The 575,218-nt window shown below is 47.2% G+C and overlaps 9 protein-coding genes, 4 long non-coding RNA genes and 2 other non-coding genes across 57 annotated transcripts; 8 read left to right on the plus strand and 7 right to left on the minus strand.

The window, feature by feature from the left end:
- The first annotated feature begins 720 nt into the window (after window positions 1–720).
- Window positions 721–38,639, plus strand: PDGFRB (platelet derived growth factor receptor beta). 3 transcript variants are annotated; one of them, XM_008517259.2, is made up of 23 exons: window positions 721–1,448; window positions 16,813–16,858; window positions 18,013–18,336; window positions 18,844–19,110; window positions 19,830–19,957; window positions 20,070–20,244; window positions 20,804–20,996; window positions 21,647–21,762; window positions 23,063–23,186; window positions 23,619–23,830; window positions 26,256–26,350; window positions 27,275–27,407; window positions 27,892–27,996; window positions 28,357–28,467; window positions 29,518–29,677; window positions 30,709–30,869; window positions 31,561–31,679; window positions 31,920–32,042; window positions 32,816–32,927; window positions 33,381–33,480; window positions 34,040–34,145; window positions 34,989–35,221; window positions 36,554–38,639. In XM_008517259.2, the coding sequence occupies exons 2-23, from the start codon at window positions 16,819–16,821 to the stop codon at window positions 36,735–36,737; spliced, it is 3,321 nt and encodes a 1,106-aa protein (XP_008515481.2). In that variant the 5' UTR covers window positions 721–1,448; window positions 16,813–16,818; the 3' UTR covers window positions 36,738–38,639. The 3 variants fall into 3 exon arrangements, with proteins under 3 accessions (XP_008515481.2, XP_008515480.2, XP_070426590.1); XM_008517258.2 differs by having other exon boundaries at window positions 995–1,448; window positions 16,768–16,858; XM_070570489.1 differs by lacking the exons at window positions 721–1,448; window positions 16,813–16,858; window positions 18,013–18,336 and having other exon boundaries at window positions 18,997–19,144.
- A 15,896-nt stretch (window positions 38,640–54,535) lies between these two features.
- Window positions 54,536–84,369, plus strand: CSF1R (colony stimulating factor 1 receptor). The gene is made up of 21 exons (XM_070569185.1): window positions 54,536–54,825; window positions 58,740–58,997; window positions 59,433–59,717; window positions 61,542–61,678; window positions 62,345–62,504; window positions 66,265–66,451; window positions 68,850–68,965; window positions 69,129–69,249; window positions 69,345–69,532; window positions 71,156–71,271; window positions 76,825–76,951; window positions 77,073–77,177; window positions 77,639–77,749; window positions 78,423–78,585; window positions 79,970–80,061; window positions 80,165–80,262; window positions 81,286–81,408; window positions 81,490–81,601; window positions 82,226–82,325; window positions 83,237–83,342; window positions 83,427–84,369. The coding sequence occupies exons 1-21, from the start codon at window positions 54,777–54,779 to the stop codon at window positions 83,577–83,579; spliced, it is 2,907 nt and encodes a 968-aa protein (XP_070425286.1). The 5' UTR covers window positions 54,536–54,776; the 3' UTR covers window positions 83,580–84,369.
- A 162-nt stretch (window positions 84,370–84,531) lies between these two features.
- Window positions 84,532–131,872, minus strand: HMGXB3 (HMG-box containing 3). Of its 7 annotated transcripts, none has more exons than XM_008534089.2 (21): window positions 129,867–131,872; window positions 125,777–125,915; window positions 125,048–125,222; window positions 121,493–121,990; window positions 120,257–120,355; window positions 115,495–115,626; window positions 111,244–111,390; window positions 110,972–111,147; window positions 109,006–109,181; window positions 108,757–108,854; window positions 105,846–105,944; window positions 104,083–104,232; window positions 100,381–100,682; window positions 99,732–99,859; window positions 95,940–96,071; window positions 94,591–94,775; window positions 91,344–91,563; window positions 89,616–89,749; window positions 88,706–88,822; window positions 86,946–87,155; window positions 84,532–85,927 (listed from the first exon to the last, which is right to left on the minus strand). In XM_008534089.2, exons 1-21 carry the CDS (start codon window positions 129,901–129,903, stop codon window positions 85,460–85,462), a joined length of 3,822 nt encoding a protein of 1,273 aa, XP_008532311.1. In that variant the 5' UTR covers window positions 129,904–131,872; the 3' UTR covers window positions 84,532–85,459. The 7 variants fall into 7 exon arrangements, with proteins under 7 accessions (XP_008532311.1, XP_070425281.1, XP_008532309.1 ...); XM_070569180.1 differs by lacking the exon at window positions 129,867–131,872 and adding an exon at window positions 128,535–129,098; XM_008534087.2 differs by having other exon boundaries at window positions 110,972–111,390.
- An 87-nt stretch (window positions 131,873–131,959) lies between these two features.
- On the plus strand, window positions 131,960–136,633 carry TIGD6 (tigger transposable element derived 6). The gene has a single exon (XM_008534090.2). The coding sequence runs from the start codon at window positions 131,960–131,962 to the stop codon at window positions 133,532–133,534; it is 1,575 nt and encodes a 524-aa protein (XP_008532312.2). The 3' UTR covers window positions 133,535–136,633.
- A 4,101-nt stretch (window positions 136,634–140,734) lies between these two features.
- Window positions 140,735–163,801, minus strand: SLC26A2 (solute carrier family 26 member 2). 5 transcript variants are annotated; one of them, XM_008534095.2, is made up of 5 exons: window positions 163,552–163,758; window positions 156,246–156,384; window positions 152,356–152,525; window positions 149,644–150,373; window positions 140,735–148,155 (listed from the first exon to the last, which is right to left on the minus strand). In XM_008534095.2, exons 4-5 carry the CDS (start codon window positions 150,346–150,348, stop codon window positions 146,650–146,652), a joined length of 2,211 nt encoding a protein of 736 aa, XP_008532317.1. In that variant the 5' UTR covers window positions 150,349–150,373; window positions 152,356–152,525; window positions 156,246–156,384; window positions 163,552–163,758; the 3' UTR covers window positions 140,735–146,649. The 5 variants fall into 5 exon arrangements, with proteins under 5 accessions (XP_008532317.1, XP_008532316.1, XP_008532313.1 ...); XM_008534094.2 differs by lacking the exon at window positions 163,552–163,758 and adding an exon at window positions 155,758–155,843; XM_008534091.2 differs by lacking the exon at window positions 156,246–156,384 and having other exon boundaries at window positions 163,552–163,801.
- A 9,652-nt stretch (window positions 163,802–173,453) lies between these two features.
- Window positions 173,454–233,457, plus strand: PDE6A (phosphodiesterase 6A). 4 transcript variants are annotated; one of them, XM_070569188.1, is made up of 22 exons: window positions 173,454–173,666; window positions 184,374–184,526; window positions 185,138–185,227; window positions 185,877–186,017; window positions 192,795–192,869; window positions 198,782–198,846; window positions 205,133–205,199; window positions 205,810–205,857; window positions 208,705–208,854; window positions 209,440–209,583; window positions 211,439–211,504; window positions 211,717–211,863; window positions 212,812–212,919; window positions 214,583–214,692; window positions 216,007–216,094; window positions 216,290–216,390; window positions 216,766–216,873; window positions 227,740–227,803; window positions 228,083–228,157; window positions 229,643–229,726; window positions 231,488–231,635; window positions 233,132–233,457. In XM_070569188.1, exons 2-22 carry the CDS (start codon window positions 184,446–184,448, stop codon window positions 233,209–233,211), a joined length of 2,040 nt encoding a protein of 679 aa, XP_070425289.1. In that variant the 5' UTR covers window positions 173,454–173,666; window positions 184,374–184,445; the 3' UTR covers window positions 233,212–233,457. The 4 variants fall into 4 exon arrangements, with proteins under 4 accessions (XP_070425289.1, XP_008532307.1, XP_008532308.1 ...); XM_008534085.2 differs by lacking the exon at window positions 173,454–173,666 and adding an exon at window positions 176,753–177,366; XM_008534086.2 differs by lacking the exon at window positions 173,454–173,666 and adding an exon at window positions 176,753–177,366 and having other exon boundaries at window positions 233,135–233,457.
- LOC139075433 (U6 spliceosomal RNA) lies at window positions 193,065–193,170 on the minus strand. Its single transcript, XR_011525795.1, has one exon. It is a non-coding gene; the product is annotated as a U6 spliceosomal RNA (small nuclear RNA).
- A 3,195-nt stretch (window positions 233,458–236,652) lies between the features above and the next one.
- Window positions 236,653–347,619, minus strand: PPARGC1B (PPARG coactivator 1 beta). The gene is given in 13 exon segments (XM_070570491.1): window positions 236,653–244,184; window positions 245,081–245,235; window positions 248,580–248,701; window positions 250,807–250,882; window positions 254,004–254,793; window positions 255,959–256,023; window positions 256,652–256,688; window positions 257,587–258,196; window positions 258,199–258,750; window positions 260,291–260,407; window positions 263,717–263,926; window positions 270,105–270,278; window positions 347,212–347,619. Coding segments are annotated over 13 exon segments (3,087 nt in total). The 5' UTR covers window positions 347,290–347,619; the 3' UTR covers window positions 236,653–244,083.
- A 6,201-nt stretch (window positions 347,620–353,820) lies between these two features.
- On the minus strand, window positions 353,821–413,584 carry LOC139075272 (uncharacterized). Its single transcript, XR_011525496.1, has 3 exons — window positions 413,440–413,584; window positions 355,950–356,093; window positions 353,821–355,038 (listed from the first exon to the last, which is right to left on the minus strand). It is a non-coding gene; the product is annotated as an uncharacterized lncRNA (long non-coding RNA).
- On the plus strand, window positions 390,948–395,097 carry LOC139075273 (uncharacterized). Its single transcript, XR_011525497.1, has 4 exons — window positions 390,948–391,047; window positions 392,592–392,787; window positions 393,418–393,614; window positions 394,648–395,097. It is a non-coding gene; the product is annotated as an uncharacterized lncRNA (long non-coding RNA).
- Window positions 413,585–418,018: 4,434 nt separating the features above from the next.
- LOC139075071 (uncharacterized) lies at window positions 418,019–420,347 on the minus strand. The gene is made up of 3 exons (XR_011525109.1): window positions 420,215–420,347; window positions 419,879–419,988; window positions 418,019–418,158 (listed from the first exon to the last, which is right to left on the minus strand). It is a non-coding gene; the product is annotated as an uncharacterized lncRNA (long non-coding RNA).
- Window positions 420,348–431,364: 11,017 nt separating this feature from the next.
- Window positions 431,365–481,744, minus strand: ARHGEF37 (Rho guanine nucleotide exchange factor 37). Of its 20 annotated transcripts, XM_070569190.1 has the most exons (16): window positions 481,382–481,471; window positions 480,791–480,913; window positions 478,657–478,776; window positions 465,483–465,527; window positions 464,165–464,361; window positions 462,598–462,721; window positions 458,280–458,427; window positions 450,722–450,921; window positions 449,139–449,269; window positions 448,383–448,487; window positions 446,252–446,362; window positions 445,232–445,561; window positions 442,606–442,734; window positions 439,413–439,608; window positions 437,759–437,916; window positions 431,365–434,367 (listed from the first exon to the last, which is right to left on the minus strand). In XM_070569190.1, exons 3-16 carry the CDS (start codon window positions 478,697–478,699, stop codon window positions 434,158–434,160), a joined length of 2,127 nt encoding a protein of 708 aa, XP_070425291.1. In that variant the 5' UTR covers window positions 478,700–478,776; window positions 480,791–480,913; window positions 481,382–481,471; the 3' UTR covers window positions 431,365–434,157. The 20 variants fall into 20 exon arrangements, with proteins under 20 accessions (XP_070425291.1, XP_070425297.1, XP_070425293.1 ...); XM_070569196.1 differs by lacking the exon at window positions 480,791–480,913 and having other exon boundaries at window positions 478,638–478,776; window positions 481,382–481,710; XM_070569192.1 differs by lacking the exon at window positions 465,483–465,527 and having other exon boundaries at window positions 481,382–481,705.
- LOC139075441 (U6 spliceosomal RNA) lies at window positions 459,599–459,700 on the plus strand. Its single transcript, XR_011525803.1, has one exon. It is a non-coding gene; the product is annotated as a U6 spliceosomal RNA (small nuclear RNA).
- Window positions 481,745–485,285: 3,541 nt separating the features above from the next.
- LOC139075072 (uncharacterized) lies at window positions 485,286–486,117 on the plus strand. Its single transcript, XR_011525110.1, has 2 exons — window positions 485,286–485,423; window positions 485,959–486,117. It is a non-coding gene; the product is annotated as an uncharacterized lncRNA (long non-coding RNA).
- Window positions 486,118–498,418: 12,301 nt separating this feature from the next.
- On the plus strand, window positions 498,419–549,896 carry CSNK1A1 (casein kinase 1 alpha 1). Of its 9 annotated transcripts, XR_546156.2 has the most exons (12): window positions 498,537–499,597; window positions 500,213–500,319; window positions 524,564–524,690; window positions 528,292–528,390; window positions 530,811–530,894; window positions 535,068–535,207; window positions 536,096–536,174; window positions 537,188–537,262; window positions 539,346–539,452; window positions 540,438–540,586; window positions 544,050–544,451; window positions 545,198–549,896. XR_546156.2 is itself a non-coding variant. In XM_008528314.2 (11 exons), the coding sequence occupies exons 1-11, from the start codon at window positions 499,475–499,477 to the stop codon at window positions 547,417–547,419; spliced, it is 1,062 nt and encodes a 353-aa protein (XP_008526536.1). In that variant the 5' UTR covers window positions 498,530–499,474; the 3' UTR covers window positions 547,420–549,896. The 9 variants fall into 9 exon arrangements, 7 of the variants coding, with proteins under 7 accessions (XP_070425304.1, XP_070425306.1, XP_070425305.1 ...); XR_546157.2 differs by lacking the exon at window positions 530,811–530,894 and having other exon boundaries at window positions 498,419–499,597; XM_008528314.2 differs by lacking the exon at window positions 544,050–544,451 and having other exon boundaries at window positions 498,530–499,597; window positions 540,438–540,550; window positions 547,412–549,896.
- Window positions 549,897–575,218: the final 25,322 nt, after the last annotated feature.

A 575,218-nucleotide genomic window follows, 5' to 3' on the forward strand; every position in this document is an offset into this window, starting at 1 on the left:
GCAACGTGGGTCATCCCTTGGGTCAGATCCCTGCGTCTGTTCCAGCATGTAACCCATGAGACCTGATTCTGCTTAAGTTCTGCCACTGCTGTGTGAGCTTGGGCAGCTCATTTCACTCTGCTGGGCTTCGGTTTCCTCATCTATAGAATGGGGAAATAACCCTTTGCTGGTACTCCGGGGGCTTGAGATGATAGAAGGGAATATGTATGGAATCTGAGGTATGTGAGTGGCCTTGAGCAAGGCTCTTTCCCTCTTTGCGCCATCACTCCTCGGCTTTGCTTTCTTCTTCTGAGAAGCAACTGATAATCTTGGAAGGTCTTTCCATCTCTTCCAAGTCACCTCTTCTCAGAAGCCCTTTTTGATTCCCTCAAGCCTCAGTTAGGTGCCCCTCTAAATGCTCTCTGAGCCCCCTGCCCTCCCTCGGAGTACCCACCTGTGCATTGTCTGTCTCTCCCACTAGCCTGGGCGCCCCTGAGGTGAGGGACTGTGTCTTACACACTCCTGTGTCCCCAACACCCAGCACAGTGTCTAGCACTTCGTAGTGCTGAACACGCTTGTTCAATGAATGAATGTGGACTGAATCAACCATGTAGGTTATCAGAGCTCCCTTTATAGATGGGGAAACTGAGGCACAGAGAAGGGACCTGCTCCTATGTGCCATGGCAAGGGGAGGCCGCCACCCGAGACAGGCATCAGGCGAGTGGGGCCGGGCCACTCTTTAATAAAAGTGACTCAGCGGCTGGCGTGGGCTGCGGAATTTCTAAACATCCCCTCACATCCTGAAGGAGCAGGCGACGGGAGGGAGCAAGCAGAGGGAAAAGAGGAAGAAAAACAAGAAACTTGGGGGAAAAGAAAGAGAGGGGGAAAAAATTGAAATTGAAAACAGACGCACGCGTCCACCCTCCCCGCCCCACCACCCCCCTTCTCCCAGCTGAGCCAATCAGAGGCCGCCCTACAGCCTTTCCCCCAAAGTGGTGGGGGGGCAGGGAAGCCCACAGTGGTGTGAGCTCCTGGGGCTGCCAGCGGCCGCAGTCCCTGCCCATCCCATCTGGGACCCAGGATCGCTCTGTGAGCAACTTGGAGCCAGAGAGGAGGAGGACGAGGACAAGGAGAGAGCCAGGCGCCTCTGACCAGCGCCCGGCAGCGGCCTGCGCCCTGCGACACAGCCAGCCAGACCCAGGGCGGCCTCTCCTGGCAGCCCTGCTCCTCCCAAAGGATGCTTTGGGAGTGAGGCCACTCCTTACCCCTGCAGCCCCCCACTCCCTCCGTTCTCCTGAGGCTCTGGGAGACTGCAACAGTCCCCCCTGCCCTCCTCCCCAGCTACTGCCCCATTTCGGGTCCAGCAAAGCCTTTCTGATACAGCGAGAGGGCCGTGAGGAGGACTTCCTGGAGGGGGTGACAGCCCAGAGCCTGGGACAGTGCCTACCCCAGAAGGCAGCAGCACCAAGGTAAGTGCTGGGAGAGGGGGGAACTCCCACCGCTTGTCCTGTCCCCTTGCCCCAGCCTGCGCCTTTTTGAATAGGTCAAAAAATGGAAAATATTTTTAACGAAACCAGATGGGAGGAGGCCTGGAGGCTGAGGGTGACATCAGGGCTCGAGGAGACAGTTATCTCCTCTCTCCTGCTCAGGCTGCTTCTCGGCTGGCTGGCGACCCCGGCCTTCTCAAGCCTGCTGCGCCCTGCCCTCATCAAGCAAACCCTAGAGGTTTCCGGGGTGCCCCGCGGGGGGCCTCCCAAGCACAGCACCGCCTGTGGGAGGTGGGGAGAGCGGCGAGGGGTGTGAGAAGGGAAGTGGGAGATGGCAAGCAGGGTATATGGAAAGGGGACCTAGCAAGGGACAGGACCTCGGAACCAAAGCCCCTGTCCCTGGGCCCAAGCCTTGTCCCTAAGAATCCGTCTGGCTGTGGGCCAGTCCGCCGCCAGGCAACCTCTGGGGATTTAAATGGATTTGCAAATTTTCCAGATTCCTAAGATGTCCTTCAAACCCCCAGGGGCTGGGAACGTGTGAAGGAGAGGGGGCCCGGGCTGTGGCAGGCCCATCCTGGAGGTTACGGTCACGCAGCGGGGGCTGGGGGTCTGTCAGATCTGAGGGTCCCTCTGTGGAGAAAGGGGGTAGCTCCTGGGTCCTTTCCTCTGGTCCCAGGCAGCTGCTCGGGCCTCCTCGCTCTCTCCCTCCTTCCAGACACTTCCCCTTCTCCACTCCATCCTAAAACATGTATCTGACCGCGATTCCTTCCGTGATTCTCCCCTGTAGAAAGCCCAGACTCCTAACAGCGGCTGCCGCTGATCGAAACTCACTGCCTGCCAGGGCTGTGCGGCGTGCTTTGTAAGCATGATCTCATGTAAGGCTCACCAGCGGCCCCAGGGGCAGAGACTGGTTTTCTGCACGAGGAAACTGAGGCTCACAGCAGCCACCAAACTGAACCATACAGTAGTAAGTGGCAGAGCTCAGGGAGACAGTAAGCTCCCTGTCCCATCACTCCAAACGTGGGCCCTGTGTTCCTGCCAGTCCGATCCCAGGATTCCCAGAAGGAATTTGCTAGATGCCCTTCCTCATCACCTCTGCTTTTCCTTCAAGGACCCTCCCTCCTCTACCTCCTCCAGGCAGCCTTCCGGGGTTCTTCCAGTCTTCCAAGTGCTTCCATGCCCTTTGCACTGGAGCCTTGTTGCCTGGCCCTCTCTTCCTGTTTGCATTCTGTTTTGCACATCAGAGATCATTCAGGACCTGGGCTTCCCCACCTCATGTTCTGTCCCCAGTGTCCCGGGCGGGCAGTGGGGCTGAGAAAATGTGCTAGTGAAAGGGAGGAGGGACTCATTGAAGACCTTCTGTTCCCAAATATGAGACCAGGACCCAGGCCTCTCGTCTTCCCTCAGATGCCCTTTCAGAACATCACGCAGTTCCTCTAGGCTGCATTTTTCTATGTCAAACAGGGAGGAGTGTCCCTGCCTGCCTCTGTGATTCCGAAGTGCACAGAGACGTCTAGTGAGATCTTCTGAGGTCACACAGGCCTCCCCTGCCTCAAGGCAGGAGCACCCTGAGTCCACAGCACTCACTCGGGGACATGAGGACCATCTTGGTCGCTGTCACTGAGCGCTTACCCCATGCCAGGCACAGAGCCTGGGACCTCACACGCCTCACAGTCCCCACAGCAGATCTGCAGAATGGGTATTACTACCACTGTTTTGCAGACAAGGAAACCGAGGCTCAGAGAAGCTAAGTGACTTTCCCAGGGTCTCACAGTTAGTAGAGTTAGTATTTAGGCTGCGGTCAGCCTGAATCCAAAGACTTACGCCCCTGGCTACCCAGGGAGCCCCTGGTCAGAGGGGAGAGAGTCTCCACCCTCCTTCAGAGCCTGCTCCTGGCACCAGCTGCTTCTGAGGTGGAACGTTCAGCTTCGGGCCTGACCTGCTCCCAGGCCCACCTGGGCCCTGGTTTGGTCCTGAGTGAGGAAGGAGAGCATCTGGTCAGCATCGTCCCCTCAGTGGCGATCAGGCAGCCCTCCCGCCTCTGTGGGAAGAAGAGCTGAGACTTGTAATTGCCCACAGATGTGGGGCAGTGGAAAGCACCGTGGATTCAGAGTCAGGAGACCCGGTGCTCGCCCTGGCTCGACTCGAATCCATGTATGGCCAACCTCAGGCCCCCACGTCGTCTTTCCGGGCTGCGTCCGCATCTGGAAGGCAGTGGGCACCACGGGTAAACAATATCAGGTTTGGGCATTGGGTGACCGTGCAGTAACCCCCATTCAGTTTCTGGCTGTGACTCTGGGCGTCAGGCCCCTCCTCAGTGAGTGGCCGGGCGGTGTGGAGGCTCCATGAGGGAACGGCATAGGTAAGGCACACAGTTCCTGCACTTCGCAGGGCTGGACCTAATGCCATTGGCTAAGAGAGGGCCGCTGCTCTCCCCGCCTCCTGCACAGGACAACCTGGCTGTGAAATTGCTCTACAACCCACAAAGGGCTATGCCCACGGAAGGGACCTGGACAGCATGGGTATTCTCAAGGCCCACTTCTGTCCTCCAGGCAAGTCTGACTCTGAGGCCAGCTGCCTTCTGGGTTGAAGCCGGGGACTCAGCGTTTTTCTCAGGACAGGCTGCTGAGTGTGGTGGGGAGGGAGAAAGGGTGAGAGGGGCCCCAGACATCCCTGAAAGGCACCCTCCTGCCCACCCTCTTTCTTGCACATGGTTCCGAACACTGTGGGCAGTGGACCCGTGGAAGGGGGGAGATCTTCCTCCACTGTTTCCCACAGTCCCCCCTGGGGTACTCCCCAGGGTCCAAGCTTGCAGTGCCTCAGCTGGGAAGCAGCATGTGCAGGATGGTATAACAGGGACCAAGCCTGTCTGAGCACTTTCACTCCGCTTTACGTCCATTACCACAAAGTTCGTGCTGTATTCCTCAGCAGTGGAACGGACCTGGCATTCAGTAAGTGCTTAATAAATATTTGCTAAACTAATTTAATCATCGCAGCAACCTTGAGGAGTAGACATAAACTCTCTCCGTTTTACAGATGAGGAAGTGCCCAGAGAGGTTAAGTTAGTTGTCCAAAGTCGCACAGCTAGGATCTGGGATTTGCACTCCAGTGTCTCTGACTCCAGAGCCCTGGATGGGGTCTGGGCCACCCCTGGGGATCCAGCATAATCGCTGAGAATGTGCCTCAGCTCAGCTGTGGGGGCCTCTCAGAGTTCCAGAGGTGGTCATCAGACCCTGGAACCCATCCTGTGTGACTGTGGGTGAGTCAGTCCCTCTCTGGGCCTGTTTTCCCATCAGGAAAACCAGGAGGTTGAATGAGATGATCTCTGAGCTCCTTCCAGCCCTAAAACAATTCCAGGACTCCAAGCCACACCAGCCCCGACTGGCAGCTGTACAAGCCCTGATGTGTGCTCAGGGATCATGCATATTTAACTTCACAATGAAAGGGTTTTTCTTACCCTTTTTCTACACACTACAGAAAGAGGTCAGGATCAATGACCACTAATGGAAAACTGTAACCTGCAATAATGAGGAGGAACTTTCTGACGATTAGAGTGGCCCGTTAATGCACTCGGTTTCTCAGAGCATGTACCCGCAGAGCCCACGGCCATCATCCTGGGAAACTGAGGAAGGGGGGTCGGGAGCTGTGCCTGTTGAGGGGCGTGTGTGGATGCCGTGACCCTTTACGTTCCTTCCAATGCTAATTTTTCAAACCTCGTCTGCTCTGATTTCAAGAAGAAGAAAGGCTCTGGCCCAATGGTGGGTGACGAATAATGGGGTCCAGAGCCAAGGCAATGGATGCAGAGGCCCACCTCTGGTGGGAGGGGTCTGGAATTTACACACTTGTTACACACTAGAAGCCCCCCTTAAGACCCCCCCAAGACTTCAGGCCCAGAGCCCTCAGGCAAAAGGGTTTCCTGAACCCCAGGCCCTGGCCCCAGGAGCCCCCCTTCCCAAACGCTTTGTGGGGACCCCACTCCCAGCCTAGTGCAGGAGTTTGGAGATCAAAGTGTATTGCCTAGGCTGCATTAATTCCCTCTCTTCTCCTCGCTTCAGATCAGGGCTATTTGATGTCTCGGTGCCCGAAACCTTTCATCTACCAGAGGTACCAGCTTCTCTGGCCTGTGATGGAAAGAGTTGTCCCTTGGGAGGTGGGGGTAGCAGGGCCAGGGGGCCAGACAGTTCCTGAACATCAAAGATGAAAGCACTTTTGGAGTCACCTGGTTCACCTTCCTTATTGTATGGGTGGGAAACTGAGGCCCAGAGTGGGGAGGGATGTACCCTGGGTCGCACAGATCATTAGCTATAGCACTGAGCTGGGACCCAGCCTCCAGGCCTGGGCTTTCCTCTGTGCCATCCTGTGTGCTGTGTCTTCCCCATCCACCTCTGTCGTCCAAGCTCAGCCTCCAGCTCTCCCTGGGGTGAGGCCACAGGGCAGAGAGAGGCTGAAGAGGAGCGATGCCATCCCAATGAGGGGTGGGAACCCCCCAGGGAGTTTTCTGGACCATGGAGCTTTTGGTCGGGTCACTTCTCCATTTTGGCCATCATTTCCTTTTATATGAAGTGGGGTGGGGAGGCCAAGGGGCAGCCCAGTGCCCCCAGAGGTCCCATCCAGCTCTGTCCTTAGCCCCTAAGAGCCCCTGTTGGGTTTCTTGTCGCTGTTTCACATCCCTGTTGTTGACCTGGTTACCTTCCTTCCTGGGAAGTGGAACTGTGAGGGCTGTGACCCCACCAGCTTCTCCATTCCTGAGGCTGAGGCTCAGGGGGCGTGGGCTATTTCAGGGTCAACCCCCGAGGGACAGGGCTCAGCTTTATAAACCTGTCACAGAAGCCCCAGCCCCTCCTAGCCCAGAGCATTGGGCTTGAAGGGAAAGGCTCATGTTTGACCCAGCAGACTGTGGGCTGCTGCCATTTCCCCTGCACCAGTGTCCTTTTCAGCTCCCGGGCTGGGCCTGTCTGTAGGACGGACAGTGAAATTGTGATAGAGAAATGCCTGGAGACATGGATAGACAGACTGATGGGTGGATGACCTCCTCTTAGTCCAGAGAGCAGGAATGACTTCATTAACACTCAACCTGTGCCGTCACCGAGGCTCCATGCTTAGAGGAGGGCCTCTGCTTGAAACTCTTAATAATTTTTTTAACAAGGGGCCCCCCATTTTCATTTTGCACTCGGCCCCGCAGATCGTATAGTTGGTCCTGCCAGGGAGTTTAGGCAGGATTTGAGACGGCTTCATCCCCAAAACTGGCCTTGCTGCCTCCGTTCTAATCCACGGCCTCCCGCCAAATGCCAGTCTGCTCCTGTCACTCTCGTTTGTGGAGGTCCCTGACCCCATGGCGCTAGACTTGCACCGTTATCACTGCCCAGCCAGCAGCTACCCCCCACCCTCAGTCAATGCCCTGAAAACCTGGCTTCCTGGTGCCAAAATCCTTACCCAGCTCCCCAAACCTTCCCCAAGGTGGCCTCTGCCCTCCTTCCTTGCCATCACCTACCTCTTTGCGAAGAGCCCCAATTTCTACCTAACAGTTCTCTCCCTGCCATCTCCCCAGATGCCTTGAGAGCCCCACTTCCTGACGCTCATACGGAGCCCCTGGGGAATGCCCTTTGCTGAGAACCCCACTCAACCCCGGAGGCCCAGCGCAAGGCCGCCCCCTCCCCACTGGCATAATCGCATAATCATAATAGCTGCCATTTACCGAGCACCTACTGTGTGTCAGGTGCTTTTTGCCGTCATCTCTAACCCTCACAGCGATGGAAAAGGAGGTTACTTATGTCACTTTCCAGGAAATTGGGACTCAGGGAGGTTAAACTCAGAGAGGGCACATAGTTCTGAGGGTGTGGGACTGGCACTTGGACCTGGATTAAGTGGCCTCAGGCTGGGACTGCTACACCTGGCTGGCTGGGCTCCCATCCAGTTTCAGTGTCCTTGGTGGCATCAGGCACAGCCCACTGGCATCAGGGCCCCAAAGTCTGTTTTGCCCCCTGAGCAGCCCGTCTCGTCGCATCCCCGGAGGGAAGGAGTCCCCACCGCCTGCCCATCCCAACTCCCCCGCATAGTGATCCTGAGTTATTAGGGGACAGCTGACCCCCAGGCCTGAAGACCAGAAAAGCTGGCCCTACACAGACATTTGATCTCTTATGCTGTGTAAGCATCTAGTGAGCATCTACCATAAACTCAATCTCATATTAGGACCTTGGAGGCATCCCAAAACATTGTTAGGTGGGTTTCTTCATTTGCGGGGAATCAAATTAAGGGGCTAAGACAAAGGTATAGGAAAGAACTCGTTGGCTGACAGTGGATGGGAGTCATTAGACTTGGGTTCTGGTCCTGGTTGGCCTCTAAATCCCTGAATACACCAGGACAGGACCTCCACCCCACCCCTGGCTGAGCCTGCTGACAATACCAATAACTTCCTAAGGAGTCCTTCCGCAGAGGGCTTTCCCTGCCTCATTTACCACATGCATCCCTTTGCTGACCAGCCCAGCCTCGCCGGTTTTGCTGTGCACTCAGGGCCGTGTGAGTGAGTGAGTGACCCTCTGAGGGTGAATGAAGAAGAGCACGGCCACTAACCCTGCAGGGGGCTGCCTGCCAGGCCCTGCTCTATGCATCTTACTTGCATTAACTCATTTGATGGCCTCAAAGACTCAGCGAAGAGCCCCGACTTACAGATGGGGAAGCTGAGGCACAGAGAAGCTGAGTGACTGGCCATGGGAGAATCAGGGTGAAGGACTGAAGAAACAGTGAGAGCACAGATGGGGAGAAAGCAAGAGGGAGATGCAATGTGGGAGTTTCTTCCCCTCCAGCTCTGCCGCCCAGGAGGGCTCTGAGGGGAATCTCAATGCTCTGCCACTGGCACCAGTTAATGGCAGGTTCCCTCGCTAGCTGGCTTCCCTGCCCCATGTGCGGGCTCTGGGCTGGTGGGGGAAGGCCGCGTGCTGGTGGGTCAGTGTGCACGGCCCAAGGCCCGCCTGCCCCCTGCCCACTTGGCTCTGAGAACACATTCTCTGCGCGGCCCCCACCCCGGCCCGTGGCTGATGCTGGGCTGGCAGCAGCCCGGGGAACAGAAGGTTTGCTTGTCTGCGCCTGCCGTGCCCCCCTCCCCAGCCTCAGCCTGGGACCCCTCTCAGGGGCTCCTCTGGCTGCCAAGGCCTGGCGCTCTCTGTTGCCATGGCACCAACCGGAGATGAGGCTCTGGGGGGTTGGGGGTAGGCAGGGAGGGCAGCCGAGGGATGGCGGAGGCCTGGAGCTCTGCAGCTGCAGAGGCCCCGACCCTCCGTGAACAGTGGAAGGGGCTGCTGGGGCCCGAGCAGGGGCAGGCCTGGACCCCAAACACAGCAGGCCCGTGGCAGAGCTGGCCACACACCTAGACGGACTGCCTGGGTACTCCATCTCAGAGGCCCTTAGGACAGGTCTCAAGGCAGGCCAGAGCCCCTGCTTGGGCACTGCCCCCGCCAGACCCAGGCTGTCCTCCGCAAGGACTCCTCTTCCCAACCTGTGTGCTGAGCCTCAGGCTCTGCAGTGAAGTTGCAAGAAGGTTCTGAGCATCAAATTACTGGCTGAACTGGGGCAGGCCCCTTGCTCATTCCGCAGCTCAGTGAGGGGAGGGACGGGACTCTGACCTCTGAGGAGCCTTCCATCCCTGAGAGCCTGGATTCTGTATGGACCCCACTATGGTGAACCCATGCGGGAGTGTTTCTCTGTGGACAGACCTGTCCCTGGGCAGGAGACAGGCAGTCTAGCATGGTGGTTCAGAATACAGGTTTCAACGCAGGCCTGAATTGGCATCCCAGCTCCATTGCTTATTGGCTGTGTGACCTTGTGCAAGTTACCAGATCTCTCTGAGACTCAGTGTCCTCCTTGTGAAATGGGAATAATGATTTGCACCTGCATCCCAGGATTGTGATGAGGTTAAAACAAAATCCCCAGGTCATCTCATTTAGCAGAGTAGCTGACTCCAAATTAGTAGAAGCTTTGTTTTCAGATTGGGGGGCACCAGGACAATAAAACGGGAAGAAAGATGTCCCGGCTTGTGGGGGGCATTGGTAGGACTAACGGGTAGAGGACACAATGAGACAGATTGTGCTCAATGCAATAAAAATTTCCAAGTTGCCTGACCTCTGAGGATGCTGAACTGTCCAAGAATGGAATGGGCCGCAGGTGAGGTGGTGAGAACCCTATCATGGGAGGTGTGCAACTGTAGGCTGGACAAGCCCTTTGTCTGCAGAGAGGGTGGGGGAGATGTGAATAGGGAGTACTGAAGGGCCGCTCCCAACCCCAAGGTTGTAGGGCTCCATGAAGGATAGTGTGACTCTCGCCCCTGGTTCTGCCAGCTTCAGGTTCGCCCAGCTGAAAGGAGAGCTGGGACTGGAAGGAGAGGTCAGAGAACCAGGCTGGTGACTGGTGTGTGGAGGTCACACTACATGCCAGGCACTGGGTGGTCATCTTTGCCTCCTGCCTCAGAGAGGCCGTCATGTGGCCACTGAGGCTGTGTGTTGGGGTCGGTCTGCCCAGGATTGAGCACTGGCTCCACCACTGGCAAGCTCTGTGACCTTGGGCAAATGGTTTAACCTCTCTGTGCCTCGCTTTCCTCATCTGTAAAATGGAGAAGCAACAGTGTCATCATGGATTGTTCCGAGATCATGCGGACAAAGGGCAGAGCCCAGGCGCTGGGTGTTGCGGACTGAATCAGAGGCAGCCGTTATTATTCCTGCTGTTATTCTCAAGGCCTTCTAAGCCTTGTTCCTTTTTGAAGTGGCTGTTGGGGGGCCCAGATGGGAGCCAGAGGTCTCTGGTCTATGGAGCCACTGGGTCTGGGCAGAGCCAGGCCGTACATCCCCGAGGGTGGCCGCAGGGACCGGCAGGGAGGCCAGCGAGGCGCCGGAGGAGACAGGAAGTGTTTGCTGGGGAGGCGGGCGGACAGGAGCGTGCAATGGGCCTCCCTCCCTCACTGACCTCCTTCTCAGGCCTGTTCCCAGCCTGTGTGAGGACCCGAGCCCCCTCCCCTGGGCCCCGTCAGCCTGAGGCACACACTGAGCGCTTTCCCACGAACTGTTCCAAGTGGCTGGGCCTGCCTCGCTCCCCCTGCCCCCAGCACACACGCTCTGGCGGGTGAGGGGGTGTGCGGCAGGAGGGGGGCTCGGGCTGGGGGAATCAGTCCGTTCTTTATCAGCCTGGCTCCGATCCAGACAGATGTTTCGTTTTATTTTGAACTTCCAGAAAATAGGTCATTTCTTTCCATTGTGTCCCTGGGGAGGCCTCCTGGGGAGAGGAGCAGAGAGTGAATGACGAGTGTGGGGCCTCACATGGGCCCTGGGGAGCTGGGAGGGCAGCCACCTCCTTCCCTCAGTCGTGATGAGCTGTCGGCAGGGCCGGGCGTGAAGGCTCCTAAAGGCTGGGCTAAGAAGCTGGCCTTTCCCCAGGGGTGATGGAGAGCCCCAAGGTGCTGGGGAAGCACCAGGTCCCCTAGGTATTTAGAAAGCTTCCTCTGGTTTTGTGAGAACGGAGGGAGGGGACAGACTGGAGGAGAGGAGACAGGAGGGGGCCGCGCAGTGGGGCAGTGGAGGCGGTCAAGCCTGTGCTGGAGGGGGCAGGGGCAGGGGCAGGGGGTCAGCACGATGGTCCATGGAACCGGCCCTGTTCCTTCAGACTGGGACTTCCAGAGCAGCAAGAGCCCATGCCAGGCCCCAGCTTAGCCGATTTCTGCTGCTTTGTTTGGGGGACCTCATAGGTACCTGGAAAACAGGAAGGTCCTCTGTGTCTAGAAGCAGCATGGCAGAGAGTTGGGCCTGGGCGATCAAGCTGTATCACTGTGTGATTTGAGCCGGGTTGTTCACCCTCTCTGGCCTCGATGTGATCCTGAGGCTTGTGGGAGATTCACTGGGTAGTGGTACAGTGCTGAACCTTCACCAACAGGTAGAAGTGGGGCATAGGATTGCGAGGGGAAGGTGGGAGCCCCACAGCCTCAGCCCCTTCCCAGGTTTCTCCACCAGTAACCTTCTCCCCACCCAATGGACTCTGCTCTCCTGCCTGGCTGCCAGGATGGGGGTCCCCTGTCCATGCTGCAAGATTGCACCTACATCTCAGCCCACTTGGGGTAAGGCCACATAGGCCACGCTCTGCCGGATCCAGCCTGTGCCACCGTCACTCTCATACTCTCACAGCCGCTGGAGGGAGGATTCAGTCCGTGGCTCCAGATGCCTCGTGCCCCCACACACTCCCAGGCCTGGAGCTGGCTGCCTCCTCTGAGCTGAGTCATGACATCCCGCCTAGGGCCCCTCCCCAGCACCCCACCCCCACCCCAGCGTTCCAACTCAGCACAGCTGCCTTCGGAGCGGGGTCCTGAGAGCCTCAACGTGTCAGCCCTGGAAGTGCTCCCAGGACAGCCCTGCCCACCCCATGTACAGATGAGGAAACTGAGGCTCAGAGAGGGGCAGGACTATACAACTAGGTGACAGAGCTGGGGCTAGAACCCATGTCCCCTTACTCTCAGCCAGTGATCTGCCCCTGAAGGTTGTCCCAGGGGCTGTGAAGTACCCCTGGTATGGAGAGAGGACAAGACTGCCAGTCAGGAGGCTGGAGTCTGTGTGCCACTTTTGCCAGCAACTTAGCAAGTCTCAGTCTCCAATCCCCACCTGGCCAGGGAGGCACAGGGAAAGGGACTTTGATATAAAGGTCTGTGGATGGCAGGGCAGGGGGCGGTCCTGTGGGGACAGAGAGGGCAGCAGCTGTAGTCTGAACCCTGGGCTTTGAGCCACCAGCTTCACATTTGAGCCGGGACTGGAGGCAGGGGCTGCCCCATCAGGTGAGCTTCAGTGCCCCATTGGCCACCTGAGCCCTGCTTACCTAGGTCAAAACACTGGGACCTGTCCCTGTCCTTCTCTAAGCCTCAGTTTCCCCATCTGTACAATGGGGCACAGGAAGGGGGTTGGATCAGATAGCTGATGCCTGAGGGCCATGGAGCTCTGACATTCCAAGCCTCTAACCCCGTGACCCCACGGCCAGGCCTCCTCCTCCCTTTGGCATCTTGTTTATGCAGAGCATCCCTGGCCCAGACTGCCTGTCTGGAGCAGCCCCTCCTCCCAGCAGCCCTTCCTCCCATCCCCATCTCACTGCTAGTTCTGCCCAGCCTCTTCCCCGCCTCCAGACTGAGTGCCTCTGTCCACTCAGGTGCCACAGCCCTCTCCACGTCCGAAACTAGCTCAGGGGCAGCTCCCAGTGGTGCTCCTCCGCCTCCTTCTCATCTCAGAAAACGCCATCATGCCCCCAGCACACACACACTCCTGCCCCCCTGGATTCCGAGCCAGAAACAGTGGTGGGGGCTTGTTTATGATACCTCTCTCTTTAGTCCGCCAACTTCTAATCACCAAGCCCTGTCGATCCTCAGCTAGATAAATCTCTGTTTCTATCAGGTCCCCACGGCCCTCTCCCCAGCCCAAACCCAGCAAACAGAGAAGTGGGAGCACGGGTGGCACAGAGCACTAGCCTCAGCCCAGTCTCTGCTCCGCCTTCCTAGGCAAGTTCCTTAAGCACTCTCTGCCTCAGTTTCCCCATCTAAAATGAGAATGATCCCTGTATCTACCTCAAAGAGTTGGCTGAGGAGCAAATGAGTAGACACGAGTCAAGTGCTCAGAAGAACACCTGGGGCAGTAAATGCATAACACACGGTGGTGGCTTTGTGGCTTATCTGTGCGTGCATACAAATGTGTGTTCAGGGGAGTTTGGGGTCCGTGTGTCCATGCTCTGTGCGTGTTGTATGTGCACGGTTTTGCTTGTGCTGCGTACACATGTGATTTGTGGCGTGCATGTGCACCTCACATGGGCATGTGGGTAAGCGTGCTGGTGGCAGTCTGTGCTGTGCACGTGTCCCAGGCACAGTGGGAGCTGCGTGCATGCGTGTTTTGTGTGGGCGTGCACATGCTGAGTGCCTGTGTGAGGGAGGGCTGGGCACACACATGGCCCCGTTGCACATGGATGTTTCAGAGCAGTGTGTGAGTGAGCGCGTAGGCAGGAGTTTGTGCTGTGTGTGCACGTGCTCACCGTGTGCAGGCCTCCCCCACTGGCTGCAGGCCCCCCTCGCTGGCCTGCCTGTGTCGTGGGAGCCTCAGGACCCCGAGGGAGGGAAGCTGCTGCTGGCGGATGTGGCCAAGATGGACTGGATTTATTTAGATTAAGGCGGTGGGAAAGGAGTGGAGGCTTGTGTGTGCTGGAAGGAGGGAAGGCTGGGGCTCTGAGAATGACTCCCCAAGCATGCTTGCTCCCCTGGGCTTGGGCCCCTCGCTCTGCTCCCCCAAGAGGGTCCCTCTGATTCACTGTGCGGAGCTGGGCAATTAGCCTATCTTTGGACCTCTGTCCCCCCAACCTGGCCAAACAGGAGGAATCATGAGGGTTTCCTGGCACATAGCACCCTCCTCATGGACAAAGGGGGATCCCCGAGGGTCCCCCACTCCTCTGTTCCAGGGACCTCCCTGGGCAGGAGAGTATGCCCAGGGTAGGGAGGTGCCTGCTCCCTGCCTGTGCCACCCATTTTGCTCCAGGTGGCTCCTCCCTGGAGCGCAGCCCTCTCCATGAAGGAGGGCAGTTGTCCCAGGCAAGCCCACTACCTGCAGTCTGCTGCCTGGGCTTTTCTGGGGTTGGCTGGAACCCAGCAGCCTCTGGGAAGCACAGAGAGGTCCGTAGGCATTGGGTGCACAACTGAGGATGTCAAGGAGTCATCCAAGATAGACCAGATGGTCACGTCTGGGTGCCCCAAACCCCACTCTTGTCCTTCCCAGTCCTCCGGCCTGTTGTCCTTGCCACCCTTCCCCCTGCCACCTCCTGCGTTTCCATATCAACAGTTTTTTGGTCTGGAAGTCACCTGAAAGACTGAGGCCCAGAGAGGGAAACAGCTTGTCAAAGTCCACACAGCAAGTCTGTGACCCAAGGGTCAGGGAAATTCAATCCATGGAATGAGATGAGCCTCAGGAATGTAGCCCCCTCCTTCTCATCAGCCCCCACCTCCTCAAACCACTCCAGTAGGAAAATACTGACTAGAACCTTCCCTCTGGTCAGGCAGAAAGGTGACTTTAGAACAGAGATGGCTCTTTGAAAGAGATGACCGGTCCAAACCTCTCCCTGGATGGATGGGGACACAGAATCCCAGAGAGGCCTGGAGACTGGCTCAGTCTCACAGTGAGTCTGAGGCCCCTTTTGACTGGAGCCAAAACGCTCATTTCACAAAGAGAGAAGCCAGTCCAAGATCCCTGGGTGTCTACACTCGCCCTAAGGTGTCTACACTCTCCCTGAGCTCTTTTGTCCAGCCTATCCTGTCCCTCCAGTCTAATTCTGCCTTTTGCTGTGTGACTGGGCCATGAGTCTGCTGTCTCTGGGCCTCTGCTGCCTGTTTAAAAAGGCCCCTCCCAGCTCAGTCTCAGAGACTTGTAAGTCGGTGCCCAGACCCAAGCCCAGCAGGAGAGGAGCCAGAGTCGGGGGCTGCTCGCCCTGGGGCCCAGCCCACACAGCCCAGCCTTCCAGAGCCAGGCCAGCCCCAGTTGCAGTGACCTCCCCTCTCGGGCTGGCGGACCAAATTCCTCCTTTAGAATAATAAACACTGTGGCCAGCCAGGGAGGCTGGGAGGGGAGGGGCAGGAGGCTGAAATGACCCCCTCCCCCAGCCTCGGCTGCTAATGATTTTCTTTGGCTGAGATCTCTGGCAGGAAGGAGGGAGCCAGAGGGGCACCCACTGAGGGGCAGATGGGCCTCTGTGGGGGCTGCTGGTTCTGCCATAACGCTGCTCCCTCCTGCTGGAGGAGGCCTGGCATCCAGCTGGAGGGGCTGGGGCAGGAGGATGGGAGTGAGGGGCAGTGGAAGGGGCATCAGAAGGGCTGGGCTTTGGGACTGGAGCCATTGGGAGAGGGGAGCAATGAGGGGACCCTCAGGCAGCCTGGTCTGAAGGGATGGGGAGACCAAGGAGGAGAGGAGCAGATTCGCTCGGAGAGCTTCTTGGGGTGCTGGGCAGGGTGAGACTAGGGGTCCACAGGCTGGGGGCCTTGCCCCTGTCCCATTACTCATGTGTAATGCAGCTCTGTAATCATCATCGTCCATCCCATTTTGAGAGCTGGAGATTGAGGCCAGCAAGATAGATATGGCACCGGAGGCAGCCCTGCTGGGGCTCAAATGTGGACCCCAGTCCTGGATTGGAAACTCAAGGGGTGAGATGGGGGGTGGAGTAGGGGTGAGCTGGTTGTGGCCTTCGGAGCCAAGCCAGGCTGGGCAGCCGCTCAGGGAAGTCAGCAGACCCAGGGCACCCGGAGGCTCCTTGTTGCTTTGTCACATGGTCACTCCCCACGTTTCTTGCTCTGCGACCCTGTCCACTCTGGCCTCCTTCCTGTCGATGCTGCAGGCAGCCCCTGCAAACCTGGCTGTTGGTGGCTATACCTGGGGTCCTCGGGTGGGGCTGCCAAGGGCAGGGATAGTACAAAGACTCACCGATTGGCTCTGCCTTTCCCCCGGTGGCCTGCTTCTGTCATTCTGCTCCATCACTGTGTGTTTCCTCACTCTCTGTCTCTGTGTGTCTTTGTCTCTCTCTACCTCTATCATCCCAGGTCTCTTTGTCTTCTCAGATAAGGTCTGCAGTGTAACCCAGGGCAAACTTCTTTCTTTCTCAGGGCCTCAGTTTCCCCATGTGGACCCTGGTCAGGGAGGAGTGGGGCTTGGATTCAGTATCTCCAAGGACCTTTGAAGCCTTGCCGTGCGATGGGGCCTCCCTTGGGCTCAGCCTCTGGCCCCTCTCCCCTGGGCCTCCCTCTGGACTCGGGGCTGAGTAAAGGGGGCCAGGCATGGGGGTGCCCCCCCACATTCCACAGCCCTGACTCCCCCGCTTCCCTTCCCACAGCCGCCTCCATTTCCTGTTGTGCTTGTGGAGCTGTGGGAGTTCTCTGGGTTCTGGCTCACCCCTCCTTCTCCCCCAGGCCTTTCATCACACTTTCCCAAATATTTGTCCTGGCAGATAAGAGCCTGGTATTGGAACTGTCACCCGGAGGACAGGCTGTTAGAGCTGGCAGGTCTCTGGACACCATCCAGCCCGAGTCCCCCACCCCCACTGTACATACAGAGAAACTAAGGCCCAGAGAGAGGTGGGGGCTCAGCCAAGGCCACAGGAAAGGGAGAGCAGAGCCCCAGCAGGGTCCAGGCACCCTGAGGCTGAGCCCAGTGAAGGGGAGAGCTGTGGGCATGAGTGCCCTCTGGGCCATGGGACACAGGTGGCCTTTGACTTCAGCCCCGTGGATATGGAGGCTGAATGGCCCAAACTGGGGCTTACTCTGCAGGACCCAGGTATGAAGATGGGCCCTGACCCCTGTTTAACTCTGCAGGAAACCATGTGGCTTCTGAGTACCACGACAGCTCCGGTCCTCAAAGGTAGGTCAGCTGGGGGCAAGGGGAGGGAGCCCCACTAAGCAGGACCCTACAGCTGGCAGGGGTGCAGGGGTGGTGCATGTCAGCACCAGGGCCTGGGAGCCCAGGGGCACTGCCATCTCTTGAGCCTCACTTCCCACCTTTCCAGGGGGTCTTGGTGGTGGCCTCCTTCTCCTCCCCACCCCTCAGCTCGGAAACCTCAGTGGACCCCTGCTTGTCCAGAGCATCAGTTCAAATCCTTGGCTTGGCCCTCCACACCCCATACCCCTCACCAACTGTCCTCACCCCACTGGCTAATAGTCACCCCTGTCTCCTATCTCTTCTCAGCACTTGTTGGTATCAGTCTGGCCAGTCTGGTTCTGGCCTGGGGCTCCCCTCCCCAGCCTGGACCCCTCATTGGCTGTGAGCTCCCAAGTCCTGGCCGGGCCTCTCTCAGCACACCCTTCTCTCACTCCTGCCTGTGACATGCAGTTGGCCTTCCAGGGGCTGGGTGGCTGACCAGGCAACCAGCGGTCATTGGCAATCAATGAGCAGCAGACGGCCTGCTCGAGAATGGCTGACTGGCTGGCTGAGCACCCACTGGTCTGGGCGGCATGGCTTAGAGAATCCTTCCCTCTGGGATGTCAGCAGGAGGAGGGAATCAGTCACTTGACACTCCAGTGTCAACCCCAAACCCAGTGCCCTCCAGCCCCCAGGGGTCTCAGCATCTCTGCTGACCCCGTCTGCCCCCTCTGAGCTACCTGGCCCCACCTCTCCAAGCAGGGCCGCCTCTGGGCTTTGGGTGGAACCTGGGCAGCTCGGGAAGCTGCAGGGAAGAGCTCAGAAAGTGACCTGGGAAGTCATGCAGGAACTGGAGGCCTGGAAATTGCTTCCCGAGGATTTCCTGATGCCTCGGGAGAACGTGCCCACAGCCTGAACGCAGCTGTGCTGCAGGACTCCGAGGCCAGGGGTCAGAAGGCACGAGATCAGGAGGCTGGGAGGAGTCCCTGGGGGCCAAGCACTGGGCAAGTGGACCTCAGAGCCAGGGGTTCCAGCCTGTGTTTGGATGAAGGAGGCGTGTTCTTCAAGGGCCATGCATATGCAGCCTCCCCAGGGTCAGCTGTGAGGGGAGGTGCTGAGGCTCCTGTGCCCTGAAGTCCGATGCCTCCTCCCCAAAGGCCAGGTGCTGCTGCTGCCCCTGCTGTTGCTGCTGGGACCACGGGCCTCCCGGGGCCTGGTCATCACGCCCCCGGGGCCAGAGCTTGTCCTCAATATCTCCAGTACCTTCGTGCTCACCTGCTCGGGTCCAGCTCCAGTGGTATGGGAACGGTTATCCCAAGAGCCCCTGCAGGAAACGGCCAAGACCCAGGACGGCACCTTCTCCAGCATGCTGACGCTGACCAATGTCACTGGGCTAGACACAGGAGAATATTTCTGTGCCTACAAAGGCTCCCATGGGCTGGAGCCTGGTGAGCGAAAACGGATCTACATCTTTGTGCCAGGTAAGGCCCCCAGCCTGTGGGCTCACTCCCTTACTCCTCGCCTCAACTGAGGCATCTGGGGGAAGCTCAGAGGGTGCTTGAGTGACACTGTGAAATACAGCCAGTGTAGAAGTGCAGATGAATCATGGAATCCAGTCCAGCAGTGTGTTCACTCCCACCCCTCGGTCTGGATATCTGCCTGCTCCCTGCCAGCCCACCCCATTCCTGGCTCCCAGAACTCTGCATTCTTAGCTGATTCCAGTATGCTCCCTCTTGGCCTCCACATCCCATCTTCCCCATTCTCCAAGCTCCAGGTACCACCTGCCCTTCAACTTGTGGCTCATCTTCTTTCTCACCCTGGTACTGTCCATATCAGATGTTAAAGCTGGAAGGGACCTTAGAGAAGAGTACCTTATTCTGTAATGGGGCCAGAGAGGGGAAGACATCTGCTCAAGGTCACACAGCAATTCAGGGGATAGCCAGAAACCCAGCTCCCCTGATGCTCATTCTTGGCCCCACCCCTGACAGATCCCACTGTGGGCTTCCTCCCCGTCGACCCCGAGGAACTATTCATCTTTCTCACGGAAATAACTGAGACCACAATTCCATGCCGAGTGACGGATCCACAACTGGTGGTGACACTGCATGAGAAGAAAGTGGATGTCCCGCTGCCCATCCCCTATGACCACCAACGTGGCTTCTCTGGTACCTTTGAGGACAAGACCTATGTCTGCAAAACCACCATCGGGGACAGGGAGGTGGATTCGGAAGCTTACTACATCTACAGCCTCCAGGGTGAGCTCCCTTTCTGGCCTGCTGCTCAGCAGAGGCCAGTATGACCCTTCGCAGAGCCCTTTCCAGTTTACAAAGTGTGCAATTCCATGTTTCACTGGATTCTCACTGCAGTCTTGGAAGGCAGGTAGTGTTTCCCTATACAGATGAGGAAACTGAGGCTCAGAAAGAGGACGGAGTATGCTAAAGGCCACAGGAAGCATTATGGCAGAGCTGGGCTGTATACCATGGTGGGCAAACCACAGACTGGAGCCAGTTGGGTTTGAATGCCAGCTCTGCCACTTTCCATCTGAGTGACTTTGCACAAGGCACAGAATCTCTCTGAGCCTGCGTCTTCCTCTGTAAAATGTTGATAATAATGACTGCCTGCCTAGTGGGATCATTGTGAAGATTAGAGAAAACCCAAGACCAAGGGTACCTGGGACACGGTTGTGCTCAGTAGATTTCCCTGGTATTTAGATGCCCAGAGGGTACTTTGATTTCAAGACTGTCATCCCTTCTAGAATGTCAGCTCCTTGAGGACATTGCCTGTTGTGTTTACTGCTAAAGCCCCGGTGTCTAGAATAGTCCTTAGCATGTTGTAGGTATTCAATAAATATTTGTTGAATCAATGAATCTTCCACACCAGTTATCTCCTCCCTCACTGCCCCCCCAATCCTGAAGCTGAAGTAGGAGTGGCTGATGGTGACTTCCTCAGCCCTAAGACAATCTCTCCCCACCAGTGTCATCCATCAATGTCTCAGTGAATGCAGTGCAGACTGTGGTACGCCAGGGTGAGAACATCACCATCATGTGCATTGTGACTGGGAACGAGGTGGTCAACTTTGAGTGGACATACCCACGCATGGAGGTAATGCTGGGCCAGGGGCTGGAGGAAGGGCCAGGCAGGGATGCATATCTCGACTTGCATCCTGACTTCTTGGACCCTTCCTGAGATGGCTATGCCTCACCTCTCCCTACAGAGTGGGCGGTTGGTGGAGCCAGTGACTGACTTCCTCTTCGATATGCCCTCCCACATACGCTCCATCCTGCACATCCCCAGTGCCGAGCTGGGTGACTCAGGGACCTATATCTGCAATGTATCAGAGAGTGTGAATGACCATCGTGATGAAAAAGCCATCAATGTCACTGTGGTTGGTGTGTGCCTTGGGCTGATCCCCAACCCTCATTCTGAGCTGGACCCAGACCTTGTCACAGCCCTGGGGTCCAGTCCAGCTCTAGCCTCAGTGCTGCCCAAAGCCCTATTTCCAGGATAAACCCAAACCAAAGTGCAGTGTCTGCCCCAAATCCACCCCTAATCCCAACCTAGACTTTCCACCTAGCCAGAACTCCAGCCCCAACTCTCTTTCTAAACCCAACTGCCATTCCAGGCCCAGGCTGCCCATTCCAAATTCAACCACGCTGCAACTCACCTCAGTCACAATTCCCAGCCCGGTGAGAACTACAACTCGAGTGCCAACCTCAAACCCGGCCCCCCAACCAATATCAACCCCCAGTTCAGCTCCTGCTCCAGTCCCAGTCCCAAGGTCAACCCCAGCTAGGGTAAAGCCTGAAGCCCCGCCCCCAGAAGATGGGCACCTTTGACATTCAGTTGATGCCCCGCCTCCAGGAGCCCCGCCCCCGTGAGGCGCTGCCCCATTGGTGGCCGGGCATAACCCCGCCCCTATGGCCCCGCCCTGACGGCCACCATTTGCAGAGAGCGGCTACCTGCGGCTGCTGGGAGAGCTGGACCCTGTACAATTCGCGGAGCTGCACCGCAGCCGGACACTGCAGGTGGTGTTCGAGGCCTACCCGCCACCCACTGTCGTGTGGTTCAAGGACAACCGCACGCTGGGCGACTCCAGCGCCGGCGAGATCGCCCTGTCCACGCGCAATGTGTCCGAGACCCGGTGAGCAGCCACCGGCCCGCTGCATGCTTGAAGTTATTATTCTCTGCCGCCGCCAGGCAGCCCACAGCCTTCAGCCACTGGACAAACCTAGGCCCATCTTTCCTGAAAGCCTACTATGTGCCAGGCACTGGGGCTGCTGCAGAGATCAGGACAATTCCATCCCTCTAGGGTTTCCTGTCTAGTGGGGAAAGCAGACACTGGTCAGATGATCACCCAGATGGTGTTGTCCTTGTGATGGGTGGAGACAGGAGCGGGCAGCCAAGGAGAAAAAAGCCAGATGATTGGGAGAGTGGGTGCCAGGCAGACCACCTATGCATGGAAGGCAGCCCTGAGGCTGGAGATTAACAGGCTGACAGGAGGTGCAGCATGTTAAGAAAAGCAGCCTCAGGCCTTTCTGAGGGGGATAAGATGAGGGGGAGGGAAATGATGCTCCCCCCACCCCATCCTTCCCAACCCCCGCCTTGGCTCAGTGGAGCTGCCTATGGGTGGGGATTCAGGAGACTGGGTGTGAGTCCTGGCTCTTCGACTGACGCCTATATGACCCTGCAAGCCCCTTCCCCTCCCTGGGTCTTGTTTTTCTGTCTGTCCAAGGAGGGTGGGGAGGGCTGTAATCTTCCAGCTCTGACGGCTGGGCCTGTCCTGCTCCCCAGGTACGTGTCAGAACTGACACTGGTGCGGGTGAAGGTGGCTGAGGCTGGCCACTACACCATGCGGGCCTTCCATGAGGACGCTGAGGCCCAGCTCTCCTTCCAGCTGCAGGTCAACGGTGAGGAGCCCTCCACTCTGCCTTCCTTCTCCTGCCCCTCCCACCCCATTCCGTCTCCTTCCCTACACTGCCCACCCACCCATAGGAGGGGCAGGAGAGGGAGCTGGGGACTCGGGAGGCTGGGTGCTAGGCTGAGCTCTGACACGGGCTCACTGCCCTGTGAACTTGCCATATCCCCTCTCTGCGGCTCAGTTTCCCTATCCAAGGAGGCCATTGGGCTAGAACTGGCATTTCAGGCATTCATGTACCAATGCCATGATTCTTCCTTCTCACATATCACTGATACTATACTACCAATTAGATAGCGAGTTATGGAGCAACTACAACGTGCCGGTCCATTCCAGGTGCTTGAGGCCCTGTCTTTGTGCAGCTTGCATCCTAGCAGAGGGAGACAAACATTCGACAGTGGGGAAAACCCCCAGCAAATTACATAGAAAGTTAAAAGGTAACAAGCGCTGTGGAAGAAGAAAAGCTGGGTAGGGAGGATGGAGAGTTCTGGGGGTAGGGCGGGGAGGGCTGCAGTTCGAAACAGCGTGATCAGGGTTGGCCTCATTGAGATGACATTTGCATGAAGACTTCAAGAAGTTGAAGGCATGAGCCAAGTGGCTATTTGGGAAAGGACACACCAGGCCCGCAAAGGGAGGAGCAACAGCAGAAAGACCCGGTGGCTGGAACAGAGTCGGGGCAGTAGTGGGAGATGAGGTCAGAGCTGAGACGGGGTAGCTGTGGGGTGGGGCAGGTCAGATCATGTAGGGCCTCGTGGGCCCTTGTCTGGACCCTGGCTCTCACTATGACTGAAATGAAGAGCCAGTGCAGGGTTTTGAACAGAGGGATGACAATGTTCTGTCAATTAACTTTCTAAAAATAAATGTATTTTGAAAGAGAATTTAACCTCTCAATCGCAGATGGAAAATCAGCATCACATGTCATAAATATAAAGCAACCGCTAAAATAAACTCTGAGAAAACAAAACAGTGCTATTAAATTCTAGCTCCGTGCTCTGGCCTTCCCAGGACTCTCTGATCCTCGGCCTGCTCTCTCTTTGTTAAAACCGACGATTAGCAAGTCTCAGAGAAGTGTTAAAGACAGACTAGCACCCTACGGAGGCTTTCCCTTTGAAGTACCCAGAAGGGGACTCTGTCAGCTTTCACACGGGGATTCCTGCTACTTAATGTCCACCTGCCGCCTGAGCTCCCCCCCACCCCAGGGGAGGCTGGGGGCCAGGTCCTCCCTGAGGGCCTTTCCCACAGACTGCTTCTTCTGACCTCCCCCCTTCCCGCCCCGTGCCCTCTCCGTGCAGTCCCTGTCCGCGTGCTGGAGCTGAGCGAGAGCCATCCCGCCAGCGGGGAGCAGACAGTCCGCTGTCGCGGCCGGGGCATGCCACAGCCGCACCTCACCTGGTCCACTTGCAGCGACCTCAAAAGGTGAGCGGACCCCGGGGCCTCAGTCTTCCGGAGTACTCACAGCTGGCTGGAAGGACCTAGTGAAGGTCACCTCGTTCAGCCCCTTCCTCTAGGCACACTGTTCCAGGCTAAGGCCACATCCTAGAAGGTATGGCTTCTTGGAGATGCTCTCCATGAGCTAAATTGTGCCTTTCTTTACCTTTCTTCTGAGGGTCAAGTGAAGGGAGTGGATTTTGCAATCCAGGGTTCTCAGTTCTGGGGTAGGAGCGCCCCCTGCTGGTCCGTCTACGGACCACAGGAGGAACGAGCTCAGGACCAGGCAGCGGGAAGCAGCACGGAATGGATGCGCCTGGTCTCTTTCCACCACCGTCCCCTGTCGCTGCCTGTTGGTCTCAGTTTCTCCGCCTGCGGAGGGAAGGGACTGCAAGCATACTCGGCTGGCTCTCCTGGCAGGTGTCCGCGCGAGCTGCCGCCCACGCCGCTGGGGAACAGTTCTGAGGAGGAGAGCCAGCTGGAGACCAACGTGACGTATTGGGCGGAGGAGCAGGAGTTCGAGGTGGTGAGCACGCTGCGCCTGCGCCGCGTGGATCGGCCACTGTCGGTGCGCTGCACGCTGCGCAACTTGCTGGGCCATGATGTGCAAGAGGTCACTGTGGTGCCACATTGTGAGTCTTCCAGCCTCGGCGGCCCTTGATGACCCCTCACCCCCACCTTAACCCTGCCGTACTTGGGATTGCGCTTGTGCGCCCACAGCGGGCCAGAGTCAGCGTGTCCTTGGGCGCTCAGGAGCATTGTGAAACCTGCCAGAGTATGTTTCTCTGCAGTTACACGACAACACGATATTGGCACATGTGTACATTCCAAGAATACAGGTCTATAAGCCGTGCCTATGAATAGCACTCTCTCGTTATGCTAGTGTATGTACACTGTGAGCATGCCTGATCCTTGGACACGCGTGCAAACCCTCCAAATGTAGCTTTGTAAACCATGTAATGAAGAAGGCCCCATCCCCAGATCCATGCATGAAGCTAGAGTGTATGTCCGTGAGCATGTACACAAGCACGCATGATGCCTGTCTCTGTGCATAAACCCCCTGAGTGTTTGTAAATCATGGACATGAGCGTGCCCAATCCCCAGATGTGTATATAAACCCACGAATGTATGTCTGTATGCATGTCCATGCGGTGCACAGCCCCCAGATGAGAGTGCAAACCATGCATGTACAGTTCCTGTGCATGTGTGCAAACTGGCATAGTGAATGGCTGTGAGCATGGAGCTGCAGCACACCTTTCTGTGAAAGTGTGCAAGGACAATCGCCACATGTGTGCCTGCTGTCCAATGCATGTCTGTTAGCAGGTACCCATACGTGCTGATTCTCATCCATGTGGACAGTCTCTACAGGCCCTGTGCATACGTGTACCTGTCTGCTTGTACTTCACATGTGTACTTGTTTCTTCATTCGGTAAATAGTGACGAGGTCCCAACTTCTCACCGGAGAAGGCCCAGTCCTGCCTGCCCTTCAGGTGTCCGCACTCCAGAGAGGAGGCAGACGGGGAACTAGGCAGTCCCACCGCGGGGGTCAGCAGTCTGCGGGGGAAAGCCTAGAGGGAGGAGGGGCTCCACGCTCAGCTGTGGAATTCAGGAAAGTGTCCTGCAAAAGGGAAGCTCTAGGTCAAAACCTGAAAGGTAACTGGGAGTTATCCTGGTGAGGAATGGTGTTCCAGTCAGAGGGAATGGCCTGTGCAGAAGCCCAGAGGCAAAAAGAGTTCAGAGGAATTAAATGAATTCAATGCAGCTGGAGCACAGAGTCTATGTGTATTTAGGAGCTGACGGGAGGAGACAAAGGGGAGGGGAGTATAAGCGAGGGGTTGCAGGGGGAGGCAGAAGCCAGTGATGCAAGACTGAGAAGGCTGTGGGAGGCCTTTTGCACACTGAGGCTCAGGCAGGTCCATGGGCTTGCACACGTACATGTCTCTCTACACAGACCTGCCTCCTGCCTCCTGCTTCCTACCCTGTGGTGGGATGGGTGGGGGTTTTAATACCTTATCTCACCCACACTCCCACACGTGCATACTTATCCCCGAGCAAGTGGGCACCTGCAGACCAGCTTTGAGCAAGGCAGAAGTAAAGCTTTTGGGTGCCCCCTGAGGGGGAAGCCATGCCCCAGCCCACGGAGAACTGCCGTGGCTGGATGAAGCCTCCTCTGCTTACTCTGATGGCTCCTTAGAAGATTCGGATCTCCTTCCCAGAGCTGAATGTGTGACCTGGTGGGGAGAGGGAGGAGAGGAGTCATGTCGGTCTGGAACCCTGAGGAGGAGGGACAGGACCCCCTGGGGAGCAGATAGGGGCAGGTGGGGGGCCAAGGAGGAGGGAAGGAGTTCCCCAGGGACCCCATGGGTGGCCAGTGGGGCAGGGCAGGGGAGACGAGGGTCTGGCCAGGGCCAATGTGGAGGGAGTAGGAAGGAATGGGAAGCTGTGCGGCAAAGAGGCTGAGGCCTTGGGGATGGAAGAGACTCAGGACTTGGGGGGGGCCCTACTTGGTTACTCGCATTCCCTGGGGGACGCACTTTGTAACCACCCTCACTACTCCAACCCCGCTGGACACTTGGGGTGAAACACAAGAGGAAACAGGCTCCTCTCTGCAGTCTGGGTTCATCAGGCTGTGGGGGCTCCATCATTCAGTCCACTGGCTGGCCACTCGGTCAGGCTCTGTCTGAGCTGTGACAGCCCTGACGAGGGCAGAGATTCAGAGGAGAGGTGAGCCGCAGCCCAGCCGTCAGGAGCTTGCCCCCAATCTGGAGCTACAGCAGACAGGCCAGACTGACCCCCCAGGCTAAAGGGATGTGGGGGCCGGTAGTGATCTGAGCTGTGGGTGGTTACTGAGGGGCACGGGGTGTTTATGGGAGAGGCTGAAGGTGTGGCCCAGAGGGACAGGCTGAGAATCAGACATCACAGGCCACGGTTGGTGGAGGAGGGCTTCTCTTCTGGGCAGGATGGGCAAAGAGGGATTTGTGGTGCCAAAGATGGGGTGAGGGGAGGACAGCTGCCAAGCGCCCTGTTTGCTTATGGCTGGCTTTTGTCTGCCTCCAGCTCTGCCCTTCAAGGTGGTGGTGATCTCGGCCATCCTGGCCTTGGTGGTCCTCACGATCATCTCCCTCATCATCCTCATCATGCTCTGGCAGAAGGTAAGCCCCCCACCCTCACCTAATGGGTGCAGACTGGCACACCATTTTTTTGCATGGACCACCCCCCCCTCCCCCGGCCCCCGCTGTCCTTGAATCCTGCAGGATCTGGCCGTGCCTAGGCCAGCACGGAGCTCAGGTGTAAAATGATACAGAGTGACACTGAGTGTCTGAGCTGCCTCCACCCCCAGCACCTGGGCCGACCTGGGCCTGATCCAGACCATCCGGGGTTCCCTGCCTCTGCTCTGCCCCCCGGAGCCTGCTCAGACATCACCCTGCTAGCCTAGCCATAGGGCACGGACCTGCGGGGTGGACTCTGTGGGCTCCAGGGTTCTTCCAACTCTCACCCACAGAGACTCCCAGGATTCTACCAACATGCATTCTAAGCCTATTAATCTGTGATGTCAGTGTTCAGTTCTGAGAGTTCACCATTCTGTGATTCCAACATTTTAAGATTCCTGAGTTAGGATTGCAGCAACCCATCACTCTGTCATTCTAAGATTCCAGTCCTGTGATTCCAACATCCTGTGATTCCAACATTCTAGGGTTACATCTTTCTGAGACCCAGCACAGGGAGGGGCTGTCCACATCCGGCCGAGTGCTCCGGCCTTGCATCACTTTCAGGGGCTGCCTGCTCCTCTACTCCCATCTGAGGAGCAGCTGAAGCTCTGGGAGAAGCTGATAGGGAGGTTCTGATGAGCTGGGCCCTTGCCTGTCAGCTTCCCTTCAGCCACCCCTGAGCTGGGGCCCCTTGGCAGCTGTTCCCACTGAGCCCATGAAGACCTTGGCTCCATCAATAACTTGCTGTGTGACTTCAGATATGCCTCTGCCCCTCTCTGAGTCTCAGAGTCTCCTGCCCCATCTGTTCCATAAGAGGCCTCGAGGCTCAGACTCCCTTTGATGACCCGTTTGGTCTCGGTCCTACAGAAGCCACGTTATGAGATCCGATGGAAGGTGATTGAATCTGTGAGCTCTGATGGCCATGAGTACATCTACGTGGACCCGATGCAGCTGCCCTACGACTCCACCTGGGAGCTGCCTCGGGACCAGCTTGTGCTTGGTCAGTCCAGGGAGGCCTCCTGTGGCAGGCTGAGGACTTGAGGCGGGTGGGAAGGCCTTGTCAGGACCAGCTTTGAGACCTAGGGCTGATGTTTTGCTGTCTCTGGCCCTCAGTGCCCCCCCTTCCATTGGCATCCTATGGTCCTGTGACTGTGAGAAAGGGCCCCTTCGCGGCACGAGGGGAAGTATTAGTCAAGGACAGGCTGAACGCCAGACCTGTGTTTAGTCTAGCTGGGGCGGCTGAGGGGTGCAGAGGAGCTGTGCTCCCCTCTGGGGAGGGAGGACGTCTTCCAGGGACCAAAGATGGGCCAGAAAGCATGCAGGACTTAGATGAGACGCGAGCAAGGACCTTGAAACACTATGTTTTTAGGAACCTCCTTGGGGGAAGACCTTAAGTCCGGGGTGGCTTGAGGGGTTGGTCTCAGAGCAGGTGGGGGATGCAGCTTCCTGGTGGGCCGGGAGCTGAGGGGTCATCTCTACCCTAGGACGCACGCTTGGCTCCGGGGCCTTTGGGCAGGTGGTGGAGGCCACGGCTCATGGCCTGAGCCATTCACAAGCCACGATGAAAGTGGCCGTCAAGATGCTGAAATGTGAGTCCTGGGAGCCTGCCACTCCCTCACATTTGGGACCCCACCTCTCCCTGCCCCCTCCCCACACATTCAGGCGTGCAGTCACACCCCAGCCAGCACCACTCCTGATTCTGCTTTGGGAGAGCCTTTCTCCCCCTCCCCCTCCTCCAGGGGCCTCCTCCCCTCCCCTCCCTTCCTTCCATCCTCTTTCCCCCACCTTCCTTCCATCCTCTTTCCCCTCACCCTGCGTGTGGGTCCATACCATCCTAGGCCACCTGGGTCCTCCAGCACAGGGTGGGGCGGAAGAGCCAGAATAGGCTCCCGTGGGGCCTCCATGGGGCCTCAGTGGCTGGGCCAGGCCTGAGGCCCCCTCTCCCTCAGCCACAGCCCGCAGCAGTGAGAAGCAAGCCCTCATGTCGGAGCTGAAGATCATGAGTCACCTCGGGCCCCATCTGAATGTGGTCAACCTGCTGGGGGCCTGCACCAAAGGAGGTACCGTACTTACTCTCCCAGAGGACTCTGGAAATGCCAGCAGCCGAGGCCTGGCCCCTTCCCACCCCCTCCTCACTCCACGGACAGCAGGACACTCCAGCTGGAGGGTCTGCACCCATCCTGCTCATTGCCCTCCCTTCACAGACCCGGATGGGTGTGGGGTTTACAAATCCACAAAATCACAGCACTGTCAAGGCCAAAGGACTCTTTCAGGTTCCAGTCCCAGTGGTTTCCAAATCAAGGTGTCCCATGAGATTTTTTAATTTTCAAAATGCGTTTTAGAAACTGTAATACATAACAGCTCCTGCGACACTGAGATGAGTTATATGCCCACCATGGGAGACCACCAGCGTGCTCGCTGGGAGCTGCTTTCCTTCAGATCATAGGAGAGAGTCTCTCCAGCCAAGTGTATTTATTTGAAGCTCTGATTGCACGTTAGGCCGCAAAAAAATGTTATCACCATTTGCAGCTGCTTATTGGGAGATTTCGGATTTTTCCTCAGGATTGTGCAACCAAAACAAAATACAGAAGTACGTTGCGTACAGAGGCCAGTTTGTGTCTGCGATGATCGCCCGTTTCAAAATGTTTGTTTTCATCAATATCTTCAATCTCCCACTGATTGACTTTCAGTAGATGTATTTCAATTTAAACAGTAACTTGATAATAAACAGTGTCTTTATTTACTTTATGTACTGGGCTCCAAAATAATCTTTAGTTTGAAAGGCTTTCAGTAGTAGCTAACACTGTGTGCTTGCTGTGGGCCCAGCACAGAGCTGAGCCGACAAGGGTAGCATCTCATGACACCTGTGACAGCCCCTGGGGCGTCTGATTGGCCCCATTTAACAGATAGGAAAACTAAAGCTCAGGGAGACTAAGAATCTCGCTTGCAGTCACAGAGACAGGAAAAGAAGCCAAGTTTGTCTGTTGCTACAGCCCCTTCATGGTCTTACCCAACTGCCTCCCCAACGTGTAGCCCGTCACTAGCCTCCTGGCCCTGGTGGGAACCCCGAGGCCTCGCAGGGAACTGTCCCTGAGCCTGTCCCTCCGCAGGACCCATCTACATCATCACCGAATACTGCCGCTACGGCGACCTGGTGGACTACCTGCACCGCAACAAGCACACGTTCCTGCAGCACTGCTCCGAGAAGCGCCGGCCGCCCAGCACCGAGCTCTACAGCAATGCCCTGCCCGTCGGCCTCCCCCTGCTCAGGTACTGCCCGGGGAGGGAGGCCAGGGCCTGCATCCTGGGGGAGCCCCAGGAGCCTGCTCACTCCCACCCTGTCCAGGACAGGGTCACTCCTGGCCTCACAAGTCACTGGGCTGTTTCACGGGTCACGAGGCATAACAATAATGTGGTGGTGATGGTGGGCTCGCCTGCTGCCTACCGACTATCCGCAGCATGCCAGCCCTTTTGCTGAGCGCCCTGCAGATGTGGCCTCTGAGCCCTCACTCTGTTCCTGTGTCTGAGGCCTTCCTCAGTGAGCACCGGGCTCTCCTGTCCCAGGCCCCCCTCCCACAGCTGCACTCCAGGCTCAGCTCCTCGCTGCGGCTTCCCTACTCCCTCTGCACACCAGTCTCTCTGGTGTCCTGTGGGCAAGGCAGGCCCTCTCTTCTTCTTTTCCAAAAATAACATTTCTTGGTTCTTTTGCTGATTACAAATGCAATACAGGTTTACTGCAGAGGCAAGAGTAACTTCAGAAAAGCATTGAAAGCCATTAAAACTCACTCCTGTCTCCCCAATATGTTGATCGATTTCCTTCCAGTCTTTTTTCTCCTCCTGGAGACACATGTGTATGTTGACCCACAGCTCTCTGGGAGCTGATGCTGTGGGTAGCGCACAAAGGCAATTCATTGCCCACTCTGGGTTGTGACTGGGCACTCATGGGGCATCATGGCTGGACGGTGCTGCAGAGGCCACAGAAAGGTGCCTTGGTACTGGTCCTTCTTGTGACCCTTGTCCTGGGCTGCCACAGGTGCCCCTGGGCATGAGCTCTCTGAGGACACACACTGGGTCTTATGTCATCTTGGCAGCCCCAGCACCCAGCTCAGGTTGAAAGCCTGGTTGAATGGGCTCACTGTGTGGTCATCCACATGGTGGCAGACTGGAGGAGGGTGAGTGAGTGAGTGATAGCAGGAATACATGAGTGACAGGGCCTTGCACGCCCCAGGGCAAGTAGAGGGGCAGGAGGGGGAAGAGAAGGGAAAGGCTTGGCGTCTCCTGTGATGCTCTCTCACCCCCAGCCACATGTCCCTGCCTGGGGAGAGTGACGGTGGCTACATGGACATGAGCAAGGACGAGTCGGTGGACTACGTGCCCATGCTGGACATGAAAGGAGACGTCAAATATGCAGACATCGAGTCCTCCAACTACATGGCCCCTTACGATAACTACGTCCCCTCTGGTGGGTGCGCACGGTGTCCTCACCCCTGTGCGGCTCTTACACCTGTGCAGTGATGTATTCTTCTCAAAGCCTTTCACATGCCCAGCCTGGCAGCAACCCTGCGAGGAAGGCGGCCTCGTGTCCATTTCATAGATGCAGAAACTGAGGCTAGCCGCCTGCCTAAAGCTGCTGTGTGGTGGAGCTCCAATGTGAACCCCTGTTTCTGGGTCCAGTGGTGTGCACACAGCCCACAGGGAGGGGAGGAAAGAAGGTCGGCGGGGTGGTACCTGGCCTCCTGGGGCCTTGGGGAAGAGTGGTCTGCACAGAGTAGGCCCCAGGTTGATCCAGGGTCCCTGAGAAGCAGGCAGGCCAGGCTGAGCAAAACTGGCCCAGGGCTAATGCCAAACAATTTTCTGTTTGAATGATTTTCTGTCGAATGAGGACACTGAGAAAGTAAGAGAGGTTTAGTTAGATATTTGGAAATCATTTTCATTTTGGGGGAGACTCCTACCCACATCAATAGCCATCATAGCACTACTCAACCTTCTACGTGCTTCCACACGCGACCGACCTATTACACATCACGGTCAGTATTCCACAGACCGTCAGTAGCCACCTATCTTGGGCATTCAGGCTCCATGAGCCAAAGGGCAGGGGTGCTAAGAGCCGTGGGGAGACACAAGACGGTGGGTGACCTTCTGCTCTCCCCTAGCCCCCGAGAGGACCTGCCGGGCGACTTTGATCAACGACTCCCCAGTGCTCAGCTACACCGACCTTGTGGGCTTCAGCTATCAGGTGGCCAATGGCATGGAGTTCCTGGCCTCCAAGAATGTACGTGTGGTCACAGTGGGCAGAGTGGGTCATGGGGAGGTGGGTCACCCAGCCAGCCGGGGTCCCCCAAGTACACAGCCCATAGGGCAGCTCCCTGTGGTGGGTGCGGACAGCGAATGCCGTCTCCCCGTGTGGCCCCCCATACCTGGGCAGTAAGGCATTTTTCCCAAAGCCCTTGACACGGAGGGTCTTTCCCCGCAATTGCCCCCATGGCCTCAGCTCCCGTCTCCCCTTACCCAGTGCGTCCACCGAGACCTGGCAGCCAGGAACGTGCTCATCTGTGAGGGCAAGCTGGTCAAGATCTGTGACTTTGGCCTGGCTCGTGACATCATGCGGGACTCGAACTACATCTCCAAAGGCAGTGTGAGCACCTTTCCCGACTAACGTGGCTGTGGCTCATAGGAGGTCAGGACGGGGCTCCTCGCAGCCCAACCTGCCCAGTGGCAACAGGCTCAGCCTGCCTAGCCATGTGTGCAGGGACAGGAATGGGAGCCGCCATCTGTGCATGGGGCGGAGGGGGCAGAGACGCTGAGGCTTTTCGGGGCTCAGACTTGACAGCAAGGGGCAAGGGACCAGCTGTAATGGATCCAGGGGAGGGTGGAGGGGAAGCAGGCAAAATGTGTTCCACCAGCAGTGGTGCTGGCAAAGGAAGATGCCCTGGCACAAGGCTAAGGGAGACGGGGAGGTGACAGACAGTATTTGGTTCAAAGCTGACTATCTTGCCTCCCAGTCATGTCCCTTCTTTCCACGTGGGGACAGTGAACCCCGAGGTGATGCTGGGCCCCAGAGATCTAAGGCAGCTAGGGTGAGAGCTGGTGGCACCTTGGCATGTCCCTGGCTCCCCGTCCACTCTACCAACCTGGTCAAGGGCCTCTACTGGAGTCTTGGGGGCTGGGGGGGCCTCTCCTGTGAGGAGCCTCAGACCCTGGGGCTCTCGCCCAGGGACAGGGGCTGCCAGGTCCCCAGCACATGGAAAAGGAACTCAGCCTCCTGATCTTCTGGCCAGCACTGGGGTGGGTGGGCATCAGGGACCAGGAGTGAGGAGTTGGGAGTGGGAACCACCAGGCCTCCTCCCCTCCCAGGTACTGAGTGGGGCTAGCCCCTTCTTGCACTCAGGCTGTCCTGCCCTCCCACAGACCTTCCTGCCTTTGAAGTGGATGGCCCCCGAGAGCATCTTCAACAGCCTCTACACCACCCTGAGCGACGTGTGGTCCTTCGGGATCTTACTCTGGGAGATCTTCACCCTGGGTATGCTCCCTTCTTCCCCCAGCCCTCAGCAGCATGGCACAGCCTCCACCCTGACCACTCACGCTGCCCAACTGGTAGGGCTGTGGGACAGGCTCCAGGACAGGAGTCCAGGGCTCTGGTTCAAGTCCCAGCTCTGCTGCTTTCTTGCTGCTGTGTTTCCGTCGCAAGTCCCTTGCCCTCTCTGTCTCTTTACCTCCCCATCTGAGTATTAGGGGGTTTAGACAGTGACATCAAAAAGCCTGCTTGGCTCTCGTGCTCTCTGGTTCTCTGATTCTGGAGAGGCTTGCAGTCTCCGTCCAGAGCCCATGAAAAAGCCCACATTTCCCACTGCTGAGGCCACTGCACCCTCACCCACACCAGGCTGGTGTGCCTCTCCCCGTCCCATAGAAAAAGATACCTGCCACTTTTCCACCATCCCTGAGCCTGCGTATCTACTGTCTCTGCCCCCGACAGGTGGCACCCCTTACCCAGAGCTGCCCATGAACGAGCAGTTCTACAATGCCATCAAGCGGGGCTACCGCATGGCCCAGCCTGCCCACGCCTCCGACGAGATGTAAGTGGAGCACTCTGCATTTGGGAGGGTTTTTTGGGTACAAATGATAGATATCCAACTTTACCGGCTTAAGCCAAAGATAGATTTATTACTCAGAGACCTAGACAAATCTAGGAACAGCTGGAGCTAGGGGTTCAGATGATGTCATCAGAAATCTCTTGCTCTCCCCTGGGGCCCTGCTTTCCTCTGGGCTGCCCTCATTTTCAGGCTGGCACTAGCCAAATGGCTATATCCTGGCTGCTTTCACCATCATTCCAGCGAAAGGCCCAGAGCTGACTGTTGAGGGCTCAGCGGGGGTTCCATGGCCATCCAGAACCAGCCCCTGAGCTGAGGGGATGAAAACTCTTACCCGCCAGACCTGGGTCATGTCCTCACCAAGGCGTGGCCAACCCATGGGACCACTAGTGGAGGGAGGGCTTCCCAAGGGGACATGGAGGTGCAATGATGGGAAGACAACACCTGTCCACCTACCTTTCCCTACTCCTTTCATTGCTCACCTTGTTCTGGGAGGCGGCAGACCCTCAGCCGGAGACCCTGACCCCCCTGCCCCTCTCCCCAGCTACGAGATCATGCAGAAGTGCTGGGAAGAGAAGTTTGAGATTCGGCCTCCCTTCTCCCAGCTGGTGCTGCTTCTCGAGAGACTGCTGGGTGAGGGTTACAAAAAGGTATGTTGAGGCAGGGAGGGGGTGGGGAACAGAGCATTCTGCTCCAGAAGTCTGACACTAGGTACAAGGCTGTATGTGACATGCTGGTATTTGGGGGACCACCCTTTACCGGCTCTGGGTCTCAGTTTCCCTGCAAGTACTAGTAAGGGATGGGCTGGAGCTATGAGTCTAATTTATTTTAGCAGCACAAAGAAACTGATTGACTTAAAGGGAGCCTATAGCCACCTTCCTGCTGCAGCCTTCCTCCTGCCTTTGCACCCATGCCACATCTTGGGTCTCCTTCAGAAGTCTGAATGCCCCCAGGCTGGATGGCTGCTAAGGGCCTGGCCACGGGCTCACACAAGGCAGATGGAGCCGGCAGGCCTTAAAGCCCTCCCTGTCCAACAGCAGGAGCTAGAGTGAGGGGCGCACGTCTCAGGTGGCACAGACATGGCCCTTTCCTGAGGTCCACCCCACTGCCACCCTGTGCTCTGGGACCAGTGAGATGGAGTGGAGTTGGCACCACTCAGTGGCAACGGAAACTGAGGCCCCACTGAAGGAGGCCAAGGCAGGAGGAGAGACCGCACCCCTCTAGGCTGAAGTGGGGAAGTCTTAGGGTCCCGGGTGCTGCTCTGCTAACTGCTCCTCCCTGGGCGTTCCTGAGCTCACTTTGTCTGGTGATATGCAATTGGGCGGGCAGCTCAGCTGTCTGGCTTTGGGCAATTCTCCTTCCTCTTTGAGTGCCAGTTGCCTTATTCACACGAGGTGGGAGGACCTGGGTCAGAATCTTACTGTTGGATGGTCCCTAATCCCTTTCTGGTCTGACCACCCCTGTTTCTTGGTCCTCTCTGTGTCCGGGAGCAGAAGTACCAGCAGGTGGATGAGGAGTTTCTGAGGAGCGACCACCCAGCCATCCTTCGGTCCCAAGCCCGCTTGCCCGGCTTCCATGGTCTCCGATCACCCCTGGACGCCAGCTCCGTCCTCTACACTGCTGTGCAGCCCAATGAGGGTGACAACGACTATATCATCCCCCTGCCCGACCCCAAACCCGAGGTTGCTGATGAGGGCCCAGTGGAGGGTTCCCCCAGCCTTGCCAGGTAGCCACTCTGGTCCCAGGGCCCAAGGCAATGGTGTGAATAGTGTGTGTGTGTGTGTGTGTGTGTGTGTGTGTGTGTGTGTGTGTGTCTGTCTGTGTCTTCATCCCATCAGGCTTTCCTTAGAAGTAAGTTACCTAGGGTGTATACTTTATTCCTGCCAGTAAATAGAAGAGAGAAGTGAACTCATGTGACCTTGGATGACCTTAGGTGGAAAGGGCAGGCTGTTAAGAGAAAGAATGGGCTGGGACTTATTTGCAAGGCAGCTGTTTCCTTTAAAGGAGCCCCATAGGCCATCTACTCTCTCCCCTGTGTAGGCCTGTCCTAGCCCTAAGAAAACCTGTTAGCATCCCCAGCCCCCAGCGTATTGCTCTGGAGTCATCACCAGCCCTAGGCCTGTGGTCTGTCCTCCGGCACCGTGCTCTGAGGGCCCAGGGGGCCTGGGATGGTTGTAGGAGGCAGAGGAGCCTACAGGAGGTCCGGCCAGACTTCAGACTGGGAAGGAGATTGGTGCTTCTCCTTTGCCTTGGGATGGGGTGACATCACAGTGTGGGGAGGGCTTTGGAGGAAGGCCAGCTGTCACCTGGACTTGATGTTCAGACAGGATCTCCCCTCAGCTGGAGTGAAGGTTCCCCATGATGCCAGACCCACCCCCAAAACAAGACTCACCCCATGGTGAAGTGGCAGGAGCCCCAGGCTGGGGTTCCAGTTCCAGCTCCACCACTGGCTGCTGTGAGACGCAGGCAGACACCTTCCCTGCGAGCCTCAGCTCCATGTGCACGAGGAGCACGTGCAGGACGTGGGCCTCCCCCGACCCTGCTTGAGAAGGTATTCCAAGGCTCCAGATAGCTGGTGTGCAGAGCAGTTAAATCCAGAGTTCAAACAGCTTGGGGTGTGCATACTGACCCTGTTCTGTGCTCTCAGACAAGCTGCTTCCCCTCTCTGAACGTCAGTTTCCTATTCTATAAAATGAAGACAATATGAGGACTTCTATTTGGACATTATTGTGGGGATTAAATGAAATAATGTATATCTTCAGGAGTGCAGGAGATGGAGACACTGATGGGTGAGCAATGATCTTTGGAGTCAACTGGATCTGCTCTAAAATCCCGGTTCCTATACTTACCTACTGTGTGATGCAGGGCGGGGCCACAACCTCTCTGAGCTGCAGTTTCCTCACGGTGCCTGACCTGCATAGTCTTTACAAAGATTAAATAAACTAAAGTGTGTGAGGTGCCTGGTACAAGGCTGGGCACAGAAAGCTCTTGACTAATGCTGTTACTATTTGACTGTGGTTCCCTCCCAGCCCCTCACTCACTTGCCCTCTCCTTCTAGCTCCACCCTGAATGAAGTCAACACCTCCTCTACCATCTCCTGTGACAGCCCCCTGGAACCACAAGAGGAACCAGAGCCAGAGGCCCAGCCCGAGCCCCAGGTGCAGCCGGAGCTGGAGCCAGAGTGGCCGCTGGATTCAAGCTGCCCCGGGCCTCGGGCCGAGGCGGAGGACAGCTTCCTGTAGGGGGCTGGCCCCCACCCTGCCCTGCCTGAAGCTCCCCCTCTACCTCCCAGCACCCAGCGCCTCCTGGCCTGGCCTGGCCTCCTACCAGCCGGGCTGCTCCTATCAGCTGTCCCCTTCTGGAAAGCTTTTGCTTCTGGCATGTCGCACGCCAACCCCTGGCGCTGGCTTAGGAGGCAAGAGAACTGCAGAGGCCATGAGCAGCCCTCTGCCTCTGGGGAGCCCATGTGACTCTGAGCCAGGGTTCTCCCAGGGGACTCAGTTTCCCCATCTGTAAGATGGGAAAGTTGGGCTTGGTGACCCACAATCTGGGACTCTCTCCCTGGCTGACAGTTGGGGAGAGTGGAACCCCAGGGGAGAGTCTCGAGGTTCAGGAGGTGGTAAATTAACCTTTTTCTATGCAGCCAGCTACCCCTCAAGGGGCTGCAGCTCTCTCCTTACACTTTGAGCCACCCAAGAGCCGGGGAAGGGCCCCTGGCCTCCCTGCCCTCTGGCTGAGCAGGGGCCTGGCCTTGGACAGGGCTGCCTCATCCAGAAGCCACCTCCCCTCCATGCCAGTTTCCACTTTCCCAGGCCCGAGCTGGTCTGGGGCCTTCCATGCTTAATCGGTGCTGGGGGCTGAGCCGAGTACGGGACACCCTGGCCTGTAGCTCCTGCCCCAGGCACTTGGGGCACACCTTGCCATAAAAAGTGCCGGTGTCCATGTCTTCCTGGCCCATAAGTCCTGGGGTCATTTTTCCTCATCACCCTCAGTCTTACTCCACCCATCAGAGTCTCCTGGGCCCGACGGGCCCCACATCTGTGATGAGGGTGTTGATGTGCCTGCGAGAAGTATCCACACGTGTGGACCAATATGTGGACCGATATGTGTATTGGACCTGCCATGAGACTTTGGAGGAATCCCTCGCCCTCTCTGGGCCTGTTTTCCCGTTGGAAAATGAGCAGGTTGGACTCGCTGACTTCTGGTGCCTTGCCAACAGTAACATTCTTAGAATATTTCCGGGGGTTGCGCACTTGCCCAGATGAAGCAAAGCCAGACACCCCAAACCTCCATCCTGGGGGTCAGCTGGGGTCTGGGGGGATTCCAGACCACACATCACACTGCAGGCGTTCAGAGACCATGACCCTTCCCCAGGCCCCTGGCAAGTCCCGAAAGGCCAGCTGCCCAGGCCTTGACTCGGAGTGACAGCCAGTGTCTGGGAAGCCCCCAGCAGCTGCCCCAGGGACGTGGGAAGATCACGGAACCCCTCTCAGCACCCACGATGACCTCTGGAGCTATCCTGAGCAAAGGGGGCAGAGAGGGCGAATCAGAGCACCTCAGGCAGCCCCCCACTCCAGCACCTGCTGTCCAGGTCTGTGCCACAGACATAAGAGACAGTGAGGGCCCCCGGGGGCCCCGGGAAGGACAAGAAGCCTTGGATAGGGAACCTGAGAAACAGATGAAAGAGGTGGGTACTTTAGGGGCTGCCTTCTCTCCTGCCGGCTGCCCTGTGGAGGCAGTACCCACGGGATATGGCTTTGTCACTGCCCAGGCCTGCTCACCTCACTGTCTCTGCCAGCCACACCCCAGCCCAGTGGGCACTGGAGGTGCCAGAGGAGTGAGGGCTGTGGCCAAGGCCACCAGCAGAGGGAGGGGATGGGAGCGAGGGAAGAGCAGCCCTCTGGGCACCAGCCATCTATGCTGGTTGGCACCTCCATGCCCCGGGGCCCCTGGTGGAGCAGAGGGAGTGGGTTCTCACTACGGTACCAAAGATGTAATCACCTAGGTTTACAAGTATTTTTAGGACTCACATTAACTCACATTTATACAACAGAAGTGCTATTTTGTATGCCAACAAATTTTCCTATCTGTGTACTTTTTTTTAAGGGAAAGATTTTAATATTAAACCTGGTGCTTCTCACTCATAGACTTTGTGGTCTTTTGCGGGCTTGGGTCCCTGTTCCTGGGAGGTGACAGGAGTGGAGTGGGGCAGACAGGGCTCGGCCCAGCCTCGGGGTCCCCACACAGGTCCCTTCAGCTCTGAGCCTTGTTTCCATCTGTAAAATGAGGATTTTCACACTCCCCCCAACCCCTTGCTAGGAGCTTGGTGACCTGGACCATGGGCTTCAGTTTTCTAAGTTGTGAAATGAGAAGGTTGTTCTGGCTCTGCGGTGCCTGGCCCTGGGTTGGGCTGGCCTGAGCCCTTCCTGCGGCCCCCACCCAGCCCCACCATGTGCTTTGGCTTTGGCTATTAAGCTGGGACACTGCCCCCCCCCACCACCTCCCCGCCCCACCCCGGCTCTGCCCTCCATTCCACCCGCGGGCCCAGGTTGAGGCTGGTGTGGCCGGTGAGAGGCATCTTCTAGAGCCCAGGTTCCAGGTCCTGGTGAGTAGGAGTTGGGTCCCAGGTAGGGGCAGGACAGACAGAGCACCCATCGGGGCTGGAGAGCAGGAAGAAGTGAAGAGATAGAGGAAGAGGAATGGAGGATGGTGGGGGGGAGTGAGGCAAGGGTGAGGCCAGGGGAGGCAGTGGGGGCCAGCTGTGGCTCTGAGGGCAGAGTCTGTGTGGAGGGGTGCAGACCCGGCAGGCCCCAGGCCCCTCACGGCTGCAGCAGCTCTGTGGTGTGAGGCTGGCATGAACCGGGCATCCTGGTGCCTGCTGGCCAGCTCGTTCCTGAACATAGGCTCCACTGCCCAGCCCAGGTCTGGGAGACCCTGGCAGCAGCATGGAGCCAGGGGCGATAGAGCTGCCAGGGGCAGGGGCGGAGTGCAAGGGTCCTGGACCCAGGTGGGGGCTTCCTGCCCTCCCACCTGGGCCCTTTGGGAGGGTCACCTGAGGAAGAACCAGGTTTCAGCCTGCGATCTCTCATACCTGACCGTGTGACTTGGCCTTCCCTCACTCTCTCTCATCTGGGGAAGGGCATCTCAGTCTGTTTCTGGGGGACGGGCACCTTCTTTTGGAGCCCCAGGCCATGCTGGAACAACTACAGCAGTCTGGGGCTGTGGCCACCAGTTGGAGGAACGGAGACATGGGGCAGCTCTGACTCACAGGCCAGCCGCCAGCTCAGGGGCAGCTGAGCCACGCCAGGGGGAACTCCGCCCGCTGCAGGGCCTGGCCGCACAGCCCACCCTCCCCGGGGGTCCCGGCTTCAGAGCACGCCCAGAGCCCAGGAACCCTTCTGTCCTGGCTATGGTAGAACACAAATAAGCAATAGTCGGATCTGCCCTGTAAAGAGAACAAACAACCCACATTCCAGATGGGGATTATCCTTGCTCATGTGAAAAGCTCCCGTTAGGACGTCAGGAGACCTCAGCTCCCTCCCTCAGGCCTGCTCCCTATGGGACCTTGGGTGGATGACACCACATCAGCCCTCAATTTCCCCAGCGGTAGATGGAGCTAATGATGCCACAAAGAGGTAACGGATGGTAAACACTGGCGACCACTTCTTGAACAGCAACTACGTGCCAGGGCGGAGCTGTTGCTTCACACACATTGTCTCATTTTACCCTCACATCAACCCTATCAACCAGGCACTACTCCTGTCCCCGGATTGCAAAGGTGAAACCAGTTCAGGGAGGTTTCAAAGTTATCTGGTCGGTATGGCAGGAATGGGGTGGGAGGCTGGGCCTGGCTGGCTCCCAAGTCAGTGCTCAGGGAACTTGACCACCCAGCCAGGGTTGCAGAGCTGGGGAGAAGGGGAGCTTGGGTCCCAACTCTTGTCTCCTGACTCCGGGCTTTTCTGGTGCTGTGTATCCCCAACAGAAAGGACAGGAAAGTGCTGGGTGAGAGGGAAGAGCTAAGCAAATCTGAGGGCTAGATAAAAATAATAACAAAGAGTTTGGTGCAGAGGACCCTGTGCAGAGGGGGTGCGGAGCCCGGGAAGGGAGAACCGTAGGTCGGCCTCTGCGGGCTCCTGACTCCCAGACTCGCCACTCAGGCCAGCCCAGGGGAATGAGTGAGCTGGAATTTTCCTCCCAGACAGATGAGCCACTGGGAATACACAATTCTTCCGTCACCCTGTTCATAGCCAGGGTCCTTGTTCCTGGAAAAACAGGGCAAGACTGGAAGGACCTATTGCTCCTGGGGCCCAGCCTCCAGCTGACGAGGTGCCTCACAACTCCCCATCAGTGTCCCTTCTGTGACTCGGGCACTGTCTCTACAAGGCCTCTCTTACTTCAGTTTATAGTTCAGCTTCATAATAATTAAACATTACTTTTATAAAAGTATTTGGGTAACATATGCCTGTATTAAAAAAATCCATTACCATGATATATAATATAGAAAGAGAAAGTCTTCTCTTTGTGTATTTTGTGTTTTAGACTCAAGTAACATTTTAAATGCTTATCTTCTTTCTTCAGCGGCTCTGTGTGTAGGAATTTATCCCAGGGAAATTCTGCCTATCACCGTTAATACTTTAGTTATGTTCTTCTAGAATTTTTTCCCTTACTTCTGTACTAGTATTTGTATTTTGTCTCTGTACCTATCTATATAAATATATAATTATAATTTTAAATGAAACTACCATCATCATTTTGCAACTTTTTGTTTTCACTTAACAATGCTTCATGGGCACACTTGCGGGTCAGTGGTACAGACAGCTATTAATTCACTCATTTTTAGAGTTGCACATAATTTAAAAGCATGCCTGAGTCATAAATTATTTAACCAATCCCCTACAGATGGACGTTGGTGTTTCAGAGTTATAAATCATGCTGGGATGACCATTGTTGGTAAAGGATGTTTATATTTGTACATTTCTGTTAGTGTCTATTTCCATAGAATAAGTTCCTAGACACAGTTGCTGAGGAAAGAGAATAAACATTTAAAACATTACTGGAGTCTAAAAGTACCCTTTAAAATACACAAAATTACAGAGTTTCTGGGAGACTAAGAAAATCAGACATAAAAATGATGAAATCAACCTTATTTGATTCCAGCTGGGTGCCTGGCCTCCTGGAAGAAGTCTGGAGCCTCTTCTGTTTGTTGAAGGGAACCACAGACAAGTGGTGGAAAGAGTGACAGGCACAGTGCACCAGGCGAGCCTTCTCCCCGGAGTCGCCAGAAGGGCCGAGCAGGAGCTGGCCTGCGATGTCATTCAGCTCCCAGTCCCCCATCCAGAGGGCACCCCACCTGTGGGGAAACCCAGCATCCCCTCGCTACCCTGGCTCTGCTCCGGTCTCTCATCGTGTAGAAAGTGTGCTCCTATCGGCAGTCCCATGTGATGCTCACAATAAACCTATGAGAGGGGGAAGGTGAGGTTCAGAGGCATTAAGCGCCGGCCCAAGGTCACACACAGGGAGGCCTCCTGCCTGCCAGTCTGCGGTCCTTGCTACCGCCTTCCTCAGCGAGTCTCTAGGTCCTGTTCCTGGACTCAGAGGGGGCAGCAGGCAGGGCCCTGGGGTCAGGGCATGGCTCCCGGAATTCCCTGTGTGGGCTGCTCCTTGGACGGGGGTCTTGGGGCTTCTCTGGGCTGTGACAGATTCCCACAGCTCAGAATAAAATCTGCCACGGCTGCCTTAGCGGCTTGATGAGGGGGCCCTGGCCTAGGGTAGGGGGTCAGCTCTCCTCAGGACCCAGCAGGGACTCAGGGACACCACGGAAGCCACGCTGTCTCCCTGTGACCCCCCTCCCACTGGCTTAGCCCCCTGCCCATCTCTCTGGGCCCCCTTTGGTGCCCACACCTGCTCTCCAACAGCTCCCTATGGGCTCCTCTCCTCCAAACAGGCCTGGGGCAGTTCCACAGTCTCTTTCTGGTTTGGGGTTTCATGGGTAATCACTGCGAGGAACTAGAAAAGTCACAAACACAGGGAAGTAACAAAGCTTCTGGAAAATCACAGAATTCTCAGGGCGCTTGTTCCCCTTCTGAAGGAACAAGATGGAAACTTCCACCCCTAAAAGCTTCTCTTCTTTATTACTGACTTTCCGGAAGCATACCATGATCTTGACTCTCCTTTGCTCAAGCACCTTCGATGGCTCCCCATGGCCCAACAGAGTCCAGACACCCTAGCGTGGTCTTCGAGGCCCTCCTTGACCTGCTTCCGACCTCGGCTGGGGACTCTTCCACATCTGCCCTTCGAGGCCCTTCTAGCCCTGTGTGGGCCACAAGCTTCCCGACCTTCCAACAGTGCACCACGGCTCCCTTTCCTCCACGTCCCTGCCAACACGTGATATCTCTTATCTTTTTGATGATGGCCATTCTAACAGCTGTGAGGTGGTGTCTCATTGTGGTTTGATTTGCATTTCTCTGATGATTAGTGATGTTGAACGTCATTTCAGGTACCTACTGGCCGTTCATGTGTCTTCTTTGGAAAAATATCTATTCAGTTCCTCTGTCGGTTTTCTAATTGAAATGTTTGGTTTTTTGCTATTGAGTTGTATGAGTTCCTTATATATTTTGGATGTTAACTCTTTATCAGATAGATGATTTGCAAATATTTTCCCCCATTCCATACATTGCCTTTTCACCGTGTTGCCTGTTTCTTTTGCCGTGCAGAAGCCTGAAGTTGGCCCCTTTGTTGGTGCTGTCCTCACACCTAGAATGCCCAGCCCTCTAAGCCTGAAGGGCAAAGTCTGGTGCTAACTTCCAGCCCGGCACAAAGCCACCTCCTCCAAGAAGCCTTCCTGACCACTCAGCTGGAAGCACTCTCTCTTCCTCGTCCTTTGTGCCTCTGATGGGCCCTCATGTTTGTTCGACACCCTCAGTGTCCGGGTGTCCTATGGATCTCTCACCTCCAGGCCTTTACAGTGCTGTCTCTCCTTCCTGGAATATCCCCTACTCCTCCCTGCACGGGCTCCTCCTCAGCCTAGGCAGACTCTTCCTGGACTCCTCTCTGCAGTGCTCCCAGGATGTCCTGCTTCTTCTCCTGGCTCTGTCACTAGGCTGTGAGCTCCAGAGGGAGCAACCGTGCCTGCCACACTCACCACTGTGTTGCTGGGGCCAAGCCCAGAGGAAACACTCCATAAGCATTTGTTGAGTGCACTTTGCCCGTGTTGTTGTCTCACTGGATCCGAGGCAATAACCCCTCCCCCATTTTACAGATGAAGAAACTGAGGCCTAGAGAGGCTAGGCTCCTGACTGTGATCCCACAGCTAGGAGTGGGGAATGTGAATTGTGGTCTGTCTTGTTCCAGAGACTCGGTCATTCGCTTCTACCCTTGAGCTTTCTGAGAGCCCAGCCATTGCTAAAGGCAGGTGGTCACACATATGGGCTCTGGGGCTGAGTTCCTGGGTTCAAATGCCAGTGCTGCTTACGAGCTGTGTGATCCCTGGCAGGTTGCTTACCGTCTCTGAGCCTGTCCTTCCTCATCTATAACATGAGATAATTATAGCCATCCCCTGACGTGGGTTGTGAGGATCAAATGAGATGATCTGTGCAGAGTTTAGTCTAGAAACTGACACAAAGAGAGTGCCCGGTGGACAGGGTGACTCCAAACGGTCCCTCTCTGCCCCTGTGTTAGTACAGTTATGAACAGCAGCCCCCTTGGTCTCAATGGTCCCCATTTGGGTCATAAATCAATGTCAGTGTTATCACCTGCATTGCAGTACCACCACTTAAGAGTGTGTCTTACCTCCCACCAGGATGGGAGGGCCTCGCAGGCAGGGAAGAGCCCTCAGCCCTCTCCCTCCTGGGCCCAGATCAGGGCCCCACACACCAAGCTGTCCCCTAAAGAAATGGTTTCTGCGAGGGGAGGACTCCTACGCTCCCTTCATTCGTCCACCCGTTTACTCATCTGTTCACGGGCCCAGCACGGACTGAGCTCCCGCCATCTGCCAGGCGTGGCAAGCGCAGGGTGTAAAGAGGACAGGGAGAGGTGCAGGCCCTGCCAGGCAGCTTGTGTCGGGGGCGGTGGGGGACGGTCAGGATGCCGTTACGTCGACACCTCCCTCGTAATGGTGCTTGTGCTGACAGCGAGAAGTGCTGTGAACGCGGGGCCAGAAAGAGGAGAAGACAGGCGAACAGAGAAGAGGCAGGCACGGTCCAGACAGAGGCAGGAGCAGGGAACAGTGAGAAAGAGCGGGGTGAGATCAGGAGCTGAGAGCACAGTGTTCGGCACAGCAGGGAGGGGTGGAGACGGAGGAGCAGAGATGCGCACAGGTGGCAAAGTCCTGTAAGCCCTGTGGGCTTGACCTGTTCTCCTGGGCTGGAACCGTCGAGGGGAACTAACACCCCAGAGCAGCCTAAACCAGATGCTAGAACTCACTGAGTCTTCAACCCTAGAGGTCGGTGTGGTGGAACTTCTCTGGCCTTGGGTCGAAGAAGGACCAGTAGCCAAGTGTCCTGATGCCGGGTCCTTGGCTCCTGCTTGCGCCTCTCCACTCCCTAGGGAAAACCGCCTGGATCCCAGGGCATAGGCTGGGGTGGGGGTTGAGTGGTCAGGAGGGTGGGGGCTAAGCTGCCCCTGCCGTGGCATCTGGAGGTGCCAGGAGCCAGGAACAGGCAGGGAGATGAGGATCAGGCCCTCAGTATGTGCAGAAGAGCGGCGCGGCCTGCACAGTCGCTTCAGGATTTCCTAATCCTTGGACTGACATGCAAACCCTTCTCCAAGTTCCTCTGCCACAGGAAGGAGTGATGTCAATCCAGGATCCCTGGTGGTCACCCTCCTGGCGGCACAGCTACAGCTTCCTCAGCTGGGGGCCACCCCCCGAGCCCCAGGGCACTTCACCCCACGTCCACTGGCAGTCAGTATGGTCGCTGCCAGAGAAGACCCAGGACCACCCTGTGCAGCCAGGTGGCCATCAGCACAGGCTCTGCAGCCAAGCTGCCTGTTCCAATCCCGCCTCTGCCGTCTGTTGGCTCTGGGACCCTGGGCAAGTGGCCTAACCTCTCTGAGCCTTCGTTTCCTCATCTGCAAAATGGGGATGATGAATAGAACCAGCCTCAGGGTTAAGAGGGTTAAATGAGATAAATATGCAAAGAGCTTGGCATTGTGCCCAGCCCGTAAACAGCACGCAGAAAACGTTAGGCCTCCAGATGCCATGTTCCCAGGAGGGCAGACACTATCCTTCTTGCAGAGCTTTGGGACACAGCATTTATTCAGACATTGACTCATTCATTCTTCAAATGTGTAAAGTCAGTGGATCAGAACGGTCATGTATACCACGGGCTCAGGAGGCAGAAATCCCTCGCCAGCTGTGTGATCTTGAGAAAGTGACTTAACTTCTCTGAGCTTTGGGATAATAACCACACCTACCTCTAGGGTGGAGGATTCAATGAGAAAACTCCCAAGAGTGCTTGGCAGGCTGCCTGACACATAGTGAGCACCTGATAAACCTTTGAGGCCTGCTGAGTGAGGAAAGTACCAGAATGGAGGTGAGCCCAGGAGCCCCAGGATGCATAGGAAGGACCCCTGCCTGTCTGGCAGTGATGGGAAGGCCTCCTGGAGGTAAGGAGTCTGAGGGGCCATAGGCGTTAGCTGGGTGGACAGAAATAACAGGACGAGCAGCTTCCTCTGATCTCGGGGACAGAGGTGGCCTAGGCCACCCCTCAGGGCCATTGTGGCCTCTAACCCCTTTCCAGCCACATCCCTTCTCCACTTCAACACCCTCCATCAGAGACGGACCCCTGCCAGCCGGGTCAGGGACTGTGTGACAATTGCATGAAAGTAGTCCTATGCCGACGCCAGACGCAAACTTTGCCTGCATGTTAGGGGTCCTCCGGTTCCCTCGAGGCCATCCGTGGGCATTCGAGGGCAGCGACCTCAGCCATGAGCAAACATGAGAGTCCCCTAGAGACCGTCTCCTGTGCAGGCTCCCATCTCCCACCCCTGATTCCGCAGGCCCAGGATGGCCCTGGAATCTGCGTTTTGACAGGCACCACTGGGATTCTGAGGCTGGGCCCCCGGGCTGTGCTGGGAGGTGCCCTCTCCAGAGGCTCCCAGTAAGAACCCCCGGCCTACGGATAGTCCAAGCTCCAGGCCGAGTGGTCAGGGACCCTTTGCACCTGGACCTCACCCCTTCCAACTTCCACCTCCACCCCATTCCTCTGGCTGGCCCCAGGGGCCCTGCTTTTTCACCCTCTCTACCCCCACGCTGGTCCCTCTCCTGAATTTCCTTTCCACCTGGAGGATTCCTCCAAGGCCCAGCTCGAAAGCCACTGCTCTGGAAGCCCTTGCAGGCTCCCCATCTTCTGTTCCCCAAGGCAGCTGATTGTGCCCCTGTCCCCAGATGAAGGGGCTTCCTCCAGATGTTTTGGACTTGAAAAAGTTAGTGTCACGTTGATGACCCCGCATGTTGATGAAGATCTGATGAGGGTGAAGATGGAGACCAGGTCCCAGGAGGACCACTAAGGGACCAGAGTGCTCAACCTGGAGAAGCCGTGCCTCTAGGGAGCCCGAGGCTGCCGCCACAGACTGGAGGCCTGTCGAGGGACAGGGAACAAAGTTGCACGGGGGTCCAGAATGCAGCACCAGGAGCAACAGTGGGTGCCCCAGGGAGACAGGTCTGTCCCAGAGGAGGGAAGCACAGGCTACAACTTTCCAATGTCGTGAGGCATGTAGGTGACCTGCCAGGAATGCTAGAGAGGTGTGGGAATGATATTGGCCTGATGACCTGGGTAGCAGTGAGTGGTGACCTGGGTCTGAGACCCTGAGAAATCCCACTTTTGGCTCTGAGCCTTCCCCAAAGCAGCTGTGTGACCTGAGATAAGTGACTTACCCTCTCCGACCTTCCCTTTTCTTATCTATACAGTAGAGATAATATGTACTTCACAGAATCCCTGTGGTCCAGGCCAGTATGAGAAAATGGAAATGAAAGTGCCTTGTAAACAGTAACGGCTCATCCTCCCTGAGCAAGACATGAAACCCAGAAGCCAGAAATGAAAAGACCAACAAATCTGACTACATACAAACTAAAACTATGTGTAAATAAAGACATCAAAACAGAAAGTGAAAAGAGAAGTGGTCGGCTGGGTGGAAAACATTTTCAACATATATGATAATAGGGTTAACAGCATAATACAGGATATAAATAGTCCCAACAAATCAATAAAAGACCAAACCAAATAGAAAAACGGACAAAGGATATCTGTAGAAGAAGTACCAATACACACGTGAAAAAATTGTTCATTTCACCACTAATCCAGAAAATGCACATTAAATTCTCAATGAAATAATATTTTTCTCTATCAGATTGGGAAAAAATCTAAAGCTCAATAATAGCCAATGTCAGCAAGAATAGAGGGAAGCTGGGTGTCCCATACACTGTTCGTGAGAGTGCACACACACACAGCCTTTTTCGGGGGCCAATTTAACAGTATCTCTGCATTTTAACACACCTACCCTTTGGCCCGGCAGTCCCTCTTCTAGGAATGGACCTCGCTCAAATGACGGCATACGTGCACAAAGACTCATGTAGGGACAAGAAAAGGGAAGGTGGAGAGAGTAAGTGACTTATCCTATGTTCACTGCAGCATTGTTCACAGCAGAGAAAAATCAGAAGTAGTTACAGCATCCATTCAGTGGCGGAATGGTGAAATAAATTCTGTTACATTCACACAATGAGTAGCGTGAAGCAGTTTAAAAACCAAGGTAGATGTTTATGGACCGACGTGGAAAGATTTCTAAGATGTGCTGTTAAGTGATAAAACCCAAACCCCAGTGCATTAAACAGCATATGATACTATTTTTTAAACTATAAAGCATGGATGGATGGATGGGCGGACGGATGGATGGTGGATACGTGGATGAGCATGTGGCACAGGTAAATGTCAGGAAGGATACATACATACTCGTACTTATGGTTGTTGCTGGGAAACGGAGTGTGATTGGCAGGAGAAGGTTGGGGGGACTTCCATTTTGGGGGGCTAGATCTCTCTTTATGTATGAGTATCTTACAGTGAGCCCTGGTGTAAAAGGAAAAAAAAAGGAGGGAGAAAGCAAACGGGGTTATAGAACTGAGATGGGACGGGGTTCCCTGCACCTCTGCCCTCTGCCTGCGTCCTGAAGCTGCTGGTCGCTGACGAGCGGGCCTGCTGATTGCCTTTGCTGTTCATTTCTTTCCAGGTGCCCTTTGCTTTCTTCTCTGCCTCTGCTTAGCGAAATCCAACCCTATATTAGTTAGCTTTTTTTGCAAAGCAAACAAACAAACAAAATCCCACAAAACCACAGCGGCATACAACAATAAACGTATTTCTCACTCATCTACACCCTGTGCTGCTGATCTGGTTGGACTCACGCATCTATGGGGCAGCTGGGGACCCTGCTCCACGCTGGGCTGGGCAGGAACACCTTAGCTGGCGCAGCTCTGCTCCGTGTCTTTCTCACCCTCCTCCTCGGACCAGCAGGCCAGCTCATCGTGATGTTAGAATCATCTTCTTGTGTCTTTCAAGGGAGTTGTTCATTTTATCTAACTTGTTGAGGTTATGGTCCTGGAATTGTTTGCACTATTCCTTTATCCTTTTAGTGTCTGTTGGGTTGGTGAGGATGTCCCCTCTTTCATTCTTGATATTTGTAATTTGTGTCTTTCTCATTTTTTTTTTTTTGGATATTTTGTTGGTTTTTTTCAATGAAACAGATTTTGGTTTTACTAATTTTTCTCTAACTTTTTATTCTGGATTTCATTGATTTCTGCTATCTTTATTCCCTTCCTTATGGTTGCTTTGGGTTCAATTTGTTTGTCTTTTTCTAGTTTCTTAGGGTAGATGCTCAGATCATTGATTATGTTTTCATTCAATTCAAAAATATTTTCTAATTTTCCAAGTGATTTCCTCTTTGACTTACAGGTTGTTTATAACGGTGTTGTTTAATTTCCAAATATTTGGGATTTCTCATGTATTTTTCTGGTAATTATTTCAAGTTTATTCTGTTATAGTACAAGAAATACTTTGTATAATTTAGGTATTTAAACTTTTAATTTTTTTTTATGGCCCAGTGTATGGTACATCTTGGTGAATGTTCCCTGTGTCCTTGAGAAGAACGTGTACCCTGCTATTGTTCAGATGAGTACTCTATAAATATCAGTTAGGGCAAGTTCATTTATAGCTTTTGTCAGGTGTTCTACATCCTTGCTAATTTTCTCTCTGCTTACAATCTATTAAAGAAAGAGAGGTGTTAACAGAGATTTGTCTCTCTCTTCTCCCAGTTCTATCAGTTTTGTTTCACATATTTTGAAGCTCTGTTCTAAGATGCATATCCATTTAGAATTATGTAATCTTGGATAACTGACTCCTTTGTCATTGTGTCATATCCTTCGTTATCTCTAGAAATATTCATGATTCTCAAGTCTACGTTGTTGGGTATTAATACAGCACCACAGTTTTTTTTTTTTTAATTGCTCTTTACATGGAATATCTTTTCCTATCCTTTCACTTTTATCCTATCTATGTCTTTATATTTAAAGTGGGCTTCTTGTAAACCAAATACTTAGGTTTTGCTTTTTTAACCAATCTGACAACCTCTGTCTTTTAATTGGTATATTTAGACTGCTTACACTTAAGATAATTTTTGATACAGTTGGATTAAAACCTACCGTTTTGTTAGATGTTTTCTATTACTTCCATCTTCTTTCTTTCTTTTTTACTCTTCTTTCTTTTTTCTTCTTTCTTTTTTCCTCTTTTTATGTCTTCCTTTGGATTAATTGAGTATATTTTATGACTCTATTTTGTCTCCACTATTGGCTTATAACTTAGATCTTTAAAACAATTTTTAGTGGCTATCGTAGGTTTTACTATGTATATCTTTAATTAATCAAAGTCTACCTTAAAATAACATTATGCTGCTTTGAACATAGTACAAGGAGCTTACAGCAGCAGACTGCACATCCGTCCCTCCCATCTTTTGTGGTATTGTTATTGTTGTCATACATTTTACTTTTATATACTCTCTAACCATACAAAACATTGCTACCATTTTGCTTTAAATCAGGGGTTGGCAAACTATAGCCCATGGGCCAAATCTAGCCTGTGGCCTGTTTTTGTAAATAAGCTATTATTGGAACACAGTTACGCTCTGTGGGTTATGGGTTGTCTGTGGCGGCTTGTGCACTATAGTGACGGAGTTAAGTAGTGGCCAAACAGACTTCATGACCCACAAAGCCTAAGCTAGTCACTATCTGGCTCTGTAAATAGAGAAAGTTTGCCAATGTCTGTTTTGGACAGTCTGTTATCTTTTCTAGCAATTCAAAGTAAGATAAAAATATTTTTTATATTTATCTTTATTTATGCCGTTTCCAGCACTTTTTATTTTTGGGTATATATCCAAGTCCTGCCTGGTATTATTATTATTATTTTTTTGCCTGAGGAGCTTCCCTTAACATTTTTGCTTTTGTGGTACTGGTCTGCTGGCAATGAATTCCCTCAGTTTTTGTTTTTCTAGGACAGTCTATCCCATCTTCTCTTTTTTTTAATTGAGGTAAAATTTACATAACATGAATTTAAACATCAACCATTTTAAGGTGTACAATTTGGTGACATTTAGTACATTCACAATGTTGTGCAACCCTCACCTCTATCTGGTCCCAAGACATTTCCATCACTTCAAAAGGAAGCAAGCTACCCACGAAGCAGTCATTCCCCATTGCCCTTTCTGCTAGCCCCAGAACCATAAGTCTGCTTTCTGTCTATATGGATTTATCTATTCTGGATGTTTCATATAAATGTAGTCATAGGATAGATGACATTTTTGTGTCTGACTTCTTTCACTTAGCATGGTGTTTTCAAGGTTCATCCACACTGTGACATGTTTACTTCACTCCTTTTTTATGGCTGAATAATATTCCATTGAATGAATATACCACATTTTGTCTATCTAGTCAGCAACTGCTTCCGCCTTTTGGTTATTGTGAATAGTGCTACATTCAACATTCATGTGTATGTATTTGCTTGAGTCTCTGTTTTCACTTCATTTGGGTATACCTAACAGTGGAAATGTTGGGTCATATAGTAATTCTGTGTTTAATTTTTGAGGAACTATCAAACTGGTTACCACAGTAGCTGCACCATTTTACGTTCTCACCAGCAATGTACAAAGGCTCCAATTTCTTCACATCCTCACTAACACTTGTTATTTTCTGATTTTTTTTATTATGGCCAACCTAGTTGGTGTGAGGTGGTATCTCATTAGAGTTTTGATTTGCATTTCCCTAATGACTAATGACTAATGTTAGGCATCCTTTCATGTCCTTGTTTGCCTTTTGTCTATCTTCTTTGGAGAAATATCTATTCAACTTTTTTGCTCACTCTTAAGTTGAGTCATTGTCTTTTTGTTGTCGAGGTATAGGAGTTTTGTATAAATATATTCTTGATACCTAATTCTTATATATATATATGATTTGCAGATATTTTCTCCCATTCTGTGATAACTTTTTATTCCCTTGATAGTGTCCTTTGATGCATCAAAATGTTTAATTTTGATGAAGTCCAATTTATGTATTTTTTCTTTTGTTACTTGTGCCTTTGGTGACATATCTAAGAAACCATTTTCAAGTCCAGATCATGAATATTTACCTCTATGCTTTCTTTTGAGAGTGTTATACTTTTAGTCTTTACATTCAGGTCTTTGATCCATTTTGAATTAATTTTTGTATATGGTGTGAATTAAGGGTCCAACTTCATTCTTCTGTATGTGGATATCCACTTCTTTTAACACCATTGTTGAAAAGATTGTTCTTTACCTATTGAATGGTCTTGGCACTCATGTTGAAAATCAATTGATCGTAGATGTGAAGGTTTATATCTAGACTCTCAATTTTATTCTATTGATCTACATATCTGTCTTTATGCCAATACCACACTGCTTTGATTTCTGTAGATTTGTAGTAAGTTTTGAAATTGGGAAATGTGACTCCAACTTTGCTATTTTTCAAGATTGATTTGGCTGTTTGAGGTCTCTTGAAATTCCATATGAACTTGGGAATCAGCTTTTCCATTTCTGCAGAAAAAAGGCCATTGGGATTTTGATAGGGACTGCACTAAATCTGTAGATCACTTTGGGGAGTATTACCATCTCTACAATACTAAATTTTTCAATCCATGAACACGAGATGTCTTTTCATTTATTTAGTCTTCTTAATTTCTTTCAGTAGTGTCTTGGGGTTTTCAGCGTGTATGTCTTGCATCTCCTTGGTTAAATTTATTCCCCAGGATTTTATTCATTTTGATGCTATTGCAAATAAAACTATTTTTCAAACTTCCTTTTTGGATTGTTCACTGCTAATGTATAAAAATACAGTTGAGTTTTGTGTGTTGATCTTGTATCCTGCAATTTTGCTGAATCCATTTATTAGCAGTGATAGATTTTTTTGTAGGTTCTTTAGGATTTTTCTGTATATAGGATCATGTCGTCTATGAATAGAGATGGTTTTACTTCTTCCTTTTTAATTTGGATGACTTTTATTTCCTTTTCTTTGTGATTGCTCTGACTGGATTCTCCAGTACAGTATTGAATAGACACGGTGAGAGCAGGCATCCTCACCTTGTTTCTGATCTAAATGGGGAAATCTTTCAGTCTCTTGCCATTGAGTTAGCTGTGAGCTTTTATATCTACCCTTAATCATGTTGAGGATATTCCTTTTTATTCCTAGTCAGTTGGGTGTTTTATTGTGAAAGCATGTCAGATTTTGTCAAAGGCTTTTTCTGCATCCATTGAGATGATCATGTGGGTTTTTTTCTTGTTGTTCTATTGATGTGATATATTAGATTGATTTTCATGCGTTGAACCATCTTTGCATTCCTGGGATAAATCTCACTTGGTCATGGTGTATAATCATTTGAATATGCTGTTGTATTTGGTTTGCTAGTATTTTGTTGGGGACATTTGCATCTGTATTCATAAGGGATATTGGTCTGTAGTTTTCTTTTCTTGTGATGTTCTCGTCTGCTGTTGGTATCAAGGTAATGCTGGCCTCATAGGATGAGTTGAGAAGTGTTTCCTCATCTTCTATTCTTTGAATGAGTTTGAGAAGGATTGGAGTTAATTCTTCTTTAAATGTTCGGTAGACCAGTGAAGCTATCTGGTCCTTTGTTGGGGGTTTTTAATTACTGATTCAATGTCTTTGCTATTTATAGGTCTATTTAGATTTTCTATTTCTTCTTGAGTTAGTTCTGATTGGTATTCATGATTACTAAAGGTTCAAAACACTTTCCTGAAAAAAAAATATATATATATATATTATTTCCACCTGAGTACATGGAAAAATAACCATTTTCCTGGATCCATGTTATATTGGGAGTTTTTAGCTTCAAGAAATAATTTTACAATCATCTTGACAGAAATAAGAAAGAAAATTCTAAGAGAATCAACTAAAACTGGTAAAAGCAATTGCCTCCAGGAAAGGAGGAGGCGGAGGAACACTTTCTATTTTTCTTAAGAAATATAGCAGTACAATTAGATTCTTTGTAAAAATAAATAAATAAACAAACTGAATTAATCCACGAAAAGGCAGTTCTACAACGAGGCTGCCTGGATCCTAATGCCACGTCCACTGTTTGCTAGCCACGTAACCGTGGGCAAGCTTAAGGCATTTGATCTCTCTGGACCTCAGTTTTCCCGTCTGTGAAATGGGGATGATAACAGTACCCACCACATAAAATTTTTGTGGGAACCAAAGGAGGCAGTGAATGTAAAGGGCTTGACTGGTGAGTGTCCCGTTAATGGAAGCTCTTGCTACTGTCAGCAGGCTCTCCCAGACCAATCCGACTTCCTTTTCAGCTTAGCCAGAGCCACCTGGCCCCTCTGAAGACCCCCATTTGTGCTGCTGATTAACTGACTGTCTCTCCTCCCAGGGCCCCTTGGAGGTAGCTACAGAAGGGCCCCAAACTTTGCCAGCTCCCCCAGGCTCAGGCTGGCCCTGCCCCAGACTCTAGCCCCTCCCTCTGGGGGTCATGGCTTTGTTTTCTTCTAGAGACCCAAGATTTCCAAACTCTGTGGTTGCCTTGCCTAGCTAAAAGGGGAAGAAGAGGATCAACCCAAGGAGGAGGAGGAGGAAGAGGAAAACAAGACAGGCAGCCAGTGCAGCAGAGAGGAACGTGCGTCCTGTGGTCCTGGTCCCTGTGGAGCTGGCAGCAGGGAGCTCAGAGCGCTGACCGCCCCTCAGCCCTGCCTCAGCCTGCCGCCTCCCCACTGAGGCCATGGGCCTGGGGGCTCTGCTGGTCCTGCTGGTGGCCACCGCTTGGCATGGTAAGAGCGGAACTCTTCCCTCGGGGCTTGGGGGGTGTGGAGCGCGGCTTGGGAGATGTGACAGTGAGGGCCACTGTGGAAGGACTCTGTGAACCTCTGCCCATCACTGAAAGTCCCCGCTTTGTGCTTCCATCTCCCCAGCCTGGACTACAGGTTTATAGGTATCTACTTTGGAGAGGCAATGAAGGGAAAAGAGAAAAGAGAGTGTGGGCGGGATGGAACCAGCCCGGGCAGGGCTGCGGATCTCACTGTGTGTCCTAGACAAGTTCCTGGGGCTCTCGGGGCTTCAATGTCCACATCTAGTCAATGGTAGATGTTGGGGATGGTGATGGACTGGACCAAAGCAGTGCTTTTCATATTTTATGTGCGTGCAAATTACGGGACCTTGTTACAATGCAGATTCCGACTCAGTGGGTCTCAGGTGCGACCTCAGATTCTGCATTTTCTAACAAGCTCCAAAGCTTGTGGTCCAGATGTATACTGAGTAGGGAGGACCTAGAGAGCCCCTGATGGCTGTCCCAGCTCTGCCAGCCTGTGACTCGCTGACTGTAGGCAGGACCTGACTTGGAAAGGCCTGAAGGGGCACTGGTCCTGCCTTGGGAGGCTTGAGTAAGGGGTGGGAAGGAAAGATGAGAGGTTAGCTTCTCTGGCCTGGGCAGAGGAGAGAGTATAGAGCCCAAGGCAGATCTGGGGGGAGGATAGCAAGGGTCTCCTGGGCCAGAGCCCTCCCAGACACAGGCTGCGGGTCCTCAGGACAGGGAGCTCTGTGGCAGACCCCACCCCAACTCCATCCCTCTGGCAGCCACAGAGATACAGAATCTCCATCCAGGAGGGTGCCTAACTGGGTGTGAGGGGCTGGGTGCTTGGCTCATGGCTGCTGTTGGCCCAACAAACGTGTTGCATTTTCTCTCACACTTATTTGGAGGGAACTTGAGGGAGGGTGGGGGTGGGGCTGGGGTTGGAGGGTAGCCTCAGCTCTGGCCCGTCCACAGTCCTGGGGCTGCAGGACTCTGGGATGCAGGTGCGTCTCGTCCCTGACGAGGAAAAGGCCCACTGAAGGTCTTTGTCTGGCCCAGTCATTCCCACTGGGCTTGAGTGTCTGTTCTTTTTTATTGAGATGTAATTTACATACAGTAGAAAGCACAGATTCTTAAGTGTACGTTTGACGAGGTTTGATAAGTGCATTTGTTTGTGTACCCACCATCTCGCTTAAGATAGAGACTATTCCCCTCACCCCAGAGAGTTCCATGGGTTAAAACTGCCTTGTCTTGTGCTCATGCCCACAGCCTGCCTGTGAGGCATTGCTGGGGGAGGAGGGGCTCTCCAGCGTCCAGCCCCAGAAGGAAGAAGAGATGGGGCAGCAGGCTGGAAACCTGAGCTGTCAGCTCGACAGTAGACGGGAGGCTCACTTCTCCCGCAGACCCTGCGCTGAGGAGGCGGCTGCATGCCAGACCTTGGTGTGCAGGGTGTGTGCAGAGGGAGAAGAGTGGAGGCTGGGGCGTATCCCGGGAGCTGATGTTGGAGGGGTCTGTTAGGGAAGCGGGAGGGGGTGAGGACGTTTGGGGCGCGGGGAGAATTGGGGAGCTGAGATGAGAGAGTGAAGACTGGACAGGAAGCAGAAGAGAGCCTTGGTCGGTGCTGGCCAAACCGCAGCTGCCAACCCAGGAGGATGGAGCCTGAGCACGGCTGCCCCTTCCCACCAGTCAGGCCAGCAGGAGGAAGTGGGGGCGGAAGTTGAGGATGTCAGTCGTGTCCTGCGTGAATATCTGGGCAAACGACAGGACAGACGCCTCTCTCTGACTACACTTCCAGGAGGCCAGGGCAGGGGCTGGAGGGACAAGGCTGGGGAGGGGAGGGGAGCAGGCGCCTGCGAGAACAGCGGGTGCAGAAGCAGAACACGGCAGGAATCGCAGAATCAGAGACCACGGGATGTCACAGTCATTGACTGTGACCTTTAACGGTTAAAAGCTTTGGATATCAGAGTGCCAGCACCAGAAAGGAGGTTAGAAACATAAGCAATTGAAGCAGGAACCCAGGGCAGGAGCAGCCGGCGGAGCCAGGGGCTGGGCATCCGCTCACTGCATCCTCCCAAGACCTCTGAGAGGTGGGCCTTGGATTGCTCCCAGGGGATGGAAGAGTAGCCTGAGAGTCAGCGAGGTTAAGCAAGCTACCCAGCTAGTGAGGGAGAACCAGGTTTCAGACACCTGTGGGTGTGACCCCACAGTCCAAGCGCTTCCCTGCAATAAACCCCAGCCTGGGCCCTGCGTTCCTGCAGCTGTAATCCGGCAGCGCCAGCTCAGCTGAGAGTTGCCAGGAGCCTGCTAGAAATGACGTGTGCCCTCTCCCTATGGTCACGCGGCACGGGGGCTGCGACCTCGGGCGAGGCAGTGTTCACCAGTTCACTGAGCCCTTCGTGTGGATCAGAAGGTCGAGCAGACAGGCTGCACGACTCTGATGGGGACAAAATCGAAACACAAATCTAACCTCCCTGAAATCATTTGACAGAGAAGATCTCTCCAATTCTCGGGTCTCTGGGGGGTTGCAGGGGGTGGTGGAAATAGCCATTTAAAGAGACTTTGTGCAGGACAATGGAGAAGCCCCAAATTCACCCAATGCCCTGGGGGCTGCAATGTCTGCCTCCCATCACTGGGAACAGAAGGGGCCAGAGTAGAGGGGTTGGACTCACCAGGGGCACCCAGCGGCCAGAGGCAGAGCCAGGCCTCACAGCCCAGGGTGGTCAGTGCCCAGCAGGTGGCACTCCCTCTCTAGGAGTCTCTCTCCTGGAGAGGGGACGGTAGCCAGGAGGCCTGGAAGCAGAAGCGAGAACATCCCTGGGAGAAGGGCCACAGGCTGAGCGGAAACCCGGGCCAGGCCTGGCGCCAGCAATGTGTTTCCTCCCGCGCAGGCCGGGGGCGCCTGGCAGCCCCTCCGAGGCCCTGAATCAGCTCTCACTTCCCCCCGTTGCCCTATTTTAGGCCCTGGAAAAATGCTGACACTGCAGAGGCAACGGGCCTTCTTCCCGGAGGGCCCGATAGGGGTTTCAAGTTCTCCTTTCTCCTTCAAGAAAATTTTCCTTAAAAGAGATTGGCTCCCCAGTAAACACAGCAGTCCTGGGGTGTCGAGGTGGGCTGCTGGGGGTAGACTGGGTAATAAATATAATGGCTAACCCTTATTGAGTATTTGTTTGGTGACAGGTGATGTTGTAAAGGCTTCCTATGCATTTAAACCTCCTGACATCCCAATAAATGGGTACAACTTTTGTCCCCACTTTAGAGGTGGGGAAACTGAGGCACAGAGCTTCCGAACCATCCCACTGTGCTACAGACCAGATGTCCAATGGTGGGAGGCAGCAGAACAGAAGACTCTTGGAACTTTCTAGCTCTGCTAGGCTAAGATCCGACACCTCTTTCCTTCTTCCCCATATGAATTGAGTCGGAGGACTTTGCCATGGCCATTCCAGTCATGTGTTTCTTCCTTTGCTTGTTTGAGCTCCCTGCTTTGAGCCAGACCCCGGGCTCACCACCAGGGAAGTAGCCCATTTTGGACCCAGGGCTGAAGGAGTCCACTCCTGGGGAGACTGATGCAATCACAGCCGGGAAGACTGAGGCAGGAGGCCGGGGACCCCCCTGGGACAGCAGCTGGGTGGGAGGATGAGAAACCTGCCAGCCCCCCTTTCTCAGGGGAGGGGCCTGCTGAACATCAGAGACAACAGTCCATCCCCCAGCAGGTTTGGGGTTGGAGGCTGAGCAAATGACCAGAGAGGGGCAGAGACTTGTTTAGGGGGATCCCGCAAGTCACAGCTGAACCCCGGCACCAGCACCACCCCTGGCAGGACACCACCCATCTCAGAGGCAAGGAATGGCCCCAGGGAGTCCCCTCAGGCCGTTCTTATGTCTGCCACCCCCCATCACCAGGTCAGGGGGTCCCAGTGATACAGCCCAGTGGCCCTGAGCTGATTGTGGAGCCAGGAACAAGGGTGACCCTGCGATGTGTGGGCAACGGCAGCGTGGAATGGGATGGCCCCATCTCCCCATCTTGGACCCTGGACCCAGATGCCCCCGGCAGCATCCTGACCACGAATAATGCCACCTTCCAAAACACGGGGACCTATCGCTGCACGGAGCCTGGAGACCCCCTGGGGGGCAGCGCCACCATCCACCTCTTTGTCAAAGGTGAGGACTCTGAGCCCACTCCCAGGAGGCTTGGCCCAGCAGGTCCCACCAGGAATGGGCAGGAGGGCTGGGCCCTAATATTAGCAATCATAATGAAACAGCTCTACATTTACTGAGTGCGTGCCATGAACGAGGACCTGCGGCAGTACTTCTAATTTAATGTAGTCTTTACAATAACTCTGTGAGGTAGATTCTATGATTATGCCCATTTCCCAGAGGCTCAGAGAGGTTGAGTCATTTGCAAAAGGTCACACAGCATCAAGTAGTGTGGCTGGACCTGGTTCCAGAGCCCCAGGCATCACCTGAGCTTCCTTAGTTTTATGTGACTTCAGGCAAATAATCAGTGTCTCTGAGCCTCTCTGTCACCCAAGTCCAGGGACTGCTCGGCCTGGTGGAGGGAGGGCAGTTGTAACTCTGTATCCCCCTCCACCCTAGACCCTGTTCGGCCCTGGAAGGTTCTGGCCGAGGAAGTGACAGTGCTGGAGGGTCAGGATGCACTACTGCCTTGCCTGCTCACCGACCCGGCGCTGGAGGCTGGCGTCTCGCTGATGCGGGTGCGCGGCCGGCCTGTCTTGCGCCAAACCAGCTACTCCTTCTCACTATGGCACGGCTTCACCATCCACAAGGCCAAGTTCATTGAGAGCCAGGACTACCAATGCAGTGCTCGGGTAGACGGCAGGACGGCGACGTCGATCAGCATCCGGCTTAAAGTGCAGAAAGGTGCGTGGCGCAGGGTGGGGCAAGCCAGGCCTGGAGGGCAGGGACAGAGAGCTGACAGCTGTACGAGTGGTGGCTGGGGCCCCGGACTGATGGGCAGTAACTGGCCATCCCTCCTCTTTCATTTCTTCCTTCCGATGGTGCCATAGTCATCTGTGGGGCACTTACTGGGGCAAAGCAAGAGGGTGTGCTGGGCGCAGGGAGACAGACTACATGCAAGACGATAACTCGGTGGGCGACATTGTCTCAGCCCACGAGACACGCCTTGAAAATCATTGAATAAGGTGATGGAAGAGAGAGCATGGGGGGTGGGGGGAGGGGAGCCTCACTGAGAGAATGACATTTTATTTGAGCTGAGATGCAAATGATGAGAAGGAGGTGGCCGGCAAAGATCTGCTTCAGCAGAAGAAACTGCAGGTGCAAAGTCAGGAGGTGGCAACAGGTTCTGAATCTTCCAGGAGCAGAAAGACGGCCCGAAGCTCTCCCATGACCTCAGATGTGGATTCCCTGCTCAGTGCCAGCCCAGTGTTGGGCACTGGGCACATGGAGGAGGAGCAGGGAGCCAAAGGACAGGGAGGTGGTGGTGGGAGCGTGGGACAGCTCAGACTGTGGGGGCGACAATGGTGGCGAAGTCTCACCCCTTTTCCCCCTTGCCTCTGCCGGGCTGGTGGACACGAGTCTGGTTTCTGGAAGGACTGGGGTGAGTAAGCAGGGCCCCAGGCTCAGAACTCGGGCTTGAGACGGGAATCAGGTCCTTGTAATGAGGGCCGGGTCAGGGTGGTGTGGCCGGCCCAAAGCCCTGGGCTCTGAGGCCACTAACTCTGTCCAGGAAGTCAAAGGGCCCCATTATGTGGGCGAAAGAGGCCATCAGGGTTCTCTCCCTGCATCTCACCTTGCACAGCCCCGGGGTGGCTGGGAGCCAAGGGCCTCGGGCCCTAGTTCTGCCATGACCCCCTCGGTGACCTTGAGTGGGTCCCGCAGCATCTCTTGACCTTGGGAAACTGGATTAGATTATCTTTCAAGAACAGCAGCAGCCACAAATATTAATTCAATGCCCACCATGTGTCAGGCTCTGGGCTCGCTGCTGGGGATATTGCCTTCAGGGAATTGCCGTTTGCTGGGGAGACAGACTAGAGAGGAAGTAAATAAGACACCAGTCGTGATGAACAAGAAACCAAGCTGGAGAAAGCTGGATATGTGAGTGGCGGGGAGGCTGCTCCAGCTAAACCATGCAGAGAAGGCCTCTCTGAGGAATGTTGGAGCTAAAGATGTGAAGGACGAGAACAGGCACCCATTCAAAGCATGGGATGGGATCGTTCCAGGAGGGAAGGGCTGGTGCAGGGCCCTGCGGTGGGGCAGGAGGCCAGTGCGGCCACCATGCGCTGAGCGGAGGCCGGCAGGTGGTTGGGCGGTCAGTAACAGGGCCCGGGGTTGTGGGAAGGACTTTGGCTTGTATTCTGAGTGCCGGGAAGCCACTGAATATTGGTGCAGGCGAGAGGCCTGATCCACCCTACACTCGTAAGAGCTCGCTCTGGCTGCCGTGAGGGGTCTGAGTTGTGGAGGGGTCACAGGGGAGGCGGGAGACCTCCCAGGTGGCTGTCGCAGGAGATCAGAGCAGAGAATGGTGGGGGGACCAGGGAGAGGTGGTGGTGATTGAAGCAAGTGGACTTTTCAAGGTCTATTTAGGAGACAGGACTTGCTGGGGGGAAATTGAGGCATCGAGGCTGCCTCTCAGGATTTGGGATGCGAATGTGGTGGGGGTCCTGGCTAGTACCCCGGACCACGGCAGGGATCTGGGTGTTCATAGGTCTCTTCCCCTGGCCTTAGTTGTCCCAGGGCCCCCAACCTTGACACTGGAGCCTGCAGAGCTGGTGCGGATTCAAGGGGAAACTGCCCAGATCGTGTGCTCAGCCAGTGACGTTGATGTCAACTTTGACGTCTTCCTCCAACATGAAGACACCAAGGTCAGTCCATGGGGAGACAGCAGGGTGAGGTCTGCCCATCCTCCCAGCACACCAGGTCCTGCAGGCTGAAGCCCCCAGCCCCACCACAAGCCGGCTCTCTGGGCTGAGGGCATGGCCCAGACCTGGAGAGGGCAGTGGACTCACCCAAGATCTCATCACCAGCACTCAGCCCCATGCCACTGAATCTTGTGGGTATGGGTGGGGCAAAGGTCATGAGGGGGGTAGACTCATGACCTTTGCCCCAGCCTATAGACAAGAGCCAGACATCAGCTCACTTCTGACTTCACAAGGGGTTCCTAGGCCACCTTCGAAGCCCAGGGATATTAGGGCAATTTCAGAAAGACTTGGGAGAGAGGGAGGAAGAGAGCATTCCCAGGAGGGAACGGCATTAGGCTGCTTCTAAGAACCCCTCCCCTCCACGGTGGCTGCTGTGTGCTGGGCGCAGCCCCATGCCATCTGCACACACTCTCATTTACTCTCCATGGCAGCCCTGGGGGAACAGGGCCAGTATTAGTCCCATTTTACAGATGAAGAAACTGAGGCTCGGAGTTCAGTCTCTCGTCCAAGGAAAAGCAAATAATAATCCTTAAAGGCTGAGTATTTGAACCCAGACCTTTCCAATCCCTAAACAACCTTGGTACAACATTTCCATCCTTCTGGCTGCAGCTCACAATCTCTCAACAATCCGACTTCCGTGATAACCGTTACCACAAAGTCCTGACCCTCAGCCTCGGTCACGTGGGCTTCCAAGATGCCGGCAGCTACTCCTGCGTGGCCACCAATGCCCAGGGCGTCCGCTCCTCCTCCATGGTCTTCCGGGTGGTAGGTGAGCATCCGGGTGGTGGGGGAGGGTGGGCGGGGAGCCTGGGGAGGGAGGAGCATGAGGGGATTGAGAAGGAGGGAGCTGATGGCAGAGGAGACACTGAAGAACAGCCTCGCTAGAATGCCTTCATCCTGGCCCCGGCTAGGGAGCCACGCCTCTGGCAGCGCCCCCGGGTCCTCCTCCAGAAGCCCTCTCTCCCTCCATTGCTGCATTTCGGTTTAGCGTCATTTTGTTCTGTTTTGGAATCAGTGTCCAGTAGCTCCCTACTGGACTTCACTATTCACGCATTCATTCACTCCTTCCTGCCTGGGACACTCACATCGCACGGACATGTAAACAGACAATGCCCAACAGTGTGATCATGGGGGAAGAGCGGGGTGTCCTGGGAACACCGAGTGGGTCCCCCAATGCAGGCTTGGATGCAGGCGCATCTAAACTGGGACAGGAAGAATGAAGGTGGGTTTGCCAGGCAGAAGGGTGGGAAAGGAAGGGGAACAGCATTTTTGGCAGAGGGAACAGCATACGCAAAGCCCGAAGGCAAAGAGAGCAAAGAGAATTTGAGACATCAAAAGAAGTTGACAACAGCAGGGATGTGGATTGGTGTGAGGAGTGGCCACGGGGAGCAGAGATGGAGGCAGAGTCTAGAGGGTAGAGGAGACTTTAAGTGGGTGGGTAGTTTGGTTTGTATTCTGCTGGGCAGCCATCGAAGGTTCTAGAGGAGAGTGATGAGATCAGATTGCACAGAGAGGGCACTGTGTGGTGGTCAGGAGCCCACACTCCCCGGCAACATTTCCACCTGGCTCCACCAATGACTAGCAGGTTGCTTAACCTCTCTGTGCCTCCGTTTCCCCATCTGCAAAGTGGGGATACTAACAGTAACTGCCTCATAGGTTTGCTGTGAGAATTACATGAGCATGTGTATCTGCAGATATGCAGTAGCCAGATCAGGGCCTGACCCAGAGTACACGCCAGGAGGAGATGTAACCTGAGAAGGCTCAGAGTAATGCCCCGTGTGGGCTGGATGGGAGACTGGAGGCTGGGGAACCGCCAGGGCAGTGGATGCGGTGGTCCAGGCTGGAGATGACAGAGGGCACTGGATCATGGTGGGGCCAGAAGAGTCTGTTATCCAAAGCCATTTAGGAGAGACAATGGACAAGACTTGGTGGCTGCTGGGATGAAGGGGTGAAGGAGAACATGACTGGGTGGGAGGCGGTGGCTGTCACTGGGCTGGGAATCCAGAGGGGAGTTCCTTCAGGGTGGGACGGCTCTGAGTTATTCTGGTCTGGCCACACCTCGTGTGTTCATTGTTATGGGAGACAGACGGGAGTGAGGGGGGAAGCAGGAGAGGCACCACCCTGACAGCACCAGCAATGCGCTGGGCTTGCCAGGGATGCGAGCTCGGCTGGGAGCTTTGTGGGGAGAGGAGCGCATGAGCTGTCCCCCAGTTACGGGTTCTAATCCCGTCTGTTTTCTAGCACAGGCACACAGTCGTCACTCAGCAAATGTTTGTGTTCCTTCACTCTTCTGGCCAGACACTGTTCCAGATGCTCAGAATACAGCTGCCGGTGAAAGAGAGACAAAAACCCCTGCCCACATGACGTTTGTGCTCTAGATGAGAGAAGACAAGAAATGAGCAGAATAAGTTATTAAAAACCAAGCCAATTCTATAGGGCTTGCAGTTTAGAATGGAGTGATCATCAAGGAGGATGTCACTGAAAAGCTGACGTTGGAGCAAAGGCTTGGAGTCGGTGAAGGAGTAAGCCGTGCAGCTCTCTGGGGAAGAGAGCTCCGGCAGGGGGCCAGCTGTGTTCTGAAGGCCGGCCTGTGCTTGCCACGTGCAAGGAGCAAGCCGGCCAGTGTGGCTGGGGTGGAACACGAGAGGAGGAGTGGCACAAGAGGAGGTCAGAGAGGCAGCTGGGGAGGGCCCTGTATGCTACTGTAGGCCTGGGCTTTTCCTCTTGAGAGAGATGGGGTGCCACTGGAGGCTTTAGGTGAAGGAGCGACACAAGATGACTTGGAAGTAACAAGATTTAACACGGTTTTCTGGTGCTTTGTTGAGGACTCTCTGTAGGGAGACAAAGACAGAAGCAGAAGGACGAGTTAGGAGGCTACTGCAATAGTCCAAGCTAAAAGTGACGGTGGCTTTTTAAGGGTGGGAATGGTGGAGGTGGTGGGAAGTGGTTGGAGTTTAAATGGATGGATGGATGGAGGGATGGATAGATAGACGGATGGCTACGAGGAGAGAGAGAAGAAGAAGACAAAAGCCTGCCCTAATAGCTCACAAACTAGTTGGAGAGAGAGGACAGTTATCTGAAGGGAGAACCAGATGCATGAAGGAGTGTAGACGTGGTGCCCAATGAATGTGTCATCTAGAAGGGCAACAGGAGTCCAGAGGAGGGAGAGCTCCCTACAGCCTGGAGCGGTGGGTGGAGACTCCCTGGTGGGGATGAGTCTTGAAGGATGAGAGTCTAAACCGAAGAGAGGAAGAAGACAGGGTTCCTGGTGGAGGAAATGGCTTGAGCACAAAGTCCAATGGAATGATTGTGGTGTGTTCAGGGGACATTAGGAGACCCAGATGGGTGGAGCGTTGTGTGTGTGTGTGTGTGTTTGTAGGAAAAGGGGAGATGGCTGGATAGGCATAGGGAGACTGGATTGAGAAGAGCCTTAATTGTCAGGCTGAATAGTGGAGGCAATGGGGAGCCATAGGAGGCTTTTGAGCAGGCATATCACAGGGCAGAAGAGGGAATTTTAGATTTCCTAGAATTGAGTAAAGAGAGGAACTTTTAGAGATCATCTAGTCCAGGGCTTTTTGCAAACCCTTCAGGTTTTAAGAAGGCATTTTAGGGGCTTCTGTGAGAGGCTGAGTGAATGGGAGTCCTTACCACAACTCCTTTGCCTGAGATTCAACCAGAGCAGTTTGTTTTTAATTCATGCAAGATTTAATTAGAAGAAACTAGTCAGGATTCTTTCAGGTACAGATAAAAGAAACCAAATCAAACTGGCTTAATCAAAAGAGGATTTTATTGGCCTTGTAGCTAAAAAGCCCATAGATATGAGCTTCAGGTACAGTTGGATCTAGGTGTTCAGATTATGTGGACAAGAGTCAGTTACTTTTCACCACTCAGCTCTACATTTTTCTTGTGGGACCCCTAGCAGCAGCAGGCTTGGCAACCCCAGTAGAACAAGTGCTTCTCTTTTCCCAGAGTTCCAACAAAAATCATGGAAATGAGTGTCATGGACTGATGGACTCATGTGCCTACCCCAAACCAATCACTGGTCCAAAGGGAACAGATTACCATGCTTGGCTGACCTGGGTCACATGCCCACTTTAGAGTTGGATGTGGAAGCTGCATTGACTGAACTTTTACCAGAAGGGGAAATGGGTGGGGGTGCGCGAAAAAAACAACAGATTATTTTTTTTTTTGCTGCTAAAATAGTTTTCAAAAAGTTACCACATCTCAGATATATTCAACCTCTTCATTATGTGAATAAGGAGGTGGAGACAGCAAGGATGGGAATTTACCCAAGTTCTCCCAGGGACTCAGTGAGAAGAGCTGGGAGCCTTGGGCTTTGTGGCGGGTGGTGGGAAGGGAGACATCAGAGGGCAAGTCTTGGTTAGGGTGGGGACTGTGTGCCTGGCACACGGTAGGCACCCAGGGAGGGTCCAGCTGAGTGACTGGGTCAATGGATAGATGACCAAACGAACCCACCAACCAAGACATTTTCCCATTAATGCCAGATCTCTGTGTGTTCTCCTTCCCAGAGAGTGCCTACTTGAACCTGACCTCTGAGCAGAACCTCCTCCAGGAGGTGACCGTGGGTGAGAAGCTCAACCTCAAAGTCAAGGTGGAGGCCTACCCAGGCCTACAAGGTTTCAACTGGACCTACTGGGGACCCTTCTCTGACCACCCACCCAAGCTCACTTTTACGACTGTCGAGGACACATACAGGTACCACTGATCAGCTCCCGTCTGCACAGCCCCACAGCCAGAGGGGGAAGGCTTCAGCCAGACGTCAGGACCCTCAGGCCGTGTCTCAACCTTGCTGTGTGACCTGGAGCGAGCCCCTTCCCCTTTCTGGTCTCACTTTCTTTGACCATGTAGAACCTCAATATCAGTCATCTGTGTTTAAGACTTAGATCAAATTTGCATACCCATCTGTCCCACATCCTCGGGAGATCCAACGGCCTCCTCAACAATTCTGCGACGTCTTGGGGGTGTACATTCTCAAGGTCATCTAAGAACTCTCAGTCTGCTCCATTCCCCTCTTTCATGGCTAATCCAAGTGCAGAAGACAATCCTAGTGATTTCCACTCCTAGACGTACTCTGTACAGTGATCGCACAGGGCGTCTGCACATACACAGGTTTGGGGGAAGAGGGAATTAACATCACCCAATGCAGATACATCAGAAGCTCTTTTAAGGCCTGAGGTCACCCACCCATGAGAATTTCTCACTAGCCACTCTTCTCCTAAAGGCTCAAAACTCTTCTCAAAAGGGCTGTCCGACTCTACACCCTCTCTTCTCCCATCTCTCCGCTCCCAGAATCCTGCTCATCCCACGTGCACAACATTTTAGAAATCTTTTTTCCTCTCTCCTTATGAACTATGTCCTTAGGATTTTACTTTCCCATCCAGAGTAGCCTAACCAGGTAGTTGTCTAAATTAGAGCGTTTCCTCCCTACGAGGAACATGGATACCTCTTTAACAGGAAAAGACGTTAGAATAATCATTTCTTTACCCTGTTCTATTTGAATGAGAGAGTACAGCTCGATCAAGGACAGCAAATACGTGGGGCGTGTGTGATAGCTGCCCTCCACACTCATGACAGATATCCCTAAGCCACCTTCCTGCAGAGTTTAGATGCAGCCCCAGAGTCCTTCTCAACACAGGCTCCAGGCAGTACTTCCATCCTTACTGGCTCATGAGAGGAGACCTGTTTGCCATCCTGGGCTTGATAGTCCCTTGTGCATGTTCTAATGCCCGCGCTCTCTGGGGTTCTTTTTCTAGCTCCCGAAGCCCAGACCTCATTGACTCCTGGGCGCTTCCTTGTCAACTGTTAGAATCAACAAGGATGTTCCCTTGTCCTCCTCTTGTTCCCCCCGGTTCCCCTGGCGTCCTTTCTGGCCAGCATTTCTAGCTTCCCCTCATCCAAAGCAGAAGTTCCGAATCTGGAGTGTGCAGATGCTTGGGAGGGGGCTGGTCCACGCGCAGGTTTCAGGAGTCCATAAGCAACAGGGACATTGTGGAGAGGAACCAGGGAGATCCCCTTGAACGTAGTGGTCTGGGTCCACTCATCCCAGGGCAGACAAGCCCGGGCACTAAACAGCCACCGAACTTAGCTCATGGCGTGGGTGTGTCCAGAAGGGTGACTTTGAGTCATCCAAAAATGTTAAATTCTTTCAGTTTAAGAAGTAAACGTTACTTATGCCAAGAACTGACACGTGCAGAGGGGTTCCATACGCCAGAGGTCTGGCTGCGTGAGACTGACCTGTGAGCACCACGGGTTTTAAAGGAGCGGCCGCAGACATCTCCCAAAGAAGAGCTGCTAATTTGCTGAAATTTATTTTTTAAAAACTTATTTATTACCTAAACAATACATGTTCATTATGGACAAATTATCAAATCGAGCTTAACAAAAGAATAACACCAAAAATTGCGTGGAATCAGCTGAGGGTAGCTTTCGTGGTTTGCACTTGTTTCCAGTCCTTTTCTGTCATAAAGGGCACCGTGAACCTGAGTGCCGAAAGTGACCCTCTGAATACATAGCTCTTTAATCCTCAGGCCACGTCTGTGAATTACCTACCATAAGCATCACCCACCGTGGAAAGGGAGCGAAGGATCAGAGAGTTTAAGAACTTGTCTAAGGTCACACAGCTAAGAAATGGCAGCACTGGGGCTTGAACCCTGGTCCCTGTAGCCCCACGGCTGCATCCTCCCCCTCGCCCCTCTCACAGTCCCTCTTGGCAGGGGCAGAGTTTCAGGGATGACAGTTGACGGGGGCGCTGGCGTTTGCCGCAGGCATGGCTGAGCCCGGGGTGGTGGTGGAAGTAGGTACATTCGGTGGTGCCCGTGACGTGCCTCCCAGTGTCAGCACCGTACCGACATCACGTCTACTAAACCACAGAACCAAACCACTTTACAGATGAGAGGACCAGTTAAGGAAGTTGGGTTGGTGATTTTCCCAGGTGTCGGTGGCACCCAGCCTGGGAACCTGGCTCAGCCAAGGCCTTTGTGCCCTGGACACTTTACCGAAAATCAAACAAAGCACGTTAGGGTGGTTATCTGAGCTCAGTGGTGGGGGCTGTCAGGGCTGGGCCTCACCTTGGACACCCTCTCCTCGCACGCAGGTACAGCTCCACCCTCTCCCTGCCTCGCCTGAAGTCCTCTGAGGCCGGCCGCTACTCATTCCTGGCCAGAAACGCCAAAGGCGAGGAAACCCTGACCTTTGAACTTACCCTGCGATGTGAGTGCAGGAGCTGGAGTTGGGGTCCTGGGGCTCCTGGAGAGACCAGCTGGGAGAGGTTGGGGGTTGGGGGCGAGCAGCATCAGTGCGAGGTGGTCAGGTGAGGGGACGTGGGGCCTCTGGGGCTGATCCCTCCCTCGTCTGCTCCTCCTTCTCTCCTCAGACCCCCCAGAGGTAACGGTGTCGAGAGCCCTTATCAATGGCTCCGAGGCCCTGCTCTGTGTGGCCTCTGGGTACCCCCAACCTAATGTGACATGGCTGCAGTGCGGAGGCCGCACTGAAAGGTAAGTGGGCTCTGCTTACTTTCCTCACCCGGGCTGAGGGGCTGGGGCAGAGGCTGGGCACCCCAAAACTCCAAGCCACGCTCTGCTCTTCCCAGATGTGATGATGCCCAAGTGTTGGTCTTGGAGGACTCACACCCTGAGGTCCTGAGCCAGGAGCCCTTCCACAAAGTGACTGTCCAGAGCCAGCTGGCTGTTGGGACCTTGGAATACAACAGGACGTATCAGTGCAGGGCCCACAACAGCATGGGGAACAGCTCCCAGGCCTTCTGGTCCATCTCTGTGGGTGAGTCTTTGCCCCTCCTCGCCAGGCCAGGATGGGAGGGGCCCGGAACCTGCCCCACCCCCAGGGAGCCAGGGCCGGAGTCCCAAAGTGGAGCCATACTGAGTTCTACCTCTCTGGGTCCAACTCCTCGCCCCTTCTGGCCAAAGGTCTCCTGAAGTAGCAAGACAGAGGAGTCTAGAACTGGTGGGACTGCAGTAGTGGGAAGAGAGAGGAGCGGAAGCAGATTTGAGGTCCAGAGAAGAATGCAGCCTGAGGCAAGCATGGCCGCATTGGGCCTCTCTGCTCATATGCCTGCACTTTAACTCATTCATTCATTCACAAGTGTGTATTTGGCATCTACTGTATGCCAGGTGCAGGGGAGCAGTACCTCCACGGAGCTTAGAGTCTGGTAAGGGAGACAGGCAATGATGAGTGAACACGGTCCATCCCCACCCCAGGGCCAGCCTTGATGGCCTTCTGCATCCCTCCCAGACTCCCTTCCTGCCAGAGACACCGTCCTATCCATTCGGGGCCACTGTCCAAGAGCGGGGCTGGTGTCCATCCTGGGCAGTAACGCAAGCTGGCTGTCCAGGGGAAGGGACGCCTCTCTCTGTGCTGTGCAAAGGCTCCATATGGGTTAGTGCTCTGATTCTGAGAGGCCCGTGCACCCTCCAGCCTCTGACAAGCAGGTTTCAACACCCACTGTGTGCCAGGTCCCAGCAAGTCTCCCAGGGCCCAGAGAGCACGGGGCGGGAGCCTCTGCCTGGCTCAGAAGCAGCCCCCCAGGTGCCCGAGCAGCTGGCCTTGGAGCAGCTGCTGCCCTGGCCGACCCCACAGCTAGCCACCTGTGGCTGCTCTCAGTCTCGCTGCTGGTGGTCGTATGTTAAAAATAACGAAGCCAACATTTATTGAGCGCTTGCACTGCGCCAGGCATTGTCTCAACGACCTCGCACAACCCTGAGAGGTTAGTACCATGTTCCTTCCCACTTGGGAGATGGTGAACCTGAGGCTCAGGGAGAAGTCACAGGTTCGATGTCACATACCTCTTAAGTGGCAGACAAGAGATCTGGCCTCAGACCACGCTGTTGCTCTGGGCAAGGTGATGGAGACTGCCCTTCAGAACATATCGAGAGAGCTGGGGTTACTGATCCGGGAAGAGGGCCCAGGCCCCAGGAGCCCAGCTTCCAGACCCTTGGAAGGGCTGTGTATACCACTGGGAAGGCAGGCATCAGTCTGACCTCCAGGAGGCCTTCACGTCCAAGCTGCCCAGAGGTGGAGGTGATGAGCCCCGTCACTGAGGGGTGGGCAAGCCATGGCGGGCACTAGGCCAGGCTCTGCAGAGGCTCCCTGCCCTGGCAGGGGTGGGGCTGCGTGACCTGAGGGGCTCCCCCAGCCACCGAGGCTGTGACTCTGGGCAGGTTTGAGGCTGGGCCTGAGCAGAGCTGGACAGGCTGTCCTCCCTGCCCCAGGCTGGGGGAGGCTCTGGAAGGCTCTGGGGGCTTCCTGGTGAGAGGACGCTTTGTTCAGTCAACAAGCATTTATTGAGCACCTACTGTGTTCCAGGCAGTGCCCCGGCCTGGTCTCAGTGGGGGCAGGGGTCTCAAGGCCCACTGTGCCACTCACTCCTCTGCCTGCCCCTCCCAGGAGCCAGCATGCAGCCCCCGGACGAGCCCCTGTTCACACCGGTGCTGGTCACCTGCATGTCCATCATGGCCTTGCTGCTGCTGCTGCTGTTGTTGCTTTTGTACAAGTACAAGCAGGTGAGTCTGTGCAGGGCAAGGGGCAGCCAGGCACGAGGGAGCCCAATCCTGGGACCACGCCCCCAGGCTGAGCGGATCCACCCTTCAGTCCCCAAACACCTGCTCATTCTGTCAGTCATTCAGCCAACAGCTCTTCGGTGGGCACCTACTGTGTGCCAACGTGAGTGGCTGGGTGCTTGGTGAGCCGAAACTAGGAGCCTCTGCGGCTTTGCCATCATAGGGTTCACGGTCCAGTGCAGGAGGCAGCCATGATCAAATAGCCAGCAAAGTGAGGGCGTGGATTACAGAGGAGAAGATGCCATGGGGATTCCAGGAGTACAGCGACATGGGATCCTGCCCCAACTGGGGGCTTCCAGGCACACAGAGAGGGCGTCACCGGGCCAGGCCTGTCTCACCTCAGGCAGCAGGCAGTCCAGTGGAGGAGCAAGGCCTGACCATCATCGTCTTCATTATTTAATATTATTATTAATCAAAGCTGCCATTTATTGCATGTTGACATTTAGTGTGCCACCTGTCACTTTGAGTGCTCAATCAGTGGTAGCAATTTCAGGGACATTTTTATGAAGCGTGTTGCCTACATCTTCCTAACGCCCTCCACAACCGCGGCATGTAGGCAACATCACTAACCCCATTTTCCAGAGTTGGAAGCTGAGGTCCTGAGAGGTTGAGACAGTTATCCTAGTCTACAGTGGGTCAACGGCAGAGGCTGGTTTTTAAAACGCTGTGTTTTTAACCATTATGGGAAACTTGGAATCATCTTATTTTACCCAGAGGCAGGGACTGTGGCAGTCAGCAATTTACAAGGGGAAACTGAGGCTAAGCAAGGTTGAAGGATATGCCCAAGGGTCCCAGGCGCCTCCCCTGCCCAAGCCCATGGCCTCTGCCACATGGCCTAGCTGCCTCCCTACACGAGATGGCGCCCAGTGGGATCAGATGCTGAGAGGGCCAGGCCAGAGGGCTGTTGGGGGCCAGAAGTGTAGGGATCTTTTCCGGCTGTCGGGGAGGGGAGGCTGCTTGGAGAAGGTGGCTTGGATGGGTGGGACAGGCTTGGAGGATGGGAGGTGTGGCAAAGGAGTTGAGACTCATGGAAAGGATCTCTCTGGGGAAGAGGGCGACGTGTGCAAAGAGGCAGGTAGGGGAAGACCAGGGTGAGTTTCGGACATATTGGTGCCTGCAAGAGGAGGCAGGTGGGGGCAGGGGGTCTGAGGGGTTGGGCCCCATCCCATAGGCTCAGAGCCGTCAGCGGGTGTGAACCAGGGAGTGATATGAGTTAGGGGTGGAAAACCCACCTTGTGGGCCCCTTTACTGTCTTTTCTTCCCCACAGCTGCCTTAGGGCATTTAATGTGAGAAGAGGACTTGCAGAAGGCAGGGTGGATGGGATGCGGGGCACCCAGAGGCCCATGGGTCAGTCCTTTATACTCGTGCCAGCTCCTAGCATGAGGAGGCAGCTCTGAGCACAGGCCCCAAGAAACCAGGGCCCCAGGTTAAGACTAGGGGCATCTGGGTCCAGCTCTGACACTGTTTTGTCATGTGACCTTGGCTGACTCACTGCCCTCTCTGTTCCTCAGTTTCCCCACCTGTACCATGAGACTGAGTGACCTATAAGAACCCTCCTCCTCTGACATTCTTACTGATGGATGGTCTGGTTTAAGTGCCAAGGGTTGGGAGATGGACCAATCCGGGTCTGAATCCTGCCTCTGCCAGTCTCTGGCTATGGGACTCTGGGACATTTGGTGTCTCTAAGCCTCTGCTTCTCCATCTGGGAAATGGGGTTAACAATGGTGGCCACCCCACCAGGCTGTCATGAGGATTCAATGACGTGACACACGTAGAGGCCTTAGCAGAGTGTGGGCACGGACAGCGCTCAGAATGGGAGCTGCACAGCCTCGTCCCAGGAGGAAGTTGACTGGGGAACCCAAGTTAGCTCATGCGTCTTGGGATTGGAGGGGTGTCTGAGGTCGGGCATCTCCTTGACTACACGCCCAAAGTGGTTGTTGGGCCCTGCTCGCCCACCTCCAGGGACAGGACCTCACTCACCCTTGTGGCTGCCCATTTCTTGTCTGAGCAGCTCTGACTGTTGCAAAGTTCTTCCTTATATGGAGCTGACAACTGCTTCCCAGTGCCCCACAGAGCTGCCTCCTCGGCCCAGGATGCCCTGCGGAGATTCCAGAGAAGGGCCCAGTTCCCCTCCAGCCCTCTCCGCCTCAGGGTGCCCAGCCCCTGTGGCCAGCCATGCTTTAGGGATGCCCTAGCTTCTCTCTGTGGGGCCGTTTTTGGAACACGTACCCCAAGTCACCTCAGTTCCCATCCAAGAAATTCAACTGCCCCTCAGCCCATCCGAGGCCAGGAGGAGGGCATCCCATGGGACAAGACCTTGAGGGTCAAGATGGTCATGCCCCTGCCTCAGAGCCCTCGGTCCAATTTGCCTCTGCTTTGCCCGATGGGGTTCTGAGACTTGTCCCTTCTCTGGGGACTCAGCCTTACCCATCGTCACTGCCCAGGCCTGGGTCGAGGAGGGGCTCCATCTGGGGGAAGGGTGGTTTCTGCCTCAGGGCTGAGTCATCGCCTTTCTGTCCCCCAGAGAGACCACAAGGGGGCCTGAGGGGGAAGAGAAAAGGGTAGGAGTCAGCAGGCTGGAGGAGGAGTGCTGGAGAGGCTGGGCTTCCAGGGGTCAGAACCGAGCTCTGCGGAGTAGGGGCATGTTGGGGATGGACAGGAGGGTCCCCAAGGTTTCCAGTGAGGTCTCCACCTTCCTGAGACAGAGAACATCCACCTGCTCAGAACCAGCAGGCTGAGGTGGGGAGGGTTGCAGGATTTCGAGGTCTCCCAGTCCACCTCGGGTGATCAAGGGGAGGTTGGGGGTGGGCCTGGGGCCTGGGCCCATTGCACAGAATGAAGGAGATGATGCCCGTGGAGTGTGCAGCCTTGCGCCCTGCTCACTGGAAGAGCTCAGGAAGTGCTCACTGCTCTCATTATAGTGACTACCGCCATGGTCAGGAAATCTGGCCCAAGGCGGCCTGTCCCCACCTCCTGCAAGGGGACGTCTTCAGAGGAGAGGCCTCTCTGGGGAGAAGCCCCCAGGAGACACACTGAGCTCTTTCCAGGCACACGTGGCAGAGGCCGCCTGGCGCAGAGGTGTAGGAGCAGAGCTGGCTGGCCGCTTTCCGAGGGGTGGGGATGCGTGAGGCAGGCGGGAGAGAGCGGTGTCCTCCTCTAGGTCCAGGGATTCTGAGATCCCAGAGTCCAGCCAGACAACCTCTTCCTCCCTTAAGTCCCCTTAGCTCCCCCCACCCCACCGCCTCTGCATCCCCTGCCTGGCTCGGGCCAGGGGTTGGGAGGGGGCTGACTCAGGCCCAGCTGCAGGGCCAGAGGAAGGAGAAGTGACAAGGAGAAAAAACAGCTTGGCCGCAGAGGCTCCTGGAAATGGAAGTGGCCAGGGGAGGTCAGAGACTCCCCTCCTGGCTCTGTCTCTGTGTTTTGAGTTGGGAAGGCACCCACACGCAGGCTTTGAATCCTCTGAGACTCAGGAAGTTCCTCCTCTGTCCCGCTTCAGACTCTCCTCCCAAGCCATGGGTGTTCTTAAGTTTACCTGTAGTCTCCCCTCCGGACTCAGAACCCGGAAATCCTTCCCTATGTCTAACCGCAGTCTTTTCTCCAAAACTACCATCTGGAAGTTCTTCCCTATGGCTACCCAGAGTCTTTTCTCTTAACCTGGCGAGACCTGCAGCCACAGGCCACCCTGCTCCCCAACACCCACTCACACACCCATCAGCTCCCCCGAGCTGGGTGCCCTGTGAAGGAGGCCAGCTGCTGAGCGCAGCCCAGCTGGTCCCTCTCCCCAAGGGCTGGCCGGAAAGACAGCCGGACCGCTGACCCAGGGCCTCGGTGTGCTCCACCACCCCGGCTCAGCTTCCACTTTCCACCTAAACTCCATCTTCCATCAGCACTTCTTATGGGCACCCCCTGGCATGATGCCCCCATGCAGCTGCCACCCTGGGCAGGAAAGAGAGCTGCAGCCAGTCCTCCTCCCAGATCCGGCTCTGCTCAGGCCGGGTGGGTGGGAGTGGCATGTAAAGCCCAAGAAGGACTCAGGTCCTCCAGACCCTCACTGTCCTGTGGGCAGGACCTCGCTCCCGTGTCCTTCACCTGTGGCAAGCCCTCAAGGGCTCTGGTTGCAATTGGAAGGGAATCCTCTCACTTATTGCAGCCCTCAAGACCTTCCTGTCTCTGGAAGGTCCCCTGCTCCCCTCAAGCCACACAGGCACCTTCCAGTTGCTCAGACTTGCCAGGACCTGCCCCACTTCCGGGACTTTGCATCTCTGTTCACTGTGCCTGCAAAGTGCTTCCTCCTATGGTCACATAGCTGGTCTTCTCACCTTCCCAGAGGACTTCCCTGACTTATCTTTAATGGTACCTGTCACTCTCTATCCCATTACCCTGCTTTCTGCTTTCTTTTCTGTTCTTTTTTTTTTTTTTTTTTTTGCTGAGGAAGATTAGCCCTGAGCTAACATCCGTGCCAGCCTTCCTGTATTTTGTATGGGGGTTATCGCCAAATCATGGCTAATGAGTGCTGTAGGTCCTCACCCAGGATCCAAACCCACGAACATGGGCTGCTGAAGCAGAACGTGTGAACTTCACTGCTACACCACGGGGCTGGCCCCCTGCTTTATTCTCTTCACAGCGCTGTCTGAAAATTTCCTACATATATATTTATTTCAGTTGAATGCCTGTTTAGCCACTAGAATGCAAACTCCAGTGGGACAGGGACTTTTCTTGTTCAGCTCTGAATCAATGGCGCCTGGAACAAATAGGTGCTCAGTGAAATATTTGGAAGGTAATATTACCCAGCCTTAAAAAAGAAGGGAATTCAGACACATGCTCCAACATGGATGAACCTTGAGGACATTAGGCTAAGGGAACCAAGCCAGTCACAGAATGACAGACACTGCATGATTCCACTTGAGGCACCTAGAGTAGTCACATTTGTGAGATAAGGGAAACGGCGGTGGCCAGGGATAGGGGGAGGCGGGAATGGGAAGCGGCTTAATGAGTGTGGAGTTTCAGTTTTGCCAGATGAAAAGAGCTCCGGAGGTTGGGTACACAATGCGAACGTCCTTAACACTAGTGAACTGTATACTCAAAAGCGGTTGAGATGGTAAACATTGTGGTACGTGCATCTTACACAATTAAAAATAAAAACGAACAATATTTGGGTGAGAGGATGGATGGATGGATGGATGGATGTCAAGTTCCACCTCCCTCATGGCTCAGGAATTACTAAATCATCAGAGCTGTCAAGGCCCTCAGAGGTGACCCTGTCCAAGTCTTTCAAATACACAGGTAGGGAAACTGAGGCTTGGAGAAGGGAAGGTCACATGGTGAGGGCAAGCTCGCAGTGCCATGGGCATGAGGTGACACTGCCCCTCTCACCACGTCGTGGGCCACCCTCTGCCTCCTCCTGGTCTGCCCTCCGCATGCCCTCAGGGCCCGGGACGAGATGGGAGCCACCCGCCCGGCCTGGCTGACACAGGCCTCCTCCCTGCCCTCTGCAGAAGCCCAAGTACCAGGTGCGCTGGAAAATCATCGAGAGCTACGAGGGCAACAGCTACACCTTCATCGACCCCACCCAGCTGCCCTACAACGAGAAGTGGGAGTTCCCCCGCAACAACCTGCAGTTTGGTGAGATGGGATGTCAGCTCCCACCATGCCCTCCCACCACAGGGCCACATGCGGGCCTGCGGGCCCTTCGAGAGAGGGCCCTTTGGCACCCAGGGACCTAAGGATCCTGTATGTGCGGCAGGTAAGACCCTCGGAGCTGGCGCCTTTGGGAAGGTGGTAGAGGCCACGGCCTTTGGTCTGGGAAAGGAAGATGCTGTCCTGAAGGTGGCTGTGAAGATGCTGAAGTGTGAGTGAGGGCAAGGGGCTTGGAGAACTGGGGGGAGTGGGTGGGAGATGGTGTATGCTAGGGGAGGGCCTGCCCGGGCGTCCTTAGAGGCATCTCCCACGTGTCGGCCTGTCAGAGCCTAGGGAACAGAGCCTGGGATTGGGGGCAAAGACTCCTGGATTCCTGGAGGGGCTTCTGACTCAGCCCCAAAGAGGCTAGGGTGCACAGAGGCCACCCTGGGCCATGGTCTGGGCACAGCTTGGCTTCCTGCCGCCCGGAGGCCAGCTCAGTGACTGGCTGTCTTTCCTCTCTCTCCCTAACTCCCGTCTGTGTGTCCGCACTTCTCCTTCTCCCTCTTTCTGCCTTGGGTTGCTTTGGGGTTCTGGGGACCCCCTTCTTTCTCCTCTGGGTGTCTCCTCTCTGTGTGGCTCTCCATGTCCTGCCCTCTCCCCGTCTGCGGGTCCTGTGGCCCCATCTCCCAGCCACGGCTCACGCTGACGAGAAGGAGGCCCTCATGTCAGAACTGAAGATCATGAGTCACCTGGGCCAGCATGAGAACATAGTCAACCTGCTGGGAGCCTGCACCCACGGAGGTGAGGGGCCCTGTAGGCATGGGGGCCCACGGTCTTGGGGCCTCCTGGGTGCCGGAGGGCCCAGGGCCACCTCATCCACCTTCCCCTCCCCATCTCCTCTGAGCGAAGGTAGGATTCACGTCTCAGCATCTCTCAGATTCCGAGGCCAGACTCCTGGACTGGTCAGAAGCCGCTTGTGGATGATAGACAGCTCTCTGAGCTCTGCCCAGTGGCCCTCAGACCTCGGTGCACATCAGGGTCCCCCAGAGAAGATAAGAGTGCAGATCCCTGGGCTCTGCTCCAGGGAGTCTGAGTCTGTGGGCCTGGAGCGAAGCCCCCAAATCTACCTTTTAAGAAGCCCCCACCCAAAGATGCTTGGACATGCAGGGTCCATAAACGTGCCCCCGGGCCTGTCAGGACTCCAAGTCTGCCCCGTCCTCTTCTAGAGCAGCTTTGACCTACATGGAGCTGCCATAGATTTCCTTTGAAGAAAGAATTCTTTGGCTACAATTTTTTGAAATTCCTATGCCTTAGACAGATGGGGCTACTGAGGCACAGAAAGCAGAGAAAGCTGCTCACAGTCAGGATTAGAACTCGGGGCTCCTGAGTCCAGACCCGGGTACCTCTGCGCCCACCACATGTGCCTGTTCACATGTTAAGGGGTGCGCTCACCCTACTCCCTTGCCCGCTCTAGGTCCTGTCCTGGTCATCACCGAGTACTGTTGCTATGGCGACCTGCTCAACTTTCTTCGAAGGAAAGCTGAGGCCATGCTGGGACCCAGCCTGAGTCAGGGCCAGGACCTTGAGGCGGGAACTGGCTACAAGAACATCCACCTGGAAAAGAAATACGTCCGCAGGTAGTGCCCTGGCAAAGGACAGGAAGGAGGCCAGGACTGGGAGGTGGGGACCCTGGTCTGGCCCCAAAGCCACCTTAGGTTGAGTAGCTGGATGGCCCTCACATTCCCATCTATGCCAGGGGGAAGAGCCACCCCTGGTTATACGGGCAACTCAGTTTTTCTACTGTTCCCATCATCCAACAAATATTTGAGCACCTGATATGTTCTGGGACTACCAAGGCAAAGATGGGTGGTGTCTGGTGGAGACGGGCGTTAATGAAATCATCACTTTAACGTACGTGAAAGACCAACCAAGACCTGTTCCGGGTCCCAGCCCAGAGATGGGCAGATCTGGGGGTAATCTCCCTGTTTCTCCCATAGCACGTGCTATCGGCTATGAACCCTTTCCACTTAGGAGTAGCCAATGTCAGGTCCCACCTCGCCGCTGTCAGGTCCCACCTCGCCGCTGAGAAGCAGGAATAGAGTCTGGTGATTGCTGGGCGAGAAGGGGCAAAATGGCATGACTGTGGCCAGGCCCCTGGTCCACTTGTGCCTTGGTTTCCCCAGGCGAGCCATCATGGGGCTGAACCTCTCCGGGTCTTTCCCACTCTGTTGTTCTGTAATGCTGTGATTCCTGGAAGCCGCCCAGGCAGATGGACAGAGCCACATAGGGAACCAGAGAGAGGAAGTGGCCAGTTTCGTGTCACATATGAGTCAGGGGCAGACACGGAGCCTGGGCTAGAATTCTGCTGCCTGGACTCCTGGTCCAGTACTCACCTGAGCCACACTGCTCTCCTGGAAGTCTTGGTCTTGGGGCTTGTGGGGTCTCAGAGCCAGGCTGCTGGGGGCTGGGACAGGATCAGATGGAGAAGGGTGTATATTGGGCCCCCATCCTGGCCGCTGTCAGCTGCCAAGCCTGGGGAGGCAAAAGGGGAAGGAGACCATTTCACTCTATCCAGTGTCCTTGAATATGGGGGCTGGCAGGATCTGCTTCCTCTTTCGATTCTCTGACACCAGCTGAGAGGGCAGCTCACAGTGGGCCTCTGCAAACTAGAATCTCAGGCCAGATCAAATCAAAATGAGAACCTAAGTAAAGTATTAGCTTCCATCTTCAAATCTGCAGCTGAGGAAAGGATTCATGGAGTCGGGCGAGTTCAAGGGCAAATGGCATGTGAACCAATCCTGCCAACAGGATCCCAGGCTACATTAATAGAAGTATCGTTTCTAGAACAAGGGAGGAGATGGTTTTTCCATGGTCAGACCATAACTTCTAGCTTCTCTTTCTGGTCGGTGTCGTTCCCTGCTGAGTGGCTGGGAGAGGCCATGGGGTGGCTGGAGGTTGAGGTCTGAACTGGGCAGTGCAGTGATGGGGACTGACTAGTCCCCGGCCTTCTCGCCTATGTAGGGACAGTGGCTTCTCCAGCCAGGGTGTGGACACCTATGTGGAGATGAGACCCGTGTCCACTTCCTCTTCAAATGACTCGTTCTCTGAGCAAGGTGAGGAGGTACCAGCGTAGGAGAGAGGGGAGGGGCTGCTGGGGGCTGGGCAGGGGGAGGCAGTGGTGTAGGGGGGCTGCCCTGATGCTTCTCCCCACCCCAGACCTGGACAAAGAAGACGGGTGGCCGCTGGAGCTGAGGGACCTGCTCCACTTCTCGAGCCAGGTGGCCCAGGGCATGGCTTTCCTTGCTTCTAAGAATGTGAGTCTGGAACTGGATTCCCTCTTGTGGTCACCCAGGGGGCTGGGACGGCTAAAGCTCCAGGAGGCTAGATGAGTGAGGAGGAGCAGGAGGAAAGGGGGGCCTGTGAAGGAACAAGGGAGGAGCCAGCGTGCAGAGTGCAGGTGGGCCGTGGCCCCAGCCTCCAGGCTTGTTCCTCCGTGGCCTTCAGGAGTGGGCAGGAGCAGCTGTGCCTGGGAGTTCCTCCAGCAGGGCGCGAGCCGCAGCCTGAGCAGTGCCCACTTCCCTGGTGTGCAGCAGGCTGCGAGGGCACCATTTCCAAGAACAGGCTTTATTGCTTCATTTTGAGTCAACCATGTGAACGAGACAGCCGTTGTGTCCCCTCATGAAACACAGAGTGTCATGGGGATAACAGAACCTTTCTCAGAGGGGTGAGGACATGAGACGACGTGTCCAGTACGCCCAGCCCAGGAGCAAGGGCCCAGGGAGTGGGAGCTGTGACCGTTCTCCTTACAGCATGGACTTGGGGGTACAGAGTTTGATTGCTGGCTCTGCCACTTGCTGTGTGACTTTGAGTAACTATTGAAATTCTCTGAGCCTCAGTTTCTACACCTATAAAAATAGGCACAGTCCCAGGATTGTCTGAGGGCAAAAGCGGGTTCCAGTGTGCGTGGATGCTTAGGGAAGGGCCTGGTGGGGCAGGGGCTGAAGGTCATATTTGCTACTAGTAGTAGGAACCCACGAGGCCAGAGACTCAGCTCCAGGGCTCATGGCTTCGGAGGCCACGCCGACTGCCTGGCTCGAATCAGCTCGTCTGCTCAGGGCCGGAGGGCCAGAGTGATGGTGGTTTCCGGACACTGAATTGTCTGAGCACATTAAATGTTCTCAGACCTGGGTCCTGGTAGAAGGGTTAGGGAGAGGAATCAGGGTACAGGACCCAGTCCCTCATTGAGGACCCCGAGGCCTTCTGGGGTCCTGGCTGCTCCCCCTGCACCTTGCTCAGGTAGAGATGGGGCTGAGATTAACCTGCTGCCCTCCCCTCAGTGCATCCACCGGGACGTGGCGGCCCGAAATGTGCTGCTGACCAGTGGGCGTGTGGCCAAGATTGGGGACTTTGGGTTGGCCAGGGACATCATGAATGACTCCAACTACATCGTCAAGGGCAATGTGAGTGTGAGGAGGAGTGGGGCCAGGCTGTGGAGGGGGCGGTGAGCCAGGGCCCAAGGTGACTGGGGTTGTCTGTGCCAGGCCCGCCTGCCTGTGAAGTGGATGGCTCCTGAGAGCATCTTCGACTGCGTCTACACAGTGCAGAGTGACGTCTGGTCCTACGGCATCCTGCTCTGGGAGATCTTCTCACTCGGTGAGCCGCTGGCCCAGGGCAGGCTCAGCCTGTGGCTGACATGTGTTTGGTTACCCGTAGGGCCCTATACCTCGTGGAGGATGCTAGTCAAGGATGATTGGTGCTTGGGGCAGAGCAAGAGCTGGTGGGAATGAAGGGATGAGCAAGGCGTCTTAAAACCAAGCATCGCAGCTCCTGCCTGAGCTGGCAAACCTTCCACACCGACAGGCATTCCCTTGGGGCTGTTGCTTCATCTGTCTGCTTGTACAGTTGTTGCCTTCTAGAATGCTGTTTCCTTTTGTCTGAAATGTGCATATCCTTGAGGACGCAACTCCCATTTCTGGAGTCCTAGGCACAGGGACCTGGCCTAAGCCCTCCGATGCACTCCTCTAGCCTCTTATTCCAAAGCCCGTGGTGGAATTTGTTTGTGGTGTCACGAGGCCTGGGTGAAGGCTCTCAATTTCCAGAAGCCTCAGCCCTTTGCGGTGCCTGGCACATAGCAAGCTCTCGTTAAGAGGAGCTGCCGTTGTTATCACAGTCCAGTTCGGAGCCTCTGCACCGGGCCCCACTGCGATGGGGGTGGGTGTGGGGGAGGGTGGAGTTGAGCACTGAACGTGGCCTCTGACATCATCTCGGCCTTTGCAGGGCTGAACCCCTACCCTGGCATCCTGGTGAACAGCAAGTTCTATAAACTGGTCAAGGACGGATACCAAATGGCCCAGCCTGCGTTTGCCCCAAAGAACATGTAAGCGAAGGACCCCAGGGAGGAAGGGGGATGCCCCAGCCTTTGGTTGAAGGGGATGAAAAGGCGTGTGTGGCCCTAGTCTTTCCTTGTCCACAACATCGCAGAGCCAGGCTTCATCTCCCCCACAGGAGACTAAACAAGCTGCTGTCACGAGGTCAGCAGTCCCACTGGTTCCCCTGGTAGCTGGGAGATGACCTCAGAGAAAGCAGCTCTTTACTGGGGCTGGTCCTAACTTGGATGATGGATTTTTTACCCAGATTCTGTTATTCTGACCTCAAAGGCGGCTCCTCCTCTCATTCCTTCTGTCCTGGTGATCTGTGGTGTCCGCCGGCCTTTCACTCAGTGTAGCCAACCGGCCACTGCAGCCTCTTAACCGCCTCACTACAGCTGGCCCACCATGAGCTGCTCACTGGCTCCCCACCCTGACCACAGCCTTTCCATGGGCCAGCTGGCCACGAATTCTGTCCCCAGCCACTCTCCCGACACGGCCGCTCCGTGTGCCCACCTAGCTACTCCCTGCCCACATGGATCCACTCAGCTGGCTGACCAGCCCCTTGGGCCCTGCAGCCCACCCACCACTTCAGTCTCTTGCTACAGCCAACCAGGGGCTCAGCTCACCTCTCAACCCTCCTCTCAATCCTACCTGCAGGCAACGAGAGCGCCCCTTCTTAGAGCTTAGGCAAGACGGCATCTCTGAATGACTTCTCCCCTCAGCAGTCAAAACAGGCACCATGAAAACACCTTTCTCCAGGAGTTACTGGAAGGATTACACAAGCTAATGCACACACGCCTTGTGCTAAGCTCATTCTGACTAGGTTTTGAGACCTTTGTTGGGCAGGCCTATGGCATGTGTGTGTGTGTGTGTGTGTGTAACGATCCCCAGACCCACAGGCAGTTCTGTCCTCTCTCAGATACAGCATCATGCAGGCCTGCTGGGCCCTGGAGCCCACCCACAGACCCACCTTCCAGCAGATCTGCTGCTTCCTTCAGGAGCAGACCCAAGTGGACAGGAGAGAGGTCAGTGAGGCCAGGCTCAGGGTGGGTGGCTGGCTGAAGCAGGTGGACCAGGCCTGACCATCCCCCGGACTCCCCCACCCTCAGGACTACACCAACCTGCCAAGCAGCAGCAGCAGTGGCAGCAGCGGCAGCAGCAGCGAGCCAGAGGAGGAGAGCTCCAGCGAGCACCTGGCCTGCTGTGAGCAGGGAGATATTGCCCAACCCCTGCTGCAGCCCAACAACTACCAGTTCTGCTGAGGTGACAATGGGAAGCCCTGCCTCTCCCCTCCTCTAAGCTTCAACTCCTCCGTGGATGGGGCGCCATGGGGAGAATACAGACTCTGCCCTTGATCATTTCACTCACCAGCCTGGTCCAGCTCTGAAACTCAGGAATATGGGATCCATGGGAGGTCAGAGAGGACCCCGCTTCCAGGGCTGGACCATCACTGCCAGTCGGGGGCTGGGGCTGAGCCCCCCCCGGCCCACTGTTCTCAATGCTGTGGCCTCATGTTCACTATGCCAACAGGAAGAACCTGCAACACACTCTTAACCTTGTCCCCATTTTCAGGACCTCTCTTCCCTTCTCCCCTCATGTCTCAATGGAAATGGACTAGTTTATGCCTAGGGCATCCCTAGGAGCTGCCCTAACATTGAGAAACCAAGGCTCCCTGGGCATTGGTAGAGGGGAGGGTCCCTCTCTGAGTGGAGCAGCGAGAACAGACAGGTGCTCAGAGGCTGTGCTTGGCTCAGCTCCCTCAGAGCACGGTGGCTCCTCTGTAAGAATCTAACCGTCCACTCTCTGCCCTCTAGCCCTCTTCTCTCCTCAGCCCCACCCCACCCTGGATCTGGTACTCCTATAGTGAGCCAGGTGGCAGCTAAAAGTTTGGGGCGTTCTGCCCAGTCCCCCACATTCTGAGCTGGAAGGCAGGGGACCCGTGTGGCGGGCTACAGCAAGCAAGCAGCATGCACTTCCCCAAGTTGACTCATCCTCACTAACAGTCACATTGCGGGGTGTCTCTGTCAACATTAAACTAACAGCATTAACACAGCCAGCCTCTGGTTCTTTGCGTGGCCCAAGGGCCTGTGGATTCCCAGGACCTCCCTCCATCCCTCCTCCATGTTGAGTGACCAGCTCAGCCCCTCTGGAGCTCAGCCACACTCTGCCCCACACGATGAGCATGGAATTGACTCTTGCTGCACCAAAACCAGATAATTTAATAAACTTTATTCTTGTCGGGGGAAGAGGGAGGGGAAAAAAGCCACCTACTCCACTCCTCTCAATAAGTTAAGTAACACATGGCCAATTCTCGTGCCCTAAGCAAACCTTGGGCACTCGAGCCAGTCCTGCTGTTTCCTTACGGCCCAGTCTGCTTCCCCTTCACAGAAGGGAGTTTTTCCTACTGCCGCCAGGTTATGTCATGCCCACGGGCCACATCCCCTCTGTGGTGAGGGTCCAGGCCCAGAGAGGACAGAGGGTGCAGCAGCAATGGCCAGGGAAGGGAGGAAGGGATCCTCTTCCTCTAAGCCCGGGGCAGAGAGGACAGTCCTGGGAGAGAGCTGTGGCCGACCGGTTCTCCCTCATCAGCTTCCCCAGATTTGGGGCAGGAAGAGCTAGAGGGAAACGTCATCCCTCCTCTGGGAGAAACAAGAGCCCAAAGGGACCCTAGAGCTAAGGAGGCCCCCGAGGCCTCGAGTCAAAGGCAACAAACTAAGGAACTCGTGTGGCTGCGGGGGCTGGAAACAGCGTTTCCCAGGGGTGGGAAGGGGTACCTCAGCAGCTTTCCCACCTAGTGCTGGACTCCACCTTAGCCCACCCCAGGACCTCCAGCCTGACCCGCAGCAGGCCCCGTGGAAGCTACCTGCTGCCAGCCTTCCCCTCTGTTGAACATACATGTCCCCCAAGTGCTCTCTACAGGCTAGTCAGGAGTGTCCTGGTGCCTCCCTCACCCCCAGAAGGCTGAGAACTAAGGACCCCGGGCCTCACTGTGCTCAGGAAACGGAAGCTCTTTGGTCAGGCCCAGCATCAGAGGCCCTCCCCACAGGTGCACACTCCCGCTGGTCCCCTGGCTGGATCTGCCTGGGGCGAGGGCCTCATTATGGCTTGAGAGAGATGGTGCAGTCCCTGTACAAAGCCTGGCTTATTCTGCCGCTGCAGCCACCTCCTCTTCCTCACCCTCCTCCTCTGTCTCCGTCTTGATCTGAGCAACCCCGAGGCGGTAGAGGGTGTCACGGATGACCACCTCACCAGGCTGGCAGCTCTGCACAATGTCATGGATCTGCCGGTTGACAATCTCGCGGCTGGTGAGGAAGTCCATGAGGCGGTTGTAGAGGTAATAGTGGGTGGCGTTGTCAAAGGCAATGGGCTGCTGGCGGACACTGTTTGGTTTGCTGTCCGCAATGGAGGCCAGGATGGTTGCGTAGGGTGCCAACTCAGGGCACAGGGCCAAGGAGTGGTGCCCAGCACTGGGGTCACCAGGACTGGGCTGTGTGCCTGCATGGACAATGCGCCGGGTGGCAGTCTTGGTGACTGGGTGCTGGAAAGAGTGCTCAGCCTCCGGCAGGTCCACGGTATAATACTGGTCCAAGAGTTCTGGGCAGGACACGCTCTAGAAGAGAGAAAGAGAAGTGGCCACTGTGACGCGAGGCCATCACTAAGGTAGAAGCCGTGTGGCAGGCCTGAGTGAAGGCTGGGGGTCAGCCTGCCCGGATTAAACCCTCACGTCACCCCTATTGCATCTCCTTGTGCAATCCCCTCATGCTCCCATCTCCTCCTGTGAGTACAGGACAGGAACAGTGGCCACAGCCCAGAGGAGATGCTGGAGGACCTGGGCTGCTACTATTACCAGGCCTAGTCACCTCAGGCTGGGGCCGCAGGGGAGAGCGGAGGCTGTGCCTCCCACTGAGGCTCAGATGCCTTTCTGCTGTGCCCAGCATGAGCTCACAGAGCCAGTGAGCCCCAGGCCAGGGAATAAGGAAAAGAAGAGTGACAACAATGACGCCCCCCTCCTACCACCAGTCCTAATGTCTCTTCCGGCACAGGGTGCAGCTGGCCTTAGAGGGCACGTGCCTCTGGTAAGAACCATTGCCTGGTATGATGTACCAAGACACAGAGACAAAGGCTCTGCCACTCATCTGCTGTGTGACATTGGACAGATCCACTCCCCACTCTAGGCCTTACTTTCCCCCTTTATTAAAAGGAGAGGGTTGGATAAGGTCAGTGTTTTCTACGCCACTGTGCCTCTAGATCACAGCAGGCATGCCATGCAGCATATTCATGGTTAAATCCAAGACAGGGATGGTCCAGGCCTTTCATATGTCAGCATGCATGATGTCTCTCAAAGATGGCAATTTTCTAGGCCTATCTAGAAGGCCACCCCTTTGACCCCAAGATACCTGTGTTTGGGATACCCTGGGCACACTAATGACATGCTGTGGCCTTGAACACACACAGGGGTCGGACAGTAAAAATGTGTGGAGTAAATGATGGTTCCAGAGCATTGAGACAAAATACTGATGGAGAAAAAAGATGCTGGAGATGGTTCCCACGAGGCCTTTCCAAAGAACCAGGGGCTGAGACGTGGCTGGCCTGTGGGATTCACTCCAGTTCCTCAGAAGGGAACTCACCACAGGCGGCTCCGTGGGGCTAGAGAAACAGCCCTGGTTCCTCCCCCACATCTGGTTGGTCAGCTCTGGGTAGCAGAGGTCAGCACACAGGGCCACTGGTGTGGCCATGTCTACCACGTAGACAGGCGGCCAATGGCGGGAAGAGACAAGCAGATCCACATGGTCTAGAGCGCTCTCGCCCCGCACGAGATACTTGGAGCCACAGACCACCTGGGGGTAAGGCAAGGATGGAAGGCACAGCAACAGGGTTAAGAAGACCATCTGCACACAGACTTCAGTCACATTCTCACTCACTTCTTCCCAGAAGACGAACAATCAGGTTTCATGACTGAAGCCACGGCTATCCTACCAGAGCCCACGATACTCTGCTTCCCTCTACTTCCGTCTGTAAATGAAGTCGCCAGCTCATCCCTGCCCTCCTGAGGGAAGAGTTGGGAGCGCGCAGCCCTCACAGGGCATCTGCTCCAAGCCCCACCCACTGAGGCTAGGCTGGTGCCCCACCTAGCACACCATTAGACCAGGAGTTCCAAGCCCCGCCGAGCACCAGCAGCTAAGAGCTGGTGAACAAGGGAGGCTCCCAGGGCCCGCCCCAAAACTAAGGGATCAGCCTCTGGGGGTGGGGTCTAAGCATCTGTATCTTCAGCAGCTCTCCACCAGACCCCAGATAGGAACCCCTCCACCGACAGGAACCCCCAAGTGCCGCTCCACTGCTGGGCAGCTGTGTGCACTGAAGACTTCTGCTTCTGCCTCTTACCTCCTACTTTCACACTCACCAGTGCTGGCCGGCAGCACCAAGTGAAGCACTCCCCTCTCACAGCCCTGAGACTTACAGCCCTCACGCCCCTGCGTTGTCAGCTGCTTCTCATGACACAGTCCCCAGTCACATGAACACAATCCTCTGAGCAGGCTCAGATCTGCCCAGGGTGGAGGCGTCAAGCACCTTCCTCAGACAGTTCTTTCGACAGCCAGGTCACCCTACACTCACCTCAGTGAGCTGCAGGCTCTGCTGAGCCGTCTCTCCCCTGTTCAGCACCTGTTCAAGGGGGTTCTACCCTAGTGTCTTCCCAGGCCGACTCTGTCATATAGGGCACAACCTTCCCGGAGCTATTCCACAGCCTACCCTGTCTACACCCTCTAGAGACATCGGAAGCAATCTTCCTAAACCAAAATCAGCCCATGTCCACCCTCATCACTCTCAGAAGAAAATCCAAACTGTAGGTCTGGCCTACAAATCTCTACACGGTCTGGCCTCCGGTGACCAATCCAAACTCGCCTCCTCTTGGCCCACCAGGCGTCCCCAGTCAGGCCTTAGCCGTCACTCTTCCCTCTGCTGGAACATTCCTTCCCTAGCCCATCACTGGGGCTCTCAGCTTCCTCCAGCCGCCCCATGGGGAATAGGTCCCTCCCCGTTACTGTCTCTCAGGTCCTTGTCTAGTTCCTTCAGAGCTATCACCACCAGCCACAGTGACTTTATTTCCCCGCTAACACAAGGTCAACTAGGGAGGAATGACATTTTGCGGCTCACCTTTGTACCCTCAACAGCTGACGCAGGGGCGAGCACACGGAGGGTCCTTAATAAACACTCACTGATGATGACCTAGGCTCCCTCCCTAGCCCAAAGTGGGGCACCTGACCCGTAAGGAGGTGTGCAGTGACCTACATGCCAGCTCGCACAGGATGAGCTGGATCAACTAGACTCTTTGTGTGGGCAAGCTGATACGGACACATTCCCCCCCAGCTCCTCGGTGTTGGCCTCTTACCTGATGGGGGCACACCTTGTAGATTTTACCCCCTGTGAGATGAGGTGGGGGCTGTCTGGCTCTGGCTCCATTCTGTACAGATTCATAGAGGGCCAACAAGGAGAAGCAGAGCTGGTCCTGGGGCAGAACAAGATTAAAACACAGCAATAAATGCTAAGGGGCCAGCCTGGTGCACAGCACAAATGCTCACTTCAATACCCAAAGCAAAATAAACCGTCAAGGCCTCACCTTGGAGCCTCACCAGCCAACATCCTCTAGGTACAGATGGGGACCCCAAGGCCCTGAAAGGACCAGGTGACAGACAGAGCAAGCCAGACTGATCAAGCCACCAGACTCTGAGGCCTGGGTTCTTCCTACTTTTGACAGGGCTGGGGAAGCTTCAAAGAGAAGCTAACATTTGACGGGGGACTTAAAAGCAGCACAAAATTTTCAACAGCTCATTAGTAGGAAGGAAGGTAAATAACGGATGGATGACACACATACTCACTCTCTCTACTGATGTAACAGCACTCATTTTCTGAGAGCCTGGACGGGGATAACCAAACACTGTGCAAAGTGCCTTCCTGACAACAACCTCGTGAGGCCGGGATTTTGGTTATTCCCACTTTCATGTGAGGAAACTGAGGCTCAGAAACATAAGGTAGCTTATCCAAGGTCACACACAGTAAGCAGGAGACCGGGATTCTTGATCGCAGACTCTGGGCCCACGGCCTTCCACAGAGGAACTATGGAGGGAAAGGTCTCACACGCATGTTCGATCTGGCCGCTGACTATCTCCTAGGCCTCCCTGCCTGCCAGCACTCTCTGCCCAACACAGGCACACAGTTATAGGTGTCTGTATGCCTGCCCAGAAAAATGGGCCATCAGCCTGCTCCCAGATGGCGACCTCCACTGTTGCCCCGACACTCACCTTGGAGTCTTCTACCCCAAAGGGGATGCCACATTGCCTCAGTAGGTGCCGCAGTTCCTCCTCAGTGTAGGAGCCAATCTTCTCGAGCTTGCAGGTGCCCTCCTGAAGCAGCCTCACCAAGGCGCTGCCATTGCCTGCAAGAGATGACGGTGCTGATGCAAGGGCAGTGCCACCAGCCAACAGAGGTCACGGGTCGCCCCTCACATGTGAGGGTGAGAACAAGAAGGCTGGACCTACAGGGCAGCGAGCAGTGGAAGCAAACTCTGCCCGAGCACTGCCCTGGGTGCTGGAGGAGGTGGTCTCAGGCAGGTCCTACAGCTTCTGAGATATGTGAAGTCTCTCAGAACTGGCTTTCTGCCCTTGAACGTCTAGGGGATATGCAGCAGAGCACCCTTGCAAAGAACCTTCAAATGGGTCAGCTTTTACCCTTTACAGGTTTCAGAGCCACGATCTCAGGCGTTTACCACAACTGCAGCAACGAGAGGAGCAACAGCCCTCATTTTAAAAATGCTCACTTTATGCTCTATTCCTGAACCTGCCAAATCAACAGAACTATGTGGAGGCCCTAAAAAACAATTCCTGGGCCTTGGAGCATCACATATGAGGTGGGACCTCAGTATCTAACGTTAGGAAGCACTGTGTGAGAACCAGTGGAATGCAACATTATTAAGTACTTATAAACCAATTTAGCAGATCATATCCAGAATTTTAAAAATGAAATGGGGGCCGGTCCCATGGCATAGTGGTTAAGCTCAGCACACTCCTTTTTGGCGGCCCGGGTTCATGGGTTTGGATCCTGGGCATGGACCTACGCCACTAATCAGCCATGCTGTGGCAGTGACCCACATACAAAGTAGAGGAAAATCGGCACAGATGTTAGCTCAGGGCTAATCTTCCTCAAGCCAAAGAAGAGGAAGATTGGCAATGGATGTTAGCTCAGGGTGAATCTCCTTCAGGAGAAAAAAAGAAAGTATACTGCATCTGGTAAGTAAAAGTACTGTTTTATGAGAGTTTTGTTTTAGTTACACACACTTGTGCATACTTATATGAGTATCATGCTGGGTCGTGATGCAGAACCTATTTCTTACTCTGAGTTGCAGTTAAAAAAAAAAAAGTAGAAAGCTACACTCTAACTATATTAGCTGACTTAATCTTCACAATCACCCAGGTGGGTAACAGTACCATGCCCTCTTGTAAATGAAGCAACAGAGGCTCAGGGCAATGAAGGGATTTGCTAGCGGTCACATAGGGACTGAGTGGCACAGCTGGGAGTCAAAGCCAAGTTGTCAGAAACCTATGCTCTCAACAGCCAGTCCAGGGCTTCTCAATGGACATCCACAGAACATCTGCAAAAGCATCTGAAAGACCTGTTTAAAAGGCAGACTCTCTGGCCTCCCCCTACAGTTATCAGTGAGAATCTTTGGGGTTGGCACCTTATCATCAGCGTTTGTCAGAGGATTCCCACTGTTCAGTTTAGTGCACCCCAGAAGGCTGACAGTGAGCTGTGGGGGTCAGGCCTATACAACACTGCTGGCAGCTCTGTGAAACTCTACACCATGACTTTAATCTCTAGGGGATTTGGTCACAGGTTGTCATTATCTTTCCAGAGGGAGCCCTCTAGGTGGGTCTAGTCCCCTCTCCGCCATTTGCTCTGTCTTGCCATGGACAATGTTCCAGCCTATTGAGTGGGCCCTTCCCTGACCCCAGTCAGCCCCCAAGCGGCCTTACCAGGTACTGGCTGCACGTCCAGGTTCTTGTCTTTCTCAGTGTTGACGACCACAGCTCCTCTCATGAGTGGTGGGAAGAAGGGGGCAATAACAGAAGCATCAAACTTGGTGATAGGGATGCTGGCGGGGAAGGCCACCTGCTCAATCACCTCTGTCTCCATGGTGGCCCAGAAGTCCTCCACGTTTACCTCACTAGAGCCCAAGAACTCAGGCCAGGTGAACTAAAAGGTCAGGATAAAAAAGGTCAAACTGTAGGAGCCACAGAATATTAGCAACACAATAGCCTACATTTTGGATACAATCAAGTGTGGCGGGGTGGGGGGGGATGACAGTCATGCATTGATGGGACACCCCAAAATCTGACATCTTAGTACCTAACTGCCTTTGGCCACATTCCTTCCTCCCACACAACTTCACCCCGCAAGACCTGAACAGTCCCTAAGTCCCTTCTGCATCTATACCTTTATTTATGTGAATTTCCCTGCCTGAGGAAAGGGGAGGAGCTAGACTGAGGACCTGTATATGCCAGACACTATCTAATTCACCCCTACAATACAAGCCAGGGGAGTCTAAGGTGAGATTCCTGAAGCAGGGGACAGAACAAGAATATGAGCCAAGGTCTAGTTCCAAAGCCCAAGTCCTTAATCCCCACCCCCGGCTGCCAGGAATCATCGGAATAAAATTTAGTGACATTCCACCCACTTCGAAGGCCCTGCTGATCCCTGACCTCCTCCAGAAGGCCCTCCCAGACCCTGCCAGCACACAGCTCTCTCCTCTACCTCATGCAGCTTCACTTATCTAGTGTAGACATCCAGCAGCTGTGCTAGTCAACTTTTCTTCTTGTATGCCCTGTCTGTGGTTCTCAAGATGTGACCCTGATCCTACTACCTCCATCACAGTTATCTGCATTACTTATAGGGCCGATACCTAAAATTCACAGTTTAAAAAGATTCCCTAGGTGAGTGGTTCTCCAAATGTGGTCCCTGGACCAGTAGCACCTGGGAACTTGATAGAAGTGCAAATTCTCTGCCCCTGCTTCAGACCTACTGACTCAGAAACCTGGTGGGTGGGGCCCAGCAGGCCCTCGACACTAGAAAGTTTGAGAACCACTGTCCCATGTAATTCTTACGCCCATGTAAGTCTGAGAACAACTGCTCTACACAAAGACACCTCCCCTCTCTTACTCCCCTTTGTTCCCCACCTCACAGGGTACTAGTGCGTGCTGAGAGTAAATGGCATAAATCCCCCACCAATTTCACAAGGTACTGAGCCTGCCCTTTCCACAAAGAACAAGGGGACAGGAAATGCCAGGTGAGTGTGCTGTGTGCACAAACTGATGTGGTTATTGTCATCAGTCCAGAGTCCTCGTCTACACAGTCCCTGATGGGACGGGCCAACCAGACGGTCCCCCCATGGATAAGTGCACATTTAAGATTTGTTCAACGACTTCCTGTTTCATTTCATAGCCTTCAGAATACTCCCTACTCCTTCTCCTTCTCCTCACATACACCACGCCTCTCTGCACATAGAAAAGGAAGAAAATAAAGTCCTGGTTTCTGGAAACACCCAGCACCACAGAAGGGAAGAGACATGCATACTGAGAGGGAAGGGAGCTGGTCCATTCAGTGAGGAAAGAGCCCTGACTAGGGCAAGGCAGGTGCCAGGCAGGACTAGAAGACTTGAGCTCTGCAGGGAGGTAGGCTTCTGTCTATTCTGGAAGCCAAACAGTCTCTGCAGCCCAAGTGTTTAAAAAAACCCGAGCTCAGAGCCCCAGGAGGTACTGGGGAGCACGGCAGTGCTTACGAGCTCAGATTCCGAGTGAGCCAGCCAGAGCAAGCTCACGTCCCAGCGCCACCCCTTCCCAGCTGGGTGAGCTTCGACAAACCGACAAGCCGCCGGGGCTTCTGCCCTTTCACCTACAAAACTCTCACAGGGTTAGGGTAAGAAGTAAGCCATCCACTAAAGCACTGAACACAGAGTAAGCACTTGGAATAAAACGCTCAATAAGTTCTAGCTGCATTACTATTAATATTACCATCAGGAAAGCACATTTGAATGAGTCTAGAAATAGCTCTTGGTGAGATCACACACAAGTGAAAGTTTTTGCAGTTCATTTTATCTACCAGGACCACTTAGAAGGCTCCAGGAAGCACTATGCTTGTTTTCATGTCTTGTTATGCATCACCATCCTTCAAACAGAAATATGTGACCAATATATGCACTTTTTTTTTAACTGAGAAGAACAAGAGGAATACACATTAACTCCCCAATATGTTCAGCTGGCCCTGCCAAATACACCAAAGCTTTTCTCCAGAGGTCTGGCACCGCCCTCCACGGTGAACAGGTGAGCTCTAGGTCCAGTGCCTAGAGTCACGTCATGTTCCAGTCCTCTTGGTCACTATGGTCGAGTTCGGAGATGGAAGGCTCCCAGCCCAGTGCTACTACTAGCATACTCACGAAGCACGCCATACCTACGCATGCCGACCAGACCTCTCAGCATGATCATGGGAAAGAGTTAATCAACCTATGGGATTTTTTTTTTTAAACCCTGTACCAGGTTAAGGAAGATTCCCTATTATTCTCATTTTGCCAAGAGGTTTATTATAAATGGGGGTTGAACAACAATGAAAGCCTTTGTTTATATCTAATGAAATAATCGTATGGGTTTTCTCATTTAAACTGTTAAGTAGTGAACTACATTCGTATATTTCCTAATGTTGAAACAATCCTGCTTTTCTGGAATAAACTTGGTCATAATGCACTACTTTATTCACTGTTAGATCTGATTTGCTATTATCTTATTCAGGACTTTGGCATCTACATTCATGAGCTTAGTTTGGTTTTCTTGTTCTGTTTTCAAGGTTATATGGCCTTAGACAACGAGTTGGGGACGTACATCTGCTTCTGCTGTGACTGGAATCATAATATTTCTTGGATATTTGTTAGAAGTAATGCGTAAGCCCCGAGTTTGGTATATCTTTGTCTGAACATTTTTAGTTAAGAACCTAAGTTAGATCAGGTCACGCTTTTCCTCAAACCCCTTCAGTGGCTCTCCACGTCACTTAGTCTAAGTCCTCACAATGGCCCATGTGCTCCTATGAGAGTCTGGCCTGCCGGCAGGAAAAAGCCACTCACCTCACACAGGACAGGACTAGAGCCATCTGTTCTTGGGGATATCACGGAGGAGGGTGGCTGCCAAAGTGTGAGGACAGTTCTAAAGTCACTCATGGGGGTCGAGGGGTACTTACCTCCACACTCTTCAGTGCCAGCACGTTCTCTTCATTCCTCTGGGCCATTTCCACTTTGGGGGCCACACCACAGATGCCACAGATCATGTCATTGTAGTCTCGGACAGTGAGGCACTCGAAAGCCCAATAGCCATTGCACAGCAGCTCCTGCAGCTGGCTCAGCTCCTCTGAGGTCAGAGTCTTCTCTGGAAGGAGAGCAAGAGCACTGGGGTCACAGAAAAAGACCCTGAGGCCACCGGGGGTAAGCCAAAGGCCAGCAAGAATAGCAATTCTGTCAGGCTGCTTCTCTCCTAAGAACCCCCAAGAGTACTTACCACCCTGAGGGTCAAGCACCCTGGCCTTTGCAATTCCAATCAGAGTTATAGCTGCCTTGTACTAGGCACCTACCAGGCACCTACCAGGCACTAGACACTGCCAAGAGCTGTAGTTTTTCTTTTCTTTTCTTTTCTTTTGAGGAAGATTAGCCCTGAGCTAACATCTGCCACCAATCTTCCTCTTTTTGCTGAGGAAGACTGGCCCTGAGCTAACATCTATGCCCATCTTCCTCTACTTTATATGTGGGATGCCTACTACAGCATGGCTTGATAAGTGGTGTGTAGGTCCATGCCTGGGATCCAAACCTCCGAACCCCAGGCCACTGAAGCAGAGCGTGCCAACTTAACTGCTACACCACTGAGCTGGCCCCCAAGAGCTTTAAATACATTAACCTATTTAACTCTCACATCTTTGTGAACCAGGAGCTATTATTATCCTCACTTTATAACTGGAGAAACTGAGGCACAGAGAGCAGCTTGCTCAAAAATTACACAGCCACTAGGTGGCAGGGCCAAGACTCAAACACAGGCTTGTCTGACCCTAGAACCTGTGCTCTACTCCATGTGACCGCACAGCAGGGAAGGTACAGGGGGCCTGGAGTCTGCAGGAATGGGACAGAAAAAGCACAAACAGAAGTAAGGAGAGCAAGGGGAAGAAAATTTTCTAATAGTAAGGAGGGTGGTCTCAGATGAGCCTTGGGACTGGGAACAGATCTCCAGGAGCTGTGTATTCAAAATGAGTCTGATTAACACACAGTGAGGTCAAGCGTACCTATAATCAAAGGCTGAGCTCCTAAAAGTCAGTTTAATCTCATGCTGAGGGTTCCTGGCTGCATGGAAACCCTCATGCATGCTTTCCAAAGTTAGTTTGGTGTTTATAAAATTCAAAAGTAGAAGTGTGTTAGGAAGTCAAGAATGTCTCCTTTTCAAAATATCAGACTCTTCTCCAAAAGGACTCTTTCAACCAAAGCTCATCACTGAAAATTCCCAGGGAGCTTAGGACTAACTTTGGAAAGGGAGGGAGCCAGCCTTTACCTGTTTGCTCCTGCACCGACTTCAGAACAGCACTGATGGACACTCTGGGATCCTCTCCCAGCTTGATCTGGTTTCGAATTGCAAAAAGCAAGTCCAGGCTCACTAGCAGCTTGTTCCCCACATTAAAAAGACCTGCAGGTTCGAAAGAGGCACAGAGAAATTCACTGTATCATCATCTAAATGGCAAAAAGCTGGAAACAAACTAAATGTCCATGAATAAGGGAACAGCTAAATAAATTATGGTGCATTCATAAAACAGAAAACTATGCATCATTAACAAGAATAAGGCAGACCTAAAAGCTCTGACATAAAGTTGTCCATAATAAATTGCTAAATGAGAAAGTAATGAAATAGGTAGAGTGGAATTTTTTTTAATGAAAAAAGAAACATCCCCCTACCACCCAGCTCAGTCCTCATGACCAAAGGTGTCACTCTTCCTCTACCTCTCACAGCCGCACCAAGGGGAAAGGCCAGGAGCAGCCTTCAGCCCAGGGACGTGCAGGGGACGTAACAAAGGCTATAAAAACACCCCTACACCAAATCCCGGGATAAAAGACTCAAAGGAATTTAAGTGCAGTCAATTTAAGACAAATAAAAGAGTGATTTTACCTTGGCACAAAATATAATGCACAACAGCAAATTCTGGCATACGTGTTCCCATTAATAAGAAGGGGATAAAGGAATGGGGAAGCCTTTCTAAGCATGATACCAAAGGCATTCTGAAGCCATAAAGGAGAAGATCAAGGCTCTGATTACATAAAAATCGAAAGAAAAAAAACCCCTTTGTATCCAAAAAAACATGACAAACAAATTTAAAGGACAACTAATAAACTGGGGAAAAATTTTGTCAACAAAATACTCTGAAGAATGGAAATGTTCACAAAAGAGAAAAAAACACAAAAGATATACAATCTTCCTAGGAATCAAATAAACAGAACAAATTAAGAAATGATATACCAGGTTTTACCTACCAAGTTGACAAACTTTAAAAAATTACAACACTAATCTACACAAAGTTCCTAAAGCTAATAAATGAGTTTAAGCAAGGTTACTAGGTACAAAGCCAACAGACAAAACTCAATCATATTTCTACACTCGCACTAAACAGTCAGAAACTGAACCAGGTCATTTAGCACTGAACAAAATGAAATACTCAGGTATAAATCTAACAAAATATGTGCAGGACCTATGTGCTAAAAGCTACAAAACACTGATGAAAGAAATAAAAAGAAAACCTAATAAAATGGAGAGAGAGACCATGCTCATGAATTGCAAGACAATATTTTTCAGCATGTCAAATTTCCCCAAACTGATCTATAGACTCAACACAATCCCAATTTAAATTCTAGAAGGATTCTGTAGATACTGACAAACCAATTCTAAAATCTATTCGGAAATGCAAAGAAACTAAAATAGCAAAAACAGTTCAACCAGGAACAAGGTTGGAGGACTCACACTACCCAATTATAAGACTTACTACAAAGCTATAGTAATTAAGACAAGTGTGGTACTGGCAAAAGGATAGATGACATACACCAATGGAACAGAACCGAGTACAGAAATAAGACCCACAAATATATTATCAATTGATTTTCAACAAAGGAGCAAAGGCAATTCAATGGAGAAAGGACTACTTTTCAACAAATGGTGGTACAACAACTATGTCCACATGCAAAAAAATTAACTCAATCTGGGCCTCACACTTTATACAAAAATTAATTCAAAATTGATCACAGATCTAAATGTAAATCATAAAATAATAAAATTTTTATAGGAAAAATACTTATGATCTTCATTCAGGTAAGAGATCTTAGATAGAACATCAAAAGCATAATCCCTAAAAGAGAAAACTGATGAACTGGTGTTTTCATAATTAAGAACTTCTGCTCTGTGAAAGATTCTGTTAAGAGAATGGAAAGACAAGCCACAGACCATAAGAAAATATTTGCAAATGACTTATCTGACACAGGACTTACATCCAGAATATATAAAGAACTCTAAAAACTCAATGGTATGAAAACATCCCAATTCAAAGGCCGAACACTGAACAGATACTTCAAAGATGACACAGAGATGGCAAATAAACCCATGAAAAGATGCTCAACATCATCAATCTTTGAGGAAATACAAATTAAAACACCACAATGAGATACCACAAAACTCACCTATTAGAATGGCTAAGAAACAAAAACAAAATGGACAATACCAAGTGCTGACAAGGGGGGCAAACTGGAACTCTCACTCACTGTTGGAGGGAATGCAAAACGGTACAGATCCTTAGGTAAATGGTTTTGCAACTTCTTACAAAACTAAACATACACTTATCATACGGCTCAGCAATGTGATTCGTAGGCATCTAACCAAGAGAAACGAAAATTTATGTTCACACAAAAGCCTATACACAAATGTTGATAGCAGCTCTATTTGTAATTGACAGAAACCGGTAACAACCCAAACATCCTTCAATGAGTGAACAGATAAATTGTGGTACACCCCCCCAACACAAAACTACTCAACAATAAAAAGGAACAAACTATTGATACATGCAACAATATGGACGAACTTCAAAGGCATGCTTAGTCAAAGAAGCCAGACTCAAAACGGTACATACTATGATTGGATTTATATTAACACTCTGGAAAGATAAAACCAGAGGGACGGAGAACACATGAAACGGCTACTAGAGGTTAGGCCTGAGGGGTGGGGTTTGATTACAAAGGGACAGTACAAGAGAGTGTTTTGGGGTGACAGAACTGTTCTGGTTATTGATTGTGGTGGCAGTTACACAACTCAGTGCATGTGTCAGAACAACTGTACAACAACAAAGTAAATTTTACTGTACGTCAATTTAAAAATAATGTTAAAATTAAAAAATATATAATCCCAGGTACTGCTGGCCTAGATAGACTGCAGTGAAATGGCACTCTCATTAACTGTTGGCAAGGGGATAAAACAGTACAAACTCCATTTGGCAAGACAAGACTTTAAAAGCATGAATTCAAAATAAGGCACCATAAGGTTCTGAAGACAGAGTAAGTAACAAATACTCTTCAATCTTCAGCACTCAATTCTACATGTAAAACTCAAGATTCAAATCTCACAATGTTTGGCACATGGTGCATGTTCAGTAAATGTTTGATGTTGAAGAGTGGAAGGGTGAATAGGTAGCAATTCCACTTTTCAGCATTTGCCCAAAGGAAATAATTAAGGCTGTACACAAAGATTTCATTATAAAGAGGACTTCAAAATGGAGTACCACACACTCCTTAAAAATAGTCATGTATTTCTCCACTTGCTGGCATGGGAAGATGCCCATGGTAAATTTAAAACCCACATTCCAAAACAACTTCCAGCACAACCCTGCTTTTGTTGAAAGAACAGCTATGGCCCTATAAATCCCTCCATGCTTTCTTATATTCTGGATGGACCAGTAACACATCTGGAAGATTAGAGAGCACAATGTTAAATGTTTTACCTCACGGAGGTAGGATTCCTATTGATTTTTTAGTTTTCTCTTTTTACTTGTCAGAATTTTCCAGTTTCTTCAGATAATTTTAAAATTAACTTTGTTTAAAGATCCCACATAAGAGTCCTAACACTTGAGAGGTAAATGTGTTCTTCTGGGGCCAAGTTCTGACTTCTCTTCTGAGATATCCAGGAGGGAAAATCTCCTCTTCCTCAGAAACCCATGTGAGAGAAGGTCCAGTGATCAAAGGGCCGGAGGTCTGAGCCACCACGGCTGTTCTCAGGCCTGCGTTGGGGCCCTCTGAGGGAAGAAAGGCTGGCACCCACCTGTAGAGATGTCCATGAAGCTATGCAGGGCCAGACAATGGGGATTCAGACACATCTTCACCTGGGCAGTCACCACCTGCAGCCGGTTGGCTGTCAGCAGCCAGCACTCCTGGGGCCCAGCCAGGGAGCTAGTACCCAAAATGTCACCAACAAAAAGCAGAAGGGAAATCAACCTCTTAATCTAGTTCCAGGGCTCAGTGATAAACGGCAAAATTCATAAGACTTTAATGCAGTTGGCAAACGAAGGTGCTAGAGCTTGCATTTCAAGGTTTCCTAGGTAAGTGTTCCCACTCTGTTGGAACTTGGTCTGTGGAATCACCCCTAAAGTTACTATAACTCTCAATTTATTACCCAGTTTAACCAATCCCACTCAACTCCCAAATCCAAGCATTATGCTGGAGGGTCCAGATGTAAACTAAATCCTAAGTTGGTGACAATAATTTTCAGGCATTTTCAATGTAAATAATGAATAACTACTAATTATTATTATTATTTTACTTTTGGCAATAGAAAAAGTAAAGGAAACCTAAGAAAAGCGGAGAATAACATCTTCAAAGGTTACAGCTTTACAGTTGTTTGAAAAAGGGGCATCATGGGCCAAGTCAGACGGGGCAGCTAGGGGCAGGGTATATCTGAAAGGGGTGCTTACTTTTGTCCCCCTTTGAATAATGGGCTGCTACAGAGAAGGCACTGCGTGGATGGAGACTCATAATAATTCGACCAAGAGGTTTGCTCGATGGTGACTGTCTCCTCACTCACGTTGGACAGGATGAGTCGAGAGCTGTTGAGTTCATGAATCAAGGCGAAGACCTCGGCCAGCTCTGACTCATTCTCAGGAATCTGCAGGACTTTGCGCAGCAGCTGTAGTGTGGACTGGCGCTGGATCTCCCTCTGGGCTGCGCTCAGGGGCTCTGTGGCACTCAGCACATCTGGGAGCGGTGAGCTCGCCTCCTGGGGAGAAAATGGATCAATCACCAAGCACCCAAGACACAAAGAGCCAGCCGTGGGCTAACATCATGACAGACTGAGTGGCAGAGGCGCCCATGACTGCGAGGTGGGAAAACTAGGTTCCTAACCAGCTCAGCTAGTAACTCACTGGGTGACTGACGGCGGGTGCTTTCTCTCTCTGGCGCTCAGCTTTTCTATCAGTAAAACGAGAAGATTACGCACACCTCTTGGTAAAGGATTTAAGAGTCAGCTCCCATTCACCAGGCAGGGGGTTTGGAGAATAACAGACCCAGGTTTTAATTCTGGATATGCCACTTAACAATTACACATGTGTGACCCAAGGCAATTTACTTAATCTTTCTGAGCCTCAATTTCCTCACCGATGAAATGGAGGATCAAAATACTAGTAATCTCCTAGAGCTGCTGTACAGAGGAAATGAGATATTACAAGTAAAGCACTTAGCACAACGCCTGGAATGCAATGCAAACTCTATGAATGGTAGTTTTGACAATGTAGTAAACTTTAAGTAAGCTTAAAGTATTTATCTTTAATATTCTGTGGCTTCTAAGGGACTTTATATACTAGTCAGAGGGTTCCAGGAACAAGGTTCTGAAATGTTGCTTAAAAACAGGTCCTTCTCAATGGAGGTTCCTCCTTGATCCCTTGTGCAAATGCAGCATGAATTACTCCCTCCCTCGTGCTCCCAGAGTCCATTCCTTTACTGCCAAATTCAGCGTCTCACAGTTGGTAAACCACTGTCCCTGCCTTCAGTGAGTATAGGGTCCCTGCTTATTTACTGACTCCCAACACCAGCATGAGGTCTGGGGCCCACAAAAGATGCTGATTCATATTTGTTGGATATATTATACATTGTTCTATAGAAGTTAATTACTTGATAACAAGATGGAACTTTCCATTAACTCTGCACACCTATGACAACCGTCTATATATATATATACATCTCACTGTCTATAATAGTTTGGCTACTTATCTTTCTCCCCAACCAGACTGCAAGCTCCTCAAGGGAAGGGGCCTTGTCCTATTCATCTTTGTATCTCCAAGTCCTACCCACAGTAGTCAATCAATATCTGCTTGCTGAAAGAATGAATGAATGGAGAGCTGACTGACACTAGAATGAGTTGCCCTGGGAGGCTGTGTGCTCCCAGTCACGAGCATGTTGAACCATGGGCTGGAAGACCACTTGGCAGAAATACTGTCCTTTGGCTCTGAGGTACGGATAAAAGATGGAAAGGAAGGAAGACGTTACAGCCCAGAGGTATTGCGGTCTCATTACAGCCGCTGAAGACAAACTGCATAGGAAACATATGGCCACCAGGGGGCTCCAAAGAGCAATGTACGCAAAGGTCCCGGTTTCTGACCCATGTTTTATTTTGTGGAAAACAATAATGACATTTTATTTCTCTACAATTTAGGAGATTGGAAGGTGAGAGAATGTCTAAAGATAATGGTGCCGGGGCTAGGAAGCTACCAGTTAGCCAAAGACAGAAAAAAATAAAAGAGTGGGATTTGAAATCAACTGGCAATTCCTGCCTGACCTGGAAAATTAAGTCACCTCATTGCTCTGTATCTAGACCAACATCCACTTCTGTACTCCAAACCACACCAACAGCTACAGCAAGAGAGAAGGAAAAAGGAATGTTCAGAGCATCTACCTACACAGAACTCAATTCCATTCCATAATTACTGATCAACACATTGTGTATGCAAGCTCCAGGGTTAAAAGGTACGCAAGAAACAGATATACTGGCCCTGAAAGAAATTATGGTCTCACGGGGAGCTAAAAGAGGGAGTGAAGACAGGGTGTGGTCTCCGTTAAGCGAAGAGAACACACGAAATGCACGGAGAGTCCAGCAAGAAAGCTCACTGCCAGCAGAGGGCACCTGGCGGAGCAACAGAATCCAATGGAAGCTATGGACCCATTTACATGCAATTTCAGGGGTTTACAGATTTCTTGAAGCTCAATTCTGAGTCTTCTCTAGAGCTCATGGCCCTGAGAATAAAATGCCCAGATCGAATCCATCTTGTCACCTTGTTTTACTGATGAGGAAACTAAAACTCAGGAGAGGGAAGCTTCCAGCTCACGGTCACTCCCAGACAAGCCTCTCAATTCCGAGTCCCAGTGTCTTCTTGACTAAGCGGTCAGTGCCCACACGCTTTTGTTCCACTCCCCGTTCTCACAGGAGGATGCCCTCAGAGTACCACCTCAAGCACAGAAACAGACTAAGGCCAGAGGGTGGGAGGCACCTGCCAGAAAGACCCCTCCCCACATGCAAAGAAGCCCTGCAGCCTGAAGCAGTTCTCCCCACCTCTCCAGTCCTGTCCTCTCCAAACCCCCATGAGCCTCCCTCCTGATGTAACCTTCTCTGGGCCTCTCCCTGGCTCAAGGACATTCAGTGGGACTCCACCGCCTGAAAAACTGCCCAGTCTAGCATTGAAGATCTTCCACGATGTGGCTGTGATACGCCTTTCAAGTCTTATTTTCCATACTCCTCCCCACGCACCCTCTCCTCTCGCCAAAGAGAACACCCACTGACTCCCTACCTCTTCACTTTTGCTCATGCTTGTCATTCCCTTCCAGCATGCCTTCCGTTTCCATCTGAACCTTGCCCATCTTGCAAGGTCCAGATAGATCTAGAGTGGCCAGGCTCCATCTGGAATCCTGACTTGTTCCCATGTGCCAGCCTCATTCCCTCCGAGGCAGGTCAGTGACATTTCTCTAAGTATCCTCATCCTAGTCATTCCATGTGCTGCCTCAGATGCTGTTACTTTCTGATCGCTTTAAAAAACTCACATTGGAAATTCAGAGGACCTCTGAAAATGCCCATTTTTCCTGGTTCTAACAATAAAAAAAGAGCTCTAAGGAGCCAAATGGAGTATGTTTTACTATCCAAATAGTTTGGTCCATCATCAGAGAGCAGGTTTGCCAAGACTGCTAGAAGTAAAGCTTTGCAAGGAACCTGACAGGCAGCAATTTCATCCACAAAGTCTTAGGGCTGGCATTCTCTATTTAGCAGAATACTACGTACAAGTACTCTGCCAGGCCTCAGAGCTAAAAGGATATCACCCTTCCTTCCCTCTCTTCTTCCAAATCCTGTTCAAGGCCTGTGTTGCCATTTTCTTTGATGAATGAACACTTAGTCCACTGGGCCAGAAGGTTCTCAGAGATAAGGTATCTCTGGTCAACCCCCTCACCTTAGCAATGAGGACAAGGAGGCCCAGAGAGAGAAAGGCACTTGCCCAGGTTCAGAACCTATAACCTGGTTCTAGTTCTGATGCTCTAACTACTATTGTGCATGAAGAAATTCTTTTATTTCTACTAAAACAGGTCCTCTCAGAGAGTCCAACCCAAGGCCAGGGGATGTATTTGGGGAAGGAACTCACGAGAGCCTTGGTGGTTTTCTCAGTCCGGTCTTTGGCAAGGTTAAAACCACAGCTGGGACAAATCCGCGGTTTATGTCGGTTGGTGTAGACATAGCTACAAGAGGGATTCTTGCACTTTCCCCGGCCTCTTGATGTAGCCAGGCCCAAATCCTAAAAAAGTAAGACCAAGATTCAATTCTACAAAAGTTAAGTTACATCTGGGTAGAACCAAGAACCAGAATGACCAGCTGTAGGTAAATCAGAGAAGAGAGTGGCAATTGCAAAACCAGATTTATACTAACTTCCAAAGGCCCTTGAAGCAAGATCCCTTTTCTGTAGTTACCCCCTTTCAATCTTAACACAGCCTGCGTAATAATTCTGGCAAGTCCCCCCCAATCGGTGAAACAAGTGAGTTGACTGTCAAGGGTCAGAAATTCAAATGCCTTCAGGGTCCAGGCAATTGACAGAGTGAAGCAGGCCTATTCTAACAAAGAATGCTATAGACGTTGGTGAACTAAAGATTTCAAGCCCTGCCTGAAGACAAATTGTGACTTCTGGACTATTTAAGCTCAAAGCTCTGGTATCCAGGATCCCATGACAAGTTGCTGTCTAATCAGCCAGAGAGGGTCCAGGGCAATTCCCAGTAGATGGCAATCTTAATGGCCTCCTGCAGCCAAAGGAAGGGGGCGGTCAGGGTATGAATGACATGGAGAAGGTAGTAATTAGGTCTTTGGAAAAAAGAAACCTGGGCAGATCTCCAGGATAAGAGACACATTCTCCTTAAGGATCAGGCCAGATTAGGTACCAACCCACCATACTGTGCTGTCTTGGTTCACTACTGAATCCCCAGCACAGGGCCTGACAGAGAACAGGACAGGTGCTCAATAAATATTTTTTGGAACAAATGACTCTTTCTGCATTTGTCTGCCTTTATCAGGTAAGAATTTTTTAAAATTTAGCTGCCTTCTCAAAACCTGTGCATCTTACTCAACTCAGCCAGAGAAGCCACCAAAAGATATCTGGCTGGTCAATACCTTAAAGATCAATAAAATTAGAGAATGTTCAGAACGAGAAAAGCTCCAACATGATATCTAAACCAACACAGCATTTTAAAGATGGTGGAAACTGAAGACCAGAGAAGCAAAGGGCCCTGCCCAAGGTCATCCGGCACGCTAGCAGCAGGGCCAGAATCACCTCCAGACTAGACCTTCCAACCTCTAGTGTCTATTCCACTGCTCCATGTTGCTTTCACTGCAAAAGGATGACCCAGGCACACATTTGTTTATTGGGAGGTTAACACAGGTTGTATTAAAAATGAAGGGAGGGAGAAGGGAAAAACTTACGGGCAATGCCAGGCTAAACAAAATAAGCTGCTTTACTAAAGCACTTCTCAAACCCTTTAATTGGACACTGGTAATGAAGATGACTCTGTTTTAATGAGGAAAAATACAACATTTCCCAAACTTGTCTGTGGAACACACTTTTGAGGCTAGAAGCTCCAAAAATTGTTGAACGCTAAAGCTGGACTGGATTCTCATCTCCAACTACTCTCAACAGAAATATCCTGGTCTCGGGTGGCCTACACTTTCTAGATCTCACCTGGGAAAAACAACAAACCTAATGATTCACCCAGTAGCTGGGTGACGGGATCTTCAGAACCAATGATCTATCCCTGACCCTACTCTCACTCCCAACTACCACTGCCCACCCACCTCAGACTCTACTCGCCCTCAATCACAAAGCCAAACTGCCTCGGCGGCCACCCACCACCCAGCTGCACTCACCAGTGTGACTGTACAGCTGTACTTGTATGGAGGAAACATGTCGGGCTTGATCTCTACAACTTTCACCTGAGACGTCCTGCTGGCTGGGCCATTTGGTAGCTGTGGATCACAACAAATTCTTTAGTGCTTTTGAACCTCAAACTCTTGACATCTTGTGTCCTGAAACAGCTTGATGAAAGTTTCCCAGGGAATTTGTAGAGCTATGCTCCAAACGAGCCATCTGGGATGCTAGTCAACAGTCACCAGCCCACCAGAGGGGAAGTGTCCTTTCAAGTTCAGGGCCGCCTCACTCTCCTGTGCAGCTTCTAACACTGCATGTTAGAAACACTATGAATCAGAATTACAACTACTATCAAGTGAGAAAAGTACATAATAGCTATACACAAAAATACGTGGTGGATATTGTCGGCAAAGAAAGAAGTCTGAAAAAATGATTCACCAAAATATCACAGGATGAGAGGAAGGTCATGATTGCTTCTCCTTTTACCACTATCCATAAAATTTTCAAATGTTCTACATGAAATGTAGATACTGCTTATATAATTTAAAAAGAAAGAAAAGATGAAGAAACCATTCTAAATTAAAAGTAATTATTCTGGGGGGCTGGCCCGGTGGCCGAGTGGTTAAGTTCACGCGCTCCGCTGCAGGCGGCCCAGTGTTTCACTGGTTCAAATCCTGGGCGCAGACATGGCACTGCTCATCAAACCACGCTGAGGCGGCGTCCCACATGCCACAACTAGAAGGACCCACAACCAAGAATATACAACTACGTATCGGGGGGGCTTTGGGGAAAAAAAGGAAAAAAAAAAAAATCTAAAAAAAAAAGTAATTATTCTGTAACACTGAATTTCAGTTGACTTTCAGAATAAAATATTTCATGTAACTTCACTGGTTTAAGACTAGCAAAAGGGCATATGGCTTTTAACAAATACCCAACGTTGCCAATCAAAAGGCAACTGTTTATAGAAAAGACCGGGAATTTACACGAGTGAAGAGACTCGAAGAGCTGGAAATCTAGGAAGTGGCTGAAGCAGACTAGATGACCATCCTTCCATACCCCAGGATCACACCTGTACCCAGTGCTGATACCACCTCTGGGTGACAAACCAGCTTCAAAGTAAAAGCTGGCTGATATTCTTGTTGGAGCAAATTTAGAACTATCAAAGAAGTTACCTGCCATACAGCACACATGGCAAGGGAGATGGCAGACCAATTCTCCTATTCCAATTTAGTCCATGACAGGGTTTTCAAATTAGAGGCTACAATCCACTGAGGTGTCGTGAAATTAAAGGACTGAAACCAACATTTTGCAAGAAAGGGGAAAAAGACTGCATATAATAAGGGCATAGCTTTGTTAAACTTCTACTGTGTAAATGTATGTATACATTTCCTGGGCTGTGATGTGAAAATGTGTTTGTTATTGAGGGACATGGCCCAAAAAAAGCGGTCTAGTGAAAAATGCTGATAGAGGGAATTTTGATCATAACTATTCTAGTAATGTATGGCAAAACAAAAAACAAAAAAAGAAAATCTAAGAATAAAATAAATGTGCTTGAATACATGGAATTTCAATAACTGGGAAATCTTTAACAGCTAGATCATTAAATTGAATGAACTGTACTGGCTACAAACCAGTACACAGAGTAAGAGCCATGTTTTTTTTTGTTTGTTTGTTTTTTTGTTTTGTTTTGTTTTTGTTTTGGAGGAAGATTAGCCCTCAGCTAACTACTGCCAGTCCTCCTCTTTTTGCTGAGGAAGCCTGGCTCTGAGCTAACATCCGTGCCCATCTTCCTCTAGTTTATACGTGGGACGCCTACCACAGCATGGCTGCCAAGCAGTGCCATGTCCGCACCCGGGATCCGAACCAGCGAACCCCGGGCCGCCGAGAAGCGGAACGTGCGAACTTAACCGCTGCGCCACCGGGCCTGCCCCAAGAGCCATGTTTTTTGGTTTAAAAATTATATTAAAAAATAAACACACAAATGTAGGAAAGGACTTGAAGGCTGAACACACACACACGAGACTGTCAATAATAGTTATTCTGGGTAGCAGGATCATAAGGGACTTATTTTCTGCCTTACTTGAATTTTCTATATTTTCTATAACAATCATGCATTCATTTTTTTTAAAGGAAGCTGAAGAGACATGACAACTAAATGCAATATCTAATCCTAGACTGGACACTGTACTGGAGTGCAAAAGGACAGAATTCAGTAAAACAAAAAACTGGAATATGAATGATAAAGTATTATATCAATATTTCAGAAACAATGTTCTTATTCTTAGGAAACACAGTGAACTACGTATATTTTATACATACACACACATACATAATGGGGAAGACACACATTAGCATAAATGATAAAGCAAAATAGGCTAATATGTTAACAATAGGTGTCTATGGGTAAAGAGTGCAAGGGGGCTCTTTGTACTATTTTTACTCTTGCATCTTTTTTCCTACATTTTTATCTTTAACTTTTTTCCTGCTTTTTCTCCCCAAACCCCCCCAGTATATACTTGTATATTTTTGAGTTGTGAGTCCTTCTAGTTGCGGCATGTGGGACGCCACCTCAGCATGGCCTGATGAGCAGTGCCATGTCCGCGCCCAGGATCCGAACCAGTGAAACCCTGGGCCACTGAAGCGGAGCGTGCGAATTTAACCACTGGGCCACAGGGCCAGCCCCTTTTCCTAAGTTTTAAATTACTTCTAAGTAAGTTTAAAAACAAGCATTCATTTTATAACAAGAAAAAGAAATTAATTAAAAAGAAGATAACTCATTCACACTAAACCTCCTCCCAGACGTCTACCAGCATAAGAACAGCCTTTTTGTGGACGGCTTTGAGACACCAAATGGAAGCCCTGTTCTCAGAGCAGGTCCCCACACAGCTCCCCCTGAGGAATGGGTCTTACCTTCACCTCGCCAGTGTTAGATGGCTGGTGGATGGGCTGGCCCAGCTGCTTCAGCGTGCTTGGCTTCAGGCCACAAGTCCTCACAGAGGGAGTCTTATCTGAGACAACCAGGAGCCAAACTGGTGACTTAAGTGCATTCAGAGCCTCTCTAAGCCTCTCATCTCCACTCTCAATGTCCCCCCGTGCCACCCCGTTTCCACCCCTTTTCCATTAGACAGCCCTTCCTCCCAGGTCCATCCCAGCCCTTACCGCTCAGGGGAAAGGCCTGCCTGGCCCTGGGCAGGCCCATGCTGCTGCCTCGGCCCACGTTAGCTGGGGCCGGGAGAATTGCTCTCATGGGTCTTGCTGCAGCCAGTAATGAGGGCTTCCCCCGAGCTCTGCCTTTAAGTTCTGGGGCTCTGGGCCCAGGTGTAAGTACGTCGACTCTGGGGGAAAAAAAAGAAGGGAAATCTCCTAGAAATCTCGGACCAAGGAGAAGAAAGCCAACGTGAAATCTCCAAAGAGCACTTTATTAGAGAGAGTGTGTAGTGGTTAAACTGTCAGGCTTTAGATTGGGTTCAAATGAAAGCAGTAAGTAGCTGTGTGGCCCCGGGCAAGCCATTTCATTCTTCTGCTAACCTCAAGTTCCTAACATGCAAAGTGGAACAGCAATTACATAAACTTCTTGGGGTCATTATGAGGATAAAAAAGTACAAAACAGCACCTACAGTGTGGAACACCAGCAGCTAATGTAGTTATAATATAATATCTAATCTGCCTCTAATTAGACCAAGTACTTAAAGCCTATCAGTCTCCTACATGAGGGCGGCTTAGAGACCCTGGGGAACAAAGTCCATGTTTTCTTCATCTCGATGGCTAGCACAAAGCCTGCAGCACAGGAGGCCTCCACACCCACTTGCTGAAGTGATCCACTTGCCCAAAACAAAAGGTCTGAAGTGCACAGCTGCACTCTCTGAAGATACAGAACCGCCTCAAGGCATGTTGTTAAACAAAAAGGTAGGATGTAGAAATATGCATGTTATGCTACAATTTGTGAAAAAAAAAGTGGGGAAAAATATATACACACATACACATACATATATATATACACACACCTATTTGTTTATATGCTTAAAATTATCTCTAAAACACAGAACACTGGGAACATTGATGGTCTGTGAGAAACAGAAATGGATGACTGAAGGATCAGATAGAAGGGAGATGCTTTCCAGTGTATATTCCTCGTACCTTGAGGTTGAACCATATGAATATATTTCCTATGCAACAATAAAATTGTTAAAGTCATGATAATATAAACCAGATTTCTAAACCTTGACACTATTAACATTTTGGGCCAGATAATTCTTTGTTGTGGCGGGCGGTCCTGTGCACTGTAGGATGTTTAGCAGCATTCCTGGCCTCTACCCACTAGGTGCCACTAGCATCCCGCCCCCACCCAGTTGTAACAACCAAAAACGTGTTCATACATTGCCACAATATCCCCTGGGGACAAAAGTGTTCCCCATTAAGAACCAATGATATAAACAAATAAGAGCCTTTAGTTGCAAGACTACAACCGCTTCTGGGAAGGGGTACATGGAGAAGCTGGTTAAGCCTTTAAGGAGGAAAAGGGGAGGAAACACAGCCCACACTTACAGTCCTCCTCCTATCCGCAAGGTGCTGGGCTGCATGCTTTACACACGATCTTTTTCGGTCTGTACAGTCTGCCATTGAGGATGAGATTTTTTTTTTAATACCCAACTCAAGATTTTTCAGAGGAGAGAACAGGCATGAAATGACTATGCCCAAGGTCAAACAGAAGTCAGAGACAGAGTCACAACCAAAATTGAATTCTCTGATCACCAGAACAGGGACCTTTCTATGAGGCGCCTTAATAAGGCTTCTCTTTCTATATAGAGTATGCAGGACTGGATACTAGTTCGCGATACCGCCCACAGCCTGTACCAGCAAGACCCTAATAACTGCTTTAGAGAGAATGACAAGAAGTTCAAGGAACCCGACAGCAGTACATGGACAGCAGAGGGCAGGAGGCGAGGGAAACCATTCTGGTCTCTAGGCCTTGGTTTCCATACCTCTAAAACAGAATCCACTAAGTGGGCTCTGCTGCCTCTCTCAGGAACGCTGTGAGGGACGGAGGACAAAGCAAACACGGCATTTCCCAAGCTGCCATTCCAAACACAGTTCTATCATACATAAACACAGCGGTTTGGTTTACCCTGTAGGTTTTTTAGGAGCAGGGAGTGGACTGGAGGTGCTGCTCCTCTCAGCTGGCGATGGTATGTCTGGTCCAGGACTGTCATTCTCAGTTGTCCCCAGAGAGACCTCAGGCTGCACACCACTCTTGACCACCGGCGTCTTAGTGGCCGCTATACCACGATTCCCAGGAGCTTCCTTGACCAAAACATGGGTATCTGAGATGATCACTTCCTCCCACTCACTCTCCTCACCCACTTCTCTTGGAGGAGCCACATTTAGGAGCTGGCTTACAGCTTCCGAGTTCTCCAGAGTCAGCTTGGAGGCGTTTTCCTTAGGGGGATTTTGCTCAGTGGTGACAGGCTGCTGATTTCTCTTAACCACAGAGCCCTTGGAGGAGACACCAGAAGCCAAGTCCACTTTGGCTTTTGCTGGCTTTTCCTAGAAAAAAATAAGAATACCTTATATGCATATGGCATTTAACAGCTGACAAGACATTCACAAATATTCTCATCTGACCTTTAGAACAATGATGTATGGGCAACAGATAAGGAAACTGAGGCCCAGAGAGAGGAGGATGCTAACTTAAGATCCCAAGTATAAAACTGACCTGAATCTAAGTCTTCTGGCTTCAGGTCCCTCTCACTGTAGAATTCAACGCCTGAGTTAGGATAAAGCTGTTCTCCTCCTAACACATTTCTTATTGACATGCCTCTTTAGGTTTCAGGGAACAAACGTTGGCAATTTAAAGCCTACTTCCCTATGTCTAGAAAGAGGATGACACATTGCCATATTGGTCCTAGAAGTCTTACACTGTTTATCCTGGTGCTTCCTTTATGAGATTCAGTTAATCCCAATGTGGGCACAACCTCACATGGATAGACTCAAAGTTTCCAACTCCAGTGAGAAAAATGCTATCTTTTGTCCCAGATTCTTCCAGGTGAATCTTAAGGCTGACTTATACAGATGCCACAAACTTCTCACTGGGTCAAATTAATTCACACATTAATTACAGGCTAGAAAATATTCAAACTCAGTAAAAATACCAGCTGCTATCTCAGATAGACCTACTTAAATTCCTGGTTGCCTTAGCTTTTATCCAATCAGCACTGCTATGGAAATACAGTATTATTTATATATACGTATATACACACACATAAATATATTTATATACGGGCACACACGAAACTCTTTTAAAACAGTGGTTGTCTCCAGGATAGGTCTCAGAAGGGTTTTTTCTTCCGTGTGAATAGTGAAAGGCACTATAAACTAGGAGACATAAAAGACAAAAGCTGGGTTCCATCTAGGCTCTGTTTCACACCTAATTACTCATGCCACCTAAGGCAAGCTTCATCTGAACCCTCATTTCCCCATTACGAAATAAAAGAAAGTTGGGCTCTCACTGTTTGTAAACAACAGCAAGACAGTCTTTTGGGTGGCCCAGTTCTTCACAGAGCAGGAAGTGTAGCATCTGTGGCCACTGTCACTAAATTTCAGTATTATCTCCCAGTCACAGGCTACAAAAAACCCCTTCCACTTCCAAAGCCCCCAGGGCAGCACACTGCCTCTGGTTAAGGACCAGTACAGGCAACCTGAAGAAACCTCCAGTAAAGCATTCTCAGATTCTAACACACAGTAATAGCCCATGAGGAAGAATAGAGAAAAAGATTTCAAGTAAACTGCACAGTGCTTACCGACTGCTGGACAGGGAGAAGTGAGCAAAAAAACAGGAGACAATTCAAACTAAACCCCTGAGATCTTTAAGTGAAACACTGCCCACTAAGTAGGCTATTTTAGACAAAAATCCTTTGCACGAAGATTGGATAATTTAAGCAATCAGAGGAAAAAATTCTAGCTGATGATCTCACATTTCCTTCACTCAGTCTATTCTTCTTGGATGTCACTTTCTTTCAAGATGGAAGGCAAATATTACCAGCTGCCCACTCAGAGACCTCAATTACCACTATCAGAGAGCCCATAGGAGTAAGGATTTGAGCTAAAGAGCCTTATATACCATCTTTTGTTCCATCCAACTCATTGGGAATTGTGCCACACATTTCCTGGGCTAATTTTAGCCAGTATGAACTCTAGAACAATACAAGAAAAGGTGAGTCATTTCCTAACCGACACGGACACATTTGGAGCTTTTAGAAACTATTTATACTTGCTGCTTCAAAAATCAGAACCCAAGAAATCTTAAGATTCTGCAGCTAACCAACATAGCAATGCCTGCGAAGTGTGGTTTACTGGAAGGGGTGCTGCCATAATTAGCTATATGAACATAACAAGTCATTTCTCCTGAATCTGTTTTTCCTCAGCTGGAAACTTGGGAGTTCAACTAGCTGATAACCAAAGCCACCTTTAACTCAAATTCTTAGTGCATTGATGCTAAAACGTTACCCTTTTTCTTCTCACACTTACTTATTCTGTTCCTATGAGATTAAGATATCTTGGAATCTGAAACCTGGTAATTCTTTTTTTTTTTTTTGAGGAAGATTAACCCTGAGCTAACATCCACTGCCAACCCTCCTCTTGCTGAGGAAGAATGGCCTTGAGCTAACGTCTGTGCCCATCTTCCTCTATTTTATGTGAGACGCCTGCTATAGCATGGCTTGATTAGCAGTGTATAGGTCCACACCTGTAATCCAAACTGGCGAATCACCAGCCACCGAAGTGGAATGTGTGAATTTAACTGATGCACCACCAGGTACCTGGTAATTCTTACAAAAACTTTTGGGGAAGAAAAAATTCTGAAACAGCAAGTCAAGATGGGGGACAACTAGCTAAGAAAAAAACTGTTTTCATGTTGTGAGTTTGATCTCAGAAGAGAACCATGGCTCAAAAGTTATTTCAATCAAAGGGGGGAAAAAGACAGAAAATGAAAAAGAAAAGAAAGCCAAAGTAAAAACAGAATCTGAAGACGACAAGGCCACAGGATCAGTCAGAGTCTTCTATGCAAAAGCACAGGAAATAAGGTCATTTGACAGACCTGCTGTCAGTGAAGAGGCGCCAAGGAGGATTCTGACCACTATCCAATTCAATCTCCCTACTGCAGCTGAAGAAGTACACTTTGGGGACAATAATTAGGGTGAGAATAAACTGAATGACTTCACAGCGCCACACCAGAGAAGACGGGCACAAGAAATTTGATAAAACCTCCCGAGAGGCACTAACACTAGGTCCTTCCTGCCCCTTGAAGTGAGAACATGAAGAGTAACAACAGAGACAACAATCAGAATGCTGCCAATAATGATAGCAGTGAACACTTACTGAGGATCTAACACATACTAGGAATGCGCCATCCACTTTACAAGGATCATCTCATGTGACCCCAACAACCCTAATAAGGTAGGCACTATTGTTAACTTCCCACCTACAAATGAAAAGAAACCTAAATCAAGAAGAGAGACATGAAATAACTTGCCCAAGGATACACAGCTAAAAACTGGGGCCGCAGGGCTTTGAACTGAGGAAGCTGACTGAAGAATTGCTTAATTATTAACCTACTCTGTCTCCCAGAATTGGTACTACCCTGAACCCCAACATTCAGCCAGAGGGCAAAAGTCACCAACCTGGTATTTATCAAAGAGATGTTCTGTGGAAACGGCCCGAGTGGAACTTACCAGGTATAGCGCTATCTAAGTTTTCTCTACGTGAATCAATTTGGACCAGGCTTAGTTAACCACATGACAAACAGAATCCTAGCCTAAGCTATTCTTACAAAAACCATGCCCTCTCTTTTCTTTTCTACCTACCCAAATTCTATTGATCCTTTAAGATTCTCTCCTGTATAAAATCATCCCTGACGATTCTAGTCGTTTTGGCCCTAAATAATTTATAGTCATTATCAAAAATGTGCCAAGTATGTTGTTATTCATATCTTGAGTGTCAAACATAAAACAGGTATCAAAACACATGTGTTGAAATGAACTTCACAGGGGCATAGCTCTGACATGCACTTATTTATTGAGCATCATTTATTTACAGAGAGAGAAAGAAGTATACATTTGGAAAGTTATACTATGGAAGACCTTAAATATTGGGTTAAGGACCTAAACTTTCAATAAGAGCTATAAGAGACTGAAAGGACATGGAGCTAATGAGTAAGAAGACAGGAGCTATGTCATCTGAATAAGCAGGTGGACTGTTAAAAATTTAACCCTAATAGGAAATGAATAAATCAACCTGGTGTAGTCATTTATGGGAAATTAGGAAGCAATTAAAGGTAACGTTTTTGAAGAACATTTAATAGCATGATATGTTAATGAAAAAAGGCAAGATACAGAACTTACACACTCACAGGAGAAAGACTGGAAGAAAATACACCAAAATTACTAATAATGGCTTTTCTTTGTAAAACGATTACGTAAGATTATGGATAACATTTTATTCTTTCTTTTTTAAATGGTCTACAATGTAACTGACTTACCTGTACAGTCAGAAAATAAAAATGAGTATTAATTTTCTAAGTCACTTGTCCTTAAGGGGAGCAGGAAGAGCCTACTTTGCAGGGCTTCCACAGCAGTGAAGGCCAATGGACCTTACCTTTGGGATCCACTTCCCTCCTAGGAAGCTACCACAGGTAGGGCACTTAGGTGGCTTGTGCCTGGTGACATAAGTAAAGGAGCAACCTGGGCTGGTGCATGTCCCATGGCCCCGGCGGGTGTACGTAGTGGTCTGTAAGGAAAACAGTGAGTCAGAATCAACACCACAGTCTAAGTTCTCTCAGATCCTGATGACCATTATAACCACAACAATGCCAGGAGGATACAAGCTTGCAGAAGGATAGCCAATTCATGGTATCTTAAAAGGTCAGAGTTGAAAAGATCCTAAGATATAACTAGTTCACTTTTTAGAAATGGAGAAACAGAGTTCAAATGAGGAAGGATAGCTGCCCGAGGTTACAGAGTGGGGTATTAGAAGAATAAAGATAGTAACAGTGGCTATTAATTAAGCAGAGTACCACACAGTGCTAAACGCTTTACCAATATCTCATTTAATGCTCTCAGCAATGCTACGAAGTAGGTATTACTATTACTGAGGTTCAGAGTGGTTAAATGCTTTGCCTCAAATCATACAGTGACTTAAGGGCAGAGCTAGACCTACAACCCAGATCTGTTTGATTCTTGGTCCAAGGGTCCTTCCATGTATCCAGCTGCACCCTATGGCTCTGAATACTTGAAAGAATTTGCTTCATCTTAATTCCTATTAAAAATCAGAGAACCTAAAACCTAGGGTTCAGAGAGATAAAAATAGACTATGTTCACTAAAAAAATGAGAGGGCATGCCAATAGAAACCAAGTCCTTTGGCACGCAACAGAATTTACTTATTTACACATGAATATATTCAGCCACCAGCTCTCACCATCTCTGATGATTTCCCTTTGAACACAATGTATTACAATGGGTTGTGACATTTCAGCTACAAATAGAAATTAGCCATGCTCCATTTCTTGATTAATGCTGGAAAGAAAACATTTCCCTGTCAGATCTGTTCTGTCACTTATGAAGGTTTACTCAGCTAATAATCCCAGCTTCCCAGGCCTGACCAAAAAGCACAAACCTCCCTTGGGGAAACACCAAGCTGCCACTAGGCTGCTTCTGCCACAAGGCCCAAGGAAAAGGTGATTATGATAGCGGTAGCAGGTCAAGGATGCATGTGAAGTGGTGTGATACCAGGGAAAGAGGCCTGGCTTTGGGTTCCAACTATGTCACTGACACACTGAATGAGGGGGTAAGTCACCTTAGCTCTTGGGCCCTGGGAGTCCTCCTCTGTAAAATCACCTGCCTTTCCTATTTCACGGATATATCTTGAGGAGCAAATGAGGAAACATGTCGCTAAGTAAACTGTAAAAGATTTTACAGGTTTGTGACAGACTACTATTACTGGGATATAAAGCATCTCTTATCTTTTCTCAGACTGTGGCCTCATATAGAACATTCATTCTGAACACTCCCAGAACGCAGAGTAAAAATTTAAGTTAGGCTAGTTCTATAAGTAAACTACCATGAACTTGGAAATACTCCTAAACAGCAGCTTACAGAAGTAACTTTAGAAAAAAATGCTAGTGTTCAAGGCTGATGTTTCATTCTCTCTCTTTCTTTTTTTGTGAGGAAGATTGGCCCTGAGCTAACATCTGTGCCAATTGTCCTCTATTTTATGTGGGATGCTGCCACAGCATGGCTTGACAAGTGGTGCTAGGTCCCTGCCCAGGATCCAAACCTGTGAACCCCAGGCCGCCGAAGCAGAGCACACAAACTTAACCGGTACGCCACTGGGGTGGCCCTTGTTCTTAAGTATTATTCATAAAACAATTTCCAGAAGAGCTTGGCTGACACTTATTAGACCATGAAAGAATAGTAATTTCCAAGAGAGCAAGGGCTCAGAAGAAATCAGGAGTTTCTCCAAGAATCAGGTTGCAGTGGCTGTTCTTGTTTAAAATATAACTTTCTTATCTAAGGATATATGGTCTATCCATAGACGGAGTTTTAGAAGATAATAATCCTAAACGTTGATTTGATGTACTTGATAACAGAGTCAAAATACACAACACAAAAAACTAATAGAACTGCAAAAAGAAACATAACTCTACAATGATAGGTGGATGCCTTTTCTCAATAACTGATAGAACAAGTAGACAGAAAATCAGTAAGGATATAAAAGAGTTGAACACTGTCAATCAACTTGACCTAATCTGAACCATGTAGAACACTCCACCCAACAGCAGAACACACATTCTTTTCAAGTGCACAGAAAAACAAAATAAAACCAATGAAACCAAATCTGACTCTTTGAAAAAAACCAAAAAAATTAAAAACCTCTAGCCAGGCTTATCAGGAAAAAAAGAAAGAAGACCCAAATTACCAGTATCAGTGATGAGAGAAGTAAAATCACTATGGATTCTATAGATATTAAAAGGATAAGGGTTTCTTCAAAACTGTAAACACAGAATTACCACATGATCTAGCAATTCCACTCTTAGGTATACACCCAAAGAACTGACAGCAGGGACTCAAATAGACACTTGTACACCAAGTTCAATATTCACAGTAGCTAAAATGTGAAAACAAACAAGTCCATCAATCCTTACAAATGGATAAAGCAAATGTAGTATATACACGCAATGGAATATTATTCAACCATAAAAAGGAATTAAATTTTGATACATGCTACAAGACAGATGAAACTTGAAAGCATTATGCTAAGTGAAAAAGACCACAAGGACAACATCTGCATGATTCCACTCATATGAGGCACCTAGAATATGCAAAGCCACAGACAGAAAGCGAAAGAGAGGCTACCAGGGACTAGGGGAAGGAAGCAACGGGCAGCTCCTGTTCAATGGGTACAGAGTTTCTGTTTGGGATGACAAAAAAGTTCTGGAAAGGGATACTGGTCATGGCTGCACAACATTGTGAATATACTTCATGGCACTGAATTGTGCACTTAAAAAATGGTTAATACAGTAAATTTTATGTTATGTATATTTTAGCACAATTTTTTAAAGAATAAGGAAATGTTTTGAACAACTTTATGTCAATAAATTCGAGAATTTAGACAAGATGGACAAATTCCCTGAAAGACAAACTGCCAAACCTCACTCAAAATAGATAATCTGATATATATCTAGTCCTATGTATATTTTAAAAATTGGACTTGCAATTAAAAACTTTCCCACAAAGAAATCTCCAGGCCCAGGTGACTTCACTGGCAACTCTACCAAACACTTAAGGAAGAAACAATGCCACCACTGCACAAACGCTTCCAGAAAACTCACGAGGAGAAAGGATGTCCTAACCCACTCTGCGAAGTAAGCACCACCTTGACACCCAAACCAGACCACACACACCGTACAAAAGAAAGTTAGAGACCAACACCCCTCATGAACACAGACAGAAAAATTCTATTTTAGCAAATCAAAAATCTTAGCAAATCAAATCCAACAATATATTAGAAGGATAATACATCATTGCCAAGTGAGGTTTACCCTGGGAATGCAGGTTTAACATTTGAAAAAAACATTAACCATATTAACAAACTAAAAAAGAAAATCATACAATCATCTCAAGAGACACAGAAAAAGCATCTGGCAAAATCCAACATCCATTCCTGATAAATACTCCCAGCAAATTAGGAATATAAGAGAACTTCCTAAACTTGATAAGGGTGTCTATGAAGAACCTACAGCTAATATTATACTTAACAGTAAAAGACTGAATGCTTTCTCCCTAAGATGAAGAACAAGGCAAAGATATCTGCTCTCACCATTTCTATTCAATATTGTACTGGAGGTCCTAGACTATGTAATAAGATAAGAAAAAGAAAGAAGGAGGGGCTGGCCCATGGTGTAGTGGTTAAGTTCACACTTTCTGCTTTGGCGGCCTGGGTTTGCAGGTTCAGATCCTGGGTGTGGACCTACACACTGCTCATCAAGCCGTGCTGTGGCAGTATCCCATATACAAAGTAGAGGAAGACTGGCACAGAAGTTAGCTTAAGGACCATCTTCCCCAAGGAAAAAGAGGAAGACTGGCAAGAGATGTTAGCTCTGGGCCAATCTTCCTCACCAAAAAAAAAAAAAGAAATATTTTTCAAAAAAAGAAAGAGTCCAGATTAGAAAGGAAGAAACAAAACGGTCTTTATTCACAAATATGATCACCTATGTAGAAAATGCAACAGAATCTACAAAAAGGCTACTGGAATACCCGAGTTCAGCAAAGTTGCAGGATACAACTTTAAGACACAAAAAATCAATTGTATTATTCTATATTAGTATTGCACAATCAGATATTCAAAAACGTTTTAAAATATTATTTACAATACCATAAAGAAACAAGAAATATTTAGGGATAAATCTCAGCCCAGATGCTGCAGTGTGTGATAGAAAAAATCATTAACTGAAAATCAAAAGACAAGGGTCCTTTGCAGCTCAGTAGCCTTGAATCACACAGAGAAAAAGTCCTTTCTCTTCTCTGGGCCTTGTTCCTAAACTGTACACTAACAGGATTGAACTAGACCAATGGCCCTCAATTTTCCTAAACCATGTATGTTGCTGAAAATTTGATAAAAGCCATGGAACCTATCCCAGGAAAACGCTCCGGAGGAGAAGTCTGTCCATAACTCAAGGAGTTCATGGATCCCATGGAGCTCCATTCACCGACCTCCCCCAGCCCAGTTAAGAATACCTGGACCAGGTAACTCTGAGATCTCTGCCAGTCCCGGTGTCCTAAGGCTGTTAAAACTTTTAGAAAACTATCTGGAAGAGAATTCTTATGGAGCCCTGTCTCCATTAACACCCCCAACACTGACCAGTTTGATGGAGGTGGGGTTCTCCACAACCGAGTAGGCAGGAAGAGGCAACATGATGAACTGAGTGGCTGGTGCCGAGCAGTTACTCTCACTGGAATCCTGTGGGCACATGGAGAGAAGGACAGTTTTACTGAGATGGAGTGAAGAACCCCCAGTGCCACCCACAACACTGGAAGACTGATCAAGTCCAACACACACAGACGATAAGCTTATCCAACGTCCTTTAAAAAAATGAATCTATAACATCTCAAAATAAAGAGTTTAATTACGAAGAAATAAAGACAGAGAAAACCACTAGCACAGGGAATGTGCTATCGTCATTTTACAGATGAGAAAACTGAGGTTCCACTTAGGACTCCCGAGATCACACAAGCAGTTAGGGAAAGAATACAACTCTTCTGACCCTGTCAAATGCTCTTAGCACCTTATCAATCTGCCTTAACCAGGCCAGAGGCATGCTTCATTATCATAAATCTCACTAAGGGAACAAATTATAAAATGGATGTAGGCCTGGCATGGATTCCCTTGCAGGGGGACCTGCTCTCATCCGTCCTGGCCCCGGGGCTGCAGTACGCTGGTCCTCTCAGCCGGAGCAGAACTCGTACCTCTGTGAGGATGCCATCCTACCCAGGGTAACAAAGGGCATGGTGGCAGCTCCCCTACTTCCAGGGGACCAGGCTGTGTGATCACTGAAGGTGCTCTTTCCCCTCCACTGGCATGACACTTGAGCCACTGGAGAGAGACTTCCCCCTTCTTTCTCAGCTATTGAGTCCCATCACCCTGGCCTTGAAGAGAACTTCCTTCTTCCTATGTACTCTGTGCCCAGAAAGACTATTTGAAAATTCTCCTAGACAGTTCAACGTGCCACTGTGCTTGCTGAAACAATCTTCAGGGAACATAAAACCCTGACTCATACTGATAGTCTGACAGATCTTGGCTTTGATTCATGAATAACCCAAATATCTTTTCCATCCCTCCTACTAATGTACCTTATGTGCTACCTCACGTGAAGAAAATCCCAGCTACGGGAGCAAGAGGAGTTGGTACGAGTGCCTAAGAAACTGGAGAGATCTTTGGAGCAAGTCCAGGGGCAAAAAGGTTCAAGAGGACTGCAGTCCTACCAGAAGTGCCACAGTACTCTTAATTACCACTGTTCCAGAATGACACTGTGTGATGCTAGCTGCCTTTTTACTAATTCCAGATAAAGCAAAAGACATCAGTACCAAAGCGACTTACCCTCATGACTGTTACCACTGACATGCTCTCCCCAACCTGGGGGTGGGGCACAGCCAGGCTTCCGGTGGAGAGGTCTGGTGAGCCGTTCACTAAGGTCTCTTCAATTACCAGACTTGTCTGGTAAGGTTGATGGCTCTCCCCTACCTCCAGGGAAGCCTCCTCCAGGAGCACATCCTGGCTGAGGATCTCTGAGGTGGCAATTTCCTGTACGGCACCTGGCTGGGCAAGGGCTCCCACCTCCTCAGCTAGGGCCTCCACAGCCAGGCACTGCTCTGCCATGCCTGCATGGCTACACACTGTCTCCGGCGCAGTACTGGACATAAGAGATGGTCCTTTAGGAGACATCTGGTTCTGGGCCACACACAGCTCTAGCTGAGGGCAGCTGCGATCCTCCTGCAGGCTGCTCTTGGGGATGATGATGTAATCTGAACGGGGCAGGATTTTGCGGAAACCTGGGATGTCTGGAACCACAGCAGTCAGTGCAGAGAGCTTAGAGTTCTGAGGACGAGAAAGCCAGGAAAAGGGAGACAAGCAGAGATAAATGGAGTAAGACCACATGGATGTACATTTATGAGCTCTGGGGGTTTTTTTTCTGCAAAAGGGAGCAGAAAGATTCCACTCTCTTGACCTATGACTTAGATAGGGTTAGCCTCTGCCAACAACAATGTCACCTTCATTTGAATCACACTTTAGCCAGTGTACCTTACTTGCTTGGTCACCCAGGAGACAGATAATGTGGATTAGACCCTGGAAGGGGCACTCATCTTGACATCTGAAACTGTGAGCTGGAATCCCAGGTTTGGCACAGTCGTGAACAAATCCCTTCCCCTTTTTAGCGCTTGCTGCTCCATCTGTAAAATGAGGGAGCTGAATGGGGCTATTTATGAGTTCTTTCCCAGCTTTGATACTTTAGGATTTCTAAGGAGCAGAAGATTTAAACACCAGAATGTACAATGCTCAATAAAACCCCAAAAAGCATAAAATACAACAGGTCAGGTTGGAACTCAAGGCAGCAAGCAAGGATTCTGGCATCACTGGTTTCTCCCAGACTTACAAAGAGGATGAACACATCATGAAGCCTAAAAGCCTTCATGAGAGAATGTGTATGTAGAAGGGGTTATCTGACACGGGGCTGAATTTGGGGGGGAGGGGGGAATACAAATATTAACACTGACCTAGAATCTTAAGGTTTAGAAAAATCTTTCCTGACCTTAAAAACAACACTATTAAGTTAGGTACTATTACTGTTCCCCTTTGACGAATGAAAGAATTGAAGCTCAGGGAGGTAAGCTTTGCCAAAACACAAAATTAGAAAGTAGCAAAGGTCAGGTCTTCTAAGGAGCAAGGAGACCAGGCATTAGAAGCACAATCCTGCATGGCTAATTGGCACCAAGGAAAAGGTGCTTTTGTTTTATTTTTTCAATTTAAACTGAAAGTTACCCAATTAAAAAAAGTCGAAGTGAACAATTAAGTGAGAACTCAAATTAAATGAAACAAATAATTTCAAAAGCATCTTTTAAAAGGAACACTAAGTCAATTACAGAAGGATTCTTAAATCAAAAGCAAGAAGTCGATGGGAGTACTTAGGGTACAAAGGAAGCACTCAGAGATGGAAGTTAAAAGAAGCACTCAGATGAAACATGAAAGCAGACAGATCGAATCCTTTATGGAGACTTTACTGGAGAAATAATGGAGAAATGACACTTTCAAGTCACCCTTTGAAGCAGACAGGTCAAGAGAACAAGACTAAACGGCGGCAAATGAATAAGATGGTCTGGATTTAACAAATCCAAGCACAGAGAAACCAGGGCAGCCTGAATGACATTCATCTTACAGACTGGAAAGAACAACACTGGAACCATGGGCCCCGCCACTAGGCAGGAGACCTGAAGGGCCGCCAAGGAGACAGCATGCCACGAGGTCTCTGACGGCCTCCTGAAGCGTGTAGGCAAGAGGGTCTCCCCTTTACGCCAGCAATCAGGGAGAAGTCAAACACAGCACATAAAGCCTCACCCAGTCATGGTACAGCCCAGAGGCTCATTAAGTGCCACCTTTTCTTATATGGTCACTGGACATTTAATCCACTGAAGAGTGATATTTACTGACAAAATCAGTGTGTGCCAGGAACTCAGCTGAGTGCTCTACATTATCTATTGTAAACATTGTGAGTAGATACTATCATCCCCATTTTACAAATGAGGAAACCAAGACTCAGAGATATGTGATCTTTCCGAGGTCACAGCTAGTTAACATCAGAGCTAATCTATTCATCTTCTTGGTGGTAGTGGTAGAGACGACAGTAGATACAAATTTGCATACAGATAAGGAAAACCACTGCAGATGACTTAAATTTCTGTAAAAAGTCTTAATAAAGACTTACATTAACGTCTAGTTTTAAAAACCTTATCACTCCAGGATTAGGTAAAATTTTCTTGTATCATAGGCGAAAAGACTGCTGACTTAATAATGGGGAAACCAAAGGGAGTATGTGTACTTTTCCTAGACTCCACCTTCCCTCCCCCACAGGGAGTTTCCCAGGCTCACACTTTATAAACAAATCATCTAGAGGAGGGAGCGGGAGCGGCACCTCTAGACTGCAGGTGACACAAAGCTCTTCCAGGAAGAGGCATGCCAAGCCAGGAAGGACAGAATAAGCTAAACGGCAGGGGCAGATGGGCCCCATTAAGGGAAAATACAACCTGTTCTACCATAACATAGTGGTTGCACACCTAAAGAACCTTCGCTCTAGATCATCAATAAAGAAGTTAGAGACAACTGCTTCAACTGAAAAAAATGAGTTAAGGTTAAAAGGTTTCAACTTGCATTAACAACGTTATTTTTCCTGCAGGAATTTCAGTTAAAACAAAACAAAACAAAACAAAAACCAGCAGTGTTAACTGTTGTCAGTGCATTTCATTACTGTGAACTAGAAATACCAAAACGGCTGACAGACACAAACCTAAACGCTTCCTCATTCCTTAATCCAAGCACTCAAAGCCTCTGTCTCCTCTAACATCTTTGGCTCTAACCCTGAGTTTCTGCTTCTAGCATAGTTCACAACCGCCAGTGGTAACAAGAGAATGTGGCATTATACAAACCAGCTGTATCTACCTCTAAACATGCAAGCCCAATTGCTAATTATGTTTACCTGATAGGGTGGGCACAACACAAATTCATTACACTACATTCGAGTGATAACGTGAAAACTCAACGTAGAGAAATTCCTACAAAAGCTACTATATTAAAGGAAAACACGACTATCCATAAGGATAAGGGGCTCCAAGTTATGCCAAAACTCAGAAAAGGAACCTAAGGCTCACTGTGGATACTCAGAAAATGTCAGCTCCCTGTGCTGCTGCAACCAAAGAAGATACAAGAGCGCAGGGCGCCACCAAAAAGGAAAGAGACAATATCAGACTCAAAAAAGACAAAAGGGCCTCAACTCAAGGTTTCCCCAAGAAAAGAAAAGGACACAGGAGAACACGGGGTTGTCTCCCGGAGGCTTTCACCATGGAACCAATGGAGAAATTAGTTGGGAAAAAAAAAATCACTTACAGGATCCAAACCTTCTTTCTCTAGTTTGGCCTTCTCCAGGTAGTAACTCCTCTCGGCCACGCTGAGAAGCCTCCAACTCTCGCTAATCTTCTTATTGATCTCAGACTGAGGGAGGTGGGGGAGCTCCTGCTGCACTTTCAGGTAGATGTCGTAATAATATAGAAGGTAAGCCGACCTGAGGAAGCAAGGACTTCTTGAAGTTTCCCCTCAGTCAACCAGTAAATAGTACAATGTTAGCGTCTGAGTAGTGAAGAGGTAAATACAAGACCCAGCTTTTCATTTCAAAGCATTTATGTAAATAGGGAGTGAAGCGAAGGAGCATTTGAATAACACCCCCAGACAGTGCACAGAGGTTTCTCCATCCAGACACATGGAAGCGAAGGCCTGTCTGGTTTACCTTTCCACGGACCACCTTTCTGCAGGAATGACTGGCTTTAAAGCCCACTATGAGCAAAGACAGACACAGATGCCCTGTCATTCCACTCTCAGGGGAAAGGTTACTTAGGGGACTGATTACACAAGCTAGTTATCACTCACACGCTTTACTCCTCTGCACAGCTGGCATCAATCAGCCACTCTCCACCTCCCTCTCCCCACAACCCCACCGCCCATCCAGAGACAACTGACATGGTACTCTCAATGAATCTGGACGCAGGCTAAAGTATTCCTCAACAGCTCTCCAAGCAGCTTCTGTTCATAAATGCCAGCTACCAAAACACGTTGGCTAACCTGGGTTTCTTTGCCTTTTCTCCATGTATTTTATACTTTTTCTTCTTCTTGGGTGGCCCAGGGGAGGCATAACAGTAGGCTTCCTCAATTTCCTCCATCACGACAGTTACCTCAGTACCATCATATGATGCATCCATGGCTAGAAGAAAGTCAAACACAAACAAGTTTCAAGAACCTACCCTTAAGAGGACAGGAGCCTGCCAATCCAACGATCCCTTATCTCTGCCAGGGCCTCAAGGCTCAAACTCAGAGGATCCTAAGCAGCACCTGGGGTACTTATTAAACATCCAGATTCCAGGGATCCACTTCCGCCCTTCTGAATCAGAATCTCTAGAAGGTATGGAAATCTGTATGCTTAACAAGTGCCCCAGGGATTCCTCTGAGCGGGCAAATTTGGGATCACAGCTTACACGGCCCTTTCATTTATACTGACTCATGGGATACTCACAGTTAATTCTTCAACTCAAAGACGAGCCCCACATTACAAGAATTCCTTATGGTAACAGGTGAAAGGAATACTTGGGCACGAGTCAGAAGTTCTGGACCCTCCCTCATAGGTCTCATCATCTTAGGCAAACTGCTTCATTGATTCATTCAATCATTCATTCAAACATGCAGTAAGTGCCTATATGTAAAAGATTTCTTTACACTGCCAGCTTGTGTGACTTTGGGCAGGTCCTCTAGCTGCTTTAGGTTCAACTCTCGCACGTATAAGAGAGATGTCTCACTCACCTTACCACAGACGTACAGTGAAAATCCTTGAAGGATATGACAGACGTAACTCTATTTGAGAATATTCAAGTGCCACACAAAAGAAAGGTCTCATTATTAAAGAGGAAGAATCTGTGGCTGAGATGCTTAACGACCTGCCCAAGGCCACCACACCCAAATAGGAACCTAAAAGACAGATTTTTCTATTCAAAAATTCAACTCTCTGAGCCTTCTTTCATTATAGTACACTGCTCCCCAACTCCCCCAGCAACCCTGTAAACCAGCACTGTTCGATAAACTTTCTGCAATGATGGAACTGTTCTGTATCTGTGCTCTCCAATATGGTAGCTACTTATGGCTATGGAGCACCTGAAGTATGGCTAGCGAGATTAAGGAACAGAATTAATTTTGTTTTACGCAACGATAACTTAAACAGCCACATATGGCTAGTGGCTACGGTATTGGACAGCTCATGTCTAAACTGTAATATGACAGACCAACATTAGCTCTCTGGCAGTGGCCTAAGAAACAAAAAAATCTACTAATAGCTTTTCCCAGGAAAAAGATGACATAAAAATCCTGAATAACTAGTTAAAGAAGAGTTAGTTTACTTGTGGCCACGTTCTAAGTTGGAGTTTTACCGAGACTCAACCCTTGGAGGGAGAAAGGTTCCCAGAAACCACTTGAATTTTATGAGAGGGAAATGATATAGCGGCTCCTGAAAATCTGCTGGAAGAGAATTTGGGGTAATGGGAAGAGGACGTTGTGGTAGTAAATGCAGGACTGATCTGTGTATTACAAAGCCCATTCACATCTCATTTAGACTTCAGTCCACAAATGATGAAGGATCTGATACGGTATAATGAGAAAAAGACACTGCATGTTGAGTCAGGAGACGTGGATCCAAGTCTCAACTCTAACCATGTGATGTCAGACAAATCTATCGCCCGCCCTAAATTCCAGTTGTTCCTTACATGAGATGAAGAGGTTGAAATCAGTGGCTCCTCACGTATTGGGAGGCAAGTATCCCTTTGAGAATGTTGTGAAAACGAAAAACCCTCCCCTAGAAAATGCAGACAAACAACACTTCACCTATAATTTTAAAGGTCTACCCCGGGGTTAAGAACACATTATTCCTAAGGTTCCTTCTAGTTCTGTGTCATCTCTAAATGCTATCTCTTCCCATTGAAAAAAAAAAAACCAACAAACCAACAACCCTGCCTTCTGTCACAGTGCAACCCTGAAAGAGAACATAACCCATAACTAGGCTGGGTAAGTGACAGGCCAGTGCCTTCACTGGGTAAAGGAAGCTAGAGTTCAAATCAGGGCTATGTAGGGACTGTGCTTTTTTGCCCTTAATAATGGACTTCTCAGCTCTTGAGAGTCTTGCAGAGAAAAGCAATAACTGCAGGCGAGCATCTGTAAAAAACAGCATATAAGATTTTAGCACCCAGAACAAAACAAGTCAGGAAACAACGTCACTACAACCACCATGGGGTGCGGGCAGGAAGAGACTACCCCATTTTAAGCCTGGGGTCAAAACTGTTTTCAGATCCTAGGCCTCAGTACGCCAAGGCAAAAAGACGAAAAAAAAAGCAGGATAATATAAAGGTTAAAACAAAGGGCTCTGGAGGGGAGAAGATCAGGATTCTAATTTACGCTACACATTTTAATAGCATCCGCACAGAGCTCTATGACCTTGAGCAATCTACTTACTCTCTCTAAGCCTCCGTTTTCTCATCTGTAAAACAGGGTGAAGGGCAGTACTTAAAATTTGAGAGACACTTTCACTATCCCATCAGATCCTCCTCGGAACCTCATGGGATGGGCTGTGACGGCTCAGCTATGGGCCACGGTTCGACTCTGGGCTAGTTCCTTTCCCTCTCTGGGTCTTAGATGTCCCAAAAGGCACTGAATGCGGGAAGACACGACGAAGGCTCCCTGTTCCTACTTTGTGGAAGATGCAACAAGGCTCAGAGAGGCGCAGCACCCAGTTCGAGGTCACCCGCGGGTTCGCGGTGCAGCGGCGCTCCAGGGCGGGACTTACCCGGAGGAGCGTGCAAGCCACGCGGCTCACATTCCCGGAGGCGCCCGGCCCGGGGGCTCGACGAGGGGGCTGGCGGGCGCACTCGCGCTCCCGGCTGTCGGCGAGAGGCGGCTCCAGTCGTGACAGTGGCAACAAGGAAGTGGAGGCGAGGGCTCGCGCGCGCATCCCGGGGGCTATCTGAACTCCGGCCCCGCGGCGCCGCCCGGCGACACAGGGCGCGGAGTCGCGACGGCCCTTCTCGCTCCCCCTCCTTGGAGTTGCGATATGGGGTCGTGGAGGGCGGGTGTGGGAGCACAGGTTCGCTCCGCAGGCTCTTCACCGACGCCTGCCGAGGGCCCCGGGGGGGGGGTCAAGCCCCGGGGAGCCCGAGGAAGACAGCAGGCACAAGGGCGTCGCCGCGGGACCGGCTCTGTGGCAGCAGCGGCAGCACACCTCGGATCGCCAGGGAGACCCGTCCCGGCAGCCCTCGCGGCGCACCGGAAGCAGCCGGCGGCGCGTGACTGCGTGCGACTGTTTGCGCAAGCGCAACAGTACAGCTCTAGCTCAGGGGCGGGCCCATAGGAACAGCTTAGAGGCTTAGACAGGGGCTGCTAAGGCGGACGGACAGCTTCCGGCTAGAAGTTCCGGGAGGAGGAGGAAGCTGCGCCCGCGCGCGGTGGGAGGCCCGGGCCACTTAGTGCCGGGGCATTGCCGTAGGGCGTTCAGGTAACTGGGGCGGGGCTGCGCCGAGGTGAGGGGTCGAGGCCCCGCCTCACCTCTCAAAGCCGCGTCGGGCCCTAGGGAGCCCCAGCACCACCCTCCCCGCCTGGTGTTCAAGCCTTGACCCCAGCCCTCCTCAGTCTGTCCCCACTCGTTCAGGATAGGGTTCTTATTTCTTGGCGCCGCAACAATCCGCCCTCCTCGGCCCGCTCGCCATCCGTCCCCCCACCGTCCCACACACAGTAACGGCAGTGAGTTCCTGGAGTGATTCAGAACGAGCTGAATGGCCAGGTGGAGAGGCTCCGGAATCAGATAAGGAATGTATTGTCCTTTCCCGCCACTGTCACAGATTGTCCCACATTTGTTCAAGTCCTCTCACGACCCTCACTATCTTGCAAATGTATTTCTAATCTACCCGCTTTTCTTCATCTACCACTGCCACCAGTCTTGTAGTTACCAGTATCCCCCGCCTGGACTAAGAAATTTCTTCCCACCTCCACTCTAGTCCCTCTACAATCTTTTCTCCACACAACAGCCAGATTGATCTTTTTGCACTGTAAGTCTAATTAGGTCGCTCGCTACTTAAGACCCTCCAGCGTCTTCTCGTTCACTTAGAATAAAATTCAAACTTACCTTGACCTACAAGACTTTGGTTTGGCTCTTGCTTCATTTTCTTTCCACGTCTCTTCTCAACAGCCGTAGTTCCCGGAACAAGCTGTATAGCACTCTATACTGTTCAGAACACTGGTTTTGTGGTAAGCCTCCCTGGGTTTGAAGCCCAGTCTTGCCACATGTAAGCTGTATTAAGCATATAAAGTAACAAATTATGTTTACCAAGTATATGCTCCGTAACTGGTTCTCATGTCAGTAAATGGCCACCATCTGCTGGACTGCTCAGTGCTCAAGCCAGAAATCTGGGAGTTATCCTTGACTCCTCTTGCAACTCACATCCAGTCTATCAGCAAGATCTACAAAAACAGCCCCAAACTTACTACTTCTTACCATCTCTACTATTACTGTAATCCAGGCCACCATTATCTCACCTCTGGACTCCTGCAGCTGCCTCCTGATTACTCTCCTGCTTTTGCTCTGACACCCTTCCATTCCATTCTTCACAGAGCAGGCATATTTCTGCTTGCCTAAAATCCTTCAGTAGCTTCCTCTTGGACTCAAATGAACGTATCCCAACTGTTTATGGCCTGCTAGCCTAGCCTGCTTTTATCTTCAGATTTAGGGCTACCTCTTAGGAAAGTGGACTTTACCCATTAGGTTCTCCACCCTGCAACCAAAGGACTCTTTCTAAAGTGCAAATCTGATCATGTCATTCCAAAAAACCCCAAGAAACTCTAAAGACCTCTTATTATCCCAGGATCAAGCTGGAATCCTTACTAGGCCTGTCTGTGATTTAGCTCTTACTTTCTTCTCCAAAGACTTATTTTCTTCCTCACAGTGCCGTCTTGTTTTCTACAGTACTTCATTGCCTTTACACGTATTTCCTTCCATCTCACTAATTCATATTTGTTTATACTTTAAGGCCCAACATCAATATTGTTTCCTGTTTGAAGTATACTGCCCATCCATGCCCCACCCAGTTGATCATCCCCACTTCTGTGTTCTAGTTCATAGTACTCTGTAACCTCTTGTATAGTATTCCATACACTCTAGTGTTGGTAGTCCCTGCTTCCCTGGTAAGCTCCTCAGTGGTAAGCACTATGCTCCAATCATCTATGTATGGCTGTCATCGAGCACAGTGCTTAGCCCATGGAGGGTGCCATGAATGGATAGACAGCTGTGTGGAGGTGGTAGTAGAAATCAGCCCTTAGGGAGGGGCAGTCACAGCATAAGGTCACAGCAGCTTCTCTTGTCTTTTGAGGACTCTCATGATAGAAGGTCTAAGCAGGAAATTACCAAAATTGCTAGTGCTGGATGGTGTTTACTTCCTTCATGGCACATATCACACTCTGTAATCGTCTTACCTATCTGTTAGCTTATTGTTTATCTCCCTTACTACACTGTATATTTCATGAGGGCAGGGACCTTGACTATGTTGTTCATCACTGTGTCCTTATCACTTGGCACCTGTAAATAGTCGTTAAACGATGCGTGGTTACCAGAAACATCTTCCCACAGTGAAAATCCTTCCAAGCCACATGGCCATAGAGCTTTGAAGATCTCATTTTGGTAGAATTTCAAGTAGGACTATGAAGTGGCAGAAATAGCACTAATCTGAGTCAAGAGATCTGAGCTGTATGAACTTGGGTAGGCCCCTTCCCCAGTCCTCAGTTTCTGTATCTATAAAGCAAACCAGATAATAATCCTTTGAATTTATACAATACATTGCTATTTGCACAGCTCTTTACCATCTATTATTTCAGTCTATGCTCATAGTAGACAGAGTAGACATTATTTTTTTTACAGAGGCTCAGAAAGTTTAAACTAGATTTTCTGAAAGAGCTCTTCTATTTCAAACATTCTATGAGTCTATATAAGTAATCGCTACAAAGTCAGTAGCATGAATCCTATCTTCTCTTGACTTTGACCTTATATTATCATTTCCTAATAGGGTTTTTAAAAACCTGAACCCATCTTTTAGGGGGAATCCTTTATATTTGGTTCCTGACAGGTACTCCATTTGTCTTCTCAGTTTTCCACACTTGTGGCAAAACAAGCCAAGAGGACGAACAGACACAGCCCTGGTAGTGTGGCCCAGCCGTCATACTGTGGAGATGGCAAACAAAGGGAACAAGAAACGTCGGCAGTTCTCCCTGGAGGAGAAAATGAAAGTTGTGGAAGCTGTAGACTCAGGCAAGAGGAAAGGCGATGTAGCAAAAGAATTCGGTATCACTCCTTCTACTTTGTCTACATTCTTAAAGGATCGCGTCAAATTTGAAGAAAAGGTGCGGGAGGCAACTGTGGGACCCCAGCGGAAAAGGATGAGGAATGCTCTCTATGACGACATTGATAAGGCTGTTTTTGCTTGGTTTCAAGAAATCCATGCCAAAAACATTCTCGTGACTGGTTCTGTCATTCGGAAAAAAGCACTGAACTTGGCCAACATGCTTGGCTATAACAATTTTCAAGCAAGTGTGGGCTGGCTGAACAGATTTAGGGATCGCCATGGAATTGCTTTGAAAGCAGTCTGTAGAGAGGATAGTGACAGATTAATGAATGGTCTAGGAATAGATAAGGTTAATGAGTGGCATGCAGGGGAAATTATAAAACTGATTGCTGACTACAGCCCAGATGATATTTTTAACGCTGATGAGACAGGAGTGTTTTTCCAGTTGCTTCCCCAGCACACGCTTGCTGCTAAAGGGGACCATTGTAGAGGGGGCAAGAAAGCAAAGCAGCGGTTGACAGCACTCTTTTGTTGCAATGCTTCAGGGACTGAAAAAATGAGACCATTGATTGTTGGTAGGTCAGCCAACCCACGCTGCCTCAAGAACGTCCATTCCCTCCCTTGTGATTACCGAGCCAACCAGTGGGCATGGATGACGCAGGATCTGTTTAATGAGTGGCTGATACAAGTGGATACCAGGATGAAGCAGGCGGAACGCCGGATCCTCCTGCTTATCGACAACTGCTCTGCTCACAACATGCTTCCACGCTTGGAAAGGATTCAAGTGGGGTACCTGCCCTCAAACTGTACTGCCGTCCTGCAGCCACTGAATCTTGGCATAATTCACACCATGAAAGTGCTGTACAGGAGCCACCTTCTAAAACAGATCCTGCTCAAGCTCAACAGCAATGAGGATCAAGGAAAAGTGGACATCAAGCAGGCCATTGACATGATTGCTGCAGCGTGGTGGTCAGTCAAGCAGTCCACAGTGGTGAAATGCTGGCAGAAGGCAGGCATCATCCCTATGGAACTGACAGATTCTAACACAGAAGCAGCAGCTATTGAACCAGATATTGCCATCGAAAAGTTGTGGCACTCAGTGGCTATTGCCACCTGTGTCCCAAATGAAATAAATTTCCAGGACTTTGTCACTGCAGATGATGATCTCATCATCTCTCAGGAGCTGATGGACACAGAGGTCATCCAGGGCATGGTGGCCAGTGAAAATACTGATGAAGCTGGAAGTGAAGATGAGGGGGAGGCATCTTTACCACAGCAGCCAAAAATCACCATCACAGAGGCCATCTCAAGTGCACAGAAACTTAGACGGTTCCTTTCCACTTGTGTAGGCGTTCCTGATGCCATTTTTGGGCAGCTAAATGGCATAGATGAATATTTAATGAGAAGAGTGACACAGACTCTTGTTGACTCCAAAATTACAGATTTCCTGCAAACAAAATAATGTGGGAATTAACTGCCTCTTTTAATTTAGAAGATGTAGTTTACAAGAATAAAGATCTTTAGATAGGGTATTGAACTTAAATTTTAAGCAATATTATTATGACAACATTCCACTCCTCTGAAATAATCAGGAAATTTCCTCGAATGAAATTTGGAAATAAAATTTGCCTAATATATGTGTTCTCTTTTTATTAATCCAGTGGTTCCAAAACTTGTGTGCACCTGAGGATCACTTGAGGATCTTTAAAACATTTCCAAAGCCCAGGCTCTATCCCAGACCAATTAAACCACAATCTCTAGTGCTGGGCTACAGGCATCAGTAGTTTCTGAAGCTCCCAAGGTGATTCCAATGTGCAGAAAAGTTTGGGAACTACTGAATTAACCACAGGAAAATCAAGCACACTATGGGTCTGGAGCCAGCTTCTTCCCAGTAAGTCTAGCTCAGCGGTTTCCAAATTTTAGCTCACTTCAGAATCACTTGGAAGGCTTGCTAAAACCCAGATTGCTGCGCTTGGCCTCCAGAGTTTCTGATTCAGTGGAGGGGCCCTAGAATTTGCATTTCTAACAAGTACCCAGGTGATGCTGATGCTGATGTGGTCTGGGGTCAGTACTTTGAGAATCCGCTGGTCTAGCTGGATTCTAGCACTTTTCAGCAGGCCATCTGAATACTCCCAATCACTAACTGTCAATCAATCAATCAATCAATCAAAGCATCAGCTCTTCTTACTCCAGAGTTGTCAACTCCTCTCTGCTGATTTGGTAACTCTAGAATATTCTTAGCTATTCTCTTGAATGCCCCATCAGTTAGCCAGTTATTCAGTAAAGGTATATCTGTCTATGCCCAAAGAATTAACATGAGCTATCTAGCCTATTAAAACACGTTGCACTGCTACAGGCTTATTATTAATAGGGATCTAGGGTACAGGGAAATAAAGTGCATTAAAGAGGAGACATGATACAATCTGGGAGACATGGTATAATATCTGAAAATCCTGTTAATCAGGATCGTGGGAGAGAACACGCATGATCCATACGGTCCCGTGTATCTCTCAATTTCCAGACAAGATGAGAAGGAAGTTTGTGAGAAAGGCAACCTGTGTCGGTGTTTGGATCGTCCTCTATTTGGATGATTTGCTTGGCTCCTCTGTGTGGATTACCTGTGGATAATCCAGCCTGGACCGTGTAATTAATATGAGGGCACACTATGTTTGCCTTCACTAAAATTACTTCATAAGTCACCTTTATTCCTTTGTGTGTTTGTTCTTCAGAGAAGTCTGCTAGAGCAGAGTTGATTTTAAGTTATTTAAAACTATATAAATATATAATCAGATTTATATTAAAGTTTTTCTCCTATAGAGAAGGCATTCTTAATATCCTTTATAAGCCTAGTATCTATTCCTAATAAGTAAGATAAATGGCAGTTTCATTTTTTAGAAGATGCACACACAACACCTTTTAGTGTTGTAGTGCACAGTAGTCCCCCCTTATCCGAAGTCTCACTTTCTGCAGCTTCAGTTACCCACATTCAGCCATGGTCTGAAAATATTAAATGGAAAATTCCAGAAATAAATAATTCATATGATTTAAATTGTGCGCCATTCTGAGTAGCGTGATGAAATTTCGTGCCATCCCTCTCCACCCTGCCTAGGACGTGAATCCTCCCTTTGTCCAGCGTGTACACTGTATACACTACCTGCCTGTCAGTCACTTAGTAGCTGTCTTGGTTATCAGATCAACTGTCACGGTATTGCAGTACTTGTGTTCAAGTCACCGTTATTTTACCTAATAATGGCCCCAAAGCACAAGAGTAGAGATGCTGGCAATTCGGATATGCCAAAGAGAAGCCACAAGGGCTTCCTTCAAGTGAAAAGGTGAAAGTTCTCAACTTAAGGAAAGAAAAAAAAATTGTATGCTGAGGTTGTTAAGATCTACAGTAACTTTTATTACAATATATTGACATAATTGTTCTATTTTATTACTGTTGTTAATGTCTTACTGTGCCTAATTTATAAATTAAACTTTATCATAGGTATGTATGTATAGGAAAAAACATAGTATATATAGGGTTTGATTCTATTGGGAGTTTCAGGCATCTACTGGGGGTCATGGAACATATCCTCCTTGGATAAGAGGGGACTACTGTAGTTCCCCCACCTTCAAGTTAATTTTGTGGCTGTGTCACAAACCCATAGCAATTCAGTTATTTTTCTTTCTGTAGTTACTTAACTGAAACAGATGTATAAAGCAGATTAATCATAGAAAGTACTGCTTCCACACAACAAAACGACAATCACAAAAACAACAGATGTTTAAACAGGTGTTTTTTTAAAGCTCATTTTGGATGTTTTTCCTTTTAACAAACTAGTATAATTTGAATTAAAAGTACTATACCTATTTTAAATTCTTAACACTTAGGAGAGGAAAACAATGTCTCCTGGCTAAGTCCTGCAGTTCTGTCTCATTGCCAGCACCTAACTGCTCTCATCTTGTGCCAGGGTTACTGACACAATTTCTAATTTTTTCCCTCACCTTTCTCCTGAAGTCCGTTTTGCACATAACGTTAGATCTATTGTCATCATGTCATTTCTCCTGCCCAAGTGTCTGTGGAAGGTCCCAAATGCCTAAAAAAAATTAAAAGAATAGATTATTCAGCTGAGTTTTAGCACCCCCTAAGAGTTGACTACAATCTGCATTTCCGGGTTGGTTGCTCAGTGTGTGCGCTGTCCCCTCCACCACCATTGTCTTCCACTCCGTACCCATGTCTGCTAGTGTGCCTTTGCCTGAATGTCTCTCCCTGCTCTCTACCAAGCTAGGCCCTACACATTCTTCAAGAACTAACTGGAGTCCTCTTTCTTCCAGCCTTTCTTGAAGACTCCAGTACCTATTCCACCCTTCTTTCCCGCAACTCCTCAGCACTTCTTGTCTCTTCTACTCAGTTAAGCACTTAAATGTTTAGCAATGTTCTGTGGCTCTTTAACTAGACTGTAAGCTCCATGAGAGCAAGGACCAGTCAGCCATTGTAACCTGACTGGTGCCTAGCACTGTGCTGGGCACATCGTAGGCACTTCAATAAACATTTGTGTCTAAATTGATACACACATGTAATGTGTCAAAGCTACCTTATTTTTAAAGCTCTATGAAGCATTGGTTGTACTTGAAAATGACTTGGAGATAAATTGGGGGTTGTCTTCTATTTAAAAAGATTTGCAAAATTTTTCCATGAATATCATTGCCTCAAATATTATTCCAGTCCAGGTTATAATCTGTTCTTTGATAATGTTACCGAACCAGGTTTGTTTTTGCCCACCACCCAGAAAGCCAAACACGGAGATGATGAGATTGCAGCCGAGAAAGATTTTACTCACAAGGCAGCCACGTGAGGAAGCGAGAGCATGAGCCTCAAATTTGCTTCCCCGAAAATAGGGACTCAGGGATATTTATGGGGTAAGGGGGCAACGTAGTCAAACATGGAGAGAGGTGATTGGAGGTGAGGAGAGGTGAGGTAATTGATGATCTGTGCAAGTGTAGTCAGACTTCATGCCTCTTCACAGGATGCATGTTCACAAAATGGCAGTGTTAGCATGATCTGAGGGGGCAGTTTTTAGCCTCGTGACATCAAAAGGTTGCCTATCGGACATCTGCGTGGGCCCAGTTAATGAGTTGGTGGTCTCAACCGGCATGAAGTGGACAAGGAGTTCTAATTCCTGAGAAACAGCTCACATACCCATTCCCATGGTGACCCAGGCTCCAGGGAGATGTTATCTATAGGAGCCTAGTGGGAGTCAGATAGCATAGTGCCTAAGCAGCACAGTCAACAATGGTGGGTAAACAGCTAAAAGCGATAATCAGTAATTGCAAAAAGGAAAAAAACACTTTAGTTCCTAGCTACTTAATCATCAATGGCTCTCTGCTGGTTTTAATAATGAAGAATTCTAATATAGAGAGTTAAACCTGTTTCCTTCTACAGAAAGTTATTGCAGGATTCTCTAATTATACACACAAGACTTTAGTATGAAAGGCTTTGTCTAAGTGCCTTGCACATAGTAGTATTCAGTAAATATGTGTTTAAACTTTCTTTTTTAACAAAAGAAATCTCACATTCTTGACTCATTTAACACATCATATGAATTAGATCCCGGTAGATCGAAATCAAATCCAAAAGAGAGCTTTTGCAGTCCGGCTTACGTTGGCTGAAACTTCGATTCTATTGGACATTAGGGTTTTTTTGTTTGATGCTTTGTTTTTTTTTTTTAAACTAAAAGAGGTTGATATTATCCCTTCTTAGTCTACAGTCTTCACCAGGCCCCCTGTGGTTTCTCCCTGACTCTGGTCCCTCCAACCCCACTCGAGGACTTCGTTTTGCCCTGTTGACCAATCCACTCTATAGGCTAATGTTCTGGGACTAGGCACCTACCTCGTGCTGTTGTGAGGACAAAAAGGTGTACCTGGCACAGACTAAGTTTCTATGAATGTTATCTATTGTCATTACTGTCGATCCCTATTTGGAACTTTACCGGTACCATCTAGAGGCAGGGGACCTGCCTTACCAGCCCTTTCTTCCACTGGCAGATCTTGGGGTTTAGTGTTCCAGAACCCCCAACTTGATCAATAGATAAAACTCAAGTTTTCTTTGCCCTGTTCCTAAGAAGGGCTCTTTCATTAAAAAGGAAGAGTTATTGATTGCCTATTATATGTCAAGCACTGTTTCACTTATCATTTAATCTTTCCATCAATCATAATACAAAAGGACAAATAGGCTCAGATAATGTAATTCCAAAGTTGCAAACCTATTAAAGAACTCTTCACGCTACCTGGGGCCAGTTATCTTTGAAGTGGACTGTGGTAGCATACTCTGGCCACCAGAGGGCAGGGGTAGACTACATAAGGCAGATAATTTAGCCAGCAGGCAACCTTAGAAGCAGCCACTTGTAATTTCTCCGACATGGTAGAGGTTGAGAGGGAAAACAAGGAAAGAAAAAAGAGAAGGTGGGACTTGTTCAAACAACTAACTTAGAAATAATTGTGCCTCGGACCACCTAATCCACCCTATTACACACCTACTCCTTCACTAGAGACTTTTTCCAACTTATTGATAACCACAGGCCATATAATTGACCCTGGACACAGACATGCTCTGCAAAGGAGCCAGCGTTAGAGAAATAACTATCCACCAAACGTATCCATGCTTGCAGCAATCATATATTGGATCTTATAAGATACCCACTGCTGGCCATGCAGGCTCTAAGGATGAAGTACATGGCCCTACCCTGAAGGAGTCCAGTTAGTAGAAGAGATAGATGAGGGGAAAAAATAATACAGAGTGGTAAATGCCATTTTAGAGACTATGCAGAGAATATTTAGGAGTACAGAGATGGAGCCCAAGGGAGCACCTGCTTGAGAAAAGAGGAATTCAATAGGAAACGTTGCCAAGAGCATGGGATGGTTTAAGAAGAATTCTGAGGGAGGAGTAGGGCGTTAGGCATGTGGGGCTGGTAGGCAACTCCTGGCAGAAGGAACAGCACATATAAAGTCCTGGAGTATTAAAAAAATGGCCCATTTGGGAACACCTAAGTTCAGAGGTTATGTCTAGCAAAAGAATGTATGGCAGGACAGGATAGAGATGGAAGCAAGGGAAAGTTTTTAAGGTTTTGTTGGCTAGAGCATTAATTTTGGACTTAACCTGAAAACACTAGAGAACCACTTGTAAGTAGTAAAAGTCAATTTCTGTTTTTAGAAAATAATTGATAACTAGAGTGGAGGCTGGGTTGTAGAGAAAAAGATAAACTAGTCAGGCTGTGAAACAGTCCTGAAGAGAAATGATGAACATTGAGGGCAACAAAAAGAGTTGGATTTGAGAGACTCTTACCAGGTAGAGAGATTCGGTGTGGGAGTTGAAGAGGAATATTCTAGAATCTCCCAGCTTTCCGGTTTGAGTAGCTGGGTCATGCCATGATTAAGACAGATTAACAGGGGAAGAGGAGTTTGGAGGTGTGTTGCATGTGAGGTGCCTCTGGGCATCTAGGCAAAGCTGTCCAATAACAGCTGCTCTGGAGACTGACACAGTCAGATATGCTGGGTGGTATTCTAGAAAGGCAAGTTTGGAAATCATGTTTGGCTGCCATTAGCACATAGATGTTAAGGCAACTGAAGCCCTAGATGTGGCTGTAGTCATCTGGAGAGAGCTTATAATGAAAGGTGTTCATGATATGGGGATCCATGAACCAGCCTTTTTATAATCATGTGCGTATATACACACACACACGTGGATATTTCTCCAAGAGCTATACTTTCATCAGTCTAAACTGGATCTGAAAATTAAAAACTTAAGCAGTGGTGCTAAATGAGGAGAGGAGAGGCCAAGGACATAGCATTGAAACAACAGATGGGGAAGCAGAGCCCTGTAAGATGGTTGGAGATGAGTATGTGGGCACTTCATAGGGCTCTGGACCCCGGATACTGAGGGTGTGCACAGGATGCTGAGACCGGAAGGGCCCTTAGCAGACCAACTCCTTCACTCTGTGGGGTGGGTATGAGTTCAGGGGTTAGAATACCCAGGTTACAGAAGTACTACAAAAGGAAGGCTCAAACTGTCCTTAACCCTAGACCCACCCTCCCACTTCTTCCAGAGTTGAGAGAGGGAGGAGGAGATTCAGGGAGAGGCTTCACAGCAGGTATGGGGAAGAGGGTGGTGGCCCAGATTATTCCTTACAAAGTGTTATGCTCCAGTTAGGAATTCCACTCCCAATTCTCTTAGCCAGCATAACGTGTTAGCCTCAATTTATTGATGAGAAAAATGAGGCTCAAAATTCACTGACCAAAATTCAGAGTTAGGACAGTAGTAAAACATGAGCCAGATTTGGGTTTTCTGATTCCATCCCAGGATGGAATAGGCCTCGTGCAACATGAGAACTGGAAGGGTCCTCAGGTAGTCTAGTCCTCCTTCCCTCTTCACTGATGGAAAAACTGAGTCCCCAAAGGGTTAACTGACTCACTCAGGACCACAGAGCAAAAAGCAAAGAATTGGGTTTCTTTATGCTTTATGGCTTTCTATAAGGACATATCCTTTTGCTATGGTTGGGAAAATTAATGACTGAATCCCTCTCCACATGTAAAGAGACAGTATTTTAAGCTCACTGGTGACCTAAATGTGTTTCTTAGTTAGAACCCCCCTTGCACTTAAATAATTTGACACAGAGTAATATTTTATTAGCATAACAATTTATTAGCACACAAATGACACCTCTAGATCTCAGCACATATAGGATCTTATATAATAAACATCATAAACATATCCTTCCAGAAGAAAAGGATCTGCTATTAACCAATTCCCCATCTCCTGCAACAGGCTGCAGTCCATCAATAGCTCATCCCACAGAGTTAGGTTAAGCATGATTTATGTGGACTAGCATCAAGGCACTTGCCTTAATTAAAAAAGATATATGTGGTATAAAACATGTTCCTCAAAGTCATTAGCCTCGAATTAATTGAAAAAAAGGTAAACTACTTTTTTAGTAAATAGACATGACAGAATTGGAGTTCATTCACCTGTCACCCTGATATTATCTTGGTTTTTTTGTGTGTGAGGAGGATTGTTGCTGAGCTAACATCTGTGCCAATCTTCCTCTATTTTATGTGGGATGCTGCCACAGCATGGCCTGATGAGTGGTGTGCAGGTCTGCACTCAGGATCTGAACCAGCGAACACCTGGCTGCTGAAGCAGAGTGAGTGAACTTAACTACTACACCACTGGGCCAGCTCCTATCTTGATTTGCATATAAAATTGCAAAGGAGACAAAAAAATGTAGTGTTTTATATAGATTGTTCACACTAACTGTTGAGAAATCATGGCAGCACCAGAACTCAAACAGTAATTTCCCAACTGATTTGAATTGAAAAGGCAAGAGCTGTTTGATTCCAAGTATCTTATTTTAGGGATGGGGGATGGGGTGGGGAAGAAAGCTTCCCTAAAATAAATTTATTAAAGCTGCAATTAAAAATCCTTTTTGGCTAAGGCTGCTTGTCTGCCTGCCAACTAAAAAAGCTTCAGTTAGAAATTGTGTCATTGGTATTTTGTATTAAGATCCTAATTATTTGGCCTTTTTCAGAGCCATAATTTAAGTCCAAGAAAGGTTATACAAGGTTCCAGCACAGACTCACAAACGTGGACTCTCCAGTAAAGGCATTGAGTGTCCCTCATTATTCCAATTTTCACAATGCAATGTATCTCCTTCCTATTTTGCATCACTGAGAAAAATAAAATACACACCAAGAAAAAATCCACTATTTAGTATAATGCTACTGTATTTAACATGTTTACCTTAAAATTTCAGGTGCAAAATACTTTTTTAAAAAAATAGTCCTTGTCAGGATAAAAATTACCTTATAAAAATAAATCTCCCCCATTCCCACATCTAAATCCTCCAGTCCTAAAGTTACTTTTTTTAAAAACTAAAATGTACTTTTAACTTACAGTATTTCAATAGTATTTTACTTTAATAATACACTATGATAACAAACCAGCTGGTGTATTTATTGGTCTGTTCCATTATAATTGTCATTCCTTTTTTCTTTTATAAAGATTGGCACCTGAGCTAACATCTGTTGCCAATCTTCTTTTTTTCCTTCTTCTTCTTCTCCCCAAAGTCCCCCAGTACATAGTTGCATATTCTAGTTGCAGGTCCTTCTGGTTGTGCTATGTGGGACGCCACCTCAGCATGGCCTGATGAGCAGTGCCATGTCCACGCCCAGGATCCGAACCGGGGAAACCCTGGGTCGCTGAAGCGGAGCGCGTGAACTTAACCACTCGGCCACGGGGCCAGCCCTGTCATTCTTGTTATTAGCACTCAAATTAACAATTTCATTCATGATTATCTAAAATCTTTATACCAAAAAAAAGAAAGCCAAATTAGTTCAAAGCCTAAAGTCTTTCTAGATCCAATTTCTTCCTCTTTGCAATTTTTTTAAGCCCAGTTTCAAATAAGGCATCACTAGAACAGATAAATAAAAACTTTAAAGGAAAAAAGAAGAGAAACATTAAAGAACAGAAAAATTAAGCAAAGTCAAAATCCTGTCGACTGGCTTTTTACCATGTCACCGTGGAATCAATCCCTGAATAGACCAGGGGCACTGATGCCTCCCTGTTTGCCTCAGTTGTCTGCCTTCTGCTCAGACCTCAGTCCAGACTCAGCCGAGCCCCTCCATAAAGCACCTCCAGGTGCCCCCATGTGTTACCTAGGAGAGTTACCATACAGCCCATACTCCCAGCACCTGGCCCAGGGCCCTAGACTCCTGCATGGGTCCTCAGGAAGTATTTGAGGTATTGTCTACATTGATGCAAAAATAACCTATGGCTCATCTATAGCAATATATAGAGGAAAACAATACACTAAGAACATTAATAAGGATCAGAGCTTGAATTTATCATTATAACTTCTAGACTCAATTTAAGTTCCCAAGAAATTCACTGCAGCCTTTTTCTCACTTTTATAACAGGATCAGGGCTAACACCCAGAAAATGTGTTCTTAAATGACAAATTACTCAGAGAATGGCCCTGCAGAAAATTACTGTTCTTGTTAAAATGTAGTCATTAGCATTAGAATAGTCTAATAAACTCATCTAACACCCCATACATATTTAAAGATCACCATTTACCACAGTGTAAATTTATCGAAAAATTTTGGCTTCAATGTCTACTATTGTTTAAAAACTACGTCAGACTATCCAGATCTTGTTTTCCTTTGATCCAACTTTAAAAAAAGGAACTGTCAACTAGACATCTGTCAATTTCACCCCATCAGAGGCACAGCTAGCACCACAGTCAATCTACTGCTCCAGAGTAGGTCGGCCGGGGCTTTTGCCCCAACCCTGGCTACCAGTGCTCTTCAGCTCTTTCAGCTTTGCTGAACCAGTGCCCCTCCCCTTCTAGAAACAGAACCCAGTTCTGACCTCACTCTCAAACTAAGGCATAGCTCCTAATCCTGATCACTGTACTGCTGTGTGGGGCTCACCAGGGACTGGATCCCATCAACTGAGTCCCTCTTTTCTCCTGCATTTGGTCAGAAATAGTCCTTTCCATGGTCTATTCCTGTCACCCCTCTCTTGAATGTCATCCTTAGTCTCTCTGTGCACTGGTACTCCACCCCTCTGGTTGTAACAAATTTAAAAATAAACAAGGTGTAAGACTTTTAACCATCAAGAGTGTACACACTACATTTCAATTAAATGACCATTTTATGATACTCAGTTTTGTACATTTGTCAATAAGCAATGAGAAAATGCTTCATTTAGACTCTAAAGTTTAGAGTAAGCAAGATATTTTTCTATCAATAAAGTGTGAAAAATATCACCTGATGAACTAAAGTCCAAGCCCTTGAGCAAGAAAGCCAAAGAAAACATTAGTTTTACTGGTGAATTAGGCTTTGCTTTCAGGTTTGATTCCTTTAAAAACCAGTAATCATAAAATTTTAACACTGTGTAAGTTTAGGCAGACTTCAACCCAAGCAGAGAAAGTGAGAAACAAATTCTAGAGAAATCTTAAATGTTTTTACAGATAGCTACCAAAAGCAGAATCTCCTTTCCTTTTTTGGGTGAGAGAGGAACAAACCAGAACACAATTCAAGAATTTGCTAATTGCATAACGCTCCAGAATTGTTTATATCTATGTATGGATAGAAATGTCAGGAAGAGATCAAATCCTGTTACTCCATTCTTCGAAGAGGCTTCCCAAAATCTTTGGACTGACATTTGTTTGCTGTGCTAGTGTCTGTTGAATTATAGAGTCGTCTTGAACACGCACTCATTACTCTGTTACATGGCTTTAGACATCCCTAATGGTCTGGATTCAAACCTGGCTTGGGGGAGGGACAAGAGGGATTAAAAACAAATGACTGACAAGACACTGTGATTTTACTATTAGTGTTCACAAGACTGGATAGAAAGGGCAAATACTGGCTACAAACAAACAAAACACAAACAGCAGTTAACATTTCTGAAATTCTAGACTTAAGTTCTAAAAGGATGTCAGAATTCAGGACACTATTACATTTAATCATGATGTCAATCACCTCAAAGGTAGAAATCCAGCTTTTCTACCAAGGAACTGCTTCATTTTAATAACAGAAAGGCATTTTTGATGTAAACAGATGGGCAGAGCTCTACCAATAGAAAAGCAACATTTGCAGTTTATGGATCCAGCAGAAAAGCTAAATATGTTCAAAAGTGTCCCATTCCAACAGATGTGCTACCCATAGGGTTTGCTTCTCATAAATATTTAAATTGTTTAGAATGCTGGACCAGGTTGAAAAATGATTTTGCATTTTTGCAATTATTTTGTTTTAAATGGTGTGGCTGTCTCAGCCTCATATAAATTAGTCTCTTGGTCCTAACTTTGGAAAACCTGTTTTTTTTCTCACCTATCAGATACAGAACTATAAGCTTTCAATGTCGGACACTCTTGCTTTTCAAAAGGAAATATTCTGTAGCCACAACTTGTGGCCAGCTATCACAAATAATACACCCACAGAACTTGGGTTGTACAAAGGTGATGCTTCTAAATCCTCTTGCATAATAGTTTTAGGTGGCCCGAAGAGTTAAAAGCTGTTGCTGTCATCGACATTTACTGTACATCAATAGAGTGCATGGCAGTAAGCATTAGCTTTGTTTTCACTAAAACATCTACAAATTAATTATTGATGTTCTTTTGGAAGCACTCTATTACTTTTATTGGTTACAGTAAACGTTTCTTGCAAAGTAAAGATGAACAGTAGTTTCTATTGAGAAAGACTTAATCCCCAGCCCATCCTTGCTAAAAAGCATGGTAAGGAAAGAAGATTCACTGCTAAGGAAACAAATTCTTTTTTAATTTTTTTTTTTTTTGAAGATTAGCCCTGAGCTAACATCTGCCGCAATCCCCCTCTTTTTGCTGAGGAAGACTGGCCCCGACCTAACATCCATGCCCACCTTTCTCTACTTTATATGTGGGATCCCTGCCACAGCATGGCTTGACAAGCAGTGCGTAAGTCTGCACCTGGGATCTGAACCTGTGAACCCCGGGCTGCTGAAGCAGAACGTGCGAATTTAACCGCTGCATCACTAGGCTGGCCCCAGGAAACAAATTCTTAAGGGAACCTGTCAATCTCTTTTTTTTTGGAATTCATCCTCAAGTTTGCCAAAACCTCATTTAAAATGCTATATAGAATTGCTGAGTCAGCATTATGACTTTTATCGGGCAAGCTTGTTACTGGTCATCAGCCATAGCAGTTTAGGACAGATTCCATGGGAAACACACAACATAACTGAAGGCTAACACAGAGCTTAATGGTAGAGAAATACTCAGAATCAGGGACAGACAGAGATCACAGAAAAGACAGTAAGGATTCCTGTTATTCTTGCTGACTATGAAGAGTTTCTTGGTTACCTACTTACCCTAAACAAAAAGGCACGACTAAAAACATGACTACAAAGAGCGTTCTGCATAATGTGATGCTGGCTGGTAGGATTTCACAAACCAGCCCAGCCATCAGGTTCCTGATAAGACTGTGCCCATGGTTCCCAGCCTTAAGGCGAGGAATGGTGCTTTCCTATTAAAAGCCGTCGGAGAGCAAAGACTGGAAATAGAGAAGCAAAAGTACGAACAAACTCGTCTAGTTATTACCTTGTGCTCCAGAAGCCTTTTGATCTGCTGGTGCGTGAGCAGGCACAACATTCACTCCCTGCCTCCTTTCCACTACCTCTCCTAAGAGCCATGTCAAGGAGGCTCTGGCACCTCACGTAAATGCCAGCTACATCCCTGTACCTCCTGGAGAAGGAAGAGTCCAAATGTATCTCCTAAAACAGGATGGTAATTATGTTTACAGTTCAATTCGGTAGAATATTTACTTAATTCCAAGAATACCTCATATCTGCAAGAAGGCTTGAAACCACAGTATTTTCCTTTTTTTATTCTGCCTATCTCTAAGTTCTGCTGCATTTGTGTATCTGCAAAGGACATCAGCTGCAAAGGAAGAATGCTGTCTAGCCAATAGGTTAAGATTTCAAGTTTGCAACATTTTCCAGCTCCATGGCTAGACAATATTCTTTCTTCCATCTACTTTCTCAACAAATCTGAGTCTAAAGACTCAGAGACCGTTGGGAATACATATTCCTTTCTGATTCTGAGATTCTTCTGCAAAAGCCATCGCTTCATATACACTATAAAAGAGAAGGTTTTCTTCTTCATCTTTGCAATACTCTCCCCGAGCCAGGGAATCCCTCACAGAGGGATTGCATTGAGCCAGCAGAACCTGGATGCCAATGGCCTCATAATCTCTGCGAACTTCCTTCAGTGTATGGATCCCTGCTGTATCTAAAAATTGTATTGCACTACAGTCAATCACTATGGTACGGAGCTCCAATGGATCGTGGGAAAGTTGCACTGAAATTTCATTCTGGATTCCACTGAGAGTCACTGGTTGCTTTTTGATCTTTCTCTTTGCTGCCTTCTTCTGAGCTGCCTTTACTAAGACTGGGTTGAGAGTTTTTTTATATAAAGCAGATTTAAAACATTCTTTGTTTATGTAGTAGAGAGGGGCTACAAAGCGGAAAATCTTGATGCCCGGCCTAGCCTGAAGGTTCTTATAAGCAGACATGGATTCAAAGATTTCAGTCTCTTCCACTAAGCCAAGCAATGAAACCTTTGGCTTCTGAGTGCGGAGGATGACACAAAACATAGAAAAACAAACCCCTATAAGCAGGCCTAATTCAGTACTTATTAGTGCAGAGGACAGCATAGTAACAAACCAGATAACTGTATCCATTCTGCTAACCCTCCACATCTTGGGCAGATCCCTAAATTTACGTAGGGCTCCCCGGAGATTTACAATAGTGATCACACCAAGGACACTTTTCTGAAGGGAATAGAATAAAGGAGCTATTACCAGGAGGACCAACAGAAGAACCAGAGCTGTCATCACACCAGAAAGCTGAGATTGGCAGCCTGTTGATTCTTTAACCAACGTCTTTGCAAGAGCTGCGCTAGTAGTAAAGCAGTGAAAGAAGGAAGGGATGATATTGCAAAAGCCAATGGCATACATTTCCTGATTAGCTTTGACTGTGTAGCCATGTTTCTTGGCAAACATCTCAGAAAGTGATACAGTGATAGCAAAACCAATGATAGAAATAGCTATTGCATCTACAGCCACACTGGGAATTAAGTTCCAGTCCGGTGCTTTGGGTGGCATAAACCCAGTAGGAATATGTCCAGCAATACTGGTATTGTATTTCTCATGTAGTTTTCCAAAATGAGAGGCTAATGTGGCTGCCACAACGACAACGAGTTCTGTAGGAATCGGTGCCTTAAGCTTGGACTTGAAGTGCTCATTGAGTTCTTTGGTTGGCAAAAGAACCAAAAGGCACAAAAGGCTGGTGATGAGATCACAGACATTGGTCTTGTGGATGTTTCTGAAGATATGTATCCAAGTAGTGATGAGTGAGCCCACGCCACTACTCCGAGGCAGGCTGAGCCCAAGGAGATACTTGGCCTGAGATGTAAGAATAGTGAAGGAGGCACCAGTGACAAATCCACTCAGCAAGGCATCTGAGAGGTAGACAGAAACAAAGCCCACTTGAAAGAAGCCCATCGCTACCTGGAAGGAAGGATATACAAATGTTAAACACTGATGGAAAAGAGCTTCGAATCCTGTATTACCCAGGCGTTTCTTTGCATAGAGACACACCATTAGAGCATCACAGAATGTCAGCTAGAAAAAAATGCAATCACGTCTCAATCTTCTAATTTTACATAGAGAGAGCTCATTTCTACTCAGAGGGCTAAGCAACTTGCCCAAGGTCACACTTACTCATTAGCCAGATGAGACAAGAATTTAGGATTCCTACCTTCTTGTACAATGGTTCTTAAACTTGAATAAGGTTCAGACCTCTTCCAAAAAGAAAAAATTCTCAAGGATCCATAAAAAACCATAAAAACTCAAATTGGAAAAATTCTTCTAATTAAAAAACCATGTATTTTCTTTAAATTACAAATCATTACCATAAAAGTAAAGTTTTAACTGGTAAAACCAAAAATTAGACTCACATAAAGATAGAATCACACTCTTGAAATTATTATGGAACTCTCTTTAATCTAACCTCACATTGAGAAACTATTCTCATCCAATGTATACGTGCTTATGCCATACTGCTTCCCACAGTAATTCTGCATCCTCAAAGATAGAACGTTTTCATTTCTTTTTCCTCTTCCGAATAATTCCTCAGAATTCTACCGCGCCCTTCCTCACTCGTGGTGAGGCATACTAACAAAAAGCAAAAATGGACTCTGAGGAGCACAACTCTTCTGCACGTCACCCCCTTCTCCCTTCCCTCCTCATCCAGGCACCAAATAAAGTGAGCCACTCCTCCCCTTCCCTTAGTGGTTCCAAATGCCTGTAATAGAGAGGAGCTTTAACGTTGGCACTGACTCCTGGATGCCAAAAGGCAGGGGCGTGATGATAATGGAAGATTAACGGCTTCTATGGGAGATCCAAGAAGAATTTCATTTCTAATCCTTTCTCCTGGGTGATAATATGAAATACCCATTCTCACCGTTTCCCTCCCCAACAGTCTAAGAGAACTACTATTTTGAGTGAGAGTTACTCACTAGAACAGCAATTCTAAAGGAAGTAGGGGGGTCATCTATTGTTTGAAAAACTCCTGCACTCCTCTCCCCAATCCTCATTCTCTTATCCTCCCACCTGATTGTTAACGCTGACTCTGCCAAGAACCAACCACACAGAATCCCAAGCAAACCAGTGTTTCTCAACATAGAAAATTAAGGAGTTGTACTAGGTGGTCTGAGGTCGCCTTCTGGTCTAAATTTTTACAACGGAATAATTAAAATCTGGCTGACTGATATTTATTGGTTAAGAGGCAGCCTAGGGTTGAGAAAACAGAAGCAGCCTTATCTTACCTGTGGAGTCAAACCAGCGTTTGAATTCTGGCTCTACCCCTCACATATCCTCTGCATTCAATAAATGATAGCCTTAATTATTATGATCTCTAAGACCCCTCACAGATCTGAGATTTCATGTATAGAGATTTCTTTTGCCAGAAACCACCACTTGTTCCATTGTTCTTACCTGATAAATTCCAGCCAGAAAGGTTACAGTGCTGCCAACTTTAATTGCATAGCAACTTCTGTCACATATCCTGTCTGACGTCTGGTTTAATGACGTGCTCCCATTTGAAACCATTCCTAAAGAAGGGGCAATATGGACTGTGTCGTAGCCAGCTTTGAGTAGTTCTCGGTCAACTACCTCACCAATCATAAGGCACAGTACTCCAAAAATGCCCACAGAGATGTGACGGGAGGTACCCAATAGGAAATAAATTAAGCTGGCAAAAAAAGATGTATATAGACCATAAATAGGTTCTTGGCCAGCCAAGAGAGAATAAGCAATGGATTGGGGCACCAATAAGATGCCCACAATCAAGCCAGACATCACATCTCCTAAAATGTTTTTCTTCAGATCATATTTTGGGAGCCACTGCAAAACAGGTAGGAAACCAAAAATCATATTTTTTGCTTTGGTTGGACTGCACTGGCAACTCTTCTGCAGTTTTTTTATGACAAACTGCTTGAAGTTAGTATTTGATTTCTCTTGAGGTTCCATGTGGATCCTAGGATAAGGTCTGCATGGCTCACTGGCCTCAAATTGCTTGAAGTCAGTACTTGATTTCTTTTCAAGTTCCAGATGGATCCTAGATGGAGGACTGTATCGGTCATTTCCTTCAAATGAGTCCTTGGGTGAAAGGACATGTGGCTCTTTACTTTCTGAAGACATTTCTGGAGATAGATGCTTCAGCCTCCTACCCCAAAGAAAACACCAGGGTTAACTGGTTAAGTAATTCTCAGTGCTCACACATTTTAACAGTCCTACTTGTCATTCATGAGAACTAAGAGTTCAGTTTGGGGGCAGGTACCTTACATGCACTTTCCTTAGTTGAGCCTCAATTGTGAAAGGGGGAAAAAAAAGAATTAGACCATAAATACCCAAGTCAATGCAAATAATTCACTGGGTACAGGACTTCCCAAGAGAATAAATCATCAAGGATTCTTCTCCATCTCTGCTTGGCTCCTCCTGCAGTTTTTTCTCCAGAAAAGCTATCAGGCGGGCTGTCTCCTCCTTTCTATATGCTATCAACTGTCTTCTCTCCAGGTTTTTCACTCCTAGACATACTGCAAAACAGGATCTCATCCCAAACCTTGACCCCTACCTGCAAGTCCCTGAAACAAGGAAGCTGAACCTTTTTTATGGGGGAGAGGTGTCCCTTTTTATAACCCACTAACTGTTGAAAATAAACATAAAGGAGAAAAAGAGAGTGATAGAGTAAAGAAAAATGTTTTTGGAAAAAGAAAGAAACTAGAGCAAAATACATTTGGGTCTTTGAATAGCACCCCCTTGCTTGGTAGGAAAGAGGAGAGAGAAGCTGATTAGAGATTGCTGAGGCAAACAAATGTCAAGAGCATAGGGGGGGCTGAGGGGGCAAATGTCTGACATATGCCCTGGAAAGTTTCAATCTATTCTACTTTGTTCTAGAATAGAGTCATATCTGCCCTGTGGGCAGGGCCCATGTTCACGCAAAGAAAGATTCGCTTTACTATTAAGGACTCATTCTGAACACAGGCTGAACGGAGGACTAATGTTGCCCTCTCCTTCCACTTGGAGGGTAACGAGGTGATCCTCCATCTCTGGGTCCTAAACTACAGAACTAGGGCCATGGGACCTACCACTAAGAACTGCAGGGAAACAAAGGTGGTAAAACTAAGCAAAAAGAGAGAAGGAACAACAAAAAAATAAGTCATTGTAATAAGAGTAAAAAAGAGGAGGAAAAAGAAACAGGCTCTCAAAGGAATAGAGTGTAAACTATTTACCAAATACTTCACAAATCAGTGCCTTTGTGATGTTAGCGTAGCTTAGAAGGGCCATCCACCTCTCTGCCTGTCAAGATTGTAATCATTTTTAAAGCCAAGTTAAAATGCTACCTCTTACACAAAGCACTGCCCAATCTCTCCTAGCCCCGATCAATCACTATACCCTGTGTCCCACTGCATAGTGCACCTCCATTATAGTACTAATGACATTCTTTTTTTTTTTAATTTTTTTTTTTTTGGTGGAAGATTAGCCCTGAGCTAACTGCTGCCAATCCTCCTCTTTCTGCTGAGGAAGACTGGCCTTGAGCTAACATCCATGCCCATCTTGTTCTGCTTTATATGTGGGACACTTACCACAGCATGGCTTGGCAAGCGGTGCCATGTCCACACCCAGGATCCGAACCGGCGAACCCTGGGTTGCCAAAGCCGAACATGCACATTTAACTGCTGCGCCACTGGGCCAGCCCCTAACTACATTCTTATATTATTTACATAGGAGCCGCTCCAGCTCCTGGAAGAAAGGACATCTTGTTCCTCATGGTAATCATCAATGAATGTAAAACAGTAACTCTGAGATAGCAGGCTTACACAATCTTTGAATGAAGAAAAGAATAAATGAATAAACAAATTTATGACTGTAGCCAGACAGAGATAAAATATATTAGATAGAGGACTCAGGAAGCTTCCTGTTTGGGAACTGACAGAAAAATAGGCCCTTGTGAGATTCTATAAACCTAAGGTTATCAAGAAGCCATAATCCAGGACCCATCACCTATTCAAGATCCCGAGATATGTAAAAGTAACCCACATTAATTTTGTTTAGGATGAAGGATCATCACTGAACAAGAGCCGAATAACAGTTACTTTGGTGGTCTTGTTAAGCAGATGATGAAGAAAAGCTTCAGCGACCACTTACCCTGGGCAAGTCGATTAGACTGTGGACACAGCAGATCTTTGTCCCTCACTGCAGCCGTCTGTGACTCTCCTCACTTCCTGCTTTCAGGCCACGCTAGTCCGAGTACATTTCTCATGTCCTTCTTTTGGAGCAGCTCTTGGTGATTTCTGGGTCAAAAGCCTTTTCCAAACCTAAGATATGTAAAAGAGGGATAATAAAAAACTAACAAAATCCAAATCTTGCCCTATATGACTACAATCTGGGAATGAAAAAGACAAAAATTAATATTTTCTATCATCAGTAAAGTTGAGTCAAAGAAACAATCAATGAAATTGAAGACAGAGCTATAGAAATTGCCTAAACTGAAACAAAGAGAAAAAAAGAATTAAAAAAACCAAAAAACAGTAACAATGTAAGAGAACATTCGAGAGCTGTGAGACATATTAAACAACCTAACATATGCAGAACTAGAATCTCAAAAGGAGAAGACAGAGAATGTGCAGAAGAAATATTTGAAGACATACTGGCCAAGAATTTTCCAAAATTAATAAGAAACACCAAACCATAGATCCAAGAATCTCAGAGAACACCAAGGACAGATATAAAAACAAAACCCCACACCTACACATATCATATTCATGCTACTGAAACCAAAAGACAAAGATAAAGGCTGAAGACAGGCAAAGAAAAAAACATACATTATATACAGGGGAACAAAGATAGGAATTATAACAGACTTTCCTATTGGAAATCATACAAGCTAGAAGACGATGGAGTGATACTTTTATCACAGAAATATAACTGTCAACCCAGAATTCTATACCCAGAGAAAATATCTTTTAAAAGATGAAAGAGAAATAAAAACTTTCTCAGATAAACAAACACTATGAGAATTTATTACAAGTAGAACAGCACTACTATATACACATATAGTAGACAGAAACTCAGGTCTACACAACAATACACAACAAATAAACAAAGTCCAGGAAATGGAATAAATGAAGATAAAATCAAATTTTTTAATTAAAAAAATCTTTAATTGCTCTAAAAGATAACTGTCAAAGCAAAACTAGGAATGCATTTTGTTTATAGCATATACAAAATAAACTATATGAAAACAATAGCACAAAGAATGGGAGGAGGAATTGAGAGTGGTAAGGTCTTACAAGATGTGAAATGACATATTATTATTTGAAAGTAGGCTCTGATTAGTTAAAGATGTATATTGTAAACCCAAGGGTAGCCACTAAATTTTTTTTTTAAGGTAAAAATAATAGGTCAATTCTGGAGATAAGAAGGAATCATAAAAAATTCTCAATTAACACAAGAGAAAGCAGAAAAATAGGAAAAAAAGAGACCAAAAACAGATGGAACAAAATGAAAACCAGCAGCAAGATGGTAAAGTTTAATCTGAACATATAAATAATCACATTAAATGTGACTGTCTAAACATATCAATTAAAAGACAGAGAATCATCAGATTGGAGAAAAAGATAAGACCCAACTATATACTGTCTATAAGAAACCCACTTTAAATATATAGATAGATTATAAAGTGAAAGGATCTGCCCAATTTAGTAACTTATTTAGCTTGTAAGTGACTCAGCCAGGTAATAAAATCCAGATTTTAGGATTCCAAGAATAGCTCTTTTTTGAGCATGGCACTATTCCTACCACCTATCTAAATTAGCTTTCTCTAACTTCAGGTGCTTCTAAACACTTCAGAATTCAGCTACTCTACATATCCCAGTTTCAAATACTTGCTGCCCAAAATAACCTAGCACTGATATCTACAAATTTGTACCTAACTCTCCTTTCTCTATAGGCATGGTCTTTTTCCATCTTTAGCTCTCAAACACAGGTTATTCACTCACAGACAGTCCTAGAAGTGCAACTGATTCAGCCATTAATCTGAATCCTAAAGCTATCTATTGTCTCCTTACCTATTCTACTCACCCCTAAGATTCTCCTCAAAACTGTTTATATCTTTTCTTTTTAAAACCCAAAACAATATAAAACTACATTAAAAATTATCTTAAACTAAATTGTAGTTATGACCTCCATACAAATTAAGCTCCTGAGAGCAAGCTCCATTCTGGGTCATCTTTGTGTGCCCAAAGTATCCAGGCATATGCTTTCCAAAACAGGAGCTACAATGTTTGCTAAACACATAACCCAAACAGAGAAAAGGAGGATGGAAGGTAATATTTCCTCTCAAGTGGAAATATCTACTTTGGAACATATTTTTCAAATATCCCTTTTTGCATACAAATTCTCCAACTTCCTCAAACCTATTATTGCCTTCAATTTTAGTATTCACCAATCGCATTAGTTACATTAATTATGAAAATTAAGAAATTACAGTGTTTATCCGTGAAATACGGTCTGCAACCAGACTTCCATTTTAAGAAGGTTGGACTACAAACTACACATTCAATAAAGTTCAATAAAGCAGGATTTTACTCTATTATCTAGGCTAATTTCCCCCTTTATTAACATCGACAACTGAGAGTAGACTAACTCAAGAAAACACCTGAACCTTCCACATTACTGGAGGAAAAAAACAATAAAACATTTTTGAAAAATACATTTACATATGCATATATTGAAGTATAATGGCAGTATAGGCAACACAAAAGAAAAGACATTCTGTACTTTCTTTTTTAATCGAGCACATGCAGCTGTGACTATCTAGAAAGTGGTCTTAACCAGGTGACTAAACAGCGGCACTGGCACAACTTCCCGTGTGAATTACTGAGTCCAAGAGCACTGGACTAGAATAGAGGGACATCTCTTCTAGATAAGCCGATAGTGGTCAGCCAACTTCTATTTGAAAATTTGCAGTTATAAGTGAAACAATGTCTACTTTGAGCAAGCAATTACAGCATATAATTTTAACTAATAGTGCATACAAAACACTTTGGCAACTTGTGAAACTGAAATGCTCTTTCAGAGGGTGACAGTTTTCAGAGGAGAATGGTAAAGTCTGCCTCTGAAACATAATGGTTCCATATTCATGCTCTGCTCTCACTGTGTATATGCCACAACATCACTGCTAAATAAAACTGAAGCTGCCAATTACTATGACCATAGCGTCTAAGCAGGGGAGAAATCTGCAAGAGCTGGAATAGTTTAGAAAGGCTTCAAGGGGGGCCAGCCCGGTGGCGCAACAGTTAAGTGTGCACATTCTGCTTCAGTAGCCTGGGGTTCACCAGTTCGGATCCTGGGTGCGGACACGGCACCTCTTGGCACACCATGCTGTGGCAGGCGTCCCACATATAAAGTGGAGGAAGATGGGCACGGACGTTGGCTCAGGGCCAGTCTTCCTCAGCAAAAAGAGGAGGACTGGCGGCAGATGTTAGCTCAGGGCTAACCTTCCTCGAAAAGAAAAAAGAAAGGCTTCAAGGGAAGAACATATCTCACCTGGGCTCTGAGGTCCAGGTCAGAGCTGAGAAGACGAGGAGGACTTGGAAAATGGATGAGGGAGAGAAGAACAAACAGCAACAGTTCTGAGGTTGCAGGAAAAGAATCAGGAATTAGAATGCTATGTTTAAAGCATGGATGCATGTGGGAGATTAGTGGGAGAGGATGCTGGAGAGGGACCTGGGGGGGATTCTGGAGGCCCCTGGACGCCAGGTTAATAAAAGTACACTTTAATCTGCAGGCAGTGCACAGACCCTGAAGGCTTTTGAGAAAATCACTGTATCACTCATTTGATAAATAATTATGTATTATCTTATTATATCTTCTGGTTATTTAATTCTTCTACTAAGCAATTAATAATTTACTTTTTTGCCTTTTATGAATAAAAAATAGTTCAAGATTGTTTAGAAAAACAAACCTAAACCATAAACAGGTAAAAGCAAGGCAGAGTCCCTGTTTACACAGTCCCATCTGATCCTCCAACTCACTGTTGTCAGACAAGTCCAGGCAAGATCACGGCGGGGGGAGTCAAGGATGAGCAAGGGCTTCTGTGTCCATCTCCATCCCACTCACAGGTGCCTGCAACCAGGATGGCTGGAGCCCAGGCGACTGTCCAAGGCCCTTGCTCTAGACTGAGAAGTTAACACTGAGACTGGCCCCCTGGAGGAAAAGGAAGGACCACTCCCCATCAGATGAAATTTCAGACTCATCTTTGTTCTGTAGGCTGCAGCGTTTGCTTACTCTACAAATATTCATAAGTGCCAATCAGCCTTGCAAGGCTGGACTGATTAACTTTTCCATGTGAGCTCCTACACATTGGGTATTACTCTTCATCAAATCATAAACATCTGCCTACTATAAGCTAACCACTGTGCTAGACACAATGCATCAGAACCTAGACCCCAAACCTAGGAGTCATTCTTTCTTTTCTCAATCCCCTACTCTCATATATATTCCATTAGTAAGCCCTGTCTGCTCTACCTTGAATAATATACCCATTCTCTCCCTACTGCCAAAAGTTTCTGGAATCCAATCACATCTCACTACCCTCCAGTGTCATACCTCACCTGGGCCACTCTAACACCCTACAATATCTGAAGCTGCATACCTCTCCACCCTCATTTCCTATTGGCCTTCTTGCTGTTCCTGGAACAAGCCAAGTTGATTTTCTTCTTAGGGTCTTTGCACTTGCTCAAGTTCTCTTTGCCTGGAATAATCATACCCCAGACATTTGCAGGCCTCTTCTCATCCTTTCAGGTCTCACCTATTTCACCTCCTTAGAGAGGCCTTCCTTGATCATCCCAAATAAAATAACAGCCCCATCCCATCATCCTCTAAACCCTTACCTGGCTTTATCTCCTTCATAGCACTTGCAACTTCTGAAATTATATTACGTATTTATACATTTTTAAAAACCTATTATTTATAGTCTTTCTCATATGTACTGTACCCCCAGTACCAAGAACAATGCTTAACACATAGTAGGAGATCAGGAAATTCTGGCTAAAAGGAGTAAGAAACACAGTTTCTACCCACAATCAGTGGGTATATACCGAGTTCTAAATAGATAAACTATAACACTCTAAGTGCCAGGGCCGGCCCCATGGCTAAGCGGTTAAGTTCACATGCTCCGCTTCAGTGGCCCAGGGTTTTGCCAATTCGGATCCTGGGCGCAGACCCAGCATCGCTCATCAGGCCATGCTGAGGCAGAGTCCCACATAACACAACTAGAAGGACCTACAATTACAATATACAACTATGTACCAGGGGGCTTTGGAGAGAAGAAGAAAAAAACGATTGTGGCAACAGATGTTAGCTCTGGTGCTAATCTTTAAAAAAAAAAAAAAAAAACCACTCTAAGTGCCATAACAGATGTTTGAAGTATTCTGCAAGTGAAGAAGAGCTGCAGGCCAATATGAAGAAGATGAAAAGCAAAGAAAGGAAATGAAACTCAGGCAAGTGACATGTCCCAATATAATCCAAGACCTAAAAGGCCAGAGTCCTGGAGTGAAGTTGCAGGAGATAAAACTGCAGTGAAAGGTCAGTTCCTTATGTAATCCCAAGAAGCCTGGACTTATCCCGTAAGCTTTCTGACAAAGGCATACTCCAAGGCAGGGCAAAGATGGACGAGGTCTGACATTTCAATGATACCACTAGATAAGAGAGGATGCTTAAAGGAGATGGACAAACCTAAGATGAATTCTGAGGTAGACGACACAAAAGGACAGTGTATGGGAATATGGAGGAGGAAATGGAAAGGTAATCAACAAAAAGTGTGACTTTAGCTTTCCTAGGTTTGAGATTTCTATAAGGTATACAAATGAGCATGCCCAGTAAGCAATTAAAAATGGGAGGTCTTAAGCACAGGAGAAAAGCCAAAACTGGAAAAATGGGATGGGTGAGGGGTATATAGGTCATCAGCACACAAACGGTACCTCATTCTTCTCTGAATTACCATTGTTTAGATGTTCAATAAACGTTTGTTGAATATACACTTTATCTTCCCAACTAGATTAAAAATTATTCAAGGAGATGTTTTATGCTTTTTGTGTACTCTCACAATACCTAGCATAGAACTGGGCACACAGGAGGCACTTAATAAGTAGTTTTTGATGGATAGATTGGTTTTTATTTTAAAAAGTTATTATAACAAAAAAAATTTCAGAAAGAATGAACTTTGGGGCCAGCCCTGGTGGCCTACTGGTTAAGTCTGGCGCACTCTGCTTCAGCAGCTCGGGTTTGGTTCCTGGGCACAGACCTACACCACTCGTCTGTCAGTGGCCATGCTGTGGTGGCGGCTCACATACAGAAAGAGAAAACCAGCAACGGATGTTAGCTCAGGTGAATCTTCCTCAGCCAAAGAAAAAAATAAAGAATTAACTTTGACTTTTTAAATCTGATATTTGTTTCTTTGAAAGATAACTGATATTGTTGCTGGTGGTAATGTAAAATGGTGCAATCACCGTGGAAAAGTTTGGTGGCTCCTCAAATAGCTAAACAGAATTATCATATGACCCAACAATTCCATTCCTAGGTATATATTCCAAAAGAATTGAAAATAAGGACTCAAACAAATACTTGTATGCCAATGTTCTTAACAGCCTTATTTACAGTAGCCAAAGGTGGAAACAACCCCAGTGTCCATCAGCAGATAAATGGATAAACAAAATATGGTATAAGCCATGCAATGGAATATATTCAGCCATTTAAAAGGAATGAAGTTCTGATACTCTTCATCTACAAACGTGGATGAACTCTGAGACCACTATGCTAAGAGAAAGAAGTCAGACAAAAAACAACAAATATTGTATGATTCCACTTATATGAAATATCTAGAATAGGCAAACTTATAGAGACAGAAAACAGATTAGAGGGGCTGGCCTCATGGCTGAGTGGTTAGCTTCATGCACTCTGCTTTGGTTGCCCAGGGTTTCCCCAGTTCAGATCCTGGGTGCGGACATGGCACCACTCATCAAGCCATGCTGAGATGGCTTCCCAGATAGCAGAGCCAGAAGGACCTACAACTGGAATATACAACTATGCACTGAGGGGCTTTGGGGAGAAGAAGAAGAAAAAAAAAAAGATTGGCAACAGATGTTAGCTCAAGGTACCAGTCTTAAAAAAAAAAATATATATATATATATATATATATATATATATATTAGAGGTTACCAAGGGCTGGGGGGAATGCAGAGTGATTGCTTAATGGTTATAGAATTTCTGTTTCAAGTTCTGGAAATGGATAGTAGTGATGCTTACACAACACTGTGAATGTACTTAATGCCACTGAGTTGTACACTTAAGAATGGTAAAATGGCCAATTTTATGTTACATATATTTTAACATACACAAAACCAGGAGGAAAGAAAGCAAACTATAGCACTGTAAGGTTCTTAATATGAAATGGCACATCACTCAAAGGTAGAGAGTGATAAGTTAAAGATGCAAACTATAAAACCTTAAGCAATCCCATCAATAACAAAGAGTTATGGCTAATAAACCAACAAAGGAGATAAAACGGAATAATGGAAAATAATAAATAATCCAGAAGAAGACAGAGAAGGAGGAAATAAATAGCAAGCATATAAAATAACCTAGATCTAAAATTTGTGGAAAACTTGAAGTCTTAACATTAACCAAACATTAACATGAACAACTCACCTACCAAAAAAGTCTCTTCTCTTGATATGGAAAAATCCCAGCTAAACTAGGCTGGAGTAGGCGTGGGCTGTGTAGTTCGGAAATAATTTTCCAGTACACACAGTGCTTGTAAGCAGTGGGACCGTGACTGGAACCAAAGCCTGTTTGAGTCAAACCTACTCTCTCTCTGTCTCTGGGCTGCTTATTTTAAAACTTTCTAAATCTTCAGAAAGTTGCAAGAATGATCACGGAACACCGGTATACTCACAATCCACCTATTCAGCAATTTAACAATTCACCAATTGTTAACGTTTTTCCACATCTGCACTTTTGCACTCTCCATACACACAGGTTGGTTTGTTTGGGGTTTTTTGTGTGTTTTTTCCCTGAATTATTTGAAAATTGCAGATATACTTTAGCCTTAAGCACGGAATTGAACCAACATGTTTAATCACTAAGCTATGCTGCCTGTTCTTCAAAAGAAGCATTCATTTACGACATGAGAGCAAACCACCTGGATACTCTTCAAAGATTGGCAGTGCCTCCCCACCTCCTACTGAATACAGCCTAAAAACTTCAGTAGTCTTCTCTCTATGAATAAGCCTGAAACAGCCTTTCTTTTGCTTCCTTCCACGCACCAGTGTGCCAGTCACCAATCCATGATATATTCAGCATCCTCTGCTCTTCTGGGCCTTTGCTAGTGTTGTTCCTTCAGTCTAGGATGCCTTTCCCTTCTATCTCCATCTATCTCGGTCCTTTTTCTAATCCTTTAAGGCTCACTTCAAACACCATAGGATAAGGGGGTTGAAACTTCTTAGGCTACGCTTCCCCAACATGTTACAGATAATTATTTAGCACTTCAGTTCACACGTCTGTCAAACTAGAGTATACATTTAAAGGCAGACATCAAGTCATCTTCTTTTCCACAAAACCTAGCACATAACACAGTGCCTCACACTTGGTATGTATGGCTACACACCTATATTTACTGAACTGAACAAAGAGGTGAAGTTTCAAGCGAACACAATAAAGACAAGAAAGTCTTCCTTATTTTCCAGTTATCACAAGTGATTAACAATGTTCACTTACGTCTGTGATGCAAAAAGAACCACCGGCAGAAGGCTCCTATCAGTAGCACAAGTACTACGACACGCTGTTTCTAGTATAACGCCCCATAAAAGACAAAGCAATAAAATACCTGACAGAAAAATAACAATGTAAAACCACGATCAAATAATTAAATAGTGCCTTGCACAGTGATTTACTTACTGCTTTCAAAAAGATTTCACATACATCTCTCATTTGCCTCCTCAATAAATCAGGGAACAGATTATGAATTCCTATTCTCCATATGAGAAAAATCAAAATTCAGTCACTTGCTCAACTGGTAGGACCAGATTCTCAAACCTCATCTTCCAATTTCCAAGCTTGGCTCACTTTCTAACTTACCAGATGGCCCCCAAATTTGTTTCCTTGCTAAGAGATCTTAGGAGCTGGTTCAAAGCAATACTTTGTGGCCAAGTTCTCAACTCATTGCTGAGTCTCTTACTAATTTTAATAAGCAAGGGTTACAAACTGCTTGAAGCCGGTTTGGTAAAAGGATTAAGAACAAAATTATTTTTATCTTTCATATTACACACACACACGGGTAACTTTTTCTTTTTCTTTTAGGACCAATAAGGTAAAATTTACCTCTGTAGCTATATTTTGGCTAGAATAATTAGTAGCCTAGACCAGTGTCAAACAAGCCAAGCAGGCTCCTGCCTCCATCTACTTTTGCTGGCCTTCTAACTGAATGCTACTGCTCACTCTGTTCATAGCTTTTCCCTGCCTGTCTTTTAGGTTTTTGCTCAGACACTGCCTTAATCAGTTCCTTCCCAGACACAATCTATCAAACAGCACCCCCGCTGCCGCCATGCCCCCTCCGGGGCCCATCCCTGCCTTGTACCCCTATCCCCTTTGCTTTATTTTTCTCCCTGCCCCTTCTCACCATCTCATATTATACATTTATTTTTTTGGTAATTGGCTATCTTTCCCATAAAGGCAGTGACTCGCTATTTTGTTCACAGCTGGATCCCCTGAATAAGCATTTAACACATATTTGTTGGTCAAATGGAAGAAGGATAGTTTCACACCTATGTGGTAAGGAAAAAAGAGTTACCCCTCCCCCTTCCCCCAACACACCAGAGCCAAGTTTGTGCCAAGAAATTATACTTTGGCAAGAATCTGCCTGGGGGTTTACGCTTACTAAAAGTGATGTCATCGCTCAAACATCACCCCTAGTAAATCTAATCTAGATTTGTCCAAAGCCCTGAATATGTCATCTCCAGATCTTCCCCTAGGAGGCAGCACATTATAGTACAATGATATCCAAATACAGAAATAACGTTAAAATGCAGACTCTTGGGCAAATCAAGCGATGACATCCAAGACTCAGCACCCTGGGTGATTCTGAGTCAGGGAGCTGGGGCCATACTTGGAAAATCACTGGATACGTTCTGGAATCAGCTGGAATCTCTATCCAGATCCCAGCTACCCTGTTCAACAGCTGTATGGCGCTGGGTGAAAATCTTCATTTTACTCAGCATCAATCTCGCACCTGTAAAATGGGGATAACAATACCTAACTTGCAGGGTTGTTGCAAAGCTAACACAAGTAAAGCATCCAGTACAGTGCCTGGCACATAGCATCTGCTCAATAAATGACAGCTACTAGTCTCTGCCCCTTGACATTCCTGAAGGAAAAAATGGGCTCATTTCTTCCCACCAGGTTTGGCTCTCCATTTCTCATGGTCTCAATTTTCAAAAAACAGAACTTCTGCTTAACCCCAATACTGGATATCAAATTACTTCCAGATTTCACAGAAAGAGCCCTGGGGACAAGGAGAAACAAAAAGAAGGTACTAGAATGGGTGCCAGCAAGGAGTTTAAGTCCTGAATGCTTCTAACTCACCGTGGTCCCCAATCTGTGCAAGGAAAGAGCCCAGCCTAATATTCCACGACTTCGGGAGAACTGGGTACAAGTCCTAGCTCTGCAAATAACTTGCTGAGTAATTTCGGGCAAGGCCCTGGCCCTTTCGGTGTCCTTTCCATGTCCCCATCTATCCAGCGAAAGAATTTCAACTTAGTCTATGAGTCTCGAAAACTACAGGTCTTGATTTGTACTTAACCAGGTGTGTGGTTTTAAAAACCAAGATAAGTCCTCTCTCGTGTCCAAGCCTCAGCTTCCCCATCTGTCCAGCTTCCCCATCTGTCCAAGGGGTGGGGGATGGGGGGTGGAAGGGTGGTCGTGGCTGGTATCTCCTCGGTCCTGCTGCCAGATATCTGACGGCTATCAGACGAGACGGCTAGTCGAAGACTCGGGGCGAAGAGCAGCACCGTTATGAGCGAGGTGCGGGGGCACCGGCTTGACGTGTGGGGTAGAGAGTGGAGAGTGGGCAGCCCTCGGCCAGAGGAGCGGGGTCGGGTCACCGGGGCTCTGACACTCGCCCCCGCCGCCGCCGACCGAGGGAATAACCGCGACGCAAGCCCGTCGGTGCGGGCTTCCTCCCACCACGCCCAGGACCCAGGCCAGGGCGACCGTGGAGGCGCCGCCGACCGCGTGGAGGCGGGCGCCGCTCCTTCCCCCTTCCCGCGTCCCCTCCCCTCTTCTCACCTCTCGGGGCCGGGCCGGCGTCCTCGGCCGTGGCGGGGCTAAGGGGACCCGGCGGCGCGGGCGGAGACCGGGCCGGCCTCCCTTTAAGCGGGCTGTCCCCTTCCCCGCCCATCACCCGGCCCCCCGAGGAGGCGGGACCCCGCCAGCCAGGACGCGGGGAGCGCCGGCCGGTACCCAGCCGCTGGGGAGGAAGGCGCCGCCAGCACTAACGCCCGGCGCGGCAGTCACGTGGCACCGCGGCGAGCGACGCGGCCGCCAGCCAATGACGCGGCTCGGACCGGCGGGGGTGCCGCCCCCTGGCCGCTTTCCTCCTCGCGACTGGCTGCCTGAGCAGAGGGGCCACGCGGCCCTGAGTCTTAGGGACATTCATCACCCCGCTCTGGGGAGCGGTGAATCATCGCGGGGTGGACAGATCCTGGGTTCCCGGCCTCAACCGCCAGCGTATAGGGAGGAAGAAGCACCAACGGAGACGCGGAAGCGCTCCGTCTAGAGCTGCAGAGTGCTCTGCGTTTGCGAGGGGCATCGTCTTCATCTCGGACTCCCGGGGACCCAGTTCCCTCCCACCCACCTTTATAGATGGGGAAATGGGAGCCCTCAATGGGGAAGGGTCAGCTAGCAAGTTAGAGGCTCTTGCCCCAGTGTAACTTATCCTCCACCACAGGTTCCAATAGCCAGAGGCTCTTTTTCAGATGTAAATAAAAATGTAAAAATAAATATGAAATGTAATTCCAGTCCTCGTTTAAAACCCTCAGGGCCTCTCCTTGATGTTTACAGATAAAATCAAATCCCTCCCTATCCCCTCAAAGCCGTGAACGCTCTGGGCCGTGGCCCTTCCCGCCCCCCGCCCCGCCTTGCGTGTCTCCCTCCCTCACTACGATGCACCCCGCCTGGCCTCCTTTGCCCGTCAGGCTGTGATCTCTTTCAGGACCTGAACACTGGTTCGGTTTACCTGGTTTCTCCTTGTCTGTCAAGTCTCAGCCTAAACGCTCAGCGCCTTCTCTGCCGGTCACATCCTAGCATGTTGTTTGGATTGAATTATGTGCCCCGAACTGGGCGCTATCTGATACTGAGTACACGTTAGTTTGTTCATTCTTCCTCTTGTTTAAAGCTTTCCGGGCCCACTAGATGGGAACGGAAGAGGACCTGTGAAAGAAGCAAAAGGGTCACCTTCCTTTCCTTCCCTTTCTAAGGAACCTCTTCACAGTCATTTAAGGAACTCCCTTTCTTATCGAGAGATGATCAAGTTTCGGTCACCCACGAGATTCAGAACTTCCAGTCACAAGCCTAACAGGATCAGAGCGCCTGGGTTCTACTCCTGATTGCTGTTCCCTTATGACTGAGACAAATCACTTTACCTCAATGGGCATCGATGCTCTCACCTTTGAACGGGTCATGAATGGCTCCACACCGGGGCCTGGAGAGGGTCAAGGGAGACAATGGGTGTGAGGTACTTTGTCCACTCCTTATGGGCTACAGAAGTAGCGGAATGGCAACAGTTGCCAGTTTCTGGATGCACAAAGCTCTTCCCATTCATGATCTTAGAATTTTCACAGCAGCGTTTGAGAAGGTGCTGTATGATCATGTGCCACATGATGATATCTCGGTCAAGGAGGGACTCCGGATACGACAGTGGTCCCATAAGATTAGTACCAGACAGCCTAGGTGTGTGGTAGGCTATAACGTAGGTTTGTGTAAGTACACTCTGATGTTCATACAAGGCCGAAATCACCCAATGAGGCGTTTCTCAGAATGTATCCCCTTACATTAAGTGAGGCACGCCTGTCATATGATTCTCTCTCTATAGGTGAGGAAATGAGACTCAGATGTTAGGTGACTTGTCCAAGGCCCCACAGTTGATAAGTGACAATAGCATGATTTTAACCCAGTTATACCTGACTGCAAAGCCCACTCTTAACCACTTTAACACTTTAACCACTTTAACCACTCTAACACTTTAACTCACTGTGTTAGTTAAATGTAAGAATCCAACCCCATCCTCCCATGTAACAGACACAATGAAGACTGGTTTAATTTAATAATGGTTATCATTTTCGTCTTTTATTCCATCATTTTAATCTACATTACAGATGAGGAAACTGAGGCTCAGAACATTGTTACTGAACAAGGCCATGCAACTGACAAGTAGTTAAGGTGGGACAGAAGTGAATTTTCCAACTGAAAGCTGTCACATGCCAGAACCCCTCGGAACCCCTGTAGGTCAGCCTTTAGTGCCTCCCTCCCTCCCAATTTAGCATCCCAGGCTGCTGTTAATGTGTAGTCCCCCCACCTGCTCGCATTCACTATCCCTACCGCAGAGGCCACATGGAGCTGGACTTTGGTCTGCCACTCCTACTTCACCTTCATGATGTCGAGTTCTCTGCAGCAGGAATCCAAGGGGTGAAACAGATAACTGAGTCCCTGCTAATGGAGAGCTGGCTAATAATCAGCTTCCTCGATAACAGCAGGTCAGCAGCCCAGCCCGCCAGAACCCTGATCTCTTTATCCCTCCCATCTGAGCCTGGGCATTTTCCCTCCTGCTGGTCTCAGGGTTCACAGAGGTAGCTGGCAGCCAGAGGGTCACATATTACAGCCATAACTGTGTCCTCAACTGCTTTCCAAAGAGTAACTAATGCTCCGCTAACTGAGGGTTTGTGGGCCAGCAGAGAAGTCATCTCAGGTCAGAGGCCCCTTCCGGATTCCCCTCAGCACTTCCTGACCACCCGCTCTCCCCAGGAGGACAGGTCACCTCCTCTGAGACCCCACTACAGTGAGCCCTGAACGGACTCCCTCTACTGAATGGGCTATTCCAGATCTGCTATTTGGGATTCATTTTCACTGCTATAGGTGTTTTACTTTTTTTTTTTTAATTTAACTTGTTTTTGGAAATAGGTAACATGGACAAGTAAACAAATTCAAAAGATCTAAGAGTCTACAATGAAAAGTAAATCTCCCTCCCACACTGTCCGCTCTTACCCCAGTGGCCCTTTCTGGAGGCAAGCATGGCACCAGTTTCTCGTGTTGCCTTCCAGGTTATTCTACGCCAGCGGTTCTCAATTCTGGCTGCAAATCCAAATCTCTTGGGGAACTTTTAAAAGAGAACAACGTTCAGGTCCCATCCCTAGATACTAGGATTGAATTGATGTAGAGTGGGCTCAGGCAGTGATATTATTTGAAAGCTTTCTAGGAGATTCTAATGCACAGGTAGGGATGACAAACCAATGAGCTATGTATATACAAGACTCTCTCTCCCTCTCTCTGTACATATTTTAAACAAAAGGGGCATACAATATACACTATCCTACATTCTTAAAAAATTAATATTATACCTTGAAAATTGCTCCATGTCAGGGCATAAAGAGCTGCTTTCTGGCTATCTGTTGCTGAGTGACAAACCACTCTGAAACTTAGAGGCTTGAAACAACAGTAAGCACTTTGTTATTTCTCTTGGTTTCTGTGCGTGAGGAATATGGTAAAAGCTTGAGTGGGTGGCTCTGGTTTGGGGTCTCTCATAGAGCTACAGTCACACAGTGGTTGGGTTTGGGACAGGGGATGGGGGCTGTAGCAGCTGAACATCTGGACATCTCTCTTCGTGTCGTCTCAGGGCCTTCCTTGTGCTCTCTGTGTGGGCTAGTGTGGGCTTCCTCACAGCATGGCTGTTTCAGGGCAGTCTATGGTTAAATGACCGGTGAAGGCTTCAAGAGTTCCAACAAGCAAGGATGACACTGGATAGCCTTTTATGATCTAGTCACAAAAGTCACATACGCACAAGTATCAGTGGGAGAAGTGCCAGAGCCCATTGTAAGAAGGGCACGTGGGATGGGAAATAGCTTTGTGGCATCTTTGGCCACAGGAGCTGCATCGTATTCCACTGTTTGGGTGTCCAATCGTTTATGTAAGTGTTGATGGACACTTATGTTGTTTCCATTCTTTTACTATTACAAATAGTGCTTTGAGTGATTATATGTATCTTTCCTCTGCCCCCCACTCCCAATCCTTAGAGGGGACTTGGCCCTTCTTGATGACTTGCTTCTCTGGGCCACTGTGTGGCAGGCAGGATGTAACCATTCTCAGGCTCAAGAAGAGATCCCCTCTTCCTTTTGGTCTTTGAGGGAAATTAGGCTGAATTGCCCCAGAGGAGGAAAGAATGGAGGGCCATGTAGTCAGAGGAAAGGAGATTTTTAAAAGCCTTCCCCGAGATTGAGAGGGGAGCTAGGCTTTGCAGGATTGTTGAGTGGCAAGGACTGGGGCCTCTCCCTGCCCTGGAGAGGTGGGAGGGCCTCCCACATGGCTGGCTGTTGGGGGCCCTGGGAGTCTGCAGCCATAGCAAGGACCCCTGAGCCCCAGCAAAGAGAAGAACTGTTTCAGGGGCCATACCAGCTTGGATAAGGGGTTCATCTGTGGTAGCAGTAAAGGTTAATAAAGGTCACAGGGTTTTTCTCGGGCTGGACTGAGTTACACCAACAGGACTTCACGTGACCCAGGGGTGGGGCAGTGGTCACAATAATTATTCGGATTGAATATCCTGCCAGCATTGTAGGATGGAGACTTGGGGCGTATAAAATTTGATTTGGAGAAGGAAAAGAAATGTGACTCTTACACCCAGGACGAAGGAGTACAAGGTATTCTTGCTACAAACATTTAGGTCCAGAAAGTGATGTGTTATTTGACGTTTCACGGCCATCATAAGCTTAGGGATTTGTTCTTTCAGGGATATGAGCTAAGTGCTGCGGGAAACAGTCATTCAAGATGGAACATGATCTTTGTGTTAAAATATTGACTTTCTCATTATTTCTTTACTTAAACCCTCATATATTTGGATAGCCACGACAACGTCTTAAAGGGTGAGTGGTGAAGTTGTTCCTTCTGGCCAAGTTTTTTATTAAGAAGATAAAATAATTAAGCGCATGCAAAGATTTAACTACACAACTGTTCATTAAGAATACTAAAAAATTATATTATGTTAAGCGAAATAAGCCAGACAGAGAATGGCAAACACCGTATGATTTCACTCATATGTGGAAGATAAACAAACACACAGATAAAGAGAACAGATTATTGGTTACCAGGGGGAATTGGGGTGGGGGGTGGGCACAAGGGGTTAAGGGGCGCATTTAATTGGTGACTGACAAATAAGAATGTACAACTGAAGTTGCACAATGTTATAAATCATTATGACCTCAATAAAAGAAAATAAATGAAAATTTCAAAATTTAAAAAAAAAAAAAATCCTCCTGGGGGCTGGCCCCGTGGCTGAGTGGTTAAGTTTGCGCGCTCACTGCAGGCGGCCCAGTGTTTCGTTGGTTCGAATCCTGGGCGCGAACATGGCACTGCTCATCAGACCACGCTGAGGCAGCGTCCCACATGCCACAACTAGAAGAACCCACAGCGAAGAATACACAACTATGTACCGGGGGGCTTTGGGGAGAAAAAGGAAAAAATAAAATCTTTAAAAAAAAAAAAATCCTCCTGGAAGGGAAGGGATGAGTATTTTAAAAACTTTTTTGGAGATATGTTTTAACAGGATTTAGTGACTGACTGGATGTGAGGAGGAGGAAATATGAGGAACTTGGCTAACTTGCACAACTCCCAGATTTTTGGCTTCAGAAACTGAGTAAAGGGTTGTGCGGGATGCTGTTACCATCCAGCAGGGCAGGCAACAACTAAGGTTGCTGCATAGGTTTGGAGGAAAGAGAAGTTCAGGTCAGATCTAGTCTCATATCCATTAAAGATGTTTCAAAGGCAATAGGACATTTGCATCTGGAATTCACGAGAGATCTGAGCCAGAAAGGTGAATCTGGAGTCATCAACATGCATGCAGGGAAAGGATTCCCAAGGTGGGTGGTAATATGGACCACATAGGAAGCTGGGGGGAAAGCAGCATTTAGTTAGCAAGCGTTCAGTGGAAGAAGAGGACCAAAAAAAGAACACCAGAAAATGAGAAACACGGGGCCAGCCCCGTGACCAAGTGGTTAAGTTCACACGTTCTGCTTAGGCAGCCCAGGGTTTCACTGGTTCGGATCCTGGGCGCAGACATGGCACTGCTCCTCAGGCCACGCTGAGGCAGCGTCCCACATGCCACAACTAGAAGGACTCAGAACTAAAATATGCAACTATGTACTGGGGGGCTTTGGGGAGAAAAAGAAAAAATAAAATTAAAAAAAAAAAAAAGAAACAGCCTAAATAACCAAATTGGAAATATGTTAAACAAGTTATGGTACAGCCACCCAATGGAAGTCTATGAGCCCTTTAAATATCACATGATAAAAAAATATTTAATGGCACAGAAAATGTTTGCATATATTGTTAAACAAACAAAATATATACTGCACAACTGTAGTTTTGTTTTAAAAATTATATTTATATGATTGGAGAACAAAGATGTATATAAAAATGTTTCTCTGGTTGGTAACTGTTATGTTCTTTTTGTTTACCTGTATTTTCTTAATTTTCTACAACACAAAGATATATTACTTTATAAAGAGAAAAACAGTAAAAGTTTTGGTTTAGAAAAATATGAAAATAGATATATTTGTGTTACTTCTGCTTTCTACTAAATATCACTGCCTCCTAGTCAGCTTACGTTGTCGTTATTAGTGGCTACATGTATTGAGAACTGGCCACTCACCAAGTTCTATACATATCCTGCCTCTAATCCTCACAATAGCTCTATAAATCACTGTGATCCACAATTCATAAATGAGAAAACTGAGACCAGAGATTAAGTAATTTCCCCAATGTAAAAATTGGTGAATTACAGGAAGAGGATTCGAACTCAGCTCACTCTGGTTCCAAAGCCCAAGTGTACCTTCCTGCCTGTGGCCTGACTGTGGTCACAAAGCACATATTTAGGATCTAGTTTTACCTGACTTTTCAGGATTACCCAAAGTTCCTGCTTTTGAGTTACAGATCCCCTTCGAATTTGAGCTTTAGAGAAGTGCACATATGGTTAAAATGCACATACGGACAAACTTTTACATGGCTCATCCATCGACCCAGGCTAGACCCTCATGGTATGTAGGGGCACCAGCCTACGTGCTGGAGAGCAACCATGTGTCCTTTGGCCCCTTTCTGTGCAGGACGCCCACCTGCTGCGATTTGTAAGGATCCAGGGCCTAGCCAGCCTGGATCTTAACTATCTTGTGCAAAGAACATCACGAAGGAACACAGGGCCCCTCTGGGTGAGCTACTGTTCCTGGGAACTTTGGTCGTGCCAGGGACTGCCCCCTTGGCAAGAACATAGCCTTTGTGCCCCCCTGCCTATAGAAGCAGCCCCCTTCCTGCCCACGGTAGCATGTGCAGTTCTGTCCCCCTGGCTGCCACTGGACACTCCGGGTAAGTAAGTCCCAATAAACCTCTATGTCTCGTTCACTGTCTCCAGGGCTTTTCTTCGGTCTCTCCGCTACCTATCCCGCACTGCTTCCACAACTGGCCATGTGGCCAGACAAGGTAAAACAAAGAGAACTTCACAGACTAGCCAAGCTCCAGAAACAGACCCAACAGGAAACCCAAGTAGCTGAATAAAGTCACTAAGTCAACAGGTGGCTGGACAATTAGGAACTGACAGCAGCTCTAGATGAAGGGTAATGACAAAGGAAATATGGGAGAGAGCCAGGGTAAAGATAAAATGAGGGTGGAGACCAACCAGGCTGTTCCGGCAGCTCTAAGAGCTGGCCGATGGGGCCAGGGAGAGTGTCTTCCCTTCTGTGGCTTCTCGGAGGACATGAGTTTGACAAGCCGGGAGGGGAAAGGATTTCATTAGTGCCTGTGAAATGTCCTGAAGGGTGACACTCAGGGCTGAGTTTCCTACAGGGGCTCAATGACACACACAAATTACGCTGGGCCTGCACTGCTGTTTTTCGTGCCTCCCTCTCCCAGTCAGCCAGTGTGCCTTCCACACTCTTCTTGCTTCTGTGCCCACTCGTTTCTCTCCATTCTCTCAACCCCCATCCTTGGCCGGTTCCTCATTCCTCTGGGAAGATTGCAACAGCTTCCTTACTGACTTACTAGCCTCAGATTCCTCTTCCTATTTAAATGCCGATCTTTGAATCCTCTTGGCATGTCCTCAGCTTACATACCTTCAGTGATAGGGAACTCACTACCTTTAAAGTAATCCAGTTAATCTTTGATAGTTATGATAACTAACAATTATTGAAGAACTACTATTAAATTGGACAGTATAAAATTGCCATTTGTGTAGGACAAAAATAGTCAAACGGGCAATTTCATATGGTTCAACTTAATTGCACTGGGTGCATAGCTTTGTGAAATATATTATCTCATTTAATTTCCACAACAGCCATGTAAAATAATTCTAATTTTACAGACAACCAAAGTGAGGCCTAGGAGAAATTAATCTACACGGATGGCAAATGACAGGCCCAGACTCAGTCCCAGATCTAACTCCTGAGTGCCATCTCTTTTTTCCTTTTTTTTTGGTGAGGAGGATTGTCGCAGAGCTAACATTGGTGCCAATCTTCCTCTGTTTTGTATGTGGGACGCTGCCACAGCATGGCCTGACGAGCAGTGGGTAGGTCCGCACCCGGGATCTGAACCTGTGAAACCCAGGCCACCAAAGCAGAGCATGTGAACTTAACTACTATGCCACCAGGCCGACCCCCAAGCTCCACCTTTTTAGCACTCTGGGAACTGCCATCTTATAATAACCTCTGCCTCTGTCCTGCTGGCTTGTCCTGCTCTCTGGATCCTCCCTGAACAAACTGACACGGTCTCCACCTGCAACAGCCTTTCAGAGTTTCCTCCAGTTGAACATCCGGTTCCCTCACCATTCCTGTCAGCAGGAGCAATGAATGGCGGGGAGCCTGTGGAGACCTTCTCACCTGACGCTGGGATCTGTGGTGGCCGCTAAGATGCCAACCTGCCCATCCCCATCCAAGCAGGTCCTGAATTTCAGAGTCCTATTCTTTCCAAAAAGGCGCCTCACAAAATACTTTTCCACAAAAATACCTCTCCTTGACCCAGTTGGCTCCTTGCTGGTCCTGTATCTTTCCTTTGTTCTCCCCTCTTTAGCCCCAAGCTCAAGTCTTAAAATCACTTGTGGACACAGCAATTCCACTCCTGGGCATACACCCAAGAGAAGTGAAAAACATGTGTCCACATGAAGACTTGTACACGGATGTTCATAATAGCCTGAAAGGAAAAACAGCCCAAACGCCCATTAACTCATAAATGGATACACAAAATGTGGTATATCCATGCAATGGAATATTACCTGGCCCTAAAAAGGAATGAAGTTCTGATACTTGCTGCCACATGTACAGACCTTGAAAACATTATGCTAAATGGAAGTAGTCAGACACGAAAGGCTACATACTGTATATTTCCATTTATATGAAACGTCTAGAATAGGCAAATCCACAGAGAGAGAAATAGATTAAGGGTTACCAGGGAATGAGAAAATAGATTAGTGATCCTACAACATAACGAATATACTAAAACTCACTGAATTGCACACTTTAAAATGGTGAATTTTATGTTATGTGAATCGTATCTCAAAAACATTTTTTTAATCACCGATGATTTCAACCACCTAACTTTTTAAAGCTTTTTAGTTTCCTCATCTGTGAAATGTAGATCTTGGAGTAGAGATCATTTTTAAATAAATAATTCCAGCTCTTCTTCCAGGAGACTCCTTAAGCAAGGCTTGTGGTCAGGAATGGAGAGGTCATCCCTCCCTGGTCAGTCCTCCCTCACTCCAGCCCATTTGGAGTCACGGATCCAGGAATGTTAGAGAAACGTTATCTGACTCTCTTGTTTTGTTGATAGGGAAAACGAAGTCTTGAGAGGACGAACATTTCTAAGGTCACAGAATGAGTCAGTGGTGATGTTGGGCCTACAGTCCTGTTTTCTTCTTTCTAGGCTCATGTGCTTTTCTAGACTGGATTACACAAAACAATCTTTCCTAACTCTACAGGCCAGCCCCTGCTCCCAGTGAGAGAATCTAGATTTCCTTCCATGACATCTGAAATCAGACCCGTTTATCAGGCGTGTCAGGAGGTGACCTGCTGCAAATACCAGCTTACCTGAACCTAACCAACGATTGGACTGAAGTTTTTCAGCAGGCTTCGCTTCCTCTTTCTGGCGTATTGAAAAATGAGGTAAAAGTAGATTTCTTGCCAAACAGTTGCTTATAGTTCTAACAAGAACTAAGCCTGGTGGGCATTCTACGGGAAGGGAGCTGCACTGGGCTCTTTGGGAGATTTTTAAAAATGGGTAAAGTTTTACTCCTATCTTATCCTCAAGGAGCTTCAGATGTGCAGAAATAATACACACTATGAATAATGTAGAAACTCCCCTTGGAATGGAAGGAAACTGATAGTTTGGGGGTTCCAAGTAGGAAAAGAGTCCAGTTGGGGTGTCAAAGGGTCCACGGAGGAAAGGGCGTTTGGAGCAGGTGGTAGGGAACAGGCAGAGGGCACAGCAAGAAGGAAGATGAAAAAGGCAGAAAGAATGAAAAACACTAGGGTGGAGCTTAGAGTATGTGTAGAGAAATTGAGAAAAACAAAGTTAAGTAGTATCGGGGCCAAGTTCTGGTGAGCTATTAATGCAAGCCTCAAGAAAAATTGCTCAATTTTTGAGCGGTGGGGCAGGGGTGGGACAGGCACTCTTACCCGCTCTGGTACAGCCTTGGAGAGAAAAATTAGCATTATTTATCGAAACCCTCAGACAGTGGCAAGCTCTTTGGGCCGGGGTTTCACTTCTGGGTATTTTTACTGAGAAATATAATGATGTTCATTACAGCATTATTTATAATAATAGAAAATAAAAACAACCTACATGTCTAACTATAGCGCAGTGGTTCTCAACCTGGGTGATTCTGCCCCCAGTGGACATTTGAAAACTTCTGGAGACATTTTTGGTTGTCACAACTTGAGGTAGGATGCTACTGGCATCTGGTGGGTAGGGACCAGGGATGCTGCTAAACATCCTACAATGTGCAGGACAGCCTCACACAACAATTACTGGGCCCAAAATGTCAGTAGAGCCAAGGTTGAGAATATATATCTATATTTTCTCTAGGAAGAGATTTAAATATACAAAAATTATTGGCAATGGTAATATTTGGAATTATGTTTGATTTTAATTTTTCCTTTGTGTCTTCCTGTATTTTCTAAATTTTAATCAACAGTGTATAGGACTTTGTATTAGTCAGGGTTCTCCAGAGAACTGGCTCACGTGGTTATGGAGGCCGAGGAGCCCCACAGACTCCCGCCTGTGAGCTGGAGAACCAGGAAAGCCGCTGGTATAATTCAGTCTGAGTCTGAAGGCCTGAGAACCTGGAGGGCCAACAGTGTAAGTGCTGGCCTGAGTCTGAGAACCAGGACTGCCAATGTCCCAGGGCAGGAGAAGATGGATGTCCCAGCTCAGGCAGAAGGCAAAGCCTCTCTCCTTCCACCTTTCCGTTCTATTCAGGCCCTCACTGGATTGGCTGATGCCCACCCACATCGGAGAAGGTGATCTTTACTCAGTCTGCTGATTCAAATGCTGGTCTCTTCTGAGAACACTCTCACAGACACACCCAGAAATAATATTTCACCAGCTATCTGGGCATCCCTTAGCCCAGTCAAGTTGGCACATAAAATTAACCATCGCAGACCTTTAACTAACAAGAAAATGTACTGAGTGGGGAGGATGGGCCACGCAGCGTTGCAAGACCTAGGAATCAGGCTCGACAGGTCCCTGCTCTCACGGAACTCACAGTACAGAGGAGAAGACAAATAACAGGCAAGGAAACAAAAAACAAACATGATAATTTCTAATAGTAATAAATGTGCAATGAAGGAATAAATGGGGTGACATGACCGGCAGGAAGCAGGGAGGGGATGGTTGGGGGCTACTTGGAATAAGACAGCTAGGGATGACTGGCATGAGCTGAGACCTTGAGTTTGAGAGGGGTGGGAGAGGGCTCACGTGAGTCATGGTGGGAGAGTTTGGAGAAGTTTGGGTTGCTGCAAGCCTGTGAGACGAGGAGGTCACCTGTGTGCACAGAGCTGAATGGGCGCAGCACGGAAGAATTTATTATGCCCTACAATAAAGGAAGCGATCTATTTTCCATTAAAGTTCATTTACAAAGTTCAAAGTGCCAAGGACAGTCTATAATCCTGTATTTTTTAGTGTTTACCGTGTCGAGATGCCAGGCTCTGGCAGATATAGTGGCGGAAAGTGAAGCACGTTTCATTCAGAAAGGAGGTGTTCTTCTCGTTGCCTAGTGTGCTGGAGGGGCACTTCAGTGAGGATTCTGGTATTTCAAGATTCATGGGAGTTGATAGCATCTAGACTATTTTGTGCATTTCTGACTGACAGCCCAAGAAAGGACAGACTGTAGCCAGAAAAAGCACATTAAAGTGCCAAGAGAAAGGTCAGGGGGGTTGAAGAGAAATAGATTTTAAAGTGACACCTCTTTGGAAAAGACAGAAACTAGACTGTTAAGTAGAGGTCACCTCTGTGTAGTAGGATGATGGGTAACTTTGTCTTCTTTCTGTATTTTCTTGAGTGAACATGTATTTTGTAATAAAAGGACAACTAAGAAAGGTGCTGTTTTTATGAGGGCCCTTCAAATTCGAAAATTAGAGAATCGTTGAAATTGAAAGCTGGGAAAGACTTTGATGCAGAGATTATGAAATCAGGGCCCATAGGTGCCAAACCCATGACGTACACGAGGGAGGCAGGCCGAGGGGTGAGAAAGCAAAGGGAAGCCCCATATTGGGGAGGCCCTGGGGAAGGGAGGAGGGAAGGGTGGGGTAAGGTCCAGGGGGATGGGAGATGGGTGGGCAGTCCCTCTCAGCTCAGGCCATTCCTGCCACAGAAGAAGGTGCACACAGAGTTGTGAGATCTTCTGATTCTCCAAGAGAAGCAAGACAGATCTGGTGACAGTACATGTAGGCTTCTCTGTCAAATGTTGAAGGACAATGCCACACAGGGCAGAGAAAATACATCCACAGTAGCAGGTTGTCCTTGTGCTGCGACTCTGCAGCCTCTGTTTCAGTGCATTTGTTTCAGTTGAGCCCACTTCCTGCTCTGTGCAGAAATCTCTTCTCAGCACTTAGTGGACCAAGGTGAAAAGAGAACTCTCACCTTCTCCCAGCCGGGGCCAGGAAGCATCTGGAACACTCTGATCCTCATAATCCTTGTTCTGCAGAAATATTAATGATTTAATCTCCCCAGCACCCTCCCCCTCCTAGGCGGCCATACCAGTGAGATTTACAGACAAGACCCAGAGAAGCCCAGAGCACGTCCTGACTCAGTTTTGTCACAGACGGCAAAACTGCCCTCGGCAGGCCAGCCTCAGCCCCTCCACAGAGGTAGCCAGCGGAATCCCCAGCCATGGGTGAGGTGAAGGCAGAGGAGGTGGAGAAGTTCCTGGACTCAAATGTCGGTTTTGCCAAACAGTACTACAACCTCCGCTACCGGGCCAAGGTCATCTCAGACCTCCTGGGCGCCAAGGAGGCAGCCGTGGACTTCAGCACCTACCATGCCGTGAGCAGTGTGGAGGAGAGTGAAATCATCTTTGACCTCCTGCGGGACTTTCAGGAGAATCTGCAGGCTGAGAAATGCATCTTCAATGTCATGAAGAAGCTGTGCTTCCTCTTACAGGCAGATCGCATGAGCCTGTTCATGTATAGGGCCCGAAATGGCATCGCTGAGCTGGCCACCCGGCTTTTCAATGTGCACAAGGATGCTGTCCTTGAAGACTGCCTGGTGATGCCCGACTCGGAGATTGTGTTCCCCCTGGACATGGGTGTGGTGGGCCACGTCGCACAGTCTAAAAAGATCGTCAACGTTGCCAACACAGAAGAGGTACCCTCTTCCCCATGAGAGGGAGGGCAGGGAGGCATTATTCCATGGGGTTCTGGTGGCACAAGTAGGGTGGGGAGCTCCTGGCTGCCAAGATTGGGTTGGTGATGACTTGGCGCTTCTCTTTATTTATCTACTTATTTATTTATAACTTTTTATTTTGAATAAAACTCAAACTTAACAGAAGAGTTTAAAAAGAGTACAAAGAACTGTGTATCTTTCATCCAAATTCACTAGTTGTTGACACCTTGCCACCTTGGTGATTGCAAGGTTACCACCTTGATACAACACTCCTATCTAACAAACAGTCCATATTCAGTTTTTGCCAATTGTCTCAATCACGCCCATATAGCACTCTCCCTTCAGTCTCCTCAAATCTGAAACGGTTCCTCAGTCTGTCTTTGTTTTCCATGATGCTGACTGTTTTGAAGGGTACAGGCTGAAGGTTTTGCAGAAATATCTCTCTGTTTGGGCTTGTCTGACATGTCTTCACAATTAGATTCAGTTAGGCGTTTCTGGAAGGAATATCACAGAGGCAATGTGTTTTTCTTCATGCCTGACATTAGGAGACATCATGGCAGTCTGTCAGGTTCCTGGAAATGGTAACACTGACTACTGGTTAAGCACTTGGCTCTGTCTTCCGAGTGTCGGGTTCTGGGCGAGTCTACTGGCAGCTCTGACAAAGACCTGTTTGATCATCTGAAGCAAATCGCTTCCTCTCTCCGGACACAGCTTTGAAAAGCTATAATGCAATTCTCCCCATAGCCCTCTTTCTAGGCCAATCCTACTCACCCTTCAGATCTCAGCTTAAAGGTCACTTCCTCAGAAAGGGCTTCCCAGGTCTCTCTGTTACACTCTCCTTCCTAAAACCGTTTATCACAATAAACCTGGATTCCAGGGACCACGCCTGCCTTTATTCTCCACTATATTCAAGGACTCAGGACCCAGCAGATGTCTGGTACAAAGCAGACGCTCAGTTAACATTTGGCATAAAAGACTCACAATCAAGTAATTATGCAATAATTCCTTTAACACCTGTCCCACCCAGAAGAGCATTTGCCCCATGATGGCAGGGCCCGTGGTGGTCTCTGTATTGCTGCACTGGCCAAACCAGCAACCTGCGTTCAGTCATTTCCAAGATCCAGCCTGGACATCTTGTGACTTTGTGCTCACCTTACCTCTGGCCTTATTTCAGACTGAGGGTAATAAGGTTAAAAGGAGGAGAGGGAGGGGACTTCAGAGATCATCTCATCCAACTGCCTTGTTTAATGGATGAGGAGGCTGGAGCCAGGAGACCTTGAGAAAGGGCTTGGCCAAAGTTACCAAGGGGGTTAGGGCAGAGCCAGGACTTCACACCCTCAAACGCAGGAATTCAAACAGGTCATCTTTTTGACTTGGGTTCTTTGGCAAGATAAGAAGCTCAGACTTGGGCCTCTGTGGGAAATGAAACACACCGGGCCGGATCTCCCATGGGGTTCATCTCTCCCTCATCTCCCCTTGGACATCCAAGGATGGGAGTAACGGTTCTCCATCCAGGGGTCTTTCCTGAGGACTCTTCCAACTGGATTGTAGTCTGCTCTCCCTTCAACTCTCTCTAGACTTTAATCGTAGCCAACATGGATTGTTTCAGTCTTATGACATCACTCTGATGATCTCCGTTTTACAGAGAATGAAACTAAAACCCAGAAAGGTTAAGTAACTTGCTCAGAGTCAAACCAATAGAAGGCGGCAGAGTGGGGATTCGAACGCAGGCCCTCTGGCCTTGTGCCCACCCTCTTCACAGCCCTGCTAGTCTATACCTCCTCCTCATGTGTAAAATAAGGGCATTGATCTGGGTGCCGTTTATCACAGGTCATTTCAAATCGTACAGCAGGGAAGGAAGACGTTCAGCTTTGAGGTCAGATCTGGGTGTGCATCATGACTCAGCACTTTCTAAGAATATGATTTTGGCAAATTGTTTAGCCTGTTTGGGCTCACTTCCTGATTTATAAAATGGGATGAGAATATTGACCTCGAAGCGTTGTTGGAGGATTAAACGGGAGAATGATTTCTCATCTAGCAAGGCTCTTGGCACATTGTAGTGGCTCATATTGGTGGCTCCTGCTCCTTGTTATTATTATTACTATTTTGTTGTTGTTGTTAAGGATCTATGCTAAGGGAGGGATGCTGTACCAGGTCTGTGTGCAATGTGGAGAAGAATCCAGTCTTGCCGTTCCGGAACTTTCAGTATAGATTGTACTGCTGAGAAAAACAGAACAGAAGTGCCGAGAGCTTTTATGGGCCCTGGTGTTAAGGGGATTTAGGATGTTCCTCTGATTGTAAAAGATGGAGGTCTAAGAGTTTGCTGAGCCCCTGTGATAAGGGACAGCCTGTTGTTTCCTCTTCAACCCCGAAGTTCACTCTAGAAGTGATGCCTGTGCTTCCCTGGAAGCTTCGGGGCTGGGGCAGTCTCACTAACTGGCGACTCGGGCCTGGGGCGAAGTCAGTCCAGGCCAGGAATTCCTGTTGCACTTGTCATTTGCCTGTGTTTGTTTCTCCTGTTGTTCCTCCTTGAGAAATCTTATTGTCCTGGGGGCTCTGGACAGTGACTGGGGGTTGGATGGAGAAGGAGGAGGAAGATGGTGTAAACTGGGCTCTGGGTTGTCCCTGAACCACCAGCAAGTGATACTCTTAGCATTCAGTGCCCTCAAAAAAACTGGGAAACTATTACAGTCACTGCATTTTTGAAAAGGGAAACCAGGAACGGAGAAGTTCCCCAGGGTTGTGAAGTAACTAACTCCCCATGTCCTAACAATTCCTACTCATCCTTGGGATTGTCTCCACCAGTCTTGCCATGAGGACTGCCAGGTAAATTATAGGATGCCCAGTTAAATTTGAATTTTAGATAAGCAAAGAATAACATTTTTGTAGAAATATATCCCATGCAATATTTAGGACATACTTCTACTCAAAAAGTATTTACTTACCTGAAATTCAAATTTAACTAGGCATCCTGTGTTTATTGGCCAAATCTGGCAATCCTACTTGCCATTCAATATTTGTTTGTGTGTTAATTCTTTACTCTTTCTCCTCTTTGGAAAGTCCACAAGGCCTGTCTGTCTTAGTCACCACTGGTCCCCAACACCTAGTCCAGTTCCTGGGAAAGAGTGGGTACTCCTTACAGTGTGTTGAGAGAATGAATAAATGATGGCCCTTCCCTAATCACCTTTGATATTGTGCTTTACAGTGAGAAATATATATTTGATCTCCATCCTGGATCCTGACACAGAGCTCCCAAGACCTCTGTAATTCCCTGAATGATAGGAGCATCCGACACAGAGCCCCTAAAGCCCTTGGAATTTCTTGGGGGATAGTGGTCTTTTCTTCTAATGAGGTGCCACCTCCTGGGTTGGCACTAGTCACCAGAGAGACCAAGCCATGATTAGACACTTGGAACTTTGGGCCCCACCCCCATTCTCTGGAAAGGCGAGAGGAGCTGGAAATGCAGTTAATAATTAATTATGCCTATGTAATGAAGCCTCCTTAAAACTCCCAAAAGTGTGGGGTTCAGAGAGTTTCCAGGTTGGAAAACACTTCCATATGCCAGGATGATGGAACACCCCAGCTCCATGCGGACTCTCCCAGACCTTGCCCTATGTATCTCTTCTTTTGGCTGTTTGTCTGTATCCTTTACTATATAATAAACCAGTAAATGTAAGTGTTTCCCTGAGCTCTGTGAGCTGTTCTAGCATATTATTGACCACCCAAGCAGGGAGTCATGAGAACTCCAGTTTATAGTTGATCAGTCAGAAGCGCAGGTGACAGCCTGGGACTTGCTAATGGTGTCTGAAGTGGAGGCAGTCTTATGGGACCGAGCACTTAACTGGTGGGATCTGATGCTAAATCCAGATAGATAGTGTCAGAACTGAATTGAATTGTAGGACCCCCTGCTGGTGTTGAAGATTTGATGTTGGAAAAAACCCACACACAGCTGAAGTGGTGTCAGGAGTGTGGCAGGAGTGTGAGAGTAAAAGAAAACAGTGAGTTTTTCCTAGACACCACAAATCCCATTTCTGAAGCCAGAAACTGAGAGGACTGTCATTTCCAGAGACTCTCACTTCTGTTGTCCTGCTCCTTCCCGTCCTATGAGACCTGGAGCCCTGCATGCTAGACAGAAAGAAAGCTCAGGGAGGACGTGGTCTGGCACTCTGATTTTGCCAAAGGGGAAACTGAGGCTCAGAGTTTTCGACTACTGATAATGTACTGAGTGGCCCCTGAAGCCACTCAGTGAGTAAGTCCCTTCCTCCCTGAGGCCCCAGGGTACCCCACACCTTCATATTATGGCTTGAATTGTGGGTTCATGTTTTACATGTCCCCCACTATACTGTGAGAACCCGACGAGGGCAACCTCATTTTTTCTACTGGTCTTGGCATATCCAGTGACTCTCAGAGCTAGTGCTCAGTAAATATGAATGAATCAATCAATCAATCAATCAGTGTATCAATGAATCAGTCAATCAATGAATGAATGGAGTGGCCGTACTACTAGCCAGAAAGGGAATCGTCTATAAAACAGGGAAGGTGAGTTTTGTGCCAACAGGGCGGATATGAGAGTTAATGAGATAATATATTTAAGTTGTCTGGCTCTGGGCCTAGTACATCATTGTTATTCAGTAAATAGTAGATCTCGTCATGGGACACGGAGCTTGGCACTGCAAATGTGTGGAAAGAAGAAGTGGGGAATCTGGAATGAGAAGCGGTGTTGCATGGCACGGGAATAAAGTCTAAGCTCTTGACAGTGGCCTCCAGGGCCCTGCCAGATAGGCCCTGCCCACTTCTGACTTGCCAGCCTCCACTCTCCTTCTCCGTCCCTGTACTTCAGCTACACCCGTCTTCTCTCCTTCTGAGACCGGCCAACTCATTGCCTGCTCCTGGCCTTTTCCTGCTCTGTGCTCCCTGCGTGGAATGCGCTCCACTTGCCTGGCTCCTGGGACCCCTCAGCTCTCAGCCTTACCTCTTCAGAGAAGCCTCCCTAACCACTACGACCAACTAAAGTGTCTTGGCCGGCCCTCCCTTCCATCACTTCCTATAGCGTCATCAGTTTATCTCCTTCACAGCAGTTCCCGTGACCCTGAGGGAGAATGCTTAGTTGTTTACCTGTTTTTTGTCTGAATGGAAGCTTCACCAGAGAAAGAAGGTCGCTGCTCTTGTTCACTGCCATAACCTGAGGGTCTAGACAGTGCCCAGCACACATATAGAAGGGACTCTGTTAATGCTAACTGAGTGGATGAGTGACTTCAGGCTTTCCCCAGCTGGGCATCTGATTCCTGGGCTTTAAAATAAACAGTCTGAGCTCGTCCGAGGTTCTATGACACAGTTGTTTAGAACACTTTATATGCTGAAAATATAAGACGGACAATGATTGCATGAACGCCAGTCAGTTGACAGTTGTATTATCTGTGAGAGGGTTCCAGGGCTGAGAACTCAGCAGGAAAGAGGGTTCTGCTGGATTTAGTATCACCAGCCTGAGATGCAAGTGAGGCCCAAGCGTTTTTCTCCTTCATAGAAGTGAATATTGCAAGACTGAAGTGACGTCATGAAATGAATCCAAGCATGCCCCACCCAGGCCTGAATCTGGGGATTCATCAGTGTCCTTAGAGAATGGCATGGAAAACCCTTCACGGCTAATACCTCTTTAGAGCTTTCTCTTAATCCTCCAATGCTAATTCAAGCAGAGCACTGCAGGCTTCCCTTAATGCCTTCACCCTTCGCCTGGCTGGAGACAGCTCTGTTGACAACAGTGCTGTTGCCTGTTTATTTGATCCCACCTCAACTGGAAGAAATCCATAGATGGAGAGCATCACACTCTGAATTTCTGAATTGTAGGAAAGATTCTGCACACTCACTTCAAGAAAAGCTCCGTGAATTGGCCCTATGAAATACATCCCCACTCTCCAGTCAGCGTGAACTGTGCGTGTCCAGGCTGGTTTGTGCCCCAAGCAACACTGATGATGGGGAAAACTCACACTGCTACCAGGAAACAGAAAGGTGGATTCTTTTGGATTTAAGGCAACAATTCAGACTCTGTCTCCTCTTTCTGACCACATGGACCACATCTCCCTATCCTGGCCTCCCAGGCTGCTTTAGGGGTGGGGTGTGGGGAGGTGTGTTCCTCTGTACTCCCACAGCTTTGAGCCGTGCCCTACATCCTGTATTACTATTAATATCTGTGAGCTGACCTGAATCTTAGTCTCCTTGTATCCCCAGCGCTTAGTGTAAGGCCCGACGCATAGTGGGGCTTCCATTAAGATCTGTGGAATGTGGATAGCCATTGGACTGACTGCGTGGTGCTAGAACTGGATTGCTAAAAAAGCTGCAAGTAGCAAATTCTTTTATTCGATGACCTGGACCCAGGGCTAGCCTTATCCAGACTTCCCTGAAAGGCAGCAGAGCTGAGGGCAGGTTCGGGAGTCACACACCCACACAGGTAACAAGTAGGGTTAACCTTCTTGAATTTCAGTTTTCCCTCCTGTAAGATGGGCTACTGACGGTCCCCATCTTATAGGTTATTAAGAGGATTAAAGTGAGTTGATGCAGGTAAAGTGACACACAATACCTGCTGGCAACTGTGATTATTATACTCACTAAGGTCTTTTCCTCACTCAAGCTTCTATTTTGGACACAATTGTCAACATCTCAAGAGAGCTCTCTCTGAACCTCCCTACCCACGGAGAGTCAATCCCCCTCCACCTTGGGCCCCCACTGTGTTTTGCTCACCTCTCTTCCCCAACCCTTAGCAGGTTGTATCTCAGACTTTCTTCTACTGGATTGTGGAGGCTTCCAGGGCAGAAATCATCTCCGATTGCCTTGCCCTCACTGAAGAGGAGTAGACGGAAGTGTCTTCAGTGTCTTGTCAACAAGAGAATAGTGAACCCCTCATCCCACCCCCTACCATGGACCCCTGGGCTGTGGGTTGTTCTATTGTCTTTGCTCTTCATCTGCCCACCCATCCTTGTCTCTGCTTCCTTCAGGATGAGCATTTCTGTGACTTCGTGGACACCCTCACAGACTACCAGACTAAGAACATCTTGGCTTCCCCCATAATGAATGGGAAGGATGTGGTTGCCATAATCATGGCTGTGAATAAAGTGGATGGGCCCCACTTCACCCAGAAAGATGAAGAGGTAAGAATAATTTAGAAATGGCTAGTGTGGCCGTGCTGGCACATTCTTCCAGCTCATGAAGTCCCCTGAACCTTGCTGTTTGGCCTGGGCTGGGTTTCCCCACCTGTAAGACATGGGGGTTAGTCTGATGCTCTCTGAGGAAAGCAGAACAGGATAACGGTTAAGACGTTGGGATGTGGAGAGAGGAATGTAGGGATAGTTGTTCTGGCTCTGCTAATATCTAGCTGTTTGACTTGAACAAGTTACTTAATTTCTCTGAACCTTACTTTTCCTATCTGTAAAATGGGGATGATTTTATAGTATCCATCTCTTGAGGTACTTGTGATGATCAGATAAGATGACATACATAAATAACTTATCACAGGGACTGCAAACTCAGTAAATAACAGCAATTTTTCATTGACACCCCTATCAACACTGACATTCTCCATTCTGTGAGTTTTACACTCTTAAATGCATTCAACATTTATGAGTCAGCGTTCCATGATCTACCTGCTCAAATTACCTCTGACAAAGCATGTAAAATATTCAGATATTTGATGCTGGTAGAAGTGGCCAGAGGAAGGGTTCCTCCTTTTCATCTCTTTCCCCTCATGCTGTTTGATTTTCAGATTCTTCTCAAGTATCTCAATTTTGCAAATCTAATCATGAAGGTGTTCCACCTGAGTTACCTGCACAACTGTGAGACTCGGCGTGGCCAGGTAGGGGCTTGGCTCAAGGGAATGGGCTGGACACATCCTTTTACTGAAACATTGATGTGGTCAGGCTGGGAAGGTGAATGGTAAAGAGCCTGGGAACCATCATACCGTCTCTGCCCACCATCCCTGGTGTTAATGAGGTAGTGGATGTTTGTAAAGCTGCATGCCAGAGTGATTATATGCACAAGTTTTCATGTCAGACAGCTTGGATTTGAATCCCCGCTAAGCCATTTACTAGCTCTAAGACCCGGGACAAATCACTTAACCTCTCCAAGCTCCAGCCTCCCCACTTGAAAAATGGGGATAATTAAGATTCCACCCTCAAAAGATTATTGTCAATCGTAAATGAAATAATGGATGTAGAGCACTTGCGCACAATCAATGTTTATTATTATTCTTATTAACAACTTATGAGATAAAAGAAATGGAAAGAGTCAGACCCAATAGAAGCTGGCCAGTTACTTCACCTCTCTGAGCCTCAATTTCTCCATCTATAAAATAGGGATAATTGTCCTGTCTCTATCTCTGGGTTATTGTAAGGGTTAAATGAGCTAAACTCTAGAGAACTTTACAGAGTTGCTGTTCTTTTCCAGCTAAGTGAGCTGCTGCTTTGTGCCTCAAAAAGTTTGACTGTGTTTTTGTCTTTTTTCAGATACTGCTGTGGTCTGGGAGCAAAGTCTTTGAAGAGCTTACAGACATCGAGCGACAATTCCACAAAGCCCTGTACACAGTCCGAGCTTTCCTCAACTGTGACAGATACTCTGTGGGGCTCTTAGACATGACCAAGCAGAAGGTGAGACAGCCTTAGGAGTGGACATTTCCAAAATATTCACCGAGGGAGCCCAGATGCGTGTCGTCCATTCGGTTGCATGGGGACGAGGGAGAGGCTGGGAGGCTGTGGATGATTGTGGAAAGTGTTTACAGGTCCTTACACTGAAGAGAGGAGTACCAAGCTTCAAAGGGGAAAAGTCAATCTAGGGCACAGGTGAGTGAAACAACCTGTATCTTCCCTAGTCAGTTGGAAGAGAAAGCATACAGGAGAAAAAGGCTTGAAGAGGTAGTGAAGGTGAGTGATAAAGAAGTTTCTATGTGAAAATCCAGAAAGAAGAAAGTTGCCAACTTTAGGAATTCTCAGAAAAGGCACTCAAAGGTGGGAGTAAACTTTTCCCATGGTCTGTCAAGCCCAGGGCTCACCTGGGCGATTGAAGTGGAGGCGGATGCTGAGAACTAGTCCCTCAGATGCTCAGGGGCCGGGTCTGCCCCAGGTGCATTGGCTAAGGAGGCTGAGCCCAATAGGGCCCCCAGCAATATTTTTCAGCTAGATGTTCCCAAACCAACTCTCCCATTATTCTTTCTCTATCTGTCTCTGCTTCCTGGGGTGATCATTTTCTGCCTTGGGACAGAGTTCCAGAGTTATCTAGATTAGTGATTTCCTTTCTCAAAGGCACAGGATTCCCGTCAGTTTCATTGTGCATGCCTTGTTCTGCTGAGTGTGGTGCACAGACTAATGGAGACCCTCCAAATATTCGGCTCAGTAAATAAATGAACTGCAGAATATGGGGTTGGAAAAGACCTTAGATCTAGGGGAGAGGCTCCCAAACGTGACAGTGAGTCAGAATCTTCAGAGAAACTGTGTAAAAATTGCTGGGCTATGTTTCCTGATGGCCTGCCTTTTTTGCTTAATGTTCTGTGAGCATCTTTCCATGTCAGTACACGTGGATTCTTTATATCAGAACACAACGTACACAGAAAAGAGCATTAATTACAAGTGAATAGTTCAATGAATGATCACAGGGTGAACAGCCCCATGTAACCAGCACCAAGATTAATAAATAGAACATTAACAGGCCCTCAGAAAGCCCTTTCTTAGCCCTTTCCAGTAACTCCCACTCCTCCTTCCTGAAGGTAACCACTATAGGACCTTTAACACCATGTTAGTTTTGCCTAGTTTTGAAGCTCAAATAAATGGAATCATATGAATACATACTCTTTTATGTCTGGCTTCTTTTGCTCACCATTTTGGTTGTAAAAGCCATCTTTATTGCTCCATATAGCATTAGTTCGTTCATTTTCATTCTTGCAGGATGTTCCATTATATGAATAATCCACTAACTATTTAATCATTCTACAGTTGATAGACATTTGAGTTTCCAGGTTTAGGCTATTGTAAATATCACTATTATGAACACTCTAATATGTATCTTTGGGTACACAGTTGTACCCATTTCTGTTAGGTATTTACCTAGGAGGAGAATTTCCAGGCAATAGTTTTAATAGATATCGTCCATCTAATTTTCAAAGTGATTCTATCATTTTACACTCCCACCAGCAATGTATGAGGTTTTCCTTGCAATGCTTGGTATTGACAGTCTTATTAATCTTAACCGTTCTGGTGGGTGTGTAATGTTGTCTTTTTGGGTATTAATATGTATTCCCCTAATGACTGATGAGGTTGGACACTTTTTCATACGTTTATTGGCCATTTGGATATCTTCTTTTATGAAGTACCTGGTCAAGTCTTTTCTCCATTTAAAAAAAAACTCTATTGTCTTTTTTATCTTACTGATTTGTAGAAGTTTTTTACAAATACCGGATATGGGTTCTCTGTTGAATACGCACATTGCAAATATCTTCTCTCACTCTGTGTTTTCATTCCCTTAATGGTATGTTTTGATGAATGTAAGTTCTGAATTATACTGTAGTCCAACTGATCAGTGTTTTCCTTTGTGGCTATTGATTTTTGTGCCCTATTTAAGAAATCTTTCCTGTCCCCAAGGTGATAAAGATATTCACCTATGTTAACTTTTAAAAGCGTTGTTGTTTTCACTTTCGCATATAGCTCTGCAATCTACCTGGGATGTTTTAAGTGTATAGTGTGAGCTAGGGTCACTTTTAATTTTTTTCCATATGGATATCCAACTGATCCAGCACCATTTATTGAAAAGACCCTTCTTTCCCCCCTGTTCTATTGAAAAGACCATCCTTCCCTATCATACCTCTATCAATCGAGTGTCCATGGATACTGGGTCTGTTTCTGGACTCTCTATTTTGTCTTGTATTTATCTATTCTTCTGTAATTACAGTACCTTTATAAAATATCTTGATATCTAGTAGTGAAAAGACCTCTAAGTTTATTATTATATGTTAGACTTTTCACAATGTTTTATCTCTTTTACACTCCTTTCTGCATTTTCCATCCTTTTGTATTTTTGTTTTCCAGATTGAGTATTTCTATAGATCTATGTTCTATTAATCACTGACCCTTCAGTTGTGTCTAATTGGCTATTAACACTATCTATGGAGTTCTTAATTTCAGATATTTGTCAATTTTAGAATTTCCATTTCATTCTTTTTTGTACTTTCCAGTTCTCTTCTAAAATTCTCTATGCTGTATTTGATTTCTTGGACAAAAACAGTTATCTTAGAGTCTAGGTCTGAGAGCTGTAATATCTGTAGATATCTTGTATGGCCCTGTTTCTATGATCTGTTTTCCCTCTCAATTTTTCAGTTAATTCTTATCTTTTACATGCCCGGTTATTTTTGTTTGAACACTAAAAGCGTGTATAAAAATTACAGAGATATAACTTGAAACTCTGGGAGATGTTGTATTCCTCCAACGGGGATTTATTTTATTTCTGGCAAGGAGTTGAGGGAAAGGCAGTGCACCTGATTCTAATCGGGGCTTGAGCTGATTTGAAGCTGGTCTTCAGTCTTTGTGAGGGCTGGTCTATTTCTGGTTCACTTTTACTCCTAAGGGATAAACCTTTGGGAAGACTCAGCGGAAAGCCTGGGGTGTTTTCAAGCGTCCCTCCTCCGTGGCAGGCTCTGAGTTCCAATTTTGTCCTCCTAGCCCAGGAAGTCTGCTGAAAGCTTTGCTCAGCTTCCTAGCTGCCCCACAGCATCTTTGGTTTCAGCAAGGGCGTCAAGAGGAAAAGCTGAATCAGATGTCAGGCTCACGTCTGTGGGCTTCCCTTCTCTGTAGGATCCTGGCCCAGCAGTCCTTGTTCCCTTGCTAGCTCTGTGATGCCTTCACATAAATGTTTATACACATATACACCCACACATACACACAGTCCAGATTTTATAATTATTCTCAGACAGAGGATTGGTCCAAAACAAACCAGCCACCACTAGCAGAAGTAGAAACCCTCTTTGTTCTTTAGCCCACACAGATTTACCTCATTCTTTTGAATAGTATGGATATACCATGACTAATTTATCCTTTCCCCTATTGCTGAGCGTTTAAATAATTTATAAATATTCTTGTAATTAAAGACAATGCTGCAATGAACGACCTTAGAATGAAACCCCTGCACGCTTGACAGAGAATATCTACAGCACAGAGCTGTGGAAGTGGAATTACTAAGACAAAGTTTTTATTTTGCTTTCCTCAAATTTTCTTTCTAAAGGCCTTTTACACTCTCACTCACACTGCTTGAGAGTTCCATTTTCCTAAACTTGCCAGTTCTGGATTTCATAAATCTTTTTATTTTTCCTATCTGATTGGGAAAAAAGTGTTATTGTTTTTTCTTCTAATTGTTTTTTCATTGATTACCAGTGAGAGTGAATATATTTTATATGGTTGTGATTTAATTTGTCTTCTTCCATGTATGGCCCAGACATATGATTCGCCATCTTTAATACTGAATTGTTTGTCTATTTCTTGTTAAAATATAGGAGTGATTTAAATATGATAGAGATTATATATCTGTCACATAGGCTGCAGCCGTATTTCCCTTTTCTATGGATTATATTTTAACTTGGTTTATGGCATCTTTCAACACATGTAAGATTTAAATTTTCTTTTATGGCTTCTGAGTTTTGGATTTTGTTTAAGAAAGACTTCCCCATCCTCAATATTATAAATAGAATCTGAAATAATCTGATGTGTTCTCTTTTGGTATTTTTACATTTTTTGATTAATGCATTTTAATTTTTCATTCATCTTGAAATTATGTATGTGTATGGTGTGAGGTAGGGGTAAATTTTGCCCCCCTCCCCATATTTCCTCTTTTAAAGAAAGTCTACCCTTTCTCCACTGTTTTGAAATGCCACATTATGATATGCCATTTTATCATATACCAGATTTCCATATTCACATAGGCCTATTATTCTGATTTTTGCCTTTAAATAGCTCCCTAAGTGATTCTGGTGTAGTTGGGCAATGTACTGATTTTAGGGAACCTGTGATTCTAGTGCAGCCATCATTTGATTTTCACATACTCTTGAACCAAATATTTTGCACATACTGCTAAGTCCAACAATAAGCCCTTTGATTCTCCTTCAGGAAGTAGCAAATGAATGAATTCATACAAATGAATGATTCTCTTTTAATCAAAAGAATTTCTAGGGGCTGGCCCCATGGCCTGTTGGTTAAGTATGGCACACTCTGCTTCAATAGCCCGGGTTCAGTTCCTGGGCACAGACCTACACCACTCATCGGTGGCCATGCTGTGACAGCAACCCACATACAAAATAGAGGTAGATTGGCACAGGTGTTAGCTGAGGGACAATCTGCCTCAAGCAAAAAGAGATGATAGCTCAGGGCATATCTTCCTCAGTAAAAAAAAAAGAAGAAGAAGAAGAAGAATTTTTGAGTAGTTGAATTCAAAAGACTCCATTTTAAGGTGCCCAGTTTGAACCTCAAAGGATCTGACCCCAGGCACAGGCTGCTCTGTGCTACAGTGTTCTGCCCTCTATTTCTTTTGAACTCCCTCTCAAAAGGCAAAGTCACATTTGAAAAAAATATTTGAACTTAGTCATCTTCAAAAGTGGAGCAATCCAGCAATTAATAGTGGGCTGGGCTGCCTACAGTCACTCTAAGGACCTGCCCCCAGGTAGCTAAGCTCTTACCTGAGCTGTTGACCTTGTGAAGGAAGTCAATAAAAACCACCAAGCTTACACTTTAACTGGATGAATTGTATGTGAATTACATCTCAATAAAGCTGTTTAGAAATAAAAGAAAGAGAGATTGAGAGAGAGGAAGGCAGGCATAAACATGCCCCACTTTCCGCTCAACCCCTTGTTGACAACTGCTGCTTCTCCTTGGGACGATCTTCAGAGCCACTTAGTGTTTGACATGGACAGTGTCAGCTCGATGTCCTCGTCCTTCTGGGCTCCTCTAACATTTGTGTTCTCCTGCCATTACTGTTCGGGTTCTTACCCCGTCTACCTCACTCTAGTTACTCAGGTACTTGATTGTCTCCTCCGTGAGAAAGGAAGTCCCTCCAGGGCATGAACTGAGCCGTATCTGTCTCTGCGTATCTAACAGCAGGCATGTTGTGGGGTTCAGGTGGGCCCCCAGGTCACATTTTCACCCAGAAGTGAATTTCCTCCTGTTGTCAGTCATCAAGAAAAAGATTCAACTGGGCAGAAGAGCATAGACATGGACTCTGAATCTCACGTGGATTCCTTCCTGCTTGTCCTCTGGATGATAATAGTACAGGCAAACCACCACGACAAACATTCTCAAACCAGAGAGAGGCCAAGAAGCAAGGAGGCCTATCCATAATAACCCAGCACTGATGGATCACCGTCCCTAAATAGCAACAGATGAAGGAACAGAGGGGACACTGGAGGACAGAAGCCTCCTCTGCCAGGCCCAGCTTTGACTCCACCCGAGCTGTGCAGCTCCGTGTGCAGTAGGAAAACCAGTGGAGGAGCAGCAGGGAACAGCCTGGGTGGCGTCCCAGTTGGTTCCTTCTCCTGAGGTTGTGTGACTGTGGCACACTTCTGCTGGCCCTTTTCTTTCTTCTGTCTTCCCTAGTCTTTGCCAGTTGTCTTAGGTGTCATCCTTTCTTGTTGAATCCCAGATATGAGTCTATCTGTCCATAACTGGCACCATTGTTTTTTCTTTCTTTCTTATTTGGGAAACATTTTTTTTCCTGATTACAAAAGCAAACAATGTTGTTATGGAAAATTGCTAAATAAATTATAGTCTCATGCCAATCCTCCAGAGAAAACCTATTGTTAATGCTTTGTTGGAAATTCTTTGAGAGCATTTTCTATGTGTAGTTAAACATGGAGGTCACGTGATCTATATTTTTTTGTCCCTTCACATCTTTCATTCATCAGGGTATCATGGACATCCTTTTAATCAATACATACACACTCTTGAACATCATTGTTACTAGATGTACCATAATTGATTTAATACATTCCCTCTTGTTGGACACTTAGGTTGCTTCTAATTTTTCACTACTCTAAATTGTTTAGCTAAACCCTCTAAGATATGCTTAGCGTGTCCTTAAGGTAAATTTCTTAGTCATAAAGAACCCCTCTTCCCTCTCATGGCCCACAGCACAGAGAGAATGAGAGTGCTCCAACTGAGCTCCCATTTTTTGGCTAATGATTAGACAGGCCTGGTTCATCAGGATCTCAAAGCACAGACATGACTGACATCCTCTAACTTCAGTGAATCTGGCAGCCCTTCCAAGCTCAGCTTTCCGTGAGCTCTTCCCACCTTCCCAATTTCAGTGATAGATGACTCATACAGGTGGATCTTCTTTTATTAATCTCCTTTTCTTGATCTATTTCCAAAACATGTAATGAATGTTTCTCTCATTTCCAGGAGTTTTTTGATGTGTGGCCAGTCCTGATGGGTGAGGCTCCACCTTACTCTGGTCCCAGGACTCCAGATGGAAGGGTAGGTCTCTCTCTGGTCTTTTCAGTATGATCAAACGTTTAACAAAAGGCAAATGTAAGGCACTGTAGACCCCACTGAAGTTTCTTTATTAGCTAGGTATTCTTTTAAATTGAGGTAATATTGGTTTATAACATTATATACATTTCAGATGTACATCATGGTATTTTGGCTTCTATATAGACCACATCATGTTCAAAAAATATGAGATGCTTCATGAATTCACATGTCATCCTTGCACAGGGGCCATGCTAATCTTCTCCTATCATTCCAATTTTAGTGTACGTGCTGCCAAAGCGAGCACATCACCTAGATATTTATCTTCTCTGCGTGGGTTGTCTCCCTTGAAGTTATGATAATTCCTCACAATTGCCAAGCCCTGTAATTTGCAAGCTGTTTTTAATATCTTGCTGGAGTTTCATAGTAACCTGGTGGGGTTGACTGAGGAGGAATCAATATTCTCATTCCCCAGGAAGATCAAGCAAACTGCTCAAGGATTCACCCAGCAGGAGTCTAGAATTGTAGACAATTAGAGCTGGAAATAACCTTAATGTCTAATCTAGAATGCACAAATAGTAGTCAGAAGGTCAATTCCAGCTAGTAGATCAATTTGTTTGGCTGCATAGGTTTTTAAATTTTTCTTAGTTGTTTTTACTTTGTAAAAAATTTGAATTAGTGTCTTACTACTTAAAAATCAAGATATTTCCCATAAATATCTAGATTATCTTCTGAAAAAGTGAAAGATCAATCAAAACTGGACCCACAATCCTGCAGGGTAAACTTGACTGGAGTTGAGTAGCAGCTGCCTCCTTAGAATGTGGCCTGAGCTCTCTAGTTTGCCACAGTCCCCACCACTCCCTCTTGTGTACCCCTGGCCCTCTGCTCTCATTTATGTTTCTATCAGGCTTCTCCAGGCATTTGAGTTTGTGACCTCTGTTCTCATACAATTGCTTCCTTTTAAAGATGAGGCATAAACACGTTAGAGAAGCTGAAATTATTTGTGGGAGGATGTGGAGTTGATGCCGGGTAAAGAGACCTGGCACTCAGATGGCCTATAGAACTTGTAGAATAACTGAATGACCTTAGCCAAGGCCACACAGGATAAGTAAGCAGCAGAGTCACACCCTGAATTGAGTTTTAGTCCAGTGCTCTTCCCACACGACCTTGTAGCCTGTCTGAAATGGTATATCAATTTCTGCTAGGAGGCCTGATTCCACCCAGCCTACACTATCCCTACCAAAATAAGGGCCCGTTTGTTTGTGTGTGTGTGTGTATGTGTGTATAATAGGTGTTATTTAGTCTTAATTCAAACTCTGGGAATTCAAAGTTAACACCCTTGCCTGTGAGCTTCGTAACACTCACCAGAAAAGATTTCAGCCTTGGAATTGTCTGTTGTGCTTTATCCAAAATGACCTTTATAACCTGCTGTTGCCCAGTTTCAAGCAACTCTCTTACCCACACAATTTCATGATTTTATTTGGGAAGGCTGAGTCTTCAAGGATTGCCTCATGTGCTTCTGCCATTAAACCATTTGAGGACACTTTTCCTTTTTAAGTACAGCTTTTTGTGTTGGCATAGTTGACATGTTACCACCGAGCTTTTTCTCCAATCCACATATGAGCTGAACTTGTATCTTCTGGAAGTTTAAAAGCAGAGAAACCGGAATAGCGATCACTGTAGCTTTCAGACACCACCAACTTCAATTAGCTTCAATTTCCTTGGCTGTTTTGATTTTCAGCTCTCTGAGCTTAGCCCTGAGGTTAGAGGTCATCTCCAACTCCAGGACGGCCAGAGAAATGTGAGGCTCTCATTTGTCTGGCTCTTCACCCCCGAGCACCCCAATCTTTAAGATTGAACAGAACAAGACGTTTTCTCACCGAGCGCCAGCCCAGGAAGAGCTGCCCATCATTTGATCAATTCAAGAAGGTTTGGTTTCACTGAGGTGACTAGCACGCTCGCAGTTAAGACTTCGTTCCCAAAACCTTCTCCATCTCAGGTAGCAAGGGCTGGGTCCTTACAGGAGTCTGAGGCATTAAGCTGTGATGGAAATAGCCCCTAGGGTGAGCTTGATTAAATAACCCCTTGGGTCCTTGATCTTCCCATCGATGGGGTGCTGTCACTGAACTCATCTTCAAAGTCAGTTCCAGGTCTGCCGAGGAAAATACACAGAGGCCTGAGCTGGGGCCCAGACACATCATGAGAGGAGTGGCCAAAAGTGGATCTTCTGGAGAAAGGGTGGGCTTGGAGGGAAAAAGCCTGAGTTCAGATCCCTGATCCACCAGCTAGTTGTGTGGTCTTGGACAACCTCTCTAAGCCTCGCCTTCCTCATCAGGAATGCCTGGGTCATCAAGCTGCCTTGTAGGGCTGTAGGAACTACTGTGAATCTCCCTGGCACACAGTAGGCATTCCAATATAGAATCACGGCTCTCTGGGTTAAATGCCACTATCTGCCGGGTGCTGTACTGGATACTGTCATTTACTCTCTCGAGGAGTTTATGAAGGAGGTGTCCTCATTATCTCCATTGACAGCTGAGGAAATTGAGGTTCAGAGGCGGTCAACTCATGTGCACGAATTCAAACCCAGCATGCTTTTCTCTCTGGTAACTATCGTGGCAGTCGTGCTTTCTAACATTCCCTTTTGCCTTCTAACATCACTCTCACACTTTGTCTGCCACATTTATATTAGAAATACAGCTTTTGTCCAGATTTAGACCAATTAACCTCCCCAAATCTTGGGTCTCAAGCTCCCCGGTAGCAGGTACACCTCACTTCATCTCCTTTTAAAAATAAAACATTGTACATGTGTGTTTTAATTATTAACAAGTTATACGGGCTAATTCGGTTTCATGGAAAAAAACAAAAAATCGCACTCATTTTAAAACTAGTATATTTCATGCACGATGATTTGGCTGTGGCTGTGTTTGTGGCTCTTTCAAAGCCCCTTGTGTTACAGCCTTCACTGCTCAGGTGGAAGGTAACAAAGCTGCTCATTGATGGCTCAGTTTGGACTCTCCAAAGGCTGGTGAATTCATACATGAATATGGCCTTGAAGGCAACTTGGCTGAGCTACAGTGTACGGAAAAATCCCTGTTTACCTAAAGCACACTGATCTTTTTGTTACTTTCTGTGAAAGCAAACTGATTCTCTCGTGGGTTTCAAAAAGATCCATTTCTAACCTTTCTAAAAGAGTCTCGCGGAGACCCCAGGGTGGGGCAGCCTGCCGGGCCCAGGGAGCCAGCAGCTTGCCTGGGAGCTCAGTGGGCAGCCCAGGTCCAGGGACAGATGGCCCTAAAGCAAAGAGCTGAAGAAGGCCAGGAAGGTGGTGGAAGTCGGCCCCCTCCTACCCCCAGGTGGACACTCAGCTCAACCAAAGTCCCAGCAGATAATGTGGCCTCCTTTGCTTTCTAGAACCGCCCACAGGGTACAACTTCACTGTTTAAAAATGTTCTTAGCTCAATTTGTTTACGTTTATTGAAAAAGTAATACATGACCACAGTGAAAAGCTGATACCACACAAAAAGGTACATAACAGAAATCTAGCCTCCCCTGAGGCAGCCACTGTTAGCAGTCTATCTTTCCAGAAATGTCTATGGAGATCCGGATATTCCTGGACATATATGCATATTCCACCACCACCCTCGACAAATGTGATGAGTCTATTTTATGCCTTACTTTTCCCACTTGACGATATTTTGGCGTCTTCCCCTCTTGGCACAGAGATACAGCTACTTCATTCTGGAGACGTGCAAAGTGTCCACCGTACGCAGGCACCCGATTTGTTTAACCACCCTCCCAACGTTATGTTGTCTCCAGGCTCTATCAAGCATTCTGGCTGAGAGCCCTGGATAGTGTAATCGGCACTTTTACCCACATTTGGGACGATATCTGTAGGATGCATTCCACATGTGGAATTACTGGGTCAAAGAACACGTGCATTGTAATCTAAGAGAGATATAGCTAACTATCCAACCACAAGCTTAGAATCATAGCCAGGAGGGACTTTCAGGATTATCTAGTCCAGGTTTTAAAATTCTGCAAATGCCATTGAACCTCAGACATCCACAGTGGCTGCCTTGGCCAGGAGATGATGGGGAGGAGGAGGACAGGAAAGCGAGTGAGAGAGAACAAAAACAGATGCAAGCTCTCCAGGTGCCTACCTCTGCTTCCATTACGGCGGCTCCACTTTCCTCTGCTTTATATGATTAGAGCCCATGCTTTACTTGGGGAAATGATTCTGCTGCTTAACAGCAACAACAAACACCGCTCATCTAATTTTACAGTTGGGGAAACTGAGGCCCAGAGAGTACACTCCAAGACTAGAGCATGAGTCTTTTCACTCTGGATCTCTTCTTAGCCCCATTTCATCATGCTGGGGGTTCATCTAGTCTCCTCTTGGATGCTTCCTACCCTGGGGAGCTCACACCGACCCTGGGGCAGCCGATACCATTGGGACAGCTCCAGCTTCTGCCTCTGTTTAGCCAGAAAGTGCCTCGTGGGAAGTGCAGTCACTGTAGCTGCTGCCAATGCTGGCCGTCGAGGCACAGAGCCTCTCCCTCATGAGCCTGGGGAAGGTCACACTTGCCTGTCAACCAAATGGGCTTACAGACACCTTTGACTGAATCAGAAATTTCTTTGTGGGGGTTCTGAGTCAGGAGGTCTGCATGGGCCCAAGTATCTATATTCAAATCTCTAGAGCAGTACTTGTCAAAATACCTGTAGTAAAGGAATAGTTTTCTTTTTCTCCTAATTTCCAATCCATTTTAGACTGATCCTTTTCAAAACATGATACAAATATATAACTAGAAAAATAAAAATTAAAACAACATGCAAAACACAAGTCCCTTTTTTAAAAATTAGTTTCAACAGACCTAACTTAACTCAGGCAAACTGCTATAAAAGTTTCTAAACGCTACTCTCAATTTCTGTCTTTATCTCATCGCGGAATGCTAACAATAGTTTGCAGGCAGGTACCAGTCCAGGGACCACACTTTGAGTAGCCCTGTTCTAGGTGAGAGTGATGCAGAAAGTAAAACACTGTTTGAAGCTCTTAACCTTAAGTGATGTAGCAGGAAGAGCCTGAGCACAGGAGTCCCGGGCCTAGGCTCTGGTCCTGGCTCACTGCTTTACTGTAAACGAGGCCTTTCGTCTCTCGAGGTCTCAGTTTTCCCATTTGTGAAGTGGTTTCTAATCTGTCCATCACAATTGGGTGTTCAGAAGATCTAATAAGGTGATGGAATTTTCCCTGGAGAGTTAAGGGAAAGGAGCCACCTGCCAATATCCATCTACATGTTAGGAAGTCGTGTAATTGAACAGATCTACTTTAAAAGAGTGGGCATTTTAATGGTGCAAGGAGGTGGGAGGGACAGAAGAGGTGGAAAGTAAGTTGGGAGGCACGAGGCATGATTGGGAAGGCAGGTCTGGAAAAGCTGACACAGCAAAGAGTGGCTGAATGGTAGGAGCGAAGGAGAAGAGGGGGCCATGACCGTGAAGCTGAGCCCTGATGGAGGACGACTGGGTTCTAAATGGGAAAAGATTCTAAGTGGGACAGGAGCCTCCTTTCCACCTCCCTCTCTCCCTAGACTCCAGCAACAGTCTTTCTCTCTTTCTCCTTGTACTCAACCCCGAGGTCCCCTTGGAACCCTTCCCATCCCTCTTTCCAGCCCCAGATCCCAGCTCCTGCCTGGTCACTGTGAGCTGGTTCCAAGGAGGAGAATGCTGAATCTTGAGAGCTGGCTGAGGACAGTGAGCTCCAGAGGCAGCCAGGATATGCCCTTAGAGGAAGTTATGGTGAGGCTGGTGCTTCTGGAAAAGCATGGGGCCCACGGTAGAGAACAAGGCCTATCTCATGGACACACTCCTGCTGAAGTTCTGTTTCAGGCTCTGAAGGTATATATTTCTCTATCTCTTTTGCCTAGGAAATCAACTTTTACAAGGTCATTGACTACATCCTGCATGGTAAAGAAGACATCAAAGTAATCCCGTAAGTTTCTTGTCAAAACGTGTAGAATTGCAGGCCATTGTCAATGTCCATAAGATACTCATTCCAAGATCGGCACTAACCAAACCCAAGGAGGCCCCACACTTGGTGAGAAGCAGGGAGAGCAGAAGGGGGCGGGGTGGAAGGGTGGGAAGACCACACAGGTTGGGATATGAGGCCCAAGTAGGAGCAGAGACTTGATCAGAGCCACAGATTGCTGCATTCTGCGTTAGCTGCTGTGAGTTCAAGCCCCAGATCCGGCGTTAATAAGTGGCCTGTCTGGGCCTCAGTTTCCCATCTATAGAATGAGACCGTGGGATCTGGTCAGGGTTTGTCAATCGTTTTCTGTAGAGGCACATCTGGGACCCATGGAGGGGGTGAGGCAAAGGCAGGAAGTTGGCAAAGAAAGTGACTCAGCCCTCAAGGAAAGCTTATTCTCTACGTTCTCTTCTTACGTGACCAAGCAGGATCATGACAAGGACAGAACTCCCAGAGGGCGAGGCCTCCAATCTGCCCGTAGGTGGTGGGCACTCAAAGGTCATTTTAAAATTCGAATAGTCAAGAACCTTTTATACTATAGGCTTGTACTTTTTTGGTCAGTAGAGCACTCTCAAAAATTTAGTTGCCTTATTAACTATTTAAATCTCCTCCCCGTGCCAAGAGCCACACCCACAGTTCTGTCTCAAGGCTGGCTCTCTTTCCCAACTGAACTGCAGGCTCTTTGAGGCCACAGCCAGGTTCTGTGGGAGAGCCACACCTTTAGTCTCTTTTCCCAGAGCCATTTTATCCAAGTGAAGGGATACATTGCATGTCATCTTAACAGGGTGTGAGAGGCTATGGCTGCTCCCAAGACAGAATTGTAATAATCTGCCACTCAGATAACCCAGTTCTCAGGTTTATCTGTTACTGCTTGGGAATGAGAAGTTCCTTCAAGTTCCTGAGTTTCTGGGTTCTCTCTGTTCATTCTTGCTTCCATGAGGACTGATTCTTTTCTAAACTCATCCTTTCCTTTTTTTTACCTTGTCAAATGCATACTCCTCTACCTTTCTGTTTTTGAACCACTTTTCTGGAGGTACAAGTTTATTAAACTCATTATCTGTGTTCTATATCACAAGCCACAATTTTCCCCAGTGTGTCACCACTGCTCGTCAAGAAGCTCCTCCTTCTAGCCTCTGATCACTCACCTTGCTGCCTTCCACCCTGCCCTAAACTATGTCACATATTTTAGGTCCTTTGTTCTGGCAGGACTATCTTTCTGATAGCAATTTTTCCATCAGCCAGGAGAGGCTAGGCTATGCTATAAAACCTCAAGACCTTATTGCTATAAATAGTAAAGAGTTATTCACCATTCTACTACATGTCAATTGGTGGGCGTGGTTGGACTACAACATATGGATTATAGTCAAGCAGGTGCACAGCTGAGAGGGCAGTCACCATTTTAAACCTTGCAAGGTTGATAACTGCTGGAGAAAAGAAAGAACTTGACAAAATACACACGGGCTCTTAAACATCCATTTGGAGGTGACGGACATCACTTCTGCTCACATTTCACTGGCCGAAGGTGGTCACATAACCATATCTAACTTCAAGCAGACAAAGAATGCCACCCTATCAGTGCCCAGAAAGAGAGAGAGTCAGAATACTCATAAACATTTTGAACGGCTGCCGCAGTATATGCCATGTAAACTGATAGAGGGGAAAATTGAACAGTAAATCAAACCAAAAGAAGGCAAAATAAAAGTTTAGAAAGGACATAAAGTAGGTGGGAAAAATACAAAGTGTATATTAAGACAATATTTAAATCCAAATATATCATTAGTTACTTCAAATATAAATCAACTAAATGTTCCAGTTAAATGACAAAGGTTGCCAGGCTGGGTAAGAAAGAAATCTATCACATTTCACTGAATCTAAGATGTACAGTTTTCTACCTTTTGACATTTCTGAAATAGAATCAATGACACTGCACAATCGCGGTCAGCCAGACGGCAGTCATGATACAGTTGTTACTGCCCGCCTATGCACGAGCTTGGTCATAGCCATTCATGTTGCTGTGACTTCAGCTGAGTTATATGCATTGTTGGTTGTATCCACATTGAATCTAATTGCCATAAAAGGTATCTTAGAGATTATACTATGATGCAGCATTGCAAAAAAAGTTGCTTTGAATGGCACAAAAATACAGGAAAAAGGTGTGAAATGCAAAAATCTATATCTAAATGCTAAAAGAGCTTTGTTGACATTAATAAAGTAATACTTACAAGTTCAAAAAGCATTGTATTACAGATTAATTGGCAGCGTATTATCTCTCAGTTGCATGAAAGAAATAGCTCTTTAGGGGCCAGCTGCATGGCCAAGGGGTTAGGTTCGCGCACTCCGCTCTGGAGACCCAGGGTTTCACCGGTTGGGATCCTGGGTGCAGACGTGGCACCGCTCATCAAGCCATGCTGAGGTGGCATCCCACATAACACAACCAGAAGGTTCTACAACTAGAATATACAACTATGTACTGGGGGACTTTGGGGAGAAGAAGAAGGAAAAGGAAGAGAGAGAGAGAGAAAGAAAAAGAAAGAAAGCAAGAGAGAGAGAGGGAGAAAGAGAGAGAGAGAGAGGGAGAGAGAGAGAGAGAGAGAGAGAGAGAGAGAAAGAAAGAAAGAAAGAGAAATAAAGAAAAAGATGGCAAAGAAAGAGAGAAAGAAAGAAAAAGAAAGAAAGAAAGAAAGAAAGAAAGGAAGGAAGGAAGGAAGGAAGAAAGAAAGAAAGAAAGAAAAAGATTGGCAAGAGAAGTTAGCTCAGGTGCCAATCTTTAAAGAAAAAAAAAGAGAAGTAGTTCTTTAAAGAAGTGATGACTTCCTAGATATGAAGAAACATCCTATATCCTGTTTACAAAAGACCTATCTAAAGGATAAGAATGCAGAAAGGTTGAAAGCAAAAGAATGAAATAAAAGATACACCATGCAAATTATAATCAAAAGAAAACTGACGTAACTATGTTAATAACAGATAAAAATAGACGGTATGTCAAAGTGCATTAGTAGAGATAAAGGTAGTCACGTTTTAACGGCAAAGGGGCCATTCACCTTGATATTACAGGAATTATGATTCTGAATTTGCATATACTTAATAACATGGCCTCAAAAAAAAAGCGGACAGAAATATAAGAATACACAGACAAATCCATGTTTGCTAATTGATAGAGCAGACTAAAATAAGAAACAATATAGAAGATTTGAATAAGACAATGAACAAACAATCTAATGGATACATACAGAACACAGCACCCCACCCCCCAAACTATAGAACACTCAGTATTTCCACGCGTCCACGTGATGACATTTGCAATAACTGGTGATATAATGGGCCATAAAGCAAAGCTCAACACGTTTCAAAAGATTGAAATTATACAGAGAATGTCCTCTGGTCTCAATGAAAATATGCTGGACTATTTCAACAAAAATAATAACAATAACAATAATAATAATAACAAAATAACAATAATAACAAAAACCTAATTAGAAGAATCTTCATATGCTTGGAAACTAGGAAATACTCTTCTCAAAAAATAGGAACACATTTCCAAAGAACCCATGGGTAAAAGAACAAATCAGCAGAAATTAGGATATATTCTGAACTGAAAAATAATGGAAATGCTGCATAGCAAAACCTATGTGATGAATGAAATCACGCTTAAGGTGAAATTTACAGCCTTAAATACACATATTGGAAAAGAATAAAAGATAAAAAAGTGATGAACTGTGTACCCATCTGTGTCACTCAGGGTCTCGACAGATAACAGGTGTCACATTCAAATTAGGATAATTCAAGGCGGATTTATTTACAAAGGGACAAATTACAGAGGTGTGGTTAGAATGAAGGAAAACAAGAGAATGCGCTAGTGGCAATATTGTTGTAACCACTCCTGGGCCCAAAGGGAGATTTCTAGAACTTAGAAGGAGAAAGAGGCAAGAGGCATGTAGAGCAGGCCACCTTGAGAGAAGCATTGCCCTTCAATCAGGGAACATAGAGAGCCCAAAGCACCTTTGCCAGCGAGGACCCAGGGAAATAAATAGCCTGACTTTACTGTTCTACTTTCCTCTATTCTTTGGCCAGATCTCCCCACTGGGCCCCACAGGGAGGAGCAGGTTGGAGAGTGGTTGTGGAGGGGCAGACAGAAGCTGTCCATCACAGCATCTCAAGAAATTAACAAACAAGCACAAAAATAAACCCAAAGAAAATAATAAAGAGAAGCCCAGAAATTAATGAAATAGGAAAAGATAAATGATGAACAAATGCCAAAAGTTGGTTCCTTGATAAAATTGACATATTTCTGGTAAGACTGAGCAAGAAAAATAGAGAGAAAATCAAATGAGCTGTATCACGAATGAAAAGGGGGGATAACTACAATGACACAGACATTTAAAAGATAATAAGAGATATTATGCTAAAAATATTTTAAATCTAGATGAAATAGGCAAATTCCTAGAAAAATAAAACCTACTAAACACAAATCAAGAAGAAATAGAAAACCATGATAGTCTTACAGTAATAAAATAAATCAAAACCTTCCCACAAACACACTCCAGGCCCAGATGCCTTCAGGGGTGAGTTCTACTAAATATTTAAGGAAGGGATAATGCAATTCTTATAGAAATTATCCAAGAGAATAGAAAAAGAAGTGGCTAGTGTAAACTTGATACCAAACCCCACAAGGGCTGTATGAAAAAGAAAATTCACACCAAGCTTACTTGTGAACGTAGATGCTAATATCCTAAATAAAATTTTAGCAAATAATAACCAATAAAGGATTATATATCATGACCCAATTGAGTTTATTCCAGGAATGCAGGGTTGGCTTAACATTAGAAAAATCAATTAATACAATTTACCACAGTAAGAGAAACATGACATAGTTACCTCCATAGAGGAGAACTTTCTTAATCTAAAGAGAATTTTGAAAAGTATCTGAAAACACTAAGTATTGACAGAGATGTGAGGCAAAGGAATCCCTCATATACCACTGATGGGAGTGTAAATTGGTACCACAACTATAGAAAACACTTTGGGGGGCTGGCCAGGTGGTGTAGTGGTTAAGTTCATGTACCCTGCCTGGGGTTCATTGGTTCGGATCCTGGGTGCAGACTGACACACCACTAATCAAGCCATGCTGTGGCCAGCGTCCTATATATAAAGTAGAGGAAGATGGGCACAGATGTTAGCTCAGGTTTAATTTTCCTCAAAAAAAAGGAGAAAAGAAAAGAAAAAACTTTGGTCTTGTCTAGTACAGTTGAAGATATGCATGTCTTATGACCTAGTATTTCTACTCCTAGGTATATGCCATGTAGAACCGAGAGCATTTATACAGCAGAATGTTCATAGCAGAAATGTTTATATTAGCCCCAATTGAGGGGAATGTCCATCAACGGTTGAATGCATATATTGTGCTACAGTCATACAAAGGAAAACTGTAAGTCAGTCAAAGGAATGAATTACAGCAACATAAAAAAGAAGTCAAACGAAATAATATACATTGTATGATCCCTAAATGAGGTTGAAAAACAGGCAAAATTAAACTAAAGGGCACAGGAAAGCATTGTCAGGTGGTCAAACTCTGCAGAAAAGCAAGAATGTAACTATCATAAGGTCAGAACAAGGGTTACTTTGGGGTTAGGGAGAAGGCTGTGAGTGGGAGGGGCAGGTCAGGGCCTTTCGAGGTGCTGACAGGTTGTTCTTGATGGGGATGTGGTTTCACAGGTGTTCACTTTGGAATGATTTATAAAGTTTTTAATGCATTTTTTCATGTCATATTTTTTCTCACAATAAACAAGTAAAAATAATAATACCGAAGATTGGAAGGTTGTTGTGAGGGAGAAATAAGTATGTAAAGCATGCGGCTTAGTGCTTGGTATGAGGTAGGAGCTCACACTAGAGGAGTTTTCCCACGTTCTATATAGCATTAAGTTAACCCTCTCCCTGTAAGTATTAATGGAGGGAAATGATGGCATCTGTTTTTGATCTGCAGCCAATAGCAATCTTTTGAATGAATGTTGTCTCTGTTCTTGCATAGTCAAACTCCTTGTGCAATCAATAAAATGTATTTATCACTCTTTTCTTGGTGTCTAAATTTGGACATCAAGATGCTTAACCAAAATTCGGGGCTTGTTCAGGTATAGTGAATGGAAGCGGGTGCTGGAAGGCACCAGAGAGCAGAGGGAGGGCAAAGACCCAGGCTCAAGATTTTAGTCCAACTCTTCCCACAGCAAAGCTTACCATTTGTCTTTGGCATTTACAGGAATCCGCCTCCCGACCACTGGGCGTTAGTGAGCGGCCTCCCCACTTATGTTGCCCAAAATGGCCTGGTGAGTGATACAACTTTGAAGGGGGAAGGTGTCGAATCAGGTGGGAGAGTGGAAGGATTTCAGATCAAGAGAGTGGAAAAAATGATGGGAAGTGTGGATCTGTAAAAGCCCGATTCTCTCATTTCTCAATTCACTCGACAGTTGGTCCAAGGAGATGAACAGAGACCTGACATTTGAGGAAATATGAAATACACACAGAAATAAGCCTTAAATGGAAAGGTGCCTAGTCTCACTGACGCCTGAAGATGCTTACACACACATGAGGGACAAAGTCGTGACTGGCTGGCCTTCCAGACTCACCACAGACTGAGTCCCAACCTCTATACCAGAGACTTAGTTGCCACTCCCAGCCCCCCATCCCTGCCACGTTTCCAGCCATACCACGTACAGCAGAGCTCCAGTGGGTGGAGTAGCAGCATCCCCTGCCCCAGAGAGAAGGGTTATGTCTGTTAATGCCACATCATCCCCATATTAGAGCCTGGTGACCCCGTATCCTTCCCCAGGCCCACACTACACAAAGCTGCTTATGTAGCAGGCGTTTCTTGAGCATTTTCTATGCACCAGGCACGAGTCTAATCACAACTCCATTATTCCTCTTCACGGCTTTCAGATTTGCAACATCATGAATGCTCCTGCGGAGGACTTTTTTGCATTCCAGGTAAGTCATTCTCTATTCATTCTCTTAGTCATATGATTTTTTTCCCCCCAAAGAGGGTTAGAATACATTAGAATCGACCTATTTTATTGGGAGGCAGTCTCAACAAAGTGAAAACATGAGTGGAAAAAGTCCTTTGCCCGTAGAAGTAGGGAGGGAGTTAATTTGGTAGTTTCAAGGTCCCACTCAGTTTTAATGTTCACACCCTTTGCTATCTGGCCTCAGGACCTTTGCTTATGCAGTTCTCTCCCCAACCACCACCTCCTGCCCAAATCCTCTCTGCTCTTCAATGACAACCTCAAATGCTATGAAATTTCTGTGAAGTTTTATTGTTTCCCTTGTTTGAATATCATCTCTGTCTCCTTGGGATTTTCATGGAATGTTGTTTAGTATTCCATTTGATTTTGTCTGTCTTTCTCACATATGTTTGTGGAGGCCATCCTCTGTGCCAGGCATTGGCACAATGCTACACTGGCTACGATGGTGGACCAGACCCGCATGGCCTTTGTCTCCAGGGAGCTCATGATCAATGGGGAGAGAAACACGTGGAGGGCTGGTGGGGCAGAAGGGCAGAGGGATAGAGGAGGGAATCTCTCAGGGGGCCTGACTTAATCTGGGAAGAGTCCAGGAACGTGTCCCTGAGGAAATTTTGTCTGGGCGGTAAAGAAAGGAGAGAAGACTTCAGGAAAGAGAGGACTTGTCAGAAGGAACTAGAGTGGATCAATGAATCTGGGTGAGAGACTGAGGAGGAGAGTGACAGGAGGAGGTTCTAGAGAGGCAGCCAGAGGCCAGATCCTGCAAGGCCTGGAAGGCCATGCCGGGGAATGTGTCTCTCCTACTGCCTTTCCCTTACTTCACCTTGTCTTTTACACCAATTCATCTCAGCAAAACACCGGCTTCCTTTGGTCCAGGGTTTCTTGACATCTTCAGCTCTAGGCGCCCTGTCAGTGTTTGTTGAGTTTAACATGCTAGGCATAAGAAAAACCAAATCATTAGCAATCAGGAAGTAGTTAAGAAGGAAATAAAAATGACTCTTAGGAAAATTAGCATATTATTTTTTTACTCCTTGAAGAACATTACGAAAGGGCTTAAAGAGAGTATACTTCCAAAGCTAAAATCTGCATCTTGTATTATGATTTTGACCATATCAGTGTGACATCTTGCGCTGTGATGTTGACCATATCAATGTGACATCTTGTGCTGTGATGTTGACCATATCAATGTGACATCTTGTGCTGTGATGTTGACCATATCAATGTGACATCTTTGCTGTGACTTTGACTATATCAATGTGACAAGCCCAAATTGTTGCTGAGAGCTGCTAACCTGATTATAACACAACAGAATTTGGTCTTTACCCAGGTCAGCCAATTAATTGCAGTTTACACACATTAGGAAATCAAATCTGATCTTGTTTTAGATTCTCTTTCCCGCTCCAACTCATCTTCCACAAAGTAGCCTGAGTGATTTTTTTAAAATATAGGTTGCATCAAGGAACTTCCCTGCTTAAAAGTTTTTAATGCTTCTCCATTTCTCGTTCAATAAAATCTGCCTCCTTATCAAGGTCTCCAGAGGGAAGGGATTCCCTGAGGGTGAGGTAGAGAGCTGGGAGAGATGGAGGCCTTGACCTTGTCTCCTGAGCCAGCCCTGTGCTCTCTGGGCTGTGTTCTGCTCGTCTCTGGAGACCTCTCCTGCCAGGTGCTGGATTCCAGAGTTACTTAAATAATAACAATGATCATCCTGCCACCTTAAGAATCTTGAAACTTTCAAACAGGAAGACTCTCCAATTCCAGGAAGCCTTCCTTGACTTCATTCTCTCCTCTGGCCCCCACAGTACCTTAGAGAACTTCCCATATGCAGTGTAATGGCCTGTTGACCTTCCGGACTGCGGGGAGGCCTGAGGACCACATCTGTGCCTTACTTGCCTTGGTTTCCCCAGCCACTAGCTCAGTTTCTCATACATTGTAAAATGTTTGATAAATGTTGGATGAATCAATGGAAAAAGAGTCTAGAAATTATCTCGTCCAGTTACCCCCATTTTATAAATGAGGAAAGTGAGGCCCAGACAGATGGGAAACAACTCACAAAGGGCACCTTGTGATTGACCAAGAAATTTCACCTCTATTTTCTTGTTTGCTCCATGAGGCACATACTTTGACTACTGTCTCCAGCTGTAGATGAGGAAATTGAGGGCCATGGAGCTAAAATGACACGCCAAAAGTAACACAGAGGGGTCAGCCCATTGGCATAGTGGTTAAGTTCACACACTCTGCTTCAACAGCCTGGGTTTTTGGGTTTGGATCCCAGACGCGGACATACTCCACTCATCAGCCATGCTGTGTCAGCATCCCACGTACAAAGTGGAGGAAGCTTGGCACAGATGTTAGCTCGGGGCTAATCTTCCTCAACAACAACAACAATAAAAAGTAACACAGAAAGTCAGGCCAACAGGCAAAAGGTGCAGGTTATATCTAGCCGAATAATTCAAAGTTACAAGAATCACCAACATGCCCCTTTTAAGCCAGCCGCCTGCGGTCAGTGCCTATATCCGAAAGGAAACGCGACCTCCCTGGACTGTTTGTGTGCATCATTATACCCCCAGCACATAATGAATGCACTGCCTGGCACATAACGGCCCTGAAATCTTAGGGATGAAAACAATATGGCTATCTGGCTTAAGGAGCTCCCACCAGATGGGCTGTCTGCTCATAGCATTTGTTTGGTGACTAAAACCGTGCAAAATCCAACAGGGTCTACCCTCTTGCCCCCTCCTCAGCCAGTCAGGGTCACGATGCAGCTGCCTCTGCAGCCTGGTACCCTAGGAAACCTACTCTGGCTCTTCTCTTGTAGAAAGAGCCTCTGGATGAATCCGGATGGATGATTAAAAACGTCCTTTCTATGCCAATTGTGAACAAGAAGGAAGAAATTGTTGGGGTGGCCACGTTTTACAATCGCAAAGACGGGAAGCCCTTTGATGAAATGGATGAGACCCTCATGGAGGTATGGTCTTTGGGGAAGCCTTTTGCCATTGGGATTCAGAGTTGGCTGGCCACCATGCTTGGCTTCCAGAGCTGCATGGTGGGGTCCTCGTGTGCTGCTCCTATCCTGGGAGGGATGGGGAGCTCACCTTGTAGCCGCTATCCTGACTCAGCCTCAACGTCCACTTTCTTCCCTCTCACTTCTGCACTGCCACGTGTTGTCGGAGAAATCCACATTGGCTTAGAAAAAATTTAATTCATGAACTTTACCTTTCAGAGCAGCTTTGGGGTCACGCACAACTGAGCAGAAGATACGGATGTTTCCCATTCACCCCTTATTCCTACATGCACACAACACGTTGCCTGTTTGTGAAGTGATTGTGCACAAGAACGATGCTTTCTGTGTGTCAGTGCTTTATTTAAAGTGCATTCCCATCCGTTATGTCCTCTTTTCCCCGCAATATCTCTTTGAGGGGGGCAGCACACAGCTGATCAAACCCATTTTACGGCTGAGAAAATGGAGGCGGAGACAGTCTTGCTCTAGGTTACAGAGGCAGGATCAAGCCCGGATGTTCTGCCTCCAATTCTTCCTTTCCTTTTTTTTCAGTCTTTGACTCAATTCCTGGGCTGGTCTGTCTTAAATCCTGACACCTACGAGTCCATGAACAAACTTGAGAACAGGAAGGATATTTTCCAGGACATGGTAAAATATCATGTGAAGTGTGACAATGAAGAAATCCAGAAAATCCTGGTGGGTAAAGTTCTTTTCTTGTTTCTTCTCTGGCAGAGACAACCGCCCGTTGGAGCTGTGGCCAGAGCGAGGCAGGACTTAAAGCTCCATGAGGGCAGACGCTGGGCTGGGCTCGCTCGCTGCTGTAGCACCCTGTCTCACACAGGGATGCTGCGGGCCCTGGCGTTGAGTGGATGAATGAATGATGCACAGGTGCCCGAGGGTCGCAGCTAATGGCTGCTCTGTGCGGCCTGGGGGCAGCTGTCCCTTGCAGGGACACCTCAGTCTTAGGGCCAGATCTTGGCTTAACAGTTCTGGAAACTCCATTTTTCACTGTGCTCAGGGCTGACTTAGTAGTGGAGATGGAGTCATCCAGCCGCAGCCCCTACTCTGAGCGGAGACTCTATCTGACACATCAGTGGACAATGGTCAGTTCCTCAGAGCTGGGGTCAGCTCACTTGGAAACTCAACCTTTCTGAGCAAAGAAATAGTTCAGAGGGAGTTAGATGTTAGCAGAGCCCTCACATAATTTCATCACTTTACAGTTTATAAAGCAAGTGCACACTTCGAATCCTGTTTGATGCTTAGAATAGCCCAGTAAGATGGACAGAGTAAAGATTTTCCCCTATTGTAGAGATTAAGAAATTGAGGTCCAGAAAGATGAAGTAACTTGTCCCCAAATCACCCAGCTCATTACATAGGCCTCACTTAACCTTTATGAGGATAACGAGCAAATCCTCTAACATTCTTACGAAGGAGCTGCCTAGGAGGTAGTGAGCACCCCATCATGAGAGGTATCCAAGCAGAGGTTGGATGATCATAAATCAGGGGTGCTATAGAGGAGAGTCCTACCTGGGGTAGGAAATTAGAAGAGATGCTTTCAAATATATGTGAAAATCAGTGATTTAGCATTCCTGGAATTTTGGTCTCAAAGAGACCAAGATTTCAGGAGCAAATTGAGTTAGCCAAATGGTGTCGGATATGTTGCTCAGCTGAGCTCTCAAGACCTCGGCTCATAGACCTCATCAGTTGAAACAACACACAAAGTTTTCAAAGGCCATTTCTTAAGCTGGGAAGATAGCACAACAAATTTAATCATTTCATCCCAATAACTGATAAATTCAAAGAAGAAAACATCCAGTTTGTATGAATTGACTTATGGTTTGCTTTTCTCGGTCCATAATTTCAGCCAAATGATGGACATGTTGGACCTACGGAGGCATAGCCTCAGTGAGCCAGGTAAAAGTTAATAGATGGTGCTCTGGGTCAAGGAATCAGAAACAAGTAACTGAGTCCAGCTTCCCATCCCTCTGGTACATGGGGAATTAGGCCCAGAGAGGGAAGGAAATTGCTTGAAGTCACACAGTAAGTGTGAGGAAGAGCCAGGACCTTGAGCAAGGCCTTCTGACTCCCAGGGTGTAATAATAACAAAAATCTCAACAACATTAATTCTAATCCTTACTATGTGTGAGCATTGCACTGAGTGTTTATGCTTACGTGCATTATTTTCGTTGTACAGGTTTTTAAAAAATGACTTTTTAAAATTAAGTTAAATTAGCACGATCTAGTTTTAATTCACCAGGTAAGTACTTTTATTATCTCCATCTTACAGATGAGGAAATGGGGTGATCAAGGCATTGTATAACACTGCTACTAAGTGGCAGAGCTCGAATTTACATGCCAGTTTCCACCGCTCCAAAGTTCACGACTGAATTTGCTCTTCAATGAATGTTGAAGGCGGCCTCTCTGAGCTGGGGGCTCTGTTGCAAGGACTGGAGGAAGGAGGGAAATGGAAATGGAAAAGTGGAGGCATCTTTAGACCTTAGATGTAGTAACCTTTTGGGTTTTTTTCCTCTGCTCCTTTGGGCCCTGGCAGAAAACCAGAGAGGTGTACGGCAAGGAGCCGTGGGAATGCGAGGAAGACGAACTGGCCGACATCCTGGTGAGCGGGGCGGGGCCGCACTGGCCCTCACGGTTAACAAGTGCAGGGGGCGCCCGAGCGAGCGTGCGCACGGGGGTCTCTGCAGAGCACGACCTTTGCCACTCTGCTCTGATCCTCCCAGCAGACCTGGGATAGGACGGGGCTCGGGGGAGACAGGAAGAGACCCAGCCCATATCATGTGCCCTAATCACTTGACTCTGGTCCTTACACAGCAAGGAGAGCTGCCAGATGCAGAGAAATACGAGATTAACAAGTTCCACTTCAGCGATTTGCCCCTGACAGAACTGGAGCTGGTGAAATGTGGGATCCAGATGTATTATGAGCTCAAAGTGGTGGATAAGTTTCACATTCCCCAGGAGGTGAGGTCAAAACAAACCTCTTTAATTTCCTTTTTTCTTGTTTGCTTGCTGGGATTTTTTTTTTTTTTTTCCTTTTTAAACTCAGCCGTAGACTGCCTTAAAAAGAGTGTACCCCTGGCTTTTAGGATTTAAAGCATTAGTCATGTGCACGGATGAGTCATTTATCAGAAAAGAGACTCCCAGTTCCTCTGCCCTGTGGCGTTTCGGGGGCATTGGGGCACATTCGGGGGTTCTGAGGCACTGAGTTCTGAAGGCTCTGAGTAAATGGTTTGCAGAAAACAGTCCTGTAGTCACCCAGGGTGGAAAATGTGGGTTAAATCAATTTAAACAAGACTTTTTCCCTGCAGGATTCCTTAGGGTGTGCTGTGAATGTCGAGAGATGCGGGCTGGGCAGAGACGGTGGGGGTGTCAGGTGTACCCGCCCAGAATTTCCCAGACCTCTGATTAAAGCAGCGGTTCTCAAAGTCTTGCCCCAAACCACATCAGCACCACCTGGGAATGTATCAGAAATGCAGATTCTCCTTGCTCACACACGCATGCTCTCTCTCTCTGTCTCTGTCTCTTTCTCCGCTCTGATGAATCCGAAGCTGTTTTAACAAGCCCTCCCGGTAATTCTGATGCACACTCCAGTTTGAGAACCACTGATTAAAAGACCCCTTTTGTTTTCCTCCCCTATGAACCTTCTGTTAGTTTCTCCTGGGACAGTAGCCCTCCGCGTCTCAGTTTGGGAATCAGTGATGAAGTTTAATTGGTGGATTAAGTGCAATCTACCTGGTTTCATCACAACGTCCGTTTTTGCAGTATTTCACAGCTTGCAAAGTGCTTTCACGGTATTGTCGCATCCATTGCTAGTTACTGCCTCCTGGTCCAGAGTCAGGGTGGGAGGAGGCAGGGCCCCAGGCCCCTGGCAGGGAGCGTGCTGCCTCACTGCTGTGCATGTGTTTGCAGGCCCTGGTGCGCTTCATGTATTCCCTGAGCAAGGGCTACCGCCGGATCACCTACCACAACTGGAGGCACGGCTTCAACGTGGGGCAGACCATGTTCTCCTTGCTGGTGGTACGCCCGGCGGCACCGTGGTGGCCGAGGGCTCCCTCCACACCAGACGACCTCCTGCAGCTCCACTACAGCAGAGCAACGTTGTTCTTCTCTATTTATTTGCTTTTTAAAATGATGCAAAAGGAGCACATGCTTAGCATAAAAGAATTCCAAGAATAGAGAAGCATATAAAATAAAAATTGAAAGCAAGCTGCGGTCTACCCCAACCCCAGTCGGGTGATTTGGAGGTTACCATGGCACACGTCCTTCCACAGTTTCTTCTGGGAGCATAGAGACACATTTGTACACACACATACACACACAGTTTATTTTGTTTATGACCAGTGGAATAATTATTCTGTAATATGCTATTTTCATTTGAAGAAATATAAATATATCAGATTACATATATACAAATTTTTTTGTTGGGGTGAAATATACCTAACATAAAATTTACCATGATAAGCATTTTTAGGCGTACAGTTTAGTGGCATTAAGTACCTTTACAATGTTGTGCCACCATCTCTACTATCCATCTCTAGAACCTTTTCATCTTCCCAGACGGAAACTCTGTCCCCATTAACAACTCCCCACTCCCCCCGCCCCCAGCCCCTGGTGACCGCTATTCCACTTTCTGTCTCTATGAATTTGTCCACTCTAGGGACCTCGTGTGAGTAGAATTGTGCATTGCCTGTCCTTTTCTGTCTGGCTTATTTCACTTAGCATAATGTTTTCAAGGCTTATTATCCACGATGTAATTTTATGGCTGCAGAGTACTCTGTATTGTCTAAATACACCATAGTTTCTTTACCCAGCCCCCTGTTGTTGGACATGGGGTTGTTTTCAATCTTTCACTATTACAAACAGTGCTACAGTGTCCTTGGATGGACATACCCGTGTGTATTTGTGTCAGTATTTTTGGCTCAGAGGGTTCGGAGCCCTGTGTATTTCATTTAAAAGTGTTTTCCCATCCAGATTATGATGTAAATCTCTGCCTTGCCCCGCCTCCTCATGTTCCTTCCTTTCCCTCCTGGCTGGAATGGTCAGACCAGAGTAGGGACTAGGGCCTGGAGGCAGGAATTCTGGCCAGGCCACCCTAGAAGGTGACAACGACACCACTTAGACTTGATTTAATTTTTGGAGTCACAGAGTCAGCATCACCTCTCCAGGGCTCCTTCCCACCCTCTACTCCAACACCCAGCACAAACAAGGAGTTAAGGACTTGAAGGAGGCTCTGGGAAGGCTTCTTCTGGGCTGGGCCAAACCGGTAGACCAGGTTTGGAAGATTTGCTTTACTAGTCTGGCCATGTTCAAGGACCCTCCAAACCCTAAAACCTGACAGTGGCAAGTTTCTCAACAATCATCTAGTCCAGTGCCCTCCAGCTCCCGTGTGTAGACTGGAGAACTGAGATCCAGAGGGAGATGGGACCAGCTGAGTTCACTCAGGAGAGGGTGACCAACCATCCCCGTTTGCCTGGGACTGTCTCAGTTCTAGCACAAAAAGTCCCACAACCCAGAAAACCCCTCAGTCCCAGGCATCTGGTCATGCTATGGCTCCAGGGGTAGAACCAAGATTTAATCTACGTTTCCAAGCTCTGGGCCCTCCTCCTCACACCTGCCCTCTCAGCTCAGCTTCCAACCCCCACAAGAACGGAACGAGTGACATCTCTGATTGCCCTTCCAGACCGGAAAGCTGAAGCGCTACTTCACGGATCTGGAGGCTTTGGCCATGGTCACTGCTGCCTTCTGCCATGACATTGACCACAGAGGCACCAACAACCTTTACCAGATGAAGTGAGTCAGCCCTTCCTGGCCCTCCTCTGTGCTGCCCACCCCTGGAATTCATTACCCAGATCCAGATGGACGCACTGGCCACGGGGAAGTCCTGCTGTCCACAGCTTCCCACTTCCACCTACCCTTTGGGTCTGGGTAAACTCCTGTGAAAGACAGAATAATGACTCCCAAATATGTCCACGCCCCAATGCCCAGAGCCTAGGAAAATGTTGCCTTACATTCAAAAGGGACTTCGAAGATGTGGTTGAGTTAAGAATCTTGAAATATAGGGATTATCCCGGGTTATCTAAGTGGGCCCCATGAATCAGAAGAGTCCTTATAAGAGGGAGGCAGGAGGTCGGAGAGGAGGGAAGATGCTACACTGCCAGCTTAGAAGATGGAAGACAGGCCACAAGCCACGGAATATAGGAGGCCTCTAGAAGCTAGAAAAGGCAAGGAAACAGCTTCTCCCCTAGAACCTCCTGAACAAAAGCAACTCTGTGGACCTGTTTTAGACGCCTGACATCCAGAGCCGTAAGATAATAAACTTTATTGTTTTAAGCCATTAAGTTGGCGATAATTTGTTACAGCAGCCATGGGAAACTAACACAGTAAAGTCTCTCGCCCTCCTTCTTCCCTTCCTACCTGCTGGACTCATTTAAGCCAGGATGTTAGTAACAGATAACGGTTCACTCCTTCACCTTGTATTGATAACGCTCCTCATAGGAGTGTGGTAGGCCCTGGCCAGGCACAGGAGGTACCATGGTGGGCAAAGCAGACATGGTCCCTGTCCTCACAGAGGTTCTTTTCCAGACAGCCTCTGCAGCATAGTCCTTGAACCGTGCTCTCGGTGGACCCTTGTGACCACCTCGTGGGCTGGACAAAGAAGGGACCAGTGTTATACCCATATTGTAGATGAGGAGGCTGAGGCTCTGCCCAGGGCCCACAGTGTGTAAGTCACTGACAAGCACTAGAGCATGCTTCTCTGCGTCTTCTCGATACTTGCACGCTGCTCCGAGGCTAGAGATTGTGTCTACATTTTACCTTGTGGGAAGCTAAGTTCTGAGCTCAGTGCTTACAATATAGTAGGTTCAATATAGTAGGCTCAATGAGTATTTACTGAAGAAAGACAGGAACAAACACGCTAATTGTGGGAGTTCAGTGGCGCCCTCATGACTCTCCCTATTTTCCCCCGTCTCACTGTGTGACGAGTTCCTTCTCATTCCTGGACTTCCACCTCTCTGCCTGCAGAATTAGGAGGTGGCAGGACTGGATCACGTCTTTAACCTCTATCTCAGCCATTCCATGTTGATTCTGTCTTTCTCTCCCATTCAGATCCCAGAACCCACTGGCCAAGCTGCATGGGTCCTCCATCTTGGAAAGACACCACTTGGAGTTTGGCAAAACATTGCTGAGAGATGAGGTAGGATGAGGGCCCTCTGCCCTGGTGTTAGGGCCTGCACAGGAGCCCACGTCTCACCAGATGCCTGAGTGTGGCCAGGCAGCCCCTCCCCATTGGTCTGGGCTGCCTTTTTTATCATCTAAGGTGAGCATCAGTAATTGGGTGACTTTACTGCCGGCATCACTTCTCACATTTCCCCTGCGATTTTCTCTTTAGAGCCTGAATATATTTCAAAACCTCAATCGCAGGCAGCATGAGCATGCAATCCACATGATGGACATCGCGATCATCGCCACAGACCTCGCCCTGTATTTCAAGTTGGTCTTCTCATTTTAAGAATAAGAATAACCATGATTATAACAATAACAAACATCATAGTTCCAATAGATTTGATATGTCCTGTGTGCCAGGCACAACATTTGTGCTATGAAAAATTAATTCTCACTACAACTCTGCAAGTTAGATACTGTTACCTGGGTTGTCCAGATGGGCAGCTGAGATCCAGGGGCTTTGCTAAGATCAGATAACAAACCCCTGACGGAGTCTAGCTTAGGTCCTGGGTCTGCACTCCCAGGCCTTGTTTTGTTAATTATGTTGTTTTAATAAGCCTCCGTCTGAAACAGTGAGTGTTAGAAGGCCAGTGTTGCCTTATTCTAAGATGGACTCCTTTAACAGACTGCTGTGTTTTGTAGGAAGAGAACAATGTTCCAGAAGATCGTGGATCAGTCTAAGACATACGAGACTCAGCAGGAGTGGACGCAGTACATGATGCTGGAGCAGACACGGAAGGAAATTGTCATGTGAGTTGAAACGGGGCTTTCACCTCTCATCCTCGTAAGCCCAGGGCCATGAGGCGACAAGCTGCCCTGACAGGGCTTGCAGCCCTCAAGAGAGCCCGGGGACACTTTCCGCTTTAGAGGCCTCTGACGTATGGAAAAAATGAAGTTATGCCAAAACAGAATTGCAGAAATGATGATATATGCTTAATCTTTGTTTTAGCACTAAAATACAAAACTATTATTTTATTTCTCTGTCCAAAAAAGTATAATATTTGAAGTATTTCTATCATCAAGTTCAGAATTTTGGTGGTAAAGTGATATAACTTTTCTTGATAAAACGTAGAGCATTATATCAATTATTATTTGAGTGATAGCTATGTGTCACTCAAAATAATAGGCTTAATTTTTTTTAGTGTTTCTTAATTATGGCAAAGTCCTGTAATATAGCCATGCTGTTCACAAATTAGTTACATGATTTTTATGAAATTTAGAGTGCCTTGATGGCATAAGGTCTGGTAATGGGACTCAAATTTAAGTTTTCTGGGGGCTGGCCCTGAGGCCCAGTGGTTAGGTTGTGTGTGCTCTGCTTCTGTGGCCCAGGTTCAGTTCCTGGGCGCAGATCTATACCACTTGTCGGTGGCCATACTGTGGTGGTGTCCCACGTGCAAAACAGAGGAAGATTGGCAACAGATGTTAGCTCAGGGTGACTCTTCCTCAGCCAAAAAAAAAAAAAAATTTAAGTTCTCTGGTGAATATCTTCTTTCACTTCTCTCAATGTGCTTCCATGATTTACCTCAACTGATGACAGAGTGAGAAGTGTAAATTTGAGGCCTTTTGTGAATATGTGGCCCAAGCCAAATGGTCCTCTGGCTCCCCTGTGATGGGTCTTGGGTGTTGACAATCAGGGGAGACAAGGCCTGACCCGGTTCCCAAGGGAGTATCAGGTTGTTGGTTTATCCCCAGATAACTGGCACATCCTCCTTGCAGCGAAACTTGGTGACATCTAGATGCACTTCACATGCACATCCCCTTGGACCCGTTAATCCCACTTCCAGGAACTGATCTCAGAGATAAATGCCAAAGCTGTAGCTGTTTCAAACAACACAAGACTGAAAACAAGGTACATGCCTCCAGGTGGGGACCTGGTTAAATAAGAGATGGTAATCCATGTAGGAAGCATTACACGGTCATTAAAAAGAAGCCATAGGGGCTGGCCCGGTGGCACAGTGGTCACATTTGCTTCTTGGCGGCCCGGGGTTCACCGGTTCGAATTCCAAGTGCAGACATGGCAGCGCTTGGCAAGCCATGCTGTGGTAGGCGTCCCACATATAAAGCAGAGGAAGATGGGCATGGATGTTAGCTCAGGGCCAGTCTTCCTCAGCAAAAAGAGGAGGATTAGCAGCGGATGTTAGCTCAGGGCTAATTTCCTCAAAAAAAAAAAAAAAGTGGGTCGGTTATGGCAAGGTCCCTTTCTTTTAGAGGACAGCAGGGATCTCTCAGGCAGATGACCTCACTAGTGCTGACCAGGTGATTCCTCATTGACTAGTTTGGGATTCCGTTCCTGGGGGAGGCCGACACTGTAATTGTCTCAGTGTGGTGACGTGGAGCTTAGCATAAGTGACTCCATTTGGGGCTTGTTGTCTTGTTTTTAACAGTGCAATTCAAGAAAAAGACTAGTCCAATAGAAAAATGGAGAAGGGCACAAATAGACATTTTCCAGAAAAGGAATTACAGTAGAATATAAACATATGAAAAGATGATGATGATGTTACTTATATTAAAAGAAATGCAAAATGAAACTGCGCTGAGATGTAATTTTGCACCCTTCCCATTGGCAAAGATTAAATGTTTGCTGACACTGTGTAGGGCAGAATGGGGGGCAATGGGCAATCTCCTTCGCCGTGGTGGAAATACAAACAGGTGCAGCCTTTATGGAGGGCAATCCCTATCAAAATTGTAAGTGCCCATACTCTTTGACCCAGCTGTCTCGCATCAAGGATTTACTCTCCAGATATCTTCCCACACGTGCGCCACAGAGTATGTACAAGGCTGTTCATGGCAGCAGCATTTGTAATCACAAAAGAGATTGAAAACAACGTAAATATCCATCCTGGGGAACTGGGTTAAATACACTATGGTACTTTCATGCAGTGGAACGTCACACAGACTTTACAAACAAATGATAGGAAGGATTTCCAAGATACAATGTTTAATTTAAAAATCAAACAAACAAAAAAGCCAGGGCAGGACTTCAGTTATTGTAAAAGCCAAGCTAGTCTTAAATGGAAGTCTTCAGATTGAGAAACACACGCCCCTCCGGGCCGCATCCCTGCTCCCCAGGGAACTCAAAGCCTTCCAAGATACAGACGCTCATGGATGGGCTCCAGGGAAACGATGTTCTTTTTCTTAATATTATCTCCCTGAGAAAGCACAGTGGGTGAGGCACTGGCAGTTCCCTCACTCTTCTCCCACTTTACAAAATAAAGGCAAATTTGCCTTTTCTCAAACCTTTCTATGGTGCTCAGAGGCAGTCTTCCTCAGCAAAAAGCGGAAGATTGGCAGCAGTTAGCTCAGGGCTAATCTTCCTCAGAGAATGTGTTTTGTTTTGGGGGGCAAAATTATACTCTGAGACTGTCTTTACCAATAGTTTACACAACACAGGTTGCGGGGGGATTTATAATAGTTTTATAAGTCAGTAGCACACAGGATAACATCTCTTAATGAGCCAATAAAGAGATAATGTAACATAACTCCAAACCAATGATAGATTAATCACACTGTTGTCCCAGGCAAAGGGAGAGGAAAGGAATAAAGTCCAAATCTAATCAAGGTGTGCCTTTTTATAGGAGGAGGCACTTGGCCAGCGCAAAATAAAAGTTCCTTGTTGCCAGGGGACGACAGTGCCAGTGTTGCCAGGCAGGCTGACCTTCATGGGCCCGTTTCTCGGCTTGTCACCACATAAGGGAGTCGCCCTTACCACCATAGGAGCTAATGACCCAAGGTCTTCAGAGAGTTTATTTAGGTCAGCCAAGTGTTGCCTTGCCCAGACCAAAACTCTTGAATATTCCTTAAAAACTCCGGGCAGTTAGAGTCTAAATGTCCCCTTGTCGTGGTTTCTTCTCCACATCTTATTACCGATAAGCTCCCAGCAGTGTTCATCTTCAGCTGAGCTACTGACTTCTTATCGATGATAACAGATGAAATGATGACATCCTGACACAACTTGATTCATTCTTGTCTCGAAACAACTTTTTTTGTCTTTGTCATAAACAAATGCATTGAAGCAACTTCACTTGTCATTAAAAAATGGATTTGAAATCATATCAAACCAATACACAACAGAATGTACCACTGTCCAGAGGTGGTCCCCTGATATGAGGGTAAAGGTCCATCGATAACAAGTACTGAGGGTGGCAGCACCTGACTTCATCCATGCCACTATCTAATCGATCATCTGTCTCTCTGTCTGTCTGTCCATCCATCTGTCCGTTCACTCACCCACCCATCCATCTGTCCATCTGTCTATCTATCTTTTTACCTATCTATCTATCATCTATCTATCTATCTATCTACCTATCCTTCTGTCTAGTCCATCTACATACCCATCCATTTATCTACCTCTAGCTTTCTTTTTTTTTTTGAGGAAGATTAGCCCTGAGCTAACATCTGCTGCCAATCCTCCTCTTTTTGCTGAGGAAGACTGGCCCTGAGCTAACCTCCGTGCCCATCTTCTTCTACTTTATATGTGGGACGCCTACCACAGCATGGCTTGCCAAGCGGAGCCATGTCCGCACCTCGGATCCGAACCAGCAAACCCTGGGCCACCGAAGTGGAATGTGTGAACTTAACTGCTGCACCACTGGGCTGGTCCCATACCTCTATCTTTCTTAAAATTAAAAATAAAAAATAAGGTGGGTGTCATCGGGATGCATTCTAACATGCTTATTTGAATTGAAAAAGAGAATTAGATTCTTTCTGACACAAACAAGTCTGATTTGCCTGCTTTCGTTGACAGTAAAAGACTGGCATTTCCAATTATGTTATGTGGCAAAATTTCCGTACATTAAATGAGTCAAATCTGCAGCTTCAAAGTTTCAATGAAAACCTAGTTCAAACTTGTTATACGATAAAAGCATTTTTGGGCTGGCCTGTGGCTGAGTGATTAAGGTTTCACATGCTGTGCTTCAGTGGCCTGGGTTTGGGGGTTCAGATGCCGGGCATGGACCTATTCCACTCCTCAGCCATGCTGTGGAGGCAGCCCACATACAAAAAATAAAGGAAAGAGGCCGGCCCTGTGGCCGAGTGGTTAAGTTCGCGTGCTCCACTTCTGTGGCCCAGGGTTTCGTGCGTTTGGATCCTAGGCACGGACATGGCACCGCTCATCAGGCCACGCTGAAGTGGCGTCCCACATGCCACACCTAGAAGGACCCACAACTAAAATATACAACTATGTGCCGGGGGGCTATGGGGAGAAGAAGAAGAAGAAAAAAAAGAAGAAGACTGGCAACAGTTGTTAGCTCAGGTGCCAATCTTTAAAAAAAAAAAAATAGAGGAGGATTGGCACAGATGTTAGCACAGGGCTAATCTTCCTCAAGCAAAAAAAGGGGAGGATTGGCAACGGATGTTAGCTTAGGGCTTCCTTATACACAAAAAAAGATAAAAGCACTTTATAAAAAATATAACATGGGAAGATATGTTAAAAATAATAATCTTTTAAGTGACCTGACCCATTCTGAATATTTTGGGTTAACCAAAGTGCTTCAGAGAAAGTGTCAGGGTGTAATAAATGGTCACATGAGAAGGCTTGGTCAAATCTTTATGGCCTGCTTCCCAGAAGTTGAGCAAGTGAGTGATTCTAATATTTGCTTTAAACAAAATTGAAGGAGAACCTAACTGAATCATAGCTGATAGATCATTCAGAATAGTGATCACTGTATAATTTTCAGCAGTTAATCTAGAAGAATTGAAAGAATTGAGTGACATTGTGGTAACAAAACTCCTTCCATCCCCAAGATTTCTAATTACGTGCATCTATAAAAATAAAAAGTTGGCATAAAACAGATGCTAAATCCTATCTCAGCCTAGCAATAGGAAATATTCATTTGTTAACTGATTTTTTAAAAATAGCCCCATCCCATCTCATTTAAGAGATGAATTCCCAAAAAATTTACTTTGAGTGTTTAATAACTATTTCTAAAAATAGGTATATTTTTTGTTGTATTGGTTAATTGTGTAATAATAATAACTTTAAAAAAGTTTTCAACACTTGGAGGCCTATGGTCAAAGGAAAAATTTTTAGTTATATAATTTCAGTTAATGGACGTAGTTGGTTGCAGATAAGTATGAAAGAGTGAACAATGAAAGACTTTTCATATATATATACATGCTTGAAAGTTTTTCATTAATATATATACATATATACAGACACATATACATACATATATTTCATTGTATACATACATATATATACAGATACACATACACATGTACACACACATATAGAAAACATTAGGATGAAATCTGTGGAGGAAATCAAGCGGAAATACGAGTTTACAGAGAAAAGGAAGGATGTAAAATTCCAGACTCTTAAAGGAACGTTTATTCAAGTGTTTTTAAATGGATGATGGGCTGCCGGTTGCTGTGAAATTGCTATGCTATTTAGATTCCTTTGTATTTAAAGAATGATATAACAATTTTATTTTATAGTGTCAATATTTAGATTGTGTTATGAACTAGATTCTTTGGAAATATTTAAACTTATGATTAAACAAACTCTGTGTGGTGGAGAGCTGTCCTATGCATTGTAGGATGTTTAACAGCATCTCTGGTCTCCACCCCCTGGATGCCAGTAACGGTCCCTCCCTCTCCAGTGGTGAAAGCAAAAATATCTCCAGACATTGCCAAATAGCCCCTGGGGGCAGAAATAGCCCCTGGCTGAAAACCACCTCTGTGAAGCAATCTTGGGGGCCATCAGTTAAGCGATTAGAAATGTAATTATACCTGGGTAGTGTTGCTGTTAGACAGTCGCGGCTTTGGCACCAGACAGCCTAAGTCTCAGCCCTCTCACTTATTGGCGGTGGGACTTTGAGCACGTTACTTCGCCTCTCTGTGCCCCAGTTTCCTCATCTGCTCAAAGAGGATAAAGGTGGTACCTACCTTATGGATTATTGTGGGGGCCGAGCCGGAACATGTGGAGTACTGTGCAGCCTCTCTCGTGACAGGTAGTGGTGTAGACGCTCCCTATGGTGTAATAAGACGTACATATTTGGTCTTTGTCCCCAATTCCTGACCCATAGCTCTAAAACCCTTAGAATTTTCAGAGAGATAAGAGTGTCTGTTCTAATGAGGCAACTCCTGGCAGGACCCCGAATAGCTTCAGGATAGGGACTGATCGCCAGAAAGACCAGGCTCTGATTAGAAGCTTGGAATTTTCAGCCCCGCCCCCAATCTATGGCGAGGACAGAGGGGCTGGACACTGAGTTAATCACCAGTGGTCAGGGATTGCATCAACCGTGCCCACGTGATAAAACTTCCACACAGCAGACTTCGGAGAGCTCCCGGGTGGGTGAACACCTTGAGCTGCCGGGAGGGTGATGCACCTGAAAAGGGCGTGGACACTCTGCAGGCACCCCGCACCCCACACCGTCTCCTCCACGTCTTTTCCATTTGGCCATTCCCTGAGTTGTACACTTTGTAATAAACTGGTAAACGTAGGTAGAGTCTCCCTGAGTTTTGTGAGCTGCCCTAGCAAATTTCGGAACCTGAAGGGAAAGTTGTGGGGCGCCACCAGCCGACAACTTTGTAGCCGAGTGGGACAGAAGTGTGGGGAACCAGGGGACCTAACGCTTTTGACTGACCTCTGAAGCGAGGACAGTCTTGTGAGCCTGAGCCCTTAAACCTGTGGCATCTGCACTAGTTAGTGTCAGAACTGCACTGAATTGCAGGACAGTTGGTGTCAGCATCGGTTGCTGCGAGGAGAAAACTCGACGCTTCCTTCCTGTGCTTTGATTATCTTGGCGTGCTTGCGTCAGCCAGCTTCCTTTAGTCTGAGGTCCACACCCAGCCCCCTGACACATCCCAAACCAATTTTGCTAGTCTGCACGCTATTTCTTGGACCACTCTAGGTGAGGATGTTTACTCTAGGGCCAAGATGTTAAAATAACTCTAGAGGGAGGGTGTGACTTCCCATTCCTCGTCAAATCCTTTATGTCTGCACTTAATCCCAGATTTCACTCTTGGCTCAGGTCTGACCAAACCATGAGCTGGAAGGGCTTAGAGATCCTTTGTGCTGGGATATGAGGCCTGCCACCTGTTTTCGTCCGGGCTCGTGAGCTGAGGACGGCTATTCCATTTTCTAATGGTTGGGAAAGAAATCAAAAGAAGAAGAAAACTTTCTGACAGATAAAAATTACAAGGAATTCAAATTCCAGTGCCCATAAACAAAATTTTGCTCTTTTATGGAGGGCTGCATTATGACTTCCGTGGGTCCTAGGCACTTTTGCTTTCGTGGCTCCATCCTCCATTAAAATAACTAAATAAATAAAAATTATATTTTGTGACTGTGTTGGTATAAAGACAAATATAATCCAGGTTGAATTCATTATTATATTTATTCATGATTATTATATTCTTTTTTTCTTCTGATTTTACATGAAATTAAGATTGAAACATTTCCATGGGCCCCTAAAGGTACCCTGGGCCCTAGGCACTCAGCCTAACAGATCAGTGACCCTGACTTGATTATCTACAGCTGCTTTCACATCACAATGACTGAGGAGAGAGACCAGGGGGTCTGCAAAACCTAAGATATTTACTATCTGGCCCTTTACAGGAAAAGCTTGCCAGCTCCTGATGTAATGTTTTACAAAGGAGGAAAGGGAGCCCCAGAGAGACAAAGTGACTTACCTGGGGTCACACAGGCATCAGTGGAGCATCAAGGACTGGAACCCAAGTCACCCCACCCCTTTTCCACACACCCACAGCTTCTCAGGCTCCCCTCAGGCCTTCCCTGCAGGCCACTCTCTCCAGGTCTGGTGTAATTCCAGGGCGTGTTGGAATGTCTGTCCAGGCTGCCTGGAATGCTCTCAGGACTCAGGCAGGAGCCACTGAGCTGCACAGCTGAGTTGAAGAGACATTTGACTTGGGGAGGGGCCAGGTGAGCAGGAGCTCAACTTGCTTCAGTCAGCTGAGCTCTATGACCTGGGCGACCCTGGACGAATGGTTAATGTGATGAAGGTGAGGATAATGAGGATGACGACAATGGGTGCACTTACAAAATCCTCTTATGTGATGGTTATGATAACCCTTAGGACGGATGCATATATTACACTGAATCATATGACATTGCCGACTTTCAACTGTTTTTGACCCAATCTATCCCCAAGCCCTGTTAACTTCTTAAATGCCTTGTCCATCTGGACACTTCTTTTTATTGCCCCCTCCATCTCTTGTCTGAATCCTGCAATAGCTCCCTAACTGGGCTCCCTGCTGGCCTTCCCCTCCACACCGAAGCCACAGTGACGCCTGTAGAATGCAAATCTGACCACTTCACCCTTCTACCCAAACTCTTCCATGGCTTTTCCTGTTGCTCTTAGCATTGTCGACACAAATAATCCATAACGGATCTATAAATCAAAATTAGGATGAGTTTATTCTGAGCCAGATCTGAGGACTAGCCTGGGGCCTTCCTTCCCCAAGGAAGGAAGGGCACCAAAGAAGTGGGGTGTACAGTGTGGGTACATACCCTCAAAGAGCATGTATCACATGTGGTTGGAATGTCCCTTTTACAACAGTCACGAGACTGCGTAGCTGTCGCGATTCACGTAGCAGGTAGCAGGTCTGTTGTCTGGGAGCTGGGTGGTCACAGGGTGGGCGCAGCAATCAATCCCCAGCCTAGGAGAGATACTTATCCTTAAGGAAATGCCAATGTAGGGGAAGTTGCGTCTTTATCTTAAGGGCATTTGTTCTTAATACCAAATGCTTAGAGCAGATATACAATGCAGGCTCAATGGCCACGTCAGGCCCTTTTGGAGAAACAAGGTTGGGCCAAATTAGTTTTATACCAAATGGCTTCCTCAGATACTCCAATATATGCTATTGCTTGCTACTTATTTATCAGCGTGAAGACCTCCCCTGGCCACGCACCGGTCCCCGCTCACCTCTTGGGTCTCCTCTTACCCTTCTCCCTCCTGCTCCCTGAGCTCTTCCCATCTTCCAGCTGTTTGAATGTCCGGGTTTCCCTCCTCCAGACTTCCTTCCTCCAGAAACTGGATGTTCTCTCTGCCTGGAAGGTGTTTCCCTTCTCCCTTCTTTACCAAGCTACACCTCCTGCAGATATCTGCTCAGGATCACTTCCTCCGGGAAGCCCTCCCTGACCTCCCAGACCCATTTTCCTAGCATGGAGCTCCTTTCCTTCAGAGCAGTTGTTTACATGTTTACATTCAATTGTGTGATAAATGTGCCACTCCCCTGCACGTCTGCAAGCTCCTGAGAGCAGGGACCCTGGGAAGCAGTCTCTGCCTGGTGTCTGGCACACACAGGTGTATACGGATGGATAGATGAATACTCCCTACAGTCACCTCCTGGCAATCCTGAGTACTCTCTACTGCGCCTCTGCCCACTATACCCTTTCTTCCCCCTCTTGGAGAGCTCCTATGCACCCTGCGAGGCCCTGCTCCACCGTCACCTATGGGATGCCCCCTGAGCTGAGCTAGTTGCTCTCACCTTTGCTTTTTTTTCTTTTTTTGCACCTTGTACTTCTTTCTGCTATCCCACTTAGCACATTGTGATGACAGACATTTTGCTCTGCTCCTTGAATGACTGTGAGCTCCCTGTGGGCCTCTCTGGATCCCCAACACCTAGCACAGCACCTCGGCCCCAGGGCTCGTAAGGGAGTGGTGCTGTCCTTAGGGCACAAGACTTTGTTTTTATTTATTTTTTATTATTTTTATTTTATATATATATTTTTGCTGGGGAACAGTCACCCTAAGCTAAATCCACTGCCAATCTTCCTCTTTTTGTATGTGGGCCACCACCACAGCATGACCACTGACAGAAGAGTGATGTAGGTCCATGCACGGGAACCAAACTGGGGCCGCCAAAGCACAGCGTGCTGAACTTAACCACTAGGCAACCAGGGCTGGCCCTGCACGAGGTTTTGGATGGGCTTTTCTGGTGCCCAAGCGTCCTCCCCCTGATTCCACGCACACACCAGCTCTCTGTCTATAAAACACTTAAATGTGTTTCCCCAGCTGTGGGAGTGATTTTCACATGATCTCTCCAGCCCAGAAAAGGAAACATCCAGTGCTTTCCTGAAAACTTCATCATGGATCAGTTATAGAAAAAAATGTCTGAAATTGACAGAGAAGCCAGGAGGATGATGAGAAGGAGGTTGAGAAACTCCGTTCTACCCTAGACAGGAGAGAAGGAACTCAGGATGTGTTGGGATTTAAATGAAACTGATGTTAGAAATGCCTAGAACAGTGCGCGGCACATGATGAAAACGCAGTGTATGTTCACGATAATCGCCAGTGTTTACTGCGCACGTAGTATGTCCAGGCACTATGCTAAGATTTTTACACACATTTTCTCATTTAATCTTGCACCCACTCCATGAGGAAAGTACTATTATTACAGGTAAGGAAACTGAGGCCTAGTGAGGTTGGTTTAATTGCCCAAGGTCAAACCTTTGGTAATTGACCGGGGCGGGATTTGAAGTTTGTCCGACCTCAAAGCCCAACCTCAAGATGCAATAGGGCGGTGACCCCTCTCCTCACAATGGCTTGAGGTCACCTACTAGTGGGGGAGAGAAAGGAGAGACAGATGGAATTGACCAGCACTGGCAGGCTTAAATGTTTCTGGACTGATGGAAGGTGTCCTTGTGCCCAGGGCCATGATGATGACCGCCTGTGATCTCTCAGCCATCACCAAGCCCTGGGAGGTGCAGAGCAAGGTATGGGCTCCTCCTGACCCAAGGGGAGGGGAGTCTCAGTAGGGGTGGCAGCAGCTGATGTGGCCTGGACTCTCCCAGCTCCACCTTTGCTCCATCCTCCTCGTCCGAGACATGGAAATTACTCTAAGACCTCTCCAATGATGACAACAAAGTGAGGGTGGGGGAGCAGAGGTGGGGTTAAGTTTTTGCTAAGCTGGAAACCCAAGTTGGGTGGGAACAGGGGCAGGAGGGTTGGGGCTGGGCCTTGACTCCGGGAGTGGGGGGGTCTACCTGTTGCAGGTAGCTCTGCTGGTTGCGGCTGAATTCTGGGAACAAGGTGACCTGGAGCGCTCAGTGCTGCAGCAGAATCCCATTGTGAGTAGAGAGGGAAAGTCAACCTGATGCTGGGGTGTGATCCCATCCTAATGGAGATCTGTGACCTTCCTGTGACACAGATGGGCCCCCCGACATAGAGATGTGTGATCTTGCCATAGAGATGACCTTTCCTAAGGCAGGGGCTCTCCAAAGTGTGGTCCCTGGACCAACATCAACCTCATTCCTTGGGAACATGTTAGAGATGCAAATTCACAGGCCCTAGCCTAGACCTACCTAAGCAGAAACTCTGGGAGGGGGCCCAGCACTGTGTGCCCTCCTAGGTAATAATAAGCCCTCCTGAAGTTTGGGAATCCTGCTCTAATGTCCACATCTTAGCTCACTCAGTTAAGTAGAGATTGACAAGTGGACACCGAAACTTGGATTTCCCTTTCAGCTCCAGCAGTCTAGGAGTCCACCTCCCTGGCCCTGTTCTAACAGCACAGAGCGTGCAAAGGGAAGACTTTGTAAAGCTGAGAACCCATTGATCTTGAAAGTTAACTCGGCTGGACAGTCAGTTGGCTCCCCACCAGAGACCAGTTAGAGGGTTCAGAGGGCCCTGAGCTAGGGCGGGGCTAGAAAGTAGAGGCGGGGAAAAGGGAGAGACATTCTGGGGACAGAACCATGGATATGGGTATGTGCTAAACCTGTAACAGTGCTAAGGATGCTGGGGCAACTGTGAAGCTTAGGCAGGGCCTGGGGGAGAGTGGAGGGCTGTGAGCAATGGACCAGCATCCTGAACAGGAACAGCAAGAGCCAGTGGGATTCGTATCTCTTGCCTTTCTTTATAACATTTTAAAATGTAGAGAGAAGAGTCAACAAACTGTATGTCCCCATCGGCCAGATTCAACCATTAGCAATAGGCTGCCGTGCTTGTTTTATCTATTCCCCCATGCATTTTTTTAGCTTTCCATTGAAGTAAAGTAAATCCCAGATGTTATCATTTTTTCTGTAAGTACTTTAGCATGTATCTCTAAGAGATGAAACACACACACACAACCACAGTACCATTATAGCACTCACAAAATTGGTAATAATTCTTTAATATTCTTTAATCCCCAATCTCTGTTCATTTTCCCTGATAGGAGAATAAAAATAATCTAGTTTGATTTGCTCAAATCAGGATCCAATCAAGGACCACACTCCCTCCAGTTGTTATGTCTCTTAAATCTCTTTTAATCAGTAGAGTTTCCTCCTGTTTTTTTTTTTTTTTTTTTTTGTATGCCATTTATTTGTTGAAGATGGTGGGTCTTTTGTTGCATAGTTTCCCATTTTCTGGATTTGGTTGATTGCATCCTCGTGGTGTTATTTAACATGTTCCTCTATCCCTGTATTTCCTGCAAACTGCTGGTCAGATCTGGAAACTTGATGAGTTTCGGGTTCGATCTTTTCCTTTGGGCAAGAATGCTTCACAGGTAGGGTGGGTCCCCCTGACTGCATCATGCCAGGAGGAGCCCAGTGCAGCTCACTCTTTCTGCCCCGTGACAGCCCATGATGGACAGAAACAAGGCGGACGAACTCCCCAAGCTTCAGGTCGGCTTCATTGACTTCGTCTGCACCTTCGTCTACAAGGTAGGCCCTTTGCTTCCTCAGAGCCAACAAGATGTCTTCGATCAACCCAGGATTCCAAAATGATATCAGGAATAGTAAACCCTGGCAAATGACCCATGGGTGATACGTTACAAAGCACTTCTCATCTCCAGTGGCATTTGGTCCTCAGGACAGCCCTGTGGGGTCTGGGGTGATTATATACCCAGGCCAGAGCCTGGAGTTTTGCACACCCTAGCTGCTCAATTAATAGTTGTGGGACAAATGACTAAGAATGGTTTCAGACAGGGAAGGGGCAGGCAGAGCAGACATATGCCCTCCTGACGTCCTTAGTTGGTGGAAGTGTGATAGGTTGGAGTAACCCAATTGTCAAAACAGAATCCGGAATTCCTCTTTGAACTCTTGCTGAAAGTTATTCTCCCTCTTGAGGAACCCACCATTCCCAGATCCTTGTTATCTGTACCACTTCCCATTTGGTATTTTTATTTTGGCCATGTTACACATGAGGAGGTGACAAATGACAGGGCCAGGGTCACTGGAGTGAGCCATGAGACAGGATTAGAACCGGGCTCTTTCTGCTGTGTGAGCTGCAGTCCTTCTGCTCGGAAGGTGGGGTGCAGATGTTCCCAGAGTGGGAGCATGTGCCTCTCTGATATGACGTGGTCTAGTTGGGGTCCTCTCAGCAACCGGGCAGAGCAGCCATGGTCTCCACTGTCAGCAGTAACATTGTTCACAAGGCAGACTGGGCTGGCGCTCAACGTGTGTTATCACACCAACCCTGGGAGGTGGGTCTTGTACTGTCCTGATGTCATGGCTGAGGTTAAGCTCTGTTGGTGACCTACCCAAGGTCCCACAGCTTGTGGCAGAGCCTGGATGGAACCCAGGGGGCTCTGAGCCCCGCTGGCTCTGGCTGGACCTCTGCAGTGGGGCCTGGATCTGCCATTCTTACCTTGGGCAAATCTACTCCATCAATCTGCATCTTGATTTCCTCACCTAAAATCTAGGAGCGGGGAATCTTGTTTTTCCACCTCACAGGAGTTTTTGAGGATCAAAGGGGATAAAGCGCTTCATAAACTGTAATATGTGGTGCTCAAAGGCAGTATTTCTACTCTTAGACTTAAGAGACCTTAAGAATCCTCGTCAAAGATCCCGATTTCACTAAGCAAATATTTACTGAGTGTCTTTGTGCCCCAGACCCTGTGCGGGGCCAGGGCCACCTCAACGATGTCCCTACCCTCTCCAAGTTCACAGCCCCCGGGGAGACAGGCAAAGGGAGCCTGTACATGAGTGAGATGGGGAAAAGAGGCCTCCGGAGCTTCTTATAGGCGACTCGACTTACCTGGCGGGTCAGAAGAGGCTTCCGTGAGAAAGTGACATCTAAGTGGAGGCTTCAAGGGACAAGAGGGGACGTTAGAATGTTCCAGCAAAGGGAAGAGCTTGTGTGGAACCCACAGAAGGAAAGATACCCTGAGGGACTGACAGAGATTTGGAAGGCCTGGAGCATTCAGGATAGTGGAGGGGGAAGAGCACTGGGTCTGAGGGGTTTGAAAGTCCTGTGAAGGAGTTCACACTTCGTCCGGAAGGCTGGGGGGGCCACAGGCGCGTTTTAAGCAGGGATGGAATCTGGTTGACTGGAGGCCCCACAGCATCAGTACGCAGCCCGCTGGGTGATGGGGAGGCTGCTACGCAAGGCAGCTCATTCCAGTACTGGACATTGCCACTGTGCCTCCCCCGGAGCCTGGACCCTGGGCATGGCCCCTGTGCCAGAGGCTCTCTCTCTTCCAGGAATTCTCCCGTTTCCACGAGGAGATCACACCCATGCTGGATGGGATCACCAACAACCGCAAGGAGTGGAAGGCGCTTGCCGACGAGTACGATGCCAAGATGAAGGTGCTGGAGGAGGAGAAGCAGAACCAGCAGGGAGGCAAGCAAGGTTTGTGGAAGGGGGATCACGGGGCGCCCCGTCCTCCCCTACACTGAGTGCTCACAGTGTGCCTGGCTGGTCGCAGTGCCTCACACACGTGGTCCCATTCAGGCCTCCCCACAACCTATTGGCCCCATTCTATGTATAAGGGCACTGAGGCTCACTAAGGTGAAGTATCATGGCCAAGTCACACCGTAAGTGGCAGAGCCTGATTCCCAAGATTGACACTCCCGGCAAGGCTTCCCCAACTGCCTCCCAACCAATGTAGGACAGATTCCAATTCTAAGGCTTTGGACATAGGGCCCTACCCAGGGACAAAGGAGAAAAACTGAGAATTATTGGTTGGAAGGAATTTTAGAGATCATATTTTCAGCCTTCTGTCTGATGTTTGAATCCTGTCTATATCATCACGAGCATTTGCTTGCACGCTCCCAGTGATGGAGTGCTCACTACCTTACATGACATCCTCATTCAATACCACTATTAGAATGCTCTTCCTTGAACTGAAATTCTTCTCCTTGTTGAAACCTCCACCTAGTGGCCACAGTCCTGCCTTCAGGAATCAAATGGGATTTGTTTGTTCCAACTCTTCCCCATCCACAGCACATTCCCCTCCCCCAGGTCATTTCTTTTACTGGTCATGTGATTCTGGGTCCCTCACAGGACATGGCTTCTAGTCCCCACCCCACCCTGATGACCCTGCTCTGCACACCAGTCCCTCTACACACCTTCTTAACGTGGGCACAGTCAGGTCTCCAGCTCCACTCTGGGCAGTGTGGGGTGATTCTAAACTGGTGGCTGCAAATGTGGGGCTACCACGGATGGTTTTGCAAGTCGTGCTTATTCACAGCTCCAGGAGGCGTCCTATACATTACAGTCATCAGAGATTTGCATTGTTATTACAATTTTCCAGAAAATGGCAGTAAAGTGTCCTGAGGAAGATGCAAGTTTTTCTAATTTGCACAAATTATCTTTTGGGCTAGTGGCAGGTTATGCTGTGCAAAATTATGGCCTGCGGATGTCTTTTGCTTGGCCTACATCTTTTTTAATGAGTTTGCTGTCCATATTTTTAAATTGGGATATTTCAGATTTTAAAAATCCGGATTTCCAGCATTTCTTCTTAAAAGATCAAGATTTGGCCACACCAGTCTACATTTCTGCATGACATTAATTAGCTGGAGCTGAGTGTCACCTGCTCCCTTTAGATAAGACAGGGGCGTCTCTCCAGTTTGTCACAATCTCCACCACTCCCTGTTGTCTCCCAGACATTGGTGCCAAGTGTTGGTTGCCATTTATCATCACGATTCTGCTGCTTTTTCTCTTAGTGTAGAGAAACATTCTTGGTTCCTCTGATTCACCTTACACTTGGCTTGCCCTCTTCGTTGTGATGATCTGTTGGCCTCTGAAAACCCCTGAGTTTGCAACTCTTGTCCAAACCAGGGTAAAGGGGGAGCCCCCTGCAACTTCCTCTCCCCCGGTGTGTTCTCTTTCCCGTCTGATTGCAGCAGCCGCGGGAAATCAGCCCGGGAGGAGCGCCGGCCCAGGAGGGGGCGCACCTGCGTCCAAGTCGTGCTGCATCCAGTAGCACTAAGGGGGTCGGCTGACTGGAATGGCGCCAGCCTTCGTGGGAAGAGGTTCCCAGAGCCAGTGGAAAACGGCACACCTTATTGAGAAGTAAAAGAGAGCTAGGACTTCAAAGGTGAAAGAGAATTTAGCTTATATCTTATCTAGTGGCTTTCAAACATTTTTTCAGCCTTGAGAACTTTTTATTGCACTAAAGCCAACATTCTAGCTTTCATAGACATCAATTAAACATTTAATTAATGTCGGATTCACCTGCCTGCTGAGAAGCATTTTTGTTCTTATACTTCCATTTTATTATAAAAATTTTCAGTCAAAGGTAGAGAATCATACAATGAATCCCCACCAACCGTCACCCAGATTCCAGTATCAAGATTTTGCCACATTTGCTTCATCCATCCTTTTATATTTTTCATTTTTTTCTTAGCTTTAGTATTGAAAAGCAAATTCCAGACATATCATTTCACTCCTCCATTACACGTCTTTAAAGACATAGGGGTGTTTTCTAACATAACCACATGGCTATCACATGCAACAGATGAACAGCTAATGTCAGGTTGTGGTAGATGCTGTGATGAGCTGTACTTTCCGTAAGAGACCTGTGGCCCCAGTGGCTGAGTGCCGTCAGCAAACAGCCCTCAGGGTCAGCCCTTCAGGGAATACGTCAGTGGCAGGGAGACAATTTGCCCAAGGTCATGCCCTTTCCCAGGGTGGCCTACACCCAATGACAGATCTATGCCGGGTGTTAAGGCCTGGCCATCTTGGCCCAACGTGGCCCAACTCTGCAGGGCCAATCTAGCTCCAGGACTCCCCGTGGGGTCCACCAAGGCTGCCGCTGGGCTCGTGTGGCAGCTCAGCTTCCCCCTCTGCCCTCTTCCACTCTCTTCCCCTCCCCAGGTGTTGGTCCCAGGGTGCTCCCTAATAAGCACCCTGCAGACTCAGCCCATTGCAGGGGCTGCTTCCTGGGGAACCCGACTTATGACGTCAGCCCTTAATCAACTCTCCCGCATTGTTGCAAAAATGTCTAGGAGTTGGTTTGCTTGAGTCTGATCCAAACGAGGGTGACTTTCAGTTGTTGTTTCTTGGGTCTCTTTTAACCGACACAGTGCTCCCTCCTGTTTTTTCTTTGCCAGTGACTTGCTGCAGAAACAGGGTCAGTTGTCCCATGTTCGGGATTTGTCCCTTTGCTTCCTTGTGGGGGCGTAAAACGCATTCCTCTGTCCGCTGTTCTCCTGTAAGCGGACGTTGGCTCTAGAACGTCTCTTCCTCCCAAACAGAGGTTATGCAGAAATTAATATATTAGCAGTTGCTTTGAGGAGGAACACGTGGTTTCTCCAAACCGTTAGTACTGATGGACGCTAACCTCCCTTTTTATAGAGAAGAGGAAACTGAAGGCCAGCGAGGGGGTGGGCTGGGCCAAGTTCCTGGCACAGCTCCCCGGCTTCCCTCCAGAAGCAGATACCCAAGGTCACAGAGAACACCGTGTCCAGGGCGCACGGCCCCGCGACTCCTACACCACATCAATCAGGGCCCCTGACGCATGGGCCCCACACATATTTGCAGGTCATGATGTCCGTAGGGAGCTGAGCCTGGAACCCTCTTCTTTTAGCTCTCAAGCTAGATTTTCCACCCTCTGGACATCGGCACGCTCAGAGCAGTGGTCTTCTAAGCAGAGGCATGTCCCTAACCACGTCACATGTAGTGGTTAAGCTGCAGGGTAAACAGGAGAGATAAGTGTCACCCAAGAACATACAGGGGATGCTGCTGGTCCTGGCTCTGTCCCTTGGGCTGCCTCCCTCTGCTCTCCCTGGCTTCCCCATCTTTCAAACAAAGGTCTTAATCCTTGCCAGGCCTCTCCCAGGGCTATGGGTAGAATGAGACTGTGCATGATGAGGACTACACCTAATGTCGATTAAGTGCCTACGATGTCCTAGGTACCCAGCATGACCTAATTTCATCCTCTCAACAACCCTATAGGGTAGAAACTATTACTAGCCCCACTTCTCACATGATGATGTGGAGATTCAGAGAGGTTAAGAAAGCTGCCCAAGGACATCCAGCTGATAAGTGGTGGAGTCAGGACTCAAAGCCAAGCAGCCTGACACCAGACTTCCAGCTTGTAACCAGTTCCCCTGCACTATACTGCGTCAGAGAATCAGCTTTTTTAGAACATAAAGGACCTCTGAGTTCATCTAAGCAAATCATCTTGTTTCATAGTTGGGGAAACCAGGGGCCAAAGAGGTGATTTGTCCAAGTTGGTACAATACAGAAGCGGCAGAGTTGGGTCTCAAACGCAGGTCTTGGGGTCCTTGCACCATTGACTGCATCTTTGAAGGGATTATTTCCTGTGACTCTGCGGCTGGGCTGCCTCCCCAGCTGTGTGTGTATAGTCAACAGGCCACGGATAGGAGCCGCTCACTCGCCCATCCAGGAATTCCTGATCAGTGGGCCTGGGCACCCTGCAGTGAATGGAGAAGCAGCCATGCCCTCCTGGGGCTGACGCCTGGCGAGGGGGTGACAGACACTGAGCAATCAATCACTCTCATCCATGGCAGCGAACCTGCTGCAATGTGGAAACCCCTCCATTCACTTTAAAGGGAAAATCACGATGTGCTCCCTTCCAACCAAAGAAATCCAAACAGTTTCCTGGTTGAGGAAATAAATCACCTGCACAAGAACTAGTTTATGTAGGTAATAAACAACTACTTGAAAATAGTTTGCATATAACATGAAATGGAATGGCTTACTGTACCTGTTCTTGTTTGCGTATAACTTTCTTCACTAACGTTTCCACCCTTTGGGGGCACAGGGGGATCGTGCATTCCGACTGCACTTAAAAATAAAACTAAAGTAGTTTTAGTGCCAAATAAAGGCTAAATCCAAGAGTGCTTTGAAACTGAGGAAATTACACACACACCCCCAAGCCTGAGTGTTGGAAGGCGCCACTTCTTCACTGCTCTCGTCGGAGAAGTGAGCAAAATGTCTCGATTCACCCAAACACGGTGCACAGTTCCAACCTGTTCTCCACATCCTCTGACCAGAAACCGTTTTGTAGTTGTCAACTGGTGAGTTTTTGCCTGAAACCATGTCAAAGTATCTCTTTGAGCACATGTATTTAGCGTTGAGTGTGCTTGTGTGAAACAGCTGGTACCCCAAGACAAGGGAGACCCTGTTGGGAAAGGGTCTCCCTTTATAAAGTCGTGGCAAAGCCGGTACAGGGACATCGGTTACGGGAGAGAAGTCTGAATGGCCCCTTAGGATCCATGAAAAGTGCTGTGAGGGAGGAAAAAGGAAGGAGAGTCTCGGGGTTGGGGGGGTGGGCAGCATCCCTTGATCGGGGTTTTCTCTGAGAAGGTGACACTGAAACCAGAATCCTTCCCCATGTCATGGCCAGAGTGTCCCTCAACGAACACGCAGGACTAATAAAGACACACCTGGGCAGGGCTGTGGGTGGTATTTTCTTTAATCTCCATAGTGTATTTGTTAAGTTTATTTATAAGCAGATCACTTCACTATTTACAGTACATGAGCATAGAGATTCTACAGTTTTTGTGATGTAAACAGTAACTCCACAGCAGGAGTTTGAGAAAAGAAGCCAGTTCTGGAGTATTTACAGACGTTAAAATAGAACTTTATACTCACGGAATAATAATACATAGAGCAATTTGGTTAAATTATCTATGAAACTATAGAATCTGACAATGTACAAATACAGGAAAACATTTTCTCATTTAGAAGGTAAGACAGATAAATCACACCAGAAATAAAATAGGGGGGGATGACGACCACAATAATTAAAAGCAAGGAAGGTTTCTTCCTTGCCTCTTACAGATAAAGTATTTATATAAATAAGGACACAACCCAACAAAATGGAAAAAATATATAAAAATCCTCTACCAATTAAAAAAAATAGCAAAACTAAAAACTCGATTCTCAATCAGTAGCAGTGTCCTTTAAAAAATTAAAATTTAGCTTTCTATTATAAATAACAAAGCAGATGTGTCCCTCTGTGTAGGTGAAATTCTTGCACCTTTCTCAAGAAATGCATCAATGTAATTCCACACATACACACAAACAGGCGTGCACACGCAGACACACACACACACGCACACACACACACACACACACACACACAGCCTTGCGCTCATGCACCCCAGGCTGTAGTTACCTTGTTGAGCTTCCTAATAAATAATGCCCCCTATGGTAGTACCCCTGGGGATGCCCAAACTCACAAGTTTAGCCATTCCCTGGTTTGACCCTGTCACAGAGCCAGGGAAAGCCCTGACTCCCTATTGCTCAGAATTCTCTAGGCTGCATGGTCACACCAAGAGAAAAGGATTTGAGTCCAAGATCTGGAACCGCTGGAAGGGACCATAGGGACCACCTTGCCCAGTCGATTAAGGCTAGCTACAGACACTGTCTCTTTAGAAACCTGGGGTTGGGGAGAGGGATCTTGTGTTGGTTTCAACATTAGCAGCTGCCTCTGATAGAGGCAGATGCTCAAAGCCGATGCTAATACCTTGGCACAAGGAGGTGAAGGGGTGGGTACAAATTCCAGAGCAGAATGCACCAAGCCAGACTTCCGGGTGGTCATCTCCCCCAGAAACCGTCTGGAAACCCAAGTGGTCCACTTCTCTGTTCCACTGACCACACGCCCCTTGAGATTTCCAACCTGTTTCTCTTGGAATCAGAACATCCATCAAGAAACAAAGTTGGGAAGAGTTTATGACTTTTTATTCCTAACACAAAAACACTTGACAAGATTTTTAAATACAAAATACTAAAACAAACACAAACTAACAACAAAAGAATAACCTGTTTGGCTATTTGGTGGACCATATCAAAGGCCATGGCCAGCCCCCGCACAGAATCCTCACACCCACCCTCTTGGCTTGTCCCGAGGGTACAGTGCAGGCCACCTAGCAGAGGTTCACTTAACAAGGACAGCAGCTGGGCTGCCAGTATTGCAGTTACAGTAAACCCCTCCCGGGCACCCGGACACAGGGTCCACTCCTGTCTCCTCTGCCCACAGGACAGCTAGTGCACTTGCATCTGCGTGAGCATCTACTAAGTGGCTGCTTCTGGAGTCTTCTGTCTGGTGTGACACTGGGCTCTAAACATATGGACAGTTTGCTCATGACATTACATTTTCTTCCCAAAGTTGGTGTTGGACAGCAAGGTGGCAGAAAGGATTCATTTGCCTTCCATCTGGGTAGCTGGTGGATACAGTCTTTGGCCACTAGATGGCGACTAGACATTGATAAGGCAAAGTGCTGAGGTGGAGGCTGACCAACCGGTCCCTTTCCAAGTCACCCGGGAGCAAGGCTGGCAGAGTGGAAGAGGAGGCTTTATCAGGCTTCCCTGGAGGATCCTTCGACGGAAGATACAGCACAGAGCAGTTTCTAGCTATAGAAACAGCTCTTTGGGAGGGGGTGCACGGCCCAGACACTGACCGTCAGCAAAACCATTTTTTCTAAGCCCCCAGTTCGGGCAGTTGGATTTCTGTGCTGCTTCTGCACGTGCAAGGCATTCGGATGCAACGGAATATGGGAGAATCTGTCCCCCCCTCAATCTCGAAGCCTCAGTCCCCGCTGCTATACCATTAAAGAAACAGAAAACAAAAGCTGCCCTAAACACATTCAGTGGGATCAGTGCCTCCTGTTGTCCCATATGTTTTACAATCATTTGAAAGAAATGTGCGAAAAGTGCCCTAAGTTAAGCTGTTTTGAAAACACAAGTGTATTGCTAGTATTGTCTGAGAGCAAGAGAGAAACAGCCAAGTGGTCACAACATTCGGATTAAAAGCTGTTCGGTGGGGACGCTGACAAGGCTAATGTGAGATTCGACATCGCCACCTAGCCGCGCTGGGGGTTAACTTCTCACCGTCCCCACCAGAAACTATGGCTTAGATCTGCCCTGGGGAGTGGGCCTCCTGGAATAAGGTAACTCAGCCAGGACTGTGTGCGTTTGAGTCTGTTGCTGCTTGGTGACCTTGCCGAGCGAGCAGTCTCCCCCTGAACACGAGCTCAGCTCAGCCAGAGAAGGGAATTGGTTTCGCCGGTTGGTGATGGATGCCCGATGCTCCAGCATGGGAATCTGAGCCCGTCAGAGGTGAAAGGGCCTTAGTGCTCATCCCATCCAATATTCTCATTTTGCTAGATGAGGAAACAAGGGCCCAAGATGACATGGCAAGTAAGAAACACTGGGTTTCTCACTCCGAGATGGCTTACAGTTAAATGACTTGCTCCACAAACACATTTCAATCAATCAGTCGGGCTGTTTTAATTTTTTTTGTTTGGTTTTGTTTTTTTTTTTTTTTTACAAAAGTAGGTACCAAGATTGAAACTCACCATTTCCTGTTTCTAGGGCCTCCAACAAAGAGGCCAGCAAAGGGCCACCTAGGATTGGTTCTCCTGCTGCTAGTATCTAGGAAGGCCTCTCAGCTCTCTCCTCCCTCGCACCAGCCCCCCTGCTGACCCTGTGTCCCAGTCCCTAGGAGAGGACCTCACACAGCCAAAGGAGACCTACGTTTGCCAGCATAGAGACATGGAGCCAGGCTGCAGTGTTGTGGTTTTCTCAAAGTGCTTTTATTGGTTCAATGCAAAGTTAGCTTCTGGCTACCTCCTGGACATCCTGCAGCTGGCTCCCAGGGGCTCCCCTGACCCCGTGCCTGTTTTGGGTCAAGGGCATCCCTGTGCAAGTGGGTTCCCAGCTCCCAAGCTCTCCCTCCATTCACCCTGTACCTCTGGACTCGGCAAGTAGCCCTGGAGCCCACTCGTGTGTGCAAATGCCTCAGGGACTTGGGGGCCAGCTTACACATGTTGCACAGAAGTACTAATGGGTCTCCTTCTGCCCCAGTGGGAAGGGTGAGCGGGTCCCCTTTCTTTGGCCAATCAAACTATTAGGTTCACTTTATCTGCTACTGTCCATCCAATGTCTTTCCTTGGTCATATCACAAATCCTCTGGGGCTGATTCTGCTTCACCGTTGGGATGACCCAGCTCTCAAGCTGCAGGCTCAGCTGTGACTTCAACTGAACCCGAGGCCTGGGATGGGGTTCCCACCTGTTCACGCAGAAGGATCACACGTCAGTGCCTCCTGCCCCCTCCACTCACCACCTGCCCAGTGGCCTCGGCATGCGTGTTGCACACGCCTAGAAGAAATCTCTCTCAGAACATCAACAAGCATAGGCTTTAGGCAATGAAAGACTTCCTGTTGCATCTCTTCCCACATCAGGACTCGGGTACTGAGTCTTCGAAGCTCAGAGCATTCCTTCTTCCCTCTTCCCAGCCCCAAAGCCCCCCGGAGCCCTGCCTCTCTGCTGAGCACATTCCACACGCAATGCTGTGAGATCTCATGGCAGATGCAGACACCTGACTGGTGCTTTTTGACTCCAAGCAGTTCTCAGGTTGGGGGGGCAAGCTGTGATGGGGTAAGCAGGACTGGGGGTGGGGCTTAGCTGCACTCCATCCACTCATATCCTTTACCTCTTTGATGCATTTTCCTTCGGTAACCAGAGCCCCCGAGAATGAGGATTCTGATTCAGTCTTGTAGACTGAGGAAGGAGATGGAAGAATTCCACTTAGCGGTTGGATCAGACATTTTGGGAGACACCAGCACGGCACAGAGACAGACAGTACAACCTGCCCTGTGTGGGCGGCTATCGACACAGTCTACAGTAAGCTTTTATGGCAGTCACATGTAAACATCATCGAGAGCAAACACTAGGACAGAGCTACAACGAGATGGTTGCCAATGGCAGCTGCTCCCTCTGGGTTACTCCTTAATTTGGTGGGAAAGAGACCAAGGTTGACTAGTTTTCCTGGAGAGACCTTGGAGTCTCCTTGATAAATAATACACAGCACCGAATGAGTCTTCCGGATTGAGGTTGTCTGCAGGGTCAGCCAGTTTTAGAACCTGTAGCCTTTTACATACTGGATGGTAAGCAGAAACTGCTCGATGCTCTTGGAAGGCATCCTCTCCCATCACCGGCCCCCAGCTCTGACCTTATGTCCCAACGCCACACTCAGATCTCTGCTCTGCTCAAGGGCCAATGTCTAAGAAATAGGTGCCCTGCACTAATCTGAAGTGAAAGGGCAGCTTCAGCTGACCCAGAAGAGGGGAGGGAGAAACTTGTCCTTCCCTAAAAATCTGCATTTCTTTACCCTAAAGTACCACCTGCCCACGGGAGAGCCTCTGGCCTAGTGCAATGGAGGAAGAAGCCCAGAGGAGGGGCTTAGAGGGGACCGAGTCCAACTCTGAATCCAGAGAGTGCTTTCCCACCGGCTTCCGCGCAGTGAACTCAGGTTACTCCTCGGTGCAAACGAGGCCTTAGGGGAGGCAGCAGATGGATTTAAATTCGATTTGATTCCATTGTATTCCATAACCACGTACTGTGTGCCTACTGTGTGCTAGGCAGTGAACAGCTATAAAAGGAATTTAGAATGTTCAGGTCTGTGCTGTGGAAAGTCCCTTTTTTGGTGTCCATCCTCATAAACCCTGCCTTTCCCAAACACGTTCATGTCCACTATTCCCCTCCCCACCCCCACCCCAGGTCCCAAATGGGACTGTGTGTCACAGTAGTATTGGGAGTCCTGTGCCAGGGAATGGCTTTAGGGGACTTTTTTCTCATAGATCAGGGTATGACAGACGGGGATGGGCCAGCATGAAACCCAGCCACCATATGTTTCTGTGTGATGGAAACCTTTCAAAGATAGGCCAGGATGTCGAATAGGTTAAACTCTGATCAATTAGTAATGGCTGCCCAGACCACTGGGTTGAGGATTCCAATAGCATGACTGAGCTCAAAGAACATGAGTGCTGTGGTCAATTAGTTATGCCTGCCACTGGCCAAGGATGTAGGAGTAGTGGTGCACATGCCATGAATCTGCCATCTTGAGCTAGACCATGCCTTCATAGAAACTAAGACTGTTAGAGCTGGCAGGGACTTTGCAGATCAACTTGCCTCATTCTCTCCCTCAGTCCATTTCACAGAAAAGAAAATTGGGACCCAGAGAAGTCAATGACTTGACACACAGGTGCTCAAATTCTCTATTCCTGCTAAAGCCTGTCTCCTCCACCCTTCTCCATGGGCTTGAAGTATACTTATCGCCTAGGACAAGTTCATCAGCCCAGTTTACCTACTGAGGTATTTGATTATCTTAAAAAAAAAAAAATCAACTACCAATTCTCAGAGGACTAGGCCTGGCACTAGGAATATATTAAATTAGCTTGTTTAGTTTAATAAGTCAGTTTCAAACGCTTTTAAAGCAGCAGGGCCTTTTTTCTTTTAAATACAAAAACTTCCCAGGGAACCCTGATGTCTGAAAGAGATCAAGTTGGAGGTGCTTGATTTGTCTGAAGCAGAAGCAATGTGCCCACACCCTGCTGGCCACGCCCTCCCTCCTGAACAGCCTCCAAGGCACCCGCAGAACATCCAAGCTGGACGTGGCTTTGCCATCACTCAAGAACACAAACTTTAAAGTGAAGCCTGATTAGAATGTGCTCTAAGTTGAAAAGGAGCTTGGAGATTGTCTTACCCCGCCTCCACCCCTCCCATTCCCTTCTGTGGCCCCCGCCACCAAAACAACTTCTCAGGCGAGGGAAAGGGAAACACAAGCTGAAGGGAGTAGGATGGGTTGGTGGCTGGCCCAGAAAGGATGACTGCTCCCAGATCACCTGCCCATGCCACTCTAGGTGTGTCACTAAAGTTCTGATGGTGTGTCCACAGGTGTAGGCAAACCACAGGACCCCTTGGATCAAGACACGTGCCAGAGCCTGAACTCGCCTAAGGCTGGCGAGTTAGCTGTTGACTTAACTCCCAAAATGAGCCCCTAGGCATCTAGCCTGTTGCCCAATTTAGCTGAATTCACTTCCACCAGCCCCTGAAACTCTGCATCTTTACCCCAGTGACTGCAGGAGCATAAGTCCTGCAGGAAACAGGAGGCCTGGGCTGGGTCGCTGCTCTGCCCTCTCCCTGGCCGTGAGACCGTGGGCAAGTCATTTTGCCTCTCGGGGCACTACCTGCCTCCCCTGGAAAAAATGAAATAATGCAGCTCACATGCCTCCCTTACAAGCCCGTGAGGATCTGAGCACTCATGGCCAGGCACAAACTCTAGCATGAGCTGGGCACCAGATGAGGGCTCTGATTGTAACCAGACCCAAAGCTGCTGGATGAGAGAAGGGCAGGGCTTGGCAGAAGAGGCCCAGAAACCTGTCTCCATGGTTCCTAGTCGTGGCTGCAGGCCGTGCCTCCCCGGGGACCAGCCTGCTGGCCACCCAGCACCTCGGGGGCGTTCTGGCAAAGGGAGCACAGCAGCCCAGTGGCAAACACCTCATGACAGTGCATAGTTAAAAACCAAGGAAGCGATACAATAATCCCAGGCACAGAACGTCTGAGCCATAAATACATTATTTTAAGGATATACTTTTTTTTCTTCAATTAAAAATGAGTTTATAATCCTGATTCTATTCACGAGTAACAATTTCATCATCACACACTACAGACAAGAAATGTCATGGTGAACATGGCTGCATGTCTACGAGGGGAAGTCGGTCGGGAAGGAAGGGGAGATGGGTGACCGACCCAGCACTGGAGGCGCACCCGGGACAACCCGTCAGGAGCGAGGACACTAATGTGGCAGTGGGACGTCAACACCATGGAAACTCACAGACAGAAGCAGCTTTGTTCAATGTAAACATTGATTTTTTTTAAAAGGACAGCAGTTTCAAGTCTCTCTCTCTCTCTCTCTTACGTGTGTTCTCTCACGCGCTCGCTCTCTCGCCTTCTCATATACTTAATTTCTTTGAAAACGTAAACATATTGGAAGGGCCTTGTCTGAGGTATTGAGGTATATCCTCGAAGGTTAAGGCTGTTATCAATGCAGGCTCCGCTGGGCCTCCTTCAGCAAGCTGTCAAAATCCATGGCTTCATACTTGTTTTTCACTGACGCAGGAAGGGCCTCTTCTGAATTGGAATCTGGGCAGGGGGGTGGAGGAGTCAGTGAGCAACTTAGAAAGGCCTGACCATCGGAAAATCAACCACCAGGGTGAGCCCGGTGGAGGAGATGTGGCCCAAGGCTTCAGAGAGCACTGGACAGTGAGCATCGGCTCTGCCACTCTGCTGTGACAGCAACATCTCAGGGCCTTGGCCACCCTGTTTGTAGAATGGGGGGTCTGAATTCGAGCACCCCAGAGCTCCTTTCCAGCTCCGATATCCTATAATACTACTTCCCCACCCAGCGTCTTGCCCATTAGGAAATGTTGCAGAAGTCACGTGAGGGGGCCAACAAACGAGGATGCCTTCATTGTACAGACATGGAACTGGGTCCCATGAGTGGACATGGAGACAGGTGGAGCGATGCCGGGCTTGGAACCCTCCTAAGCCTCCTGTCACTCAGCCCTGTAATAGGGAAGCTGCAATGGACTCTGCCCTACCAATAATTCTTTCCTAAATTGTACTTCTTCGTCCTTGTTCACCAACTTGTCCCCAAATGGCAAGAGCAGAGTGATAATATTGTTTCATTGTGGCCCATTAATGGACAAGGCTGGTGCCTGTCAGGGCCACCATGGAACGCCTCTCCAGGGGGCAGGGCAACCACCAGCCCTGTGAGCACAAGACTGGATCTTCCAAGAGACCATGGGAGGCTTCATCTCTTTGGTACCAGTCCTGGGACGGGACGAGATGGACCAGAGACCACAAGAACAAGATGGTGGCCTCCAGGCAAAGTGGCTGCAAAGTTATGCCAAGCAGCACGTTGGAGCTGGGGCTTGGGAGCTGTGTCCAGAGGGGGCTTTGGTCTGAGTTTCAGTAAAGGAGTCACTGCCCCTCGTGCTTTGGGTCTTCCTGGACTGTGGCAGGGCCCGTGCACTTACCGTAGTCAGTGTGTCTGGGCCAGCAGAACTGCCGCAGCCCTCCGAGGCTCAGCTGGAGCGAGGGCTCGTTGCGCTTCCGCAGGGCAGCGCCGTTCCTCAGCGAGAGCGCAGCGTGCTCAGAACGCCGGTAGGTGATGAAGCCGTACTTCTCGCCCCTGTGGGGAGAGGACAGGGGACCGTGTCACAGGGCCAGCTTGGTTGACACTGTCAGACCACCCATTACTAGGTGAGGAGCAGAAAGCCACAATGATTCGGTAACCATGTTGCCTGGCTCCCAGATAGAGATGACGACAGTCGCCGGGCTGACCTCTGCAACGTAGTAATAATAATAATAATGATGATGATAATAGCAGGTGACTTACTGAATGTGTGCCACCACACTACCTCCACACTCCAGATAGCCCTTTGAATGGATGCTGCTCTTATCTCCACCTCAGGGATGAGGAAATGGGCTCAGCGGAGTTCAGAATTTGCCCAAAGGCAAGTGGCAGAGCAGGGATTCAAACTCAGGCCTCCTGCTCTGAAAGCCGAGGCTCTCCACACTCCCCTGGATCTCCTTCACAATCGCCACTTTCCTGGGTTTGCCATGCCCACGCCCCCATCCCTCTCTCCCGCGTCCTTTACTTCCCTGGCTGCTAACTTGGCCTTCCCACTTCCCTAACATCGCTGGCATTCTATATACATCTCATCCTTTGTAGTGGACATCGGTTACGCCTGCCTGCTCAGCATCCACTCTCCTTCCTCTGACAACATCACCATGAGCTCAGCCAGGCTCAGGGTGCCAGGGTAAGTCACATGATGCTGGCCCTCCCTGGCCTCAGTGATTTGTTCAAGGATATCACCCAAAGTGGAACCCCAACGAATCCATCCCAGGTCTTTGTTGGAACCTTGAGGGAGACTCCTGATTCCCTTGGTAGGAGATAAGCTTAGAGCTGTAGGCAGCTACTTGGTGACCACGAGGGAAGCACGCCTGAGAAGGATGTCAAGGCGAGGGGGGTGTAAGTCACTTCTACCCTCTGACTCTTCAGTTCCATGAACAATGAGAAAGAATCCTGACTGATACATCCATCCATCCATCCACTCTGTAGACTCCTCAAGGGCAGAGACAATGTGGCCTTCTCCTACCACTCAGGACAGGCTTACCAACAATAGGTGCTTAATAAACACTCAACTGGACCACATTTCCTGACACCTCTCTGAACCAGGCCAAAGTGGGAATGCTTCTGCCTCTTTAAATGTGAGACTGGTAGTGTGTCTGAGATATGTGTTTTTTTTGTTGTTGAGGAAGATTAGCCCTGAGCTAACATCTGCTGCCAATACTCCTCTTTTTGCTGAGGAAGACTGGCCCTGAGCTAACATTCATGCCCATCTTCTTCTACTTTATATGTGGGACGCTTACCACAGCATGGCCTGCCAAGAGGTGGCCTGTCCGCACCTGGGATCCGAACTGGCGAACCCCAGGCTGTGGAAGCAGAACGTGCGAACTTAACCACTGCACCACCGGGCTGGCCCCAAGATACGTGTATTTTTTAAATCTTAACCCACTGACCCTTCTCTTTAGAGATTAATTTGTTTGCTTTGTTTCTGCATGTTCTCTTCATTTGATATCCTGCAGGCTGCACAGAACTTAGAACAGTTCCATTTGTGCAAGGACTCTTTTTTAAAAAAAGTATATTGTGGGAAAAACACAGAATGTAAAATTTACCATCTTTACCATTTTTAAGTGTACAGTTCAGAACTTTCTCATCTTGTAAACCTGAAATTCTGTCCCCATTAAAGAGCAACTCCCACCCCCGACTCCAGCCCCTGGCAACCGCCATTCTACTTTCCATTTCTATGAATTTGACTACTTTAAAATACGTCACGTGAGTAGAATCACACAACATGTCTTTGTGTGACTGGCTTATTTCAATTAACATAATGTCCTCAAGGTTCATCTGTGTTGTAGCATGTGACAGGATCCCCTTCCTCTTTAATGTTGAATAATATTCCATCACATGCATATACCATATTTTCTTTATGCATTCATCTGTTGACGGACACTTGGGTTGTTTCGACCTCTTAGCTTTTCCGAATAATGGTGCTTTGAACACGAGTGTGCAAATATCTCTTCTAGATCTTTTTTTTTTTTTTAAGATTTTATTTTTTTTCCTTTTTCTCCCAAAGCCCCCCGGTACATAACTGTGTATTTTTCAGTTGTAGGTCTTTCTAGTTGCAGCATGTGGGATGCCGCCTCAGCATGGTTTGATGAGTGGTGCCACGTCTGCGGCCAGGATTCGAACCGGCGAAATCCTGCGCCGCCAAAGCATGAACTTAACCACTTGGCCACGGGGCCAGCTCCTCTCTTCTAGATCTTGCTTTCAAGCCTTTTGAGTAAATATCCAGGAGTGGAATTGCCATATGATAATTTTATATTGAATTTTTTTTTTTTTTTTTTTTGGTGGAGAAGATTCACCCCAGCTAACATCTGTTGTCAATCTTCCTCTTTCTACGTGAGCCGCCGCCACAGCATGGTCTCTGACAGACGAGTGTTGTAGGTCCACACCCGGGAACTGAACCTGGGCCATCGAAGCAGAGTGTGCCAAACTTTAATCACTAGGCCACTGGGGCTGGCCCTCTATGTTTAATTTTTTGAGGAACCACCATACTGTTTTGTACAGCAGCTGCACCATTTTACATTCTGACCAATAGGGCTTCCAATTTCTCCACATCCTCATCAACAATTCTTATTTTTTGTAGCCACCCTAATAGATGTGAGGTGTGTGACTATTCTTATGCAGAAACTCTTTTCTTGTTGAAGCTTTTGAAAATTATTATTAAATTAGAATTTTAAAACCTTAATAACTTAGTTTGCAAGTATGACGGGAGATACTTCAGAATTATTTCAAAACTGACAGAGTTTTGACATCTCATTGGTGCATTTATCTGCAGCATATTCTTGCAGACGCCCTGACAGATAAAACACTGCTTCCTCAGGTGAGTGAGGAAACACCAGGGCTGCCCAGCAGAAGGAAAAGTCAAGACTGGCTGCTGCAGAGGAACGGAGGGATGTGAGCAGTGTGGGGCTTGCAGCACAGTGAGGTCCCGATGTAAGTGTGCCTTCAAGTCCCAGGGGCTGTCTGCTGCCCTGCACAAGCTCCAGGGTGTGGGCTGTAGATCTGACCCTGCCACTAACTAGCTGCTCACTTAACTTGTCTCACCTCCTCTAGAAAGGGGGAGCAACAGAGAGAATAAGCATGCATATGTCACAAGCGTGCTGGAAAATTTAAGCAAGAGAATGCATGGAAACTGCCTGGCGTTCAGCAAACCATCAGCACGTGTTATTGGGCTGTACGATCATTACTGGTCCTTCTCCTGGGCCTTGCTCTCTAGGACTCCACTGTGGATTTTGTCAAATATGTTCCAAAAATCCCCTCGGGCGTCTTCTGTGTGGCCAGCTCTGGATCAGGACCTCTGCCCCCCCATGCCCCTCCTCTGCGATAGCACTGACTCCACTCACCGCTTGCTTCTCGTCAGCACCTGGCACTCTACAATCTCGCCAAACACTTCAAAGCGCCTCTTCAGCTCACGGGAGCTCATGTCGCTGGAGAGATTTCGAATGTACACCACGCGGCCTTCGCCCTGCTCAGGAAGAGGGACACAGAGGGACGGCATCATTTTTCTGGTTTCCTGGGGTCCCCTTGGTGGCGGGCTCCCATGGAGTCCAAGTGAACAGTCCATGGCTCCTGGCCGAGCAAGTGATAGCAGCTGGGGCTGGAGTCAGAGAGGACAATCACAGTCACTATCCCAGGGGACCTGCCTTGTTGGAGGAGGGGGGCTGCCGAGTGTTGGATGGGGAAGTGGCCCCTAAAGGAAGCAATTGCTTACTTGAAGGAAAAGAGCAGAGGCTGGGCAGAGAAAGGAGAGGGATTCATCACTGTCAACAGAACTGCATACTCAGTAGTTTCTGTATTTGAGTCTGAGTTTTTTTTGGTGATAGGGCAGGTGTTGGGATGGAAAGGCAAGTTACCAAGGAAGGCAAGGGGTGAGCGCCAGGAGCCAGGTTGCTCGCGTCAGAGGAGGCTGGGAGGAAGGCAATGGGACGGAGTGGGCGGTGTAGAGCTACTGGAGGCACCATTATCTTTGGTTTTGCCAGAGGAGTGTGTTGACACTGACCACGAGGTCACCTTCAGGTAAGCTCAGTGCCACGCCCAAGGGCCCCTGGAAACCCAGCAGAGGGAAAGGGTGGGGGAAACAGCGCTGGACCCTCCCCATCTCTCCTCTCCAATCTGCAACTGGATCCAGTTAGAGCCACCGCCATTGGAAGAATCGCTTTGACCTGCTGGAGAAACTCCAGCCGCGTTCCTGGAAACCCGTGCTCCTGTGGGCAAAACCCACAGGCTCTGGTTTGGACAGGCTTTCTCTGGGAACGAGTTAAGTCAGTGATTCTGGAGCCATCTCATTCTCACAGCCCAGATGGCAAAGAAGAAAGCCCAGGCCTCGGGGCCACAGCATTCACAGGAACTGTGCATCCCACACTAGGACCGTCCGGGTTCAGCTCAATACACAAATTCCTTCTGCGACCTTCTCGCAGCTCCCTGAATTCACAGTGCCCTTTCCTGCCTCCGCTCCACTGTTCTCCCCGAATCTTTGCTTGGTTGGCTCCTTTTCACCCCTCGGGGCCCAGGTCTTTGAAGATGCCCCTCCCAGACCACCATGTAAATACATCCTTCCCAACAGTCAAAACACGACTGTTTATTTCAACTGTTTCAGTCGTGACGTGATTAATTTCAGAGCACTTTCCCAATCTGTAATTATACTGTTATTCCTTGTTTATGAGTCTGTTGTCTTTTTCCCCTTTCTGTCCCCACCATGGGAGTGGGGACCTCGTATGTCTGGTTCACGGTTGTTGTCCAGGGCCTGGGACACTGCCAGGCATGTCACAACTCCTGAACGGTCACACATGGATTCCAAGAAGACACTCAGCCACAGCCTGTGGTTTTAGGTACCTGCTTGCCGACAGCTGTGTACCTCTGGGGTATGCATACCTCATGTGTCCCCCCACCCTGAAGCACCCGTCAGGGGGAAAGCAATTAAGTGGAGTCTGGTTTTCCGTACTTTCTTAGTTTCCCTTCCTTCCTTCCTAGTGCATGAAGGGGCTAGCTCCAGCCCCCCACTGCAGCTTCCTGAGGAATCTTCTCTGTGGGGTGCTTTGCAGCAGGATCATCAGGATGGCCTGGGCCTGTGGACTAACTCTGGGGAGGAGCAGGGAGGTGGGTGAGGAGCAAGGGACGGGCTCTCTTGGTCCCTTAGGCCTGGTCAAGCTGGCGGACCCTCAGGAAGCTCAAGGTCCAACTCCCTTTTGTACAGACGAGTAAACCAAGGCTCAGGGAAGCTGGGGGACCTGTCCAAGGTCACACAGAAGGTGGTGGCAGGGTGGTTTGTTGCCTGGTGGTCCTGCTCCCCCCTCCCCCACAGCCTGCCCTCTCAGCCCTGCCGAGCCCCTGATGCGGAAGCCTCAACCACCACCGACTGCAGGCCACACGGCCAGGCCCTCGGCCACACTTTGCACGGTGCCACCTTAGATGCCCTTTGGTGACCCTTGAGCTTTCTTAAATGAGAGAAACATGATTCTCTTCTGCAGGCCACCACCGGCCTCCAAGGACTTGAGGTCTACACAGCCCAGCACTTCCTGACGCCCCTGCTCATCCCCATCGCTCTGGGCTCCCGGGCCCCAGGTCACTTACAATGGCCTTTTCCCGCTGCTTCCTGGCATGCCGGACGCTTGGCGTTCCGTCTGAACACGGCCCTCTGCTCTCACATCTGTCAGTGAACAAGCAAAGCAGAGGCACTCACTCTCGGGAGGGACCAGGCCGGGCGGGGGACGGGGGTGCTCCAGGAGGCAAGGGATGCTCCTTTAGGACTGGTTCACGAGGGCAGGACTAGGAGATCTCCCTCCTGCAGAAGCCCAGCCTGCCGCCTCGGCCTCGACAGCCAGGGCTGTGTGTGGGTCTGAACACTCTGACACACGCCTCCCTGCCAGCTTCTGGGACCAGATCGCTGGGAACCACCGCATTGCTCATCACAACCCTCTGAACCTTGCTCTCTTACACCATTAGGGGTAGAAAGACCCTTTCACTTCATCATCGTATTTGATCTGATGAAAAAAACCAAACCTATGAGGTCTGATGTTGCTCCATTTTCCAGATGAAAACCCTGAGGCTCAGGTTCAATATGGGATTCGCCTAAAGCTAGAAGGTGGGGAAGCCAGAGCTAGAGGGAAGTCTGCTGATCCTAGACCCAGCGCTCTCCAGGGGTTGGTGCCTGGCAAAGAAGCAACCCCTGGCATCGTGGCCCCCACGTCCGGTGTGGCTAACAGGTGAATCCGTCTGGATACGCAAGCCAAGGAGGCTCCCGGGAGCTGCACGCCTGTGCCTTCCTGCCTGTCTGCACACCGCCCTCTCCCTGGAGCGCCAGCGCCGGGCGGCTGCAGTGCAAGGAGCACAGTGTGGGAGGCGTGGGCGAGTCCGGCTCAGCCACGCACCGTCTGCCTCCTTGGGAAGACAGCTCAGAGGACAAGAGTGTGAGACCTTGAGTCCGACAGCCTGCACTGGGATCCTGGCTCTACCACCTCCCTGCTGGGTGACCCTGGGCCAGTTCCTCAAACCCTCTCAGCTTCAGGTCTTCTGTCAAATAGGGAGAATCCATTGTAGCCGCCTCCTCGCCCATTGGTGAGCATCAAATCAGAAAATGCACAGGAGTGCTCAGCCCAGGAACTGCTCAATCACTGCTCGCTATGCTTTCCTCTTGAACCTCTTTGAGCCTCAGCTTCCTCATCTATAAAATGGGGATAAAGAAGCAGACACACCCTCCAAGGGCATCTCTGGAGCTCAAATAGGGTGAGAGAAGGGGATGCGACTTGCGAATATAAGGGCTATACAACCATAGTATCATCATCCATTTGCAACAGAAAGGCTAGTTTCCTGAGCTGAGAGTGACTGGAAGGTACCGTGGGGTTTGAGGTTTATGTCGTTAAACCCACTCAAAACCCCGCCTGTTGCCCGATGTTTGGTAGCAGAAGCACAGGTGAAGAAGTGTGAGTCTGGACAAGGCTGATGCCTAGGGGACGAGGTGCTGAGCCCCACCAGGCAGCTGAGCAGGACCTGAGTTGACCAATTAACTTTCTCCAGGGAGCAGGGAAAGCCAGCCCTGAAGTGGCCCAAAAGCGGGAAGAGGAAAAGGAGAACCTATGGGGGTTTCTAGAGAGGCTCCCAAATATTCGCAGCAAGTGCATGCCCACCCCAACACCCCAGCGCTGGTCAGGAGGGGAAGGAGGCAGGGCACGCGCCTCAACAGGAAGAGAACCTTAGGAGCTTCTGAGCAGACACTGCAGATAAAACTGTCGAAGGGGGACACCGAGCCATCTAGCTCACAGTGACCCCTGGGAACAGAATGGAGCCGAAAAGAGGGCTCGGAGAGGTCTGATGGAAGCCCTGCCTTATACAGAGAAGGAAGGGCTTTTAGAGAAGTCACTGGGGAACTCATTTTGAGTCACAGACAGTTCAGGGCTTCTTAACATTAGGTTCTGGGGTATCCACAAACCCCCTAAAAGTGAACATTCAGTTAGATGTATTTGCACGTTTTTTTCTTTTTTTAAGATTTTATTTTTCCTTTTTCTTCCCAAAGCCTCCTGGTACATAGTTGTGTATTTTTAGTTGTGGGTCCTTCTAGTTGTGGCATGTGGGATGCTGCCTCAGCATGGCTTGATGAGCAGTGCCATGTCCGCACCCAGGATTCGAACTGGTGAAACCCTGGGCCGCCAAAGCAGAGCACGCGAACTTAACCACTCGGCCATGGGGCCGGCCCCTCTTTGCACATTTTAATGGGGACAGGAGCTTTTGCTCTAATCAGGTTTCCAAACAGGTAGGAGCTGTTAGTGTAAATATAAAGCTGAAGTTTCCTTGGAAAAGCTACCTTTCTATTGCCTGAATTCTGGTTCTCAGAGTATGGCACTCCAGCGACAGCATCATCAAATGGGAACTTGTTAGAAATGCAAATTCTCCACCAGCACCCCTAGACCTAAAGAATCAGATCCTCAGCAGGTGGGGCCCAGCCATTGGCTGGTAACAGGCCATCCAGGTGGCTGTAGCACTGTGCTAGGCCCAGGAGCACCATCTAGTGGTCACTTGGGTGCATCGCAGGCATAAGATTTGGGACCTGCACCAACCCCCTCATCAGGACTCTCCTAGCAAGAGGCAGGTGCTGCTGTGATCAGGCAGAGAAGCAACCTGTCTCCACCAAAACAAGCCAAACCTCCATCCTTTCTGCTCCCGCTCCCCGAGGACTTTTGGACTAGCTCCTTCTTGCAGTCTGGCTCAGTGAGCCAAGATGGTCTGAGCAAACAGGCTCACGACACATCATCCCTGTGGAAAGGAGATTCCAGGGGATGGCTGGCTGCTGGAGGTCACTCAGCAGGATCGAGAAATGGGAAGAAACCTTATCATTGCTTTAATCCAGGCATTTTCCAGAGCCCAGATTAGAATCATGTTAATCTTTCTTTTACATGTAAATGTCACATAGGTTATTAACTGTATGAGTATATATACGTTTACACAAAAACCTACCCATTTTACAAATAGAAAAGCAGAAAACAGATGAATAAGGGGCACGTTCATTTAGACCTAAGGCCACCAATGACCAGGAAGTGGGTTTTCTCCCTCCCCTGAGGCCAGGAGATTGGGCCACTCCTAACATCACACAGCAAGCTTCACTTGCCTCCAGGACTTGCCCATAACCCCTGAGGAGACCACCTCCAGAGCCTCTGATCAGGACACAGGCACACAGGGTGACACGGCCCCAGGTTCAGAGCTCCTCTCTCCCCGGATACCCTGGCAACGGGGGTCCTCAGTTGCCCACCGTCCCTCTGGAGGCCACCCATCTGTACCTGAAGGTCCTTCGGGTGGCGGGTGAGCGGGAGCAGCAGGATGAGGAGCCGGAGCTGGAGCGGCTGCGGGAACAGAGCTGCCGACTGGCCTTGCCCGGCGGGCTCTGATAGGGGCAGTGGTCAGAGCAAGGGGGGCTGACCCCTGAGTCCTCATCTTCATCGTCCTCCTCCTCCTCTTCCAGGAGGAAGCTGCTCTCGCCACTGCTGCTGCTGCTGTCCTCAAAGACAGTGTCGTATTCGGGGCTCTTGCAGGAGGCCAGGTCTTCGTCCTCCAGGGCAGTCTCCAGGAGCCCAAAGTGCTTGGTGAGGCTGGCGCGGATCTCGTGGTCTCTCAAGAGCATGCTGTCCTTCGGGGAGGAGCCGGCATCATGGCTTCTGTCTTCCTCCCTGCCGGAGGCCTGAGCCTCAGCCTGTGGGGCACCTCGCGGGGGCCAGTCCTCAAGGTGCACCCCAGACGGCTCCCAGGACCTCAGCACCTTCCTCTGCAGGGCGCCCTCTGGCTTGAGCACCTGGCAGTAGTCGTGGTCTCCAAAGGAACAGGAGAAGGGGCGCTTCTGACCAGCCTGGGAGGCTGGCTGGGCTGTGGCATGCCGCAGGTGCGACAAGAGCTCACTCCGCTCGGGGCGCTTCTTTGGCAGCTTGTGGGCAGGCCCTGTGGTGGCCCCAAGCTGGAGGCCCTTGGGGCAGGGGAGGCTGGGAGCCATGTCCTTGCCTGGGCTGTGCTTGATGTCCGGTTTGAAGGGGTCCTCCTCTGTGGGCTTGTACGGAGGCGTGGTGGGCGGGGTGAGTCCTACCCAAGCAAGAGGAGAAATGCAAGGTGAAGACAGATCACTTCCCCAAGGGACACCGAGACCCTAGTTTGGGATGGCAAAGAAGTGGCATACATGCCCCTGCTCCCCCAACCCAGTGGATGGCAGGCATCACTAATCAATCACAGCGCTGCTGGCTGAGCCTGGATGTGGCCTGGGACTCCTTCTCACACAGCCCATCCTCAATTCTTCGGAGCTGGCATGTGATGAAATCCACTTACCATCCCTTCTGTAGCCTGGCAATTAGCCGAAGCCTCCAGGTCATCCGAGATAGCTTTTCCGGTTCCACATCTAGTCACTCAACAAGCCCTCCCAACTGTCTCAGATGTCTCCCAGAGTGGAGAGGGGGCAGGCACCATGGCTAAAACCTCCCACCTGGATGTGACCACCATAATGCCCTTTATACTCCTGCACCTGACCTTGGCCTCCATCCTCCCTCATGCACCCGAGGGAACTCGCGAAATGCCCGAGCCCTCTCCCTCCCTGGGGTTCCTGAGTCTACAAGATCCAGACCAAAGCCCTCAGCCTGGCATTCTTCTCGGCCTTTCCTGATTGCTCTTTCCTGAGCTCCCAGTTCTTCCACCTCCCTGCACCAGGTGACAGTCTCCTCAGATGCACCTGTACCTTTGCTCCTCCATGCATTTGCTCCTGCCGATTCTGCTGCCAGGGACGCCCTGCCCTTCCCCATCTCTCCAGCTTCTACTCACCCTGCAAGTGGCCCTGCCTTGGGTGCCCTGCGAACCTTCCCAGGCCACACTCCCACCCTGCCTGCCCCTTCCTCAGTGCTCCGGAGCTCTTGCACATTCTCTGGAACTAGCACATAACGAACAGTACTTGCCATGGTATGAGTCTGCCGCCCACAGGGGACTGCGGACTCCTTTGGGGGAAGATGTGTGTCTCTTTCTCTTCCCATCAGCTCATGTGCTGGTTGCTGGCAGCCGAATGGCTGAGCCCAGGCCCTGACCCTCCTCCTTATAACGCCCTCATTATGCATCTCAAGACCCGGTGCAGCCTGGGCAGTGGCAGCAGGGAGGGCTCCATGGGGTACCCCCTCACTGGCCAGGGGCTGCTCAGTGTGGGGGACCTGTTGCTGGGGCTCTTGCCAGCTCTGCCGAGGGCACCCCACCAGCTGAGTGCCCGGCTCACCTGCTGTGCCACAGAGCTCCACCGTCAGGTTCTGCTCAAAACTCTTCTTGTCGAAAGGAGGGTCACTGGTGGGGGCAGGGAGGACAGAAAGACAAGAGGCCCATCAGCAGCAGGCCCCACCTCCCAGAGAACACAAGGAGGGCAAGGGGACACAGTGACAGACCCTGGTCCTGCTGCTCACAAAGTGAGGCCTGGGAACAACTTGCTGGGAACCCCAACCCTGGCTGTCAGAGGAATTCAAAGCTGCATAGCTCTCCTGGGAGATGTGAAAAAGATCTGCTGGAGGGTGAGGGGAGGACAAGCATCATCAACCTCCTTATTTTACAGATGGAGCTCCTGAGGCCCAGAGTGGGCAAGAGACTTGCCCAAAGCCACACAGCATTATCAGCTTTTTCCCCGTGGAGAAATGAACTCTTTCCTGGGTCCTGGACAGGACAGCCTATGAAATGGGCTGAGGTCTTGATTCCCCATCTCTCCCCAGGGCCTGCAGAGACCAGCTTCTACAAACAAACTCCCTCCCAAGGGAACTTAGCTCCTGAGGGCCCCACATGGCCATCAGGGTAGGGGCATGGGGACAGGGCCAGGCTCAGGGACTGATGAACCACCCAGAGATCCCCAGCTGCCCACCCCAATGTACACACCCAACAGGACAAAGTCTCATGGAATAATAAACCAATAATTCCAAAAATCTACCTTTGTGACAAGGCCAGCATGAGGCACCTGGGAGAGTCTGAAAAGACAAAAAAGAAAAAAATAAGATTCCCCAACATGGCATCATTAATGGATGTTTAGGAGACCCCGAACTTCAGTGGTATCAAGCACAGCTCCCTTCAGGCACGTGACCCAAAAGCCCCTGCCATTTTTAGGGAAGGGCAGCAACAACCGGAATCCACCTTCATTCCGGGGGTCTCAGCAACATTAATGGCTGGTTGGATCTAGATGATTTTGCAGAAACAGCAGATGGGTACAAGGGCGACCCCTTCTGGCCAAATGGTGTAGCACGGTGGCACAGAGCTCCCAGCTCCCAAGACCAGTGCTGTGGGCTCTGCCTGGGATGGACGCAGGACTGCCCAGCGGAACCGATGACTAGGTATCTCTGTGCCTCCCATCTCTGTGTCTTAAAATGGGGATTATAACAGTACCTACCCCACAGGATTCCTGTGAGGGGTAATCTGTGTTAAGTCTTAGACCAGGGCTGGCTCAGGCACACAACAGATAACTGTGGCATTACTATCACCCCTGTTGTCACCATTTACAATTCAACTTCACTGTGGAGCTTAATATACTCACACCTTCGGTTACATCATCGCCCAGGATGTCTCTAGGGCACCTTTCACAATTTGCAATGAACTTCTTTTCTTATTTACTTTTTGATTGCCTGTCTCCCCCCGTGAAACACAAGCCCCATGAAGGCAGGCATCTCATTCCTCGTTTAAGTAGCATCTGACCCAGGCGTGATGAAAAACTCAGAGATGTGTGGGTAATTCTTGAAGATCTGCCCAGCTAGCCCAGTGTACAGGAGGGGGAAGCTGAGAGCCAGAGAGGGGAAGGGACTTGCCCAACAGCGCAGGGGGAGATGCCACACCCCATCCCTGCCCCCTCTCTTGCAGACCACCGACTCCAACTACCTCTGGAAGAGAGCCGCGGGCAGCTGGGGTCCTCATCCGTGTCCCCACACCCACTCTCACAGGGGCTCTCCAGAGCTGTAATCTGGGGTCCCCGTAGGAGCTGCTGGTTTTGTCCACTGTCCTCGTCCGTGGGGCTGCCCAGCTCCCGCTCCATGTCGTAGGCCCCAGGAGCCAAGCGCAGTGAGGGCAGAGCTCCTTGGGGCTCCCCAGGCACCAGCGACTCAGACTCGTCGGTGAACGTCAGCCAGGGGCCCAGCTCGGGGTTGAGTCTCCTGGAGCGCCGCACGGGGCACACCGAGCTCTCCAGCTTCTTCCCCAGCATGGTCCACGGCAGGCCTCGGCCGGGCCTTTTCCGGCCCCACTCCTCTTCTTCCTCCTCATCCTCCTCCTCTTCTGCTTTTTCTTCTTCCTCCTCCTCCTCTCCTTCCTCCTCATCTTCCTCCTCCTGCCGCAGCCTGGCCGACCGGCTGACGTGCCCTTTCACCTGCAGGCGCAGTGGGCGCAGGCTGGGTGTGGGCCCGGTGCTCTTGGGAGAAGGTGCGACCCTCACCTCCTCCACGGGGGACTGGTGGCCAGGGGAGGCCTGGCTGTCTTTGGGCCTGGGCCGGTGGGCCTGGGCGTGAGGGAGGCGTAGACAGGCGTGGCCAGCCGGTAGGGTTTGCTGACATCACAGAGGACATCTTGAGCCAGAAGTTCCCTCAGGATGGAGAACTCAGCCCAAGCGGCTTTGGAAGGGTGCTGGGACAGGGGCCGGGGTCTGATCTGCTTGAAGGGGCTGCTGCAGGGCTGCGGGGCTGGCTCCGAGGCCTGTGGGGGCAGCTTCCTCTGAGGGAGACAGTAGGTGTGCATGTAGCGAATGAGCTGCACCATCGCCTGCATGTCCTCCTGGGAGACCTGGGCACCAGGGCCTGCTCTGCCTGGTGCTGAGTAGTCCCGGGGAGAGGCTGGAGCTGCCTGGAGGCTCGGGCAGTCCTCACCCAGCTCCTCATCCTCCTTGGCAGGGAGCCAGGGACTAAGGGGGCGTGGCGGCTGCAGGCTCGTGTCTGAGGAGCGGGCTGTAGCCTGGGGGCAGGATGGCAGCGAGGTGAGGTGCTTATGCAGTTCCGTGCAACTCCGGCTCTGAGACTGAGTCATGGGGCCCTTCTTGTCTTGGGTGCTGTCCATCTAGAGAGGGAAAGAGGCCAGAGTGAGGGGGCAGGCCCATACTGCTCCTGCCCTCAGCCCCACCCCTGCAGCCACTGGCCAGGCCCAGTGTGTCTCACCTGGATCGTTGGACCTGCCAGGTTTCATCCACTTTATCCCCAGCTGCCAGCACAGAGCCTGGCACCTGGCAGTGCTTGGGTGATGGAACGAAGGAATGACCAGCCTCCTAACAGAGTGCCCAGCAAGGATTTCACCCCTTCCAGATTCGCTGCCACAGCCCCGCCCCACCCATCCTGTCCTCTGAACTCCAGCCTCCAGCAGTTGCGCCAGGAAGTACATTAGTGGTTGCGTGGGGCTGGGTGTGGGCACAGGGATTAACTGTAAGTGGGGGCATGGGGATCCTTCTGGGATGCTGGAAATATTCTAAAACTGGATTGTGTTCATAGCCGCACAGCTGTGTCAATTTACTAAAAATCATTGAATTGGACCTTTAAAACAGGTGCCTTTTAGGATATGCAAGTGGCACCTCCATAAAGCTGTTAAAAAAAAATAAGGAATAGAAAAATTCAGCTGCTTCCCAGTGCCCATAGGATAAAAGGGAGGCCCCTTGGCGAGGTATTTGGGGCCCCCTGCAGTCTGGCCCCAGGTGACCACTCTCTCCAGCCTTCTCTGTCACCACTTGTCCACACAGGGCCTTTCCTCCCAGTGCAACGGTCTCTTTGCTGGGACTAGAATGGCTGTCAGGTGTGTCTCAGTTCCCCGGGGCTTCTTAGCCTCCCAGGGGACAGAGAGCTGGCTTACAATGGAGCTTAGCTGCTGCCCCCTGACAGAATGGAACATGAGGGGGGGACCTTTGTTTTGGGAGGTCAGCCAGAAGAAATAGGGAAGGGACACAGGGACAAGGGCCACCCCCCAGGGGAGCCCAGGCAGGCGAGAGGCTCCTACACTGAGCTACTCTCTGAGACAGATGCCATCCCGCTTCTGCCCAGAGGGTGTGGGATGGTATGAACAGCCCCCTGCAGAAGTGCCCAGGGACAAGATGGCAAGGGTTGGTGCAGGCTTTGAGTAACAGGAACGCTGGGAAATCACCTATTAAGCCTCTCCTAGAAGTCTCAGAAGATGCAGTCCAAGGAGGAAAAGGGACATACTTCACTCCTGGGTGTTCATGATGGAGCTTTCAACTCTCTGACGGCTTCCCTCAAAAGAAACCCAAGCTCCTGCCTGTGGTCTCCACAACAGGTGAGGATCTTACGTTTCGCTGTCACCCCATTAGAAGGAGCCCCTGAGGGTAGCCACATCTTCCCTGTCCCTGCTCTCACTCATCGTCTAACACAGTGCCTGCAACACCGAAGTGTGTGAGAAAGTCCCGTGCTCTTTCTAGAACCCTGAACTGGCCTGGGTCTCAAGAAGTGCCCAGCATACCAGCTGCAAGGCTGTGTGAGGAGCAAGGAGGGAAACTGGGAGTTGACTGCATTTGACACCCCCTAGCAAGAGCTGAGGCTGTCATGCCCCAGAGGCCACCTGGGGGCCTGGGAGGGTTTTGGGGCATGTGCAGAAATACCTTGACACAAGGCCTCTGACTTCTGGACCTGAGGCCTGCCTGGCGCCAGGCGGTCCCTTCCTTCTGGATGTCAGAGCTTGATGTCGGGGAGGATGTGGCCAGGAGGAGCTTCTGCAGCTGCAGGAGAAGCAGAGGGGAGAGGGGCCGAGGCTGAGCTGCAGCCGGAAGACATAGAGAAGGGCACGGCAGAGAGAGGCCCAAGCCCAGAGCTCGCCCCCCAGGACTGACCACGCCCCGACCCCGGGTCATCACAGGACCACGGCACTAATGACCTTGAATATGTTCCCAACATGGGCAGTACAGAAGCAGATTGTCGAACAATCCCAAACACACAGAAGAATGCCAAAAAAAGTCAATCCTTTCAGAGTTGATAATCCAAGAAGAATATCTATGACTTTGAGAAACCCAAACAGATCTCGGGTAATGTCTGTCCATTCTACTGTTAAAATAGGATGTATATACTTTATTGGGGCACTCTGCATACACCTGGAGTACACACACACACACACACACACACACACACACACAATCTGGAAGAACACCAGAGTGATCCTTCAGTGTGGGATTCCAGCGGATTTCTCTTTTGGTTTTTTGGCTTATTCATATTTCTTTTAAAAAAATTAATTTCTTAAACAAGTAATACTTGTAAATGGTGAAAAAAATATACACCACAATACTAACGGGTGGACAAGTAGAAGCCAGTTTCCCTTCTGCCCGAGGTCCCCTTTCTCCCTCCCAGAGGCAACTATTATTAACCACCTTCATGTGACCCTATGACGAGGGGGATTCGATCATACAACAACATGTACGCACATATCACCTCCAACCCACCCAACTGTTTTTACACAAGTGGACGCATGCTACGCTTAAGGCTGTCTGGCTGTTCTAATTTTTCTATAAAAATCGCTGAGACTGTTTACACTTCGCACCCAGTGGGCAAGGTGCACAACGTCTCCCAGCCAAGAGAGCAGGGAGCTGAGAGCGCCCGGAAGTTCCACCAGGGATCCGACCACAGCCGGGGCTGAGGACAAGTCGGGAAGCATGAAGGGCTTCTGCTACAGCACCAAGTGTTTCCTTGGAGGACACGCTCACCAGGTCACCCCAGCAAGGAGTGCCAAAGGCCCCGGAACCAGAGAAAAGGTCACTCCACACTCCAGTAGGGGCTGGAGGATCCCCACTACCCCACACCAACAGGCGTACATCTGTGATTCTCTGGCGTGGACAGGAAAAGATCCCTGGGCTGGAGGGAAGGGACCTGGTTCTAACCCAGCTCAGGTCCATCTCACCGAGACCTTGGGTGAGTCCTCTCCCTCTCTGGGCCTTGGTTTCTCCATTGCTATAATGGGGGCAAGTGGACTAAATGACTGGATCTGAACATTTTTTGACTCAGGAGTCCCTCTAAGAACATGAGAGAAGCTGCTGACCTCACGCACAGATGCAGAGAGGTCCTTGGGTCCCCATCAGTCTATTGGTGGACTCTCTGGGACCCACGACTCCAGGTTAAGAACCAGGCGTCTCGATAACTTCGCAGGGCCTTTCTAGAGGTCTGTCAGTGTGCTGGGAGTCTAGACCGTGAGTGCCCTTTCTGTGTGCCCAGCACAGCACCTGTTAACAGGTGCTCAATAACACCTGTTACTAACAACAAGCAAATAAACCGAGGAACCAGCAGGGGTCGCTCTCTGCCTCTCAGAGGTTTGATCCCGCTCCAGAGCCGCGTACAGAAATGGCACTGAGAACTCCTCGTTACTACCGCTAATGGTCGTGCCAGAACTCTGACTCAGATAGCATTTATTGAGCAACTTGTATGTGCCAGGCACAGTATAAGTGCTTCACATGTATTACCTGCTGTATTCCTCCTAACAGCCTTTGAGACGGGCACCGCTATTAAACCTGCCTTGTAGACCCAGAAGTGGAGTCAGAGAGGTTAGGCGCCCAAGGGACGCAAAAGCATTAATTGTTGGAACTGGGATTCAAACCCAGGTGGTCTGATTCCAGTCTGGAAGGAAGCAGGACCCCTATCAGCAGGAGCCACAATGTGGGACTGAACACCCTCTTGTGCCCAGCACACAGTAGGAGCTTACTAGTCATTTCACAATGCTTTGGGGAACCTGAAGGCAGTGGGAAAGAAGGAAAGGGGTCCTGGCCAAGTAGTGAGAACACCCGGGTTCTAGTCTTCGCCGGCACACCAACTTGCTGTGTGACCATTGGAGAGGCCCTCCCCACTCTGGGCCTCAGTTTCCCTAGAGTTGGGCTTGATGATCACCAAGGGCCTTTGCAGCTCAAGCTCTCCACGACCCAAGACCCCTCAGAGCCCTCCCAGCTCCGAAAGACTCTGATTCTCCAGCTGAGTCTTATCAACCCCTAGGAGCTACAGAACCAAGGTGAGGAGCCCAAGACAGGTCGTGTGAAGATGGACTTCACACCTCATGACATCTTGGCTTCTGGCACCCTCAGCCTGAGTCAAGAGCAACTGTTCCAGCCACTTTTGAGGTCTACACCCCTTTGAGAATCTCATAAAAGCTGAGGCCTTCTCCCCAGAAAGCTGTGGTTCCGTGTGTGTGTTTCCACATTCCACACAGACTCACACCGACAGCACTGAGCTTGCTGGTGCGAGTAGAACCAGTCGAACCTCTCTGGAGGGCAGTCTGGAGGTATCCGCCTAAAGTGAAAAATCACGCGCTTGTAGACCCAGGAATTCCACTTCTAGGAATCTATCCACTTACGCATGCAAAGGCCTGTACCAGGAGAGCGACCACAGCACTGGAACAAGGGAGGAGTTGAAAGAACATAAATGCCCATCAACCGGGGGCTGGTTAAGTAAGTGATGGTACACCCTCACAAAGGAACACTATGCAGCCAACACAAAGGATGAAACAGTGCTCCGTGTGCTTGTCTGGAAGTTTCCAAGACACACAGTTGACTGAGAAAAGCAAGGTGCAGAGCAGAGGATAATGGAGGCTCCCTTTTGCAGTAAAAAAATAAAAGAAGGTGGAAGAGGAAAGTCAAATAACAGATCAGTAACCATGGTTACGTGTGGGGAAGGAAAAAGCAACTATGTGACTGGTATGGAGGTTTTGCTTTTAACTGTCCATGTCTCCTGCTTGAATTTTTACTCTGTGTGCATGTATAATCTTTAGGAAAATGTCTGCCTCTAATTTCAAGGGTTTAACACACAGTTAAGGTCAATCCATGAAATCCCAAAGGCCTAGAGAGTAGAGGGGAAGCCTCTGGCTAGTCTAGTTATACAGGTGGGCAAAGGGAGGCCTCCCATGCCCTGTCCAGGCTGTTTGCCGTGAACCCCGGGGGCCGGTGCTACATGGAGACCCCTGCAGGGGCTGGAGCTGGTCTCCCCGCACCCACCACCCCTACAGGCAGACACCACAGCCCAGACCACCACCATCACTTCAGCTGGAAACAAATTCTCACCAACGAGAGCTCGTCCACCTCAGGGGCCGGGGCTGGGGGCTTCTCCAGGGAGGGGCTGGGGGGCGCAGACAGGGGGGCAGGCGAAGCACAGGACGGTGCGTCTCCACCGTCCAGGGCCGGGAAGGCAGCCAGACCCACGTCATCTTCAGGGATGTCATCCAGGGTCTTGGTGAGCGCTGCCAGGAGGGCTTCATTCTCACTGTCGATTATCTGAAGAGAGGAGTGTGGGTGGGACAGAGAGGCAGAGAGGGGACACGGTTAGTCAATGCCTTGGGCTCATCCGTCTTCATGGTAGAAAGCTGCTTCGCATACACGGCTGCATCACCATCACCCTCCTGCCAGCCCCTCTCAGATCCTCCCCATCAGATCCTCAGTATGCTGGGACAGCAGAGGCCCAAGAAATGTATTACAGACTCCAAGAATCACAGAAGTTTATAAGCAGGCAGCAGGTGCTAATAGAAAGGGTCTTACCCTGGGAGTCCCAGGCTGGGCTCTGCTGCTCATCAGCGTGTGACCTCAGGCACAGGGCTGTCCACCTGAGACACACCAGTCCCCTCCAGCAAGGACAGCAGCTCCACATCACAGCCTCCTGCATTCAACCCCAGGGACACAGCCCTGAAGCTGGTCTATGCCACTGGTGGCAGCATCCCATTGCAGGTCCCAGGCCCTCTGACCCTGCGGCCCAGGCAGGCGGTAGAAAGCCTGGAAGCTTCAGGGTTTGACCACGACAGTGACAACCGCAGTAGTAATAGAACAGCTGCCGTTTCCCTGAAGGTTCCGGGGGCTCGCTCGCCTCCTCCACTCACAGGGAGGTGGTTAGGAGCTTGGGCTCCAGAGTGGGGGTTGAATTCCAGGTCCCACCCTTATCAATTGTAGGTCCTTAGGCAAGTTACTTAGTTTCTTCATCTGCCAAATGGGATAACAACAGTACCTACTTCGTAAGGTTATTGTTTAGGACTAAATGAGTTAACGTATGTAAAATGCTTAGAAAATAGTGCCTGCCACATAATAAGCACTATTGCTATTACTAGTACTATGATGATTCCTGCTACGATGATGGCGATGATGATGGTGGTGATGACAGTGATGATGATGATGATGGTGGTGATGGTGGCAACTCCTCCCCCTCTTCTTCCCTCCCTTCCTTCCCCTAAAACAAGTGTACTGAATGGCTACTCTGTGCTTGGCGTTGTCTAGGCATTGGTGACACAGCATGCCAAGACTGGGACAGCGACTGCCCTCATGGAGTTTTCCGCCGCCCTCCATTGGAGAAGAGAGGTAAACAAGGGAACAAGCAAGATCATTTCAGAGAGTGAGAAAGGCTGGGAAGAAGACAGAAGGAAGCTGTGACGGAGAGTAAGAACGTGGGAAGATTTACAGGCTATTTAGGGTGGTCAAAGAAGGCTGGTCTGGACAGCTGATACTTAAACTTAGACTTGAAAGATGAGAAGGCACCAGCCAGGCAAAGGGCTGAGGAGAGAAGATGCCAGGCGGAGGGAATCCTAGTGCAAAGGCCTAGGACGAGGAATTTGGCTGATGAGAGGAATGCAAAGGCTTAGTAAATACCGCCTCAGGCGACCCTCACAATAACCTCTACAAGGGGGGACTAGTCTAATCTCCATTTTACATTTGAGGAAACTGAGTCTCATGGAGATTGACTGACGTGTCCAGGGTCACACAGTCAATCCAAGGCAGACGCAGGACGTAACACAGAGCACACCTCACACAGATGGACCAAGACTCTTCCTTCTCTGATGTCTAAGATCTATAACATGAGGGTCAGCATGCACAGTCCGGGCCCACCAGCCCCCAGGCCCAGGGACCACACTGCTTCTACGTGCGGCCCCGAGCGCCTCATTTAGTAAACCCCGGCGGCTGGGCCTGTTCTGGCAGGAGGCACATTCTGTCACATGATGCCTCCCCCAGCACTCTTTCCCATCCCAGGTCAGGCTGTTTATACTTTCTTCAGGAAGTTCCTCTGAAATACACATCTCGTGACAGCCTTTTGGCTGCACTAAATCTGTTCCAGGCCTTGCAGCCGGAGCAGCAGCTGAGTAATTTGAAGGGGGGACATGGGGAGAAGAGAACAAACACGTTTGTAATTTTTGGAACAGAGCTAAGAATAAAAGAAAAAATCAAAAGAAGGTTTTGATTGGGTATGACCCCAGCCCTGGGGATGGGGGCCCAAGGGCAGATCGGGGCCAGTGGACTGTGGCTTGAGAATGTAATGGGGTTCCCTTGGCTGGCCCCTACCCCCACGCTCAGGCCAGACCCCCAACCCTGTGTTCCCAGAGCCATCTTTCTAGCCTGACGGGGAGTTAGGATCTTGGGACCTGGGGCTCAACAACCATTCTTGGGGCTGACCACCTGGGCTCTCCCACCAGCAGGTGATCTTGGGCAACTTGTTCCCTCTTCTGAGCCTTGCTGTTTTTCTGTAAAGGGGAGGACATGATCCCTGGCCAACCTCCTTCCCGGGACTAGGAGGAAGGCCAAGTCTGGAAGTAGCAATGAGGATCCTCAAGTGCTCCCAGGCCTAGCTCAGTGCCTGGGGCCCGGGAGGCACCCAGGCAGATCTGCTGAATGGAAAGATGAATGAACCAAACAAGGACAGACTGAGATTAGCGTCTCAAAGAACATATTCTAGAGGGAAGTCAGTCATCAGCACTGGATGGAATGAGAAATCCCTCTTTCATGGGGAGAGTAACACGGCCCAGAGACATTACACATTATCACAGATATCAGAGCTGGAAGGGCCCTCAGGGATCACACAGTGACCAGGAATGTCAAACATGTGGCCTATGTGTGACCCTTCCCCGTATCACAAACTCACTGTGGCTTAAGTTCCTCCTACACCAGCATCTTTCTTAACATGACCCTCCAGGTAACAACTGCCTATCCATCACAATTGGCACTCACGAGGAGATCTACATGCCATTCTTTTTGGGGTGAAGGTCCAGGAAAGAGACTCGTCAAGGTCTGACAGCAAGTCGGTAGTGGGGGTGGGTGAGGTGCAGCTGTCAAGGACTTAACGTGTGCCAGGCACCGTGCCAAATGAACACAAAATGGCAAAGACCTCAAGAAGCACCCAATAGGTTGGGCAAAAACAGAATGACTAAAAGAAGGCGTTCCCCTCTCTCCTCGTCCCTCCCTGGGCTGCTCTGCTCTGGAACAGCCAGGTAGGGTTGGAGCATCGTCGCGTCAGGGCCCTAGGATAATCCATCACAGGAGCCACGCCACCCCTCTCCTCTTCCCGGGCCCATTAGCTCGGCTCTCCCTGCTCCGCTTGGTAACGGAGTGCAAATTAATGGAGAGTTAATCAGCTGAGGAAGGGCTATTAATAGACTCGGTCCCACCCCCAACCTTTCTGAGCTGATCTCAAGCCGCAGGAAAACGAGTCTTCAAGACAGCTGAGGGGAAATGCTGCACTTTGAGGGCCTAGAGTGGCTTGAAGGAATGACACAGAACAGAATTTAGGTCATCAGAAGGACATTCAGAAATCCTCCACTGTCCAAGGGGCTTAACGGAGGTCCAGGAAAGTTTTTCCCCCTCTTTTTTCTGGGCGTAGGTCCATAGACTTCATCAGCGTCTAAAAGGACCCAGTGACTCTCCCCTCAACAGATTATGAAACCACTGATGGAATCCATGTTCCTTCCTCATTCCTCATGTGGGGAAATGAGGCCCAAGCAAAGGGAGCTACTCGCCCAAAGCCACACAGCAAAGTGTGCCAGAACAACCAAATGTCTGCTTCCTCCAAAAATACATACTAAGGGGGGCTGGCCCCGTGGCCGAGTGGTTAAGTTCGCGCGCTCCGCTGCAGGCGGCCCAGTGTTTCGTTGGTTCGAATCCTGGGCGCGGACATGGCACTGCTCATCAGACCACGCTGAGGCAGCGTCCCACATGTCACAACTAGAAGAACCCACAACGAAGAATACACAACTATGTACCGGGGGGCTTTGGGGAGAAAAAGGAAAAAATAAAATCTTTAAAAAAAAAAAAAATACATACTAAGGGCCTGCTGTGGTCCTGGCCCTAGGACTCTGGGCACACAGAGAAATGGAAGTCCCTGCCCATGGGGAGTTGTCGACTCTGTAACGGTAGCTGGTTCTCCACTCTCCCCGTCTGTCTCCATAGCAACGGTGCCATTGGACTATTAGGACACGGCTCTGTGATTCCCACTGGTCAAACGAGAAAACTGCCCCAGCTAGTGGCAGAGGGAGGATTAGAACCTATGGCCCCTGAATCCCACAGCAAGGTTTTTGGAATGGGCCATGCCTGGTCTTTGGCAGGAAAGAAAATACTACAATCTGTTACTTCATTCAACACATATGGTTGAGTCTTACAATGTGCAAGGGCCCCAGAAAAGAGTAAAGTGCTGTTTGTCCTCAAGGAGCTTGAAGTCTGAAGGACACACACAGAATGAGATGGGGGCCCAGGAGAGGAAGTAACTGACCAACCGCCTTAGGAGATGCTGACATGAGAGCCAGGCATCGAAGGATGTATTCATTTGATAAATATTTATTAAGCCCGGAGAAAGTGCCAGGCTCTGCCCTGGGAATGTAACAATGCACAATGCTGTCATGTCCTCCACCCTCGTGGGGCTTATGATGGGGCTGGGGTGTGAGGCGCTGATCCCATAGGTGCATCAGTGTGTGACGGGTGGAACGGGCCTAGTCTTGGGAGAGCAGGTGGGGAGCGCAGCGCATGAAGGGGAGAGGGGCTGGGAGCCCAAGGGCCACACCAGGCTGACTTGTGTCTGAGACCATTTCATGCACATAGTAGGACCCTGGCAGGAGCTTGCTAGTAGGTCTGACCTGTCTCTGCGTAGGCGAGGGTCTGTAAGTCTCGGTGGGGACAGTCGCCACACAGCACCTAAAGCCCTCTCACTCGTCAGCTCTCCACAACCTGAAAGCCTTTTCTGGAAGGTGGCCCCCTCAGAGGGAGGGCACAGCATAGCCTACCTCTCCTCCTCATTGTTTAGATAAAGAATGGGGGTTCCTGGATGGAGCCAGAACAAGAGCCCAGCCCTGCTGATCCTCATAATGTTGGCAGGGAGGTGGTGGAGCAGCGAGGGGTATGGGTTCCTGGGTTAGTCTTCGCCCCGACCCTTCCTGACTGTGGTGGCCTCAGCTAAGTTACTCAACTTCTCTGAGCTTTACTTCCCTCACCTGTAAAATGGGTTATTAATAGTCCTTTACTTACAGGTTACAAGATGCTTGGGAAAAATCCAAGCATGAGACCCAGACCCTGTCTACCTCTCTGACTTCATCTCCTAGCACCTTCTCACCTACCACCCTCCAGCCCTTCTGTTCCCCAGCCCAGCAACCTTTCCTGCTCCCTGGCTCCGTGCTTACTGCTCCCTCTGCTTGGAAAGCTCTGGGCCTGCTCTTTGATCTTTGCGTGGCCCCTCCTCGTCCTTCAGCTGCAGCATCCTGCAAGAGGCCTTTTCTGACCGCTCAGTCTTCAGATGCTCTTCTCATCCCACGTTTTATCCTTTGGCACCCACGTCATAATGACCACTACGTGTTGACTGATCTAGGGTCAGTCTCCCCTCTGTAAAGTCCGTTGATGAACACAGGGCCTGACACACAGAGGGAGCTCTGTAAACATTTCTAGAAGGAACGATACAATCCGTCAGGAGGACTATTTGAGAAGATGCTCATGGCGCAGCACCACAGCATTCAGCACGCAGTATGTTATTGTTGTTGTTGTTGTTATTATTATTATTGCCGGACAGGCACAGGGAGCTATGGCTTCTTCCCCCAATCTTTATGGGGGAGCACATTGCAAGGAAAGAATAATGAATCCGAATGTACCCATCCCCCAGCTTCAACATGACCAATCTTATTTCATTGACATCATATTTGTCCACAGTAGGGGCCATCTTAAAGGAAACGTCAACCACCACGCGCCTCCGAGGCCGAGAACGGAACACACGGGGGGAGCAAGGCGTACGCACGCACTGTGCTGCTCGGCCCTGCCTCTTTGTAAATAACCTCTAGGCCCCAATTGAAAAATGGAGATAACTGTACCTTTGTCTGAGAGTTGTTAAGAGAATTAAGTGAGTTAATATACACAGACAGGGACAGTCCTGCCACATGGCAGTCACTCAGTAAATGTGAGTCATTCCCATTACAGTGTCGTCATAGTTATAAGGCCCTAGGGCTCAGAGGCAGCAGATGGGGTTTGAATGCAGTTCAGCTACCAACTAGGTAAATCACCCTAGGCACATGACTTAACCTAGGCACATGACCCAAGATCAGGTGCAGGTTCGGGAGGAAAGACAGGGTCCCAAGAGCTCTGGTGGGCGAGGAGACTTCCGTGCATGAGCAAAGGCGGCGCCAGGCCTCCAGGGGCAGACAGAGGCATGGCGAGGCTCGGGACGACATACCTGGAAGAGCTCCGAGTCTTCGGGGCTGTACTGGATGGGTTCAGTCTCGGGGTTCTCCGGGCACCACTGCAGCTCCTCGAAGCAGGTGGCCGAGTCGAAGTCACTGGCATCCAGCTGGGACAGGTCGAGCTCGGGAAAGTCAGCGCAGAGTTGCTCCTCCCCAGATGCCCCACCCTGAGGAGACAGGAAGGAAGGAGACACGTCAGAGCTGAGCTTGGCTGGACTTAAACAGGGACCCTCTTACTCATCGCTCTGCCAGCCTGGACCCTTGGCTGCCTTTGGCCAAGGCCTGATTTTGCCAGGTGACCGAGAAATGTAAAGATCTGCTCCACGCTCTCGCACTGTCGAATCTGCTGGGAGCTGAGCCCCACCCCTGGCAGTACAAACCCTGCCTGCTACTCTCACCTTCTCCTCTGCACTCCTACACATCCCTCAAGGCCCTGCCCACATAGCATTTCTTTTCTCTCACCAGAAACATTTTGTTGGAAACTTTATTAGAGCCTGTAAATAGAGAGCTACTCTTTTCCATAACTGCTGCCACCTGAAAGGGGATTTCTGAAGGCAACAATCTCTCGATATTAATAATGAGTCAACTAAAAACAGCAACACTAATGGCTGACATTATTAAGTGATTACTATGTTCTAGACAAACACTCACCCATCTTCCCAGGGATTTTACAGGAATATCTGTAAAGTCTAAAACGTGGAGGAGCACCCATCAGTAGACAAGAGATACATAAAACTATAATCACCTGTATCATGGAATACTATGGTGTTGTTGAAAAAGAATGAGGCGGATGTCTATGTTCTCGAAGATATGTTAAATAAAAAGCTAAATTGCAGAGTATCAGCAGGTACAGTATTATCCCACGTGTGTAAAGAGAATTAAACAAAATCAAGCTACACGCTTCTCTACATATGATAATACATACGCAAAGGCACAGGAAAAGGTCTAGAAGGCCATAAACCCACATGACGGTGGTGGGGTAGAAGGGAGTCACGGAGGATCTGGTAACAGCACTGACTGGACCAGTGCCGCTCAGGGTGTGGACCCAGGACTGGCAGCGTGAGCATCACCTGGGACTGTGTTAGAAATAAGGCAGATTCTCAGGCCCAACCCACGACCAACTGAATCAGAAGGTGATCACTTCTCACCTTGGTCCCGACTCTAACCCTAGGCACCAAGACAAGACCTGCCGTGCAGATTGAGAAATGGCCCAAGTAGGGAGGTGGACACAGAAACAGAACACCGTAGTGATCAGGAGGGTGGGCCTGGGTGTGGCAGCCCGGAATCATGATCCCCACTCCCCAGCTGTGAAGCCTTGCGCCAGTGCCATCACCCCTCTGAAGCTCCACTGCCTTACCAGTAAAACGCCACACCACCACCTGCCTCACATGGCTACGATGCCACGAGGCCACGTTAGAGCCTGGCTCGATAAGCGTTCACTAAATGTCAGCTAACAGTCATGATAACAAACGAAAAATAATAATAAAAACAACAGCGCTTCATAGCAGGCAGGGGGGTGGAACTGCCTCAGAGAACAGAAAAAGGCCTGTGTGACACTTAAGAGAAATAGGTTTTGCCCAGGCCTTTTCCTTAATTGTTCCCACTTACTAGACCTCATAAATTATGAATAAATGTATATTATTAGCTCAACTTGACACAGGAAAAAGGCTTTTAGCCGAATTTGGGTCAAATGTCTTAATTGGCGTTTTGCAAGAATCCTGCACGCACGGGTGGCAGCCACATGAGGTTCTCTCAAGCGGCCAGTCCCCTGCTCTCGGGCCAGGCAGCATGGTGCCCAGCAAGGCTCTGTCTCTAGAGACACCCACAACCACCCCTGTGCTCCACGCGCTAGGAGTTTCTCCAACCCACACGCATTCAACAACCATGAGGACCAAGCACCGGGTCATCCCGGGCCAGGTGCTGTGCTGGGTGCCAGGCTGCAGCCAGGGCCAAAATGGGCAAACTCTTGTCCTCTTGGCGCTTACACGCTGCCGGGGAGGCGGGTGCATGGCACCGAAGAAATAATCACAAACATAAAACACGTGATTCTAATTGTGACCATCCAAAAGAGCTGGATGCGACCAGGGGAGTCTGAAGAGGAGAGACACAGGCACTGCTATTTTAAGCTCTGGGTCACCAAGGGGACCCCAGCCCCAACCAAGCCCCCAACTGTTCCCAGCCCTGCCCAACACCCCAACTACCAGTCACCAACACTCAACTGTCACCGCCACATGGGACACAGGAAGATTCTCGGTTGTCTCTCGGGGGCTTCCCTCTCCTCCTGACCCTACAGACTGTGGGGATGCAGGAGTCTTGCCTGTTCTAGACGGGCAGTTGGTTGGTTTCTAGGTTTTGGCTATTATGAAAAAGTCTGCAATATTTGTGTACAAGTCTTTGCATGGACATATGTTTTTACTTATTTGATTTCTCTTGGGTAAATATCTACTAGGAGTAGAATTGCTGGGTCATATGATAAACGTACATGTGACTATAAAAACTACAAAATTATTCTCCAAAGTGCTTGTACCATTGTACACTCGCATCAGCTGTATCAGAGTTCCAATTGTTCCACTTGGTATTGTCATTCATTCTATTTTTTTTCCTGAGGAAGACTGGCCCTGAGCTCACATCTGTTGCTAATCTTCCTCTTTTTGCTTGAGGAAGATTTGCACTGAGCAAACAACTGCACCAATCTTCCTCTATTTTGTATGTGGGTCACCACCACAGTACGGCTGCTGATGAGTGGTGTATGCCCATGCCCAGGAAGGGAACCCGGGCTACTGAAGCCGAGTGTGCCAAACTTAACCACTAGGCCACGGGGCTGGCCCCCTATCATTTTAATTTGAGCCATGCTAGTGGGTGCATTCCAGGATTTATTAAATGCTGCTATGAGCCAGGCACTGTGACATATAAGACTAAGTTCTTTCCTCCACGAGTTGATATCTTAGCGGGGGAAGAAAACACATAAATATTTCATTACGGATTGTGTTAGTGCTACAAAGGAAACAAACCAAGTGCACCAATGGAGGATGGCAGAGGGAGGGGAACCTATCTTAGATAGGGGGATCAGGAAAGGCTTCCTGGAGGAGCTGACATCTGAGTTGAGACTTGAAGGAGGAGCCAGGCAGTGGAAGACACGGGGAAGAACATTGCTGGAGAGGGGCCAGCAAAGGAAAAACCCAAGTGCAGACCAAGCCTAGAGCCTGAGGCATTGACAAGAGGTCCACGAGGCTGCAGCTCGGTGAGCCGGGGGGGTGGGTGGGGGAAGATGCCTTCAGAGAGGCAGGTGGAGGCCGGATCAGGCAGGGATGTTAAGGGATTGGATTTTACTTCAAGTTTGATGGGAGTGGGGCGAGCACAGAAGCAGACAAATGCATTAGGCTGGAGGAGCATCCAAAAGAGGGGCAGGCAGTCAGGCTGGGAGGCACCACTCGGACAGCACCTAGGGCCTGTGGAGCAGGAGGGAAGGCCAAAAGCAGACACACAGGTGCCGGGCAGCTGGGGCCTCCCTGGCCAGCAAAGCCCCCTGCGATAAGCTCTCTGGGGAGCTCCTTCTATATGTTCCTGATCCCTCTCATCTCGGTAACTCAGAGCAGCCAGCTCTGTAGGACCTTCTTTTTGAGGCTTAGAAACAACTTCATAATCAGCATCCAGAATCCCAGAAGGTCCAGGAACCAGCAGCCCTGAGAGGCTCTCCACGCGAGTTGTTGTGGACAATTTGGGAGTCCAACGCCTCTTCAAGAACCACGTAAAAGCTGTGGACATGTTCCCCAAAATGTGTGCGTGTGCATGAAATTTATACTTAATTTCTAGGCCTTGACAGATGCAGCTTAAGAACGCCTGACTTGATTGGTCTATATGCTTCACTTTGCAGATATGGAAACTGAGGCCCAAGGAGGGAAATGGATCTGCTCAGGGTCATCCCGTGAGTATCCTTCCCATCTAAACCATGCCACCTCCTTTACAAAATGCCCATTAAATGGCCATGACTACTGCCCTCATCGATTATCAGAGCAGCTCACCATACTCAAAGCATACCTGGGCCATAAAAATAAAGATACCTCAGCTTCACGGCCTATTCGATCAGAGCGGAGGCCACTCTCCCTGGAAACCACTGAGCACTGCATTAACAGCGACTGCTGCGGCCTGCTCCATATGTGGAGAGGCTTTGGAAGGGGTGCCCCAGGTGATCCAGTCCTCTTTGGAAGGTCTGACTTGAGCCCTTCTTGTCCTGTACTGGCTGACTTCTGCGGGGCACACCAGCAGCTCCACCACACAGGACCAACAGCCATTGGTCTCATCAGGCGATTATTCTATGCCAAGGGCCATGCCAAGTGCCTCGTATGTATTCTCTCATCAAGTCTTAAAACAACCCTGCAGGCAAGTGTCATTGTCCTCATGTTACTAATCGGGAAACTCAGAGACCACTTGTGTTCATTCACCACGGCTGCCTTAGTAACAAAGCACCACAGATTGCGGCTTCTCCAACAGGAAGGTCTTGCCTCACAGGCCAGAGGCCGGACGTCTGAAACCAAAGCGTCGGCAGGGTGGGTTCCTTCTGAGGGCTGTGAGGGAAGGATCTGGTCAAGGCCTCTCTCCTTGGTTGTGGAGATGGCTGTGGCCATCTTCTCCCTGGCTCTTCACGTCATCTTCCCTCTGTGCCTGCCTGTCTCTGTGCCCAAATTTCCCGTTCGATAAGGACACCAGTCCTCTGGGATTCGGGCCCACCCTAATGCCCTCATTTTAACTTGATGACCTCTGTAGAGAAATAAGGCCACATTCTGAGGTACTGGGGGTTAGGACTCCAGCACACCTTTTTTGGGAGGACACAACTCCACCCATAGCACCCAGGGTCCCGGAAAGGTGAGATTCAAACCCAAGTGTCTTCGCTCCCTACAAAGGCTGTGCCATTATCCGACATCCTGCTTCGGAAAGGGAGGAGGAACATTCAAGACCATTTATTCCCACTGACAGACAGGGAGACGGAGCTTCAGACAAGGGCTGGAAAAGACCCAAGTCACACGAGCAGGGACAGGTCTAGGCCAAATGTGCCGTGCTCTGCACCAGCCTCACGTGGATGGTGCCCTCATCACAGGTCTGCACGCACTCCGGGGTGGGACCCTCTGGTTGCTGAGCCTTGTGAGTCCATTCCTCCAGCAATACCACACGCCCGATCTGAAAGGGACGTGGCTGCCCCGAGCCAGAGAGATAAATGCCCCTGGCCGTGGATTAATGGTGTTTTGTCTAGATTCACGTAAGTGGCTTCATTGGAAGCCTGTGTATCTTGTTGGAAATCGATTCCCTGCTTAAGAAAAATTGGTGGCTCCACTTTCCTGACAACAATCAGCAAATTGCCTTGCTCAGTGCCTGGCCCAGAGCACATTCTCAGAGCCGCTGAGTGGAAAGAAGCAGGAGGGCGAGGAGGGGGGGACCACAGTGACAGAGCTTGGGTCCTGGGCCTGTCCGTACTCACGGTGCATCCTTCAGTGCGTGGTCACCCCTCTCGGGTTCTCACTGACCCCTCTAGAAAAGAGAACATCAACCGGATGGACCCTATGGACCCCTCTTGCTCAAGCATCTGATACGATTTTGTACTTCTCTAGTTTCTCAGATCTACATAGGCTCTGGGGAAATATTTAGGTAGAACTCAGCATTTAATAAATAAATTAATTAATGAATTTATAGAGGGGGAGACAAAGGTGCAGAGAGGACTGTCTTGAAATAGCACGGAATGAAGCAGACAAGGGGGCAAAGGACTAGGCCTGGCTTTGCTACTAACACTAATCCTTTCAGGTTAGGACACAAATTTTGCCACCTGCTTCTGTTGACAAAAATAGGGATACTAAAAGGAATCCAGGGTTCCTACAAAGATGAAGTGACATAGGTCGGGAGCCCAGCATGCATCAGATATCCCACGAACGGTGGTCACCAATGCAGCCCTTATAGCTGACATTCAAGTGACGTTCATAGCTATGGTCTCACTGGTACAGGATGCAGGAGGTGTTCAGCGGTCAGCGTCCCCACCTGACTGATGGGAAACTGGGGCTCTTGAAGGATCAATGCATCATGAACTTGTCTTCTGATCCGTCCCCGAGTCCTACACCTGCTAGCTCTCCTAATCCTGTGTTCCTTCAACCTCCATCAGCCCCCTGATCCGTGTTATCATCGCTCACGGTTTCCGTTGGAGGAATGGTCTTGCTCTGCCAGCCAGACCACACTGCCTCTCTCAGGGCCTGCCTGAGATGGTGGGGAAGTGGCCCCACCCAGGCCTGACAGACTTCTTGACCACCATCTTGGACACCCTAGGTACTGCCCTACTGCCAGGTTGGAGCCTGCTCCACTGACAAGAAGTTGCATTTGATGGTCAGAAGCAAGTTTTCTGGGGCCAGCCTGGTGGCATAGTGGTTAAGTTTGCACACCCCTCTTCGGCGGCCTGGGGTTTGCAGGCTCGGATGCTGCGTGCAGATCTACACACCACTGGTCAAGCCATGCTGTGGCACTCTCCCACATACAAAATAGAGGAAGACTAGCACAGATGTTAGCTCAGAGACAATCTTCCTCAAGCAAAAAGAGGAAGATTGGCAACAGATGTGAGCTCAGTGCCAATCTTCCTCACCAAAAAAAAAAAAAGGAGGAGGAAGTTTTCCCTTTTAAATTGCTGTCAGGAATGCCCAGACCAGCAGTGAGATCTGCTAGGGTGGCAAGTACCCGGCACTGGGATCACGTTTCCCACCTCTCTAACCATGGCGGATACGACTAACTGCTCACAGATCTACTTCCTGCTGAGCCCCAAGACTGCTCAACAGGAAGCCTTAGCAGCCAGCACTAATCAATGAGACCCAGACCCAGCCTAGTCTGGACCTATGACTCTGTGCCTCCACTCGCCTTCTCGGAAGGAAGGAAGGTAAGTATTCATCCCACAAAGCCATTTCATTATACGAATGTTTTCTTCTCCTCCCTTCCACCTGTTATTTGGCTAGCCTCCCACCCATTCCCCTTCCTAAGGGCGGCAGCCCCCTAGTTTTCCTTGGCGAAGCCGCCTCTTGCCTCCACCCAGGTGATCCAGAGCAGAGGCCACAGTCTGGCTAATAAAAGTGCTTCATCCAGTGACAATAACTGGCTCAACTGGCTCAGGAGTGGGTCAGAGTGAACACCAGGAATTTGCTGGAGCATTTGGACAAGGGGGCTCAGCTGGTTGAACTTATTTCGGAGAGGCTGGCAGCTATCTTTGCCACACCTGGGAAGAGCCTGCCCGAGAATGAAGCCAGCACGGGGGATCCAGAGCCAAGAAGCAGAAAGAGACAGATTCCTGATAAAATAATTTAAACATTTGGATCCAGCTGTCCCTGAGTCCAGTCTATTCCCCGTACTTTGCAGTTTCTTTTGTGTGTGTGCTTTTGTTTTTGTTTTTGTTTTTGGTGAGGAAGATTGGCCCTGAGCTAACATCTGTTGCTAGTCTTTCTCTTTTTTTCTTTTTCTCCCCAAAGGCCCCCAGTACATAATTGTTATCCTAGCTGTAGGTCATTCTACTTCTTCTATATGGGATGCCACCACAACATGGCTTGATGAGTGGTGTGTAGGTCCCCACCCAGGATCCAAACCAGCCAACACCAGGCTGCCGAAGTGGAGCACACAAACTTAACCGCTTGGCCATGGGGCCAGCCCCCTCCACAGTTTCATGAATGATTAACTTCCCTTTATAGATTACATGTCAGTTGGCATTTCCGTCACCTATCAATGAAAAAGTTATGACTAATTTGTCTCTCTTACATAAAAAAAATAAAATAAAATCTTTCCACTGTCTTTCAAATTAGTACAGAACTCCTAAACAGCCTTCTAGGAGAATAGTAGGAAGAGCAATTGGTCTTAGGCCCGACAGAAATACTTATAGCATCTTCTGAAACAAGACTCAGGAGCCACAGACACAAAGTTAAGCTTCAGAAAGAATAAGTAGAAAACGGAGGGGCTCTGAGCCCAGCCTGAAAGAACAAAACACCGTGAACTTAGAGATAAACCTGACCATTGAAAGAATCTCCCACCCACTCAAGGCAAAGCATCCCAATCCGTCATTCAAGTCCCTTTCCACGTGCAAGCATCTGGCCCGAGGCCTGCCCAGCACAAACCCAGTGATGCCCAGCCCTTTACAGCAGGGTCAGAAGCCCCAGCCACGCAGCTGCCCGCTCAGGGCTTAGTGTAAGGTGACCCGACAGAGGTCACCAGGTCTGGCGAGAGTAGGTTCTCCAGCCCAGAGAGCAAAACAGGGTCCAGGGCTCAGAACTGGGCTACAAGGCCAGGCCAGACCCAGCCAACCAGGGATGATGACCAGCTAACAGTGGCCTGGGGAAGGCAGCTCTGCATGGTGGGCAGGCCAAGAGGATGGAGGAAGCTGGGGTCCCTGACGCTGTGACGCGCCAAATCGCCCCGGGACACCTACCTCAGCAAGTGAGAGAGGACTCAACTTGGAGCTTCATGAACTTTTGGTCATTTGGGGGTTTTCCTATCACTTGCAGCCAAACCTGATCCTAACCAGGCCCTCTCAGGCCTTTGGTACAACAGAAGCACCCCTAACCAGCCTCCACCTAATCAATCAGCCAGGTTAACCAACACTCTCCATCTGTAACACGGCCCTTTACTAACGCCAAGGTACCCCCGAGCCTCAGAGACAACTCTCCAGGGCACCTGCAGTTCCGCTCCCACCAGCCGGGTTGTTTGTTTCCTGGGAATCAGTTGTGTTTTTTCCCAAACCTGTTACTATAATTATAAAATTTAATTAAACAGTCCATAAACAGGAAATGTGAGTACAAAAGAAGAGATTTCAATGGAAACTAAGTTGAAGGCTGTGGAAGGATTCAATAAAGTTGAATTACTAAAAAAAAAAAATCCTGCTGTCAAACTACGCGTGGGTGAGAGAATAGTAAAGGATTGGGAGAAACTGGAAAGAATCTGGAAGGATTCTGCACTCAGGTTGCTTGACCAGAGTCTAAATTCTTGATCCGACTGAATGACCCCCCAGTCCTGAAACAGGAGCCCTGGCATGCGGGCGCGGACGTGCAGGGGAGATGACAGCACCCCCGCAGTTCTGCAGGCAAGGCCTGGCAAACAGGAACCTACATGTACATGGCCCCATGAAAAAATAACGTTGGGTGTCATATTTTGTGGCTCTGTGCTTTCACTGACTTTTTCCCAGGAATTCCCCTCTCCAGCCCTCCACTCCCAGCTCCAGAGCCCACTGTCATCAGCTAAGAAGGTGACGCTGGGACGTGGACTCCCACCTCCACCGAACAGGAAATCAAGCGTTCCGACGGACCACCACCACACAGCGCCAGGGGTGAGGGCCCTGGAGGAGTGTGTGGAAACACTTCTAGAGACTAATGTCTTATCTCGTGGGTGAGAGGCTCAGAGAGAAGGACTGGGAGTCACCCAAGGTCCACAGAGCCAGCTCCTGGCAGGGTAAGGACACAAACTGGGATCTCCGGGGTCCCCGTTCAACTCTTCCCAAAATGACAGGCCACCTTCTCAACAGCTGTGGCCCGTACACCAAAACCTCCGTGTTAGATCCTTCCCCCTTTGAAAGGCAAAGGAAAGAGCGAACAGAAGGACTCCTGGGGGAGGTGTTACCTTACTCAGTCGCCTCTCCTTCAAGCAGGCCCTTATCCAATGGAGATCTGTCAAGTCTCTTGCAGCTGGGCCCAGTGAGGTGACCTGGATGTCCTGGCAGGTGGCTGTGAAGAGCCCAGACGCCCCTCCCCTGGCACTGAGGTCTCAGAGGGCGCCATCAGCTCTCTCCCCTCCCCACTGCAGCCGCAGGGACGCTGGCACCTGGCAGGGGTGCCTTTCAGCAGGCACTGGCTGCCCAGGTCTGGGAAGGTGGTGTGTGTTTTGGTTTTCTTTGTTGTTGTTGAGGAAGACTCACCCTGAACTCACATCTGCTGCCAACCTTCCTCTATTTTTCATATGTGGGATGCCACCACAGCATGGCTGGTGAGTGGAGCAGATCCATACCCGGGATCCAAACCCACGAACCTGGAGCGTGCGTAACTTTAACCACTTGGCCACGGGGCCGGCCCCGACATTTTTTCTTTTTTTAAACAATAAAAGTTTGAAGTATATTCTGTAACACAAGCGAGCAACGAAGGTGCTTAGGGGCAGGGTTGGACGCACACTGTGTTTGCCTGCAACTACAGTCAATTTTACACACTTGAATTCAAGGGCCTCTGGAATTCAAAGGAGAGTGGCAGGAAAACCTCTCCGTAAACTGCGAAGCACGTGCGCATTGGTTGTTAAGGCCCATGGGGGCAGAGCTGGCCCTGGCTCCTCACTTGCCGGTACAGGGCGCGTCCCGGAGATGAGCTCCCTCACGGAACTGCCGCACGGCTTGAGTTTCCACCCAGGGCCTCTGCGCTGGCAGCTCCCTCAGCCTGGAGGCCTCCTCTCTCTGCCATTTCCGGGTGGCTGTCCCTCATCACCCCATCCCAGATTAAGTGTCCCTCCCAGATGGGCCCTCCTGACCACGGCCTCCTAAGTGGCCACCCGCCTCTCTCTCACCCATCATCCTTCTGCAACTCGCTGAATTAGCACTTGCCATTCTCTGATGTTTTCCCCTTTTTCCCCAGGATTTTTCGAAATTGTGGTAAAATATACATAAGATTTACCATTTTAGCCATTTTTGACATGCAGTTCAGCAGTATGAAGTACATTCACACTGTCGTGCCACCATCACCACCACCCCTCTCCAGAAGGCCTCCCCATTTTTCGTGCATCTCCTTGGGTACTGTTGTCTCCTCCCTTGGCTGGTAGCTCCACGTGAGTGGAGGCCATGTCTGTCTTGTTCCCTAGCACGATGCCTGGCACACAGTAGGTCCTCAATAAATAAATGAGATGAACGTGGAAGTGCCTTGTAAACTGTAAAGGGCAGTGCACGAAACCAAGAGAAGCCAACAGGGACATTTTTTCCATACAGCCCCAGGACGGAAGACAAGGCCAAATCGCCCAGCAGCCTCAGTTACCAGATAACGATTTCGAGTTTTTGCCCAACTCGGTGGGGACAAAACGGCCGAGAGTCCTCCTCTTTCCTGGTTCCAGGCCCCCCTGCGAGGTCAAGAATGAAGATACGCGATCACACACACCACCTGACATCGACACACACCGTTTCAACACATCAGCTCCACTGAGAGCCACATTTTATCAGTCGCTGAAGGGGAGGCACAAAAATAGATGTAGGGATCAAATGGCACCCTCAGCTGCCCTCTGGACACTCAGGCGTGGTGGAAAGGCCTTGGCATACGAGGACCTGCGGCCTGGGGACCCGGGGACAGAGTCCTCCGTCATAGTGGTGCACACAGATGGGGAGGTTGCATCAGGGCTAGGATGGGGGGCAGGGGAGGGAGGCACTTGCCTTGGGCACCACAAAACTCAGTCATCAAGACAGATCACGTTTTACTGTCACATTGTGAAAAAATCAAAATTAATGCAAAAAAATCCACGGTGAGCAAAATATCACAATTCTAAATAAAGACAGGGTCTGTGGTCCTGACTTTTCTTTTTGCCGCGGGCACCTGGATAGCTCTGCAAGGCACTCCCACTGCTCCTGCCTTTATTCAAAGATCTGGTATTTTGTCCAGCATGGATATTTTGGCATCAATTATTATTATTTTTAAACGTTGCGTTAAAATAAGATTTATCTTGATTACCGAGGTTTTTGGCCCCTCCTTAAATCTTGTGCCTGAGCCAAGTGTCTCCTTTGCCTCACCGGAGTCCCGGTCTGCATGGAGATGGTGACAGAGTTACTGTATGTGCAGGGGACAAAAATGAGATCAGATCACTTTACTTTGTGGGGCCTCAGTTTCCCCATCTCTACAATGAGGCCCACAACACTCCAGTTGCTGTGGAATTATCCTAGCCCTGCCCAATGAGGTATTTTGGACAGGAAAGTGGGAAAATTCTAATGTGCCGTGTGTGGGGGAGGAACTGTTTTTACATTTTTCTCAAAGGTAGTGAATGGTCTAACAGAGGAGAGGGTAGCACTCAGTTTTGAGGCAAGTTGCAGAACACTTACCTCATTTATAATGAAAGGAGTGAAGCACCCAGGGTTCACAGGTTCGGATCCAGGGCATGGACCTAGCTTCACTCATCAAGACACATTGTGGTTGCATCCCACATAAAATAGAGGAAGATGGGCACAGATATTAGCTCAGGGCCAGTCTTCCTCACACACATACAAAATAATATATATATATATATATATATAAAGAAAAAAAGAAAAAGGACCCAGCTTTGGGATGATGAAAAAGTGACGGAAATGGCTAGTGGTGATGGTGGTACAGGCTGTGAAGGTACTCAATGCTACTGAATTGCACACTTAAAAATGGTTGAAATGAGCAATTTTATGTTACGTGTATTTTACCACAATAAAATAAAAATAAATATTAAAAAGTGCCTGGGGGCCGGCCCAGTGGCATAGTGGTTAAATTCACATACTCTGCTTCGATGGCCTTCAGTTCACAGGTTCGGATCCCAGGCGCAGACTGAGACATCACTCATCAACCATGCTGTGGCAGCATCCCACATACAAAATAGAGGAAGATTGGCACAGATGTTAGCTCAGCGACAATCTTCCTCACACACAAAGAAGAAGACTGGCAACAGATGTTAGCTCCAGGCCAATCTTCCTCACCAAAACAAAACAAAACAAAACAAAAAGTGCCTGAGATCTAAAAAAAAACAGTGCCCGGCACACTCCATCAGGAGATGTTCTCTGGGGTCCCATAGTATCTGTGTTCTTGGGTTCTATTAACATGTTTCTTACTCTGGCTGGCAGGAGACACTGATGGAAGCTGGGCCAGGGCTCAGCTGAGAAGCCCTTCCGCCTGTTAACACTGTTATAAATAACACAGAAAGAGGCAGAAAGGGGGTCTTGGCAGGAGAGTGAAGGTCAGGCAGCCCCTCCGTGGCATTTGAGGAAATGTCACGCTCAACGGGCCAGCAAGGTGCCAGCTAACATCTTCAGCCCAGAGGTGCCTGCAGCCTTGCCGTTGTGCCTGGGAGCCCGCAGGGCAGGACTCCCACCAGGGAAGGGCAGCCCCGAGGTGGTCGGCTTCCAGGGGTTCTGTGCAGGGAGGGACCAGGTGGAGAGGCAGTGGGTAGCTGAGGATCCCCTCCAAGCCCAGCAGGTAGGGGCTGAAGTCAGCTCCCCAAGAACGTGGGCCAGGACTCAGCCACCGACACACGGGCTTCAGCTTGTCAGCCAGCACACAACCCACCGAGAGAGATGACTCAGCAACGCTCAATCCACAACTGCCCCTGCTGGGGCTGCTGCACAGCGTGGGAGCCGGAGGGCCTCACAGCCCATCTGGGCCTGCGGTTCCCACGCTAGGCTCCCTGGGGAACCCCCTGCACGCTCTCCACCCCCACAGCCCGCCAGGGCCCTGGGCTTTGAAGTGGGAGGGATTATGAGGGAGTTAATTAATTAGGTTTTCCATTTTTATCAACTAAAAACCATACAGCGGCAGCTCATCTTACTCCTATTTAACCCGAGTGAATTCAACACTATGAGCTTGGCAAAAAGCAAATACATAAAGAGCCAAATTTCTATTTCTTTCTTACATATTAGAAATATGATGACATTCTATTTTGCACATAAATTCTCTACTTTCCCATACCCACACACTCGTACCTATTATTCATACACACTATTTTGTGGGCAATTTAAGGGCTTTAGGAGGTTAATTTGAATCCTCAGACTAAGAAGCCACTCCCCCAGGAGATGGTACCTACCGCTCGGAGTGTCTTAGTGGTACATTAGCAGGGTGGGTACCCCCCCATTTTAAAGATGAAGCAGCTAAGGCTCAGGGAGGCGAGACTTTGCTAAGCAGAATGTGAATCCAGCCCTAACCCCCAAGTTCTCTGCTGCCAGGCCCTCCTGCCCCCTGCTCAGGCCGACCTCAGCTGTTAATAACACTGTGTGTGGCGGGGGGCAGGGGGTGCTCTTCCTTGCTCTGTGCAAGTTTATCTGCTAGACTTTGAAATAACGGAGAGGGAAAAAGTTCTCAAGGCCCTGCTGGTACCTTTGAGCATCTTCACGGGTTCGGGAAGCCCAGGGAACAAGTTGCTGTGTAGACCGCGGAGGACAGCGTCAAAGCTCCATCCTCGAGGGGCCGGGGCTTGCCCCTCCTCACCAGGGAGCCGGAGGCAGAGCTGAGACCAGTGGTAGACGCTCCCTCTCCTGCTTCAGAGCCTTCCCTGACTCCTCACTGCCCTGGACACAAACCCTGAGTCCTCCCCCGGCCGCCGAGGCCTGGCACAGCCTGGGTCCACCTCGTCTCCAGCCACCTCCTGGACTCTCCTGCCCTCCCCACATGCAGACACAGTAGCCTTCTGGAAGAAAACCCGCTCGGCTCGAGCTCTCCACCTGGGACACCTCCCCAGGTCCGAGGCCTCCTCCCCAGCACTGGGTCTCAGCGAGGGAGCCCTTCCCCCACCCCAGCCCAGGCGGTTGCTGTGGATTAATCACTGTGTTAACCACAGCGTGAACCAGGGACCGTCTGTCCCCCTCCAGCACGTAAGCTGCAGGAGGGCAGCATCTGGGCTTGTCCTCTGTTGAATCGCAGTGCCTGGAACAGTGTCCCACGCGGCACAGGTGCCCACTGACCCTTCATGGGATGGGTGGGGGCAGGTGGGGGCCTCAGAGTCCCCACTTCCCAGGTCAGTGTGGGCATCTCCGCCCCACATTACTGTGATGTCTGCGAGGTCTCTCTCACGCACCCCCCTTTACTGGGGGTGGGGTCTGGCTGGCTTCCTTCCGCATCCATTTATTCCCTCATGGAAACTCCTGCCTCGCCTTTCCCAGTGGTCGGCTGATGAGAAACCCAGACCCACGGGCTCCCAGATAAAGCTGGTGGGAAACAGATTCTCTTTGGCCCCAGCAGGCCCTCCCTGGTCATGTGGTCAGTGAGGGCCAGAGGAGAAGCAAGGCCAGGGAGGCCCGCCGAGCAGACCCCCTCTCACCCAGGTCCCGAGAGCCGAGGCACCGGCTCCTGCAGCCACCGGTGAAGCTGCGCTGCGTCATGGAGATGCGTGTTCACTGGGCACGTAGAGTGAATTTGCGTCAAACGCGTCACGTTTCCATTCCCCGCTTCTCAAGGAACACGGATGTCCCATGGGATGGCATTGCCACAGGCTCCCCTGCCAGTGCTAGGGCCCCTTTACTGTGCACTGGTGGTAGAACGACAAGCCCCTGAACTATGCAGGGGCGACCATCCGATGAGGCTTGATTACGAGCCGAGCCCGACAGGGAGTGGGCAGGAAGGGGAGCTCTCAAATACAGAACGGTGAGATCTTTCCAGGAGCGAAGTTCCCGCCACCCCAAATGTGAGTTAGTGCCACCTGAACCCACTTTTCTGCCCTACTAGGTTTCTCCCGCCCTAGTAGGATTGGGGGGTCTCGAGGATCATAAAAATCCTTTATGCTGTAAACTAAACATTCTCTCATTTGATTCTCACAACAGGGCAGAGGTTAAGCCATTTTTCTGATGGGAACGCTGAGGTTCAGAGAGGGGAAGTAGCTTGCCTGAAGTCACACAGCAAGTTAGAGAGAGGAGCAAGGCTGGAACCCCAAGACCTCTGACTCCTAGTTGAAGAAGCGATAATAAAGAGCACTGATCGGGAGTCACAACCTCAAATTCTCTGCAATACTAGCATGGGATCTTGGAAGAATCCCTCCACTTCTCTGAGCCTCAGTTTACCCATATTCTAACACTGGCCAGTCTTGGAGACCATGGTCAATCAGCTGGGGCTTTGGGACATGCAGGGTCAGCCCGTGATGTCCTGGGCATGGTGGGAAAGCGTCAGGTGCTCCATCAACAATTCCCAACCAGGGTGATGGGCAGTGGAGGTGGTGAGCGTTGAGGATGGTGTGCGGTGTCAGTGAGGGCAGGCGGGAGGTCTGCCAGCTCCTTGCTGTGCTACTCAAACTGTGGTCCACGGACCAGTACCATCAGCTTCACTTGGAGCTTGTTAAATTCTGCAGACTCTCATGCTGAACCCCAGACCTCCTCACTCAGAATCTGCATTTTAACAAGACCCCCAGGTGATTCACACACGCACATTCAAGTTTGGGAAGCAAGAATTTTAAAATCAGGAGTCCATCGTAGCATGGGACCTTGGGACACGAAGTCCTTCGAGCCCACAGCCCCATGTATAGAGGAGAGACAATGATGTGTACACTTCATGGGACCCTGCGAGGGTTACGTAAGATCACGCACCCAGGGCCCAGCAGGTAAGAGCCGCCCAAACGGCGAGTTCCTTTCCTTCCTGAAAGGCCAGAGGGAAGATGGCCTTGCTGCCATTCCAAGTTGTGCCTACACATCTGGGAGGCGAGGAAAAGACGCCCAAGGGGCAGCAACAGATGGGGACAGGGTGGGAGCAGAGGGAAAGGAAGGGAAGAGAGGAAATATAGACGCAAAATAAAAACAAGCAGCAGAGACCATCTGGATCCCCAGGAGGCAGGCGACATGCAAAACCCAGAGACACAGCCGGCTCAGCTCACGTCCTAACCTGCCACCATCAAGCATTGCCAGCAGCCAGCAGGCCAGGCGGGTTGGAGGAGCACGGGCCACATGGCTGTGTCCCCTCAGCTCACATGAGACAATGCCTTTCCAGCCCGGGTCTAATCCAGTTCTTGTGGCCAGGGCAGACACGATGCCGAGGGTCACTGGAGCAACCAGACAGAAGCTGGGAATCTGGGCCAAGCCCTGAGAAGGGTCACACTTGACTGGAGGACACCGACCCCGGGGACTGTTAACCTAGAGGAGCTGGACAGTGGGGGGCTGAGCAGTGTGTTCTTGGCCCAGTGATTTAACCTCTCTGGGCCTCAGTAAAACGGGGGATAATGATAGCTCCACCCACTGCCTTAGGGTTCTTATAAGGATTTAAAGAAAAAGGCTTTGCGTAGTGTCTGGTGCAAAATAAGTGCTCAAAAGACAATGGGTGGAGTCAACCTGGTGGCATAGTGGTTAAGTTCATATGCTCCACTTTGGCGGCTTGGGGTTCACCGGTTCAGATCCTGGGCACAGACCTACACACCACTCATCAAGCCATGCTGTGGTGGCATCCCACATAGAGGAACTAGAAAGACTTACAACTAGGATATACAACTATGTACTGGGGCTTTGGGGGAGAAAAAAAGAGGAAGATTGGCAACAGATGTTAGTTAGCTTGGGACCAATCTTCCTCACCGCTCCCCCCTCCCCCCCAAAAAAAGGACACTGGCCATTAATGAGATTATTACACGGGAGTTCTGAAGCAACTGCTGGAACAGCTGCAGCCTCTCTGGGCTCCTGGAGCTTCCTCACCACCCAGTCACTGGGTTTACCGTTCAAGCTTTAACTGATCCAGTTCACACCACCATCAACTCACACCCTAATGGCAGTCATAGCCTCCTGCTCCCACTCCAGCCCCCTCCAGACTGCTGGACACAGAGCTGCAGATCTGACTTCGCTGGCCCCTGTTTAATACCCTGCCTGACCCCAATTCCTCTCAAATAAAGACCAAAACCCTCCCCAAGGCCTGTAAGGTCCTGCATCATCTGGCTTCTGCCTCCCTGTTCTGTATCATTTGACAGTATTAACCCACCCCCTCCCCTGACTTTTAGCCCCACTGGCCTTCCTTCCACCCCTGGGAATTGCTGGGATCTCTGCCCACAGAGGGCCTTTGCATGTGCTGTTCCCTCTGCCTGGAACATCACCCCACACACGGACCTGCTGTGCCTAGTTATCTCCTGTCCTCCACTCTTCGCTTCCTGTGGGGAGCTTCCCCATGGACTGCAGGAGGAGCCCAGCTGCACCCTCTCGCAGCCTCCTGGAGGTCCTGAGCCTTAGAGAGCTTGTCACACTTGCTAATTAAACATTTATTTGCACGAGCATTTTATTAATTCTCACCACTGTACCCCAGCACCCAGCACATAGTAAGTGCTTAATAAACACTTGCAGTGTGAATGAATAACCTCGCTCTGACCCTCTCAGGAGGGCCGCCTTCCCTCTCTCCTCCTCCCCTGGGCCTTAACTCTCCACACACACGGGACAAACCCAGTGCTACCCGATCCGCAGCCTCCACCCATGACCCGCAGGCCCCACGCCAAAGGTCCAAACGTTTCTAGATCTGATTTTCTTGAAAGTAGCTTTGGGCCCCCGCCAGGGAGGCGTGCGCCGCCAGCCTTGCAGTAAATGCTGAGGAAGCCGTCTGGACCAGCTGAGCTGAGATCAGGAAACGCCAAGATTTAAAAGCATCCGGAACCCATTTATTTATTGTTGTTCTTGCACTTCTAGGCTATTTTAAGCTTCAGATCGATCTGCTGGCCCTCCCCTCTCCACATATCGCTCCCGAAACACCCACCACGCACCGGCCCTACCTGTCCGGGCTGAGCTGCCCTCTGCCCCCTCCGACACACGACCACGACCGCAGCAAAAACGGCGGCTGTTCCCACCTGGCAGGTGCCTCTGTGAGTGGTGAAGTGCTTTCGCTGCAAGTCCCCATCAGTCCCAAAGGGAGGTGTTATTAGTTCCATTTGAAAGACAGGGAAATCGAAACTCAGAGAGGTGAAGAAACTTGCCTAGGGTCACACAGCTAGAAAGGGCTGCAATTGGGATTTGACCCCAGATCTTCCCAACCCACAGGTCAGAGTCAGCTCCTAACCACTGGGCAATACTGCTCCCGTCACTCCCTGCCCGAGATCCTCAGACACAGTGGGTTTTCTTGTCTCGCCCATGCCCTTCCAGCCGCCTGCAAGGACCACCAATGTTCTCACCCCACCCACCCAGACAGCACTGCTATGGGAAGATCGCCAAGCTGGGCTGTTAAGACAAAACGGGAGGTTACCATTATATGATTCTGTTTGTACTTTTAAAAAAAATGATGGATGGATGGAAGGATAGACGGATGATTCATATATTCAGATTACTGCTAGAAGGACACAGAGGAAAGGATCAAGAGTTTGGAGGACTAGGAATAAGGAGTTGGTTGGGGATAAGAGGAGATCAGAGAATATTTACTTTCTATTTTATATCCTCCTTTACTCTTGGAAAGAGTGTATGACATTTTTATGTAGTCATACACATGCTTCAACCCATCCTTCAAAATCCAGGTCATTTGCCAACTCCCCCATGGAGCCTGCCCTGACTGCCCCGACTTGTCCCTCCTCTCAATCCCTACTGCATTCTGCCTGCATCTCGCGGGGCACTCAGGGCACAGAGCCTGTGTCCTCCGCATGCATATATACCCCAGCCAGGCAGGAGCCCCAGGGCTTGGTCCAGCTCTCGGGCCCTGGGGTCTCCCCGAACCCCGAACCCGAACCTCTGCTGAGGCGGGGACGTGGAGAGCCCTGGCAAATGAAGAACTGTTTTGCTTTCTATCTTGGTCCATGGCCTCCTGAAGCCAAGGAAGCTGGAACCTCTAAAATGGAGCTTGAGGGTGGGGATGGGAAGAGGAAAGCAGAGAATCAGAGGGTAAATTCAGCTCCTGGAAGCCTGCCCAGCACTCGTCCCTGGGAAATGACTCAGGCACCACTTCTGCCAGCAGACAGTCCATTTGGGCCCTGAGGTCACCAAGCCTCGTCATGGTCCTGCTTATTAAATAGAGAGGCGCGTGAAATAAAGCCACCGATTCTGGTCTGGGGCTCTGTGGAAGGGACGAACAGGGATGGGAGGCGGGGAGCCCTGACTGCCCACCCACGAAGCTCTGGGCTGTGGCTGAGGCTGGACCCCCAGGTCAGGCACGCCTCTTGGCCTTAGCAGGAGCTTGGTGCTTGTCCCGTGGCACCTGCCAGGCAGCAAGGGGCTCCCCGCCCTCCCCAGCACCAGCCCCTGCCGAGGACCTCTGAGAAGCTGGTCACGTTTGGCCCATGACAATCACTACCCAATTTGTTGGGCCTCTCTCCTGTGCCGCGCACTTTACAGACATCTCGTTTGTACTGTCCGACCAAATAAAGACCCTGTCCAGTCCAATTTGCAGACGAGGAAACTGAGTCCCAGGGATGGAAAGGACTGTGCTTGAGATCACGCAGCCAAGTTAGCGATACGGGAAGTGGACCGAGGCTGCAGCGAGGGAGACCCTGAACCAGAACTCCACTGACGGGCTAGGCACAAGCCACCGCCAGCCGAGGCCTCGGTTTCCTCATGTGCTCAGTGGGCTGCCTGCCCACAAGGCAACGCGAGAATTACCGAGCGGAGGCCATGCTTCTCTGATCACATCCCCCGGGGCACAGTGGGGGGCTGGAACCCGCATGGGCCCTTCCATCAGAACTCCCTTTCCCTCCAAGATTTGGCATAATGGAAAATCAACCCATTTCACAGGTAAGGAAAGCTTTCTTCGATTATAAAAAACAAGGGACTAGAATGCAAAAGCTGTATTCATTTTTTCAGATAAAATATGAATGGTTTTCATGCTGTGGATTCTGTTTAAGTCGGCCGCAGGTTTAGCTGACAAAGCTGCTTGAGATGCAGCAACAGACTGTTAAGAACATTGACTTTGGAATCAGAAAGATCTGCATTAATTTGGGCTGAGTCATTCAACCAAGCTGTGTGACCCTGGCCAAGACGCTCAACCTCTCTGAGCCTTAGCTTCTTTATCTGTAAAATGGGAATGATAAGATCATGCTTGTAAAGCAGGAGTCCTTAACCTTTTCTGAGCCATGGATCCCACTAGCAATCTGGTGAAGCCTATAAACTTCATAAAATGTTTATGAATGCATAAAATAAAACAAATAAAATGTTTTTAAACGCATAAAATAAAATATAGGATTATAAAGGAAACCTATAATACCAAAATACCTTTATAAATTAAAGAGTACCTTTATATTGCAGTAATAGAACATGCTTCCTTATTACTATATTAAATGATAAGATCTAGTAGCAAGTGTAACCACCACCCGTATTTTCAAAGTAGTGATGAGCATAAATGTTTCTAGATATCTGAAATAACTGGGTGACGTGATATGAAAATATCTATGATTTCCATTGGGGACAAAGTCACAGGCACCACAAACACTTTTACAGTTTGTCATCTATATTCATAATGAAAGGAAATGCCAAATTTCACTTAGAGGGGAGTGAAAATAAAGATGTGACTTTTTTTCCACCCGAGTTCACAGAGCCCCTGAATTCTGTCCCTGGGGGTCGGTGGACACGAGGCTAAGAAGCTCAGTTGTAAAGCATTTCACACGCTGCCTGGCTCACTCTGTAAATGTTCTTCAGGGCGGGCGGGTTCAAGCTACGCCAGGCTCCGCCCCCCAGACACAAACGCGCCCAGGGTTCCACCTGCGTGCCACTGGGGGTCCTCTAGCGGAGTGGTCTGAGCAGCCTGGAGCCCATCAGGGGTGCAGGGAGGGCTGTGGGTCATGCAAGGCTGTTGGGTGAGTGAGGGAGACCCTTAGAGCTAATCCAGAAGCTTAGGACTGGAAGAGGGTTAAGCCCCAGTTAGATATGCACTCAGGCCGTCTCAGCTCAAAACCGGCTGTGTCCTTCCACGCATCAGCTGTGTCCTCGGCTGCGACACAAAGGAGCCCTTTCAAATCCTGCCTCCTTGACATCTCCACTTGGGTGGTTTATTGGCATCTCAACCTTAGGTCCCAATGGAATTGTACTTCTACCCAAGCTAGTTTCTCCTTCAGTCTTCCCCACATCAGGAAATGGCAAACCCTTCACCCAGCTGCTCAGAAGCAAAACTTAGGATTCCGCTTTCCCTCGCCCTCACATTCAATCCATCGGCCAGTCCTGTCCACTTCCTCTCCAAAATAAAATACTCTTCTCTCCGTCTCTGCTGTCACCATCCCAGCCCGTGCAATCATCATCTTACCTAGACTCTTACAGTGCCACCTACAGGTCTCCTATTCCCATAGTTGCCCATCCCACCCTAAGTTGATCTCTCCCACAGTAGCCAAAATAATTTTTAAAAAATGTAAATCAGACCACATGACCCCACTCCCTCCTCAAAACTCTCCAAAGACTCTCCTATTGCACTTAGAATGAAATCCAAACATCCATGGCTTTTAAAGCCCTTGCCTACCTTGCCAGCATCCTTCCTGGCCACTTGCTGCCTCACTTTTTGCCTCACAAAGAAAGCTATGCCCCTGGCATCTTGGCTTTCTTTACATCGGAGCTCAAAAACTGGTCACCACCCCAGGGCCTTTGCACAAGCCATTTTTGCATCCTGACACTTAGACCAAATGTCACCTCTTCAGAGAGGCCCTCCCTGACCACTCACTATAAAGTGGCCACTCCTCCCCACTCTGGCACACTCTCCATCACATGGCTGTGCCTTATTTTCTTCATGAACCACATCACTGTCTGAAATGATCTTGTCCACTCTGTTCACGTGTTTGTTATCTGTCCACCACGACTTGAATGGAATCTCCTGGATTGCTGGGAACTAGTTTGTCTTGCTTCCACTATATGATTTGGCACATAGTAGGCACTCTTCAGATTTCACTGAGTGAGCTTATTTTGTGCAGGAGAATGAGCTGGGTTCTTGACATGCATTATGTCATTGAATCCTCACAGCTGCTGTTATTTCCATTCTACAGAGAAGGAAACTGAGGAGGCCCAATGAGGTTCCACAGCTGGTTGAGGGCTGTCTGACTCCAAAGTCTGGTTTTTAATCACTGCGCTATACTGCTTAAAAAGAACAACCCCCTCCCTCTGCCCCAGTCCCTCCACCAGTCCTCCCCACACAGAAGACAAAGGGAGGACGATGCTACAGAAAAATGCGGAGGTGGGGGGGCTGAAGTGATGGTATCCCAGGCCTCAGGATGCTGGGACCTCATCCTGCTCAGAAGTTGCTCTCCCCCGGACCGCTCTGCCTAGGGGAGCTGGCTGGCAAGGATGTGGCACCCACACATGGACTCACGTTTGCCTCCAGCACCCTGGAAACTCCCCACGGCTCCTTTCTCGTCAACTGCCTTTTCCAGGCCTCTAATCTCCAGATCAGGTTTCCAGAGCGGTGGAGTGTCCTCTGCTGGGAAATTCCCCAGTCAACACGGGAGAGGAGGGAAGACCCGCCTGACAGGCCAGACATCTGGAATTTAGAACCCCAGGTAGGAAGACCCTGACAGCCATTTGGTCCAAACCTCTTCCTTCTACTTTAACCAAAGAATGGCTGCAGGTACCCCCCAGGGCCAGCTCCCGTTTTATCTCCATTCTTACAGATGAGGAAACCTGAGGCCCAGAGAGGTTTGCCCACTCTCCTTGGAGACACCCAGCTAAATAAGTCGTTGAGCTGGGATGGGAACCCAGGAAATCTGACTCCTTAAGCAGTGACATTTCACCTCTGTGCTAGACGAAGAACAAAACCCCTTTTGTTTTGGGAGGCACAGGTGCCAGAATTACAGACCAAGCGAGTGAAAGGAGCCCCTAGACAGAACTGGCTCTGAATCTCCTATTTTCCACGGGAGGAAACAGAGGCTCAGAGCGGGAAAGTCTCTGATTGACCCTCGGACTGTACCAAGCGGCCTCCGGTGAACTCCCATGGCCCCGGGCACAAGGCAGCATGCACAGGTGGCACGCATCGGGGGGCCTACAAAGGACCCACTCCGGGGCCGCGCAGCCCTGGTGCCTGAATTCCAATCTGGTTACAGCAGGCAGGGCAGGTGCTGGGCAGACCGCGCTCCATCGGCGGCGGGCGCGAGGCAGCTGCCGTGCGGGAGCCTGCCTTAAACAGAACTCCCTGTTTCCATTTTAGCCCTGTTGCCATGGGATGGGCCTGGCCGGGACAACAGCCTCCTTATATAGGGCAAAGCAGGAATCCTTCCCCCCTTCTCCTAACGCAAAGGCAGCGGACACAGAAAAGACAAAATAAGCAACTGCCCTTTAGAGGCAAACACGTCTCTGCCGTTCTCCTCCTCAGAGAGTTTTGCCCGTGCGCGGGCGCGCATGCGCAATAAACCAGCAAATCGGCACAAAGCGCTCTAGCCTGGGTTTGAGACCGAGAGCTGCCATCATACGCTCCTAAGCAAGTCCTCTTCCCTCCCGAGGCCTCAGTTTCCCCCATATGGATATGCAAGAGTCAAACTAGACACCAACATCCTCCTTGGCCTTAATATTTGATAATTCTATGAAATCCAGACGACCTGAAACCTCTTCCACTCATGAAAGCACCGACACATCAGCCAGGCTGTCTGGAAGTCCTTCCCAGGAGACACCACACCTCCTGGTCTTGCTCCAACACGGGCTGAATTTTAACCCTTTCTTGAGAGCTCAAACCATCAGAGGTTGGCAAACTTCTCCTGCAAAGGGCTAGATAGTAAATATGTTAGGCTTTCGAGCCATCAAGTGAACTGCTCAGCTCTGCGGCTGGAGTGTAAAAGCAGCCACACACAATGCGTTAATAATGGGCATGGCGGGTTCCAATAAAACTTTATTGACAAAAACAGGCAGCTGAGCTGCAGGAGACGGGTCAACCAGATCTCCAAGCTGAAGGCTCCGTCTAACACAAGAATCATTCCGGGAGCAACAGTGCCTGGTGTCTGTGAAAATGGTTTTTGGCTACTACAGGCTCCGCGTTGGATTCCAGAAGGCGGAGGCTGCTGGATGAGATGAGTCTGAAGGCATGAGGAAACCGGGGTGTGATCTCTCTCTCCCACAAACATCTGCTGCATGGATGCCAAGTGAGGCAGTGCAAGGGCATTCTTTGAAACGAGGGGCTGCAGATGCTATTATTAACAGCACACTGGGATTTCTGGAAGGCAGAGGATGCTCTGATGATCCAACTTCCTTCTGTCTTTCCCCAGGGACTTGTCGATAGAACCATTTCTCCCTTCAGACAGGAAAACATCTTCAATGAGTCAGGGGCTCCGCCTGGCAGGCAGAAACCACACCCCTGCCCGAGAGGAGCTTTCCCACAGCTTCCACGCTTTGTTCTTAGGGTGGCTAGGAGGAAAGAGCAGCAACAGCAGCTTCCCCCACGGGCTGCGTGAGGGGGATGCACCGGACCAGCAACCCCGAGGGCAGGGAGGTCCAAAGGGCTGGAGGGCACACCTACCACAAAGCCGGTGACCTGGGCTCCACCTCCTCGGACCGGATCAAGTAGCCGGTCACTGTGGTTTTATCTGCACATCTCTGAAGGTCTTCAAGGAAAAGAGTCGAGCTGCTTTTGTGGGACCCCCAGGGCAGATCCAAGACATTAATGGGTGGAACTCACATTTCTTCCATACAAGGAAGAAGGTTCCAATGACCGCGGCGATTTCCTCTTTGCTGAGAGTTACACAGGAGCTGAGGGGACCCCAGCACCCAAGAACGCAGCCTGCTTTCCTTAGTCAATACGACTCCCAATTGAGTCTGTCTTCTACTCGGGTGCCTACCCTTCATCAGCATCTTCTTTACGCCTCACGACAATCCTTGAGGTAGAAACTAACATTACCCCACTTTGCCGAAGGGAAAACTCAGGCCCCAAAAGCTTGTAAGCCAGAGGTAATAGCAGTGCAACCAGCCAGGATGAGACCCCAGGGCCTAGGGCCGCTGTCTCCATAAAGTCACATTCCTTAATGACACTTAGGATCGAGTCCCATCCCCGCTCCATCCCAGAGTGCTGTGAACTCATTCAGGGAGGCTGGCGTTTCTTTGACCCTCTCCTGCCTCTGGGGAGCTGCTTTGAGGAGTGAGGGGGTAGGGGAGCCCCCATCTCAGATTCCACAAAGAGGAAAGACTTCTCCCTGCACCCCCCGCCCCATCCTGTCCCTGAAGGACCAGAAGTCTCCCCTGGGAGGCGGGATGAGCCCGGCTGGCTCCTGAGGGACTCCACGCAAGGCCTATTTGCTAACCCCATTTTACAGGCTCTTGTCCTGCCCTCCCCACCCTTTACTCCAAACACCCGAAACGGTCCCACCTCGGCACCTTTGGACATACAGTTCCAATTCCAGCACTCCGCCCTGCTCCCGCCTCCCCTGCTAAGCTGGCTTTGTTCTCTGTTCTCTGCACCAGGTCTTCAAGGCCCTGCCCTTCCAAGTCTCGCCCGAGGACGCCCTCTGCCCCACTTATGCCCCTCTGTGGCTTTAGCATCACTTTCCTGTGGAAGGCTTCGAACCCAAGGACCCAAGGCCAGGGGATTATGGTGTGTGTCCTGGGGTCGCCTGGGCCCAGCAGGAGCTCACTCATCCCATGTTTGTTGAATGAATGAAACTTTTATAGATGTACCCTTTTATACTTGAACAGAAATGCCACAAGACACTGGCAGATGGGCCCTCATTATCGTAATCTGTCAAAGACTGTAAAAAGGGGCAGTGGGCTGCCACATGCCAGTCCCCATCAGAGCAGCTCTCCTTGTCCCCTCACTCATTGGGCCTTTAGGTAAGATTCTGTCTGCAGAGGGGAGAAAAGGAGTTTGACAGTGAAAATCTCCCTTCCAGCTCTAACGAGAAAGTTCTCCAATTACCACCCGTTCTGCAGAAACTGACCTCTGCCATAAAGACTGGCCTCTCCAGGCAACAAAATCACAGAATCACGGCCCCAAAGGAGGCTGTGTGCTTGGATGGCCCACTAGCCCCAACCTGGAGCAGACACACTGCAAGCTCCTTGCAGTAATACCTGGAGGGAGGGGAAGCTCATGAAGAAGCAGAGGGTCATCTCTAGAAACTCCTGCAGGGTCTTTCTGCGGCCCCAAGAGCTGAGGGTGGGGTGGCTCAGAGAGGGGAGCCAAAAGCAAACCTAACAGAATCAAAGGATATTCTCAGGAGACTCAGTACTTCTCGAGATTTGGTTCACTGACCACCTGCTGTAAAATCTCCTGGGAAAGCTTGTAAAAATGCAGTTTCCTGGGCCCCACCCCTGGGGGCTGAATCCACCTCTCGGGGAGAACCAGGAATCTACAAGTTAAACAAGCTCTCAAGTGATGAAGCAACCATTACGTCCACTGTCCAGATCCTGCCCCAGCCAGGAATCTCTATATTCCACAAATTCCCCATGGATTGCCAGGTCCCATTTCACAGGTGGGGTCACTGAGACCCAGTCCTAACAGAAGGGAATATACACAGAGTGACTGACAGGAAAGCAAATCATCAGTGAGCTTTGTCATTCATTTCTTTTTCTTTTTTTTTTTTGGTAAGGAAGATTGGCCCTGAGCTAACGTCTGTGCCAGTCTTCCTCTATTTTGTATGTGGATCACCAGCACAGCATGGCTTGATGAGTGGTGTAGGTCTGCACCCAGGATCCAAATCTGCAAACCTGGGCCTCCGAAGCAGAGCGTGCTGGACTTAATCACTATGCCATGGGGCTGGCTCCTGTCATTCATTTCTTTGCTTATTTGATCAGGTCCCAGAACAAGGGCACTGGTACACACTCAGATGCCTCACCCTAGAATCAGAGTCTCTTCTGACTGTGCTCCTTTTATTATGATTTTTAAGCCTCAAAGGCCCCCAGGAAACGCAGGCTGCAGACCAGCTCACTCCGGATTTGGCTGGTTTGGGGCTGTAAGAACATGGACAGGGAGTGCGGCTGCCTGCAGCGGGGAGAGCCAGCAGAGGCAGGCAGGGGCGAGGGCAGAGGCACACCCCAGAGGGGTGACTGAGTCCCAAGTTTGGAGTCTGGGGAGGTGGGGCAGTAGCTTCCAGCTGGGAGGGGAGAATCTGCTCAGAGCTGACCAGGGCATCATAGTTGATCGTAATGCAGAAGGGCCCTAGACCTTTGCCTAGTCCTGAGAGGGGCAGCCCGTGGCCACCATTTCAGGTCCCTTTAACCTCTCACTCCCCCTCCCATACTGAGTATTCAGTAAGTTACCAACCATATCCCTTACATTATCCCATTTACTCCCCACAACAATCCTACACAGTAGGCATGATTATCACCTCTATATGATATGAGGAAACCATGTCTCAGAGAGGTTGGGTAACTTGCCCAGGGTCGCCCAGCTAGAAAGTGGTAGAGCCAGGAGGTGAACCCAGGCGGTCTGACAGAAGATCAGGGACAGACCCTTAGGTTCACACTGCTTCCCCTTCCTTACCTCCCACAAGGTCTCAGAGAGCTGTCCTTGAGCCCTGAAAGGTTGACACACAGACCACCGCAGACCAATTTCACCTCCAGGGGTGATAATACAGGAATGGATTAGTGAAGCATGTCCCGAGCAAGAAAGGCATTCGAGGCGGGGCGTTAGGCACTCCCTTCCAGGGGCATGGACCTTTACGGTTACAGTGAGAAGCACCGTAACGAAGGAACTGAAAGCAGTGACATCAGCACCAGGCTGCTGGGTTTGAACCTGCTCCCACGGCTGTGTGATCCTGGGCAGGTCACTGAACGTCTGTGCCTATGTCGTTTCCCACAAAATGAGGATAACGATAGTAACTGCTTCACAGGCTTATTTGAGGATTTAATGAGGATATAAGTCAGGCACTCCGATCGGGGGCCCGGCAATAAAAAGTGTCATTTAGGCCCGGCAATAAAAAGTGTCATTTAACTGCCTGCTGTGATTCTAAGTATGACAAAACGACTTCACACTTATTATTTCATTTGATCCTCATAACAACCCTGCGTGGTTCGCAGGACTGGATCATTTGTCCCAAGGTGCAGATGAGAAAAGTGAGCTTCAGCAGGGCAAATGACTTCCCTAAGGACACACAGCCAGCAGCCTAAGTCTCTGAATTCTCAAGGTACTTCCCAGGCAAGCCCCCATTTGTTCTGTTGATTCATATCTAGAGTGAGAGAGCTAAAAAAAAAGTATAGGAATGGCTTCTACTCAACAAACATACCACCACCTTCAATGCCTTGGCCCACTGCAGACACTGCTAATCAATCACAGGCCTCTCTCCTGCTGAGCTAGAGAGCATAGCTCTGGACTCTCCAACACAGCCCCCTTGACAGTCATTACCAATTGATCACAGATGGCAGGCCATCAAACCCAACACTTCCACTGTATAGACAGAATCTTCTGTCCAAACTTGGATTATTTCCAAATCTAGCTATGACTGGGAGACAGGGGTGCCCACAGCCCAGTCACATCACTACCAATGTCAACCTCCCTGCAGATCCCTTCATAGATTATAGTGTCCCTGTGTACAGAATGTAGTCACAGCAGCATCCATCTTTTCCTACATCCAAGAAACTGCTCAGCTGTTTCTAGCTTAGAGCTGGCCCCACAGCCACACCTTTGAGACTGGCTATTCGGGGAAGAAGATGTTCTTAGCATTTGACATCACAGGTCTCCTCTGTGTAGCAGGTGACACTGGTGAAAGGCGCGCAAGGTCATTAGTTACTAATTACATTTTAAAATCCCAACATGGAGAATGACCTGGTTTTTAAGGTCAAGTGGAGCAGTCCAATGGGCACAAGGGGTGTTCAGCCCTCCACCATCTCTCAGGAGAACACCACCTTTCCATTCTAGATCTCACAGGTCAGTGATGCTGAACCCCAACACACACTCTTGCTCCCGAGATGGGCCCATGACCCAGGCCTGGGCAATCAGAGAGCCACATCTCCCAGACATGACTGGCTCAGGACTGAACACGTGTCCCCAACTCAGACAATGAGAGTCAGCCCCAGGACATTAGCTGGGGCCACTGGAAAAGAAATACTCTCCTCCTACTGCAGTTGCTAAGCTGATCCACGAGAGGCCTTGTGGCCATTTTTTCCATTGACTGGGAAGAGCCTGTGTAAAAATGGAGCCTCCACAAAGGAAAGCAGAGCTGAGAGGGAGAGCTCCTGGATCCAACTGAACCCGAACCCCACAATTTATGGGATGCAATAAATTCCTTTTTGGGGTGTGACTTTGAGTCAGCTCTGTGTCACTTATAACCAAAACAATACTGACTGTTAAATACTCACATTCTGATGTGGGTGGAAAAAAATGCAGGAGGCCCAGGGCCCTTACAGTTTCTCTTATCCATGCCACAGCTGGTAAGCTGGGCACACAGAGGGGAGTGAGTCTGTCTTCTCTAACATGTGTGTTGGGGTAGAATAAAAAAAAGTGTGAGGATCACTGAGCTTAACCCCATGGTTCTTCTGATGTCTTTTTTTCTACTCTAGGCACCTAATAAACTTGATACAGCTTGAACCAAGACGGTTAACGCTCTGCTTCTGAGGCCTGAGAGGATTCGGCTTTACTGGCAAGAGAAGACCTCAATTCATTGTTTTGTTCTTTTACTCCCTTATTCATTTTACTGACATTTACTGCTGACTGATGGTCTCCACTCTGACCCTCTGAATTTTTCTCCACCTTTTCTACTACCTAAGACGTTCCTCCCCTGACCATCTCAAATTGTGGTTTCTGCAGTCTGCAGCATGCATGCAGCCAGGGTTAGACCTAAGGCTGTCCCTGTGACAAGGTGTCTGGGAAGTCATCTGCACAGATACCTGCCTCTGGATCTTGGCTCCTCCCCTAGGGCATCTTCCCATCAAGAATGGGTGTCAGGCTCCGTCCTCGCCTTGCCTTCACTCTGAGCCAAGCGTGGCCCAGACCCGTGGGCAGCTAACCTTGTAGTTGTCGGGGGGCGGGTCAGCGAACGATTCCATTCTCTGGCCTCATTCAGTGCCAGCCTGGGTTGGGGTGCCCCTGGTCACCGACAGTCACAGCACTAACCCACAGCAGGCTCCACAGACACACCTGGACGGCTCATGTGGCACCACCAGGAGACCAAGAAGTCTTCGCCTGTACATGAAGAAGGGAGGCTGGGATCTAAGGAGAGGCAGAGCCCAGAGGGCAAGAACAAGTGCACAGCGGGCTTCCTACAAATACCTGGCACTGAAAGATAAGGGGGAAAAAAGAATTTTTGCTAATAATAAAGGTTTATGAGTCACTTGAACTGCCAAGTTCCATCGTCAGATTGTACACTAAAAAGGAGGTGGCCCCCTGATTGTGGGCTTGCTGAGTGTCCGGCACTGGGCTGGCTCATCTGAGACAGCAAAAATGATTATCTCCACCCCTTCCACGGATGAAGAAACCAAGGTTCAGAGAGGCCCAAGATGACGTGGCCAACAAGGGATGAAAGCCAAGATTTAAACTGGGGTCTGTCTGGCTGCAAAGTCCCTGCTGTTGGCCTCTTTATCTTTTTTCTGACCTAACTTCACTTACTTATTTTTCTGCCCTCACTTTAGAACTCGAAGAGCCCTTAGATGAGGGCATCTGGTCCAATGCAAACAGATGGGAGGCTGAGGCCACAAAGGAAGAGGCTGGCCTGGGACCCGGGCTTCCTGACGCCCTGGGAGGGGCTTCTCGGCAGACCTCCCGAACCCGGAATATCAGTCTGGAGAACCCCATCACCCCAAGACAACGTAAACACTCTCCTCTTTCCCAAACCGTTATTTCAGTGCTAACCTGTGCCAGGCACCTCCCTTCCACTGGGGAGACACAGCAGTGATAGAAATATGGGGTCCCCACCATCCAGGCAGATGGGGGAGCCCCCAGACCAGCACCCAGGTGACCACAACACAAAGAGAAGGAACTGAGAGAAGCTCACGTGGCAGGACTGAGGGTCAGGGGACGCAGGAAGGAGGAGGGTGAAGGATGAGAAGTCACAGTGGTAAGCCTGGCCTTTGCCCTAAGATCATGGGGCTCCCCGGAGGGGGTTTCTGTAGATCAGTGCCATGACAGATCTATGCTCTGGCTGCCATGTGAAGATGGGGACAAAAATGGCAGGAGGAGGGGCCAGCCCGGTGGTGTAGTGGTTAAGTTTGCACGCTCCATTTTGGCAGCCCGGGGTTCGAGGGTTGGATCCCAGGCATGGGCCTATACACCGCTCATCAAGCCATGCTGTGGTAGTGTCTCACATACAAAATAGACGAAGATTGGCACAGATGTTAGCTCAGGGCCAATTTTCCTCATCCAAAAAGAAAAAAAAGAAAATGGCAGCAGGAGGCCCAATTAGGTGGCTGTCCCATAGGCCAGTGTGACATAGTGGCCTCTGAGTGGAAGGAAGTAAAATGAAGAGAAGCAGACGGATTGGATGAATTGTGATCTATATCTGGGGGAGGACTGAAAAGATTTTGATGGCTCAGCTGCGGAGATTGAAGAAGAAGGGAAATTAAGGAGGGCTCCATGGATCAGGACTGGAGCAACCTGAGGGGAAGAGGGAAGGGACACGGGGCTGGAGGTAGGGGCGAAATGCAATGAGGGGCTCCCCGCTGGACCTGCTGAGCTGGGGGTGCTTGAGACCAGGGGAGCAGTGCAGTCAGCCTCAGGCTCCCACACCCACCCTGCCTGAGCTGGGCCGGGCACCTGCGTGTGTGCATGTGTGCATGGGCAGGGGGGATGAAGATGGCTGTTGCCATGCTCCCATTTGTATAACACTCCAGAGCAGACTCACAAGCTCTCTTATCCCGTCCTCAAAGCATCAGTGAGTTCTCCTCATTTCACAGATGAGGAACCTAAGACCCAAAGAGGTTAGATGAGCTCCCCAAGGTCATGACACTAGCTCATGTTTTCTGTCTCCCAGGCCCCACGGTGTCATCATCAAGGCCACTGATCCCTTTTCCTCTTCCACTCTCTTTCTGCACAGCCTCAACTGAGTGTCCGACAGGCCAAAATGGGGCAGATGTGCTAGTCGGACAAGACGACTTCCCTAATCCTGTTGGTGGCTGCGAGTCTCAGTGGAAGTTAACTAACTGGCTTCTGGGGTGCTGAGTGTGGTAGGAGAGGAAGAGATGTGCCCCAAGGGTGAGAAAGACCTGAGTGGGCCAATGGCCTCGCTCTCTTATTCCAGTGTGACGGTGATACCAGGACCCAGGAGTTCCGGTGCTCGATCTGGAAACTCTGCCCTGGGCACCCTGACCTTCTGTCCACCCAGCAAGCTCGGAACCATTGGCGGGGACAGCCCCACCAGCTGCCTTCACACAAGCCCTTTCTTCCCTTCCTCTCTTCTGGCCCCCTCCCCACCTCTGTCCCAGTAGGCACTTGGCAGCCCCCCAGAGGCCCGCTGGGAATCAGGAGGGAATGGTGAGCATCTGGCCAGAGCCCAGGCCAGCCCTGTGGGTTCACGTTAGGGCACCTGCTAATGGGCAGGACCCCGGGGCCAGCCGCCCTGTGATTGGCTGGCAAGGCCAGGCATCGGGCCATCTCAGCACCCAGGGCCGCGTGACCCCAAATCCCAGCTATAAATAGATGAGAACCTGTCAGCCCCCCTGCCCATACCCAGCCTCCCCTCCCTCTTGGCCAAGAATGAAAGGGCGCCTTGAAATGGTGCAGAGGCCCAGACACCCGGCTCAGCTGCTCTGGACCCAAACCTTCTGCTGACCTCAGGAAAACACTCCATCCTCAGGAGATCCAGGCATCTGTCAAGCTCAGGCCCCAGTTAGCCCACATCTTGCTTCTTTCCCCAATAACTACTACCCTGGTGTAGCTACTGCTTCCAGGCCCCAGATTTCTGAGTCATTTGCATCACATTTTAACCTGCTGCCACCAACAAGGCATTCATTAAGAACTCACCGCTTGGGGAGAAGGGTGCATGAGTGTGTGCATGTGTATGTGTGTGGATGCGCACGGGGGATGCTGGTCTTTGGAGAAATGGGTTTTTGTGTTTTTTTTTAGAGCTCTAAAGATATTAGACCAACCCTCGCCCCCTATTTTATCAAATGGAATGGGTCTTACCCAAGGTCAGACAGTAAATGAGTGGCAGAGGAGGAGCCAGACTCCTGGGCCAGTGCTCACCCCAGCCCCAAGCTGACCACGAGCCCTACTCCTAGCCCAGCACCACCTGGGTTTTTACTCTTGCTGTGCCTATGACCTGGAGTGCCTTTCTTGCTTCTCTCTTCTCTTAACCTTCCCAATTCTTGGGCTTAGCCCATTATCATCTCCAACAAGAAGCCACACCAGGGGCTGGCCCTGTGGTGTAGTGGTTAATTCGCACACTCTGCTTTAGCAGCCCAGCGTTCCCAGGTTTGGATCCTGGGCGTGGACCTACACACTGCTCATCAAGCCACGCTGTGGCGGTATCCCACATAAAGTGAAGGAAGGTTGGCACAGATGTTAGCTCAGCGACAATCTTCCTCAAGCAAAAAGAGGAAGATTGGCAAGAGATGTTAGCTCAGAGCCAATCCTCTTCACAAAAAAAAAAAAAGAGAGAGAGCGAGAGAGAGAAGAAGCCATCCCAATCTAATATAATTTAGCTCACAGCTGTCCCAACTCCTGCTCCCTGCCAACATATATACTCCCCTTAATGCATTTCCTGAGTCACTTGCTTGGCGCTGACCAAAAACGGCATTACTAATTATTTTCCTTTATTTACGAGTAACAAGTAGAGTCTATCTCACAGGTCAAATCCTAACAGTTAGTAGTAGCTGTCATCATGTGGGTAAGGATTACGAGGCCACATCCAAGATCTGCAGAAAAGAATGTGCTGATTGATTAGTGATGTCTGCCTTGGCCACAGAAGGTGCTGGCACTCATGCCAGGTTTTGCTCTAACTGCTTTAGTATTTACTCTTCACTCTGCTGCCCCCGAAAACTAAATTCCTTAGGGCAGAAGCTCAGCTACACAGATCAGTCAGCTTGAGCTGTGAGAACAGGGATTCCCCCCCCCTCCCTGCCTGCCACCTAAATGTCAGCATGGTGGCAGGCAGACAATGTGGAGGGGAAAACATGATAATTATCCCTGGCTCATGTCCGTGGTTGCACCACACAAAGGACTCCACAGTCATCGCCTCAACTAACCTGGGCAATAATCCTCAGAAGCAGACAGGTATTCTCTCTCCTTTTCACATGAGGAAACTGAGGCACAGAGACGTTAAGTGACTGCCCCAAGGTCATGCTACAGGACTTGGCAGCCTCAAACCTGAACCAAGGTCACTGAATGGTAACCATCCAGAACCGGCAGGAATCATCCAGTCTGGTGCCCCAAAGGACAAAGGACAGCCAATATGCCAGAGGCATCCCACCTGCCCTCTCATACCCCTCATCACAGGAAACGCCCTACCGTCCCAGGCAGGCCAGCTCATTCCATCTGGGGCAGTTCTGAGCATTTGGAAAGCTCCTTCTTAGCCTGAGCTGGAACCTCTCCTTATGACCTCCATTTGCCCGTGCCACCCCTCTCCTATCTCAAATATTTGCAGGCAGCTCTCATGCCCTCCCCGGAATCTTGTCTCCTTGGGTTGCACACTGCCACAGCCTCTGCCATTTGGAAGAACACCTGGTTTAGGGTCATCTTGTGTTTTGTTCCTCTTTCTCTGAGCATATCTGTTTGCCAACTTTGGTGACAGAACCATCTCCTCCCTAGTTCTAGACCCCAGATTTCTATTAATATAGCCAAATGTGCAGAACTATTAATAACTTTTTGAGATTCATTATGCTATACACCCCCCCTCCCCAAATACCCCTCCTCTGCCAATGATCTTATAAACTAGAATAAACCAGAATAACAGACTTTCATAGCAAGAAGGGCCTTAGAGACTCCTGGTTCAAACCCCTCACTGCACAGATGAGGGAGAAGGACCCTGTCTCGGCTTTAATGGCAAGACCATGGACAGGTGGACCAGAACCCAGATATCCTCCTCCCAGGCTGGGACTCTGCCAACCAAATACTAGGTAATGTTTCACTTGAAATCCTGCACCCAGTTCAAGGTCAGGCGAGTCATCCCGGGTCATACCGAGGACTGCAGACAGGCCTGGGGTACACGTGCCTCCCACGGCCCTCCACGCAGGGCTCACCCCGACGTTAGAACCCATGCTGGGGGCTTCGCCCTCCCAGGTGTGTGGACTGATGAGGCTCCAACCTCACGTGGCTCTGCTCTCCCACTCCTGCCCGCCCCCAAACTCTGCCGTGGGCACAGGCCCTCCACCTGCACCCAGGAGTTCACGGCAGACTCCTCTCCCTCCACCGGCCCAGGACTGGAAGGCCCTTTCACCCAGATCTCCTTTTAGCTTTGGGGAACAGGGGAACGGTCACTCACTTGCTGCCAGCCAGAGGCTGTTAGTAAATGCCAACTGAAACGGGAGAGCTCCCGCGTGGAGGGGCTATAGGAATGGGGTCCTTCTGCTCCTTTATCCCACAACATCGAGCACAGCGCGCCCAAGGGCCAAGGTACCAGGACCCAGCACCACGGGGGCTCAGTACATGCCATGACCTCGCCACCTCTGGGAGCCCTCCCATAGCTCCCTGCCCTGCACACCCTTGTTCCCACCACACCAGCCTCTTCTCAGGATCCCTCCTGGTCCTTTCAAATGCTATTTCTTTCCAGAAATCTCAAAAGTCAATCCTGGAACAAGCCTTCTCTGATGGCCCCATCTCCCATATTTTCCTCCTCGTGCACCCCTCATTGTTCCACGGCTTGTCGACATTTCGTTTCCTAACTGGTCTCCTTGTTTCTGTGTCTCCAGAGAGCTCCGTGGATGCAGAAGTCTGCCAGTCTTTTCATCACTGCAGCCTCAGTATCTGGTATACAGTAAATGCTCAATAAAAACCTGAAGGCATGACTGTTGTGTAGCGCCTGAGGTGATCCAGCAACACTTTGGGGGAAGAGGGTACCAAAACTTGACCTCGAGGGCAGAAGAGGCAGCCCCTCTCCCAGCCACAGGAGCGCCTGCTGTTTTCCAGGCACCCAGCACTTACCACGTGCCAGGTACTTGCATTCATCCTGGGGAAATCCAGCAACCCCACCCTGTCTAAAAGACGGGAGACTCAAGTTCAGGAGGATCCAGGATCTGTCTGTGATGTGCACCCAAGAAGCGGCAGAGGAGCTGGCCCGGTGGCGCAGCGGTTAAATTCGCACTTTCCGCTTTGGCGGCCCGGGGTTCGCCAGTTCGGATCCTGGGTGCGGACACAGCACTGATTGGCAAGCCATGTTGTGGTAGGCGTCCCACGTATAAAGTAGAGGAAGATGGGCATGGATGTTAGCTCAGGGCCAGTCTTCCTCAGCAAAAAGAGGAGGATTGGCAGCAGTTAGCTCAGGGCAAATCTTCCTCAAAAAAAAAAAAAATAAATCAATCAAAAAAATAAATAAATAAAAATAAAATTAAAAAAAAAAAGCAGCAGCAGAGACAGCCTTCAAAATCCAGGACTCTTCCACAAGCCACGCAACGACTGGGAGCCTGGCTAGGATCAGGGCACAAGGGGCACACAGCATGGTGAAGAGGAGTCTGGACTTTATCTAGTAGCCAACGGAAATCCAGAAAGACCCTTCTGAGGAGGGACCGACGTGGGCCCTGCAATCTGTGACATCCAGCAGCCAGACCTTGTTGGGAGTAAAGCCTTCTAGGGTACCTACTCCCTAAGAGACTGGTAAAGTCTCTTACTGCGTCTACTCTTACTAAAGTCTACTCTTTACCGAGAGTAAAGTCCCTGTCCAACAGACACTGGGCACAGGTCCTCTCCCTTGTGAGATGTTTCTAGAAACTTCCGGATGATCTCTTTCCATGGAATCCTCGAAACTTGGGCGACGGTTCTGAGATCATGCACTCAGTCACACTTCCCTTTTTTCTAACAAGGAACTGAGGCTACAAGTGCCAGGTCTTGCCCAAGATCACCCAGCCACAGCCAGGCAGTTATAGATCCAGGATGTAAGGCTGGGAGTATTGGTGGGGGAGCCTGGGAGCAAAGGGGCATGAAGGGTGCAGGAAGGGTGGGCTTCACTCTGTGAGGTCCCATGGAGCGAAGCCAAGGCCACAGGTGGGAGCTGAGGTTGCAGCTCATTTATCCTAAGGAAGCACTTGTGATAGTCAGAACTGCCCAAAGATGGTCACAGGCAGCCTTGTGAGGTAGTGAGGGCTCTGTGACTGGGTGTGTGCAAAAAGGGGCTACTTGGTGGGATGGCAGGGGATGCAAGCACGACATGCTGAGTGGCCTTGATGAGACAGCCTTGAAAGTCCCCTTGACCCAGAGACCCCCAGAGCCCTGCCCTGAGCCTCTTCTCCCTGCCTCCAGGGTCTCTCTGGCCACTGATGATCTGGGCAGACTCAGGAAGCCTCACAGACTTCTTCCGCTCCCACCAAGATGTAGGCTGGGGGCAAGAGACAGATGAACTAGTCTCCCTGCCAGGAACATGGGCCTCCCCGCCGCTCTTGGTTCGAGGGGCTGCCTCCCTATGCCATCCCCCATAAGCATAAGGCATCTGCCGAGATCCAGTTGATGCTGGTCCATGCACATGAGCAACTGGATACTGTGCGTTATGTATGTACGTGTGTGTTTTAAAGAGTTTAAATCTGCACTTCCAAGTGTTCCCTCCTTGGGAAGCTAGAGCTCTGGGAGGAGGATGGGGCCGTGCGGCCCTCATGGGGAGAGAGGACCAAAGAAGGCAAGAAGCGAGGACGTGGGGGGAGGCGGCAGGCCACAGGCAGTTTCCCAAGGAGACCTAGGCTGTAAAAGGAGTGAAGAGGCCTCCGTGATCCATGTGGGACGAGGCAGCCGCTTAACTCTTTCCTCCCAGCGTGGGAGGGCAGTGGAATTTCCCAACACATTCCTGGGCGCTGAGCCCGGCGAGGCCCCCTCCCACTCCTGGCTATCAGCACAACTCAGGCCAGGCCCCGCTACTGAGCAGGGGCTGGCAATGGCCTGGGGGGCGGTGGGCTGTGGGAGGAAGGGAAGAGAGCATGGGGGCGAGGGGAACAGGCTCTGAGACAGAAGGGCCTCGGATCCCGGCTGTGCCAACCTTGGACAGTCTTGGCATGTGTTTACGAACATCCTCAGGAAGAGAAGTTTCCACATCTGTAAAGTGGGTAGAGTGCATGTGTGTGGTCTGAGATGATTGACAAAATTACCTTAAAGCCCTGGCACATACTAAGTGCTCGATAAATAGCAGATGAAACAAACCGCAAAACGGCCTCGGCTATAATGACACCACCACCAGTGGATTCACACTGAGATCCAGCCCCGGCCTTGCTGCTTAATTAAGATAAGACTCATCACCTCTCTGAGCCTCAGACCCTGCATCTTCAAAGTGGAAACAATACCCTCCCTCTTGTGAACTGCAAAGTGCAGCACACCGGGAAATGGGTGCTCCTATCGTGGAAGAGCTGGGGGGAGGGTGGGACTGGGACTCAGGGCAGGAACAGGCAGGAGAGTGAGGGTGTGCACACACGTGTGTGCAGAGTACAAGTAGCCTGGGAGAGTCTCACCCTGCCCACTGCCAAAGGGAAAAGGTTACTGGGCTGTCTCCATCCTCAGCCAGGAACCACACACGGTCCTGTTCAAACCTGCCAGAGCTGGCGAGCGGCTGAGTGGGGACATGAGCTCAGGTCTAACTGCTGAGGCTACGGCCCGTCTGTTACTCCACGGTGCTGGTCTCCGGGTGGGCACCCCCAGGGCCCCTGGATGAATTCACAGCAGCCTAGCTAGCAATGGAAAAGAGGCTATAGTCCAGCTCTTTCTACTCCCGGTCCTGCGCCTCTTTCATTGCCTTCACCACCTACACTCTGCTGTCTTTTCTACGATACTTGTTAGAGTTAGAACAGACTGCAGAAGGGGTCAAAAAGAAGTATACTTGTAGAAGTATACTAACAACAGAGAGGAGGAAAAGGGGTGGGGTCGTGGCTAGACAGAGAAGAAAGGTGGTGGGAAGAGGAGGGGTAGTCAGTCAACTCTCTTGATGCAAACCACCAGGGGGCAATGTTGGCCTCAGACAGCTTGGTTGTGTTGGAAGACTGTTAAGAGGAGACCCAGACCACAAAAGCCACAGAGATCCAGAGCCCTGAGTACTTCCTGGCTCCCATCCGAGGACAGAGGAAGAGGAGTGAGTATCATTAGCTGAAGCTTTCAACACAAGCCATGCCCAGCTGCAGACTCAGCATCCCTTTCTAGATCTCTTAGAAAATGTTTATCTCAAGTGCCAGTTCCATTTGATTGGGAGGACCGCCTGAAGCAGTGTTTTGAAAAGAATTCTGAGGCCTGTCCGGCTTCAGGGAAAAAATGTGGTGATTGATTAGTTCTGTCTGCCATGGGTGCTGAAAGGGGAGTTTCAGCTCATGTTCCATCTCAGTCATGATCTCCCTTCCAGGAAGCCTCTGCATGCCCCACTCTACTGCATCCTCCGGGCAACCTGGGCAGCGAGCAGGACAAGAATGATGAGTCCTTTGAAGGGAAGAAAACTGATGGCCTTCGGGCCAGGGGAACTGCCCAAGGTCACATAGGTTAGAGAGGATAATGGGGACAAGCACCTGGGACGCCATCTCTCCTCCTATTACTATGCTATGGCCCCTGCCCCCTGGGGACCCACAGAAGTGCATTCTCAGCTGCCTCTGCCCCCAGGGGACTGTAGTGATGGCTTCTGCAGTAAAATCCTGAGGAGGGATGAGAGTTCAGCCATGTGAGGCTGCTAGAGGCCTCCCTGGCAGGGAGCTGCCCCACCGGGCACCTACACACCCCTCGCACACCCTTAGCTGCCCATGAACACACCCACCAAAGGAGGAAGTGGGGGCAAGTCCAGGTGAAGCTGTGTAACCAGTCCCAACTGCCAGCACCTACTCAGCACCTGCCAGCACCGGTGCAGCTCTCTCTGCTCTCTGACTGTGGGACATGTCACTCAGGGGGTCATGGCCTCCAGTCTCAGATGAGCCCATCTAGACTAGACCCTGGAAATGCTGAGTCGCCACCCCGAAAGGTCATGCCCAACAGTGAGAAGCACTGAACCTGGAGTCCAGAGTCTTAGCACCCTAAGGCTTTGGCTCTGCCACTCACCCACTCTGCGGCCGCGGCCAGGTCCCCACCCCACCCTGAGCCTCAGTGTCCTCTCTGTTCAATGAAGATTCATGGCCTCCTAATGCCAGTCTCTGGACCAGCTGCCTCAGAGCCACCCAAGCACCAGGCTTGTGAACACACACGGGCCACTCGCAATCCCAATCCCATGCACACAGCTGGGCCCTGGAATCGACACTGGGAACCAGTTCCCCAAAGGGCTCGGAGATCCAGGGACGGAACCCAAACCCCAGGCAAAAGGCCTCAGCTCCCAACCCTCAGCTCCATGATGCCCTTGAACAGGTTCTGGAGAATCACAGCCATTTTCAGAGCAGGCTGACAAAGGGTTGGGGGAGGATGTCCACAATCAGGGCAGGGTAGAGGCGGGAGGGAGGGGGGTGAGCCTCAGACTTTGCTTAGCAGACAGATCACTCATGGGGCAGGGCCACAGTCATCCCTGAACATCTGGTACCCCAAAAGCGCCCAGCTCCTAAGGGGTGCAGTCTGCATGCTGAATGAATGAATGTCAAAGCTGGGAGTCTTAGAGATCATCCTAACCCCCCTAAATGCTCATACGTGCTAAGCGGTCAGGCCGGTCACCGTGGGACCAGACCCAGAAGGATGGCAGCAGCAGCAAATCTTTCCTGAGTCCTGATCCAGCGCAGGCCCACCGCTGAGTGCTTACCTGCATCACCTCATTCACACTTGACAACCCCCAGGGGTGTGTAAGATTTTTAGCCCCATTTTCCTGGTGAGGAAATTGGGCCCAGAGCACCCAGGAAGCAGCAACCCAGGGCTCCAAGTCCCTTCTTCGAACTTCTCTACTCTGGTGTCCTCCCACCAGAGGGGTTGGGGGCTCTACCAGGCTCTGTGCCTCACAGCTGCTACAAGGCACCAACCCCTGGACTTCCGCTGCTGGGGCCCAGAAGCCCATATCTCCTGGCCTCTACCCAAAGGGCATTCAAGTCAGAGCTGAAAGGGGAACCTAGGACAAGCACCTCATTTGCCCTCCTGACCAGTGCTAAAATGGCCCAAACAGGCGGGGCTGGGGCTGCAGCCCTGAGGCACACCTGCCGACACCTCCTGTGATTGCTGGATTTGCAGGCTGCCAGAGGGCCCAGGGCGAAGTGCGATCCTGGGGACAGAGCACCGACATCCCAGAGAAACACCAGCAGGGGGCCTGGCTGGAGGGGTTGGCACACTAGGCCCTGTCCGCTCTCACCCAGTCCCAGGAGTCACCATCAAGCCGGGCAATTGGGTTCCCTTCCTTCAGAAGTTCACACTCGGCTCCCTCCCCAAAAGGCCTGTTCCCACTCTTCCACCACTGCAGTCGCCAGCTCACAGGCTCTCAGCCACTCTGCCCACCCCGCCTTGCTTGATCTCCCTGGCTGTTCAGCCTCCCCCCACCACACCTGTTAGCTTCACAGCACTTGTTCAGTGCATAACTGCACACTGAGTTAGATACCTAATTACTGTCTCTCTTCTCCCTACTCCATCACTTTCCGTGAAGGCAGGGATGCTGTCTGTCTTGTTCACTTGCCCAGTGCTGGCAAATGGTGGCCACTCAATAAATGCTTATTCCAGAAAGGAGAGGGCCAGCCCTGACAGCCTAGTGCTTAAAGTTCAGCGTGTTCCACTTTGGCGACCTGGGTTCGGTTCCCAGGCACAGAACCATGCCACTTGTCTATCACTGACCATGCTGTGGTGGCAGCTCACATGAAAAAGGAGGAAGATTGGCAACAGATGTTTGCTCAGGGTGAATATTCCTCAGCAAAAAAAAAAAAAAGAAAGAAAGAAAGAAAGGAGTAAATCCAGTGGGAGGCAAATGCAAAGTTGAGAGTGAGTGGTCCCAATAGCCAGGGCTGACAGAACCCCAAATGGGCAGAGATCACTCAGGGTTGGGGAAGGTAGGGGAGAGGTAATCAGTCAGGGAGGATTTCCTGGAAGAAGAGTTAGGTTTTGAAGGGTGAGTAGTTCAAAAGTCACTTCAAGAGAGTGGAATCTCAAAGGCAGAGGTGGGGCTGCCCTCCGTGGGAAGGGGACCAGGAGGGGGGTCAGACGGAGGAGAGCAGCTGGGCAGGGACCAGGCTGAGACACAACCACTGAGAGCAGAGGCTGCCTCGCCCCACTCCTGCCCACCAGCCAGAGAAGGAGCTAGAGGTGTCTTCTGTCCTGTGGGCAGCAACGGCTTAGAAAGGTCAACTGCCAGGTTCGGTCACGTACTGGCCCCCACAAAACACTGGGCAGAAACACTGACAGGATCCCAGGGGGTGCAGGGTGTGTCAGGCCTTGGGAGGCCCAGCTGTGATCCCTCTGGAGGCTGTTCTGATTAATAAAAGGCACATAGATCTCATTTGGTTGCACAAGCCAACACCACAGTAATCCTTGTCCCCCAACCGCCACCCAACCCGTGTGGCCACCCCAACACCAACAAGGTACAGAGTGAAAGCACCAGCCCAGCCAGTACCGTCAACCAAAAACACCGAGCACCGTGCACTGGTAGAAAACACCAGTCTACACCACCATGACAGCCAGTGCCATCACCTTCAACTCCATCAACATGGATGCCATCACACTAAACCACAGTACCTTCGCCAGGTCACAAGCGATGTCACCCCAAACCCAACCACAATGCCAGCACCTCCGTCACTCAGCAGTTACAGAGAACAATGAATGCCACAGCAATACCACACAAACCCCCACCCAAATGCATTACACCAAGCAGCGCGACAGGACACATCATTAGTACAAAGCCCATATCCCACAACAGCCAGCACGACACAAACAGCAACACACCCTAACCCAGCATCGACACATGACAACAATGTCCCTGACAAACACACTCACAACAACATGTCACGGTCGCCAGCCCAGCAAACTCACAGCAAAGGCCTTCACCACCAAAGCTACTAAAACTCGGACCCAACATCTAGCATTGCCCTTGTGCCTGCTCATCCAAGGGTCACAGGGTGACCCCAACCCAGAGCAGATCAGAGCAGGCCCCACAGGGGCTCTCCATCCTAGCACACTGGGACTACACCAGGCCCGATCTGGTGCTTGACCCCACCTGTTCCTGACCCCATGCTGTATGACGTCAATACTGACCACACCCCACGGCCACAGCAGATCAGGAGCTGCACAAAGTAGTTTCCCTCTCAACACTCCTCTTGGTCCCTTTGGGACTTGCCTTCTCCACTCCACCCCACCCCCACCCTGATGTCCCCGGCCTCTTGCCACCAGATTTGTGCTCCCATCCGTTTCCCTGGCTGACTCTCACTAAGAGGTTCCAGGAGACCAGAAGGGTTCTAGTTTTAAAAAGCCCTTGACAGAGGCCAACCCCCTGAGAATCCCAGTAAGAGAGCCCAACACCAGTGCTTGGGGTAGAGAAATGCCCCTTCAACCCTCCATCCCTTCCCGCCTTTGAGACAATATCTAGCTCTCACTGACCCTGCTATGGCCAGAGGAGAGAAGGCCTGAGGTCTGGCAGTGGAAGGAGACCTTGGGGGTGACCACTTCAGTCCCTCTGTGTGCAGAATGGGGACAACCACCCCATCTTGCCAGCCTCCTGGTCCCTGCTGAGCAGATGCTCCTCAGCACCCTCCTGCAAAAGCTGGCAGGACACCAGCTACGGCCCTGGGGCTTTAGGGCCATGTTATCAGAATGGTATAGTCTGCTAGGGCCGCCATAACAAAACACCGCAGACGGGGTGGCTTAAACAACAGATTTTATTTTCTCACAGTTCTAGAGGCTGGAAGCCCAAGATCAAGGTGCCAGCAGGGTTGGTTTCTGGTGAGACCTCTCTTCTTGGCTTACAGACGGCCACCTTCTCATTGTGTCTGCACATGGCCTCTTCTCTGAGTGTGGAAAGAGATCTCTGGTGTCGCTTCCTCTTCTTGTAAGGACACCAGTTCTACAGGATGAGGGCCCACTCTATGACCTCATTTAACCTTAATAACCTGCCTATAGGCCTTATCTCCAAACACAGTCACATTGGGAGTCAAGACTTTAACATACGAACTGGGGGGGCGGGGGGGGGGGGAAGCAATTCAGTCCATAACAGGGGGAAAGGCTCAGTGTCGCACCCACATGTTTGGGTTGGAAACCTTCACCTCTCTGAGCCTGTTCCTTGTCTCTAAATCTGGGATGACGGCACCCAATTCACAGGGTTGTCTGAGGATTAAAACGAGAATGTAAAGCAGATAGAAAGCTGGAGCCAGCTTGGAGGAATCGTTCAGTGACATCATATGGGTAGCATGAAATTGGCCCAGTGAGGAAATTTACATCACGGAAACTGGCAAACCCTAAAAGTCAGGGCCCCCCACCCCCACCCCAGAGCCAGTATTTACCCATTTATCAGCACATCACTGAATGTAAGGCAGAGTAAGCACAGCGCTTTCCACTCAGGGCTGCCAGACAGGCACAGACAGAACAAGGGAAAAGGAGGACACCTCGCTGTATCTTTCTCTGCAAAACTGGCAGAGGGAAGGAAAACACTCTTGCTGTAATGGATGTAGCCACACTGCAACATAATAGGTGGTTCCCGTGACTCTACACCTTTGTCCTGATTCTTCCCCACCCCCAAAATCTGACCTGGTAGAGTCAAGACCACCCCCAGCTGCTCCCCACCTGCACGCTCTCGCCCACACCCCTGCCTACAGTGTCCCTGTGGTGTCCCCAGAGCCCTTCACACCTGGCAATCAGGGCCCCGCTCTGGGGTCTACATCTTAGAGTGCATCGCTCTGGCCCTCCTCCTAGCAGTTCCCACCCCACCTGGAAACAGCAGCCCCCTGTGGACCCCAACTGCCCTCCCTAAGTGGTCCTGAGCTCGCCTCCAGGGCCCGTGCAGGCCTCTCCCCAGGGTCCATCATCCACGGGACAGCTGCACAGTGTGTGTGCACGCTCCCAGGCCCATGGGGTGACCCAGCATGGCAGTCTGTAGTGGAAATAGTGGACGGAGCTTGGGCACACAGCTGGGGGCATCCACATCTGCGTGCACGAGGCCCCCCAACATGCAGCTAGGGCCCTCCATTTGTGCTCTCGTCCTAGCCTCAACAATCCAGCCATCCTCTCTGAGCCCATTTCCTGTCTGTTCTAGGTTCTAGAACGTGGTTCCAGAACGTGAACTTTCAAGGTTCTAGACCAGGCAATTCGGCAAGGATGATGATGACCCTTCAAAGCCCAGGTCCTCATCTCTTCCAGAGTGGCCCCCATCAACATAAAGCATAGCCAGCCCTACCCCTATAATAATTTGGTATCACATTTAATCATGCAAGTCCTTATGACAGCTTTGGTGATTCTCAAGGTACCTGATGCCGTTCCAGTAAACCCTTGTATTTCCATAATGTTCTCTGATTTTTATTCTTAACCAACCCTTGGGGGGACAAGGATGGTGCTACTATTCCCAGTTAACAGATGAAAAAACTGAGACTTAGAGGTATTAAGTTATTTCCCAAGGTCACACAGCTAATCGCTCCCTTGAGGGAAAAAGTCTTGACTCTGCATGGGTGCCTACCTCTTCCCTTAACTGGATCATCAACTCTTTTGCGGGCAGGAATAATGTGCTGTATTTCTTTATCCCTTGAGGGGCTACAAGGCAATAAAGATACAGTTCCTGGAAGGGTAAAAATTAGGTCCCTCTCTTTTTTTTTTTACTTGAATTATAAGAAATTGAATAGAATTTGACAGTTGGAGCAGGTAACTTCAGGTCTTCAGCATTTCTCCCCATTAGGAAGCCAAATCCAGCCAGGAGGCAAGGGGTTCCTGCAACCCTGAGGGAGGAGGGGGGAACCAGCACAGCTGCGGGGAGAGCTGAGCTGTCCCAGAGCTGAGGGCGCTCTGGAGAGGGAGTACCACCCCCCAAAGATGTCCACGTCCTAATGCCTGACCCTGTGAATGCGTTTACAAGGCGAAAGAGATTCGGCAGGTGTGATTAAGTTAAGGATCTTCAGATGGGGAGACAGATGATCCTGGATTATCCGGGTGGGTTCGATGGAATGAGTAATCCCAAGGGTCTATATAAGAGGGAAGCAGGAGGGTCAGAGTCAAAAAAGGAGATATGATGATGGAAGCAGAAGTCAGAGCAATGTGACCACAAGCCAAGGAATGTGCACAGCCTCTAGAAGCTGGAAAAGGCAAGAAAATGGATTCTGTCCTAGACCGTCCACGAAGGAATGCAGCCTCACCACTGATTTAAGCCCAGAGAGACCCATTTTGGACTTGTGACCTCCAGAACTCTAAGATGATAAATATGTGTTGTTTCAAGCCACTGAGTTTGTGGTAATTTGTTACACCATAGGAAGCTCATACAACCCCGATTCAATGCGTAAGTGAAGAACCGAGCCCAGAGAGAAGGAAGTGGCCAGGGGTCCCTCATCTGTGGGGAAAGACCCAAGGAGAGGCAAGGCTCCTTTCTTCACCCTCAATGGGCTTCCAGTCCCAGGGAGAACCCACCTCTCCTGCGGTTTATCATTTCGCCATTTGGATTATCATTTGTAAGGGGGAAACATAAGAAGTTACGTAGAAGAATACAAACTCATGCTAGAAAGTTCCAGGGGAGCAGAGTTCAGCTCAATGAAAGGAACACCTGCGCTGTCAGATGTCCAAGGGGAATGAGCCCCCCACCGTGGGAATGGATGTTCTGTCCCTGGAGGTGACAGCTGAATGGGTACAGCATTTTCCAGGGATGCTAAGAGAAGCTTTCTTACTTTGCAAAGTTAGAGCAAAGGATAGCCATGAATTCATGATGAGAGGCTTCCAGATTTCTAGAATTCTGCCACAGTGAGAACGAGACTCTGGATGCCCCTGCAGTTCTAGATCTGACCCTACCCTTCCATAAAGTCTGAGACCTTACGCCTGTGAGACATCTTAATGCCATCTCTCCGCACATCCTCAAAGCTTCCTGATGTTTGCACGGACTCAGAGGAAAACGCAGGAAGAAGACTCTTCCCCCGGGAGCCCTGAATAAACTATCATTTCTAAACAATTCTTTTATTATCAAGGAATCTTTCCAGCCAGCCTCACCCAGACCACATCTCCTAGAGCAGGGGAAAAGGCTGGAGGCTCAGGAATGCATCTGTGGGCCCTTGTACCGCAGACAGAGCCCACCTCTGTGAACTTTACACCCCAGCCCATACTCTTCCACCTCAGCCAAGCCAGCGTGGGAAATGGGCCGAGACGTCTAACGTTACAGAAAGAGGGCTGTTGTTTTCCAGTGCAGGGCAGACTTCCTCCCCTGGTGCACTGGATGTCCTTGCTGGGGGCCAGGGAATTGCTCGGGCAGCTCTCCACCAGCTCGATGCCGGGACCCGCTCCTCCCTCATGTCCACGCCAGGCCCACTCTGCCAGCCAAACTGACTTGGAAAGGACACACTGGTTTTGTTCCCTCCTCACACCCCTGCCACCTCCCCTCCCACCCCCTGGGCTGGTTTCACACTCAGGTTCTCAAAGTGCAAGCAGGAAACTTGCTTCTCTCTCAGAGCCACTCAGAGAACACCCACCTTCCCCAAAGAGGCCAGCCCCCTGACTCTCGGGGGTGGAGTGTGGGGGGGAAGTGGGAGAAAAAAATCATTCCATCATTTCACATTTGCCTTCAGTGGGATCCAATGAAACCATGAAGGGTGCCTATGCTCTGTAAAGGACACAGGCAAGATTACAAGGCATTAACCCAGGCCTGGGGTGATGGGCTGCTTCTCCAGGGCTGCAGGCAGAGACCAAGAGCGCAGCCCATTGAACCCTCTGGGATCCAAGAACTGGACAGATATTTGGCCTGGCCTTGGCTGAGAGGCAGTAAAAAGGTTAATACTTCCCAGTATTTGTCTGAAGGAAACAAAGATGCTCACTCAAAAAGACATCTGCATCCCAAGTTCACTGCAGCGTTATTCACAACAGCCAAGACATGGAAACAACCTAAGTGCCCATCGGAGGAACGATGCAGAAAGAAGTTATGGGGTGTATATATAAATATATAATGGAATATTACTCGACCCTAAAAAAGAAAGAAATGCTGCCATTTGCAACAACACAGATGGACCCTGAGAGCATAATGCTAAGTGCAATAAGTTTGAGAAAGACAAAGTCACATGATTTAACTTACACATGGAATCTGGGGAAAAAAAAAAACCACTCAGAGATACAGAGAACAGACTGGTGGTTGCCAGAGGCGGGGGGCATCGGTGACAGTAGTCAAGAGGTACAAATAACTCCTGGGAACGTAACACACAGCATGGTAACTATAGTTAGTAATACTGTATTGCATATTTGAAATTTTTAAAATAACTTTTTAAAAAAAGCTTAAGACCACCCAGCAGCTTTGGAATCATGCTGCCTGTTCAAATGCCAGCTCTGCCCTATGCGAGCTGTGTGCTGTCAGGCAAGCCACTCAGGTACTTCTGAGCCTGTTTTCCCTTGTGAAATATGGCACCAGTAATATTGATCCTGCTAGACAGAATGGACTACAAAGGATGTATGCAAAGTGCTACTCATATTGCCCGGCCTGCTAAGAAAGCTTAATAAGTGACACCTTTAAATATATAGATTAGTGGACCATTGAGGCTCTGCCAGGCCTGGCATTCTGTAGTTAACCTGGTCAAGATACTTCAGCCTGTCCTTCCCGGTTATCCTGTAACCACATGACGTTAGATTTTCTAATTGATCTCCTTTCAGACCACCCCACTCAAGCCAAAAATAAAATACAATATACAAATAAAAAAACCAAGAATTAATAAAAAACCAAAACTGAACCTGCAATTTGGGTAAGCGGCCGCAAGGTGGCAGACTTCTCAACCACAAGGTCTCTTGTAAGGTCAGGTTTTGCCTGAGGATTCAGAGGTAATACCTCTGCTCCCGAGACACAGATTAGTAATCAACAAATTTTTACACGTATTCATTAAAAAAAAACTCTTTACTAAAATAGCAAACTTAAATAAATTGAATTAATTGCTTGGTGTGGTCAAGTGCTTAATCTTATTTAATTTTAAAAACTAACCCATAGAGGCTGGCGTTATGACCCCCCACTTTTGGAAATAATGAACGGAAGGCTCAGAGAGGTGCGTTGACATGCCCAAGGCCACACAGCCTGTATCTCTTAAAGGAAGGAGGACGTCAGTTAAGAAAAAGCACCTCTCCCCTTTCTGCCCTGAATGTTTGCCCTCAGCTCTGAGTGGCTCCTGTCCCAGGTGCCCCAGGCAGTGGCTCCTCCAGCCCTGGTGGCCTTGGTCTTATGAACAAGACACCAGCTGACTGCCTCGGTGCCTCTCAGAAGGGAAGTGACATAAACCAGGCTGCTGTGGGGTCTTCAGGGTCTGTCCATCCCTAATCTAAAGGAGGTCTTTTCTTCCCTTAATGAAGAGAGATGAAGAGGGCTCTTCCCTCCTTTCCGTCCACGGGATGAGTCCACCTTAAAACGAAAGTTCTGAATTACCTCTGGCGGGGCCGCCCAGAACACCTCCCTACCATCTGAATAGAGGTTTCACTTGATTTCTTCTATCTCATTCTAAGGGAAATTCCCTTTCTTGCATTTTGGCTATGGGCAACTATAACTCCATTATCCAGTGCTTTCCACCTGCATTTTCTCTTCTCCCCACCCCTCCAGCACCCTGATGAAGCTGACGTTCTGGTGGGAGGAGAGACAAGAAGTCGTCCACACATCAGTGAATCAGGCATCATCCTGATGGCGGTCAGTGAAGGGAAGGAAATAGGCCAAGTAATGTGACTGAAGCAGAGGCGGGCAGGGATGGCCTGGGAAGGCCTCCCTGGGGGGCATCAGAGCAGATTCTTCAGACTTGGATCTGACCAGCCAGACCTCCCAGGGCGGGGAAGCTCCATCTTTTCCCACCTCTATACTGGCAGGCCAGGTGCCACGGCCACCACACCGACTGAGCCTGCACACTCCACATCCTGGGAGACCTAACTGAGCCCATCACTGGACGGGCCCTAGGTGGCTCTTCCAACCAGCATATCTCACAGATCAGCAGGGGCTGTGGCACTGTCTGTCCTGTGTCCAGTCACAGAGCTAGGAGAAACCCAGACTAGACCCTAGCGCCAAGTCTCTGGGCCTCAGGTCAGAGCCCGTTCTGCCCCATCAGGTGGAAGAGGCCTACGCTCAGATCTTGGAGAGAAGCCCTAAGTAGCCCCAGCCTCCCCGGGCCCCTCCCTCTCTACAGCATTCTTGGGAGGAAGCCCACCCCAGGAGAAGTAAACAGGGGGCCTGGGTGTTTGGGTCCTGCCCTCTGCCCCAAGGGAAGCCCATCCTCAGGGCTCAGCCTGGTCCAGTCTGTCAGTCATCAGTACAGAGGGGCCTCGGGTGCTGGGGTTCCATGCCAGCTGCCTGAGTTTTACCTTATCTTTGTATCCTCTACTATTTTTTACTTAATATCTGTTCTTAGATCCATTCATTTTTTTCTCCTTAGACTTATCCTTAGCAACAAGTTATGTGTCCCAGCTCTATTTTCCCAAATGTACACTTAAATAAATAAATACTTAGCTATTAAAATGAAATTACCTGATTCACCTGCCACCCCAAATCTACAAACAGCCCGTCCATGCCACACTTTGAGACTCTGAGCTCACTCATCCACACACTGACTTTATCCCAGCTGCTTTTCTTTGCTGGCCTCAGTTCCTCCCCTGGAAGGTTCTGGAACAGTAGCATCTGAGGTCTTTCCAACCCAATGCCTGGTCTCCCTGGGTCTGGTACCTTCACTGGCCAAGGACCACGTCATCCTTGTACTGGAGCCTGTCTTGATTCTACCACGAATTCACAGGTTCCATATCTTTAACCAACTCCCATCACCCCTCTCCAGCCTCCACGTTTGGACCCAGGCTCCTCTGCAAGGCTGGAGGCCATTATGCCCTGAGCCTACACCCCCCTGGGTCTTCCTTGTTCATCTCTCCACTGACCCTGCTCCCACGCACACCCGGCTAGCCCTGCATCTGGCTGGGCCACCCCCCCCCACCACCACCACTTCTGCCCCGATCCCCACTCTCTTAGCCCCCCTTGCCCTCCTATCAACAATGGTGAGGCATGGGGGTACTTCTCAGGAACTCAATTTCTCTGTCTCAAATTGAAGTTCTTGGGGCCTGGGCCCAGTTTTCAGAGTCTATGAAATCACATGCAAATTTTTTTGTTTTGACTTTTTTTTTTTTGGAGGAAGACTAGCCCTGAGCTAACATCTGCCGCCAATCCTTTTTGCTGAGGAAGACTGGCCCTGAGCTAACATCCATGCCCATCTTCCTCTACTTTATATGTGGGACGCCTGCCACAGCATGGCTTGACAAGCAGTGCCATGTCTGCACCCGGGATCCGAACCAGCAAAGCCAGGGCTGCTGAAGCAGAGCGTGAGAACTTAACCACTGCACCACCAGGCCAGCCGCTGCTTCGACTTCTTATATAAAGAGAGTCCACACAGTCTTCACAGTCCCTAATAGGGGCTCTAATCAAAAAAAGACTAAAAGCCCCAGGAGCAAAAGGTCTGTGAGGGCCTTCCAGCTCCCAGTTCTCCTGCTCTATACGCTCAGGACACACACATTCCACTTGGCCACACCCAGACCAGACAATGGGCGTCAATGAGAGATTTAAAACAGCCTCCCTTCCCTCTGAACTCCACCCTCACGACCAACATCCCCAGAAGACACGAAAGGGAAACACACCAAGAGTTTGAAGCCTTTATTCAACTTCAGAGCCAAAGTGAGCTGTAACTTTAATAGGAGAGAAAGAGAAAAGTTCGAGTCACCCCAGGACCTGGGGCCATGGGGGAGCTCTCAGCACCACTGTGGCTCTCCCAGGAATGCAGAATGGGAACTGCAGGCCCAGGGCCAAAGGCCCCAGGGAGGGAGGCTCCAGGGCCAGGGGAGGGGAGAGGGAGGGAGCGGGGGAGAGTTCACCTTCCTGAAGGGACCTGAGGGGCTCAAGGGAGAGCCCACAGGAACAGCCAGAAGACAGAAGTTACAGATTCAGCTCAACACCCACTTGTTGCTAACACTGTCTCCCAAACAAAAAAGGGGGCCTCCAGAGAGTGAGCACCCCATCCTGCCCTGTGTGCAAGCAGCAGCTAGAACATCCAGGCCCTGCCTGGGAGGATGCTGGGTGAGATGCCCTCTAAAATCTCTTCTATTCTTGATAGCCCTGGAATCCTCCCTCAGGATAAAAGAGAAGGCTGGGGCCTGGGAAGGCGGGAATGCCGGCTAGAAAGAGGCCTGAGCCGGTGAGTCAGGCCAGGATCTGCAGGGAGGCATGTGGCCACCACCGCAGGGGACTCCTGACCTCAGTCACCACAGATGCCCCTCTGCTTATCACTGCCCTTGCATTTTACGCCCATCACCTCTCAGAAGTCCTCGCAGGGACCCAGGGAGGACAAGGATCTGGCCAGAGAACAGGAGCAGGGAGCACAACTAAACTATGGAGGGAGTTTATCCCAGTCAAGAACACAAATGTGAGGGCTCGCGGTGACGGGCACCGTCCCAAGCTCTTCAGGCAGGCACCATCTCGTTTCACCCAGGACCACGAGGAGGCAGGTGCTGCTGGCATGCGTCCCCAGGATACCTCATGCTCCCTTGTTATGGATGAGGGGACCAAGGACAGCAGGGACCCGCAGCCTGTCAAGTTAATAAGCCACAGAGGCAGGATCAGACCCGAGCAGTCCCTCCAGGGCCCTCAAAACCAAAACCAAAACAGTCCTGTGGAGTGTGAGAAGGGGCCGGAGGCTGAGCCAGCACCAGCCACTGAGCAAGTTCCCGCGGACACCCCGTGCTGCTTTAATAATCAGAGCGGCGGGGGATATGCTTCGATGCCAGAACACCTGCCTGCTCCTCCCACCCTGTCCCCTGGTTTGAGGCACAGGCTTTTTCTTTTACGTTTACTTCAGGGATGGGAGGCTCTTCCTGAATGCTCAGTGGGCCTGGGTGCGCACTGTGGGACCAGGCCAAAGGGGAGACTGCTACACCCTGGGGCAAATTCCAGAAATGACTCCGCTCCTCCCCAACTCAAGGCCCAGCCAGGCCCAGCAGGCCTCGGTCCCTCTTATTTGTGTGGCAGGTGCAGAAGATCGTTAGCAGGACAGTGTCTGTCATATTTGCATAGCATTTGGGTTCTACTTATATTTCACTCCACAATGTACAAGCAATGCCAATCCCAAGCACGTCCTGGACTGCCGCACACCTGCTGCCGCCACCGTGAGGGACAATGACATGGAGAAGTTGACATGATAACCACCTGGCTGCTGTAGATACATTATGTTCATTTATTCTCATTTCATTCTTGCACCCTTTTAAACAGAGCAGGAGGCTCAGAAAAGCCAAGGAACTTGACCAACATCACACAGCATGTTAAATGGCAGGATCCTCAGACTCAGCACTAAGGCTGGTCTGAGTCAAAAGCCCTGCCCTTAGCTACCATTCAATGCCAAGGCCCTGTCCCCGGCTTTGGGGTCACTGCAGCTGGGGTAGCTCAACCTCAGGTCCCACCCCAGCAATCCTTCCCAGGAACTGCCACCAGAGCCCTCTGCCGCTGACACAGTTTGCTCTTTGCTGGTTGATGCAGTCTGCTTGCTCACGGAGCTGAGCACAGGGCCCGGCCTGGCGCAGGCTGAAGGAATGCATCAGTGGCAGTCACTGCTGCATCCTTGGCCCTTGCAGCATCTCTTTTATTATGTGTACGCACCATTTCAGCAAGGACCACCCTCCTTTTTTGTCTGTCCCCCTAACGGCTCCTCTCGCACACAATACGTGCTCCATCCCACCAGGCAAAGGAGTCTAACATTTAAGAGGTGGTAGGAAAGCCCTGGGTTTAAATCCTAGCTCTGCCCACGAACACACTGCCTGACTTGGGCCCAGAGCTCAGTCTCTCTGAGCCTCAATATCCAGGGCAGGTGTGAGTGGCCTCCGGTCTGGGAGGGGCTCTTGGCAGCCAAGCCACTCACCAACCCTCCAGGAGCAGCCGTGCAGCTGCCCCACTCTGCTGCTGGAAGCATGCCTGGGGCCGGATGTGGGTCATTCTTAACCAAATGCACTTCCTCTGGTTTGTGAGGATGAGGGGAGGAGCAGGAGGTCCATCTTCTCACTGAAGCAGCCCGCCCCTGCCCAGGGCGCAGCCCAACTTTCATTTATATGCTGCTCCAGTTTGACTCTGGTCAACAGCCACTGAGGCAGGTGACTTAACCCTCAGGGGCTCCGGCTCCTGGCCACCAAATCAGGAATGGGGGCACCCCACCCACCCCTCCTGCTCCTCAGTGGCAGCTCTTGTTATGGTACCAGGCCCATGTACTCGTTCACCCCACAAATCCACTCCAAGAGGGAGGGACAGTAATTTCCCCCTTTTACAAATAAATAAAGAGGCAAACAGGAGTCAATTACTTGCCTGAGGTCATGAGTACAACATAATTGGCTCTCAAGGAGAGACATCAAACCGCAAAACAGAATCTCGAGCTACATCCATGAGGAACATGGGCCTGCTGTCAGCAAAACAGTGAGTTAAAAATTTAAAGCCAAAAATTAAAGACCTTCCATAAACCTTAATAAAGATGAATGAGACCTTAATAAAGATGCATTATCCAGTATAATGCCAAGTGAAAAAGTCACAAAGTCAATATGATCTACTTTTTTTAAAAGGAAAAATGTATATGGGAAGAAAGACGAAAGAAATGTTCACGGTGGTCACCTCTAGATAACAAAATTATGGGTGGCTTTTATTTCCTTTTGGAGGGTGTATCTCTTTAATTTTCTTCAATAAAGATTTAATTCTTTAATAATAAAAACTTTAAAATAAATTTTTATTTTACATTTAAAAACAAAGCGGAAGTTACTCTTACGTGAACCAGAGGCATTATGAATGTATAAAATTAATGGCCAATTCTTTAATTAATTAAATCTGCTTTAAAGCTGGAAGGAAAATGCAAAAAATTTATATTTATTAAATATTTGTTGAATTTTTAAAAAAAAAGCAGGCTATGACTCCAGTTGAGACACAAGACGCCGTGGAGCCTGGGAGGGAGGCTCAAGTGCCTGGGCAGCACTGGCCTGCAGACGTCTGTGAGTCCCCGTGGTAAGGAGCTCCCAGATAGGACCCCTACTCCCAAAAGGTGGCACCTGCCCCAGCACAGGTCCACACAGGAGATCCCACGTGGATTCGGACCCCGCAGCCAGGTCCCAGGACTTGTCTTTCGAGGTAGGTCTCACAACAGGAAGTGACGTACAGCGTCAATGACAAGTAGAATCATGACAATGTGTGCGATGCACAGGTCCTCTTCTTCCCTCGCCCACAGACCCTAAGAGAGCGGGCTCAGTCCATCCTGTGGAGACTGTGTTCCTAGCACCCAACACAGAGCCTGGCATGGACTATGGCTCAACAAGTATTTGTTGAATAAATGAATAAACAAAAGAATGTATGATTGACTAGGTAAATGAGTGAATGGATGAGTAAGTAAATTGTGACCTAGAACAAGGTGAGAGGCCAGACTTGCCCCAAGGGCACAAGTTAGCCAGCCAGAGTACACCCCATGGTGGGATATGAGTTGGCCAAATGACCTTTAGCCTTACTGCTGTGAGCAGCACCCTCACACGGCCATGATGCAGTAGACCTGTCCCCAGCACCAGCTAGCGCTGACCAGAGACGTGCTTTGTGTGGGATAGGGGCGAGGGTCATGGTAGAAGGGGAGAGTGAGGGAGAAAAGGTCCCCACCACCCAAGCTGTTGCTAGGAAAGATTAATCAAGGCCAGAAAATGCCCCAAGCTGCCCACCTGTCCTTTTTCTAGAACACAAACTCCTAGGGCAACAGGACTCCCTCCCAAGGCAGCAGTGTCCACAGGAGTCCACGCCTCCACATTAATCCGAGTCATTCCAGCTCTGTGACCAGCGGCTCCCTCTGGCCGGGCCTCCCTTCCTCCTCCAGCCTGGCCCCCTGGTCCAGCCCTGCTGATTTCTCCACATCATGACCCTGCCCCCAGGCCCAGCTATTCCAATTCTAAGAACCTCCCTCTTATTAAGCAACCCAATTAGCCCCAGTGACCCCCAACTCTCTGCAGCCCTCTGAGCAGCCAGGCGTTAAATCGCAGATCCAAGAGTGGAAATTGACTTTGTGTCGACGGTGGCTGTGCACGCTGACATCATTAGACGGAGAGGCAGCGAGGAAGCCCTCATCTGTTAGGACAGCCTGCCACAGCCACCCTGAATTAGGAAGGCCTCGACTCGGCAACTTATAAAGGCCTTGTGGGTTTTACTCATTTCAAATAAATACTGTAGCTCAAGCAAGGGCCTAAACTGCATTTATTCACTCACCTCCCCGAGGCTGACTCAGCAATCCCCTCGGGCGGGGCCCTGCTCTGATTTATAACTAGCTCCTCACCTGCTCTGAAAAGATGCTCAAACACACCTGGTCTCTTCACAGCCCCCCCCCCCGCCCCCGCCCCGGGTCCTGTTTTCATGGGTAGTTGGAGTATTTCGTGAAGAATGACAAGCCCAGGTGCTCAAGGCCTCTCCTCTTGCTGTCCCCACTGCCAAGAACACTTTTCCCCCAAAACGTTACTTCCTTTTTGATTTCTCAGGCCTCAGCACAAATAGCATCTCAGAGGGGCTTCCAGACCACCCTTTGTAATGTAGCTTACTGGCCGCCATCACATGTCCTTGTTGTATTGATTCTCTTCTCAGGGCCTATCACTAGCTGTTATCATCTTGTCTATTTTCTGCCTCCCTAGGCCAGCTCCCCATGGGCATGACTGGGTCTAGCTCATACCTGTTTCCCCAGGTCCGAGTACAATGGTGGCATCCAGGAAATGGGCATTAAACATGGGTTAGGTGAGAGAAGCGCCCCTTGGCAGAACAATGAATGACCCAGGTCAAGAGGTCAGGAAGCCAGGTCTAGTCTCAGTGGGATGTCAGACAAGGCACTGGACCATAAGGCTGTGGCCCCCGGTCAAGGAGGCTCTGATCCCCTCTGCTCACAGGTCACAGGTGAGGCCCCCACCCCTGTCGGGGGAGGAGGGAGGCAGGCTGAGTCAAGTTCCTGAGGTTATGGGAAAAGAGCACCTCACAGGAAGTGACCTGCAGTCTACAGGGGCAGGAAAAATCCCAAATCCCCTGAGTGTGTGTCCTAGAGCTGCTCAGCAGGGGCCAAGCGGAACCTACTGACACTGGCCAGACCACGCGACCGAGAACAGCAATAAAAGTAAAACAAGAATGAACAATGAACTAGGGCCATGTAAGCTCCCCAAGGCCAGGGATGCTGCTACTTTTCTGCTCAAAATCCCCAACATCTGGATAAGTGCTGGCACCTAACAGGCACATCAGTAAGTACTTTTTAAATAATTTATTTATGAAGTACCACCTACATGGTAAGCACTTTGTATATAAATATAAAGTCTACCGATTCTTCAAATCAAGCCTGTCCAGCCAGGGCTCCCACCATTACCTCAGAGAGGTGATGCAAGATGCCCAACCAGCAAGGGAAGGCAGAGTGAGGCCTTGAACCCAGGGTGTCATCGGCCGCAGCCTGGCCCCGTGACTATGCAGCCACCACGCCTCCTGCAATGCCAACCAGTAATAATGACACCATCAACCAAGCCGCATCATGTGCCAGACGGGCTGGGCTCCACCACCGTGGTCTCAGTAATCCTTTCAACAGCCCTCTGGGCTCCACAAAGAAGGCTACCGTGGCCCCAAAAGGTGAAGTCACCTGGTGTAGGCTCTGCCGCTAACAGCTGGCAGAACTGAGATTCCAACTGATGTATTCTCCAGCTCTAAAGGACAGGCTCTTGGGGTTCAGCCACAGAGCACTCCCCTTGAAAGGGAAAGGCTGTCGTGGCAGCTGGGAAAATTTACTATAAAAATCAGGATGCTCTGAAAGAAACTGCATGTCACCCATGGCTCCCACTACAGCAGGACGACTCGGGCCCCCGTTCCCGGTCAGGCCAGCCTCTGACACAGGACTCCGGCAGGTCCACTGTCTCGAGGCCTCACCTGGCCCACCTGTTTAACGAGCTGACCCTACTCTCAAGTTTTAGACATCTAAACTCTCTCACTCACTTGAAACTATGTAAATATGAATGTGATATTCAGTTTTTACAGCTTTCTACAATTTATAAAACACTTTCACATTGATTATCTCACCTACCCCAAAACCCTGCTGTTGGGCTAACATCCTCACCTCACAGAGTGGGAAAGAAACAGTGGCTCAGAGTTTAAGAGACTTCGTCCAGGTCCCACAGCCAGCAGGTGGCAGGACCAGGAGCTGGATCCCCACCCTAGTCCAGCGGGCTTTCTCCTCCAACCGGCACTGCCAGAGGGGAGGAGGGAGCCCAAAAAGGTCCCAGGGTTTTGTGAGGGAAACTGTGGGGAAAATAAGTACATCCCTATAAACCAATGAGAAAGAATCAACAGCACAACGGGCCGCTCACTGCAGAGGAATCACAAGCGACACTTCACCATGAGGGGAAGACTGCAAATTTAAACTCCAGAGAGGCGGGACTGACAACGATCAAAAAGGTTTAATACCATGCTGTATGGGTGAAGGCGTGAGGAAGCGATCATTTCTTATTCATTTCTGTGGGAATGCAAAACTAATATAATTTCACGAAGGGGAAATGTGGCGATATTTACCAAAATTTGAAATGCACACGCTCTTTAACTGGGCCATTCCCCTCGGAGGATCTATCCTACACATCCACTCCCAAGCAAAATGACACTTAGACAAAGACAGTCCCTACAGACTCATAGCAGCACTAAATTAGGAATAACCTAAATGCCTAATGGAAAACCGTTAAACAAACGACAGTCAAGCTAGAAAATGAAGCAGATCTTTAAGATATATTATTAAGTGGAAGAAATCAAGTTGTACGGCCATGCTCTCAGCTTGCTACCATTTGTGCAAAAAATGGAGGCAGGAAGTCAGACCCTCCATATGCTGGTCTCTGCATGGTCTATCTCTGCAAGAACATGTTAGAAATTGGTAGCAGGGTGCCCCTGGGGATAGGAGCACAAGAAGGGGAGAAAGGACTTCCATTTGTAACTTTTACAATTTTTTCAAGCAGGATCACATGTTACGTTTTCAAAACAAATACAAAAGCCAGTCTGTTGTCCTCTTCCCATTCAACAAGGCTGTATGTCAAAACCAGTATGAAAATTAATGTTTGGTAGCTGGATCTTCCAGGGCCTGCTCCGAGTGACCCCCACCAATCTCTTCCCCCTGGGCTGGCTCCAAATGCAGCTGAATCACAAGGTGGATCAGCTAACACTTCAAAGGGCCCGGCTGAGTAATCGATTCTAAATCAGGAAGCCTGGGTTTGAATGCTTTCTCTACCAGCAAGGGTGTTTATCTTGCTCTGTACACATTAACAAACTTATGTATAGACAGATGAGATACACAGTGCGTGGAATAAAAGCCCAACCCCCCGGGGTGATTTAATCCTGGGGTAGAATGGCCTCAGGTCATGTGAAATTCTTGGAGGTGATCAGATATTGTCTGCGTTAAAACAACAGCCAGCGCCGCTGTGGTACGCGCAGGCTGGTGGAGTAACAACACTGCCTTACATCTATTTATGACTCTACAACGTGCAATTAGCTTGGACTCCACGATACACGCGTTGTCGCAGCAATGCAGGGACTGCTCCCATTTTACAAAGGAGAGAGGCTGAACGAGGCCACACCAGGAGCCACAGTTAAACATGAAGCCTATCTAGGTTCTCTCCCTCTCAAGGTCACAGGCAGACACCAGCCCATAAATGACAGCTGGGAGGCAGGAGAAGTGCGCCCAAGGAGGGAAGCTCGGCTGGAGGTGGAACCTACAACGGTACTTTAAAAAAAAAAAAAAAAAAAAAAAGCACTGCTTTTGACTGGTTATTTCTGGGCGCTAGGATTTTTTCTTTCCTCTTGCCTATTTGTACTCTCTCAAATTTCAATAAATGAACACCTGCCACTTTTGTAACAAGAAAATACAATTTATACAGAAATTAAAGAAAACAGGTAATCATATATTCAGTTGAAAGGCCTTTAAACACACCAGAGTGGTTGTTTCTTGAGGGGAAGAGATTACAGGACATGGGTGGTCTCACTTTCTCTGACAAGTTAGTTCCTAACACTTGAAATTTTTTTTTAATTTTATTAAAAAAAAATTTTTTTAAATGAATATTAATTTTAAATATATATATATTACATTTGTTGAACAAACAACCAAAATATAAAATGAAAAAAGGAATTTAAGGCAATAAGTTATTTCTCCAAAACACTTTGGGGATGATGGTGAATTAAGGAGCAATTAAACAAATGTCTGAGTTACAGCAATATAAATTTTTTGCTTTAAATTACATAATTTTTAGCTTCTTTTACTACCGAACAAAAGTGCCTTTAGGGGCCGGCCTGGTGGTGCACTGGTTAAGTTGGCACATTCCGCTTCTCGGCGGCCCGGGGCTTGCCAGTTCAGATCCCGAGTGTGGATATGGCACCGCTTGGAAAGCCATGCTGTGGTAGGTGTCCCACATATAAAGTAGAGGAAGGTGGGCATGGATGTTAGCTCAGGGCCAGTCTTCCTCAGCAAAAAGAGGAGGATTGGCAGTAGTTAGCTCAGAGCCAAACTTCCTCAAAAAAAAAAAAATTAAAAATTAAAAAAATAAAAAAGTGGTTTTAACTTGTTCTGTAAGGCTCAGAGCAGAGCTTGCCCTAGACCAAGGCAGATCCCGTTGTCAAGGCTGAAGTGGGGCCGGGCCACCCACACGGGCACCCACTGTGTGCACATGGACCTGCCCATCAGTCCCGCTGTCACCTAATCCTGGTGGCTGGTTGCAAAGTCTGGCAGCTGGAGAGGGCGGGAGGGAGCTGGGGAGCTCTGGTGTTGAATTGCCTATTGGCCACACGGTACAGTAAGTGCGGTCGCTCTTTTTCCAGTGGATGCGAGCTTTCTTTAAATAATGCAGACCTCATGGTTGAGCTGGTAGCAGCTCTGCCTGAAAGACACTGGGGGCCCGGGGCCAAGAGCAGCCATCCTGAGCCTCAAGGAGCGCCCACAGCCAAGTCTGCCGACCCCCGGGGCCTCTGAGAATTCGCTGACACCTTCCCTTCCTCATTAAAATATTTTATAACTGAAACAGAGAGAACTAAAAGGCAGTTTTAAAGATAAAAAAATGACTCAAGATGGATAAAACAGTACTGTGAAAAAAGGGAAGAAATCAATTTTTAGATATAATCTATCAGTAGAAGATTTTGAATAATTTGCTCCTTTAAAAAAATCTGGCCCGAAGTTCCTGATTTTCACCCAATCTTTCCACCCCCGTGAGTGACTTATCCAAATGTTCCGTGATTCACTGAGAGGGCTGGAAGTCGGGGATTCTCTTGCCTGGAGGACCTCCTCCGCCTTCTCCTCCTTCCAAACCCACTCGTTTAAGGCACATGATCCCATGACAAATTTCTTCCAACTTGCAGTTCAAAGAGAAGTCAGCACCTGTCGCCAGGAAAAGGGACATAACTGGGGAATTAAGAACCTGCAACTGGCTGTGCCCAGAAATCACACTGCTGGTCTGAGAGGCGACAGTTCCCAGCTCCATCTGTCTCCAGACTCTAACATTCTCCCTTCTCTATCCAGTACCTGGCAGTTCCACCCCAAGCAGAATTTACAAAATCAACACAACCCCATGATAGAAAAAGAATGAGTTACAGCGCGGCAGAGATGGGAGAAGTGGGGTAACTCAGGCCCAGAGAGGGAGCCAGATTTGTCCAAGGTCACACAGCAATGAGGGACAGGCAGGACCTGAACCCAGGCCTTCTTCAAGACTCCCAGAGACAATGGTCTCACCATAGCACTCTAATCTCCAGGGCAGCTAAGAAATTCTCTTAACAAGATTTTCTCTTTCCTAACTCTAATTTAAAGAGGAATCAATGGAAGTTAAAGAGCAATCAATGGAAATCCCCTCTTTTTTGGGGGGATTTGCAACTATTGCAAAAATCACACAATGGAACTCCAAAAAGACTGGGGATCATTGCTCCAAGGAGGATTCAAGACAATCCTGGGGAGGTGGCCTGGTGGTGTAGTGGTTAAGTTCACAAGCTCCGCTTCAGCAGCCCAGGGTTTATGGGTTCAGATCCCGGGCACAGATCTACACACCACTCATCAAGCCATGCTGTGGCAGCATCCCACACAGAAAATAGAGGAAGACTGGCACAGATGTTAGCTCAGCCACAATCTTACTCAAGCAAAAAAAACAGACAATCCTAGGAACTCAGCCTAGACAAGGCTCTGACATGAACAGCTGAGGGGCCCCTTACAAAACCATTCCTTCTCGACCAGGCAGCCTCAGGGGGCCACAAGTCCCCTACTTCTGTTGAGTTCCTACAGAGTGACCTTATTGGGCAAGTCGTTTCAACATCCCTGGGCCTTAGGTGCTTCATCTGTAAAATGGAAATGAAAATCCTCATGAGGATGTGAATCATGGATGTGAAAACGCCATGTGGATTTCACAGTAATATGCTAAAAGGGGTAACAGCGGTGGGAACAGGAGTCATAATTATGATTATTATGGCAATAATTATCATTATCATCATTAAATTTATTGAAGGCTTATCCTGTAAAGCTACAAACCTTATCCCTGCCCATCAAGTACCTCGTGGTTGTGGGGGCCCGGCCCCACCACGCTGGAGAGTGTTGCTTTACTGGGCAAAGGACTTCGGCCAGAACTGCAGGGGAGAGACTGTGCCCCAGGCTTATGCCTCCACTCCAGACCACAGGGTCATATCATTCATTCCGTCCTGCCTGTGAGGCCCGGGGAAAACCGAGTCACCCCCACCAAGACCTCCCCACGCCCCAGAGCAGCCTCCAGCTGGTTTCTCGGGCTGGAAATCTTGGTGCTCCTACTTGTGTTTCTTCCAGACACTGAGGTCATCCTCATGTTCTTCACCCTCCCGGGAGTCCTCCAGCCAGCTCAAATCCTCCACGAATGGGGAGGGAGCTCACGTCGCCCCAAGTCACTCACTGCAGGGCTGTGCAGGGCCTTAGGACAGGCTGGTCTGTCCCTAGGACGCCCCTCTCCACCGTATCAGCCAGCTCCCGCTCATCCCTCAATACTCTTTCTGCTACACATGCTGTCTGGACACTCCCTCTGCACTGGCCACCTTCCACGGCCATCTGCGGATCTGTGCTTCCCAGGACAAGGAGCAGGGCTTGTCAGATCTGCAGTCCTGGCTTCCCGCACAGAGGGAGGGATGGCTGCATGGACAGAAAAAGGAAGGGGTATCGAATGATAATCCATGTTGTATAACTCACGGGGTCCACCAGTTTCCTCCACCAATCTGTCATCAAAGCAACCAGTCACTGGCTGCCGTTATCACGGTAACAAGAAGGCACTGCACCAGGTTCTTCAGATGTTTTATCTTCTCATCGCTTCAACCACCCACTGAGAGACTTACTATTATCCCATTTCACAGGGGAGGAAACTGAACCCATGCAGATTAAGAAACACGCCCTAAGTCACTCAGCTGCTAAATGACGGACTCTGGACTCAGACCCTGCCTCAGAGCTCGGGTCTTGACCACCGTTCTAGTCTGCCCTCCGCTGACCCTCAAAATCCAGACCCCAGGCTGAGTCCACAACTGGAACCAGCTGACACCACTTCGTCTGGCTGTCCCGCAACTGGATTATTGAAAATTTACTGTGAGGTCATCTGAGCAAAGGAGGTCTTTCTTCTCATTCTGGGGTAGATTCCAGATTTCCCTCCTGCCTCGCAGGCTTTTCCCTTCATCCTCGAGCCCAGTCTGCTCTCCCCGAAGACTCGATCCATTAATCTGGGCCTACTTTGGCTCTAGGGAGAAGGGCCTCTGGCAAGATACCACCATTGTCCTCCAGGTTGGCCTGCTACTATGCTGTGCCCGGCCCACCCACCGCCACCCACCCCCACCCACTCCCACCCACCCCCAGAGGTGGGAGATTGCCACATTCCTGCTGGAGGCCGGTCCACAAAGTGCAAGCCAGGCAGCCACTCCCTCAGTCACCAGGACAAAGGGCAAGTGCTGGAAAAGGCTGGAGGCCCAGGGTGCTGCTGAGCAGGTCCTGTGGCTGCACCCACAGGACAGGGAAGAGCTCTTGCCCAACCTAGGGAGAAAGTGGTGTGAGGTCACTGGGGCACTGGGGCATGACTCCCTGGGGGCAGGGCTCTGGTCACACCTGCCTGCTGGGCCCCTGGGGGCCTCTGAGTGGCTCAGTCAGCAAAGGATCTATATCCCCCAGCCCCACCACTCACCCTCTGAGCCTCAGGTCCTCCATCTAAAGAATGGGGCTAGGAGTATTTATCTCCTGGGTTGTTGGGAGAGTTAAGTGAGCTCAACACCGTGGCCAGTACAGATTAAGGGCTCAGCACACACTGAATTAATTAATTAATTCATTCATTCATTCAAGAAACATTTGGTGAGTGCCAGCCATGTGCCAGGCCCTAGGCTAGGTACTGGGGATACAGTGGGAGCCAGAGAGGCAATGTCCACTCTTTGTGGAGCTTCCATTTCCACAATGCCAACAGGCAATCAATGAGGTACAAATTAATAAACAAGAAAGTACCTAGGAGTGGTACACGCCTTAAGGAAAAGAGAACACAGTACTGGAAAAGAAAGCGGAGAGAAGATAATCAGGACAGGCTTCTCTGAGGAGGTGATGTCTCAGATCTGGAGGAGGTGAGGGAGCAGCAGGCTATGGCAATGCCTGGGAAGAGCATGCTAGGCAGAGGGAACAGCATGTGCAAAGGCCTCACTACATTAGCTCGAAGACCACTTCCATTATCATTTGAGCTATGCCCTGCCCACTCTGTAGAAGCAGCACACATACCTGGGAGGACAGTGAACTGGGCATCAGGAGAAGTGGGTTCTAGTCCTGTTGCTTCTCCTAAACTGCAGTGTGGCCTGGGACCATGACCAGCACTCTCTGATCATTAAGGGTCCTGATAAATCAAATGATCACTGGTCTGAGGGTCCGTAGATGGCTTGCATTCCCTCAGGCTCCCTCCCTTCCCCTGCTGCCAACCTACCCACCTCTTGCAGTAACTGTGATGCCCCCTCCTGAATTGTCCAATAAGCGGGTTTGCGGCTGAGGCTCAAGGAGGTCAGATACAGCGATGAAGACAAATACTTGAAAACTGATTTGCTGCAGGACCCTATCACATCCCTCTCTGGGCCTCCATTTTCCCAGCTGTAAAGTGGGAACACTCCTCTCCTCTTGCCTGCGACGCAGAATTGACGTGAAGATCAAATGGAAACACCAGATGAGGAGGCCGCCCTGCTCTACACGGGCATCATAAAGGGGCCCTCCATCCCCTCCTCGGTCACCTGTATCCTCAGTGCCACCTTGTGCTCCAGACTAAAGCAGGAAGGACAGAGAGGGCAGGCGACACCCACTTAATGCCAGACACTCTACAAACAGTATCTGATTGTTTAGAACCAGAGCAGGGGTGCCATGAGAGGAAGCTTTTTAAAAACATGGAAGCTTAAGGGCCGGCTCTCTCTCAAAGATTCTCATTCAATAAGAGTGGGATGGCCCCAGACGTATAATTATTATTTTTTTAACTACACAGTTGATTCGGACACGCACTCATGACTGAGAGCCACTGATTAGTCCTACCAACCCCGGGAAGTAAGGCCTATTATTATTCCCATGTGGGAGCTGGCTATCTAGAGCACAGAGTAGCTGTCTCACTCCTTGGATCACACAGCTAATAAGTTCTAAAGCTAAGATTTGAACCAGACAGTTTGCTCTCGTCAGTCACTAAGCCATACGGTTTCTTGAGGCCAATCAGCATTTGCCACACACTCTCTACACCCCGTGCAGCCCTGGAAATACAAAGACAACATCTCACGTTAGGAGGCTGCCTTAGCTTTCACAGCTTTTACAGCTAGACTGACTCCTTATTCCCCCGACATCATGGAGGAAGAAGGGTGCTCACAAGAAGCTAAGTTTACAGGTGGCTGTGAAACTTTTCCTGCTTTCGACAGACTTCCTATTTTAGATGGTAAGGTCCAAGTGCATTTCCCTCTTCCTTGCTTCCTCGAACAGGGAACACGGTACAGAAGATGCCTTTCCTCGGGGATGACCCACTGTCTCTATGACGCATCAGCTTTGTACTTCAGGAACAAGGCACCTTCTTGTCCCTTCACTAAAAGGCCCCAAGTTGGCCGGCCCCGAGGCCGAGTGGTTAAGTTGGTGTCTGCTTCGGCAGCCCAGGGTTTCTCCAGCTTGGATCCTGGGCGTGGACATGGCACCGCTCATCAGGCCATGCTGAGGCGGCGTCCCACATAGCAGACAGAACTAGAGGGACCAACAATTAGAATGTACAGCTATGTACTGGGGGGCTTTGGGGAGAAGAAGAAGAAAAAAAAAGAAGATTGGCAACAGATGTTAGCTCAGGTGCCAGTCTTTAAAAGAAAAAGAAGTCAGCCTTGACCCTGTCTTCTCTTTAAGAAATAAAAATAAAAAGGCCCCAAGTTGCCTGCAGGGCCACAGTCCACGTGTTTCTGCCTCTGGCGGAACCACACCCCTGCCCCATGCCTACACAGACACACACTAACAGAGCCGACTTGCTGCTTCTGATGGGATGAGGCTGGACAGGACTGTGGATCTTTGAGAAGTGTGTGTAAACTAAAGGCAGATTGGCCCTAAGTAGCCCTAAGGTGACGGGTGATCAGACGTGGGACAGACTGAGTCTTGAGAGGATTCCGAGGAAGGAAAGAAAGATCGATATGGCATGGAGTTAACCCTCTCGGGCTAGAGGATGCAGCCACTGGTCCCCGAGCGCTCCGTCGCCCCTTTCCCTCCCTGGAACTCCCTTTCTTCCTGCAGAGCGGAGGCCGGCCTGCCCAGGCCCTCTGGAATAAGCAGCCAGGCAACAGACACGAAGCCCAGTGTAAGGCACTGGGTTCACCCTCCCTGGAAGGTGCCGGCACATTCGACCAGACACCTACCCGCAGATACAGAGACTCCTGAAGCTGGAGCCCTGCCCTAGTTGGGCCAGAGCAATGCCCTGTGACAGGCTGGACTCCTGACAGCGGGTTAACAGTCCACGAAGACCTGCCCACTGGAGGGGTGTTCTCATAGGGGGTTCCAGAAGCTTCAGAAAGTGCTTGCCTTTGATTCCTTTGGGTGCCAGGCCATCTTGGAGATAAGGGCAGCAGGCTCCTTGTGGGGACGGGGACAATCCCATCACCACACATCCTAGCACAGCTCCAAGCACAGAGAAGGGGCCTCTGGGGCCAGGCAAAGGCATGATGAATTTTCTGAAAGATCTAACAGCATTTGCTCACTCATTCAGTCACTCAAAAAATAGTTACTGGGGGCCTACAGAGTGCCAGGAACTCTTAAGGCACTGGGGGACTGACGAGATCCCTTTCCTTAGGGAGCTCCAGTCCTGACTGGGGAGAGAAGAGAGAGGAGTGAAGAATAAATGCATAAACAAGCGCTATCACAGGCTGGGCCCGGAGTTCTGCATTTAACAAGGCTCCAGGGAAAGCCAGGGATGGGGACGAACCTGGCACAAAGCGGGCCCTGAGCAAACGGATAGTCCCTCCCCATACCAATCCTCCTCAAAGCCAACCCTCTTCTGCACCCCATCTCGGCCGGAGAGATGCCACTAAGCCCCGACACTCTGGGCCTTCTCTCCCACATCCCTCTCGCTTCCACCGGACGCCCCTGCTGAGGCCGACTGCAGATGCTCCCTTCCTGCCGCCCGTCACCCCCATTCCGGCTCTTTCTACCTGCTGCTCAGCCAGATTAGCCACACTCTAGTGATTGCTCTGAACTGGGGCAGCCCTGGGTTCAAATTCCAGCATTTCCACTTCCTGCCTGGGTCCTCTGGGCAAGTCATTGAACTTCCTGCAGCGTCAGAGCACCACGGTACCGATCTCACCAGGAGGCTGAGGATGAAACAAGATAATGCTCCTAGAGGTCCTAGCTTCGTACTTGGCACATACCAAGTGGTCACTAAGTATTAGCTATTTTCTATGATTGCTGCTGTTAATAACAACCCTAATGCACCCTCGGCTGACTCATCGCTGCCTGCCAGGTCCGAACTCCTCACCAGGACACTCAGAGCTCTCCTTCAGACAGTCCCTCCATCTGCTTTGTTTGGGGGCAGTTGGAGGACGGATATAAACTCACCGGGGAACAGAGTAATGCAGGCAGGACACACGAGGTGTCTGTAAGAGACTGTGGGATCACAGAGCAAAAGAGGCCACTTCGGAAAGGGGGAATTAGGGAGGTGGCACTCGAGCTGGGCCTCCAGGATGCAGTTGGAGGTGGGGGAGACAGATACCGTGGCAGGGGTCTTGGGGCTGCCTGGTACAGGGAAGGGACTGCAGAACAACACCAGTACCACCAACTCTGGAGTCAGCCTCAGTCTGCTCCACTGTAAAATGGGCTAACAGTGGGGACTACTTCATGGGGCTCCTCTGAGATTAAACGTGATTGCACATGTGAATAATTTAGCACAGGGCTCAGCAGAGTGATTGCTTGAAAGGGTTAGCAGCTGTTGACTGTTCTCATCACTGTGATTCTTGAAAGATACGGCTGAAGATGAAGCCAGACTGGGAACACCTAACACCAGGGTCCATGTTAAGAATACGATGTTCTGCTCTCGCAGCAGTGGTGCAAGGTCGCATGGTCACACAGTATTTGATGAATAGGTGGATGGATAAGCATTTGAGGCCTCGAATGTCATACCCAGGAGTCTGCTCTGCAGGTTGTGCAGGGTGGGCCTGCAGATGTTCTGAGAAGGGGCTGCTGTGGCCTGGAATGGTTAGCAGCACGGAAGCCGGGTCCTCCTCGGTGCCAAGGAGCCAGGGCAGGGCCCTCCCCAGTGTCCTGGGTACCACACTTCCCCTTGAGGAGCCTGAGCAGAAATAAAGGCTCAAGCAGCCACGTTGCCAAGGCTGTTTGCCATGGCAACATCAGGGAGCCACTCGTGGGCCGGCTGCTGCAACTGCTCAGGGCCTGGTTCCTACCGTCTCCTCGCTCTCCCTCTGCTAAATGACTGTGTTCTGCCAGGCAAGCACAAGGCAAAAACACGGCTGCAGCGCGGCCGGGGAGCATCCATCTCATCTCAGCCAAGCAGGGCTCGCCCGGCTGAGTCCCCAGACAGTGGGTCCCTGACAGCTGAGTCCCTGCCATGCAGAGCCACCCTGCCCAAGCAGACAGCAGCCAGGGGTCCTGTCCTGCTTCTCCTGGGTGATCTGAGGGCATCCCCTGTCTGTTCCCAGTCTGTTTCCTCACTTCAAGGTAAGGGCATTGAGCAAGACGGTCTCTAATGCACTCCCAACTTCCCGAAAGCTCAAATTTACATTAGTGTATTTACATCGTCATTATCATAGTGGCTACCATTTATTGAGCACTTACTATATGTCAGGCAACGCTGCAAGCATTGTTTATCCTCTGCAGTTATCCTAAGAAGAACATACTACTATTATCTCCAGTTTTGCCTATGAGGTAACTGGGATCAGAGAAGTTAAGACACTTGCTCAAGGTCACACAGCTAGTAAGTGGTAGACCTCTGATTTAAACCCTTGGCACTCACTAGCTGCCAAGACCCTGAATGACTCACATAACCCTCTGTGCTTCAGTGTCATCACTTACAAAATGGAGGAGACAGAACCAACCTCACAATGATTGTAAGACACCCAGGCAATAGTCCTCAAAGGTCCCTTCACAGATACACACTGAAAACAGGCACGGATGACACGAGGCAGTGTGTGGGTGGAGGAACGAAGAGTGGCCACGAGTCGAAGCCGGGTCACGGGGGCACGGGCATTCACTATTCCGTTCCCACCACTGGCTCCTTGTGTCTGACATTTTCCACAGTGAAATGTTTAAAATACAAAGTTCTTTTCAGAGAACCTGACACCTAATCATATAAAACATTCTTTTGCTCAAAAACTCGTCTACTTCATGGCTAACCACAATGCCCGTCCAGGATAAAAATATTATTTCTTGCCCTCCCAGAGCTGCCAACCTAGTTGTAGGGCTAAGAGTCAGCCGCCCCCTCCTCACGGCGGGCAGAGGCAGAAGAACAGGTGACCGAAAAGGCTTCCCAGAGGGGACGACAGGTGTGAGCGGGTCCCAATGTGCAGGTGGGCGATGACGACAGTAAAAGGGTGGGGGTGAAGGTGTGGGGAGGACGGCTCAGGGCATTCCAGGAGCATTTATTAGTCTGTCCCTTCTCAGGAATACACGGACCGAAGAGACACAACAGGAAGCAGTGTGTGCCCTGAAGAGGCTCACAGTCTAGCATATTCGTTCTCTCGGTGAGGGTTCTGGATGGGGACTGTGTTCCAGACACTTGTCTCTTCGCTGTGGGGAAAAAGGGCTGAATAAATCAAACAAAAATCCTTGCCCTCAGGGAGCTTAACAATCTGGAGCGATTTCCTACATGTTAACACTTCATGTGAGCTATCCTAGAAGAGATCTACCTACTATTTGGTGCTTAGTATACGCCACACGTTGCGTTAGATGCTCTAAATCCATCTTGTCATTTGATTTTTATTGACTCCTCAAAACAACTTTTAAGGGAAGTACTATTCATCATTATCTTTACACATGAGGAAATGGAAGCTGAGAGGTGAGGTGACCCACCAAAGGTCGCACAGCCGGCAAACAGCAGAACCGGGACTCAAACTAGACAGGCTGACTTTGAAATGGGTGCACGCTGCCACGCATGGGCTGGAGCAGCTGTGCCTGAAGGTGAGAAGGAAGGCGTCACTCAAACGCGGGAGCTGGGTTTTGTAGGATGAGTGATGGAAATGGAGACAGCGGAGACAGAAAACAGCGGCACAAGCCCGCACTTTCAGGAAGAGGACTCATGACACACTGTAGGGTGGGCCAGGATCCCAAAGGGGAAGCAGACCACCCAGGACCATCTGGGGCCCAAGTCTCCAACTTCAAATACTTGAAGGTTCTTGAACATTGGTTATACTTTAGGCTTTAATTTAAAAGTACTGGGGAGCCATGGGTGATGTGCAAGCAAGGGAGTGACATTAGACACGCTCTCTAGTGACTGCAGGAATCCAGTTGTGAATGGACAAGGACCGAGACCAGAAGAGGGAGGAGGAACAGAATGGGCAATCCAATCAGCTGAGTCCACAGGATGGCTGAGACCTTTGGTGGGTCACCTCACCTCTCTGAGGACAGGACAAACAGGAAATGAGCCCGCTCAATCTCCTCCAAATGACTATTGGTGTTCCCTTTACCCTCACATAGCAAGAATTATGCTTCTCTCTTCTGCATGAAAAAGGTTGCAAGGACGGGAGTTCACACTATACTTGATCCTGCGCTTCTAAAGCGCTTCAGAGAGAATTCCAAGTTTTGTGAGTAGCAAGCTGACGCTCATTTTATACACATTATATTATTTAATTCCCAACCCTGAGAGTTAAGGCCTGCTATCCCCATTTCACAGACTGAGAAACTGAGGCCTAGAGAAGTAGACGACTTATGAGTTCTGTCTTCTCTCTATACAACATGCCTTCATTTGCTCAAGCTGCTGGAAATATAAGGAACGGAAACAGAGAATGGTCCCTGTCTTCATGGAGCTTGGGGTCTGGGAACCGTGCCCGTTGATCCTGGCTCTTCCACCCACTCGAAGGTAGTATAATTAGGTTGTCTTCAGCAAATCAGTGAGTTCTCTGAAATTGGAAAGTCCTCATCTGTAAAATGGGAATCATAATAGCACTAGACTTTGCAGAATCTTTATGAGAATGAAACGTAAAAATGCAGAGTGCATGGCATCTAGAGGATGCTCATAATGTGGTGGTGATGATGACAATGACAAAGGAGGAAACAGCGATTAACACTGCAATGCTCGTGTTATGACCTCACTTCCAAGCCCAAGCCCCTATTTGCAAGGCTGCTCTGACTCAAACCAGTCTTCCTTCTATTATTCCAGGGAGAAGAGGAAAGGAGTGATTCACATCTTGGCAATGATGGAGCTTCTGGCTGGCCTTCACCAGCTAGGGAGAGGAGGGCCCCAAGGTGAAGGGGAAATACGAGCCCCCGGGGCCCAGTTGCTGGGCCACTGCCTTTCCTGGGTTTCACAGGCATCCTGATCATTAGCACCAGCCAGGCGGCCCCAGTGAAAGCGGAGCCTGGGCCTCTGGTAAACGAAGCCAGCAAACATGGCCCTTCTGGGCTCAGGTGAAGAAGTTACTCCTCCTGGTCTCACACAGGTGAATCGGAGGCAAAGACTGCACTTCCATCTGCCCCTACACATGGCCAGAACTTTGACCTGGAAAAGGAGTTAGCCCTGGCTTTGGGGACTGTGGGACAGCAGTATTCCAGACCCAGCAAGGGAAGACTAGGACCTCAAGCCATTTTCCCAATTCTTCACGTGGGAGAGACCCCTTCCTGGTGCTCAGATCCAGTTTCACAACAATGAGGGGATAGGGTACTAACTGAAAAATGGGCCAAGTTCACAAATAGGACAGTTCACAGAACAAAACCACAAATGGCCCATAATCACATGGGGAGAAGGTCCAGCATCACAAGTAATCAAAGAAATGCACATTAAAACAACAAGGTGACAGACTTTATTGACGAACAGGCTGGCAAAAAAGAAAAACAATGAAAATACCAAGTGTTATCTGGGGATGAGGAACAAGGCGATCCCACACAAAGCTGGTAAGTGTGTAAGCAGCACAATCTTTCTAGAAGGCAATCCAGAAATGTGTTTACTGAACGCCTGCATAGTTCCTTTGACACAGTAATTTCACTTCTAGGAATTTAAATGAAGGAAAGAAGACATATGCAAAGATATTCATTTCAGCATGGCTTACAAGAGCAAAAAAAAAAAGAATTATAAACAACTTAAATGACTAACAATAAAGAACGGATTAAATACATTTTAGTTCAATCTCCATGAAATACTTTATAACCATTAGGATATTAAGATATTAAGTAGAATGTTTACTGATGTGTAAAGACAGTCACAGCAAATTGTTTGGAGGGGGGATAAAAGCAAGTTACAACAGTGTGATTCCAAGTTACAATTAGTATATAGAGGATGATTCCATTTCTGTACAAAAGATATAATTGATAGGAATCAACAGGAAAGAAAAAAGTCTGGAAAGATATATAAAAATTAATAGTGGCTATCTTTGGGTAAGATTCCATGTTTCAATTTTCTTCTTCAGGCTTGTCAGTATTTTCTAACAATTCTATAACTAAATATTTTTAAATAAGGGGGTGGACCAGATGATTTATAAAGTTCCTGCCAACTCTGACATTTTGGGCATCTATGATTGATGTCCCAAGTGACTTCAAACAACCCATATTTAGCGTGGGCTTACTGTGTGGCCTTTGGAGCCTAAGTCATTGCCCACAGCTGCAGCCCTCTGCATTCCTCTCTCCTGCTACTCGCTGCCCAGCTGTCTCCCTGGCCAGCCTGGGAGCTTCGGCAGGGCAGGGCCCGGGTACAGCCCAGGCCCATGTCTGTACTTCATGTGCCTAGCCAAGAGCTGAGCAAAGAACTCAGCATGGGGACAGGTGCCACGGGGGCACACAGATATGAAAGGCACCACTCTAGTTCTAGAAACCTCCTGGGACACGGGACTCACACACAAAATGGTGGACTAAGCAAACCAGAGGAGAGAGAAAGCTGGGCAAGCGGGGCTGGGAAGGGCTGCTAGGGAAGGCCCTGCAGAATGGGCGGTGAGGGCACCGCAGGCAAGGGGCACAGGCTAAGCGAAGGCGAGGCCAACCCCAAGTCCTTTGGGATCCACGTCCCAAACCTTTCCAAGAAACTTGCATAATCCCCGGGCTGCTGAATTTCTGAACTTTGGCCCAAATAAGTCAAGGTTAAGTCTCCTACACAGGCATCCTCCCTCTGTCTGATCCTGGACTAGCCAGGAAAGACAACACAAGTTTTTGGATAAAGACAACCAATACCTTTTTATTCACTTTCCCCACCCCTTCCAAAGGGAGATGGAGAGGGAGTTGCAGGAACAACCAGACATCTCACATGCTAACAGTGCTCACCCCCACCACCTGGCCACTGGCTTCTCTTGCCGGCACTACCAGCCCCATTTGACAGATGGAGGAAAGGAGGCTCAGAGAGTTAAAATGGCTTGCTCCGGGGTCACCCAGCCAGAGAGTGGGGAAGGCGACTCCACTCAGGCCTTCTGACTCCAAGTCCAGTGCTATTTCGAGGTAACACACAGGACCTGGAGTCAGGAGCCCTGGGTGGCTCTGTCACTCACTGGCTGCGTGGTCCTGTACAAGCCGCTCACCCCTCACAGCCTCTATCCCCAACTGCAAAATGAGGAGGCACCCGATGGCCCGCCCAGGTCCTCTCCCCGCTGGGCTCTGTGAGCCTTCTAGGGGTGGCTGCAAAGCTCCCCCTATCAATTACATTTCCCAAGTTGGGCCGGCAAGGATCACCAGAAGATCTCCAGCCCGTCACGTGGTTAAATAAAAAGAGCAAACGTCCCAGATTAACTTTCACTGCACTGCTTGTGCTGACACTTGATTACCCAATTTTCTAGTTTCGTTGGGTGAAATATGCCTGCTGGGTAGGCCCCCTAGGCGGCTAAAAGGGAAAATAATTAATTATTGGGGAGCCAAAGAACACTGAAGATGGAGTTAAAACCTGGAGTCGGGTCCAGAACAGACAGTTCTTGCTCCCGGTCGCTGCGGCTATTTCAGGCCTCCTTCACCCGCATCTCAGTCCAGAGGTTTGGAGACGCTGCGAGGGCTGAGGACGTAACTTTCCCAGTGGCAACTCTGCCCCGCCCGCACCCAGTCCCCCGAGCCCCAGGCTGTTGGCCGGGACGGGGGAGGGGGTCGACCTTCCGCTCAGACAGGGGCGCGGGACGTGTGACGGCTCCGGTGACCGCCGCGGGAGCTACACTGCAGTTTCGTCAGAGGTAAAGGTACGCGCCGGGCGCGCGCGGCGTGTGCACACAAACACACACCCCCGCGCGCGCAGACCGCTCATCTCACTCTCCCTCGGCCTGGAGAAGCGCGATCACACGCCACCAGCCCCATCGGCCCCTGCCCCGAGCCCACCCGAGCGCGCCCGCCACCGACCACGCGGCCCCGCGGCTCCCTGACGCATGGCCGTCCGCAGCGAGCGAGGGCCGGCCTTCCCCCGCGCGTGGCGGGCTTCCTCTCGGCGACACCCCGCCACGCCGCGCCGTCCCAGCCGCCGGCCGGGAGCCGCCAGCCGGGAGCCGCCACCCGGAGTCCGCCCGGAGCTGAACGTCTCGGCTGCTGCGTCCGCTCCAAGTCGCGTCTCACGGCAAGGAGTCAGCTTGCAAGCCTCTCCCCGCCCACCCGGTCCCATGACAGCTGCTGCCGCCCAAAGACAGGCAGATTATAACAAGAAGCAAAGTTTCCCTCTCTGCCCTCCCTCCTCGCCCCCCCCCCCCGGGCGCCGCCTTCCCCCTCCCTTCCAGTGTTATGCAAAACGAGCCGGCACCGGCGCTCCGACTCCAGGTACCAAACCAGCCCTAGCGAGCCGCGCCCGGTTCCGCCCGGCGGCCCCTCTCCGCTCCCAGGCGTGCGCCCGCATCCGGGGTCTCATTCTCGGCTCCACCGCATCCCCAACCTCCTGGCTACCCGCAGCCGGGCGCCCGGAGGAAAAAAAACCCTAACTATGGGGCCAAACTTTATGCTTGCAACAGGCATGCGGTGGGGGAAACCGGGGAAGGGGTTGGGGGTGCGCACGCCTGTGCAGGCATTTTCGGTGGCTGCTAGTCCCAGCAGCACCCACCCCCATCCGTCTCCAAGTCACCAGCTTCCTCGCCAACCCCCCCTGCACACCAGAGCACCCTCTCCTGTCACGCGCGTGTCGCCGGTGGGGCTCCCAGGAGCAGTCAGCCCGGGACGCCGCCTCGCCTTCCCTTCCCCCAGCATCTCCGAGCGCACACGGGGCCGCGCGCCACAAGGGGACCCAGGCGCCCCCAGACAGTCCTTCCGCCCCCATCCTGCCGTGCTTTTCCCCCGGGGGGCTCCGCTGGGTAGCGAAACCAGGAAGGTGCTCTGCCCGTTCGCATGTCCACGTGCCCCGCAGACCCCTATGCCCTTAGCAGGCAACTGGCAGGAAACTCCGCGCTGCGGGCGCCCAAAGGGAACCGCGGAGGGCCAGCAGCAGCACGCGGGGGGCTGGAGACCGGAGAACCAGGGGACTCCGGGGACCGGAGCAGGCGCCTGTGTCGGGGCCACAAGTCCACGTGAAAGTACGGCAGCAAGTGCTGGGAGCCTGAGGGCGCGCCTTCAGCACCCAGAGCCAGGCTGAGGGTCCCCCACATCTTGGCGTGGCTCCACCTCCCCAAGGAAGTGCGGTACCCCCCAGCCCTGTCGGCGGGGGGCGGACTCCAAGGGACTGAGGCTAGACCCTCCCCAGCTGCCGCGGCGCCAGCGTTCTGGCATGCGCGGGGGGGCCCTCCAGCTCCCTGCCCCCGTAACGGGGCGCATCGCGGGGCGCATGGAATGGGGGTTCTGCAGCCTGGAACCCCGGGTCCCCCCAGTGCGCCCACCGCTGCCTCCCGGCCTCCGCGGCTGCGACGGCAGCCCCCGCAGCTCAGCACCTCTGGCCCCGGGCCCGCGGCCCCTGCTGGCCGTACCTGGGTGTCGGCAAGATAGTTGAGGAAGAAGGAGGAGAGCTCTTCGTCCAGCAGCGCGCCGCAGTCGTTCCCCGCCATCTTCCAGCCGCGGCTGCAGCGTGCGGCGGAGTCAGCGCCGAGCCGGCCGCGGGGGAGGGAGCCAACAAGCGAGCGAGGGAGGCGGGAGGAGGCAGCGAGGCCGGCGGGAGGCGGAGGGCGGAGCTCAGGCCCGGGCTGCCGCAGGGCCGCTGGCTGCGGGGGCGGGGCCGAGCGGGCCCGCGCGAGCCGGAGCCGGGGGTCGCGCCCCCACTTTCCTGCCCAACGCCTGGCGCCGCGATCCTCTCCCGCAGCCCCGAGCCGGGAGGAAAGCGCCCCCAGCCGGGTGCTAGTGCCCCAGCCCCAGCCCGATGCCTGCGCAGCAATGCGGGCAGCCCCCCGCTCCTGCCAGAGCGAATCACGTTGCGTTAGCGCTGGGCGGGTCCTTCGAGACAACCTGCTTCTGCACAGCCGGGGAAACTGAGGCCCGGGAAGGCCTCTTGTGAAGCCGCAAGGCGCTTCAATAGCAGGAAGACAAAGCCCAGACCTGACTGGCCAGGAGGTTTGAATTTCCCTACCCGGGCTGGAGGCTCGAGTTGCTCTGCCTGGGCTGCCGTAGGTCAAAGGTGGGGAAATCAGGGAAGGCTCCTTGGAGGGGATAACATTACCTTTTCCTTGAAAGATGCATTGACCCATCTTCTGTTGAGTTTGACCACCTCTCTCTCGCTCTCATGTCTCCCCTCACGCCCCCCCCCGCCAAGAAAACTTCAATGACTTCTCTTACTCTGGCCCACAATGCCTTGAAGTGGCCAAGCTCCTGCCGGCTTCCCCAGGCCCACTGGCCTTCTCCCACTTCCTCTGATGAACCATTTCACAAAGGGCCTCTACACACAGAATGCTGTCTCCTGCCCAGTGGCCATTCACCTAGTAACCACATCTTCAGGGCCTCCTTCCCCATTGCCACTCAGACTGTCAACCCGTTCTCTCTGCCCACCCCCACCGTCATGGGCATCCTTAGCCCTGCAGACCTTTCTTTTAAAACGCTGGTCACAGTTGCCATTTTACCTTTGTTTCAGTGAAGATTTGATCTTCGTGTCTCTCCTTACTAGACTCTAAGACACCTGAATGCAGGGCCTGAATCTGCTTTTGCACCTGCTGTGTCTCCAGTGCCTGGAACATAGTAGGTGTTTAATAAATAATGCGTTAACTGAAAAACCTAGAAGGTTTCGATCCCGACCACCACCATCACACATCCTATGGACAAGGAAACTGCCCACAGGGAGTGAGTGCCTGAGCCAGAACCAGAACTCAGGCATCCCAACTCCAATCTTGAACTGCCCTCATCGTGCCCTGCTATTTGCCCGCCGGGAGATGAGGGCACCACCTGGATGAAGGCGGGAAGATTTAGGCCCATTGATTGGGCATGCCTGCCTCCTGCCCTCCTCCCACCCTGTACTCACAAGGGCTGCCCCACCCTGCCCGCCCTGCCCAGGGCTCCCTCCCAGCCGGTGGAGGAAACAAAGAGAGTCCCCAGGACAGTACAACTGCTCAGACTTGAACACCTGAGCAAAAGCTTCCTTCTTCTCCAGTCTTAGTTTCCCGGAACTGCAGGGCGTGAATTCACCCTTTGGGCTATAGGTGCGCTTTTAAGGAGCGAGGTATTCTAACAAAGAGCCTACATCTAGCCTTGGAGCTCGAGGCTGGGAGTCAGCAGTCCTGGCTTCTGGTCCAGCCCTGCCACATCTTGTTCCAGTGCTGGGCAACTGGAGAAGTTGAGAGCCTGGGCCCTCTGGTCAGACTGCCCGGTTTTGGAACACCCGCAAGTCATTTAGTCTCGGGCCTCGATTTCCTCATCTCCACAAATCGAGATCACAGAATGACTTACTTCATAAGGATGTTATGATTGATAGGATGATTGAGGAGATAATATATGCAAAGTGTTTGGCACAGTGCCTGGCCTCATAGGGAAAATGCTAAACTCTGGTCCTCTCTTTCCACATCTGTAAAAATGAGGATAAAATACATACCCCTTGAAAGCCAATGTTACTTTCCTTTCTTCTGGCACTTGCAGGCTGCTGGCTATCTTATACTCCAGGAGATCTGGTTGTGAATTGTGGTACTCACTAGCCATGTGCCCTTGGTCATTTATTTAACCTCCGAGCCTCAGTTTCCTCCACACAGGGATCTGGTAAAGACTGAATGAAGCAATGCATGTAAAATGAATGGCATGGCCCTGCACCTGGCAGAGAGGAAGTGCTGATCCTCACTCTTGTCATCACCACCAGCACTAAAGACTTGAGCTCCCCTAAGGCCCCACTTTTCAGCTGCTTCCCTTGGACACCAGAGGCAGAGGCCTGTGGGACAGCTTCCAGAGGTGTCGCTACCAGATCCAGCCTGGCCTCTGACTGGTGTTATGCCCCTTAGAGCCTAGAGGCCAGTCTCAGAGGGAGGGTCCCCAAGAACAGTCATCTCCTGCAGAGCTGCAGGGCCAGACAGGGCCTCCCAGGAAAGGCCTCAACAATGCTCACCAAAGGCTTTCGTCTTTAAAACTCCAGCGTTGATAGAAAAGTCTCAAATTGCCCAGCTTCAGGGACTGTCTCACTGATCATTGTGTCCTCAGGATGGGCTTCTGGCTGGCAATAAACCCAGGTGAGAAGGCACCTCCCCTGAGATATCTAGCTTCCTTTTCAAAAGCATCTTATCCCAGGAATTCCTTCGTCACAGACACCTGTAGAGTCAGCCTCCTCACCTTCTCTAGTCCCTGCAGGAATTGGAACTTCTCCCCTGAAATTAGAAGCCCTCAAGAAATGTAAGGTGCTAGATGATCTTGTGCAATCACGCGGTTTGCTTCCGTCTCTGAGGCTGTTTCCGCACCTGTAAAGCGAAAGGGTTGGGCTCAATGAACCTCTCCGGAACCCGCCAGAGATATGATGGTACTTTATAACTATCAGCAAAACGTAGCAGCTTTTCTGTACTGAGCATGTGCCAAACACCTGAGTTTATAGCATCTCAGGTTGCAACAACCTGAGTCATCGGCATTGTGATGTCCATTTTATGACTGAGGAAAGCAAAGCTTAAAACGGTGATTAGCTAAAGACCAAGCTGTTAAAAGACACAGCTGAGATTCAAACCCAGGTCTGTGACAGACCAAGCCACAGACCCTTGAAAGGGATTGAAAAGACCTCACACCAGCAACCAGGAAGCTGGAATGGTGGCACCTTTCTTATTTTATGACTTTCAAGTGGAAGGCAATAATAACTCCAAACTTGGACTCCGTGTGTTGACTCCTATCTTCTCGGCCCTTTTATTGGCCTTGCCTCTCCCGAGATTAGTGAAAGTTTGTTCTGCGCATGCCCTGGGCAAAGCCCAGACTCCTCCAGTCTCCACGGAAATGGCTCCAGCGCAATGAACCTATTTAACTTGAATATTTTAGTCACTATCAACAAATGCTCAAAAGTAAAACCATCAGCATTTTCTCCCTTCTGATAATAGGAGAATGCTTTATTCAGACACTACAGACGTGGTTCTCAAACTCTAGAGGGTGTGACAGTCACCTGAGCCATATCACCAGAGATTACGCTTCAGTTGGTCTGCCATGGGCCCGGGAACCTACATTTAATGGGCTCCCCTAGATGACTCTGCTACAGGAAACCGCCCATCATGCAACAGATGTTTAATGAGCACCTACTCTGTGCCCGTCATCATGCTAAAAGCCTTGGATCAATCAGCGACCACAACAGCTGCCATCCCTGCCCACATTCTATCCAACACAACTGCTTAGTAAATTTTTGTTGAATGAGTGAGGGAAATGGGACATGGGTCCTGATAATCACTGAGGTTTCCTGCCAGCCACCCACAACTCTGTGATTCTATGGTCCAGGCCAGGGAGCCAGACACACACCTATTTCCCAGCTTCCATCCCGGAGGCAGGGACTCAAGCCAAGAGGAACTGAAGAGTCACCTGCTTTGCATTGTTAATTCTGAGAGCCATTTCCACCTTACACTGAGTGACAGAGCTTTGGAAACTTCAGAACCGTGGAAGGCAGTGGAGGTTGTGTTATTCACCCGCTTCCCTGTGCAGGTAGAAGAACATGGCTGAGGCCACACGGCCCTTCAGTGGCAGAGCCGGGACTAGAAGCCAGAGCTCCAGACTGTGTGTGTAGTGCTCAGGCGGCCTCCACAGGATCACCTCCTCATCGGCACTGAGCCTTTGGAAAGACAAACCTAGGAGGACATTACCTAGGTGGTGTCATTCGAGGATCTCAGAGATGGGAATGGGGCCCTTTGGCACTTGAGAGTCAACCATAAGCAAGACACTTCTTTGCATTTAACCAATGCCCTCTTCTTCCTCTAGGGCTAACCTGTGAACTCACCAGTACATTTTGGGGGTACATTTAGCAGTTCCCTTTCTCTTTCGTATGCTACAAATGATTAAAGGGCTTCCAAATCAGCAGGTGAGGGGCATTCAATCGCTATTAATTCAGATATTACTGTCTCTCAGTTTTGCAAGCGCAGTTTTTCAAATTCAACCTCCTCAGCCTCATAAATGACTGTGCATAAAGCATGGGAATGATGAAGCAGAGTAGGGATAGAAACATCTGCCCACAGAACAAAGAGATTCTAGACAGAGTCCTCCTTATGCCCATTTGATAGATGGAGAAATAAAGGCCCAGGGTTGTGAATTGTGTTTTTGTTGAGAGATGTAAATACTACCAGGAGAGAGAGAGATAGACAGATAGATAGATAGATAGATAGATCAATCTAGATCTGTCTATGTATACCAGGACAGCAACATTTAAAGAGACAGTTGACATTAAAGACAACATCTAAATTTAGTGTCCCTATCAAATAAGGCCAGCAGATGGCAAGAATACCCGAGTATCTGTTGTTCCTTACACTCTGTCCCTTACTGGCTTTGGGACCTTGGGAAGGTGACTCCTCAGTGAGGATCATTCTATCTGCCTGCCTGACCTAGAGTCTTATGTGGATCAAGTTCACCTACAAAAGACTTTGAAGTTTACATTCATTATCCTAAGTCGTCAATAATGCTCCTTCTGGGAATTTATCCTAAGGGTCTGATCTGAAAGATAGGAAAATTACCACAAGATGTTTATATATACTTTGATTCGACAAATATTTTTAGACTCTCCTGGGTGCCAGTCACTGAGCTACAGGCCCACAAGTGGTAACCATGATACCATCTTTCCTCTTGTGCAGCTCACAGCTCTGATCACCACATGCCGGGGAGAGACCAGTCAACATGCAGGTTGCTAGGGTATAATAGTTCTTCTGTGGAGGAAGCTGGGGGGCTGGAGACTAGAAGGAATGAAGGACCAGTTAGGAGCTGGGAAAAGAGTCCAGGGTAGGGGTGGGGTCCTGAGCCAAGACAATGAAAGTAGCAGGAGGAATATGGAGAAGGAATGGGTTAAAACCATATTTTAGAGTGAGAATCAATGGGCTTGGTCAGAGGTAAGAAGTGGTGGGAAGGGTTAGAACACTCAGGTTCTGGCTTCAGTGGATGATGGGTCTCAGAGGGGAGGCAACTACAGTGGGGTTTCACATGCCTGTGGGATATCCGAGTGGAGGCGTGCAAGGAGAGCACATCAACGCCAAGCCAAAAACTGGAAATAACCTCAACGTCTAGTAAGACGGAACAGTTCAACTCCACACCCAGTTACAGAGAGTAGACAAAAGCTCACACATATGCACAGAGCAGTGTCCAAAGCCGTTCACTGCGGCATTGTTGGTGGTAAAAAATAGACGGTACTGGAAAAACAAACTATGGTGAGATCACACAATGGAATATTAGCCAACAGTGAAAATCAATAAACATCGACATGAATCCACACAGATGAATCATAAAAACAAGAAGCAAGACAAGCAAGCACCTCGAGGATACATACAGTATCATGCCATTTATGTATTATTTAAAAATATCTACAATAACACTCCATAATGGTGGTTATTACATGTATATGAAGTAAAAGCATAAACACGGGATGGCAAAGACACAGATCAATTTTAGGTGAATGAGAAGGGAGGGGGATCCAGGGCTGGCTTCATGGGTGTGTGACCTGTGCAGCTACACTGGGCCCCACACTTGGTTGAATGCTCTGCTGTCGCCATCTTGAAATTCGTAATGATTTTTGAATAAGGGTGCCTGCATTTTCATTTTGCACTGGGGCTTGCAAGTTATGCAGCTTGTCCTGCGGAGGTTAGAGCACATTGTAGAGAAGAGAGCTCCCACTGTACCTGTAATGTTTTATTTATTTCTTAATCTCAAAAATATTTTTAAATTATCAGGATTTGTTGAATCTGTGTAGTGTATTTTTCCCTGAGCTTTTCTGTATGTTTGAAACATTTTATAATTTAAGAACAATGAAGATGTAGTTATGTAAATAATGGTTTACTTTCTTGATGCAATACTCTGCAGAAAGTAGAAGGCTACATGGAAAATGTCCAGGGAAACATGTATGATATTAAATGAAACAAGTTTATAAAAATGTTTACAAAATGATTATAGCTTATGCACAAATGTACATGTAAAGTATGTATGTTAGAGCGACATAAGAAATGTGAACAAAAGAAACACAATTAGGATGGCAGAAATAATTTGTTTTAATATTTTCATCGGAGTTGTTACAATTTTTTTTTTTTTGCTGAGGAAGTTTTGCCCTGAGCTATCCTCCATTGCCAATCCTCCTCTCTTTTTTTGCTTGAGGAAGACCAGCCCTGAGCTAACATCTGTGCCAATCTTCCTCTATTTTGTATGTGGGACACCTCCAAACCTGGCTAATGAGTGGAGTAGGTTTCACACCCGGGATCCCAACCAGCGAACCTGGGCCACCGATGCGGAGTGCGCAGAACTTTAGCCACTTGGCCACGGAGCCAGGCCCTAAAATTCTGTTTCTGTAATAAATAAAATAAAGTGTAACTTGCTATCTGCTTTCTATACTAAAAACCAGCTCCTCTGATAAACTATGTTACTGGGCGCTAAACTACGTTACTGGGTGTTATTTAAGTAATAGATATGCATTGTAATCGGGACATTTTGGAGACCCAGGATCTCAACATAAAGGGGTAGCTAAGATGAAGGAACTTTTGGGAACCCCCTCCTAAAGTGAGCTCTAAACTGGGAATCAAGTTGGAGTCTCACTCTGGCACTGAACTCACATTCGGACAAATCTCTTCTCCACTCTGAGAGTCAGATTTCCAGTCTGCGCAACCATGGGCTTGGACGGGATCAGTCATCCCAAACATGCCTCGGATGGGCGTCTCCCCCGGGGCCTCTGCCCTGACTGTGAGATGCTCTGATTCCCTCTTCCATTTGCGGGAGAAATCATCTGGGCCATGTGTAGTTTGGCAGCAGAGGCAGTTGGAGTCAGGATACGGAGACGAGAATCCAGGTCAGTAGGCCACCCCAGGAGCATTTTATATGGGGTGGAATCTCCTTGGCTCCTGGAGCAGCCAGAACTGCAGAATCTCAGGGAAAGGGCATGGCCTCTCAGGCACGGCAAGGTATAGAGGGCACAGCATGGCATCATGGGCGCAGCATGGCATCATGGGCACAGCATCACAGGCACAGCATCATGGACACAACACAGCATCATGGGCACAGCATCACAGGCGCAGCATGGCATCATGAGCACAGCATCATGGGCACAACACGGCATCATGGGCACAGCATCATGGGCGCAACACAGTGTCAAGGCACAGCATCACAGGCACAGCATCACAGGCACAGCATGGCATCATGGGCACAGCATCATGGACGTAGCCCTCTTCAGCTTCCCTGAGAATATTGACAGGCACCTCAGGGGAAGAAAATACAGGTTGAAAGGAATGCTTGACCTTCTGTCGCAGTTGTTTTATTATTTTTTCATTATAAATTTGTGTGTGTGTGCTGAGGAAGATTCGCCCTGAGCTAACGTCCATTGCCAAGCCTCTTCTTTTTATTTCTTTCTCTGCTTGAGGAAGATTAGCTCTGAGCTAACATCTGTGCCAATCTGCCTCTATTTTTTGTATGTGAGACACCTCCACAGTGTGGTTGGTGAGTCGAGTAGGTCCGCACCCAGGATCCGAACCCACAAACCCAGGCCACCAAAGTGGAGCGTGCAGAACTTTAACCACTTGGCCACAGGGCCAGGCCCTCATTATAAATTATTTTAAATTACACAAGTGACACATAATTATTTTATCCTTGTATAAAAAATGGCTGAGTGGTTAAAGTTCCACATGCTCCACTTCAGCAGCCCGGGTTTGTGGGTTCAGATCCCAGGTGTGGACTTACTCCACTCATCAGCCATGCTGTGGAGGCATCCCACATACGAAATAGAGGAGGATTAACACAGATGTTAGCTCAGGGCTAATCTTCCTCAAGAAAAAAGAAAAAAAAGAGGAAGATTAGCAATGGATGTTACCTCAGGGCAAATCTTCCTCACCAAAAAAAAAAAGGTAAACAATATAGAGAAAGGACAAGTTTCTGTGCCCACCACTATGCAATACCACTCCCTCCCCAGAGGTGCCCACTGTTAGTGTTGCATGAGTGGCCTTCCAGACTTTTTTCTTTGATCTACATACTCATTATGTTCATAGAGAAACTCAAAGTTTTATTTTGGAGACTTTGTTTTTAATGAAAATGGAATCTTCCTGTAATTGCTGTTTTGTAGTTTCCTGCTTAACGTGTCTTGGAGGTCTTTCCATACCAGTACATATGGCTCTACCTTATTCCTTTAAATTGCTGCACCATCTTCCTGGTGTAAGTGTGCCATGGACTTGATTTGTTACTGTTGGTACATCATGATTCTAGACATGTGCTCTCCAGGTGGTTATATGGTCCTGGTTTTATCACTGAAGAGTGTGCAAAGCTGGGGATAGAAAATCATGACAATGGATGAGCTCCTTTATTCATTCAACCAACAAAAGCCTATGGAATGCTTACTTTAGGTATACCCTTCATCTTTTAATACCCAATCAAGCCACATCTGCATATGTGAGTTTAGTAAATAATATTAATCATGTTCCCCATTGTTTGAAATTCATTCATCATTCCTTCAGGAGCAAACTATTTTGTGCCAGGCATTCTGCTAAGCTGTGTGGGACTATATTAGTTGTGACTGCTTTGGTTGCAATGAACAGAAAACCCTACTCAAACTGGCTTAAACAGATAATGTATTGGCTTCCATAATTAACACACTAAAAGGAGGAATGTTGCGAGGAAGGTGTGGATGTTCATTTCTCAGCTCTGCTTTCCTCTGTGTCAGCTCCATTCTGAGGCAGGTTCTCTCCTGGTGATGGCAAGGTAGTATACACAGGGTCTAAACCCGATCCACTCAGCAAGTCCAGCAGGAAGAATGGTGCCGCGTGTCCAATAAAAGTCCAGGATTCGCTGATTGGATCAGTTTGGCTCAAGTGCCCATCCCTGGGCCAGTGCCTGCTCTGATGGCCAGTACTGGGTTACACGCCCACCTCTGAATCCAGGAGTCAAGCTGTTTCATAGAAACCCCCAAAACCAAGGTTTCTCAACAAGGGATCATTAATTTGAATGGGAAACAATTATATCTCTCTTTTCACTAACTTCCAACTGACACTTAGCATTTCCTTCTATGGTGAACGTAGCAAACAAGGCATAGTAGTATTAAAAAAAAACCCAGAACTTTGTCACCAACAGAAATCACAGATATTTCAATATCACATCACAGTTGTCACAGATATCTTAAAATATCATTTATGTTCATCACTATTTTGAAATTATGGTAGTTATTTGACCAACTGGATCTTGTTATTTAATATGTTAATAAAGAAGTATACATACATTACTATAGCATAAATTTGTCTAATCATTTGATGACTATTTAAATATAACTGACTTCTCTTAAGTCATATATATTTGATATTATGCATTTAAAATACATTGATCTGAGAGGGGTCCATAGGCTTCTACAGACTGCCAGAGGGGTCCACGGCACAAAAAAACGGTCTAGATATAATATGAGGGAGAGGTCTCTCCACAAATGGAAATCAGGTAAGTTTGCCAGAGGGAGAGGAAGAGATGCTGAGCAGCAGAAACAAGCTACATCCAGTCCAAAGGGATACAGAGACGAGTCAGATGTGAGCCTGTGCTGTGGTCCAGCCCCTTCATTTTATTTTATTAATTTTTCTTTTAGGAAGATTAGCCCTGAGCTAATATCTGCCAATCCTCCTCTTCCTCCTCTTTTTGCTGAGGAAGACTGGCCCTGAGCTAACATCTGTGCCCATCTTCCTCCACCTTATATGTGGGACGCCTACCACAGCATGGCTTGCCAAGTGGTGCCATGTCAGCATCCAGGATCCAAACCAGTGAACCCTCAGCCACTGAAGCGGAACGTGCGCATTTAACCGCTGCACCACTGGGCTGGCCCCAAGTCCCTTCATTTTAAATATAAGAAACAACTAAGACCCAAGAGGGGCAGGGACTTAGCCAAGCTCACCCAGCAAGTGAAGGCTCCATGACTCCAGGCCTGGTTATTTCACTCCAGCCTCTTCAGGGTGGGTGGGGAGGGTGCGATGGCACCCCAGACTCCCGCAGTTAAACAACAGTACACATGGGAGAGGGAAATTTATAGCGCTAAATGCCTATAATAAAAAAGAAGATCTCAAATCAATAATCTAACCCTCCACCTTAAGGCACTGGAAAAAGAGCAAACTCAGCCTAAAGCAAGCAGCAGAAAGGAAATACCAAAGATCAGAGCCAAAATTAACAAAATAGAAGAACAATAGAGAAAATCAACAAAACCAACAGTTGGTTCTCTGAAAAGATCAACAAAATGGACAAACCTTTAGCTAGACTGACCAAGAAAGAAAGAGAGAAGATTCAAATTACTAAGATAAGAAATGAAAGAGGGGACATTACTTCCAAACTTACAGAAACAAAAAGGATTATAAGGGAAGACTATGAACAACTGCATGCCAACAGATGAGACAACTCAGGTGAAACAGCCCATTTCCTGGAAAGACACAAACTATTCAAACCAAATCAATTCAAGAAATAGAACATCTGAGGAGACCCGAAGCAAGTAAAGAGATTGAATTAGTAAGCAGAAAGTTACCCACACAGAAAAGCCTTGGCCCAGATGGTTCCCTTGGTGATTCTACCAAAGAGGAATCCATACCAACTCTTCACAAAGTCTTCCAAAATATAGGACAGGAAGGAGCACTTCTCAACTAATTCTGTGAGGGCTGTGTTACTCTGATACCAAAACCGAACAAAGACAACACAAGAAAAGAAAGCTACAGACCAATACTTCTTACGCATTTAGGTGCCAAAGCTGCGCACTTGAGGACTCAACATAGAATTAAGTATCATAAAGGAAAGAGATGTATAAAGATGTCTCTGGTTCCCAAAAGATTCCCATCATCAAAAGCAATAAAAGATAACAGTGATGGGGCCAGCCCCATGGCTGAGTGGTTAAGTTCACGCACTCTGCCTTGGCGGCCCAGGGTTTTGCTGGTTCGGATCCTGGGCGCGGACATGGCACGGCTCATCAGGCCATGCTGAGGCAGCATCCCACATGCCACAACTAGAAGGACCCACAACTAAAATATACAGCTACGTACTGGGGGGAAGTAGAGGGAAAAAGCAATTAAAAAAAAAAAAAAGAAGAAGATTGGCAACAGTTGTTAGCTCAGGTGCCAATCTCTAAAAAAAAAAAAAGATAATGGTAATACATGAAATTAAATTTGAACATAGAAGTATAGTGGGATCATTTCAGAAAAATATGCAAAGACAATTCATAAGAATATTTTGTTCCATAAAGCATGATTAATATTCCTCTGCCCCACCTCTCCAACCTTTTAAATATTATGAGGATCATTTAAGATAAAGGATGTGACAGTATTTTAAAATGCTCTAGTAGAATAATTACTGTTGGGACTATTCACAGTTTACAGAGCATGGCCCAACTCATAAGCTCCCTTCTATTCCTTGTAATGAGTTAGCTCCTGCCTCAGGGCCTTTGCATTTGCTGTTCCCTTGACCAGGAATGCTCTTCCCTCAGCTCCCCCTGTGCCCTACTCTCCTTCTTCATGCCTTAGCCCAAATCTCACCTTCTCAGAGAGGCCCTCCCTGACTATCTGATCTAAATTAAATCTCTGTAATTATCTTCCTTGTTTACTTGTAAGACAAGCAAGGCAGGAGAGCTGGAACTGTCCTATTACTCACAGTGTCCCCCAGAATCTAGGATGGTTCCTGCCACAAGGAAGGATGCTATTAAATGAACAGTGATCCACATCTCTGTGACGTGGTAGCCAGGCCTGTTGTACAGATGAAGCAGAGGCTCAGGGAGGAGAAAGGACTTAGCCAAGTTTCTGTGGCAGGTAGGGTAAGCATATAACTTACTATCCAAATTGGGAGGGTTTTTCCCCAGACAAATTCTAAACTGGACAGAACATGGGACACAGCAAACAAGGACACCTGGTCACCCTTCAGAAGGGGGAGTAAACTCTGACAAGGATAAGCCATGTTCTTTCCGCTACACCCCAAGTTCTTCAAAGAGTCAAGGTCAGCAAATTACTTTCCCCACATGCCCCTGCCCCAGGGGAACACTATCCTGCAGAGCTTGGGAGCAGCTGATCACGACTCTGCTGACTTTACCGTGGCCCAGGAGTCCCGAGGAGGTTCTCCATAGCAGGAGCCAAGATTTCCTCCGTTAAAGTGGGTGCAACAATAGCATGAACAAAATTAAACCTGGGTCTCCTTTGTGAAGAGAAGGAGGAGGCTGAAGCAATGTGCTTAAGAAGCTCACGAGATCCGTTTGCTCTGCAGGCGCGCCTAGTCTCAGCATAGAGCCCAGCAATGTGCCTGCCCTTTGACTGGGTCTCCCTGTTCCTGGGAATTCAACCTAAAAATGAGTGAAAGGAAGAGAAAAAGCTAGCCAGGCAGAACATTGATTGCCGTGGAATGGGGCTGGAGCCTGGAGCCAGGCTCGAAGCTCAGCGCTGTCACTATCAAGATGGCGGCGGCAGTCCCGCCCAGCCTCGTGTGTGCTGCTCCCCCGAGCATCAAAGGTGGGATCTGTTTGCCTCCCCTTGACTCCGGACTGGCCTTGTGACTTGCTTTGACCAAGAGAATGCAACCGGAAGGACGCCGTGCCTGTTCTGGGCTAGGGCTTGGGACAGCTGGGAGCTTCTGCTTTCGCTCTCTAGGAAGCCAGCCACCACGTGAAGACCAGCTAACCTGCTAGATAGACCACGTGGAAAGAAGGAGGCCCTGGAGGATGCAAGACCGCAAAGAGAGTAACCAGCTGGCTCCAGCTATTTCAGCCTCCCCTGCTGAGGCACCAGTGTCTGAATAAACCCATCTTGGAACTTCCAGCCCCCTTGAAGCTGCCTCAGTCAGCACCATGTGGAGCAGAGATGAGCCAAATGCACCAGGCCCGGACCATATTGCAGAATCATGAACAAATAAGTGGTGCTGGTTGCCTTAAGCCTTTACATTTGGGGGCAATTTGTTACACAGCAAGAGATAACTGAAACACTAGCTGTATGAATTTTGGCAAATTTTTAAAATAATCTGAACCTCAGTTTCCTCATCTGTAAAGTGGGATAACTTTAATACTTACCCTATAGAATTGTGGTGATGCTCACATATTACACAGTAAACATTTAGTGATTTTGTGGAATATAAGAAGATACAATATGATAATATGATATAATTTCCTGCAGGGATGGAGTTTCTATAAGTTACTGGAAGGACTCTACTGGGTAGAATAGCATGGAACCATTACCAATCACAAGCATAAATTCATGAACAACTTTATTTATTAAAAAATTTGAGGGGTGGGCCCGGTGCCTAGTGGTTAAGTTCCTGGGCTCTGTTTTGGCCGGGGGTTCCCTGGTTCAGATCCCCGGTGTGGACCTAACACACTCCTTGTCAAGCCATGCTGTGGCAGCATCCCACATATAAAATAGAGGAAGATGGGCACAAATGTTAACTCAGGGCCAATCTTCCTCAAAAAAAAAAAAAAAAACCACAAAGTAAAAATTAAATAATGCAATGTTAAAAAAAAAAACAGTGACACAAAAAGAGCCATTCTGATTCCAATGAAGTAAAAATTTCTGAATAAAAGTTGAAAAGCAATGTGAAAAAATGAAAACTGTTAGTGTATTTGGGTGGCAGGTTTTATATAAAAATATACTTTTAGGATTTCTTTAGTGTTGTCAGCTTCTTAATAATATATCACTTTAATGCAATAAAAATGGGGATGAAGTTTTGAAGAAAACATGGAGAAATGAAACAGTGTATTTGTGTTTTGATTTTAGTGACGATGTTCTCTACTAAAATTTCCTTTAATTCGATTTTCATAAAAAATAGCTTTAGTGCAATTAGTAAGTAGAAAAACTGGCCATGGTGTAATTTATCCAGTGCTATTATGAGCCCAGCCGGGAGCTATTTACATTCCTCCATTTATTCAACAAATAGCAAAATCCAGAACTCAAGATGGGGGCTTTCCGTGCATTTGCTCTTTGACACTTCTCAGCAACTCTGCGATGTCAGTGCTGTCGTGATCCCCGTTTCCCAGATGAGAAAACCGAGACTGGAGAGGTTAAGTTACTTTCCAGAGTCATTCAGCTTGGAAGTGGCAGAGCTGTGATTTGAACCCAGGTCTCTTGAGTCTCTCTCCCCGTCATCGCTCACTCCTTTGCCCACAGCGGTGCAGACTGCACCAGATGTTTGTGGACTAAATAAATGGAGACAGACCACGCGCGCTAGGGAGCAGCGAGAGGCAGCACTCTCACAAAACAACAGGGTGGACCTGGGTTCTGACTCACTATATGGCCATTCCCTCTGCATCTCAGTGACCTCCCGGGCTAAATGTGGGATTTGGATAGATATTTGGAAAATTCTGGAAAATAACCCAAACCATAATCCCTTGGACCTTAATTTCAACTCATTATAGTTAGTACACTAGTCCTGAAATTCTTCTAAAAATGTGCCAAGTTCTCAGATACTATTCAAAACAGTATTTGGATTTAAAGTCCCAAGATTTGGGTTCAAAGACTTGTTCTACTTTTTGAGTGACTTTGGGCCAGTTTTCCAGCTCTCTGTCTCTTAGTTTCAAAGATAGTAGCAATCCTAATCTCTCTCGTTGATCATGTGGACCCAGGGAGGTAACCCATGTGAAAGAACCAAATGCTCAATAGATATATGTACCTTAAATGAAAGACCTCTTAATGAAGCATCAATGTAAAGTTATATAACATATACAACTAGAGTAAATCTATCTGTTTTGATGTTTTCTAATCACTTAGCAATTCTTTGATAGGTAGATATATATTTTTGATATAAGTTGCCATGAGGAAAGGAAGTAAACTTACTCCCTCACTCTGTAAGATCCTTGAGACAGGGACCATGTCTGTCTGGTTCGTGGCCATCCCCTGAGCCAGCACAGTGTCTGGTCCACAGAGGTGCTCAAGGAGTGTGTGATGAATGAGTGACAATATGCCTGTATCTCTGTGATGATAGAGTTCAGAGCTAGGGTAGAAGTTCCTTTGACCCCCCCCGCTCCACACCCTCACTCCCCCACCCCACCATCACCCCTGGCTGGAGAGAATGTCTTCTCTGTATCCTGGGCTTACCTCTATTAATGCACTGACACCTTGCGTGAGAAATTTTTCTCTTCTAAGTATCCTTGTCTCACCGTGAAACTAAGCAAATCAAGGCCAGGGACTGGGTCTTAATCTTAGGTACATCAGACTTCACAGTAAATGACACAGAAGAAATGATCAATAAGTATTTGTTAACTTCATTTGAACCAATAGAGCTTGGAGATTTCTAACAGCAGAAAGCATTGCTTTAAAATGATATCTATTTTATATAAATAGTGAATATGCACATGGAACATGCTCTGTATCATTAGTCATTAGGGAAACAGAAATGACAGTCACAACGTAATGCCACTACACATTTCCTATGTGTCTAAAATTTAAAAACTGACCATACCAAGTGTTCGTGGCAATGTGGAGCACCCGGAACTCTCATACGATATTGACAGGAATGCAGGATGATACAAATACAAAATGATAACACTTTGGAAAAGAGTTTGGCAGTTTTTTAAAAAGTTAAACATACACTTTCCATATGACCCAGAAATTCCATTCTAGGAATATATACAAAAGAAATTTTAAAAATATGTCCATACAACGATGCATTTTTGATTTATCATAGTAGCTTTGTTAACAATAGCCGAAAACTGGAAAAAAAAAACCCCCAAATGTTGGGTTGAATAAACAAATTGAACAAATAAACAAATGGTGAATGAATAAACAAACTGTGGTAATATCCATTCAATGGAATACTATTCAGCAATAAAAAGGAACAGACTAGTGACAGAGGAAACAACATAGATGAATCTCAAATGCATCATGCTAAGAGAAATACGCCAGACTCAAAAGACTGAACAGTGTTTAAATTCCATTGAAACAAAATTCTAGAAAAGACAAAATTATAGTGACAGGAAGTGGAGACCAGGAGTGGGGAGGGCAGGTTGAGTACAAGGGCGGACAAACACACTTTTCTGGCATGATGGGAATGTTCTAAACTGTATTGTGGCGGTGGTTGCATAACTGTACATGCTTCTCAAAGTCACTGAATTTTATACTGAAGTTGGTGCATTTATTGCATGTAAATTATACTTCAATAAAGCTGATTTTAAAAATGCATTATCTATTTGGTTGGTTTTTAAAAAAATATTGATTGGTTTTTGAAGTGGTGAGAATCCTGTCCCAGAAGAATTCCAAAGCCAGGCCAAATGGATATCTGTCAGGCATGCTGTGGAAGGGATTTCCGAGTTGGGTCCAAGTCCAGAATAGACGGCCTTTAGAGTATTTAGGGTTATGGAATTGAGGCTTAAGTCAGTATTGCCTAATGTGTAGTAGAAGGAACAATGGTCCAGGAGTCGGGAGCCATTCACATCTTCATTTATTCATTCATCATTTACTGAACACCTACCACGAGCCTGACACTGCTCAACAGGGTTGAGCTTGAGCTAGTTTGAGCCAGGTTTCTGTGCAATCACACCTAAAAGAATCCTAACAGATATAAGCCCATCACCAGGTATGAAATTGGGTGATACTGACTATGAATGCCAAAGGAGGTGATCAGTGAGGGCTTGAAGGAGTCAGGGAGACCACCCACTTTTCTCCACCTCCATGGGCCCGGCTTTGGTCCAGGCTGCCATCGCCTCTCACCTGGAGCTGCAGCAGCCTCCTCACTGGTCTCTGTGCGTCCACTCTAACCTGCTTGGGTCCATTCTATACATAGCAGTCAGAGGGTTTCAGCGGCCTCCTGAGATCCAGATCTGACCTCATTGCTCTCCTGACTCAAATTCTTCCATGTATCCTATTGCCTCAGATTAAAGTCCAAATTCCTCAGCATGGTTCACAGGGCCCTCTGTGACAGAGCCTGGGTCAGAGGAAGTTCAGCTGGGGAGGAGCTGAGGTATCCCTGTGGACTGGGGTGGGAGGAGGAGCAGGAAAGGATGGCATGGAGAGATGTTTAGGAAGCAAAAACCTTCTGGCTTCTGGCCCTGGCTGTACTGTCAGCCTATGCAACTCAAGCCTCAGTTTCCCGATCATCCAGCGATGACCAGGTGACCTCGAAGGGCCCTTTCATTTCCAGGGTTGTAAGTTTATGCTTCCAGGTATGTTTCCTGGTTGCCCGTATGTCTCAGTCTCTGTGTGTCCCTCTCACTCAACAAACACCTTTATAGAAAATGGTTATCTGCAGATATGAGTCACAGATTATAAGCGGCTTAATCTGCGGGAGGCTTCACAGCCCATCCTGCTGACGTGATTCTCTGCCCAGAGGAACTCGAGGGTCATGTTACTGACCTGAAGTGCAAAGAACCCCCTAGTGAGTGTGCTTTGAAATGGGAGAAGAAGGAATGCACTTATAGCTCTGACAGTCTTCTGGACAATGATTTTTTCCTGGTATCTAGCAAAAGGGCGTGAATGGGAAAGGGAATGATCTGGTCTGTCAGATCTTTCAGGTGCTGTGTATCAAAGCACTCAAAACACTACGAGGGAGGCAGTTCCTTCCAGTCAAGTGGAAAGGTCACTGAACTGGCCAGGAATCGAGGGGCCACTCAGTCTTGCTTGACCTTGACAGTGTCACTTCACCTCCAGCTCAGTTTATTTACCAGCCAGTCAAACACAGTCAAGACAGCTCAAGCTCACTGAACATATCACGTTATTTTCAATTTCACAAGCAGGACATGTTCGTTAAAGAAAATATAAAGTGTGAATAATCAGAAAGAAAAAATATATTTCTAATCTCACCATTCTGACACGAGCAGACGTTTCACTATTTTAACCAAAATGGGATTGCAATTGCACATTCCCTCCTGCACCCAAATGCTTTCTTTAACAATATATGGTGAACATCCTTCCACGTCATTACATTTTCTTCTATATTATGATACTCAGATGTGACTGGAGACCCACTGGTATTCTCTGATTGAGGCCACTCTCTATTTCATTCCACCCTTCAAAAACACGTCCAATGCCCAAAGCACTGCCACGCACTGTATATTTTACTGAAGACTTTGTGGGCCATGGAGGAGAGAGTTATCTTGCTCACCATCCAGCAAACACCCTCAAACGTCCCTCTTGATGGCTTTGTTCTCTCTATACTCTGACTTTCCAGCTCCCCCTACACAACCTCTCAAAAACCACCGCTAGCTCTTCTTCTCCACGGGTATAGACCATGTAGCAAACCCATAGTCCGATGGCCTTCCTCAAGGATGCTCCTTGAATGTATTCATTCATAACTTCGATAAATACCAAACGCTTTTATATGACGGACGTTGTTTTGGGTGCTGAGGGATTTATCATTCAACAGGAGGAAAAGATCTTGGTTCTCATGGGCCTGTGTTCTTCATTGTTTACAGTCCTACTGAAGGAAGTCTCATGATTTATTTCAACAGTCGCTCTCCTGGGACATCTCTGCTATTTCCAGTTCTCCACCTCCCCGTGGTAAACAATACTGAAGCAAACATCCTTGTGGTTTAGGCTTGGATGTCACAATTTTCAAAGATCTTTCCCTTGATAGATCTTGCTTTTGTCACGACAACCTGAAGAGATTTTGCTGAAAAGGAAGGTAAGGGCCAAGAAAAACCAGCTAAATTCTCCCAGGTTACATATTTGGTTATTTGGTGACAGATAAAAAACAACAGCCATAAGAACAAAAATGAAAAACACCTTTTCAGGAGGAAAACATGAATTCACAACAGCTTGAGCCAGAGGACCTTTGAGTCCTTTCCCCTTAAGCATGGGTAGCTGGCATTTATAGAGCACTCAACATGAGCCACCAACCCCAACACAAACATTTCACTTAGTCTTCTTCTCTTATCATCCCCGTTCCACAGATGGGCACATGGATAGCAAGTGGCAGGGCTTGGCCCCAGGTGGGTCTGATACCAAAGCCCAAGCTCTGAAATACTCCTGTACCTGCCTCACTACTCCGTGAATGACTGAGTCCAACCCTAGCAAACTTGTCTTAAAGTCTTAAAAACTGCACGGGAGGGGCTGGCCCTGTGGCCGAGTGGTTAAGTTCCCGCACTCTGCTTTGGCGGCCCAGGCTTTTGCCAGTTCGGATCCTGGGGACGGACATGGCACCGCTCATCAAGCCATGCTGAGGTGGCGTCCTGAATGCCACAACTAGAAGGACCCACAACTAAAAATACACAACTATGTACCAGGGAGCTTTGGGGAGAAAAAGGAAAAATAAAATCTTTAAAAAAAGAAAAACCTGCATGGGAATTTGCTAGCATTTCTGACAAACGCCTTTCCTAGGCTGGCTAGTTGTTATCAGTCTAAATGGTTTCTGGCATCATAATATCTTAATAATAAAGATCACTCTCTCTCTCTGTAACATTTTTACATTTTACAAACAATCTCACATGCTACTATCTCATTTGATCCTCACAAGAAGTACTCATCCTTCAAGGCCCAACCAAGTATCTACTTTTCCAGGAAACCCTCTCCAACCGCCTCCAACTGGGAAAGTCCCCCTCCTTGGCCTTATGGTCCACTATACTGTGATTCTTTCAGGCTGTATTGTTATTCTCTATCCTTGAGAGTGGTGACCTAATCTATTTCACCCCCTGTTGCAGGCACTATGCCTGGCTCACAACAGGCACTCTATAAAAGTTTGCGAGCACCATTGCTCACACTAGGTTCCTAGAAGAGAAATGAGCATTAGAAATCAGGGTTCTTCACTCCAATTCCTTACCACAAAATTTTTCCTACAAGACTTGCTTTGAGCTCAGCCATTTCAGGTAGTTTGAGCCCCGTCTGGTGCTAAGATGCTAAAAGTGAATGGATGAGTAGATATATGGGAGGGAGGAAGAAGTGAAGAGAGGCAGTGAGAGAAGGAAGAAGGTAAGGAAAGGTGAGTAGATAGGTAGAGATAAAGAAGGATGGATAGATGGATGTTTGGATGGAAAGTAGGATGAATAGTTGAATGAAAGCAGAAAGGAAGGAAGAAAGGATAAATGGATAAATGGAATGAAGGGGAGAAAGAAATATAAATATATGGTTGGAAGTATGTGGAAGTATGAGAAGGAGGAAGAAAGGAAGGAAGAAAGAGGAAAGGAAAAGAAAGAAGAAGGAAGTAACGGAGGGAAAGAGGAATGGAGGGAGGGAGGGAGAAAGGGAAGAAAGGAAACATTAACTTGGTTGAAAAGGAGATCCAGGGATGATTTGTCTAGAACCTTATTCTGGAAATCACATGCTTCTAGGAGGATCAGGTATGGGAGGCCTTCTTCACTGAGAATTGCATTCCAGGCCTTAACCAATATTTCCTATGCTAGATTAGCCAAGGGCTCAGAGAAGTGTAGTTTGTTTTATGATAAGGAATTAGGTTCATGTAGACAGTCAAACTGGATATTTGGGATTCCAAAGCCATTCTCTAAAGGACAATGAAATCAATCTTTACAGAAGCATTTGTTTTCCAATCCACTGAAGAGACAAAGTTATACAAAGCCCAGACGATCACCAAGGTAACAGAAGTCTTGAACAATGCAGTGAACCACTAGACCCAATAAGTATCTGTGGAACACTCCACTCAACAAAAGTAGAATACACGTTCTATTCTAGGGCACATGGACCATTTGCTAGGACATAACACAAACTTCAGTAAATTTAAAAGTATTGAAATCATACGAAGTGTGTTCTCTGATCACAATGGAGTGAAATTAGGAATCAATGACAGTAGGAAATTTGGGGAACTCACAAATATGTGGAAATTAATACTCCTATATAGCCAATGAGCTAAAGAAAAATTCCACTGGAAATTAGGAAACATTTTAAGATGAATGAAAATGAGACACAACATACCCAAATTTATGAGCTACAGCTAAAGCAGTGCTTAGAGGATAATTTATAGCTATAAACACCTACATTAAAAAAGAAGAAAGAACTCTGATCAATAACCTAAACTTCTACCTCAATATGCTGGAAAAAGAAGAGCATACTAAACCTAAAGCAAGTGAAAGAGAGGAAATAATAAATATTGGAGCTAAAATTAATGAAATAGAGAACAGAAAACAATAGAGAAAATCAAGAAAATAAAAAATTGGTTCTTTGAAAAGATCAACAAAATTGACAAACTTTTAGCTAGATTGAGCAAGAAAAAAAGAGAGAGGACTCCAACTATGAAAATCAGAAATGAAAAAGAGGACATTACTACAGATCTTACAGAAATATAATGATTTTACAGAAATAAATATAATAATAGTAAATTTTATAGAGATAAATATAATCCTTACAGAAATAAAAAGGATTATAAGGGAATAATACTATACATGAAATGGACAGATTCCTAGAAAGACACAAACTATCAAAACTGATTCAAGAAGAAATAGAACATCTGAATAAATCTATAACAAATAAAGAAATTGAATTATTGACTAAAAAAAACTACTAAGAAAAGCCCAGACCCAGATGGCTTCACCGATGAATTTTACCAAACATTTAACGAAGAATTAATACCATTTCTTCACAAACTTCTTCCAAAAAATAGAAGAGGAAGGAATACTTCTCATCTCATCTGGTCTTACTCTGATCTCCAGACCAAACCAAAGCATCACAGGAAAACTACAGACCAGTATCTCTCACTAATACAGATGTAAAAATCCTCAACAAAATAGTAGCAAACAGAATCCAGTAATACATGAAAAGAATTAGATACCATGACCATATAGGATTTATCCTAGGAATGCAATGTTGGATTAACAAGTAATGTAAAATGCCATATTGATAGAATAATGGACAAAAACCACATGATCATCTTGATGGATATGGAAAAAGAATTTGACAAAATTAAAAATCCTTTCATGATAAAAATACTCAACAAACCAGGAATAGAAGAGAATATCTTCCAGCTGATAATGCACATGTACAAAAGACCCACAGCTGAATCATACTTAATAACGTAAGACCAAATGATTTCCCGCAAAACAGGAAGAACGTAAGTATGTCTTCTCTCACCGTTTCTATTCAACATTGTGTTGAGGTTCTTGTCTGGACAATTAAGCAAGAAAACGAAATAAAAGGAACTCAGATTGGAAAGAAAGAAGTAAAGCAATCTCTATTTAATTCATTTTTTCTACCAATATCTCTTTGGCTTGGTTGGCAGGCATTAATTCATTTCAGCCATACTTAACTAATTGCCTGAAGAGACATGAAGTCCTGCACAGGCCCTGGGGACAGAGAGATGAACCAGATGTGGGGACTGCCCTTAAGAGGCTTCTAGACTATTTGGGGGAGATGAGGCCAACAAACATCTATAAAGTGAGGTGGAATGTGCCCAGAGCCTTATGAGGGTGCAAATGAGAAGGATCTACGGGAGCTCAGAAAAAAGGGAGTCATCTCTGGCTGGGGCTGGATGACGGGAGGCTCCTGGAGGAGGAGCATTGGAGCTGAGCCTTAAATGTTGGGAAGGACTTCACCAAGTTAACAGCATAGCAAGAGCAAGGTTGCATGCTCCGAAAGGCCCACAGCAATTCAGGCACCAGGAGCCGCCCTGAGTAGCTACAGTGGGTGGTGAGTGAGGGGAGAGGTGGTAGAAGGATCTGGGCAGGTGAAGTGAAGTCTAGCACGCCACACTCAAGAACTGAGGCTTTGGTCTGAAGGATGGGAGCCTTTGAAGGTTTTTGAGCACAGCAAGATCTGAGCAGACATCCTTGGGATATATGGGTCCCTATGTTTCCTTCATATACTTCCTAGATGATAAAAATCCTCTGGAGAGCTTGAGAAAAATGCAGATTCCCAGACCCAGGTACAGGGGATTCTGATTCAGTCTTTCTGGGAAGTGTTGGTGGGTGGCTGGGCGGTGATGTGGGGAGGGACAAGTATGGTCTTGATCAGTCCGTCGTCTCAGAGCCTCACCTCACCTCATTGTAAGTCCTCTGTCTACTGTGTGTCAAAACCTACATCTTTCGGTTGTGTCAGGGGTAGGGTGGTAGATTAACAAAGTGTGGGGATGTTTCCTGTGGTGTGCTGTGTGGGAGGATCAATGGGGAAATGTCTCCTACCCCAGTGACCCCAACCCCGGTGAACCAGGCCCAACACTCATGGGACTGTGATCATCCCCTCTGTCCCCCGAGCCTAGTGGGTGCTAGAGGAAGGCAGCCTGGCCAACTGGCACGAACTTTGGTCTAGTGTTATCACTTTTCCTGAGAAACTCAAAAGTGGCCAGGCAATTCAAAGGTCTTTTATGAACATAAGGACAAAAGTCAGCTCCAGCCATTAGTCATTGATAAGCCTCACCACACCTTGGGTGAAATCCTTGCCCCAGGTTTACAAAGAATGAAACTGAGGTCTTACAGTTATTCTAATAGGTTCCCTGTAGGATGCCAAGATGTCTTATCAGACTCCTAGGCAGGCTTGATCAGAGATTGAAGGCTTCTAAACATACGCCCACTAAAGGCGTGTGTGCTGGGGTAGGGGAGGACGGCCTCAACGTCCTGTCCTGCAGAGGACAGATTTACACTCAAAACCATAAAACAACGAAATGGTAATTATGCGAGGTAAAGGATGTGTTAACTCACCTTATTGAAGCAAACGTTTTGCAATATATACGTGTATCAAATCATCACATTGTACACCTGAAACTTACATGACGTTATATCTCAATGATGCCAGAAATAAATAGTAAACCAAACCAGGCTTCTTCCTCTCCTGGCAGGAGTGTCAATAACAATCTGTATTAAGAACTTTAAAAAGGTTTAGACTCTTTGGTCCAGTAATTCCATTTCCAGAAATTTCTCCTAAAGAATTAATCCTCAATATGGACAAAGTTCCAGACGCAGAGGTGTTCATTGTAACACTGTTGACGCTAGCTGAAAAGCAAAATCAACCATGTCTATGCTAACAGTAGATGAATTACTAACATTTATGGCATCGGGCTGTTGCATTTTACCTGCATTATCTCACTGAATCCTTTCGGGAGCCCTGTAAGGTAAATACTGGTATTATCCCCATTTTGCAGGTAAGGAAACTGAGGCACAGAAAGGTCAAGTAACATGCCCCAGGTTACATAGCTAATAGCACAGAAGAGCCAAAATTTACAGCAACATGAAAAAGTGCTTCTGCTGAAATGGTTTCTATTAAAAAAGATCAAAATTGGGGCCGGCCCAGTGGTGCAGTGGTTAAGTTTGCCCATTCTGCGTTGGTGGCCTGGGGTTCACCTGCTGGGATCCCGGTGTGGACATGGCACCGCTCGGCAAGCCGTGCTGTGGTAGGCATCCCACATGTAAAGTAGAGGAAGATGGGCATGGATGTTAGCTCAGGGCCAGTCTTCCTCAGCAACAAAAGAGGAGGATTGGCAGAAGTTAGCTCAGGGCTAATCTTCCTCAAAAAAAAAAAAAGCATCAAAATTGATATATGGAATGATCACAACCATATAAAGTAATAATAATAATAATAATAATAATAATAATAATAATGACTCAGAGATTTATTTTTAAAGACTTAAAAGAAATACTCCAGAATATTGCAGTGGTTCTCTTTAGGTACTGCATATACAGATGTTTTGTGACTTGGGGGTGGGGTGGGGTGGACAAGGTTCTACTTTTTGCTACTTAACACAATTATATATTTTTATAATTCAGAGGAGCAAATGAACTTTTGGTTGGTTTTTAAATAGGAATTTAGAATTGATAATGCAAAAGGATAGTTCCCAAATGAAGGAATGTTAGGCAATGGAAGAGTCAGCCAGGGGTGGTAAGGACCTTGCTGGAGCAGCCACCAGCAGATCTTGGAATTTTCTGACTGGCCCACTTTGGGCTGACCTAGCATCACCTCAGAAGTGTGCAGGGAACAGCAGAGAAGCCAAGAAGGAGAAGGGCTCAGAAAACAAGTCCCAGGAGAGAACTCCCCAGAACTTTCAGTCCCAGACCATGCGGGCAGCCCAGGGAGGTTTTCCAACGACATATGTGGACAGGGAGGCTGGAGGCATCTTTGTTTCTCTCTTCCCTCTGCAAGGTGGGGACTGGCAGCCAAGCATCAAAGTCACCCCATGGTGGCCACACCAGGGGGACCAGGGAGGAGGGGCCCGGGGCTGGCTCACTTCTCCATCTCCATCAGTCTCCCCCAACAGCTGTGTGTCCCCTTCTTTAAGATGGACAATTCATGTTTGCTCAACCTAACATGAATTAAACATTCTTTAGAAACTTTTTAAAATTTGTCTATTACATACTATTAAAGCAAAAACAGGGGCTGGCCCCGTGGCCAAGTGGTTAAGTTCGCGCGCTCCGCTGCAGGCGGCCCAGTGTTTCATCGGTTCGAATCCTGGGCGCGGACATGGCACTGCTCGTCAGACCACGCTGAGGCAGCGTCCCACATGCCGCAACTAGAGGAACCCACAACAAAGAATACACAACTACGTACCGGAGGGCTTTGGGGAGAAAAAGGAAAAAAATAAAATCTTTAAAAAAAAAAAAAAAAAGGCAACTAAAAAAAAAAATAAAAAAAAAAATAAAGCAAAAACAGTGTGCTTGTTAGACAAACATACCTTCAAAACAGTCCCCTCACCCCTCCTAGAGAGGAACCCGGAAGCTCCCTGCCCTCTGCCATGCCCTAGTTCCACCAGCGAGTCCTGAGGGCTAAGGAGGCCTAAGATGGGGCCTGGTTGAACGGCTTGGCAGGCGGGGCAGGCCATCTGAGGGCAGCGGGACAGGCAGGGCCCAGGGTCTGGGCCAAGGAGGCTGCAGAGAACAGGGCCAGAGGGAAAGGTCCAGGGCCGTTTGGAGGTCAAGGTCAGGCCAGCACTGCTTCACCAGCTGCCTAAAATCGGCAGGCTTTATGCTGAAAACCTCAGTTAATTACAGACCTTTCGAACATAAAATAATAGATGTCATTACAGAAAATTTAGGAAAAAAAGTAAACAAACAAATGACCATTTCCCTGATAACTTTATTTTATTTACAAATACATTTTACTATAAATGTATTTTCCCTTTGAAAGTAAGCTAGGAGGAATATTCTGTGTTTACCTTAAACATTACTGTGTTGTTTGAACATTTTAAGGAATACCTGCCTTATTTATGTTAAGCAGTGGCTGTTGTTAATTTGATGAATGCAAATTAGGACAGAAACAAAAAAAAGTGTTATATTTTACCTAAGCATCATTTATCTTACGTTTCAGAAACTTTGTTTTTATGACCTAAAGCAGGTACTCAGGAAAAAAGTATATATCTTTGAAAGTACGTGTTACCAGATTCAAAAGATGCAGAGGTGAGCACATCCAGGGACAAGCCAGTCCCCTCCCTCCCTCTCATGTCCCCAGCTACCCAGCTCCTTTCCTCAGGGAAAACCATTTTTGCTGTTTTTTATTCATTTTGGCAGAAAGGATCTTTGAATTTGCAAATGTAAGTATATACTTTCTTTAGCAATGTGTGTGTGTGTGTGTTCACAATTATCAAGGCACTATGTTCTGAACCTGGCTTTTTACACAGTGTATCTTGCGGATCTTTCCAGAGGACATGTAAAGAGTTCTGTCCGCTGTGACCTCCCCCCTAATGACCTAAAGGGTCCTTCTTGGTGTCTAACCAGAAACCGTTACAGCTCTCAGCCCCTCCAGCAAAGCCTGCAGCCCTTAGTAAATGGGAGAGACAGGGAGAGGAATAGTTCAAGGATTCCCTTTTTTCCGTCCTCCCTTCCTCCTTCCATCTCTCCTTTCTCTCCCTCCCTCTCTCCGTCCTTCCTCCCTCCCTCCCCCTCCTTCCTTTCTTCCTTGCATCTTGTTTTCTAAAACAAAAACAGCTCATTCTGACTTTTATTCACTCTAATTATTAATACAAAACATGCTTATTGTAAAATGATCATATCGTACAAAAAGAAAAAAAGGACAGAGCAAAAAGTCACTCCTACCCTTACCCAAAAATAATCTCTATTAACATTTTAGCATCTGTCTTTCCAGTTATTTTTCTGGAATTCGTACAATTTTTTTCACCGTTTTAAAGTGTACAATTCAGCGGCATTTAGTACATTCACAATGTTGTATAACCATCACCACTATCTAGTTCTAGAAAATTTTCGTCACACCAAAAGGAAACTGCGTACACATTAAGGAGTCACTCCCTGTTCCCCTCTCCCAGTCGTTGGTAACCACTATTCTGCTTTCTGTCTCTACAGATTTGCCTAGTCTGGGTATTTCATATAAATGGAATTATACAGTATGTGGCCTTTTGTGTTCCACTTCTTTCATTTAGCATGATGTTTTCAAGGTTCATCCATGCTGTAGCATTTATCAGAACTTCATCCCTTTTTATAGCCGCATAATATTCCATTGTATGGATACACCATATTTTGTTTATCCATTCATTAGTTGAGGAACGTTTGAGTTGTTTCCACCTTTTGGCTGTTGTGAATAGTGCTGCTACAAACATAGGTGTATAAGTTTTTGTTAGAACTCCTATTTTCAGTTCTTTTGGGTATATACTTGAGAGCGGAATTGCTGGGTCAAATGGTCATTCTATGTTTAACTTATAGAGGAAACACCAAACTGTTTTTCTACAGTGGCTACACCATTTTACATTCCCACCAGCAATGTGGGAAAGTTCCAATTCCTCCACATCCTTGCCAACACTTGTTATTTCCCCCCCTTTTTTTTTCATTATAGATGTTATAGTGGGTATGAAGTGGTATCTCGTTGTGGTTTTGATTTACATTTCCTTAATAACTAATGACTAAGGACACTGAGCATCTTTTCATGTGCTTCTTTTTTTTTTTTAAAGATTTTATTTTTCCTTTTTCTCCCCAAAGCCCCCCGGTACATAGTTGTATAATTCGTTGTGGGTCCTTCTAGTTGTGGCATGTGGGACGCTGCCTCAGCGTGGTTTGATGAGCAGTGCCATGTCCGCGCCCAGGATTCGAACCAACGAAACACTGGGCCGCCTGCAGTGGAGCGCGTGAACTCAACCACTCGGCCACGGGGCCAGCCCCTTCATGTGCTTCTTAACCCTTCATATATATTCTTTGGAGAAACATCTATTCAAGTCCTTTGCCTATTTTAAAAATTGGGTTGTTTGTCTTTTTGTTGTTTAGTTGTACAATTTCTTTAGATATTCTGAATACAAGACCCTTATCAGATATATGATTTGCAAATATTTTCTTCCATTCCACGGGCTTCTTTTCACTTTTTGGAGAGTGTCCTTTGATGGATAAAAGTTTTAAATTTTGATTAAGTTCAATTTACCTATTTTTTCTTTTGTTGCTTGTGCTCAAAGTCATGAAGACTTACCCTTTTATTTTCTCCTAAGAGTTTTATAGTTTTAGTTCTTATATTTAGGCCTTTTATACATTTTGAGTTAGTTTTTTTTTTTTTCTCCCCAAAGCCCCAGCACATAGTTGTATATCCCAGTTGTAAGTGATTCTAGTTCTTCTATGTGGGATGCCACCACAGCATGGCTTGATGAGCGTTGTGTACATCCGCACCCAGGATCCAATCTGGTGAAACCCTGGGATCCCGAAGCAGAAGGCGTGAACTTAACCACTCAGCCACAGGGCCGGCCCCTGAGTTAACTTTTTTATATGGTGTGGGGTAAGGGTCCAGCTTCATTCTTCCTCAGTGGATACCCAGTTGTCCTGGCACCATTTGCTGAAGAAACCATTCTTTTTCCCGTTGAATGGTCTTAGCACACTGGTTGAAAACCAACTGACCAAAGGACACATAGGTTTATTTCTTGGCTTTCAATTCTATTTCATTGATCTATATACAAGACTATCTTTATGCCAGTACCCACACTATTTTGATTATTGTAGCTTTGTAGTAAGTTTTGAAATCGGGCAGTATGAGTCTTCACACTTTGTTTTTCTTTTCCAAGATTGTTTTGGCTATTTAAGCTTCCTTGCAATTCCATATGAATTTCAGAGTCAGCTTTTCCACTTTTGAAAAAAGGAAATTTGTGGGGTTTTGATAGGGAGTGCATTGAATCTGTAGATCGCTTTGGGGAGTATTGTCATCTTAACAACATTAAGTCTTGAACCCATAAACGTGGATGTCCATTTATTTAGCTCTTCTTTAATTTCTTTCAGCAATGTTTTTTAGTTTCAGCCTGAAAGTCTTACATCTTTGTGGTTAAATTTATTTCTAAATATTTTATTCTTTTTTGGTGCTATTGCACACAATCCCCCCACCCTTTATCTTTCTGAGGAAGAGTAGCCCTGAGCTAACACCTATTGTCAACTTTCCTCTTTTTTCTTTTGCTTGAGGAAGATTAGCCCTGAGCTAACATCTGTGCCAGTCTTCCTCCACTTTATATGTGGGTCATTGCGACAGCATAGCTGAGGAGTGGTGTAGGTCTGCGCCAGGGATCTGAACCCGCGAACCCGGGCTGCCGAAGTAGAGTGCGCCAAACTTAACCACTGCACCATGGGGCAAGCCCCCACAATTTTTTTTATTGTGGTAAAATATACATAACATAAAATTTACTATCTTAAGTACACGGTTCAGTGGTATTGGATGCACTCGTAGTGTTGTGCTCCCATCACCACCATCCAACTCTAGAACTCTTTTCATCTTGTAAAACTGAAACTCTATAACCATCAAACGATAACTCCCCATTCTCCACTCCCCCAGCCCCTGGCAACCACCATTCTACCTTCTGTCTTTATGATTTTGACTATTCTAAGTGACTCATATAAGTGGAATCATACGGTATTTGTCTTTTTGTGATTGGCTCATTTCATTTAGAACAACGTCCCCAAGGTCCATCCATGTTACAGTGTATGTCAGAATTTCTCTCCTTCTTAAGGCTAAATAATATTCCATTGTTTGTATGTAGCACATTTTGTTTATCCATTCATCCATCAATGGACACTTGGGTTTCTCCCATGTTATATCTACTGTGAATAATGCTTCTATGAACACAGGTGTACAGATATCTCTTGGAGACCCTGTTTTTAATTCTGGGGGGGGGGGTATATACCCAGAAATGAGATTGCTGGATCGTATGGTAGTTCATTTTTGAAGGAACTGTCATACTGTTTTCCACAGTGGCTGTACTATTTTACGTTCCCACTAACAGTGCACATGGGTTCTAATTTCTGTGCACACAACTTTTTTTTTAAGGATTTCATTTTTCCTTTTTTTTTCTCCCCAAAGCCCCCCATTGTATATATTTTAGTTGTGGGTCCTTCTAGTTGTGGTACGTGGGACGCCGCCTCAGCGTGACCTGACGAGTGGTGGCCATGTCCACGCCTAGGATTCGAACTGGCAAAACCCTGGGCCGCCAAAGCAGAGCGCGCAAACCTAGCCACTCGGCCACGGGGTCGGCCCACACACACAACTTTTGAAACCAAAGTTTTAAGCTTACCATATGGACATCTTTCCACGTCAGTAGTATAGAGGGCTACCTAATCATTTCACGGCACTTTATGGATATACTACAATTCGTTTCAATAATCCCCTTAATATTGGCTATCTTGGTTACTTCAAATTCTTAACTATCATAAAAAAGGATGCAATGAGCTTTATTAAAATGTACACCTTTGTGTACTTATCCAATTATTTCCTTTGGATAAGTTCCCAGAAATGAACTGATTAGGTCAAAGGAGAGGCATAGTTTTAAAGCTTTGATGAATATTGCCAAGTGGTCCTCCAAAATCCTGAGACCAACACCAGCGCTGAACAGCAGTGGAAGAGGCACCTGTTCCTCACACGGGGTCCAAAGGACTTTTCCCCAATGTCACTTCCAGACGGAGAGGGCAGGGGCCCCGACATTCTCCTTCACTGGGTAGGAGGCTCGAAGAAGATAGTAACAGTCCCATTCAATAGAGAGGTCCTCCTCTGAGATCTGGAAGGGCCCTTAGCAAATCTTTATTGGAATTTTTATTATAAAGACAATTAGTCTGGATTTTGGTGGTGTTGTTGTTTTGTCTGTTTCTCCCTCTAGATTGTAGGCTACATGTGGCCAGGGACTGCGTCTGGCTCGTTCATGTGAATGTCGATGTCTTGAAAAGTATCCGGCACAGGAAAGATCTCAGAAAATGTTAGTTATCAATAGGATGGGGGACAAGACACATGCTGAAACCCCATGAGAGCAGGAACGGCGTCTATCACTGCCATCTGTGTCTCCACTGTCGTACAGTCTCTGGCACATAGTAACCACTCAGTGAGTATTTGTTGAACGAATAAATGAAAGTACACGGCTCTGGAGTGGTAGCAGATCTGAAGACTCCTAGTCTAGTGCCCTTTCTGCCTGCTGCACCCTCTTACTTTTATTTTAATGTTTGCACTGGGTTTCTGTCTTTATGGTCCCTTGGTTTCTGTGCTTCAGCAAAACGGCCACCTTTCTGCTGCCAAACAGACAAGCATGGGACGTCACGTGTCAGCAGCTCTGCAGTCTCATCTAACACTCTCAAATGATTTTCCAGGGGTGAGGACCAGGACGGGAATTTCCCCATGCACGCCCAGCTCTGGCCCATCTGCGCCCCCTTTACTTGGATGCTGTTCTGTGGGCTGCAGTCAGCATGAGAGCTATTTTTGACTAAGTGGCTACCTAATCTTACATAACCCTCGGCGATTCAGGCCAAGGTCATTCGGCTTAGTGCATGAAAGACATTTCAGAGTTGGTGATCCCCCTTCGCCAGAGCCCCCCCAGAGCCCCAGAGGCGGGACGGCAGTGCCATGATGGTGGCTGGGGGCCTCCACTGCAAAGCCCAGGTAGGACTTTCTGAGCACAGTTCAACTTCTGTAACAATCCCTGGGAGAATTCCCCAAATACTTTGTTTCCCAATCTCCCTGGCGCTTGGTGAAATTATGAACCTAAGAAGCAGCGTGCGGGGCCCCTCCCTCCCCACACGCATCCAGTCTTGCTTCTTCCCCTAATTTGGAGGTGCACGAGCAGAGGATACTTGAGGGGGCCCGGGGATGGGGAAGACTGTCTCTCCTAGAGGAAAGTGAGAAGCCCACATTTTAATCTCAGTTTTGTTTTATTGGAAAAGAGATATAATGGCATTCAGGGTCCTCTGGAATCTAGTCCCAGTGACTTTCCTATCTCATCAGCGAACCCTGAGCCCAAAGCCTGACACATAATAGATGCTCGCCAAATGCTTAGTGAATGGAATTCAGTGCCAGCTCCCTCACACTTCCTGCCAACTCCAGGCCCTGCTGGTGAACGTGGCACCTTTGCATACATGCTTCCCTCCCCTGATAAGTCCTCCACTGCATGCTGTACCTTCAGGGCCCAGTTCAAAGCCCAATGCCTCAGGACCACCTTTTGAGAGCCCCCTAAACAGAACAGGTTGTTCTTGGGTCTCTATTTTCCTAGCACACTGCTCACACTTCTGTTTTGAGCTTCTTACACCATAACTGGTATGCACTCTTCTGTTTCTTCCACCAGACTGTGAGCTCCTTGAGGGCAGGGTCTGGCCCTTAGTTGTCTCTGTACCTCCAGTACATATTGCTGCCTGGCACTTATTGGGCCCCCTGTAACTACACATTTGTTGGATGGATGGGTGACTAATGATACAAATAAGGTCTGCGGTGCACAAAATCATTTGTGTTTCAAATCCAGCATGGGCTGGCTGAAGGAGAGACATGGATGACAGCCTCTTGAGTCCACATTCTGAATACTCATGGAGTCAATACGGCTTTCTCCCTTAAAAAATATTTTAATTTCACAAATAATTAGTGTCCACTGATGAAATCACAGCACAGCTGCAAGAAAATCACTTTTAACATTTTAGAATACCTTTTCAGACTTCTATCTCCTATTGCTCCCCCCACCTACATTTTTATAGAAATGCTGGTAGAAATGCTTACTGTTTTGTTATCCATTTGCCGTAACAGGAGGTAGAGGATAACTGCGATCATCGGCCCAGTTCCCTTTCCTGGGAGATGATGCTGCTCTCCACTTCATTCAGGAGCTCCTGGGCGAGGTTGAGGTTGATTGGTCCAGGCCTTAGTTGATTGGTCCAGAGGCAGGTCTCGACCCCAGCAGGGCCAATCACAGTTCCTGGCTGTCTTGCCCACAGTTGACTAGTTCTGATTTGGGCACTTGACCTAAGGTAGCCAATATGTTCCTTGCTTGGGATTTCTGGATCCTGGGCTAGAGACAGCTTCAGGTAGACTCTCTCCTGGGTCCTAAACCTTGTTCGCCACTAGCTGGTCTGTAGTGAGAAAGTGAGGGGCAAGCATGGCCCATGAATAGGGAGTCCGGGAGCTGCCTGAATCCAGATTCCAGTTGTTCTTAAGGCCTGGCCACACCATGGTCCTTCCCAAACCTTGGATGCCCAATTCTCCTCCAGATTCTATGGACCAACAAATCCTCCCTGTGCTTTTTTCCATTTTGAGATGGATTTCTGTCACCTGCCACTGAAGAGCGCCTAATGCACATGTCATGAACATGACTCCACGTCAGTTAATACACACACACAACATCATTTTTAATGGTGGCTGGGTATTATCTGGATTTCCACTTTTAACCAATCTCTTGTTGTTGGATATGTAGATTATTTCCATTTTTTCACTATGATGAGCAGTGCTGTAGTAAACATCCTCATAAGTTCATCTTTGCTCCCATGCATTATTTTACCAGAACGAATTCTTCGAGGTGGAGTTTCTACAGCAAAATGTATTCCTGTTTTTAAGGCTCTGTGGCACAGCTTTTGACCTCCTTGATGCACTGTGGTTATTGCCTCTTCCATTATCTCTGTCCACACTGTCGACACTGTCGTTGGATGCTGTCATGGCATTACCTTATTTCAGACTGAGTTGGCCTCAGTGAGTTTGACCCTCGCTGGTCCTTTGGGGGAGGGAGGGTCCAGGTTTTGGCCCCAGTATGCCTATAAACTGTGTACAAGTATTGTGTTGAAAAAGTAGGTATGGGGTCAGTCATGGTCATGAGCATTTCAGGAGATTTTGTAAACACGAGCACAAGTCCCTGAGTGCACAGTGGACTCCGGGTCTCCCAGTTTCAAGGTCATCAGCTAGGTCCCAAGGGTTTATCCCAGAAGGCAAGGGAAGAATATGGCTATGAGGACATGTTTGGCACCCAGTGCCAGGGAACATGGCACAGTCCTCAGTCTGGGAGGTCAGGGAACAAATCTGTCAACCATCTCTGTGTGGAACACTGTGCTCAGTGCTGGGTTACAGGGGACAAGGCAGACATAATCCCCACTGCTCTGGAGCTCACAGTCTGGTGGCGAAGATGGATGCTGAGTGAGTCCTACCATGAGGAGGAGTGAGGGTCCCATCCAGCAGTGCTGGGTGCCTTGGGTGAACAGTGGGGAGCTCATCTTGTTCAGAGAGTGGGGAAGCCTTCCGGACAAAAATGGATTAAGCTGAGACTTGAAGGCTGTGTAGTGGCAAGCCCAGTGAAGAGTGAACAAGTATCCAGGCAGACGAAACAGATGGCAAAAAGGAAAGAACGCAGAGTGTTCAGTAGACAGAAAGTCCTGCATGGTTTGACCACAGAGAATCCAGTAAAAGGAATGATAGATGAGACGGTAAGTCCTGCTCACAGCCAGGCTGAGTGGCCCACGCTAAGAACTCTTTCCTGAAGGCAATGGGGGGCTTTGAGGGTACAGTAGGGGAGACGTGCAATCCGTGTTCTTCAGGGGAGTTAGGGAAAGACTGAATCGAAAGGTAACAGGGCCCATTTTTCTGGCAATTGTGGCCTGTCCCACACACCCATGGCTGTCTGAAACCTTCTGTCTACTACACTCGGGTCTCAGACCTCTTAGCTCAGCCCCACTGCAGCAAGAGCCAAATCCAGGGCCTCAACCAGCCTTCTCATCATGGCTGATGCCCTCTGTGGGTCAGCCCAGGCTCCTATCCCAGGGCCTTCTCTTTTAATAGAGAAATATAGCCCTTCATGTAACAGCATACACATGAATACATCTCTACTGTCTGCACAAGAAAACCACATTCCCTCCCACTCCACCGCCACCTTGCCTCCCATACAGACAAGAATCTTTGTCATGAAATTAAGTGGAATGAGATAATGGAACTGAAAGTGCTTTGTAAAAGGAAAAAGGGTGAAGAGCGGCTTTCAGTTTTTTTTTTCTCTTAAGCAGCAGAAGTCTTTTTTTCAAATAAAATCTTACTATACCTCTGTATATCCATCTGCCTTTTGGAAACATCTCAAATTTTACATGTCCAAAAACTGAGGCCTTGGACTCTGCTATCCCATTCAAATCTGCTCCTCCCCCACCTTCTCCATCTCAGTTCTGACACCTTGTCCCACACAGGGACACATGCTAGAAGCTGGACAGGCAGCCCTGGTGCCCCTCTCCCACCCGTGCTCATGGGCCACCCCTCTCCCCCACCATCACTAGCCCCGTGGGCTCTTCTCTAATGTGTGTCTCCAATCCACTCTCAGGTCTCCATCACCGCTAGCACCCCTCACCTGGATTCTGCAATAGCCTTACCTCGGCTGCCCCAGATTGCACCTGCCCCCTTTCCAGTTCAATGCTCACATACTGACCAGAGTGGAACACACATACAGAGTCATGCACAGATCATAAGAGTTAAGCTTGATGCGTTTACCTGAACTGAACACAACTGTGTAACCAATACCCGGATCAAGAAGCAGAACATCACCAGCATCCCGGAAGCCCCTATGTGCTCCTCCTAGTCACCCCATCTCTCCCCCAGGATAACCACTATCCTGACTTCTAACACCATAGATTAGTTTTGCTTGTTTTTCAATTTTATATACATGGATTAATACAATGTGTATTATTTTATATCTACCCTAATTCGCCCATCACTGTGTTTGTGAGATCCATCTACACTGTTATGGGTAGTTATAGATTATTCCTTTTCATTGCTGTGTAGTATTCCTTTGTCTGAATATATCATTATTTATTCAGTCACGTACCGAGAGGCATTTGAGTGGTTTATAGTTTGGGGCTATTACCAAGTGCAGTTGCCAATATTTTTGTCTTTGGTGCACATAAGTATGCGTTTGTGTTGGGCAGCCACCTAGGAGTAGAATTGCTTCATCATAGGGTATGCATGTGTTCACAGAGTGATATTTTTAAAGCACAATCAGATTGCAACACTCTCTTGCTTAAACCCTCCATGGCTTCACCTTGCCTTTAGAATAAAGTCCCGTTTTTCTCTCAATCCACATAGGCCTTCATGTCCCAGCATCCCCCGACCTCTCCCTCCCAACCTCACACCCTGCCCTTGCGCAAGCTGCCTTCCCATCACATTGACCTTCTCTTCCATTCTTGGAGCCTGCCAAGCTCTTTCTCTGCCAAGGATCCCATCCATTAGATATGTCACAGTTTCCAACTGGCCAGTTCTTGCTCATTCTTTATGTCACAGGTCAAACAGAATTTTCTCAGAAAGGCCTCTCCTGATCCCCCAATCTAAAAAAGCAATCACCATTATCGTCTCTCATTGCACAGCTCATAATTACATTTAACTACAATTTGAAATTGGCTGGTTGTTAATGACTGCCTTGCCCAGCAGACTGTGAGCAACAAGAAACCGGGAGCGTCACGTTCACTGCTGTGTCACCAACACCCAGCACTGGGAAGGCACACAGTAGGTGCTCAACAAATATCAGTGTGGTGTAGGGAGTGGATAAGAGAAGAACCAAGGCCTTGAAGTCACAAGGGACCAGGGGGCAAATCTTGGCTCCATCACTCACTGTTCTGATGCCTCTAGGCAAGTTATCTAAGTTCCCTAGGCTTCCATTTCCTCCCCTGCAAAAGAGGAATAATCCTGCTGGCCTCTCAGATTGGTAGGTAGTTGTAAGGATGGAGTGGGAATATATGTATGTACATTGCCCAGCACACAATGTGTTGGACACATGGTAAGTGCTAGTTAAGTTGTGGCTTTCCGTGTATCAACTCACTGAAGCCTCGCCACGATCCCAGGATGGGCACTGTTCTAAATCCCCATCTCCCAGATGAAGAAAATAGGAAACTAAGGGCCAGGGAGGTTACATACATTGCCCCAAAATTCTGGCTCCAGAGCCTAGGTCTTCCTCCACAACAGTATTGGTGGTAGATCAATGTGAAAGACCGATAAAAATAGAGGAAGGGGCAGTGGTGAGCTCCTAACAGCCAACAGCATGCTCACCCCACCCCCTGTGACATCCATTCATCCCCACGAAACCGGAGGGTTAGAAGCACAGTATGAAAACCACTGGGTTACACAAACATCCGTGGTTATTAATAGCTAGAAAGGAAAAAATAGAAAGATCTGATTACAGAAGAATGTGAAACTTCTATATAACAAAAGTCATCACAAACGATGTCAAAAGATAAATGGGAATGTGGGAGAAAATATTTAAACTTCATACAACAAAGGCTTACTCTCCCTGAGATGAACATGCTATGCTCCCGCAAATAAACTGGAAAAATACAAACGACCCAAAGGCAAAATGGGAAAAGAATGAGAACAGTATACAGAAGAGGAAATGAAAATGGGCAACACTGGGGCCGGCCCAGTGGCGTAGCGGTTAAGTTCGCAGGTTCCGCTTTGGTGGCCTGGGGTTCACCGGTTCAGATCCCAGGTGTGGACATGGCACTTGGCAAGCCATGCTGTAGTAGGCGTCCCACATATAAAGTAGAGGAAGATGGGCACCGATGTTAGCTCAGGGCCAGTCTTCCTCAGCAAAAAGAGGAGGATTGGCAGCAGTTAGCTCAGGGCTAATCTTCCTCAAAAAAAAAAAAGAAAAGAAAAGAAAAAAGAAAAAGAAACACATGGATAATTGGGGAAATGAAAATTAAATAGTGAGCTCCCACATAGCTCCTAATATTGGCAAAAATGAAAAGTATTGGTAACATTCACAGCTGATGAAGGCATAAAGAGACCAACACTACCATACTCATTGTTGGGCTGTAAAAACATTATAACCTTTTAGGAAACATTTTCCAAAATATTATGACAAAAAAGTGTGACAACTTTCAGAAATGAAAGCAATAATAAATAGTGATATGGATAAATGATAGATAGATAGATATAGATAGATAAAGAATAGTCATTGCAACATTTTTGTAATAACAAGATACACCCTGATTGCATCAATACAGTTGCATATTATGTAGCTATTAAAACAAAGGAGATAGATCCGTGTGTGTCAACTTAAAATTACTTTTAAAATGTATGAGGTAGAAAAAGAATATTAAAGAGTAATATCTATGACTTGATCCTATTTTCATAGAAGACAAAATAAACATATCCAAATCACCCTGAACACTTGTTTAAGCAAAGAAAAAAGTAGAGAAATCAAATTTCTAAGTACAGTGGGTCGAAGGAGCTGGATTGGAGAGTATTAGTTTGCTTCAGATACATCTTTAAGTTTGAATGGTCGCAATGAGCATGTATTTTATTTAAAAATTAATTAACAAGCCCTGCTTATTAATAATGACTTAATAAATGTTGCTTGCCGGTCTACTCTTGTAAAACCTTTTCTGCATTAACACTTACCTTGTTTCAGTTCCTACAAGCAAGCTGCTGGTTGGAGAGAAGGAAGGTGTTAATTGTCTTCTGAACAACTTCCTGTGATTAACCTCTCGGCTTGCTCTGCAGCTCAGCCTTCCGGCAGAAAGAAACTTTGTAACATTATGATTCCAAAAAGAAATATATGTTCTGCATATGCAGTACACACATGCACATGGTAGAAAATGCAAAATGAACGAAAGAGTATAGAGTGAAAAGTGAGCCTCATTCTCTGCCTGCTCTCCTAGCCACCCACTTCTACACTAGGTTCTTGTGTATCCTTCCAAAGATATTCTAGGCATATGCTAGCATATACATGTATATATTCTATTTTTTTAAACACAAATGCTGTATGTAGTGTCTATACACACAAACAAATGTGGAAGAAGACACCTTTCAATTTCTTCTAGCCAGAACCTGATTAGTTCCACGGTTGCAGTTCTACCTTGCTGGGGAAGCCAAATTTCCCCAACTGAGGCAGTTTACCCATCCATCCATCAGTCCATCTGTCCATCCATCTGTCTCTCCACTAATATCCACTAACAAGTATTTGGTGAGCACTCATTCAGCGCCAGGCACCGGGCTAGAAGCTGGAGATAAAGAGGTGAAAAGGCACAGTCCTTGCTCTCACCCAGCTGGCCTTCTAGTGGGAAAGAAGCAGATTATGTAGAAGAAAACAAATAATAGAGGAAAACTAACACATTTCAGATAAGGGAACGTGCCTTGGGGAGACGCCTTCTCAGTTAAGAGAGGGCATGAGGGGAGGGGTGGAAAGGAGATGGGAGAGGAAGAGGGGGCCTATTTTAGATAGGGTGGCCAGGGAAGATCTCCCACAGGAGGTGACATGTAGGCTAAGAACTGAGTGACAGGAATGAGCAAATGTTACTGGTTTCCTTGCTCTGATGACTCTCCAATGAGAGATTCCACGGGCAGAGTTTCAACCTGATCCTGGTGGTGAAGACAGTGGACTCTGAAGTCCTGGAGGCATACACTTGAAGCCCAGTTCCCCCACTGAAAGCCAGGTGAGGCTTGGGCAAGTTATTTAAGCTCTCTGTGCCTCAGTTTCCTCATCTGTAATATTAGGTCATATAAAAATAGCACCAACCTCAGAGGATTGCAGTGAAGATTAAGTGGATTACACCACGTGGACTGCCCAGGCTGGCACAAAGAAAGTGATCAAAGAATGATATTAGGCAGAGCGCTTAGATGAGAAGTCAAAAATGCCATCTATAAAAGAAAAACTGATAAAAATGTTCATCAAAATGAGAAGTGTTTGCTCTGTGAAAGACACTGTTAAGAGGCTGAAGAGATAAGTTGCAGTCTGGGAGCAAATATTTGCAAATCACATATCTGACAGAAGGCTTGTATCCAGAATATCAAAAGAACTCTCAAAACTCAACAGTTAAGAAATCAACTAACCCAATTAAGAAATGGACCAAAGACTTGCCAGATACTTCAGCAAAGAGGATACATGATGACAAATAAGCACACGAAAAAATATTCAACAGCATTGGCCATTAGGGAAATGCAAAAGAAAACCATGATGGGGTACCACTACACACCTGTTATAATGGCTTCAAAAACCTGGCAATACTGAGAGCTGGCAAGGTACACGGAGATTGCCACCCTCTCTCATTGCCGATGGGAGTGCAAAGCGGTACAGCCACTCTGGAAAACAGTTGGGCAGTTTCTTATAAAATTAAGCCTACACTTACCATATGACTCAGCAATCCCATTCTCAGGTGATTACCCTAGAGAAACGGAAACTTCTGTTCACGCAAAAAGCTGCACACAAATGTTTATAGCAGCTCTATTCATCACGATCAAAAACTAGGAGCAACTCAAACATCCTCCAGGGGTGAACAGATGAACCAAACTAAGTCCATACTACTAGCAAAAGAAAAGTATAAACCCCTGATAGACAGAACAACTGAATGAACAGGAAAGAAGCCACTCTCAAAGGTTACACACTACACGATCTCCTCTATATGACATTCTTGAAAAGGCAAAGCTAGAGCAGTGGAGAGCAGATCAGTGCTGCCAGGGGCAGGTTTGGGGAAAGGATGTCTCTACAGAGGGGCAACTGAAGCTGGTGTGTGGGCTGGTGGAACTGATTTGTATCCTGATTATGGTGGTGGTTAAACAGATCTACACATTAGACAAATTACACAAATCTGTATATTAGAATTCATAGAAACATACACAAAAAAGTCAATTTTATTGCAAGTTAATTTCAAAAATAAGAAAAATAAAAAGTGATCGATGACATTGTCCTTCTAACTCAGCCACTCACTTCCAGTTCCTCCCTGCTTTTTCCTCCTTCTCTGAAGCAGAACCGTCTTAAAGAGGACACACTGCCACTCCCCAAATATTTGAAGACCCCTTAACAACTAGGCTTTGTTGCTCTGCATACAAAGGTAATACATTTTTGTTGGAAAGAAAGGAAGGAAGGGAGGGAGGAAGGAAGAGTTCAGTCATCACAGAAATGCGTGATGTAGAAAGAATCGCCCTAGGAATCCCACCCTCCAGGATGACCTGCTGCGAGAAGCTTCCACCAAAGCCATTTCAAAGCAATTTTATACAGTTGTTTCCTCACAAGGGTCAGAACCCACATGGCAAGATTTACTCTGATTGTGCAGGGAAACATGGAGGGCACCGCGAAGAATGACCTTGAAAGGTTGACATCCGGGACGCCAGCCCGTCCTCACACCAAGTCAAAGCATTTCGCAGTTGGACGGAGTCTTAGGGTGAGCCAGCTCATTAAAGGTCAGCCAGTTCCTTCCTGTCCCTCTCTGCCACCACCCCCAACAAGGCTCTATATCTCAAGGTAGCTTCTTCCTCACCCCCTTCCTTCCTCCCTGCGCCCTGTCTGCCACTTCCCACTCAGCCAGCTCCATCTGCAATCACTGCTTGGATCCTTCAGTCAACATTCAAGATATCATTCATTCATTCATCTGTTCCTTCCTTCCTTCATTCAAAACTACTTACTAAGCACCTAATACGTGCCGGGCATTGTGCTAAGTCTTCGGAATACTTTGGTGAACAAGATCCACATGGTTCCTGCCCTGGCGGAGAGTCCGTTCCAGTCAGAGGCAGTGACTAACCACAAAATGATTTTAAAATGTATTTCAACAACAAACGTGCTAAAGCCTAGAAAATGGAAGCACCTGGTGTGATGAGAACACACCTGGCTCCCCTGCAGGACGAGCAGGAGTTGGCCAGGTTCAGAGTAGAGGGAAGGACATTTGAGGAGGAGGGAGTCGCACAGGCAGAGGCCCAAGAGATCAGGGTGGCTCACGTGTATTGTGGGAACCAGCAGGTGCTGAGGTCATGGGAGTGGACAGGGCACAATGACAGCTCTCTAGGGTAATATTTTGGGGACTTTAGCCACTAGCTTTGTGGCTTCCCTTGCCCTTTCTCTTAGAGTCTTGCATCTGAAATGGACTGTTCCCTCTAGGGGCTCAGGGTGTGGGATCTGGAGTCTGAACCCACCAAACCTGAGCTCCATCACTCACTATGTGTGCGCAAATGGACGACTTAATCTCTCTGTGCCTCATTTCTGCCACCGGTAAAATGGGTATGAAAGAATAACACGTGAGGCTTTAATGAGATAATCCACGTAAAGTCAGATCCCAACGCTTCAACAGTGCTCCGTTCACAGTAGCCGGTGTTGTTGTTATTAATATTATTAGAGGCACCGGGGTGCCTGACCCTGGAGGGACAGTCTCTATATAGTCAAATATGGAGTTAACACAGAGCCAGGGAGGGTCTTCCAGCCACTGGCTTTCTGCAGACAAAAGTCCAGGCAATGACTCCCTTGAAATGACATTCTTTGAATCCATCAAGGATGTTTGGAGAGGGGACTCACATTTTGTCAGTGACACAGGCTGGAGGACAGCTAAGACCCAGGAGGGTTCCTTAGATGACAGATGGGTGCTGCTGGTTGACATCGGCCCACCACCACCCCTGCCTCCCCCTCCGAAGCTGGACTCCCATCCAAAGGATTCCAACGAGGCTGTCAGTAATGAGAGCCCCATGAAGTCCTCTCTGGGCTGAGGAGTCACGGGTTCTGCCTTCCCAGAAAAGCACCTTTGCTTCAGTGGGAATCTGCCTTTGGACTGATAAAGACTTGCCGTGCCCAGTTATGGGTAGGAATATTGCAAGGGGGTGAAGCTATTTTTTGCCACATGCTCTATCTCTCCAGCAGGCACAGTGACATTGCTTGGGATCCAAACAGCCCCAGCCATAGAAGGTCATGAGCTGAAGGCCAGAAGACCTGGCTCTCAGAGAGGCAGGCTGGGGGTGGGCGGATTGTTTGCATCACCCATTGGGGGTCTTAGGACCTTTAGCTGTCATCCTTTCCATTCCCTGGCCCGGCCCCAACCCACTGTCCACAGGACGCCTGTTGAACCGATTCCCCGGGCCCAGAGTCTAGTGGCAACTGTTTATTTTTAGCCTATGATTCCCCGAGAATGCGGGTGGGCCCCTGTGGAGCAGGAGGAGGGTGGAGGGAGGAGGAAGAGAAACTTCAGGGCTGGAGGGCCAGGGAGGACACAGCCCAGCCCAAGCTCTTAGCTCAGCCCTGTGACAGCCTCCTCTAGGGACAGGGCCAATCTCTTTCCCTTCTTGGCCCACCCATCTCAGGACCAGATTGGACTCATGTCCTCGTGTTTCCCTTTTCTTCTTCCCTGAAGGCCCCAGAGACCCATGGGCTTTCTGTTCCTCTTTCTAGCCACTCCCACGCTCTTGGTCCTTTGGGGTTCTTGTACTCACCCGCAGTGGGTGTGGAACAGGACTCCTCAACACCCCTCTTCCTCCCGCCTCTGAAGAGAGAGATGTCCCAGGCCCACCTCCTGGGGCCTGCCTAGCACCGGAGTAAGTGCTTAATAAAAATGCATAGACTGAAGGATAGATCTCACTGCTCCTCCCTCTAGGCAAAAGGCCCGAATAATGAAAGAACCGGTAAGGGGAAGTTCTAGGGGGTTAGAAACTTACAAAACCCTTAAGTCATTGTCCCTGGTTGCTAGTTCTTGTCTCTTTTCTGAGAAGTTCCCTGGAGCCCCAGGGCCTCATCTTTGCCTCTGTGATCCAGAGGGAAATGCATCCACCCCTCCCTCCTGTCCGGTTCTACCTCAGCTTTCCCTTGACCCTTCCCTCCAGGGTACCCGGGCCCTGCCCCTACAGCCCGCGGGAGAGCCCGGCTGAGCTGGCTCCAATCCTGGCTCCACCACATACTAGCCCTGTGACCCGGCGCAAGCCCCTCTGCCCCCTGTAAGAGGTTGGAAAGCTCTCCTGCGGGGTTGTGTTGAGGCTAGCAAGAGTGCGTGTAAAATGGCTGGCACACAGTAGGTGCTTAGTAAATTGTTGCTGTTCTTCTGTTATCATTAAATGAATGGTGCAAAAAATTAAACCTTTTTTAGCATCTTCTTTCATGCTATACCTGATCATTCTTCATATTTACAGAGCGCTTTAACATTATAAAGCTCTTTCACGTCCACTAGCTCATCAGATCCCCACACAACCCCTTTAGAAGGGCCAGGTCGTTATTACGTGACTATTGTTCCCATTACACAGATGAAGATCATCATGCTCCAGAAAGCGTAGATGCGTCCTGCTTGCCATTGTGCCGTCAGCTCCTGATGTGGGGCTAGGCACAGAGCAGGTGCCGAAAACAAAACAAAGCAAAACCCTTCAGAAGGAACGTCCTATATGATGTAATCCTATATCCCACTAGCCTTTCCTCATCTGTAAAATGGGGATTCATGCTGTAGGACAGACATAGGAAATTCAAAGTCTAGAATTTAGCTCCATAGCAAGGCTTGCGCTTTTTAACGGACGGAAGGGAGCAAGGCCTGTATATCCGGTTCTCTCCCCTTCTCCTAGGGGAGAGACCAACCCATGGTTTCAGGACAGTAACTGGGAAGTGCCTCTAACAGAGAGACGGTTGTAGCTCCTTCCTGGAAGAGCCCCAGACCAGATCCTCAATGTCCTCTCATCCTGGGACTTTGGTTTCTCCAGCTGGCAGCTGAGTTTTCCAGAGGAGATGGGCCTGTATGTGTGTACTTATGGGAAGCAAATCCCAGAGGAAGTGGGAAAGGCTCTGGAGTCAAAATTTAAATTTTCTCTAATACTGACACCATGGGGAAAAGATTCTGCTGCGTTTGGAAGAGATAGGGTGCGGGGGGATGAAAATGTAAGGAAAAATCAAAATATGCGCAATCTCTTTTTAGGTCAAAAGTCATTTTATTAATTTTGGGACATACAAATGTATTATGTATAAGTGGATTTTGCTGCAAATTATCACAATCAGCATATTACATTTCAAAGTATAATCCTTGTCGTCAGGCAATAATTATAAATCTGTGTTTTATTGAATTTTTTTTAAAAAAACAATGGAGCGATAACTGTTAAATTTTCAGGACTCTCTTCAGTTTGCCTGTTGAGGAGAAGCAGAAGTCAACCACACTTGACTTCAACAGAGCCTGTAAAGCTGCGGGAGCTTAGGGTTTATAAAGAGAGACCACATGTCTTTAAGAAACTTGCCAAGACTGTGTAGGAGGAAAAACCCCAACTCACGGATGACAACACTTGTCTCTTGGATCCTATCTTATCATTGTAAGTACATTTTATTTTCTAGTGACTGTAAATCACATTTTTTTCCTCAGAACAATTTGCAATGCTTTTGGATTCTTGGAATTGGGTTCACTGTATCACAGAAAGGGAAATCAATTATTGAAGCTGATGTTTATGGAGCATGCACTACTTGGTAGCCCCTGTTCTCATGGCTTGACAAGGATTCATTTACTTCATCCTTATAACAACCCCATGACATAGGCATTATTATTGTCCCCGTTCTACAGACGAGAAAACCAAAGTTCAAGGAAGCGAAATGACTTGCCTAAGGTCCCATGGCTGCCAAGTGGCAGAAGCAGGATTTGAACCTAGGTTGAGAGGAAAGCAGTGGATGGTTTGGTATGAAAGTTAGGTTCCCATCAACCCTTCTCATCTAGTCTAGTTACCTCCTCAGAGTGAATGGACACACCCTCCTCCAGCCTTGAGATCCCATGGAACCACATGCAACCTCTTCTTCCCAGGTCTTGCCACAAGGGGAACACTTTTGTGACTTGGGTAGCTGGTGAAAGCACGCCAATGCTTCTAAAACATTGCTTTAGATTTTGAATTCAGAGCGATTTTAAACTCTTTAAATTTTCAATTTAAAAGTCTTCTTTCTTAATTCCTTTTAAGATTCCTTTTACAGGGGCAAGAAAAAGCCGATTTCTAATTCCCTCCCAACTCCACATTTCTCAGTCCTGCTCTAACTGATCTGTCTGGAACCTTGTGAGGAAGCAGAAAAATAAGATCACACTTCTGGCCCTTCCCATTACCGTGGTGGTTCGACACTTACGGAGTGCTAGACACTGCGGAAGGCAGCGGGAACTCAGGTGAGCACGAGGCTCTGTCCTCATTCAGCTTACCTTCTAGTGGGTGACGTCTGACAGTAAACTAGGAAACAAAGAGAGGAATTAAATTATGGTGTCTGTAATTACACTGAAGGAAATCCCCTGCTTTTCGGTCTGGTGATGCCAGTGCCCAGTCAAGCTCCTGGCTTGTGGAGCCTGGGGAGTGGGTGTGAGCACGCCCACCACCATCAAGACTGAAAGTTTATAAGAGGAAGCCCCCAAGCCAGAGGGACCCAGAGTTCTTAGTCTTGCAACAGCGGCAATTCCCCAGCTGCAGAGGGGCCACTTCCCCTTGGTGCCCCATGCATGGGTCACCCTGTCCTTGGTGCCTGGGGACTGCACTGAGTTGATACTAGTGGCAGCTTTACATTCAAAACCTCCCTGTGGGAGCCAGCCCGGTGGCTTAGAGGTTAAGTTCGTGTGGTCTGCTTCACAGCCTGGGGTTCTCGGGTTCAGATCCCAGGCACAGACCTAGCACCGCTCGTCAAGCCATGCTGTGGCTGTCTCCCACATAAAATAGAGGAAGATTGGCACAGATGTAAGCTCAGGGCCAGTCTTCCTCACACATACACACAAAATCACCTCCCTATGGGTTGCATTTTTTTTTTTTTTTTGAGAAAGGTTAGCCCTGAGCTAACTACTGCCAGTCCTCCTCTTTTTTGCTGAGGAAGCCTGGCCCTGAGCCAACATCCGTGCCCATCTTCCTCCACCTTATACGTGGGACACCTACCACAGCATGGCATGCCAAGTGGTGCCATGTCCTCACCCAGGATCCGACTGGCAAACCCCGGGCCGCCGAGAAGCACAACGTGAGAACTTAACCGCTGCGCCACCGGGCTGGCCCCAATATGGGTTACTTTTGTAGGCATCACCTCGGGAGAGCAAAGTCTACCTGGCAGGGTTTGGACAATTTATCTGAAATATTTTATCTTTGGGGAGATTTGTTTTTCAGGTTTAATTTCCTCGAGGAGCCAGAAAGGTCCCAGAATAAAATGACACTCATCTCACCCCACAGCGGACTCTCACTTCCCCTTCAGAGCTGAGACCAAGTTGAAGGCTCAGGGCAGAGATTGCCTCCTTCTGTGAGCCTGACACAAGGACCATCCCAAGAGCCGTCCCTCACTGGCCTGCACCTCAGTCCTGGAGCCCATTTCCTCTCCGTGATGTCAACCGGTCCTCGTGGCACCCGGGAGGAGGAGGACAGAGGTTCTCATCCCCACTCTCAGAGCACAGCTGGGCTTTGGCTGAGCGGTACTTACACACGGTTTCATGACTCCAAACCCAGTGCTCTCTTTGCGCTCACTGTGTTTCCCAACCTTCTGTCATACAAGGCCTCCCTCTGACTTTTGCCCTATCCCCAGACCACCTGTACCACTGTTAATGCATTGTTCAAGGTGGGTGGCCCATTATTTTTTCCCTCAGTTAAATGGCTTTGTTTAAAAATGAAATTTGCTATCATTGCCCTAATTGGAAATCTGGTTTCACTCACCATAAATGGAAAGTGGCCGTAAAACTAAATGCAAGGAAATGTGATCAAACCCTGGCTAGACACCAAGGCCTGCTGAAGGCTCTGAGCCTGAGGCCTGCTCTCTCTGTAAAAAAACAGACGGTAACAAGTGTGGGAGGTGTTAAAGACGGGCTAGCTCCCAACTGAGGCCTTCTCCTGGAACTACCGAAGGAGAATTGAGAAGGGATGAGCTTTCTTGCTCCGTGCCTGCGCGCTATGCCATGCCTATCGTGGACACTGCCCACAGGTAGCACTGGTCTCATCCTTGGGAAAACCCATGGAGTGGCACCCCTTCTCGGAGAAGAGAGGCAACTTGGCAGCCTCAGGTTGATTCCCCCAAGCACCACCCACATAGCCACCGTGACCTGTCTTGGAAGCCATCCTCTGCAAGTCCCCTCGTCTCTGCCTCCCAGCTCTGAGGTCCCAGGCTCCATCCCGGTCCACTCGTGTCCTAGCACAAGGACACATCCTCTAACCCACTCCCTGCCCTAGCCAGGCGTCTGTCAAAGCTCTACTGTATTGCTGCAAAGCCCCCTAAACGCTCCCTCTGCTTCCCCCATTTCTCCCCTTCACTCCATCCTCCACGCCCAGCCCAGGGCCCTTTCTAAAGCCTGGGTCTGATCATGCTGCTCCTTAGCTAAAAACCCTCCATGTCTCCCACTGCCCTCAGGATCCTGTCCTTCCTTCCTTCCTCTGAGGCCTACGAGGCCCTGCCTGCCCTGCCCACACGTCTCCCCAGCCTCATTCCTCACCACTTCCCAGCTCTTGGATCTCACCATGCTGGACTTCTTCATTTCCTTACCAGGCTCTCCCTTGACTTGGGAATTTCATAAACAGTGTTCTCTCCGCTTGAAGCGCTGCTTCTCACCGTCACCCACGCATTCTTCCTGTCTCAGCTTAAATGTCACTCTCTCCTGGCAGCCTCTCCTAGTCTCCCTTGAGGCAGCTCCCTTCCCCTTTGATGACCTGTGTTTCTCCCATTCCCCACACTCCGTTGGAATCACCTGTGTCTGTGTGTCTGTCTAGAACAGTCCCCAGCACAGGGCCAGAACTGTGTGGAGCCACAGAAACACTAGTTTGGAGGGACGGTTGCTAATTCCCCGCACCTGTCAATCCCCACGCCCACTTCCTACCTGCCCTGCCCTTTGTCTTCACCTCGCTAAATTCTACCACTCTCAGCCTTGATGTCCCAGACGAATTCCCACCTCCCCCATGAAGCCACCCCAGATCACTCCAGCCCAGACAGAATTCGCCTTCTGTAGAACTCCTATAGCATCTGTTCATCTAGTGAATGAATGAATGGGACATTTTATAAATGGAGCAGCGTGAGAAAACAATGTCATTTAAAACTCAAACTCACTGTAATGACTTCTGTTTTCTAAGATGGAAGGCATAATTGCTGCCAGTGGAAAAACAAACCTCTAAACGATTTACTGCCTTGGAGAGGCTGGTGGGAGAGGAGAGACAGCTGAAATGACAAAGGCTTTTTTAGTTTTGCTTTGCAGTAAAGGTGAGATCCTAAGAAGCAGGCCTTTTTCAAAAAAGTTGCTTGGTTTTGGGGGAATAAATAATAGTTGCCCATGGTACAAAATTCAAAAGGCAGATGTTTTCTCGGGATGCCATAGGAATGCATCTTTGAATGTGCAAGGAGACAGGTACAAGTGAGGGTGGAGAACCCATTGCTCCAAATGACACAGGGAGGGAAACTGCATCTCTCGGGGAGCCCCAGGTGTGGGAAAGTGGACTCTAAGCAGGAGGGGGCCAAGCATCCGAATGGAGTGCTAGGGTCTGTGACGGGCGGTGGCCAGGGAGGAGGTCTCAGGGCTGGTCAGGATCTAAGTGACCGTTGCTTGTCTTAGTGACCACACCAAGCCATTGATAAAGTTGGCTGCACTCAAGTCCTGGGAGGGAGGGTTTTGGGGACAAACAAGGAAAGAGAGATCCTCGGGCCCTGGAATCAAAACAGGTTCAGGGAAAGCAGGATCCCAGGGCCTGTGGACACGGGGAGCACAGAGGGCCCTGGGAACTTGCAGAAACCTTGGAAGGGCATCAGGCTTCCCACAGAAGAGGGACAGGGCTCCAGTCAATTTTATTTAATCTCAAAGGACATTTGACCTCAGCCAACATTGGAATTACAAGGAATCGTACCTGATATCATTATTTTTTTTATTAACACTCTGCGTTCCCGACTAGACTATAGGCTCTCTGAGGCCAGGGACTGGGCCTCATTTCTTCTTGTTCCACACCCTCTGCCCCTGCCAATAATAGTGGATTCATTGCTGAATCCATTTTTGTGGCAGCCCGCAACATCCTCATCGAGAGAGGATTGTGACTGAATGATTCATATCAACCCCCTCCAAATGCACACACGCACAGCCCTTGGAAACAGCCCAGGGGATGGTGAAGGCACTCTGTGGGCTTCTAGGAGCCCTGGGTCCTAGCCTGGCCCCCACTACCAACGCACCACTCTGGGCAACCTTGGGGCAAAGCCCTTGACTAACTCAGCTTTTGTTTCCCACACCCTTCAATCAACAGCTCAAGGAACCATAAAGCAATCTTTATGGCTGTCATTCTATCTAGATTGTAGGAACTACAAATAAGGCTGTTTCTAAATCCCAAACTCTTCAGATATGAAGGTTGTAATGGGCAGAGACTGGCATCAGCTGGGATGCTGGGCAAAGCAAGATTACCAGAGGCCTTTGTAACTGCTTACTATGGCTGTACTGGTCTGGAACCAGCTCCAAGTCAAATATATGTACAAAGAGGAGGCTTGAACTCCCCCTTGCAGGCCAGGCCTGGCCGTCTTGCTGCCTCCACTGGAGAGATAAGGAAGCAAAGACACAGAGAGGTTAACACAGTCACGTGAACAGCAATATGGTAGTCAAGAACTAACCCCGTCAGGCTAATGCCAATTCCTGATGTCTTAAAGGCTCCAAGTTACTGAATTTCTGCCAAAATGAGGTTTTCATTACCTTCCAGAGGAAAAAATTCCCTAAATGATGCCACCCTTATAATAACAGTGTGGGACGGCTGGGGCTTATGGGCAGACTAGCTCACCATCAGCTTGGTCCTCTGGATTCTTGACATTGCTCAGTTCAAGTTTTTGGTTTTAATTATTTGTGAAGGAATCAGGACGCTCATGGCGCACACCGACGGGTCATTTTGCTGGGCCCAAATTTAAATCACATCACTGGGAGGCTGGTGGACCGGAAATAACAGCCAGTACATAAGCCCAGCCTGCTTCCCGGTGGCATTTCAACATTGTTTTGTTGTCGCTTGTCACATACTTTGGAATTCTCAGGAGGTAATGTAAAAAAAAAAAACTTTCTATAAAATATGGTTCCTTGAAAAATAAGCCAGCTTGTGTTGGTGACGAAGGGAAGAGTGAGAGAAGTGTAAGTTCATATTAGCTCTTAAGCCAGAAAATAGAAGTTCTGGATAAACTGCAGAGTGGAAGATTGGACCCAGTAGAGACTCAGATCCTAAAAGTGACAAGCTTCACCTTCTTCTCTAAAGGGGAATTTTAACAAAGGAATTTATAGAACATTTTCAAGCAATCAATAGCAACAACAATAACAATAACAAAAAACAACTCTTTGGTAAGCAACCGAAGAGAGCTTAGAGAAGTTGAAAAAGCACTTGATCTGTAGCATGAAGATGTAACCCCTGACGGAAGTGGGGAGTAAGGCAGTTACCCGAGCAAAGATTTCCAGACATGCAAAAGTGGGGCTCGCAAAGGCCTCCAGCTGTTGGTCTGGAGATGACTGGAAGCCCACTCGGAAGTCTTGCTTCACCCCATCCACCTGCTCATCCTTCAGTCTTACCCCAAATCCCAGCCCATCCCAATTGGGTTGTCATGGTGGCATGCCATCTAGCGGTCAAAATGATTACTGCACATGGTGGCTTTGTTTCTATTTCATTACACCTTCCTTCATTCATTTATTCATTCAGTGAATTGTTACTGTGTGCCTGATGCTGAGAATATAACAGAGAACAATACAGACATAGTCTTTCCTTCAAGAAACTCACAGTCTAGTGAGAGAATCAGACACAAAATACAGTATGAGGGTAGGATCATGACATATTACAGAGAGCGAACAGAGCACTGAGGAGGGGGCACCTAAGCCAGATTTGGTGATCAGGGAAGACTTCACAGAGGAAGTGTCATCAATGCCAGGACCCAAAGGATGAGTAGAAGCTCATTAAGCAAAGGAGGGGAAGGGAAGAGACAGCATTCCAGGCAGAGGGAACAGCATGTCTCAAAGCCAGGTGTCAAGAGAGCACAACAGCTCATTCTGCCCTTTAAGCGTTGTTAAGAACTTTGAACTTTATCCTTGGGGGCAGTGAGAGCCGTTTCTTTTCAGGGAAAAATGAAGAAAGCCTATAGAATTTGAACTTCCCCAAAGCCCTGGTTTATACCTTTACCTTTCATAGTCCATACCCTCAAAACCTGCCCCCTGGGGGCCAGCCCGGTGGCACAGTGGTTAAGTGCACACGGTCCGCTTTGGTGGCCGGGGGTTTGCCGGTTCAGATCCCAGGTTCGGACTTGGCACCGCTTGGCAAGCCATGCTGTGGCAGGTGTCCCACATATAAAGTAGAAGATGGGCACGGATGCTAGCTCAGGGCCAGTTTAAAGTAGAGGAAGATGGGCACGGATGTTAGCTCAGGGCCTGTTTTCCTCAGCAAAAAGAGGAGAATTGGCAGCAGTCAGCTCAGGGCTAATCTTCCTCAAAGGAAAAAAAACAAAAACCTGCCCCCTGAAGAATAGCACAATGTTATTCTTTAATTTTTTGTTGTCTTCTCAAGCATGAGCTGCTCATCCCATATGCCCTTGATCTCTCTTTTCCTTTTGTCAGCAGAGAAGTTTGTCTTACATTGTAATCATTCCTTAGCCAGGGCAGAGATTCAGCTCCTGCAAGAATAGGCCTGGGAATGCCAAACTCCTTTCTTAGGGCCAAAGTCCTTGATGGGGTGATAATGGCTCCTCTCAGGGTGAGGTCCTGGAAACCCAGCATCAGCATCCTCAGGGGCATTTGGTAAAAGCAGCTTGCCAGATCCTCTCCGGCCCGCTCAGTCCTCACTCAGTGTAGGGCAGCCCTGGAATGGGCACCAGTGCCCCAGGTGTTCCTGCTTCTCCCTCCGACGAGCCGCGCAGGCGCAGCAGTCCAGCCCTCCACGATGAATCCCGGCCGTGCCTCGACCTGCATGTGGCTCAGCTCTTTGACTGTAGGCCAGTTACTTCATCTCGCTAAGCCACTGCTTTCTCTTCTTGACAACGAGAATAATAATCATAAAACCTACCAGAGGGGGTTATTGAGAGAAATAGATGAGGTTATGCAAGTAATGCACTTGGCAGCCAGTCTGGCATGCAGGAAGTGCTCAATAAAGGTGAAAGAACAAAAACGGTCGTGTCTTGGACCCCATTTCAGTCATAAATGGGCACAGGGCTTAATGGCCGCAGGCTTGGATCATCAGGGGCTGGAATCTGGGATTACACACACCCTGAGAGGCGGAGGCGAGGCCGAGGCCGAGGAGAGTGAGGGAGGGGGAGAGCCAGCAGGCCAGCCCCACAGACTGCCTCGGGCAGCTGGGAAAGCCTAAGAGGGTTCGAGCACACAGCAGGGGGCGGGGCAGAAATTAAGTCTCCAGGAGAAATTCAGAGAATCTGATGGGAAGCTTGGCTCCACCAACTCTGGGTAGCAGTGGAATCTTGCCACTACAAACCAGCCAAAGCAAAAAGAGAAATTTTTGGTTCATTTAACTAAAAAGGCCGGGAGTGGTTGAATCCAGTTTAAACAATGTCATCAGAAACCAGTCTCCAGTTCTCGGCTCTACTTTCCTTTTGTCTTAGCTTCGTTCTCAGGCAGGCTTGCTCTTTGCCCGGAGAAAGTCAAGCAGCAGCTCCGGGCATAGCTCTGCGTGGAGCAGCTCCAGCAAAGAGACAGCACTGTCTTCTGCATCAGCGCCAGCAAAAATCCTGAGGCTGACGTTCATTGGCTTGGTTTGGGTTACACCCCCATCTCTGAACCAATCACTATGACTGGGGAAATGGAATGTTCTGATTGGCCAGGCCTGGATCATGTGTCCAGTCTGGAATCCAAAGTACGTGGACTGAGCATCAAGAGTTCCCTTAATAAAAAAGGGAACTTGTTTCTGGAAGAAGGTACGAGGACAAGTACAACAAGAGGCGTCCTTAGTTTATCCATGTGTGAGACACCTCTCTGGCCAGCTGTCCCTGGAGCCAAGCACTTGGGCACCTGAGCGTCCACGTGGTTCTGCTGCAGCCACCACAGGCTTGGTCCTTGGGCAGGGGATTCTTGCGGCCCTGGACGGCGGGTAGGAGGGGTCCTCCCCACGGAGAGTGATGACACCCGGGATGGTGCTTGCCGAAAAGGCAGTACTAGGGAGTAGCAGGCGCAACTGGTTTGCACAAGCCCCCAGCTAGATTCTCCTAGTGTCCTTCAGGAGAGGCTGTAAAGGACAAAAAATCGGGGATCTTAATGGGGGCTGGGAGTAGGGAGATGCTAAAATGCCTCCAGCGCCTTCTCAACCAAGGCACCTACACACCATGGGGAGCTGGCAGCCTGGGGCGGGAGAGGCATTAGGGATGATGTCCCCACTCAGCCACTCCCGCCCTTCCCCCTCCCTTCTTCCCAGGCCACCCTACCCCCTACCCCAGCACTCTCTGAACTGTGCATTCCTCTGAGCTCACGCCTTCACTCCCAACTCACAGCACAGCTAGTAGGCCTTTGTGTTCGTGAGCAACTAGATTCGTGCCTCTAGTGGGCCACGCCCTGTGCCAGGAGCTACAGTGAGTCCCTGGGCAGAACACACAACCTCATGGCACACACAGCTCTAGAAAGTGTGCATTCTTTATTTTCAGTTGCGCAAACGATACACAAAGTAATTCTCCTTGAAAAACATTCCAACAATTGATTTACTACTGAGGTCACTTGACTCTCCCCAGCCAGCCCCTCTCTCAAAGTGAGCTCACTTATTCATTTGGTGTATAGCTGTTGAGATACTTTTCTAGATATGTACATCCTGATATGTTCATATGTAGCAATAGGTAGCTTTTTTTTTTGGTTGACATTAAAAAAATAGGTCCCAAGAGTACACAGTGAAGTCTCCCTCTTAACCCATCCCCCAGCGGCTTAACGCCCTCCCAGAGCAGCCGGCCAGGGGTCACCAGTTTCCAGGGCTTCCTTCCAGATAAGCTAGGCCAGAAGTCAGCAAACCTTGTCGGTAAAGGGCCAGATCATAAATATTTTAAGCTTTGTGGGCTTATGGTCTCTGTCACAACTAATCAACTCTGCCACTGTATTGAGAAAGCAGCCGTAGACAACACATAAATGAATGAGTGTGGCTGTGTGCCAATAAAACTTTATTTATGGACATTGAGATGTGAATTCCATATCACTTTCACGTATGATGAAATATTGTTCTTCTTTTGATTGTTTTTCAACTATTTAAAAATCTAAACACTATTCCTAGCTCGCTGGCTGTACCAAGACAGGCAGCAGGCTGGAGCGGGCTCATGGACTGTAATTTGCTGACCCTGGTCTATGTACAAGAAAACAGGCATCCACAGGGCCAGCCAGTGGACTAGTGGTTAAGTTCTCATGCTCTGCTTTGGTGGCCTTGGGTTTGCAAGCCCGGATCCTGGGCTCAGACCTACATACCGCTCATCAAGCTATGCTGTGGCGGCATCCCACATACAAAATAGAGGAAGATTGGCCCCGATGTTAGCTCAGGGCCAATCTTCCTCCAGCAAAAAAGAAGATTGGCAACAGATGTTAGCTCAGGGCCAATCTTCCTCTCCAAAAAAACAAAAACAAAACAAAACAAGCATGCGTGAATAATTTTTCTCCTCTTTTTACACCTGAAGGGAGCACGCTATACCTGTTGTTCTGTACTTTGATTTTCTCACTTTGTGGTACGTCTTAGAGATCATGCCACATCATTTCACGCAGAGCTTTCTCATTTTTACCTTTGGCACAGTATTACATTTTGTTCCATGATAATACAGTTGCCTTAGTTTCCTTAGCCAATCACTTAGGGATGGGTATTCAGGTTATTTCCTTTTGCTATTACAAACTGTTTTGTTGAAAAAACTTGTACAGATCTATGTGTGTGTGCACTTTGAGCTTTACTGAGATAATTCACATACCAGCTATTTTAAGTGTACAATTCAATGACTTTTAGTATATTTACAGAACTGTGTACACAATGGCACAATCAATTTTAGAACATTGTCATTACCCCAAAATAAACTCCATACTCTGTAGCTGTCATCCCACCGTCTTCCATACCCACCTAGTTCTAGGTAAACGCTAATCTACTTTCTATCTCTGTGGATTTTCCTCCTTTGGATATTTCTATGGAGTCATAAAATACGTGCTCTTTTGTGACCGGCTTTTTCCACTTAGCATGGGGTTTTCAAGGTTAATCCAGGCTGTAGCACATTCTTAGTACTTCACTTCTTTTCATTGCAGAATACTATTCGATTATATGGCTATACCACATTTTATTTATCCATTTATCAGCTCATGGACATTTGGGTTGTTTCTACTTTTTGGCCATTATGAATAATGCTGCTATGAACATTCACATGCGAGTTATTGTGTGAACATGTGTTTCCACTTCTTTGGTTATATATCCAGCAGTGGAATTGCTGGGTCATATAGTAATTCTATGTTTAATGACTTGAGGAAATGCCAGAATGTTTTCCAAAGTGCCTGCACCATTTTGTATTCCCACCAGCAATGCTTGAGGCTTCCAATTTCTCCAGAGCCTCACCAAACTGTGTCATTATCTGTCTCTTTCATCGCAGCCATCCCAGGGAGTATGAAGCAGTATCTCATTGTGGCGCAAGTGTGTTTTTAACCAAATATATTGTTCTGAGGTTTTTTTAGTTCATGTCTCCATCTTGGACTTTTCCCCCATGTGATTATATGTAGGTCTCCTTTGCACTTGTTAAATGCCACATAGGTTGCCAGGGCACAGCTGGAGCCCAGGCCAGCTCTTTCCCCTGATGGTCGTCTAGGCTGTTGAAACTTTTTACCAGTGTGAACAACACAGCAATGAACATTCTTGCTTTGCCTCCTTGTGCGCAGAGCAAACATTTCTTGAGGATAGTCTTAGAGGTGGAATTGCTGGATTAAGCGGTATGCATATTTAAAATTTTTGAAGATATTACAAATTACTGTCTGAAAAAGCTCTGCCAATTTACGTTCCCCTCACAGCGCACGAGAGCACTCTCTTCGCTACTCGCATGGCAGCCCTGGGTATTAACCCTTTCAGAGGTGGCTTTCAGAGGTGTTCATTTGCATTTCCCTCATCTGTGTGAGGTTGACCACAGAGCCCTATCCCAACCCGTGGCTCTCCTCCACTTTGGTGCTAGGGTGCTGTCCCTTTATCTCTGCGTCTGCAGGCTGCCAGCACAGAGTGGAGCGCAGCAGCTACCGATAAATGTTGGAGCCAGGCGCTGTGATTTTTCCAGACCTAGATGACAAAAATATGTTCTGAGACCCTACCAAGCTCTCCCGTATCTTCGTTCTCCAAGATTTAACTGTGAATGTTAGAGCTTCTGTCTGAGCTGTGTTGTCCTTTAAGCCTTGAAGAAATCAGGAATGTTTGACTGGCCTAGGGAGCAATTCTTTAGTAACCAGCAGAATGGCTTGAACACCTGGTCAGGCTGGAACCCAGGAGTGTTTCAAAACAGGTCCTAGGGTCCTGGGAAGCAGGTTCTTCTGCTGGAAACTTTCTGATAACATCATCCGAACAGAATTGAAAAAAACTTAAGGGGGCCCGGTGGGCGGAATCCCCGGCACGGCACCAGACCGCAAGCTGCCGCTGGGCTCACGGTCTCCGGCGCACGGGTCAGTGCAGGAGGTGCCCAGACTTCCCGTAGATGTGCTTGGGGACACGGTTGGAGCTCCAGCACCTGGCTCTGCGGCGTGGGGGAAGGCTCCGGGGTCCCACACCTCCCCGGCAGGAAAAGCCTCTGCTCGCCATTAGCAAGGAGGCCACGCCCAGAATCCAGGACAAAGGGAAGCTCGCGGTGGGCAGAATCCCCGGCACAGCACCAGACAACAAGCTGCCGCTGGGCTCACGGTCTCCGGCACACGGGTCAGTGCAGGGGGCACACGGACTTCCCATAGACATGCTTGGGGACATGATTGGAGCTCCAGCACCTGGCTCTGCGGCGTGGGGGAAGGCGCCGGGGTCCCGCACCTCCCCGGCAGGGAAAACCTCTGCTTGCCATTAGCAGGGAGGCCATGCCCAGAATCCAGGACAAAGGGAAGCTCCTGGTGAGCGGATTCCCTGGCACAGCACCAAACCACAAGCTGCTGCTGGGCTCATGGTCTCCGGCACATGGGTCGGTGCAGGGGTGCATGGACTTCCTGTGGACGTGCTTGGGGACTGGGTGGAGCTCCAACACCCAGCTCTGCGGCCTGGGGGGACGCTCCAGGGTCCCGCACCCCCCAGCAAGGAGGGCCTCTGCTCGCCATTGGCAGGGAGGCCCCGCCCAGCATTCGGAACACCAGGAAGCTCCCTAGAGCAGAATTCCCCACAAGGCAGCAGCTTACAAGCCACTGCGAGGCCCACGGACTCTGGCCGTGTCCCAGACGAGGCAAGGGGCTCCCAGAGATCCTGTGAGAGTGGAGAGGGGCAGAGCGGAGCTCCGGTGAGACGGCTACATAGCCCAGGGGGGAACTCCAGGTTCCTACAGCAGCCTCAGTGAAAGCCTCTGCACAGCACTAGTGGAGAGGTCCCGACTGGCGATCGCAAGGCGGGAAGGCCCTGGGGCAAAAGCAGCACAGCTAGGTGAGCTAACGACAGACTGCAGAAGATACTCATAGCTCTGCTGGGACCTATAGTGGACAAGAGAGATCTTGTGGGCTCTGTTAGGGACAAAGCGGCGATTATAGGTGATCCTGCTCCTGGCTGATAGGAAGGCCCACAACACCACTGCAGACAACAAGGAGGGAGCGCGTCTAAGTGGGCTGCAGCAGTACGCACCAGCAGCCTGAGGCCCCCTTGTGATTGCCCCCACAACCGATGAGGGACCCCACAGGACCACTGTGACACGAGGAGGGGACCAGGTCCAGTCAGTAACAGCTGACAGGGTTCCTGGTTGGTGCAGTCTAAACAGCTGACCCCACACACACCAGTCGCAACAAGTGGAAGCAGCGACTAAACTCTATCTCTATGCAGAGGCACAAATCCACGCCATCAAGTAGTATGAAAAAATATATTAAATCTCCAGAACAGAAGGAAAATGATAAACACCCAGAAAACAATCCCAAAGACAATGAAATCTATAACCTAAATGACGATGATTTCAAAACTACCATTATTAAAAAACTCAACGAGTTAAAAGAGAATTCAGATAGACAACTCAACAAGTTCAGGAGCTATGTCACAAAAGAGCTTGATACTATAAAGAAGAACCAATTAGAAATTCTGGAGATGAAGAACACAATGGAGGAGATTAAGAAAAATCTGGACTCTCTGAACAGTAGGGTCGAAAATATGGAGGACAGAATTAGCAGTTTGGAGGATAGGAATATAGAAATGCTGCAGACAGAGGAGGAGAGAGAACTAAGACTAAAGAGAAATGAAGAAACTCTCCGAGAATTATCCGACTCAATTAGGAGATGCAACATAAGGATTATAGGTATACCAGAGGGAGAAGAGAAGGAGAAGGGGGCAGAAGGCCTGTTCAAAGAAATAATAGCTGAGAACTTTCCAAACTTGGGAAGAGAGATGGAACTTCATGTGACAGAAGCCAGTAGATCTCCAAACTTTATTAACGCAAGAAGACCAACCCCAAGGCATATAGTAGTGAAACTAGCAAAAGTCAATGACAAAGAGAAAATACTAAGGGCAGCCAGACAGAAGAAAATAACTTACAAAGGAAACCCCATAAGGCTATCAGCAGATTTTTCAGGAGAGACCTTACAGGCTAGAAGAGATTGGAATGAAATATTCAAAACTCTGAAGGACAAAAACCTGCAGCCAAGAATACTCTACCCAGTGAAAATATCCTTCAAATATGATGGAGAAATAAAAACTTTCCCAGATAAACAAAAGTTAAGGGAGTTCATCGCCACAAAACCTCCTCTTCAAGTAATGCTCAGGAAGAACCTCATTCCTGAAAAATCAAGAAAAGGAAAGGGGTTACAAAATCCAGAACAAAGGAGATAAGCAGAAGGACAATAACACAAAGTAACAGCTCTCCATCAGGACAAAATGCAAAAGAACCAGAAAACAAGTGATAAAATGGCAACAGTAGGCCCCCACATTTCAATAATCACTCTAAACGTGAATGGATTGAACTCTCCAATCAAAAGGCACAGAGTGGCAGGATGGATCAAAGAACAAGACCCAACAATATGATGCCTCCAGGAAACACTCCTCAGCCCCAAAGACAAACACAGACTCAAAGTGAAGAGATGGAAGACAATACTCCAAGCTAATAATGAACAAAAGAAAGCAGGTGTTGCTATACTTATACCAGACAAAGTAGACTTCAAAGCAAAACAGATAAAGAAAGACAAAGAGGGGCAGTATATAATGATAAAAGGGATGCTCCACCAAGATGACATACCACTTATAAATATATACGCACATAACACAGGAGCACCAAAATTTGTAAAGAAACTATTAACAAAACTAAAAGGAGACATCAACAGCAATACAATAATAGTAGGGACCTCAACACCCCATTAACACCAATGGACAGATCATCCAGACAGAAAATCAAGAAGGAAATTATAGAATGAAATGAAAAATTCAGAATGGACCTGAAAAAATCAGATGGACCTAATAGATATATATAGGACACTTCATCCAAAAACAGCAGGGAGGTTACACATTCTTCTCAAGCGCACATGGAACATTCTCAAGGATAGACCATATCTTGGGAAACAAAGCAAGCATCAATAAGTTCAAGAGGGTTGAAATAATATCAAGCATCTTTTCTGATCACAATGCTATGAAACTAGAAATGAACTACAAGAATAAAGCTGGGAAAGGGCCAAAAATGTGGAGACTAAACAACATGCTACTGAACAAACAATGGATTATTGAAGAAATTGAAGTAATCAAATATTATCTGGAGACAAATGAAAATGAAAACACACCGTGCCAAATGATTTGGGACGCAGCAAAGGCAGTCCTAAGAGGGAAATTCATTGCAATACAGGCTCACCTCAATAAGCAAGAAAAATCTTACATAAACAACCTCAAACGACACCTAATGGAATTAGAAAAAGAAGAACAAACAAAGCCCAAAGTCAGTAGAAGGAGGGAAATAATAAAAATTAGAGCAGAAATAAATGATATTGAAACAAAAAAGACAGTAGAAAGGATCAATGAAACAAAGAGTTGATTCTTCGAAAAAATTAACAAAATCAACAAACCCTTAGCCAGACTCACTAAAAAAAAGAGAGAGAAGTCTCAAATAAACAAAATTAGAAACGAGAGAGGAGAAATCACAACAGATACCAAAGAAACACAAAGGATCATAAGAGAATACTATGAAAAACTATATGCCAACAAATTGAACAACCTAGAAGAAATGGATAAATTCCTAGACTCATACAACCTACCAAACTGAATCAGGAAGAAATAGAGAATCTGAATAGACCAATCACAAGTAAAGAAATAGAAACAGTAATCAAAAACCTCCCCAAAAATAAGAGTCCAGGACCAGACGGCTTCTCTGGAGAATTCTACCAAACATTCAAAGAGGATTTAATACCTGTCCTTCTCAAACTATTCCAGAAAATAGAGGAAGATGGAGCACTCCCTAATACATTCTATGAAGCCAACATCACCCTGATCCCCAAACCTGACAAGGACAACACAAAGAAGGAAAACTACAGGCCAATATCACTGATGAACATAGATGCAAAAATCCTCAACAAAATTTTGGGAAACCGAATACAGCAATACATCAAAAAGATTATACACCATCATCAAGTGGGATTTATACCAGGGACACAGGGATGGTTCAACATCCGCAAGTCAATCAACGTGATTCACTACATTAACAAAACGAGAAACAAAAACCACATGATCATCTCAATAGATGCAGAGAAAGCATTCGACAAGATCCAACATCCATTTATGATAAAAACCCTCAATAAAATAGAAGGAAAGTAGCTCAACATAATAAAGGCCATATATGACAAACCCACAGCCAACATCATACTCAATGGACAAAAACTGAAACCCATCCCTCTCAGAACAGGAACAAGACAAGGGTGCCCACTTTTACCACTCTTATTCAACATAGTACTGGAGGTTTTGGCCAGAGCTATTTGGCAGGAAAAAGAAATAAAAGGAATCCAAATAGGCAACGAAGAAGTAAAACTCTCACTGTTTGCAGACGACATGATCTTATATATAGAAAACCCCAAAGAATCCATAGAAAAACTATTAGAAACAATCAACAGCTACAGCAAAATTGCAGGGTATAAAATCAACATACATAAATCAGTAGCATTTCTATATGCTAACAATGAACTAACAGAAAAAGATCTCAAGAACTCAATCCCATTCACAATCACAACAAAAAGAATAAAATACCTTGGGATAAATTTAACCAAGGAAGTGAAAGATCTATAAAACAAAAACTACAAGACCTTCTTGAAAGAAATCGACGACGACATAAAGAGATGGAAAGACATTCCATGCACGTGGATTGGAAGAATAAACATAGTTAAAATGTCCATACCACCTAAAGCAATCTACAGGTTCAACGCTATCCCAATCAGAATTCCAATGTCATTCTTTACAGAAATTGAACAAAGAATCCTAAAATTCATGTGGGGCAACAAAAGACCCCGAATTGCTAAAGCAATCCTGTTAAAGAAGAACAAAGCTGGAGGCATCACAATCCCTGACTTCAAAACATACTACAAAGCTACAGTAATCAAAACAGCATGGTACTGGTACAAAAACAGATGCACAGATCAAGGGAACAGAATTGAAAGCCCAGAAATAAAACCACACATCTATGGACAGCTAATCTTTGACAAAGGAGCTGAGGGCCTACAATGGAGGAAAGAAAGTCTCTTCAACAAATGGTGCTGGGAAAACTGGACAGCCACATGTAAAAGAATGAAAATCAACCATTCTTTTTCACCATTTACTAAAATAAACTCAAAATGGATCAAAGACCTAAAGATTAGGCCTGAAACAATAAGTCTTCTAGAAGAGAATATCGGTGGTACGCTCTTTGACATCAGCTTCAAAAGAATCTTTTCGGACACCATAACCCCACACATGAGGGAAACAATAGAAAGAATAAACAAATGGGACTTCATCAGACTAAAGAGCTTCTTCAAGGCAAGGGAAAACAGGATTGAAACAAAAAAACAGCCCACTAATTGGGAAAAAATATTCACAAGTTATTTATCTGACAAAGGGTTAATCTCCATAATATAGAAAGAACTCACACAACTCAACAATAAAAAATCAAACAACCCAATTACAAAATGGGCAGGGGACATGAACAGACATTTCTCCAAAGAAGATATACGGATGGCCAATAGACACATGAAAAGATGCTCATCATCACTAATCATCAGGGAAATGCAAATCAAAACTACACTAAGATATCACCTTATACCTGTTAGAATGGCAAAAATATCCAAAACCAAGAGTGACAAATGTTGGAGAGGCTGTGGAGAAAAGGGAACCCTCATACACTGTTGGTGGGAATGCAAACTGGTGCAACCACTGTGGAAAACAGTATGGAGATTCCTCAAAAAGTTAAGAATAGAAATACCTTATGACCCAGCCATCCCACTACTAGGTATCTATCCTAAGAACCTGAAATCAGCAATTCCAAAAGTTCCAGGCACCCCTATGTTCATCGCAGCATTATTCACAATAGCCAAGTCATGGAACCAACCTAAGTGCCCAGCAACTGATGATTGGATAAAGAAGATGTGGTATATATATACAATGGAATACTACTCAGCCATAAAAAAGGACAAAGTCGTCCCATTCACAACAACATGGATAGACCTTGAGAGTATTATGTTGAGTGAAATAAGCTAGACAGAGAAAGACAAACTCTGTATGACTCCACTCATAGGTGGTAGTTAACATATGGACAAAGAGAACTGATCGGTGGTTGCCAGGGGAAAGGGGGGTGGGGGGAGGGCACTAGGGGTGAAGTGGTGTAACTACAACATGACTAATAATGATGTACAACTGTAATTTCACAAGGATGTTAACTTTCATAACGTTAATTAAAAAAAAAAAAAAAACTTAAGGGGTCTGTTAGAGCCATCTCATTATACAGATCAGGAGACCGAGGCCCCAGCTAGGGGAGCGGCTTGCTCCAGGTCACACGGCAAAGCAGGAGTGGAGCTGTGAGTACAGCCCAGGTTCTCATTGCAGGCCAGTGCTGTTTCCTCAAAACGTGTGGAATCGGAGGATTCGCTCTAAACCCCTCCCCAAGCTCCTCTACCCTGAACAGGAGACGAGGAGCTTTCCCAGAAGGCAGCATAGAGTGGGGCTTAAGGGCCCTGGTTTTCGATCAGATGGCACTGATTCAAATGCCAGCTCAGCCACTGATGTCCAGCTACTTCACCCTTTGATCCTCCGCATCTCCCTCTTCGACAGGTAATACTACCTACATCACAGGGGAACGCCAGGTTTAAGTGAGCCAAATACATTGCCCGGTATACAGTAAACACTCAATAAACTGTGCCTGTTATTTTTTCTCTCTAGTTCTCCTCCTCTTGGGTGAATCAGCTGCGAGGGTGTAAAGATTACTTTCTCATAGGCCAGGGAATTCCCGGTGCAGACTCCATGCAGTTGGGTGGATCCATGTCCCCCACTTGGTTACTTCATTTGGCTTGGCTTGAGTTGCCACCTCCCAAGTCATTCCTTTAATGAACCGCCACTCACCGCAGAGGGACTGCCCACATCCTCGTTTTTCTTCACTGCACAAATCAGGAGGGGATGAGAGCAAGAGTTCCTTGGAGCCCAGTGTTTCTCTCAACCTTGGCCGCCATTAGAATCACTTAGGGGAACATTTTGAAAACACCAAGGACGGGACCCATCCCCTCCCTTATCCTGATCAGATTGATTGGGAGTGGGGTCTCGGTCACTTGGGAAGAGGTGCTAGGCTGGCAAGATGTGAGCCTGGGGCTGCTGGGAAACAAGAACCTGCCTGAGGATGAAGCAGACAAAGGAAAGACGAAGGGACTAAGAGGGATCAGGTCCCAGTGACACCCCCTTATCCCCTGAATCCAGCCAGGCCTGACTTTAGCCCTAAATGTTTCAGTTATATGAGCCAATAAATTCTCTTTTTTGCTCAAGCCAGTTTGAGATGGGTTTTTGTCATGTGCAGCTCAGAGAGTGCTGCCTATGTGGGACATCGAAAGTGCCGTCTGTCCCTTCCCATCCAGAGAGTGGGATTCCAGTTTCTATCCTGGATGCTTCCACCAGACAGTGATCCTTAAAAAGTCCCCAGAATTGAGCAGCAGAACTTAGAGGTCATTTGGTCCCATCCCCTCTTTGTTTATGTGGGGAGACCTGGGGGCCAAGGAGAGGCGAGGACTTGTCCTGAGTCATGCAGACAACAAGGCCAATGGGATATCAGCGCTTGGCTCTGTCAATAAATACACCCATACCAGCGGGGTGATAACAGCTAGCAGTGCAGCGCCAAAACGCTGAGTGTCCTTCTCAAGGACGCCCACGGGGACTGGGGCGCACTCCTTCAGCATGAAAAAGGCCCTGTGGGAACTTTCTCAGTGCTTCAGTTTCTCTAACTACAACTGAACAAACTCGCACGTAAATGTTGTTGTTTTCAATTATAAATGGAGCGTACGGACATAGGAAAAAGTTTTTTCAGGGGATAAACATGTGCAAAAAGGAGAAAATGAAACCCTCCAGTAATCTCACCAGCCTGCACTAACACTGACAGCATTTGGGGAGCACATTCTTTTGTGTTTGTTTGCTTGTTCTATGAAGATTTATATGAGGCAAGGTGGGGATTCGCTCTGGGGGACCCAAACTAGCCTCCTGAGGATGGGATTGGGGTGAGTCTTGAAAGTGAGAGAGAGAGAGAGAGATCTTCATTCTTGGGGGTTGTATCAGACAGGGTTCCTGGGGCAAGCACCAGAAACTAAAGAGAAGGGGATTGCTTTGGGAAGGCTGGTGGAGGCTCCCACAATTGATGAAAGACTGGGAGAGCAGGCTTGGGGCAGTGGGAATTAAGAGGACTCTCAGGACCAAGAAAGAGGAAGTAGAAAAAGCAGTCCTTACCTTTACCAGACAGAGGTGAGGAGGCTACGGATGGTTTCACAACTGATATTGCCACGAGAAGAATGGCCAGAAACCACTCCCTTGTCCTTGCCAGAGTCAAGGTCCCAGGAAAGAGCATTTCAGATCATGTGCTCCCCACTGATTCACCCGGGGAAGTAGAGAAGGGATCCGTGACTTCAACTGGAGCAGGCCAGCCGTGGGAGGAAGGAGCCGAGAATTGCCCCTGCCCAAGACAGCTGGGAGAGGTAATTTTCCTTAGTGAAACTGGGTGCTTTTAGGGGAGGAATGGATGCCGTGCAGTCCCAAACTGAGAGCTACCTACTAGTGAGCCCAACGAGAGCGAGTGCTTGGGGGCTGCTGCTTCTGGGGACAGTTTGCAGCTGAGCCTGGAAACTGGTCCCAACCCAGCTACCCTAGCACATTGTTGGTATACCTGGGGAATAAAGCAATAAAGAGCTGTACCACTGGGTGTCCATGCCCACGTGTCATGGAGTGTGTGCGAGAAATATCTTTTCTCTTTCCCAAATCCCTCTGAGAAACACCTGCAAGACCAGCCAAATAGAATATGTGGTGGCATGGTGGTTATGTTTGTGTGCTCTGCTTCGGGGACCTGGGGTTTGTGGGTTCAGATCCCGGGCACAGACATACACCACTCCTCGAGCCACGCTGTGGCAGCAACTCACATACAAAATGGAGGAAGATGGCACAGATGTTAGCTCAGGGCCAAACTTCCTTACCAAAAAAAAAACAGTAGAATGTGCCTCCATCAATAAAGTGGTTTCTTTAGCAGGTAGGAACTGCCCCTGGGGCTGGGACTACAGTATTGTTGACACTCTGTTTCCAAGCTCCTGCAGATGTGGAAGGAGAGCATTATGCCTCTAGGCAACCAAGCTGCTCTCTTTGAACAGTGCCCTCATGTGGCAGTTCCAGCAACTGCAGGATACCTAATGGTCAGGATTCCAGGTTTTTCTCTGTCGGGAGACAGAAACTAGAACTGCCTGTTTGGACTAAGCAACTGCTCTGAAAGTTATCCTGGGAGCGAGGACCCCAAGCTGGGAAAAGAATCATTCACAGAAGAAGTGGAATAGAAACTCGAGTCGTTCAATTTTAGTAATAAAAATATGTGACACAGCATCCTTCTACATGCAAACTGATTCACCAAGATCCTTTGGGTACCAATCTCCTACTGGCTACAACCCACCCAGCCGTCCTTGGATCCCTCTCACAGTTTTCCATCACATACGACCGTAAGGATAGCACACACCTGCTTGTCCACTGCCTTGCTCAAGTTCAGACACACAATGTCACTGTCACATCCTTGTCAAAGAGAGAATTTAGGGGCTCACTTATTGAAGGGAAAGAACGAACTAACCCCCGACCTTCAGGGTCCCTTTTGTTCCTGGGCGTGGTTTGCAGGACAGTCACATTACACTGGGAGTCAGGAGTCTTGCTCTTTCATTCCAGCTTGACCCTTAACTTTCTGTGTGATCTGGAGCAAGTTGCCGCAGCTCTCTGAGCCCCACATCCCTCCTCAGGGAAATAACCCCTGCGCTGCCCACCTCAGGGCTGCTTGCTGGTTTGAGTAAAGTTAAGGTTGTCGAAACCTAGAAAAGACCAAATAAATATTTATTAACAATAAGTAATGTGGGGAGATTTTCTGCCGCCGTATTGGTTTTTCTGTGTCTGCAGAGTTGAGGAAGCAGGGTTCTGGTTCAGAAAAATAGCCGTTAAGGGATCTTTCTGTGTGGGTGTGCGTGCGCTTGTGGGTGTGCGTGCGTGTGTGCGTGTGTCTGCACCTCTCTCTGACTCCATGTTTCCCTCTGTGTCCCTCTGTCCCTCTGTCTCTTCTCTTGCCGCTTTGCTCTCTATCTCTCTGTCTGCCCCACCGCACCCCCACCCTTCCTCTGCCCTTCCCAGTCTTAGCCAGGCCAGAGCTGAAGTGTTCTCTCAGACAGCAGCTCAGGGCTCCTTTAGACCAGGTCTGCGCTCCCCTAATGGTTGTGGTTGGCGAGATCAGACCAAGTCAAGACAGGCTCTGGGTTTTTTCTGGGGCTCTGGCTCCAGACTTGGAAGGCAGAACATTTCAGTCTCTTGCAAGTCCCAGGAGAGGTGGGACCTCAGGGGCAGAGGAGAGGGGAGAGGCCACAGGCTGCTGCACTCAGCTCCCAGGAGTGGTGGGGGGTGTCTTCCAGCACTTCACGACTGATGGCTTCAGGCCAAGTTAGGCAGCACTGAAGCCCCCAGCTCAACTCTGCTTCCTGACCACCCATGGCCTCTGCCAGCTGTCCTGCCACTGCCACCTCTGGGGCCAAGATAAACCGGGACACGAATCCTGACTGTCCCACCTGCTCACTGTGTAACCTTGGGCAAGTCAGTAACTTCTTCCAGCTTCGATTTCTTTGTCTGGAAAATGGAGATGATAAGAGGTGAGTTGTAAGGATCAGGTTGAAAGACAGCGGAGCACAGAGCAAGAGTCAGCACACTCCAGCCTCCAGGCCAAAGCTGGCTTGCTACCTGTTTTTGTGCGACCTGCGAGCTAAGAATGGATTTTATATTTCTAAATGGCTGGGGAAAAAAATCAAAAGAAGAGCAATAGTTCATGACATTGAAGATGATATGAAATTCAAATTTCAGTGTCTCTAAATGAAGTTTTATTGGCACAGGGCCATGCACATTCATTTATGTATTGTTTACACCTGCTTTTGCACCACGGCAACAGAATAGAGTAGCTGGGACAGACTGTACGTGGCACTCAGTGTATCAAATCCTAGCTGGCCCTTTGCAGAAAAAGTTTGCCTACCCTCGGCACAGGTTTAAGAGCACAAACTACCTGCGTTCAAATCTCTCCTGTGTGACTTACTAGTTTTGCGATTTTGCAAAGCTCACTGAATCCGTATGTGCCTCATTTTCTTTTTCTATAAAATGGGAATATCAGTTGTTATTGTGTATTGTTTCGAGGATTAAATGAGTCAATATCTGCAAAGCACTAGGACCAAAGTCTGCAGGCCAGATTATGTAAATGAACAAAGAGATCATGGAAGAATTAAGCAGATATCCTGTGTTTTGGATTGACTGGAAGTAAAATCAGAAGGAATGGTGGCTGCATGCCTGGGACTGTCCTGCGCAACATTTTTTTTTTTTTTTTGTCAGACACTCGAATGAAGATCTCTGATGTGAGACGGTGGCATGCACCGAGGGTGTGCAGGTGGAGAGCAGGAGCTGGGGAAGGACAGAACCTGATTCCCAGTTTAGAAAGGGGGAGGCAGTTGTCTCAAGTTACGAGAGGGTTTAGAAGACTTGAGGTGACCAAGGAGACATGAGGTAGTAGCAGCATGTATAACTTCCATTTAAGTACAAAGCATAATGTGTTGCCACCAAAGTGAGTGCAATTTCAGGCTGCATTAATAGAAGTAGGTCTTGTAGAAAGAGGAAGGTGATGTCCTTCCCTCTACTCTGGTCAGCCTGTGTCCTATTCCGGGCAATTTAAGAGGGATGTGGACACATTTAGTGGTATCCCCAGGTCTTCTCCTCAGTTGCACTGGGTCTCTCCCTACCCTCGTTATCTCTGACTGTCAGGAGCCGTTGATAAATGCCAGTAGCTCTTGTCTTCCAAACATTCTCAATTATGCCGAACTCGCAGAACTCACCCAACTCTCTCCTGTGAAAGCGTGCCTGGAGGACAAGTCCTGGAGGACCTGCTGTAGGTCAAGAATTCACTTTATCAGTAGCTACAAAAACATTAACCTGATCCCAGGGGGCAAACGTTAGCCTGTTTGGCAACTCCTAGGATCACCTGGCCTCAGGAGATCCTGTGTTCAGGTGGTCTCAGAGACTGGGTGGCCCATCTCAAGTCTTCAAGGCCCCCTGCCGTGTATCTGCAGCCTAATTTCCCAACCTTTTCTCTCCTACTCCCCTTTATACATATATGACTCAGCCAAAGAAGAACATAGTTCAGCTTTTTCAAAAACTCATGCTATATTAGTTATTTTTTTTTATTGCAAGGAGCAGAATGTCAACTCAGATCAGGTTGACCAAGAAAGGAAAATTTATTGGTTCATGTGACTGAGATGTACAGGGTTGTCTGGCATCAGGCCCAGGTGGATCCAACAGCTTAGGGTCTCTGTGTCTTGGTCCCTTGGCTCTGTGCTAACTTCATTCTCAGACTAGCTTTCCCCTAGGAAGCTGGAAAATGGTTGTTGAAAGCTCCAGACTCAAATCTTGCAGCTCGACAACCCTACTAGAAACAGAATTTCTCTCCCCCAAGAGTTTGAGCCCAAGGTCCAGGAATTGACTCTTATAGAATAGACTGGGTTTGTTGTCCATCTCAAATCAAGTCTTGTGGCAAGAGGCATGGAACACAGAGATTGAACAGGCCCAAGTCACACACCCCAGGATGCAGGGGAAGAGACCCCATTAGAATTGGGGGTACCATGAGGGTCAGTGCTGCTTATACCACATGACTTGAGAGTGGGAAAGGGTGGGTGCCTAAGGGACAAGGGGCATTCTGTAATTAGATGCAGGGGAAATGGGTGATGGGCAGACAACAGCACATGTCAACCACCACACATGCTGTTATCAGTCCTCCCAGCAACCCGGTGAACTGGTGGCAGCCCAGCAGAGGACGAGGGAAGTAGAGCCAGGAAGGGCACCTCTGGATGTTGAAGGGCAAGTCCAGCATTTCTTCAGGACTTCTTCAGCCTTACTGGCTATGGGAGAGGACTGGAAGAAAGGACAAGGGAGTCATGGGGAGGATTTTGAACGTTGAAAGTTGACCTTCCTGCAAGGGTCATTTCTAATGAAAAGAGAGATGCCTCTGGAACCTGGGCCCAGAATCAGTGAGGGAAACCCAGGGAGCAGGGGAGTCACTACCCAAGACCCTTTGCCCCCTTCCTGCCTTCCTGAAGAGCCCTGTATTATTCAGGTGTCTGCTCCGCCCAGCCTCAGGGTGAAGCCTGATTGGTCCAAGCCCATCATGATGCTCCCACTCCTCTTGCCAATCACTGGACTAGGTATAAACATGTGATGCGATTCTGACCAATAATATGCAGGGGGCTTTTCAGAACCGTTTTCTTCACTGATAAAAAGAAACACACAAAAAGAAACAGACCATCCTCCTTTGCAGGACATAGTCATGTCTGGAAGGGCAGTAGCCATCTTGTAACCAAGAAGAGAGCCAGCCTGAGGGCCAGCTGACACTCGAGGAGGACAGAGCAGAAAAATGGAAAGAACCTGAGCCCTTGATTATGACACTGACCCACTTAATTAAACAACCCTGGAGCCATCCTACTTTGGGACTTCTTAGAATGTAGTGTAATAAGTTTCCCTTATTGTTTAGGCCAATTGTATTTCAGTTTTCTCTTATTGTAGCCATAGGACACTAAGTGACTCAAACAGGCTTTGCTCATTGAGAGTCTCTGAAGAGAGAGGACATTGTCAACACCAGGTGTTGAGGCTCTAGGCAAGCCCCATGGCCATTTTGGGAAGATTAGAACGACGGAAAGAGGATGAGCTTCAGAGACTCATAATCCTTGATCCATCGCTTACTAGCTCTATGCCCTTCAACACATTAATTCACCTCTCTAGACCTCAGCGTCTTCCTCTGTAAAATGGGAACAATCACTGTACGTCATCGAGTTCTTGTGAGGACTGAGGTCACGCACAGAGTTCTGACATACAATTATAACGGTCATTTACCGAAGGATCACTTTTATTTGTACATCACTGGACCAGGATCTCAATGATGTCCAAACAGTCACTTATAAAGTGGTGATACTTTATCAGAATTTCCTCAGAAGCTTTTTGAAAAATCCAGAATCCTGGACTTTATCCATGGAGATCGTGATTCAATAGATCTGAAATAGGGGTCTATATATTAGTCAGAATTCCCTCTCTCAGTTACAGGTAGCAGAAACTCAGCTCAAACTGGCTGAAGCGAAAAAAAAAAAAAAAAGAGGAAGAAATTTATTGGCTCATGTATCTGAATAGCCCAGGGGGATAAAGTTCAGACATGGCTGGATCCAGGTGCTCATAACATGTCACAAGGTGTGTCTGTCTACCTGTCTCTTCTCTTTCTCATCCCTGGTCATGGTTTGCCTCTGTGTTGGCTTCATTCTGAGCCAGCAGTTCCAAGCTGACAGCTACCAGCCTAGGGCCTCTGAGAAGAGAGAGCATCTCTTCCTCTACAGCTCTGCCCAAATCCTGAGGCTGCGGCTCTAGCCTCACTTTGACCCTGGCCTGGTCACTCTGTCTGTTACTGGCCAGGCCTGGGGAACATGCTTGCCCCTGGAGACCGAGTGAGCGGGGTCTCCACCCAAACCACTCAGGTTGTACTTGGGGCAGGGATGGCTCTCCGAAGTGACATAAGTGCTATGCTCAGCGAAGAGGAAATGGGCGTTGAGCAGGCAAACATACTCCAGAACACAGAATCCATATTTCTTACCAAGTCACCCAGTTGATCCCGATGCACAGGCAGCTTTGGGAATGACTGCTGGATAGATCATTGGTTTTAGGACTTCTTAGAGTCATGGAATCCTTTTCTTCCTGGGAAATCTTAAACAGGATCAAATTTAAAAAATAGATCAAAAAATGGCCCTGTCCTGGTGGAAGGAGGGGTTTCAGGCCCTCCCATATCCCCCCAAGCAGCCCCTAAGGCCCCCAGCGGCTCCCCTGAGCACCCAGATTTCATTGCTTTCTGAGGTTCCTTTTGCTCTGATGCTCCAACCTTGCATTTGGTGCAACAGGCAGGGCGGGGTGGGGGGAGTCTCAAAGAGCTCACCTAACGCTGTCTCTCCCTCCAGCTCCCGCCCCTGCCTTAGAAGCCAGTGCCAGAGGAGTAAACAGGGACAGGAGCAGCCAGCGGCTGGCTTAGGAGGTGCGTCAGACATGCCACATCAGATGCTTCTGGCTTTGTAGGCCCATCCTGGCCCGAGGCCAAACGGCTTCATGGGCTCTGCAGAGCGCCAGCCGGGGCTGCGTGGGCGTTGATGATCTGCCTGTCTACCAGCGACAGAGGGGACGGCCGCAGTGCTGCATCAGTTGTGGCAGAGGGAGATGCTACAGGGACACTCTGGCTGGGAGACATGGTGGAGGATAAAGTCAATTTCACACTTTATTAGTCAGTCCGGGCCAATTGAGGCCACCCGGAAGCTGGGCTGAGGCCCCAGCTCTCCCTCCAGTCTTCGCCAGCAAGAAGGGCCTCTATCACCTGAAACTCTTCTCTTTAAAGGAGCAGTATTTCTTTTTCTACTCGAAACCCCACAGCATTCAAACAAGGAGCTGGGATCCCTTTTACTCTGCAAGAGACTGCTGCAGCTGAGAGGTGGACAAATCAGAGGGGGGAGGCGTTGAGCCATGGCGTTTGTGTACTCATTTAATCATCCATCATCCCTTCAACAGACAACGTAATGCGAGCCTACTGTGTGCCAGCAAACGGAGCCTGGTGCTTAGTTTAATAAATCATACTGTCCTCAGGGAACCCTCATTCCTCCACCAGCCTTTCACTGAGCACCTACCAGGTACCAGACACTGTGCCAGGCCCTGGGGATGCAGTGTGAACAGGCAGCCACAGGCCCTGCCCTCGTGGAGCTGACTCAGTGGGAGAGTAAAAAGGTGATTTCAACAGAGAGGGAGAAGGATCTGAGCAGAGGTACATCCAAGAAGAGCACCTGAACCAAGCAAGGAAGGCTTCCGTGAGGAAGTGACATGTCACTGACACTTAATGGATGACTTAGCAGGGATGAAGGAGGAGTGGGGAAGGTGGTACCACCCAGATGAAAGAGCAAGTGCAGAGGAGGCCAGAGAGAGCCATGTGGAAGGTTTATCAGTCAGCGTGCAGAGTCCAGGAGGCAGAGGGATGAACAGGGGCCAGACCATGAAGCCATGGTCAAGAGCCCTGGGTTCAGATCTGTGTTTCTGAAAGCTGACCTGGTAGGGGCTTTGTGAAGAACCTAGGGAAGGCGAGAGGACCCGGAGACAGCAGATGCAGTCGGAGGCTGTTGCAAGATGACAGGTGAGTGCTCACGGAGCCCCAACGGGTGTGTTCACTGTTAGTGGGGATGGTGAAGAGTGGGTGTCTTTGGGAGATCTGAAGGATGTCATGCTCTGTGGGGTTCTCTGTGGGTCAGAGTTTGGGGACAGGGGACAGACACTGGACTGGGAGTCTGATGAAGCTGGGTTCAGAACTTACTCTATTCCTGACACCAGTGTGGCCCTCGGGAAGTCCTGAACCTCTCTGTGCCTCCTTCATAAAGTGGGAGTCTGCCCCTCTTGTGAGATAACAGTGCACGGAGAGGCGTGCTCACGGGCCATCTGCGAGGGGTGTGAAGGAGCTTGTGAAGCACTCAAAACTCAGTGCACAGGAAAACATCTCAGCGCAATGCGTCTGCTTCCCATTGTCATTAATGCACACACACACAGATCTGTGTCCTCTCTTCATGAACTGGGATCGAGATCCCAGCTCTGACCCCCTCTCTGCAGCCTTTCTGTCCCGTGACTTCTTGGAACCTCAGTTTTCTCATCTGTAAATGGGGGATAACAATACCATCGTGGCAGGGTTGCTGTGGGGGTTGACTGAGAAGCCATGTGCAAGGTGCTCAGCACAATGCCTGGTCCACAGTAGGTGTTGATAAATGGTCATTGGGATTCTCATTAATATTCTCCAGTCTTATCATCACCCACCCAGGTACCATGGGCACTTCTTTTGTGCCAAATCTGATGCCTTGCTGGGCATCAGAGATGAGCAGAATATAATAAAAATATCTGTAAATATTTCTTAAATGCTTACCCGATCTAACTGCTTTTTGCGTGCGTGTGTGCATACACATTAATTAATTAAGTCCCCATATCAACCCTATGATGTAGCTACTATTATTATCAACTCCATTTTACAGAAGAGGAAGCTGAGGCTCAAAGAAGGTGAAGAACTTCCCCAAAGTCACACCATAGGTAAGAAGTTGGATTCGATCCTGCTTGGTCTGACTCCCAAGCCCACATACGATGCCATCCAGCCTCTCAAGGGTCTGGGGTCAGCAGTCCAGCGTTGAGCCGGTCTTTCTGCTGAATCTGCTCTACTGGAGTGCCACTCAGGACCTCCTTGGTTATGAATGACAGTGACTCCACATAGTGGTCCAGCACTCTGGCATCTGACAGCCTGGGTTCAAACCCCAGCTCTGCTGCTTCCAGGCTGTGTGACCTCGAGCACATTGTTGAACTTCTCTGTTCCTCAGTTCTTCCTAACACCTTCATAGAAACATTATGATGTAACAACATAAATGAGATCGTGCATCCAAAGTGCTTGGCCCAGTGCCTGGCGCACACAAGTGCTCAAGAAAGGGTGGCTATTATGTTGAAGTGAAGGGGGAATTTATTGGTGCCTGTAAACAAACGAAGTACAGAAGGAATGCATGGAGCTGACCTTGGATCACTGAACCGCAGGCCTTGAATGCTCTCGAGCGTGTCTGTTGGTCTACCTGTGGCTCTTTCTCTTTGTCTTTTCTGTCTCTAGCAGACTCCCCCTCCCTCCCTGTCTCTCTCTCATTCACTCATTTTCTACTGCTGTCTTGTCCTTTCTCTGTCGCTCTTCCTTGTGTCTGTCTGCCTGTCTCTCTCTTTCCACTGTCTCATTTTCTCTCTTCTCACCTTCTTTGCACATGCCGCCTTCATTCTCTCGGGTCCACGTTCCCAAGATGTGGAACCATGGGCCTCGAGTAGCCTTGCCAGCTAAAATACAGGGCACCTAGTTAAACCTGAATTTGAGATAAGCCATGAACAATTTTTCAGCACAAGCGTGTCTCATTTGGGAATACTGAAGATTATTTCAATTTGGCATTGAATAAGATGGATAAAATCCTTACCTTTGAGAAGCTTTCTTTCCGATGGGGGAATCAGACAACCAGCAAACCAGAAAATGAGAGGGAGGGATCTGGTCGGTAACGGCAGGAAGATAGGAAGGGTGATGCATAGCGAGTGACGGGGTCAGGCTGGGGAGCAGTGGAGGCTACCCACATGGAGTGGCCAGGGAAGGCATCATGGAGGAGCTGACCCACGTGGCAGGGAGCCGGCCATGGGCAGATCTGGAGGGAGAGCATCCCAGGGAAGGGAGGGCCAGTGCAGAGTCCCTGGGCCAGCAACGAGCTTGGAGTGACTGAGGAATAGAAAGAGCACGCGCAAGTGTGCCCGTAGTACAGCGGTCAAGGGGGACAGTAGTGGGAGGGAGGCGGGGGCCCACCAAGTGGGGCCTTTCAGGTCTGAGTAAGGACTTTGAGTTTTGTTCACTTTTAGGCAGAGGCATGACATTCTCTAATTTACTTTTTCGAAAAGTCATTCTGACTGCGCCATGGAGAGTGAGCTGAGGGTGAAGGACAGGGGTGGGAACGGAGTGACCATCAGGAGGCCCCTGCAGGGGTCCAGGTGAGCGAGGATGCTGCTTCACCTGGAGTGGAGGCGGTGGAGGCAGGAAAAAGTGGGCAGATTCCAGGAAGGTTTGGGAGGTAAAGCTGACAGCCTCGCTGAGAGGTCGAATGTGAAGAGCTTAGAGGAACAGAGGAATCAGTGAATCCCAGGCTTTTGGCTTCAACAACCGAGTGGATGATGGTGCCATTTACTGGGAGAGACTGCAGAGGGGCGGCCTTGGGGTTGCGGTTGCAGGCTAGATATTTATTGTCTCTGTACCTTCCAGGAAGCAAAGGAGTGTGACAGACTCTTGGGGGAGGAAGTGACATAATTCAAATTCCATATTCATTTTATTAAAAATAATGTGTTACATGCCTATTGAAATACATTAATAAAAACAAAAAACCCATCATCATTGCAACACAAACTACAGAAAGTATATCCGGACCAAGCGTTTTTGGCTGGTGGCTGTGATTCTCCACGTGGGGGTGCGGGACACATGATTCCTAAGAGGAGCTCCAGATCTTGGAATCTCTGGCCTGGGAGGTGGCCAGGGGGTGGTGCAAAGGGGAAAGAGATGAATGTTGAGATTTTTCCAATTGTGTGTGTATGCATGTGTCATTGTGTTTGTATTTTTATTTTATGCTTGCTCCTCCACCCCATAGCTTTTTTAGGGGGAGGGAGGGGAATGAAAAAGAATTTGAGATATTTAGAAATTTGAAAACAAAAGTAGGGAAAAGGTGTTCTTACAAACACCAGCCACATCAGCAAGCTATCTACAACCACTCTGGGCCCGATGGGCAAGCACCTTGAGAGAGTAAAGTAATTCAAGATGGCAGCCTCTAATCACCAGAGAGTATCTGAGGACGTGGTCACAGTTATGTTCCCAGGGGAATAACTTTGGCCTCTTAAGACATCCACTTGCTTTCAGTTTTGAAAGATCGCACGTAATGAGGGGGTGTTTTTTACAGTCTGAGGTGGTAAAGGGTCAGGAACACAGACGTTAGAGGAAAGGCTGAAAGCACGGGGAGTGTTGGCCCAGAGAAGAGAAAACTCGGGCGCGGGGTCACCGTCTGCAAAGTTTGGAAGGAATACCTCAGAGCAGGAAGGAGGGTGCAGAATCGGCTGTGTGACCGAGGACAAATCATTTATTAAGCACTCATACGTGCCAGATACAGTGACAATTGCTTCCATGCCTTGTCCCATTTCGACATCCCAAGAACTCTTTGAGGGAGGACTATTTCCTGGTTTACCCACAAAGAGGAAAGTGAGGTTTTCAAGGGATGAAGCAACTTTTGCAACAAGGTCACACAGCTGGGAAGAGTGGAGTCAGGATTTGAATCTGGACGTTTTGCAATGTGAGGTCTGGGCTCCTGACCACCACCGCCCCTCCGCCCCTGACCCTCTCCCAGGGGCTCCCCACCTTGCTTCCTAGGTCCAATCCTGTCTCAGATGGGAGGGTTTCAAGTGGCTCTAGGTAGCCCCCTGGGCTCAATATGAAGTCCCTGGTGTTGAAAGCTGGACCCTAACCTTGTGCCCAGCTCTCAACCCTGCCTCCTGCCAGGATCATAGTGTCTTTAGTGGATCTGATCCCTGAGTCCCCAAGGCCTGGTACTTAAACCTCAACCCAAAGACTGGGACCCTACTGCCCACTCTCTGACCTGGCCTTGATCTCTGTCCTCCCTGGACCCTAGGAGATACCTGTTCTCAAATGCCTCATTGGGGCGCCAACCGCCTGCTGGACACCTGTGGCCTCCCCCTACAACCCTGAGGAGTGTGCCTTGGGATCACCGTGCCCTCCCAACCTCACAGCTGCTTCACCTGACTCGACCCTCTTCCTAGCCCCGGCAGCCGGATCTGTGTTCCAGCCGCCGTTCTTCCCCAGGGGAGAGGCCATCCTAACTGTGACATCAGCATGTCCTGTGAAATGCCTACAGGATGGAGTCCACAGTGACTGGCTACTGTTGAGACTCGTGTTTGGTTTTTAGCTTGCAGCTGTTTTTTTCTTTGAAGATTAACCCTGAACTAACGTCTGTTGCCAATCTTCCTGGTTTTTTTTTTTCCCCTCTCCAAAGCCCCAGTACATAGTTATATATCCTAGTTGTAAGTCCTTCTAGTTCTTCTATGTGGGATGCTGCCACAGCATGGCTTGATGACCAGCGCGTAAGTCCGTGAACCCAGGATCCAAACTGGCGAACCCTGGGCCACCGAAGCAGAGCATGGGAACTTAATCACTACGCCACCGGGCCAGCCGCAGCTTGCAGCTCTTGAGAGCTTCCCATGTGCCAGGCACTGGGTTAATCATGGAAAGTGGATTCCCTCATGCAGCTTCAGACAGCTCTGTGAGTAGTGGATAGAAGCTGCGATGATTGCTATGAACGCACTGGTTTTTCCCCAGGCCAGAGGCTCTGCTGATGTGCCCGGGAGCCCTGAAACCCCCGAATCAAGACAAGCAGCCTCTTCCCTGGCTGGAAGCCCCACCCCCACTTCCTGTGTTCCTGACCTGGGGCTCACTGCCCTGCTGAGCCAGGGTCCATGCGAGGCAGTGTGGCTGGAAGGAGGTGACCCTCTCCTCCTGCCCACAGCCTGGCTCTGCTCTCACACAGCGGCCCTTGGGTCTCCTCTGTGTCTGTCTGCTCTGGGCTCTGCAGGAACAGCCTCAGCTGGCCAAGACTAGGGGCGGCTCAGCAGATTCTCACAGCTACTGACCCTGGAGCATGACCCACTCAGCTGCTGTGTGCAGCTGAAGACACTTCCAAGAGCTCCGGGTGGGGAGGGCTGGACAGTCCCCTGACACAGGGAAGGTGCAGTGGACCTGGTGACAGTCCCAGTCTTCCCCGAGGGCGGTGCAATCTGAGGGGCAGAGGTACCTGGGAGCCCCATAGTTCCATGACTCTGTACCCCTGGCTGCTGAACAGCTTATCAGTCACTGTCCAGTAAGAAACAGAACCTCTCTATGCATTTTGAACAGAAGGAATTTGATTTGGAAGGAGGTTACACAGGTGAAAGAAGATCCGAGAAGCACCCCAGAGATTAACAACATCCAAAAGACACTCCAGGGGCTGGCCCCGCGGCCAAGTGGTTAAGTTCGCTTGCTCCGCTTCGGTGGCCCAGGGTTTCACTGGTTTAGATCCTGGGCACGGACATGACACTGCTCATCAGGCCATGCTGAGGTGGCGTCCCACATGCCACAACTGGAAGGACCCACAGCTAGAATATACAACTATGTACTGGAGGGGCTTGGGGAGAAGTAAAAAAAGGAAGATTGGCAAAAGATGCTAGCTCAGGTGCCAATCTTAAAAAAAAATAAAAATAAAAAAACACGACACTCCACTCCTTAGGCTGGATGGACAGGCAGAAGTAGTGTTATTGATATCCAGGACCTGAAGCTTCCTGACAGAAACTGGAAGCATAGCCAGGCCTGTCCAATGGGACCTGACACCACGAGGGAGGGGCCATCCAGTGGGAGCGGGAACCATAGAGAAGACCAGCACAAGCAGAGATGCTGCCTGAAGCAGAGAAAGGGAGAAATACCCTGGGATCTCCTATCCTCCCTCCTGCCAGTGCTTCCCGTTGGCCAAACCCACCAGGAAACTAGAGGGCCAAGGAGCCTGGGAAGCAGTTCCCTGCAGTGTAGAGCAGAGCAGGGCAGGGGATGAAGACGAGAGCAAGCAAGCAAATAACCAGCCTCTGGTGAGGTGAGCTGCTCAGAAGGGGTGGCTGCAACTCCTATGCCCACTCTGGCCGAACCTTCCAGGAGCTGAAAGCTGTCCCAAACCTGCAGCCACTGTTTAGAGCTCTCTTTTCATTCACAGACTGTAAGGATGTCCAGACCCCTGATGACAGGCAGAGGGGCCCAAGACGAGGAACCCAGAACTACCCTGAGATGTCCTGGAAACATGGAGGCTGCCTGAGATCTCAGCGGTAACTGAACAGCAGCAGCTGATCCTCCTGAGCCCAGTTAGGCCAGAGCCCATGAGGATAGATCTGGTCCCCTCTTCTCTTTGTTCCCTAATCTGCTACTGGAGCCTCCAGCAAGGAACCCTGGTCCCCAAAGCTGCTGGGTCCCCTAGGAACACCCCAAGAAGATGCTCCTGGTTGCAAAGGGCCCTGAGCCCAGGACCAGAGTTGTTGCTCCGGCAGTATCAGGGTGCCTGATTATTGCCTGCCCGACTTGTCCAGGTGCAGCGGACAGCAGAAAGCCCTATTGCTGAAGAGAGGCTGGAGAATCTGGGCCGCTCGCGTTCATGAGCACTGCCCTGGATGAGAAACCTGCCCAGCCTGACCCACTTGGCAGCACCAGGGATGGCAGAGGAGGGGAAGTCCCAAGAATGCTTTGGGGTGCATTCTGAGGAAGGGCTATACCCAACCTCAGCCAGGCCCTCAGCAGCCTGGACCAGGGGGCTTCATCTACATGGGTGAGGGGCCAGGCCTTGTCACTATCCCATACAGGGAGAAAGACAGGCCTTGCAAAACTTCCTCCAAATTTCATGCTCTCTCTTCTGAAGTCCCCGTAATAATGATAACTGTGTTTATGGAGCACAAATGAGCCAGGTGCTGGGCTAAGTGAATTTATCTCAGTATCTCATTTAATCCTAAAAAGAACCTTGAGAGATAGAGACTATGGAGATCCTCAGGGGTGGGTCAGAAAGTATGGCCCACAATCGAATAAAAGTCTGAAGACAGCAATGACAGTAATAACAGCATAAAAGGAAAACAGTGCTCCCCGGAGATCTAAGGAAGGAAAATTAATGTTTGAGGAAGTAGTGAGAAAGTGGAGACACACGAAAGCATTTCACAGGAAATACAAACATGTGAAACTACCACCTTCCCTCAGTATCCCCAGGCGATTGATTCCAGGCTCGCACTGATACCAAAATCCCCGGAGCTCAAGTGCCTTATATAAAATGGAGTAGTATTTGCATACAACTTATCCACATCCTCCCATGCACATTAATCATCTCTAGATTATTTATAATACCTAATCCAATGTAAATGCTAAGTAAATAGTTGTTATACTGTGTTGTTTAGGGAATAATGACAAGAGAGAAAAGTCCATACATGTGCAGAACAGACACAACCACTGTAGGCCTTCCAGTCCACGACTGGTTGACTCTGTGGATGTTGAACCCACGGGTATGGAGGGCTGACTGAAATTCTTCAGTGGAGATTCTCCACCCACAACAGTCAACCCACACTCAGGCAGAAGACGCAAAGAGAAGGCTAGTCATGGCCCGCACAGTCTCCACCCAGATTTCACATTAAAAAACAAAAACAAACAAAAACCCTGGTTACTACCAAGAACAAAACTAAAAGACGACCCACCAACCGGGAGGAAATATCTGCAAATCATATCTGAAGCAACCCAAGTGCCCTTCTATGGATGAGTGGATAAAGAAGATGTGGTATATACATACAATGGAATACTACTCAGCCATAAAAAAGACAAAATCATCCCATTTATAACGACATGGATGAACCTTGAGGGTATTATGTTAAGCAAAATAGCCAGACTGAGAAAGATAAACACCCCATGATTTCACTCATACGTGGAAGATAAATAAACACATGGACAAAGAGAAGAGATTAGTGGTTACCAGAGGAGAAGGGGGCTGGGGGTGGGCATTTGTTACTGACTAACAAATAATAATGTTCAACTGAAATTTCACAATGTTATAAACTATTATGACCTCAGTAAAATAAAAAAACACCCTGGTTTCCAGCTTCTCTTAAAAAATCAGAATGTCTCGTACCACTGGACCCTCATTCTGATGTGGCAACATCGGTTGGAGCCACGAAGCTGCAAGCTCATTTAGACTGAGCGTGTATGCTCTGGTCCAACACAGTCCCCACCACTCCCTACTATCTTTCATCTGGGCCTTCCTCTCATTTGCACCACCTGCCTGGCACCACGGAGCATTTACTTCAGTTTGACTCCATGGCACCTCCCAAGCCTACCTCAGCTAATTGGTAGAGCCCTGCTGCCACCTGGTGGTCATAGCTCACATGTTCTGTCTACACAGCAGTGGTACTCCTGAAGTCATCCACAACTATTCACGCCACGCCGAAGTTTCATTTACTCCTCTCACTCACCCTGTGAGAAGAGGAATTGTACCCGTTTTGCAGAGCAGAAAACAGAAAAGGTAAGCTGAGAAAAATACTGATAAGAAAACAGATGAGCAAGGTTGAGAGAATGGATTGTTCAGGATCCCAGCCCCTCGGGATGCTGCCAGGAGTGCAGTCCCGCTTTTTTCTCATCCCGAGTCCAGAGTATTTTAGTCTCTGCCCTGCCACAACAGGCCCGAAAAGGACCCTTCCAGGCCGGAAGTCAGGTCCTGGTGGAGGGAGTCAGGGGCGCCTTGATAAGCCAGAACTCCACAATGAGTACGTTGCAGGCAGGGGCCTCACCAGCTTCTTCTCATGCAAAAACCATGATAGGTGCATTTGCTACTTGCCTATTGGCAAGTAGACCTTGAACTCAGGTGTTCTAAGTCCAAGAGCCGGGCACTTTTCACACCACCTGCCTCCCCAGGCCTGAGCAGCTTCCCTTTCCCTTTTCATTTCCCTAAACCTACTCATCCCACAAGGCCAGCACCTGCCCCACCTCCTCCAGGAAGGTTTCCTGACCACCTCAGCTACCCCAAAACTCCCCGTTCTCTGAGCACCTGTAAGCCTGGTCCATATGCTTCCTCTGGGGCGGACAGCATCCTGCCCTGTGGTACCAGGTGGCTGCCTGATGCTCATGTTGTTGCTACAGCTGACGGTGAGATTCCTTGGAGGCAGGCTGTGGTGTTCCCATCCCCTCTGGGATGTTTCCCTGAGCAATACGTACTGAATATCTGTTACTTGAGGCATGTGACGGATGCTTAGGGAGATTTCGGGATGAACCAGAGCTTGCATCCTAAAATACAACCCTGGCATGTCACTCCTCTGCTTCAAACCTTTCAGTGCCCCCTCCACTGCCCTCAGGATAAAACGCAAAGCTCCTTACCGTGCTGACCTCTTTAAGCATCTCACTGCCCCCACCACGGCTTCACGCACCTGTGTGCTAGCTCTACAGCATTTCAGTTCTCCGACGAGCCACGCTCGCTCTCAGCTCTGGGCCTTTGCATGTGCCCTCCACCCCACCTTCACCTAACCCTACTCATCGGGCCTCAGCTTGGATATCACTTCTTCCAGGAAGACTTCCTAAGTTGCCAAGTCTGAGTCAGGGACTGCCCCTCTCGGGCTCTGGTGGCACCTGTTATTGCCCTATCCTAACACTTCCACTGTCTGTAACTGACTGGTGACTTCTCTGTCTCCCTCACCAGACTGTGGGCTTTGGGAGGACAGGACCCCGTCTGCCAGATTTCTCGCTGTACCCCCAGCAGCTGAGACCAACTCTGGGAGACACCAAAGGTGTGCAGTAGACACTCATTAAGTGAACACCTGAATGAGTGAGGTGCCATATTTATGTACAGCAGGTGTCAGTGAACAAATGTCACACTGGGGCATCTGACTACCCAACGGTTAGAGTCACACCAATTCCAGACACACTTCCATCTTTGAAGTCCTTTATTCCCAGTAGTTCACATCAGTTATTCACCAAGCTAGAGCTTGTCATATTAATCAGAAATTCACTCATCTTTCCTTTGATACTGTATCTTGGCCTCACGTCCAAAACTGGGTTGGGGCCCCAAAGGTTGAAGAGCTCTCACTCCGTCGCAGGGAGCGAGGGGCACCCTTGGGAGTCAGTCTCCAACTCCTGAAGTCTTATTTGGTTCATAGGCAAATGCTTGAGCAAGTTTAATACGTGACAGTCCGACAGTGAAATACATAAGACACAGTGCAATGGTTCCAGGCATTCGAGGGGAAAAAAAGGCACATTACACAAAGTCCCCTGGAGAAAATTCAGGCCATTCTCCATCTTTTCAATATGCATTTTCTCACCCTTCAGTGACTTTTAATCTCATTCGCTGGTCTACGAGAAACCATAACTCATGTGCTACTGAACCCATTCTTATTTTCCCTTCATGAGACAGATTTGATTCCAAGTGTATTTCGGTTTTCTCCCTTACGCCTACAAGAACATCCAATTTTGCGCAGGTCCCTTTTAACGGCACTTAATAAATATACATTCTGGGACCTGACAGAACAGGCTGTCCTCGTTCAAACCACCTCTAAAGCTGCCTGTTCAAAACATCTGAGCTAGTACAAAGCTCAGACAGGGCATGTCCTAGCTTATAGTTGTGGCCATTTCTGACCCCACGTCTATCTCGTCCACCACTACGTGGCTAGGGCAGAGGTCTCCAACCCTTGCCAGACACTAGAATTCTGGAGAACTTTTTGAATTCCTGAGGCTCGGGCTACACCCCAGACCAATTACATCAAAATCTCTGGGGGGGGGGGGGGGTGGGCGGGGATCCTGGCGTCACTCATAGTTGAAAGCTGCCCAGATGACTACAGAGAGCAGCCATCTCGAGAAGCCCTGAGCTCGAGTTCCAGCACACAGGAGCTCTCACAAGCACTGTGGACCCACCAATGGATTTCCTACTTTATCATCTGCTCCTCTATGCTTCCTATTTGTATCAGAAAGCTGAGCAGGAAAGAGAAAGGAAAATGAGTCAAGAGCATCTGGTACAGTGAATTTGGCGCCAGGAAAGGGATGGTGGGGACTGAGTTTCTCTTGTATTATGCAGGCTTCAAGCTTTCAGAAGCCCAGAGGAGATGAGTTAAGGACTGACACAGACATGTCTCTATTTCTTAAAATTAGCCCTCCCAAAACCAGAGCTAACAGCTTTAGGCACTATATTATAATCACATAGAGATGTTCTTGGAAATAAGGCTAAACTGCCACCTGCTTTTACACACACTCTAACTTGGGCTGGTTCCAAAATTTGTAATTCATATTAAAGATCAGGCTGGATCACCTTTTCCCTCTTCCGTGAACCTGGCAGTTTATCATAGCCCAGAGTGACAACCGAGAAGGGATGATCCAACAGCAGCTGCACCCAAAACTGCCTCTCTGTCTTCCTTGAACAGGAAGTGGTTTTCAATTTCCAGGTTCTAGAAAGGGATGACCATAGGGTTTGACCTCACTGAGTGCAAGAGATTGGCTGCCTAGAACGCAAGAAGGATCCTGAGGTAGATCCTGGGTTTACGGGAAAGGATGCCATGTTGATTAACGACATCGGCCATGGGCCTGGGCATGGGGCATGGCGGCAGGAATGCTTCCAGTGCAGGCAGGGCTGGCTGATGCTGGGGCCATCCTGACGCCACTTCCAACACATCCTGCTTCCAATGGCAATTTACATTTATACCACACCCTGCGATGCAAGGAGCTTCCACATCCTTAGCCTCACGTCATTCTCACCGCAAAACTGTGAGTTAGGGCTTTATGGATCGGAAAACTGAGGTGGTGTCCTATGTCTAAGGTCCCACAGCCAAGTGACTTCACGTCCACTGTTGCCTCCAGGCCTCGGCAGGCTCTTGAAACCACTGGAGGTTCCTCTGGCTCCCCAGCTTCCAGAAACAGGAAACCAAGCCATTACCTAACCTCCCCCACCCACCAGGACTGTAAGCACCTGAGGCACAGTTTCCCCTGTGATTTGCATGCGCCTTTGTCTCCAGTCCAGAGAACACAGCAGCAGTGTACAACTGCTGCCAGCAGCCTCGTGCGCCACACCTGACATACCCTCAAAATCCCCTCTTCCCTGGAACAGCCTCTGACTTTGCCTACACACATTCCAGAACCGTGACTTGGTGACGCCCACTCCCAGGCCCAACCAAGAGTCTTCTGGGAACCTCTGCACTGCCCGGACAAGCCCGCTGGAGAGGGCTCCCAGAGTTCACCGCCCAAGACAACTCAGCTCCCAGCAGGGAGAAATAAAAGGTGACTGGTCGGCTATGGCGTCTCCTGATACCACATGCGGGGAGGGAACCGGCAGGCCAGGCCGTTCTGGACTTCTCCAGCGCCCCTCCCTGCAACCACAGAGCACACAGGCAGCGTTCACCTGGGTGACCCACTCGCATGGGCAGGCCCAGATGGGGCAGAGGTAAGACTGGCCATCAGCTACAAGTCCTCATCAACTTGACCTGCCATCCAGGGTGTGAGACTCCAGGTTGGGGCAACCTCGTAAGCAGACATAACGAGTGGTCCTGGCTGGGGCCTTCCATGCCCACCCACGCCAGGCACTCTTCACGGCCCCCTCCTTTTCTGGGTGCCCTTCATCCCACTCTGGCCTGATCTCCCCTTCCACCCTCGCCTTCTCTTTGCTTTTCTTCTCTCCTGGGGTCACAGCCTCTAAGCCTCCCCCCTCTCTTGACAACATGGGCTCCAAGGAGGGCACCCTAAGAGGGCAGACTCCAGCCCCACGGAGCCGGGCTTGGGGCCCTGGCCAGGAAGCTGGAAGGCACATATCCCCGCTGTCCGTCCACTTCCACAAGGCTCCACTCCGGGTTCCCCTTCTTGTCCTGGGCCTCCAGCACAGTCACTGGCTGGCCTGCCTGCAGACTCACTTCATGGCTGCTTCTGGCCAGAAAGGGGTACACTGCCACCACCTGAAACACATGGGGAGCGACACAGAAATGGTCAGGGTGGCAAAACAGACAAACCCAACCCAGAGAGGCTGTTTATCCTGTTCCCTCCCACCTGACTCAGCGCCCATGGCTGGGCAGCCACCGCCTCCCAAGCACATCGTTTGTGCTAAAGACACGGCTACTTCTGCTCCTACCTTCCCCATGGCAGACTCTATTCCAGCACTTTGCCTGGTTTTGATTTTCACAATTCTATAATTCTCTTTGCCCCATTTTTCAGATAAGGAAATTGGGACTTGGAGAAGTAAAGAAATTTACTCAAAATCACACAGTAGTGAAGCTAGGCCTGTCTGGCCTCAGGACGTGTGCTCTCAGTCCACGCAGCCAACTCACTGAGCAGAGGACTCAGCACCCTCCCCCATGCTGCCCAGATCTAAGGGTGTCGTCAGCCCAGGCCAGTTTCCCAGCTTGGAGTAGAGACAGGAGGTTTGGTGACTTGGTTATGTTTTGGGGAGAGGCATCAAACTGGAGTAAAAACTGGAGGGGAGGGCATTTATTAGGCTAATATTTCACCTCTCTGGGCCTCTGTTTTATCATCCGCAAAATGGAATTAGGGACAGCCTCCCCTCCAGGTAACTGTGGGAATTGAATGAATGAATGCCTGTGTCTGGTACATAGTAAGGGCTCAATAAACGCAGGCTGCTTTGACTATTTTTACCATTACTGTTATTACTGTGGACCAAGCCTCAGGACCAATCAGGAGCAAGGGAAGATGTGACCCCATGTGAGTCCAACTGAGCAGCCCCACAAACAAAAAGGAAACTGCTGATGTGTCTGCGTACATGGACAGCTGAGCTCACCCACGTGAGCCCCTGGGTGGGGGTTCCCAGAGACACTGCTCACCCTGGGTGGGGCTGGGCCTGAGTGGGATCCTTGAGGGTCCTTTGCTGATAGGTGGGACTGTCCAGCAGGAGGCAGCCCGGGTGCAATACTTCTGGCTAATGCTCCAGGATCTTGGCCTGAGTGCCTTCCTGGGAGAGTGCCACAAGCTAAACAGCACAGCTTCTGCAGGCTTCTATGCAGCCCACTCCAGCCTCCTCCAGCCGCCCTGGCCAGAGGCACCCCATAGCTATTCACTGCAAACACGTCCTCATTGCCTCTGGGCTCCCGACCCTCAGCCTGGGTTCTCTCTGTTGCTTAACTGTCACCTGCAAAGCTCTCCTTTATGCTGACGGTAACTGTGAGCGTAGCCTCCATTTATGGAGGCTCACACAGGCCCGGCGGGGCTTCACAATTTCATCCAATCCTCACAGTGACCCCACTGAGCTTCTTCCCCCTTGGGGACTCTGTGCCTGAAGAGCCAAATCCTTAAATAGCTTCCTATCAATTCTTTTTGTTTTGAGATATAATTCACATACCATAATATTCACCCTTTACGGGGTAAAATTCAGTAGTTTTTAATATGTTCACAAGGTTGTGTAACTATCACCACTTCTAATTTTAGAACATCTTTATCACCCGCAAAAAGAAACCCCATACCAGCTAGCAGTCACTTCCCATGTCCTCTCCCCCGAGCCCTTGCCAATCACGGATCTACCTTCTGTCTCTATGCATTTGCCTATTCTGGACATTTCCTACGAACAGAATCATACAATACGTGGCCTTCTGTGTCTAAGTACATGTATCAGCACTCCATTCTTTTTTATGGCTGAATGATATTCATTTATATGGATATACCACATTTTGTTTATCCATTCTTCAGTTGATAGACACTTGGGTTGTTTCCACTTTTTGGCTATTATGAATAACGCTGCTATGAACATGCGTGTACATGTTTCCTATTGCTTTTAAGAGAAGACCAACACCCTTGCCAAGGCCACAAGGCCCTGCCAGCCTGGCCCTGCCCACCTGTCCAGCAGCACCTCATTCTCCCTGCCCCTCACTCTTTCCAGCCACAATGGCCTCACCCAGTTCCTCACGGCCCCCTATCCTCCCCTGTCACTAGGCCTTTGCATTCTCTGTGTACGCTTTCTGGAGCACTCTTCCCATGTGCACCCCAAAACACCCCCTTTATCCAATTAATCCCTACTCACCCTTCAAATCAGAGAAAAAGCATCATTCCTCTCAGAAGAACCTTTGCTGAACCCCTCCCACACCCAGGGCTCTGGCACTTACTGTGTGATATTGCGATTTATAAGAAATACACATTGCTCATTCAGATGACCAAAATATATTTCTCATATATATTTGGTCTTCATCCATGGTTCTGGACTCACAGCTCCCCAAACCCTCAGAATTTCCTAAGTGTTGAGAGAGATAAAGGTATCGTTTGTGATGTGATGAGGTGACTTTTGGAAGCACCTAAGGATGGGGCTGGCTGCCAGGAGAGCCGACCACGTGATCAGCGGGTCGGAACTTTCAGTCCCACCTTCTGACCTCCAGGCACAGGAGAGGGGCTGGAGGTTGAATCAATCACCAACGGCCACCAAACGGCCAATGATTTAATCTATCACACCTATGTGATGAAGCCTCCATAAAGACCCAAAAGGAGAGGCTAAGAGAGCCTTCAGGTTGGTAAACACGTGGGGATTTGGGGACAGGGCATGGACGCCCCCCACCTTCCCACATACCATCCCCTATACACCTCTTCCATCTGGCTGTTCCTGGTTGCATCATTTTATAGTAAACCGATAACCTAGTAAGTAAAATGTTTCTCTGAGTTCTGTGAGCCGCTCTAGCAAATCACTCAAACCCGAGAAGGGGGCCGTGGGGTCCTCTGATTTACCACCTGTCAGTCAGAAGCACAGGTGACAACCTGGACTTGAGATCAGTGTCTGCAGTGTGGGGGGACAGTCTAATAGGACTGAGGCCTTAAACTGTGGGGTCTGATGCTATCTCTGGGTAGACAGTGTCAGAAGTGAGCTGAATTGTGGGACACGCTGCTGGTGCCCAAGAATTCTTTGTTGGTGTGAGGAACACCCCCTCCCATTTTGGAAATTGGGTCCAGGAAGCTAATTCAACTGCTATAACTTTACGATTATTCATATGACTGTTTTATTAATTGCTGTTCTCCCCTCCCCAAGATTATAAATTTGAGGAAGGTCAGGACCGAGATTTACTTTTGCTCGTCATTTTCTCTCTCTCATCTAACACAGTGCCTGGCAAATACTGAATGAATGAATGTATGAACAAATGCCACTTGCCCTACTGATGGGCAGCAAAGGGTTAGCTCTCTGTTGTTGATGTGGCAGGGACAGGAGGCTCCCTTCTCCGGTCCACCTCTGGCCAGGACACTAATGTGGCCACTGATCAAGGCCATGGGCTCACAGGATCGTGGCCCCTCCAGAGGAGGAAAATCAAAGCCCCACTCTAGGTGGCCGTGGGGAGGCAAAACCCACCCCTCTCCCAGACTCACCTGGGTCATGGTTGGGACAGAAGAGACTGGCACTGGAGTGGGCTCTGGTGTTAGATGTCGGGAGTCCTCGTGAGGCCCCGCCTGTCCTCTGAGCTCCTTGTCCCTGGGGACGACGCGGTACAGCTCCAGTTTCCCAGCTGGAACATATCCTCGATGTCCTACAGGATATGTAGAACATTATCTGGCTGCAGAACAACCATCCCCATCCCTTTTAGCGGGAGAGGAAGTCACCACCGTTCGTGGATGTGAATGCCCCCAGCACAGCTTCTCAGCCCTAAAGAGGACCTGAATAGGTAACCTGGGAACCTCACAAACCCACTTCCACCCCACCCCGCTTCCAGGGGTTTCCAGCTTCTGCTTACACACCCCCAGTGACACGGAGCTCATTCCCTGCTAAGGCAGCCCACTCCGTTTTAAACAGCTCTGACAGAGATACAAAGTTCTTCCTCGGACTGGTGTGAAAACTGCTTTCTCAGTCCCCTACCCCTCTAGGGGCAGCCCTAGCAAGGCTGCTTCCTTGACCCAGGACAGCCGGTTCTAGAAGGCAGAAATTGCCTTTCTCCTCCCCAAATGCCCCCAGTTCCTTCACATGTAGCGACTACCCCAGTGTTCCTCTGGCTGCTATCGTTATGAATGGCCAGCACTGCCCTAGAGCTTGCTAGGTACCAGGCCAGCATTTGATTATCTAGTCTTCCCACCAACTCTCCATTTTACGGCGGAGCCAACCAAGCTCAGAGAGGCTCCCTGACTTCTCCAAGATCACACAGTTCGTAAAGTAGCAGAGCTGGGGTCCAAACCCAGTCCTCTTGACCCCAGGGGCCTCACTTTAATCTCCATGCAGCAGTTTTCCAACTCGAGTCATGAGACTGTCCTTTCATGATTTCTGCTGGATTTGTACTGTTTCTTAATTTTTTAATAGACTCACTTTTTAAAACTTAGTCTTGCACCATACAATATGAATAAAATCCTGGTTTTATGTACTAGCTATGTTTTTTCTAATACACACTAAAATACTTAATAATTGCAATAAACTATCTGAAAGGGGAGAAACTCTACATAGACAGCACCACTCCCGCCAAGTAGTCCTGTGTGACCTGCATCTTGTGGTCACATGCCCTTCTCTGGAAGACACTCTGCTGGACCATCTCCTGCTGGGTTCACCTGCCTCCTGCCTCCTGCCCCGTTACACCGGGGCACCCAGAACTGAAGAGCACACCCAATGGCGTGGCAAGTGCAGAAGGAACAGGATAACCCCTCCCTCAATCTGGATGTCTGTCCACGTAGCTGGGATCCAAGCATCCCTGCTCCACGTATCTGCATCTTCCAGGGTGATGCTGAAGTTCTCTCCATACAGCTCCGTTACCCCAGTGGTCTGTGAGGTCCCCAGGGTAGGGTCCCTCTTCCTTGCATAGCACCCAGCAAACAGTAGGTGCTTGCTAACGGCTGTTGCAATGAAAGACTGAATTCCTCTTTTGGGCATTCCATGTACCACACTAAGCCAGCTGTGCCCCAAGCCCTGCATTTTCACCTCTGCTCATTCCCATGCAGGATTTGCACAGCCAGCCTGGCCCACAGGAGTGCCTGCGTCTCCCCACTGGCTCCTGTTGGGTGGTTTTCCCAGAGGGAGGAGAAGGGCTCACAAAGTCCCACGTACCCCCAGTGTCCACCAGCCAGCGGCTGCTATTGCCTTTGGTGTCCTTGTTTTGAAGGAGGGCCACAACTTGGCCCCGTGGCAGTGTCAGGTCCAGAGTCCCAGCCCCGCTGATGTTGCTTGTCACCTGGTACAGCTTTCCCGGGCCATACCTGCTCAGGAGGGCCTGCACTTGGCGTTCAGCCCCTGGAAGGAGCGGCTGGGGGAGGAGGGACAGAGACAGACACAGGTGCATGAGTGGGCGTGCAAAAGCCGGCTCCAACGTGTGCCCACATGCTGAGAGCCAGTTGCTCTGGGCCCATCCTGCCTCTGCTGCCAATGGGCCCATCCCAATTGGGGCAACAGTCTCCCTCTAACACATGGCTGGATTAGACGAGAAGCACATGCTCTTAGTATCGAACAGCATCTCAGAAGAAACCTCTAATTTCACCTCTAATATCCTTCCCAAGTCTAAATTTCTGGGATTTTCTAAAATTCTAATTCAGGTTCTGAAATTTCTTAGTTCCAACACTCCAGGAGTGGACCCAAAATTCTGCCCATAACATCAAACTAAGTTATCCCACAGGAAAAGGCCTTACACAGGTCTTTCAACCCCAAGGAGCAACATTATGAGCTCCATGTGGACACCAGGCCTTACTCATCCAACATCTTTTTTTTTTCAAAGATTTTATTTTATTTTTCCTTTTTCTCCCCAAAGCCCCCCAGTACATAGTTGTATATTCTTAGTTGTGGATCTTTCTAGCTGTGGCATGTGGGACACCGCCTCAGCATGGCCTGATGAGTGGCGCCATGTCCGCGCCCAGGATTCGAACCGGCAAAACCCTGGGCCGCCACAGTGGAGCTCACAAACTTAACTACTCGGTCACGGGGCCGGCCCCTCATCCGGCATCTTAAACAGCCAGCACAGGGCTGACACATGCAGACCCTCACACACGTGGGAGTAAAGGGAATGCCATCTTTTATTCCATGAGTTTTCAGTCCACAAGTATTTATTGAGCACCTGCGGTTTACAAGGCATGGTAAGCCTTGTGAATGGTATAGCAGGAACACAGGAGAGAGTTTTTCCCTGAAGGAAACTGCCGTCTAGCTGGAGAGAGAGACTCAGTGGCACTTTCAGCTCATCCAAAAATCTCCTGGCATTGCCTTTGTTTTTTCATTCATTGCTTCCCGCAAAAGTATCAGCAAGAAGGCACTCAGGGTGATTGGCCCATATTTGTAAAATAAAGAAGAAACTAAAAATGTTGAATATAGATATACTATATATTATCTCTTATGATAAACAGATAGATAGATAATGTATATGTATTCACCATGTTCTACATGGCCATCTCTGGGTGGGAAGGTGCTGGGTGTAGGGCCGCCCTTCAGGGACATTTGGGCACAGACCCTGCCATTACTGATACTCCAATGGGTTCACTGAATGGGTTCAGGATCAAGAACCAGGAGGACCGATGTTTCTAAATAGGCCCTGACACGGAAGTGTGGAGATGGGGAGCTTTTTTTCAGAACAGTGGTGTCAAGGTGAGTACAAAAGCGAGTGGTGTAGCCAACATCGGTCCACTTTCTCTAGTCCAGTAGGCCCCCTGCTGTGCAGAGACCAGCAGCACTCCCTGGAGGGACTGGGGGACGTGTGTAAAGACATCACTGGGACTGCTCCTGTCCTGGATGGCCACCTCACATCTGTGGGTCCTGTACCCTTAGCCAAATAAGTCAGGAATTTATGTGCAGTGCGCGCGTGTGTGCGCGCGCACATGTGTGAATGGCAGTGGGGGGGTGTTCTGGGGAGAGATGGGGAAGGGGGGGGGGTCTCTTCTCTTCCTACCAATTTATAACATACACTGGGATTATGCTGTTCCCATTTGTTTCTTCTTTTTGTTTTTCTGTGTCTTCTCTTTTTTCTACAATCAGCACGGATTGCTTTTCCAACAAGAAAATGTTATTTTAAGCAGGGACAGGAGGTTCCCGTGACTCACGTGAGTGGCTGCTCTGTTCTGCTCCCAAGCTGCAGGGCCCATGGCCCACACCTCTGCCAGGGCAGTCTCAGTGCAGTGGGAGGAAGCAGGGACAGCTGCGACCCGAGAGGCGTCAGCCGCCCCTTGGAGTAGACGTGCATCTCTGATGTCTTTGCCCTCCCCTGCACGCTGGCCCGACATGAAGGCCGCCTGTATCTGTCTCTGGGTCCTTTACTTGTCTCTGGGTCCCCAGGCCCCCTTCTCCCTTCTGGGGAACCTTGGAGCTGTTTCCTGACCCCTCACTTCTCATCTCCCATGGGCCTGGGTACATTCAGTCTTCTCACACCCGGGTTGTGTCACACTCTGGGAGCCCCTTCTCCCTCCAGCTACTTCAGTTACTTTAAAAACATATAAGACCTGGGTCTAGCCTCCAAGTGGACTGGAAGATACGCTTTCCTTCATTTTAGAGAAAAATACTTTAGCAAGAAAAGCACTTGGCTAGCCAAAGTTTTATAAACCATAAAGCAGCTGAAACCCTGTCTTTTGCGACTAAAAATTCCACAGCAAAAAGAAAATTTAAATGACTCCTGACTCAAACTGTGTATTCACCCTGAGTGCTGGTACAGTCATACGTTGCTTAACATCAGGGACATGGTCTGGGAACACCTTGTTAGGCAATTTTGTCGTTGTGTGAACATCATAGAGTGCACTTACACACACCTAGATGGCACAGCCTACTACACACGTAGGCTGTATGGTACTAACTTATGGGGCCACCGGTGTATGTATGGTCCGCCGTTGACTGAAACGTCATTATGTGGTGCATGACTGTATTTGAAGCAGGTTCAGTGAGGAGGTGGTGAGGAAACGGTAAATTTTGATGAAAAATTTGAAGAAGTTCCAGGTTTTTAGATGTTAGTGCCACTTACCCATTATTATATCGAATTTCACTTAATATTAAAATGTTTGGGTTTTCTTATTCTTGATCTAAGAGTTCTATTCTGCTCTTATGCTTACTGGCCATGAAGAACAGGTGTGCATGTGGGTGTGAACCCCGCCTGACCCCACGCCCAGCTCGCAGGGAGAAAGGAGCCAGGGAGAGGGGCGATGTCCCCGCAGGTACCAGGAAACGCTGGGAAACGAAAAGGCAAAAGAAATAGGGGATTGGGCCTCCGCCCACGGGCAGGTGAAGGAGTGACGGTCTTTAGGATGGACAGTGTTTGTGGGGAAGGAAGGACACTTACTTGTATGGTAGGAGGTGGCAGCACTTTCTCGAAGTTCTTCTGAAAGGAGTGAAGCTGGTGACTGGTCTGGCCTAGTGCATCCTCCACCAGTTTCCTGAAGGCCAGCTCAGGGATGTGGTGGTGGGGTAGCTGGCGGGGGGACAGACACTGTCAGCAGAGCCTTCGTCGGGAGAGAGGGGACAGGGAGACCCTGGCAGTCCACACTCTGGCTCCAGGTATGTTAAGATGGGCCTTTCTGTCACGGTCACCTGTTGTTTCTGTCTGCCTACTGCCCCACTTCCCTTTCAGAACGCATTCTGCTGGGGCGTTGAGTAGCACTGCCCATCCTGGCGCTCCAGCCCCAGGTCTGGCAGCCATGGCATCCTTTCTCCTATCCACCACGATCAGTCCAACGATTGGATGGTGGATCCGAGCAAGGCCAATTGAAATCCTCCCACCAGATCTAGAATATGAAGCCTGGAACAACAGGGTCGCTCTTCCTTTGGATCCTGAGATGTAAAGGTAAACGCTTGCAGCTCTTGTGGGCCAGCTCTCCCATCATGCAGGAAAAAGCCTGCCTGAGAATAAAGCCAACCCAGAGAGGGAACCAGAGCTGGGGAAAGTCAGAGTCCTGACAACATCATTGGTACTGAATGCTGATGGGCCTGAGGCTGGGTTCCCTCCGGGCCTCCTATTTATATAAGTCAACATGGTCTTCTTTATGCCTGAGCTGGTTTGGAACCCAAGGAGCTCTGAGTAATGCTCCATCCTCAGACCTTGGTGCTGTTAGGCATCTCCTGCATTCTCATCAGACACCCTAGGCATGAGAGAGACCCCACAGCTAACAGAGACGTGTCCTTTCTGCTTGTCACTAAACTCACTGCTCTTGGTTCTGTCCTAGAGCCGCCCACCCACCCCCAGGATGCAGACAGATTGAGGTTCTACCCTGCAGGCCCTTCCCAGGCCTCACAGGACTGGTCCAGGTGAATGGGCCATGGGCACAGACAAAGCTGGCATCATCACTGACAGGCCCTCACATTCTATATTACAGGGGCAACCAAGAAATGCCCTCCTTCTGCTTTTATAAAGTCGACCCCCCCTCCCCTACTGGAATCCTGTAACACTCCCCAGCCCTGCACATCCCCTCCAAATAAACAGGGGTCTGGCAGCCCTGGAGAGAAAGCTAGAGGGCGGGGAGAGAATGAAAGGATCGTCTAATCAGATTTACCCTCTGCCTTCAGGGAAGAGAAATGCTTTTCTGCAGATGGCTCAGGCGTAACTCAATTCAAAAAGAGCGTCTGAGACAGAACTAGAGACTAAATGCAGTGAGGGACAACAAGCAGCAGCCCACAGTCCCAGCCCTCCTCAAGGAGGAGAAACAGCTTCATCCGTCACGCCAGCAGAAGGCAGACTCTGAGAATGCTTAGCAGGGGCACAACCTGAGGGCTGCTGGAAGATAGGGGATGGGGAGATGGGTTCTCCCACCTGGGGGAGGGGATTCAGAGAGCTTCATGGAGAGACTCATTCATCTGTCACATATCTAGGGAGTTCTTCCCATACACCACACACTGTGAAAGGCAGTGGGGATGATGAGGAGGGGCATGCCAGGCCGAGGAAGCAGTCTGTGCAAAGGCACTGGGGTCACACTCAGACGTGGTATGCTGGAGGTGGGGGCTACAGGCATAGAGTGGGACTATGAGCTGGAAAGGTAGTGAAGGGGTCAAATTTTAGAGGAATTTTAATGCAACAAACTGGATGGGAAAGCTGAGCTGGGCAACATGGAGCACAGGAGACAGCATGTGGTACAAGGAGTACTGAAATTACTCCAGAGGTTGGACCCACAGGCCATTCAGCTCTGATGCTGACATCAGAGAGAGATCTGAAAGCAGTTGAGTATTCTTGCCTATATCAACTCCAGTCTTCAAAATTCTAAAATCAAAGTTTGTACTTAGAGGTTTGTCCAAACCTCTCTGTGACCTATTTATGCTTTCAGCAGACAGCTCCTCTCACCGGCTGTCGAGCATTATGGTTCAGAGCCCAGGCTCTATAGAGTTGAACTGCCAGGGTTCAAATCCTACTAGCTGTGTGGCCTTGGGAAAGCTGCTTAGCCTCTCTGAGCCTCAGCTTCCTTTTGAAAGGAGGATAGTAAGAACACCAACTCTGTAGGGTTATTGTGAGGATTAAGAGAGAGAATACACAGAAGGTGCTCCACACAGATACACAGTAAGTACTCATGGGGGAGGCAGCTGCTAGAAGCAGTAATAGGAGCAGGAACACCAGCTCGAGACATTGACTCCTGACAGTACAGAAGGGACCTTGCCTCTGTCATCAACTTCTAATCCACCCCAGGGAGCAGTCCCAAGGTCTGCTATTTTCCCAGCAGAGCCTCCTCTGCTTCTGAGTTCCAGAACCTGGAAGGGCCTGGAATCCCAGTTCTATCCTTGCTTTCAGGGTCTGATGCCATTAATGGAGGGAGAAGATGCACTAGACAGAGCCAGGAGGTCCCCTGGGTTCCTCCTAAGCACCTGACGGCCTGTTTGGAAGGCCCAACCTCAGTCCATCCCAGCTCCTGCAAGCAGCGGGCTGCAGGGGCAACAAGGCCTTGCCTGGCTCTTCCCCAGAGGCGCCGCAGTCCCAGGGGCCTTACCTGAGCCAAGCTGCCCTCTGCCCTCTGCAGCACCTGCTTGGCAAGGTCCCTCTGGAGGGCCACGAACGTGCACAGGATCTGGCGCAGCCACTGCATGGCCAGCTGGTTAAACTGCGGGAGCTCGGCCACCAGCATGGAGTTGAGTGCCTGGTACGTGTGCCGGGCCACCTCCTCCTCGTAGGACACACTGCCCACCTCCAACAGCTTCTCTTCCACCCGCTCAAAGTCCAGGAGTTTGTCCAGACGCTTCTTGATCAGGTTCTGAGGGCCGGCCAGGGTTTTGGCCAGGCTGCACAGTGGCTGCCACACCAGGCCTTCCAGCCGCCGCTTCTGTGGGGAAGGGTGGGCTTGGGAGGCTGGGAAGGAAGTGGCAGAGGGCAGGCACTGGGAAGGGGCTGGGAGATAGGCAGGACCAGGCTCCAGTCCCACCCCTACGAACTAGCTGTGACCTCCAGCATGTTTTCTAACTTTTCTGGGGCTCTCAATGTGCCCACCTGAATACATATAAGCCAATACATGTAAGCCAATACATGTAAGGAGCTTAGCAGAGTGCCGGGCACAGAGCAAGTATTCAGTATATGTCACTTCATATCATCACCGTGCACAGATCTTGAAAAAGATTTTGTATCGAGTGGTATCAAAAGCACAGTCTTTAGGGCTCAGATGCCAGCTTGCCAGTGACATTTGAATAACCCAGGAGGGCACCCTCTCTGGGCCTGAAGCTCTCATGCGCAGAATGGGGCTATTAATAGTATCTGCCTCGTAAGCCATGTTGCAAGGATTAAATGAGGTGAAGAATGTAAAGGGCTTAGCGCAGTGCCTGGCAGATAGAGAGGCTCCACAAACGTTAGCTGCAGCTATTTTTATCAGGAGAATGCACTGATGATAATCTCCGTCCTGCTCACTATCCGGGTGGTTATGAGCGTGACAATCCTGTGAACTGCCTGACGTCGAAATACCATTCTTTCAGGCTCTGCCACCTGCCCACCAAAGAAAGGGGAGCGGAGAAGTCCCACTCACAAACTCCGGGAAGGCCTGGAGCTGGAGGTCTCTCGTCAGGCTGCAGTACTGCACCACCGGCCCCCCGCCGACGTCCAGGTCACACTCCTGCGGCCGGAAGTGGAGGAAAGCCTGGACCAGGGGCAGATGGGGGACAGCGAATCACGGCCTGTCGTGGCCATCTCACACCTGAATCCCTCTCCACCATGCCCCCTCAGAGGTTGTCCAGGCTGTCTGCACACCTGCCATGACAGGGAAGCACACAGCCTATTCTGTCCTTGCACATCTTGAGTGATTAGAGAGTTCTTCCCTAGACTGAGCCAACATCTTTCTCCTTATTCCAGTGCTTCCCAAACTGCACATATTTGCCCATCACCTTTGTGATTTTTTTTTTTGCCATGTCCATATTCCACATGTTCTAGTAATACTTTTCTTTAAATCAACTAACTATTCCTATTTAAGTCAATGCATTAGGGGGCTGGCCCCATGGCTGAGTGTTAAGTTTGTGCGCTCCACTTTGGCAGCCCAGGGTTTCACGGGTTCGATCCTGGGTGCAGACATGGCACTGCTCACCAAGCCATGCTGAGGCGGCGTCCCACGTGCCACAACTAGAAGGACCCACAACTAGAATATACAACTATGTACTGAGGGACTTCAGGGAGAAGGAAAAAAAAAAAAAAGGAAGATTGGCAACAGATGTTAGCTCAGGGCCAATCTTTAAAATAAACAAACAAATAAATGCATTAAAAAAAAAAACCACCTTATGACACAACCATAAGGGGAAAGCCAGTAATAATCACCATAAGTAGGCATGTATGAATAATAGCTATAAAAACAAACACTGTTATTAAGTTCTGTCTGGACGTCACTGCCTGCTGCTCCCAGCCGGAGACCTGCTCCATCTGTGTCAGACACGCCAGCGAAAGGCTTTTCTTAGACTCAGGGAATTGAAAGAGGGAGTCGCTTTCTCACTTGGGGATCCACGTCAACACTGTACCTGTTGTGTTAAGTCCTGCATCTATGGAAATGCAGCCTTAATACGTCCAAATGTCCACAGACCCTACAAAGCCAGCTGTGTCTCCCCAGGCCCCACGATTCCTTCTTAGGACACAGCTCTGAATGCCTTCCCCTTCTGGTTCACTGTGTTGCTCAGACCCTTCCACTGGGGGTCCAGGATGGAGCAGGAATACGCAGCGAGCTCTCCCCACACAGGAGCGTGGCCCTGTGACCTCCCTCCTTTTACACACTCCCTATAAGGCCACCCCAAATCCCACTATCCAAAGAGCCTGTTATCGTCTGACTACGCTGGTCTGCGCAAACAGATGTGATTGACAACAAAACCATGTAAAAGGGACGGAGTGGAAGCAATGAGTCAGCAGCAATGACAAGAATGAAGGGGGATCTGGGCACAAGGAAAATGACATGCTGGACGGTCACGCAAACTGGTGTTCCTGCGGGCTGAATGCAGTGTGTAGAAATATATTGTCTTGGGCCTGCAGAGCATTTAAATTTCTATTTAATTAGTTGCTCACGTGGATACATCATGAGGTTTCACCTGCAAGTCTGAATTTCCACGGTTTTTTTCTTAAAATCGGAAGAGCAGACTACACTGAGTCTACCTTCCCACAGAGCAGAGACTCCCCTGAGATTTTATCCCCTTTTAGATTTTATTCCTTCCTTCCTTCATTCAGTCATTCAAATCCCAAATATTTTTATAAATTTAACTACTGGAAAGTCTCATAACGTGTCTGTTAGATATTCAGCCTCACACATACGTACACATTTCACTCAATAATATTACTTGCCAGGCCCCTCCAGGTTCCTGAGTTTGTCACCTGCTCCAGGTGCTGGTCTGGAAGGGTCCCTCTGGAGGGCTCTGAGCGCAGTGAATTTTGACTCTGCCCAGTGAGAACCTCACCCCCTGAGAGCTCAACGGGCTACTCAGAGCTCACGCCCTACTCAGACGCCCTGGGGGCTGAGGAGCCCTCGCACATGGCCCTGCTTCTGGCCTGCAGCCAGCGACTAGATGACCACCTCCTTTGGGCTCCTGTAGCTGGTGCCTTTGCCAGCTTGTCCGATGAGCCCCACGTACCTCCTGCCTGGGGAACCCGGCCCAGCCCAGCCCATTATTAACGGCAGGCAGGATCCTCACCTCCAGATTATCCAGGTAGGCAGCCACGTTGTTCTTCGTCTCCTTTACACACAGCGACACCCAGTGGAACCTTTCTTCTAAATCATCAAATTCTTTGTCTTCCGTCTGGCGGTAAAGTTATGCTCATGAGGACCCAGAACATCCACACAGGGGAAAGGTACATCCCACACCCATGTCCCAAGTCCTCACTGGGATCACATCAACAGACCCGCGCATCACAATCACTTCCCCCAGCCCCCAAGCTGAGCGGGATGGTTAGAGGCAGTGAGTGCAGCTTAGTGGTTTTATATTCAGACCATGGAATCAAACACTCAAGCATATGAGTCCTGGTTCATTTGCTTCTTAGCTGTGTGACCCTAGGCAGATATTTTACCCTCTCTGGGCCTGTCTTCTCATCTGCAAAATGGGGTAATAGGAACACCTACTTCACTGTGGATCAAATAACACCTGGTTCAGAGTAAATACTCAATCTTGGTCTGCCCAGACCCAGAGATTAGCACTTCTCCTATCTGTATAAAGAGATGCTCAGGGAAAGAGTAGCACAAGATGCAGTGGAGAAAGCCCTCCCCTGGCTCTTCAGAATCAAGTGGGGGTGCCAACTCTGTCTCTTCCTGGCTATGCAACGCTGGGAAGTCACTTCACTCCCTCAGCCTCAGTTTCCCTCATCTCCACAAGGAGTCTAAGCCCCCTGCCTTGCCCACTGACAGTCTTGCCCCTTGGGATGGTTGGGACGAGACCCTTGCCGCCCATGCTCACCCTGGGCACGAGCCCCGCCTCCTGCTTCAGCAGCTGGCTCAGCCGGGTGGTCTTTTTGGAGAGGGTGTGCGTGTTGATGCGGGCCAGGCGCTCCCGGAGGGTCAGCTGCTCCACCTTGGTGTACTTGGAGGCTGCAGGGACAGAGGAGAGGCAGGGTTCGGGGACCAAAGCTGACCCAGGAAAGCGAGCGTCCCTGACACACCAGGCCAGGCACCCGCTTGGGCCCACTTCTCAAACATCAGGGTCACGCCCATCAGCAGGCTGGGCATGGAGGAAAAGCACAGGGCTCGGAGCCCTCCCTTTGAATGGAAGCTGTGGCGAACAGCTCCCTGCCTGCTTGACTTTGCCAAGCCACCACTTCTTGAGCCTCAGTTTCCTCATCTGTAAACGAGGCTCGCCACCTCACAGGATTGCTGGGAGGATCCCATAAGACGATGGGTCTGAATGTACTTTCTAAAGAAGAACCCAAGCGGGAGGTGATTGGCCTGAGGTCCCTCAGCCAGTGTGAGCCAGGCCGGGTGGGAACCACGCTTTCTCAGTCCTGGCTCAGGCTTTCCCCCCATGTGCCACCTCCTGACCTGGATGGAGAAGCAAGTGAGGAAAAAATCAGAAACTGCCAGATGGAGTCTGGTGTGGGAGGGAAGACCCCGGGCCTGAGAGTGAAAGCTAGCTCTGTCCCTTACCTGCTCTGTTACCTGGAGCAAAGGACTGAAGCTCTCATTTTACCCAACTGTGAAATGGGGCTGACAGTGCCACCCTCAGAGGGCTATTGTAAGGATCAAACATGACAACGAATAAAAAATGCATCACAGTTAGCCCTTAGGAAACATTAGCAAAATTATCAGTATTACGTGCCTCAGTTATGCAACTGAGTTTCTCTCTACTCGGGACACGGCTTCATTTTCCAAACCTTTCTGTTTTAACAGCCAGAGAGGCACAGTTCCCCACCTTCCTCTGCCCCTCACCCCCACCCCAGGATACACACTGCTCTCTGCCTCCCCAGTGTTTGTTTCTCCTCCACAGTATAGCAGCCACGTGGTTTTGATAGGACTGACCTCACTTTAGCTCAAGGAGTGGGTGCTGACTGGTATAAGCCAATTCATATAGTCCCATCCGCTGGCTACAGTGATTGGTTCAAAGAAGGGTACATAACAAGACCTAAGCCAATCAGCTCATGGCATTCGCCTAACCATAGTGATTGGTTCAGGGTGAGCACACGACCCAAACGGGTCCTATCAGAGTGAAGCTACAATTTAATTTTTACTGTTAAGGGGAGAAAGGTCCTGTCTTGTCCTGGAGGGTGTGGCTGCAGACGTGAGTCTTGGAACAGCTATAGCTATTTACTACTATGAGGGAGGCCAGCCTGAAGAGGAAGATGACACACAGTAAAGAGTAGAGACAAGAGAATTACAGGGAAATGAAGCCAGCACCCTAATCAAGCCCTACCTAAAGCCCACATTATCTCTGGACTTGTAGTTACATGAGCTACTACATGCCCTCTATTGGTGAAGCCAGTTTGAGATGAGTCTTTTGGTAACTAGCAGCATTCTCACTGCTCTACCCTAAATGTCCTGAGTCCTTACCCACTTCTTTGCGCCTCTTGTATTCATTGATGTTGGCGTTCACATCCTGGAGGGCATGGGTAGCCCTCTGAAGGACAGGGTAGGCGCTGGCATCAGGGAGTGTGTTCTCCAGGATTTTCTGCAGCAGCAGTGGGTACTTGGTAATCCTCTGCAGAGGGATTACCAGTAAGAAACTGAGGCCTGAGGATCCAGCTTGTGGCCTGAAGGAGAAGGCGGGTGTTAGGTCAGTGAAGCCCATCCCTGGGGGAACCAGAGGGCCTGGGCTCTAGCCCCAGCTCTGCCAACTGTGTGATCTCAGGCAAGTCCCCCTGCTTCTGTGGTCCTCAGTTTCCCCATCTGTAATTCCTGAGGTCTAGCTGTTGGACGAGTGCTGCTAGTTCTTGCTTTGCCCCTTTCTGGGCCTTGGTTCCCTGTCTGTACCAAACGCAGTGGTCAGTTCTCTGCCTGAGCTCAGCTTACTTGTCTCTCGACAAGAGACACAGCTGACCACTCCCTCTTCCTCGAAACACTTTCTTCTTTCGGCCCCAGAGGTGTTCTTTGTCCAGCTTCTCATACTCCACAGGCTGCTCTCTTGGCCTCCTCTGCCGGCCTCTCTCCAATGCCAGGGTGCCCAGGGCCTCCTCTCCTCCCTCTCCACTCACTCTCTGCCTGATCTCACTTAGTCTTACGGCTTTAAACACGTCCCAAACCCAGATCTCCACTTCCAACTTCTGCCCAGAGCGCCAGACTCACACGGTCCACTGCCTGCTTCTCATCCCCGCTGGGGGACATCCCAAACACAACTCTACGTGCTGGTCGGTCATCCACATGATATTTCATTAATAAAATGGTTCTGCTGCTTTAAAAAAGAAGTTTTTAAAATCACAGGAACTTAATGTTTACAGATGCATTTAAAGCACTTAAAGGTAAAAAGTCATCTGCATTTTCCTTTAAATAGTTTAGCATGAAAATAGATGAAGCAAAAAAACATAACACTTGTTCATTTCAGGTGGTGGGTATATGAGCGTTCATTACATCCTTCTATTTCATTAAAAAAAGTAAAAAAGAAAACAAAACACAGGAACTAATAGCGTCCAGGTCCCTTCCAGATGTACCATTTGTTGCATCGATGACTATTTCTAGTTCCTTTCTCGATGACATCTGGAATTTGCAGAAAGAGCCCCTGAGTCAATGGCATCTAAGAAGAGGCTGCAACAGTCTTGCCTTGATCATGACCAGACCCACCTTCTGAGAAACCCACGAGGCCTTCAAACCTCAGTGTCCAAGTGCGTCTCCTCCAAGATGACTCACAGACGCAGCTCAGGACCGTTTTCTGGCCCCCTTTCCATGGCACCCTTGCCTCTGGCTCCTCTTTCTATGGAAAAATCTCCAGACCAAATGTCCAGGAAAGATCAACCACGAGGCTAAGGGTAGGCAGGGCAGGTGGGAGCCCCCTCATTAGCTGCAGGGGGTAGGAAGCAGGGGTGGGACTCTCTCTCAGGACACATCTACACTGACCACGTGTTCTCACCACGGGTTTTCTAGTGCTTGGTTGACCACGGGCAGGGTAGGTGGAAACAGTTAGCAGATATTTGTAAAACTGTCCTCTGGGCTTACTTTGCATGGGAAAGGGCCAACTACCTCCTGGGGATAGCTGTTCCCTCACAAATCAGAGGGTAGGGGGTCTTCCAAGAGACAATCACAGCTCTTCCCCACAATCATCGAGGAGTCAGCACAGAATTACAGCAGCCTCTGACACGGACAGCCTTTCTTAGGTAATTTGGAGAAAAGATTTCATGCAGCCTATCAGACAGCCAACAAAAACTGAAAGACAATCCCCAGAGCTGGGTGAGTGTGGGAAAACAGGCGCTCTTACATTCTCTTCATGGGAGTATCAGTTGGAGAGAGCTTTTTGGAGCACGGTTTGGCAATTTGCGAAAGGTACAAACCCTCCATTCCATTAATCCTACTCTAGAAATCTACCCACAGAAATATCAACTCAAGAGAGCAGGGATGAAGGCAGAAGTTATTCTGCAACTCTATTTATGACAGTAAAAAACTGGAAACAACCCAAATATCCATCAGTAGGGCAATGGTCAAATAAACCATAGCCTATGAGCTGCCATGGACAGGAATTCTACGCAATCATTACAAAGAACATGGTAGAACTATTTGTACTGTCGTGAAAAGATATTCATGACCATGGTTAAGTGAAAAAGAAAGTTCTAGAACGGCATGTATAGTAGGAGCCCTTTTAAAAATTCATTCTATCTATCCATCCATCCATCCATCCATCCATCTATCTAGACTTTCCCATGGAATGTGTGCTTCCTGTCTGTCTGCCTACCTGTCTGTAAATATACAGAACCTTGGGTGGAAAACGTTAAGTACTAGGGGGAAGGACAGGGAAACAGGAGACCAAGAAGGGATGGACTTTTACTCTTTTAGTTTACATACCTGTGTATTATTTGAATTTTCCTTTTTTCAACAAGCATACATTACTTTTCTATTTAAAGCAAACAAAAATTGCCAATAAAGAAAAACAAAGAAAATTATTTGCCTTCTCCAAACACTCTGCCTCAGCCATCATTCTGGAAGTGCGGGTGCTTTGTGCTGGACTGATGCGCCTCTGCACTGCAGCCTCCTCCCACCCCGACGGCTACCCCATTACAACAGTCCTACCTAAGGCAGCACTCCCTGCCCACGCAAGGATGAGCCTGTGATCCCCTCGCCCTCAGCTGGGAAGCTCTGCCTTAAGACACAGGCTAAACTGAACACCCACTCACCCACCCAAAGAAAGGGTGGGAGGCAGCATGCATTTTGGAATCACAAAGAATCTGATTAGACGGTGCCATCTATCCTAACTGGCTGAGAAAGAACCATTTATGGCTGGTGTGGTGATTCCAGGTGGCCAAGTTCCAGAAACATTCCCATGATCATCAGCACAAGAAAGCAGGGATTACTGCGTCAAGATGGAGGAGATCAGAAGTCATGCTGACGGGAAGAACGTCATTCCTGGTGCAACATTAGACCAGAGGTTCTCATCGAGGCCATTTTGGAAACTTGTAGACTCGGGGGTGCTCCAGGCATTTCGTGGGCAGGGAGCGAGGACGCAGGACACCCTGCGAGGACAGGCCTGCACTGTGGAGAACTGTCTATGTCTCAGATGGCCCTCGGAGCATTCAGAGACTGAATGAAAGCCTTGAAATGTGCTGCGATGTCAAGAACTGAGACATTTTTTGCGACACTTCAACTCCATCCAGTCCCATGTCATAACCCTGGGAATTGTTATGACATTACCTTTGATAAATAAGACCCAGATCATCTGCAAGAACATCATACTTCCTCCTTTCCTCTGCCTCCCAGGATGTGCTGTTATCCCTACTTCCATTACGTCATTTCCTTCTTTCTCTTACCATATACAAGGAAGTCAGGCTTGTCATCAGTGCCAGCTGCTATTCTAGCACAGACACACTCTCTGCTCTTCCATTTTTCTATGCTTATATAGGACGGCTTCTGACTTTTCTTCCTTAATCCAAACTTATTTATTGTAAGTAGGTGCAAGCATCTGATGGCTTCATTCTATCTTCCAGTGTAGTGGTGCCCAAGCACTTTGCACACTGAAATATGTATTACTTAATTAGAAATTATTTTCCTTTTATTTCTCCTTTTTATTAAGTCATTTTACTGATTTTTTTCCCTGTTAGGTATATAGGTAGGCGATATATATATGTTTTATATATATTTTATATCTCAAGATAATAAATTCATTTAATGTTTGTTATAAAAAAGGGGCAGCGGGACTGATAGAGCTGAGGACCACAGTGTGGCCCCAGAGAAATATAATCCCTGCCCAGCCAAGATAACTATAATAGCCGGGATTTACTGAGTGTCACTCGTGTGCACTGAGTCAATGTTCCCAGGAGCTGCTGTTATTATCCCCACTTTACACATAAGAGAACTAGGTTCTGAGACTGAAATGGCTCTGCCAAGGTGGGTCAGGGGCAGAGTCAGAGTCACTACAGGCAGCCCAGCGCCAAAGCCCGTGAGAAAAGCCTGGGCTGGGCTGGCTGGGAAAAGACCAGAGCACAGACAAACAGCAGCCTGTGTGCCAACCAGAGGTCCCCCACATAGTGTTTCTAACATGTCTGAACTAGAGGCCAACAGTTAATGCTCAGGAGACATTACATCAAAGTTTCTGGCTTCACTTGAAAAATCAGAGCATCTGACCACAGTGGACTCACATTCCTACATAGCAACTGAGGCAGACGGTTGGCAAAAATGGCTGCAGTTATTCCACTCTCTGCATCCGCATCGTTTAAATATGACTTTGAAGCTCCTCCCATCAAGAAGTGGGGTCTATTTCTCCACCCCCTGGGTCTGGCACAGCATGCCAATTCCCAGCCGAGACCTCCAAAGGCCTTGTCCTCCCTCTCCCCCAACTTTCTTTCCATGTGTCTGTCTCTCTCCTCTTAGAACCCTGTGACCACCGTGTGAACAAGTCTGGGCTAGCCTGCAGGACAATGAGCGACTGTGTGGCCAGAGCTGAGTCAGCTCATGTGTCCCAGATACATGAGAGAGTCCAGCCAAGGTCAGCAAGGCTGACCTGCAGCTCATCGCAGACATGTGAGCGTGCTCAGCCAGGACTAGAAGAATCATTTACTGAGCCCGGCTAAATTGCTCACATGCAGAAGTGTGAGCTAAATAAATGTTTGCTTTAAGCCATTATGTTTTGGGGTGGCTTGTTATATGGCAAAAGCTACTTGATGTAGCAGTAATCAGCTCAGGCTGGGCTGCAGCTACACTCTATTCAGAGTCTGTTGGCTCTGGTTTGCGACAGTCTCCACTACTCCCTTTTGTCCCACATCTGGCATTTTCCTTCCTTCATTTCAGTTATCTGCCTCACTTCTGTAGAAATGTATTCAATGATCCTTGCAAAAGCCTAAGTTTGTAAGACCCACAAAGGGATGAATCAAAGGGGAAAATGAATGTGATTTTTCTGGAGACAGGGAGGGGCTAGGACATAGGTACTTGAAAAAGAGGCTTCAGGGGCTGGCCTGGTGGCATAGTGGTTAAGTTTGCGTGCTCTGCTTTGGCAGCCTGGGGTTTGCCAATTCAGATCCTGGGCACGGACCTATACACTGCTCATCAAGCCATGCTGTGGTGGCATCTCACACAGAGGAACTAGAAGGACTTACAACTAGGTTATACAACTATGTACTGGGGCTTTAGGGAGGAAAAAAAAGAAAGAGGAAGATTGGCAATAGATGTTAGCTCAGGGCCAATCTTCCCTACCAAAAAAAAAGCAGGGGGCTGGCCCCATGGCCAAGTGGTTAAGTTCGTGTACTCTGCTTTGGCAGCCCAGGGTTTCGCCGGTTCAGATCCTGGGCACAGACCTAGCACCACTCATCAAGCCACACTGAAGCGGAGTCCCACATAGCAGAACTGGAAGGATCTACAACTACAACATACAGCTATCTACTGGGGGCCTTTGGAGAGGAGGGAAAAAAAAGAAGATTGGCAACAGATGTTAGTTCAGGTGCCAATCTTAAAAAAAAAAAAAAGGTGGCTCCAGGGGGTTAGGGGTGAGGATAAGATAATGGAGAGGAGGGGAAGTATTAGGAGGCTCCATGCGAGATAACGTCACTTCAAGGACTGAAATCTACACCGTCTTTCTCTCGGGTGTAAAGGGAATGTATGAGTGAGATAAAATAATCACAATAATAACCTCTGTTCCTCCTACACTATTCTGATTTCCAGAAAACGACCTTCACCTATCTTCACTTGGTGAGCTTGTCCTGGGAAGATATAAGCCTTTTTAAAACAGAAAAGAGGGGCTGGCCCGGTGGTGCAGCAGTTAACTTCGCGCCTTCCCCTTCAGTGGCCCAGAGTTTGCTGGTTCAGATTCCAGGAACGGACATATGCACCACTTGGCAAGCCATACTGTGGCAGGCGTCCCACATATAAAGTAGAGGAAGATGGGCACAGATGTTAGCTCAGGGCCAGTCTTCCTTAGCAAAAAAGAGAGGAGGATTGGTGGCAAATGTTAGCTCAGGGCTAATCTTCATCAAAAAAAAAAAAAAAATAGAAAAGAAGTGGAACAATTCACAGGAAAGGAAACACAGATGACTCTTAAATACATAAAAAGACGGTCAATTTTAATTGTAAGAAGATAAATGCAAAATGAAACCATACTGGACACCATTTTTCACCTATCTCAGTAGCCAATCTCTAAAGTTTAATAACACTCTGCTGGGGAGGCCATGGGCAAACTGACATCCTCGTGTGTTGCTCGTGCGACTGTAAATTGGCAGAGCCCTTAGAGAGGAAAATTTTGCACTATTTATCAAAATTATCAATACACACTTCCTCTGACCTAGCAATTCCACATCTGGAAATTTACCTAACAGATACATTTGCACCTGAGTAAAATGACATATGTTCATGAATAATCACTGTAGCACTGTCATAATATCAAAAGAATAGACACAGACCAAATGTCCATTAATAGAGTCCAGTTAAATAAACTGTGAAACAGTCACATAGTGGAAGAATATGCAGCTATTGAAAGGATCATGCACTTATGTATTGTGATGGGAAGATCTCCAGGATACATTGAAAGTGAAAAAAAAAAAAAAAACTTTCATTAAAAATTTTGGAAAGTAAGAGTATATATTTATATTTGCTTGTATATGCACAAAGGAACTGTGCAAAGATCCATAAGTAATTTTAAATGGTTACCTTACCTTTGGGGGTGGGAAGAGCATTCGGGTAGATGAAGGGACAGGGTTGGGAAGATGTTTTACTGTATAAATTTGGATCTTTTAAAGCTTTTGAACCATGTAACTATGCTACCCACTTAAAATTATAATTTAAAACATTTTGCTCTCTACATATCTCTTCCTGAAACTTCGACCCACTGGTGCCAGCTCTGGGCTGTGATGCCACCCAGGGCAGTTCTGATGCTGTTCTGTGGGGCAGGACTTCAGCCATCTGGAGAAGGCCTCCCCAGGTGACAGACACCTGCGTCCCACCACCGAAGCTTCCAGCATGTGGTTCCCACCACCTCACCACCCTTCCTACGGTAGTCAAGAGTGCTGTTCACCAAACATTTCTGCTCTTCCACCTCTGGACACAGGGCAGGAGAGCACGCCCTGGCCTCCTGGTAGTTGGACGAAGCCATGTGATGAGATCTGGCCAATGAATTATGAGAAGCGATGGATATCATTTCTGGACTGGAGTGTTTGATTACCAGTGTTAGACCCTCCAGAACGTTTTCCCTTTGCTACCATTACTGGCAACATTCCAGATGTAGCTGCTGTTGGCATGGGTCCCAGAGTGAGGATGCTGCAAAGAGCCCAAGTCAACCCACAATGGAGCTCAAGGAAGGTACAAATGTTTGTTGTTTGAAGCCACCAAGACTTAGGAATTGTCTGTCTCTGTAGCATAGCCTAGCCTATCCTCACTGAGACACTCCTGATGCAGCATGAGCAGCACCAAGTGGGGGTGAAATGGTAATGGCCCCTGACCTCGGGGTCAATGGCAACAAGAGCGAGTGCTCACAGGTCACGCTACTCACACCACTGCCTCAATGATGCCCTGGATCTCCCGCTGCAGCTCTGGCTCCTTCCGGTAAGTGTCCACCAGCAGCAAGGCCTGGTCGTAGCTGGCACAGTAGACCTTATAGACTTGCTCCAACTCCTCTTGGAATTCCAGGAATAAGTTACCTGACAGTGAGAAAGCAACAAGGCATTCTCAAAGGCATGTCTGTATGTCCCCTTGTTGGGGACAGGGAGGCGGTGGGGGAGACAGCTAAGCGCTCCAGCTCCACGGTGAGACGGCCAGGCAAGTTACCTCATTGTCCTGAGTTTCCGCTTTTCATCTCACTTTCAAAATGCTGCTATAAGAATTAAGTGAGAGGGTGATGGACAGCTCAGACTGGCACACTGTGAGTACTTAATAAACGGTAGCTATAATTACGACAATAATATTGATAGTTCTCATACTTGTACGGTGTTTTACAGTTTACAAAACACACTCACGTTCTATCTTTACAATTACTGTGAGTGGCAGGTACAACTCCCAACCCCGGGTTTACAAGGACACGCTCTAGCACGGCACAGGCAGTCACAGCACGCTTTGGAGTCAGAGAGACTGAAGGCCAGACCTCCTGCCAAGCTTTCCCAGTCGTGTAACCTGGGGCAAGCACGTGACCCCTCAGACTCTCCATTTCTCCACCTGCAGGTTGGAATAAAAGCCGTACTCGCTTCCACGTGTTTTTTGTGAGGGTTAAATAAATAATGCATCTAAAGGATCTGACACAAACTTCCTTCACCAAATATTGACTAGCTGCTTATTTACTGACCATGTGCCGGGCACTCTTGCAAGCTCTGTGAACAAAACAAAGCCCCTGCCTCTTGGGGCTTCTATTCGAGCAGGGAGGACAGACAATAAATAAATTGATAACATATGCCAGGTAGTGATGAGTACCATGAATCAAGACAAAGTCAGAAAAAGAGTGAGAGAGCAGCAGGAGACCTCCGGAGGGAGGGCCTCCATGAAGATGTGAACATTTATCAGAGACCAGAAGGACCCGTCCTGGGAATGTTGGGGGAAGAACAGCACCAGACTGAGGGAGGGACAAAGCAAAGGGCATAAGGCTGGTGAGCAGTGGACATGAGGACAACACTAGGAAGGCAGGTGTGGCTGGAGCAGAGTGTGCGAGGGCACAAAGTAGGGAAAATAAATAGGAGACTGAAGCCAGATGATGGAGGGCCTCGAAGTAAGAGAGGTGGAGTAAGGTGTCTGGATTTTATTCTTCTGGTGGCAGCAAGCAACTGGAGGGTTTTGAGCAGGGGTGACATGATCTGGCTTCCTTTTTAAAAGGATCACTCCAGCTTAATTTCAGCAGCACATATACTAAAATTAGAACAATATAGAGGATTAGCATGGCCTCCGCACAAGAATGACATGCAAATTCATGAATCATTCCATATTTTAAAATCAGAAACTTATAAGATTGGTTACTTGTAGGGGAAATGAAACAGGTGGAAAGAAGGAGAGAATGGGATGGGGTAGCAGGGATGAGAGGGGAGCAATGCTCCGCTGACTAGACCTTTCTGTACAGCTCTGACTCTTGGACCCGTGCTCATGTTTCACATATACAACTCAGACCCACCAGGATGTGCAGGGGGAACCCCAGACGGGATACAAACAATAAGGCATGAACCTCATTCTACTACAAATGAGTAACATAACCGCACTGAAGGGTATGGGGAGGAAATTAACGTAAATAACTGTTTTTCACAAGGGTACAGGTAATTCTGAAACTACCTTATGTGTATACTAACTCTGAATAAATAAATAAATATATTGTAGATGACCGCCATTTCTCCCTGTCAGAGAAAGACGTTAAATAAGAAAAGGGGGAAGACTAGAACGAACCCTGTGACTCTGGACTGGCATTGGAGGTATCATGAACCCATGGCTTTATATATATAAATACAGATGGACAGATATAGAAAGAAATGTAGATGTGTGCAGATGCATGTATTAGCAGATATACATATATTTGCCAGCTCTGTCAGCTGACAGGGCCTAGGAGCAATGACACTTCAGGAACCATGAGCAAACGTGGAGCCTAGAACTTGATGTCTAAACATCATTTTCCAAAGACAGGAACCAGGGCCCCCAGGAGAAATGGCTGATTCCAAGGATGGTGCAGGGAATATACAAGATGAGCCTGGAACATCTTGTCAGAAAGTCAGGAAGTGCTTAAAAATTGTTGGAGGCACATTGAAAGGACACAGGAGCCAACGTGAAGGGGCTTCCAGTGGCCAAAGTTGGTAAAATTTGAGCAAGAAAATGAATAATGATAGCACTGACTCACTGAATAAAGTAAATATCCATGAGTTCACACTGATATAAATAAATAATTGAATAAAAAAAGAATGGGGGAGAAGAGACAGTTCTTGCTTATAGAAGAATTGCAATTAATAAGTATAGAAGGAATAAGGGAAATAGAAAATTACCATTAGAACACCAGTAATAATTATTGTAAGCAAGATCCATTGATGGATGCTAAAATTAACGGATGAAAGTTTGAGAAGAAACAGAACATGTGCATAATATCAAAGTTTCTCTTCATAAGATATTTATTAACTACAAAGAGAAAAAATAGTAACTTTATAGTGGAAAACGTAGAAGATAGCACCTTCTATCAGCTATGCTATCAGAGTTAACATCATTCTAAGTAATAAAATACAGTGACATGAGGTGCCCCTGCTGTGACACACGCGGAAGGACGGGACATTGATTATGACATTCTTGCCAAAAATGTATAACCTCAGTTTAATCATGAAAATAAGTTTAATTTTATAAATCATATAAAATGTTATAAAATATAAAAATTTGATTATAATACAAGTTTATGAAATGTTTCATATACGTCATGTGTTATTTAACAACGAGGATACATTCTGAGAAATGCGTTGTTAGGCGATTTTGTTGTGCGAGCGTCACAAAGTGCACTTACACAATCTACTGCACACCTAGGATACATGGTCCTAATCTTACGGGACCACCGTCATACGTGCGGTCCCTCCTTGACCAAAACGTCATCATGTGACACACGACTGTATAAACTTTTATAAAATAATTTTAACTTTATAATTGAAAACCCCAAATTGAGGGATATTCTACAAACTTGAAGTCTTCAGAAGTGTCATAGTCACTAAAGACAGACTGAAGAACTGTCACAGACTGAAGACGACTATGGGAACATGACAATAAAATGAAATGTGGTATCCTAGATTGGGGCCAGGACCAGGAAAAGGATATTAATAGGAAAACTGGCAAAATTTGAATAAGTTGCACTGATGTTAACAGCCGGTGTCGATAATTGTACTATGGATACGTAAGGTGTTAAAAATTAGGGAAGCTGGATGAAGGGTATATAGAAGCTCTCTGTGTTATTTTTGCAATTTTTCTGTAAGTCTAAAATTATTTCAAGATAAAAAGCTTAAAAAGAACCTTGAAGACATTAAGCTATGTGAAATAAGCCAGATACAAAAGGATAAATATAAGGACTCCACTTATGTGAAGTACACAGAGTGGTCCAAGTGATAGCGACAGAAAGTAGAACGGTGGTCCCCAAGGGCTGGTTATCATTTGGTGGGTACAGAGTCTCAGGTTAAGAGGATGAGGAGTTCTGGAGATGAATAGTCTGATGGTGGCACAACAATGTGAACGTACTTAATGCCACTGAACTGTACACTTAAAAATGGTTAAAATTGTAAATTTTCTATAGTATGCATATTACACCACAACAAACAAATTTTAAAAAGAGATTTTTAAAAACCCTGCACCCTAAGGTTATAGGAGCTTTATTCATAATTACCAAAACTTGGAAGCAACCAAGAAGTCCTTCAGCAGGTGAATGGATAAATAAACTGTCCTATATCCATACAGTGGAATATTATTCGGTGATCAAAAAAAAATGGAAATGAGATGTCAAGCCAGGAAAAGACATGGAGAAACCTTAATTGCATATTACTAGACAAAAAAGCCACTCTGAAAAGGCTACATACTGTATGATTCCAGCAACATGACATTCTGGAAAAGGCAAAACTATGGAGACAGTAAAAAGATGAGTGGTTTCCAGGGGTTGAGGGGCGGGGTGTAAACAGGCAGAGCATAGAGGGTTTTGAGAGCAGGGAAACTACATTCATCCATGTCTTGGATATAGGACATGCCATGTTTCAGTCTGTTCCCAAAAACAGACTCCCAGTGAGCGGTGTTTCCTTGGAACTCTGTAGACAGTTCGGCAATGACCACATGCTGAGGACAATTAATTCCACGGGAATCTAAGGTGGACAACTGCCTCATCTTGTGCTTACCAATTAGCTGCACTTGATCCTCTTCCCTGGAGGCTGTCTCCTGCAGACCATGAAGAAATCTGCTGTTCACCTTGACGATATCATCAATGTTTGAGAACAGGACATCCAGATCTCCCTGCGGCAGCTGGAGGGAACAGAGAAGCCATGGGAGGTCGCTGGGAGTTCGGCAGAGTGACTTTATTTGCAGGCTTTGGAGAGTCGTCTAGAACACTCACACCCTCAGGGTCCCATCACTCTTGGGAAGACTGTCCCTGTGGAATGTTTGCAAGGACTGTGAAATTTTATTAATTAGGTATTTTCATTTCTCTACAAGAACAGAGGAAGAGATGGAGCACTCAGCATGAAAGGAAGGCTGAACTGGGGTTTTATCCCAGGTCTGCTGGCAGCTGTCATTTTTCTTCTCTCAGTTTCCCCATCTGTCATATAAGGATGGGAAGTTGCACTTCTTTCCAGCTCTGACACACTTGGCACCTACCACCATTACTTTGAGATATAGTCTGAACTCCAGTCTCTATTAACCAAGCTATATCACTGTTAAAAAGGATGCAGGATATCCACATATGTGCATGGGCATAAGGGATATATACAGAGAAAGATGTACTAGATACAGGATCAAGTAGGAAAAGCTAACTGTAGAAAAATATATGGAGTATGCTCTTATTTTGTTAAAATAAGTAACAACCTATATTTGTTTGTTCTGTGCCTACAGAGAAATCCTAATTTCTTTTGTTTTTTTAAAGATTTTATTTTTTCCTTTTTCTCCCCAAAGCCCCCTGGTACATAGTTGTATATTCTTTGTTGTGGGTCCTTCTAGTCGTGGCATGTGGGACGCTGCCTCAGCGTGGCTTGATGAGCAGTGCCATGTCCGTGCCCAGGATTCGAACCAACGAAACACTGGGCCGCCTGCAGCGGAGCGCGCGAACTTAACCACTTGGCCACAGGGCCAGCCCCGAAATCCTAATTTCTAAAGAGCAAAATATGAGAGGACTTTTACCTCCTATGTTATGTAGTTAAGTATGTCATTAATTCAAGAAACATTAGTTAAGTCAACTATTTACCTGTCAAGAACTGCGAAATATTGAACTAAGTAGTCTTTACCCTTATGGAGCTTACATGCTAGGGGATGCTTGAAATTTTATAGAGAGAGCCTATATTATTTCTGAAATCAGGGGGGAAAAAGATATAAAAAAGGAACCCTAAAATAGAAACCCATCATAGTGATAACTTCTCCATGTCATCACCCCCCAAAGGAGACAATCAGAATGTAGGTCAGTTTAAGCAATCTGTTCTAAACTTGATAAAGGGCTCCTTTACCCATTAGCTCATTTAATACTCTGAGGTGATTATTCCTCTCCCCATTTAGCAGATGAGTTTACTAAGAGTCCAAGGCCTTGCTGAAGGTTGCATGGACAATAGATGGAAATAGTGGGGCTGACATCCAGAAGATTTCACATCCATCATGCCTTCCCCTCCATCAAGCCTGCCCCAGGAACAGACATGAAGTCTTGAGAGCAGAACTCACGTTTGTCCCTATAAATATAGGCTGTGTGTGGCCCCACGCAAGTACCTGCTGCAGGCGGCCCCTGATGTCCGAGGCACAGAGCTGGAGCATGTGCAGATAGGAGACCTCCGTGTCGATGAGTTCCCTGATGGCCAGCCTCTGATGGAGCAACGATCTGTCCTCAGACACCCGGCCTTCCCCATCCGGACTCTCTGTCCTGGGGGACGGTTCATCAGCCCCGGGATCGGCCATGTCAGCAGGTTCTGGGGAAGGCAAACACATCCCAACTCACTTCCGGGAGCTCTACCAGAACACGCTATCTCTAATCCAAAGACAACTATTCATCAAGCTGCCTAAGAACATCTTTAGCTGCATGCAGAGTTGAGATGAACTGTGTATTAGCTTTTGTGGGCAGTATCTGGACCATCGTAAAAGGCAGAACACAGCTCAGATAATTGGTGCCATTTAAAATTCATTTCCCAGGATTCAGACAATGTGCTTGCCTAGCTTTTCTTCTGTTTCGTCCCCCAGCTCTTGACCCAGATTTCTTTATCTAGTTCGGCTGAGTCCCTCTCCCTCTCTCTCCCCCAGTGGTTCCCTCCTCTCCACCCCACTACCCCATTCAGGCCGTGTGCAACCTATCACCTGGTCTCCAGGATCATCTTTCCAAATCCAAACCCCTCTCCCACTGCTGCCACCCACGCCCTTTCATCCTGGACACGCTTCCAGTTTAAACTTCCTGAAACAAAGCTTGGGATCACGGTATTCCCCGCTGTGAGACTTTGATAGCTCCCTGCTGCTCCGTGGTCCAGCTCCAACCCCATTTTCCCTTTCTCAGATACACTCCAGTGAAAGAGAGTTATGTGCTTTTCTGCATACCTGCATGGTCACTTCCTGCCTCTGTACTTTTGCTCCTGCTGTGCCCTCTCCCTTGTCTCTAAACTCTGGCATTCATCTTCTCTAAGGCCTTTCCTGACCCTCCCAGCCAGAGGTACTTTTCACCTTTATCTCTAAGTTTAAAAAGTACCAATAGCAGTACTGCGGACAGATGGCCTGAAAAGCTGCCTCCTACAAAACACCTGGAAATGCTGGCTCAGCTATAACACACTTTCATTTCACTGCAAGGCAGCACTTGCAAGAGAGTAACGAGAATCAGCAGGCAGGGCTCCCAAACAGAGGGAACTGCAAACCAGAGCAGGAGCAGCTGAGCTGACACAGCCGTGGCCAAAGCGGACAGGGTGGGCTGGAAGAGGGCATTGCTGTGCTCAGTGAAACACGGACAGGGGCATCAGTGCCCAGGCAGGAACAGGAGACGAGCTCCTTCACAGAAGTGGGACCTCAAGACTTAAGCGAAATGGCGATTCAGAAAAAAATGTCCCCCTACCCACACAGAAGATGACAAAGATGTTTCTCCATCTTGGCTTGGGTCCTGGGGGAGGAAAAAGACTCCTCTGAAAATTCATAACAATAGGCCTGTTTTCTCTGAGTTTTAGGTTCAAACTGATACTACACATTTGGTCCAAGTAGCCCCAAACTGAGAAATTAACAAAAAAGTTCTGGACTAATGCTACTCTGAGGGGCCACAGGACAAATAAAATGTCTCCAAAGGGACATATCCTTAACCTAGGCTACATGGTACGCTAACAGATAATCTTGTCCTGAAGATGAGTTTAAAATCCAAAATTACACGAACTCTACTGTGAGCGAGCATTATCAGAAACAACAAAGAGCAGGATTAGACCCCAAGAACATCAGATAATCAAACGATCAGACAGAGACTATAAAGCAAGAAAAGAAAAAACACTATAAAAAGAAATAATGACCTATTTGATTTTTTAAAAGCACCAAATAGAACTTACAGAAATTAAAAATTTAGTCTTTGAAATTAAAAACCGAATGGACAGATTAAACAGACATTTAGGAAAGAAAAATAGTAAAGGGACAGATAGATCCAAAGAAATTATCCGGACTACTAAAAAGAAAGAAAAGCATGGAAAATCTGAAAGAGAATTCAAGGGATCTGAATATTGAAATAAGAAGGCCGTGTATCAAATCTGAGTTCCAGAAGGCAAGAATAAAGAGGGTGAGGGGAGGCAATATTTGAAGAGATAAGACAAAGAATTGTCAAGAATTTATAAAAGTTATAAATTCTTAGATGTAGGAAGTACAAGTCTCAAGCAGGATAAGTTAAAAAAATCCGCATCTAAACAGGATGAGGAGAAATTGCAGAACCTGGAAGGCCTAGAGAATTTACCTTGTACATTCTGTTTTTTTTTTTTTTTTTTATATAGAGGGTTTTTTTTTTTTTCAGATTTTTATTTTTTCCTGTATATTCTTGTTCTCAGGAAACTATGGGAGAATGTGCTCCATCAAAATAAAGAAATAAATCAAGCAAGAGGAAGACATGAGATACAGGGAATTGGTGATCTAATGTAGGAGCGGCACTGAGGAAATCCCCAGGATGGGATAAGGGAAATCCTAGGATTGACTATTGGCTACAGGCGGACAGCAAACAGTCTGGACGAGAGTACTTCAGAAGGCACTAGAATGTCTTGAGAACAGATTTATTGAATTGATAGAGAATATGGTGTTTCTGTAGGCATAATTACATAAATACACATGAAACTAAGAAACAAACCAACAAACAAAAACAACTGTTATAACAAAAAAATTGTGCAGAAAAGATGAAAGTAATTATATGTTACTACCTGGTTCAGTTATAAATAGAATTTACACACGTAACACAAGCGATCTAATTAATATTGTGTATAACTATATGGAGAGGATAGGGTAATAAGAAGGCTATACATATGTGGTGAAGGAGGAGTAAAAAAAATAGCTGAATCCTCATCTTTCATAGCAGAAAGTCAAAGAACAATGCCTAAACCAAAATCTCAAGAAGAAGCAGCATATGCATGCTATTTAAAGATATGGAGGTAAATACTAAAACAATCAGCTAAAATGATAGAAGGAATTGCCTGGAACGAAAGACAAGTGGACAGACTGTTTTCCATAACAAACGCTGCAGAATTATCTGTTTCTTTTCTCACAACAAGCGTAGAACTACCCATCCCTTTAAATTACATGCTTTTATGGCTTTGATGTGAACCAAAAACTAAATGTGAGAAAAAGTGAGAGCTCCTCATTTTTGCTGGAGACCAATATTCAAAAATAAATCATATTCCTATATATGTCAACAACAGTATGTACAAGTACAATTTAGAGAAAGATAGCATGATAAAAAATTTAACAAAAAATAACTACTATTTATTCCTTCCTAGATATCTTAATTTAACAAAAGATGTACAAGATCTTTAGGAAGAAAATTATAAAACTTTATTGGAATATATTCAAGAACTATTTTCATGGATAGGAAGAATCAGTATCATAAAGATGAAAATTCTCTACAAAGTTATTCAATACAATTCCAATAAAACTCCCAACAGGATTGTTGTTGTTGTTTTAGTAGAACATAATAGAATGATTCTAAAATACACAAGGAAGAGGAAGAGGGTAAGAATAGCTAAGGCAATTCTGAAGAACAATGTAGGGGGACCTGTCTTACCAGATATCTAGATCTACTAGAAAACCATAATATTTATCAGTTTGATACTGACACAGGTGCAAATAGATCAGTGGAATGGAGTAGGGAGCCCAGAAACAGACCACGGTAAACATGGGAACTTGATATATGACATAAGTGTCATTAGAAGTCACTGGGAAAAGGATGGTCCATGGGATAATTAGCTTGCCATATAGAAAAATAACCAAATACAATACCACATCACACCCCAAATAAAGTCCAGATAGATTAAAGACCTAAATCTTAAATGCGAAACTCTAAAATTCTTAGAGGAAAATATTTTTATGCTCTCCAGACGAGAAGGGTTTCTTCAACAAGACATAAAGTGTAGAAATCCCAAAAGAAAAGATTGATAAAGACTGATCAATCTGACCACAATAATACTGAAATCTTCTATTAATAAACAATTCTACAATCTAAAGGAAAAGAGGGGGCTGGCCCGGTGGCAGAGTGGTTGAGTTCGGATGCTCCACTTCAGTGGCCCAGGGTTTCGCCAGTTTGGCTTCTGGGCACAGACCTAGTACCACTCATCAAGCCATGCTGGGGCAGCATCCCACATGCCACAACTAGAAGGACCCACAACTAAAATATACAACTATGTACTGGGGGGCTTTGGGGAGAAGAAAGAAAAATTTAAATTTTTTTTTAAAAAAAGGAAAAGAGAGGCCTCAAACCAGAAGATACTTGTAATGAACGTAACCTGCAGAAGTTTAATATCTAGACCTTATAAAGAACTATGAATCATTAAAACAGGGAAATCTAAAAGAAAAATAGACAAATGATATCGTTGCAAATACAGTGTTTGGGTTCATTCAGTGTCAGTTTTAACCTCCTTCTATTAGATCTTGCTGTAATGCTGAAATTGGAGAGCTAAAACCCAGCTTCCCAGACTCCTTTGCAGCTAAGACTGCAAGACGTGCTTTCAGCCCCACCAATCAGACGGTCTCAAGAGAGCCCTGAATTTAGAACTGAGCTAAGTAGGAAGGAAGGCACGCTTGAGGCATCCATTTAATGGGGCAGGTACTGCATTGTTCTGAAGCCAACAGTTTCAGCACTCCATTGTGGCTAAAATCATGGAATCCTGAAGCCAGCAGCTGGGACAGCAGCTTCCCAATTCTCCAGTTTCCTGATTGTTCCCGAGGGTAGCAGCTCCCTCGGAGGGCCTTTCCTGTAGTATTGATTTTGGACTCATTCCTAGAGGCCCATTCTGTGACCTGCTTCTCCAGCCCTTCCACCAATTTGGTAAGTACCTAATGCCCTCTTGTAAATCCCTTTCTGGTTAAAATAGAATGATTTGTGTTATCTCCAACTAAACTCTGGCTGATACAGGTACAAACAGGTAATCCACAAAAGAAGAAATTTAAATCGCTAACACACAAATGAAAAGATGCTCGATTCACTAGTAACTAGGCAAATGTGAATAATTAAAACCACAATGAGTACCATTTCATGCCCATCAGATTGGCAAAATATAAAACTAAATTGTTGGTGAGACTGTAGAGGAATGGGAAGTCTCATATACTGATACGAATAATGTAAATTGTTGCAACCACTCTAAAGAGCAATTTGGCAATATCCAGAAACACTGAAAATGCATACACTGTCAGGTCAAGGAGTTCTACTCCTACATATATCCTGCCTTCAAGAAACTTCTCCACATATACACAAGGAATGTAGACAAGAATGTTGACTGCAGCACTGTTGATAATAACGGAAAATTAGAAAGAACCTAAATGTCCCAAGGAAAGTGGATAAGTAACGTACAGTATAGCCATTTAATGGAATTATGAACAAAAGTGAAAAGGAATAAACTATACATTCATGTATCAACATGGCCATCCTCGCAAACACTGTAAAGAGGGGGAAAAAGAAAAAAAAAGAAAACCCAAGTCCCAGAAGGGTACATACAACATGATACTATTTTTAAAAGTTTAAAATATGTAAAACAATGTTAGATACTATTTAGGGACATACATATGTAGCATAGGTATTAAAATTTTTGTGGAGATGATTGGCAATAAATTCAGGATAATGGTAAACTCTGGAGAGGGAGGCAGAGGAAGGGAACTGGGGAGAGTATCAAAGGGGACTTAATGGCATCTGAGGGGGTTTTTAGTTAAACTTTTAATTTTGAGATATAGATTCACATGCAGTTGTAAGAAATAATAGAGGTTCCATGTACCCTTTACCCAATTTCCCCAATGGTAACATCAGGCAAAACCAAAGTACAATATTACAACCCGGATACTGACATTGATACAGACAAGGCACAGAATGGTTCCATCAGGAAGATCCCTCGTGTTGCCTTTTCACCCGCTTGGCTCCAGCCCCATCCCATCCTTAATCCCTGGCAACCAGGAATCTGTTCTCCATTTCTATAATCTTGTCAGTTCAAGAATGTGTGTAAATCATACAGTTTGTGACCTTTTGGGATTGACTGTATTCTATCAGCATAATTCCCTGGAGATTTATATAAATTGTTGCATGTATCAATAATTCCTTCGTTTTCACTGCTGAGTATCTGAGATGTTTTATTTGTTTAAAAAAAACCCAAAGCAAATACGGGAACAATGTTAAAATTAAACAAAGCTAGATGGTAAGAACATGGGAATTTGTTTTATTGTTCTTTGTTCTTTTCTGGATGGTTAAAACATTTCCTAATATTTAAAGTGGCACACATCCCATTCAACCTTGTACTCCGGTTATTTAGGGCTATGCCTCATCTCCATGGCTAAATGTTAAGCTCTTAGAGAACAGATGAGCACCCGTTCATCTTGTGTCCTCCTCTGCACCTCACAATACTGGTGATTAATACATTTTTGCAAACATAAATGGTCTATTTGAATGTATTAGCAGCAGTAGAAGTTTCTGTCCTATGTCATGAGCACCAACCCGTGGGTCAGATAGCATGTAAACAAAGTGTTTGGGGAGAGCAAGGTTATTCAGAAGGCAAAGGGCCCAGAAAGATCCCGGAATGCATCTGCCTGATGCACAGCTCTATTCCAGCTCCAACACTGCCTGTGGTCTTGCTGACCTGTCCCTGACCTGAATCGCTGACACTCACCACCCTGTGCATAGCTTCTCTAGAAAGATCACGACAGGATTTCAGGGGAGCTGCTCAGGTTCCCCTACTCAGAATTGTTGCTCAATAAACAAAAAGCGTAAGCAATACTTTACAGAGAACTGCTGACTATTTAAAATAGCAATAATTTGCACATAGGTTAATTGCAGTCTAGACCTCCAAGCAGGCTGGGTAAAGCCTCTCTTTAGCAGCATTTTGTTATCTATCACTGTATACCCACGTAATGGAAAGAAACACACTTGCATTTCTTTAAAAATACTATATATTATTTGGCAATGACAAAGAACGAAGTACTGATATGTGCTACAACATGGATGAGTCTTGAAAACATTATGCTGAGTGAAAGAAGTCAGTCACGAAGGACCTTATATTTTATAATTCCATTTATATGAAACATCCAGAATAGGCAAATCTTAGAAACAGAAAGTAGATTAGTGGCTTCCAGGGCTGAAGGCATAGGGTTTTGGGGTATGGTGGCTATTGGATGCAGGGTTTCTTTTGGGGGTGATGAATATGTTCTAAATTTATTGTGGTGATGGTTGTACAACTAAAACTAAAAATATACTAAACATACTAAATATACATTAAATATACTAAATATATTAAATATATACTAAAAACTTTTGATTTGTACACTTGAAATGACTGAATTATACGATGTGAATTATATCTCAATAAAGCTGTTACAAAAAATATTATATAACACTAAACGCTGGCAAGGATGTGGAGAAACTGGATCTCTCATACATTGCTCGTGGGACTGTGAAACGGTACAGCCGCTCTGGAAAACAGTTTGTCAGTTTCTTTAAAAACTAAACATACACTTATCAGCAATCACACCTCAGGGCATCTATTCAAGAGAAAGAAAACTTCTGTCCACATAAAAACCTGCCCACAAATGTTCACAGAAACTTTATTTGTAACGGCCAAAAACTGAAACAACCAAAATGTTGTTTTAATAGGTGTATTTAAGAGGTGAATGATTAAAAAAAAGCTGTGGTACATCCACTATCACGGAATACTCAGAAATAAAAAGACATGAACTATTGTTACACTGCAGCAACTTGCAAGGTTCTTGAGTGTATCATCCTGCCTGCAAAAAAACAACCTGAAAAGGTTACATACTGTGTGATTTCCTTTATATAAGATACAATTTTATAGAGGCAGAGAACAGAGGATGGAGGGCAGGTGGGTGTGACCATAAAGAAACAGCATCAGGGAGAACTTTGTGGTGATAAAACAGATTCTATCTTACACTGAGGAGGAGGTTACTCAAATCTACACATGTGACAAAATGGCGTAGAACAATCATGCACATATACTATACCGATGTCAGTTCCCTGGTTTTGATATAGTGCTATATTTAAATAAGATGTAACTATAGGAGGAATCTGGTGAAGGGTACAGAGAATTTCTCTGTATCATCCTTGCAACTGCATATTGATCTATAATTATTTCAAAATAAAAAGTTAAAAACAAACAAAATATTATATAGCCTGCATTATCCACTATCTTTGCTATACTCTCAGGACAAATGCAACTTAAAAGCCTGCGATAGCAAGCTGGGCACCCTTGTTCCATTTCCTGGTCTGGCCTGATAAGGAGGCTTGTCTTGGAGAACATACTCCAAAAAAATGTGGTTTTCCTTATCATCCAGTCCATCCTTATTCCTGATATCTCTTTGATGCCCTATGGTAGGCAATTAAGAACTAAAATTAGGGGCCTGCCTGGTAGCACGGCGATTAAGTGCACACGTTCTGCTTCAGTGGCCCAGGGTTCACCAGTTTGGATCCCGGGTGCGGACATGGCACTGCTTGGCAAGCCATGCTGTGGCAGGCGTCCCACATATAAAGTGGAGGAAGATGGGCACGGATGTTAGCTCAGGGCCAGTCTTCCCCAGCAAAAAGAGGAGGATTGGCAGCAGTTAGCTCAGGGCTAATCTTCCTAAAAAAAAAAAAGAACTAAAATCAATCTAGCACATAGAATAGTGTTAAAAAGAAATGCCTGTGGAATGTTCTGCAGCAATTGCTTCTGACTCTAGGAGAGGATAAAACACTTAATTCTCTTTTCCTGTGTCCACACCAACACAGAAGAATTTGGGCATTCACATATTCATTCAACAAATATTTGGAGCAGCTACATCAGGCGAAGCATTTTCCTGGATTCTGTGGACACAAAGATCAAGAAAAAAATGGCTCTAAAATAAGGATGGGGCATTTAAAATAGCTGGTTATTTGCTCCAAGTTTCATTCCACTAAAAGCAGAGGAACTAAGGAAGGAAATGTTATGGACTTCCTGATCATTTCATCACTTTCAAGACAGAAGTAGTAACAAGGGGAAATGATATTCCAAACCTAATTCTGACCAACCAAAGGAACTGAATGGAGAAATGGAAGTAAGCAGATGCCCAGGGCAAGTGAAACCATCATCTCAAAGTTCTTTCAGAAGGAGGGAAAGTTGAACATCCCCCAGGTTTTAAAGGAAGGTCAATTTAAGCATTTAAGGAAAAAAAAAAAGGAAGTAAAACCTCTGTTCTGAGACTCTAGAGATTAGGATTCACGGAAGGCTGTCACAGGTGACGTTCAGGCATCATGAGAGTAAAAGACTCTGTTGAAGAATAAAGGGAGGAAATACCTATAGAAACAAGAGCGGCCACATAGAGATCCCGGCTAATGAGACCGGCTTATAAAGATATGGGAGGGTCCTGTACGAAGAGCTTCCAGAACTCTAAAACCCAGAGGGATCGGGGATCGACAAAATTGTAAGAATAACCTCCAAAGTTCTGCCCCGTACTATGACTGCCAAGTGTATTTTAAGATTCATGTTCAGAAAAAGTTAAGAAATAGGCATACTATTTGATGGCTTTGCTTCTCTCTTCTTAGCCCTAAACAGTTACTGCAGGAGGCCTTGTGAAGGTTTGGGGCCCAGACTCTAGACCCAGAAAACCTGATTTCAAATTCTGATCCTGCAATCAATTGGCTGGCTTTCCTGGGATAATTATAGAACATTCCTTATAGGGTTGTTATAAGGTTTCATAGATAATCCATGTAAAGCGTCTAACAAGAGTGTCTGGTACAAGGTAAGCTCTCAATAATAGTAGCTGCTCTTTTTGTTACTATTATTGTTAAACTGGAAAGAGTAGCATTATCGTGGATCAGATGGATGAAAAAATTGTCTAAGGACACTTGGCTGATCATACTCAAGCAGATGATGAGGACAGCTAATCATGATGATAATAATAAGTAATAAGAACTACACACCAGAGCCTAACTGAGCGTGCAGCTAATCCGAAAGAAATGGAGTTAAGAAATGGAGAGACTATGAGACTGAGCCTTGATGGCATTCAGTCCAGCCACGATGGAGACTGATGCCTTTTGCATTTTTTTATATGAGCTAATACATTTTCATTCCCCACCCCACTGTGGCCTAAGCCACTCTGAATTGGGTTTCTGCCACTTGATTAAAACAGATGGTCTGTCAGCCCTTTGAAAGCGAAACAGAGATCACTTGGGGCCAGCATAGGTTAACAAAACAGAAAACAAAAAAACAAATCATAAAAACCTCCCAAAAAATAAAAGTCCAGGACCAGACGGCTTCTCTGGAGAATTCTACCAAACATTCAAAGAAGATGTATTACCTATCCTTCTCAAACTATTCCAAAAAATTGAGGAAGATGGAAAAATTCCTAACACATTCTAGGAGGCCAACATCACCCTGATACCAAAGCCAAACAAGGGCAACACAAAGAAGTAAAATTCCAGGCCAATATCACTGATGAACACAGATGCAAAAATCCTCAACAAAATATAGGCAAATCGAATACAGCAATACATTAACAAGATCATACACCATGATCAAGCTGGATTCATACCAGGCACACAGGGATGGTTCAACATCCACAAATCAATAAATGTGATACACCGCATTAACAAAAGGAGGAACAAAAACCACATGATAATCTCAATAGATGCAGAGAAAGCATCTGACAAGAACCAACATCCATTCATGATAAAAACTCTCAATAAAATGGGTATAGAAGGAAAGTACCTCAACATACTAAAGGCCATATATGACAAACCCACAGCCAACATCATACTCAATGCAGATAAACTGAAAGCCATTCCTCTGAGAACAGGAACAAGACAAGGGTGCTCACTCTCCCCACTCTTACTCAACATGGTACTAGAGGTTTTGGCCAGAACAATTAGGCAAGAAAAAGAAATAAAAGGAATCCAAATAGGCATTGAAGAAGTGAAACTCTCGCTGTTTACAAACAACACGATTTTATATATAGAAAACCCTAAAGAATCCATCAGAAAACTAGCAGAAATAATCAACAACTACAGGAAAGTTGCAGGATACAAAATCAACTTACAAAAATCAGTGGCATTTATATACTCCAATAACGAACTAAAAGAATGAGAACTCAAGAGTACAATCCCATTTACAATCTCAACAAAAGAATAAAATATCTAGGAAGAAATTTAAACAAGGAGGTGAAAGACCTATACAAGGAAAACTATAACACATTAACAAAATTGATAATGACATAAAGAAATGGAAAGATATTCTATGCACATGGATCAGAAGAATAAACATAGTTAAAATGTCCATACTACCTAAAGCAATCTACAGATTCAATGCAATCCCAATCAGAATCCCAATGACATTCTTCATGTAAATAGAACAAAGAATCCTAAAATTCATAGGGGGCAACCAAAGACCTCAAATAGCTAAAGCAATCCTGAGAAAAAGGACAAAGCTGAAGGCATCACAATCCTAGACTTCAAAATATACTACAAAGCTACAGTAGTCAAAACAGCATGGTACTGGTACAAAAACAGGCACAGAGATCAACGGAACAGAACTGAAAGCCTAGAAATAAAACCACACATCTACAGACAGCTAATCTTCAACAAAGGAGCTGAGAACATACAATGGAGAAAGGAAAGCCTCTTCAATAAACAGTCTTGGGAAAACTGGACAGCCACATGCAAAAGAATGATAGTTGACCATTATCTTTCTCCATACACAAAAATAGACTCAAAATGGACCAAAGACTTGAAAGTAAGACCTGAAACCATAAAACTTCTGGAAGAAAATATAGGCAGTACACTCGTTGACATCAGCCTTAAAAGGATCTTTTTGAATACCATGTCTACTCAGACAAGGGAAACAAAGAAAAGATAAACAAGTAGGACTTCAGACTAAAGAGCTTCTGGAAGGCAACAGAAACCAGGATCAAAACGAAAAGATAACCCACCAACCGGGAAAAATATTTGCAAATCATATATCTGACAAGGGGTTAATCTCCATAATACATAAAGAACTCATACAACTGAACTACAAACAAACAAACAACTCCATCCAACAATGGGTAGATGATATGAATAGACATTTTTCCAAAGATGATATACAGATGGCCAATAGGCACATGAAAAGATGTTCAACATCACCAATCATCAGGGAAATGCAAATCAAAACTACACGTAGATATCATCTTACGCCCATTAAAATGGCTACAATCACCAAGACAAAAAATAACAAATGTAGGGGCTGGCCCCGTGGCCGAGTGGTTAAGTTCGCGTGCTCCGCTGCAGGCGGCCGAGTGTTTCGTTGGTTCGAATCCTGGGCGCGGACATGGCACTGCTCATCAAGCCACGCTGAGGCAGCGTCCCACATACCACAACTAGAAGGACCCACAACGAAGAATATACAACTATGTACCGGGGGGCTTTGGGGAGAAAAAGGAAAAAATAAAATCTTTAAAAAAAAAAAAAATAACAAATGTCTGAGAGGTTGTGGAGAAAAGGGCACCCTCATACACTGCTGGTGGGAATGCAAACTGGTGCAGCCACTACGGAAAACAGTATGGAGATTTCTCAAAAAATTAAAAATAGAAATACCATATGATCCAGCCATCCCACTATTAGGTATTTATCAAAGAACTTGAAATCAACACTACAAAGAGGCTTATGCACCCCTATGTTCATTGCAGCATTGTTCACAATAGCCAAGACGTGGAAGCAATCCAAGTGCTCATCAACTGGTGAATGGATAAAGAAGATGTGATGTGTGTGTATATATATATATAATGGAATACTACTCAGCCATAGCAAAGACAAATTTGTCCTATTCGCAACCACATGGATGTACCTTGAGGGTGTTATGTTAAGTAAAATAAGTCAGAAAAAGATAAACGCCATATGATTTCACTTATTTGTGGAACACAAACTTACGGACAAAGAGAACAGTTTAGTGGTTACCAGGGGGACGGGGGGTGGAGGGTGGACACAAGGGGTGAAGAGGCACACTTATTATGGTGTCTGACAAATAATAATGTACAACTGAAATTTCACAACGTTACAAACTATTATGACTATAATTTAAAAAATAAACAAAAAAAAAACAAGTAATGGCAAACTACCCTCATTTCCTTATGGAAGGTCAATTAGGTCAGTAGATTAAAGGAATGCTGTAGGCTAGTATAACTGGACCAGCGAGGTGTTGACTGTCTCACCTGACATCCTTACATGTAAGAAATAAAATGCAGCGATAGAATAAGACGTGGTTATAGACGCTGGGGGCAGGCAACAGGACAGTAATATGGACTAAAAACTGACGACACTACTGAACACAAAGTGTTAATCAGTGTCAACCTCTGGGATCTGCCTTGTTTTAGTAAGGCTACCCATCAGTTCCTTCAGCGCTTTCCATTTCTAAGATCACCTGAGTCTAAACCTCCATCTCCTTTCTGCTGGATGAGTACAACAGCCTCCTGAGAGGATGCACAGCACTAACAGGGAGCCGTCACTCAAAAACATGGAACTGAATGCTTTACTTCTCTGTTCAAAACCCGGGCAAGTCTTCCCTGACTCCCATCCCCTTCCAAAGAACCACTCCTTTCCCCCAGTAATTATTTTTATTCTATTTGTTTTACTGGCTGATTCAATAAAGTGTAAGCTCCACAAGGGAAGGGATCAAGTCTCTTTTATTCATGAATGCATTACCTGGTGTCTACTCTACATCTAGCACATAGCAGGTGCTCAATTAATTGAATGAATGAATGAATGAACATGGGCAGAATAATGATCAGATTGCCAATGACACTATTGTATGTGGAGTTAGACTAATATGATCATACGCAACTCTTAGAAGCCATCAAAAATTTGAGGTCAGCTAAGAGATAGCAACTCCCCTTGAATTTTATATAAATGGAATTATACAGTGTGTACTTTCTAAAAGCTAGTTTATTTCTTTTGGCAAAACTATTTGGAGATCCATCCATGTCATAGCATCTATCAATAGTTCATTATTTTTTAATGCGAGCAGTATTCTATTATATGGATATAAAACAGTTTATCTATCCATGCACTGGACAAACAATCGGTTGTCTCCTATTTCTCTCTTGTAATAAAGCTGGACCTAGGAGTGGAATGTCTGGATCACATCATAGGTGTATATTTGACTTGTTAAAATGTCAAACTTTTAAAAAAGTGGTTCGATCATTTTACATTCCCACCAACAGTATATAAGAGTTCCAGTTCCTCCATAGCCTTGTCAACACTTGGTATAGTCTTTTCAATTTTAGCCAACCTGATAGGTATAAAGTGATATTGTGCTTTTAACGTGCATTTCCCCAATGACTAATGATCTCCAGCATCTTTTCAAGTGCTTATTTGCCATCTATAAATCTTCTTTAGACATCATGAGTTGGTTGGTTGTTTAAATGAGAAAAGAGGCTCTTCCTCACTACATAACTAGACAAACAATAGAGAAATTTATAAAGAATTAGTAGTTCCCCACCACCAATCCTCACCCCCCAGCACACACACAGGCACCAAAGGTGCATAAGAATCACCAGGAGCACTTACTAGGCACACAAACTCTCACCCCGCTCTTGAAGATCCTGATTCAGTAGGTCAGAGGTGGGCATTCTAACAGGCCCCTAGGTGATTCTGATGCACGTGGTCTGTAGATCATTTCTTGAGAAATCCTGCTCTTAATCCGGTCCTGCTAAGGAATGGTTGAAGGAATGAGGCAGTGAGTCTGGAGGGGAAAACACAACAAAGGGGGCACGGGCCACCTTCTAAGAAAGGGCCTTTGCCGAAGAGAGGGAGCCTGTTCACTCTGTGATGTACCACGGGGTGCTGATGTTTGGAACCTAAAGGTCAAATTAGAAAAAACTTTGCCACAGACCTCCTATGATACAAAATCAGGCCACAGAGCCAGAAGGGAAGAAATTTGCCAAGGTCACTGAGCCTGGAGAAAACGGATTTCTCTGGGTTGAGAAATGACTGATTAGGGGTGAGACAGAGAGACGGCAAGAGAAATTCCAGACATACGCACATACACTCACTCTTCTCCTGTCCCCCTCTCTCTCAGAGGAAAAATTCCTCTTTATAAATACGTGAAGAATGTAACCCACCAGACAGGTAGTGTATGTCTTAACCCAAATTAAATAGCAGGAATTTGCCCTAAGCCTTATTTCCCTGGCTCCGTGTGCCAGGCCTAAAATGACAGAGAAAGAAGACAATACAGTATTTTGTAACAGCAGTTCTTTTGATAGATCAGTAGGCCTGCCCAAGCCCTGTCCTCACAATTTTGGAGCCATAGATTTTAAAGTTCTGAAGCCTGTCAATAAACAACAATAGGTTTGGACAATCAATCTCAACAAACGCCACTTGCCTCAGTTATAGCACCCAAAGACACACACCCCCATCAGTTAAATAAAAAGCCATTTATTTGATCTAGAGCAGAATCAACCAAGTCACTGTTTACCACAGCAAGCTGCTGATCCAAGAGGGACGTGAGCCAACCGCCAAGCAACTCCTGTACCCTGGCAGAAACTCAGCCCAACCTCCAATGCCAGGCAAGACTGGGTGCTGCCCAGGTCCCCACGTATGTCCTTTCATTTAAAAACTACACAGGTGCCGGCTCCATTCAAAAGAGGCAAGTGAGTCCCAGTAAACAGTCCTTATTAGAAAGTCTATTAGTTTCTCCTTTTAGCATTTTACCTTGGGTCAAATATCGAATGCAGTGCACTATTCTAAATAAGTGCATTCATTTAGGTTTCCATCACCAAGGTATGTACCTGGTTTGTAAGTCATAATAGGGTTGACTTTATATTTGCATGTTTACAATTTTTAAATTTTTATTTTATTTCAGATACAGCCCAATTTCCTCCAGGTCATCACCCTTTCCTAACTGGCACAGCTGTGATGCACTGGATTATGCACGCCAGCACTTTGGTTGAGCATCTACTACATGCCAGGCACTGGGATCAGCATCCATTCTTAAGTCTGACAATAACCTGAAGGACAAAGCAGACCATCTTATCTCTATTTTACAAAGAAAACTGGACCTTGGAGAGATTAAACCATGAGTCCCAGATCCCACAGCTGGCGGTGTCAGGACTCCGTGTGGACTCACAGCGGGCATTCGCTCCTTCACCAGCTGCCTCCCTTTAAAAGGAGCAAATACACTGCTCTGAAGCGGCGTGGCCTGAGCGCCAGCCGTCAGCCAATCCTGACAGCAGGAATGCTTCATGTCAAATCTCAAACTGCCAGGCTGTGTGTGAGGCCCTCTGTGGGCAGGGGACCCAGATTTCTAAGGGGTCAGTGATCCCAAGAAGGTTAAGAACCAGTGCTGGGCAGGCTGTCAGCTTCTCCTTCCCCCACAAGGTCCTGGCGCTCACTGTGCAGGGAGCACTATGGCGGTACGGGACGTTCAGGCTCCTAGTCGCAGCTTTGGCACTACTTTTCCCAGGACCTCGGCCAAGGCAGCTCACCTATGGACGGCAGACTTCCGTTTTCTTTCCTCCTGGCCTTGACTGTCTATTTATAATTATACTTTCTTTGGCAAGGATCTTTACCATTGTTTGTATTATTCCATGGTTTTAACATATGGATTCTTATTAAAAGTCACCCCAAATCCTCCACTGAAGCAGGCAGGATATAAAAACAGATACAAAGAACACCAATTAGTTTTTACTAGACCAGCTTACCTCTCTGGGCCTGTTTCTCACCTGTAAAACGACGCGGTCGGGTCACGTGGATCAGGTTGCTGGCACTCCCAGAAGGCTCCACAAAGCTAGCTACCGAGCAAGGGGGACCGCGCGTCGTCGCTCCCGCGTCCCCCACCTCCCTTTCTGGAAGGACCAGCAGCTGCTTTCCCGCGCCTCTCGCCGGCCCCAGCCCGCCGGCCCCAATCGCCCGGGCGCACTCACCGCGCGCGCAAGGTGCCGGCGCTCCAGCGCGGCGCTCGGCCCCCCGGGGACCGCGCAGCCGGGCCGGGAGCGGGGTGGGGGTGGGGGTGGGGGTGGGGGTGGGGGTGGGGGGCGCCGCCGTTCCCACGGAGGGCGCGGGCGGGCGCGGCTCTGCCCACGCGGCGTGCGCGCGTGCGCCGCGAGGGGCCCGGGCCTCCAGCCTTTGTTAATTGTCTATTTGGAGCCGGGTTGTTTTCCCCTCGCGGCTCCCGGGAGTCGGCCTCAGCCGGGGTGGCCCTCCCCTAGCCGGCATGGCCCGGCGGTAGCCGAGCGCTGGCCCGCAGCCAGCACGGAGCGTTGCAAGTGGGTGTTAGCGCCGCGCCCGGGGACCCACCCACGGGACCCACATACCGGCGGCTTCTCATTAAGCCGTCTTCTCCTTGCTCCAGCTCGTCACCCCGAAAACACAGGTCAGCACTTAGGCCACACGGTGGGAATGTTGACTCTGAATCACTGGATGTCTGTCAGTGTTCGTGCCCGAATCACCAAACTCCCGGGCTGGACCTTGATTGAATTCTAAGTGTCGGCTGCCCAGGACCTCTGAGTTCTTGTCCCAGCTCTCCCGGGAGCCCTGTGCGCAATCTTAGACAAGTCTGCCAGCCTCGCTGCGCCCCAGTTTCTCCTCTATGATAGGAAGCTGTTCGTCCACTCTCTCACTACCGTGAGCAGGACTCTGGTCTAGGTACTAACTATCCAGCTGTCAACCTGACAGACAAGGTCCCCGCCCTCTTCGGGGTAAGTCAGACGTTGAACACAATTGAAGGTGATAATTGCTACGCAAAATAGGGAAAGGCAGGGCCACCAGACCTTATTTGTGGACTCATTAATGGACTAGATTAACTTTTCTAAATCTTCCCGGTTCTAACGTTTATTCTCATTGTCATGATTAGGGCTTATTATTTATTGTGATTGATGATAGCAGTAGTAACATGGCTTACTAAGTGCCAGGTACTATACTAAACATTTTACTTGTATTTTCTCATTTATCTCATTCACAGCTTCTCTGAGAGATAGGTGTGCTTATTATTATTATTATCCTATTTTAGAGAGAAAGACAAGGCTAAAGAAATGAATGTAACCTGTCCACTGTCACAAAGTTACAAAGTGACAGGACAGTATTCAAATCCAGACTGAGGCTCCAGGGTGCTTAACCTCTACTCTACACCCATGAAAGCATGAAGACCAGAAGGGTGTTGTATCTTGAATGTGACTATTGAGAACAACAGAAGACGAGGGCGTGGGTTTAGCCTGTGGACAAGAAAGCAAAGGAAGTTGAGAGCTTTCTTAAAGAGCTGTCCATGAATTAGACTTAACCTTAGCGGTCAGTAGCATGGGGAAAGCTATGGGGAGACACCCTGCGAGCATGTGAGGAAGAACTTCTCTAACAACTGGAGCGTTTCAAAAATGACATCAGTCGCCTGGAGAGAGCATCTTGTCACTAAAAGTCAGCATTCAAGCACAGAGGTTTATTGGGGATGCTTCAAAGAAGAGTCACGTAAAATTTAAGGACTGGTTTAGGTGATCCCTAAGTTTCCTTCCAGTTCTGAAGGGAAATTGAGTCCTAGAGTGGTTAAGTGACTTGTCTGAAGTCCCAAAACCAAGTCTGACTTGTAGATCAGACTCCTAACTGTTTATGGGTGAGGGTCTGGTGAGCGCTCAGCACCTCAGTTGCTCCTGTAAAGTGTGTGTGTGTGTGTGTGTGTGTGTGTGTGTGTGTGTGTGACAGTCTTTTCTGGGTATGTGGAATAATCTGCTTTACCTGTTTTACTTTACTAATGTGTGCCTTTCTTCCTTGCTTGTATCAAGTATTCTATGTTTTCAGATACAAGCGTCAACCCCCTGGGCAATTGCTGTATTATAGGGGTCCTAGAGGTAGTGGGGTCTCTACTCCCTTGGAGTGGAGAAGTGTTCATTTGGTAATTTAAGGAAAAGGAGACAAGCTGGATGGTGTTTTCATTTGAAAGTGATGTTTTGGGGCCCGCTCGGTGGTGCAGCAGTTAAGTCCACAGTTCTGATTCATAGGCCTGGGGTTCACCAGTTCAGATCCTAGGCGCGGGCCTACACACTGCTTGTCAAGCCATGCTGTGGCAGATGTCCCACATGTAAAAAAAAAAAGTAGAGGAAGATGGGCATGGATGTTAGCTCAGGGCCAGTCTTCCTCAGCAAAAAAGAGGAGGACTGGTGGCAGATGTTAGCTCAGGGCTAATCTTCCTCAAAAAAAAAAAAAAAGTGGTGTTTCTTTGATTCTATTTTAGGACTCTGGATTATCTTGAGTTAAATTTCTCATGCATGGCACTATCCCATCTTTCATCCTAGTCAAAAATTTTTATTTATTTTTTGTTGAGGAAGATTGGCCCTGAGCTAACATCTGTTGCCAATCTTCCTCTTTTTGCTTGAGGAAGATTTTTGCCGAGCTAACATCTGTGCCAATCCTCCTCTACTTTATGTGGGATGCCGCCACAGTATGGCTTGATGAGCAGTGTGTAAGTCCGCCCCAGGGATCTGAACCAGGGAACCCAACCACTATGCCACTGGGCCAGCCCCATAAATATTCTGATGAGTAGCACTCTAGTTGTCAACTTCAGAAAAGCTATTCTTTTCTCAGTGCTCTAGAGACCTACTTGTTTGTTTGCGACTGGAAACTTCTAACAAAGGAGTCCAATTGCCTTTTGGGACCGATTTCTAGTACATTTACCAAGAAATGGCCATCATCTTGCCCCCAGTGACACTAATTCAAAGATGAAAAGAGTTTCTCTTCACTTCTACCCTCAACAGAGTGGTTAATTTTTAAATTTAATTTTTGAAAAGAAAATATATTTACCTGGTTCAAAATTCAAAAGTACACAGTTTATTGATCTTTGGATTCCTCTCAGAGCCTGGCATATTGCCTTGTCTATAGTAGGTGCTGAATAAGTGTTTATTCACTGGGTGGTTGAGTGAGTGTGAATTAAGAAGTTGTGGGAAACAAAGAGTTGGTTTAGGGTGGGGCAGCAGACATTTTGCCTGAGGTGCATGGGCTTAAAGGGAACCCAGACAGAGCTCCCAGACCAGTTGTAAACTTGACTTTATCCAGAGATCTGTACTAAAGCAGCAGCATCAGACTCTTTTGGGTTGAACGTTACCTAAAGACTATGTATTAGCCAGAGTCTCTTGGTTGTAAGCAACAAAACTTGATTCTGGTTAACTGAAGTTAGAATTTAGAATTTATCTAAGAAAAAAGAATTTATTGAAAGAGATTGGGGAGCTCAAAGAATCAATGGAAAGGCTGGAGGACCATGCTAGGAAAATAGGCAGGCACAAGGGAGGCTGGGTGGCCAGACCCACAGAGGAAACCATGCCGCAGGAAGGATGCTGCTGCTGGACACTGGCAATTCCCTGGTGATGGGGTACCATAGGTGACCTAGCTGCCATCACTGACAAATACTGAATACCACCACTACCAGAATAAGTTTTATCCATTGCCTGCCTCTCTTGGCTCCTGTCTCCAGAATCACAATTTGGGAGGGACTGGCTGATCAGTCATGCTTAGGTCCCCAGCAGTCAGTGATCAGGAAAAACCAGGGCCTTTTGGCTTCCACGAGTGAGACGCAGTCCTCTTTATAAGTTTCCCCAACATATCAAGGCAATTTGGTGGCTGGGCAACCAGGAATATGACAAATGTCCGCTATGCAGTCATCTTCTAATAATTTGTAGGCCAACAACGGAAAGAATTAAAGAGTATAATCTGTATAAAATGTTTAATCCAGCACCTTGGCTGAACTCTCAAAACCCAGACGAGGCAGCTGTCATACTTATTATTCAATGTTTTAAAATTTTAGCTAACCAGAGAACTTCTTTATAGCACCAACATTTTCTTCCTAAGCCTCCGCTTTCCTTTGTTGTTGGAATCACTTACAATTGCAGAGTCGAGCAGAGAAAGGTTGAGAAGAAAGAGGTAACTGTGCCAAATGTGTACTTAGCGCAATAGGGACAGTGCCATGAGCCTAATAAACCAAATTTGTTCTTCTGATAAAAAAAAAAAAACCCTGCCTACCTCTTTTAGAGTCTCAGTCTTGGGATCATACCTATTGTTTTCATAAAACTTTGTGAAATCTAACCCTCTATTTTCTACAGTAATAATAAAAACAGGTGCCACTTACTGAGTGCCTGATACGTGTCAGAAATTTTTCATGAATTATTTCTAGTCATGACAATCACCCTATATACTAGATATTGTTTGCATTTTACAGACGAAGAAATGGAAGCTCAGAAAGATTAAGTAACCGCTGCAAGATTACATGGCTCCTAGGTGATGAGCTTGTAGCCAAGTCCGTTGTTACACAGTACTGTCGCTCACGTGGTTGCTTTCTTCAGAGACCCATCACCACTTTTTTTAATTCTACTAAGTCCGAATGTAAGTTTGCAAATTATTTCTTCTATCTTCTGAGATATTAAACTGTCAGAAAGATAAGTCAAAAATTATTGAATGCAGTGTCTTTAGCAGACAAAGTTTTATTAGATAATAGGCTAATGTAGTAACCCCATCACTAGTGTATAAAAAAATTTTTTAAGAAGAGTGTCTGCTTTAATGACCGCATATTATAAGCTAGGTACGCTGCTAGTCAGCCCTAAAAGATAAGTATCACCATCTTCTTTTTACAAATGAGAAACCTGAGATTTAGAAAGATTCAGAAACTTGCCAGGGCCTCGCTGCTAGGAAGTGGCAGAATTGGGACTGCAACCTCAGCAAAATGACTCCAAAGCCGGCATTTCTTCCAGTATGTCATACCCGCTCTGGGGCAGTTTTCTAATTTATATCGAGAAACGTCAGTAAGTATCTTTTCTGTGTCTTTCTCTTCCTGGCTTCCAGTGGCTTCCCTCTGGGTTCCTGGCTCTTTGCAGGTAAAATAACCCTTATAATAACAAAGCTGTTCTCTCTTCCCTTCCAGGCTTTCCAGCTCCCTCTTCCCACAGGCAAGGCCAGAATCTCCCTGCACAGTCTCAGCCCTGAGCTCCGGAACACTCCTGTTCTTAATCTGTATAAATATGTGAAGCCTTACCTTTGACGTTTAGGAGATTGCCTCTGAGACTACTTTGCTGAAACTCTATCACTGAGTCAGTGCTTCTGTTCTAGCAATTGGTTTTAACCTGTTACCATCATGATTTTCGTAGCCCGGTTTTGGGGAACTTGCATTACTTTTACCATACTCCTTGTATTAGTCAGGACTCCTTTGTTTGGTTCCAGTGCCAGAAATCCAACTCATTCAGAAACTATGTCCATTCGAAGAAAAGACCATCTTTGCCTGTGTGTCTCTTCAAGAGAAGAGTAAGCCTCCAAAAAGCTCTCCAGCAGACGCTTGCTCCTATCTCATTGACTAGAATAGCATGTCCATACATAACCAGACCTAAAGCAATCACTGATTGGCTTAGATGGATGAGGACCCAACACTGGGACAGCCCCACTCTGAAGCACATGGTGATATAGGCTTAACAAAATTGGAGTCTTATTGGGAAAGAGGAAGGACAAGAGGGAATGCTCTTGGGTAGGCAGCCAACAGTACCCGCTGCAGGAGGGGATGGGCAATTCTACAGAGAGGTTGCAGAGCCAAAACTAAGGTGGCCCTTCCTGCTGAGTCTTTAACGAGAGAATTCTTACCAAGTAGATAGGCATGGAAAGTTAGGCCAGGTAGAAGGGACTACATGCAAAGGCATAACAATATGCAACTACCTTGCGTTTTTCAGAAACTGCAATCACTTCATTATAACTGGATTGAATGCTATACATTCAAGTTTGTAGTGACAGATAAGATTGGAGAGGTAGGCAGGCACCAGATCATGCGAGGTATGTATGCCATGCTAAGGAATTTAAACTTTTCCTGTAGGAAATAGGGGAGCCATTGAAAAATGGGGATAGCATGATATTCTTTGAATTTTGGAAAGATCATCTGTCCAGAGAATGGAAAATGGATCCCAGAAGGAGCTAAGGCTGAAAGCTGGGAGAGCAGTTAAAAAGTCGTAGCTTTCAGCCAGGGGAGAGATAATAAGGCGTCAGGTTAAGGCTGCAGTAATAGTGAAGTCGAGGAGGGGAGGGGAGGAATGTTGAAAGAATATCTACAGGATTTGATAACCTACAGGATGTGAGAGGATGGGAGGCCTTGTCTGACTCTGAGATTTCTATCCTGGGCAACTAGGTGGATGGTGGTAGCCTTCACTAAAGAAAAGGCATCCTAAAGAAGGAAGAGGTTTGGGGCAAAGGCTTAGGGGAAAGTAATGAGATCAGTCTGGGACCAGTTGACCCCTGTGGCTTATCCAAGTGAAAGGGTCCAGTGGGAAGATGGATGTAAAGTTCTGGGAGAGGGAAGTGGCATTGGCAATATAGATTTGGAGGTCACTGGCATATCTATGGCACATGAAGCCATACAGTGAATGAGATCACCCTGGGAAAATAGGAAGGGCATAAAAAGAAGAGGCCTGGTGCCGGCCTGGTGGTGCAGCCGTTAAGTGCACACGTTCCGCTTTGGTGGCCTGAGGTTCGCCAGTTAGGATCCTGGGTGTGGACATGGCACCTCTTGGCACGCCATGCTGTGGTAGGCGTCCCACATATAAAGTAGAGGACGATGGCCATGGATGTTAGCTCAGGGCCAGGCTTCCTCAGCAAATAAAGGAGGATTGACAGCAGTTAGCTCAGGGCTAATCATCCTCAAAAAAAACAAAAAAAGAAGAAGAGGGTTGAGGACAAAGACCTGGTGAACACAACCAAGGGGCAGGCAGAGAGAGGGGAACCAGCTAAAAAGACTGAGAAGGGGCAGTGAGAGCTGAGAGGAGAGCCAGCCTTTTATTAAACTTCCTTATGAACAATTCCCTTCTACTGCTGTGTTTCAGGCTGGTCCCACACCACCAAGTAAAACTATGGTTAAAATACTTACCAATACCCTTTCAAGTACTGCTTGAATTCTTGCAATACCTGATTTTTATTCATTGGTTTCTAGTTGGAAGTCCCCTCTGTCAATGCAATACTTTCCTGGAAACTGCATGAGAAAAAAGTCTAGTGAGAAAAACAAAGTCCCTCTCCTGGAATATGCATTCACCGCCCTGGAATAGAGACTCAAGGGCTTGTTGCTGCACGTTTAAGGGTCTGCAATTGTGTGGGCAATGGTATAAGCAGTTTGTAAGGGTTTAAGTTGATCAAACCTTTTTGACTCAGAAATTTCATTTCTATTAATTTATCCTATAGAAATCCACACATGACTGCACAAAGATACATGCATAAGGTTTTTTATTGTGACTTAAAGAAAATCAAAGTGAAAAGCTAGAAATAGTCCAAATAACTATCAGCAGGTGATAAATAAATTCTGGCATGGCCATACCATGGAATACTATGCAGCCAATAAAAAGAGTAAGGTTTAGCTATAGGCATGGACATTTAAAGATGTCCATGTTATAGATATGATATATTGTTAACTGAAAAAAGTAAGTTTAATATGTGCATATGTAAATCTATATAATCCATTCAGTCATTCAAAAGATACTATTGAGGTAGGCACTGTTCTCAGGATACATTAGTGAACAAGACAGAAAAATCTCCTGTCTCATTGAGTGAATGTTCTAGTGAAGGAGGTTAAATCAATATAAGAGTGAAAAAATAGGGGCCAGCCTGGTGGCACAGCAGTTAAGTTTGCACATTCTGCTTCAATGGCCCAGGGTTCACTGGTTCAGATCCCGGGTGCAGACATGGCACCGCCATGCTGTGGCAGGCATCCCACATATAAAATAGAGGAAGATGGGCATGGATGTTAGCTCAGGGCCAGTCTTCCTCAGCAAAAAAAAAAAAAAAAAAAACCCGAGGCTTGGCAGCAGGTGTTGGCTCAGTGCTAATCTTCCTCAAAAAAAAAAAGAAAGTAAAAAAATAAATATATAGTTTTAGATACGAGTAAGTGCTATGAAGGAAAATAAAGTAGGGTTAAGAGCTGAGGAGTAACTGGGTATGGTGAGCGGATGCACATAAGGGGGTATTTTAAATAATTTGGTCAGGAAAAGTGTTTCTAAGAAGAGAACATTTTAGCAGTGACCTGAATAAAGTGAGGAAGCATATTAAAGTTCTCCAGAGAAAAAGAACCAACAGGATGTGTATTATATATATAGAGAGAGAGAGATTTATTTTAAGGAATTAGCTCATGTGATTGTGGAAGCTTGATAAATCCAAAATCTGCAGGCTATGCCAGCAGGTCAGAGACCCAGGGAAGAGCTTCAGTTTGAGTCCAAAGGCTGTCTCCTGGAAGAATTCCTTCTTGCTTGGAAGAGGTCAGTCTTTGTGCTATTAAGACCTTCAACTGATTGGATGAGGCCCACCCACGTTATGGAGGGTATTCTGCTTTACTCAAAATCCACCTATTTAAATGCTAATCTCATCCGAAAAACACCTTCACAGAAACATCTAGAATAATGCTGGGCCAAATATCTAGAAACTATGGCCCAGCCGAGTTGATGCATAAAATTAACCATCATAAGCCCATCCATTGTCAACTTGGCACCCATAAGCATCTCCTTAAACCACACTTAGTCTCCAAATAAAGACAGTCAAAAAGTCTCACTTCCAACTATCATGATACAACTGCCTAGTATACAACTGAAAACACACTAACTCTTTCCCCAGAAGAGGGTACAGAGTCCTTGGGTGACGCTTGTTCTTCTCAATAACCCCTACCTGCTCTCTGCCATGTGAGGACATAGGAAGTCTGCAATGCCAGAACTCAACCCTGCTGGCACCCTGATCTGAGACTTCCAGCCTCCAGAACTGTGAGGAAATAAATTCCTGTTCTGTGAGATACCCGGTCTAGCTATCGTATTTTGTTATAGCATCCTGAACTGACTGAGACATGGAGAAAGGAAAGTTTTTTCAACCAGTGATGCTGGAATAAGTGGTTATCCACATGGAATATACACATATATAGACTATATCTTTGTTTTCTTCCCTCTCTTATCCCCTTATCATGTAACGTAACATGCATTGACTTTATATCATAGCACTCAAGTATTGTTAACGAGAAACAAGGAAATGCTTGATCCTGTTCAGAAAGCACCCTAGGTTTCCTCAAACTCCTAACACTTGCCCAGCCCCTCAAATGTTATTCTAAGTTCCCCGACTCCAGCCCTTTCCTGGGCATTTAATGGTTGACTGTTCAGATCCAACTAGGTAATTCTGCCATGCATGAAGCCAGCTAAAGTAACAGCAAGTGAGCACATCCACCAGATGGCAGCAGTGTATAACTATTGAAAACCATGATCCAGCATGGGTTCTTGAACATGAGTGGATGTCTGTTTTTCTATGTTTACTTAATCTTGAAATAAATAAGCAGTTTCTTTCCAAGAGTGTTGACAGTTCTGAGATGCATAGACTGGAGAAATCAAAAAGCAGTTTCTTTGGAGTCAGAAAAATCTGAGTTCAAGTACAAGATGCTCTCCTGACTTTAGTGCACTTGGGAGGTCAACTAAGATCTCTGGGCCTCAGTTGCCCTATCTAAAAATTTAAAACAATGAAATTACTTCCCCCATAAAATCTTCTTTATGACATAAGATAATATAGGTAAGAATAATACTGTAGGAATTGCTTTATAAACATTTAAAGTAACTATTTAGCATGGGAAAATCAATCAGGGTAGATGTCATCTTAAAACTTCAAGCTGATTAGAAGAAAGGTTCTGAGGCCTTTAGAATAGCCTGGAATATTTGATTTCTGTTCCTGTGACACATGTTAAAAGCCTATGGTGGTGACCTTGTCAAAAGGAATCATTTAAGTAAAGAAATCAGTTGTGGTAGTGTTGTGGTTCCTACGCTTTTCTTATTTTTGGTTTTGGACAATAATTGTGAAGCTCCTATTTCAGCAGACAGCCTGTCTTCCTCCACCAGAAAGATGAGAAAAAGTCACCTCTGGCTTGAATTGCCTAATAATAACAGCAGCCGGGTATATATGTATGAGGTTTATGGCTTAGACAAAGTGCTCTTACACATCCTATTTCAACTAAGGCAGAAGCTATGGTAATCAATGATACAGTGTGGGACAAGACAATATAGGCTAAGGAGGTCAATAGAATTTGGAATTCTAAGCAACAAAGAAAGTGTAAAAATATATGAGTTTCATATGGATTTAGAGGGTGTTGGGAAGGTAAGCAGAGCTACCCTTCTATCATTTGCCTACCCTAGAGAACGCATATAAGAAGCAACCTTAGGAGTTCGGATCAGGTTCAAAGTCCAACAGGAAGTACCAAGGGTCTGGAAAGTCCGGTAGGTAGCTAAGATTTAAATAAGTCAGTTGGCTTTAGAATCTGAAAGGAAGAAATTAACACCAGTGAGGCAGGAGGTAAGCGGCATTTTCTGCATCAGTATCAGTGCTTCCTGGCATTAGCATGGAGAGCTGAGAGTTAACAGGATGTGTTCTTGGGACCGGCTCTCCTCAGGAAGGGCAACTCAAGCATCTTCCAAATTTAGTTTCACAAAGAGTAGATTACTATACTGAGCAATAATGAGTCACAGGGAGTACAGTTTCTTGCCCTTGCTAATGAACAATGCAGAGGAAGAGAACAGAGGCTGAGAAAAGAAAGAGACATAGAAATTGCAGAAACTCCAAAACACTAATAAAATTCTTTCAAGTAAAAATAGCCAACACAAATATCCCAAATGCCATGCATGATAGTGCATTTCCAGGAATTAATGGTTCGTGTGATTAAAATAGAAATTTTAAAATATAATTTGATTATGTAAATATTGCCAGGTCAGACAGACTGACCAGCACAAGATAACGGGGATAGAGTGGAGAAGGCAGGGGACTCAGGTGTTTCATCTTTTACGGTGCCTTTCAAGTCCTGGCCTTAGTTAGTAAGGTTTTCAATGAGTACACGGAACATCAACGATCTGAATTTCCTCGTCAGGACATATCTCTGGCGTTTAAATATTACACTGCAGAGTGTTCATTGCAGACAAATGAGTTAAAGCCTCAGGCATTATTTCAAAGCAACTCTGAGAGGGAGTGGTGGGGCTAGACGAATCAGTATTATAAGAGGATATGAAACAAGCTTTGCTTGATTTCCGCTGTTGAATCTCATTCCTTGCCGAGAATGACTGTGTTAAAGACTAAAATCATTTTGAGCTTTCCCTCTATGAGAATCTTGGCAAGGATTTTTTTTTTTTAGACTAAAAGGGAGCCACGGAGGTCATTTAAGTGAAGCCCCTCCCCCACCTCCAGGGACAGCTATATGTAAACGAAGAAACAATTATTGCCTTTCTTAAACATTTTAAAAAGAAGATATTTCCCAATCTCTTCTAATTTGGGAATCTCTTTTTTTTTTTTTAAAGACTTTATTTTTTCTTTTTTCTCCCCAAAGCCCCCCGGTACATAGTTGTATATTCTTCGTTGTGGGTCCTTCTAGTTGTGGCATGTGGGACGCTGCCTCAGCGTGGTTTGATGAGCAGTGCCATGTCCGCGCCCAGGATTCGAACCAAGGAAACACTGCAGCGGAGCGTGTGAGCTTAACCACTCAGCCATGGGGCCAGCCCTGGGAATCTCTTCTAATTATATCTTTCCATTGCTATGTTTCACTGATAGAGAATCTGCTTTTCCTGACAATTAAGTATTAAGGAAGGCCAGCCCTGGAGTGGTTAAGTTCCTGTGCTCTGCTCCTGCAACCCATGGTTTCACTGGTTCGGATCCTGGGTGCAGACCTAGCACCACTCATTAGGCCATGCTGAGGCAGCGTCCCACATGGCAGAATTAGAAGGACCTACAACTAGAATATACAACTATGTACTGGGGGGCTTTGGGGAGAAGAAAAAAAAAGATTGGCAACAGAGGTTAGCTCAGGGCCAATCTCAAAGAAAAAAAAAGTATTAAGGAGCATGGGTAAGGATATGCCCAACAGAATTTTATGTATTTTCTGAATTTTAAGAAGCTGTAGAAAGAAAAGAGCATGTTAATTTCCTCCTTCTACTTCAAAATATAGGAATCATCTTCAGTAAGCAGCACAATATTTATTTTTTTATTTTTTGATGAGGAAGATTGGCCCTGAGCTAACATCTATTGCCAATCTTCCTCTTTTTGCTTGAGGAAGATTGTCCCTAAGCTAACGACTGTGCCAATCTTCCTCTGTTCTGTATGTGGGACACCTCCACAGCATGGCTTGATGTGTGTAGTCTGTGCCCAAGATCTGAACCCATGAACCCCAGGCCACAGAAGTGAAGCGCATGAACTTACCCAGTAAGCACTGGGCTGGCCCCAGTAGTACAATATTTTTTAAAGCTAGAAAGAACCTTAGAATCTGACTTCTCTTTTAAAAGATTACAGTACTGAAGCCTAGGAAAATATTTAAGGTAGAGTCATAACTAAAATTCAGATTTCCTGACGACTTAGGTCAGGATATGTTTCCCTACACCATTTAACCTAGCCTTTAAATACCCAAATAAAGGGATAATTTGGTTTCTCCTCTCCCACCTCAAACCACTTTTTAAGAATAAAATAATTTTCCACTACTCAAGTATTATTTCCATGGGCTGTTACTTAAAGTTAGGAAAACTTACTTAAAGTTACATCCTCTAAATGTAGATGGCAACATTTTACATACACAGGTGGAAAAGGGGACATTCTCACTTAAAGTACACTGAAATGCCTAACTGAAGCATTTCAAAGATTTCTGTAGTAAAGTCTGGGTTGATCTCAGTTTTGGAACAGTGACAAATTGAATTCTTCCCCATCTCTAAAACCTTGTACATTTATTTTTGTGGGAATACATATTTACTTCTGAGGGAATACTTGAATTTATGCAAAATATGGGAGATTTTAACATAAATGAGATCACTCTGTTTTTCATACTTGGTTAGCTACATTCTTGATTTTGAGGGTCCTTTGACCTCCATTGTCTCTTACAGGGAACTAATTTTCCCCCTCTTTCAACTAAGTCTAAATATCTGTACAATGTGATTGCTTCACTAATGGCCAACACATGTGTTTTGTTAGCTATGTCCATAAATGGGACGTTTCCCATCCTATGAGCACATCCTTGCAAACCACAGACTTGCAAAATTCTTGAGATTTTGAAATAGGTGGGGAAGGGAATAGGGGAGTTGCAAAGAAAAGATGTCTTCTAACTAAGTTTATTAGGTTTTACAACAATAGCTTGTCAGAAAAGAAAACCTAACAACCTCTTTTAAGGACAGAATGAAAGGATTAGGATTTAAATTTATAAAGATAAATCTAAGAAATGAGGAGAGCCCATGAATATGGGTTCAATCATCACAAACTGTACCAAAACAGAATTGGAAGTTGTTGTTTATGATCAAGACGTTTTAAGACCAGTTACATTTCTAGAAATATATCCTAACCAGTTAATTTTGTATGTGAGAAAAGATTTAGCTACAGGACTATTCATTAAAGCGTTTTCATACTAGCAAAAGTTTGGAAATAACCAGAATACTCAACTGGGATTGGTTAAATGTTGTTCTGTCAATATGATACATATTTAACATTAAAAATGATAGTTTGGAAGATTATTTAGTTATATGTAAACATATCTCTAACAAATCATTAAGAGAAAAAACTGGGTCTCAAAACTGTGCACTATAACCATTTGTTGCAAATTTTAAGAAATAAAATTAAATATATGTATACACACACATTATACTGATAGATATACATACACCCAACATAAATACACACACACACACATTAAGCATAGAAAAAAAGACTGGACATTTATAAACAGCAAAATGTTAACATTTGGTGGTTAAATTCTAAGAGATTTTTATTTTCTTTTTTCTGATTTATCTAAATTTTCTAAACTTTTCAAATGAGTTGTCACTTTTATAAGGAAAAGAACAGCAAACATTTTATATGTATATACGATTATTAAAAGATCATCAGGTAATATACATATGGAATGTATCAATCTTTAGAATCTTGAAACCATGTGTCAAAAGCATACATAAGTTGAAGGAATGAAATTAACAGAAATAAATTTATGGTTAATGACTCCATAAAAAGGAAGAAATGTTTGCGAATGTCTCAACTGGGCTTGTTGCTCTCATAGAAGCAGCAATCGACTTTCACAAAATTTCGTGAACAATGCAGAGAACAGGAACTGACACGAGAAAGGGACATAGAAATTGCTGTCACTGTCAATGACTAGAAAACAGACTAAATGCTCACTCTGATCCAATAGGACATTTCTGATGTTCTCAAGTTTTCAATCACTCCACTAACTCACTTATCTAATACTGATTACCCAGAAGGCTATGTAATGACACCTGAGACAGTGTTTGACATATTCCAAGGCATTTCATTTTTTTTACTTATTTGTACCAAACAACCTAGGAGATGGGCAGGCCACCCTTGTGTTTTTATTTTCCTCTTGACAGCATCCATCTATATTTCACATGCTCATCCTTATCATTTTACCCAAAACACACTCTGGTTACCAGTGACATTGCCTTAGATAAACACTGTGGCTTTAAAAAATGTTTTATTCAACCTTAAATGCATGTGGCCTTTGATTCAGCAAGTTCCTCTTGCAGGAATTGATCCTAGAAAATGTTTTCACATGGGCATGAAGATTTGTGTACCAGGATGTTCACTACAGCATTGCTGGTGATAGAGAAAAATGGGCAAAATTTTCAATATGGGAAGTATATACATATATTTATCATATAAATTATGCTGCATTCATACAATGAAATAATACATAGTGATTAAAAAGAATGCAGCGTTCTGAGGGGCTGGCCCCGTGGCCGAGTGGTTAAGTTCACGTGCTCCGCTGCAGGCGGCCCAGTGTTTCGTTGGTTCGAATCCTGGGCGCAGACATGGCACTGCTCATCAAACCACACTGACGCAGCGTCCCACATGTCACAACTAGAAGGACGCACAACGAAGAATATACAACTATGTACCGGAGGGGCTTTGGGGAGAAAAAGGAAAAAAATAAAATCTTTTTTAAAAAAAAAAGTTTTATTCATCTTGACCTCTCTATGAACATAGAAGTAATCACTGGGGCATGATTGTCCCAATCTGCCTTCTACCCTTTCCTTTTTCTCTTTCTTTGTGTTAGAGATTGGGTTTCTAGTCCTTTCTTTGGCACTAAGATCTGTATGATCTTGGACAAGCCACTTCGTCCTAGTGGGGCATGAGTGATATGTGTGAAAGGACTCTGTAAATCGCAAAGCATTAAAAAATATAATTATTGACTAGATGTTCTCTAAATGTCCCTCAAGTTCTAAAATATTTATTCTATACTTTTTTTTGAGGAAGATTAGCCCTGAGCTAACATCTGCTGCCAATCCTCCTCTTTTCGCTGAGGAAGACTGGCCCTGAGCTAACATCCGTGCCCATCTTCCTCTACTTTATATGTTTACCACAGCATGGCTTGCCAAGTGGTGCCAAGTCCACACCGGCGAACCCTGGGCCGCTGAAGCAGAACGTGCAAACTTAACCGCTGCGCCACTGGGCCGGCCCCTATTTATTCTATACTTTTGATTATAGTTTTAGTGAATTCATCTGATCCAGGAGTCAGGAATTGCATTATGGCACATTTTAGAAGACTCCTTCTATTACCCCAAAGCTGCTGTGGATTCAAAAGTACAGAATGATTTGTAACTAAAATAGCAGCACCCAAAACAGGTAATCCTTCAGTTGCTGAAGCTGAAAGTTACCACAGATGATACATGATTTTAAGGAGATGGCTGAGTCATAGCCAACACCTAAAAACTTCATTTTCTATGTCTTAAAAGAAAAAGCAAAAAATGTTTGCCCTTCTTAAATCTGACAAATTTAAATCTTAAAATGCAATCAACTGAAATCACATTCAATAAGGCTATGACCTCTCATACAGCATTTTAGTACATTTTGCTGGATACTGTCAGTGCTGGAACAGTGACTACAGCAGGCATGAAACAAAGGAAGAGACACGCCAAATACATACATAAAATCATAGAATTTCAGAGTTGGAAGGACTTCTAAAAGTCACTTAGATTAGTGGGTCCCAGAGTGTAGGATTTCAAAAACCTATAAAAGTTGGAAAAAAAAAAGGCGGGTGAGCAGACATAAAGTGTCAACTTTTAATTTTGCCAAATAAGGATATTAACAAAACAACCATCTACCATCAGCACCATTTTATAAAAGGGCACTTTAATGACACATATGTAGGAAGATAAAATCTCAGAATAAAGCACAATTTGAAATTAGATAAATGAAAGAAAACTGCATTATACTGCTCTCATTTTTCTAAATATCTCTATGGAAATCTCTGTTAGACTTGTCCCTGTCCATACACCTTTGGGAATCCTTAACCTAGTCCACTTCCTTTAAAGATATACCCCACCTCTTATGGGGAACTCTCTAAGCTGGGGAATTCATTAAGTTTTGGATGGCCGCGGTAGAAAATCAGCAGACTGGTCGCTATCTCTGGAAACTTCAAGATGCTTAAACTTAGCTTTTTTTTTCTTAAGACCAGAATCTAACAATCTAACAGCAAAGAATTTTAAGTAAGCCAAAAATGCTCTGGAGTCACCAAAGGACAATGTCTAATGGTGCTGATCTGGGAGTCAGGCAGCCTGGATTTTGATAGTGCCTCAAAACTTCATCCTAAACCTTAGAGGACATCTCTTCCCCTCTATTTTCAAGTTCAAGACATTTAGACTAGAACTTGATGAAGATAAACACTTAAGTCAGAATTAGAGTAACATGGAGAAATTTTAGTTCAGATATATTCCAGGAGGAACCCCATCACTTCAAAGTGGCAGTTAAGTCTACATTTTTTTTCCATTTCCATTTTAATGAAATTATTTTATTTGGGATAGGTTTTGCTGTTTAAATTCTTACAACTGAGGTTTGATTCATTCACTCACCAGGGTTTGATTCATATAATAGACGATACCATCAACCACGTAGCTTTCTTTCGTGATGATCATTATTAGAGCCCAATATTGCCTAGTCAAATTTCATAATCCAAAACGTGGTCAAGATTTGAATCTTTTATCAATTTTTAGTTAAAAAAAAAATCTTACTGTGTAAAGTTTTAAACGCTGCCAATTTTATTCTGTCATAGCTATTTCTACCCTATCTTTTTTGGGTGAATACTGTTTTCAACCAAGATATGATTTTTTCGGGGTTGTGTGTGTGTGTGTGTGTGTGTGTGTGTGGGATGGGGGGGTGGGGATAACAACTTCATGTGCAGTTTTTTTCAAGGTTGGAAATTTTACTTTATGATGACTGTATCTGCTACTAAAATTATGACTGGGATATTGCGTTTTTTCCTTGGGGATCAAAGGTATCAGTAGAGCAACAACATAAAGACATAGGGCAGCAGGGTAATTCCTGGTTTCCCTCTTTTCCTCGCTTGTAAAAAGAGCGTCTCCAACAGTCCATAAAGCGCAGGATTCTAATTATTAAGCCTCATCAGCTAGACTGGGCTAAAGCAGGGGGCCCGGAAGAAGCCCTGCCCGCCCAGGACTGCCTTTCTCTCCCTCCCCACCAGAGGCGACAGCCTCTTTCAAAACAAACTGAGCTGGAACAGGCCGGCCGGGGGGAGCGGCCCGAGCAAAGATCAAAGGTTAAAAACCGCCTCAAACAAAGAGCAAAGGTCAATACCCAACGCCTAAGGAGCCCTGAAGCTTCCATCTTCCCCGAAAAATGAAGGTGACTCCTCCCTAACATGCCCTCGAGGCCTGGGGCCGCCCGGCATTTCAGACACCGGGAGAGTCGGACGTGACTAACAAACAGGTAACGAGAGCAGAACCGCCAACGACCGGAAGTGGAAGAGAGCCCCGGGGGGGGGGGGGGGGGGGGGGGAGTAAGGAGAGACGACGGCACGCCTGCGCAGTCAGCAGCGTTGCAGTACGCATGAGCGGTTGGGCGGGGCCGGGGTGACGCTCCGAGCGTGGGCCGCGACTCTCACGGATCCGGTTCCGCCCTCCCTCTCGCTGCCGACCCTCCGGGGCGAGCGCCCGAGATCCCTTTCCCAGAGTGCTCCGCGCCGTGAAGAAGCGGCTCCCGGGGACTGGGGGCATTTTGTGTTGGCTGGAGCCGGAGTAACAAGATGGCGGCGTCAGCGGAGTGACAGAGATCCCTCCGGGCGGGAGCCGGCGGCAGCGGTGACAGTGGTATCGCCGCCCTAACACACCGCGCTCCTTTTCCGGCCCGCGAGGGCGCCGCGAAAGCGAGGCCGCGGCGGCCGCCCAGAAATAAGTGGCCCGGCCTGGTAACCGAAAGAACCTCCTCACAGACTGCGGCCTGGCCAGGGAAGCCTGACTGAGCGGCGGTGACCGGCTCGCCTCGGCCGATTCTGGGCCCTGTAACGCCGAGAGAGCCGACGGTTTCCGTTTCCTGCCGCCCTCCTCCGCAGCCTCGCTCCGCGCCCGGGCCTCAGAGGCCTCCGTCCTCCCCTCAGAGGTGTCGGGGCTTGGCCCCAGCCTCCATCTTCGTCTTTCAGGATGGCGAGCAGCAGCGGCTCCAAGGCCGAGTTCATTGTCGGAGGGAAATACAAACTGGTACGGAAGATCGGGTCTGGCTCCTTCGGGGACATTTATCTGGCGATCAACATCACCAACGGCGAGGTAATCCCTGGGGTGGGGTCCGCGGCCGCGCTGCGGCTGTCCTCCCTCCCTTCCCCACCCCCTTGCGGCTCGGGCCGTTGCCCCCCGCACGCACGCCCGGGGGTGTCCACTTGGAGCCAGCTTTCCTGGCTTACGAACCTCCCCCGCTCTCCTTCCCTAAAAGGGAAAGAACCCGATGGGAAGGTTGGGTGAACTCAGAAGTTTCCCAGCTTGTTGAAAATGCGCCTTAATCGAACTTTTTAAACCGTCGTTTAAGGTGAGAACGGCCAAATCCGTGATCCCCATGTTTTTCCTCTTTGTATTTAATTCTCCTGGGGTTCTCGTTCCCATTAGGACGATTCCCGATCGCCTGGTTCCTTCCTCACCTCTCCTTAGGTTTTCTGGATGAATCATTTTCCTGCACTTTAGAGGACGTGCGGATTTCGTCACTACCCCCTGAAGAGGCCTTGGAGGCAGCTTGCCTCGCTCTGTAATTACAAAGAGAGCTTTCTCTTCCCAGCCTCTCACTTCCACCTTCGGGTCGCGAGCTGGAGCTTTGCTAATGTCTCCCGTCCCTGCCCAAGTGACATTGAATCCTAGGGATGTTGATGCCATCGTCCCCTCTTTCCCCTGCAGGAAGTGGCAGTGAAGCTAGAATCTCAGAAGGCCAGGCATCCCCAGTTGCTGTACGAGAGCAAACTCTATAAGATTCTTCAAGGTGGGGTTGGCATCCCCCACATACGGTAAGAACCCGTAAGCAAACAGGCGGTTCTCCGAGGGGAAGTACGGATTGGGGAAAACGGGGAGAGGCAGGTAGTAGGGCCAGCTGAATCCGGGTCTGGGTATTTGCGTTACCGGGGTTTCCTATAGCCGGGGGTTTCGTGTGAACCGTAAGTCACCAAAATCACCGAGTAGATTTGAGTCTGCCAACTTGGTCTAGGATTTCAGTTTCTGACACTGTGCCCCACTTAGCTTCCGTCGTCCTTCCCGAGCCTTTCACCTGCAGTCAGTATGCGGGTGATGTTTGCTCCCTGAGCGGGAGGATGCAGCTGCTTTCTTTACGTCGGCACCTCTGATGTTCTTAGGTTTGTCCAGTGAGATGCATTCGAAGCTGCCGGAGCGGCCGGGCTCGGCCAGTTCGGGTTGCTATTGGAGCTGGCTTGGGAAATGGCTGCTCTTTTGTTGTGTTTTTGTTCCAACATGTCTTCCTCCTCCGCTTAGAAAATGGCGGAACGACGTGACTCAACCACATTTTCCTGCCCTTTCCTCCGCTTGGGTTCACAACTTAGGCTTCCTTGATTCCCTCTTTAGCAGCCCTGAGTGGATTAAACCTTTGAAAAGCCCAGAATAAAGCCGCAGGCGGCGGCGGGGTTCAAGAAAGGAGATGGCATAATGACAGTCTGTTTGTGATCTCTGCAGCAGATGCGACGCGAAATTGTTAAATTATACTATGTAAATCCTTTATAGTCCTTGTAAAGTTGTTAATTACTCTTTTGTGAATGGTAATGTTTGCTGCGTTTCAGTCTATACTAAATTTTTTAGGGTAATGACAAAGAAAGGCACTTTGAGCAGCACTAACTGTTAAAATTTACTCAAGTCGGTTGTATTAAAAGAAAGCTTAATCACGTAGCCACAGTTTGATAAGTAGCTTCAACCTGTTGAATTACTTGGTCAGTAACTCATCATATCAGGGAAATTGTGGCCCTTTTTTGGGGTGGGATATTGGTGAAGGCAAATAGTAATGGTGATCAGGATAAAAGATGACCAGATAAAGACATTGGGTTCTTTTAAATGGTTGACTTTAAAGGGTTTTAGAGTGTTTCGACTTTTAAAGAACCTCTTCCTAGAGTAGAGACTAAAATAAAGTTTAAAACCCAGCCGTTTTCCAACAGTTACTCAAAAATAACATTTGTGAAAAGATCCAGAGATAGTTGAGAATTAAGTGGAATGGTATTTGCCTCTTTTTCCATTCCAGTTTTTCTTTTCAAACTTTCAATTAAGGACTGGATTACATACATTAGTTCTGATGTGGAAACAAACCGAGTAACACTATCCTTTAAAAATTTCCAATGGTGATAGACATTTTTAATGGAGAACTTGAGTGATAAAATGTTCTATTGCTTGGAAGTGATAAATTATTTGGAAGAAAATTCATTCATCTTATGAGCTGAAGATTAGTGTGAAATCTGAGATGATTTGCGATTTTAAATGATTCCCATCCCCCCACCCCCCAAAAAAGCCAAACCTTGCTGTGTGGGAAAGTAAATGTTATTGTGGAAGAATGAAAATCTTGATTAAAATATTTAAGGGTTTTTCTTCTCAAAACATTTCGATTGCACTAGCCTAAAAATTTAAAACTCCTTTCCCTTTGCATTTAATCCCATCTCTCCATCCCGGCCCCCACTGATTTGCTTTCTATCACTGTAGTATTTCTTGGAATTTCATGTAAATGGAATCATACAGCATGAGGTCATTTGTATCTGGCTTCTCTTACTTAGCATAATGCTTTTGAGGTTCATCTGAGTTGGGAGGTTTTATAAATTTCACAAATTAGATTGAATTTAATGTACTTGAAATCGTTTTCAAAAAGCCTTTAGCATCTGGCATTTTCATTGCTAAACTCAAATACATGCCCTTTTATCTGGTAGCTTTTATTTAAGGACAACACTGATACAGACCCACAATGGCAATAGTTAATATAGTGAATAAACACATGAATAAATGAAATTAACCTGTGAGCAAAATAATAGGCATCTATTGTAAGATGGTGAGTGTAGAGAGAGTTGCAGTAGTTATACCCAGTCTGTGGGTGGAGCTAAAGAGAAATTTACCTGGCTTTAAAGGTAAGGCTTTCTGGGAGAGAAGATGGGATTTCAGGATCTGCCTCTATGGAAGAAAGCTTGGTGAACTGGTTGGGGAGGGCATCCAAGAATAGAGTGTGGCTTCTGGGGGTAGTCTCTAAGGCAGAGTGTAGTGATTGGATGAGGGTGGGGAAAGTAAATTTGTTTTAGGAGTGGTAGATTCCGGTACATAGAAACAAAAGTAGTTCATTGGTTTTAAAGTGTGAGAGAATGGTTTTTCCAGTGAAGTGGAAGGGATAAGAAAGATGTATATAAGCATTGTTTGTTTGGCAGCATCTTCCCATCCCCTCAGTTTCTTCCCCACTATTTCCTCGTTACCTTTATATATAGTATACAGTCATTAAACTAGGTAAATATGGAATTAAATTGACTGTTTAGCTAGATAAAATAAGGCAGTCTTTGTGTTATCCATTGTTTTAGAAATGTTGACACTAATTTTAAAAATTTAGATTTATGCTGCATTTACACTTTGCTCACCTGTCCGTGCCTTTCCCCCCGCCCCCATTTTCTTTAAGATACTTTGGGATATCCTAAAACAAAGGCTGAAGATTACCTGGCCTGCTTAGCAGACCTGCCTAATCATAGTAAGGACCTTACTAAGGGATCTGTTGTTATACAGAAGTGTAGCATCCAGTGTAAGCAAGAATGAGAGGATGGCATTCAGTGTCTTGATATTTTTAAGTAACTGAAATCCTTGGACCTTGTGATTTGACCTCTGGGAGCTTATTTAAAATTACTGTATTTCTGTTAACAATCTTCCCTTTCTTTATACCACTCTGAATGGAATTAACATAAAGAAGCAATTATGCTACAATCAAGCCCTAGATCCACCTGTTGTGTCTATCTACAGAGTGATCTGGGGTCAGTCCCTTAAGCTCTTTGGGCCTATCAGTTTCCTCATCTATGAAATAAAAAGGATTTTACCAAGTTAGTAGTTTTCTAATTTTGTTGGAGTAGGAAAAGAGAGTGCTGGACAGAAAGGTTTAAGATTTCGTACCCCTCTGGAAAAAGTTTTGCCTACTGAGCTTTTGGGTAGGGTTTTGTTTGAATAAGGTTCCCTACTTAAAAGTCACTGGCCTAGTTGATCTCGGAACTTTCAGCTCTGAAATTTTAAGACTTGTTTTCGGATGATAGTAGCACGAAAGCATTTCATCACAGTTTGGTGTTATGTCTAGATCTTAACCTTTGAATGTTACTGTAGTAACGAGACACCACTCAGGACTTTTAAAAATGCTATCTGGGGGCCAGCCCTGTGGCTGAGTGGTTAAGTTCGCATGCTCTGCTTTGGCGGCCCAGGGTTTCACTGGTTTGCATCCCAGGCGTGGACATGGTGCTACTCGTCAGGCCACGCTGAGGCGGTGTCCCACATAGCACAACCAGAGGCACTCGCAACTAGAATATACAGCTATGTACTGGGGGGCTTTGGAGCAAAGAAAAAAAAAAGGTTAGCAACAGTTGTTAGCTCAGGTGCCAATCTTAAAAAAAAAATGTTATCTGTATCAGGTACACCCTAGGTTACCATTTAGAAGGAAGTGAATTAATGAAGTATACTTTTGTAGGGAAATAGTGAATAAAGAAGATGGGAGGGGTATGGGAGACTTGTCGTTGCCTTGCTTTTGTTTGTTTGTTTTTTGCTGAGGAAGGTTTGCCCTGAGCTAACATCCATTGCCAGTCTTCCTCTATTTTTTAGGATGTAAGCTGCCAGCACAGCATGTCTGTTAACAGAGTGGTGTGAATCCATGCCCAGGAACCGAACCTGGGCCACCAAAGCAGAGCACGCCAGACTTAACCACTAGGCCACCTGGGCTGGCCCTGTTGCCTTGCTTTTTTTTTTTAAGATTGGCACCTGAGCTAACATCTGTTGCCAATCTTTTATTTTTTTTCTTTCTCCCCAAAGCTGCTCAGTACATAGTTTGTACATTCTAGTTGCAGGTTCTTCAAGGTGTGCTGTGTGGGACTTTGCCTCAGCATGGCTTGATGAGTGGTGCCATGTCCGTGCCCAGGATCCAAACTGGCGAGACCCTGGGCTGCTGAAGCGGAGCGTGTGATCTTAACCACTCAGCCACGGGGCCAGCCCCTGTTGCCTTTGTTGTTTTTTAACCACTTTTTTTTTTTTTGCCGTCTCTGAATGTCAAGTATTCTAGAAGATACTTATAAAGTACTAGTTAATCCTTACTCTTCAGCATTAAAAGCAGCTGAAATTTTAATCTTAGCTTTTTGGCAACTGAGCATATATCCTGTAAACAAGTTCAAATGTTGTTAGAACAAAATGACATCTGTACTAGCTATGTCTTTATTAGAGAGATACACATCACTGGATGCATGAGAAATGTGATTTTTAACTCATAAAGTAACTGAATCTGCTGCATTACTAAAGGTGCTTTATATTGACTTATAATGGATTTATTATGGAATAATGTAATGATGCTTAGGTAGCATTTTTGAGCTGGGTGAAACCTGAGAGATATCTGCCCAGACACCTCATAATACAAATCAGAATGTCGAATCTCAGGGGAGGTACTAGAGTCTCCTAACTCCCAATTTTCCTGTGAGCCATTTTCACCTTTATCTCAAGGTTAAATCATGCCTGCTCACATAGCCCACACCTTTTAATTTGATGCTGCAGAGCCATACTTTGCCTCCTTCACTTTAGGGCATCTGACCTCATACAGAGAAACTGAAAAGTCCTTCTATAAATTTAAGTAACCTGTTTGTCTTATTATTTAACTAGATGCTTATAATTCTTATTTTCCCTTTTGAATCCATGGATTGCAGGATGAGAACTTTTGCTGGACATTATTGATTTGAACCTTAAATTGGAGTAAATATTTGTGAACCCATGTATAATACATGCTTTTACTACTTGGCCTTAGTCGTTTTTAGAACTAGATCATTTTGTTTGAAAGTATATTTAATCTGTACCTAAATTATCATTTAGTAAGTCGTGATCTGTCAGTGTTTAGTAAGTACCTTTAATGTCAAGAAGTCTGTAAACAGAGAAACTAGAATTTGAAACAAACGTTATAAACTTAATCTTTTCATTTAGTCTTTCCATTATAGTTTTAAAATCAGTCCTTGAGTTTAACAGTTTTTGTGAGGTTAAATGGGTACCTTAATAGCTTTCATAATATAAGTGAACACTTGGTTAAAATGATTCTTTTTGTTACTGTTTTTGTTTCCAATATAGTCTCAGGTGGCTCTGGAAACTTTGAATGACCGCTAATCATGTAATATGGACTAATGAATGTCTTAGTGGGGTTTTTAAAAAATGGGATATAGTTTACATTCAGTGAAATGTACAGATGGTAATGTGCTGTTGAATCCATTTTGACAAATACATTCACTGGTGTAATAATCCACACCCCCTATTGAGATAAAGAATATTGGATTTTTTTTTAAATAACTCCTAATCATTGGTAAACTACATTCTGTGACAACATAGGTTTTATTTATTTATTTATTTTTTAAGTTGGTCTTTTGTATCATAGTTATATATTTTTTCTGCATTTGATGTTGATTTGTCTGTATGCAAGACTACGGGTTAGCAACGTGTTTATCACGGTGAAGGACACTAGTAGATTTACCTAATAAAATAATCAGGTGAGGGTTGTGAATACTCAGTGGCAATTGAGATCTTTACCTTATTCTCCTCCTTTGAGGAACTAGAATACTGTAAGTCATCAATGGGGTATGTTGTTTTAATGGGGACAGTGGAAGTGCTGTACAAAAAGATTTAACCAGAGAGTACATTCTGAGCCTCAATATAAAGACAAATGGAAAGAGCATTATATTGACAGTCAAGAGTTAGGGTTCTGTGATATCATTTAGATTTGAACCCAAAATGAATTCTATAATTTGTAATGTCAGCTTTCGTTTATATAAGGGATTTTGTAGACTGACCAGGTCTTAAGAGTTTTTTTAATGCGTTATGTAAATTGGTGGGATCAGTGCTAAATGATGCCTCTTTTATTCTCTGATGCAGTAATAATTTTTTATAACTTTAATGTATAGTTGCCTTTTGTTCATAGCATTGATATGGACTATTGAAATAAGTAGTTGAATTCAGTGTGACTAAACTTTCTTTTTTCCATCTATGTGCAAGAAAAAAAATAGACTATTATCTAGGCATTGCATATGGTCTCATTTAATCATTACAACAGTCCTCTAAGTTGGGGTTTCATATACAGTGTGTGAGTCAGAATGGTTAATTTGCTTAAAGTTACACAGCTAATGTGTTATTTGAATAGATCTTACTGCATCTTCCAACCAGTGGTTCCCAAACTTTGGTGCACATTGGAATCGTGTGGAAAACTAAAAAATAATGACACCTGGCTCCTAAACAGAGATATTTTGATTTAATTGGTTGAGGGTGTGACTTAGGCATCACTAGTTATAAAAGCTCCCCAGGTGATTCTAATGTGCTGCAAAGTTCAGGAACCACTGTACTGTACTGTATTTCAGAGATTAGTAATAGTGTTCCCTGCCCCCACCCACCAACCCCCATCTTTTCTACAACTACAACTTGATAAGGCTGGATTCTTACTTACCTCCTCCTATGAATTAGGAGTTTAATTCAGGAACTCCTATACCAGGAAACATGATACTGGAAAGTGCACTGTAATCCCATACAATCAAAAGCTTTGATTTCTGTAAAAGTGCCTAAAACCAATATGTAAAATAATTTTCCTATTCACATGTCTCGGGTGCATTCCTACAGGAAAGCATTGTAGAAGCTCCTTGAGGGAAAGAACCAGTTCTTGCTGATGGAGGTATCTTTTATGTTTCTTAGCATAGTGCTGGGTAAAAAGAAGGCACCAGTGATTTATAATAAGGAAATTCTGCTTTTATTTCATCTGTGTTCATTTACTTTTTTAATGGAACTCTGTAGAAAGTTACGGCTCCTACACATTTATAGAATTGCACGCATTCATAGTTCCTCAGTTCCTAATGGGAGTATTCATCATCTCTCTAGTACTTAGTATGTCTTAAATATTCAGCTGAACTCACTACCTGGCAGCCACTTTACAAATGGAAATGTGGCTGTACTAGTCTATTTAGCTTTAAATGCTGGTGTAAAGATACAACCATGTCATTAAATGCTAATGTCCATTAATTTCACAGTAAAGTATTGCTATTGGGGATGTTCCTCAGCTTAAGTGTCTATTAGCATCTCCTAGTTAGTGGTGTTGCCTTTTCAGTCTCTTGGTTCTAGTTCAGCAGCATCAGGAAGTTGCAACATTTGTGCCAGAGGATTTGTTTTTTTAAGGGAGACAAGATGGTGACCATTGCTAAGCATACATAGTACACATCATTGTTTCATTTGTGCCATCATTAAGTGTACAGTGGAGAAGTTTGCAAATTAACCTTCTGAAATTGAGGTTGTCTTGTATTTCAGCTCCTCTGGAAGCTGCTCGGGGTACTTAGCTGTTACATTTTCCTTCACTGCCAGACTATTTTGTCCCTCAAGTGGCTTTTATTGAAAGAGGAGTGTGAGATCTGATTTAAAGCTGCCTTTTGTTTGTGGGAATGTCGTAGCATGAAATTTTTTAAGTTTTAGCTTCCAAATTTTCCAACTCTTTTAGTTACATTAGAAGTGTCTAATACATTATCCTTGGTAACAGTTGAAATAATGAAATTCTAATCAGACTGGAGTTTATACCTTTACATAAACACCATTCTTTCTGTTTTCTATTCCTTTACTGTGCTATTCACTTTGTATTCAGGTTCCGTTGTTTTGTTTTTGGTTTTCTCGCTTGGTTGAAATTATTCTTACCACCAAGCTCCACTTACTGAAATCCTAGTGTTCCCTTTTTTGAACTTCCATAATATTAATACTTTGGATCCCTCTTAAAGAAGGGAGTGCTGTTAGTGTTAGTTTCTACTCTTCACACGAAAGCTCTGATGTTCAAGAGTGTCTTGGTCCACTTTATGTACTTTACAACACCTTGTACAGTACCTTCTACCGAATAAGCAAGCGTTTCTTTCATTCAGTAAACAAATATATCTATATAGGAGTGACCACTATGTGCCAGGCACAGTTTAAGATACTGGGCACATTTCATTTACAGACAAAAATTTTGTGAGGTTACATTCTTTTTGAGCATCTACCGTGTACCTGGCGTATAGTTGTGAATTTGTCTCACTGAAAATTAAGAGGAAAGATGTCCAAATCTCAGACTATTTGAGGACATGAATGTTTGTTTAATATCAAAGGGGTAGTATGGAGTATGTGCCCCAATCAGCATGCTGAACCATCCAGAGATTGCCTTGATTGGTCAGGTCAGTAGGATGCCATTAAGGCTTCTTTGAATCCTCTTTAGTCAGCATTTCTCAAATATCAACCATGCATAATAATTACCTGCAGAGCTTGTTAAAAATGCAAGTTTTGGGGCCGGCCCTGTGGGCAAGTGGTTGGGTTCACATGCTCTGCTTTGGCGGCCCAGGGTTTCGCCGGTTCGGATCCTGGGCGTGGACATGGCACCGCTCATCAGGCTATGCTGAGGCAGCATCCCACATGCCACAGCTAGAGGGACCCACAGCTAGTGTACACAACTATGTACTGGGGGGCTTTGGGGAGAAGAAGGAAAAATAAAACATTTTTTTTTAAAATGCAAGTTTTACTCCCTCACCCCCAGATTTCTGTTTGATGAGTTCTGGAGTGGGGCCCAAGAGTCTGTATTTTTAACCCAGATAATTTCTGCTAAAGACCAGAGGATGACACTTTGAGAAACTCTATGCTGGGGTTTTTGGTGGTTTTTTTTTTTTTTTTTTTTTTTTTTTGAGGAAGAGTACCCCTGAGCTAACATCTGCTGCCAATTCTCCTCTTTTTGCCAAGGAAGACCAGCCCTGAGCTAACATCTGTGCTCATCTTCCTCTACTTTTTTTATATGTGGGACGCCTGCCGTAGCATGGCTGGCCATGTCTGCACCCGGGATCCAAACCGGCGAACCCTGGGCTGCCGAAGTGGAACGTGCGCACTTAACTGCTGTATCACTGGGCTGGCCCCTGTGCTGAGATTTTGATACTCCATTGCATTGAACTGTTCGGGGGGGTAGTTAGTAACTATTTTGCTGAATTGGCTATAACTATTGTAGGAAATACTATTGTCATGGTTGTTGCCATTTCGTAATTATTGGGCAACTGCTTTTTGTAGTAAAATTCTTATGTTTGTGTAATGCTTTGCAATTTACAAATTTTACATTCTCTTTACTACAATGCTTCTTGATAGGTAGGTAAGTTAGATTAAGAATGTTTGACCAGTGAGAAAAAAATGGTTTATATAGAGTCAGCAAGAAAATGGCAAAGTCAGGACTAAAACCTGTGTTTCTAGCTGCTGGTGCAGTAGTCTTTGCACTGTATTACATATACTGTGAACTTAGCTTCCCATTCTTAAATCCACCTGCTGGTTTACTGGATCACTTTTTTTTTTTTTTTTTAAAGATTTTATTATTTCCTTTTTCTCCCCAAAGTCCCCTGGTACATAGTTGTATATTCTTCGCTGTGGGTTCTTCTAGTTGTGGCATGTGGGACGCTGCCTCAGCGTGGTCTGATGAGCAGTGCCATGTCCGCGCCCAGGATTCGAACCAACGAAACACCGGGCCGCCGGCAGCGGAGTGCGCGAACTTAACCACTCGGCCACGGGGCCAGCCCCTTACTGGATCACTTTTTAATTGTCTAGTTAGTGAGGGCATATTTTTATGAGTTATTACGTAGTTCTGTAAATTAGTTCAGGTTTGCACAGAATTTTAATTTATGGATAGCTGTTCATGTGTTTATTCATTGCTTTTTTCTTTTGGGTTATATCTTTCCTTTGTAGGAGCTTGTGTTGCCTCTTGCACGGTCCTCATTTCTTTATCTTATGTAGCATTTCAAGCCCAAACCTTGTGTTCCTCTATTCTACTGAAAAAATTTCTATCAAAGTTTGGAATTGTTTGTTTTGTTTGTGTGTTCATTTTCTCTGCTAATGTTGAGAATTTGAGTTAATTTTGTCCTTTTGTAACCTTTTCAGATACTTTTTTAAACTTAGAATACTTTGCTAAGCAAATTAACTAATGTAGGGTGTGAGAAAAAATGTTCCATACATCCAAAATTATTTGTTCTTTTAAGTCTTTATATATAAAACTGTAACATAAGTGATCTTATACAGTTATGCACTGTATAATGACGTTTTGGCCAACGATGGGCCGCATGTATGACTGTGGTCCCCTCAGATTATAAGGGAGCTGAAAAATTCCTATTGTCTAGTGACATTGAGCCATCTTAATATTGCAGTGCAACACATTACTCACGTGTTTGTGGTTGGTGATGCTGGTGTAAGCAAACCTATGCTTCTAGTCGTATGAACGTATAGCATATACAATTATGTACAGTATGTAATACTTGATAATGATAATAAATGACTGTTACTAGTTTATGTATTTACTATACTGTACTTTTTATCATTATTTTAGAGTGTCCTCTTTCCACTTACAAAAAAGTTTACTTTAAAACAGTTATGCCATGTTAATGCTGGCAGCAGCCTCATACATCTATTTCATGCTTACAGCGTCTCTTGATTGCATTGTTTTCTCTTGTGCTTGTTTTGTTCATTGTGGCCCTTAAGCATATAAAATCCACTGCTAATGGCTGGTAAGAGGCTGTGTTGATTAATTAACCTGGAAATGAAATTAAAAGTGATTAAGAATTACAAATGTGGAAAATCAGTGATGGCTATTGCTCGCCAGTCAGGCATGTCCCATTCCATCGTAGCTACGACCTTGAAGAACAAGAATAAGAACAGAGTGACAGAAGCTGCTTGATTGAAGGTAACGAGACTAACAAAAATTCAAGAGGGACCTAACATGGAGAAACTTCTAGTGACTTGGATTGAAGACCAGTCATAGAAGTATGTCTCTCTGAGTGCTGTGATGACCACGGCCAAAGCAAAGAGTTGGTTTGCAACGTTGAAAGAAAAGACTGGACTGACTATGATGTTGAATTTACTGTGAGCTCTGGGTGGTTTAAATGATACAGGAATCATTGTTCATATTACATGAAAGTGAGTGGTGAGTCTGTGAGTGCTGATGTGAAGGCAGCTTGAAGAATTTTGGGAAACTCTAGATAACCTGATTGTGGAGGAAAATGACTTGCCAGAGCAAATATTCAATATAGATGAAATCTTTCTGTTCTGGAAACGGATGTCTGAAAGGACTTTCATCCATAGAGAGGCCAAGTCACTGCCGGGTTTCACGACTTTTAAGGACAGGACAACAGTTGCTTGGGGGCAGGGTCACAGTCTGCAAATTGAAACCCTTTGTGATCTGGCACAGTGAGAACCCCAGGGCCTTCACGCATATTAGTGAGTACACACTGCCACTGTACTACAGAGAGCATTAGGAAGTCATGGATGACCCAGTTCCTTTTCCTAAATTGCTATGCCAGTGAAATGGAGAAGTACTGTTTAGAGAATAACATACCTTTCAAGATTTTGTGTATTTTTGATAATGTTCCCGGACATCGTCCTTTCATTGGCGATCTTCATCCCAGTATAAAAGAGGTGGGGGCTGGCCCCGTGGCCAAGTGGTTAAGTTTGTGTACTCCACTTTGGCAGCCCAGGGTTTCACTGGTTCAGATCCTGGGTTTGGACATGACACCACTCATCAGGCCTTGCTGAGGCATCACCCCACATAGCACAACCAGAGGCACTCACAACTAGAATATACAACTATGTACTGGGGGGCTTTGAGGAGAAAAAGGAAAAAAAAAATCTTTAAAAACGAAAAAAAAAGAACCTTGCTTGGGCTTAGGGTGGTGTCACCATGGAGGGTATAAATGGTATCTGGAAGAAGACTCTCAGGAGGTTTGCCCATGACTTCCAAGGATTTGCCAAGGATGAGGAGGTTGGAAAAAATCAACAAGGCTGTGGTTGAAATGGCAGACAACCTTAAGCTGGGTGTGGATGAGGATGACATTGAGGAGCCCCCAAAGGCGTTTCCTGAAGAGTTGACATTGAGGAGTTGTTGGAACTGGGACAGGAATGCATAGCTGAAGAAGAGACAAGACAAGGAAACTGCAGAAGAAAAAGAAGAACCCACAAGAAAATTCAGTGAAGGTTTAGCAGAAGCTTTTGCAGACCTCAACAAGCTCCTTAAAAAGAAAACGTGGACCCCAACACCTAAAGGTTTTCCTAATTAGAGAGGACGGTTCATGGCACGTTGTCTGCTTATAAGCAATCTATGATGAAAAAAAGAAACCAAGCTAACCACCATGGACATATTTCTGAAAAGAGTGACACCTCCTCAAGATGAAGCCTGAGGCAGGTCCTTGAGGTGTTCCAGAAGGCAGCATTATTATCATAGGAGTTGATAGCTCCAAGCATGTTATTGCCCCTGAAGACTTTCCAGTGGGATAAGATGTGGAGGTGGAAGACAATATTGAGATCCTGACCCTGTGTAGGCCTAGCCTAATGTGTGTGTTTGTCTCTCAGTTTTTAACAAAAAGTTTAAGAAGTTAAAAAAAAAATCAAAAATAGAAAAAAGCTTATAAAATAAGGATATAAAAATATTTTTGTACAGCTGTACAATGTGTTTGTTTTAAGCTGTTATTATAGAAGTTAGAAACTTAAAAAAATTGAAAAGTTTATAAAGTGAAAAAGTTAAGCTAAGTTAATTTGCTATTGAAGAAAGAAAAAATTTTTAATAAATCTAGTGTGGCCTAAGTGTATAGTGTTTTTAGTTTACAGTAGTGTCCTAGGCCTTCACATTCGCTCACTGCATAGTCACCCAGAGCAACTTCCAGTCCTGCAAGTTCCATTCATGGTAAGCGCCCTGTACAGGTATACCATTTTTTATCTTTTGTATGTATGTTTACTGTACTTTTTCTGTGTTTAGATACACAAATACCATTGTGTTACAGTTGTGTACAGTATTCAATACAGTAACATGCCGTATAGGTTTGTAGTCTAGGAGCAATAGACTATACCATATATCCTAGATGTGTAGGCTACACCACGTAGGTTTGTGTAAGTACACGCTGATGTTCACACAACGACAATCCCCTAGTGATGCATTTCTCAGAATGTATTCGTGTCATCAAGCAATGCATGACTGTAGTGCAGAAATTACCCTAAAGGAAACTATTTGGTCTTTGAGTAGTGTGCTAAGGGATATTTTGTAAGAAGTGTGTTTGATTTCCGTTACTTTCTTACTCTAATGTTTTAATCTATGTGCCATATTTTCTTTTTAAGCAGTGAAGGTAAGCCACCTGAGCCTTGACAATTTGAAATTTAAATTAGGAAGTCAGAAAAGGTAGCCTAATTTTGATATTTTGGAAGTAATAGATGGTTATAGCTTTGGACATGTTGAGTTTAAGGTGACAGGATATCCCCAGCTTAGCTCTTGTATAGTTAAGTTCACAGAAAATACAGAGCTAAACCTAGGCCATGGAATTAGGCTGAAGTTAGAGCTGAGCAAGATCAGCATAGAAGTGATAGTGGAGAAAGTAAATTGAGAAGTGAGGACTAAACCCTTTGGAAATTCATAGGCAATCAAGGCAAGAGGAGAGTTGGGATGATGGGCTGTTGAAGTTAAAGGAAGTCAGTTTTTAGGAGGAGGTAATGTGTATCCGAGAGATAGACAAGAAATGAGACTTTTAAAGGCTTTGGGGTTTGGCTGGAATAGAGCCCAGTATACAGTGATGCTTAGTAAATAATTATTGACTCAATGATATGGTCTGAGGGCAGTCTGTTGAGGTGAATAAGTAAAATTGAAGGATAAGCAGAAGCTAGATTCTGTAGTTCCTCATATATAGAAACTTCTGCTATTTTTTCCTTTTTGGTGGGTGATAGGGGAGGGACATTGGTTTTCATAGCAGAAAGATGGCGCTATGAAATCATAGAAGAGCAACTGGAACTAGGAGAATATTTAGGAAGCTAATACCACAATCCAGACATCTCAAAATTTAGCCCAGATGCTAACTTTTCTAGGAAATCTTCTCTTTTTTTCTTTGAAAAAAGTGCTCCCTCCTCTTTATTTTGTATTTACTTTGTTGTTGCATTTATGTATGTATGTATTTGTTTATGAGAAATAAGGTCAGTTTTACTTGAGCCAGGGTGTGGCTTATAACTTAGGAAAGCCTGAGAAAGCGTTCCAGAGAAGCATGGTTTTCAGTACAGTCTTACATCTTTTTGGAACAAAGAACATACAGTAAACACACCCAGGATACATACTCATCAAAGTTTCAAAGAGACATTTGGTTGCAAATAAGCAGGTCAACATGACCCTGATGTCCCGAAAGGGACTAATCTGGGTGTTAGCAATAGCGGTAGGAGGGGAAGTATGCATTCTTATCTTAAGAGAATGCATTCTTTAATGATTAAAGCCGATGTACACTGTATGTTTGTTAGGCTGTAAGTCAGCTTTTAGTCTAGCTGAATCAGTTTTGAACCTAAATACCCCAAATGCTTCGGTATGTGAAAGTCTTGTCACTTCACCCTTTTGATCAGTAATCTTTTGAGAGAAAGCATTGATGATCAAAACATTGTTCCTTGGTGCTATGCTTTTATTTCCGTTTATTTGCCCAGTTATCCACCTTGGGCGGAAATAGTAGAGGTGTATATTAACAGGAAGCATTTTATAGGTTATTCAATTTGTCAGTTCTTTCTGGATTATTGCACAAGTGTACATGTGCTTTTACATGACTACCTACAGTCACATTGTTTATAATGTTGCTTTTAAATTGCACCTGTGATTTATTTGTTCTTCTAGACCTTAAGATGTCTATAGCACTTGTCTGCAGTATTAGACACATAGTAGCTACTTATTAAGTGTTGACTCAGAGACTGGAGGAGGAGATTTTGGAAAAAAAATTTTAACAGCTTTATTGAGATAATTTACAGAAATAAAACCTCACCCATTTAAGTGTACAAGTCATTGGTTTTTAGTCTATGTACAGAGTTGTGCAGCCATCACCATAATCCTGGTTTAGGATAGTTTCATCATCCAAGAAAGAAACCTTGAACCTGTTAGCAATCATTCTCCATTTCTCACCAGCCTGAGACAACTGCTAATCTACTTTCTTTCTCTATATATTTACCTATTAGAAAATATTTGATCAAGCTTTTATAATTGGTATTGTGAAAACCGTAGGTATATTATCCACTTCCCAATGGAAAAGTATGTTTTAATACTTGTATCCCCCTGGAGCTTCTTGTTCTCCACGTGCTATCTTCCAGTATCACTACTACCAATGTTAGAGCAGTGACAACAAAGACTGACAAAAATCAGATCATTTGTGATCTTTGAAATATAATTGTGGGTAGAATGATAACCATTTTACTGGGAACCAAGAGAAAAATGAGAGTAAGATGGCAGGTATAAACTAGGTTTTCAACAAGTACTTGGTGAACAAGAAAATAAGGTCATCTTGTCTTCACTATGTATCAACTATGCTGGTTACTCTGTTTCTTGTGAATGCCAGACTTCAGGCAGGCTCCTAACCCCCCACCCACCCCTTCACCTAGCCATCTTCTGCTGTGCTTCAAGAATCAACCATGCTTGGCTGAGAAGCTTTCCCTAACGCCTCCCTCTAGATTAGGTCGGCATCATTTGTGTCCTCTCAGCCATGGTCTCACCGTCATCACATTTGTTATTTATTTGCCTACACACACCATACTGTAAGCTATGAGAGCAAGAATTATTTGGTTTCATCTTGTTATCCACCATAAATAGTGAATGGATAAATGAATAGTAGCTTTAGTAGTGGATAGTGATGTGTCAAAGCACATTTTGTTTTGTGTTTTTAAAATTTTTAGGTTACAGAACGTTTATGCATCTTTGAAGGTGAAGGTCAAGGAACAAGGAGACTGAAAAAAATGAAAATGGTTACAGCATAATTCAGGGATCTGAGGGATAATATTGTGAGCAAAGGATTAGTAGTAGCAGTTAGGAGAGGAGTTAGGATGAAGAAGGAAAACAGATTATCTCAGTTGACAGTTTTATTGCTGAGTAAAACGTGCAGATGATGCCCAAGTTTTAGATCTTATTCTGCAGTCTGTTTACCTTAAAAATCAGTTTAGAGCAGGAGTTCTTAACCTGGTTTGGGGATACCCCCACCTCCACCCTCCAAGAGGTTGGTGAATTTGGATAGGAGAAAAATTACTTCTTGACTTTCATGAACCTCTAACTGAATCTAGTATTTTTTTCTATTATAAATCTAGGCAAGAGCCCCAGCCTCCCCTAATTTTAGCAGTACCTCTGGCTTTGTCACCAGTAGAAATCACAGATATTTTCATATCACATTATATTGGTTTTTAAAATAATTTTATGGTAGCTGAATCTCCCTATAATTGTTTCCCTTTATAAAATGCTGTGTATCATTTTATGCATTTAAAGCATTCTGAGAATGGGTGTATAGGCTTCATCAGACTACTAAAGTCAGGGGTGGGGGGGTACATGGCACCAAAAAGATTTAGAACTCTTGATGTGAATGAGTTGCTCCAACCTTCTCCCCCTCCCCCAAACAGACACTTTTCTGGGACAGGTTCTTTGTCATTGTGGCTGAATATATTGATGCAGGATTTGTCTTTTAGTTGGTGGATTTCCAATAGTTACTTTCTTTTCTCTTAATATTCTTGTTCAATTTTAAATTACTTCCATGCTTGCTAATGCCCTCCCCAAGGGTGTGATATATTAGATAGATAATCAGTATCAAAAAATTTTGAAATCATCACATTATCAGAATTATTACTTTGGTCACCATAACCACAGCTAAAACTATGGTTCTTTTTTCAGTTATTTCATGTCTAAATCATTTGTCAGTATGGAGAAATCAGTCTAATCTGTATTTGTGTTTATGGTTCTAGTTGCTTGTATTTTACAGTGTTTGTTTTCTTTATTAAACCTGATTTTTCCAGTGTCCTGCAGTAGCCAGAGGACAGCATTGAGTGTCTTTGTCTAGTGAAAATGCTCTGGATCCCAAACTATTTCTAAGGCATTTCTGCAAGTTGTAAATCCAAAGGATTGTGGATAAAATTTGTGTTAACCTTTTAAAATCTGAATTGTATTCTAAATGTGAAACAGCAAGAGAAGGATAGATTGATGCTCTTAAATTTTTGATGGCAGGAGAAATCAAATTTAAATCATTAAATTCTGGATGCCTTGTATTCAGAGTAAAATGAAGCCCACAAATGTAAGGAGCAGATGTGGGTGGAGAAGCTTAAGGAGAATGAGAGTTACACAGCGATCTTGTTTACCAAGAATTAGTAGAAAACCAGGAAGTGACCTACATTTAGTCTAATGCCTAGTTCTCCTTCAGAAGGGCTGAAGAGTTACCATGAATCAAAAAGTAGTCAAACCTGTCTTGCATTATTGGTTCTGTTTTCATAATAAATGCCATTAATAAGATGGAGCTTATTAAGTACTGACAGTTTATAAGTTAAGTGTCTAAGACTCAGGTTCAGAGATGCCTTCAGCTTCTGGAGGTAATCAACAGATGAATGCGGTACCAGAAGGATTGGTGACTTATGAAACTCAAGAATTTAAATTGAGAATAGAGGGGTTATGTTGTTGAGGGTGCCCTACTGTTGGAACCTGGTAATTGGAGGAGAGGGGGAGAAAGCAATGGCTTGCTTTCTTTTTTGTTAAAGATTTTATTTCTCCTTTTTCTCTCAAAGCCCCCCGGTACATAGTTGTGTATTTTTAGTTGTGGGTCCTTCTAGTTGTGGCATGTGGGATGCTGCCTCAGCATGGCTTGCTGAGCAGTGCCATGTCTGTGCCCAGGATCCAAACTGGCAAAACCCTGGGCCGCCAAAGCAGAGTGCACAAACTTAACCACTTGGTCCCAGAAATGCCTTTCTTAACTGCTGTAAATGAAGTGTTAACCCCAACACACACACAGACACCCCAAAAACAAAACAAAAAAGGGAAAAGAGGCCAACATGGCATGATTATAATGAGAAGCAGAAAGGAAAAAGGTATAGGAAAAGATAAACAAGAATTACCTGTAGGGGGGCCGGCCCCGTGGCCGAGTGGTTAAGTTCATGCACTCTGCTGCGTTGGCCCAGGGTTTCACTGGTTTGGATCCTGGCCGCGGACATGGCATCACTCGTCAGGCCACGTTGAGGCGGCATCCCACATGCCACAGCTAGAAGGACCTGCAACTAAGGTATACAACTATGTATCAGGGGGGATTGGGGGAGATAAAGCAGGAAAAAAAAAGATTGGCAACAGTTGTTAGCTCAGGTGCCAATCTTTTTAAAAAAGAGAGAGAGAATATCCGACAGCTATAAACTCACCTACATGAAACATGAATAAACTTACCTATCTATATCATATCTAAAAGGCTGTCATAAGACAAAAAATAAATTACCTGTAGGTAATTTCTTTGGCCCATGGTAGTTTGGACGCTGTCACTGTTTAAGGATGGAAAGGAGGGGTGTCTATAATTTTAAGAATATATTTTCTATAATGAATGGCAAAATTATAATGTTAAGAATAGCATATGCAAATATTAACGTATAGAAACATTGAAAGGAATTTGGATAAAAGAAAGCAGGATAGCTGGAACTGTTAGCAGTGGTAACCGAAAGGGAGAATTTGAGCTAATTATTACAGCTTAGCAAGATTGTGCTAGACCAGGTCCTTATTTTCTCCCCTCATAAAAAGGAATCTAAAGGTTGGATGATGATGACTTGACAAGAGTAAGTTTGATAGTATCTGGTGAATGTAGATGCTATGAAAATGGGTATATTATAGCACTGATTCAGTGCTTATACTTTTTATTCCGTGAAGACTCTGACAATAACCTAAAGATGAGATGGTAAATGCATAGGAAAAGACATTGTTCTGTTAAAATTGTCGCTTTTTAACTTTTATGATTATTGGCCTTATTGGAATCAAAGATGAGTAGGTGCTTCTTGATGACTTTATACTTTCAAAAGTGCAGGGAGTGTTTTTGTATTCCTTGTTTTGTTTTCCTCATCTGCCAAATCAAGCACTCGCTAGCCTGTTATAGTCTGTAATACGGCTTTTCATTCTTTAATTCAACAAATGTTACAAGCATTTCTTGCATGTAAGGCACTGTGCTGGATGCTGGGAATACGGAGTTGTGGACAGGACAAATACAATGGCTATCCCTATTGTATTGGTCAGGATTTTCCAGAGAAACCGAACCAATGGAACACACACACAAAGAGATTAAGAGAGGTTGGCTCTCACACAATATGGAGGCTAAGTCCCACCATCTGTGATCTGCAAGCTGGAGGCCCAGGAAAACCAGTGGTGTAGTTCTAGTCCAAGCCTAAAGTCCTAAGAACCAAAGGAGCCTGTAGTTTAAAATCCTAGTATGAGTCCCAAAGCCTGAGAACTGGGAGCATGGTTGTGCCAGCTCTAGCAGAATTCATTCTCCCTTCCTCCGCCTTTTTGTTCTATTCAGGCCCTCCACCTTGGAGAAGGTGATCTTCTTTACTTAGTCTGTCGTTCAGTTGCTAATCTTCTTGATTCAAAAGCTAATCTCCTGAGACACCTTCATAGGCACGCCCCAAAGTAATGTTTTACCCACTCTCCCAGCATCTCTTAGCCCAGTCTAGTGGATGCACAGAATTAACTATCACACTTATCTAGCTGATAGTCTGAAGGGGAGGACATACAATAAACAAATATCTATTTTTCTGTTGTTATTGTCCTAGTCATAGGGATGGAACATATTTTGGTGCTTTAATCAGAACTGCATACTTAGGATAATTATACTGGTTGATTGTTCTTAGAAGTCCTTAGGCCTCATAGGAGTTCTTAAAATATTTCAGTCATTTTATTTCTTTTCTGAGATATTTCCATTTTCATAAAGAGATTTCTCAGAGGAAAGAAACCCCCAGCTTCAAATCTCCAACTGTAATATAACACTTCTACTTGGTCCCCCCTCTCATTGACAGCCCTTTCCCTACTCCCTGATTTCCATATTGCATACTGATGCCAAGGCTAATCCTAAAAATAATTTATTTAATTACATTATGTTCCAGACACACATTACTGGTAGTTCCCCCAGTTATTTATGGAATTTAAAATTCTTTAGCCAGGCATTCAAGAGTCTGTAATATAGCCCCCAACTATCAACCCAACTTGACTCTCCCCTCTCTAGGAGCCCGTGGTCTGTTCCTGCCCCTGTCTAACACTTTTCCTATCAAAGTATCCCTCCTTCAGGATCTGACTGGTAGCAGACCATTTTCACAAGTCGTCTTTGACAGATAGTTCCTATTGATCTTTTGGTTTTCTGATTCTGTCAACAGTTTTTGTCAGCCCCAGCGACTTGTGCAGAGATCGTCTTACATTTCTGCTTTTTATGTGTGTTTTAATTTTTTAACTAGGTTTAGTTTGGATATGGGTTTAGAGGAAAGGAGATGAGAACAAAGAGGTGGACCTTACCTTCTCTTAGCATCTTCAGGCCTTAAGGTACCTTTTTTAATGCTCTAAGTAAGTAATGATGGTTTTATAAATTGAGAACTTGTTCTTTAGTCTACTTCCTGGTTGGTTGGGCAAGACTAAGTCTTAACAGCATTGATTTGAAACAAACAAATGGAAAATGAAACTCTTGCACTTTTTTTTTTTTTACTTTCATCCTTTAAATTACTTGATTCTTTTGCATGTTTTGAAACTATTAGGAATAATAAGGTCACGTCAAACCAGAGTTCTTTTTGTAATCTCATAGATATCTGAGTACCTACATTGTGCACATCTCTTTCCCACAGTGTACTTAGTAGCAACACATCTACTCACATAAAAAATGTCTAAATAGAAGACCTGAGTTTCTAGGCTTAGAGGCATCTAGAAAGTGAATAGGAGTGAAATTTTTGTGTTGGTATGTTTTAGATTGTCTGCAAAGTTAAAAGGTATCAGAGAATCAGGTTAGTGCTTGCTCATTACCTAGGTTCTGTGAAGACTTAAAAAAACAAAGAAACAGTCAGCTCTATCTTACCAGGTGTAGAGACAGAAAAATCAAAGTAACAATCCCTGAAACTTGTATTGTCAAGGAGTTATTGTGGATACAAGCAGTGGTCAGTGGCTGTGGGAATTCCATGAAATGGGAGACCATTGTGGGATAGGCTACTTAAGGAAGATTTCTTTGACATCTGCGTATTAGGACTTTAGGATTGAAAATAGGGAGTTAGAAACTCTCAGAATAGAATTGGAAAATGTGGAGGTGAAGGTAGAAACTGAATAAGTAGGATTTGGATAAAAGCAGAAGATGGTTGCTGTCTCCTAATCTGTGTAGAAGAATGTCTGGCTCAGTTGGACAGATAGAAAGCACAAATGGGGAGCATGCGAGGTGTTAGCTTTAGAGAAATAAGATATATGTTCCTTGAAACCAAAAGGAAATGTAAAAGATAAAAACACCTGTTGCTTAGGTTTAAGAAGTTGGACTACCAATCTCTATACAGCAGAAAGACCTGATTATTTTAGAAACGCATAGTTGCTCCATGGAGAAAAATGTCTTGGAAACATTGTATTTCAGCTTTTTTTAAATGGATTCTTCATCTTCTTGACCTTGAGAATACTGGATATGTTTTATACTCATACACTTAAACAAATAAGAAGAAAAATACCCAATAACTTGATTTTTTTTTGAGTGTGTTTCCAAATTCATCAAATTTTTCTCAATTTCTAATCATTATGAGAGTATTCCGTTAAAGGCTTACATTGCAGATGACCCTTCAGAAAGTGCTATATGAGATCATGTGTAGTTGCATGAAGATATGAAGTATGAATTTGTGCTTTTTACATTTCAGGTTTGTATTTGGGCTTGGATGGATGGTTGTAAAATTTGCTTATTTATTGTAGTTTTGTTAATGAGCCATCGGTGTGAATCTGCTGATGTAGAGATGAGATGTGGTCTTATGAGAGTTGATTTATGCTTTCCCCTTTTGCCTTTGTGCCTTCCTCTTGCTGCCTTGGCTCTTTCTGGATTTGGTGTTTTCTAGAGAATCATTTCTTTTTCTTTAAAACCTAGATAAATTAGATTTAGTATTGGACATTTATAATGGCAAGGACTGATTTTGAAGTTCCTGACTGCTCTCTAGCACAAATTTGCCTCTGCACTAAAGTTAAGGAAGAGGAAGAAGGGAAGGAAAACAAAATAAACAGAAAGGAAAAAGGAAAGGAGAACATCACCTATTCACTTTGTTCATCATTTGCTTTTTATAGTAGTATTATTTGTTATGTTTTATCCATCTCTTTCCACGCTGTCGACTCCCCGCCCAACCCACCACTGTGAGTTTTTCTTTCAAGTAAATGTTTGAGTGAATATGAAGGGTGTTGAATTCCTATATGGAAAATAAGGGATGGAAGAGGGAAAATTATAGCAGCTTTGTACACAGATTTAGGTACAGTAAAGACAGACTAACTCTACCATTGGCACGTCTATTGCTTTTCTCTTTTTTTTTCTGCTTTTTCTCCCCAGATCCCCCCAGTACGTAGTTGTATGTTTTAATTGTGGGTCCTTCTAGTTGTGGTATGTGGGACACCGCCTCAGCATGACCTGATGAGCGATGCCATGTCCGCGCCCAGGATCCGAACCAGTGAAACCCTGGGCCACTGAAGCGGAGCGCGTGAACTTAACCACTTGGCCACAGGGCCGGCCCCATTGCTTTTCTTAGGCTAGTGGGCAAGATCTCTAGAAGGTTAAGCAGAAACTCTTTCCTCATCAGGGTACCTTTCTCTACAAAGAGGATGTGAAAATGGATTCCTTTTTATTTGTTTGATAGCAGCAATTCATATGTCAGGCTTGCAAAGTAGTTCTCAAGAACAGTTCAAGCAAAAGTATAGGAAGGAATGTGAGCTTTTTAAGCCTCGTTCCCTTTTGATCTTTTACTCTCAACATAAAATTCTAGGAAACATATTCACTGTATCTGAATATAGGACCACACCTATGTAGTTAATTTTGCACTTTCTAGAAAAATATAATTATTAAAATATTAAATCCTCATACTTTCAAATATGGTATATTTTGGTATTAGTTCTTATTGGAGTTAACAAAGGAATTACTCCAGTTGAGCTTTAAAATAGCTTTTGCTTCTTTTTTTGTTGTTTTTTTAACATTTTAAATATTGACCAATTTTCTTTTCAAGCAGAATTCACAACCTAGATAAGTTTGAAATAAAAATGGTAGTGCTTGGGGCTGGCCCCGTGGCCGAGTGGTTAAGTTCGCGCGCTCCGCTGCAGGCGGCCCAGTGTTTCGTTAGTTCGAATCCTGGGCGCGGACATGGCACTGCTCATCAGACCACGCTGAGGCAGCATCCCACATACCACAACTAGAAGAACCCACAACGAAGAATATACAACTATGTACCAGGGGGCTTTGGGGAGAAAAAGGAAATAATAAAATCTTAAAAAAAAAAAAAAAAAAATGGTAGTGCTTATTTCTAGGAAAGTACCCTTACCAGAATTATAGGCATATAGAAACTTGAAATAATTTATTGCAGTGATTCCCAGTCCTTGGAGTCTCTGAAATTAGCAGTAGATGTTTCTTGAGTTACTCTGGACAAGCTGTATATTTATCCGTAGGAACACAGCATGGGATAATTAAAACATGATGCCAATCAAAAGCCCGTGTTATCTTTGTGGTAAGACTGGTTATTTTCTGTAATCTGAAACTAAGCAAAAATGAGGCTCCTTTTTGTAAAAAGGACAAGTAGTTATTGATTAAATACAGCTTGGTAGGAAATGGAACAAGAGTTTAATAAAAGGGATCTTTGCTTTCTGAAACATTTCAGAATGACTGATATAGTTTCCTTCATTTCTTCAATTAGGAAGTAGGAGATTAAGAAACTTGCCCAAAGTCACAGGAGTCAGTGGCAGATGGGGTATAGAATTCAACTGCCCTAGAAAGAGCAGTGTTAAGACTGCCACACAGATTCCATCTTAATAGGACAATGGGGTCACTTGACAGAAAAAAAAAGTCTCCTTATACTTATATTATGTTGGGCAGGATAGTCAGTCAGTGAGTTCATCCTCTGAATAGAGGAAAACTTAACCTTAAATAAAACCTAACCAGAGAGGGAGGTCTTGTGCTTAGGGTTTAAGAATTTTTAAAATTGGCAGTGTTAAGTGATAATCAACTTTTCATAATGCCCTCCCTTCTACTTTTCCCCTTTTATTAGGTGGTATGGTCAGGAAAAAGACTACAATGTGCTAGTCATGGATCTTCTTGGACCCAGCCTCGAAGACCTCTTCAATTTCTGTTCGAGAAGGTTCACAATGAAAACTGTACTTATGTTAGCTGACCAGGTATGTGAAATTTTAATGAGAATAAAAATGGAGAATATTACTATTCACCTCTATTTAGCTGTAATTTAAATATTTATAAACCAGAGTATTATAAACCTATGTGTTACTATTTTACCCTTCAGATTAGCAAAAAAAAAAAAAAAAAGATGTTAGTAGGGGTGTAGTCATTCAAGTGTGGTACTATAATATGACTTGGACATGTTTTCCTATAGATATAGGACAAAACTGATTATATTGGTTTATTACTCACCTATAGACTAGTAATTTTCAAGCTGCTCCATCAGATGGAGTATATTTGTTTTAGTGTTGAATATAGCAGGTTTCCTTATAAGATTTTGTTTGAAGAAAGGGTTCAATGTATATAAGTATAGATAAATATATACCGTCATGGGCCATGTAATGACATTTCTGTCAACAAGGGACTGCATATATGACAGTGGTCCCATAAGATGAGTACCATATAGCCTAGCTGATTCCATCTAGGTTTGTGTGAGTATACTCTGATGTTTGCACAGTGATGAAATTGCCTAACGACGCATTTCTCAGAACATATCCCCATCGTTAAGCAATATGTGACTGCATATTGAAATTTTGGTTAAATTAAGCAAGTTGAATGCTATATATTATGTGTGGGACCCTTATAAAAGCTATATTTTTGAGGAAAATAAGGCTTTTATTTAAGGAAGAATTTTTGACCAAATAGATGCTTCTTGAAGCAATGGATTCTCAGCCATTGGTAGTATTTAAGCAAAACCAGGCAAATTTTGGAGATGTCATTAATTAGATTCATGCATTGGCTGGAGGTTAAGTTGTTTTAAAGCCAGAGCTTAGATTCTTTGATCTTAATAAAATAAGAAAGAAAACTAGTTTTAAAGAATTTTTAAGATAGGGGAATGGGATCAGGAACAAGCCTTGAGAAAACAGATAATACAATAAAAGATAACAGGTAAATGTTAAGGAACTTATTTTAAATTTTGGTCAAGATACCTTTAAGGGCAGGAACATGTTGGAAATGCTTCAAGGGAAACTCACTGTGTTTCTAAAAATGCTGTGGAAGAGAATGACATTTTACGATTTAGATTGGATGTCATAATAAAGTAAATGAGGTGATAAACAGAACTGGTATTTGAGGTAGAGTTTCATAAATTATAAATTCAAATGATTAGAAAGTAGTGCTTATTTTCTGTAATCAACGCCTTGTATTCCCTAAGCTTAACAAAACCTTTGAGTGGCTCAAGCAAATATTAGCAAATTATAGTGTTCTATTTATGGCACATTACGAACTCAAACCTTTTAGTATCTTTTAACTAAGATGTGAGTGAATTCTAATGAAAGAATTTGTATTCTGTAGGGCCAGGAACACATAGGCATTCTTACAGTGAGCATTTATTCAGGGCCTACTGCTGTACCTAAGTTAGCACTGGAGGATGCAAGGAAGAATAGGAATTAGTCCCTTCCCTCTAGGAACGTAGAGTTCAGTAAAGAAAAGTGGAAAAATACAGTGTTCAAGATGTGTGATAGAAGTTTATATTGGGTACACCGTTGACATAAGAGAAAGAATATACTTCAGGGAAGAGTGTTGCAGGAATGCATTTGTTTAAGGAGGTAACAGCCAAGTCTTACTTTGTAGATGATAGGCAACACTTGAGTAGTCTGTAGTTTATGCCATTGTCTTTTGCCTGACCTATTTCCGGTGAGTTAGTAGTCACAGTTTAATGATGGATATTGCTTACCTAGGACAAATATGTACGTTAAGCAAGCCAAATGTTTTGTTTTACTTCCTTTAAAGTACAGCTTGCTGCTGTACTTAAAGGTGGTATTTGGACATTATATACATTTACTTCCTTCTAAGTATAAAATAGTTTAAGCCAGGGATTACAGGTTTGGCTTCAGAAGACATTTGTCAAGGTAGAGGAGTAAGATTTAGAATCTGTATATCCGTGGTAATAAAAGCCCTGGGGAAAATGGGGACAAATAAAAAATAGAATCCTGACACATACTACTGAGAAGAGCAAGAACATATGGGTAGAAAGATAATGTCAGTCATCTTTGGATATGGAAAACATTTTCAAATAGAACTTCTAAGTATCTTACAGAAAGGGTAGACATTTGATAATTTGAAAGTTAAAACTGACGGAAGAGATACCATAAATAGTTAAAAGACACATTTTTAAAAATGTAAATCTGTTTACACAACAAATGACAGATAGAAGATTGTCTCTTATATCCAAGAATTATTAAAATTAACAAGAAAAGGAGAAGCCAAAAGAATAATGGACAGAGTATGGATTGACAGGTCGTAGAATAGTAAATATTTAAATAGTCAGTAAAAATGAGCAGATTTCCAAACTAAGTGTTAAGAGAATTGCAAGTGAGATTAATACGTGTCAAATTGGCAAAGTTTAGAAAGAACTAAAATAACTTTGCTAGTGAGAAAAAGAATACTATCAAATACTACTGCTGGAAAAATGAATTGTTATAGCATATTTTGAAAGGCAGCCTGATGGCACCTAGCAAAATGAAATATATATGTACCCTTCAAGCCAGGAACTCTCCCTATAATTGTATGGGATTTGTCGCCCATAGAAATAAAAGCCCTAGTGGATAAGGATGTGTTTGTCTATTAATAGCATTATTGTTTACAGTGGGAAAACATTGGGAACGATGAGAATACTGTGAGCTGGGAGATGATTGGGGAAAACTTAAATCTATACCACAGAATGTTTGTAACCATTAATAAGAGTGCTAAGACCCATACCATTTGACTTGGCAGAATTTCCAAGAAATCAAGAAAAGCTTGTTAGAAAGACATGTTCACTATTCAGTTTTTGAATATGATTTTATAATATAAATGTGGAGGAAAAACATGGGAGAGTCCAAAAAGCATGCCAGAAAGGAACCCCAGCATATGGATGTTCCCATTTATATAAAAGATATGCTTATGGTGCTACCAACTTCCAGGAATGTTTGGGATATGTTTAGTTAAAAACAAACAAGCATACAAGAATAAAGTGGATAGAATGCTTCTTTTGCAATTTAAAACAATAATGACAAGATAGCTGTATCTGTCGATTGGTCATCATCCCCTACTCCCAAGTATATGTGTGTGTCCGAGTTTATGCAGTACGAATGTAAGAGTGTGGAAATAGATCTGGAGAATACCAGGCTGTTTTAACACAGGTTACCTCAGGGGGCATAGAATTGAGGGTGGAAAGTGATGATTTAGCTTACACTTTTTATAATTTATTACAATAACTGAAACAGTTCTAAATTTATGACTTTTGTAATTTAAAATTGCCAACACCAATTCTTCTTGTCAGGTTAGATGCTGTCATACTGGAAGAACAGGCCAAAGCCTGCTGCAGGTTTGTGCTTAGATAGCCATCGATATAGAGATTAAAGATATCCACATCAGTCGAGATAAATGGAAAACCTGGTTGCTCTTTCCATTTAGTTTTGTCTAGCACTGTCTTTGTGATCTCTATTAATAGTTATTAAAATATACTGTGATCTTGAAAAACAATTGAGGAATAATATGTTGCTTTCTTTCATCACAATTCAAATCATGTAACTCACTTGTCTCTCCTCTTTTTTTTTCCAGATGATCAGTAGAATTGAATATGTGCATACAAAGAATTTTATACACAGAGACATTAAACCAGATAACTTCCTAATGGGTATTGGGCGTCACTGTAATAAGGTTAGTCAAATGTTCTTTGCATGAAAGAACAACAAGTAAAAACTCCAAGAATTGCTTTGGTTCTATCTTTAAAAAGTCATAGTAAATTGAATTTGCTGTTGATAATTGCTTTGAAAGACTGTGCTAGAAGAATAATCAGCTAACTCTATTAACTTTGTAACTTGAAATAAATTCTCTCCAACTTACCCAACCAAGGTTAGTTATCTGTTTGGAAATATAAAATTCCCAAGGGCTTTATAATGAAATGCAGTCTTCTGTGTTACTTAACTATTTGACAGTTGTATATGTTTTTCATTCATTCAAATAGTGAAAAACCCCATATACTTTTCTTCCTGAATGCGAAAAATAAGATTTTAACTTTTGTCTCTGAAATGTGGGTTTTTGTAGTATATGTGCTTGTGCCACTTTGGGAACCACTGACCCAGCTGTCACCATGGCGATAACATTTGCTGAATGAGCATAGTTGATAATGAGAATTCTTTAGTCCTCGGATTTGTGTATTCAAAAGGATAACTTTTGGGCCTTCTTCAAAAGTAGTTGACAGTTTTACTTGGGTGCCAAGTTGGGTGGGTTTCCCACCCCTCTTCCCCCTTTCAAAGGAAAATACAGACAAGTGAAATGAACGTTAATACAATAAAATTGGTATTCATTGGGGTCTCAGAATGGTTGAACTTAAGGGGTGATTGGGTTTTAGCTAGTGGTGCATGACTGCAGTTAGAAACTAATTGTGTTGAAACTTTTTCTGCAATGATTAGTTTTATTGAGTGAATTGCTTTTTTTATCAATTCAATGTTGAGCTCGGGCAGACAGGCAGCATTGGCAATGCACTAAGCATGTTATGATCTGATGACCTGATAGAAATTCTCAACTTCAGGACAACTTGGGGTTTTTTTTGTTTTTTGTGGTTTTTTGTTTTGTTTTGGAAGAAGATTCCCATTTGTTTAATTAAACCATTAGGGAATGTCTGGTGTTTTTAGGTCTAGTTATAAATGTTTACCTTTGTTTGCCTGTATGAATGCCAACTGGAGCCATTGCCATTAGAACTGGTGTTGTTAATATGTGAGATATTAATGTTGGTCTGACCAAGTTTTAGGAAATTAAAATTTTTTGTTGAAAGCTGAGCTTTAAATAATGAAAGGGGCTTAAATCTACATATAGCTTACCTTGCCATTCCCAAATTGCATCTTTCTTTCTTTTTTTTTTTTTTTAAAGATTACGTAGGTTCTCTCTTTGAAGTCTCCAGGTTCTTAATTGTTATTGCAAAACCTGGTACTTTAATTGAAAAGAAAATTACCGGTCTTAATTTTTTGGGCAGTTCTGTCAGTTTGACCCTAATCTTCTGTTGACTATATTTCCCAGCCCTCCCTGTCCGATTTTCTTCCCGCTAAAGATCCGTTATCCTTATGTGATCCGTGTTCTGCATGTTGACATTGCAGTACACGGTTTTTGCCTTAAAATTAAACAATGACCTAGATAATACCTCTCTGCTTTTCCCCTCCCCTTTAAAAATAGCTTGTCAATCACATGGTTATATTAGGAAGTCCAAATTGACCACTGATGAAAACCTTTTTAGAATCTTGTGTCCTCTTCAGAGATATTTTAAAAAATATTGTGGATCTGCTTCCTGTTAACACAGATTCAGAGACACTCTAGGGTAGAGACGCAGTGTTTTCCTTAAGATTAAAGTAAGTGTTTCCTTACTTAAGATTCAAATTCTAAATGTTGTTGAACATTTTAGATTAGTGTTTCGTTTATGTAGTTGGCTTTTAGTGTTTTCTGTATTACAGTTTGAAAAATGCCAGTTATTTGAAACTGGATTCTTTGGTCAGCTTGTTCCAGTAGTTTTCTATTCTTGGGAAAAAAGAGTTTTGGGGGGCTTTTGAGGTTGATTTTTGAAGTCAAATTTCTTATTTGGAAAATTGTTCTGAATTTGATATTTAGGAGTAGCCACTCCAATCTTAGTGAATTTGCTCATCTCTTCCAGTAATCAGCCCTGCATGCTTATGAAAATAAATTTTAAGGTGACTAAATGCCTTCTACCTCTTCCTTACTGAAGATTTTTTTCCCCTGTACAATCTTTTTCGGGGGAAGGGCAGATTGTGGTACCAATGATTGCAGATCCAAATTTCCCATTTTTGATTAAAAAGTTAAAGAGCCAAATGTCACCATTGCTATCCCTGTTTCAGGCAGTGACACAATATAGTGGCATTAAAAACCTGAGTATTTTCCAGAATTCAAATGTTCTTGAGCATGTGATTCTTATTTGGAAAACTGAGAAGCTACAGTGCTTGGTGGAAGAAGGATGGCATTTGGCTACCCTATTCTTTCTCTAATGCCTCGGTGTTGCCTGTCTGCGCCGGCCATTGTTGCAATGTAAGCAATACTGTTTGATGCACTGCCACCCTCTATTGTCTGTTTAGTGTTTAGAATCTCCAGTGGGGAAGAGGAAAAGAAGCATGACTGTTAGTACTTCTCAGGACCCATCTTTCTCAGGATTAAACCAGGTCTGAAACTGTCTCCTATTCCAACCTCAATCCCAACTTCATGTGCTTTTCTTTTTTATTGTTTTATTTTGATTATTTTTGTTTTGTTTTAATTCTGGAGAATGTAGATCTTGCTCAAGCACCTCTTACGTTGGCATTATTCAGACATACTTGGCAAACATAACATTACTAAGGTGTTTCTTTGTGGCTTTTGCTTAAAGCTTGTAAAGTTTAGAGAAAACGTAAATGAAAACAGGATTATGTTTATACCTCTAACATTCACTTGAGGAAATAATATGTTGGTCTAGTGTTGAAATTCCTTACCTAATAGTATAAATTTGAGATAGACTATTTTTTTAGTTTTTAAAAATATATTTGGAGTTGCAGAACTTAATGCATGAAATACATCTAAATTCAGTTGCATAAGTGCTGTATGATGAATATATTCTACCTCACCTCTCTTCCCCTTCCCTAATGAGCTTCAGGTAAGTGTAGATCAGATTTCAGATCTCTTGTTTCTAGAATTGATTTACCTCAATCTCTAGATTCCCTTAACTTCAACCAACGGCATAAAATGCTTCAAGAGCATTATATGCTCTGGAACTAGAAGACATTCATTCTAACAATATAACAATAACATAATTGAAGCACTTATTAAACAGTTGCTATTAGTAGCACATAGAAGCAATTCAATGAATGCATGAGCTAATGATTTAGTGTTTGGCAGGCTAGATAAACACCTCAATAATTTTCTAAATAGTTTTTAAATGTAAGTAGAACTCTTCATTTTCTTTTACTTTTGTAGAAGTTAGCTTCCTTATTGTATGACTTTTCAGACAAACAAGGGAAAATAGTGTTTTGTTTTAATCACAAAATTTAGCTATATAAATTTTGAAGCTCCTTAAAAAAGAACGAATCGTTATCATCCGATTTAGTTTACACTGAGAAGCAAGTATTGGCTTGAGTAATCAAAAAGGAAAAAAAGTTGTATTTGATACTGCGCATACTTTGTAGTTGCTTAATTACCACATGCATCATCTGGGTAATCATTTAATCCTTTTTCATTCTGCCCAGCATTATTCCAGGGACCACCTTCTCCTGCTGTTAAAATGGTTTCAGAAGTTCAAATTTCTTTCTATTCACAAAAACATCAACTGGTGACTAGATCTTGGTTGGGGGTGGCTGGGTAATTAAACACATTATAAGGCAACTTTAGTGCCCTGTTTTTACTTAACCATCCGTTGCCACATTTTACTTATGTTTTGTAGCATAATCATTTAATAATTTCCATAAAATTGTATTGAATTGTTTATATTCTCTGCATACAGGTTAGCAGGGTTGTGAGGAAAAGTGATCTTGTGAGGTTTTTTGGAAGGGCAGGAGAATGTGACCCTTGAGTCAGAGAAAAATTGCTGCAATTACTAAAAACTGAAATTGGCAATAGTGTTTCTGAAGAAAATACACCTCTGCTGAATGGAGTTATCCTAGTATGTCCAACATTAACTCATTTCCACGTGCTTCTGGAGAATAGACGGCATTCTTTAAAACAGGCACAAATTTTACTTATGACATGTAATTAAAATCCACAGAAAAGTAGCCTGACCCACCAACGAAATTAGACTTGTCTTTGCATATGCAAATCTGTAAAAGTACATTGTCTTATGACTTACTGAATATTGTCTTTTCCTTATTTGGTTCTGCTTCTACATATTTACTGCCGTTTGGTTAAGTATCCTTGGTATCTAGTGCTTTTGTGTAAACACTCCATTATGTTTATGTTCATTTTTATTTATTTTTTAAAGATTTTATTATTTTTACTTCTCCCCAAAGCCCCCAGTACGGAGTTGTATATTTTCAGTTGTGGATCCTTCTAGTTGTGGCATGTGGGATGCCGCCTCAGCATCACCTGATGAGCGGTGCCATGTCCACACCCAGGATCCGAACTGGCGAAACCCTGGGCCACCGTAGTGGAGCGTGGGAACTTAACCACTCAGCCATGGGGCCAGCCCCTATGTTCATTTTTAAAATCAAGCATAGAGAGCCACTTAAAGAAGCTTGATAGATACTAGAAGACAATGAACTACCAAGAGATTTAAAAAATTTTAATTTTAAGTAGTTTTTCTTTTAATTGTTTCCTCTTAAAATAGAATACCTTTGTTTAGCAGTGACGTTACTTTTCCTGTGTTTTCACTTTTCATAAAAGAAAATTTTAAATTGATTTATTTGCTTTGTAGTTTTTTGTTTTGATTAAAGACTGAGATATTTAAGAAGATAGTGTTTGTATTATGTTTTATTTTCTTATTGAATTTGATTTCATCCTTTAGAGTTGTGGAAGGAAAGAACTCTCTAGTGAACACTGAGTTTTTATAAAGCAATCTTTTAGTTATGAGAAAATGTCTGGTTTTACTTATAAATGGAGCTACTTACTGAATGTAGAGTTAGCCATGAATGGAACTATCAGACGTAATCATGTCTGAGTTGTTGCTATTGTCTCCTTCATTTTGAAGTACTAAAGGGAGCTATCCCAGAAGATATCCCTTAGAAGAGCGTCTGTGTCCTATATCAGTTTTTATTCAAAACCCACATAATTCTTAGGGATATTTGGAAAATACTGTGAAGCTAGATGTCCTTATGTGTTTGTTTTCTCTTTTCTTTCCATGTGAATCTGCAGAAGCAAAGTTATAATTTTTGTTTTGCTTAACAGAAGTGTAGTTCATATATTTTAATATTTGTGTACTAATTTTTGTAAGAAACTTGAGTATGAGCTTTCTCTTAGTGTTTTATAACACTAACTTTCTCATCTTCCTATAATAACTTAATTTCTTAGGAAGTGAGTTTAATCTTATTAGAGAACTTTCATTATCCAATTACATTTTACTAAAAATTTAATCTTCTTTTCTTTATATTAGACTAGGAAAGTATCTCATTGTTAAAATGGTGGTAGGAGCTCAAACCTCAGTGCCTTTCCTGTTCAACATATAACTAAGAGAGGCACTTGGTCACATCTGTTTCATCTAAATTAATAACTTGCTTTGTTTATATTTTGACACAAACCTTAACAGATTAGGTGGTTGGGTTTTCCACCTTATCACAGGTTATAAGCTATAGCAGAAGGGACCCAATGTCAGCCTAATGGAAAAAACTACAGAATTTAGGCATAACTAGAAAAAAATGATCTAGGGCGATGGATTGTAAGGGTGCATAAACTGGCCTTGCTCGATAGTCTTTGTAGACATAACTTTTAGCGAGTGATTTTATGATAAAGGCTAAAATTTTAAGATGATTTGTTTTGCTTTAGAAGGTGGGTAAATATGAATATATTGGAGTTTTTTGGTCAAAAAGTAGTTTTGTTCGTTCGTTTCTTTTTCTTTTAAAGGTTTTAATCATGGAGAGTAAACCTAAATTACTTTAAAAAATTAGCTGCATTATGAACAAGATCTTATTCCCTGTGTACCATATAAATAAGATAGCACAAAACATTTTGTTCTAAGACACTAGTTTGGTTTTTAGGTAGCTTACTTAAACTGCTACTTGTGAGCTACCTTGATTTAAATAATGAAGTACCTTTTTAAGATCTTAGATAAACTTGTTACGTTTTCCAGAAGTTTAAGCATAAATGTCAATGGGAAGTATTAGAACATAATGCATGCTTGTTTTAAAAATACTTATTTTTTGTTAATAAAAAAATCTGGATTTTGTTATCAGTATCAAACTTTCAGTTGTCTTATTTTAGGTAAGCATTTGTTGGCCTACTTAAAGAATGGCCTTTGTAGAATGGAAGAGTTCCTGATAGCTTATGTCTAGTTCTTGAAACCTCATGCTGCTTGTTTACCAGTAGTAAAAGGCTGTCAGATTTCATTATGGCTGACAGCACACTTGTCAACTCTGCTGTCAAGCATATATACATTTCTCCACTATTTTTCTAAAGACAGGTTCCCGAGTGTATAATGAACTGGGCCTGTGAAATTGTTCAGCTGACAAGGAACAACCACTTGATCTAACTGTATTTTTTAACTTGGTTTATTGATGAAGAAAAGTGAAAGCTTACTGGAGTGTTAAGTTTATTCATTTCTCTTCTGCTTATACTTTATTTTGATATAATTGAACAAAATAGAATAGATGCCATTTAATGAACAAGAAACATTTTAATTGAACAAGCTTGGAAATCTAATGTCTGTTTATTTTCTTTTAAAGTTATTCCTTATTGATTTTGGTTTGGCCAAAAAGTACAGAGATAACAGGACAAGGCAACACATACCATACAGAGAAGATAAAAATCTCACTGGCACTGCCCGATATGCTAGCATCAATGCACATCTTGGTATTGAACAGAGGTGAGTTTGAAGATTGAATGTGTTTATCATATCCATAGCGAAAGCCATTAATGGGTTTTTGAAATATTTTAATTAGTTTCCTACAGTATCTAAAGATGTCTCTTGTCTGAGGATTTCAGCGATGCTTATTAATCCTTTTACCCACTGTTTTAGCTAGTACAGAGGAGCTGATTAAATGAGGCCTTTTTGTTTTCTTGGTTGAAAGTTGTCTCTTGGGGAAAAAAGATTGTATGATGGAAAGTTAGAAGCATAAATGTAGTTTGTGTTGATGTTTAGTTTTGCAGCTGAAGACAGTACTTAGTTTCTTAATACTGATCTTGGGCTTATATACTGTAATGATGCAAGTTGAGTTTTGGGGAAGAATATACTAGTTATTTTTAAAATATCTGAATACCCTGGGTTAAACTGTAGTTTCACATTTCCTGTAAGCCAGAATATCAGCAGTCCTTAAATACATGTGTCTGGATATATATGTATGTGTGTATATGTATACATATACGTATAGATGTTTAATTAGCTTTCAAATGTTAATTTATTTCATCCCTGAAGTTATTTTTTATGAGCTTTTGTAAAACTTCTATGTGTCCTGCTCCTTGCCTCTTCCGTCTTTGTTGACCTTATTTGGAAAGTTGTTTAGCCAAATCCTTTTGCTCTTCTTTAAAAATTAAATTGCAGGACTGTGTTGGATTTTATAATTTTGGCTTCTTTGAGAAAATTTTGTTTAGAAATAACTCATTATGAACTTTTTTATTACCTTTGTGTACCTTCTTGCACAAAACACCAAATTGTTCCCTCTCCTGCTTGGGAAAATGTCTTCTTGTGTACCTGGCTTTCTTTCACATGGTTTCTATAATAATTCCAGCTCATAAATTTACGTTTCCTTTCTAGTCGCCGAGATGACATGGAATCATTAGGATATGTTTTGATGTATTTTAATAGAACCAGCCTGCCATGGCAAGGACTGAAGGTAAACCAGATGAAGACTATCAGTTTTTTGTTTCGTTTTAAAAATAAAAATACCTATTAAAGATGACCTTTAAGGTCCTTTTCAAATATGAGGTTTTCTGAGAATGAATTAACTTTAATTTATTTTTATCTTTTATTGAGAAAATAAAATCTGATTGTTTCAGTAAGAATTAAGTTAATAGAATCCCACAGTCATAACTGAAAAACAGTTTCCTTTGGGACAGTAAGCAGGTACCCATTGGTAACCAGTAGTTTTATTTGGATGAAAGTTGACATGGCCTAAAATAGATGGAGACTCTTCGCATTTTCATATGTTGCCATTATATTGAAAATGTATGCTTTTATGTACAGTAAAACTAGTTTATCCAGTATTACTAACTATATTATTTAATTATCCTAATATTTTGTTTCTGTTAACTAGGAGTTTCACCATTAGTTTTTCTAAGTGTTTGTGTGTTAATAAGTCACTGCGCCCTAGAATTTAATGGCTATTTTGATACTTTATTGTTCCTTTAAAGGAAAATGTTTCCTCTATTTATTCAGCATCTGTGAGCTAGACAAATTGCTCAATGCTTGTGTGGGTGGCTTTACACAATATGAATGTTTTTACATTGGATAGATATTTTGACTTAACATGAGTTAATAATGTCACTAAATGATGGGCACTTTTTTTGTATTGAGCGGTCTATACCTTTCCCTTTTTGTTGAATATGGGCTAAGAAAACTCATTTCAAATTTGACTTCACTCATTTTTACTTAAATCATAATTTTGATACTCCTCTTAGACTCACCCTTCCCAATAGCTAAAAATGTTCTAAAAGTAGAAACTCATATAAAAAGCTAACAGTTTAGAAAAAAACTTTTTAAATATATTGTACTTTGATTTCTCATTAACTCGAGGTTGTGATTTCTCTTGAATCTCAAGTTTACATTTATGTCTAGTGTTTTAAACTAATAAGGTTCTTCTCAGTAGTATTTAGTATGTCTTTGTGGTTTAATTCTTATTTTCCTCAGGCTGCAACAAAGAAACAAAAATATGAAAAGATTAGTGAAAAGAAGATGTCCACTCCTGTTGAAGTTTTATGTAAGGTAAGTGTGCATAGTGAGTATTTTTTAAAACAATATAAATAATCCAAGAACAAAAGGAACATTTTACTTGCCAGCCCTGGAACTTAAACATCCTGTTAAGTAGCTAGCTATTTACCATTTTAAATTTAGTTTTTGATGATTCTAAGTATCTTTAAGAATGGCTTGAACATATGAATCATTTTGAATAAACGTTCATTTTTCTGATTGGTTTGGGCCCTTATATTCTATTTAAAATTGGAGGAAAAATAAGAGGTCAGGTAAACGTTTCTACTAGAACCTCACTAGTTTATGAAGAAAATTAAATTAAGAAATATCCTCCTTTTCCCTAAAGTGGTGTTAGAGAAGAAAGGATGTCAGCAATTGGCACATCAAAGAGTAGGGAAACAAAGGCAGGCAGATCAGAACAATTCAAAATAGTGATTGTCTGACAACATAGTTGACAGTTTGAATCAGGCTCATTTCTCTGCAATCTCAAACTTCACGGAGAGAGAGGCATGTGAGTTGAGAATAGAGATGTGTCATGATGAATGACCATGGTCTCTTCCGTAGAAAGAGGACTACGTGGTTGTCTTTGAGACAACAGTTGCATACTTGAAATAATTAGAAAACAGTATATAATTATATAGTTGAGTGATAGAAGGGAGAAATCAGCATAAGTTGAAGTAATACTTTGTGGAAGGGGAGAAATGGTGAGGTCTTCATGTGTATCCCCATGCACAAATTTGCTTTTTCGCTTTTCTGCATCTCTGCGATAAAGAAGGGGATGGAGTGGGAGACTGATGTTTCCTGAAACTCTTTGGGATTTTTTTTTTAAAGTTATGAAATACATTTTAGGTTAATGAATAAAATGTTCATATGTTATAATCCACCCAAATAACTGTAAAATCTGTATACTTCAGGAAGCAAAGTGTATTTTCTGTACACTACTATTTCCATACAATGGAAAAATTCATTTTGTTTATTGGAAAAGTCAGCCATTTTTATAGGATGGGAAAGGGAATTTAGTAGATTCTTTGCTTGTGGGCTGTGTCTTAATTTTGACCTAGACATTGTGAGCCATGTCTGTCTTTCTGGATTAACCACATATAATTGAGTCAGGGTACGATTAACACAGATATATTAGGTATTCCTATAAAGTAGTGACATTGTTTTCAGTCTCGTGGTTCAGTGGTACTTCTTATTTCATATCTTTAATGCTTATGATATTGGTAGTTTTCTTTTGGTAAGGTTTTGCCTGTTTGCATAAGGGGGTAACACATGAACTATGCTATTAGACTTTCATTTGTGGTTAACTCCATTTGTAATACATGTAAAAAAGCAAGTTCATAATAGAAAAAATTGGAATCCCTACATTTCTAATTACAGGGAACAAGTTAATTATAATGTGTTCACTAGGTCAAATATTATACAGCCATTCAGTAGCTTATGAAGAGATTGGAAATAGCATAGGAGGATGCTTGCAATATAATGTTAATGGAAAAAAACAATATATTATATATGCGATGTGGTAACAGTTACAGAAGAAAGAAAAGACCAACTCACTCTCTTCATAGGACAAAGCATTGGATTGATCTGTAATCACGACAGTGGTTGCTTTGTATGGCTACACTCTTGGTGATTTTAGTTTTTTGTTTTTATAGGTATATACTACTATTATAAAAAAGAGTAATTTCAGAGTGGGGAGAGAATACTGTTCATTGTCCTGTTCTGGCAAAGAGCATTGCTGGCCTCTATTTTGCCGTTTTTCATTGTTGCCATCGAATTATTAGACATTGATAAAATAGTAAATGAACAAGTGGGGTACCTAAGTTATTTAAGAACATAATACTGTAGGAAAAGGGCATATTTCCTTTACCAGTAATAAAAGATACTGTATGTAATCAAGTGGTTAGGACGATGAAATTTTATTAAATTTATGAGGATACCAAGTCATAGCTTAATATTTTAGTTTTCAGATCTTCTGGCAAAGTAGTAAAATACCCTCCTCAAATAGGTTTTTGTTTGTATTTAAATAACATTTATTTTTCTATCTTAAAGTAAGTTTTTTGTTCTTTTACTTTGTGTTTTAACTCTTAAACTTTAGGGATTTCCTGCAGAATTTGCCATGTACTTAAACTATTGTCGTGGGCTGCGCTTTGAGGAAGCCCCGGATTACATGTATCTGAGGCAGCTATTCCGCATTCTTTTCAGGTCAGTTTTTAAGGTGTTCTTAAAACTGTAAACTAGGTGAGGGAAATTAGTTAAATCCATCAGACACTCTCTTCTGACAAGGAGCAGATTAAAGTGGATCTAACCGATATGAATAAAACTTTAGGAAACTATGAGTTTGGCATTTTTCCATTTGTGCAGTGTGCAGATGTGCTTGAAAATATTTTAGTTTGGGATAGAAAATCAGTTGAATCAAACTCAAAGTGGAATCTAACTTTTCCACAATAATTGCAATTTACAGTAGATAAAAGTGACTGTTGGTGGCCCTTGGAACTCTCTAACTTTGGTATAGAACCCAATTCACTACCAAAATGAAAAACAGTTAAAATATCGAACAGTTACAGAGTCTGTGGTAGTATGGAGGCAGCCCCAAACTCTACGGTTCCCTAGGTGCAACCCAGAATTGGTCTTGAACAAAGGGGGAAAATAGAGTACGTGTGGTTTGAAATCTTAGGTGGAAGAGAATAAGAATGTGGAGTGAGTCTCTAACCACAGAAGAGTCTTCCTAAGCCACCAGCATGGACATCTCCCTCACAAACTTTCAGTCCCATACCTACTCTGATTTGTTTTTAGGAGGTACCTCCTGTGAATATCTCCCTAGATAATTGGCATCTTGACTCAGTGTATTTGTTTGTCATGCTGCCTTTCATTCCCACTCTCCTGCCTCTTGCAAGGAAGTTTAAAGGCGGCTTCTTTTTGAAAAAGGAGAGGATTTACTCTTATTGAATACAGTAGACCAAAGTGCTGACATTTTCCTCTAATCGTGACATGTAAAAAGTAGAATTAATTAACTGAACAGTTAAAATGAAATTCATCAGTAGGGAAGGAAATCTTTTAGAAACTACCACACTTAATAGAAAAATCTTCTTTTTCTTAAAAAAAATGCCCTCACTGTTTTGAAAGTTCAGTAGAATATATAACTGGACTCTTATTGCAGGATTGGTATATATAACTTTATATTTTCCAGGACCCTGAACCACCAATATGACTACACATTTGATTGGACAATGTTAAAGCAGAAAGCAGCACAACAGGCAGCCTCTTCAAGTGGGCAGGGTCAGCAGGCCCAAACCCCCACAGGCAAGCAAACTGACAAAACCAAGAGTAACATGAAAGGTTAGTAGCCAAGAACCAAGTGACGTTACAGGGAAAAAAATTGAACGCAAAATTGGGTAATTCATTCATTTATAACAGTGTTAGATCGAGGAGGTGGTTTTAAAATACATGAAAATTTGGCTCTTGTTTTAAAAAAAAGACGTCCTTGGAAAATTTGACTACTAACTTTAAACCCAAATGTCCTTGTTCATATATATATGTATATGTATTTGTATATACATATATGTGTGTATAGTATCATTTCTCTTGGGATTTTGGGTCATTTTTAACAGCTGCATCTTTTTTACTCATTCATTAACCTTTTTCCAAAATAAACATTTGGTGTTGGGAATATGGTATAATCAATCAATCCAAAATCCTAGACCTAACACTTGTTGATTTTTAATAATGAATCTGGTTAGCCATGGTATTTTGACTTTCTTTCAGACTAACAGTGTTAAGAATTTTTTCTGCATGTTAATGCCTTTGTATTTAAAATGGAAAATTGTGAACATTATCTGATTTCAAGAGGTGAGTCTGGCATTGCCCCCAAAGTGTCTATCTTCTCAGTTCCAGAGCATCTTGTTTACTCTCTCAAATGCTCAAATAACTGAAAAGCTCGACGCAAATTTCCTAGTCACAAAAAAAAATCTCTCTTTTAGTTGCTATTTAACTATGTTGTTCATAATTTCAAAATAATTCTTTTGTTGTTTTTGGCTTTATTTTTAAAAATCTTGCAAATATTCAGGGTCTAGGGGTCCATTGTGGAATGGAATTCTGCAGTTAGGCCTCGCATATTGAAGAAAACTGGGGCCAATGCCATTGAACTGCTAGTCTGTTTCCTTTCTGTCTTTCTCTGGCACCCCTGGTGCTACTGAGGAGTAGAACTGCCAGGGCGCAGCTCCATTTCTTACACTGCTGCCACACAGTTCAACTCCTGTGTTTGTGTCGTGTTTCTTGTTTGTTTTTCTTTTCCTGTTTCTGGGGCTTACCTCCTGATACCTGCCTACTTTGTGGAAGTGGTGGGCAGATAAGGTTTGGTTTTTGGTTTCTGATTATTTAATTTCTGAATGACTGCTCTAGTCTGAACTTGGTCTTCTTTGGTCCATATTTTTAATGTTGTAGTTAAACAATTTTGTAATTTAAAAATAGACTAATCTGAGGATACTTTTCAAGAAGTATGATTAACTGATGTCATCCTCATCCCAGCAGCTCATCTGTTATGAATCAAGTTGAGATGCGTCTCTTCCATGTTTCTGTATTTGGGAAGGATTCACAGTTGAAGGTTTAATATAGTGGGGTTCTTAGATGATGAAATTTCACCTCAGGATAGCAAACACTGGTGCTTACACACTGGTCTGCCTGTGCATCTCAGTTGGGACTTAGTTGCCCCTTTTGAGTGTTTTAATCATTGTATATCTAATCATAGTGCCAAGAAGTTCTTAATGAGATAGGTAACTACTGTTGCTGAGAAATGGTCCTAAGATCAGGTAGAGTCTCTAAACTGAGGACTTGTTACAGCTGACAACTATAGTATTTGCTTTTTCTCACAAAATGAAACCAGTTTTTTCGTAAAGCTAGCTGGGATAATAGGATCATCACGAGTTGCAGTTTCTAGAACTAAAATTAGATTGAAATCTCATCTGACCTACAACAGTTTACTTCAGGCATTCAGCAGCCTTCAGAAAGAATTACCGTATTTTGAACTAGTTCCATTGTTAGTTTATTGTGTCTCTTACTTAATAAACAAGCAGAATTTTTGTCCTGCTTTATCCAGGTCTTAAAGATGAGAAGTTGGATCCACTGAGTTAGTATGTTTCCTTGGGAAAAAATTGTAATTAAACTTAAGTTTAATCCTTATTTTGTATTGTAGCTATTTTTCGTAGAAGCAAGTTAAAATCAGAAAAATTTCATAGCATTACACAGAGGAGATATACAAATTGTTACATAAACACACACTTGTAAAATTTTGAAAAATTGGACTTTTCGTGAAACGTAGCACATAAGCATTTACTGACAACTGTCACAGATGCATTTCCAGGTGGCATATTTTGACTCCAAACAAAGTACTTCTTCCTATTAAAATGTGCCATTCCGTAGAATACAAACAACAAAATTCTTTTTTGTCTTTGACTTGTTATAAACAGTTGTTTTATTTTGGATATAGAACTTAGTGCCCCCAAAAAAGTCTTAGACAAAACCCCCTATATATAAAGCCATGAAAGTATAGCAAGTTTGAGGGTGGCTCATGAAGTAAGTACAGGGAGCCTGTTCCCCTAACCTCTACCCCAGCCTTATTATCTGGGTCGTCCATTAAGAAATCTCCTATGAAGTTTGAAAACAATTTCTCTAGGCTACTTACTCTTGATTCCCAACTCTAAGTAATAAGAGTATTTAGAAGCCTACTCTCTTAGGATCCACTACAGTAGCATTTCATTCACGGAAGAGGTCATGCAGCTCAATAATTCATTGATTACAAGAAATCCTTTCAGTGATGATGAAAATAGCATATTAGATTTTTCTGGTTAAAATTTTTGTAGGTGTTTTTTTAATACATCGGATCATTTGTGATTCACAGAGTTATGTATTCAGAGGTTTTCACTGCAGATAATTCAGTTTCTTAAGTGAATCTTCACCAAGTAGATCTCTATATTGCAGGAATTCCATTCCTGGAAAAATCCCCCAGGCGGTGGCATTCACTAATATATTTTATATGATTATCTTTATTTTCGAAAAATCTGTATCTAATGTTTCTTACATGGAAAGTTGTTTTTGCACTTCACTAAGCAAATATCTAAGTTTCTTCAAAGTCTGACTTAACTGAGATAGGCTTTATTAAATGTAGTAGGCAACCTAATTACTTTTCTAAAGAAAAGGTCTTTTGATATATTCCATTCCAAAGCCCATCAAAAGACTAAGAAACAAGGCATTTCTCCTACTGCCCTCTATGATCTATACTAGTTTTCAGTGCTCAAGTACCACAGAATTATAGTTACTGTTTTCGTACATGGTAAGGAGAAAAATAAAAGATTCACGTCTAACAAATTTCCAAATGCACTTCACTCCTTTTATATGTGATTATTAGGAAAGTACTTTTCAAGATGTTTAAGAAGCAGTACAGAAAAAGGAAATATTTTTAGGACATTCAGAATCCGGTTAAGTTCACCGTTTCTTTAGTTGAGGGCAGAGATGGGGAGAATTTCAGAAGGTAGTGAAGCCAAAGGTGGATCCTCACATAATTCTGCTATTCTCATCATCTTAACCCATCTGTTCACTACTCCAGCCATCAATACTAAGCGTAGTTTTATCATAATAGTATATGTGGTTGTCAAATTGTTGACATTTAAGAGATTAGAAGTATTTTTCCATCACATTATCCTATCCATGTCCATGGTCTTCCTTGAATTACCTTCCAGTATTTACTGGGCTTCACCTGCCATTTATGTCTAGCTTAACTTTTTCTGACTTCACCAATTGCTGCTAGGAACGTGGCTGGTCACTCAGCAACGTAACCCAAATCACAGGGGAAGACCTTGAGATATCTGGAGAGACTGATCTGCTCTGAATACACTCAATCCAGAGAAGTACCAGGGAGCTGCATTTGTTTGCTGAAATTTTTGTCAGCTTTTTTCACTGGACAATAAAGCCGGAGAGAAAAGAACTAAATAACCCAACGGGAAGTGAAGATGAGTATGCAAGAGTCGATTTGTGGTGGTCTGAAGCCCACGTCTCTAAGGCTTGTTGGACCTGTCAAACTTTACAACTTGTGAGATTGTCTGGATGATACCACAGCAGTTGGAAGACCTAGAAGAATACAGTGTTGCTGTGACTCGGTGGTGTAGAATGCAGACCATCCACCAGTTGGCGAAGGAATCAGTTGTAACAGGTATTTTAAAATTCAGCAACCTCAGAAATCTGTGGGAGAGTGAATTCTGTAATAGGGAAGACAAAAGAAATCAGATCAGCAGTCTGTTTCTGTAATGCTCTTCAGGGATGTTCAGGGATGATGTGTACCTGCTATACTTAAGTTGTCATTATCTTATTTGTAGTGATAAAAAAATAAAATTTATTTCCTTTATCTTTCCCAACTTAATACTTTGTTAGTTTCTGTGGAGAAAAAAGAGTTAACTGTATTGTTTTTCTTTAACATTTATACTGCCAATCTGATTCAAAATTCTCCAAGCTTGATTCTGATTCTTTGCGACCAAAACAACCACACAAGTGTGTTCTAGGAAAAGTTAATTAATATAAATGGCATTATATAGTGACTATGAATATTATATTCAAAATTACTTTTAAAAAGTTACGTCTTTTCATATACTATGAGAGGGTCCTAAATTTCAAAAGCCCATCACAAACTTCCAAGCCTTAGTATTACATAAGTATCCCTTCGAACTAGTTTACAGTTCTATTAAAAAAGTTCAGGGACATCTGAAGTTAACTCACAAATAGGAGCAGATATATACTTTTCACATTGAGGGTTAGAATCTCCTGATTAGTTATATAAAAATAAACGTTTTTTTTCCTTTTGCAGATTTGAAAAGAAACTTAAGTTTAGCTATTAACTCCTAAATCGTCACATTAATCCTCCAACACTGTTTTAACTTTTTCCCCCCCTCCCCTCTTTTTTAGGAACAAAGGCATTCATTCCTTATTTTAACTGTTGTTGCAGTGAAGATGGGTTTTTGGACTTTCAGAAGCCAAGAGATGCCACCTAAACTACGAGCTGAAAACCAAGGACTAATGCACCCTGGGGAAAACAATGCTTAGTACTTGAAGATTGAATGTTGAATACCTGCTGAATGCTCTTATTGAGATTTTTTCCTAAACAAACTTCACTAACATCTTAGGACTGGAGAAGCATTGATCTCTGGGTGGAGTATCCTACCTTGGCCAATCTGAAGAGTTAAATCTGGATTTGACTGCTGTATTCTACCAGGAATATTGTTAGGCTAGCCTTTAACGAATCCCTAAGTAATTGTAATCATCAAATGACCCAGCAACTGCTCATATATCACATTAAAAGATGAACAGATATAATTCTTATCCCTATTAAAGACACAGGAGTTTTCTAATGTTTTGACTGACAAAGAACTAATGTTTCCTTTTTATTCTCAGTGGCAATGGTTTCTGTTTTAGAGCTACTTGGATATTCAGCAAAGTAAATTATCCAATATAATGTAATTGTGTAAGCAAGCTATGGTAAAAGAAAACCCAGCAATTTTCGTAGTTGCGAAAACATTATTCTTTTTATCGTATTTAAGAATAGTTGCAGAACTTGAAACCAACTGTTCATTGGGGTTAGGGTTACTTTATTTAGCTTATCCATAGTTTTAATTTGCTTTAAAATATTCTGTATTTTAAAGTTGGAATTAGGTTACAGAATTTGGTCAGATCTTTAAGGTTTGATTTGACAACCTTTTCTTTTTATGCTTACCTAGCTAATCCTGTATAATAATTTATATCAAATAGATAATATTCCTTGTGGTAAAATACCTTTTCACAAAGTTTCATTATCATTTTTGGTGTTTGGTTTATGAACTTAGTACTTGAACAGGCAGCAAAGGTCTATTTTGCATCCTCTGTTAGGCACTATGGGGAGACACAGAAGTACAGCACTTCGTCTTTATTCTCAGGCGTAGCACAGCAGATTAAATGAATAAAGATGACTCTGACCTCAAATGGGAAAACTCCTAGTTAACGAGTGAGAATATTTACCAAGAAATAGTATATAAATGTTGGTGGTATTATCTTTGGGGAAAAAGGCATCCGTGCATGAAAAGTAAATCATGGAAGTATTTTATGTATCCCATAAAGCCCATTGGAGATGCTCCAACAAATGTTTGAGAAGTACAAAAAAGGGAGCAGTTTATGATTGGCGAAAACATGATTTGTGCTCCAGAAGTGAGAGGTCAGAGTGGCTAGAATGAGCTATACTTAGGTCAGCTAAAAGAGTTTGGAAGGGGGTGGACCAAGAGGCATTGATATCTTACAGGAGGGCTTTAGATGAGAAGGTGCTGATGGGGTTTTTATGTTATTGCTAAGGGTTAGACACATTTCCTCTCTGCCATCAGGCATAGATGAAGCATGAGCTATATTACTTGAAGCCTTCTATTCAAGCCTGCCTTATGTGGAAGCCCTGCGGTCTGCTTGTCGGGGAGGAGGGGAGTGTATGCAGGGTGGCAAGGCTTGAGAAGTAAATAAAGCCAAAAAGGCATCACTTGTTTAACTTTCAAGACAGTGACAAAACCTAACATTTTTAATGTAACTGATGGAAGTAAAGAAGTTTTAAAGACCTAAGGTTTCTGTTTAAGAATTATATACTTAATATCTTTATGTTCAGTGGAATAACTGAGATAATTATGCCTTCGATAATTTATTATTAAAGCTTATCATTCCTCGTTTGTGTCAGAAATGTGCAGAGCACTTCCTGCTCATAGGATAATTAAAACTATACATTCTAGTTGTTAAAGCAATCTGTTTTTCATTCATTTGACAAATATTCGAACACATAATATGTTCTAGATGCTAGAAATACAGAAGTAAACAAAACAGGCTCATTGGAAATACCTGTAGTTCTATAGCTTGAGGCTTGTATGCTGACTGGGAGACTTTAATTCACTGTACATTACTCCTACGTAGAGGCATCCAGAACAGGAAGGTTTCATGTTTTTCCCAAAAAATTGAGCTAGTGATTTTCAAATAGATGAAATTAACATGAGTCACCATGCTAAAGTAATTATTGGCCCAATTCCACTCAGTTTCCCTATTTGGGGTGTCATTTAAAAAAAATTATTTAACTTGCAATTTTAATAATCTTTTTTCTGTTTTGATTTTTTTAAACAGGTTTCTAAGCATGAATCAAGGAACAGAAGAAGCAGTGCAGATGATTGGAGCAGCATTTGTTTCTCCCCAAATCTAGAAATTTTAGTTCATATGTACACTAGCCAGTGGTTGTGGACAACCATTTACTTGGTGTAAAGAACTTAATTTCAGTATAAACTGGCTCTGGGCAGCATTGGTGATGCTGTGTCCCGAGTTGTAGCCTCTGTAATTGTGAATATTAACTGAGATAGTGAAACATGGTGTCCAGTTTTCTATTGCATTTTTTCAAGTGGAAAGTTAACTAAATGGTTGACACACGCAAATTGGTGGAGAAATCGTGCATATGCCAATTTTTTGTTAAATCTTTTATTTTGAACTATACTGCTTTGAGATCTCATTTCAGAAGAACGGCATGAACAGTCTTCAGCCACAGTTGTGATGGTTGTAAATGCTCACAATTGTGCATTCTTAGGGTTTATCCATCCCTGGGGTTTGCAAGTTGTTCACTTAAAACATTCTTAAAATGGTTGGCTTCTTGTTTGCAAGCCAGCTGATGTGGTAGCAACCAAAGATTCCAGTGTTTGAGCATATGAAAGACTCTGCCTGCTTACCTGTGCTAGAAATAACAGCATCTAAAGTGAAGACTTAAGAAAAACTTAGTGACTACTAGATTATCCTTAGGACTCTGCATTAACTCTATAATGTTCTTGGTATTAAAAAAAAAGCATATTTGTCACAGAAATTTAGTTAACATCTTACAACTGAACATGTATGTATGTTGCTTAGATAAATGTAATCACTGTAAACATCTATATGATCTGGGATTTTGTTTTTATTTTGAAATGGGAGCTTTTTTGTTTACAAGTTCATTAAAAACTAAAAACTGTTTCTGTAAGGAAATGAGATTTTTTTTTAAACAACAAAAATGCCTTGCTGACTCACTATGAAATCAAAATCTCCCCAATTTTTTAATAGACTACTTCAAGCCATTTGTTACATGATATTCCTTTCCAAATCATTTTAGATTTAGTGTTATACCTTTTCTTCAAGTTTTTTTATTTAATTTTTTTTGGTCTGAAGGGGAAAGGCATTCTTTCACTTTTCTTTTTTTAATGACGTGCGGGCACAATACCTAGTGCTGAGGCTGCCAGCACCTGGTATTGTAATTCCTGCAGCCTCAGACTAACAGCTGGACTGATTTTGAATAAGAATGAAAGCGTTAAAGGGTTTAACTGTAAAACGAAGTTTTTCTTTTAAATTCCTTGTTAATTGGCTTTGATCAGATTGATTCTTAACCCTGGAGAGTATCACACCTGTGAGGTTCATGTGACACTGAACCCTCCCTGGCTCCCACCCATTTCTGTAAGTTATTGGCGCTTCCTTTCTCAATCATATATGAGGCTCTGTTCTCTTTCTGACCCAAGAGAAAGAAAAACTTACTGACGGTAATTCTTTAAGTAATGTAATTTATTCATTTATAGCATGTCAGGATAAATTAAAAGAACTTTTGTCTCAAAATGCTGCCAGAAACCTATTGTTAAATGTTGGTATTTTGTAAAATAACTTTGACACGTGTTTGGTCAGATTGTGTCAAGTTTAATTTGTTTTATTTTCTTTCCTTTTTTCATTTGAAAACTACTTTAGCAATAATTAATTCCATGATTATCACATCCTGCCATTAAAGCATATATTAGCACCATCATACTGCAGAAATCTTAATGAGTATGAACTTTTGGGGGTAGGCAGCTTCTTTGTTTCTTTTCTATCCACTCATGTCAGTTAAGGTATTTGTTTCTTGACTAATAAACCCTTTGATACTTTTAGCCAGAAATCAGTCTCATAAAGCTATTTTTGAGTATAGTTTGTGTAAAATAAAAATGTTTAGCTTTGGTAATAACTTTTCCAAGCTGAACTCCCTCTAGCAAGATATTTTTCAGTGCTTTTATTTACTATGCACTTAGACTATGCACTTTTTCTGAAATATTTTTGTAACACTTAACTTTTTTGTATTTTTGCCATTTGAAAAGGTTGTGGTGTAGTTGGTCTGTAATTAAGTTGCAGATTTAAAACTGCTGTTAGCTTTGTAAATCAAAATATAGTGTTTTTGTCCTGGTATATCATCATTCCATCTGCAGCTGGAGTTGGAATCCCATTGATCTTCTAGCTACCATTCATTTTCTTCACAGTTCACAAAAGAAGAATGTGAAATTCAGTGAATGCTGTTACTAATCCTGTCGGGAGATGAATCTCATTTCACCAAAATTAATTATGTTTTTCCACTAAAATGATGATACAAGTTGAAGACACATCACTCTGAAATTGGAAGACCTCACCACTTAAGGCTCCGCAGTGGCTTACTCAGCTGAACTCTAGGTTACTACTCTTTACTTTGTTCACCCATTGGGGGTGCAGTTTTTTTAAATGTTGGAGATGGCCATTCTAACTACTGTTGAATGTCTCTGTTTTGGGAAGGTATAACAAGAAAATAAAAAAGAATATATATGAAGGGAAGAGACTGGTTATCTCCTCCCATATGGTTGTGCTTATGCTCCTATGGCCTACAAATGGAATTTTGGAGGTTTGCTTTTACTCTTTATTTCCCATCAACAAATACCATTGAGATTTTCGTATTTCTACTAGTCCTTGCAATACTATTATGGTTCAAGCAGAAGAATATACTGTAATAATTACAAACTTAATTTTATTATAATAAAAATACCAAACAAAAGGATTTTAGAACCCACGCCAATGAGCTAGTTTTCCCTAATGTTTGCTGAAATGTCAAGAATAGGATCTTGTAGTTTGACTGGTATGAACCTTGGGAAGAGGTGGCCTAGACATTTTCTGCTCAGCTCCTGAATATTCAGCAGTAGTCTGAGATAGCTGACTTTTTCTGAGCCAAACTGATAAGAGCAATATTTTAGGTTTTCTCTTTGTCAGTTAACTAGTGATAACCATGTGACCAAGATGTTAGTAGGTGTGTGTGAGGTAAAGTGTTAGATGAAGGTGTTTGTGTCTCAGATGTGCTCTACCCTTCAGAGTGAGATTTTATGAGACTACACTTGTAATTCGCATTACCATTGCTGACAACATTTTAGCAATTACCTCCTCTCCCCACAAAGAAATTCCCCTTCTCTGGAATATATTTAATAATAATGGCAACTTTTTTAGTATACTTCTCATCTTTTGAAATGGCCATAGATGGCAATGAATCAAATATTAAGTTGATCTGATCAGGCGATACATTCTGTATTTAGTTATCAGATAGTATATTATTGATGTAAAATGATTTGTTTTCTGAAATCACTTGTTAGACCAGTTTTGAGGACATAATGCAAAAGTGTAATGAAAATGTCAGCAATATCAAAGCTATTAGAGCTTGATGTCCAAGCCCTGTTCCAAGTTTTTTTTTTTTTTTTTTTTTTTTTTTGAGGAAGATTAGCCCTGAGCCAGCTACTGCCAGTCCTCCTCTTTTTGCCTAGGAAGCCTGGTCCTGAGCTAACATCCGTGCCCATCTTCCTCTACTTTATATGTGGGATGCCTACCACAGCATGGTGTGCCAAGCAGTGCCATGTCCGAACTCGGGATCCGAACCGGCGAACCCCGCGCCGCCGAGAAGAGGAATGTGCGAACTTAACTGCTGTGCCACCGTGCCAGTGCCCCAAGTTGTTGCTCAAAGGCATTATCTGGTGGTTGAGGCTGTCGAACCAGAGTAGCTAGAGTTCTACAATGAGAATGCAGACTCGGCAAGTTTGAGAGACCTCCTGGGAATTATAACACTTGGTTAGTCTCTCCTCCTTTTCAGCCTAGTGAGGTGAAATTGGTTCATTCTGCTTTTTACTTTTACTAAAGCAGATCCCTTGAAGAGGTTTTTTTGAGGGACTCCTAGTATTGCCTTCCGTGTATATCTGTCTGGATCCAAATTATGAAGAAATACTTGCAATATTGTTTTAAGTACTGAAAGCGGTGTTACTTGGTAACAGTACCACCCAAGACCCGAGTCAAAGCGCCTGACTGAGGTGATTTCTGCTTAAGTAGAAGAATGAAGTTAGAGAAGGTCTTTAAAGAGGCCAATAGATCGAAGTCCTTCATAGTGAGGAGTCCAACCCGAGCATATAATTTAAATATCACCTGATATTTAAGGATTTTCTGTTTTACCTGCCTATTTATCACTTCAGTCATGCACATTTTTCGTACATAAATATTTCTATGCAATAGAGTTTGAAGAAATGAGCTGTTTGCGCGTCAGTGTACATTCCTAATTGATTTTAGACTGTCAGGAGCTCTGCTAGCTACAGGGAATTCAGAAGTGACTAAAACAATCCCATTTTAACAGCTTACAGTGTAGTTAGAAGACGTAGCAATTTTATACCCACAGTGTAACCATTGCTGAAGAAAAAACATTTGGGAGTTATGGGAGCACCTAGCAGGGATATCTGACACTTGGATTTGTTAAAGGCTTTTGGGAAGAGTAAGAAATCTAGACAAACGTGGGAGTGGGTATCTTAGATGGGGAGCAGCAAAAGAAAATTGTGAAATAAGGATAGGGCTGAGTATGCAGATCGAGAAATAAAATAGCTGCAGAGTCATTAAAATGGACAAAAGTGGAGGTGCCCCTCAGAAGGGTCTATTGAGGAATCGAGCAGAGACGGGGAACCCATTTAAGCTGTTGTAGGAGACAGGATCTGAAAGAGGAGAAAGGTGTGGGAAGCCTCTGACTGGGCAGGACATTTCGTCTGTTCAGAGTGCAAGAGACCTTTAGAATCTGTGAATATAGACGAAAGCTGTGGGAGAGGATTAAATCATCCATTGGTAGTGGAAAGAGGACAGGGTGGAATCTGCAGATTATGCCTTATTCTGTCAAATTCATAAAAACAAGCATTTTTGCTGGAGGTGACAAGAATCATAGACTGGAATATATGAGGAATTTTTCCTCCAACAGTGATTGTGTATCTCGTTTGTAGGAAGTGGAAAGAGATATTCCGTATTAAGATGAAATTGAACAGTTATATGAAACTGCTTTCAGTTATTAACCCTCAAAAACCTTTGCCTATAGCAAAATTAGTGATTATATCTACATTTCTTTGATGCCATTAAAAATATTAGTATAGATTGTTTTAACTTGATTCTCAGAGCTAAGATAGAAACTTTTGTCCCTTGTCTCACTGCTGAAATGATAAGTTGCCCATTTATTTACTAGATAATATGATCATGGTTCAGACTTTAACAAGACAAGCAAGAACCTAATACTACGTCATCTCGGTGACCTGAGTCAATACCCTTAGAAATAACCTGTGTTTTATATAGTCCTTCAGTTTGCAAAGTGGTTTTAAGCTGTCTCTTTGTAATCTTATTTTGATTTTAAAACAAAGAATTGCAAAAAGATTGCAGTGATTCCCCCTTATGCTGTTTACACAGATTCAACAACTGTTAACATTTTGCCCCATTTCCTCTACCATTTGCACATTTGCTCTGTAAACATGTACCTTTTAACCGAGAGTAGATGACAGCAGCATCCCCCTTTACACCTAAATGTTTTGGTGTAGGTTTCCTAAGAACAAAGACATGGTCTGAATAACCATGGTACAGTTATCAAAATCAGAATGTTTTAATATTGACACAATTTTGTAGTCCAATCTGTTAAGTTTCATCAATTCCAGTGTCTTGCATAATGTTTTTTCTCTGTGTCCAGGACCCATCACAAGGACCCTTTATTATGCTTAGTTGTGTCTGTCTAGTGTTCTTCAACTTGGGACAGTTTGTCGCCCTTTGTCTTTCATGACTTTAGTACTTTTGTGTGTGTATATATATTCTTTATATATATATATAATATATATGTAATGTTTTATTTCCCAGCTGTGTTCACTGAGAGCCTAGAACCTGTAATACTGCAGGAGCAGTGGAGCACACCTAGCACCCACATCTTGATTTCTAAATAGTGAAAGAAACTGTAGCTCCTTAGAGAAATGCCTGACTTCGGGGCTGGGGCAGGGAAATAGAAGATGAACCTGGAACATTTTGTTGTGTCAGAAAGAGGAAATGTTAAAAATATGATGGGTGCGTCTCAGAAGGACACAGGAGCCGCTTGAAGGGTTCTTCCTAGCCAAATCTATAGCAGATGTGCTACCAAGACAATGATAGCAAAATGAGCCACTGAATAAGAATCCATGATTTTCATATTGATAGAAGAAGGGGAGAAAGGAAAGTTACTAAGTTTCATAGAATGTCTTGCAGAATTAAGGAATTTGAATCCACATAGGACTTTACAGTTTTCAGGAGTGTTATATACCTCATCTCACTTAATCCTCAATTATATGAAACAATTACTGTTACTCACGTTAGGTAAGTGGGGCTACCCAAGGCGAGACCAGTTGATAAGTTCCAGAGCCAGGACCTAAACCTGATTTCCGTTCATTTTCATACTGTTAAACCGTGGTGTCCCTCTTTTTATTTTTATCACCATTTTACCCACTAACATTAATACTAATGTTAGTATTAACTATCATTTCTTGAGTACTATATGCCAGACGCTTTTCTGAGTCCTTTATGTGTATTCGCCTCCTGCTCAGCTTCCCACGAGGTAGGTCCTGTCTCCATTTTACATTTGAGAATACCAAAGCACAGCGTTGGGGGAGGCATTTATGTTCTCTTGATTTCTTCTATGAGAACCTTGCTCCTTTCAAAGTAACTTGTATTATCTGTCTTAAACAAATAGGATGGCAGCCTAGGAGGAGTTAAAATCCAAAATGGTGTTGATAGGAGGGTTTTTATAAACAAGTCGTCCACTCCACTGTTTACCTGTTAGTAGAGTCCACATTTAGGACCAAATACTAGAGCTTGTTTCCTTCAGTCTCTTGGAGATAAGTTGATGGAAGAGAAGCCCAAAAAGATGTACAGATGTACTCACGTTCCCACAACCAGGGCTAGAATCCAGGCTAAATAGTACTGTTCACATTTAAAAATTTTTCCTAGTGGCACTCACCATTAAGCTAGAGCAATTTTTTTGTATGTTGCATTTGTCAGGCAGCATTTACCTAGTTATCACCAAATACCTCACCTGTGTGTTGATAGTGAAAAGAATGTTAGCCAATTTTGCTACTAAACAGTCATTAAAAATTGAAATTAGTTTTTAAAAATCAGCTTAAAACTATTAAGTGTTAGTATTGAGTAGATTTAAGATACATTCTCCATATCTGATACTTGAGTGGAATGCACTAATATGCATTCTGCTAGATAAAAAACTGATCAAGTTATTTTTGCTTGTGGTTGTGAATATTTCATTTAAGCTTTTGGAGCGTTTCCATGTAACCAAGTTTATATAGGTTGTTCTAATATATTAGTATATTCACTGAAGGGGTTTTCTCTCCCCCCAGTATGATAGTACTTTTACAACCTGATAATGTCACTTATGGAGTAGAATGTCTTAGAAAAATATAGCCTTTACTCAACAATACCATATTAAGTTACTGATGTTACTGGTTCAGAGAAGTAAAATAGAGTAACCATTGGAAACAATTTCTCTGGGATGTCAGGCAGCCATCCATTGGTTCTCTGCCAGTGGACAGTGGCACAAATCTTAGTGGTGATGAAGTGCCGCATTAGATATGTAGGATTGGAAGGAAGTGGGGAGGGGGGTGTTTTTAGACACTGCTCTCGACAGTTGCTAAGTAAATATTTTTCAATAATTGCAAGACTGGTTTGCACTCTGCTAGCATATGTGACTCCATTAAGAGTGTAATGTTTTAGTCTAGATTTAGACGCAGTAAAACTAGTACATTAGCCTCTAGATTGTGTGTGTGTCTGTGGCCACCGAAAAACATGAAAGTAAATTCTTCGAAGAACTTTTAACATCCTCGACTGCCCTGCCCCCTGCAAAATGGAGCAATGTGTAAGTTATTGCTTCTTTATCTTGAATTTTATATGACGGCATGCCTTTAAAATTTTTAGCCTATATGCAGAAGTGCAAGTTCTGCACAAACAGGAATTATTTTATGCACAAAGAAGCAATTAGCAATTAAGAAGCATTTACCAAGTCTCTTAAGTGCCAAGTACTGTGCTACTCCCTGGGAATTCAGGAGTGACTGTTCATATGAGACTATGCAATATGGGGTGTTACCAAAATGGAGGCAATACTAGTAGAGCAGACGGCGATCAGAGAAGATAATCTCTGAGTTGAATCTTGAAAGATGAGTAAGATTTCACCGAAGAAGACTGTTCTCACCTTGAGGAAACTAATCTTGGAGGAATGGTAGCAAAACACACCAACATGAATAATCCGGCAGAGTACTGGCTCCTTTAGCAAAGAGCAAGATGAGTGGTACAGGTGGTGAGTGCTGCAGGTTCACATCTGTTAGATAATGAGATTGCCCTGAGCAATATGTAAGTCGTACATAAGTTTTTACAGAAAGTTGAAATAATGTGTAAGTGTATAGAGTTAGGAGAAGTCCCACCCAGCCGCATCCCTATCCAGACAGTTTTATTGATCTGCAAGCCCTTGCGTTGCTGTCTAGGAGAGATCTGAAAGACAGTGAGATAAATGCCCTTAAGTAGTAGGAGCTGAGGAGGAGGATGAAGTATGAGAAAATGGTAGGGAGCATGAACTCTATTTTAGGGAATTGTGTTGGAGGGGGAGGGGTGGTGATAGGGTGGTTCAGAGCAGGCAGCAATCCTGACAGTAGAATATCTTCCTCAGTCCACACCAACTCCAACCTTTTCTCTTCAATAACAGCCTCGTTGGGCTGGCCCAGAGGTGCAGCGGTTAAATGTGCATATTCTGATCCGGTTGCCTGGGGTTGGCTGGTTTGGATCCCAGGTGCAGACATGGCACCGCTTGGCAAGCCATGCTGTGGCAGGCACCCCACATATCAAGTAGAGGAAGATGGGCACGGATGTTAGCTCAGGGCCAGTCTTCCTCAGCAAAAAGAGGAGGATTGGTGGCAAATGTTAGCTCAGGGCTAATCTTCCTCAAAAAAGAAAAAGCCTCATAAATTACTGGTGGTGAGGCCTCCTTGGGTTCCATTACATATTGAAGCCAGTCTTTGTTGGATTTTAAGGTTGATAATCTCCCCCTATGGGATAAATATGTTCTAATGTCTTTAAATGCCACTTTCCTATCTTCAATTTCTATCTTTAGAGGGAAAAGTGCTATATTTATAATGACATCAGGAAGGAAAATTCCGTACATTAGTTTTACTGAATGTGCATTGTCACCTGGGAGAATGTTAGGCCTGTTAGGGGGATTTTGCTGCTTGCACAATCTGGAGATACCCAACCCTGTGCTTATTTGTCTCCAGGTACTGTATGTGGAGTAGTAACAAACTAAGATGGATGAACAATAAAAGAGCAAAGCATGGAAGGTAAACAAATAAGATCATTGAATTTTGAAGCTCTTATCTTCCTTTGGAATAATATCCTGTTCAAGGTCACAGGGCTGATTAGTGGCAGGGCTGGGAAAGAACCCAGCTGGAGCCCTTTTGCCGCTAAATTGCTACTCTAGGCACAGGGCAGTGATTCTGAGAGTTCCAGGACCAGCAGCGGCATCTGGGAACTTGTCAGAAACACAAATTCTCATGCCCTGTTCCAGACCTACTGAATCGAACTCTGGGGATGGAGCCCAGCAATCTGTGTTAAGACCCTTCAACTGATTGTCATGCACACTATAGTTTTAAACACTGACCAAAGAGAATGAGACCAAACGAGTGGCAGAGTGAACTGGGAAGGGACCGGGATGTAAGACCTATGATTTGTTTCAGTTTCCTAATCTGTAAAAAGGAAATAATCACTAGCATGTCACCCTGCTGGTGGTTGTATGAAGTGAAGTGAGAGACATCTTGTAGGTGGATTTGCCCCAGACAATGGGAAGCTGAAGCATTAGCTCACGAGGATTGTCCTCATCTCTCCCCATTTCTATGTTTGGTGGCATGTGGGTAACTGAAATTAGCTGTGTTGGGAAATTGAAAACTCGACATCCCAGGGCTTTGCTCCCACCCCCCAGTCCGTTTGTCAGCACACCACTGGTTCCAGATTTCAGAGGTCATCAAGTTTATTTCAGTTTGTAACTCTCAGAACTTGTTAAAATTACATTTTTAAATGGTTGTAGCTACAATTTAAGTTGCAAACTTTTTGATTTTTATTTTTTAATTTTTTTTTTTTTTGAGGAAGATTAGCCCTGAGCTAACATCTGCCGCCAATCCCCCTTTTTGTTGAGGAAGACTGGCCCTGAGCTCACATCCGTGCTCATCTTCCTTTACTTGATATGTGGGGTGCCTGCCACAGCATGGCTTGAGCAGCTGTGCCTAGGTCCACACCTGGGATCCGAACCTGCAAAGCCCGGGCCGCTGAAGTGGAGCACGTGAACTCAACTGCTGTGCCACCAGGCCAGCCCCACAAACTTTTTTAAAAAAATGTTAGTTTAGGGAAGAAATCTGACTTACACATCTTAACAGGACTTCACTTTCTATCCAAACCGGTTATCCATGACTCCTGTGAAACCCCACATTTTGAGTAACTTTAAGGCATGGGGTCAGAAGTGCCCCAAGCTAGAGATGTGGATTTAGGAGTTGTCACAACAAGAGTGATGGTTGAAACTCCAGGACTAGGTGAGTCTTTCCAGACTCAATTTTGATCTGGGTGTGAAGAGGGTTTAAACAGAACTCTGGAGCATACAAGGATGAAGGATGATGACTTACTGAAGAAGAATGGAGGGTATCACAAAGGAGGACATCCAGAAAGTCAACAGTGCCATGTGGAGAGGTCAAGAAGGGAACTGTATTGTTTATTAGTCAAGGTACTTCATGCTGATTGCTGCAACGGACAAACTAGAATAACAGATTTTTGCGAATCGTATTTCCCATTAATGTGAGCCAAGTAGCTTTCCAGCTTGGCCTCTCAGGTTGAGGCAACGGGAAAGATGCTGGGGGCACACTAGCAATGAACTGCCTCAGCAGGAATGGCTTGTGTCACTTTTTTTTCATAGACCATTGGCCAGAACTAGTCAGGCCTAATCTATCTGCAAAGGAGGCTTACAAATGTGGGAGAGAGGATAAGTAGGTAGTTGTAATTTTCTTGGTTACAGATTGTTTGCAGGTACTGTTGTAGACAAAGTTGGGTGTGTCAGAACTGTTTCTGGCTGTTCTTGCCCTCAGGTATCCAGGCTGGATCTCCAAGGAAGGCAGAGCCTGGAGCCAGTAAACTGATGGCTCTCTGGCACAGGCTCCTCGCCTCTCTTTCAGGTCTTGTCACATAGGAAAACAAGCCATGCAGTCCCCGTTGCTAGGAAATACATAAACACAGCAAGAAATAATCTGCCTATCTGCTGAGGGTTTAGCTTGCAACTTTCCCATAAATGACCAACAGCTGTTTGACCTTTGAGGGGCTGTAGCCCATGTTGGCATAGGAATTAGGAAAAAATGACTATGTGTCTCTCCTGCTAGAAGAGGAATTTCTTTTAGGGCAGAAGCCATACTCTTTTTTACCTTGTATTCAGAGTCTAGTACAGGAAGTTGGCCATAAAACCTCTGTTGAATATTGATGCAGACCAGGATGGTACCTATTAGCTTTCTTTCCGCAGTAGTATGCTGTTGATTCATTGGATTTGTGGTTGGTTAAAATCCTGCATTATCTCTATTCCAAGATCTGTTGCCAGGCCACATCTCTGGACCTGTGCCAAAATAATTTTTTTCCCCCCTACATGCTGATTTTAGATTCAAAGCTTTTAAATGGCTCAGCCGGTAATCAGTACTACCCCCAAAAGACATCAGCAAAAGCTCCCCAGGTTCAGCTTCTTGAAAATTCTCTCCTTGACTCTAAAAGGAATTTTATCAATACGTGATCCAGGGCTTTTGTGTGTGTGTGTGTGTGTGTTGTGTTTAAGAATGTTTTCAAAAGATCAGTGTTGCAGGCCTACCTAAATCTAACAACTTTAATTTTTTCTTTTCCTTCAAACCAAGCTGAAACCTCAAGCAGACTTTAAAACTTTCTTATGCTTGCCTGTTGCTCCAGAACCTGCCATCCGTTCTGCTTTCTGAAAGACTATGGAAGATGACTTGAAAACTTATTTGGCTCTGTTTAATAGCTGGCTCCAGAGCCCACACTGGTCTTGTTACTTTGGTTACACTGTGTGCCCTAGTGATTTGCCACATATAGTGTGTGATAAACTCTTACCTCTGGCTTTTGTGTAACCTGAGCACCAAGATCCATGCATTGCAGTGGCTGGCTAAGTTATCAGGTTGATTTGCCGTGTCTCCAAATGAATCTACTATTTTGCCTCTCTAAACCTTCTCTTCCTCCTGTAATTCTTTCTTGATGGATGGAAACTCTCAAGCAGGACGCTTGGGAGCTATCCTTGACTCCTCTGTTAAGTCCATCTCCTCGCTATCTTCACTGGTTCTGCCTTAATTTGGCCTTTATCATCTCTCATCTGAACTCTTGAAGTAGCCTCAGGTTAAGTCTCCTTGCCTTAAGTCTAACCTCTCCAATCCATTCTCTGCATCATTCTTCCAGAATGTGCCACCCGCCTCTCCCACCTTGCTTTCAGGATAGTGACCAAACTCTGTGATCTGACTGCTGTTTACCAAACTACCAACCTCATCTCTTGGCCTCTATCCCCAGCCCCGTTCTCCATCGCGCACTCTGCGCTCCAGATACACTCACAGTTCCCAGGACCCATTGCACCGTCATGCCTTCATATGCTTCCCTGTGCTAGACATGCCTTTCACTTTCTCCTCCCATCTGCCCAGTGTTAAATTCAAACATCTCTAGGAAGCCCCGAGGTCACCAACCCCACCAGAAGCGTGGATCACTCCCTCCTCTGTGCCCTCACTGTAGCACTTTCCCAACTGTGTTTGCAATTGTATTTCTGCAAGCGCTCAGACGTGTATTTCTCCCTCACCAGACTCAGAGCTCCTCAAGGGCTGGAACTCTTCTTTCTGTCTGTACAATTAATGTTTGAGGATGGCATATGGGTAGTAGATGCTTAGTGAATATTTCTTTGCTGATGGACTCTAGGCCAGTTAGAGCTAAGACAAGACAGTGTTGGGGTAGGGAATGAGGGACTTTTAATCAGAAAGAAACTCAAGAATCTATAGGGCACAGGATTTCAAACTGAGCGTATGTTTCACCCAAAGATGTGTTCATTCCTCTCCAGAAGGGGCATAGGTGGGAGAGGAGTAGAGAACACAGGGTTTCAGTGTTGAGAAACAGCAAAGAGTCTAAAAATGTTATTGCTGGAAGGGATAGTCAAGATCACAAACCTTTAGGACAAGATTGTGCCTTCTAAGTGTACATTTAAAAATAGGATCCAGTACTCTTTGCAGTTGAGGAAACTGAGGCCCAGAAAGGGGGAATTGACCACTCTGAGGCCACAAAGCAAGTTGGTGGCACAGTGGTTTCTTCATTCTTAAGCCTGTTCCCTTTTCACACTATATCACAGTTCTCGTGGGAATTGGGATTTAGATCAGATAAGGGGGAGAGAAAATGGTTCTTCTCACTTCTCCCAAGATAAGCGGCTGGAAATTAGCTAAGTGTTTCTTGAGAAAAGTGAAATGTGGATGGTTATCGTGTTGCTTGCCACTGCTGGTTTAGATTTTTGTCTTCGCACTCTTGCTCAAATGTCCCTAAAAGACATTTGAAAAATGATGGATCCCTATGCACACTTTTAAGTTGACATCTAATGTTTTTTTGTCAAATAATTTTAAGTAGTTGCAAAGGATGTTCTTGGAGAGATTCTACAGTGCTGTACATTGACAACTCTTGTCTGAGCACTGTTAGAATGCAGTTTCGAAACTTCTATCTTCAGTTATATCCCATAGGGGGTGTCAATAAAAGGCATCCACAGCGTGGCCTCCTTTCAAGTGCAATTATCTTGGGCTGGTGGTACCTATTGGACTGGATCCCGCACTCCCGGTGGGCTCACCATCGCCCTTTGAAAAAACACAAAGACAAATTCCAGTCAGAAATTTTACATCATTCCTTTTTCTTCTTGAACTCCTATTTCCATTCTACTGTCCCCACAGGATTTAATCATACATGCAATTCATTTTCATGCCTGTCTTTTAATGATTGCCATATTGTATTTCTTTGAAACCAAAGTATGCACTTAGATTTCCATTTTAATTTTTAATTTCTTGTGACCATAAACCTTGAAGTGTTACTTCTTCTGGCTAGAGTTGCCATAACAATTATTAGACCTAATTGGCCAAAGCCACATAAGTGTTTTACAAAGTTTGATAGCAATTTGAATATGGAGAAGTATATTTTATTTATTGAGATGGATTTTTTAAGTGTATGTTTGTGTGTACATTGCTAAATGTTGTTTATTCCTAGATTGACAGGAATCACCGTCAGTACTATCCCTGTTTTCCATTTTAATCCATGTATGAGTTTAGAAGCCTTGTTCATGTAATTATAGGGAGCTGGAAGACTCATTATTGCAGTATCACTCAGTTCTTCCAATTCTTTCCAAGATATATGCCAAAAATCACTTAAAGCTCTTTTATCGAAAATCAGAGAAGCCCATTAGACCTTCCTTTAGTGTTGTACTGTGGCAACCTCTTTTCTCTGAGGCTGTTTCGTGGAAGGAGCTTCTAGAACAAGGTCGAGTGGTTTTACAATTTGCCACTGGTGGCAGGCCCACAAGAGCAGAAGCTTCTTGGGCAAAGCCGCCCTCAGGCCTCAGGGTTCTAAGGCCGCAGGGGCCACTGATAGTTTTCTTCTAGCTTCCCCCTTATTGCTTTCCCTCTCCAGGTTTGAATCTCTGGATCTCGTACCTGAAACTGCCTTGAGCTGAAAATCAGGATTGTTTTCTGCCTCCCACTCGAACAACCCCTCTCTTTGCGTTAACTTTCTCTACAGGACAACGACTCACCCTCTAATCAGAAATCAGTCCAGGGATCTAAGAGGAGGGTGCTGCTCTTAAAAACACCGTCAACAAAGAGATGGCCTCTGAAAGCCTGCCACATTCACCTCCTGGGTTCAAATGATGTGCTCTTTAAAAGACAAGTTTGCTGAAAGCTTTCTGTGTCAGCTTTTTGAGCCGTTTACAGTCAGCTCTTACACAACGCAGGGAACTAGCAGGCTCTACCCGATTCTCTAAACCACGCTAGAAAATTGTGTGGCGCCTCCGTTAGCATTTTAGTTCAGGGCATTAATTTTGCTGTTGTATCTGGGCCTACTTGGATTCTTGCCTCTTTCGGACCACATTAATTATCTCAGGTTCCACCTGGACCCTCTCCTTGGCTCGCTGCCATTTCTAATAAAGGTAAAGTCACAAGATCAAAGCTGTGTACATTGGTAACTTCCTCTTGCATTAACCTTTGCTCTGAAACAGAAGCAAGCAGAATCCCCTTTGTTCCTGGAAGGCAGATTGATGCCTTGGAAATAACACAGAAGCTGGTGGAGACGGAAGAGCAAAGTTATAGACGTCACCCTGTTGTGGACAGTGACCCAGGTTAGCTACTTTCTCCACCCTGACACTCAGCTCCTATGTCTAAACAATTGGATACAAATTTTTGCTCTGTCTTATCCTCCCTCCTAGGATCAAGAGAAAGGTGAAAGCTTTGCTATGTTTAGAACAGTGCCAAGCTTACTGTTAGCTGTTGACAAATGTTAACAGCCATAATTAAGATCCAAGAGGAAGATATTCCCCAGAATTTGAGCCCCAATTCACAAGGAAATCTCTCTCATGATCTCAGGGAACATGACGGATTAGGTGGTTTGTGATGGAGAAGGACGGAACTCTAACTGGTAGGCAGACCTAGAAGGTTAAAGCTTATCTCCTTAAGCCCATCCTCTCAGTGGGAAAAGCAAGGGCCTCACTGCTGAGGCCTGGGCTGGCTGGGAAAGTGGGTGGACAGCTGCTTTGCCAGCTCGGACCCACCCAGCTGGTTTCCACAGCTCTTCTTGGAACAGGTGGGGTGGGGCCCAGGCTGTGGGTGAGTCATGGTGGCTGCATGTCTGGGCAGCAGTTAGCCCTGCCTGCCTAGTGGAGTAAATGCTGGGGTCACCTAGGGGGCCAGTCCTGCCCTGCTGGCTGCCGGGAAGAGCCTGCTTGCCCAGCCCTGAGGTTGACAATGGGAAATGCTCCTGGTGGAGCAGGGAAAAGAGCATATGCTAGACAGCCATGGCCCACAACAGGGAGGCGGAGGAGGCCCAGGCCCTGCCCTCAGACAACTGTGGCCCATCCAGAGCCCAGGGCCCACATGTAGACGGGGGCTGGGAGAAGTAGTGGCAGTGTGAGTGGTCGAGACCTCAGTGCAGGAGTCTCCGGAGATCTGAGTGTGGCTTCTGGCCCCACCGCTTACTAGCTGTGTGACTTTAGGCAAATCACTTAGCTTCTCAGCTCTAAAGGAGGGGATGATACCTGTCCCACAGGGCTTTTATGTGAATTTAATAATGTTTTGTAAAACACAGGTCAGTATGAAGAACTCTGCAAATGTCTGGCTGGTGGAGGTTGGGGCATTCCAGGCAGAGCCAAACTAGGGCTGAAGCTGGAAGGGGATGACCTTCTGAGAGTTGAGGAGGCTACAGAGTAGTCCCAAAGGCTGAGTGCAGGTGGCAAAGGGAAGGGGGACAGGGAGGGTGCCTCGACTGTGGGGTCATGAAGGCCAGATTATAGAGACAGGCTTTCGTCCCTTAGGTCACAGGGAGCCCGTGAATGTGTCTGCAGAGGGTAGGGGTGACTTCAGGGCTCTGGAAGCCAGAGCTGTACAACAGTACCCGCTTATCCACAGTTTTCCTTCCTATGGTTTCAGTTACCCACAGTCAACCGTGGTCTGAAAATATTAAATGGAAAATTCCAGAAATAAACAATTCATAAGTTTTAAACTGCATGCCGTTCTGAGCAGCGTGATGAAATCTCTCGCTGTCCTGTTCCATCCCACCTGGGACGTGAATCCTCCCTTTGTCCAGTGTCTCCACGCTGTGTATGCTACCTGCCCATCACCCACTTAGTAGCCTTCTTGGTTATCAGATCGATTGTTGTAGTATCTCAGCGCTTGTGTTCAAGTAAGGTATTTTACTTAATAATGGCCCAAAGGCAACTTTATTATTAGTTATTGTTGTTAATCTATGTGCCTAATTTATAAGTTAAACTTCATTATAGGTATATGTGTATAGGAAAAAAACATTGTATATATAGGGTTCGGTACTCTCTGCAGTTTCAGGCATCCACTGGGGGTCTTGGAACATATCTCTCACGGGTAAGGGAGGAGTACTGTACTGTATCTTCAAATATAAGGCTTGGCATGTTTCCTTGCGGAGGTGACATGGACCATGGGGACAAGGCAAAACACCACCCTACCTGGGACACACCCACTAGTAGGTAAGAGCATCACTCTTCACCCCTTGGGGAGGTAAGAAGCCAGTGGGTGAGCCACGGCTCAGCTGCAGGAATCTCCTGCACTGAGCTCATGAGGCCCAGGCCCTAGTGGGGAGACCAGGTGTGCAGTGGGCTCTCCGGATACGGTTGTAGAATGAAAGAGCAATCAGGAGCCTCTGGCCAGGCCTTCCGTTTTGCAGGAGGGAGAAGTGCCCACAGTGGGAGTTTAATGTGCACAAACCACACAGCAGGCGGTGGGAGAGCCAGGCGTACAATAGAGGGGCTCCTCCCTTCACTCCAGCCTTCCCCTAAAAAAGAACACCACCACTGCCCGCCCCCTTGAGAAAGGGCCATGCTGCAGGGAGGGGCAGCTTTGTCCGGCCCCAACAGGGCCCTCTGTGCCTCTCCCAGGCCTAAGGGCCCTCCAGCACAGCGATGGGCTCCCACCCTGGGGAGAGGAGGTGAAGTCAGCAGTTCTCAGAGAGGGGGGATGGGGGTGCCACCCTGCCTGAGATGATGTCACAGTTTCCACCCTGGCTACAGTCCTACAGGATCCTACAGTTTCCTGGCTACAGTCAGGAGCTTCTGACAAACCTTGCTGGGCAGCCTTTGCCCCCCCTGGTAAGCCTGCAGAAGACTTAAAAGTAAACAGTCCATGTCTCCGATCTGCGCTCTCTTAAGGCCTTTGCACTCCCTGTCCAGAGAGGCGTGGGGCTGCTCCTCTCCTCCTTCCAGTCTCTCCTAATGGCCTCCACAGTGGAGGGCACGAGTCCCTTTCCTCTTCTCTCCACTGTCCTGGAGGGCAAGGTCCACCCGGAGAAGCAGGGGTAGGAGAGCAGAGGCACGGGGCAGCGTGTGAGCCCCAGGACTTGCCTCTCGGCTTCTGCCGGGGCCCTCCTGCAGTCTCTTCCCACTGCAGCAGCAGCCAGTACCCGAGTCACCGTGTGCAAATATTCAGCCAGGTCACGGCAGCCCTCCTTCCAAAACGCCACCTCAGTCCAGGTAACGCCCAAGTCTGAACAAGCTCTGCACTCTCTCACCCTCCGTCACTTCCCAGACCTCAGTTCTACGGGACTTCTCCCTCAGTCACTCCCCAGGCCACCCTCACTGCTTCTCTCATGCCGGACACAGGCCCCACCCGTCTCCGGGCCTTTGCACCTGCAGTGTCATGGAGCATGTCCCGCAAAATCCTCCTTCTGATCTTTGCTGAAATGTCACCTTCTCGGGGAGGCCTTCCCAGACCACCCTGTTCGAAGATGTAACCTGCCCTTCACTCCTCACCCCTTTCCCTGTTTTGTTTTTCTCCAACTAACATATTGTTTCTTTGACCTATTATTTTAAAGTAACAATAATCTCAGTCCCCGCTAGGATGACAGCAACATGGGAGCAATGTTTTTGTCAGTCTGTTCACTGCCATGTCCCCAGGACTGTAGCACAGTGCCTGGCACCTAGCAGGCCCTCCACAAACACGTGCTGAACATTCAAAAGACAAATGAGGGAATGCAGAAACGAGTTAACAGAGTGACAAGAAGCCCTTATGCCCTCCTGGGCAGGACAGAGGGGTTCCTTCCTAGCCACGGAAATCCTGAAAAGTGCCAGATACGGACTTCTGTAAGAGACTAGGCCAAACCGTGGGTCGGGCTCATGGTTGTTAAAACCACCAGGGGCGCTCACCACCTCCAGCCTCCTCCACCCCACTCCTCCGAGCACTCCTCTTTCTAAAGAGTTTAGTCCACTCCTTTGGTCCCAGTCATCACTCTTTACTGAATCTTCTCTGGTTTCTTCACATCTGTTTTGTTTAATTGAGGTACAAATTAGATACAATAAAAGGCTCCAATCAGAAGTGAGAAGCTTGATGACTTTTTACATATACATCCACCTGGGTAACCACCACCCAGTTCAAGATGTGAGCCATTTCTATCACCCCGGGAGGCTTCGCCAAAGACAACCGCCCTCCTGACTTGATCACCAGGGGACTGGTTTTGTCCACTTTAGAACGTCACATAAATGGGATCACATAGGATATGCACTTCTGCGTCTGGCTTCTTTTGCCCAGCACTGTGTCTGACGTTTCCCCACGTGGTCCTGTATCACAGGAGTCTGCTCTTTTTTATTGCTGTGTGTATTCCTCTTCACATCTTCCTGAGTGTGGATTACATGATCTGGACCAGTTCTTTCGTCAGGCCTGACAAAGAGCACAGCGAACCCCCACACTCGCTCAGCCCCCTGATCTCTGGCTTTTCGTGGATGTACAGGCTAGAGAGAGACTCAGTTGCTCAGCTGCAGACTTGGGGACCTCATCACAGCCTGTGGAAGGCAGACCAGCATTGTGGACTTGGGCTCGGGTCTTGGAGTCAGGTCTGGGTTCAAATTGCTCATCTGCCACTTCTTGGCAAGGTGACCATGGGCACGTCACTAAGCCTTCCTTTCTTTTCTTCATCTATAAAATGCAGATATAATGATACTACTGACTATGTGGCGTTGCTGTGAAGATGAAAGAAGGTGACCCATGAGTCTGGTCCTTGGGGCATGGTGGATGCTTGGTAAATGCTAGTTGTTTTTATTATGGGTTAGACCACCAGACATGCCTCCATAATTGTCTTTATTGGGATCTTTGCCCCACAGGCCAATCCATAGCTATTTCCTGGCCATCTTACCTCACTTCTACTGGGCTACCTGCCCAGGCCTCAATTTCTCCAACTTTCAAAACACTTTTATAGATGGGAACACGGGAACAGCAAGAACCCGGAAGAAATGTAAGGAAGCACACACAGAAAGGGACCATTTATAAGCAACATAATGAAAGCCTTGCATCCTCATTGGATAAGATTCGTGATCAGATCCTTCATTCAGGACTTTGAACTTGAGCTTCCCACAGTGCTGACTGAAGAAGGAGCTTAAGCGAGCAGGCAGGCACCGGTCCAAGATCCAGTCTGCTCTCCCAGATGGAGGAGCCTGAGCTGCTCACACCCACTCACCCTGGCCTGCTGCCTCTCAGCTAGAAAGCTGCCGTCCGCACCAACACAGCCACACATGGGACACAGCCCCACTGAGGGGCCCAGGGCACATTATGGGGATCAATTTGTCACCCCATGACTCACCCCCTTGGGACTACCCGCCTGGCCACAGTGACATGGCACGTGCAGTGGCTGTGTCAAGGGTGACGTGGGAGCACTTAGTCACTCCACCCACCACCAGCAATGACCATTGCTTCCCCTACAGACTATCACAGCGCATTGATAGCAACAGCAATAGTGTTTGATATGCATGACAATTGTCGGTTTCTCACTCACACGTTAAGTGGGATTTGGAGGTTTTCGGGGACCATTGCTGTCTTTCCTGATGTGTAATGTGACATCTCAGAAGTGTCAGTGAGCCTGCTGAGCCCCCACCACCCTCAGGTTCCTCCGTACACTGAAATTGTGGAGCCACCACTGGCCACATTCCAGGGATACACTGGCACTGTCCCTGGGCAGTCACCCCACAGGCCACGCGCAGTGCTCCGGCAGCCACTACGCAGTGAAAGGACAATATGAAATAAAGAACATTCATTGAGTGATTACTCTTGGGCAGGGACCTCACACATTAGCTCATTTAATCTGCTCAACAATTCTGTGAGGGGGTGTTACAGTTGAATTGTGTACTCACCAAAAGATACCTATGCATGTGACCTTATTGGAAACAGGGTCTTTGCAGATGATCAAGTTAAGATGCAGGCATTCGGGTGGGCCCTAATCCAGTATGACTGGTGTCCTTATAAAGGGGGAAATTTGGACACAGAGACATGCACACAGGGAGAAGGCCACATGCTGACACCTGAGCTCAGACTTCTAGAAACAGGAGGCAATATATTTCTGTGGTTGAAGCCCCCCAGTCTGTGGTACTTTGTCACAATAGCCCTAGCAAACTAGTACTATTTGTTTGGGTGGGTGCTACAGACGAGGAAGCTGAGGCTTGACTCTGGCGGGGCTTTAGAGAGAGTTGGGATGATGGGGTTACTGAGGTGGGACTAGGGGAGTTCCTGAGGGGCTGTTTGTTCCCTGACAGTTGGGCAGGTGGCTCCTCCCCTGTGAAGGGCACGCACTCCTACAGCAGTCGAACTTGATGGTCTCTGAGGCCACTTCCAGCAAGGATATGTCCAGGGCATGGAGGGGGCCACGGAGCTGGGTCTGCACCCATCGGATGTGGACTCGATTCTGGGTGCCCCTGCAAACAAGGGGCGTCGCGCTTGCCTTGTCTCTGTGGGCACAGTCACACTTCAATTCTTCTCCACGTTCTCATAGGGATTGCAGGACGCCAAGAGAACGAGGCCCCGCAAAGGCCTTCACTTTTCCTTTATTCCCATGACTGGCAGGGAAAGAGCTAACCAAGCCTCCCCTGGCTGCCTGCAGGTGGAATTCTTCAACCATGAGGATGAGGCTCCGGGCCTGGGGTGCGATGGAGGGCCCGCCAGGGTTCTGAGCTCCGGAGCTGTGAGACCACCTACTGGCCTCTCTTTTCCTCCTTGGTTTTCATGTATATTCTACGTGTTAGTCCCTTGTCAGTTTTTTTTTTTTTTTTTAAGATTTTATTTTATTTTTTTTTCTCCCCAAAGCTCCCCAGTCACATTGTTGTATATATTCTTCGTTGTGGGTCCTTCTAGTTGTGGCATGTGGGACGCTGCCTCAACGTGGCTTGATGAGCAGTGTCATGTCCGCGCCCAGGATTCGAACCAATGAAACACTGGGCCGCCTGCAGCGGAGCAGGCGAACTTAACCACTCAACCACCGGGCCAGCCCCCCTTGTCAGTTTTTGACATCACATTTACCTCTTTGAGTCTCTTATCTGTGTGTTAACTTTCTTCAGGGTATTCTTCATTGAACTCAAATCCTTCATTTGTCTGTAGTCAAATACATTAAAATGCTTTTTCTTACACTTTATCTTGTTAAGCCTTGTTTAAAGAGTCATTCCCCGCCTCAGGGTCACAAGCATGTTCACCTCCATTTTATTCTTCTAACCGTATAGCTTTCCTCTCCGTGGAGATTTAACCCATCCGGAGTCCACCTTGGCGTGGGGTTCGGTGGGGCCCTCGGGTGGCAAAGGATTCGTCCCAGAAGCAGCTCCTAAACACTCAGATTTCCAGCAGGCAGAGCCATCCTTGCCTAGCCTGGCAGCTTCCGGCTCATGTCTGGACGCCTCTGCATACCGGCTTGCCAAGTCCCGGACTCAGTTTGTAGCTCAGCAAAACAGGGATAACGAGCAGTGAGGTCGAGGATGTGAGCGAAACGGCTCCGAAAAGCAGAAGGGGTTCGAGGGAGGTGTGACCAGGGCTCGCTTCAGGCCCACGCAGAGCCCAGAGGGCGGTGGTGCCCAGGACCCTGCCCTCCAGCCCCGCTCCAGATGCCCACCCCGGGAGACCACACCTCCTTACGGGAGGGCACAGTCCCTGTCGATTCTTGAATGTGCATCCTCAGTTCCAGGGCCATGTGGGCACCCAGGGCTCTGAATTGCTACTTGGCTGCCAGCTGGACATGGTGCAGAGGTCTTCCTCTGGGTGCCAGAAAGATTGGGGTTTCCCGGGAGTCATCATTTCTGGGTTTGGCTTGTTCCCAGATGGGGTGTGGTGGCAGGGGCTGGACTTGGCAGACGGCCTGGGCTCTGGTGCTGGCTCTTCCCAGATGCACACTGGAACCCTTCGCCTCTCTGGGCCTCTGTCTCCTCACATGTAAACTAACAGATTGCTCCCATCCGGTGACAAAATTCTGGATTCTCTTTCCAATCTTAAATGACAGTAGGTACTTACTGAGTGTTTACTGGGTGTGGGGCCCTCCCTACACTATCATTTACTGCTCACAGCTCTAGGAGTACCCTCTATTATTCTCCCAATCTACATTGAGGACAATGGGGCTCTGAGAGGCAAGTGGCTTCCCGGAGGTCACACAGCTAGCAACTGACAGAGATGGAATTTACGCTTTTGTAATTTTGTTTAACTTGCTGCCGGCTCCAGCCCTCACTGTGCTCCCATCCTTGTAACTGGGCTGGGCTGGGGGTGTCACTCCCCTGAGTACATTCTCCAGAAGCGCCTCCTCTTCAACTAATTTTTAAAGATGGCGTAAAGAAGGAGTTGGAAGGAAGTTGTGCCAAAGCCGTGACTCATCATGTGAGGAAGGTAGTCCCGGGGCGGTGCCGTGTTAATAAGCGTGCCGCCTCACTGAGGCTGCGGGCCCCACGCCCCTCCTTCCCTTCCCCCACCCCAGCCCTCGTCCAGCCCCACTCCCACCCTGCTCTGGGGACTGGTTAGAGCCCTCACCTCACCAGCCTGGGAAGGGACACCTCTCTGGCTGTAGCTTCAGGCCGTCCCATGACCAGGGTCAACGCAGTGCTCCAGTTATCAGGACCAGGCTTCCCAAGGAATGGGGCCCACCTGGGTGGCAGGCTGCTGATCACCACCTCTGCTGCCTGAGGCCATGGGCTTACTTGCCACCAAGCTCACCCTCAGATACTTTCCAGAAGGGCCTACCCGGCCCAGGGGAGTGTCTGGCCCAACCCCCCCAGCCCTGCACTGGTCAGTCTCTCTACAGCAGGTTTCCCACAGTGGGTTCCACCACTGGCTCAGAGCTGGTCCCAAATGCACAGTCCAGAGCCATCCTCGTCAGTGTGCTCTTGTGTGCTTGGCTCTCGTTTTGATTTATTGAAGTGCTGTGAAGGATTTGAATTGACCAGTACTCCCTGTGCTGGCCTCCTGCCACCCTCTTCCCATGCCACTTCTTGGAGCCACTGCCAGAGGGGTACGCGTGGGCATCCTGGCTTCTCACTAAAGATTCCGAAAAGACTAGGAAGAGAAATGATGCCCTGGGCAGCTCAGGAACCATCTGGTTTCTGTGATGACGAAGCAGGGAGCCCTGGCCAGCATGAGCAGCTGGCAGAGTCTGGCTCTCCAGTCCTCAGGGGTATCTAAACACACTGACACGGCAGCCCAGAGGCCCTGCACAGCCCAGAGGTCTGGGCAGAGGCTGCAGGGATCTGCCACCGTCTGGCAGTTTGGTTTCGTGGAGCTGATGTCTTCAGCCATCGTGAAGGACGCTCGTGGAAAACACTGGAGGAAAAAACCTGGGACTCTTCCTCCAAGGATATGAAACGTACATACATGCCTCAAGTGACATGAATGTTTTGAATGAGTTGCCACAATTTAAAAGTATTTCACGTAAAAATCTGGATTTTTGTCTTCTGTTGAAAAATGGGAAAATCCAGCAGCCCTGGGCCTGTGCTCTTGGCGTGGAAAAATTTGCTCTGACTTAGCCCTGAGCTCTTCGTTCAGGATCCTGTTAACCACGGCCCATTTTCCTTATACCCAGCCCCCTTCCCTCATTTCTGTGGGTGAATTTTTTTATCTCCTATGTTGTTCATCTGTTAAAATAAGTCTAATAATTTGAGAAAGCCCTGCCTCCTCTGTCCTGCTTTTGTTGATGCACAGACCACATGAATATATTAAGGCTCTGAGAAGTCCTGCAATTTCCTAAAGCATAATGGTCCCCCATTGATATAGTGGGTGACTCCCTAGACAGACATCCTGGTCCCTGTGCCTTTGGGGTGGCCCCTACCAAGGTCAGTGCTTTGGCATCTTCTTATAGCACCGGCAGGTGTCAATGAGCTGGCTGAGGAGCACCTGTCTGATGTGGGGGAAGCTGCTTGGTTGATTCACAGATGAGACAGAGACAAAAGAAGATCAGATGATGAACTTCAAACCCTGAGCCAGTGTTCAGTCAGCATCTCACCCCCAGCCTTGCCCTTGGCTGGGCGTCCCCTCACAAGCCTGGCTGATGCCAATAGCCTAAGGGTTATAAATAATTAGAACCTTCCCTAGGACCACTGACCACTGGTTCCAGGCCCCTCCCAGGGTGCCTGTTCTGCTTAGGCAGGAGTGCTGACTCAGACTTAGGCCACACCAGCGCCCAAAGCAACTCCAGACACCATCCCATCCTGTCTAGTTCTTTCACGTCAGCTGGAATCTGTGGCGATGGCTTCCTGGAGGGCACTGTCGATTCTGAGTCTGTCTGATTCTGCTCAGCGCAGCGAAGGGGGTGGAGCACCAGGATTCGTTGGTAACGCCTGCCATGGTTGGAAAGGAAGGAGCGCTGGGTTTGCCCCAGATGGACATCCTGACTGTGGGTCAGTTCAGAGGCCCTTCCTGGAGTTGAGGGGAGCCCATAAGAGCAAACCGGGCTCTACAGTTTATAAAGGGAGCTGAGGCATGAAAGAAACAGTTGATGGCACAACCTTCTGGTTGCACCTGGTTCAAGCCAGCCTCAGCATGTCTGCCCCTCCCATGGCCTCCTTCTCAGAAGCAGTCACGTTGGTGCCATGTGACCCCCACCTCCCTGGTTGCAGCCGATTGCCCTGTGGGTGAGGAACCAATCTTTAGGCTGACTTACCAGCCTTTGATGTGGCCTGGTGGGAAAATTAACAGCACCCAGTATATCCTCTTGGGGAACGTGCATTGAAGGCAAAGGGTAGAACAGTTGGTTGCAAAAACAGAAGCTGTAAGATCAACAAACAGGAGTGGAGAGAGAGAGGAGAGAAGCTGAATGGGGTTAATGGTACACCCTAGAGTGACAACCCCCAATTCCTACAGCTGACATGCCAGCTCCCGGGAGTCGCCTTGGGCAAGGATGTGGGAAGGCAGAAGCAATGCATGATGGATTATCAACAATCGGGTCCCTGAACCCACTGAATCTGTTTCTGCCCAGAGAGATCTTTCCTGCCCCCAGGGCCGGGGCTGCCCCTCCTAGCCTGGTTGGGTCTCAGTCCCCGGACGGCACGTCAACGAGATCACGCAGTGGGGTTGAATAGTGACAGCCAACTTCAGGTAGAACCCGTGCTGCGCACATTCCCAGGCCACTGTGGGTGGAGCGTGGCGTCTGCCCTGTGACACCTGCCCCCACTGCAGGTCTGGTAACGGATCTCAGTCTGGGGTGGGGATGGGGCCTTAAAAGAACGTGTGTGACTCTGTCACAGGCTGCAGTCTGTTTCGTTACTTCCATGAATATCGTTAGGGAGTAGATAAAAGCTGGGCTTGCCAGCCAGACCACCCAGATCTGAATCCTGCCTCTGCTACCTACCAATAGTATGACTTCAGACAAGTCATGTAAGCTCTCTGTGCCTCAGTTTCCTCAGCTGTTAAATGGGGGCAATGATGGCACCTCACAGGATTGTTGTGAGGGATAAATATAAGCACTTAGAACGGGGCCTGGCACATAGTGAGCGCTACTCAATGTCAGGCCCCACGCCAGGTGCTGAAAGTATGAAGTGGACTTGGCCCCGGCCCTCGAGTCTAGAACTCAGTGACAGCTGAGGGCCCCTGCCCACCTTTGTCTTCCACACTGTGGGAAAACTGGCCTTTCCTAGGCCTGATCTCAGCTAACCTTGGGGAGATTGCCATCGCCTGGGCACGTCCGGTCCTGCTTCAACCCTCCCGCCCAGCCTGAGCTGGCACACGCTGGCAGGCACGGCAGTGGTCTGTGCCTAAGGGGAGGGAGGTGTTCAGGGCTGTGAGTCAGGAAGACCCCTGGGGCTCAGGGGGGCACAGGGATGGAAGAAACACTAACAAGCCAGGCGCAGCTGTGGGGGCGCCCTCTATTGAGGGGCCCCCGTGTGGCAGTTACATGCTTATAGACATCCCTGTATGCATTTCCCAGAGCTGCTGTAACAAATCATCATAAACTGGGTGGCTTAAAGCAATAGAAACGTTTTCTCTCCCGACTTCTGAGGCCAGGAGTCCAAAATCAAGGCGTCGGCTGGGCCCTGCTCTGTCCAAAGGCTCTAGCGGGGGCATCCTTCATTGCCTCTTCCAGCCTTGGGTAGCTTCTGGCGCTCCTTGGCCAGTGGCAGCATCGCTTCAATCTCTGCCTCCATCTTCACACGGCGTTCTCTCTGTGGGGATCTGTTTTGTCTCTGTGTCCAAATTTCCCATAAGGACACCAGTCAGGATGGGTTTAGGGCTCACCCTAATCCAGTATGACCTCATCTTAACCTGATTACATCTGCCAAGACCCTATTTCCAAATAAAGTTACATTCCACGTTCTGGGTAGATGTGAATTTGGGGGGACACTATTCAACCCAGTACTATCCCTCAGCCATCATCTATCAGGATGAATTCGATGTGATTTCCCCCATTTTACAGATAAGAAAATTGAGGCACAGATCAGCCCAAGGCCATTCAGCAAGCTGGACTTCAAACCCAGCTCTCTGACCTACAAAGGGCCTCTGGGTCCCCAACCACGACCAGACGCTGTGGCGCTGGAGGAGGGACTGGAGCCATAGTCATGAGGAAGAAGGAAGCAACGACAGAAAATTCCCTCTCAGGGCAACGTCCAAGACTGCTTACCAGGCCGGGGACCGGACTTCAGCCTCCCAGCCATCCTCCCCTCCTTCTCCAGCCTGAACACCCTCAGCCCTTCCCAGCAGCAGGCAGGAAACAGCTTGACCTAATGCTCTGCAGAGGTCTGGTTTGTGCTGATCTGGCCCGAATAAGCGA

The sequence above is a fragment of the Equus przewalskii genome, chromosome 13 (assembly GCF_037783145.1).
Source record: "Equus przewalskii isolate Varuska chromosome 13, EquPr2, whole genome shotgun sequence".
NCBI classification, from domain to species: Eukaryota; Metazoa; Chordata; class Mammalia; order Perissodactyla; family Equidae; genus Equus; species Equus przewalskii.

Coding starts and splice junctions, on each gene's coding strand:
- CSF1R (XM_070569185.1), top strand. CDS start 54,777: ATGGGCCTGGGGGCTCTGCTGGTCCTGCTGGTGGCCACCGCTTGGCAT. Junction 58,998..59,432: donor CATCCACCTCTTTGTCAAAG/GTGAGGACTCTG, acceptor CCTCCACCCTAG/ACCCTGTTCGGCCCTGGAAG. Junction 68,966..69,128: donor CTTTGAACTTACCCTGCGAT/GTGAGTGCAGGA, acceptor TTCTCTCCTCAG/ACCCCCCAGAGGTAACGGTG.
- HMGXB3 (XM_008534087.2), bottom strand. CDS start 129,903: ATGAAGCAAGAGCCAAACCAAAGTCTTGTAGGTCAAG. Junction 120,356..121,492: donor CAGTGGTAACAGTCATGAGG/GTAAGTCGCTTT, acceptor ATGTGCCCACAG/GATTCCAGTGAGAGTAACTG. Junction 89,750..91,343: donor GGACGTGCAGCCAGTACCTG/GTAAGGCCGCTT, acceptor CATCTCTTGCAG/GCAATGGCAGCGCCTTGGTG.
- CSNK1A1 (XM_008528312.2), top strand. CDS start 499,475: ATGGCGAGCAGCAGCGGCTCCAAGGCCGAGTTCATTGTCGGAGGGAAA. Junction 535,208..536,095: donor CATCTTGGTATTGAACAGAG/GTGAGTTTGAAG, acceptor TTTCCTTTCTAG/TCGCCGAGATGACATGGAAT. Junction 536,175..537,187: donor TGCCATGGCAAGGACTGAAG/GTAAACCAGATG, acceptor TATTTTCCTCAG/GCTGCAACAAAGAAACAAAA.
- ARHGEF37 (XM_008528316.2), bottom strand. CDS start 478,699: ATGCCCACCTCTGACCTACTGAATCAGGATCTTCAAGAGCGGG. Junction 462,722..464,164: donor TCAGGGGCCGCCTGCAGCAG/GTACTTGCGTGG, acceptor TGTTCCCTCCAG/CTGCCGCAGGGAGATCTGGA. Junction 442,735..445,231: donor CAGAGGGCAGCTTGGCTCAG/GTAAGGCCCCTG, acceptor TCCCCCCGCCAG/CTACCCCACCACCACATCCC.
- PDE6A (XM_008534085.2), top strand. CDS start 176,893: ATGGGTGAGGTGAAGGCAGAGGAGGTGGAGAAGTTCCTGGACTCAAAT. Junction 205,858..208,704: donor AGGACTTTTTTGCATTCCAG/GTAAGTCATTCT, acceptor CTTCTCTTGTAG/AAAGAGCCTCTGGATGAATC. Junction 216,391..216,765: donor GACCTCGCCCTGTATTTCAA/GTTGGTCTTCTC, acceptor TGTGTTTTGTAG/GAAGAGAACAATGTTCCAGA.
- SLC26A2 (XM_008534091.2), bottom strand. CDS start 150,348: ATGTCTTCAGAAAGTAAAGAGCCACATGTCCTTTCACCCAAGGACTCA. Junction 148,156..149,643: donor TTCTGGCTGGAATTTATCAG/GTAAGAACAATG, acceptor CCTTCCTTCCAG/GTAGCGATGGGCTTCTTTCA.
- TIGD6 (XM_008534090.2), top strand. CDS start 131,960: ATGGCAAACAAAGGGAACAAGAAACGTCGGCAGTTCTCCCTGGAGGAG.
- PDGFRB (XM_008517258.2), top strand. CDS start 16,777: ATGAAGATGGGCCCTGACCCCTGTTTAACTCTGCAGGAAACCATGTGG. Junction 28,468..29,517: donor GGGGGCCTGCACCAAAGGAG/GTACCGTACTTA, acceptor GTCCCTCCGCAG/GACCCATCTACATCATCACC. Junction 32,043..32,815: donor ACTACATCTCCAAAGGCAGT/GTGAGCACCTTT, acceptor GCCCTCCCACAG/ACCTTCCTGCCTTTGAAGTG.